Source organism: Salmo salar, chromosome 19 (genome assembly GCF_965601325.2).
Source record: "Salmo salar chromosome 19, fSalSal1, whole genome shotgun sequence".
Lineage (NCBI taxonomy): Eukaryota > Metazoa > Chordata > Actinopteri > Salmoniformes > Salmonidae > Salmo > Salmo salar.
The window spans coordinates 30,801,294-31,317,653 of record NC_138309.1 but is presented as its reverse complement, the minus strand read 5'-3'; the positions used below and the strand labels follow the sequence as shown (position 1 = coordinate 31,317,653).

At 42.8% G+C, this 516,360-nt stretch overlaps 8 protein-coding genes, 2 long non-coding RNA genes and 3 pseudogenes across 34 annotated transcripts; 4 read left to right on the top strand and 9 right to left on the bottom strand.

Moving 5' to 3' along the window:
- Positions 1-3,160: 3,160 nt before the first annotated feature.
- On the bottom strand, positions 3,161-7,630 carry LOC106578670 (uncharacterized). Its single transcript, XR_001322498.3, has 4 exons — positions 7,327-7,630; positions 7,063-7,184; positions 4,177-4,269; positions 3,161-3,505 (listed from the first exon to the last, which is right to left on the bottom strand). It is a non-coding gene; the product is annotated as an uncharacterized LOC106578670 (long non-coding RNA).
- A 3,821-nt stretch (positions 7,631-11,451) lies between these two features.
- LOC145862263 (B-type lectin plumieribetin-like) lies at positions 11,452-12,811 on the bottom strand (annotated as a pseudogene). The gene is made up of 3 exons (XR_014381565.1): positions 12,339-12,811; positions 11,890-11,983; positions 11,452-11,742 (listed from the first exon to the last, which is right to left on the bottom strand). The product of XR_014381565.1 is annotated as a B-type lectin plumieribetin-like (transcript).
- Positions 12,812-43,850: 31,039 nt separating this feature from the next.
- Positions 43,851-45,228, bottom strand: LOC101448051 (uncharacterized; the record flags this gene model as incomplete). The annotated part of the gene is given in 4 exon segments (NM_001279124.1): positions 43,851-44,190; positions 44,518-44,619; positions 44,770-44,874; positions 45,012-45,228. Coding segments are annotated over 4 exon segments (486 nt in total). The 5' UTR covers positions 45,207-45,228.
- A 382-nt stretch (positions 45,229-45,610) lies between these two features.
- Positions 45,611-164,045, bottom strand: LOC106578671 (anion exchange protein 2). 4 transcript variants are annotated; one of them, XM_014157741.3, is made up of 24 exons: positions 163,921-164,045; positions 120,991-121,047; positions 102,608-102,797; positions 79,784-79,952; positions 78,144-78,379; positions 71,242-71,366; positions 70,059-70,258; positions 66,648-66,784; positions 63,025-63,205; positions 60,436-60,571; positions 59,865-60,066; positions 58,870-58,978; positions 58,367-58,551; positions 57,787-58,000; positions 57,395-57,601; positions 56,945-57,093; positions 55,518-55,712; positions 54,687-54,923; positions 54,244-54,333; positions 53,885-54,051; positions 53,406-53,659; positions 52,940-53,109; positions 51,360-51,533; positions 45,611-49,942 (listed from the first exon to the last, which is right to left on the bottom strand). In XM_014157741.3, the coding sequence occupies exons 3-24, from the start codon at positions 102,665-102,667 to the stop codon at positions 49,862-49,864; spliced, it is 3,678 nt and encodes a 1,225-aa protein (XP_014013216.1). In that variant the 5' UTR covers positions 102,668-102,797; positions 120,991-121,047; positions 163,921-164,045; the 3' UTR covers positions 45,611-49,861. The 4 variants fall into 4 exon arrangements, with proteins under 4 accessions (XP_014013216.1, XP_014013217.1, XP_014013218.1 ...); XM_014157742.3 differs by lacking the exon at positions 120,991-121,047 and having other exon boundaries at positions 163,921-164,017; XM_014157743.3 differs by lacking the exons at positions 102,608-102,797; positions 120,991-121,047; positions 163,921-164,045 and adding an exon at positions 92,860-93,149.
- Positions 164,046-172,764: 8,719 nt separating this feature from the next.
- On the top strand, positions 172,765-199,504 carry LOC106578672 (uncharacterized). Of its 3 annotated transcripts, none has more exons than XM_014157747.3 (17): positions 172,765-173,356; positions 175,040-175,146; positions 175,305-175,453; positions 176,649-176,794; positions 178,703-178,867; positions 179,065-179,518; positions 179,958-180,059; positions 181,195-181,276; positions 183,988-184,211; positions 184,439-184,681; positions 191,424-191,522; positions 192,063-192,256; positions 192,437-192,611; positions 197,065-197,221; positions 197,886-198,039; positions 198,189-198,300; positions 198,509-199,504. In XM_014157747.3, the coding sequence occupies exons 1-17, from the start codon at positions 173,342-173,344 to the stop codon at positions 198,682-198,684; spliced, it is 2,754 nt and encodes a 917-aa protein (XP_014013222.1). In that variant the 5' UTR covers positions 172,765-173,341; the 3' UTR covers positions 198,685-199,504. The 3 variants fall into 3 exon arrangements, with proteins under 3 accessions (XP_014013222.1, XP_014013221.1, XP_014013220.1); XM_014157746.3 differs by having other exon boundaries at positions 176,637-176,794; positions 181,198-181,276; XM_014157745.3 differs by having other exon boundaries at positions 176,637-176,794.
- Positions 199,505-199,927: 423 nt separating this feature from the next.
- On the bottom strand, positions 199,928-203,307 carry LOC106599259 (ATP-binding cassette sub-family F member 2-like; annotated as a pseudogene).
- A 1,777-nt stretch (positions 203,308-205,084) lies between these two features.
- LOC106578673 (chondroitin sulfate glucuronyltransferase) lies at positions 205,085-223,904 on the top strand. 2 transcript variants are annotated; one of them, XM_045702197.2, is made up of 5 exons: positions 205,085-205,534; positions 206,059-206,280; positions 217,854-218,418; positions 218,600-218,782; positions 219,429-223,904. In XM_045702197.2, exons 2-5 carry the CDS (start codon positions 206,114-206,116, stop codon positions 220,692-220,694), a joined length of 2,181 nt encoding a protein of 726 aa, XP_045558153.1. In that variant the 5' UTR covers positions 205,085-205,534; positions 206,059-206,113; the 3' UTR covers positions 220,695-223,904. The 2 variants fall into 2 exon arrangements, with proteins under 2 accessions (XP_045558153.1, XP_045558152.1); XM_045702196.2 differs by having other exon boundaries at positions 205,085-206,280.
- Positions 223,172-285,682, bottom strand: LOC106578675 (SWI/SNF-related matrix-associated actin-dependent regulator of chromatin subfamily D member 3). Of its 9 annotated transcripts, none has more exons than XM_014157755.3 (16): positions 285,474-285,682; positions 245,977-246,167; positions 244,209-244,298; positions 239,677-239,719; positions 238,280-238,402; positions 237,698-237,820; positions 235,882-235,977; positions 230,543-230,563; positions 230,159-230,221; positions 229,927-230,028; positions 227,765-227,926; positions 227,396-227,493; positions 226,861-227,053; positions 226,127-226,249; positions 225,945-226,046; positions 223,172-225,671 (listed from the first exon to the last, which is right to left on the bottom strand). In XM_014157755.3, the coding sequence occupies exons 1-16, from the start codon at positions 285,483-285,485 to the stop codon at positions 225,618-225,620; spliced, it is 1,596 nt and encodes a 531-aa protein (XP_014013230.1). In that variant the 5' UTR covers positions 285,486-285,682; the 3' UTR covers positions 223,172-225,617. The 9 variants fall into 9 exon arrangements, with proteins under 9 accessions (XP_014013230.1, XP_014013226.1, XP_014013228.1 ...); XM_014157751.3 differs by lacking the exon at positions 285,474-285,682 and adding an exon at positions 257,771-258,229; XM_014157753.3 differs by lacking the exon at positions 285,474-285,682 and adding an exon at positions 257,771-258,223 and having other exon boundaries at positions 226,918-227,053.
- Positions 285,683-286,873: 1,191 nt separating this feature from the next.
- On the bottom strand, positions 286,874-315,201 carry LOC106578679 (transcriptional repressor NF-X1). 3 transcript variants are annotated; one of them, XM_014157768.3, is made up of 24 exons: positions 314,942-315,201; positions 313,203-314,222; positions 312,692-312,853; positions 312,207-312,284; positions 305,857-305,962; positions 305,667-305,738; positions 303,625-303,764; positions 303,382-303,481; positions 302,978-303,195; positions 302,800-302,897; positions 297,690-297,720; positions 297,491-297,573; positions 297,180-297,288; positions 296,700-296,819; positions 296,420-296,499; positions 295,967-296,197; positions 295,608-295,681; positions 295,353-295,451; positions 295,192-295,233; positions 294,143-294,241; positions 292,979-293,045; positions 292,144-292,289; positions 291,827-291,934; positions 286,874-287,277 (listed from the first exon to the last, which is right to left on the bottom strand). In XM_014157768.3, the coding sequence occupies exons 1-24, from the start codon at positions 314,961-314,963 to the stop codon at positions 287,202-287,204; spliced, it is 3,381 nt and encodes a 1,126-aa protein (XP_014013243.3). In that variant the 5' UTR covers positions 314,964-315,201; the 3' UTR covers positions 286,874-287,201. The 3 variants fall into 3 exon arrangements, 2 of the variants coding, with proteins under 2 accessions (XP_014013243.3, XP_014013244.3); XR_001322500.3 differs by having other exon boundaries at positions 287,143-287,277; positions 294,126-294,241; XM_014157769.3 differs by lacking the exon at positions 286,874-287,277 and having other exon boundaries at positions 291,823-291,934.
- Positions 315,202-316,316: 1,115 nt separating this feature from the next.
- Positions 316,317-391,112, top strand: LOC106578677 (arf-GAP with SH3 domain, ANK repeat and PH domain-containing protein 1). Of its 6 annotated transcripts, none has more exons than XM_082965689.1 (31): positions 316,317-316,573; positions 316,924-317,014; positions 318,476-318,602; positions 346,139-346,211; positions 349,029-349,174; positions 356,304-356,378; positions 357,690-357,739; positions 359,419-359,548; positions 364,454-364,539; positions 365,842-365,917; positions 366,118-366,204; positions 367,751-367,851; positions 367,984-368,053; positions 371,670-371,757; positions 372,116-372,164; positions 374,067-374,254; positions 376,252-376,385; positions 376,584-376,675; positions 377,041-377,227; positions 378,548-378,633; positions 379,341-379,456; positions 379,589-379,656; positions 381,864-381,971; positions 382,158-382,392; positions 384,050-384,118; positions 385,048-385,185; positions 388,107-388,185; positions 388,320-388,384; positions 388,510-389,012; positions 389,273-389,395; positions 389,719-391,112. In XM_082965689.1, the coding sequence occupies exons 2-31, from the start codon at positions 317,004-317,006 to the stop codon at positions 389,791-389,793; spliced, it is 3,435 nt and encodes a 1,144-aa protein (XP_082821815.1). In that variant the 5' UTR covers positions 316,317-316,573; positions 316,924-317,003; the 3' UTR covers positions 389,794-391,112. The 6 variants fall into 6 exon arrangements, with proteins under 6 accessions (XP_082821815.1, XP_082821814.1, XP_082821816.1 ...); XM_082965688.1 differs by having other exon boundaries at positions 316,924-317,018; XM_082965690.1 differs by lacking the exon at positions 384,050-384,118 and having other exon boundaries at positions 316,924-317,018.
- Positions 391,113-391,995: 883 nt separating this feature from the next.
- On the bottom strand, positions 391,996-393,370 carry LOC106578711 (elongation factor 1-alpha pseudogene; annotated as a pseudogene).
- An 11,922-nt stretch (positions 393,371-405,292) lies between these two features.
- On the top strand, positions 405,293-473,296 carry LOC106578680 (CYFIP-related Rac1 interactor B). 3 transcript variants are annotated; one of them, XM_014157770.3, is made up of 12 exons: positions 405,293-405,430; positions 424,423-424,514; positions 448,985-449,067; positions 449,431-449,552; positions 449,834-449,939; positions 458,029-458,168; positions 460,863-460,940; positions 465,051-465,167; positions 465,316-465,395; positions 471,503-471,629; positions 471,770-471,840; positions 472,509-473,296. In XM_014157770.3, the coding sequence occupies exons 3-12, from the start codon at positions 448,995-448,997 to the stop codon at positions 472,576-472,578; spliced, it is 984 nt and encodes a 327-aa protein (XP_014013245.1). In that variant the 5' UTR covers positions 405,293-405,430; positions 424,423-424,514; positions 448,985-448,994; the 3' UTR covers positions 472,579-473,296. The 3 variants fall into 3 exon arrangements, with proteins under 3 accessions (XP_014013245.1, XP_082821813.1, XP_045558146.1); XM_082965687.1 differs by lacking the exons at positions 405,293-405,430; positions 424,423-424,514 and adding an exon at positions 424,686-424,711; XM_045702190.2 differs by lacking the exons at positions 405,293-405,430; positions 424,423-424,514; positions 448,985-449,067; ... (1 more) ...; positions 449,834-449,939; positions 458,029-458,168 and adding an exon at positions 458,624-458,763.
- Positions 473,297-501,479: 28,183 nt separating this feature from the next.
- On the bottom strand, positions 501,480-502,704 carry LOC106578718 (uncharacterized). The gene is made up of 4 exons (XR_001322509.3): positions 502,553-502,704; positions 501,918-501,945; positions 501,789-501,817; positions 501,480-501,564 (listed from the first exon to the last, which is right to left on the bottom strand). It is a non-coding gene; the product is annotated as an uncharacterized LOC106578718 (long non-coding RNA).
- Positions 502,705-516,360: the final 13,656 nt, after the last annotated feature.

Here is a 516,360-nt window from a genome sequence, read left to right as displayed (position 1 = left end):
CACTTCCTTGGGGGGTACCATTATCTACGTCATAGCTTTCTGGCATAGAGCTCCCCACCCTCACTTGTATTGATTGCCCAAAAAGATAATCCTTTATCCAGTTAAAAAAACATTCCTCCAACCCCCATGTTATCCAGCTTGATAAGTAGGCCTTCCTTCCACATCATGGGGCGGCAGGTAGCCTAGTTGTTAGAGCGTTGGACTGGTAACCGAAAGGTTGCAAGATTGAATCCCCGAGCTGACAAGGTAAAAATCTGTCGTTCTGCCGCTGAACAAGGCAGTTAACCCACTGTTCCTAGGCCGTCATTGAAAATAATATTTTTTTCTTAACTGACTTGCCTAGTTAAATTAAGGTAAAATAAAAATATCATAAGCCTTGTCTACATCAAAGAAAACTGCTACCTTATTTGCCTGTGCCTTCTGTATGACTGACTCAAGGCACAGTACAGGATTCATCTTTCCCTTGCCTTTCCTGAACCCACTTTGATCTGGTGACATTAGTCCTCTACTCTCCAGAAAGTACGTCAGCCTTTCCATTATCATCCTTTCCATACGTAAGATGTCAACGCTATCGGACTATAGCTTGAAGGACTAGTAGGGTCTTTCCCTGGTTTCCGTATTGGCACCACTACCTCCTGCTTCAACTTCCAGGCAGTTTCCCTTCCTGCCACACCTTATTATAAAGGCCCAATACTTTCCCCATTGCAGTGTCACTGAGATGAGCCATCATGATGTAACACATCTCATCCTTCCCAGGAAATGTTACCCCAGCTTTAGCTAATGCTCTCTTCATCTCAGCCAACGTAAAAGGGGCATTCAATGGATCCCCCACCATCTCTCTCTGATCCAGGACCCCCAGATGTTCTCCTCTGACCCTCTCTCTCCCATGCTGCCCCTCTTCTGTCAGATTATTTGAGCTGTGCACCTTCACAATGCCTGTGCTAACATATCTGCCTTCTCCATATCTCTCACTGCAACAATCTCCCCACTTTTAGGCACTGGGAGATCCCAATCTCTTTTAACCCCACTCAACCTCTTAATTATCCCCCAGTCCTCTCCCACAGGAGTGGTCCTGGCTATGTTTCCACAGAACCGGCACCAATACTCCCTCTTAGCTGTCCTAATGATCCTTCTTACTACTGCTTGTGCTTGTTTACACTGAATCAGGTAACTGGTAATTATGGGACCTTTTCAACATTCTGAATGCCCTGTTCCTACACTTCACTCCTTCTCTACACTCTTCACTCTACCAGGGGACTGTGTTATCCTACTATTGCTCCTCTTACTCCATCATTCACTGTTTCTATATCTGAATTGTGATCAACCTGAGACAGCTCCTGTTCACTCAACTCCTGAAACTGACCCCACTCCACTTTCCCAAATATCAATCTCCTCAATCCATTTCCTACTGATTCTACCACCCTCAATCCTACAGTACACATGATAGGATAGCGATCACTATCCACTATAGATTCCTTCAAAACCTCCCAACTGCATCTGCCTGCCATTGAACTTGAGATCAAAGAAGAAAAACAATTTATTCACATCATATGATGGGTTTTTAGTAAATCAGATGTCTCTCAAACGAAGCCATGCTGTCATTGAGTATAGAAAATGGGAAATGGCTGTAACTTTGGTCATGACACTAATTATACAAGGGAGATTCTGACAGCCAAGTAGGCCAGAGTGTGTGTTTGTCTTTTGGAAATGTAGTTTCATCCTTCGTCCTTTCAGACTTTATAAGAAGCTCAGGGGAAGAAAGAAAAAAACAATAATGGAAAATTAATCGATGTAAATCTGCTTGCCTGGGCAGTTATTTCCAGAACTGGACAGAGTCTTTGACACACTCTGGACAATGTTCATTGTAGTGCCTAAACAAATGTTTATTTCTAATACAGGGGCAGGCAAACGACAGGTCAAAGGCAGGCAGGGGTCAGTTATCCAGAGAAGGTGCAAAGTGTCTAGAACTGGCAGGCAGTCTCAGGGTCAGGGAAGGCAGGGGTCCATAATCCAGTGAGGTGGGACAAGGTATAGAACAGCAGACAGGCTCAGGGTCAGGGCAGGCAGAAGGGTCAAAACCAGGAAGGACTAGGAAACAGGAGCAAGAAACAGACAGGAGCAGGGAAACAAACGCTGGTAGGTTTCACAAATAAAATGAATTGGCAACAGACAAACAGAGAACACAGGTAGAACTACACAGGGGATAATGGGGAAGATGGGTGACACCTGGAGGGGGGTGGAGACAAGCACAAAGACAGGTGAAACAGATCAAGGTGTGACACGAACAATAGTCAGGCAGGAGCCAAAACTCTTACTACAACTGTGCGTCAGATGAAATTGGACATATCACGAAAACAGGTGTCACTATTAAAAGCGTTGTCCCCCATCTAGTGGACATTTTGGCAGAATTTTGTAAAAAAAAATGTAGAGATCCAATAAAAAAAAAAGTGATTAATCTACTGTAGGCAACAGGCACTGAGTCATGATCGATTTAACTCACATTAAGCCCAAAAGTATCCCCACAACACTTGACCTCATTTGATGTCTTCCAATGATCATTTGTTGAAGACCAAGAAGACCAATCATGTCTTATAAATATTCCCAGATATAAACCCATTCACCTCTATAATCACAGAGTCTTGCACTTTTTTTTTGGTGCACAATAGGTGAGGAGAGCCTTTGAGCCAGCACTCTGCCAACCCCTCCCATTGCTAATGAGATTTAGGCTACTCTTGGCACGAGAAAGGACAGGGACAATGTGGTGTCTAGACGAGCCATGTGTCTGGCTCGTTAAGAATGGCACTTCAGAGAGGCCTGTGGTAACCAAGAGGAGGGGCTGCCAACAGAATGAACCTCAGCCTCTACATTTCAACAGAGCTATTCAACTGTTTTGTGCGCTATGCACTGTGCTAAAAATATCTGCTCATTGAAACAATTATTCATTATTCTTATCTGCCAGATTCTGATGTGTTCACAGCTCTCAGATTCCCCAATGTGCTCAATAGATGCCATATTGTTTTCTCCTCACATTCATGGCAAGAGGATACTTCAAAATTCTATGATCATTTCTGGTTGTTCTGAATGATGTTACCCCTATTCCTTTTCATTGATAGATAGATCAGGATAATGCAAGAAAAATACAATCAGAAGACAACAGATCTTTTATTTTTACCATGCTCTTTATTGAACATAGGTCAAGGAAGACAGTCATACAACACAGATGGAAAGTGTGGGTATTATCAACATGAACTTATCCCCGGTAGAGATGCAGGTGCTCTGCTCACTGCTTGAATCCCTTAGACTGAGCAGAGGACCACACCTCCTCTCCACCACCATGGTGCCATCATTACACAGCCACATGCGGCACATCATTACACAGCCACCAGACGCCGGGCACTTGGTCTGCCATATCATCTTGTTGTCCTTCTTGTACATTACAAAGTTGCAGTCGTCTTGCGATAGGCGTCGCGCTGGCCAGCGGTGTCAGAGTTTCATTAATTTAACTCTCCAGTTCCAAAGTCATGGGCAGTTAGTGGAAAAAGTACTCAATTGTCATACTTGAGGAAAAGTAAAGATCTTAATAGAAAATGACTCAACTAAAAGTGAAAGTCACCCAGCAAAATAATATTTGAGTAAAAGTTAAAGTATTTGGTTTTAAATATACTTAAGATCAAAAGTAAAAGTATAAATAATTTCTAATTCTGTATATTAAGCAAACCAGACGGCACCATTTTCTAGTATATTTTCTTTTTAACAGATATCCAGGTGCACACTCCAAAACTCAGACATAAGTTACAAACGAAGCATTTGTGATTAGTGAGTCTGCCAGATCAGAAGCAGTAGGGATGACCATGGATGTTCTCTTGATAATTGTGTGAACTGGACAATTTTCCTGTTTTAATGTAACGAGTACTTTTGGGTGTCAGGGAAAATGTAAGGAGTAAAATGTTTAAAAAAAAATCTTTCGGAATGTAGTGAAGTAAAAGTAAAAGTAGCAAAAATATAAATAGTAAAGAACAAATACCAAGAAAAACTATAAGTAGTACTTTCTGGTAAGTACTTTCTGGTATTTTTACTTTAGTACTTTAGACAACTGGTCATGGGAAGTCTTCTATGGACTCCAAAAATAACACTTTCAAGTAGTCCCATAGTATTTTTCAAGTTCTAGACACATACCTGGAAGCAAGCTTTCCACTTGTGGTTGTTGGACATAAGGTAGTCTCCCTATGCATCTCATCATACTTGGACATGTAGTTTCTGCTCATGACTCTGAAATTAGAAGTTCAGCAGAGATTTAAAACAACCCGCTGGGCACAAACTAGTTAAATCAACGTTGTTTCAAAGTAATTTCTCAACTTATTGTGACGTGGAATCTACCTTGAAAATACATTGGATTTGAAAAAAGTCATCAACTGTTGTTTTGTGGGCAAAATTTCAATCGCAGGATAATGTCATTAAGGTAACTGTCACGACTCCCGCCGAAGTCGGCTCCTCTCCTTGTTCGGGCGGCACTCGGCGGTCGACGTCACCGGTCTTCTAGCCATCGCCGCTTCACCTTTCATTTTCCATTTGTTTTGTCTTGTTTTCCCGCACACCTGGTTTACATCCCCTCGTCACTCTACATGTATATTATCCTCTGTTCCCCCCATGTCTGTGTGTGGTATTGTTCGTTACGTTTATTGTGTGACGCGGCAGGCTGTTTTTTTCTGGGTATTGTTTTGAACCCGTGGTATTGTATTGTTGTACATTTTTTGTGTGAATAGTGCGCTATTCGCTTTTGCCTTTGACTGGAGTGTTGTGATGCTGTTGCGTCCGACTGATTTGCTTCTGCCAATTAAAGTGTGCCTGTTCACTCATCTCTGCTCTCCTGCACCTGACTCCAGTTGACCAGTTGCGCACCCAGTCTGACAGTAACCAATTTTCAACATAGACAATCCTTGTATAGGTAATATCCACTATAAGAAAACAAAAATAATAGGCTGGGCAGCTGCTTCTACTGGAGAGTTGATCTATCTATAACTATCCATTCAGGATTTTAGCCAAACCCAATGCTGCTTAGCTTTGATACTTGTCACTGACTATTACCAATGTGCTATCGTGAGAATAATTGTTGCGAAATCTCCACTTAATAGATTCACTGTTGCTATCGAAGTCATTCCAAAGGGTACTTTCAACAAATCAAATGAAATGTAACCATATTTTATCAGTAATATATAATCAATGATGCTAAGTCATCAACAGCTATTGTTTCAATTCAGCCCAAGCTTCAACAAAAAATAGACAATACATATAGGGCTATCCTGGTTTCAAGCTTTGGTTGATTTCCAGTGGTGTAAAGTACTTAAGTAAAAATACTACTTAAGTACTACTTTACTATTTATATACTTTTACTTCACTACATTCCTAAAGAATATTATGTACTTTTTACTCCATACATTTTCCCTGACACCCAAAAGTATTCATTACATGATGAATGCTTAGCAGGACAGGAAAATGGTCTAATTCACACACCTATCAAGAGAACATCCCTGGTCATCCTTACTTCCTCTGATCTGACGGACTCACTAAACACATGCTTCGTTTGTAAATGATGTTTGTGTGGGAGCGTGCCCCTGGCCATCCGTAAATTTAAAAAACAAGAAAATGGTGCTGTCTGGTTTGCTTAATATAAGGAATTTGTAATGATTTATGCGTTTACTTTTTATACTTAAGTATATTTTAGCAGTTACATTTACTTTTGATACATTAGTATATCTAAAACCAAATACTTTTTGAATTTTACTCAAGTAGGATTTTACTGGGTGACTTTCACTTAAGTCATTTTCTATGAAGGCATCTTTACTTTTACTCAAGTATGACAATTGGGTACTTTTCCCACCACTGTTGATTTCAAATGGAATCTACAAGGTAATCATGATATGTTGGAATCACATCTCAACCAAAAACCAAATTTAAATAATAGGATTAAATCAAGTCAAACTGTAAATAAAGTGCATTTAAAGTTTGATTTGATTTAGTGCTATTCTTTTACTTAGATCTTTGGTTGAAATGGAGACGTGAATCCAACACATCAGTTATACATTTGCAGACAAACTGGAATTAAAGCCAGACCTCAGTGGCACAGATGGAGCTATCCAAGCAGAAGATCTCCTTTAAATGTTGATATTTGGTTGCATTGACAACCAAACACAATTCAATTACTTTTGTAAGACAGTAAATAGCCTAATGTTAAGGATATCTTACAAACTTATGTAAAAGTATTTATTCAACCTTAAAATGAGTTACACATCCATCCATTGACACATTTTGAGGTTGCTGTAACAATAAATGTGGTTTTATAATCATAGAAAGTGTGCATCTTCAGGGTCGCAGGTCTGTGGAAATTTTCACAATTGCTATTACAATCTGGTCAGAATCTCAACCCGCATTGACCACTTGCACCATGTACTTTAACGTAATCTCAACTGCGATCAAGGTCATTTAGTTGTGGTAATAGATGAAGCACAGTGATGACACATTAAGTTGTATAAATAAACAACATATCTGACATTGTATTCCCATTTTAACTTTGTTGTGCTTTTAAATGGTTGAAAGCGCAGTGATAACCCATTTACGTGAATAAAACGAAATAAAACATCTGACATTGATTTTCCATTGGAATTTGGTTGTGCTTTTAGATCATATAGCGGAGTCAATCACCACCTTCCGGAGACACCTGAAACCCCACCTCTTCAAGGAATACCTGGGTTAGGATAAGGTAATCCTTCGAACCCCCCCCCTTAAAAGATTTAGATGCACTATTGTAAAGTGGTTGTTCCACTGGATATTATAGGTGAATGCACCAATTTGTAAGTCGCTCTGGATAAGAGCGTCTGCTAAATGGCTAAAATGTAAAATGTAATATAATATCATTGATCAACGTTTCTAAAATATTACCCAATTCTCAACATTGACCCCTGTATACCACCCAGTACTTGGATGGGAAACTGCTGGGGGAAAGACCTTATGTACTGTATATGATGACCACATTACCTTGGTATAGTTGCTATAGGGACAACTTACTGTACGTTCTGGATGTGATATTAAATCAAGGTTCTGACAGATGTAAATCGTACTCTCCTTGCGTTGTGTTTTGTCCAAATAAATCACATCAGCCAGTGGTCCCAGTTGAGCATAATTTATTTCTGTTAAATGGGAAACGGGACGTTAGTTGTGCAGGGCTTAACGATATTGATGGCTGTCGAAGGTAAAATCCCTTGCATCACATTTTCATACTGGGTGAACAAAATACAAAAATACAATACAAAATATAACATGTGTAAATACCTGTTGTTAAATGGGAAACAGCACGTTAGTTGTGCAGGGCTTAACGATATTGATGGCTGTCGATGGCAAAATCTGTAGCATGAAGACAACTGTGTTAGCAGTGGGCTTATGTGACCATTACGTCGGTGTATGCTAGCTAACACTTATTTACAGCAATCATATGCCAAAGCACATCCCAGAAAGCCCCTCAATCCCTAACAGGTACCATATACCCACACATGTATAAATCAGTAATGTACAGCAAACTTGTACACATTGTAAAATATAAAATATAAAACAGTATTCAGAACGTCACCTACCTCTTGCATCACATTTTCATACTGGGAAGACCTGACGTTCGCGATCTCCCCCTATCTGCAAGCGGGGCCAATCACAACACATCTTATTGTCATCAGAGTTGAACCAACCAATAAGAATGCTTGAACATTAAATACACATTTCTTTAGAGGCAAGTGGAAACATAACCAACCCTGTTACATATGGTCTAAAAAAGAAATCCCATGGTGCTTATCGATGGAGTAGGAGTCCTCCTGGTTAAATTCCCAGTCTGACCCCTCACAAAATTATAACCATAATGCCAAGCTTCACATTGGTCCAATCCCTCCTCACTGAAAGGCAATGTGTGATGAATACTCAGGTGCAAAATGGTAACCTGGAGGATGATAAAATTTGTTTGTACCTTTCTCAGAATTACACAATATAGTCTGAGTGGCATAAACCTGGCACAGCAAACAAGGACATGCTGATTCGACTTGTGTTGATCAGATATTCATCTCAGAGTGACATAAGGGCCCCCGAGTGGCGCAGCGGTCTAAGGCACTGCATCAATTCCAGGCTGTATCACAACCAGCCGTGATTGGGAGTCCCATAGGGCGGCACACAATTGGCCCAGCGTCGTCCAGGTTTTGGCTGGGGTAGGTCGTTGTTGGGGTAGGTTCCTTGTTCATTGTCAATCATTGGCTTATTGGTGAAATCAGCAATCAGACAATATCTTCTTTAAGTAAATCAATCAAACCTTTATTAATGCAATTGCAGACAGAAGTTGACAACGGAAACACAGCACGTATGTTTCAGAGTAAGTTCTGCAAAATAAAACAGGTCAAAGTTGCTTTAATATACTTGCAGTCAACCCCTAGTGGTGTAACTGCCTACATCAACACCTTCTACTTATGAGACCAAGCCCATGCATATACAGTTATACAAACTTGCAGGAGAAAACAATAGTCCCGTGTTTTCTAAGGGCTCAGCAGTAATTTTCCATTCCCTTACGGCTTACAGTGGTGTGTCTGACTTGTCTCTTATCTATTTACTCCCCTGCAGGGGTCTATCTATCTCTTTTAGCCTTGAGGCGCTTTCTCACAGACACCCTGTTTTAACTGCAATAACTCACACATCTCTCAGACTGTTTCTTATTAGAAGCAGAGACTAGAAAAGAACTGTGGACCAGTATTAAACCTCATAATGCATATGTTGCTAATCTGTGGTCCAGGACCCTATAAATGTAGTGGGGGAGGGGTCTTATAGCCTTTCCCCTTCTATTAATACAACATAAGCATAATCAATTATTATAATACATCAATCATTTGGTGCAGAACCTATCATGGCCCCAAGGTGACCCCCATCACCGTCATTGTAAATAAGAATTTGTTGTTAACTGACTTGCCTGGTTAAATAAATAACTAAAAAGAAAGACCTCATTCATAGGATGCCCATAAACTTGGTGAATACAGAGCCACTGTACAGATCTATTAGTGGAGTGAACTTTTAACTCACTGCACTGTATGTTTTAGAGGTTTTCAAAATGTGACACCATGTTCACTCAATTACGGTAGACCTGAGTAGCTTTATGTATAAAATGATGTAGAGTATAGATGGATTATGCTGGTGTAAAGGCCATCAGGCTGCTTGTTCAGCGAGTACCACTTCCTCCTGATATGGCTCCCACCAAGGCTCAAACCCAGCACCTCTGCTTTGCTAGCACACTTGACCACTCTCCCGAAGCCTCTTACCAGTCGCGCCACATGAAAAGCTAGCTATTTGTCAGCGCAAGTGGGGAAATTTCAGGCTGAGGAGTAAGTTTCACACATCCACATGTGCTACATTCACCCCTCAAACTTACTCAACAGAGACCCCAGCGTGGAGCTCAGCGCAACTGTAGGCACCACTTTAAAAGACCCCACATGAAAAAAACACTGCAGTTTACTATAGAATTCTGTTGTAAACTATAGTAGGGGAAAGGGGGGTATGTTGAGCCATTCTGTCACGTCCTGACCATTGTAAGATGTTATTTTCTATGATAGAGTAGGTCAGGGCGTGACAGGGGGTGTTTTGTATTTCTATGTTTAGGTTCTAGTTTTCTTTTTCTATGTTTTTTTTGTTGGGATGATCTCCAATTAGAGGCAGCTGGTCCTCATTGTCTCTAATTGGAGATCATACTTAAGCAGGGTTTTTTTTCCACCTGTGTTTGTGGGTAGTTGTTTTCTGTTTAGTTTTCTGTACCTGACAGAACTGTGCGCTTTTGGTTTCCCTTTGTTATTTTTGTTCGAGTGTTTGTTAGATTCAAATAAATAATCATGAACACGTGCCACGCTGCATCTTGGGCCCCTCTCTACGACAGCCGTTACACATTTAGCATCACTACATCAAGGGAAATATAGTATTCCTTCTAACAAATATATCTACATATATTTCAGAAGGTTGTGTAACCCTGGAAATGATAAAGATTCATTTAAACATATGTTTTCCAAACATAGCTTGTCCAAAAAAGTGGTCTCTTGGCACAATTTACCCCAGGTATGGGGTTAGTTGAGCATACCCAGTGCAGGGTAAGTTGAGCTGCCTTGTGGTATGTTGGTGATGGTGTCCTGTGACAGTGGGGGATGGTATGGGTAGGTACAATTTTAATTCATGGAATGAGGGTGTGGTATATTGTATATCTTAAATGTATGCCTACATTCAGATATAGAGCTCTCTGTTAAATATTACTTAGCCTTCCATTTCTTGACCAGTTGTCTGGGACAGGGATGTTGTTTTCAATGTGACAATTGATAGGCAAGTTCTCTGCATTTGAGATGACTAGTTAATCTTGTCTCACAAGACATCAAGTATGGGCAACATTTTCCCTGACCATGTGACCTGACTCTAACCCTAGTTACAGGCTATAACTAGGGCCCAGAGTCTGGTCAGGAAAAACTCATATGGACCCAATTGAAATTATTGGAGTGAGATATTGGATTTAGGTTAGGTAAACCAGTCTATATATGGCCATGATTTTATTTCATCTGTGTGTCAGGAAAATACATAAGCCAGTCAAATGAGGTGGCATGACTGAGCTTTATATCAATATCTTGTTAAGTTATGAGTTAAGCATGTTACCCTAATAACCTTAGCTGCAAGTGCATGATATGATTGAACTATCTCGGACAATATGAAGTGAAAATATTGTCTGTGAAAAATATGTCTGTAAGAGGTTTGGATTTCCCCAGTACAAGGAACATGTGTTCCCAGTACAAAGAATGTGTATGTGGAAAGTTTTAGAAATATCAGTCAGCTGATTTGCATCAAGGGAGTCAGTCAGCTGTTTGCATCAAGGGAGTTCAGTTCACTTGAACTAAGGCATCATGAGTATTCAGTCAGTGGCATGTGTGTCATCTTTGTGTATATATTGATACAATGCTGTGTTGTTGGTTGAATGTTCTCTGAGATCACATTAAGATACGGTGCTAATTGATACTGTTTTGCATCGCGCACTTCTTTTCACTGGCCTACAAAAGACAGTGTGTTTTATTGACCAAATATAATTGAACAGATGCACTGAAAATAGGGATCCTAGGGTTCATGATTTATAGAATCTCTATGGGTGTGGATTCAAAGTTATGTTCAAGCCCAGATCGAACTGGTAGTGTGTTTCATGATGGAGAAAACCTTTCTCTCTGGTGTGGCTATTGGTCTATTTTCAAAGCAACATTCAATCTAAGGAAATCTACATTCTAAAACTAGCAAAAAAAGATGATAGTAAGTTGTATACTGATTTTCATACCCAGAATGATATTTACCATTTAAGTCCAAGGACTTGAATATAAAAAAGCAATAATGGATACAAGAATAGAACACCAAAACTTCAGATACATTTGATAACGTTTATTTTACTCCACAGAGTGCTTCACTTTGATCCCCTGTTCTGGGCGGAGTTCCACACCTCCTCTCCGTCCTTCTCCATCCCCAGGTTGCCGTCGTTCCTCAACCACATGCGGCACATCTTGAAGACGTTGGCCTGAGTTTTGGTGTGCCACATGGCCTTGTCCTCCCTCTTGTACATGACAAAGTTGCACTGTACAGGCGGGGGGCATCTCTTTGGCAGGTGATGTCGGAGTTCCACATTGGCTTCCAGCCGTAGATCACAAAGTTACCATCCTCCTATGGAGACAGATGGAAATGTAGAGCTATATTGATCAGAGCTTGGCCCCTGAATGTTGATAATGAATGTTGTAACATGAAAATCTACACTGACTAAGAACACTTTAAGAATCTGCTTTGTATATAAGTTCTAGACACATACTTTACCTGGAAGCAGGCCTTCCACTCTTTGTTATTGGACCACATGTAGTCTCCCTTACGCATCTCATCATATTTGAAGATGTAGTTCCTGGACATGATTCTGAAATGACATAGGATGTAGTTAGAATGAGAATATGGAGCATTCCATATTGCTTTTTCTTAACCCCAAAAACAATTACCAAAATTCAAACAGTGAAGAATGAGCACACTTCTCACAGCCCATTTCAAGTCTAGTTCCCTCCTAACAGTAGTTTTTACATGCAAGTAATTTACTGTTTTCTTACAACCTCCCTCGTCTCTTTAATACCTGTAACTATGCAATGGTCAGAGGAATCTACTGACAGAGAGAACCAATGTCAAGTGGAATCAAAGACCAATAACATGTCACAGCTAAGGAGGCGACAGATACAGTACATAGCTGGAAACATAACATTGATCATTAATGGGATACTTACAGGCTGGATGTGGCTGTGGAGGAGACGAGAAGACAATGAAACTAGTAAGTGAACAATAGGCAACATTGAGCTGAGGGAATAGGGTGGTTTTATAGTCAGGGAATAAGGGAGGATACCACAGAGAGGACAAGAAGGTTCAGTTTTAGAATTATATTCGAAATGTCACACATTCCTCACAAAAAAATCATACCCAGCTTATTTTATCCAAATAGCACCCAGACAGCGTTTTTAGTATAAGAATATTTTGAAGATAAATACACAACACAGAGGATGAGAGGACTAAAAACTAGAGTATTAATGGTCAATAGCAAATTGTAAATAGGAGTTGGGTTTCAGTTCAACATCTGTTCAGAATCTGTGGAATGTCACTCCTGAACTCAGAACGACGTGTGCTACGTGTGCCAGGTTTTCATTGGTCTGTACATTGAGTTGGAGGCAGATTATTTGTTATTTGGCCATTGGCAAAGTTGTACTGCAAGGACTTCTGATTGGTCAACCCCAGGCTAGGTTGGGGGGTTATAAATGGCATCCTGTTCCTTTGTTCGGTGGGGAAAAGCTGAGGACAGGGGAGACTGAACATCTGAACATCTACCTCCCAGCATAACATCTTGATTTGTCCTCTCTGAATAAAGCTATTTTACTCCCCCTGATTTGCATTTTTTTTTTATTGAAGAATAACATAAATTGCTAACACTTGGTGCCGTGACCCGGATTAATTGGTCTGAACAACAACAAGAAAACGTATCAACTGTGTGTTGATCCAGAAGAAAGAGAGAAGGCTGAGCGTAACCCACTTTGGGGAGTCAACTCCTAATCTCCTGATTGATGGCAGAATTGCTGGATGAGTCTAGACCAATATCATTTTAAAAGGATATGTATGAGTGATATGTATCTGTGATGTATAAGTGTTCAAGTCCTTTGTAAAATTACAGTTTAGTCCTTTGTTACTCTATTTAAAGGTTGGAGTCCTTACTCTATTAAATTGTTGGAGTCCTTACTCTATTAAAAGGTTGGAGTCCTCTGTTTTTGGTGAAACCTTCTTGTTGTATAGAAGTGAGTTGCTAGCAGTAGCAATTTTTACACGTGTGGTTAATGTAATCCTTGTAAGTATTCAACAAGCTTTGAGTGAACATAAGTTATGGGTAGCCAGGCCCTACAAAAACTATTTGTGTTCTAGAAGAGCTTTCAGTCCTCAAAAGGTGTAATAAAAAAAAAAATATATATATATATATATATATATATATATATTGGGATTAAATAACTATACAGTGTCTTGCAATAGTATTCATCCCCCTTGCCGTTTTTCCTATTTTGTTGCAATACAACCTGTAATTTCAATTGATTTTTATTTGGAATTAATGTAATGGACAAAATAGTCCAAATTGGTGAAGTGAAATAAAAAAAGTAAAATAAAAAAATACAATTAAAACTGATGAAGGCCCTAAATAATATCTGGTGCAACCAATTACCTACAGAAGTGACATAATTAGTAAGATTGCACACAGGTGGACTTTATTTAAGTGTCACATGATCTCAGTATATATACACCTGTTCTGAAAGGCCCCAGAGTCTGCAACACCACTAAGCAAGGGGCATCACCAAGCTAGCGGCACCATGAAGACCAAGGAGCTCTCCAGGTCAGAGACAAAGTTGTGGAGAAGTACAGATCAGGGTTGGATTATAAAAAAATATCAGAAACTTTTAACATCCCACGGAGCACCATTAAATCCATTATTAAAAAACGGAAAGAATATGGCACCACAACAAACCCGCCAAGAGAGGGCCATCCACCAAAACTCACTGACCAGGCAAGGAGGGCATTAATCAGAGAGGCAACAAAGAGACCAAATATAACCCTGAAGGAGCTGCAAAGCTCCGCAGCAGAGATTGGAGTATCTGTCCATGGGATCACTTTAAGCCGTACACTCCACAGAGCTGGGTTTTAAGGAAGAGTGGCCAGAAAAAAAAGCCATTGCTTAAAGACAAAAATAAGTAAACACGTTTGGTGTTATCCAAAAGGCATGTGGGAGACTCCCCAAACATATGGAAGAAGGTACTCTGGTCAGATGAGAAAATTGAGCTTTTTGTCCATCAAGGAAAACGCTATGTCTGGCGAAAACCCAACACCTCTCATCACCCTGAGAACACCATCCCCACAGTGAAGCATGGTGGTGGCAGCATCATGCTGTGGAGATGTTTTTCATTGGCAGGGACTGGGAAACTGGTCAGAATTGAAGGAAAGATGGATGGCATTAAATACAGGGAAATTCTTGAGGGAAACCTGTTTCAGTCTTCCAGAGATTTGAGACTGGGATGGAGGTTCACCTTCCAGCAGGACAATGACCCTATGCATACTTCTAAAGCAACACTTGAGTGGTTTAAGGGGAAACATTTAAATGTCTTGGAATGACTTAGTCAAAGCCCAGACCTCAATCCAATTGAGAATCTGTGGTATGACTTAAAGATCGATGTACACCAGCGGAACCCATCCAACTTGAAGGAGCTGGAGCAGTTTTACCTTGAAGAATGGGAAGAAATCCCAGTGGATGTGCCAAGCTTATAGAGATGTACCCCAAGAGACTTGCAGCTGTAATTGCTGCAAAAGGTGGCTCTACAAAGTATTGACTTTGGGTGGGTGAAGAGTTATACACACTCAAGTTTTCAGTTTTTTTGTCTTATTTTTTGTTTGTTTCACAATAAAAAATATTTTGCATCTTCAAAGTGGTAGGAATGTTGTGTTAATCAAATGATTACAAACCCCCAACATATCCATGTTAATTCCAGGTTGTAAGGCAACAAAATAGGAAAGATGCCATGGGCGTGAATACTTTCGCAAGCCACTGTATAAACATAGAGATATATATTAAACAACTTTTGACATTAAGGTAATGTTATTGTTAAGTGAGAAAACCACTCTGGAAAAGGATGGTACAGCTCTTCCGGATGTGAACATGAAACAGATTTTAAATTCACTGTCTTGAACCATTTCAAAGTAGAGCTGGAGACACGGGTGAAAAAGTCAGACGTGACCCCCACCTGTGGCTTCTCTGTTCTCCAATTTAGCTATCCTCACACTGAGTTGTGCAAGGCAGATCAGGTTTCAAGCATCTGGTCAGCACTGCTTGTCTTTGAGTCAACAGATTCTGACAGCAGTGACAAATAATGTCTTAGGCCGACCAGAACACAGGCTGTAAAAGGGAGTAAAGACAAACTTATAGTGACAGTAATCACACATAAATCAGCATCTCCAAAACAGTTGGATTAATGGTCGAAAACTTTTAAGCATTCACGAGACGTGGGTATTAGAGTAGTGCAGGTTCCGAGTGAAACCAACAACATTATTTGTCTGTATGTCATTATTGCAGGATTTCTGGTCACTGGCAACGAGAATGTTGGAAAAGAAAGTGGCCAGGAGGAGAAGGGTCCGTTTACTTCTTAGGGCTAGGGTCTCTTTTTCTCAATTTCTGCCTGACTGACGTGCCCAAAGTAAACTGCCTGTTGCTCAGGACCTGAAGCCAGGATATGCGTATAATTGGTACCGTTGGAAAGAAAACACTTTGAAGTTTGTAGAAATGTTAAAATAATGTAGGAGACTATAACACAATAGATATGGTAGGAGAAAATCAAAAGAAAAACCTTACATGAATTTTTTTTTGAGAGAGCCCATGCTCTTACAATGGAAAGTATAGAGGCATACTGAATTCTAGCTCCCAGGATGCAAATCCTATGGCTTCCACAGGGTGTCAGCAGTCTATGTTCAAGGATTCAGGCTTGTAACTTCCAAAACGAATAAGAAATATGAGTTTTAGTAGAAGGACACAGTCTTGGAAATGTGTATTTGGGCGTGCAATGAAGACGCACCTGCTAAAAATCAGTTTCCTATTGAACATACTTCTTTCCGTAAGAAATATTATAGTTTGATTACATTTTAGGGTATCTGAGGAGTCAATAGAAATTTATTTTGACTTGTTTTAACAAAGTTTAGCTGTAGACCTGCTAAAAATCAGTTTCCTATTGAACATACTTCTTTCCGTAAGAAATATTATAGTTTGATTACATTTTAGGGTATCTGAGGAGTCAATAGAAATGTATTTTGACTTGTTTTAACAAAGTTTAGCTGTAGATTTTCGGATTCAATTCTCTGCATGTTGAACGAGTGGATTACTCAAATCGATGGCACCAACTTAACTTACTTTTTGGGATATAAAGAAGGATTGTATCTAACAAAACTACACTACATATTATAGCTGGGACCCTTTGGATGACAAATCAGAGGAAGATTTCCGAAAAGTAAGTGAATATTTAATCGCTATTTGTGAATTTATGAAACCTGTGCCCGTGGAAAAATATTTTGTTGTGGGGCATGTCCTCAAACAATCGCATGGCATGCTTTTGCTGTAATGGCTACTGTAAATCGGACAGTGCAGTGAGATTAACAATAATTTAAGCTTTCAACCGATATAAAACACTTGTATGTACCTAAATGTTTAATATCCATCATTTTTATGATTATTTATTTGAATTGTGCGCCCTCCAGTTTCACCGGAAGTTGTCCCGCTAGCGGGACGCCTAGCCCTTAACCTCTTACATCTAGACGTTCCGCTAGCGGAACACCTGCTCCAATATCCAATGATAGGCGTGGCGCGAATGACAAATTCCTCAAAAATACAAAAACTTCAATTTTTCAAACATATGACTATTTCACAGCATTTTAAAGACAAGACTCTCCTTTATCTAACCACAATGTCCGATTTCAAAAAGGCTTTACAGCGAAAGCAAAACATTAGATTATGTCAGCAGAGTACCAGCCAGAAATAATCAGACACCCATTTTTCAAGCTAGCATATAATGTCACAAAAACCCAGAAGACAGCTAAATGCAGCACTAACCTTTGATGATCTTCATCAGATGACACACCTAGGACATTATGTTATACAATACATGCATGTTTTGTTCAATCAAGTTCATATTTATATCAAGAAACAGCTTTTTACATTAGCATGTGACGTTCAGAACTAGCATACCCCCCGCAAACTTCCGGGGAATTTACTAACAATTTACTAAATTACTCACGATAAACGTTCACAAAAAGCATAGCAATCATTTTAAGAATTATAGATACAGAACTCCTCTATGCACTCGATATGTTCGATTTTAAAATAGCTTTTTGGTGAAAGCACATTTTGCAATATTCTAAGTACATAGCCCAGCCATCACGGGCTAGCTATTTAGACCCCCGGCAAGTTTAGCCTTCACCAAAATCAGATTTACTATAACAAAAATGTTATTACCTTTTGTTGTCTTCGTCAGAATGCACTCCCAGGACTGCTACTTCAATAACAAATGTTGGTTTGGTCCCAAATAATCCATCGTTATATCCGAATAGCGGCGTTTTGTTCGTGCGTTCCAGAAACTATCCGAAATGGTAAATCAGGGTCGCGCGCATGGCGCAATTCGTGATAAAAAAAATCGAAATATTCCATTACCGTACTTCGAAGCATGTCAACCGCTGTTTAAAATCAATTTTTATGTAATTTATCTCGTAAAAAAGCGATAATATTCCGACCGGGAATCTCCTTTTCGGCAAACAGAGGAAAAATCACAAAGACTGGGGCAGCCAGGGCACGCGCCTAAGCCCACAGTCCCTTGATCGGCCACTTGAGAAAGGCGATAATGTGTTTCAGCCTGGGGCTGGGATGACGACATTCAGGTTTTTCCCGGGCTCTGAGCGCCCATGGAAGACGTAGGAAGTGTCACGTTAGAGCAGAGATCCTTTGTAAAAGATAGAGATGGCAAAGAAGTTCAAGAAATGGTCAGACAGGCCACTTCCTGTAAAGGAATCTCTCAGGTTTTGACCTGCCATTTGAGTTCTGTTATACTCACAGACACCATTCAAACAGTTTTAGAAACTTTGGAGTGTTTTCCATCCAAAGCCAATAATTATATGCATATTCTAGTTACTGGGCAGGAGTAGTAACCAGATTAAATCGGGTACGTTTTTTATCCAGCCGTGAAAATACTGCCCCCTAGCCATAACAGGCTAAGGGAAAATGGAAACAGGACAACAGCCCCAACGACACAATGCTGATACAGAAATGTAAGAAACTCTCCGGCTCAGCAACCGAGTTTGCTGGATGCTGTGGAGGAAAACTAATAGACCCCCTCTTACGTTCCATCTCAGCTGGTGTACATATGAAATCGGATGGGATATATGTGAACATGATGTTTAACAACTTTGCAGTAGATTTTTTTGTAGATACGGGTGCTGAAGTCACTGTATTGCCCATATCTCATGCAAAACATACATGTCCTCACTACACGGGCGAAGAAGATGAGAGCGTTATGAAAGGAACTAGACACGGACACGAATGATCCATTGGTAGTTTGTTGTAACCAAGTATTGGTGCTAACCGTGTGTTATTGGATGCTAGCACGCTAGTTAGCTACGGCGTCATAGGATACGGTGCACTGGGTGGGTTTCACGGAAGAATACTGTACCAAGTTATCTAGCTAAATAAACTAAGTTTAAGCCTATTCCTGGAAACATTGAACCACTGTAGTTTACATCAATTATAATTTCTAAAGTGGAAGTTGGAAAAGTTATATTTGAGTGTTTCAGTGAATAGTTAGTGAGGGAGGCCCTGCTCTCTCGCTTCCCCAGTTGTTTAGTCAATTTTCATTCCAATCTCCTTTGCATTAGCGTAGCCTCTCCTGTAGCCTGTCAACTATGTGTCTGTCTATCCCTGTTCTCTCCTCTCTGCACAGGCCACACAAACGCTTCACACCGCGTGGCCACTGCCACTCTAACGTGGTGGTCCCAGCGCGCACGACCCACGTGGAGTTCCAGGTCTCCGGAAGCCTCTGGAACTGCCGGTCTGCGGCCAACAAGGCAGAGTTCATCTCAGCCTATGCTACCCTCCAGTCCCTCGACTTCTTGGCGCTGATGGAAACATGGATTACCACAGAAAACACCGCTACTCCTACTGCTCTCTCCTCGTCTGTCCACGTGTTCTCGCATACCCCGAGAGAATCTGGTCAGCGGGGTGGTGGCACTGGAATCCTCATCTCTCCCAAGTGGACATTCTCTCTTTCTCCCCTGACCCATCTGTCTATCTCCTCCTTTGAATTCCATGCTGTCACAGTCACCAGCCCATTCAAGCTTAACATCCTTATCATTTATCACCCTCCAGGTTCCCTTGGAGAGTTCATCAATGAGCTTGACGCCTTGATAAGTTCCTTTCCTGAGGATGGCTCACCCCTCACAGTTCTGGGTGACTTTAACCTCCCTACATCTACCTTTGACTCATTTCTCTCTGCCTCCTTCTTTCCCCTCCTCTCCTCTTTTGACCTCACCCTCTCACTGTCCCCCCCTACTCACAAGGCAGGCAATACGCTTGACCTCATCTTTACTAGATGCTGTTCTTCTACTAATCTCACTGCAACTCCCCTCCAAGTCTCCGACCACTACATTGTATCCTTTTCCCTCTCGCTCTCCTCCAACACTACTCACTCTGCCCCTACTCAGAAGGTATTTCGCCGTCGCAACCTTCGCTCTCTCTCTCCTACTAAAGCCACTTTCTACCACTCTAAATTCCAAGCATCTGCCTCTAACCCTAGGAAGCTCTTTGCCACCTTCTCCTCCCTCCTGAATCCCCCCCCCCCCTCCCCCCTCCTCCCTCTCTGCGGATGACTTCGTCAACCATTTTGAAAAGAAGGTTGACGACATCCGATCCTCGTTTGTTAAGTCAAACGACACCGCTGGTCCTGCTCACATTGCCCTACCCTATGCTTTGACCTCTTCCTCCCCTCTCTCTCCAGATGAAATCTTGCAACTTGTGACGGCTGCCCGCCCAACAACCTGCCCGCTTGACCCTATCCCCTCCTCTCTTCTCCAGACCATTTCCGGAGACCTTCTCCCCTACCTCACCTCGCTCATCAACTCATCCTTGACCGCTGGCTACGTCCCTTCCGTCTTCAAGAGAGCGAGAGTTGCACCCCTTCTCAGAACCTCGGTCTGACGTCATTAAAAGGTAATTTACCACCTTCACAAGTGCAGTCTCAGTGCTATGATGGGGTCTAAAACTAGACTGAAGAGTTTTGTGTACATTGTTTGTCTTCAGGAAGGCAGTGAGTTGCTGCGCAACAGCTTTTTCATTTTTTTTTTTGAGGAATGGAAGATTCGATATAGGCCGATAGTTTTTATAATTTCTGGGTCAAGATTCGGCTTTTTCAAGATAGGCTTTATTACTGCCACTTTTAGTGAGCTTGGTACACATCCGGTGGATAGGGAGCCTTTTATTATGTTCAACATAGGAGGGCCAAGCACAGGAAGCAGCTCTTTCAGTAGTTTAGTTGGAATAGGGTCCAGTATGCAGCTTGAGGGTTTGGAGGCCATGATTATTTTCATCATTGTGTCAAGAGATATAGTACTAAAACACTTTAGTATCTCCCTTGATCCTAGGTCCTGGCAGAGTTGTGTAGACTCAGGACAATGGAGCTTTGGAGGAATACCCAGATTTAAAGAGGAGTCCGTAATTTGCTTTCTAATGATCATGAGTTCATAAATTTATTACTGCTGAAGTGAAAGCCATCCTCCATTTGCGAAGGCTGCTTTTTAGTTAGCTTTGCGACAGTATCAAAAATAAATTTAGGATTGTTCTTATTTTCCTCAATTAAGTTGGAAAAATAGGATGATCGAGCAGCAGTGAGGGCTCTTCGATACTGCACGGTACTGTCTTTCCAAGCTAGTCGGAAGACTTCCAGTTTGGTGTGGCGCCATTTCCGTTCCAATTTTCTGGAAGCTTGCTTCAGAGCTCGTGTATTTTCTGTATACCAGGGAGCTAGTTTCTTATGACAGATGTTTTTAATTTTTAGGGGTGCAACTGCATCTAGGGTATTGCGCAAGGTTAAATTGAGTTCCTCGGTTAGGTGGTTAACTGATTTTTGTCCTCTGACGTCCTTGGGTAGGCAGAGGGAGTCTGGAAGGGCATCAAGGAATCTTTGGGTTGTCTGAGAATTTATAGCATGACTTTTAATGCTCCTTGGTTGGGGTCTGAGCAGATTATTTGTTGTGATTGCAAACGCAATAAAATGGTGGTCCGATAATCCAGGATTATGAGGAAAAACATTAAGATCCACAACATTTATTCCATGGGACAAAACTAGGTCCAGAGTATGACTGTGGCAGTGAGTAGGTCCAGAGACATGTTGGATAAAACCCACTGAGTCGATGATGGCTCCGAAAGCCTTTTGGAGTGGGTCTGTGGACTTTTCCATGTGAATATTAAAGTCACCAAAAATTAGAATATTATCTGCTATGACTACAAGATCCGATAGGAATTCAGGGAACTCAGTGAGGAACACTGCATATGGCCCAGGAGGCCTGTAAACAGTAGCTATAAAAAGTGAGTGAGTAGGCTGCATAGATTTCATGACTAGAAGCTCAAAAGACGAAAACGTCATTGTTTTTTTTTTTGTAAATTGAAATTTGCTATCGGAAATGTTAGCAACCCCTCCGCCTTTGCCGGATGCACGGGGGGTATGGTCACTAGTGTAACCAGGGGGTGAGGCCTCATTTAACACAGTAAATTCATCAGGCTTAAGCCATGTTTCAGTCAGGCCAATCACATCAAGATTATGATCAGTGATTAGTTCATTGACTATAACTGCCTTGGAAGTGAGGGATCACTAAAGCGAACACCGCCATTTTTAATTTTGCCCAACCTAGGTCGAGGCACAGACACGGTCTCAATGGGGAAAGCTGAGCTGACTACGCTGACTGTGCTAGTGGCAGACTCCACTAAGCTGGCAGGCTGGCTAACAGCCTACTGCCTGGCCTGCACCCTATTTCATTGTGGAGCTAGAGGAGTTAGAGCCCTGTCTATGTTCGTAGATAAGATGAGAGCACCCCTCCAGCTAGGATGGAGTCCGTCACTCCTCAACAGGCCAGGCTTGGTCCTGTTTGTGGGTGAGTCCCAGAAAGAGGGCCAATTATCTATCTTTTGGGAGGGGCAGAAAACAGTTTTCAACCAGCGATTGAGTTGTGAGACTCGGCTGTAGAGCTCATCACTCCCCTAACTGGGAGGGGGCCAGAGACAATTAATCGATGCCGACACATCTTTCTAGCTGATTTACACGCTGAAGCTATGTTGCGCTTGGTGACCTCTGACTGTTTCATCCTAACATCGTTGGTGCCGACGTGGATAACAATATCTCTATACTCTCTACACTCGCCAGTTTTGGCTTTAGCCAGCACCGTCTTTAGATTAGCCTTAACGTCGGTAGCCCTGCCCCCTGGTAAACAGTGTATGATCGCTGGATGATTAGTTTTTAGTCTAATACTGCGGGTAATGGAGTCGCCAATGACTAGGGTTTTCAATTTGTCAGAGCTAATGGTGGGAGCCGTCGGCGTCTCAGACCCCACAACGGGAGGAGTAGAGACCAGAGAAGTCTCGGCCTCCGACTCCGACTCGCTTAATGGGGAGAACCGGTTGAAAGTTTCTGTCGGCTGAATAAGCGACACCGGTTGAGCATTCCTACAGCGTTTCCCTCCAGAAGCCATGAGAAAGTTGTCCGGCTGCGGGGACCGTTTATAGAGTCATCTGGTAAACCCCGAGTTTATATTATACACAGAGGGTTAAAGCATTGTGGAGGGGGGTGTGAGGCAGGCTGGGCATGGGCATGGGTAGTTACTGGGTAGTTACTACAATGGACAATGTGATAATACAGGCACGTTAGATTTGAGAAAAGCAGTCGTTCACTTCATGAGTGACACAATGCTTAATTATTGCATACAACTCTCTAGTGGGGAATAACTCCGGAGGGGGGACATGACGTAGTGCCAGGACAGTGGGCGATGGTAAAAAAAATATGTGACAGACACATCAGGGCCAAAATGGGAAGGTCCTTATCAAGTTTTGCTCATAACGAGGTCAGCAGTAAAAGTCCAGGGAAAAATCACGATGGATACATGTCATTCATTGCAAGGTTGTCCATATTCATTGCAAGGTTGTCCATGTTGATGACAAAGCGGAGCCTGGAGAATAAAGAACTGAATGATTAGCAGTCGGGGGCCAATCTCAGGTGAAGAAGCATAGTAAGATGATAAGAAACTGATAAGCTTCTATGTTGTATATCGCAGTTGTCATATTAGGGATATCTAGGTGAAATGTCAATTTCTCTTGAAACCAGGACATGTTACTTTCACTTTTTTGTTTCCTTCGTTACAGGTTAAGAGAATCTATCGTCTGAGGCTGCAGTAATATCTCTTGACTGTTCCTGAAATGACACAAGATCACCGGTGAAGTGCAACCAGTGGAACGGAAGAAGAATTCCTCACTACCGGCAGACTGTCAGAACATAATGTATAACAGTTATCTATGTGGGACTGATACCAGTTTGGGAGAGCTGGTCATTTTTAAAGGACTCTGTGAATGATTACCTTGACAATAGGACGATTGAATACTATCGTCTTGCAGACAAGTGAAAGATGTTTGAAATTATTTTCCTTGTGAGTTTCCTCCTAATACAGGATGTGAGTGGTTTCCATTTCCAACACAGAGATGCATCAGAAGGATGATGGACACCCGGGCGTCAATACGTTTCTAGCTTTCACTCTACACTATGCCACAGTAGTCAATCAAAGTAGCTGTTGGGTTTGTACGTATGCACCATTCACATCAAGGGCAGGAATTAAGGGTTATTCCTTTTAACCAGAGTGAAATGTTGGGTATATGGAGAGATGTTAATTGGTATGAGACGATTATTGGTACTAATTTGGGTGAGAATGTTAAGTATCAACATGCGAGAGTACCTAGTTCTGCAGTACCTTCCTTCATTTGAGATAACCAATAACACTAATCAGCAACCACCTTACCTAGTTATTAACCACCCAACATGGGGCATGTGTATGTTTTAATAGATCACTCTCTCTGAATTTGTCTCAACTGCACCAGGACGTGTTTGTCAAAGTAGGACAGAGTAAGTGTGATCAGACAACAGATCTATCTATCTGCCTGTGATGGTACTAAAGGTTGCGGAATGTCTAATGTCTGTTGAATTGATTCTCGGTAATGGCACTATGACCACTTTTTATGCCAATACCTTCGGTAATATCATCAATAATGGTATGATAGCTCCTAATGGAACTTACTTTATCTGTGGATCCTATGCCTATTCCTGGTTACCAAAGTTGTGGAAAGGGTAGTGTTTTTTGGGATATGTTGTACTGTGAATTCTCCTTTTTCACACCGTCATAAAACGTGGGATTACAGAAACTGAGAGATTCTTTGCGATTGCTTTTCCCTCTTATGGTACTTCTAAAATAGCACGGGAAGTTATTAATATGGCTAATTCTTTGGAAATCCTAGATTATAGTACAGTTGAGAGCCTTGACTTAATTACAGCTGAGATGGTTGCCATTCGGACTGTGGCAATGCAAAATCGTTTGGCCTTTGATTATCCTCTGTCCGCACAAGGGGGTACATGTGCTGTTATTGGTGCTGAATGCTGTACTTATATTCCTGATAATTCTGAGGAAATAACTGACCTAATCCAAAAGATCAGGACTGAAAGCACTAAATATCATAATTACTATCCAGATGATTTAGGCTTAGTCATGTGGTTGTCTTCCACATTTGGTATATGGGGAAGTTTTTTTGATGAGCATTGTAACGACCGTCGTCGCAATGAGACCAAAATGTTTTAATGACCGAATGAACACTACAAACAAAACACGAAAAGAAACGACAGCCAAACAGTCCTGTCAGGATTAACACAAACCTAGACAGAAAATAATCACCCACAAACCCCAAAGGAAAAACAGGCTGCCTATGTATGACTCTCAATCAGCAACAACGATCTACAGCTGTTCCTGATTGAGAGCCACACACGGCCAAACCAAAGAAACAAACCAACATAGAAAAATAAACATAGAACGCCCACCCATGTAACACCCTGGCCTAACCAAAATAGAGAACAAAAAAACCCTCTCTATGGCCAGGGCGTTACAGTACCCCCCCAAAGGTGCGGACTCCGGCCGCAAAACCTGACTCTAAAGGGGAGGGTCCGGGTGGGCCCTTCTACGGCGGCGGCTCTGGTGCGGGACGTGGACCCCGCTCCACGCTCGGCTTGGCCAACTTAGGTGGCGCCCCTGGCTGCGCCGGAGGACTGGCGGGCGACTCTGGCTGCGCCCGGCTGGCGGGCGACTCTGGCTGCGCCCGGCTGGCGGGCGACTCTGGCTGCGCCCGGCTGGCGGGCGGCTCTGGCGGCTCCGGACTGGCGGGCGGCTCTGGCGGCTCCGGACTGGCGGGCGGCTCTGGCGGCTCTGGCCCAGGATTCACCAGGCTGGGGAGACATGCAGGAGGCCTGGTTCTGGGCGCAGGCACAGGACTCACCAGGCTGGGGAGACCCACAAGAGGCCTGGTCCTGGGAGGAGGCACAGGATAGACCAGGCTGGAGAGACCCCCTGGAGGCCTGGTCCTGGGAGGAGGCACAGGATGGACCAGGCTGGAGAGACCCACTGGATGCCTGGTCCTGGGAGGAGGCACAGGATAGACCAGGCTGGAGAGACCCACTGGAGGCCTGGTCCGAGGAGGATAAACCGGGCTGTGGGGGAGCACTGGAGTTCTGGTGCGTAGGCTTGCCACCCATACTCCAGGCTGAATGCCCACTCTTGCCCGGCACGGGCGGAGCGCAGGCATAGGGCGAACTGAGCCCTCCCAGCGCCCCGGAGACACAGTGCGCAGAGCCGGCCAGGATAACCTGGACCGAAACGGCGCTTTGGAGACCAGACGCGCTGAGCTGGCACAATCCGCCCTGGCTCGATGCCCACACTCGCATGGCACTTGCGGGGGGCTGGCCTATAGCGCACCGGGCTATGAGTGCGCACTGGAAACACCGTGCGCTTCATAGTACCTGACCAGTACCACGCTGCTTCCGGTAAGCACGGGGGGTTGGCTCAGGTCTCCAACCTGACTCTGCCTCACTCCCCGTGTGCCCCCCCCCCAACATTTTTTTGGGGCTGCCTCTCGTGCCTGTTGCGCTCCCTTGCCTCATACCAGCGCCTCTCAGCTTTCGCTGCCTTGATCTCCCACTGCGGGCGGCGATACTCCCCAGCTTGAGCCCATGGTCCTTTTCCGTCCAGTAATTCCTCCCACTTCCAGGAATCCTGAATGCTCTTCTCCTGGTGCTGCTCCTTCCTCCGCTGCTTGGTCCTTTTCTGGTGGGTGATTCTGTAACGACCATTGTCGCAATTAGGCCAAGGTGCAGCGGAGGATGTGTTCATCATAAAAGGTTTGACCAAATGAACACTACAAACAAAACACGAAAAGAAACGACAGCCAAACAGTCCTGTCAGGATTAACACAAACCTAGACAGAAAATAATCACCCACAAACCCCAAAGGAAAAACAGGCTGCCTATGTATGACTCTCAATCAGCAACAACGATCTACAGCTGTTCCTGATTGAGAGCCACACACGGCCAAACCAAAGAAACAAACCAACATAGAAAAATAAACATAGAACGCCCACCCATGTAACACCCTGGCCTAACCAAAATAGAGAACAAAAAAACCCTCTCTATGGCCAGGGCGTTACAAGCATGATACTTCCAATAGTGGGAGCTGTGGTTATTTCTTATCATCATCCAGGTTATACAGTGTGCTATTGCCCGATGTTTGTCTGCTAAAATCCGATGGTTACGTGATAGGGGATATCATAAGATTCATCAACCGTGTCTTTTGGAGATGGGTGTCTGTGGTGTTCACCAGAATGTGGTGGGGATCATAAAGGTCTTCATCATCACACCAAGCCTCATGATTGTGGTCAATGTGACCGTGGTAACTGTCCTCGGTGCTGTAGTGAACCATGCTCTCTCAGATATGGTATCACACTTGTTGATACCTCTTTTCAATAACTTTATGTGAAATCTATTTCTTATTGCAACGGCAAGTACAATATATCCTTTGTCTTTTATAGAAATGCAAGGTGTTTAACGTAAATGATTTTATGCTTACTGCAAATGTTTTTATTCAGCTTATTTTTTCATGTTTTCTAAAAATACATTTTAACTATATTTTTTAAATGGTCTAGGGGGGAATGTAAGAATATTTTGACGATAAATACACAACACAGAGGATGAGAGGACTAAAAACTAGAGTATTAATGGTCAATAGCAAATTGTAAATAGGAGTTGGGTTTCAGTTCAACATCTGTTCAGAATCTGTGGAATGTCACTCCTGAACTCAGAACGACGTGTGCTACGTGTGCCAGGTTTTCATTGGTCTGTACATTGAGTTGGAGGCAGGATATTTGTTATTTGGCCATTGGCCAAGTTGTACTGCAAGGACTTCTGATTGGTCAACCCCAGGCTAGGTTGGGGGGTTATAAATGGCATCCTGTTCCTTTGTTCGGTGGGGAAAAGCTGAGGACAGGGGAGACTGAACATCTGAACATCTACCTCCCAGCATAACATCTTGATTTGTCCTCTCTGAATAAAGCTATTTTACTCCCCCTGATTTGCTTTGGAGTTTGTTTTATTGAAAGAATTGCTAACATTAGTGTGATGTGACAAGTAAAGCTGAATCCCTTTGAGAAGTTTTGTCTGGACATCTGGGTGCTGTGATGATTGGAATCATCTTCTCAGTCATCGTAGCAATTAACATGTTTTTCACTTCAATAGTAACTGCAATTTCCAGTGACATAGCTGTGATAAGTGTTTTTAGATTAATGTATTCAGTTATCAAGTATAAAAATAGAAAAAATGTAGACCATACAGGCACTCTGTTTCTGAAAATTCAACATCCAATCAAATAAGTCTTGAATGTATCCTCAAAAAGCACCTTTCAAATCTCTAAATGAACACAAGGAGGCCTAAATGTTCAATTATTTCACACGACCAGACATTTGTAAAAATTCAAGGGAGGTATCAATACAGGGGTGTATTCAGAAACTGAAATGAATGTGTACAACTGTTCTGACTCTACATTGTGATTTATTTCATTAGGCTTAATATGAAATAACTCAAGCAGTAATGCAGGACTGCTCTATGCCTATTGGTCAATTGCTCCCAGTTTAAGTGTCTGTTGGTAAACTGCTTGACAACTAATCAGCCTAGTAGTGATTTGAAATTACTTGATCTGATTGATTTTGAGATCAGCGTGGCTGCTTCTTCTTCTGTTTGGCTGAGAGGTGGCCTGGAAAAATGCACAATAGTAGCCACTGAATATTCTTTCTCGGTGTCACGTCCTGGCCAGTATAAGGGTTAATTGTTATTGTAGTTTGGTCAGGACGTGGCAGAGGTTATTTGTTTTATGTGGTTCAGGGTGGTGTGTTAGTTAGGAGGGTGTTTGATTTATTATTTCCGGGTTTTGAGTTATGGTCTATGTTTATGTATTTCTATGTGTAGTCTAGTGAGTGTGTTTCTATGTTGAGTTAATTGGGGTGGACTTCCAATTGAAGGCAGCTGTTTGGTGTTGCCTTTGATTGGAAGTCCTATATTAGTTGGGTGTGTTTGTCTTGTATTTGTGGGAGATTGTTTTTGCATTGCGTGTTTTGTGAGCCTGCAAAACTGTAATTTGTCGTGCTTATTGTTTTTCTTGTTTTTTCGTGTTCAATGTTTGTTAATAAATTAAGAAAATGAACACCAACTCTGCTGCATATTGGTCCACCTTTTCGGACGACGATTTCGCTATATCGTCCTCTGACGAAGAAAGCCGTGACAGAATCTCCCACCAAACCAGGACCAAGCAGCAGAGGAAGGAGCAGAGGAATTGTGATTTGGACAATCGGGAGAGATGGACATGGGAGCAGGTTATGGCCGGAGAAGGCCCATGGAGTAAGGCTAGTATGGACCGGGAACGTTTCCGAGGGACACGACTGGCGTATAAGCACGAGAGGCACCCCCAATAATTTTTTGGGGGGGGGCACACGGGTAGTTTGGCTAGGCCTAGGAAGAGCCGGAAGCCAGCTACCCATGGTTATATGGAGGAGCGTATGAGGTGGAGAGCGCCATGTTTCGCTGAGGAGCGCACTCTCACCCATACGCACGCACAGTCCGGTGCGCGTTATTCCAGCCCCTCGCAGGTGCCGTGCTAGAGCGGGCATCCAGCCTGGTAGGAGGATGCCTGCGCAGCGCATCAGGTCACCGGTACGCCTCCGAGGACCAGGCTACCCAACTCCCGCTCTACGCACGGCTACCATCAGGCCCCTGCACAACCCAGTCCGCCCTGTACAAGCACCTCGCTCTTGCAGGGCTACTAGTTCCATCCATCCAGGACGGGTTGTGCAGGAGGTAAGATCAAGACCGCCTGTGCGCCTCCATAGCCCTGGGTTTCCAGCTCCTGTGTCTCGTGCGGACCCGGAAGTGCGTCAACCCAGTCCAACTCAACCTGTTCCCGCTCCCCGCACTAGCCTGGAGGTGCGTGTTCCCAATCTGGTACGCCCAGTACCAGCACCACGCACCAGGCTTCAAGTGCGTAAACCCAGCCTCGCCAGTCAACAGTCACCAGAGCTGCCCGCCAGTCAACAGTCACCGGAGCTGCCCGCCAGTCAACAGTCACCGGAGCTGCCCGCCAGTCAACAGTCACCGGAGCTGCCCGCCAGTCAACAGTCACCGGAGCTGCCCGCCAGTCAACAGTCGCCGGAGCTGCCCGCCAGTCAACAGTCGCCGGAGCTGCCCGCCAGTCAACAGTCGCCAGAGCTGCCCGCCAGTCAACAGTCGCCAGAGTGGCCAGACTGCCCTGAACCGCCGGAGTGGCCAGACTGCCCCGAACCACCGGAGTGGCCAGACTGCCCAGACTGTCCCGAGCCGCCAGACTGCCCAAACTGTCCCGAGCCGCCAGACTGCCCAGACTGTCCCGAGCCGCCAGTCTGCCCAGACTGTCCCGAGCCGCCAGACTGCCCAGACTGTCCCGAGCCGCCAGACTGCTCCGAGCTGCCAGACTGCTCCGAGCTGCCAGACTGCCCCGAGCTGCCAGACTGCCTTGAGCTGCCAGACTGGTCAGACTGCCCCGAGCTGCCAGACTGGCCAGACTGCCCCGAGCTGCCAGAGTGGCCCGATTGCCTGGAACGGCCAGAACCGGAGCCACCTCCTGATATAGATGGGTTGGGGAGGGGGGGTGTAGCACAGTGCCGTCGTTGACGGCAGCCACCCTCCCTTCCCTCCCTTTTAGTAGAGGGGAAATTTGTTTTGTTGTTTGGGGTTGTGTTTTAAAAAAATATATAAAAAATGTAAGGTGCTTCCGGGGTTAGCACCTTTAAGGGGGGGGGTACTGTCACGTCCTGGCCAGTATAAGGGTTAATTGTTATTGTAGTTTGGTCAGGACGTGGCAGAGGTTATTTGTTTTATGTGGTTCAGGGTGGTGTGTTAGTTAGGAGGGTGTTTGATTTATTATTTCCGGGTTTTGAGTTATGGTCTGTTTATGTATTTCTATGTGTAGTCTAGTGAGTGTGTTTCTATGTTGAGTTAATTGGGGTGGACTTCCAATTGAAGGCAGCTGTTTGGTGTTGCCTTTGATTGGAAGTCCTATATTAGTTGGGTGTGTTTGTCTTGTATTTGTGGGAGATTGTTTTTGCATTGCGTGTTTTGTTAGCCTGCAAAACTGTCATTTGTCGTGCTTATTGTTTTCTTGTTTTTTCGTGTACAACGTTTGTTAATAAATTAAGAAAATGAACACCAACTCTGCTGCATATTGGTCCACCTTTTCGGACGACGATTTCGCTATATCGTCCTCCGACGAAGAAAGCCGTGACACTCGGTTCATCTTTCCTTGACCCCCACCTTCTCCTCCAATTTGGTCGAGAAGGAGGCAATTAGACAAAATGCGAGAAATCACGGAAAGACAAATGGAGATGTCTCCATAGACTACTCAAAGAAGATGCTACCGTAGTGACACAATAGAGAGTAAATGTACTCCTGCCATGAAATCGATCCCACAGCTTTTTCAATGACAACATTATTTAAACAAGATGTTAGTTTAAAGAAATTGTATGGGATGTTAAATGTATTGAATTAGAATTTGTAACATCATGCAAATTGCAGGATATTTCTTTTTTGTTGATGAGATGTTTTATTTCTTTTGCATGACATAATATATTATAGGAGGGGTGCGTCACTTGAGTGGGTTGAGTCACTGACGTGATCTTCCTGTCCAGGTTGGCGCCCCCTCGGGTTCGTGCCATGGGGGAGATCTTTGTGGGCTATACTCGGACTTGTCTCAGGGTAGTAAGATGGTGGTGTGGGGGCTGTGCTTTGGTGGGGTTGTATCCTGCCTGGTTGGCCCTGTCCAGGGGTATCCTGGACAGGGCCTGTCTTATCCGGTGTCCTGTGGGAATTTAAGTATGCTCCCTCTATCTCTCTCCCCATCTCCTCCCGGAGGACTTGAGCCCTAGGACCATGCCTCAGGACTACCTGGCCTGATGACTCCTTGTTGTCCCCAGTCTACCTGGTCATGCTGCTGCTCCAGTTTCAACTATTCTGCATGCGGCTATGGAACCCTGAGCTGTTCACTGGACGTGCTACCTTGTCCAGAACCTGGCATTTTCGACTCTCTCTCTACCGCACCTGCTGTCTCGAACTCTGAATGCTTGGCTATGAAAAGCCAACTAACATTGACTCCTGAGGTGCTGACCTGTTGCACCCTCTACAACCACTGTGATTATTATTACTTGACCCTGCTGGTCATCTATGAACATTTAAACATCTTGGCCATGTACCGTTATAATCTCCACCCGGCACAGCCAGAAGAGGACTGGCTCAGGACGGGCCCAGAGCCTGGTTCCTCTCTAAGTTTCTTTCTAGGTTCCTGCCTTTCTAGGGAGTTTTTCCTAGCCACCGTGCTTCTATATCGGCATTGCTTGCTGTTTGGCGTTTTAGGCTGGGTTTCTGTATAGCACTTTGTGACATCAGCTGATGTAAAAAGGACTTCATAAATACATTTGATTCATTTGATGCATTTGATTGACTGTTTCAAGGTCTCAGCTTGGAGAGAAGAAGCTTCGTGAGGTATTGGTCGGTCACATGCCTTAACCAAAAGTTAATGATGAATTAATTATGAATAATGATACCGTAAATCATGCAAATATTGTTAGTTTTCTTTGGGAGGATGTAACATATCATAAGAAATTGATGATGCTGTACTAGGATTGCAAAGGGAGGGTATATTACTGGAAACGTTTTAAGTTTACCAGTAAACTACTAGAATTTTGGTAGCTTTCGAAATGTTTTATTTAATTTTATAAGATGACATCTAGTGGCCTTTTTGGGTACTTCAGATTATCACAGGTGTCTGTAATTATCTATGGCCCTCTGTGTGGCTTTATCTCACGTAAAATATATTAAATAATCAAATAAGATGATTTTAAAATATAATTTTTATGACAAAGCTGTAAAAAATTATCCTACATATAAAGCACCAACTTAGTGAATACCATTGGTGTTTAATATAAGGGTTTCAGCATAAAATAGCTTTCATATTTTTTTACACTTATTTTATTATGTCAATTGTTATGGCAATAGTTGGAAGAGTTGGCTATTTTCTCTTGAACGGTCTATCCACTAGAAACTCATGGACAATATGGACACACAAAATTGCCATAGATTACCTGTTAATTACCAAAATTACAGAATACATTTCCGATAGCTTTGCAACCATACGTTGTGCAATTGTCGGGGACCCATTTTGGCTCGTGAGTGGTCCTTTCAAAACTGCTGGCTGAAATGATACAAAACCTCCGCTGCATCACTTTTGTTGACAATCCAAAATGAACCCAATTAAAATAAACTGATTGTTTTATTGGTTCACAACACAGTATACACATTTTTACATGAAACGTTATGATTGCCCAATTCAGCTCTGACCCATGACCAGCTCTGAAACCAGATTGCATAGCGGAGAATGTACGGTGGGATTCGAAATGGTCGGTAATCTGTTTGTTAACTTGGCTTTCGAAGACCTTAGAAAGGCAGGGTAGGATAGATATGGGTCTGTAGCAGTCTGGGTCTAGAGTGTCTCCCCCTTTGAAGAGGAGGATGACCGCGGCAGCTTTCCAATCTTTGGGAATCTCAGACGATACGAAAGAGAGGTTGAACAGGCTAGTAATAGGGGTTGCAATAATTTCGGCAGATCATTTTAGAAAGAGAGGGTCCAGATTGTCTAGCCCGGGTGATTTGTATGGGTCCAGAATTTTCAGCTTTTTCAGAACATCAGCTATTTGGATTTGGGTGAAGGAGAAATGGGGGAGGCTTGGGTGAGTTGCTGTGGGGGGTGGAGGGCTGTTGATCCAGGTAGGGGTAGCCAGGTGGAAAGCATGGCCAGCCGTAGAAAAATGCTTATAGAAATTCTCAATTATAGGGATTTATCGGTGGTGACAGTGTTTCCTTGCCTCAGTGCAGTGGGCAGCTGGGAGGAGGTGCACTTATTCTCCATGGACTTTACAGTGTCCCAGAACTTTTTTGAGTTAGTGCTACAGGATACCAATTTCTGCTTGAAAAAGCTAGCCTTAGCTTTCCCGTACTGCCTGTGTATATTGGTTCCTAACTTCCCTGAAAAGTTGCATATCACGGGGGCTATTCGATGTTAATGCAGAACGCCACAGGATGTTTTTGTGCTGGTCAAGGGCAGTCAGGTCTGGAGAGAACCAAGGGCTATATCTGTTCCTGGTTCATTTTTTTTTTTTTATGGGGCGTGCTTATTTAAGTTGGTGAGGAAGGCACTTTTAAAGAATGACCAGGCATCCTCTACTGACAAGATGAGGTCAATATCCTTCCAGGATACCTGGGCCAGGTCGACTGTATGTGTGTCTATCATAAAACAGCTATTTAACAACCTGCACCTTTCTTGATGTTCCCCAGAACCAAAGCCAATTGAATGTAGCCTACCTTATTTTGGGTACATACTTCGAAAACATTTGAGTGCTAGGCACCTGCAATTTTTGTGCATCTAACTTTCACACTCATCATTACTCATGATTCATTCAGGGCTATCCGTAATCATGGTGGCATCCACATTAATGTAGAAGTGCTTATAAACATATTATATTCTTATTTACAATAAAAGTGACTCCAAAATGACACAAAAGATTCTTTACCATTCATTTCTACTGGGTACAAAATAATCTGAAACACAACCAAAACACACAGCAAATGCATCCAACAAGTTTGTAGAGTCACTAGTGCTAGGGTTGTGTGCTAGGAATATTGTTTGCTAGGAATATTGTGTGCTGGGAATATTGTGTGCTAGGAATATTGTGTGCTCGGAATATTGGACCAAATACTAAACCTTTGACTACTTTAATACACATAGAGTACCGGTCAAAAGTTTGAACACCTACTCATTCAAGGGTTTTTCTTTATTTTTTACTATTTTCTACATTGTAGAATAATAGTGAAGACATCAAAACTATGAAATAACACATGGAATCATGTTGTAACCAAAAAAGTGTTCATGTTGTAACCAAAAATTCTTCAAAGTAGCCACCCTTTTCCTTGATAACAGCTTTGCACACTTTTCTGTAGAAAATAGTAAAAATAAAGAAAAACCCTTCAATGAGTAGGTGTGTCCAAACGTTTTTGCTGGTCTTTGTGGTTAAATCTGTGTTTCAAATTCACTGCTGGAGTGAGGTATGTTACAGATAATTGTACTGTATGTGTGATGTAGAGAGATGAGGTAGTCATAAAACAATCATGTTAAACACTATTATTTTACATGGAGTGAGTCAATGTAACTTATTATGTGACTTGTTAAGCACATTTTTATTTCTAAACTTAGGCTTGCCATTACAAAGGGTTGAATACTTATTGACAAGACATATCAGGGTTCCATTTGTAAAAAAAAAAAGAATTAAAAAAAAAAATTCCACTTTGACATTATGGAATATCGTGTGTAGTAGGCCAGTGACCAAAAAAATCTCCATTTAATCCATTTTAAATTCAGGCTGTAACACAACAAAATGTGGAAAAAGTCAAGGGGGATTAATATTTTCTGAAGGCACTGTATGTGAAGAAGTATATGAACAGCATGACACCATGAGTCAGTTCTAATTCTTTCCCTCTACTTTGTACTTCGAGTGAAACCCCTGTTGCAAATCAAGCTTGTCTAGAGCCTTGTTTACATCTTGCCCTAACGTGAGTTTCGTGATCTGATAAATATGAATTGTGTTATTTTGGAGTCACTTATATTCTAAATAAGAATATAATATGTTAATGCTACTATGATTGCAGATATTCCTGAATGAATCGTGAATAATAATGAGTGAGAAAAGTTACACAGGGTCAAATTCAAAATCCTTCTTGAAAAATGGCCCCCGGAGAAGAAGGCAGACATTTTACGTGCCCCCAACCGATTGTTCTGTTGTTTGTTTATTTGCGTTGTTTGTAACTTATATTTTTTACTTATTTTGTAAATAAGGTTGCCGCTACCGTCTCTTATGACTGAAAATAACTTCTGGACATCAGGACTGTGGTTACTCACCACGGACTGGCAGAATCCTTTTTTTCCTTTAACGAGTCCGACGAGCCCGACGCAAACGATATACTGCTTTCTCGGGAACAGGCCCAGATCCCCGTGATTTTCGTGAAGAGGAGGTGGAGAAAAAGGGGCTGGAGGGGGGGCTGCCTTCTGAGAATTCGTAGGCGATTGAATAGACCCCCACTTCCTTCCATTCTGCTAGCAAACGTGCAATCTTTGGATAATAAAATAGTTGACCTACACAGAAAATTAAACTACCAACGGGACATTCAAAACTGTAATATCTTTCGCTTCACGGAGTCGTGGCTGAATGATGACACTATCAACATAGCTGGCTGGTTATACACAGCACTGGCAGGATAGAACAGTGGCGTCTGGTAAGACAAGGGGAGGCAGACTACGTATTTTTGTAAATAACAGCTGGTGCACGATATCTAAGGAGGTCTGATGCTATTGCTCGCCTGAGGTAGAGTATCTCATGATTAGCTGGAGACTACATTATCTACCTGGAGAATTTATCTTTACTTTTTGTAGCTTTTTGCATACCGCCACAGTCAGATGCTGGCACTAAGACAGCATTGAATGAGCTGTATTCTGCCATAAGCAAACAAGAAAACGCTCACCCAGAGGCGGCGCTCCTAGTAGCTGGGACTTTAATGCAGGGAAACTTAAATCCGTTTTACCAAAATTCTATCAACATGTAACCAGAGGAAAAAAACTCTGGACCAACTTTACTCCATGCACAGAGACCATACAAAGCTCTCCCTCACCCTCCATTTGGCAAATCTGACTATAATTCTATCCTCCTGATTCCTGCTTACAAGCAACAATTATAGCAGGAAGGACCAGTGACTAGATCAATAAAAAAGTGGTCAGATGAAGCAAATGCTAAGCTACAGGACTGTTTTGCTAGCACAGACTGGAATATGTTCTGGCATTCCTCCCATGGTATTGAGGAGTACACCACATCAGTCATTGGCTTCATCATTAAGTGCATTGATGATGTCATCCTCACAGTGACCGTACGCACATACCCCAACCAGAAGCCATGGATTACAGGCAACATCCACACTGAGCTAAAGGCCAGAGCTGCCGCTTTCAAGGAGCGGGACTATAACCCAGAAGCTTATAAGAAATCCCGCTATGCCCTCCGACGAACTATCAAACAGGCAAAGCATCAATACAGGACTAAGATCGAATCGTACAACACCAGCTCTGACGCTTGTCAGATGTGGCAGGGCTTGCAAATCATTACAGACTACAAAGGGAAGCACAGCCAAGAGCTGCCCAGTGACACGAGCCTAAGAGACAAGCTAACCTACTTCTATGCTCGCTTCGAGGCAAATAACACTGAAACATGCATGAGAGCACCAGCTGTTCCAGAAGACTGTGTGATCACGCTCTCCGCAGCCGATGTGAGTAAGACCTTTAAACAGGTCAACATTCACAAGGCCGGTAACCTGCCTAAATGACTACCAACCCGTAGCACCCACGTCTGTAGCCATGAAGTGCTTTGAAAGGCTGGTCATGGCTCACATCAACACCATTATTCCAGAAACCCTAGACTCACTCCAATTAGTATACCACTCCAACAGATCCACAGATGATGCAATCTCTATTGCACTCCACACTGCCCTTTCCCACCTGGACAAAAGGAACACCTACAGTGCCTTGCAAAAGTTTTCACCCCCCTTAACGTTTTTCCAATTTTGTTGCATTACAACCTGTAATTTAAATTTATTTTTAATTGTATTTCATGTAGTGGATATACACAAAATAGTCCAAATTGGTGAAGTGAAATAAAATAAAAAACTTGTTTCAAAAAATAAAAAATAAATTAAAACGATAAACTGGTGCATGCATACAGTTGAAGTCGGAAGTTTACATACACCTTAGCCAAATACATTTAAACTCAGTTTATCACAATTCCTGACATTTAATCCTAGTAAAAATTCCCTGTCTTAGGTCAGTTAGGATGACCACTTTATTTTAAGAATGTGAAATGTCAGAATAATAGTAGAGAGAATTACTTATTTCAGCTTTTATTTCTTTCATCACATTCCCAGTGGGTCAGAAGTTTACATACACTCAATTAGTATTTGGTAGCATTGTCTTTCAATTGTTTAACTTGGGTCAAATGTTTTGGGTAGCTTTCCACAAGCTTCCCACAATAAGTTGGGTGAATTTTGCCCCATTCCTCCTAACAGAGCTGGTGTAACTGAGTCAGGTTTGTAGGCCTCCTTGCTCGCACACACTTTTTCAGTTCTGCCCACACATTTTCTATAGGATTGAGGTCAGAGCTTTGTGATGGCCACTCCAATACCTTGACTTTGTTGTCCTTAAGCCATTTTGCCACAACTTTGGAAGTATGCTTGGGGTCATTGTCCATTTGGAAGACTCATTTGCAACCAAGCTTTAACTTCCTGACTGATGTCTTGAGATGTTGCTTCAATATATCCACATAATTTTGCTTCCTCATGAAGCCATCTATTTTGTGAAGTGCACCAGTCCCTCCTGCAGCAAAGCACCCCCACAACATGATGCTGCCAGCCCCGTGCTTCACATTTGAGATGGTGTTCTTCGGCTTGCAAGCCTCCCCCTTTTCCTCCAAACATAACGATGGTCATTATGGCCAAACAGTTCTATTTTTAATAAATCCATGATTAAAAAATGCAAAGAATATGGCACCAAAACAAACCTGCCAAGAGAGGGCTGCCCACCAAAACTCACGGACCAGGCAAGGAGGGCATTAATCAGAGGCAACAAAGAGACCAAAGATAACCCTGAAGGAGCTGCAAAGCTCCACAGGGGAGATTGGAGTATCTGTCCAGAGGACCACTTTAAGCCATACACTCCACAGAGCTGGGCTTTACGGAAGAGTGGCCAGAAAAAAGACATTGCTTAAAGAAAAAAATAAGCAAACACGTTTGTTGTTCGCCAAAAGGCATGTGGGAGACTCCCCAAACATATGGAGATGAGACTAAAATGGAGCTTTTTGGCCATCAAGGAAAACGCTATGTCTGGTGCAAACCCAACACCTCTCATCACCCCGAGAACACCATCCCCACAGTGAAGCATGGTAGTGGCAGCATCATGCTGTGGGGATGTTTTCCATCGGCAGGGACTGGGAAACTGGTCAGAATTGAAGAATGATGGATGGCGCTAAATACAGGGAAATTCTTGAGGGAAACCTGTTTCAGTCTTCCAGAGATTTGAGACTGGGATGGAGGTTCACCTTCCAGCAGGACAATGACCCTAAGCATACTGCTAAAGCAACACTCGAGTGGTTTAAGGGGAAACATTTAAATGTCATGGAATGGCCTAGTCAAAGTCCAGACCTCAATCCATTTGAGAATCTGTGGTATGACTTAAATATTGCTGTACACCAGCAGGAACCCATCCAACTTGGAGGAGCTGTAGCAGTTTTGTCTTGAAGAACGGGAAAGAATCCCAGTGGCTAGATGTGCCAAGCTTATAGAGATATATTCCAAGAGACTTGCATCTGTAATTGCTGCAAAAGATGGCTCTACAATGTATTGACTTTGGGGGGGGGGGGGGGGGGGGGGGGGGTGAATAGTTATGCACGCTCAAGTTTTCAGTTTTTTTTGTCTTATTTCTTGTTTGTTTGGATCATGGACTTCCTGATGGGCTGCCCCCAGGTGGTAAGGGTAGGCAACAACACATTCGCTACGCTGATCCACAATACAGGGGCCCCTCAGGGGTGTGTGCTCAGTCCCTTACTGTACTCCCTGTTCACTCATGACTGCACAGCCAGGCACGACTCCAACACCATCAATAAGTTTGCCGATGACACAACAGTGGTAGGCCTGATCAACAACAATGACAAGACAGCCTCTATAAGGGAGGAGGTCAGAGACCTGGTGGTGTGGTGCCAGGACAACAACCTCTCCCTCAACGCAATCAAGACAAAGAAGATGATTGTGGACTACAGGAAAAAGAGGACCGAGCACACCCCATTGTCATCGACGGGGCTGCACTGCAGTGGAGCAGGTTGAGAGCTTCAAGTTCCTTGGTGTCCAACAAACGAACATGGTCCAAGCACACCAAGACAGTCATGAAGAGGGCATGACAAAACCTTTTCCCCGTCAGGAGACTGAAAAGATTTGGCATAGGTCCTCAGATCCTCAATAGGTTCTACAGCTGCACCATTGAGAGCATCCTGACTGGTTGCATCACTGCCTGGTATGGCAACTGCAAGGCACTAAAGAGGGAAGTGCGAATGGGCCAGTACATCACTGCGACCAAGCTTCCTGCCATCCAGGACCTCTATACCAGGCGGTGTCAGAGGAAGGCCCTAAAAATTGTCAAACACTCTAGCCACCCTAGTCATAGACTGTTCTCTCTGCTACTGCATGGCAAGTGGTACCAGAGCGCCAAGTCTAGGTCCAAGAGGCTTCTAAACAGCTTCTACCCCCAAGCCACAAGACTCCTGAACACCTAATCAAATGGCTACCCAGACTATTTGCATTGCCACCCTCTTTTACACCGCTACTTCTCTCTGTTGTTATCATCTATGCATAGTCACTTTAATAACTCTACCTTCATGTACATTTTACCTCAACTAACCGGTGCCCCCGCACATTGACTCTGTAACGGTACCCTCCTGTATATAGTCTCACTATTGTTATTTTACAGCTGCTCTTTAATTACTTGTTACTTTTATTTCTTATTCTTATACATATTTTTTTAAGCTGCATTGTTGGTTAGGGGCTGGTAAGTAAGCATTTCACTGTAAGGTCTACACCTGTTGTATTCGGCGCATGTGACTAATAACATTTGATTTGATTCAAAGATCATACTGTCACAGTATCTAACGTCGGTCGGGCGGCGCTCGGCGGTCGTCGTCGCCGGCCTATTAGCTGCCACCGATCGTTGTTTCTGTGTCTTTTGGTTTTGTCTGTCTATCTCGCACCTGTTTTGTGTTTGTCATTAGTGGGGGGTTATTTAGTGTGTATTTTCAGTTGGGGTTCTCGTGCGGGATTGTTTATTGTCCACTCAGGACAGTTGCGATTGTAATCTGTTAATTTCCATTATATTGCCGGGCTGCGCCCCATGCGCTTTTTTTCCCAGTGCGCTTAGTTTGGGAAGGTGTTTTCCCCTGGCAGACTTCGCCACGCGCCTGGTGCCCTACGGCTATTGCGTGTTACTATTATTATTAAAACACAGTTGCTCCGGCCCTCTGTCTCCTGCTCCTGATTCCACATCTCCACTGGTCCTAGACAGCCGTGACACATACCCTCAAGACATGCTAACCATTACCAATAACAGGGGAGGTTAGCATGTCTTTGGGTATGATCTTTGACCCTCAAACTACCCACATGGTGGTCCTCTGTAGCTCTGTTGGTAGAGCATGGCGCATGCAACTTTAAAATGGAGATGCCAGTGCTGTCACACACACCATAATGGCACAGATACAAAGTTGAGACCTCTATATCTCTATGGTGTCAGTTGTTTCGGTTTGGAAAATATAGACTTGTTTTTTACTTTAATACATTCCCATAGCTAGCAAATGGATAAGTATCTTTCATTTGGACATATGTACATCCCAGCAAACATATATTTGAATCCCAAAACTATACTTTACTTATTTCTTTCAATATTATGTTTGGTAGTGACACTTCTTAAAAATACATGAAGATATACCAACTTCCTCACTCCAAAATGTTTGCAGACAGACTACTCACCATGTGGTCATGCTAGAGAGGATTGTGATCCCGTCATCTATAGTGATATTTGTATGGGTGTGGCTTAAAGCACATTCATTCTACAGTATATTAATGTGTGTTTCGGCAGTGACATAAAAAGGTGGGACAGCATTTTTTGGGGGGAAAGATGTTTAAAAATTAACAAAACTACTAATTAGATAATAATAATAGAACAATTTAAGATGTTCTATAGAAATATCGTTAAAAAACATTTAAATCTTGAATTGCTTTATTTTCAAGCGTGAAGTTCAGGAGTCAGTGTTTGGCACAGCCATCTCTCAAGTAGGTGTAGGTGTATAAACAATTACATTGTACTATATTGATTTAGCATTATGTTTGTTATTGCCTTGGATTGAATTAGAACATATCATGATGTAAAGAAATGTAATTAGTTGGGATTTTTTTTAATAGATTTTTAAGGGTGGGACTGTAATTTGCGCCACTTCTGTAGAATTACCCATGTAAGCAGGAACCTAAACTAAGGGAACAGGACTGATCTTGCAGCTGGGCTGAGAGTCAAAACAAACCAATTTATTTCCCACGTCTTACTTTCCATACTTTTGTTGCACGTGAATGCCCACGGATTGAGCCCTGCATCCCTGGAGACTGCCATCTTCCTGTGGCTGCTCATCACCCGAATTCCAAGTCGCAGTGACCTGCACAAACTCAAAGGGCAATGTTTTTTGTTTTACATTTCTTTTGCAGTATGGGCAGAGCATATCTTTGCAAAGTACTTGTTAGGAACCGGATCGGGGTACCAATAAAATCTGTCCCTGGCATTGGGTCAAAGAGGGCCCCAAGGGCATGGTCTCTGGCCATGTGGACTTCATTACACAACTGTTGTGTACTGTAACTTACCACCACTAGAATTGCTTTTCTCAACTGAAAAGCAGTGATACAATAAAATGTTCTAAATATTCTATATATGTTATTACCCAGAAAACAGTGTCTCACAACACAACAGAGTCAAAAGGTTGATTCTCTGTAGTCAGCCAGCCTAGTATTTAAGTTGTTTGTTTCAATTGGCAAAGGGAAGCAGGAAACCAATATGGTAATGGCTCACCACTTAGTTAACAGATTTCGATCATTTTTGTGTCGTTTTTTAAAAATAATTTCAGTGTAGCTGAGATACTAAATATTACACTATATACAGATATGTACATGTACATTTAATAAATTATTATTCAATATGTGTAAATGTTATCAGAATTTACTTAAAGGGCAATTTCACCACTTTTCAACCTGATATTCATTATCTACAGCACCATACCAGTGTGTGAAAATGGCACGTTTCTATGTTCTGTGGTTAAAAAGATAAGAAGGTCCTAAATTCATAATGGTTGACATCATTGAGTAGGATTAAAAGTAACACAGTGATTTTCAAAACACACATTTCTTGCCAGGGCGTGGGAATTTTCCTGCTCCCCGTGTCACAGCCACTCTCAGTGTTTTGAAATTCTGTGTTATTAGATCTTTTATTTTGATGACATCAAATTGCTATTTTTTACTACTACAAAATGTACAATTGCGCCGTTTTCACATATGTCGACACTGGTATGGCGCTGGAGAAAAATAAATTGTGATCTTGGTACAAACTAGAAATAACACCAGTGTGTTGTAAATGCAGTTAATTTTCAATTCTGTCTTATTAACCATCTATTCTATGGTATTTCAGTCTTGGTGACGGAGAGTAGAGGCTCCGCTGGTGTAGCTCATCTTGGGACAGTACTCTAGTCTTGTCGAGGTCATAGCATGAAATAAAAAGGTAATGGTCACACGCTGTATCATCATTTCAAACACATTTAAACACTTGTCATTTAGAAATAAATCATTTACGGCTTGGGGGTGTTTCTCAATCTCTCCAGCAAATGTTTTGGAGCAAACTCCAAAGTCCATCAGTGGCTGTTAGAATATACACAACATATGGATTAACATTTCCCCTGGCACACTTCGTGGCTTTCAGGTAGAAATTGTGATAGATGTATTGCACATTAAACCTAGACTGAAATAACATTTTATATTAAACAAATCTTGTTTGTGTTGTATCGTTCAGTTCACTGTTAGTAACACCCTACGGACAATAGACACACTTCTTCTACCGGTATAAACATCAACGAGACTCAAAACACATATTGCTCAGACCTTAGGAATCACAAGTCCAAGCTTAAACATGCTATCAACTAACTGTCATGAATGTTTTTCTTGGCCTTCCAATAGAGAAATGGGAGACGCTGTAACATCTAGAGGAATTTCCCCCATCATCTCTACCTATGTGCTATTTGGAAGAGAGAACACCAATAACTTGAATTAATATTTTCTGAATAAAACTTTATTGAACATAAATGTACCACATTCAACTGGGATATTGCAGAGGTAGAGAATTAGGAAATACGTACGTAGCACACATGAAGTGAACACTTGGAACTCAAGCCTAAGCGTGTTTAAAGTAATTAGAAAAAGTATAAAGGTGAATACAGAATAAGGAACACAGAGGCTCTTCTTTCCAGACTAAATCCAGATGTATTGTGCAATAGCATTACTTTGTCATGGCACAGAACTAACATGGCCCCTTTCACTAAGATTTTGAAGCCAGGAGAGTAGGGGCTCCACTGTGGTAACTCATTGCGTTACAGTGTTCTATTCTTGCTGTCTTCATATCCTGAAATTCACAAGGGGAAATAAACAGGTTAATATTCTGCTTTAATAACATTCACAATATATATTTGTCTTCAAAATCAACTTTTACTCAATAATGTGATGGAACAAATCCCTGCAATTACTGTCCGTTTCTGAATTAGACAAGAAAGAGTTCAACTCGTGATATTGTCCTTAATCTTTATAGGAAGTAGTATATAGACAATTCTATCATTTTCTTAATGACAATTCTAACATTTTCTTCGTAAGCATACTTAGTTATAGAATTTGACTGGTGAGTGATTGAAACAGTTTAGTGTTAGGGGAAGGGACAACTAGCGATCCAACAAACCTCTGTAAGTGCTGGTTTGTGGACACAGTGGACATACGGTTTTGGATTCTTCTCAATCTCTCCAGCAAAGGTTTTGTAGCAGACTGAACAGTCTATCAATGGCTGTAGAAATACACATAATATGACAGCATTATATGTACATTACAATTCCATGCTGTAGACTTAGATGTGTATAACTTATGGGATTGTATGAAAGCCCTAAGGTTATTGATGATTCAGCTCAACTGTGCTCGGACAGTTCCAGGTACTCACTCGGTCATTCCTGAACTTGCATTGCATGGAGTTAACCGTTCCCTTTGGGCACTTGGTGGCTTTCAGGTAGAAACTGTGATAAATGTAGCTCACATCAAATCCAGGCTAGAGGAAGAAAATGTAAATCATTGAGTAGACTAAACAACCATAAACATTTACCAGAATGGTCTACACAAAAACACAGTGTTGCCACAGTCCTCAGAAAAACAACCTCCCAGCAATGGAAACCTCAATGGTTTTACCTCTATATCGGACTTCAGGAGACTCTTGAAGAAGAGAAAATGGTGTTTGACTCCAGCGTGAGAGTTGAGTTGTTGCAGGGCCAGATCCACTCCTTTCCTGTAGTTATCAGGGAGTTTATTGTAAGCCTCCTGAGCCTCAGTAGAAGACAGCAGGACTCCAGCACTAACCAACAACAGCAGTAGTAGAGCAGCCATCTTCCTCCCAGTGTGTATGGAGCAGCCTGACTGAGGTTGTTGTTCTGTATGAAGACAACCCACTCCACTTCAGGGAGGAACACTGACTCAGACAAACAAAAGGGAAAGAGCATCAAATGTGTTTTTGGAGAGGGATTGAGCAATCAAGGATAATGTGCAGGTCTGGTCATGTGCTGTTTTTGACCTACTTACAAGAAGGAAGTTAGTTTCAACATGAGAATCTGGAAGTTTCAATTTCTATATTTCAACATAACAAATAGTTTTGTATTAGTCACAGCATACATGAAATGAACATGTATATGTATCGTAAAAAGTATTTTCTGTAATATCCTGTAACTTTTAACTGTACTCATCTTGTTATGAATAATATGTGTTGGTTGAATTGTTAAAGAACAATACAGCAGTGATGTTTAATAGAAATTGACTTTATTGGTCATCAATATTTTAACGATTTACACTACCGGTCAAAAGTTTTAGAACATCCAATTATTAAAGTTTTTTTTTTTTTTTTTTTACTTAACTATGAAATTACACATATGAAATCAAAGTAGTAAACCAAAATACATTTCTGCAGCAATACACCATCCCATCTGTTTTGGGCTTAGTGGGACTATCATTTGTTTTTCAATAGGACCCAACACACTTCCAGGTTGTGTAAGGGCTATTTGACCAAGAAGGAGAGCGATGGAGTGCTGCATCAGATGACCTGGCATCCACAATCCCCCGACCTCAACCAAATTAAGATAGTTTGGGATGAGTCGGAGCACAGAGTGAATGGAAAAGCAGCCAATAAGTGCTCAGCATGTGGGAACCCCTTCAAGACTGTTGGAAAAGCATTCCAGGTGAAGCTGGTTGAGAGAATGCCAAGAGTGCGTAAAGCTGTCATCAAGGCAAAGGCTGGCTATTTGAAGAATATTTTGATTTGTTTAACACTTTTGGTTAGTATATGATTCCACGTGTTACTTCATAGTTTTGATGTCTTCACTATTATTCTACAATGTAGAAAATAAAGAAAAACCCTTGAATGAGTAGGTGTTCTAAAACTTTTGACCGGGAGTGTATGTACACTGAACATAAGCAATGACCACCCAGAATGCTTTGTGTTTCTTTTAAAATGGAACTGCATTATAGCAATGTTTCCATGGGCACTGACAATCATGTACAGAACATATTCCCTCCATCCATAACGCTTTCCATAAAAAAAAAAAAAATTTGCACACCACCATTTTGTCCATGGTCATGAATTACGGCAACATCTTTTAAAACATCTACACAACACCCTTCAAACACTCAAGACAACACATAATGCCACATTGCAATACATGTGAGGGATCAGGACCTGTATTCATGAAGAGTGAGTAGGAGTGCTAGGATCAGATCCCCTCTGTTCATATCATCTTATTCAGTAGGATCTAAAATGGAAATCTGATCCCATCATCACTCCTACTCTGAAACGTGTTGTGAATGCAGGCCTTGATCCATGGGCATTCGAAAAGTGAAAACGAATTGAACTTGAGTGACATACTGGAAACATATATGACGGCTATGACAGATTCAGGTGATAAATGTCACAATCACATATCGTATACATTCACGTGCAGCTGTAGATCAATTCAGGCACAAATATAGGACTTCGATTGCGTTTACACCGGCAGCCGGATTCTGATATTTTTTCCACTTATTGGTCTTTTGACCAATCAGATCAGCTCTTTTGCCAATAATTGAACAAAAGATCAGAGTTGGGCTCCCTGTAGCCATAGACCATGGGAATATGGAGCCGAGTATAGCTTAGTTGAGGTGCACAGAAAGATACATTTTTGAACTTTTACTGTTGAAAGGCAATATCCCAAGTATAAATACAGTAAAGTACACACACTAAAGGATAAAAAAAATATGTTTCAAGGAGTAGGGTATTCAAGGAGTTGTTCTGAAGGGATTAGTGATGTCTTCGGCCTCTCCCTTGCTTGAGAAACAGTAAAGCAATAAAGAACAAAAGACAGACATGAGGTCCAGTCTTCACAATCAATGACTGCATTTCAGGTAAAAAAAAGTATATTCATAGGTCTAACTTCAGACATCCGTATATATTAAAAACAACATCTTTAAAAAGGCTTCAAGCCATTCCCCTGGCATCAATCTTAGTAAACCCAGAACTTAAGTCTTGCGTAATTGGTCAGATGTTCAATTAAGATCTGGGTCCATAAGTGTTAAGAGAAGAGATAGAACGAGGATCAGAACCGAAAACAAAAGAACTCTACCCTTTCTCTTTGCAAGTTACAGGCAAGTATATGAGCCAAATGTCCCTGCTCCATCCGAAATTAGAAAGATGCTAACACCTGCAAAATCAGGATTTGTCCAAATAACCAGTGACAAAAAACCCAAGCACTGGAACTAATGCTGCTGATCTCACACATCCAGTTGTATCATGACAGATCTACAGTACGATTTATGTTTACATAGTCTGTCCACAAGAGATTACCCTGGCATGGGCGAAACTAAGGAGATTGCCTACACAGACTGAACAGAAATTTCATCAACAGTATCATTTAGGAATTTTAGACAACACATTTGATTCTATATAAAAACTTTGGATAATAATGACACATTTTGATAATAATCACTAATACTACTTTAAAAAAAAAAATACCTTAGAGGTATGACAAAAATGGAATGTTGTGAGAGAATGGCCTTGACCTGCTGAACCACTTTACCCACCTCGGGAACATCATAAACCTGGTGGCAAGGAACAGGTGAGTTAACACCCACATTTGATAGTTCTGACCACACTTGAAACGTTTTAAATGGCCGAGATTTGGCAAGAAATAAAACCACTCACACACAGGAAAATACAAATAGATTAGTGCCCCCCCCCCCCAAAACACTGACTAGCTTTATGCTGGTAGGTAGACCACTTTAACAAACACACAGTGAGAATGCAAAAGGTCCCCCCCCCCAGGACATATACTGTCTCTTCTATTGATGTCCTCATTGTGAACCCCACAGATGCATGTCGATAACCTTCAGAAAGGGATTCAGCAGGATATACTTTAGATGACCAAACATGAGAAACCAAACAGCTCCTTATTAAAACAATACAAGACGTTTACTGTACTTGGTGAAAGTAGCACTATGTTTAGTGTATATACACAGTACTTCAGAAATGTCTTGAGATTGTGTAGCACTTGAGAGATGTCATCCCATTTCAGTTTTTATGGAGAAAATGCTAACGAAAAAGAAACGGTTGGGGAGAGTTATTTCACGTTCAGTACAGTACTTTAAAATCATTTGGTACTACAATGTGTGCTTTGGTTACATTTTGTCTCCCTCTGCTGGTAAACTTTAGCCACCACAATGGCAGCATAAACACTAGAGGGGGATGATGACTGGATGAAAGCAAATAATCTACACAATAACATAGACACGCACATTTCATCAAGACTTCACAAGACTGCTGTGATTGCTGAGCAGTGTTGTAATGACTATTGGTAAAACCACTGGACTACCACTACCTTAATATCAGTCTGAGGTTGGAGCAGTTTGTGTCCCCTTTGCAATCGCTTGGAAACATAAAATCACACTCCTTCCTTTTTAGCTAATGGAATTGGTCAGGAGAGAAAAATCTAAGGCATATTAAAAAAAAAAATACAAAAATACACAGCATAGTGTTTGATAGACACTAAGTAAAATATAAAACATTCAATAATATACCCCAAAATATTTTTTGTTGTTGAAATGTCCAGATTTGGTGCCTTAAATAGTGCAGAGGGCTTAGAGGTGCTCTTGAAGGAACAGCTGCTAAAAACAAAAGTAACATAATTAGGTTTCTCTGTACAGCCATCATGTCCTTCATAAGGCACTTAGTGAGCTAAAAGAGCTAAACATAAAAAGTGAAAGCACAATATGTTAAATATATTGACTCAAGGAATGTATATATAATCCTCCACACATTCAATGTGAATCAGCACAACCTTTCAAGGTTGAAAAATGAATAATTGTGTACTAAACTACCTACCATATACGGTCACTGGAATAAACCTTGAAAATACACATCTATAAACACACAACTGAATTTGAACCCCCCCCACAAAAAAAGGCAAATATGTTGAAATATTTTAAAACATGGATGATGATGATGAACGAAATAAATATGCTGAACCAATTGGACCTTTCAGTCTGTATTCATACCGAATGCCACAAAGTGCTCTCTGAAGGGTTATGACCCCTAACGCCTGACCCCTTCGGAGGACAGGAAGTTCCCCCATATGTGTCCCCATTTCCAGCTGTGTGTCATCATGAGAACGCCTGTATGTTGTCATGAGAGCGTTGAATCTACTCATGACACCCAATTGAACTCTGTCCCAGTGAATGAGATTGACAGGGGTTATGAGTGGTCTTAAACCCCTCCATGACAGAGCTGGGTCTCAGAAGACCAAAGCCTGCATGCGACATCTTTACCCTTTGGTCAGGTGTGGTTAAAGCAATGGAAACCAACAGTGCTCAATGATGGTCAGAGGGTCTGTCAATTTTATATATATAGAGGGTCTTTGCTGGTGGATCCGTTGGGCAGGCATCTCATTGGCTGGTTGATTGATTGGCAGAATGGTGTGGACACTGAGGGAAGAATACAGTGGCTGGTAGGTATATTATGGTGTGAGTCACACAGGCATGTGCATCTCTGAGTATTCATCATGGACCTCTCTCTCATCAAAGATGGGCTCTGCGTCATCAGCATCCAGCTATGAGAGAGGAGAGCAGACTGTTAGAGCAAGGCAGTAGCTGTACCGTTAACCCTACCGAAACCCTACCTCTGAAGAGTAACTTAAATAACACTCACGACGCCGCCCCCTCCCACCAGAAATGGCACTTATCCTACTGGCACGGACTTTGGTGATAAATACTTTGTTGAGGGAAAATGTACTTGATAGGATTGTGATCTGTTGTCATCTCACCTAGCTATCTTAAGATGAATGCACTAACAGTAAATTGCTCTGTATAAGAGCGTCCGCTAAATGACTCAAATGTAACTATGATTGATTGTTTGTAATGTGTAATGCGCTTTTTACAGGGTACTTTTTCCACAAAGTACATTACGTCAACCCAGTGCTAAAAACCACTGAAGAAGAACAAGCAGAGCAGAGAGTCATGAAGGATAAGTTATTTTTTACAACTAAATCAACATTTTTTATGCAAATGGCATATTATAGACACCTTTTTTGAGAAACATACACCAAACAACGAATCGCTTCCTCACCCTTACTGTGCAGTATATGGGAGCTCTGGAAAAAAAACATGAACAAAGGCTTCAAAAACACCCAAATACGTTCTTTTAGAAACGGCAAACATCCCGGTATAGTGTTGCAGGTCTTTAGGTGTTGTACACATGAAATTGTGTCATTCCGAACTTTAATCAGAACTCTCTACTCCATTTTGTTGCGACTTGAACAATACCTGTAGAATGGACGGAGAGGTAACTGCTAAAATAAAGGAAACACTTGAGTAAATGGGGGATACAAAATATATTAAAAGCATGTGCTTCCATTCAGGAAGTTCCAGACACTTGTAGAATCTATGCCAAAGCGCATTGAAGTTGTTCTGGCAGCTCGTGGCGGCCCAACGCCCTACTAAGACACTATGTTGGTGTTCCCTTGATTTTGGCAGTTACCTGTAGCAGCAGGCTACGCGGAGAACCGAACAGCTGGATAAGGGAAACGTCTCGAGTCGCACAAAAGGGAATATAACGTTGCGGATAAAGTTAGGAATGACATGTGCACATCTAAAAGAACTGCATCACTATACTGACAGCTTTGCCGTTTCTAAAAGGACGTATTTGGGTGTTTTTGGAACCTTTGTTCATGTTTTTTCAGGAACCCCATAGCTGTTTGGTGAAATCACAAAAAAGGTGTCTGGACCCTTCTATAACATGCCATTTACATCAAAATAGAGATTTCGTTGTAAAAAAACAACTTCTCCTTTAAGAATAAACTCCATAAGTATTACAACTAATGTGCCATAAGGACCTCTCCTGAAACATCCTCGGAGTAGAGAAAGGGGATACATCTCAAATGGCACCGTATTCCCTGCACTACTTTTGACCAGGGCTCATAGGGTGAATCCTAGTGAAAGGCCCTAAAGCTAGTGTATGGGCCAACTTACACACTGCATCTCGCGGGCGGTGAAGATGCGCGACAACAGGAACATCTTGACGGGGACGGTGAGGATGAGGACGAAAGGGAAAGCCAGAGAGGCCACGGTTGACATGACGGCCCACAGCGCCGCCAGACAAACCAGCTGGATCACCGTGTACAGGTGCATCCGCAGCGTTTTCACCTGGGGGACACAGTTACTATCAGTTAATAAAGTGGATTACCGTAATACACACGAAAGGGGACAATGAAAATCATGAGTATGTAATACGGTATAGCACATATACTGAGTGTACAAAACAGTTGGAACACCTTCCTAATATTGAGTTGCACCCCCTTTTGCCCTCAGAACAGCCTCAATTCGTTGGGGCTTGGACTCTACAAGGTATCGAAAGCATTCCGAAGGGATGCTGGCCCATGTTGACTCCGATGCTTCCCACAGTTGAGTAAAGTTGTCTGGATGTCCTTTGGATGGTGGACCATTCTTGATAAACACGGGAAACTGTTGAGCGTGAAAAACCCAGTAGCGTTGCAGTTCTTGACACACTCAAACCGGTGCGCCTGGCTCCTACTACCATACCCCGTTCAAAGGCATTTAAATACTTTGTCTTGCCCATTCACCCTCAATCCATGTCTCAATTGTCTCAAGGCTTAAAAATCTTTCTTTAACCTGTCTCCTCCCCTCATAGCTTTCACCTGGTCAGTCTATGTCATAGAAAGAGCAGGTGTTCCTAATGTTTGTATGTATACAAACTCTGGTATCCACTTGAGGGAAATAGCCTCTATGGGTTTATATAGTGCAGGGATGGGCAACTGGTGATGGCCCCCCTTTTGTAGGCCCATGGATCAATTTCCCCAAAAATGTATAATAATAATCTTACGTCAGTCACTTACAGTCAGTCATTTAGCCCATATCAGCAATGTTTTATTGGTAAGTTAGCCTAGCCAGCTTTCTAAACTTGTAGTAATCATGGTTTATTTACCAAATCGGCATTTGCTCAGGGGCCCTAACCGCCCCATTGATTTTGTAATTTACTCTCACTCAGATATCGTATTAACATGGCTTAAATCACGGCAAAATGTGTAGAATTGCAGGAAATAAGCTTAAAAATGTCAAATATCTCTCCACCCTATGGCAAAATGTGTAGAATTGCATGAAATGAACTCTGAAAAGTAATTTTTCCCCCCCTCTGCTGTTAAGGGGGGTAGCTAAAAATGTTTGTTTACAAGGTGGTGGGCCCCCCAAAAACATTTTGGCTAGGGCTTGCTCTGATTGCATGTCTGGGTATGCAGACCCACAAGCCACTGCGTCTCATGATAAATTCAGATTTTTTTGTGGCCCCCACCCCCATCAAAGTTTCCCATCCCTGATATAGTGGATTATATAGGAAAGGCTCTATTTGATAGCCTTGTCCCATATCTGCTTGTGCTGTTTTGACAACTCCTACTGTAATTTTTTCCATAGGAGTTTTCATTAGAGCACAAACTGATCTGGGACCAAGCGATCTATTCGACGGATTAGGACCAAAAAGGTTTAGGGAACCAGAGCCACTGCTCTGTTTACTCTCTGTGACTCTGAGCTGTGGTCACCTTGCGGACGTAGGTGTGGTCGGGGTGGTACTTGGGGGGCATCAGCAGTAACATTAGGCGCTCGGTGAACTGGATTCCATTGAGTGACATCACGCCCATGTAGAGGAAGATGCCAAACAGCACAGCGATGGGGATCTGACGCAGCAGGTCTCCGATCACAATGGAAAGGCCTGGAAGACGAGGGAGGAAGAGTTAAGAGATATTACTGCAAACATGACTGCGTCTCAATACTCCATCTACCAGTTTCCTCTTCTAGTAGTCTGACGTGAAATAACTACACAGGTGAAAGCAAAGTCACCGTAAGCAAAGTCAGATATTTTGCTTATATGTTTTGTTTTTATCCTGCGTTTTCAGATCACTGCGGAAGAAGGGAAGGAGTCAAGTGGAGGAAGCCACGTTAAACTTTTGAGAAGCACCAAACATCTTCCAGTCTAGTTTATTCGACATCTATCCAACAGACACTCACCTACTAAGATGGCCACCAGCAACCCTGTAACCCGCTGCTCCTTGACCTCCTGGATGCGGGGCTTGTCGCCGGGGGCGACCGCCTTACTCATGACAGTGAGGGCATTGGCGTGCGTTACGGAGCGCACAGTGGCGGCTGCCATCCAGGGCAGGCCGAACAGGGCAGAGGTGCCGCCCAGCACTACGATCACCAGCAGGTCCAGGTGGAAGCCAGAACCCTTCACCAGCATCCGCTCCTTTTTACTCACTATCAGACTGAGTTAGGGAGGAAGAGGGGTAGTAAGAGAGGAATGGAAGAAAGAAAGGCAGATGAGAAGTTGAGAATGAGTAAATCAACTTGCCAGGATAAAAACATACCATCATATCATGATTTCCCGCAGTTTGTATACTATCCATTCACACGATTCATTTTGCTACTAAGGGGGAGCTCATGACGGAACACAGGGGTGCTGGGTAATGTAGTGTGATAGTGTGTCTCACGTGGTGATCTGTGTCTCCATGAAGATGAGGATGAAGACCAGCAGGGCGGGCAGCACACTGCCAAACATCATCCAGATGGGGAACGGGGTGTACATGCCTAGGGGGTTGATCACCCAGCCACGCTTCTCAGGACTGGTCACAGAGAAGCCACTGGGCACACTCAGTTTCTACACAAGGTCAGGGATAAGGAAAGTGATGAGTTTTAGAGGGTGATGACATACCATGCACTATTATGTCTTCAAAGTAACTAGTTCTATATCATTTCTCAGTAAGACAGTAGTTAAGCTTATTAATCTAGACAATACAATGAACAAACTAATAAAGGGCTTTGGAATTATTTTCATTGCAGTACTACTCACCTGTGTGTAAGTGTCACGTATACTGTAGTCCACTAGAACCATGATGAGGATGGCTATGGGGACCCCGAAATCTCCAATAATCCTACGGAGCTGAACAACACAAAATAGTTAGGTGTAGGCAATGCATAACACAGCCTATGATGGGACACTGGGGAGTGAAGATCTGTGATTCTAAAGGGATACTTTGGGATTTTGGAAATGAGGCTAGTTACATTGGTTGGCGAAACTACCTCTAAACTTCCTTCATACTGGACACAGAGACATAAACATGTTATCCACGAGTTCTTCTGACTCTGGTGAAGTAGATAAAGGGCCTCATTGCCAAAATCCTGACATATCCCTTTAAATTTCTAATGAATTGAAATACACCCTGATATCCCTATAGTGCTTACGGTGAGAATGAAATGCGCCTCTTCACCTCATAAAGTGTATCAGTGTCCTACCTTGCCAGGGAAGAAGGCACTGTTTTTGAACTTGCGCAGGTAGAATGCAATGAAGAAGGTTCCAGACATGAGTACCAGGGAGAGCAGTGCCGTGTTGGGTTCCCCTAGGACTTTCACCGACACCACCGAAATAGTGCCGTTGCCAAGCAATAGCTCCACGGTACTATTCTCCATCGTGGCGTTCTCCGCCGTGCTGTTGTCAAGGTAACAGCGCTGCAGTGGGTGCTCCATGAAAATCTGCCCGGCAACACAGGAAAAAAAGGGTTCACAATAAAGCACCACTTCACTCACACACACACACACACACACACACACACACACACACACACACACACACACACACACACACACACACACACACACACACACACACACACACCACACACACCACACACACCTCCCTCACTGAGATCACTTCAACACGGCTTCAGAGGGATTAAAACTGACATACCTGTAAGGTCCCAGCAAACAGATTAATCCAGACACAAATAATCCCTTGAAAGTCTTGTGTTCGCAGAGGTCTAAAAATAGTAACATTCCTGAAATCATAAGCCCAGATAAAAGTCGGGCTGTCTGTCCCTTTCACTTTGTTCTCGGATCAGGGCCACTCAGCCACAAAAGATTTTCTTAAGAGTGTACCCGTTAGGAAAACATACTCATTTTGACCCCATGTTTTGAGAACAGTCCAATCTAAAGTCAGTTCCATTTATTATCAGTAGTCAGATTGGATCCCCTCTCTACAACGTAAAGTGCTTTTAGCACTTACAAGGGCACTAAATAGTTTCTATCAATTTCAATACTATAGTTAACTGAGCGTCAAGTGTACAGTACCTTGCCTATCTTGGAGAAGGTCTCGAAGATGAAGATGAGCGAGATGAGGAAGGAGAAGATCTCCTGGGTGAAGCGTGAGACAAAGCGGACCAGGAAGCTACCTTCCAAGGCCACTGTCGTCACCACGATGACGATGAGCCAGAAGCCGATCCACACCCGACCCGTCAGGTACTCTATCCCGTTCCCCTTACAGAACTATGGACACACACAGACAGAGAGAGAGAGAGAGAGAGACAGGTAAGGAAGCAATTAAGACAGAACTGAGTATCGAGTTCTGACACTGATGGAAGAGTGACATGTGGCCACACATACAGGTCAACATCAGGAAAATACAAAAGGGAGTCTTATGTAGGGCTGAGCGGTATACCGTATTTTACTATATACCAGTATTTATGCACGGACCGGTTTGGGTTTTTACTTTACCTTCTATAACGATATTTAAATGTTTGGTAAACGTGATACGCGGTGTGTAACATCCATTTTTATAGTTTACTACGCTTCTCTCTCCCTCCCTCCCTCCACACAGACCTCGTATCACCCCGTCACTCAAGGAGCGAGTTTGTTGTTGCTTGACCACGAGACATTTGTTCAGTCTGCATGGTCAATGCAACAATGTTGTTTCCACTTTGATCTAAATATAAATCCACAAGCTTCTATAATTACAATATTAGTTTAGCTGTTTGCAGACGTAAGAAACACAGTTTGTATTTTCTTAGCAGGTTAAACTAAATAGTGTTAGCCACTAATGCTAATAGCTAGTTAACCAGTCACAAATGGTTAAAAAAAAATCCAAACAGTATAATGACATTAGCTGGCTAGCTAATAAAAGTACTGAGTCAGAGCAAACGTAGCTAGCTAATACAGCCTGATACCAGTGCTGGTGGAGGCTAAATGAGCATGTTGTTTGTGCAACAGTATCTTCTAAATCAAAGAGGAATAGGCGAAGCATGAATATATGTTGGCTATATGAATAAAGATTTAATGTAGCCAAAGATTATAGGGTCCCCCGAGGAAACACAGAACATCACTTTGGTTCCTACCCTGTCACAATAACTCGTTCAGGGCATTTTCATTCATTGTCATGTCAAACAACACTGTATTCAAATTGCCCACTATTATTTATATTCTAACTACAGAATTATAATAAACATTGATGGAAATGCAGGAATTCTCTTTAGGTTCAAGTTGAATTGAACAGTATAAAACAATCAGAATGGAGAAAGACCCATTGAAATAGTTTAGAATATATGTGTTGCCACCCTAGGGTCACGCGCTACTCATAAAGCAAACTTTTATTAATCAAAAACATTCAAATTCATATCGTCAAAAATTGAAAATACCATATGATATTTTGGCCATATCGCCCAACCCTACTCTTATGTGGTAGTCAATAATGTAATCTCACATCTCAGTTTGAGGTAACTTACCGAGTAGAAGGCCTCTTCAAAGACGAGCAGTGGTCCGGAGAAGCCCACCACCAGGAGCGGCTGGGCCCCCAGGAGGCAGAAGAGAACACCCTGCACCGCTGTGGCCACGATCAGCTCAGACACACCGATCAGACCCTCAGTCTTCTCACCTACCACAAGGCACACAGTCAAGAACTCGCACAGGCAACATTCAGAGAATGACCTAAGAATGTTTTTTAAAAAGCTACGAATTACATTCTCAGTACATATTCAATATAGCTCCAATGCCTACTTTAAATACATGCTAAGTGTCTGGTTGTGTGTTGATAGGGGTAGATGGGTAGTTGTGGTTATTTTTGCCTCCTGTTCATTGTTCCCCATTCTTTATGTCACTTTATTAACTTACACAGGGACATTTCTGTAAATGTACCAGAATTTGCTAGCTGGCTGCATTTAACCCCTGGGACTCACCCAGGAGGCCTCCGAAGGTTATGGCGGGGGAGAGGGCAGCGAAGTAGATGAAGATGACGGCCGCAGCGCACTGGGCGTTCAGCGCGTCCTTGAAGTCACTCACGTACTTCGGGTAGCGGCGCTTCACGTCTCGGATTAAGCCTCCGAAGGGGCGTCCAGTACGCTGCAGGGGGTCGTCTCCCGGCTTCCCGGGCGAGAGGAGGGCCTCTGGAATACATAGACATAGACCGATTTCAAATACTGGACTAGAAAAGTGACGTTTCTTTGGAATCTTTTTTGCATAAAAAAAAAGGAAACTTTTAAAATATCATCTGGCTCCATGTAACGGTCTGAGAAGATAGGAAAGTTGCTAGGACATAATTTCTCTGAACAAAATTGCAGGATACCCCCACCTTTTTCCTTCTGGCTCTTGGGCTCCTTGGCCAGCAGGGCTCCTTGCTCCTCCCGCTTGCGAAGCATCTCCTTCTGGAAGCGTGCCACAGAGCGTAGCAGCTCCTCACCACCCATCTCGGAGGGGGGCAGCACGATGCTGCAGTCCAGGAAGCCGTTGATGGCGTTGAGCAGGTCCTGGCGGTCGTCCGCCAGATAGGCCGACTCATGGAAGTGCTGCGGGGGAGAACAGGAAAAACACTCGAGTTATACACTTTGTCCTACAGTATGTGAGCCTTCATAGCCACTGATCAAGAACAAAACAGGTTCACTCCGTGTGTGGATTTTCTTTTTTGCATTCAGAGTTGTGTGCGAAATAAAACACTACATACTATGGTTAAGACCATAGTAACAATAACATATCGGGACGGTTCCCTAGTCCTGGAACAAAAAGCATTTTCAATGCAGATTCTTATTGAAAGTGCTTTTCACTCCAGGACTGGGCTTAATCTGTGGCCAGGAAACTCGGCCCACAGATGTTCCACTAAACTTCCATCAATTGACTCTTGCTCTACTCTCGCCTCCACAGTACAGCGCACTGACCTTGTCAGACATGAGTGTGGAGATGGAGCGTCCGATTTGGTGATAGTCCATGTTGGTGCTGGGGGGTCCCAGCAGGACGAAGATGAACCTGACTGGCACTGGGACCTCCAGGACAGAGTCTAGCTCCTCCGCCTCCTGCAGCCGCACAAAGGCCATGGTGGGCTGCTCCAGGAAGTCCACACTGCCTGAAGGAGAGGAAGGGGGGACAGAGGGTTAACAGGGCATGCTGTTACACTGTACAGAGTGGGAATGCTTGATATTAGACTACTGTTTCAGATGTTATTCGACCCTGGCCGTGACCCCACTCTCCGAGTGTGTATCAGGGAGAGTTGGGATATGCAAAAAAACTAAATATTGTTTTAATAATGTGTGAAATAGGACAAATATAAGTACCTGAAAAAGAAGAAGAGGTGGTGGTGATGGTAGTAGGTTATTTGAAAAAGGTAACAGGAGATGCTTTCTGGTACTTCTGGTTCTTAGATTAGTTAAAACAGACCACTCACCCACAAGGACAACAGTGGCTTCAGCATTCTCTGGAATCTTCTCCAGCAGCTTGAGCTCATGCTTGGACTTCGACCTGTGTATGCCGATATTTGGAGTAGACTCCTTCTGCTGCAATACCAATCAGGACAGACTTAACCCAGGCCTTGGTAACTCAATGGGACAGATTGCCCCCTCCACAAAAAATGATCCACTGAAGATACTTTTTACATGAAAGTTCAATATCCCTGTGTACACACGTTGCACATACACACACTTACCTACACTCGTTAGCAGTAGAATAATCTGCCTAATACATTCCTCACTACTTATACACAGCACTGTTGAATACTTGTTTCTGATTGGCTAGAAGGGCATTCTAAAATGGACATTAAAACCAAATAACGGGACAGTTGGAAAAGCTAAATCAGGACACCTTGCAAACATGATGAAATATGCACCCAAAGATGCGGACCACACTTGTTACAAAGTTACAGAAAGCTAAACCAACAACCACACAAACTGAAATTGGATACATTGTAAACGCAGGTCCAACGAGGAAAATACTTAGCTAGCTAGTATTGATTTGTTTTTGCAGACATATTATGGATGTATCCAAATGAATGTCAATAGAAAACAGCTTAAACAAATGCTGTTATTCTGGCTGCAGAGGTTGTGACTCTGTTAGCCGTAGCTAGTTGGGTAGCTAGCAAGCAAGGGACAAGAACGTTGCCAGCGTGTATGGCAACTGAACATATAGAACGAACAACTGGGTTGTGTCCATAAATATCAACCAAACGACTGGGTCCCTTCTCTAGCAACCAAAAGAGTACATTAAAAATGAAAATATCAAGTTATTATTTTCTTTTTTTTTTACTGGTAAATGTGCGCTTTAGTATAGTTTTTTTTTGCCAACTGTGGTATACGCGGGATAAATGCCTCAGTTCTGTACATTACCTTGGAAAAATAAATGTCAGCATTTACTCCTTACATATAATCAACACTATACTGTAGCTACCTGCTGGTCGTTCTTGTCCATGTCGATGCGTGTCTCCTGCTCCCCTGTGCTGGCCGAGCCCATGAGGGGGTCTGTGACGGAGGGCTCTGGATGGTGGATGTGGTTGGAGCTGTGTTGCTGGGGCAGCAGGTTGCCCAGGCTGGCCGCCGAGATGTTCCTGGGGAAGGGGTTGTGGCTGTGCTCCTTCTCATCGCTTGGGTGACTGCAGGGCGAGGGAGGTAAAGGCACACAGAGGTTGAGCAGGAGATGCATATGTCGCACCTTGCCCTCTCGCACGCTATCAAGCAAGCAGGCGGCGGGACCAGGCAGAGACATAGCAAATTTAACATTGTGTGAATTGACATGCTGAACTAATAATGCTATTTCATCTATGAGATCAAAATGTTAGACGAACTCCAGCTATTTTTTTTAATACTTTTCCTGTTGAAAAACAATATCCAGAGTTTAAAGTGTCCACACACTTAATTTACACTAGTATTCCGTACTTCCATACTTAGGTTACTAGATACTCAAGATGTATTTTCCACTGAGCTGTCCTGGTTGGTGTTTAGGTGTAGTGGTGGTGGTGTACCTGTGTTTGAGCAGCAGGGCTCGGAGCACGTTTGCACGGTCCTCAGCCTTGATCTGGTCTGAGATGATCATCTGCTCTACCACCTGGTGGGCGATGCCAGGCAAGGTCTTCTGGTCCAGGTCCAACAACACCGCCCCTGGTGGCAGAGGGCACACATGACACTGAGGTCACAGCAGGGTGGGCACACACAGACACACTCAGACGTACACACACGCATGTACACAGTGTTCAAAACATTAAGAACAGCTTCCTATTAAGTTGCACCCCCCTCCATTTTGCCCTCAGAACATCCTCAACTCATCGGGATATGGACTCTACAAGGTCTTGAAATATTCCACAAGTATGCTGGCCCATGTTGACGCCAATGCTTCCCACAGTTGTGTGAAGTTGGATGGATGTTCTTTGGGTGGTGGACCATTCTTGATACACACACAGGAAACTGTTGAGCATGAAAAACCCAGCAGCATTGCAGTTCTTGACACAAACCGGTGCACTTAGCACCTACTACCATACCCCGTTCAAAGGCACTTCAATACTTTGTCTCGCCCCAAAAAATACACTGTGTTTACAAAACATTACAGATTGGCCAGGAAAATCCAGGTGAAAGCTATGATCCCTTATTGATGTCACTTGTTAAATCCACTTCAATCAGTGTAGATGAAGGGGAGGAGACAGGTTAAAGAAGGATTTCTAAGCCTTGAGACAATTGAGATATGGATTGTGCATGTGTGCCATTCAGAGGTGAATGGGAAAGATAAAATATTTAAGTGCCTTTGAACGGGGTATGGTAGTAGGTTTGAGTGTGTCAAGAAATGCAACGCTGCTGTGTTTTTTACGCTCAACAGTTTCCTGTATCAAGAATAGTCCAGCACCCAAAGGACATCCAGCCATCTTGGCACAGTTGTGGGAAGCATTGGAGTCAACATACATACATACTAGTACTAGTCAAAAGATTGGACAGAGCTACTCATTCAAGGGTTTTTCCTTATTTTACTATGTTTTATATAGTAGAATAATAGTGAAGACATCAAAACTATGAAATAACACATGTGGAATCGTGTAGTAACCAAAAAAAGTGTGAAACAAATCAAAATACATTTTATATTTGAGATTCTTCAAAGTAGCCGCCCTTTGCCTTGATGACAGCTTTGCACACTCTTGGCATTCTCTCAACCAGGTTCAGGAGGTAGTCACCTGGAATGTATTTCAATTAACAGGTGTGCCTTGTTAAAAGTTAATTGGTGGAATTTCTTTCCTTCTTAATGCGTTTGAGCCAATGAGTTGTGTTGTGACAAGGTATAGTCGGCATACATAAGGTAGCCCTATTTGGTAAAAGACCAAATCCTTATTATGGCAAGAACAGCTCAAATAAGCAAACAGAAATGACAGACCATCATTACTTTAAGACATGAAGGCCAGGCAATGCGGAAAATGTAAAGAACTTTGAAAGTTTCTTCTAGTGCAGTTGCAAAAACCATCAAGCACTTAGATGAAACTGGCTCTCACGAGGACCGCCACAGGAAAGGAAGACCCAGAGTTACCTCTGCTGCAGAGGATAAGTTCATTTGAGTTACCAGACTCAGAAATTGCAGCCCAAATAAATGCTTCACAGAGTCCAAGTAACAGACATCTCAACATCAACTGCTCAAAGGAGACGGCGTGCATCAGGCCTTCATGGTCGAATTGCCGCAAAGAAACAACTACTAAAAGTACACCAATATGTAGAAGAGACTTGCTTGGGCCAAGAAACACGAGCAATGGACATTAGAACGGTGTAAATTTGTCCTTTGGTCTGGAGTCCAAATTTGAGATTTGGTGATAATCTCTGCATGTGTGGTTCCCACCGTGAGCATGGAGGTGGTTGTGTGATGGTGTGGGGTCCTTTGCTGGTGACACTGTCAGTGATTTATTTAGTATTCAAGGCATACTTAACCAGCATGGCTACCACAGCATTCTGCAGCAATGCGAGATTACATCTGGCTTGCATTTAGTGGGACTATCATTTGTTTTTCAACGGGACAATGACCCAACACAACTCCAGGCGTGTAAGGGCTATTTGACCAAGAAGGAGAGTGATGGAGTGCTGCATCAGATGACCTGGCCTCCACAATCACCCGACCTCAACCCAATTGAGATATTTTGGTATGAGTTGGACCGCAGAGCAAAGGAAAAGCAGTCAACAAGTGCTCAGCATATGTGGGAACTCCTTCAAGACTGTTTGGAAAGCATTCCAGGTGAAGCTGGTTGAGAGAATACCAAGAGTGTGCAAAGCTGTCAAAGCAAAGCAAAGGGTGGCTGCTTTGAAGAATCTAAAATGTTAAATATATTTAGAATTGTTTCACACTTTTGGTTACTACATGATTCCCTGTGTGTTATTTCATAGTTTTGATGTCTTTCACTAATATTCTACAATATAGAAAATAGTCAAAAATAAAGAAAAACCCTTGAATGAGTAGGTGTGTCCAAACTTTTGACTGGTAGTGTATATTTAGGGGTGGCGGCAACGATTCATATAGGGGAAACACTGCACACAGTCTTCTCTCTCTAAACACACACAATCGCTCCCTCTGTCTCTTCTCTCTCTCCTACCATGGGAGATGGTCTTGCGGAGCTCCAGCAGGCTGCGGAAGGAGAGCGAGGCCACATGGGGTTTGCCCCAGCGGTCCGTCTCCTCCTCCACGTCCTCCTCAAACTTGATCCAACGGGCCGTCTCCCGCCACTGCATCTCCTGGTTCTTATCCATGATAAGCTCGTTCAGCTCCACAAACACCTGAGGGGGAGACAGGCTGAATTCAAAGGGATAGTTCACCCAAATAACAAAATATTGGTTTCTTCACCCTCATAAATCACTCTATGGACAAGATAAGAGAGCAATCCATGCTTTAGTTTTTTTACCTGGCCAGTGGCCACTTTCTCCAATTACCAACTTTTTCATCATGTTTGTCCAAAAACCAATGCTAGTCAATATTCTTGATATTAGCATTTTCAGTGTATGCCCATGGACATCCAGGAGTCTGAATCATAAATGTTCAAACCAGCATCTCCTTCCAACCAAGTTACCATTGAGCCAATCGGATTAGATTCAGTGAGGATCTGAATAGCTGAACTATCAGGGGAAAAATGTTTCAGTATGCTTAATGTGGCTGCATCTGCTTCGGATTTAATTCCTCTCCAAATGTTGTTTTAGAATTAACGCTAGCTCTTCCAAGGCTCATGCTGTTTCTGTAAAGACAGTCAAAAAGTATTCTAAGAATGGGAAAACGCAAGTCGGAAGTTTACATACACCTCAGCCAAATACATTTAAACTCAGTTTTTCCACAATTCCTAACATTTAATCCTAGTAAACATTCCCTGTCTTAGGTCAGTTAGGATCACCACTTTATTTTAAGAATGTGAAATGTCAGAATAATAGTGGAGAGAATTATTTATTTCAGCTTTTATTTTGTTCATCACATTCCCAGTGGGTCAGAAGTCAACATACACCCAATAAGTATTTGGTAGCATTGCCTTTAAATAGTTTAACTTAGGTCAAACGTTTTAGGTAGCCTTTCACAAGCTTCCCACAATAAGTTGGGTGAATTTTGGCCCATTCCTCCTGACAGAGCTGGTGTAACTGAGTCAGGTTTGTAGGCCGCCTTGCTCGCACACACTTTTTCAGTTCTGCCCACAAATTTTCTATAGGATTGAGGTCAGGGCTTTGTGATGGCCACTTGAATACTTCGACTTTGATGTCCTTAAGCCATTTTGCGACAACTTTGGAAGTATGCTTGGGGTCATTGTCCATTTGGAAGACCCATTTGCAACCAAGCTTTAACTTCCTGACTGATGTCTTGAGATGTTGCTTCAATATATCCACATAATTTTGCTTCCTCATGATGCTATCTATTTTGTTAAGTGCACCAGTCTCTCCTGCAGCAAAGCACCCCCACAACATGATGCTGCCACCCCTGTGCTTCACGGTTGGGATGGAGTTCTTCGGCTTGCAAGCCTCCCCCTTTTTCCTCCAAACATAACGATGATCATTATGGCCAAACAGTTCTATTTTTGTACGATCTTTGTCCCCATGTGCAGTTGCAAACCGTAGTCTGGCTTTTTTATGGAGGTTTTGGAGCAGTGGCTTCTTCCTTGCTGAGTGGCCTTTCAGGTTATGTTGATATAGGACTCGTTTTACTGTGGAAATAGATACTTTTGTACCTGTTTCCTCCAGCATCTTCACAAGGTCCTTTGCTGTTGTGGGATTGATTTGAACTTTTCGCACCGAAGTACATTCATCTCTAGGAGACAGAACGCATCTCCTTCCTGAGCGTTATGACGGCTGCGTGGTCCCATGGTGTTTATACTTGCGTACTATTGTTTGTGCAGATGAACGTGGTACCTTCAGGCATTTGGAAATTGCTCCCAAGGATGAACCAGACTTGTGGAGGACTAAAAAATAAATTGAGGTCTTGGCTGATTTCTTTTGATTTTCCCATGATGTCAAGCAATGAGGCACTGAGTTTGAAGGTAGGCCTTGAAATACATCCACAGGTACACCTCCAATTGACTCAAATGATGTCAATTAGCCTATCAGAAGCTTCTAAAGCCATGACATAATTTTCTGGAATTTTCCATGCTGTTTAAAGGCACAGTCAACTTAGTGTATGTAAACTTCTGACCCACTGGAATTGTGATAGAGTGAGTTATAAGTGAAATAATCTGTCTGTAAACAATTGTTGGAAAAATTACTTGTGTCATGCACAAAGTAGATGTCCTAACCTACTTGCCAAAACTATAGTTTGTTAACAAGAAATGTGTGGAGTGGTTGAAAAATGAGTTTTAATGACTCCAACCTAAGTGTATGTAAACTTCCGACTTCAACTATAAGGTGCATCAGACCTGGATTCAAATGTTATTTGAAATAATTTAAAATACATGATCATCTGTGCTTGATTGAGCTTGCCTGGCTTAATGGACCAATAGAATAGTTCCAAAACTGCAAAACCCGTCCATTTGACATCAAACGCTCAAAGTATTTGAAAGATTTTAAATAGTACTTGTACCCAGGTCTGCGCTGCATGTTGACGTCAAACAGAAACACACTCACCAGTGTTACTCGGTTATATTAAGAACAAATATGCAATGAAATTATCCACAATGCCAATACACTTCTCAAATATAGGCAGTGGCAAATAGCCTAAGCAACAAGCGAATGTGACGTTTCAGTGAAAACCATTTTTCATAAGCTCAACAAATGCTCTGTTTAAATTCGTTTTTTCCCCCTCACACATCAAACGATGATGAGTAAAAATACAGTAACAATACAGTATAAATACAGTAGATACTATCATCAGTAGAAACACAGTATTACACCCTAATCACTTCACAAAAGTCTGGTTAAAGAGAAACCAATCTAACTCCATGCTCGTGAGTTAGTGATACCCAACCAACCATTACCTGTTTCAGTACCAAGCCAACAACACAACTAATGATTATCGAGTAACCATACTGCATCTACTCTCATGTGAAGACACGTTGCTACATGCACACACTCCTGGAACATGCATTTGGCCGACTAAGCCGCCTCACCTTCTGGGGCCGGGCCATTTGGCCGAAGTAGTCCAGTATGACCATGCCGTCTGGCCGGGAGGCAGAATGCTAAGTTACAGAACCACTGGCGGTAACGACTGGAAGGAGCGAGAGGGTGGAGGTGTGGGCTTAACACACTGACGACTAACACCGACCCGTGCACAGAGCAGGGGACCCTTACATCTCCCCCCCACACACACACACTCTTTACCCTGAGAGGAACCTGTTGTTTACCTGGCTGCTGGGGACCTATGTGTGTGTGTTAATAGAACATGGCTCCCTCTCTCAGGGAGAACCCGGTGTCTCCTTACCTGAGCTCTTCTCTGCCCCTTTCTATTGGGTGTGTGAAAGGAAAGAACTCATTCATTAATTTTTAATTGTGTCCTGCCCACTCTCCCGTCCACAAAATATACTATAGCGGATTTTCCAGTTGATGTTCCAATTGTTGTTTTATTTATTTGTTTAAATATGGATCAAGAAGCAATTAACCAGATTTACTTTCAAACCATCCTTGCCAAAAACGTCAGCAAACCCATGAAAACCATCTGATGAATAAAACTCAATCATATCTGAAACAAGGGATGTGACAATGTGTCCCAACATCAGCAAAGGAGTGGGTACTACAGGTTGTATTTTCCGTCGCTCACCTCATGTGGGGTCCGGTCCTTTTTTTGGCTGCGTGTGCTGGGCTCCTTGTGGTCCTTGCCAACATGGACCACTTGGCCTTTGGTGCTCTTTCTGACCAGGTGTCTCCGTACCCCAGGGACATCCTCAAAACGATGGCCTAAGGAGAGAGAGGAGAGGAGAGGTGAGTGAAAAATCATAGCCAGAGATACAGAATGAGCAATAGTGAGAGAGGGTGTGGCGGTGATTGTGATCCCAAACACTAATATAACAGTGTCAACATTACATTATCAAGTATTGCAACATCATTGTAGTGTTGCAGCTTTTCCCCAAGACAGTGGTCTGCCCAACACTGAGCTCTTGGCTCTGCGATGACCTCCACCATCCTGCTACCAGATCGCATCTCAGAGTCCCACAGTAACAGAGAACAGGCCGTTGCTTTTGTTCACCTGGCACTGCTGTGGGGTTGGGTTTAAGGTTTAATATTGTCACGGTATTTTACAAATGTTCCACCCCAAGAAAAAAAAAGATATTTTCTCCCAGGTAACCCGATATTTCCCGCCAAAACAGCAAGTGTCATTCTAAACCATACACAGCTTATTTTTTTACATATTTAACCTTCATTTAACAAGGCAAATCAGTTAAGAACAAATTCTTATTTTCAATGACGGCCTAGGAACAGTGGGTTAACTGCCTTGTTCAGGGGCAGAACAAGTTCTCATTTACAACTGCGACCTGGCCAAGATAAAGCAAAGCAGTGCGACAAAAACAACAGAGTTACACGTCAACAAACGTACAGTCAATAACTGTAAAGAACAGAAATAATTGAAAAATCTATGTACAGTGTGTGCAAATGTAGAAGAGTAGGGAGCTAGGCAATAAATAGGCCCTAGAGGCGAAAATAATTACAATTTAGCATTAATACTGGAGTGATAGATGTGCAGATGATGATGTGCAAGTAGAGATACTGGGGTGCAAAAGAGCAAGAGGGTAAGTAATAATATGGGGATGAGGTAGTTGGGTGTGCTATTTACAGATTGGCTGTGTACAGGTAGTGATTGGTAAGCTGTTCTGACAGCTGATGCTTAAAGTTAGAGAGGGAGATATAAGACTCCAGCTTCAGAGATTATTGCAATTCATTCCAGTCATTGGCAGCAGAGCTTTAAGGAAAAGCGGCCAAAGGAAGTGTTGGCTTTGGGGATGACCAGTGCAATATACCTGCTGGAGCGATATTAGAGTGATAGGCTATTTTAAAACTCTGCAGTTGCAATTTTTAAATATGATCTTAATAAAAAAATAAAGGTGAGCCAGACGGAGATGTGTAAATTACATGCATATTCAGATATTAGTCCTAATACTACTGTAGCATAGGCTATGCTACAGCAAATGTACCCGTCACAATAAAAAAAGTTACCTGCTGATGAGATGATACATGCATTGTGAACTGCACTCCATATGAGATGCGCTGTCTGTCCCCACCCTGAGTGTTGATGATTGATCATGCAGATAGCAGAGCAGAGGAAGCCGTAAAGACAGATTTGGACATCGCATAGAATTTAACAGTTCTATTTCACTTCAAGCTGTTCATATAAATCATTTATTATAATTTACCGGTTTCTCACAGTTATTTATCCCGGGAAACGGGAGTGGGTTTGGGCCGGAAACCTCAGTAACCTGGTTCCCGCTATTAAACCCTAGTTGGGTTACCAGGCTGGCCGCAAACCAAGGACAGTCTGGATAATTAGGCTGGATGAAAGAGAGCTGGTTGGATACATCTCAGAGGGAAGGCGGCAACGGGTGTGGATGATCCTGTCAGAGGTAGGAACTAACCTTACCTTTATCAGTGGGCTCCTTCACTGTTTGAGAAACACCCTGGTCATTGAGCACCTTCATCAATTCATCACCTAAAACGGAGGGTGTATAAAAATGACAGCATTTCTCCTGAAGAACAAGTTGTCCTGTACGTCCTTGGAAAACTCTGCGAGTGAAACTGGAGAGGAACGAAGTATCATCTTCTGTCATTTGAGCCTCTTGTTCATTGTCTGGGTTTCACTGTAAGGTGTCGCTGTACCTTGTCAGACCTTTGGGCTATGTCTACTGGAACCGTTCGTCCGCCTTAGAGGCTTCACAATGTGCCGGACTCCAGTTGTGTGTGTGTGGTTGTCTGGGAAGTCCTGGAGTGGGACTTGGCCCGGGCAAGGCTGGCACTCTTGAAGGAGAGGAGCTTGGTGGTGGGCGCAGTGCTGGCATAAACCTGGCATGGGAATGAGGAACCATGACCTCTCCCATCTCAAGGACAAGTCTTTGCGTGTCCAGGACTGGAGCTAGAAAAAAAGCATTCCTTGACCCCCACCTGACCTGGTTAGGGTAGAAAGTGTCCAAGCGCATTAACTAGCAGAGGAGCTAACAGGGGTTTGAACAAAAGAGAAATGAGACAGTGATCTAATAATTCCGATCATTGAGCAGCGGCCAGCCGCAGAGATACTTTCCCAGGCTGCTTTGCAGTGCTGGGAAGCAGATAAAAGAGGATCCACCTGAGGAGACTCCTGATGCAGTCAGGGACCCTGACAAAGGCCACACCCTCTATGTCAAGTAGCCCCATGTTGGCACTGGACCTACATCAAATCATCTCCATGCAATTCAGCTTCCCTCTCATGTTTTTTCCCCCCAGATGACTTAGCTCTTCCACATTGTTTTATCGGCACTTATGACTCAGGGGTTGTGAACCAGAGGGGCAGCTTTCTTAATTAGCCACCGGGTTGACTCGGGCCTGGATCCAGGGGCCTCAGCTTAGAGCGGGAACAGGCTAATTTAATTAGAGGACTTCGCTCCTATTTTGTCAGTGTCCGCCACACTCACTGATAAGCTGCCGCTGTCCGCTGAGGGGTCGACCCCCTGACGTAAATCACCCGTTGCCACTGGAGCTGGGGACGTCACAGGACATTAATGTACCCCAATGTGTTCCCTTCTTTCTCTCAGTTTAGGGCATTCTGACCTTCAGTGGAGTCAAAGACTCTTCCCTTCACACAAGCACACACACAAACAGGCGCACATACACAAAGAGCAAGATATTAAGCAATTGAAGAAGTAAAATGTAAAAAGACATCTTTAAAAGTTAATCTGGCACAGTAACCTGAGTGAACACGAAAGTCAGGGAGAGTTTAGATTCTTAGGTCAGGGAGAGGTTAGTTCAGAGTACCGGGGTTCTGAATAAATCTCCCAAATGACAAAACAGCCCTTAAAAATTTACAAGTACAAGAAGTTTGAACATAACATGCTGTCTAAACAAAGAGAGAACCCGCATGTCATCTTGGCTCTGAATTAAATTATACAAACAACCCCTAGAATTAAAGTAAGCACTAAAACATTGCTTCAGTGGAGAACAAATGCTGAACATGAAGTGACTGAGGTTGGCAATATTCCTCAACACTCACTTTTGATCCCATCCAGGTCGGCGGAGGCCAGTGTCTGCGCCTCGCTCTCGTCTGTGGGGATGCGCTCGTACTTAGCCTGCTCGGCGCCAGTCATGTTGCCGGTGCACCGGCGCTCCTGCAGGTCGTAGCTGCGGCTGGCCACGCGGATGAGAGGGGTGGGGTCTGATGGGTCACTGCTGGACGAGGCCGGACAGGGCTTTCTGGGAGAGGAGAGAAAGAAATTAGAGTTAACTTTAAGGTCAACAAAATATTAGACGTGAATCTGGAGTGAGCTACACAACATAACTACTTTTACATCTAGGAGACTGGGCCAGTAAATGACAAAATGCACATTTTCTAAGATACAAAAGGAGAATGGTTTGTCGGTCTCCCTCTACACTCCTTGGAACAAGCACATTATCAAACATACAGAAAAGCTCATTTCACAGGAGAAGGAAAAATACTTAATCAAATTAAATCAATTCTGAATGTTGCTCTCGATAAACTAAAAGACTGAAAACGCCCACTAAGAATTCACCAGTCCAGGCAGTTCCTTCCGAAACCGAAAAACACTCAGTCTCCAAAAAGCTGTTAGTTTCAGAAAACAACTATATTCCAAAGATCCCTCTGCAGTCAGAATACTTTACTTGGGTGACACCTCTACCTTCCAATGTGTAGTGTGCAGTTTTAGGATTAGTAGGAGGAAGTCCACAGAGTGATATTACAGCAGACTTGAGAAAGGAGATGAAAGGAGAGCCCACAAAGCTATATCCCAGACAAGACAAAGCACTAATGTGTCCTGAGACTAAATGCCATAGGTGGAGGGTCGAGAGGAGAGGTGTGTTAGTAGGAAGGGTCGGAATTCTCTATGGAAACAGTCAGACAGGTGAAATATGGCTCTTTGTTCTTGCTGGTGGAATCAGGCCCTATTAGATCAGAACCCTGCAGGCTGCCTGGATGCCTGGGACATGGTAACGTAAAGTGGGCGACACACACACACACACACACAAACCTCTCCCATCCAATCAGCGAAGGAGAAAGCCTCCGAGCGAGCAGTATCAGGCTACGTGCTATAAAACAGTCCTTGCCGAGTTGTGGCGCAAAGGAGGATGACACTCTTCAACTGCCAAAGATTCTCACCCGATCACATCATTATAGTAATAAGGACATGAAAATGGGGGTGCATTTAGAGAGGTGTACTCACTCCGTGGAGGTGGCATCTTCAGGGTCGGTGCTCACGGCAGACTGGGGAACAACCTCCAGCCCTCGGGCAGGGCAGGGGATGTCTGTGGTAGGTGTGGCCAGGTGATCTTCATCTGACAGAAAAAACTATGAAGGAGAGAGGGAACACATGAGACCTTGGTTGGGACTCAATCTTCTCAACTCCGGTAATGTCTGAGTGTACTAATATATATATATATATGCTTTTAAAATCGTTCATGATTTCTTTTACATTTACAGAATGAAGGGAAAAAAAAGTATACATATGTTCACACCATTACCGTTTACGGCAGAACACAATAGTTGTCAGTTGCATATCAATGTAACCCCAAACCATAAATAATTAAGCTTGTGTTGAAATATGACAGGGAGACTCAATATTTGAACCACAGCCACACCCCAAAAAAACATGACAGTGTCCTAAACGGAACCTTATTCCCTATATAGTATACTACTTTTTTTTACCAGGACCCTATCCAAAATTGTGTACTAAATAGGGAATAAGGTACCATCAGCTGTGTAAGATATGCATGTTGCCTTTTCGCTAAGCAACCTTTAGTTAATGTAAATTCTGTTACAAAAATTATAACTGAGAGATATAAAGTACCAGTCAAAAGTTTGGACACACCTACTCATTCAAGGGTTTTTCTTTATTTTTTACTATTTTCTACATTGCAGAACAATATTTCCTGGAGGTCTTAATGATGAAATGCCTATGTATGTTATGTTGTAAACGGGAATATGAATTATGCCCCCATTTCAGATTACTCTGATGTTTTTCTTGCGCTGTACCGAATGATTCATGAAAACTTGATTGGTAGGTCAGCATTACATCCGGCCGTGATTGGGAGTCCCGTAGGGCGGCGCACAATTGGCCCAGCATCGTCCGGTTTGGCCGGGGTAGGCAGTCATTGTAAATAAGAATGTGTTCTTAACTAAATTGCCTAGTTAAATAAAGGTTAAATAAAATAAAAAGGTTGATGTCCTCATTGTGGTTTTACAGATATGTTTAATACGTTTTAAGTACACACTTTGAATATGTATGAAATGCACATTGTTATATTTGGTAGCACTTATTTGTTTTCCCTCGACTCCAACCTCGTTTGATGCATGGAACGGATGGGGGTGGGGCTAGGTCTACATTAGGGTGCTAATCTAAAAAACTCTCAAAAGCTCTAACGAAGGCCGCGAGGCCGATACGTAAAGCTTATTAAAAGAGTACTGACACTATCAAGAGCAGTGTGCGGGTTTCTTCTTTTTTCTGCAAAAAGATAGATGTGCGAGTGCCTTTTGAATTTAGAATAACAGTGAAGACATCAAAACTATGAAATAACACATATGGAATCATGTAGTAAACAAAAAAAGTGTTAAACAAAATCAAAATATATGTATTGTTTCAGATTTTTCAAAGTAGCCACCCTTTGCCTTGATGACAGCTTTGCACACTCTTGGCATTCTCTCAACCAGCTTCACATGGAATACTTTTCCAACAGTCTTGAAGGAGTTCCCACATACGCTAAGCACTTGTTGACTGCTTTTCCTTCACTCTGCGGTCCATCTCATCCCAAACCATCTCAATTTGGTTGAGGTCGGGTGATTGTGGAGGCCAAGTCATCTCATGCAGCACTCCATCACTATCCTTGGTCAAATAGCCCTTACACAGCCTGGAGGTGTGTTGGGTCATTGTCCTGTTTAAAAACAAATGATAGTCCCACTAAGTGCAAATCAGATGGGATGGCGTATTACTGCAAAATGCTGTGGTAGCCATGCTGATTAAGTGTGTCTTGAATTCTAAATAAATCACTGACAGTGTCACCAGCAAAGCACCCCCACACCATCACACCTCCTCCTCCATGCTTCATGGTGGGAACCACACATGCAGAGATCATCCATTCATCCACACCGCGTCTCACAAAGACACGGCGGTTGGAACTAGAAATCTCAAATTTGGACAGATTTCCACTGGTTGAATGTCTATTGCTCGTGTTTCTTGGTCTAAGCATGTCTTCTTATTATTGGTGTCCTTTAGTAGTGTTTTCTTTGCAGCAATTTCAATAATGAAGGCCTAATTCACAGTCTCCTCTAACAGTTGATGTTGAGATGAGATGTGTCTGTTACTAGAACTCTGAAGCATTTATTTGGGCCGAAAATTCTAAGGCTGGTAACTCTAATGAACTTATCCTCTGCAGCAGAGGTAACTCTGGGTCTTCCATTCCTGTGGCGTTCCTCATGAGAGCCAGTTTCATCATAGCGCTTGATGGTTTTTGCGACTGCACTTGAAGAAAGTTTCAAAGTGCTTGAAATGTTCCGTAATGACTGACCAATTGGCTCAGCGTCGTCCGGGTTTGGCCGGGGTAGGCCGTCATTGTAAATAAGAATGTTTTCTTACCCGACTTGCCTAGTTAAATAAAGGTTAAATAAAAACATTTAAAAGCTGGTTGAGAGAATGCCAAGAGTGTGCAAAGCTGTCATCAAGGCAAAGGGTGGCTATTTGAAGAATCTCAAATATAAAGAATATTTTCATTTGTTTAACACCTTTTTGGTTACTAAACTCAACAAAAAAAGAAGCATCCTTTCACTGTCAACTGTGTTTATTTTCAGAAAACTTAACATTTTAGTATTTGTATGAACATAAGATTCAACAACTGAGACAAACTGAACAGGTTCCACAGACACGTGACTAACAAATGGAAAAAAATGTGTTCATGAACAAAGGGTGGGGGGGGTCATAAGCAAAAGTCAGAATCTGGTGTGGCCACCAGCTGCATTAAGTACTGCAGTGCAGCTCCTCTTCATGGACTGCACCATATTTGCCAGTTCTTGCTGTGAGATGTTACCTCGCTCTTCCACCAAGGCACCTACTAGTTCCCGGACATTTCTGTGGGGAATGGCCCTAGCCCTCACCCTCCGATCCAACAGGTCTCTGATGTGCTCAATGGGATTGAGATCCGGGCTCTTCGCTGGCCATGGTAGAACACTGACATTCCTGTCTTGCAGGAAATCACGCACAGAACGAGCAGTATGGCTGGTGGCATTGTCATGCTGGAGGGTCATGTCAGGAAGGGTACCACATAAGGGAGGAGGATGTCTTCCCTGTAACGCACAGCATTGAGATTGCCTGCAATTACAACAATCTCAGTCCGATGATGCTGTGACACACCGCCCCAGACCAATACGGACCATCCACCTCCAAATCGATCCCGCTCCAGTGTACAGGCCTCGGTGGAACGCTCATTCCTTCGACGATAAACGCGAATCCGACCATCACCCCTGGTGAGACAAAACCACGACTCGTCAGTGAAGAGTACTTTTTGCCAGTCCTGTCTGGTCCAGCAACGGTGGGTTTGTGCCCATAGGCGATGTTGTTTCCGGTGATGTCTGGTGAGGACCTGCCTTACAACAGGCCTACAAGCCCTCAGTCCAGCCTCTCTCAGCCTATTGCGGACAGCCTGAGCACTGATGGAGGGATTGTGCGTTCCTGGTGTAACTCGGGCAGTTGTTGCCATCCTGTACCTGTCCCGCAGGTGTGATGTTCGGCTGTACCGATCCTGTGCAGGTGTTGTTACACGTGGTCTGCCACTGCGAGGATGGTCAGCTGTCGGTCCTGTCTCCCTGGAGCACATCTTAGGTGTCTCACAGTACAGACAACGTAATTTATTGCCCTGACCATATCCGCAGTCCTCATGCCACCTTGCAGCATGCTTAAGGCACGTTCACGCAGAGGAGCAGGGAGCAAGGGCATCTTTCTTTTGGTGTTTTTCAGAGTCAATAGAAAGGCCTCTTTAGTGTCCCAAGTTTTCATAACTGTGACCTTAATTGCCTACCGTCTGTAAGCTGTTAGTGTCATAACGACCGTTCCACAGGTGCATGTTCATTAATTGTTTATGGTTCATTGAAAAAGCACGGGAAACAGTGTTTAAACCCTTTACAATGAAGATCTGTGAAATTATTTGGATTTTTACGAATTATCTTTGAAAGACATGGTCCTGATAAAGAGGTTCCATATGTGTTATTTTATAGTTTTGATGTACAATGTAGAAAATAGTCACACCTGAGTAGGTAGTGTATAGAAGGTTGAATACATTGGCTATGCTGTCAATACAGCATGACTTCTGCTGCGTTCAAAACAACGGCAAAATCGGAATTGGGAAATCTCAGACTTCAGTGAGTTCAAGACAACTGGGAACTCTGGGAAAATAAATTTTGCTCCGAATGGGAAAATAAGTTTTGAACGGTCACCCAAGTCGGAATTCCAAGTCGGGAACTCGGGCTTCTTCTAGAGCTCCGACCTGAAGATCACCGACGTCATGATTCAACCTGTTTTTTTTTTGGTTTCCAGTTGTCTTGGAAATCCAGAGAATGGCAGACTTCGATGACAAAGTTAGACAACAATTTGCCCACAAGAAGGAGCGCCACGCCATCTTCCTGTTCAAGTGAGCACAGCACAACAACGTGAGTCCAAACATGTCTTGTATGCTGCTGCATAAATGATGTAATATGCCAGGGAGATATGTATACTGTAGCTAAGAAAGTAATACTAAGTGTATGTAGTGTAGTAAGCTGTTAGTAGCCCATGTGCCTCACCCTAATCATTTGGTCCCTTTCCCCTTCATGACTTAGCTTGGTGGTGCACATGAAGCCGATAACGTGTTTTAGAGAAACGTCATTGAATATTGTAAGGGTGTTCATTGTCTGCTTGTATGCCCCCTTTAGATATCCTATGGTTCTGACTTGGTGTACAGGGAGAATACTGTAAGAACGGCCAATGATGCGAATTCTGTCACTGTACATTTCAAAAAGCCTGAACAAATAGTTATATTGAGTACATCCGTCATAGCTCGCTCATTAATGTCTTAATCGAAATTACGGCTTGCCTGTTATATGCTCATCGTTCCCTTCTGCCATAATTTGTACATCTCAGTTGTCAGTAGAAACCACATTTGTTTAAGCAAGTAGCCATATCAGCTATGTTTTTTAAAAAGGAAGTAAATGAGGCTGAATGAACTGTTTAGCTGCCAGACAAGGCTGATAGCCAGGTGTAGCAGTGGTAAGGATTCACTCCATGATGCTGAAAAGAAAGCTCTGCTGTTGGGACAGCTTTATGTAGACCCTCACAGTTTGTGGGCAGTGTTTGTCACCGTTATAGTGCAATTCAAATATTGTTTAATGTTGTGTAGTGGCTTTGCTGGCATGCATAAACAAATCAACATTTAGAGTTTGCCCCACCATGACTTACGTGTTAAAATTGACACAATACAATCCTCAAATGTGAATTGCCATTACATCTGGAGAGAAACATAAATGGGGGATGTATTCCAATGTGCTTTATGCTTTAAGGAGCTAGCTACAAATTTGCATGTTGAGAATGTTGTGGTAATATTAGGTAAAACTTATCTAAATGTTCTTGAAATAAGATCTCCAAAGGTAAAATGTATATTGCATGAACTTCAATGGAATATTTTGTTAAACCTAAAACAAATATGCTATGAACGTCATAAAAACTGACTCATTACATTCTTACAACATTAAGGGAATGTCCTGTGCAACCTAACTTAAACATTGTATGAACGTCATCGCAACTGAGCATATTTTGTGTTTTGGGATCCTCTCTTCTAATGTACCCTCACTCTTTCCACAACCGACACTGAACAAAAATATAAACATGTAAAGTGTTGGTCCCATGTTTCATGAGCTGAAATAAAAGATCCCAGAAATGTTCCATACACACAAATGTGTTTACATCTGCTAGTGAGCATTTCTCCTTTGTCAAGGCAATCCATCCACCTGACAGGTGTGGCATATCTCACTCACCAGACATGTCACCCATTGAGCACGTGGGACGCTCTAGATCGACACGTACGACCGCGTGTTCCAGTTACCGCCAGTATCCAGCAACTTCGCACAGCCATTGAAGAGGAGTGGGACAACATTTCACAGGCCACAATCAACAGACTGATCAACTATGTGAAGGAGAGGTGTTGAGCTGCACGAGTCAAATAGTGGTCACAACCGATACAGACTGGTTTTCTGATCCACGGCCGTACTTACATTTTTTTTTTTTAAGGTATCAGATGCATATCTGTATTCCCAGTCGTGAAATCCATAGGTTTGGGCCTAATGAATTGATTTCAATTTACTGATTTCCTTATATGAACTATAACTCAATAAAGTCTTTGAAATTGTTGCATGTTACGTTTATGTGCACCCTGATACAAACAGTAGCCGAATGTCAACAACTGGACAGTTTAAGTGTTTTGGGAACCTATCTGTTGTCATATCACCCACAATGTTTCTACAACCTAAATAAATGTTTTAGGAACTTTTAAAACAACCTAACAAATAATGTGTTCTGGGACTGTTCTTGCAACAGGCAAATGGTTTGCAACCTAATGTAAACATTTAAATAATCAGCACAACTGGACAGTTTGTGTGTTTCGGGAACATACTGTATCTCTTGTCATGTCTACACAATGTTCCCACAACCAAATTAACATTATGGGAACCTTGAAAGAACAGACCAAATGTGTTCTGGGAACATTCTTGCAACATCATGTGAATGTTTTTTGCAGCCTAAAATAAACATTGTAGAAACAACTGGAGTTTTTTGTTTTGGGAACACAAAATGTCTCATCACAAAAGACACCACAATGTTCTCACCAGACTGCTCCCACTACCTTATGAAAGATTACGGGAACCTTTAAAGAAAATATTAAATGGTGTTCTGAGCACCTTCTTGCAACATCAGGCAAATGTTTTATACAAACATTCTAGAATCAACACCCCTGCATAGTTTTTGTGTTAAAAGAACATTTGCCACGACCTGACGAATGTTCTGAAAACTTTGACAGAACCAGTTTTGGTTTGCTTAGGTGTCACTGTAATTACCTGCACATCTTCTTTGACGGTGTCACAATACGTCTCAGAGAGATGGGTGTGGCTCTCTCCACCTTCTTCCTCATTATCTTCCTCATCCTCTCCTTCCTCAATAGTGGTGCTGCTGGTGGGGCCTGAATTGTCCTTGCGGTCGCTTTCCTTCTTTTTCTTCTTGCCGCTCTTCCTCCTCCCTTCGAAGTGCAGCTTGGACAGGGGATGGTGGATGTGGTGTGAGGAGTGACGGTGGTCTGCAGGAAGATTCAGCGGTTATAAAGAGTTTGTGGTTTATAGAGTTAAATCATTTTCTGTGGTTTTCAGAGGGACTAATTTAAATCAAAGAATCAACTGTTTTAAATTTACGATTCACAAAAATGATGTTATCCCCATAACAATTTCTGCAAAAGTGCACTATATGACCATAAGTATGTGGACACCTGCTCGTTGAACATCTCATTCCAAAATCAATGGCATTAATATTGAGTTGGTCCACCCTTGGCTGCTATAACAGCCTCCACTCTTCTTGGAAGTCTTTCCACTAGATGTTGGAACATTGCTGCGGGTACTTGTTTCCTTTCAGCCACAAGAGCATTAGTAAGGTCGCACACTGATGTTGGGCGATTAGGCCTGGCTCGCAGTCGGCGTTCCAATTAATCTCAAAGGTGTTCGATGGGGTTGAGGTCAGGGCTCTGTGCCGGTCAGTCAAGTTCTTCCACACCAATCTTGACAAAGAATTTCTGTATGGACCTTGCTTTGTGCATGCTGAAACAAGAAAGGGCCTTCCCCAAACTGTTGCCACAAAGTTGGAAGCACAGAATCATCTAGAATGTCATTGTATGCTGTAGCGTTAAGATTTCCCTTCACTGGAACTAAGGGGCCTAGACCAAACCATAAAAAACAGCCCTCCTCCACCAAACTTTACAGTTGCCACTATGCATTGGTAGAGTTCTCATGGCATTCGCCAAACCCAGATTCATCCGTCAGACTGCCAGATGGTGAAACACGATTCATCACTCCAGAGAATGCGTTTCCACTGCTCCAGATTCCAATGGCGGTGAGCTTTACACCACTCCAGCCGATGCTAGGCATTGCGCCGGGTGATCTTTGGCTTGTGTGCAGCTGCTCTGCCATGGAAACCCAGTTCATGAAGATCCCGACGAACATTTCTTGTGCTGAAGTTGCTTCCACAGGCAACTCGGTAGTGAATGTTGCAACCGAGGACAGACAATTTTTACGCGCTGTGTGCTTCAGCACTCGGCGGTCCCATTCTGTGAGCTTGTGTGGCTTACCACTTCGCGGCTGAGCCGTTGTTGCTCCTAGATGTTTGCACTTAACAATAACAGCACTTACAGTTGACCGGGGCACCTCTAGCAGGGCAGACATTTTATGAACTGACTTGTTTGAAAGGTGGCATCCTATGACGGTGCCACGTTGAAAGACACTGAGCTCTTCATTAAGGCCATTCTACTGCCAATGTCTGTCTATGGAGATTGCATGGCTGTATGCTCAATTTTATACACCTGTCAGCAACGAGTGAGGCTGAAATAGCGGAATCCACTAATTTGAAGAGGTGTCCACATACTTTTGTATATATAGTGTATATGAACCACCTAAGCGTGTGAATGTCCTGTGTGTACAAGTGTGTGCGTGTTTACACTCAAAGTCCTCCTCGCTGTAGGTGCGGTGCTGCTCATCAGGGATCCTGGGGGCAGGGCTTATGATCTGCTGAAACCTCTGGACTCCCAGGGCTTTGTTCAGGTCCCCTTCATCCTCCTCATCCGCCCGCTGCGCCCCTCGCAGGGTTGAGGCTGACGGCGCCTCCGGCTGAGAGAGGAAGAAAGGGAGGAGAGGGTCAGATTAGTCATGGGAGACAATGGGGATAAGATACTGGCTCCATCTCAATTCGATTTCTGTGATCTCTCGCATCCCATCTCCTAGTCTCTTTTCAAATTGGAGAAGGTCAAAAGGTTCCTCCAATCTTCTCCAATGGATTTTGAAAAGGTGAAAAGAGACAATGAGAGGAATCAAGGAAAACATTTAATAGAGAAAGAGCCATGATGTTATAGGTCCCATTCAGAAACAACACCTAGCCACTTGTGTAAATCTGAAAGGTTTGGATAGATGTAACCAGCATGGCGAAAATTCCATCTAGTCTACCCCGTTAAGTTAAAGCTACTACTATATTGCTAATACATATCCAATTCTTTCAGATCAACATGAAGTGCGAAGGTTTTTTATGGCCTGGAGAATTATCAATTTTAGCCTATCATGCTATTCAGGTTTGCTATATGAGGTTGTTCGCTGACACCCTTCATGCTTATGTCAAATCCATGTAATCTCACACCAAACTGACACTAGAGGGAGTACAAGTCATTCCAAATAAAAATAAAGAATCCACAAAAAAGACATGATTGTGGTCTTGGGTTCCAAACAGTACAGTAGCTTCAAACTCAACACAGTGACTACCCTACAAGTCTATGGATGATCGCGAGTGATTAGTGGTATGATGGACAACCCGGGGAGTTAAGTCAGTACTTCCCGGCCCTCTCCTCTGAGACCACCAGATGTTTCACACATTCGTTGTAGCCCTGCACTGACACACCGGTTTCGATTAGTTAACTAATAATCAAGCCCTTGGCTAATTGAATAATGTGTGCCAGTTCTGGGCGACAACAGATATGTAAAACTTCTTTCTGGAAGTGTCTGAGGAGAAGGCTGGGAAACCCTGAGGTACTGTAAGTGATCTCTTTTTCCCAGCAGCAGGGTGCTAGATCATGCTGCAGACCTCATCTGCTGGGGGTGTGTTGTGATAAGGACGGGATGCAGAGGTGGAGCAGGTAAACTCAATCCCAACAAAGAGGGGGATCCTCTCCTCTGTCCTGCTTTAAGGCAAAGCAGATGTTGCCGTGGCTACAGTAGAGCTCGTGCAGCTCCTGACTGAGCTGAGTACGCTCCCTCCTGTGACACTGGACAAACAGTCGCGGCCCCATGCCTCATTTGACGCCCCTTCAAACCCTTTCACACCATTTAACACGTCATCGGTAGATCAAATTCTCTCCTGCACTCAAGGGGGACAGAAAAAAGAACATTGGCTGATTATTCCAACTCATGCTCCCTGTCGGTCTATATGACTGGAGTCTGGAAAATTGGGTTTTGCCTACCCATCCATCTTAGACCAAAAGACACCAAGAAAAATATCACTCCATGATGGAGTGATAATGGTCATTTTCTACCTTTCATTAAAACATGGTTAGCAATGGGGTTGCTGCATGTGTTAAATATAGGAATGAAAGAAATTCGATTTTTTTTAATACAAACTCTGTTCATCTTCATAGCACTGGCTACTATGCTATGGAGTTACTGTGTGAACTACCTACAGTAGTAAATGCACACATACCACAAACTGGTGTAAAAAAACAGACTCTGACAAATCTCTGACAGTGTCTGTGTGGTAGAGTGTGAGGGGCCCCTTCACAAACATTCAATGTTGACCCAAGGTGAAACTCCTCAACTGTCAGAAGGTCAAATCAGACCGTTCCACAAGAAGTTGCTCAGGTAGGCTGCATGGGCCTCACCCTTACCTTAGTCACCTCTGTCAAACACAGATCACCAGAGTCCTATTGTTCTTTAATGGAGTTGAAGTGCCGGTTTGAGAGCTGTTTTCTGTCAGTCTCCAGTTTTTGGACCTGTAAGATACAAATCTAAAATCTTGAAGATCTTTCCAGTCTGTAGTCCTATCGAATGCATTCAATACCTGAATGCCAGTTGATGGGCAGTTCATCTAAGAGTAGACTGAAAGTGCTGCCGATCTCATCCATGTGTTAAAATAAAGCATCATCATTCAGTTATATTATTAACAATCTTAGCCAAGTTTACCTGAAACACATCCCCACGCACTAGGAACTCCATGAGAAGTGAAGACAGATTTTAGCCCATTTCTGTATACTCTCACATCACTTCACAGTCAATCTCTAACGCTGTAGAGGATGTGTGAGGGATTGCCAGAGGGGTGAAACTATATTCCACAACCAAAAACGTGTGCAACAACAAACCCCGGACTGTCGGGCTAAACAACTGCAACACTGAGGAAAGGTGAGCCCAGCCAAGGCAAACCGATTCAACGAGAAAAATAATTAAATAAATTGCAACAAAAAACTCCTACGATAGCAAAAATAAAACAGCAATAGAAAGACTAAAACAAAATTGTCTCATCAGTTATTTGAGGAACTTACCTCACTCATGGTGCAATAGGAAGACTTGAGGTATGATTAGAGTCAGGAGTGGTGTTTCGCAGACAAATGGCAATGCCCTCGTCTATGGCGACACTGTGGCGCTCTGAATCTCAACACCTCCATAAAACACAGGTATGAGCAGAGAGCCCTTTCCCCGTGCCCACCTTGGCCGCGTGATGCCCTAATCGTACCTACCCATATCTCCCAGCCTGGCACTAACCTATCTCCTATGATTGTGGCATTGTAGAATAAACAAGACTCTGCGTTCATTCTCTCTGAGGACAAACCAAACGCACTTGAAAAGGGCAAGCAGTGTTTGAATGGCACTCAAACAATACCTCACCATCTCCCTCATTTTAACTTAGGTATACACAATATGACCAAAAGTATGTGGACACCTGCTCATCGAATATCTCATTCCAAAATCATGGGCATTAATATTGAGTTGGTCCCCCCTTTGCTGCTATAATAGCCTCCACTCTTCTGGGAAGTCTTTCCACTAGATGTTGGAACATTGCTGCGGGTACTTGCTTCCATTCAGCCACAAGAGCATTAGTGAGGTTGGGCACTGATGTTGGGCGATTAGACCTGGCTCGCAGCGGCGTTCCCATTCATCCCAAAGGTGCTTGATGGGCTTGAGGACAGGGCTCTGCGCAGGCCCGTCAAGTTCTTCCACACCGATCGACAAACCATTTCTAAATGGACCTCGATTTGTGCACGGGGCATTGTCGTGCTGAAACAGTTGCCACAAAGTGGGAAACACAGAATCGTCTAGAATGTCATTGTATGCTGTAGCGTTAAGTTTTACCTTCACTGGAAATAAGGGGCCAAGCACAAACCATGAAAAATGCCCAAGACCATTATTCCTCCTCCACCAAACTTTACAGTTGGCACTATGCATTGGGGCAGGTAGCGTTCTCATGGCATTTGCCAAACCCAGATTTGTCCGTCTGACTTCTAGATGGTGAAGCTGATTCATCACTCCAGAGGAAACACTTCCACTGCTCCAGAGTCCAATGGCGGCGAGCTTTACACCAGCCGACGCTTGGCATTGTGCATGGTTATTTTAGACTTGTGTGCGGCTGCTCGGCCATGGAAACTCATTTCATGAAGCTCCCGAAAAAGTTATTGTGCTGACGTTGCTTCCAGAGGCAGTTTGGAACTCAGTAGCGAGTGTTGCAACCGAGGACAGACCATTTTTACGCGCTACGTGCTTCAGCACTCGGCGGTCCCGTTCTGTGAGTTTGTGTGGCCTACCACTTCACGGCTGAGACGTTGTTGCTCCTAGACGTTTCCACTTCACAAGAACAGCGGTTACAGTTGACCGGGGCAACTCTAGCAGGGCAGAAATTTGACAAACTGACTTGTTGTAAAGGTGGCGTCCTATGACGGTGCCACGTTGAAAGTCACTGAGCTCTTCAGTAAGCCTTCTATTGCCAATGTTTGTCTATGGAGATTGCATGGCTGTGTGCTCAAATCTATACACCGGTCAGCAACGGGTGTGGCTGAAATAGCCTAATCCACTCATTTGAATAGGTGTCCACTTACTTTTGGTGATGTAGTGTGTGTGTAAATATTGACCAATGTGCTTTAGAGCCTAAATCTCTGTCAGAGAGGCACTGGAGTGGGCAGGGGTTGCTAGGGCACTACAGTATGTGAACATCTAGAACACTGTAAATAAAACAGACTCCAACCTCAAGAGAAAGAGAATTACAGAGAAGCAAGGAAACCGTCGTGTACATATAGGAGTGAAATGTTTGATCTTTTTGCAGAAACTTCCTCTCAGCCTAGTACTGTAGGAGAGGGCATGCATTGAACATGTGCCACATGGGTAATTGAATAAGCAATGTTTATTTCCACATGATTTACAGTCACATATTTACATGAAGCAACTACATTTGTCCACAAATAGATCAGATAGAACACCTGAATGTCCTGAACTGGTGGCTTCCTGTAGGAGTTGTGGTACAACTAATAACTCATTACTCAGTGCTAATGTTTTGGGGTTAAACATTGGACATGTTCGGACCACTTGGATTGTTAGAGGACAACACCACACAATGGCTCTGTGACGTTGGAAGACTTAAAAGCGTCAAATTAAAGTGCATTGGCCTGTGCAACTGCACTAAGCAAGAACTGCATCTCATGAGTCATTGCATTTGAAGGTACTGAGTGCTCAGATAGGAGATGTGCTGGAGAGATGTGAACACGCAGTGTGCTCTGCTTTCGTCTTAACATACCTTAGGGGTAAGTGGAGGCTTCGTAGGGTTGTCACGATACCAGTATCGCGATACGCAAAAGGTATCGTGGCAAGGAAACAGAACATGAAGCGGATAAAATTTCCTGAGGAAAACAGTCCTAATGTTGGAAACAAGCAGCGTTACCCAGAATCACGTGTTTCTTTTCCAAGCTATAGCACACAATATTTTATAAACATTAGGTTTTTTAAAGGATCAAAGAGTTTAGTCTGCTTTGTGTTTTCCTTTTTGCCATGTTTAATCAGATATTGTCGTATCGCGATACTGGTATCGTGACAATCCTACGATCGTAAGTGACCTCCACAATACCCTCAGCGCACTCAAGTAAGGAACAAACAGAGGTTGGTGATACTGTAGATACCATATACACTCACAGACCTGTGGTTCTCATAGCATTATTATGGCTGTACTGGAGGTTTGGGGTAGCCTGCCCACAACCTGCCTAGGTTGTCATAAAAATGTCATCAAAATAGAAATTGAACCCCACACACACATAAGAAGAGAAATCAAATCTGCCATGGTGGAAAATGTAAAAGATATATAGAGGAAGTGACCACTATATAAGAAGGCGTGAAAGGAAGGCCCGGAAAATCGTTAAACACTCCAGCCACTAGGGTTGCACATTTTGGGGAATATTCAGAGGTGGAAACCTTCTGTGGGAATTAACGGGAATATATGGGAATTAACGGAAATATATGGGAATTAATGGAAATATGGGAATTAATATTAATACCAATACCAGATGTTTTTTTGCATTGGAAACATTTACCATATCATACGGAGACAGAAACATAAACCTTTTACCTTATCCTAAGTAGACATAATTGCAAATTATTAAATCCTTCCAATATACATTTTAGTTACGAAATTAACTTTAAATAAGTTGACTCTTCATATGGGATGATTTCACTGAACAACAAAAGGGAATATTGAATGATCCAATGATCCATCGCATCTCCCCCAAAAAGTTTCAACATACATCTGTAAAATGATAGTCTAGAAACTATAGCTTTGGTTGTCTTCCTCTCAGGCTTCCATGTCTTCTCCCTGGACCTCCTCAATGTCCACCTCTTGAACATCAGACTGAGGCCTCATCTTCACTGTCACTTTCCAACCTGGCTGAGGATGGCTTGTTGTCAGGCTCAAAAAGCCTCAAATTTGCCTGGATTGCTACCAATTTTTCAACCCTTGTATTGGTCAGCCTGTTCCATGTGTGTTCCCAAACAAGGACCAGTTGCGCTCTGAGGCGGTTGATGTTTGTGGGATTTGGAGGATGATAGGCTCTTTCCCTTGTTGCCTCTCAGATACACAAAGTCCATTCCACCAGGTGGCTGATGAGATATGTTGGCACAACTGCCATATTGCATCTCCATCCCAAAGCCCTTGCTTGGAAGTGTACTTTGCCAGACTGCCAAGAACCTTGCCCTCATCCAGGCCAAGGTGGCGAGACACGGTAGTGAAGACACCATAGACCCTGTTGATCTCTGCACCAGACAGGATGCTCTTGCCAGCATACTTGGGGTCCAACATGTACGCTGCGGCGGGTATGGGCTTCAGGCAGAAGTCTTCACTGCAGTTTCCTCTGCTTGGAGCAACAGTGAAGTGGGCAGGGCAGTACGGATTTCTTCTCTTACATCTGCAAGCAGAGTCCGAACATCAGACAGGATGCCATTGTCTCCCTCAATCTGTGCAGTGGCTACTGCTATAGGTTTCAGGAGTTTCAGGCTGCTTACCACTCTCTCCCAAAATACATTATCCAGGAGGATCCTCTTGATGGGGCTGTCCATATCAGCAGACTGTGAGGGAACTTTAAGGCAAGCTGAAATATTAATCTCAGTAATGCAATATACCCTCTACAGTCTTAAATGTACACAGGTTTGTTACATGCAAAGTGTGTAGGCTAAATCAGTACTCAGCTGGCCACCTACACATATGCTACAGAGAGGGTTATAGGAGCTGAGAGATGGCTCAAATCCCACACAGCCAGCAACACTCAGGGCTGTTGAGTGTTGAGTCATTTCATTCCTGTAGCAACAGGCCTGACGAGGATATCTGGGGAAGCTATGGAAGATTAATGCCTTGAGTGTAAATATACAGTTGAAGTCAGAAGTTTACATACACCTTAGCCAAAGACATTTAAATTCAGTTTCACAATTCCTGACATTTAATCCTAGTAAAAATTCCCTGTTTTAGGTCAGTTAGGATCACCACATTATTTTAAGAACGTGACATGTCAGAATAATAGTAGAGCGAATGATTTATTTCAGCTTTTATTTCTGTCATCACATTCCCAGGGGGTCAGAAGTTTACATACACTCAATTAGTATTCGATAGCATTGCCTTTAAATTGTTTAACTCGGGTTAAATGTTTTGCGTAGCCTTCCACAAGCTTCCCACAATAAGTTGGGTGAATGTTGGCCCATTCCTCCAGACAGAGCTGCTGTAACTGCATCAGATTTGTAGGCCTCCTTGCTCGCACACGCTTTTTCAGTTCTGCCCACAAATTTTCTATAGGATTGAGGTCAGGGCTTTGTGATGGCCACTCCAATACCTTGACTTTGTCCTTAAGCTAGTTTGCCACAACTTTGGAAGTATGCTTGGGGTCATTGTCCATTTGGAAGACCCATTTGCAACCAAGTGTTAACTTCCTGACTGATGTCTTGAGATGTTGCTTCAATATATCCACATCATTTTGCTTCCTCATGATGCCATCTATTTTGTGAAGTGCACCAGTCCCTCCTGCAGTAAAGCACCCCCACAACATGATGCTGCCACCCCCGTGCTTCACGGTTGGGATGGTGTTCTTCGGCTTGCAAGCCTCCCCCTTTTTCCTCCAAACATAACAATGGTCATTATGGCCAAACAGTTTTATTTTTGTTTCATCAGACCAGATCAGACCAAAAAGTACAATCTTTGTCCCCATGTGCAGTTGCAAACCGTAGTCTGGCTTTTTTATGGCGGTTTTGGAGCAGTAGCTTCTTCCTTGCTGAGCGGCCTTTCAGGTTATGTCGATATAGGACTCGTTTTACTGTGGATATAGATGCTTTTGTACCCATTTCCTCCAGCATCTTTACAAGGTCCTTTGTTGTTGTTCTGGGATTGATTTGCACTTTTCGCACCAAAGTACTTTCATCTCTAGGAGGCAGTACGCGTCTCCTTCCTGAGCGTTATGACGGCTGCGTGGTCCCATGGTGCTTATACTTGCGTACTGTTGTTTGTACAGATGAACGTGGTACCTTCATGCGTTTGGAAATTGCTCCCAAGGATGAATAATCTGTCTGTAAACAATTGTTGGAAAAATTACTTGTGTCATGCAAAGTAGATGTCCTAACTGACTTGCCCAAACTATAGTTTGTTAACAAGAAATTTGTGGAGTGGTTGAAAAACGAGTTTTAATGACTCCAACTTAATTGTATATGACCACTCTTCCCAGTGGTATGACCAGGTAAACAGGCCAACACGAATTTCACAGTTGCTTTTCCTTCACCTGTTGGGCTTTGAAGTGGCTGATTAAACCCAACTGTCCTACGAACACTATTGGACAAGTTTAACAAGTAAGCTTAACTACAGACAACTAGGACAATACTGAGGTTATCCTACATACATCACATGTTATTGAGGGGTAGCCCACCAATGCTGAAGCTTCCCTTCCCACACGTATAATGTGATGACGTAATATTGTGATATCCCTTGCATGAGCTTGCTGATTATAGCCATAAGAGAGAGATAAGGCTGTGAGTGACATTGGATGAGTCATACATTGACACGAAGAAGAGGAAGGGGGTTGGGGTGCGGGGACTCTTAATTCGAATCCTTTTATGAGGGACAAAAACAAAAACGAGGCTGACGATGTCATGCCTGACACCTTTCTTGAAATTTGGAGCCTCTCCGCGGTCACTTCTGGGGAAGTGTGACTCACCACATGATGGTGGCATCAATCCTCTTACACCATGTCTGTGTCCCAAATATCACCCTATTCCCTACATAGTAGTGCACTATATAGGGAAGAGGGTGCAATTTGGGGACGATTCACATGCCACTTCTAGCTGTCCAACATCGTTCACACAGAGTTAATGGTTTCCGATGTGCTGGCAGCCGAGGGGTAGCTATTAGTTACAGTGCCTTCAGAAAGAATTCATACCCCTTGACTTATTCCACATTTGTGACACGTTTCAGGAAACTGGGCATATGTCACGGGTCACTACTTTTTGGCAGAAATGCCTTCTGGAACATGTGAACTTTCCTGTGCCTTAATAACAAACTTGTTTGCCATCTGTAAGTAAGGAATACAATTGTTCAATTACAAGACTAGTTGGTTTAGCCACAGAAAGAGACAGCAACCTTCCCGCTAGCCATAACTGGCTGAGGTGGGCTGGACATGCAGAGAGATGAGTTCGTATTGGTCTGCCACATAGCACGCTTCTGTCTATTCCAGCTGGTTAGTATGTGTAGGTAATCCTGTCTAACGCAGCTTTTTTTTTTTATATATATATAAATATATATATATATAAATATATATATATATATATATATATATATATATATACACACACTGCTCAAAAAAATAAAGGGAACACTTAAACAACACATCCTAGATCTGAATGAAAGAAATAATCTTATTAAATACTTTTTTCTTTACATAGTTGAATGTGCTGACAACAAAATCACACAAAAATAATCAATGGAAATCCAATTTATCAACCCATGGAGGTCTGGATTTGGAGTCACACTCAAAATTAAAGTGGAAAACCACACTACAGGCTGATCCAACTTTGATGTAATGTCCTTAAAACAAGTCAAAATGAGGCTCAGTAGTGTGTGTGGCCTCCACGTGCCTGTATGACCTCCCTACAACGCCTGGGCATGCTCCTGATGAGGTGGCGGATGGTCTCCTGAGGGATCTCCTCCCAGACCTGGACTAAAGCATCCGCCAACTCCTGGACAGTCTGTGATGCAACGTGGCGTTGGTGGATGGAGCGAGACATGATGTCCCAGATGTGCTCAATTGGATTCAGGTCTGGGGAACGGGCGGGCCAGTCCATAGCATCAATGCCTTCCTCTTGCAGGAACTGCTGACACACTCCAGCCACATGAGGTCTAGCATTGTCTTGCATTAGGAGGAACCCAGGGCCAACCGCACCAGCATATGGTCTCACAAGGGGTCTGAGGATCTCATCTCGGTACCTAATGGCAGTCAGGCTACCTCTGGCGAGCACATGGAGGGCTGTGCGGCCCCCCAAAGAAATGCCACCCCACACCATGACTGACCCACCGCCAAACCGGTCATGCTGGAGGATGTTGCAGGCAGCAGAACGTTCTCCACGGCGTCTCCAGACTCTGTCACGTCTGTCACGTGCTCAGTGTGAACTTGCTTTCATCTGTGAAGAGCACAGGGCGCCAGTGGCAAATTTGCCAATCTTGGTGTTCTCTGGCAAATGCCAAACATCCTGCACGGTGTTGGGCTGTAAGCACAACCCCCACCTGTGGACGTCGGGCCCTCATACCACCCTCATGGAGCCTGTTTCTGACCGTTTCAGCAGACACATGCACATTTGTGGCCTGCTGGATGTTATTTTGTAGGGCTCTGGCAGTGCTTCTCCTGCTCCTCCTTGCACAAAGGCGGAGGTAGCGGTCCTGCTGCTGGGTTGTTGGTCTCCTCCACGTCTCCTGATGTACTGGCCTGTCTCCTGGTAGCGCCTCCATGCTGTGGACACTACGCTGACAGACACAGCAAACCTTCTTGCCACACCTCGCATTGATGTGCCATCCTGGATGAGCTGCACTACCTGAGCCACTTGTGTGGGTTGTAGACTCCGTCTCATGCTACCACTAGAGTGAAAGCACCGCCAGCATTCAAAAGTGACCAAAACATCAGCCAGGAAGCATAGGAACTGAGAAGTGGTCTGTGGTCACCACCTGCAGAACCAGTCCTTTATTGGGGGCGTCTTGCTAATTTCCTATAATTTCCACCTGTTGTCTATTCCATTTGCACAACAGCATGTGAAATTTATTGTCAATCAGTGTTGCTTCCTAAGTGGACAGTTTGATTTCACAGAAGTGTGATTGACTTGGAGTTACATTGTGTTGTTTAAGTGTTCCCTTTATTTTTTTGAGCAGTGTATAAATATGAACTTTATCTAACAAAAAAATGCATGTATTGTATAACATAATGTCCTAGGAGTGTCATCTGATGAAGATCGTCAAAGGTTAGTGCTTCATTTAGCTGTGTTTTGTGTATTTGTGATGCATGCTAGTTGCTTCGAAAATGGTTGTGTGGTTATTGTGTCGATGTACTCTCCTAACAATCTAATGTTTTGCTTTCACTGTAAAGCCTTTTGGAAATTGGACAACGTGGTTCGATTCAGGAGAAGTGTATCTATAAAATGGTGTAAAATAGTCCTATGTTTGAGAACTTTGAATTATGACATTTTGTGGTTTTAAATCTGGCGCTCTGATTTTTCACTGGCTGTTGAATAGGGTTTCGTCCCACCTTCCCTAGAGAGGTTAATATGGTCACTGTTAGTAAACGTCTGCAAAAAAGCGCAATTAAATTGTCGCCAGCAGCACAGTTACAATCACCAACGCTCTGGATAACATGAAAAACAGCCTAACCAGCTTTGCTAGGGCGAGTAAAATGGTCAGAGTGAGGTGTTCTCTCATTTGTGTCTTGAAGTAGCTAGCAAGCTAGCCAATGTTAGCCAGTTAGCTTGGGTGCTTGACTGCTGTTGTGAGGTCAGAACGCTTGGATCAAGCCTACTCATTGGCCAGAGCGTACAGTGTGAGCTCTGAACGCACCAAGAGCGAAACGCTCTGAATTTACGAACGGACAATCTGACAGCACAGTTGCAGTCACCAACGCTCTGGATAACATAACAGCCTAACCAGCTCTGCTAGGGCGAGTAATGTTCAGTGAGCTGTTCTGTAATTTGTGTCTGGATGTAGCTAGCAAGTTAGCTTGGGTGCTTGACTGCTGTTCGTACAGAACGCTCATATCAACCCTTAAAGAGATGGGTTGGGCTAAAGCTTAAGGAAGGTGTACACAATGTTGAATGGGAGTAGACAAAGAAGAGCTCTCCCAGTTGGTACCAAAATATTCAAAGGCCATTTTCTCAAAAGTGAGGTTACAAGTTTATCAACTTTCAAAACAGAATTACTTTCCCATTGTTCCTCAACTGCAGTGTATGATATACCATTTCGTAGCTCTGTGTCTCTGCTTTTATCCAATGTAAAAAAAACTATGAAATAACACGTGGACTCTTGTAGTAACCAAAAAAGTGTTCAATCAAAATATATTTTATATGAGATTCTTCAAAGTAGCCACCCTTTGCCTTGATGACATCTGTGCACACTTGGCATTCTCTCAACCTGCTTCATGAGGTAGTCACCTGGATTGCCGCTCCCAATCTAACTTAAGCGCTTGAGAAAATCTCCAATGGGGGGGGGGGGGGGGAGAAAATTCCCAAATCCAGATGCGAAAAGCTAATACAGACATACCCAAGATGTCACAAAGATGTAATTGCCGCCAAAGCGGCTACAACAAAGTATTGACTCGGGGTGTGAATACTTGTGTAAATTTGATATATTTCTATATTTTATTTTCAATACATTTGAAAAAATTTCTAAAAAATATGCTTTCACTGTCATTATCGAGTATTGTGTGTAGATGGTTGAGAAAAATAAATATTTTATCAATTTTGAATTCAGGCTGTAACAAAATGTGGAATAAGTCAAGGGGTATGAATATTTTCCGAAGGCATTGTATTCTCATTAAGATTGCAATGAGAATTAAATTGTCTTCGGTTCACGTACGCACAATGGCCTGTCAAAGGGCTGTAACAAGACCATCACAGATGCCTTGGAAGTGGACAGTGCAACAAAACTGCTGAAGCACATATCGGGCTAAATATACACCAAATATTGTGAAGCAAATAGGAATAGGAAGGTAAATTATATTCTATTGTGTTCACTGTGACTGGAAAAACATCAAGTTAGGTGTAGGCCTATATACTATATTTTTGCCTGAAGGTATTACGTAAACAAAATCTATAGGGTACTGCAGGTTCAAATTGTTTAGCCTTTAAAACCAATATACTGCACCTGGTATGTAGACATAGAACGGGAAATGAGTAGTCTTTTCATACCCACACAAATGGAGGGGGGCGCTCCCAAAGGGATCAGTGACTCTTACAATATGTTGAACTGGTTAGTCTTGTATGTTACCCTGTGTTACTCATAACTCACCTTTGCTGCTGTGTACAGAAACTCCATCAAAGTCCAACCGCGTTTTCACGACACAATCTTTAGCGACCGAAAAGTAAAAAATAACCGCACAACTTTTTTCAACCTCGTCTCATATCGGTCGGTTGCCCGAGTCACATGACAATGGGCAGTGCACCGCGGCAGGAAAAGGACATCACCCAGTTTCACATTGACAGACCCTTCCAAATAGGATCATCTCAACTCCCCTTAAAAACACACACAGCACACTGACACAGACACACACTCCCTTTCCCCTAGCATACAAGTATGTGTACACTCGTTTGAAAGGCAAATTATTAACTAAGAAGGGCAAAGGATGCGAGGAAAATGACCAATGAAAGCTTCAGCTATAGCAAACAGACTTATCTTTTGTCAGTTCTACTATCAGCTTTGTGCCAATGCACAAGAAAATGAATCATCTGCAGCCATTAAGTTGTAAACACATACATTGGATAGCAACTAGTGCATGTAGTGACAACCGTCTGTGAATCCACTGTGTAAGAGATTGTTAAGAAGATTCATAGCTGCCAACAGTCTGCCTGAGATAGATTGAACTAACTGTACTGGGCAAAATCTGATTCCCAAACAGACTGTATTCAAATTCCAGCCCTCAACAAGCAATCTGTTTTTGGAATAGAAAAGGTTTGGAGAGCTCAGATTTGCCAAGGTTAAATGAAATGTTAGTGGTCAGTGAAATGTCACAAAAACAGCAAACGCTTCACTCTAACCAGAAACAGGGTAGATAACTGTAGGCCATAATTATCTATTACCATAATACCATTAGATACCCATCCATATCACATTACAGTACATACAGTCATGGCCAAAAGTTGACAATGACAGAAATATTAATTCACAAAGTTTGCTGCTTCAGTGTCTTTAGATATTTTTGTCAGATGTTACTATGGAATACTGAAGTATAATTACAAGCATTTCATAAGTGACAAAGGCTTTTATTGGCAATTACACGAAGTTGATGCAAAAAGAGTCAATATTTACAGTGTTGACCCTTCTTTTTCAAGACCTCTGCAATCCGCCCAGGCAAGCTGTAAATTAACTTCTGGGCCACATCCTGACTGATGGCAGCCCATTCTTGCATAATCAACGCTTGGAGTTTGTCAGAATTTGTGGGTTTTTGTTTGTCCACAAGTTCTCTATGGGATTAAGGTCTGGGGAGTTTCCTGGCAATGGACCGAAAATATCGATGTTTTGTTCCCCGAGCCACTTAGTTATCACTTTTGCCTTATGGCAAGGTGCTCCATCATGCTGGAAAAGGCATTGTTTGTCACCAAACTGTTCCTGGATGGTTGGGAAAAGTTGCTCTCGGAGGATGTGTTGCTACCATTCTTTATTCATGGCTGTGTTCTTAGGCAAAATTGTGAGTGAGCCCACTCCCTTGGCTGAGAAGCAACCCCACACATGAATGGTCTCAGGATGCTTTACTGTTGGCATGACACAGGACTGATGGTAGCACTCACCTTGTCTTCTCCGGACAAGCTTTTTTCCGGATGCCACAAACAAATCGGAAAGGGGAGTCAAAGAAAATGACTTTACCCCAGTCCTCAGCAGTCAAATCCCTGTACCTTTTTCAGAATATCAGTCTGTCCCTGATGTTTTTCCTGGAGAGAAGTGGCTTCTTTGCTGCCCTTCTTGACACCAGGCCATCCTCCAAAAAAAGTCTTTGCCTCACTGTGCGTGCAGATGCACTCACACCTGCCTGCTGCCATTCCTGAGCAAGCTCTGTACTGGTGGTGCCCCGATCCCGCAGCTGAATCAACTTTAGGAGACGGTCCTGGCGCTTGCTGGACTCTTAGGCGCCCTGAAGCCTTCTTCACAACAATTGAACCACTCTCCTTGAAGTTCTTGATGATCCGATAAATGGATGATTTAGGTGCAATCTTACTGGCAGCAATATCCTTGCCTGTGAAGCCCTTTTTGTGTAAAGAAATGATGACGGCATGTGTTTCCTTGCAGGTAACCATGTTTGACAGAAGAAGAACAATGATTCCAAGCACCACCCTCCTTTTGAAGCTTCCAGTCTGTTATTCGAACTCAAGTCAGCATGACAGAGTGATATCCAGCCTTGTCCTCGTCAACACTCACACCTGTGTTAACGAGAGAATCACTGACATGATGTCAGCTGGTCCTTTTGTGGCAGGGCTGAAATGCAGTGGAAATGTTTTTGGGGGGGATTCAGTTCATTTGCATGGCAAAGAGGGACTTTGCAATTAATTGCAATTCATCTGATCACTCTTCATAACATTCTGGAGTAAATGCAAATTGCCATCATAGAAACTGAGGCAGCAGACTTTGTGAAAATTAATATTTGTGTCATTCACAAAACCTTTGGCCACGACTGTACAACTAGGGCTGGGCGATATGGCCTAAAAATCATCTCAATTTTTTTCAAACGTATGGGCAATTCACGATGCACAGTAAATATATACACTACCGGTCAAAAGTTTTAGAACACCTACTCATTCAAGGGTTTTTCTTTATTTTTTTTACTATTTTCTACATTGTAGAATAATAGTGAAGACATCAAAACTATGAAAAAACACATATGGAATCATGTAGTAACCAAAAAAAGGTCTTAAATCAAAATATATTTTATATTTGAGATTCTTCAAATAGCCACCGTTTGCCTTGATGACAGCTTAGCACACTATTGGCATTCTCTCAACCAGCTTGAGGTAGTCACCTGGAATGCATTTCAATTAACAGGTGTGCCTTCTTAAACGTTCATTTGTGGAATTTCTTTCCTTCTTAATGTATTTGAGCCAATCAGTTGTGTTGTAATAAGGTAGGTGGGGTATACAGAAGATAGCCCTATTTGGTAAAATATTAAGTCCATATTATGACAAGAACAGCTCAAATAAGAAAAGAGAAACGACAGTCCATCATTACTTTAAGACATGAAGGTCAGTCAATACGGAACATTTCAAGAACTTTAAAAGTTTCTTCAAGTGCAGTTGCAAAAACCATCAAGCACTGAGATGAAACTGGCTCTCATGAGGACCATCACAGGAATGGAAGACCCAGAGTTACCCCAGCTGCAGAGGATACGTTTGTTGAAGTTACCAGCCTCAGAAATTGCAGCCCAAATAAATGCTTCAGAGTTCAAGTAACAAACACATCTCAACATCAACTGTTCAGAGGAGACTGCATGCATCAGGCCTTCATGGTCGAATTGCTGCAAAGAAACCACTACTAAAGGAGCAGCAATAAGAAAAGGCTTGCTTGGGTCAAGAAACACGAGCACTGTACATTAGACCGGTGGAAATCTGTCCTTTGGTCTGGAGTCCAAATGGAAGATTTTTGGTTCCAACCACCTTTGTCAGACGCGGTGTGGGTGAATGGATGATGCCGCATGTGTATTTCCCACCATAAAGCATGGAGGAGGAGGTGTTATGGTGTGGGGGTGCTTTGCTGGTGGCAGTGTCTGTGATTTATTTAGAATTCAAGGCACACTTAACCAGCATGGCTACCACAGCATTCTGCAGCGGTACGCTATCCCATCTGGGTGGCAACTTTGAAGAATCTCAAATATAAAATATATTTTGATTTGTTTAACCTCTATGGGCTAGGTGGGACGCTAGCGTGCCACCCGTGGTGCACTCCATCAACAGCAGGTGCATTTCAAGAGCGGCAAATTTGAATCCAAATAAATGTCAAAATTCAAATTTTTCAAAAATACAACTATTTTACACCATTTGAAAGATAAACATCTCCTTAATCTAACCACGTTTTACGATTTCAAAAAGGTTTTACGGCGAAAGCATAAATTTAGAGTATGTTAGGACAGTACATTTACAAGAGTTGTGTGTAATGTTTTGTCAAGTCAAAGACAGGGTCACCAAAACCATAAAACCAGCTAAAATGATGCACTAACCTTTTACAATCTCCATCAGATGACACTCCTAGGACATTATGTTAGACAATGCATGCATTTTTAGTTCTATCAAGTTCATATTTATATCCAAAAACAGTGTTTTACTATGGCATTGATGTTGAGGAAATCGTTTCCCTCCAATAACCGGCAGTCAAGTCAGCGTCACAAATTAAATAATTAAAATTAGAAAACATTGGTAAAATATTATATTGTCATTTAAAGAATTATAGATTTACATCTCTTGAACGCAATCAACTTGCCAGATTTAAAAATAACCTTACTGGGAAATCACACTTTGCAATAATCTGAGCACTGCGCCCAGAAAAATACGCGTTGCGATACAGACTAGACGTCATGTTGGGGAGATCTAAAATCGAAAATACTATGTAAATAATCCATTACCTTTGATTCTCTTCATCAGATGTCACTTCCAGGTATCACAGGTCCATAACAAATGTAGTTTTGTTCAAAAAAGCTCATCATTTATGTCCAAAAATCTCCGTCTTGTTAGCACATGATCTAAGCCAGCCGGACTTCTCGTCATGAACGAGGGGAAAAAATATATTTCCGTTTGTTCAAACATGTCAAACGTTGTATAGCATAAATCATTAGGGCCTTTTTTAACCAGAACATGAATAATATTCAAGGTGGACGAATGCATACTCTTTTATAACGTATTGGAACGAGGGTACCCAACATGAACTCGCGCGCCAGGTGTCTAATGGGACATCATCGTTCCATGGCTCTTGTTCGGTCAGATCTCCCTCCAGAAGACTCAAAACACTTTGTAAAGGCTGGTGACATCTAGTGGAAGCAATAGGAAGTGCCAAAATATTCCTCAGCCCCTGTGTTTTTCAATGGGATAGGTTTAAAGTCAATACAACACATCAGGTATCCACTTCTTGTCAGAAAATGTCTCAGGGTTTTGCCTGCCAAATGAGTTCTGTTATACTCACAGACAACATTCAAACAGTTTTAGAAACTTTAGAGTGTTTTCTATCCATATATAATAAGTATATGCATATTCTAGTTACTGGGTAGGATTAGTAACCAGATTAAATCGGGTACATTTTTTTTATCCAGACGTGCAAATGCTGCCCCCTAGCCCTAACAGGTTAACACTTTTTTGGTTACTATATAATTCCATATGTGTTATTTCATAGTTTTGATGTCTTCACTATTATTCTACAACGTAGAACATTTGAAAAATAAAGAAAAACCCTTGAGTAGGTGTGTCCAAACCTTTGACTGGTACTGTAAATGTTTTATGTTTATTCTAAATAATCACTGTTGTACAATTAAAAGGTCAAATACACTGCATTTCAAACAGTCAGCAATAATCTAATGAATTCAGGGCTGGTGAAGATACACCTAGGCTAAAAATTTGCCTTCAACAAGGATAAGACCCACTAAAAATGTAATTCTTTTATCAAAATGATTACTGAAGTCTATGAAAATGCCCTTTACTGTTACATATGTAAATATAACCATGCATAATGCAACTTCACTAATAATGACTAACTTCTTGTAGCAGACATTAGGCTATAGAACATTAAAACCTGTTGGGGCTACAGGTTAGCAATGAACCCCGAGCCGGGATTGCTAACAAGGCTGGAAATTCAAAACATCAAAAATCTAATAATTTCAATTTCTCAAACAATCAACTATTTTACACAATTTAAATGATAAACGTCTCCTTAATCTAACCACATTGTTCGATTTTCAAAGAGGCTTTACGGCAAAAGCATAAAGTTAGATTATGTTAGGACAGTACATAGCCACAAAAGTACAAACATCCATTTTCAATTCAAGGTCAGGCGTCACCAAAAGCAGAAACCAGCTTGAATTATGCACTAACTTTTGTCAATCTCCATCAGATGACACTCCTAGGACATTATGTTATACAATACATGCATTTTTTGTTCCATCAAGTTCATATTTATATCCAAAAACAGCATTTTACAGTAGCGTGAAATTCCGATTTTTTTCTTCTCTGAAATGCTTCCGGTGAACATAACAAAATTACTATTCGAAAACATTGGTAAATTATAATATTGTCATTCAAAGAATAATATATTATCATCTCGTAATTGCTACCGAATGGCCAGATCTCAAAATAACTTTACTGGGAAATCACATTTTGCAATAAACGGGGTGCTATGCTAAGAACAACAGGCTATGCTATACAGTTAGCATCATCTAAAATCGATAATAACATTGTAAATACCCCCTTACCTTTGATTATCTCCATCAGAAGGCAGGATCCCAGGTCCGGAAGGCATTCCAGGTCCGGAACAAATGTGGTTTCTTTTGACAAAGTTCATAATTTATGTCCAAATAACACCAAGTACTTAGCGTTCATTATGCTCCCACAAAACGTGGTGTGGGGCTGGTAAAATCACGCCGAAAAGCTAAAAAAACCTAGTAAATAATCTATTTATGTTCGTTCAAACATGTCAAATGTTGTTTAGCATTAATCTTTTGGTCCATTTTTAACGTTAAACATCAGTAATATTTTCACACAACCTATCCTATGTCTAGATAAAAAATGATGACAAACTCACGTTTCTCAGATTTATGCGCAGGCGCAAAAAAATGAAGTGATGACATGTCAACTTCCTTGGATTCTAATTTGCTCTCTGTTTATCATAGACGCTTCAAACAACTTTATAAAGATCGTTGACATCTAGTGGAAGCCGTAGGTGTTGCGAAATGAATCCTTTCTCACTATGGTATCTATAAAACAATGACACTAAATAGTACAGTCACAAAATTCACATTTTTTTGGGATCTATTTTTCACAGGTTTTTGCCTGCAATATGAGTTTTGTTATACTTACAGACACCATTCAAACTGTTTTAGAAAATTCAGAGTGTTTTCTATCCGAATGTGTTAATAATATGCATATCCTAGCTTCTGAGTTGGTGTAGGAGGCAGTTAAAAATGGGCACATATTTTTTTCAAAATGTCTCAATACTGCCCCCGAGCCCCAACAGGTTTTAACACAGGTCTCAACAATCTCAAGACCATGTGCTGGTGATAAGCCAGCTAATCCTTATATTTCAAGTTTAGCCAACTTGGATCTATTTGCTAGCTAACAAGGTTGAACAGTTGAATTGTTATGAAGACACCCTTCTGTTTGTCTCCAACTGTTTTAAAAGCATGTTGGCCTGTCCACTTTGTTCAGATGTTGAAATTAAGTGGCCTACCTTATTTTGCAGAATGAGAATGAGTTGCGAATTCTTTATATAAATGTGTGTTATGCTTATTGCACATTTATAAAACACAGACTAGACAGCTAATGTAACAGTCTTTTGCTAAAATGCTGCTAGCGTTACTTGGTACCCCAATGCCAGCGCGCCACAAACTGAGCATTCCTTTTCCAGATTCAATGTTTATTGATACTCTCGCTTTAGTATTGTCTGCTCTGCACACAATTTGAGTAGTTGAGACATAAAATGGGTATCGTTAGAAAAGTTCACTTCTCCTCTATTAAAGTAAAATAATGTCTCAATGTGTGCATCCATATGACTGATTCTGTTGGACCAAACCTCAAATGCAAATAGAGATGTGACCTCTCAACTTTGTTGGCGTGAGAGGCATGGGGACGGGCTTGGTGTGTATGTAACCATAGAGAAAGAGGCGTAGCGAGAGGTTTCACTCTGGCAAAAAATCTGTCCAAAATAAGGCCGATGCGTTTCTATGGGTTTACTTTGGACCTAAGCTTGTCGCCTGCCTTCCCGCCTTTGGGACAACGACTTGCATGGTTTAGGGCGGAGACATGCATCTCATCATTACATACAGATCTCTCGTGTAAATGGGAAGGTGCACACAGCACAGAAGAGAGGAGACGAGACCAGAACAAGCGGACAGAAACACTCATAAAAACAAAAAAATAACAAAACCTTGATTCTTGCGATACAGGTATTTGCAATATCACGCAAAAACATACATTTGAATGAATCAAATAAATTAGATTTATCGCCCAGCCCTACGTACAACTTTCAATTAGACTCCACCCCAAAATTGTGTGTTGCGCTTCGTTGCCTTGCGGCTACAAGCACCCTTACAGTCTTTGTTTGTGCAAATAGTTTATCTATGTACATGTTTTATGTACATGTTTTTGCACCTCTGCACTCCTCCACTCAGACACGTGTAGTAGTGCCATTGTATTTCAACTACAGAAGTACCGCTACATTCTAAAACAGGGAGGTACAGATGTAGGATCTTAATTTGACCAGTATTGTCATAGCAAAATAATCCTGCAGCAACAGGATTTGAATGTTTAGTCCATATTGTTAGTTGATCGGTGGTTAGGCTATTAGCTCGACAAAAGTAGGCTACATGAAAATACAGTTAATATAACCGTGTGTTAGTGGAGGTTTTCAGTGAATTTCATGTAAATCACAAGGCTTATCTGCATTTCCTGCAGTACAGGAAATTCTCATCAACAAAAGAGTGAACCAATTAAGATCCTACAACTGCATTCAAGATATGAGCATAAGTCCTTCTAAACTTAATGGTTTATGTCTTAGAGAGTCCACCTCCCAAGAGGTAGTAGGCCAGTCCTGGGGGTTGGCTGGATTGCTACAGCCACATGATTGTGTAACATGGGATAGGAAGCAGCGGTCTGAACACTGAAAAGAAATGCCAAGCTAAGGGAAAGCAGGCATTTCCTGATGTGGCAGAACAGCTGGTGACGGTCTAGTATCTACCTCTCTTGCACTGTGTGTGGGGGTGCATGCGTTTGAGTCTACTGTATGTGTGCATGCATACATGCATAAGTGGGTCGGAGGAGATTTTTTTTGTCAGGGTCAAAAATGGACCTTTGACGATAGATGTTTGTCTATTGTGGAAAGAAGGTTAAAGAAATGCTAACGACACCTCAGTATCCGATCTCAATTAGTCATACAAAGAAACCATAGAGGATGCGTATTTGTTTCTCATTGATTGCCCAAAAATGTATGGTATTTTTTTCAATGTTGCCCAAAGCAACCTACTCATCCTCTTAATATGATGTTATTTTGAGAGGCCCCCAGGGGACTGGAATGTAGTTTTAGCTATTGACCTAGGTCCAAGGCCATCTGGCTTCTCAGCCTGAACCACCTAGATGCTTTACCACTGGGCTTCTAACAGTACTGTACGGATGCCAATGAGTTGGTTCTGGCTAGCATAAACTGGGCACCAGAAAGGTCTGGAAATACAACAAGATATTTTGATCCTAGTACAGCCACTCATTTCTAAATACACACTGACTTCAACATTCTTGGTTCCCTAATCCCTGCCTGAAAAGGGAGTATAAGGGTATAAGGCAGTTCTCAAATGGTGCCCAAGGGAAACAGTTTAAGAAACACTTAACGTTTCAGTTCAGAAGTCACAATTTATTTTAAAAAATCCTTAAGTCTGTCGGGAGCCAGAGGCTTTAATCCCTTAGTGAAGGTATGGATTTGTACATACCCTGCTCTCAGAGGAATAGCACAATCCCAAATATACACTCCCATGCCAAAACACAGTGAACTGGAGAGGCTGACGAAGCAGAACTTGAGCATAGAGAGAATATGTGTCACGAGTAAAAATACACAAGGGTGTTTGGCAATCACAGATGAAAGCCTTTCTGGCAGAGAACCACTGCAATTTGATGAAAATATTAGATTAGTTCAGCATAAATGAATAAAAGTCAGGAGTAATAACATCCCTGTACGTAGACATGCATTTCCTACTGTTGTCAATGAGTCGATTACACGTCTCTTGCTTTGAATTCGTTTGTATTATACGGCAGACGTTAGTTAGGATGACCTGATTGGGCGGACTAAATGAATTTAGCGTGAATGGACTTACGTTGTGGATGACTGAGTCCATGGCGTCTGTGACATTGCTGGGTGTGTTGGAGTTGCTCATGGCTCCTCTTCTCTGTGGGATGGATGCAACTGCTGTGGCTCTGTCTGGAGAGCAAACCGGGTAAGGGAGAAATGTGGCTTTAGCCCTTTTCTTCCTCACTTCGACTCAGACAGCTTTTGGGCAGCATAACCTGGGAAACACAGAAAGGTAGATGGGTTTAAAGATGGAATCTTAAGTGGTGAAACTGCCAGGTCCGTTTGGATGCTCCTCACCTCAGTTAAGTCAACAAAACCAAAACATTGACAAAGGCTCTGGGGCGAACAGTGGCTCCATTTCCCCTAATGCAGATCCCATATTTTCTCCCCAGTTTACAGTGCCGTCGGGAAGTATTCAGACCCCTTGACTTTTTCAAAATGTTGTTACATTACAGCCTTATTCTAAAATTGATTAATACCCCATAATCACAAAGCAAAAACAGGTTTCTTGACATTTTTGCTAATTTATAAAAAATTCTAAATTTAAATATTACATTTTCATAAGTATTCAGACCTTTACTTAGATCTTAGTTGAAGCGCCTTTGGCAGCGATTATAGCATCCAAGTCTTCTTGGGTATGACGCTAGAAGCTTGGCACACCTGTATTTGGGGAGTTTCCAACATTCTTCTCTGCAGATCCTCTCAAGCGCTGTCAGGTTGGATGGGGAGCATTGCTGCACAGATATTTTCAGGTCTCTCCAGAGATGTTAGATCGTGTTCAAGTCTGGGCTCTGGCTGGGTGCCACTCAAGGACATTCAGAGACTTGTCCCGAAGCCCCTCCTGCATTGTCTTGGCTGTGTGCTTAGGGTCGTGGTCCTGTTGGAAGGTGAACCTTCGCCACAGTCCGAGGTCCTGAGCACTCTTGAGCAAGTTTTCATGAAGGATCTCTGTACTTTGCTCTGTTCATCTTGCCCTCGATCCTGACAAGTCTCCCAGTCCCTGCCACTGAAAAACATACCCACAGCATGATGCTACCACCACATGCTTCACCGTAGGTGTTCTCCAAATGTGACGCTTAGCATTCAGGCCAAAGAGTTTATTCTTGGTTTCATCAGACCAGAGAATCATGTTTCTCATGGTCTGAGAGCCATTTGGCAAACTCCAAGTAGGCTGTCATGTACTTTTTACTGAGGAGTGGCTTCCGTCTGCCCACTCTACCATAAAGGCCTAATTGGTGGAGTGCTGAAAAGATGGTTGTCCTTCTGGAAGGTTCTCCCATCTCCACAGAAGAACTCTAAAGCTCTGTCAAGTGACCATCGTGTTCTTGGTCACCTCCCTGACCAAGGCTCTTCTCCCCTGATCGCTCAGTTTGGCTGTGCAGCCAGCTCTAGGGAGAGTCTTGGTGGTTCCAAACCTCTTCCATTGAAGAATGATGGAGGCCACTGTGTTACTGGGGACCTTCAATGCTGCAGAAATGGTTTGGTACCCTTCCCCAGATCTGTGCCTCGACACAATCCTGTCTCAGAGCTCTACGGACAATTCCTTGGACATCATTTGCTCTGACATACACTGCCAACTGTGGGACCTTATATAGACAGTTGTGTCCAATAAATTTAATTTACCACAGGTGGACTACAAATCAAGTTGTAGAAACATCTCAAGGATGATCAATGGAAACAGGATGCACCGGAGCGCAATTTCGAGTCTCATAGCGAAGGGTCTGAACAGTTATGTAAATAAGGTATTTCTATGATTTTTTTTACAAATATATTTGCAAAAATATCTAAAAATCTGTTTTCGCTTTATTATAGGGTAGTGGGTAGATTGCCCGAAAAATATATACAGTTGAAGTCAGAAGTTTACATACACTTAGGTTGGAGTCATTAAAACTCGTTTGTTAACAAGAAATTTGTGGATAGGTTGAAAAACTATAGTTTTGGGAAGTCGGTTAGGACATCTACTTTGTGCATGACAAGCAATTTTTCCAACAATTGTTTACAGACAGATTATTTCACTGCATCACAATTCCAGTGGGTCAGAAGTTTACATACACTAAGTTGACTGTGCCTTTAAACAGCTTGGAAAATTCCAGAAAATGATGTCATGGCTTTAGAAGCTTCTGATAGGCTAATTGACATCATTTGAGTCAGTTGGAGGTGTACCTGTAGATGTATTTCAAGGCCTGCCTTCAAACTCAGTGCCTCTTTGCTTGACATCATGGGAAAATCAAAAGAAATCAGCCAAGACCTCAGGAAAAGAAATTGTAGACCTCCACAAGTCTGGTTTATCCTTGGGAGCAATTTCCAAACACCTGAAGGTACCACGTTCATCTGTACAAACAATAGTGCGCAAGTATAAACACCATGGGACCACGCAGCCGTCATAACGCTCAAGAAGGAGACGCGTTCTGTCTCCTAGAGATGAACGTACTTTGGTGCGAAAAGTGCAAATCAATCCCAGAACAAAAGCAAAGAACCTTGTGAAGATGCTGGAGGAAACAGGTATAAAAGTATCTATAGCCACAGTAAAACGAGTCCTATATCGACATAACCTGAAAGGCCGCTCAGCAAGGAAGAAGCCTCTGCTCCAAAACCGCCATAAAAAAAAAGTCAGACTATGGTTTGCAACTGCACACGGGACAAAGATCGTACTTTTTGGAAAAATGTCCTCTGGTCTGATGAAACAAAAATAGAACTGTTTGGCCATAATGACCAGTTATTTTTGGAGGAAAAAGGGGGAGGCTTACAAGCCGAGTACGGGGGTGGCAGCATCATGTTGTGGGGGTGCTTTGATGCAGGAGGGGCTGGTGCACTTAACAAAATAGATGGCATCATGAGGTAGGAAAATGATGTGGATATATTGAAGCAACATCTCAAGACATCAGTCAGGAAGTTAAAAGCTTGGTCGCAAATGGGTCTTCCAAGTGGACAATGACCCAAGCATACTTCCAAAGTTGTGGCAAAATGGCTTAAGGACAACAAAGTCAAGGTATTGGAGTGGCCATCACAAAGCCCTGACCTCCTTCCTATAGAAAATTAGTGGGCAGAACTGAAAAAGTGTGTGCGAGCAAGGAGGCCTACAAACCTGACTCAGTTACACCAGCTCTGTCAGGAGGAATGGGCCAAAATTCCCCCAAGTAATTGTGGGAAGCTTGTTGAAGGCTACCCGAAACGTTTGACCCAAGTTAAACAATTTAAAGGCAATGCTACCAAATACTAATTGAGTGTATTTGGCTAAGGTGTATGTAAACTTACAACTTCAACTGTATTTATTCCATTTTAGAATAAGGCTATAACGTAACAAAATGTAGAAAAAGTAAAGGGGTCTGAATACTTTCCGAAGGCACTTTATGTTAAAACACATTTTTTAATCAGACTGTTTTCCACAGCGACTTACATTTTCTGCATTCATCTTAAAATAGCTAGGTGAGACAACCACATATAAAGTAGTACATTTATCAGCAAAATCTTGCCGAAACGTATCGCATTTACGCAGAAACAGAGTACGCCCTTCTCCTTTTCTTCATTCTCCCGGTTAGTCACCAGTTGAAGTATCCTGGGGTAAGGAATGTTTTTACTTATCAGCAAAGTCAGTGCTAAACTCACGAGTAATCTCGTTTGCAAAACCCATATGTCATGGCAGCATCACTCCTTCTTTGGTTAGGATAGGAAGATGGTAATTCCTCTGATTCCCTCAGGCTGAGGTAGTCTGCGCTACTGCTAAAATAGGCACAGGGTTCTAACTATGATTTGTCAGGTCTGTCTATGTGTTACTGTGTCCCTGTCGGGAAGGACTCCAGTACATCTATACTTCCTAACCACCTCCCAAGTTCATTATCACTACAGTCTGATAAGGGCCAGATAAGGGCTTGCTACTGTGGAGGAGGATGTGATAAGTGGTGGTGTGTGGCTGTGAGGGTATTTGATCCCCTGCTGATTTTGTACGTTTGCCCACTGACAAAGAAATGATCAGTCTATAATTTTAATGGTAGGTTTATTTGAACAGTGAGCGACAGAATAACAACAAAAAGATCCAGAAAAATGCATGTCAAAAATGTTATAAACTGATCTGCATTTTAATGAGGGAAATAAGTATTTGACCCCTCTGTAAAACATGACTTAGTACTTGGTGGCAAAACCCTTGTTGGAAATCACAGAGGTCAGACGTTTCTTGTAGTTGGCCACCAGGTTTGCACACATCTCAGGAGGGATTTTGTCCCACTCCTCTTTGCAGATCTTATCCAAGCCATTAAGGTTTCGAAGGCTGACGTTTGGCAACTTGAACCTTTAGCTCCCTCCACAGATTTTCTATGGGATTAAGGTCTGGAGACTGGCTAGGCCACTCCGGGACCTTAATGTACTTCTTGAGCCACACCTTTGTTGCCTTGGCCGTGTGTTTTGGGTCATTGTCATGCTGGAATACCCATCCACAACCCATTTTCAATGCCCTGGCTGAGGGAAGGAGGTCCTCACCCAAGAGGTGACGGTAGCTAGCTAACTATATAGCTAGGTGTCATCATCTAAAATAACCCTAATTTCTAAGACAGTTCTTATTTGATTAATGGTGGTCGGACCCATCTATGTGAAGCTAGCCACAATAAGGATTAGCCACAATAGTGGACTTTGCGGTTAGCCTTCAAAATAAAAGTCATTGACAGTGATGCAAATTAACACAAATAGTACAATTATGCCATAATTGAATAGCTCATGCTAAACGAGGTTGGAATGTTATATAAAATCTACAAAATACAATTTGTTAATTTGACAAATCTGTTGAAATCACACTGGATGTATTATACTTTAGAATTGCATTGGGGGCATACTTATTTCACTGTACAGCCTTACCTATGGATTGTGGCTCAATGACAGTCTACTCAGTGACACCCAGAGAACGTTAGTGTCATAGCTCTTATTGCGGGACTCTGAATCAACTGAATTGAGCCACATTTATTGTCAACCTATGTGTTTTGAACACTATTCCCGAGGAAAAACAAAACCGCGTGGATATTGGAGTCTCATAACTCTGAGGAGAACGTTGGGGAAAAAATATCTTGGGTATGGAGTAGACTGATACCCCATTTCATTGATCCCCAATCCTTCGGTTAAGCTGTACAGTGCAATATGAATGTCAATACACACAATAGGCTGACTGAGGAGGTGATTTCACACAGTCACAGTCCCGCGATAAGAGCTACAACGCTAATATTTGCGTAAACTCTTCCCAGTTGTGTTCTGTGGGTGTCACCGAGTAGACTGATACCCCATTTCATTGCTTCACAGTCCAACATTGTTTAACATGATCTAGTCTAAATATGGCATGATTCCACCAATTGTAACCTTCTGCATCACTTTCAAAGAGGCAAACCACAAATTGCACTATTGTGCCTAATCCTCATTGTGGCTAGCTTCACAACACATCACCCGGTCCGGTCGAGCCTCACTAGCCAGATGAAGCTAGCTGGCTGCTTATAACGTTAGCTCTGGACAACAGGGTGAAGTAGCTGGCTAGCTATTTATTTTCAATAGGCGAACCACAAGTGGCTAAGTGGCTAATACTTACAAAGATTCCTAAATCATTGCTAAGAATAATGAAATGACTACAGTTTCTACTGGTCATTGTTTTCAGGCTGGTTGTATTGGTGCTAGCTAGGTACCAAGCTAAAGCTAGCTATCTACCCCAGAAGTTACGGTCTAACAAATAATGCTTTATTACCAAGGCGGTATTGTAAGCACATCGTTCGTGGCCGGTGTTTGCAGACTTTTTTGTACAGCTTTGACAGGGCTACTGATGGTAGTGGTGGCGCTTGGCTTGCACGTGCAAATTCAGAACACACAACTTTCTATAATAGAACTGTTATTTGACATGTCAAATTAAAAGCTTATTTAACGTGTCAAATAGTGTTATTGTCAAATAGTGTTATTTGACATGTACCTTTTTTCACACGCAAAGACCCAAACGGCGTTCCATAGTATGTCATGAAGCTAATAGCAGTGATGCTATTACTGTGGAACTCCGGTAGGGCAACATCTGAAAAATAGCGCACTTGTTAGTGTGTACCGGTGCTCGACCAGTCACGAAAGCTAACATCATCCCCGACAGAGAACGGTTTACTGTCAAGGGCAATGAATTCCATTATCGTGGCATTAATGGATTTCACCGTTGAGTTGTCTTGCTGAAATGTTCTTACTCTTTCAAATGACTGCTCGAGTTGTTGACTGCTCGATCCACACAGCAGACATTGAGGGCTAGGTTAGGTGTAGGGCAACATTTTATGTGGCGTCATTACATCATGTACCCATGTTATATAGGTATGCACGTCAGCTTTGACATCGGTTTTGCACATCGGCGTGAAACTAGACATCGGGCCGATACCGATGTTGGCATTTTTAGCTAATATCGTCCGATTCCGATATGTTCACCGATATATTGTGCATCCCTTAAAAAAAGGCATGCATGGTTTCTTGCCTTACTGCACACTAGCTGGGCATCATTCACAAGTGACAATATAGTAGGCATCATTCACAAGAGGTAGGCACATTCATCTTGTCTTTACATATACTAAATAATATTTAGAATGGACCATTATCATGCACCTGTCTCAGAACAGGGGCATATACAATTTCTAAAGTCATCTATGCACTTAAATAGCAAATGGAGGACACATTTCCAGTGATTCAACTTCATGCCAGGCAGGCTGGCATGAAATTGTTGTGAAGAGAAGCAAGGTGCTTAATATTAGGAAAGTTGAGAAATAAATATAGTAAACCTAGCCTATAGAAAGCTAATGGGATAGCCTCTATCAAAACTCAGTTTTTTCCCCCCGCAAAAGCATAGCCTATAGAAATGTTGCGCAACATGAGCTCACAAAGTGTTTGATTTTCAAATACATTTGCATTGATTTAGTAATTACAGGGACAACAGAGTGCTGAGTACCAGGCAGTTAGCACGTTTGGTAGCCTACTAATGACCATCAGCAGCATCAGAGTTTGGAGAAGCCTAATTACCATGACTAAACGGTCAAGTGGAATTTGAATAAGGTCATTACTCATGACCTCCAGTGTGGTGGTAAAACAGTCACCATAACAGTGTTACATGCTGACCACACCAGCGTGAGTGTTGCAAAATAAATGTGCACATACAATCATTGCACCCACACTGCTCACAAGCGTCTACGTAGCCAGGCGCTAAAATAGAACTTGGTTATATTTGTGGCGCTTGACGTGCTGCAAGTCCCGCCTCTCCCATCTACTCATTGTTTTTAGGAACATATACCCACGTGGGTGATTGGACCTCAGTTCATCTTTCACACTACAATGCAGTTGTTAGTGGAAATGCACCTTAAAGTTGCTTGTCAACCGCCAAAGGTTGCCAACCGCCAAAGTCAAAAGAAGACAAAGCCTGAAGGAGGAGAGATTTCTAGAAACAAACTCTGTTTACCCTTTTATCTGTGGATGAATTAGTTTTATTAACAACCCAATGTTTATATCCCAGAACAAATTAGCTAGCAACAGCAAGCTAATTTTCCATAAATGTTTAATGCTTTTTGATCGGTCCCCAAATTAATATAGTTGATTCAGAGTTCGTTTTGATATTTCAACCTGTGTGTCCTGATCGCGTCTGGTGTGGGCAAAATCAACATATGTGCGCGAGCGGTCTGGTCAGATATGTTAGGTGTAACATCAAAGTCTGGTACAATCATTGTGCTGCATAATATGAATTTATGATGAGTTTTTGTACCCATTTCAAGATACTTGGTAGCAAAGATTAAACCACTGATTGCACGAGGGAATCAGGTGCTGGTGCCTGCTGTATGACCTACTCTGAATAATGTTTCCTAATGTATTCCTGTTCAAGACAACACCAAAATAACGGTTGACACTTCATTCCTTTTTTAGTTCCAGGTGGTCTACTCAATGGCTTCAGTTTAGAGAACTTGGCTTGAGTTAAACATTGCCTCTGTGCATATTTGTTGAAGGAGAAATGCAGTTTTTTCAAACAGCTAGAGCTGAGGAAACCTATACATCCCAAATGGCACCCTATTCCATTTATAGTGCACTACTTTTGACCAAGACCCATAGAGTTCTGGTCAAAAGTAGAGCATTATGATGTGAATAGAGTGCCGTTTCAGGACTCATCCCTGTGTACTTTGGGCCATTGAAGTGTCACCGTTTGAAACCATGTCCGTCTCGTCAAAAGCACCCTGCTTTTCGTGGCAATGACGAGCAAAGTCACGACACGCTTTACTGAACACGTGGCATAATCATATGAATGACCTTGTTTACAAGAGAGGCCCTTAAGGAGGTAGCCTGGCTTTTAACTTATTACAATCAACTAGGGTGATTAGGCCATGCCAAGTGGTGTTTGGAAATTGTGGGCTGGAGCGTGAATGTTTTGTCCACAAATGTTTATTCTCCAAATCATAAGTGGACTTCAATAGGGACAAGGAAAGACAATGACATCAGGCTGTGTATGTATCAGGCATCTCAGAGTAGGAGAGCTGATTTAAGTTTAGCCTTTTAGATAACAATGAATAAGATTACATGAACATGGGACCTGATCCTAGATCAGCACTCTTACTCTGAAAACATACGGACTCAGAAATATGACTAATTCCATGTACTAGGTATCTTTAAGATCAACAAGCATTGCGACTAGACAACTTCTCTTAATGACATGTCACACATACCACACAGTTGTGGACATATTTAATCTCTCCCTATCCCAGTCTGCTGTCCCCACATGCTTTAAGATGGCCACCATTGTTCCTGTACCCAAGAATGCAAAGGTAACTGAACTAAATGACTATGGCCCCGTAGCACTCACTTCTGTCATCATGAAGTGCTTTGAGAGACTAGTCAAGGATCAGATCACCTCCACCTTACCCATCACACTAGACCCACTTCAATTTGCTTAATGTCCCAATAGGTCCACAGATGACGCAATCACCATCACACTGCCCTATCCCATCTGGAAAGGAGGAATACCTATGTAAGAATGCTGTTCATTGAATGCTGAGCTATAGTCAACACCATAGTACCCTCCAAACTCGTCATTAAGCTTGAGGCCCTGGGTCTGAACCCCGCCCTGTGCAATTGGGTCTTGGACTTCCGGACGGGCGGCCCCCAGGTTGTGAAGGTAGGAACAACATCTCCACTTCGCTGATCCTCAACACTGGGGACCCACAAGGGTGTCCACCAATGACTGACTCACTGTCCACCAATGACTGCGTGGCCAAACAACTCCAACTCGATCAGTTGCAGACGACACAACAGTAGTAGGCTTGATTACCAACAACGACGAGACAGCCTACAGGGAGGAGGTGAGGGCTCGGAGTGTGGTGTCAGGAAAATAACGTCTCAATCAACACCTACACCACCCGATGTTACAGGAAGGCCAAAAAGATCATCAAGGATAACAACCACCCGAGCCACCGCCTGTTCACCCCGCTACCATCCAGAAGGCGAGGTCAGTACAGGTACATCAAAGCTGGGATCGAGAGACTGAAAAACAGCTTGTTTTTCAACACCATCAGACTGTAAAATAGCCATCACTAGCACAGAGGCTGCTACCTACATAGACTAGAAGTCATTGGCCACTTTAAAAAAAAAGGAACACTAGTCACTTTAAATCGGTTTATATACCTTGCATTACTCATCTCATATACTGTATTCTATACTATCTATTGCATCTTAGCCTATGCCGTCCTAAATTGCTCATCCATATTTTTATATATTCTTATTCCATTCCTTTACTTAGATTTGTGTTTATTAGGTATTTGTTGTTAAATTGTTAGATATTACTTGTTAGATATTGCTGCACTGTCGGATCTAGAAGCACAAGCATTTCGCTACACTCGCAATAACATCTGCTAAAACAAGCCTACATCTGCTAAACACGTATATGACAGGATGGCTGACATTTTACGTGCTCCTAACCAACTGTGATTTTTTGTTAGTATTTTTGCGTTGTTTGTAACTTATTTTGTACATAATGTTGCTTCTACTGACTTATGACCGAAAATAACTTCTGGACATCAGAACAGCGATTACTCACCTCAAACTGGAAGAAGCTTCTTCTCTTAACGAGTCCAACGTGAGGATATACTGCTTTCTTGGGAACAGGCCCAAATCTCTGTCATTTGCGTGAAGAAAAGACAGAGAAAAAGGGGGCCTAGGTCAGGCTGCCTTCTGAGAATTCGTAGGCGAGCGAGTAAACCCCAACTGCCATCCGTTCTATTGGCCAACGTGCAATGAAAAATAAAATCAATGACCTATGATCAAGATTATCCTACCAAAGGGACATTAAAAACTGTAATATCTTATGTTTCACCGAGTTGTGGCTGATCGACAACACGGATAATATAGAGCTGGTGGGATTTTTTTGCACCGGCAGGACAGAGAAGCTACGTCTGGTTGACAAGGGGTGGGGGTGTGTGTATTTGTCAATAACAGCTGGTGCGCAATGTCTAATATTAAAGAAGTCTTGAGGTATTGCTCACCTGAGGCAGAGTACCTTATGATAAGCTGTAGACTGCACTACTTACCAAGAGAGTTCTCATCTTCTATTCTCCTGATTCTTGCTTACAAGCAAAAACTATAGCAGGAAGTACCAGTGACTCGCTCAATACGGAAGTGGTCAGATGACGAGGATGCTACGGTACAGGACTATTTTGCTAGCACAGACTGGAAAATGTTCCAGGATTCATCCAATGGCATTTTGGAGTATACCACCTCAGTCACCGGCTTCATCAATAAGTACATTGACGACGTCGTCCCCACAGTGACCGTACGTACATATCCCAACCAGAAGCCATGGATTACAGGCAACATCCGCATCAAGCTAAAGGCTAGAGCTGCAGCTTTCAAGGAGCGGGACACTATTCCGGACGCTAATAAGAAATCCGGCTATGCCCTTAGACGACCATCAAACAAGCAAAGTGTCAAGACAGGATTAAGATTGAATCCTACTATACAGGCTCTGACGCTTGTCGGATGTGGCAGGGCTTGAAAACTATTACGGACTGCAAAAGGAAACCCAGACGCGAGCTGCCCAGTGACGCGAGCCTAACAGACGAGTTAAATGCCTTTCATGCTGGCTTCGAGGCAAGCAACACTGAAGCATGCATGAGAGCACTAGCTGTTCTGGACGACTGTGTGATAACGCTCTCGGTAGCCGATGTGAGCAAGACCTTTAAACAGGTCAACATTTACAAAGCCGCTGGCCAAACGGATTACCAGGACGTGTACTTAAAGCATGCGCGGACCAACAAATGTCTTTACTGACATTTTCAATCTCCCTGACCGAGTCTGTAATACCTACATGTTTCAAGCAGATCATCATAGTCCCTGTGCCCAAGGAAGCGAAGGTAACCTGCCTAAATGATTACCGCCCCATAGCACTCACTTCGGTAGCCATGAAGTGCTTTGAAAGGCTGGTCATGGCTCACAACAGCATCCTCCCGGATAACCTAGGCCCACTCCAATTTGCATACCGCCCCAACAGATCCACAGATGACGCAATGTCAACTGCACTCCAACCTGGACAAAAGGAACCCCTATTTGAGAATATGGTTCATTGACTACAGCTCAGCGTTCAACACAATAGTGCCCACGAAGCTCATCACTAAGCTAAGGACCCTGGGACTAAACACCTCCCTCTGCAACTGGATTATGGACTTCCTGACGGGCCGCCCCCAGGTGGTAAGGGTAGGCAACAACAGGTCTGCCACGCTGATCCTCAACACTGGGGCCCCTCAAGGGTGTGTACTTAGTCCCCTCCTGTACTTTCGGTTCACAACTCCAACATTAAGTTTGCTGATGACACAACAGTGGTAGGCCTGATCACTGACAATGATGAGACAGTGTATAGGGAGGAGGTCAGAGACCTGGCAGTGTGGTGCCAGGATGACAACCTCTCCCTCAATGTGAGCAAGACAAAAGAGCTGATCGTGGATGAAAGGAAAAGACGGGCTAAACAGGCCCTCTAACATCGACGGGGCTGTAGTGGAGCGGGTCGAGAGTTTCAAGTTCCTTGGTGTCCACATCACCAACAAATTATCATGGTCCAAACACACCAAGACAGTTGTGAAGAGTGCACGACAAAACCTTTTCCCCCTCAGGAGACTGAAAAGATTTAGCATGGGTCCCCAGATCCTCAAGAAGTTCTACAGCTGCACCATCGAGAGCATCCTGACCTGTTGCATCACCGCCTGGTATGTCAACTACTCGGCCTCTGACCGTAAGGCAGTACAGAGGGTAGTGTGTACAGCCCAGTACATCACTGGGGCCAAGCTTCCTGCCATCTAGGACCTAAATACTAGGCAGTGAGAGATGAAGGCCCCAAAAAATTGTCAAAGACTCCAGTCACCCAAGTCATAGACTGTGCTCTCTGCTACTGCATGGCAAGAGGTACCGGAGCGCCAAGCCTAGGACCAAAAGGATCCTTAACAGTTTCAACCCCCAAGCCATAAGACTGCTGAAAAATTAATCAAATGGCCACGGGACTATTTACATTGACACCCCCCCCCCATTTGTTTTGTATACTTCTGCTACTCGCAGTTTATCATCTATGCATAGTCACTTCACCCCTACCTACATGTATAAATTACCTCGACTAACCTTTACCCCTGCACATTGACGCGGTACCCCCTGTATGTAGCCTCGTTATTGTTATTTTATTGTGTTAAAACAAAAGTTTTAAATTATTTGATAAATATTTTCTTAACTCTTTCTTGAACTGCACTGTTGGTTAAGGGCTTGTAAGTAAGCATTTCACGGTAAGATCTACACTTGTTGTATTCGGCGCATGTGACAAATAGTTTGATTTGAATAAAATTTTATTTGACATGAGGCGAACAACTATGTCAAGCTGCCCCATAAGAAAAGCCTTGATGTACTTAAATATTACTTTCTTACACTGCGTCCAAAAGGGCACCCTATTCCCTCTATAGTGCACTTAGTTGTGTGCTATGTAGGGAATAAGATGCCATTTGAGATGCACTCTTAGTAAATCTAGACCCCTGCTGAGTAATAGTTATTTTTCCCACTGTTGATCAAAGTACATCGACCACACAACCACGGGAAACGGCTTATGCACCCCAGGGCAAGAGACTAATAACCATTATGATAATATGATCATAGTAATGATATACATATTACATAGCGAAGAACAGAAATGACAGCAATCACAACGAAAGGAAATCAATGTGCAGTGGTAAGGCCTATACTAGGCATTTCTTCAGGGATCTGATTTTCAGCCTGACATCAATCTGTGAGGACAGACGCTGGGCGACGAGAAGCAAGTACAGGGAGTGAATATTTAATAAATAACAGACATGAAACAAAACACGGACAGCGTCTGGACAAGGGAAACATAACGTCATTAATGCTGACACGGGGATCAAACTGAGGAATAGACCGATATAGAGGAGGTCAGGTGGGTCCAATGAAGCGCTGATGCGCGTAATGATGGTGACAGGTTTGCGTGATGATGGGCACCCTGGCACCCTCGAACGCCGGAGAGGGGGAGTGGGAGCAGGCGTGTTACAATCAGCCTGCCAGAGATTTGAACAAGGGAAATGTATACCCTTAAGAGTGATACAGTAGATAGCAATTGAGCCTGGCGGCAAGGTTGTTACCACAGTAACATAACAAAAAAGTAACAATACAAAAACATAAATAATATATATATTTTTTTAAATGCATGTTATGAAATGTATGCATTCACTACTGTAAGTCGCTCTGGATAAGAGCGTCTGCTAAAATGACTAAAATGTCAAATGTAAAAATAACTTTAAGAAATATATGTTAAGTCTATGAAGTAGCAATAGAGGTGGATGAGGAGGAAACCCTTTACACAAGTGAGAGGACGTCTCCATTTCCTGCTTGGTCATCTCGCTCGGTGGCCACCTTTGCGGCTTTCTGCACTCTTTCCCTCGCGGAGCAGCACTGGGGGGAAAAAAGCTCTGTAACGTCTTCACCTTCTCTAATCTATGTTTAGTCAAGTCACCAAAATGTATGCATACAAGGACTGGGAGAAGCTTTGTCCTGGGGGAAGTTGGTAAAAAAACAGGAAGGAGGTAAGTGGCGAAGACTGCTACAGTGTGAAGGCCTGTGATACATCATAACAGCTGATTGTTTAGAAATGGAATAAATGGATTGGAGGGATTTTCCACACTTCTAAGGAACAAGACATAAGTCAAGGAGACTCAAATAAACATAATAACACGAAATCCTCCATGACTGAGATTCCCTCTTCTTGCACATGCAATCTATCAGTGAGATCTGTCAACCTTTGAAAACGAAATATGGCACTGTGTTGCAATTTTAAAATATCCCAAATTATCTAAAATATCAGTTCCAGTTGACAGGTGACTCAAGAGTAGGCATTTAGAACTTCAGGCCATCAGTGGCAGAGCTTCAACTACTGTACAAATCCTTCATGTTCCATGAAATAACTTAATACTGCTTGATGAAAGGAGCAATGAAGGTTTCCTAGTAAGCTTTCCAATTCTTCAGACATGGGAATCAAGTAGGGCTAACATCTGCACTGTGTCCACTTAAACTATTGTTCTGGTCAAAATCTTTGTACCTGCTCGGAAAACAAGTCTGCACTAGAGTCAATTAAAAGGCCCCCTAGGGCAAGTTCCTCAGTTTTGAAATAACTGCAGTCAATACCCATTATATTTCATAAGAGTTTCACCTCCTAGGCCTGTATGACCTGCACAGCATGACCCCTCTGTGAAATTATAGAACTTGGGTCACGCAATGTACAGTAAGCTATAAGACTACGCTTATAGCAAAGCCAAGTCTAGCAGCTGCTCAGTTAAGAGTGGTTATTCAGTAGTAGTGATATCTACAAATAATATAATATGAATAGTATCGTTCAAGTCTATAAAAAGCTTTTTGTAGCCTTGATCCACAAGACAAGCCCATAACTCTTAAAAGCCTCAATTCAAGTGTTGTAGATAAAACATGTTGTGTTTCAGTAGCAGAGACAATTTTAGGCCTTTCAATTGTGTGGCATACAAGTATGGACCACAGATTACACTGACATACAGTGCACATGGAAAGTATTCAGACCGCTTGACCTTGACAAAGCAAAAACAGTGTTTTGAAATGTTTGCAAACGGGCCTCCCGAGTGGCGCAGTGATCTAAGGCACATCATCGCAGCGCTAGCTGTGCCACTAGAGATCCTGGTTCGAGTCCAGGCTCTGTCGCAGCCGGCCGCGACCAGGAGACCCATGGGGCAGCGCACAATTGGCCCAGCGTCGTCCGAGTAAGGGGAGGGTTTGGCCGGCAGGGATGTTCCTGTTCCAGTGCGCACTTGTGCGACGGGACAGGCGCAATGCATGCTGACACGGTGGCCAGGTGTACGGTGTTTCCTCCGACACATTGGTGCGGCTGGCTTACAGGTTAAGAGGGCGTTGTGTCTAGAAGCAGTGTGGCTTGGAGGTATTTTGTTATAGAGGAAGCATGGCTCTCGACCTTCGCCTCTCCCGAGTCCATACGGGAGTTGCAGCGATGGGACAGGACAGTAATTACCAATTGGATACTACGAAATTGGGTTGGGGAAAAAAGGGTAAAAAAAGAAGAAAAAAAAAAGTTTACAAAAAAGTATTAAAACTGAAATATCACATTTTACATAAGTATTCAGACCTTTTACTAAGTCATTTGTTGAAGCACATTTGTCAGCGATTACAGCCTCAAGTCTTCTTTGGTATGACGCTACAAGCTTGGCACACATGTTTTTGTGGAGTTCCTCATTCTTCTTTCAGGTCTCTCCAGAGATGTTCGATCGGGTTCAAGTCTGTGCTCTGGCTGGGACACTCAAGGACATTCAGAGAATTGTCCTGAAGCCGGACTTGCTCTGGACTAGTCTCCCAGTCCCTGCCGCTGAAAAACATCCCCACAGCACGATGCTGCCAACACCATGCTTCAACGTAGACAGTGCCAGGTTTCCTACAGAAGTGATGCTTGACATTCAGGCCAAAGAATTCAATCTTGGTTTCATCAGACCAGAGAATATTTGTTTCTCATTGTCCGAGTCCTTTAGGTGTCTTTTGGCAAAGTCCAAGCGGGCTGTCATGTGCCTTTTACTGAGGAGTGGCTTCCGTCTGGCCACTCCACCATAAAGGCCTGATTGGTGGAGTGCTGCAGATGATTGTCCTTCTGGAAGGTTTCCCATCTCCACAGAGGAACTCTGTGAGAGTGACCATCTGGTTCTTGGTCACCTCCCTGACCAAGGCCCTTCTCCCCTGATCGCTCAGTTTGGTCAGGCGGCCAGCCAACTCTAGGAAGAGTCTTGGTGGTTCCAAACTTCTTCCATTTAAGAATGAATGAGACCACTGTGTTTTGGGGGACCTTCAATGCTGCAGACATTTTTTGGTACCCTTCCCCAGATCTGGGCCTTGTCACAATCCTGTCTCGGAGCTCTACGGACAATTCACTCAACCCCACGGCTTGGTTTTGCTCTGACATGCAGTCAACTGTGGGACCTTATATAGACAGATCTGTGACCAATCAATCAATAGAACGTACTAGAGGTCGACCGATTAATCGGAATGGCCGATTAATTAGGGCCGTTTTCAAGTTTTCATAACAATCGGTAATCGGTATTTTTGGCCACCGATTTGCTGATTTTTTTATAAAAATGATTATATATATTTTTTTTTACACCATTATTTAACTAGGCAAGTCAGATAAAGAACACATTCTTATTTTCAATGATGGCCTAGGAACGGGGGTTAACTGCCTTGTTCAGGGGGGATTCGTTTTTGCCACCTTCGGTTACTAGTCCAACGCTCTAACCACCTGCCTTACATTGCACTCCACAAGGAGCTTGCATGGCAGGCTGACTACCTGTTACGCGAGGGCAGCAAGAAGCCAAGGTAAGTTGCTAGCGAGCATTAAACTTATCTTATAAAAAACTATCAATCTTAACATAATCACAAGTTAACTACACATGGTTGATGATATTACTAGTTTATCTAACGTGTCCTGCGTTGCATATAATCGATGCGGTGCCTGTTAATTTCTCATCGAATCACAGCCTACTTCGACAAACGGGTGATGATTTAACAAGCGCATTTTCGAAAAAAGCACTGTCGTTGCACCAATGTACCTAACCATAAAACATCAATGCCTTTCTTTAAAATCAATACACAAGTATATATTTTTAAACCTGCATATTTAGTTAATATTGCCTGCTAACATGAAATTGTGTCACTGCTCTTGGGTTCATTGCGAACTAATTTGCCAGAATTTTACGTAATTATGACATAACATTGAAGGTTGTGCAATGTAACAGGAATATTTAGACTTCGGGATGCCACCCGTTAGATAAAATACGGAACGGTTCCGTATTTCACTAAAAAAATAAACGTTTTGTTTTCGAGATGATAGTTTCCGGATTCGACCATATTAATTAGTATTTATTAGTATTTCTGTGTGTTATTATGTTATAATTAAGTCTATGATTTGATAGAGCAGTCTGAGCGGTGGTAGGCACCAGCAGGCTCGTAAGCATTCATTCAAACAGCACTTTTGTGTGTTTTGCCAGCAGCTCTTCGCAATGCATTGCGCTGTTTATGACTTCAAGCCTGTCAACTCCCAAGATTAGGCTGGTGTAACCAATGTGAAATAGCTAGCTAGTTAGCGGGTGCACGCTAATAGCATTTCAAACGTCACTCGCTCTGAGACTTGGAGTAGTTGTTCCCCTTGCTCTACATGGGTAACGCTGCTTCGAAGGTGGCTGTTGTCGATGTGTTCCTGGTTCGAGCCCAGGTAGGAGCGAGGAGAGGGACGGAAGCTTTACTGTTACACTGGCAATACTAAAGTGCCTATAAGAACATCCAATAGTCAAAAGGTATATGAAATACAAATCGTGTAGAGAGAAATAGTCCTATAATAACTACAACCTGAAACTTCTTACCTGGGAATATTGAAGACTCATGTTAAAAGGATCCACCAGCTTTCATCTGTTCCCATGTTCTGAGCAAGGCACTTAAACGTTAGCTTTATTTCATGGCACATATTGCACTTTTACTTTCTTCTCCAACACTTTGTTTTTGCATTATTTAAACCAAATTGAACGTTTCATTATTTATTTGAGGCTAAATTGATTTTATTTATGTATTATATTAAGTTAAAATAAGTGTTCATTCAGTATATGCAATTGTCATTATTACAAATACAAAATGGCCAATTAATCGGTATCGGCTTTTTTTTGGGCCGTCCAATAATCGGTAACGGTGTTGAAAAATCACAATCGGTCGACCTCTAATGTCAAGTTGGTCAAATGAAAAAATCTAATGAAAACAGAAATGGGACAAGTTAGGTATGAAAACGTCCAAGTCACCACTGAGGCTGTAGAGAGAAGGACAAATTAAATAAACCGTATACTGTACCTTTGTCTGCTTACTGCAGGGGAGCCACCGCTGACATCGTGATGCATCTGAATGCCGCTGTGAGGGAGGGGGAACCAGGAACCAGACAAAGTGAAAGAAAGAAAAAAGAGGAAGAGAAAGAAAGCTGCAATTACAGCACCATTACTGGCTGTGTTGTAGTTAACCCAGATGCTCTCTCTCACACTAGCAGGCACAGACTGACAACAGCAGCCTTCCTCATCAAGATAATGTTTCCTCCTGGAGCTGACAAGTAGCCATGTGACCGGAGTCAGTGACTCGACAATGAGTCAGAGACTTGACACACACACACCTATGAACACATTTTTAGTCACAATTGAATACCTTATAGGCCCTAAACTTAGAGGCAATCTGCAGTTCAAACAATAATAAAGTGGTTGCCCCGGCGCTGTTTTGGTAAACAGATGAGGGATGGGGCTGGAGAAATGTAACCACTCTCAAATTCATAGACAGAACTAAGGATGTAAGGACTGACCATCTATGATATCAACAATATAGTTTTAATCATGTTGAGGCTGTACAGTGTTTGGTTTACAATTGCATTGTTTACAAACAAAGTAAAGCAAGCTTATATTATTGGTTCTAAAGGGATACGACAGTTGAACTAAGCCCATGAGGCATTTCTAAGTTATATACTTCAAGAATCAACGGTATAAGTAAATAAAAAATGTATGTAGCATATAAATGTTATACCAGTAACTTGAACTTCTCAAAAATAACACTTACTTCCTTGTAATAGAACAAGGCCAGAGTGATGGAGTCGTTTAGCTAATCTTGCGTGAGGAAAAACTTCACCTTCCCAGCAGACTAATATACAGGATAATGTGACCCTGTATCAGGAAATACCTGATACATCAAATCTTATTCGTTACATTCGGTAAATACAACTGGTGTAGACTTTACCGTGAAATGCTTGCTTACGAGTAAAACAATAGTAACACATGAGGAATAAGATAAAATACAGAATGTCGCTATATATATATATATATATATATATATATATATATATATATATATATATATATATATATATATATATATATATATATCTCAAAAAAATAAAAGGGAACACTTAAACAACACATCCTAGATCTGAATGAATGAAAAAATCTTATTAAATACTTTTTTCTTTACATTGTTGAATGTGCTGACAACACAATCACACAAAAATAATCAATGGAAATCCAATTTATCAACCCATGGAGGTCTGGATTTGGAGTCACACTCAAAATTAAAGTGGAAAACCACACTACAGGCTGATCCAACTTTGATGTAATGTCCTTAAAACAAGTCAAAATGAGGCTCAGTAGTGTGTGTGGCCTCCACGTGCCTGTATGACCTCCCTACAACGCCTGGGCATGCTCCTGATGAGGTGGCGGATGGTCTCCTGAGGGATCTCCTCCCCGACCTGGACTAAAGCATCCGCCAACTCCTGGACAGTCTGTGGTGCAACGTGGCATTGGTGGATGGAGCGAGACATGATGTCCCAGACGTGCTCAATTGGATTCAGGTCTGGGGAACGGGCGGGCCAGTCCATAGCATCAATGCCTTCCTCTTGCAGGAACTGCTGACACACTCCAGCCACATGAGGTCTATCATTGTCTTGCATTAGGAGAAACCTAGGGCCAACCGCACCAGCATATGGTCTCACAAGGGGTCTGAGGATCTCATCTCGGTACCTAATGGTAGTCAGGCTACCTCTGGCGAGCACATGGAGGGCTGTGCGGCCCCCCAAAGAAATGCCACCCCACACCATGACTGACCCACCGCCAAACCGGTCATGCTGGAGGATGTTGCAGGCAGCAGAACATTCTCCACGGTGTCTCCAGACTTTGTCACGTCTGTCACATGTGCTCAGTGTGAACCTGCTTTCATCTGTGAAGAGCACAGGGCGCCATTGGCGAATTTGCCAATCTTGGTGTTCTCTGGCAAATGCCAAACGTCCTGCACGGTGTTGGGCTGTAAGCACAACCCCCACCTGTGGACGTCGGGCCCTCATACCACCCTCATGGAGTCTGTTTCTGACCGTTTGAGCAGACACATGCACATTTGTGGCCTGCTGGAGGTCATTTTGCAGGGCTCTGGCAGTGCTCCTCCTGCTCCTCCTTGCACAAAGGCAGGAGGTAGCGGTCCTGCTGCTGGGTTGTTGCCCTCCTACGGCCTCCTCCATGTCTCTTGATGTACTGGCCTGTGTCCTGGTAGCGCCTCCATGCTCTGGACACTACGCTGACTGACACAGCAAACCTTCTTGCCACAGCTCGCATTGATGTGCCATCCTGGATGAGCTGCACTACCTGAGCCACTTGTGTGGGTTGTAGACTCCGTCTCATGCTACCACTAGAGTGAAATCACCGCCAGCATTCAAAAGTGACCAAAACATCAGCCAGGAAGCATAAGAACTGAGAAGTGGTCTGTGGTCACCACCTGCCGAACCATTACTTTATTGGGGGTGTCTTGCTAATTGCCTATAATTTCCACCTGTTGTCTATTCCATTTGCACAACAGCATGTGAAATGTATTGTCAATCAGTGTTGCTTCCTAAGTGGACAGTTTGATTTCACAGAAGTGTGATTGACTTGGGGTTACATTGTGTTGTTTAAGTGTTCCCTTTATTTTTTTGAGCAGATATATATATATAGAGTACCAGATCAATGTGCAGAGATATTTGAGGTAGATACAGTGCCTTCAGAACGTATTCACAACACCTCATAATGTCAAAGTGGAATTATGTAAAAAAAGAAAAGAAAAAAAGTTTACACACATTAATTTGAAAAGTTGAAATGTCTTGAGTCAATAACTAAATGTGCTTAAAAAGACCCATAATAAGCTGCACAAATACTGTCCTACATAATTTAATGACTACCTCATCCCTGTACAAAATGATCTGTAAGGTCCCTCTCTTGAGCAGTGAATTTCAAACAGATTCAACCAAAGACCAGGGAGGTTTTCCAATGCCTCGCAAAGGGCGGCACCTATTGGTAGATTGGCAGACACTGAATATCCCTGTGAGCATGGTGAAGTTAATAATTACACTTTGATGGTCTATTATTTAGGGATGCACGATATAAAAAAAAGATTGGAATCGGCAGATATTAGCTGAAAATGCCAAAGTCGATGTGCAAAACCGATGTCAAAGCTGATGTGCATACCTATATAACGTAGATAGATGACGTAATGACGCCACAAAAAATACAGCGTGTGTGTGTTTGAACTATAACTGTACTAGAAAGCTTAAGGCCGCTACAATATGAAATATCGGTATCGGGTTTTGTGGCAAGGAAAATATTGGATATCGGTATCGGACAAAAATGTAAAATCGGTGCCTCGCTAGTACAAATAAACCCAGTCACTTCTAAAGATACTGGCGTCCTTCCTAACTTAGTTGCAGGAGAGAAAGGAAACCACTGATTTCACCATGAGGCCAACGGTGACTTTAAAACAGTTACAGGGTTTAATGGCTGCGATAGGAGAAATGATCAACAACATTGTAGCTACTCCACCATACTATCCTAATTGACAGCGTGAAAAGAAGCCTGTACATAATAGAAAATATTCCAAAACCTGCATCCTGTTTGCAACTAGGCACTAACGTAATAATGCAACAAAAAAATCTGGCAAAGCAATTCACTTTTTGTCCTGAATACAAAGTGTTATGTTTGGGGCAAAACCAACACAACACATTACTTAGTACCACTCTCCATATTTTTAAGCATGATGGTGGCTGCACAATGTTATGAGTATGCTTGCAATCGTTAAGGACTTGGAAGTTTTTCAGTAAAAATGTTTTTTTTTATGGAATGGAGCACAGGCAAAAATCCAAGAGGAAAACCTGGTTCAGTCTGCATTCCACCAGACACTGGGAGATTAATTCACCTTTCAGCGGGACAATAACAAGGCAAAATCTACACTGGAGTTCTTAACCAAGGAGACAGTGAATAGTCCCGAGTGGCCGAGTGACAGTTTTGCCTTAAATCTACTTGAAAGTCTACGGCAAGACCGGAAAATGGTTGTCTAGCAACGATCAACAACCAATTTCACAGAGTTTGAAGAATTTTTTTAAATAATAAAATGTGCAAATGTTGCACAATTCAGGTGTGGAAAGCTCTTAGAGACAAACAAAGACTCACAGCTGTAATCACTGCCAAAGTTGCTTCTACAAAGTATTGACTCGGGGATGTGAATACTTACAGTACCAGCCAAAAGTTTGGACACACCTACTCATTCCAGAGTTTCTTTATTTTTACTATTTTCTACATTGTATAATAGTTTTGATGTCTTCACTATAAAATAACACATGAAATCATGTAGCAACCAAAAAAGTGTTAAACAAATCAAAATGTATTTTATATTTGAGATTCTTCAAAGTAGCCACCCTTTGCCTTGATGACAGCTTTGCACACGCTTGGCATTCTCTCAACCAGCTTCATGAGGTAGTCACCTGGAAGGCATTTCAATTTACAAGTGTGCCTTGTTAAGTTCATTTGTGGAATTTCTTTCCTTACTGTGTTTGAGCCAATCAGTTGTGTTGTGACAAGGTAGGGGTGGTATACAGAAAATAGCCCTATTTGGTAAAAGACCAAATCCATATTATGGCAAGAACAGCTCAAATAAGCAAAGAGAAACGATAGTCCATCATTACTTTAAGACATGAAGGTCAGTCTATCCGGAATTGCCCACACACGACAACTGCAATGAGTCGTTTCCACATCCTCAAAGGATATTGGGCAACGATATCCTGGCAGATCAAATTGCTTCATTTTAGATTAGATGAAAGCAGCTAATATCGGGGAGGAAATCTCGACATCTACATTTTAGAAATGGGGTTTTAGAGAAGTAGCTTTTTCTATATGCCATGGATGTGGTTTTGGTATAACTTAGTGCTTCTGAGATGCGGAAATGACTGCCATCAGGCTACATTGTAGTCCAGAGGCATAGTACGTTACCTCCATGAAGAGAAACAGAACTATCAATCCCATTAACTTCAAACAATTCCACATAAGTCAGCTAAGGGAGTGGATTATACAAGTTTTGAACAAAGTGTGTAGTAATTTGAATCTGAACACTTATCCACTTGGCAGTCGGTCAAACAACAAGCATTCCACATCAGCTTATATGAGATTTAGTCCTAAAGAATTGCCTGTGACTATGGGTAACAAAGCTCTATGTTAACATGCGTGTGTGTGTGTGTATTGGTGTCCATGCATGATTGTTTGTCAGTGGGTAAATAATTATGTGCTCACAGGGAGTCAGTCAAATGACAGTTTTGGGGAAAGAAACGCAAAGCAAAAGCCATAAAAAGTTAAAACTATAGAGGCCACCTTAAAGACTGGGGTTTTCCTTTGTTCCGATCGTGCTCTGGAAATATCATTTATCCATTGGGAACTGTGGTCAGTCCTATAAAAAGCGGTGTGAGCTTCTTTGGATTGTGGCGGACGATGAGCAATTGAGCATTGTAAGCCGTTTTACCTTGGCCACCAGACAGTAGCCTAATGCTCAACAGATTGCTGTTTCCAATTCAAACTTTCTTCCTCTGTAACACAGCCAACTACACGCTCTTCCTCAGTTCCAAAAGAAAAACAGCATACATACTGTATTTGCTAGCGGAAATAGTTGTGGTGAGCTACAGCATCGTCCAAACCAACGCTGGCTAAAGTGACTTAAATTCTGTAACTGGGGAAAAACATGGGCTGTGATGATACCAGTATCTCAATATATTTTCCCATGACAAAAAGGAAACATTGTTTCCTTGACACGATACTAATGAGTATGGTGATACTGGTACCACCTCAGCCCTAGCAAAAACATGAACATCAAACCAACAATATCAATCAACTAGTCTAAATAACAGATTAAAACTCCTTACTGAAGCAGATTCCCTCCTGCTTCCTGTCATTTCGATTCCTGTTACTGCAAGTCCAGAGACGGAGACGCCCATTGTAAAATGTAGATTTTTGTGGAAATTAACCATTTCTTTGATTAGTGCTTGGGGTTATTGTTTTACTGGAAGATCCACTTGTGGCCAAGTTTCAGCCTTCTGGCAGAGACAACCAGGTTTCTTTTGACGCCAAACCCACCACTGGTATATGGCCAAAGACCTCTATATTCATATAATCTCACCGGAGCACAGGTTCCAATCCAAGTGCCAATGCAGTTTTGCAAACTCCAGGCATTTACATTTGTTGGTTGCTCTCTAGGGATGTAACGATTCACTGATACGCATTGGTCCCAATTAAAATGTTTAAGATACATTGGTCCGCGGACCCCAAACCGATACAATTGTTGCACGCATCATTCAGAAAATCGATTCAAGCCTTACAAATCTCAGATTCACACATATATTCCCATCTGCCTTCCAAAAATAGCTCATATTTTCTGACAACCGATAAGCTCTGACCAAAGCAAGGTAGGCGGCCTGTTCCTGATCTTGCACATTTGCGCGGCACCTTCTGCATTCAAATGCTAAAATGGCTTCATAAAAGTAAGCTACCCGAGGACAACTCTCATCTGGCTATAACTGTTGAACGTGGCTTACAATAGATTTTATTATGGTTGTTCAGGTTCACCATCAGCAATAGTTTTGGTAGTTTTGGTTTAAACAATCAGTGTATATAGTCATTTTTAGATATACAGGGTAAAGTCGAAAATGTCATAATGAGGACATCAATCACTTTTGTGAGGCGCACTGCATGGCTGAAGCGAGAGAAGATCACTCCGTAAACATTTTCCAAACAGTCAAAACGATTTTGAGATTTTACCCTAAGCAGTGCAATGTATACAGTACCAGTCAAAAGTTGACACCTCATTCCAGGTTCTCTTTATTTGTATTATTTTCTACATTGTAGAATAATAGTGAAGACATCAAAATATATTTGAGATTCTTTAAAGTAGCCACCCTTTGCCTTGATGACAGCTTTGCACACTCTTGGCATTCTCAACCAGCTTCATGAAGTAGTCACCTGGAATGCATTTCAATTTACAGGTGTGCCTTAAGTGAATTTGTGACCCGATTCAGGAAACTAGGCGTATGTCTCAAGTCACGACTTCACAGGAGAGCCGTTTGAAAGGAAAATATTTTATCAAAATGCGTTTTTTGGCAGAAATGCCTTCTTGAACATGTGAACTTTCATGTGCCTTAATAAAACTCGTATCGCTAAATACTAATAAAATTGTTAAATTATGAGCCTTGTTAGTTAAGCCACATAAAAGATAGCAATCTTCCCACTAGCCATGATTGGCTGATATGAGAGGGCTGGACATGCTGAGAGAGGATTAGTCTGCCATAGAAGCTCTTCAATCTGTGTTGGTAATCCTGTCTTTTTTTTTATGTATTGTGTAGTGGAGCTGCATAAGTGCGGCTCCCCACTTTCTGGAGGATCAAGTTTTGAAATCCGTGGAATTAGAGTATGATATCTAAAGAGATGGCGGAAACACCTGTCTCCGGATTACATCTTTAAACTAAGGGCAACCATGGCATGTCATTACTGACAGGGAGACGTCAATGCACAATGATCTACACAGGTACGATATTCTAGCGTTAGCTAGCTAACGTTACATTTTCAGATATTACACACTCATTTTCACAGAATGTGGTTTAATTTCAAAAGTGTACTGTTAGCTAGCTAACATTGGCTGGCTTCCTAGCTGATGTTATTATTCGTTTCCCAGAGCCATTTGCTGTTCTAGTTAGAACCTAATAATGTTAGCTAGCTAACATTGAACATGGTTGGTTAGCTCCCAGCACTGTGGCATTGTTGGCACTGTTCATTGTTGTTTAACTAGCTAACATTAGCTGGCTGACTCGTTGGCTAACGTTGTGAACTTGCACTTTGTTTACCTAGCTAGGTACATTGTTTACCTAGCTAGCAAGCTATATGCCTTAAGCTAAAGTGTACTTTTAGCTAGCTAGCTAACGGTAGCTGGTTCCCTAGCTAAAATTCATTTTCCCAGTGCCGTGTGCTGTTCTAGTTAGAGCCTAATGTTAGCTAGCTAACATTTAACATGGTTGGTTAGCTCCCAGCACTGTAGCATTGTTGGCACTGTTTATTGTTTAACTAGCTAATGTTGGCTGGCTGGCTTGTTAGCTAACGTTACGTGACGTATGTACAACACCCATTGAATATGGCCGGTGTCAGGAAACTTCTGCAAAAAAGCGTAATGAAATTGTTGCCAGCAGAACTGGTTAGGCTGTTTTCATTTAATCCAGAGGTAAACAAATCGTCGGCCAGAGCGTCAAGTGTGCGCGTTGAGAGTGAAACGAGATGATGGGGCTAAAGCTTATGGTGAGAACGATGCTGAAATGGGTGCAGACAGAGCTCTTCAATAGATGGCAAAACATTCAAAGGTGATTTTCTAAAAAGTGAGTTTACAAGTTGATCAACTTACAAAGCAGAATTACTTTCCCATTGTTACTAAAATACTGTGTATGATATACCATTTTCTAGCTCTGAGTCTCTACTTTTATATAATGTAAAAAACACCATTTCAAATATTGCTACATTGGACCGAATCCAGGTGGTGAGTCACATTAGTGGAATTTCTTTCCCTCTTAATGCGTTTGAGCCAATCAGTTGTGTTGTGACAAGGTAGGGATGGTATACAGAAGATGGTACTATTTGGTAAAAGACCAAGTCCATATTACAGCAAGAACAGCTCAAATAAGCAAAGCAAAACGACAATCCATCATTACTTTAAGACATTTAGGTCAGTCAATCCGTAAAATATCAAAGAACTTCGACAGTTCAAGTGCAGTCGCAAAAACAATCAAGCGCTATGATGAAACTGGCTCTCATGAGGACCACCATAGGAAAGTTACCTCTGCTGTAGAAGATAAGTTCATTAGAGTTACCAGACTCAGAAATCAGCAATTAATTGCACCTTAGATTCCAGCCCAAATAAAAGCTTCAGAGTTTAAGTAACAGACATCTCAACATCAACTGTTCAGAGACTGCGTGAATCAGGCCTTCATGGTTGAATTGTTGCAAAGAAACCACTACTAAAGGACACCAATAAGAAGAAGAGACTTCCTTGGGCCAAGAAACACGAGCAATGCACATTAGACCGGTAAAAAATGTGTCCTTTTGGTCTGAGTCCAAATTAGATTTTTGGTTCCAACCGCCGTGTCTTTGAGACGCAGAGAAGGGGAACAGAGGATCTCTGCATGTTTGGTTCCCACCATGAAGCATGGAGGAGGTTTGATGGTGTGGGGGTGCTTTGCTGGTGACTGATTTGTTTCAAATTCAAGGCACACTTAACCAGCATGGCTACCACAGCGGTACGCTATCCCATCTGGTTTGGGCTTAGTGGGACTATCATTTGTTTTTCAACAGGACAATGACCCAACACACCTCCAGACTGTATAAGGGCTATTTTGGCAAGGAGAGTGATGGAGCGCTGCATCAGATGATCTGGCCTCCACAATCCCCCGACCTCAACCAAATTGAGACAATTTGGGATGAGCAGAGTGAAGGAAAAGTAGCCCAGAATAAAAGTGCTCAGAATATGTGGGAACTCCTTTAAGACTGTTGGAAAAGCATTCCAGGTGTAGCTGGTTGAGAGAATGCTAAGAGTGTGCAAAGCCGTCAAAACAAAGGGTTGTTACTTTGAGGAATCCAAAATATATTTTGATTTGTTTAACACATTTTTGGTTATTACATGATTCCATGTGTTATTTCATAGTTTTGATGTCTTCACTATTATTCTACAATGTAGAAAACAGTAAAAATAAAGAAAAACCCTTGAAAGAGTGTGTCCAAACTTGACTGTGTGTGTGTTGTGTTGTGATATATATATATATATATTTTTTTATCTTTCTCATTGGCTTTGTCATAGCTACATTTTGTCAAATTATAAATATTGATACATTACTAGCTCAAACAAAATCCCCAAAAATGACAAGTTAATTAGTGGGTGATTTCAGAACCAAAGTGGGTGGACAAAACAGGCTACATTGCAACTCCTAATCTGATGGTGGTAGATGCCTAGTCTCCCTTATGGTTTAGCTATGGAATGCCGTTTGGGTCTTTGCATGTCAAAAAAGTTACATGTCAAATAACACTATTTGACGTGCCAAATAAGGTTGTTGACCAGTCAGGACCTGAATATGACTGCACGTCACAATAACACATTAATTAATTTACGTAGTTATTACACAATCACTCGTATTTCATATGTCACAATGATTCATTGATATGTATGCCATGACGCTGGTAAAGTTGTCTCGCGCACCTACAGTGCTGGTCATAAAAATAAAAAAAACCTAGCTAGCTCATGGATGCAAACAATGTTCCCCAAAAACATAGCAAAATGACAATCTGTTTCAGTAGCGTCATCTAAAATAACCCTAATTTCTAAGACAGTTCTTATTTGATTAATGGTGGTCGGACCCATCCATGTGAAGCTAGCCACAATAAGCTAGTCCACAATAGTGGACTTTGCGGCTAGCCTTCAAAATAAGTGTAATTGACAGTGATGCAAATTATTACAAATAGTACAATTATGCCATAATTGAATAGCTCATGCTAAACGAGGTTGGAATGTTATATAAAATCTACAAAATACAATTAGTTAATTTGACAAATCTGTTGAAATCACACTGGATGTATTATACTTTAGAATTGCATTGGGGGCATACTTATTTCACTGTACAGCCTTACCTATGGATTGTGGCTCAATGACAGTCTACTCAGTGACACCCAGAGAACGTTAGCGTCATAGCTCTTATTGCGGGACTCTGAAACAACTGAATTGAGCCACATTTATTGTCAACCTATGTGTTTTGAACACTATTCCCGAGGAAAAACAAAACCGCGTGGATATTGGAGTCTCATAACTCTGAGGAGGACGTTGGGGAAAAAATATATTGGGTATGGAGTAGACTGATACCCCATTTCATTGATCCCCAATCCTTCGGTAAGGCTGTACAGTGCAATATGAATGTCAATACACACAATAGGCTGACTGAGGAGGTGATTTCACACAGTCACAGTCCCGCGATAAGAGCTACAACGCTAATATTTGCGTAAATGCTTCACAGTTGTATTCTGTGGGTGTCACCGAGTAGACTCATACCCCATTTCATTGCTTCACAGTCCAACATTGTTTAACATGATCTAGTCTAAATATGGCATGATTCCACCAATTGTAACCTTCTGCCTCACTTTCAAAGAGGTACTTCTTTTTTGAAGGAAAACCGCAAGTGCCTCTAATCCTTAAAAAATAAAGTATTTTACCTTTAACTAGGCAAGTCAGTTAAGAACAAATTCTTATTTTCAATGACGGCCTAGGAACAGTGGTTTAACTGCCTTGTTCAGGGGCAGAACAACAGATTTTTACCTTGTCAGCTCGGGGATTTCATCTTGCAACCTTTCGGTTACTAGTCCAACGCTCTAACCACTAGGCTACCTGCCGCCCCTAATCCTTATTGGGGCAAGCGTCAAAACACATAACCCGGTCCGGTCGAGCCTCACTATCCAGATGAAACTAGCTGGCTGCTTATAACGTTAGCTTTGGGCAACAGGGTTAAGTTATTTAGCTATTATTTTCATGAACTGAAATTCAATTTCAATAGGCGAACAACAATACTTACAAGGATTCCTAAATCATTGCTAAGAATAATGAAAATGACTGCAGTTTCTACTGGTCATTGTTTTCAGGCTGGTTGTATTGGTGCTAGCTAGCTAGCTAGCTAGCTGCCCCAGAAGTTGCGGTCAAACAAATAATTCTTTATTATCATCATCATCATCATCATCATAATCATCAACGCGGTATTGTATACACATCGTTCGTGGGCGGTGTTTGCAGACTTTTCTGTACAGCTTTGACAGTGCTACTGATAGTGGTGGCGCTTGGCTTTCACGTGCAAATTCAGAACACACAACATTCTATAATAGAACAGTATTATTTGTCATGTCAAATTAAAAGCTTATTTGACCCGTCAAATAGTGTTATTTGACGTGCATATTTTCTGACACGCAAAGACCCAAACGGCGTTCCATACTTAGCTCCGGTTTCTACAGAGTACATTCAGTGGCAAGAAAGTATGTGAATCCTTTGGAATTACCTAGATTTCTGCATAAATTGGTAATCAAATTTGATCTGATCTTCATCTAAGTCACAACAATAGACAAACATAGCGTGCTTAAACTAATAACACACTATTGTATTTTTCTTGTCTATATTTAATACATTTTAAACATTCAGTGTAGGTTGGAAAAAGTATGTGAACCCCCTAGGCTAATGACTTCTCCAAAAGCTAATTGGAGTCAGTCAGTTAAGATTGGAGATGTTGGTTAGAGCTTCCCTGCCCTATTACATTTTTTTTAGTTTGCTATTCACAAGAAGCATTGCCTGATGTGAACTATGCCTCGAACAAAAGAGATCTCAGAAGACCTAAGATTAAGAATTGTTGACTTGCATAAAGCTGGAAAGGGTTACAAAAGTATCTCTAAAATCCTTGATGTTCATCAGTCCACAGTAAGACAAATTGTCTATAAATGGAGAAAGTTCAGCACTGTTGCTACTCTCCCTTGGAGTGGCCGTCCTGCAAAGATGACTGCAAGAGCACAGCGCAGAATGCTCAATGAGGTTAAGAAGAATCCTAGAAAGTCAGCTAAAGACTTAAAGAAATCTCTGGAACATGCTAACATCTCTGTTGACGAGTCTACGATGCGTAAAACACTAAACAAGAAATGGTGATCATCGGTTCACCACAGAAGAAGCCACTGCTGTCCAAAAAAAAACATTGCTGCACATCTGAAGTTTGCAAAAGTGCACCTGGATGTTCCACAGCACTACTGGCAAAATATTCTGTGGACAGATGAAACTACAGTTGAGTTGTTTGGAAGGAACACCCAACACTATGTGTAAAGAAAAAAAAAATGGCACCACACACCAACATCAAAACCTCATCACAACTGTAAAGTATGGGGGAGGAAGCATCATGGTTTGGGGCTGCTTTGCTGCCTCAGGGTCTGGACAGCTTGCAAACATCAATGGAAAAATGAATTCCCAAGTTTGAGGAGAATGTAAGGATATCTGCCAATTGAAGCTCAATAGAAGTTGGGTGATGCAACAGGACCCAAAACACAGAAGTAAATCAACAGAATGGCTTCAACAGAAGAAAATAACACTTCTGGAGAGTCTTGACTGCAACCCGATTGAGATGCTGTGGCATGACCTCAAGAGAGCAGTTCACACCAGATACACCAAGAATTGGGTTGTCTCGTGGGTTGTCTCGTGTGGCTCAGTTGTTAGACCATGGTGTTTGCAACGCCAGGGTTGTGGGTTCGATTCCCACGGGGGACCAGTACGGGAAGAAAAAAAAAAATGTATGAAATGTATGCATTCACTACTGTAAGTTGCTCTGGATAAGAGCGTCTGCTAAGTGACTAAAATGTAAAATGCAATATTGCTGAACTGAAACAGTTTGGTAAAGAGGAATGGTCAAATTCCTCCTGACCGTTGTGTAGGTCTGTCTGATCCGCAACTACAGAAAACATTTTGTTGAGGTTATTGCTGCCAAAGGAGGGTCAACCAGTTATTAAATAACATTTTTCCACCCTGCACTGTGAATGTTTACACTGTGTTCAATAAAGACATGAAAACATTGCTATTAGTTTAAGCAGACTGTTTGTCTATTGTTGTGACCTAGATGAAGAGCAGATCATTTTATGACCAATTTATGCAGAAATCCAGAAAATTCCAAAGGGTTCACATACTTTTTCTTGCCACTGTACACTATAGACATACATAACACACAGAAGTCCTTGTGTTTCTTGGCTATTTACATTGTTTTGTTCACAAGCTAGGTTGTTTTTCTATGTTTGAGTTTCAACTGCTAAGGAAGCTTCTACTAGTCAGACAATCTCACAGGCACAAACATGACTCCAGTCACATTACCATGGTAACCTCCCACCACAGTTGAACATTTGTCATCTGTGATATTTTGGTTAAAAGACTCCGGTTACAAAAAATGTTCTATTCAACATACCACATTAGTTACATCTTATTAGTAATACATTTGCTTATGTTTTTTTGTGTTTTGTGGATGTAATTGTAGCAGCAAGTGTTTTTGGGGGCTGTTAAAAAAAAAAAAATCTGAGTTGCTTGTAGATTTTTAAATCTACCCGCCACAGTGACTGGTGAAACAAAGTTCATTTTATGCACTGATTACATTAGTTTTATTTGAGTACTATTATTTCATTTGAAGTCATCTCTATAGAGCTGCTGCCTATGCTGTCTGACAAATCACTATTTTAGTAGTTATTCAAAGTAAATTAGACTTAGTACCAACTATCAATCACTTAGATCATGTATTTTCATGTAGAGATACCTCGAAGCAACTGCTCTCCATCCCTCTCAATCGAGCAGTCTTCGGTCTCTTCTCTACCTCTGTCTGCCCCACACTAACCTAACCTAGTAGGTGTAAAAGTAACACAGACCGAACAAGTAGGCACGCAATGGACTATGGTCATTTCAGTTAATTACCATGTTTTCTGTGCTAAACTACGTAGAATATTGGCCTGTTGGAAACTTCATCACAGTTAGTGCTTGATCTGATTTATCTCTAGAGAAACTGAGCTTACAGAAGAAAAAAAAAAAGGAATACAAATAGTTGAAGCGACATTGGTCAAATAGTTGTTTAAAAAAAATTACACTATTAGTTGGTCTGCAAACGGCTAGTTTGTCTTTTCTTAGCAAGTTGTGGCTAAAATACATTGTTAGCCACTAATGCTAAATCGCTAGGTAGCTGGCTAGCTAGCTGTAAAATCAGAGTCAGCACAAATGTAGCTAACTAAAATACAGCCTGATACTACCAGTGCTGGTGTAAGCCTGAATCAGTATGTTTGTGGAATGGTATCTTCTAAATCAAAGAGGAAAAAGCAAAACCTGAATATGTTAGCGAGCTATCTACCTGAATTGAGAATATACATTAAAAATATAACATTGTATACGGTCCCCAAAGAAACACTGACTAACACTTCGGTTCCTACCCTTTCCCAATTTCTCCTTGGCTTCCTGTTCTTGTGACGTCAAACAATGTATTCAAAGTGCAGCCGACTATATCAACTATCGAATTACAATAATCATTATATTCCCATGATTTAAACAGTTCAACAACTTTAGGCCATATACATCATGCAGTCCTACCTGAAAGTGTTGAAATGATAACAAAAGTGCAGACATTTATTAAAATGCTTAATTATTTGGGGGGGTTGAAGTTGGACTGAACAGTATAAAACAAATCAGAATGGCAAATGCCCCATTGAAAATCACTTAGAATTTATGTTGTCACACTAGGGTCCTGAATAATTAAAACTTGTATTATTCAAAACTGTCAAATATTTTGTGAAAAATATTGTGATATGATATTTTGGCCATATCACCCAGCCCTAGACTAGGTCAGAGCTGGTACCATTCCTTGCAAAATATACTTTTATAATCTACTATTGAAGTTGTATTTATATTTTTTGGACTACAATTGTAAGACTAATACAAAAGCTATGCACTTGGCATCAGTCTGAATAGAAAGCTTTAAATCTTTGGTATAAGAAGGTGAGGAATTAACTCCTGATCCAGATCAAAAAGCATGGCAAATCTACATACGTTTTTTTTTTTTTTTTTTTACAAACACCAAAGAAGAATTCCAAAATCCCCAGTTAAGGCCTACATGGTTTGGTACTAGTAATCGTTGTACACGATCATGTTCTCATCTGGCCATTACACACACCAGCAATGGCCACTATGAAGCCTAATCTCTCAGATCATGATCTATTTGCATTTGTATGGCTCAAGCTCTGGTCAGTGTTACAGCAGCTGTTGCATACCAATGTTTAGGCCTGAATACAGACCATACCGCTATACAAATGTCAGTGTGGATGACTCCTTGCCATGTTATTCAGTATATCCACTTAACTCTAGCGTAGTGCACAGTGTTGTCATGCCCACAGGCACTGCCCCCTCAGATTTGTCCTGTTTTTACATTTTTCAGATGTTCAATTAATTACTAAACATAATTAAGCCCATGTTTTATCATAATTACTTACAACAACAAAAAAATCTATCGTCTGTATTTTGCTGAGGGGGCACACTGACTGGACCAGGCAAAGAGTACTCCCCCCAGTAAGTGGTTCCTTCCAAGGTGCACAGAGCAAAAGAGATGCCTAGGCAGGATGCTAGATACTCTAGTGGATGCAGTATCGTCAGGGGAGGAGAGAGTGACACACTGCAGTTGATTTGATTTTAGCTGCCAGTGATAGGCAATAGGTATGTTTGTAAATTAATCTGATCAAGCTATGTAGCCTTCTTGATGAATAAATCAAACAAATGTTTTGTTTCTCCGTAATACTAGCCACCTAGCAAATTTATGAAGTTGGCTTTAGCTAACCAGCTAGATTGGGAACCCATCTTACAACCTCATAAAACTAGATACAAAGCCATTTCAGGCTATCAAGTTAGAGTAGCTTGTCTATCTATCTTAGCATGCATGTCTGCTGGCAAGGTTGCTAAACTTTAGAAAAGCAAGCGATTACTAAATGTACTGAATAAGACAACATTCCTTTCAAAATTTTACCCGCAGAGATGCAGAAAAGCATATTTAGTTTCTTACATTTTTAAAGAACCATCAGTCAGGAGGATGCAGACAGCTCAAGAGGTTTGGTTAGATATGAAGAAAAGTACTTGATTTAAATGTCAATTTAACAGGTAAATGCTTAGATAACCTACGCAGAAGAATATATATATTTATTTTACATGGTATTGGGAGTAGAGGTCGACAGATTGATTTTTCAGCACCGATACCGACTATTGCAGGACCAAAAAAAGCCGATATATAAATAAAAATTGTCCGATTTAATTGATTATATATAAAATGCCAATTACAACAATACTGAATGAACAATGAACACTTATTTTAACTTAATATAATACATCAATAAAATCTATTTAGTCTCAAATAAATAATGAAACATGTTCAATTTGGTTTAAATAATGCAAAAACAGTGTTGGAATAGAAAGTAAAAGTGCAATATGTGCCATGTAAAAAAGCTAACATTTAAGTTCCTTGCTCAGAACATGAGAACATATGAAAGCTGGTGGTTCCTTTTAACATGAGTCTTCAATATTCCCAGGTAAGAAGTTGTAGTTATTATAGGACTATTTTTCTCTATACCATTTGTATTTCATATTTCTTTGACTACTGGATGTTCTAATAGGTACTTTAGTATTGCCAGCCTAATCTCAGGAGTTGATAGGCTTGAAGTCATAAACAGCGCAATGCTTGAAGCACAGCGAAGAGCTGCTGGCAAACGCAGGAAAGTGCTGTTTCAATGAATGCTTACGAGCCTACCACCGCTCAGTCAGACTGCTCTATCAAATCATAGACTTAATAATAACACACAGAAATACGAGCCTTAGGTCATTAACATGGTTAAATCCAGAAACTATCATCTCGAAAACAAAACGTTTATTTTTTCAGTGAAATAAGGAACCGTTCCGTATTTTATCTAACGGGTGACATCCATAAGTCTAAATATTGCTGTTACATTGACAACCTTCAATGTTCTGTCAAAATTATGTAACATTCTGGCAAATTAGTTCGCAACGAGCCAGGCGGCCCAAACTGTTGCATATACCCTGACTCTGCGTGCAATGAACGCAAGAGAAGTGACACAATTTGCCTAGTTAATATTGCCTGCTAACATGAATTCCTTTTAACTAAATATGCAAGTTAAAAAAAAATATACTTCTGTGTATTGATTTTAAGAAGGTATTGTTGTTTATGGTTAGGTACATTCGTGCAACGATTGTGCTTTTTTTGCAAAAGCACTTTTGTTAAATCATCCCCCGTTTCGCGAAGTTGGCTGTCTTTGTTAGGAAGAAATGGTCTTCATACAGTTCGCAACGAGCCAGGTGGCCCAAACTGCTGCATATACCCTGACTCTGTTGCACAGAACGCAAGAGAAGTGACACAATTTCCCTAGTTAAAAGAAATTCATGTTAGTAGGCAATATTAACTAAATATGCAGATTTAAAAATATATACTTGTGTATTGATTTTAAGAAAGGCGTTGATGTTTATGGTTAGGTACACATTGGTGCAAGACAGTGCTTTTTTCGCGAAGGCGCTTGTTAAATATCCCGTTTGGCGTAGTAGGCTCTGATAAATTAACAGGCACCGCATCGATTATGTGCAACGCAGGAGAAGCTAGATAAACTAGTAATATCGTCAACCATGTGTAGTTAACTAGTGATTATGTTTTAAGATTGATTGTCTTTTATAATATAAGTTTAATGCTAGCTAGCACCTTACCTTGGCTCCTTGCTGCATTCGCATAACAGGTAGTCAGCCTGCCACGCAGTCTCCTCGTGGAGTGCAATGTAATCAGCCATAATCGGTCTCCAAAAATGCTGATTACCGATTTTTATGAAAACTTGAAATCGGCCCTAATTAAAATCGGCCATTCCGATTAAATTGGTCGACCTCTAATTGGGAGTAATGATTATGGATTCCAGGTGTTTATGGCTCTGTTTCAGGTGTTTGAAAAATGCACAATTCTCCAACCACCCCACATCCATCCTCACGTAAAATAATGGACGCATGACGCCCCTGGTACTGTTGGCAAAAGTAAAATCATTAGCGAACAAAATGATCAATACAGCTGTGCCAACAGCTTGTGGACCCAGCCCGCATAAATGCTCAGCGTGCTAAGGTGTCATTGTTAGTCCACGGGAGAGCATCTCAGGTTGCACTGGTACTATAAAATGTCAATGTTCTCACGAGATGGTAATGGTAAATGTGAAGCTTTTTGATCTACACAAAATAGTCCATGTCAAAGTGAAAATATTTTTTTACTAATTAATAGAAATTCAATAACTAAAATAGTCGTTGCATAAGTATTCACCCCCATTTGTTTAGGCAAGCATAAATTAGTTCAGGACAAACATTTGACAAAACAAATCACATGGGTGTTTACATTATTATGATTTTTTTATGACTACTCCTTCCTCTGTCAAATATTGAATTGGTAGATGGGTAACAATAACAAATCAGACATTGGACAGATCTTTAAGTTAATAATTATACTGTGGATTTATTTAACCACGCAGAGAGATCAAAGATGCAGTTGTCCTTCTGAACTGAGCTGCAGGACAGGAAGGAAACTACTTAGGAATGTCACCATGAGGCCAATAGCTGTGATGGGAGGAAACTGATGCTGGATCAACAACATTGTAGTGACCCCATAATAACCTAAATGACAGAAGGAAAATAACTATAAATATATACAGAATGAAAATATTCCAAAACATGCATCTTGAATGCAACAAGCCACTAAAGTAATACTGCAAAAAAAACGGCAAAGGAATAGACTTTTTGGCCTAAATGCAAAGCCTTATGTTTAAGGCAAATCCAACAACACGTCACAGAGTAACGGTCTAATTTTCAAGTCTGGTGGTGGCTGCATCATGGTATGGGTGTGCTTGACATCGGCAAAGACTGGGGAGTTTTTCGGAATGGATGTTTCAGTCTGCTTTACACCGGACACTGGGAGAGGAATTCACCTTTCAGCAGGACAATAACCTACAAGACAATGCCAAATCTACACTGGAGTTGCTTACCAAGACAGTGAATGTTCCCGAGTGGCCTGAAATCTGCTTGAAAACTTATGGCAAGACTTGAAAATTGCTGTCTAGCCATGATCCACAACACCGTCACAGAGCTTGAATAAGTTAAGAATAATGGGCAAATATTGCACAATACAGGTGTGCAAAGCGCTTATGTGACATACCTAAAAAGACACAGCAGTAATCGCTGCCAAAGGTCTTTCTAAAATGTATTGACTCAGGGGGAAAGTAGTAAGGGTGCCAAACAGTATGTGGTTAGGTATGTAACTAGAAGCCCCAATGGGGTTTAAAGCAATGACTGTTGGCCAAAGAGTAGGCTATCCAAAGAGTTAAGCCAAAGTAATTGTAACACTGCTTATTTGATGCCTGCTGAGTAGAGCAGTTTCAGCTATACTGAGTGATTGGAAATGGAAAACAGCATTGATATCACATTTGTTATGGATATGATACACCTTTTTTTATGGTTTCTTAAGCCCTTTGGAGAAGGAAAGAGATGTGTTTATCTTTACAGATAAAGTACTGAACCAATTCATTTGTGAAGGAAAGCTGAAAGGAAAATAAACAAATAGTGATAAGAACGCAGGAGGTGTTCTCCCGCCTTTCCTTCTGGATGATGAATCAATACACAATAACATAGCCTATGTGAAGTGCTCCACTAAGCCCTGTTGGTGGTGAATTTACATTGTTACACAAAGTCCAGTCTTAACTGATCATTTCACAAATGGAGCTGCTTGATTTCCTCCAGTGAAGCCAGAGAAAAACAAACCACAGCTCTGAGATCACGACCGCAGAGAGATGATATGTTCCTACAGCATCCTGACGTGTTCTTGGATCAGGACCATTCCGCTAATGATTTTCTAGCTCCTAAACAGACATACTTTTTCTTTAAATCAAACGTTCAGTTTCCGACACCTGGAGTAGACTTTCTCAGCTGGACTGTGAATCAAATATGACAGAGTACGTGCTAGTGGTTGGGGTGTGTATGTGAGAGGAAGACTATCTTTTAAAAAAAGGTCAACTGCCTTTTAGGTAGGCCTTAATACTTTTGCATAACTCTGAAGATTTAATCAAACACAAACAACTCAATTAGATTTTTCAGATCCTAAATTAGCTGCCTAGTGCCTACACTCCTATGTCACTGACATTTAAAAAAAAAAATGTTTAGGCCTATCACCTGGCGATATGTCAGGCATCAGAATCGATTGGGGCTCTGCGATAAACCTCAACAGTTTTTGGTCATCTCGGAAGTTTACATACACCTTAGCCAAATACATTTAAATTCAGTTTCACAATCCTGACATTTAATCCTAGTAAGAATTCCCTGACTTAGGTCAGTGAGGATCACCACTTTATTTTAAGAATGTGAAATGTCAGAATAATAGTAGAGTGTGTGATTTATTTCAGCTTTTATTTCGTTCATCACATTCCCAGTGGGTCAGAAGTTTACATACAAATTGAGTGTATTTGATAGCATTGCCGTCAAATTGGTTTAACTTGGGCCAAACGTTTCAAGTAGCCTTCCACAAGCTTCCCACAATAAGTTAGGTGAATTTTGGCCCATTCCTCCTGACAAAGCTGGTGTAACTGAGTCAGGTTTGTAGGCTCCTTACTCGCACACACTTTTTCAGTTCTGCCCACTAATTTTCTATAGGATTGAGGTCAGGGCTTTGTGATGACCACTCCAATACCTTGACTTTGTTGTCCTTAAACAATTTTGCCACAACTTTGGAAGTATGCTTGGGTTCATTGTCCACTTGGAAGACCCATTTGCGACCAAGCTTTAACTTCCTGACTGATATCTTGAGATGTTGCTTCAATATATCCACATCATTTTCCTCCCTCATGATGCCATCCATTTTGTGAAGTGCACCAGCCCCTCCTGCAGCAAAGCACCCCCACAACATGTTGCTGCCACCCACATGTTTCACGGTTGGGATGGTGTTCTTCGGCTTGCAAGCCTCCCCCTTTTTCCTCCAAACATAACAGCTGCATTTTTGTTTCATCAGACTAGAGGACATTTCTCCAAAAAGCACAATCTTTGTCCCGTGTGCAGTTGCAAACCGTAATCTGGCTATTTTATGGCGGTTTTGGAGCAGTGGCTTCTTCCTTGCTGAGCGGCCTTTCAGGTTACGTCGATATAGGACTCGTTTTACTTTTGTACCCGTTTCCTCCAGCATCTTCACAAGGTCCTTTGCTGTTGCTCTGGTGTGGTGGTTCCATGATGTTTATACTTGCATACTATTGTTTGTACAGATGAACGTGGTACCTTCAGGCATTTGGACATTTCTCCCTAGGATGAACCAGACTTGGAGGTCTACAATTTTTTTTCTGCGGTCTCTGCTGATTTCTTTAGATTTTCCCATGATGTCAAGCAAAGAGGCACTGAGTTTGAAGGTAGGCCTTGAAATCCATCCACAGGTACACCTCCAATTGACTCAAATGATGTCTATCAGAAGCTTCTAAAGCCATGACATAATTTTCTGGAATTTTCCAAGCTGTTTAAAGGCACAGTCAATTTAGTGTATGTAAACATCTGACCCACAGGAATTGTGATACAGTGAATTATAAGTGAAATAATCTGTCTGTAAAAAATTGTTGGAAAAATTACTTGTGTCATACACAAAGTAGATGTCCTAACCGACTTACCAAAACTATATTTTGTTAACAAGAAATTTGTGGAGTGGTTGAAAAACTAGTTAATGACTCCAACCTAAGTGTATGTACATTTCAGACTTCAACTGTGTGTGTGTATATACACTGCTCAAAAAACTAAAAGGGAACACTTAAACAACACAATGTAACTCCAAGTCAATCACACTTCTGTGAAATCAAACTGTCCACTTAAGAAGCAACACTAATTGACAATACATTTCACATGCTGTTGTGCAAATGGAATAGACAACAGGTGGAAATTATAGGCAATTAGCAAGACACCCCCAATAAAGGAGTGGTTCTGCAGGTGGTGACCACAGACCACTTCTCAGTTCCTATGCTTCCTGGCTGATGTTTAAGTCACTTTTGATTGCTGGCGGTGCTTTCACTCAAGTGGTAGCACGAGACGGAGTCTACAACCCACACAAGTGGCTCAGGTAGTGCAGCTCATCCAGGATGGCACATCAATGCGAGCTGTGGCAAGAAGGTTTGCTGTGTCTGTCAGCGTAGTGTCCAGAGCATGGAGGCGCTACCAGTAGACAGGCCAGTACATCAGGAGACGTGGAGGAGGCCATAGGAGGGCAACAACCCAGCAGCAGGACCGCTACCTCCGCCTTTGTGCAAGGAGGAGCAGGAGGAGCAGTGCCAGAGCCCTGCAAAATGACCTCCAGCAGGCCACAAATGTGCATGTGTCTGCTCAAACGGTCAGAAACAGACTCCATGAGGGTGGTATGAGGGCCCGACGTCCACAGGTGGGGGTTGTGCTTACAGCCCAACACCGTGCATGACGTTTGGCATTTGCTAGAGAACACGTTCTGCTGCCTGCAACATCCTCCAGTATGACCGGTTTGGCAGTGGGTCAGTCATGGTGTGGGGTGGCATTTCTTTGGGGGGCCGCACAGCCCTCCATGTGCTCGCCAGAGGTAGCCTGACTGCCATTAGGTACCGAGATGAGATACTCAGACCCCTTGTGAGACCATATGCTGGTGCGGTTGGCCCTGGGTTCCTCCTAATGCAAGACAATGATAGACCTCATGTGGCTGGAGTGTGTCAGCAGTTCCTGCAAGAGGAAGGCATTGATGCTATGGACTGGCCCGCCCGTTCCCCAGACCTGAATCCAATTGAGCACATCTGGGACATCATGTCTCGCTCCATCCACCAACGCCACGTTGCACCACAGACTGTCCAGGAGTTGGCGGATGCTATAGTCCAGGTCTGGGAGGAGATCCCTCAGGAGACCATCCGCCACCTCATCAGGAGCATGCCCAGGCGTTGTAGGGAGGTCATACAGGCACGTGGAGGCCACACACACTACTGAGCCTCATTTTGAGTTGTTTTAAGGACATTACATCAAAGTCGGATCAGCCTGTAGTGTGGTTTTCCACTTTAATTTTGAGTGTGACTCCAAATCCAGACCTCCATGGGTTGATAAATTGGATTTCCATTGATTATTTTTGTGTGATTTTGTTGTCAGCGCATTCAACTATGTAAAGAAAGAAAGTATTTAATAAGATTATTTCATTCATTTAGATCTAGGATGTGTTATTTTAGTGTTCCCTTTATTTTTTCGAGCAGTGTATATAATATATATATTTTTTGCTACAATAAATGCCACCATAGCTCAGACTGAGATCTGTGTGAATCTATATTGGTGCCCATGCTTTGTCTTAGGTGGATGAGCCTCAATCTCTTTAATTAATTTTCATATGTATGAATTATTAATCTATAGAGTGGTTATGCAGACTTCAGAGTCTACATTGGGGAGTTGAAATCGCCTGCATGTTAACTAGTGGGAAACCCCCTTTTGGAACTTTACATGTCTATTTTTCAGGTGTAGTGTAGTTTGGGTTCATATAGTTTGTTTAGGCTCAGTGAGAATGAGGAGAGTTCAATCCATTGGGAAAGGTACCTTCCTGTCTGTACAGTAGGATTTAGTCTGCATATTGGTTGGTCAAAGTGCAATGGCAGGTAAGACTGCGTCATTTACATCCAGAAGTAAAGGTGTGGCAATTCTTGAGAAAATAAAACTACCACTTAAGGTGTTGAATTGTGTGAAAGATAAATGTGGTTGTTTTGTTTTAATTAAAAAAGGCACTTTACAAGCGTCATTGTTTCTGTTTCAGTTTCCTGTCTGAGCGTTACAGCCTACACGATTGCTAGGAGGCGTCCGCAGTCCTGAGCTGGTCATCCATGTGAATGGATGAGGGTACACTAATTTGATTTCATGGCATGCTTGTCTATAGACTGCTTACAAGACGCTAACCCGGACGACGCTGGGCCAATTCACTGCAACACTCTCCTCATTGCAACACTTCGGCCGAAGTCGTGACAATAAGTATTTAACTCCTTTGTTGTGGCAACATGATGCTGCTGTTTATTTTGCTGGTGTCTACCCTTGGCTTTTACAATGTTGGCGATACATTTGGAGCCCGTTGCACTGTGAATGAGGAAATATGATTGTTTCTCCCTCGAGTATTGTAAGAAACCCCACGCTTGCTCCGGAAATGCACATGAGAACTACGCACATTTCTCCCGAACAATATGGAGAAATCAGATTCTTGCGCTTACATGTCAGGACTGTTCTCTTGGTACTTAACCATGTCTCTGGACTTCACACATCTCCTGAAATATGTGGCGTTAAAGACTCTGGTGACTATGGATTCTCGTTCAAGTGCTGTCTGTAACTCCAAATGTTGTAACCCTCAATCTAGAATTGCCATTCTCTTGCTGCTTCTTTTGTCTGGAAATGTCCAGTCTAATCCAGGTCCTGACATTCTTACCCCTGCCGAATTAAGTAGTCAGAGTGCCCTGAAGTTTTTGCATATGAATGTAAGAAGCCTTCTGCCGAAGCTTGATTTTGTGAATATATGGATAAAAACTGCCGACCCGGATGCATTTATGCTTTCTGAAACCTGGCTTAAAAAAATCTATTGCAGACAAAAATATTGGCATAAATGGTTAATGTTTTTCGTACAGATCGTAAATCTAAGGGTGGTGGTGTTGCTGTATATGTAAAAGACAAGTTCTCTGTGGTCATTCTGACTTTGTTACTAAACCTAAGCAATTTGAATATCTGTCTTTGAACCTAAACCTTGGCTCATCTTTAAATATTGTTGTATCTTGCTGTTATAGACCTCCATCTGTTACTGTTGGCTCTCTGGATTGTATTTTCAAATTGTTATCACAGAATGTCAATTCTGAGTTTGTCCTGATGGGTGATCTGAATCAGGACTGGCTAACAGCTCTGATCAACTCAAAATTCTGTGCAATACCTACAATCTTACTCAGATTGTCAACAGTGTAACTAGGTTGAATATAAAATATATTCTGAAATCCTCTTTAATTGATTTGATCTTAACCAACACTCCTCATCGTTTTAATGCTTCTGGTATTTTTGCAAATGACAGAAGTGATCACTGTGCTATTGCCTGTGTGAGAGATGGTAAAATTCCTAAGAAATCTCCACGTGTTATTACGAAAAGAAACTGGAAGCGGTTTGATATTCAAGGTTTTTTACATGATGTATCTAGCATTGAATGGAATAAAATGGAATTAATCCCTGATGTTGAACTAGCCTTTTCTTACTTCCATAACGCATTCCAGGATGTATGCAATAGGCATGCCCCTTTTTAAAAAATGCAGGATTAAAGGGCAGAGAGAACCCTTGGTTTACTAAGGAACTTACAAAAATCATAAGGGAACGAAATGATATGTGGGATAAAGCAAGAGGGACTGGTTTGGCAGATGATTGGATGACTTTTAAACGTCTTCGAAATATGGGTGTGGCTATGATGCGTAAATTGAAAGCAGACCACTACCTGAAATCTACTTCACAAAATTTGAATAATCCATCTAAATTTTGACAAGTAGTGAAAGGTTTGGAGTGCAGAAAAGATACACAGCTTCCTAAACAATTGTTGGTCGACACTCAGATTGTAACTGAGAGAACCTCCATTCTGAAAGCCTTGAACCAGCATTTTTTAGATGCAGGCAGTTTATTTGAAAAGGTCAAAGGTATAATTGAGCCCCCTATAAAATTTACCTGACACCCCTGTGCACTCCTTCACCAGGTTTACCTTTTCATCCTTCCCTGTTTCAGGAATTGTGTAAAGCCCTGAAAGAAATGTATTAAAAAACATCCCCTGGCCCTGATGAACTAGACCCCCGCCTCCTACACCTAGCCGCTGACATCATTGCTCCCCCCTTAACATGTATTTTTAACCTTACGCTTGATGTTAAGGAAATCCCCAAGTTATGGAAATCTGCTTTTGTACTGCCTCTCCTGAAAGGTGGAGATCCCTCGCTACTTGACAACTATCGACCCATTTCAAAATTGTCTGTAGTATCAAAGGTACTGGAGTCCTTAGTTAGTAGGCAGCTAAAGACCTACTTCCAAGAAAACAATATCTTAAATGGAATGCAATCATGTTTTAGGTCTGGCCACAACACTGTTTCAGCAACATTGAAGGTTTTAAATGACATCCACTGTGCTCTTGATAAGAAGTTACATTGTGTGTCTGTTTTTATTGATTTGTCGAAGGCTTGACACCGTGGACCACGCTGTGTTAGTGCAAAGGTTAAAATGTTGTGGAATTACTGGTCATGCTCTAGATAGGTAATTTATAAACCAATCAAATAGTACACAATGTGTAATGGCGGATGGTTGCAAATCTGAGTCCATAGAGGTGTGCTCAGGTGTTCCGCAAAGTTCTATTTTGGGCCCACTGTTGTTCATTTTGTATATCAACAACATTGGGGATCTTATTGAAACAGCGGATGTTCATTTTTATGCAGATGATACTGTTTTTCATTCAAGTGGTAGTAGTTTATCATCTTTAGCTTTTGAAAATGCCCAAAGAGCATTTAACATCATACAAGCTGATTCTAAATTCAGGTAAAACAAAATGCATGGTATTTTCAAAATGCCAGGCATGTTACAAATCATTTCATTGCTACATTGGCTGGACATAATATAGAGCAAGTTAAAGTGTACAAATATTTGGGTGTGTGGGTTGATGATAAGTTGAGCTTCACTGTGCATGTAGAGAACTTGATAAGGAAGCTCAAGCTGAAAATAGGATTTTATTACCGGCATAAGGCTTGTTTTTCTTTTGAGGCCAGGAAGGAGCTGGTACGATGTACATTACTGTCGGTTTTAGATTTTAGTGATGTTATATATATATATATGCAGGCCTCAGCCACTACCCTGAGAGCACTTGATTCAGTGTATCATGCAGCCCTCAGGTTCATTACAAATCAGAAACGTCTAACACATCATTGTGATCTCTACAGTGCTGTTGGCTGGTCGTCATTGACCTTGCGTAGGCTTAAACACTGGTAAACACTGATTTATAAGGCCATATTGGGTAAAATGCCATTTTATCTCTGCTCTTTTTTAGTTAGGTCAGTAAATAAGTATGAATTACAGTCCCATTCTGATTTGCTTCTAACAGTACCAAAAATTACAACAGATCATGGTAGAAATAGTTTTAGTTACTTAGCACCGTGGTCCTGGAATTCTCTTTTGAACATTTTAAAATGTGATGATCTAGTTTCGTTGGCAGAGTTCAAACACTTGATCGATGTATATATTATAGAAGAGTGTAATTGTTTTTAGGCCAGCTGTTTTTAGTCGATGTTTGTGTTTTTAAATGTAATATGTTTTTGTTGTACTGTATGTGTGTTTATAGTTTTGTTTAATGTTGTGTGAGTGTGTTTATAGTTTTGTTTAATGTTGTGTGAGTGTATGTAATTTGGTTTGTCTGAAACGTTCCCCTTGCTGCTATTGGACCAGGTCTCTCTTGGAAAAGAGATATTTATCTCAATGAGAATAAACCTGTATAAATAAAAGGTAAAAAAATAAAAAATTACACACACACACACATATATATAAAAAACAAGGGCAGGACATTTCAACCACCCTGATTTCCTCACCAAGGTATTTCTAGACTTCTTAGAATTAAAAACTCAAGACACTGCAGTGGTTGGAGATTTTAATTGTTTGTTGAACACCCTTATTTGACAAGTTTCCCAGTAGGATAGTTTCACCCTCTCCTCAAGCTAGGTCGCTTAAATCAATTTGTGATCATCTGGGGTATGCTGATGTCTGGAGAATCTTTCATCCCTCAAACAGAGAGTTCACCTTTTTCTCTGCACATCATGGATGTCAGACTAGAAAATTTTACTTTTCCATGCCAAGGACGTCTTTGCAGTTGGTTTTATCTGCTAAAATAGGAAGCATAGTCATATCTGTTCATGCGGAGGTGATCCTGGACATAAAACTCAAATGTAAAAAGTTTAAAGGATTTCTCTCAAACTCTCAATCAACAGATAACACCTCGCTCCTTTGGGAAACCTGTAAAGCATATGCCAGAGTTCTGATTATGTCATACTTAGCCACTAAGAGGCGGGAAAAAACGTGAAAAGCAATAAACGTTAGAGGGTGAATTGGCAACTAAAGAGAAGGACTACATTAAAATTCCCACTCCTGTGTGCCCTATTAAAATGAATATCAGTACTTAGATCAACGTTGGACTCCTAACACAGGACGCTGAAAATAAAATTGTATTTGTCAGGCAAAAGCTTTACGAACATGGAGATAATATTTGGCATACCTAGCTTAAGAGAACAGACTCCCAGTCAATTGCTACTATTACTGATTCTGATGGCAACCATTTATATGAAAATGGCAAAATGAGTCATTTAGGACATTTTATGCAAATATTTATGCCTCAGAAATGACACATCCAAATTAAGAGGACTTCTTTTCTAAGATTGAGCTCCCTACTATTTCCAAAGAACAGAGATCTCTCCTTAATACCCCTATTACCAAGGAGATTATGTTTGCAATTGAGAATCTGCAAAATGGTAGTTCCACAGGACCAGACGGGTTTTATAGTGAGTTCCATTGCCTGATCCTTCAGCCATTGCTTGACATGTTTAGCAACTCATTTTCAAATGACCGCCTCCCTCAAAACGCTGAGGGAAGCTAGCATATCACTGATCTCAAAAAGGGAAAATGCACAGAGTCTTGTTCCTCATCCTGACCTTTTGCTCTTCTGAACGTGGGTAGAAAAATTTATTTCTAAAATCCTAGCCACACGACTAAGGGGCTTATTGTCACTAATTGTGAAAGGGGCCCAAACTGGCTTCATTAAGAGCCCGTAACTCATGTAATAATGTCAGGCGGCTTAATGTTTTCAAGCCTACCAACAAAGTGCTGTGGATGGTCTTGTGCTGTCCCTAGGTGCTGAAAAACCATTTGACAGTGTGAAGTGGTCCTACCTATTATTTGCTCTAACTAAATTGGGTCTAAGTGACAACTTTATAAAATGGTTTAAGGTTTTATATATGATGACTCTTCACACACAGGAGGTACCAGACAGGGCTGTCCTTTGTCCCCTCTCCTATTTGCGCTCGCTATGGAACCACTGGCCGAGGCCATCAGAGTAAGCCTGCCATACAGGGTCTGCTCCTTGGTGACGTTGATCATCAAATAAGCTTGTATGCTGATGAAGTTTTGATTTTCATCTCTAGCCCCGAGACTTCAATTACATCTCTTTTTAATATTATTGAATTATTCAGTGAACTCAGGCTACAAGATAAATTCAACTAAATCAGAGGCTATGCCACTTGATAGTCTTCACTCTATACCTACTACCTCTCACCCCTTTTAAAACGGTCTCCCTCAGGTTTTACGTATCTGTGTGTGTGTGAGTGTGTGTGTATGTATATATACACACTAAATTCCATCAAATGTACAAAGCTAATTTTGTTCCCTTATTTGATACAATAAGACAGGATTCTGGAGCGCTGGAACTCCTCCGATTTCGTGGTTGAATAGAATATCCCTCTTGAAAATGAACATTTTACCTAGACTACTTTACCCAATCAAATGATCCCAGTCTTCCTTTCCAATAAGTTAATAAAATATTTTTTTAATGGTGGTTAAGTTGCTTCATATGGAGTAAATGCAAGCCAAGACTTAAGATGGCAATATTGCAGCTGCCAGGCTCTATGGGGGGCTTGGATCTGGCCAATATTAGGTTTTATCAGTGGTGTGCCCACTTATCTTATATTTCTGAAAGGATCACACATTTTGACTCCTATTTGGTTAGACATTGAGATCATTTGGAGATCTTTTTTCTTACTAGAGCAATCCAGTTAAGAATAATACACAGATTGCATATATCCCCAAATCGCAGACATGCTTTTAGCCCCTCTTCTCCTCAGTGTCTTAAATGTAAAATTGATATAGGCACCCTAACACATTGTTTATGGTTTTGTTCCAAATTACAAAGATACTGGTCTAATGTTCAAGAAATTGAAAAAAAAAGCGAGTTTCTTTGCTGTTAGGTCTCCCTAGTAGGCATGTTACTTCTGTGGGTAAGAGGAGGCTTTACAACATCCTTACCGTCGCAGCGAGGAAAAACATCCTCTCACAGTGGATTAATGACAAGGTCCCGTCTATTAAGGATTGGCATAAGATACTATTTGAATGGATGCCATTGTAGAACTGATGTTTTTAGATGTAATGACCATGTCAGATATTCCAAAGTGTGGAAACCTATTTAAATTACCTAGAACCTGATTTATCAGCTTTGTGCTACAAGGATTTACTTAAAATGATGGTTGTTTACTTGTCTCAGGATTACACTGTACGTTCCATGTGTTGGACCTAATTCCTATATTTAAACTGAGCTTTTGTGATTAATTTCTGTCTATGTTCGTAAAATAACAACAAAAAAAATTTGTTACTGTATCTCTTACTATGGGAGAAAATTGTGACATTCCAATAATAATTTAAAAAAAATACTATTACAACAAGTGCCCCAGGACCAATGAAAGCAAAATAACCCCATAACATCAAAGATCCATCACCATATTTTATGAGGTACTTTTCTGACCATAGCACCTCCTGGAGTTTGCTAAACGTCATTGGCACTTGGATTGGAATAGGTGCTATGGTCAGATGACATGAAAATAGATCTCTTTGGCCATATACCAGTGGTGGGTTTGGTGACAAAAGAAGGAAATCATATGCAGAAAAGAAACTCGCAAGGGGAGGGCGCAGAAGTATTGAAAACAGGGGTGGCAATAATTTTGACGCTTTGAGATAATCAATACAAATTATTTACAATCTTTCTCTGAGTAATTAGATTAGAACTAAATATATATTTTTAAATTAGGAGCATAAAAGAGTTATTTGTATTTATTTTATACAGTATTTTTTGCTCATCTTTATCAAGGGTGCCAATAATTTGACCTGACTGAACATGCCTAGAACCATATCTCATAATTAAATTAATTCAACATTGGGCCCCACTATGACATGTTTATGGATGGATGTGTTTGTGCGCCGGTAGATCGACTGTCTTGGTGTACTAGCAGGGCAGGGTCTTTCAAAGAAGGAAATGTTATTTAATATAAGACAACATATTGTGGGCTAATAGGAACGCTATCAGAAATGCCTCTTACTCTATGCCAATCCCATTTGATCAGGAGACTGCCATGAAGCTGCAACGTAGTGAGTGTGTCAGCAGCTATGGATGACAGACGTAAACCTGCATGGGATAATGTACAGTTATGACTATAACTGCTGTTCCCTAGCTAAACCCATCGAACAATCAGAGGCTGTGTGTGGGGGTGTGTGGTAGAGGTCGACCGATTAATCTAAATGGCCGATTAATTAGGACCGATTTCAAGTTTTCAGAACAATCGGTAATCGATATTTTTGGCCACCGATTTGCCGATTTATTTTTATTACAACTTTATTTAACTAGGCAAGTCAGATTAAGAACACATTCTTATTTTCAATGACGGCCTAGGAACGGGGGTTAACTGCCTTGTTCAGGGGGGGATTCGGGGATTCGTTTTTGCAACCTTCTGGTTACTAGTTGTCACGACTTCAGCCGAAGTCGGCCCCTCTCCTTGTTAGGGTGGCGTTCGGCAGTCGACGTCACCGGCTTAGTAGTCACCACCGATCTATGTTTCCCTGTTCGTTTGGTCTTAATTGTACACACCTGTTTATGATTCCCTGATTATGTTCATTATTTAACCCTCTGGCTTTCCTGTTTGTCTTGTCCGTGATTGTTTCCTGTTTTGTGGTTGTTGGAGGTGTTTCTCCCAACCATGTATTATTGATGTGGGAGAAGTTTTATTTATGGTTTTGAGTAAACACGTTTTGTTTGCACTCATCCCTGTGTCCTGCGCCTGACTCCGATACTTCTAACGAAATCATTACAGAATCACGGACCAATATAATGGAGTCAGCAGGAGCAGCCAGCCCTCCTCTCCCAGTAGAGGAGCGCGTCCAGCAGCACGCGAATATGTTACAGAGTCTCAGGACAGCCATGGACCGCGTGCTGCAGACTATGGAGAGATTTGAGAGAAGAGGATTTCCCTTCGACCCAGCCATTCCACCGCCACCCGCACCTCATCATACACCCATGCCCACCCATCCGTCGTCAGTACCCAGTGGGATTCGGCTCTCGCTCCCGGGAGCGTATGACGGAACAGCTGCCGGGTGCCAGGGGTTCCTACTCCAGCTGGAGCTCTACCTGGAGGCTGTCCAGCCGGCACCTTCGGGACGCGAGAGAGTGAGTGCCCTCATCTCCTGTCTGACTGGTAAAGCCCTGGAGTGGGCCAACGCCATCTGGGGAGAGGAAGGCCTGACTCTGGATAGCACCGAGGACTTCTCCCGCCGCTTTTGGGCAGTATTTGATCAACCACCGGAAGGGATAGCGGTGGGGGAGCGCTTGTTGCATTTAAGACAGGGGATGAGGAGCGCTCAGGAGTTTGCGCTGGACTTTAGAACTCTGGCGGCGGGTGCGGGATGGAATGAGCGGGCCCTGATCGACCACTACAGGTGTAGTTTGCGAGAGGACGTTCGTAGGGAGCTAGCCTGCAGGGACACCACCCTCCACCTGGACCAGCTGGTGGACTTATCTATCCGGCTGGAGAACCTGTTGGCCTCCCGCGGACGTCCGGATCGGGGTCCGTTGGTTCCATCCCCCAGCCCCAACACCTATGGAGTTGGGAGCGGCTGGTACGAGGAAGACCGGAGGGGGAACCATTCCATGCACTAGCTGTGGCCGCAGAGGGCACACTGCTGGTTGGTGCTGGGGAGGTTCTCCAGGAAGTCGAGGTGGTAGGCGGAACACTGGTGGTTCATCTCAGGTGAGTAGGCACACGACTCACCCAGACCCCCCTGTTGCGCACATGTGGTTATCTATAGGATTTCCGGGGTTTTCCCCGCATTCCCAGCATAAGGCACTAGTAGATTCAGGCACAGCTGGGAACTTTATTGATCAGTACTTGGCCTATAGATTAGGGATTCCTATTGTTCCCGTTGATGTTCCCTTCCCTGTACATGCCCTAGATAGTCGTCCTTTGGGGTCGGGGCTATGGGGTCGGGGCTAATTAGGGAGGTCACAGCTCCCATTGCTATGGTAACGCAGGGGAGTCATGAGGAGAGAATTAGTCTCTTTCTGATCGACTCTCCTGCGTTTCCCGTTGTGTTGGGTCTTCCCTGGTTGGCTTCTCATGATCCTACTATTTCGTGGCAACAGAGGGCTCTCAAGGGATGGTCCTGTCAGTGTTCAGGGAGGTGTGTAGGTGTTTCCTTAGGTGCCACTAAGGGTGGAAAGTCCAAACCAGGTTTCCACCATGCACATTCCCCCCGAATATGCAGATTTGGCAATCGCCTTCTGTAAAAAGGCGACTCAATTACCACCCCATCGACCGGAGGATTGTGCGATAAATCTCTGGGTGGGCACTGCACTTCCCAGGAGTCACATGTATCCTCTGTCACAGGAGGAGACAGCGGCTATGGAGACATATGTCACCGAATCTCTGGGACAGGGATACATTCAGCCCTCCATTTCACCTGTCTCCTCGAGTTTATTTTTTGTGAAGAAGAAAGATGGAGGTTTACGCCCGTGCATCGACTATCGATGTTTGAACCAGATTACTGTAAAATACAGTTACCCGCTGCCTCTCATCGCTAGTATGACAGAGTCATTACACGGGGCGTGCTTCTTCACAAAATTGAACCTCAGGAGCGCGTACAACCTGGTGCGTATCCGGGGAGGGGATGAGTGGAAGATGGCATTTAGCACCACTTCTGGGCACTATGAGTACCTCGTCATGCCATATGGGTTAATGAATGCTCCATCTGTCTTCCAATCCTTTGTGGATGAGATCTTCAGGGACCTGCACGGGCAGGGTGTAGTGGTGTATATAGATGACATTCTAATATACTCTACTACCCGCACAGAGCATGTGTCTCTTGTACGCATGGTGCTTGGTTGACTGTTGGAGCATGACCTTTACGTCAAGGCGGAGAAATGTCTGTTCTTTCAACAATCCGTCTCCTTCCTAGGGTACCGTTTGTCCGCGTCAGGGGTGGAGATGGAGACTGACCGCATTTCAGCCGTGCGTAATTGGCCGACTCCAACCACGGTAAAGGAGGTGGGGCGGTTTTTAGGGTTTGCCAACTACTACCGGAAGTTTATCCGGGGTTTTGGCCAGGTGGCGGCTCCCATTACCTCCTTGCTGAAGGGGGGACCGGTGCGACTGCGGTGGTCGGCTGAGGCGGACAGGGCTTTTGGTAACCTGAAGGCTCTGTTTACCACGGCTCCAGTGCTGGCGCATCCTGATCCCTCTTTAGCGTTCATAGTTGAGGTGGACGCGTCCGAGGCTGGAATAGGGGCTGTGCTATCTCAGTGCTCGGGTAAGTCACCAAAACTCCGCCCCTGTCTTTCTTTTCGAAGAAGCTCAGCCCGGCGGAGCAAAACTATGATGTGGGGGATAGGGAGTTGTTGGCTGTTGTCGGGGCTCTGAAGGCATGGAGACATTGGCTTGAGGGGGCTAGACACCCTTTCCTCATTTGGACTGACCACCGAAATCTGGAGTACATTCGGGCAGCGAGGAGACTGAACCCCCGCCAGGCAAGGTGGGCCATGTTATTCACACGCTTTGTTTTCACCCTTTCCTACAAACCAGGTTCCCAGAACGTGAAGGCAGATGCACTGTCCCGGCTGTATGATACAGAGGAGTGGTCCACGGAGCCCACTCCCATAATTCCAGCTTCTTGCCTGGAGGCGGACGGGAGGTGGGAGGTGGACATCGAATGGGCGTCACATGCAGAACCCACTCCCCCCCAGTGTCCCGTTGGGCACATGTACGTTCCGTTTGATGTTCACGATCGTTTGATCTGTTGGGCCCACACATCACCCTCCTCTGGTCATCCTGGTATAGGTCGGACGGTGCGCTGTCTTGCGGGGAAGTACTGGTGGCCCACGTTAGCTAAGGACGTGAGGGTTTATGTCTCTTCCTGTTCGGTATGCGCACAGTGCAAGGCACCTAGACATCTGCCCAGAGGGAAATTACAACCCCTTCCCGTTCCGCAACGACCGTGGTCGCACCTGTTGGTGGAGTTCGTGACGGATCTTCCCCCGTCACGGGGTAACACCACGATCCTGGTCGTTGTGGATCAGTTTTCTAAGTCCTGCCGTCTCCTTCCTTTGCCCAGTCTCCCTACGGCTCTACAGACTGCGGAGGCTCTATTCACCCATGTATTCCGGCACTACGGGGTGCCTGAGGACATAGTGTCTGATCGGGGTCCCCAATTTACATCTAGAGTCTGGAGGGCATTTATGGAACGCCTGGGGGTCTCGGTCAGCCTTACCTCGGGTTTTCACCCCGAGAGTAACGGGCAGATGGAAAGAGTCAACCAAGAGGTGGGTAGGTTTCTGCGGTCCTATTGCCAGGACAGGCCGGGGGAGTGGGCGTCGTTTATCCCCTGGGCGGAGATGGCCCAAAATTCCCTACGCCACTCGTCTACTAATCTTATCCCTTTTCAGTGTGTGCTAGGTTATCAGCCGGTCCTGGCACCATGGCATCAGAGCCAGATCGAGGCTCCTGCGGTGGATGAATGGTTTCGGCACTCGGAGTAGACATGGAACGCTGCTCATGTACGACTACAACGAGCCATCAGGCGGCAAAAGGCGAGTGCCGACAGCCACCACAGTGAGGACCCGGTTTATGCACCGGGGGATCGGGTCTGGCTCTTGACCCTTCACCTGCCCCTTCACCTGCCCTGCCGGAAGCTGGGTCCGCGGTTTGTGGGGTCATTCAAAGTCCTGAGGAGACTGAACGAGGTTTGTTATAGGTTACAACTCCCCCCTGATTATCATATTAACTTGTTATGGATAGGGGGCAGTATTTTCACGGCCGGATAAAAAAAAAGTGCCCGATTTTAATCTGGTTACTACTCCTGCCCAGTAACTAGAATATGCATATAATTATTGGCTTTGGATAGAAAACACCCTAAAGTTTCTAAAACTGTTTGAATGGTGTCTGTGAGTATAACAGAACTCATATGGCAGGCCAAAACCTAAGAAGATTCCATGCAGGAAGTGGCCTGTCTGACAAGTTGTTTTTCATCTTGGCTCTTTTTATTGAAGAGTGAGGATCTTTGCTATAACGTGACACTTCCTACAGCTCCCATAGGCTCTCAGAGCCCGGGAAAAAGCTGAACGATATCGAGGCAGCCTCTGGCTGAAACACATTATCGCGTTTGGCAAGTGGCCGATCAGAGTACTATGGGCTTAGGCACGTGCCCGAGTCGACCCCATGCTTTATTTTCTTTCGTCTGTTTACCTAAACACAGATTCCCGGTCGGAATATTATCGCTTTTTTATGAGAAAAATGGCATAAAAATTGATTTTAAACAGCGGTTGACATGCTTCGAAGTACGGTAATGGAATATTTAGAATTTTTTTGTCACGAACTGCGCCATGCTCGTCACTCTTATTTACCCTTTCGGATAGTGTCTTGAACGCACGAACAAAACGCCGCTGTTTGGATATAACTATCGATTATTTTGAACCAAACCAACATTTGTTATTGAAGTAGAAGTCCTGGGAGTGCATTCTGACGAAGACAGCAAAGGTAATAACATTTTTTTTATAGTAAATCTGACTTTGGTGAGTGCTAAACTTGCTGGGTGTCTAAATAGCTAGCCCTGTGATGCCGGGTTATCTACTGAGAATATTGCAAAATGTGCTTTCACCGAAAAGCTATTTTAAAATCGGACATATCGAGTGCATAGAGGAGTTCTGTATCTATAATTCTTAAAATAATTGTTATGCTTTTTGTGAACGTTTATCGTGAGTAATTTAGTAAATTCACCGGCAGTGTTCGGTGGGAATGCTAGTCACATGCTAGTCACATGCTAATGTAAAAAGCTGGTTTTTGATATAAATATGAACTTGATTGAACAAAACATGCATGTATTGTATAACATAATGTCCTAGGGTTGTCATCTGATGAAGATCATCAAAGGTTAGTGCTGCATTTAGCTGTGGTTTGGGTTTATGTGACATTATATGCTAGCTTGAAAAATGGGTGTCTGATTATTTCTGGCTGGGTAATCTGCTGACATAATCTAAATGTTTTGCTTTCGTTGTAAAGCCTTTTTGAAATCGGACAGTGTGGTTAGATTAACGAGAGTCTTGTCTTTAAAATGGTGTAAAATAGTCATATGTTTGAGAAATTGAAGTAATAGCATTTCTAAGGTATTTGAATAACGCGCCACAGGATTCCACTGGCTGTTACGTAGGTGGGATGATTTCGTCCCACTGGCCCTAGAGAAGCTAGCTAACGTTTGCTAGCTAGGCTAATTGAGACTGCAGTGCATGCCCTTTCTAATCCTACAGTTACAACTAAAAACAGCTCCATTCAGAACATTAAGTAGCAGCCTACCTGTTTGCTCTTGGTCGTTGTAGCCTATCCTTCTCCTTTAACTTTTAATTCCGTAATTTGAATTCCATCTTCCAATGATTAGATATCACCTAACTTTTGCCACACACAAAGCGAGGCTCTATGGCTGTAGCCTATTGGCGCTTTGACTCATGACTGGCCAACAAGCTACACTTGCTACGGACCACTCCCGTGAAAAGCAAGAGCAGCATAAATAACAAATGATTCTCTGTACGGATATGTCAGTTAAAATTACACATACTTGAGACCAGTGACAATCATATCAGACCATTATTGAGAATTCTGGATCCGGACCCGGCTCTCGCGTACAGGTGGCTCTGTGAAGACCTCTACTACAAACAACCCTTTAAACACCCAAGATGCCGCCAGACCCCAGTGTGTGGGCGCATACACTGTTAGGTAATTCCTGCCTTTTGTTGTCATAGGCCAGAGCAGTAGCCTCCACAATCCATGAGATGGATAAGCAAAACAGACAAAGTTGGTCACACAAACAAACAGACACCCCTGGTCCGCTCAATGTACATGCGTAACGCTTGCACCGGACACCTCAAGCAAACGGACGCGGCGAAAAGCTCAAAAGCTAGAGACCTGTAGGACTTAATGTTTCCAAATGTATGAAAAATAAAAAACTAATCATATTTACATAAGTAGTCAGACCCTTACTCAATACTTTTTGAAGCACCTTTGGCAGCGAGTACAGCCTTGAGTCTTCTTGGGTATGATGCTACAAGCTTGGCACACCTGTATTCTCCCATCCTTCTCTGCAGATCCTCGCAAGCTCTGTGAGGTTGGATGGGGAGTGTCACTGCACAGCTATTTCCTGGTTTCTCCAGAGATGTGGCCCAGACAGAACTTGAACCCGATCGAACATCTCTGGAGAGACCTGAAAATAGCTGTGCAGCGACACTCCCCATCCAACCTGACAAAGCTCGAGAGGATCTGCAGAGAAGAATGGGAGAAACTCCCCAAATACAGGTGTGCCAAGCTTGTAGCGTTATACCCATGAAGACTTGAGGCTGTCAAATATGCCTCAAGTCCTCAACTGTCAGCTTTATTAAATAGTACCCATAAAACACCAGTCTCAACGTCAACAGTGAAGAGGTGACTCCGGGATGCTGGCCTTCTAGGCAGAGTTCCTCTGTCCAGGGTCTGTTCTTTTGCCCATCTTAATCTTTTCTTCTTATTGGCCAGTCTGAGACATGGATTTTTCTTTGCAACTCTGCCTAGAAGGCCAGCATCCCGGAGTCACCTCTTCACTGTTGACCATTCTCAACGTGTTTTGCGGGTACTATTTAATGAAGCTGCCAGTTGAGGACTTGTGAGGCATCTGTTTCTCAAACTAGACACTAATGTACTTGTCCTCTTGCTCAGTTGTGCACTGGGGCCTCCCACTCCTCTTTCTATTCTGGTTAGAGACAGTTTGCGCTGTTCTGTGAAGGGAGTAGTACACAGCGTTGTACGAGATCTTCAGTTTCGTGGCAATTTCTCACATGGAATAGCCTTCATTTCTCAGAACAAGAATAGACTGACGCGTTTCAGAAGAAAGTACTTTGTTTCTGGCCATTTTGAGCCTGTAATCGAACCCACAAATGCTGATGCTCCAGATAACTAGTCTAAAGGACAGTTTTACTGCTTCTTTAATCAGGACAGCCGTTTTCAGCTGTGCTAACAATTGCAAAAGGGTTTTCTAATGATCAAGTAGCCTTTTAAAATTATACATTTGGATTAGCTAACGCAACGTGCCATTAGAACACAGGAGTGATGGTTGCTGATAATGGGCCTCTGTACACCATGTAAATATTCTATAAAAAAAAAATCTTTCCAGCTACAATAGTCATTTACAACATTAACAATGTCCACACTGTATTTTTGATCAATTTCATATTATTTCAATGGACAAAAAGTGATTTTTCTTCCAAAAACAAGGACATTTCTAAGTGACCCCAAACCTTTGAACGGTAGTGTACATGGTTTTGTTCACAAGCTAAGTTGTTTTTCTATGTTTGAGTTTCAACTGCTAGGGAAGAGAAGACAACGCGTCTACTAGACAGACTCAATCTAAAAAGGCACAAACCTGTCGAGTCGCATTGCCACGTTAACCTGGCAGTTAATTTCTTTTTTCCTCATCTGTCATATTTTGGTTCAGACTCAGGTCACAAAATAAAATCATTAAACAATATACTACTTACTAGTAATACTTATTGTTTTAGAAACATTACAAAGAATACTAATTTGTTTGTTGTTGGTGTAATTTTTGCATTATTTTTGCTACTCAAATTTTTTTTTCTTTTTTTAAATCTACTTGCCACAGTGGCTGGTGGACCAAAAAGTCAAATGTATGCCCTGGTTGTGGAGCTGTTGCCTACCCTCACCACCTGGGGTCGCCCCTCAGGAAGTCCAGGATCCAGTTGCAGAAAGTGTTCAGTACCAGGGTCCCAAGCTTGGTGAGGAGCTTGGAGGGGCCTATGGTGTTGAACACTGAGCTGTAGGCAATGAACAGCATTCTCACATTAGGTATTCTTCTTATCTTGGTGGGTGAGGCAAGTGTGAAGTGCAAAATAGATTGCGTCATCTATGGATCCTTTGGAGCGGTATGCAAATTATAATGGGTCTAGGGCGTCTGGGATGATGGAGTTGATGTGTGCCATAACCATTCCTTGAGTTATTTTAGATTATTTCTGACTGTTTTGAGGAAGCGTAGACTGTCCATTTTGAGATGCCGTAGTCAAACAGTACTATAGGCCCTTTTTTTCCTTGTTTTTCAAGCAAAGGTCTTATAAGGGAGTATGCGAGCACACTCGTTCGGTATACCTGAATTTGGTGAGGCGCCAGCCGAACTGAAGCATGCTGACGCCTTTAGAGTTCTTGGGAATAGGAATGATGGTGGTCAGCTTGAGACGTGGGGATTACAGACTGGGACAAGAAGAGGCTGTTCTTCACATGCTCTGAGAACGCACCCCGGAATAACGTCTGGCCCCACGAGAATTGACCAGATTAAAGACCATACTCACGTCTGCCTTGGAGAGCGAGATCACCCAGTCCACTGGGTCAGCGGGGACCCTCATGCACGCCACGGCATTGTTTTTGTCGAAGCATGCATAAAATGCATTGAATTCGTCTGGTAGAGGCATCGTTGGGCAGATCATGGCTGAGGCTTCCTATGTAATCTGTAATGGACTGTTGCCCCTGCCACATGCAGTAGGGCAGCACTTAAAACAAATTTTTCCTTGCAGTCAAAATTAGCTCCCTGACAGTCTAGCTTTCGTTTCGATCAAGCAAGCTGGACAGAGTGAAAAGGCTATAAAATATAGTTTCATGATCATTTTTTCCAGTTTCGATTTGAATATAGTTTTGTTTAGTTTATTAATTAAACCATTTTAAAAACAAGCACACACAAAAGTTGAAAAAGACATGCATGCATTCAATCCGACCAACATGGAGGGGGGATTTTTTTTTTTTTTTTTAAATAAAAAAAATCGACATTGAAATGACTAGCTTCTGAAGGGGAAGCTCCAGATAGTCAAGAATAAGCTGATCAGGGTAGTAATGAAGGTGATTGTTCGATAAGTTTAGCTAACAGTACACCTAAAATGTACAGTTGATAGGATGCGTGTTCCCAAATGAAAAACCTTCATAACAAATTTGGCTGAGTGAGCTTCTGACATACCTCTCCTTCTAAAGGGATTTCCACATAACACGATAATTAGTATAGCCATGGTAGCTTCACCCTCACTTGGGTGCTCGCATGCCGGCTAGGTAGTGCTAGGTAATATATATATATATTTTTTCTCTATAATTTCTTTGGATTCCCTCTGGCTGTTATGTTATGTCTATGTTTTGCATGTTACTGTTATTTACAGCAAGTTAAATAAAGATTTGTGCAAACTTTAAAAAAAAATAATAATAAAAAAAAAGGTAGTGCTAGGTATCAACAGACAATCCAGTAGGGGCTGGAAGCTATAGTGAGCTTCGATTTGTCAATAACGTTGCAATATCGCAGAGTATTTGCATAAAGTTCAGCTTTCCCCAACTTTGGTCCCGACCTGTTCAGGCTCCGTCGCCCGTGCTCGTCCAACAGTCCCTTGCCCACTTCAAATCCCTCCATCGCCCCTATCGTTATGTGAAAATGCACTGTTACTTTCCCCAAAAGCCGAATATGGTGTAATTACAGAGGGCAATTCGGGGCGTTTCTTGATGTGGGTGTTCCCTGATATTAGGAAAAGCCTTACTGTCATTGGTCAGTCCCAGTGTTATGAGATTGATGGTTTCTTGACACAGATTTGTTTGCGTGGCAAGTTAGGTGAATAAGCGTGGCAAGTTAAGAAAAGAGATAGGGTAAAGCTTAGCAACAATTGTCAACGTTTGTTATCCCCGACCGAAATAAACGGACAAGGACCAATGGGTGTAACTTGATATCAAGAAACGCCTATATCAGAAAACGCCCCTAATTGCGGTTTCGCAAATTATACCCTAATCCAAAAGTCGACTGTTGTCACATGGCTTTAACTATCATTCTTTTTTTTTTTTACTCTAAAGTTAGCCCACGTCTGTAGTTAAATGTCTGCAATAAATGTATATTATACCAACGTTTTAAATTGCCATCTGTATCGACAATACCGTTCAGTCATCCCCAGTATTATCTGGCTAGCATTGCTAGCTAAACCTTTCCGTTACAACCATGCCAAGTGACAGCGTAGCTTGCTGCTAGCTAGCATTGCCTGTCAAGTCCCAACGTGTCTGTGTTTTAGAAGATAACGCACTAACAAAAACTTTCTCCGCTTAACGAGGGAATTTTTACAGATTTACAAACAGTACATGTCATTTTACTAGTTCCTGCTTAGTTTAGTAGACTTACCCAACTCCGCCTCGCCTCCCGCTGCCTTGTGTGGACGTGCTGAGGTAGCTATGGATGCACTAACAAGCCGACTAAACTCCACGATTTACAATGGAGTTGAGCAGCAGCGACTAGTGTAGGCGGCCTGGAGTTCAGACGTCACATAAAATTACGTTTTTACCTTTATTTATCAGGGAGTCAAACTGAGACAGAACTCTTTTACAGATGAGACCTAAATTACAAGCATCAAAACATAAATATAAACTGCAAGCAGGGAAAAAAACACGATCATAAAAAGCAAACACGTTCATCAGTAATAATATCCTCAATCGGCTAACTTTCTGAATTGCCTTAGAGGCACCAAAACATCAAATGTAATTACATTTTGAAAATTGTTCCAGAAATAAGGTGAAAGAAAACAACTAAAAGCTGATTTGCCTAACTCCGTAGAGACCAAAGGAATTTCCAGAGTTAGCCATCACTGAGACCGGCTATAGTAACTCACTTGTCTAAAGTTGAGTAATGATGTTAGGTACGGTGGGACTTTTTGTAAAATGACTACCTTTATAAATGAAAACATAGCAATGTATCAACCAACCTATGTCACATCAAAGAGAGCCAACCAACTTTCTGTTTGAGAATGCAGTGATGAGTACCATAACTGTCACCCATAATAAAGCGTTGTGAGCTTTAATGAAGTGGCAGCTGCGTTCATATAGATGATGTCGCCATAGCTAAAACCGATAGGAACGTGGACTGAATAATCTGCTAATAGTCGGGTGCTACGGGGTAACTATCATAAATCACAAATAAAGCTATCCCCAGTAAAATTGGACCACAACTCATGAGCCCACCTCCTGCACTGCTCATACCTAATCCAGTCCCCACGTGTGACTGTAAACAGGGGGAGAGATGCCAATCGAATTGCTCTCTCTTAAAAACGTAGCTAGCTATCTAGCTTAATGACAAAGTGCTGTGTAAAATAGGTAAACGGCTATAAAGTAACATTAACTGTAAAGCTATCAGTCACTAGTGGTAACATTTACAGCTGCAATTAAGTTACGTTATCTTTTTAATGCATTTTACCTCAGACGACCTGGTAGTAAGGTTGCTAGCTAACACTCCTAGAAGCTTATTACGCTAACTAGCTAGCTGGCAAGCATTTACTGCTGGTGAAGTTGCTAGCTAGAAAGTTAGCATAAACTAGCGCTAACTGGGCTAGTCATTGTCTAAATGAGAGGAAGAAACACATTCATAACCATAAAGGGATAACTAGCCCCTGGGAGGGATTGCCCCCAACACACTCACCCAACATATTACTACTTTACTCAAAAATTACTACATTTTTCTCTTTAAAACTAGTGGATTATTTATGTTAAGGCTTTCCTATTTAAAAATAACAATAATAATTATAGACTTCATTGGAATATACACTGCTCAGAAAAATAAAGGGAACACTAAAATAACACATCCTAGATCTGAATGAATGAAATAATCTTATTAAATACTTTTTTCTTTACATAGTTGAATGTGCTGACAACAAAATCACACAAAAATAATCAATGGAAATCCAATTTATCAACCCATGGAGGTCTGGATTTGGAGTCACACTCAAAATTAAAGTGGAAAACCACACTACAGGCTGATCCGACTTTGATGTAATGTCCTTAAAACAAGTCAAAATGACGCTCAGTAGTGTGTGTGGCCTCCACGTGCCTGTATGACCTCCCTACAACGCCTGGGCATGCTCCTGAGGAGGTGGCGGATGGTCTCCTGAGGGATCTCCTCCCAGACCTGAACTAAAGCATCCGCCAACTCCTGGACAGTCTGTGGTGCAACGTGGCGTTGGTGGATGGAGCGAGACATGATGTCCCAGATGTGCTCAATTGGATTCAGGTCTGGGGAACGGGCGGGCCAGTCCATAGCATCAATGCCTTCCTCTTGCAGGAACTGCTGACACACTCCAGCCACATGAGGTCTAGCATTGTCTTGCATTAGGAGGAACCCAGGGCCAACCGCACCAGCATATGGTCTCACAAGGGGTCTGAGGATCTCATCTCGGTACCTAATGGCAGTCAGGCTACCTCTGGCGAGCACATGGAGGGCTGTGCGGCCCCCCAAAGAAATGCCACCCCACACCATGACTGACCCACCGCCAAACCGGTCATGCTGGAGGATGTTGCAGGCAGCAGAACGTTCTCCACGGCGTCTCCAGACTCTATCACGTCCGTCACGTGCTCAGTGTGAACCTGCTTTCATCTGTGAAGAGCACAGGGCGCCAGTGGCGAATTTGCCAATCTTGGTGTTCTCTGGCAAATGCCAAACGTCCTGCACGGTGTTGGGCTGTAAGCACAACCCCCACCTGTGGACGTCGGGCCCTCATACCACCCTCATGGAGTCTGTTTCTGACCGTTTGAGCAGACACATGCACATGTGGGGTGCTTATATTTCTTCTGTTGCATATCCCAACTCCCCCTGAGACACCCACAGGTTAGCGATAGGCATGACCTATTTCTGTAGAAGAAGCACATTTTTATTCTCAGCTTCTTAACTCAGAAATATAATTTTTTAAAGACCGCTTTTCATCTGTCCAGATGCCCAGATATTTGTAAGCAGGGACACGATCAATATGGACACCATCCAAGTACATATGTTTAAATCATCAGAGTTGTTTTTATGCGCTCTAGAGAACAACATATACTTAGTTTTACCTGCATTCATACTAATTTCAGGTCCAAAAAGTTTTTCTGTAATACAATGAAGGCAGACTGTAGTTCAGATAGAGCCTGGTCAATCATGGGGGCAATAACATAAACAACAGTATCATCGGCGTACAAGTGCAGGGTACAATTTTTTACATGCAAGTCAATATTGTTAATGTAAACAGTAAAGAGTACAGGACCCAGAATCGACCCCTGCGGGACACCATTGGTAATATCCAGGAAACCTGATTTAACAAACATCAGTAGATAGAACTAAATTTGTATCTGTAAAGTCATTGTTAAACCAGTTACATGCAGCCTGGTCTAGGCCCAATTGAGGAAAGTCTCTAATTGTATGGATAAAAAGCAACATTGTGCTGCCCTCTTCATTGACCTGTCAAAGGCCTTCGATCCTATTGATCACTCGCTCCTAATTCAACCACATCATTTAAAAATAGGGATGGAGCAGAGATAGTACTATGGCATTGTCTAAAACCCGACTGATGTACATGTAGAATACCTTTCAAAGAAAATAAAGATCTTAGCTGAGAATGAATCAAGGATTATATACTGAACAAAAATATAAACGCAACATATTGTAACGACCCTGGGTTTATAAGCGTGGCTATCGACTCTGTCGCTTGAGCATGCTTTTGTGGCACAGTCGATAGCGTGTTGGATTTCGGGCTAGAAGGTTGAGGGTTTCGAGACCTGCTCCCTGCCTGTTTCATTACATTGGTGTCAGAAGTGGGATGTGGTCAACAAGGTGTTGGTCCCATATTTCATGAGCTGAAATAAAAGATCATAGAAATGTTCCATGCACACAAAAAGCTTTTCTCTCAGATTCTGTGCACAAATTTGTTTACGTTCCTGTTAGTGAGCATTTCTCATTTGCCTAGATAATCCTGACGGGTGTGGCATATCAAGAAACTGTGATTGAACAGCATGATCATTACACAGGTGCACCTTGTGCTGGGGACAATAAAAGGCCACTCTTAAATGTGCAGTTTTGTCACAGAACACAATGACACAGATGTCAAGATTTGAGGGAGCATGCATTTGGCATGCTGACTGCAGGAATGTCCACCAGAGCTGTTGCCAGAGAATGTAATGTTCATCTCTACCATAAGCCGCCTCCAATGTCGATTTAGAGAATTTGTCAGTACGTCAAACCGGCCTCACAACCACAGACCATGTGTACCCATGCCAGCCCAGGACATCAACATCTGGCTTCTTCACCTGTGGGATCGTCTGAGACCAGCCACCCAGCTGATGAAACTGTGGGTTTGCACAACAAAATAATTTCTGCAAAAACTGTCAAACCTTCTCCGGGAAGCTCATCTGCGTGCTTGTCGTCATCAACAGCATCTTAACCTGACTGCAGTTCGGTGACATAACCATAACTGGCACGCTGGAGAAGTGTGCTCTTCATGGATGAATCCCGGTTTCAACTGTACCGGGTAGATGGCAGAAAGTGTGTATGGTGTCGTGTGGGCGAGCAGTTTGCTGATGTCAACGTTGTGAACAGAGTGCCTCATGGTGCCGGTGGGGTTATGGTATGGGAAGGCATAAGCTACGGACAATGAACACAATTGCATTCTATCAATGGAATTTGAATACACAGAGATACCGTGACGAGATCCTGAGGCCCATTGTTGTGCCATTCATCCGCCGCCATCACCTCATGTTTCAGCATGATAATGCATGGCCCCATGTTGCAAGGATCTGTACACAATTCCTGGAAGCTGAAAATGGCCCAGTTTTTCCATTGCCTGCATACTCACCAGACGTCACCCATTGAGCATGTTTGGGATACTCTGGATCGAAGTAAACGACAGCGTTCCAGTTCCCGCCAATATCCAGCAACTTCTCACAGTCATTGAAGAGTGGTACAACATTCCACAGGTCACAATCAACAGTCTGATCAACTATATGCGAAGGAGATGAGGGAAATGATGGTCACACCAGATACTGACTAGTTTTTGATCCACGCCCGTACATTTTTTAAATTATGGAACCAACAGATCCATTGTTGTGCCATTCATCCGCCGGGTTGGCGCCCCACCTTGGGTTGTGCCGTGGCGGAGATCTTTGTGGGCTATACTCGGCCTTGTCTCAGGATGGTAAGTTGGTGGTTGGAGATATCCCTCTAGTGGTGTGGGGGCTGTGCTTTGGCAAAGTGGGTGGGGTTATATCCTGCCTGTTTGGCCCTGTCCGGGGGTATCATCGGATGGGGCCACAGTGTCTCCTGACCCCTCCTGTCTCAGCCTCCAGTATTTATGCTGCAGTAGTTTATGTGTCGGGGGCTAGGGTCAGTCTGTTACATCTGGAGTATTTATCTTGTCTTATCCAGTGTCCTGTGTGAATTTAAATGTGCTTTCTCTAATTCTCTTTTTCTTTCTTTCTCTCTCTTGGAGGACCTGAGCCCTAGGACCATGCCTCAGGACTACCTGGCATGATGACTCCTTGCTGTCCCTAGTCCACCTGGCAGTGCTGCTGCTCCAGTTAACTGTTCTGCCTGCGGCTATGGAACCCTGACCTGTTCACCGGATGTGCTACCTGTCCCAGACCTGCTGTTTTCAACTCTCTAGAGACAGCAGGAGCGGTAGAGATACTCTCAATGATCGGCTATGAAAAAGCCAACTGACACTTACTCTTGAGTTGCTGACTTGTTGCACCCTCAACAACTACTGTGATTATTGTTATTTGACCATGCTGGTCATTTATGAACATTTGAACATTTTGGCCATGTTCTGTTATAATCTCCACCCGACACAGCCAGAAGAGGACTGGCCACCCCTCATAGCCTGGTTCCTCTCTAGGTTTCTTCCTAGGTTTTGGCCTTTCTAGGGAGTTTTTCCTAGCCACCGTGCTTCTACACCTGCATTGCTTGCTGTTTGGGGTTTTAGGCTGGGTTTCTGTACAGCACTTTGAGATATCAGCTGATGTAAAATGGGCTATATAAATACATTTGATTTGATGCATATCTGTATTCCCTATCATGTGAAATCAACATATTATGTCCTAATTTATTTATTTTAATTTACTGATTTCCTTATATGAACTGTAACTCAGTAAAATCTTTGAAATTGTTCTGTTTATATTTTTCTTCAGTGTAATATTTTAGCTACTCAAGAAAGTTTAGAAATAGGGCAATAATTATTTAGGCCACAAGGGTCATCACCTTTATGAAGGGGGAATACATGGACTGCCTTCCAAACCTTGCCAGATGCCAGAGAGAAAGAACTTGCTTAGGAATTTGTATGCTTCAGTGCATTTACTGTTTTCCCAAATTTTGAAGGATCACCAGCAGAGTCTGAGATGGAGCTTAGTAAGTATTTTGATTTAGCTTTCTTAATCGAGATACATCTGTTTCTCAATTGGCTGAAAGATAAAGATTTTATCACCCAAAAATAGCCTGCATTTACATATTTTTTTGTGATGGCTCTATCACTGGTGTCTTTTTTCCTCTAATTAAAGGTGAATTACGTGATCATCCCAAAACAAAACTGGATATTTATAATTATATATCATGAATACATTAGTCAAGACATCAGAGGCATATATTTCGCGATTTGAGTTGAATTGTCTATAGTAGCGTATATGTCATCATAGATCAAGTCCACTCTTATTTTTGTGACAAGTATTCATACAGGGGACACTGCACTAACTAATAATATTTTCTTTCAGACAGCGCTGTACTGTGCAAAAACCATGGTAACAGGAGAATAAATGGAGCAAACGGGACCCCTGCTGTTCAAATAAAGTGACACATTTTATTTTTAAGAATCATGAGCTAGCTGCTGCTTATTGTAGATTATAATTTTCTGACTGTCTTGTCTTACATTGCTACATTTACATCGATAGTACGATGAAGTGTTGAAACGTTTGGGCAAAGACAGTACGGTTAGAAACTCTGGTTTGGGTGTAGCTTGTAAATAAATGTTCAAATTCTATAATACTAGTGTGGTGATATTGATGGTACGTTGCCACAGATGGTTTGTTTAGGTTAGGATAATTAACGTGGCAGGTTAGGTGAATTAGCTTGTCAGATTGGGAGAATTGACGCAGCAGGTTAGGTGAATTAACGTAGCAGGTTAGGAGAATGAGATTAAGGTTCGGAAAAGGTTTAGGATTAGCTACAGTTATCAACAACTGTTGTCACTGACATGACCACTAGATGAAGCTGTAGGCCTATACCATCTAGCCACAATGGTAGAAATGTAAACACATTTGTGGCAAAATACCATCAGTATCATAACACTGGTGGTTTAGTGTTGATTGATATTTGGGAGTGTTTCCCACACCTATCAGCAGTATTGATAGGTTCATATCATGTTCTATAACATAGCCATTGGCTGGTTACTAATCTTTCCTTGACAGGCAAGTCAACAGGTTTAGCACAAGATAGCGAGTATGCACTAATGGTTGCCAGACTTGGAGATGGAGTCAGGGGAACCTTTTGAGGTCAGTAAGAACGTAGACAGGAAAAAAAGGAAAAAAGTGGACATATTAAGAGTAAATATGGAGTGCTGCAGAAGGAAATTGAACATGATAAGAGTGAGGATGAATGAATTGCGGTGGCAGGTGTGGTGAAGACTGCAGAGTTTGAGCCTCGTCCCGATGGTGATAAAGATGTTTTTTGTCCTGTGGGAGTGTGATTTTTGGAGAGAATGGATCCTTGCCTTCTGGCTGATCCATATGTGGTGTCAGGTTGGGTGAAGAAGAGGTTGGGGAATGTTGGGTTGGTGAAAGTGACTGGAAGTGGAATCGTGTGGATTTTTGTTTTTCTTCCGTCCAGAGGGAGCATGGGCTCCGCACCACGACTAGGGACAAGAACCGTGAATTGCTTTCCTCTGCGGAGCAGGGAGCAGTTGAAAGGAGTGATAACTGGAATGGTGTTGAGGAGGGCCAATTGAAGATTGTTGGTGTCTCTGATGCCTGCCGTTTGGTGTGACGCAGACCCAGTGGAGAGCGTGGTGAAACAGAGAAGACACTATTTGCACTACTGCATTTTGATGCAGAGTTTTTACCAGATAAAGTCAAGTTAGGATGTGTCAGTGTCCTGTGAGAGCTTTTGTCCCGAATCCATTGCGGTGTTTCAGGTGTCAAGCTTATGGTCATGTGGCAGCAGCTTGTAGGGAGGAGATTCCTAGATGTGAGAAGTGTGCAAGACGACATGAGACAAAGGAATGTGTATTATATCTGAAAGAAGTTGTGTATGTAAACTGTAGGGGTGCCCATGGTGCTGGAGATCAGAGGTGTCTGGTGAAAGAATGGCAGGTTGAGGTTGCCAGGATCAGAGTAGTGCAGAAGATGTCATATGCTGAGGCAGTGAAGAGAGTAGTAGAGGAAGATGGGTCCAGGGTGAGAGATCCTAAGAGGTTCCCTGTGAGTAGGCTGAGGCCAATAGAGAGTGATAGGAATAAAATGTGCTTAAGGTTGTTTTTCTGTGTGTTCATGGCCATGGTTGTCAATTGTACCACAGGAATGGAACGTAAATCAAAGAGGATAGATGTTGTGGTGGCAGCTGGAGAGAAGTACTTGGTTGTAGGAGATCACAGAAGAGTTACAAGATGTTTTGAATGATAGTGTCCTGTCCTCCCAGGCTGCTGGCCTGTCAACTAGCTCTCACAGTCTCACGTCAGAATTAGACGTTCATCCATGTTTCTTAAACATCAAAGTTATTGCAAATGTCACATTACAAAGTGTTTAAGGTTAAGTTTAGGCACTAACTCCAAATTGTTTATGTCAGGGTTAAGTTTGGCATTAACTTAGAATGGTTAAGGTAAGTGTTAAGATTTGGGATGGGCTTAAAACAGAAATATAAGAAATAACTTTCTATTGCAGGATTCAATATTTAGAATCAGAGGCAGATACTTACGCCCATCCGCCATCTCTATTGCCCCTAGTGTCCGTTTTCCACGTCATCTCCTAAAGTCCTCAGACATGGATGGATGCTGACTTGTATCACGGGTGACCTGGCTGGGCCTGGAGTAGTATCAGATAGTGGTGAGGTTTTAATGGGTGCAGGGTTAGTTGGTAGGGCAATTTTTTCACAAAGTGTAATTAATTCATACTGCAGAATAGTAGGCTGATACACAGCCAATACAGTAGGTGGCGGCATGCACCTATAACATTTGTTTGCGGACCGCCATAATACCAAAGAAGAAGAAAAACGTTGTCAACAGCGTTCTGCTAGAAAAAGGGTCAGGGCTATACAGCAGGTATCTTACACGGAGGCATGTGAAATAGTTGAAGGGGCGAGGGTAGCTGAAGATATGGCAGAGGATGCTCTGCAGACTGGAGTGTTGTTCAACAGTTGAGGAAAACTGGACATAATAGTATCTGCGGCTGAAAGGTTTTTGCGATTCCAGGACTTCACTGCCAAAACATTGCAAAGAATGCTGTCCAAAGGTGCTCTCCCTTTTCAGGCCCCAGAGTTTGTAGGGATGGGCGTTGGCAGTTGAATCTGAATAAAGGAGTACATTGAGTTTTTTTTATTTCGTTTATTTTGTTAATTATTTGGTCTGATATACAGCCAAAACAGTAGGTGGCAGCATGCCCATATAGCATTTGCTTGTGGATCGCAGTCATATCGACGAAGACCCCGTACAGTAGGTGGCGGCAATACAATAATATGTGTGGTCTTCGATAAAACTTTGAAGAAGAACAATCTAGGGAAAAAAGAATAACAGTGGGGTTCATTAGAGACCCGAAGAATCACTGAAACTGAAAGTATGGATTCCACTCCGGTAAGACTCAGACAATTCTAAAGAATAACAGTTATGACTTGACAACTAAGACAACAGTTGGTACAGTAGTAGCTAGCTGGCTAATACATCAGACTGTTACCATTGTCTTCCACTCAGATTCTAAAAAGGACGACTAGCTACCTAGCTAGCTAACGTTAGCTTTCTTCGTTAGCACCTCCTCCATTGTAAATTCCCGGAGTTGGTTATCTACAGCAGTGGTTCCAAAACTGTGGGTCGTGGCCCCAGGGGTTGGCAGGGGGGCACGCCCTCCCACCCCCCACACACACCAAAAAAAAATATGTTACTTTTTTATTTGAAAGTAACTCAGTCCGGCTTTAAAGTTACTCTTGAAAGTTGTTTATAGTAGAATTTCGTCATCAGTTCATTTTAGTCATTGCCTAACGTTACCTTAGAGCTATTGTCCAGATCAACTAGCTCAAGTCAGCTAACGCTTTTTTTATTTAGTTTTTTAGCCCATAGATATTGTTGTCATTTTTTTTGTCATTCAAATATCACATGACTACACATTAGACATGGCAAAATGTTTAGAATTGTAAGAAAATTAGGTTTAAAACCGCTAAATTCTGTACACCAACAGGAGGGGTGTGAACAGTTTGTCACGAGCAGCACTTGTGCCCATAAAAATAGGCATTGCGCGTGCGCGGGAAGTTCCGCAATGCTAGTAGGGGGGCCTCCTAGTGAAGGAGTTTGGGAACCCCTGATCTACAGCAAGATACAAAGCCAAATAGCCCTGTTTAGTTTATTTAATATTTATTTAACCTTTATTTAATTAGGAAAATAAGTTAAGAATACATTATTTTTTACAATGAAGGCCTACCCTGACAAAATCCTAATCTGGATGACTCTGGGCCAATTGTGCACTGTCCTATGTGACTCCCAATCACGGCTGGTTGTGATACAGCCTGGAATCGAACGAGGGTCTGTAGTGACACCTCTAGCACAGAGATGCAGTGCCTTAGATCGCTGCGCCACTCGGGAGCCTGAGGTTAGAGTGAGATGAAAATAAAATACCCAGACTTTTATAATTTCCCTGAAGAAGGGGAGTATAGACCGAGTGATTGACTGTCGTCATGACACTTTGAAGTTTATAATCTAGAGAGCTAACTAGCTAACGTTAGTGCTAACCAGAGCCATATGACTCTGGCGCTAACTACCTGTGCTGTGTAATGTAATCAAGTAAGAATCTAGCTATCTATCTATTTGTTTTGCTAAGTTCAAGAGCTCATAGCTAATTCCTGGGCATTGGAAGTAAACAATACAGCTAGATACCAATTTAGCTAGCTAACTAGTTGAAAATACATGGGAAACTGTTGAGCTTCATCAGACCTAGAAAACAAGCTTGTCTGACAGCACAGCATTTCCCCATAATATCTAACGTTAGGCTAGCTAGCTTCAATCAGCTGCTGTCTTTGGTCTAACTTGTGAAAAAATCAGAGGCACTCTTCATCAGTCACACTTCACTTCTTTGAGTCATCAGTGACACTGTTAAGTTGTTACCTACTGATTTGTCTTTGTAGGGCATCTTCTGGTTTGATCTGCTCAAAGAAACCAGGGGCACCCTTTGCAGGGCAAGAGTCGGTTTATGCATACTGTACATGTAGGCTCGCCTTTTCTTAGGACTTTTTCCTGTTTCTCACACCCTATGGCATTGTTGTGTTGCAGACTATTGGGGAGTTGTTCCGTACCCTGTGTGAGATGGGCTTCAGTGAGGAGCAGATCCAGTCTGCCTTGCAGGCAGGACACTTCTCTGTGCCTGACGCAGCTGAATGGTGAGTCCTCCCAAACCATAACCCTGTTATAATGGACAGGCAAGGAACTATGTTTTCCAATGTCAAACAGGATTGATAACTGACAAGTGTTGTCAATAATTGAACATGTCAAATATTGAATGTTGTTTTTCTATATTTTCTCAATGTGTTTATGGTAGGCTCTTACAAGGTGAAAATCTGAGGCACAAGCTGGTCAAAAATCCATCCCAGCCAGTTGGAACACCATTTGCTGCATTCAACCCTCCCAAAGATGCAGGGAGCTCTTGCCCCCCAAGCACATCACAGACATCGCACACTGACAGTAGAGGTATGTCACACCATTTTTTAAGAGTCATTAGACATTTGTTTCCAATGGTTGATTGCATACTGTAATGTAATAGTCCTGTGTCTTATTGTGCACAATTGACCCCTGCTCAGTCATTTACCCCTTTTGTACAAGTCAAATACCTGTCTTGTAAAACTTCTAGCAGCAGACTGGCTTTGCCTTGTTTGTAGCCTAATTTATCAGACTGTGGTAGCAGGTATTAGTCTGAGACTGCTATACAAGCCAGAATGTTAAAAACTCTACCTGTTGTCTGTGCGGTTGTTCCTTATGACTCTAGAAATGTATATTATTAATCAAGCTTTTCAAAACGCTTGTACTGCCGTTGAGATTTCATCACCTGGTACATGCGCAAATCCATGTAGAAGCCTGCAAGACTTTGGTTAGTATGCATGCATCGTGTGCATGTACTTAACTCTTGTGCGCGTGCCTCAGGTGATGAACAAACAATCGTGGGAGCAGCACACAGAAACCTGTGTTTTTGAAGTCAGTTTAATGATACTTTCCTGTGGATATTTTGTTTAAACTTTCCAACAACGATGGGATCAGCGGACAACCGGTAGAGTAAGTTCAAATGAAATGTATTCAACATTCTGACTTGTGAAGGGACTGTTCAGAATTTTACAGACAAGAATGGACTCTTCAGTCCACGCTCTGGAATTTGGGGGATGCTACCTGGTTTCCAGCTGCAGATACAAGGGAACTTTGTACAGGACAGGCCATTCTGTATAATTTGCAGGAATTATCCAAGCTTTTTGTTTCCAAGCTTATCTCCCTCCATCTTTCCAAGACTGCTTATTTGTTATATAGTGATGCTATTTCAGTACACCCCAGACACATTTCTGGCTTATAATTGTAGCCTTAAATGTATTACTTTACTGAAGCTTGAGGCTAAACATCCACCTACTCCGGGCATAGCAGCTAGGTATTTGACCCTTTATTTCAGGACAGTTCTTTCTGTTTCCAATGTAAAAAAAATAAAATAAAAAAATAAAATAAAAGTATTTTGTAAGTTTTATTGGATAGATAGAGGTGAAAGGAAAGCGTGCTGAAAGAGAATTGAGATGGATTTGAACCCATCCTGGCAGCGGTACAACATACAGTACATGTGCTTCAGAGGCAGCGGCTTAGACCGCTCGGCCACTCTGTTTCTAACGTGTGCCTGAAGGCCCCGCTTTAGTCCTGGGACCCCCACAGCCCTCCAGTCCATCCACAGACACCCCGCCGTTGGAGTCCCGTATCAGGCAGGACAAGAGTGACTTCCAGGAGCAGCAGAGGATGCGTGTGGCCAACGAGGCCAGGAATGAGAGGAGGCAGAAGAAACAGGTCAGCAGCACCTGCCTGATGGATCAGCTGAAACACACTGAGCACACACACACACACACACACACACACACACACACACACACACACACACACACACACACACACACACACACACACACATAAACACACTCCGCATAGCCACAGGGTGGTACTTGCTAGTGTTACATACTTCATTGCACACAATTGATACGGAATATTGGTTTATTCAAATCATTGAGACTATATCTTCTGCCTTTTTGCAAACAAGTCACACTCAGACATGACATGATACCTGACATACAGTACTGTACCAGTCAAAAGTTTGGACACACCTACTCATTCCAGGGTTTTTCTTTATTTTTACTATTTTCTACATTGTAGAATAATAGTTTTGATGTCTTCACTATGAAATAACACATGGAATCATTTAGTAACCAAAAAACTCTTAAACAAATCAACATTTATTTTATATTTAAGATTCTTCAAAGTAGCCACCCTTTGCCTTGATGACAGCTTTGCACACTCTTGGCATCTCTCAACCAGCTTCATGAGGTAGTCACCTGAAATGCATTTCAATTAACAGTTATGCCTTGTTAAGTTCATTTGTGGAATTTCTTTCCTTCTTAATGTGTTTGAGGCAATCAGTTGTGTTGTGACAAGGTATGGGGTGGTATACAGAAGATAGCCCTATTTGGTAAAAGACCAAGTCCATATTATGGCAAGAACAGCTCAAATAAGCAAAGAGAAACAACAGCCCATCATTACTTTAAGACATGAAGGTCAGTCAGTAAGGAACATTTTAAGAACTTTGACAGTTTCTTCAAGTACAGTTGCAAAAACCATCAAGCGCTATGATGAAATGAGCTCTCATGAGGACCACCACAGGAAAGGAAGACCCAGAGTTACCTCTGCTGAAGAGAGTTCATGAGAGTTATTAACTGCACCTCAGATTGCAGCCCAAGTAAATACTTGGGATGTAACAGACTCATCTAAACATCAACTGTTCAGAGGAGACTGCATGAATCAGGCCTTCATGGTCGAGTTACTGAAAAGAAACCTCTACTAAAGGAAACCAATAAGAAGACTTTCTTGGGTCAAGAAACACAAGCAATGGACATTAAACATCTTTGCAGTCTAAAACAGATGACCCCTCTCACTCTCTGTAACAGTTGTTACACAAATGACCATGGCTTTGAACTTGATGACCACTGCAGCCCCATTTGCAGTAGGATTTATTCTACTGTCCCTTGGGAATCTTTATTTTTTTACAGCAGGTCAAGTGAACCAGTGTAGAAGTCCACTGAACTAACCTTCCATGGCTGCGGAGATGGTGTGAGTGTGCTTTGCTGGTGACACTGTCTGTGATTTATTTAGAATTCAAGACACCCTTAACCAGCATGGCTACCACAGCATTCTGCAGCGGTACTCCATCCCATCTGCTTTCGCTTAGTGGGACTGTGTCCCAAAACACACCTCCAGGCTGTATAAGGGTTGTTTGACCAAGAAGGAGAGTGATGGAGTGCTGCATCAGATGACCTGGCCACTGCAATCACCCAACCTCAACCCAATTGAGATGGTTTGGGATGAGTTGGACCGAAGAGTGAAGGAAAATCACCTAACAAGTGCTTAGCGCAAGTGAGAACTCCTTCAAGACTGTTGGAAAAGCATTCCTCATGAAGCTGGTTGAGAGAATGCCAAGTGTGTGCAAAGCTGTCATCAAGGCAAAGGGTGGCTACTTTGAGGAATCTCAAGTATAATTTGAATTAACACTTTTTTTTGGTTACTAGATGATTCTATATGTGTTATTTCATAGTTTTGATGTTTTCACTATTATTCTACAATGTAGAAAATAGTAAAACTAAAGAAAAACCCTTGAATGAGTAGGTGTGTCTAAACTTTTGACTGGTACTGTATGTGTTGTTCCCTCAGGAGCGTGAGCTGGTGCTGAAGCGTATTGCAGAGGACCGGAGAAGCTTGCAGGAGAAGACCCAGCCGAGCACCCCCACTGAGACCATGTCCCCTCCAGAGAGCAGCCAAGGCCAGAGGCTGGGGGGTACGGTCCAGACCAGTGTGGAACACAACTGCATCCTCATGGTGAGGCTATACCCTCCTCCTCTGGCAATGTTTACATATGCCTAGCTGAATAGGTAGACTTTCGTCTTGAATGTTGACTTGAGAGCATCCCTATTGTTTTATTGGAGAGGCGTGCATGAATTGTGTAGCCTCGTTTAGATGGAGATTGAGGTGGTATGATATAATGGAGGTTTCACCCTCTCTCTGTGTCCCTGTAGATCCGGCTTCCCTCTGGGGAGTCCATGAGGGAGCGCTTCCCAGCCGACGCCCCTCTGCGCAGTGTGGTGGAGCACATCTCTGGGCGCCACCCCTCCCTGGCTTCCTTCTCTCTCCTCCAGGGGTTTCCGCGGAAACGCTTTGGGGAGGCAGAGTTGGCCTGCTCCCTGCGCTCCCTGGGGCTCATGCCCAATGCTGCCCTCTGCATCCAGACCACGCCACCAGAGACACCCCTGGACCCACCCAGCCCAGCTGCACACCTCTTATTGGGCCAGGAGGAGGGGGTGGTTCCACCTCCTGCGCCTCCCCAGCCACAGATACCAGTGCTGGAGGAGGGAGGGATGGAGGATCCCGCTCTGCCCCCACCTCTGCCTCACCTGTTGTGGGAAGAAGCAGTGGGCTACGCAGGCATCCCCGGTGTTGGTCCCCCAGTGACCGGACCTTCTCACTCCTGGGGTAAGATTGTGGCACATGGAGATCCCATTCAGAATGTAATTTATCCACTCACAGCCATCTTCAATATCCTAGTTGATGACTTGTCAGGTATTTTTCTACCTTTAGAAATGTATTTCCTTGGAGTATAAATGGTTATTCTGTACCCTGTAGTGCTGTATAATTGCCTTACGTACGCAGGCAATTACATTATGGACCCACTAGTTTGAGGCATCACTTTGTGATGACACCATAACACCATTACAGGCACTGCGTTTCTTTCAGGCATTCTCTGGGTTAGCTGAATGTGCAGTTTCCCATAGGTTCAGATCTAGGATCAGCTTCCTGTCCCCCAATCCTAACCTTAACCATGAGTGGGGAAAATGTGAAACTGACCCAAGATTAGCATCTAGCGTCAACTTCACTCTACACCAAAGTTTTGATGCTGTTTTTTTACTGACAGGACGTGGCCAGAAGCTGAATCCTGGTGATGCAGAGGAGGCTGCCAGCTCAGAAGATGAAGAGCTGCCAGAGGGGGGGGGAGAGCCACCCTTCCCCTTCAATGGTACTGCCACCTCTGTTTGGAATTGACTCTTACCCTGTGCCCTGTCCCTGACTCTCAGCCCTTCCTCTCTTTCTTTTCTCTTTCCTCTGAACTCTGTTCTTTGCAGTCTGAAACAGATGACCCCTCTCACTCTCTGTAACAGTTGTTGCACAAATGATCATGGCGTTGAACTTGATGACCACTGCAGCCCCATTTGCAGTAGGATTTAATCTACTGTCAGCAGTACAGCAAGTCAAGTAAACCAGTGTGTAGAAATCCATTGAACTAACCTTCCTTGGCTGCGGTCATGATAGTGAGCCAACTGGGCAGTTAATGATGTGAGATCTCCTTTCTATCGCCTCTCTGACTGTGAGAAAGCTACTTTGATTGGGAAATAGCAGGTGAATGCCCCCGACTGTCCCACTTTCACCGGTTGGCGCTGCACTCATCAACAACAACAAAAAAGCTGTCTCTCTGAGGTATTCTGACAGACAGTAATCTGTGTGTGACACTGAGTTTGTGAAGCTCGTTGCCGGGGATTCCTTTTTACAGTCACAGATGAAGATGAAGATTGTGATTGTAGAGAATATGTTGGTGAGAGGCATGTGATGGCCTATGTCTTGAAGACATTCATTCAGATTGTTAAGTAGTTTTGATATTTTTCTGAAGTAATTCAACCTGTATCGCTGTTAGAATTAATAGAGATTTTGGTGTGCGTGTTGAGTGTTTCTGTATTATAAAGGCCTTAAGTAATAACTGTGGTTAAAGGCCCAGTGCAGTCAAAAACATGATTTTCTTTTTTTTTCTGTGTTTTTATATTTCCACACCACGAGGTTGGGATAATACTGTGACAATTATGATAATGCCCTTTTAGTGTAAGAGTTGTGTGAAAAGCTTTATCCCACTGTTTTAGTGGTGACATCATCAGGTGGTAAATTAGCTAATGGACCTATAATAAAGAGTTCCAAACCTCTCAGGCAATGACAGCTAATGTTCAGTTTTCCACTCCCAGACAATCCTAGCAAAATTCTTGCTAAGAAGCTTGTTGGTTTTCATTTAAAATGGTCAAAAACAATCACAGTGAGGTACTTAATTGTTACCCAGAAATTGGTTTGATATTGAGATAAAAATTTCTGCATTGGACCTTCAACTCCAGCAGGTATGCCCCGGTTACCCTTCTTCCCAGAGAACCGGATGGAGCCCAGACACCATTGGCCAGACCAGGGGAACAGACTCCGGTGAGTGCCCAGCCTAAACCTAGCCTATATCATAGCCATGCTATCGCCTCCACAGGAAACTCAGTTAGTCACGCACAGTCATTATATACTTCTTACACAAAGAACTGCTTGCCTCTCCTAAGGGGTTCTCACAGCCTACATGTCTAAGAGAGGGAAGTGATGAGTGCTTTAAAGCCTATTCAGCTGCAAGAAGATTTCAACCTTGCGCAGGCCTCTGATGCAAAGGAGCCAGCAGCAAGTCACTCCTTTGCTCTGTGAGAAGAGGAAAACTAGACAGTCATGGAAAATTACCAGTTGAATGGCACTATACAACTCAACCATTTTTACATAGCATTTAGACTATAACAAAACCATTTATACATAGCATTTAGACTATAACTATGTCCTAGCCTTGTCTGAATCCTGGCTTAGGAAGGCCACCAAAAATCCTGAAATTTCCATCCCTAACTATAACATTTTCCGACAAGATAGAACTGACAAAGGTGGCGGAGTTAGCCTGCAGAGTTCTGTCATACTATCCAGGTCTGTGCCCAAACAATTCGAGCTTCTTCTTTTAAAAATACACCTTTCCAGAAACAAGTCTCTCACCGTTGCCACTTGTTATAGACCCCCTTCAGCCCCCAGCTGTGCCCTGGACACCATATGTGAATTGATCGCCGCCCATCTACCTTCAGAGTTCGTACTGTTAGGTGACCTAAACTGGGACTTGCTTAACACCCCGGCCGTCCTACAATCTAAGCTAGATGCCCTCAATCTCACACAAATTATCAAGGAACCTACCAGGTACATCCCCAAATCTGTAATCATGGGCACCCTCTTAGATATCATCCTGACCAACTTGCCCTCTAAATACACTTCTGTTGTCTTTAACCAGGATCTCAGCGATCATTGCCAGCGTGCGTAATGGGTCCAGATAGAGTTCAGTGTGTCAAATCGGAGGGCCTGTTGTCCGGACCTCTGGCAGTCTCTATGGGCTGACTCTCGGGCAGACTCTTTTCTCTGTATATATCAATGATGTCGCTCTTGCTGCTGGTGATTCTCTGATCCACCTTTACGCAGACGACGCCATTCTGTATTCATCTTGCCCTTTGGACACTGTGCTAACAAACCTTCAAACGAGCTTCAACGCCATAAAACACTCCTTCCGTGGCCTCCAACTGCTTTTAAATGCTAGTAAAACTAAGTGCATGCTCTTCAACCGATTTGCTGCCCGCACCTTCCTGCCCGACAAGCATCACTACTCTGGACGGTTCTGACCTAGAATATGTGGACAACTACAAATACCTAGGTGTCTGGTTAGCCTGTAAACTCTCCTTCCAGACTCACATTAAGCGTCTCCAATCCAAAATGTAATCTATAATCGTCTTCCTATTTCGCAACAAAGCATCCTTCACTCATGCCGCCAAACATACCCTCGTAAAACTGACTATCCTACCAATCCTTGACTTCGGCGATGTCATTTACAAAGTAGCCCCCAACACTCTACACAGCAAACTGGATGTAGTCTATCACAGTGCCATCCGTTTTATCACCAAAGCCCCATAAACTACCCACCACTGCAACCTCTATGCTCTCATTGGCTGGCCCTCACTACATATCCGTCGCCAAACCCACTGGCTCCAGTTCATCTATAAGTCAACATAGCAACACCCATCCGTAGCACGCGCAGGTATATTTCATTGGTCATCCCCAAAGCCATCACTTGCAAATGACTGGAACGAATTGCAAAAATCTCTGAAGCTGGAGTCTTATATCTCCCTCTCTAACTTTAAGCATCAGCTGTCAGAACAGCTTACCAATCACTACCTGTACACAGCCAATCTGTAAATAGCACACCCAACTACCACATCCCCATATTATTACTTACCCTCTTGCTCTTTTGCACCCCAGTATCTCTACTTGCACATCATCTGCACATATATCACTCCAGTATTAATGCTAAATTGTAATTATTTTCGCCTCTATGGCCTGTTTAATGCCTACCTCCCACTCTTCTCCATTTGCACAAACTGTACATAGATCTTTCTACTTTTCTTTTGTGTTATTGACTGTACATTTGTTTGTGTAACTTTGTGTTGTTATTGTCGCACTGCTATGCTTTATCTTGACCAGGTCGCAGTTGTAAATGAGAACTTGTTCTCAACTGGCCTACCTGGTTAAATAAAGGTGAAATAAAATAAAAAAAGAACAAAGCCATTTTCTCATAGTATTTAGACTGTAACAAAACCATTTTTGCCCCAACAAAATGTAATGGGTAACTATAGAAAGTGGATTTTTTTGGTCAATGTAGAGTTTTGATCAGCACTGCAACGCCTTGTTATAAACTTGCTTGTTGAACACGTAGACGTGTGCCAAAGGTCAACCGTAAGATTTGATGTGTTGGCATTCAGACTTCAGATTTGGCATGTAGGCTTGATGGCATGCTACCAGAGGAAGGTCCCAGGACCAAAACATTGCTACTATGGACTTGTTCTGTAAATACGAGAGTTTTGTCACATTTTAGCCAGTGTGCACTTGCACATTCCCCGTCATGTATTTAAAGCATCGGATTTGTGTAAGCATTGGCTTGAGGAATTTTCCACCATTGTTCAATCCATGACTGGGAGTGTGCAAGTGTACACAAGGGTGGAGAATCTTGATGCAGCCTTGTGCCCTTTTGTTTAATTAGTTGACTTGATGTGAACATACAAATGTGTGTGTGTCTCTCTCAGGGAGGGTGTGGTAGGTGACCCAGCAGTGGAGCCAGAGGAGGTTGCAGGTCGCATGGTGCCAGGGGCAGCGGGCCAGGCTGCAGTAGAGCGCCTCCAGAGAGCCGCCCAGGACGACCCTCAGGCCTCCCAAGGCCACCCGTCTCCCCCCAAGAGACCCTTCAGAACGCCCAGTGTCCCCTCCCTTTGTGTCATGGCCACCCGGGCCACAGTCAACCTCATGACAGGTCAGAGAACAACTTTAAAGTCCAACACTGTTATTTGCACTCAAACATTGTTAAAGGGGCCTCACTGCTAGCTAAGACAATGACCTAGCCAAACGAAATGGTCAGAATTGTACATACAATGATATTGGTTGTGGTTTATTGCAGTTGTGTAAAAATTCCTAAGCAAGATCACAGAAAGATGTCATGGCAGGAAAGCTGCATAGAAAATGCATTTCCTCCTCTCTCAGCTCCCAGCATGCAGTACAGCAGCAGTCTGTCATGTCTGACCCCTGAGCTGGCAGAGCTCCTGCTCAGTCACATGTCCCGCGAGAGGCTCCTTCGCCCACGTACCCTGGAGCTCTTTTTTGGCTGCCCAATGCAGAAATTTGTCCTCAACTGCTACCCGTACTCTACCAATGAGCTGCTCCGGCAGCTGCGGGCCTTCACTGCACTGAAGCACCTGAGCCTGGTCAACTCTCCTCTCATCACAGGTACACCTTTTACCTTGACAGCGTTGGTACTGACTGAGTATGCATCCCAAATGGCACCCTATTCTGTATATAGTGCACTACTTTTGCTATATGGCAACACTATTGTCAACACCACATGAATGTCAAGTTAAAACCTGTTGCATCTAGGCGTTCCGCTAGCAGAACGTTTTGCCAATATCCAATGGAACAGCGTGGCGCGAAATACAAAAACATCAAAAATACAATAATTTCAATTTCTCAAACATACGACTATTTTACACCATTTGAAAGATACACTTGTCCTTGATGTAACCACATTGTCCGATTCAAAAAGGCTTTACAGCGAAAGCAAAACATTAGATTATGTTAGGAGAGTACATAGACCAAAATAATCACACAGCCATTTTCCAAGCAAGCACATATGTCAATAAAACCCAAAACACAGCTAAATGAAGGACTAACCTTTGATGATCTTCATCAGATGACACTCCTAGGACATTATGTAATACAATACATGTATGTTTTGTTCAATCAAGTTCATATTTATATCCAAAAACAGCTTTTTATATTGGCATGTGATGTTCAGAACATGTATTCCCACCAAAAACCTCTGGTGAATTTACAAAAATACTAATAAAAAATGTTTACAAAATACATAACAATTATTTTAAGAATTATACATACAGAACTCCTTTATGCAATCGCTGTGTCAGATTTTAAAATAGCTTTTCGGCGAAAGCACATTTTTCAATATTCTGAGTACATAGCTCACCATCACGGCGAGCTATTTTGACACCCGCCAAGTTCGGGGCAACATAAACTCAGAATTAGTATTAGAAATATTGTATTACCTTTGCTGATCTTTGTCAGAATGCACTCCCAGGACTGCTATTTCCACAATACATTTTGTTTTTGTTCCAAATAATCCATAGTTATGTCCAAATACCTCAGTTTTGTTCGTGCGTTCAGGTCACTATCCAAAGGGTAACGCGCGAGTGTATTTCGAGACAAAAAAAGTGAAATGTTCCATTACCGTACTTAGAAGCATGTCAAACGCTGTTTAAAATCAATTTTTATGGTATTTTTCTCGTAAAATAGCGATAATATTCCAACCGGACAATAGTGTATTCATTCAAGGAGGAAAAAGAAAAACAGCGTGCTCGCGGGAACGCGCATATCCAATCTTTTTGTCCCCAGGCAGACCACTGAGAAACTGAGCCACTATACTCTGCCCAGAGACAGGAGAAGGCTCAATCCACTTTCTGAAGGCTTTAGACAGCCAATGGAAGCCTTAGAAAGTGCAACGTAACCCCACAGATACTGTAGTTTCGATAGAGAATCAAAAGAACTACAATTCTCAGACAGTCCACTTCCTGCTTGGAATTTTCTCAGGTTTTTGCCTTTCGTATGAGTTCTGTTATACTCACAGACACCATTCAAACAGTTTTAGAAACTTCAGAGTGTTTTCTATCCAAATCTACTAATAATATGCATATTCTCGATTCTGGGCAAGAGTAGTAACCAGTTTAAATCGGGTACGTTTTTTCATCTGGCCGTGAAAATACTGCCCCCTATCCTAAACAGGTTTTAAGGAATACAGATGGGTCGTACCACGTGCCTTTTTGAGAAGTGTAAAAAACATTTTGATTTCACCAAATTTTTACATTCTGTCAAAGAGCACATGTTCCACTTAATAAAAACACATGTATTCCCGTCTCGAGGCTAAATACAAAAATGACTATAGTAAGTGCCTATTAAAGACGCACTTTGCAGAAATCGCTCCGCAATTTCCTGGTAGCAAAAAATCTAATAGTTAGCCTAATTTCAGTTTGTGACAAAACAAGCAAGTATAGTGTAGAGAATCATTGTCCATCTAAACCACTATTAAATATATTTTTAATTTTAAGCTCTTTGAAGCTGTGTACAAAACCGAAAGTAAAAGACGCAAAACAAAATTTAAGAACAGGAAGCATAGAACAGATTTACCGCTTCTTAGACTTGCCCAAAAAGTCATGTTAGTCACACATAAATAAAGTAACAAGGTTGACTGTACAAGGGTTGACGTTTTAATCTTAAATCAGCCATAAATCCATTGTGTGTGTGTGTGTGTGTGTGTGTGTGTGTGTGTGTGTGTGTGTGTGTGTGTGTGTGTGTGTGTGTGTGTGTGAACAGGGATTGGCAATTGAATGCAAGCTTCATCCTCAAAATGTGTGTACCTTGTTTATCTATGGGTAACAGGGTTGCCGTGTTATGCTCGACCAGCTCATTTAAAAAAATGTTTTGGGACTATACAGATAACACAGTAAGAACAGGTAGAGGGCAGAAAACACACAGATCCCCAACAAATCAACCCCAATGCTCCACTCCAAAACCAGACTTAAAAGTAGGCATGGTAAAAAAAAAAATACAAAGCTATTGTAAAACAAAGTTAAAAAAGAGTAAAATAATGATACAAATAATTTGGGTTGGATTATGGAGTTGTGAAATTAGCTGGGTCCATCTCTTCTACAAAGGATAGGAAAGGTTGCCAGATATTATAAAATGTAATTGCAGAACCCCTAACAGAGTAGCGTATTTTCTCAAGCTTGAGATGTTGCATAACTTCCTTTATCCAATGGTTAAAAGTAGGAGGAAATCGATCCTTCCACTTAAATAGTGTGACGTCTAGCTAGAAGAGTAGTAAATGCCAGCATATTGCCCATATAACTGTTTAGAGGAGCCTCCTGTGGTGCCACTCTGAATAATGCAATAAAGGCAGAAGCTTCTATAGGTGTCTCCAGTATCTTAGAAAACAAAAAAAATGCATATCCAGAAATCTGTCAATTTCGGGCATGTCCAAAACATGTGCAATAAAGTAGAAGGAGCCTGCTTACATCAGTCACAAGTGGGATGTATATCTGGTGTAATCTTGGATAATTTTACCTTTTTGAACTATTTTAAATGGAATTACAGCATATAGATGAATGTATTCTCTTATGTATACTCTGCCAAGTTTCGTCTGAAAGTTGTTCACATTAATCCTCTTCCCATTGGTTCTTAAGAGTTCAGGGAATCCAGATTGTGCGAGTTTAATAACGTATAGATCATGCTTATGCCCCCTTTGATATTAGGGTTCACTTTAAAAATAGAATCCAGAAGGGAGTTAAGTGGGTGTGATGGGAAGTGACTGGAGTATGAAGATGCTAAACTATGCAATTGCAGGTATCTAAAGAAATGGGATCTAGGAATATTAAACTTTTGTACTCAATGTTCAAAAGATACAAAGTCCAAATCAATATACAAGTCGTTCAGTGAGGGGATCCCTTTTCCAGAGCAGATATGAGACGCCCAGTCTAATAATGATGGAGAGAATGTATGGTTCTTTAATAATGATGGAGAGAATGTATGGTTCTTTAATAATGATGGAGAGAATGTATGGTTCTTTAATAATGATGGAGAGAATGTATGGTTCTTTAATAATGATGGAGAGAATGTATGGTTCTTTAATAATGATGGAGAGAATGTATGGTTCTTTAATAATGATGGAGAGAATGTATGGTTCTTTAATAATGATGGAGAGAATGTATGGTTCTTTAATAATGATGGAGAGAATGTATGGTTCTTTAATAATGATGGAGAGAATGTATGGTTCTTTAATAATGATGGAGAGAATTTATGGTTCTTTAATAATGATGGAGAGAATGTATGGTTCTTTAATAATGATGGAGAGAATGTATGGTTCTTTAATAATGATGGAGAGAATGTATGGTTCTTTAATAATGATGGAGAGAATGTATGGTTCTTTAATAATGGGGCAGAAGTTAAATTCACTGAGACCAAACGATCGCCTGAACTGTTTCCAGATTTTTAGAGAATGTATCACAATAGGGTTTTTAGTGTATTTGAAGCAGGCTCAGCTAATGCAAGTTTTGAGCAGAGTAAGGCATTTTAAGTCGGTGGGGCCACAGGTTGAGATCTCCAAAGTCAACCATTTCCGGCCTTTAACATCAGGGATTTCTGTCATCCAATATAGATTGGTTCTTATATTAGCTGCCCAGTAATAATATTGAAAGTTCAGAAGTGCTAGACCACCCTGGGAGCGAAATTTAAATGTCTGTGTATTCACTCTGAAGGGCACTTGACTAAAATAAGTTTGCATGGCAAGAAGGATTAATAATCATCTCTAAACTTTTTAGTAGAACCTGGATCTCTGGAAGACCAGTTACAGGGTCAGACGTATAAAAGCATGTCATCCGCATAGAGTGAAACTTTATGTTCTTAAGCCACCTCTTCGAATACCTTTGATAGTGGTGTTATTACATATTGCTATGGCTAAAGGCTCAGTTGCGATGGCAAACAGCAGAGGGGATAGAGGTCAACCCTATTTTGTCCCACGTTGACGTTGGAAATGGGATGAAAGGTTATTATTTGTGCATACTGCAGCCATAGGGGAGGAGTAAAGGACTTTGATCCAGGACATAAAATTGGGACCGAATCCAAATAGTTAATCCCACTTCCCCCGATCAAATGCCTTCTCAGTGATAACAATATCTCTGGAGTGTCAGATGAAGAGGGATTATAAAGACGTCTGATGTTGAAAAAAGAATGACGATTTTTAATGAAACCAGTTTGATCTGTAGAGATAATGGAGGGAAGGACTGACTCGAAACGGCAGGCAATCATCTTAGAAAGTACCTTTACATCGCAGTTCAGTAAAGAAATTGACCTATATGAAACACAATGTTTTATTCTTTTTCCTATTCAGAATAAGGGAAATACATGCTTGTCTCATTGTCAAAGGTAATTTGAGGAGAATGATTCCTCAAATACGGAAAGCAAGAGAGGAGAGTTGATCTGAGAATATTTTAAAGGATTCGCTCAGAAATCCGTTGGGTCCAGGGGATTTTCCACACTGCATAGATTTAATTGCCAACACAATCTCTTCTACAGCTGCTGAGTTAAAAGAACAGCTCTCTGTCTCAGGTTCAACTGTAGGAATATCTACGTTCTTAAAGAAGGTGTCGAGTAAGGTAGCATTACCAGCGCATTCCGAAATGTAGAATTGTGAGTAAAAGTTACGAAAGCTTGAATTGACCTCTAAATGATCAATACATTCGTTACCCAGCTCGTCAGTTATCTCAGGTATTGTTTTAATTAGCTGTTCTCTGATGCAGCTGGTGTGCTGCATTTTAAAAAAATTACATTTTTTATTATCGAGATTTACTTATTAGAGTTTGAGTTGAAAGAAGACCAAACTCCGTCTGAAGTGTCAAACGTTGTTTTAGTAAATCTGAGTGTGAATATGCCATATCCAATATTTTATTTGGAAGTTCCCCAAGGTGTTGAATATTGCACTTCCTTAATCTTGTGCTGTGCAAAATAATTTGGCCCCTTAGATAAGAGAAATAGCACAATTTTAGGTTATGTAAAAGCAACAAAAGTTTCTTCTGATAGCAGTAGTGAGTTAAGCCGCCAAGGGCGATAATTAGGCTGTGTATTTGGTATCAATTGATTAATAGTAAGAGGAGAATGATCTGAAATGACACTGTGATAAGTGGCAAAGACGCTGTGATAAGTGGCAGAAATCAATTGTCTAGGAAGAAATAGTCTATACGTGAGAAGGTCTTATGAACTGGCGAGATAAAAAAAAATACTCTGTATGGGTTTTGACTGACAGCCGTTAATAAACTTGAGCACCGCTCGTGACAAGAAGATGCCCCGAGCCCTCCCGCTGTTTGGGATACTTTTGCACAGTGAGAGAAATGCTGTAAATCAAGAGGAATCAATGTGTTCTGAAACATGAGGATTATAAAAAATACCGCTTAGTCATACAACCAAAGATCCCATTCTATGCTCATTAAAATTACAATCTGTTTGTCTGATGTGCCTTTTTGAAAGCCTAACACTGTAAGATTGTATTTTATAACTTTATAGCTCACCATGTTGGCAATCAAATAAGCTTTCAAATAATGCCCACCTGACCAAGATTGCAATTTCTAATGGAACATGTTTGGATTGAGTAAACAACAACAGTAATTGCGTATTGGTGGGGACGCAGGGCTGTGTTCCAAACCAAAAAAAACTACCATTGTACTTGCTTCAATACCTCAATGGCAAAGCTAGGAGAGCAATAAAAACACCTTTTAGTTGAAGGCTCTTTCCTTGAGTGCGTTGAAATTACTTAGGAACACAGTTTGGAGGTGTGTGTGTGTGTAGCCAGTTAGGCCTCTCACTCAAACACTTGTAATAGTTTGTTCTTATCTTGCGTACTCAAATGTAAATGAATATTATTATGTTACTGAATGTATCCAGAGTGTTTTCAGGTTTCGTTATTGACAAATGCTGTGAAAAGAACAGTGAGTGTAAAATGCACGTCAAATGAACAGTGTAGTGTTTGGATTCAGTCTTGTGTCAGGTGAACTGTTGTCCTCACCTTTGGTCAGATAATTTCCTCATCTCCAAAGTGTTCTCTTTCAATTGCAACCATGGTCATGCAAATGCTCTTCATAGTTCCTTTGTTAGAAACATAAAAATCTGGCCCAATCCAGATAGGCCAATTTCCACGAGAGTAAAGGGTTAAAGGGCTCTTCATTTAATATAACAGGCCTTCAATATTGGTGCACATTTTCTACTTCAAATATCAAAGGACGCAAAAGGCACTATTTTTGTGGAATGACCCAAATGTAGTGGTGAGCTATCACTTTAAGAACCATATGGCCTGTTATGTTGAGGCATTGTTGCTATGATACTGAAGGTTCTCTCTCTTTGTCTTCCTGTTTTCCAGACACAGGCCTCTCTGTGTTGTGCAGCTTACTGAAACTGCAGCACCTGAACCTGACCTCTTGTAGCAAGCTAACTGACTCCTGTCTGCAACACATCACAGGTGAGGCTCTTCTCTAACCCTGGGTTGTATTCACTAGGCACCAAACTGAAGAAAACAGACTGAAACTGGGAGGGGCTATGCCTGCACTTGTCCAATAAGAAAGGTTTGTGAACTAATGAATAAGACCCTGGCTACAGCATGGACTGCCTGTGGATGAATGAGGTTTTTCATGTGGAATGGAGAGGTCAAGGGAGAAGGAAGGGGCTAGCTTTGTAACGCTGAAATGATTTAAGGCCCCCCTAATAACCTAGTAGCCTGCTATGACCCCATGCAAGAACACTAGATCAAAGCATAAACTGATTTAAAGTCAACCAAGGTAAAAAAAAAATTACAAAAAATTAATTAATACATTTAATGAATTTGGGGAGCATAGTATGGCATGATTGGGTTTTTAACTTAAATGATTGAATTCATCATTATAGGTAAGTGTCAACCATTTTAAATTCCCAATAGTTCAACTCCTGTATAAAGTAATGAACACTTGAAAGGAGGATTAAGGTAAAGTGTTTTTTATCTCACCCTGTACCCTTTGTCTCCAAGGATTGAAGAGCCTGTCTTTCCTGTCACTGGACCAGACCAAAGTAAGCGATGTAGGGATGGTGCTGTACCTGCAGTCTGCTCCTTCATCACTCACCCAGCTCAGTCTGAACCAGACCTCGGTCACAGAGGCCACCTTGGCAGCGCTGCCCGCCTGTGTGCCACAGCTACGACTGCTCAGCGTCAAACACACCAAGGTAGCTCTCTCACTCTCTTTCTCGCGTTCACTATCATTCACACACACACACACCCAACCACAAAAGCTCTGCATTTCAACACACAAACATACACTCATACAGACAGAACCATTAGGCATCAACAACCAACACTGGTATAAGTTGTTTCACTCAGCATAATGATATCTCCTCCTCCGTCAGGTGAGAGACGTGTCAGCCCTGGCGGCCCTCCCCAGCCTGCAGACCCTCTACCTGGACGGCACGGGGGTGAGGGAGGGCTCTCTGGAGTGCCTGGCCATCCACTCCACCCTCTCTGCCCTTAGCCTGGCAGGCATCTCTGTCGCAGACGGCAACCACGCCCTCCAGATAATTTCAGGTGAGCTGTGTGTGTGTACTACAATTGGTCAATATTATTAATAATAATTTACGATTGCATCGTCTGTCGTCGATGTCTGACAGCCATCGTGATGTCACAAACAATGGTTTAGCATACTTGAATTTGACTGCTTCATCGGAGTCTTGCAGTGCACAACAGCGCAGCGAGCATACAGCAGAGCGACATGCCAGAGGACCTATTCCCTAATTGCCATAGCCTGAGTGTTCAACACATACAGTGCCTTGCTAAAGAATGCAGACCCCTTGGATTTCTTCACATTTTGTGTTACAAAGTGGGATTAAACCTCTTATGGACAGACTCTCACCAATATCCAATGGTAGCGCCTGGCGCGAAATACGAAAAACCTTAAAAATACTATCATTTCAATTTCTCAAACATATGACTATTTTACACCATTTGAAAGATAAGACTCTCCTTTATCTAACCACATTGTCCGATTTCAAAAAGGCTTTACAGCGAAAGCAAAACATTAGATTATGTCAGGAGAGTACCCAGCCAGAAATAATCAGACACCCATTTTTCAAGCTAGCATATATGTCACAAAAACCAAAACCACAGCTAAATGCAGCACTAACCTTTGATGATCTTCATCAGATGACACTCCTAGGACATTGTTATACAATACATGCATGTTTTGTTCAATCAAGTTCATATTTATATCAAAAACCAGCTTTTTACATTAGCATGTTTTGTTCAGAACTAGCATACCCACCGCAAACTTCCGGTGAATTTACTAAATTACTCACGATTAACGTTGACAAAAAACATTAACAATTATTTTAAGAATTATAGATACAGAACTCCTTTATGCAATCGCGGTGTCAGATTTTAAAATAGCTTTTTGGTGAAAGCACATTTTGCAATATTCTGAGTAGATAGCCCGGCCATCACGGCTAGCTAATTTGACACCCACCAAGTTTGGCCCTCACCAAACTCAGATTTACTGTAAGAAAAATTTGATTTCCTTTGCTGTTCTTCGTCAGAATGCACTCCCAGGACTTCTACTTTAACAACAAATGTTGTTTTGGTTCCAAATAATCCATAGTTATATCCAAATAGCTCCGTTTTGTTCATGCGTTCAAGTCACTATCCGAAGGGTGACGCGCCGGCGCGTTTCGTGACAAAAAATGTAAAAAATATTCCATTACCGTACTTCGAAGCATGTCAAACGCTGTTTGAAAGAAATTTTTATGCGATTTTTCTCGTAAAATAGCGATAATATTCCAACCGCGCTACGTTGTATTCGTTCAAACACTGAAAGTAAAAAATGGAACCGTCTCGTGCACGCGCGCGTCAGTGTCATTGTCCTCAGAAGGACCACTCACAAAAACCCCTGCTGTTTTTCGCCCAGAGACTGCAGAGCTCTCATTCCACTTTCTGGCGCCTTCTGAGAGCCAATGAAAGCCTTAGAAAATGTCACGTTACAGCAGAGATGCTGTATTTTTGATAGAGCTGCCCTAGAAGTAGAACAAATTGTCAGACAGGGCACTTCCTGTATAGAATCTTCTCAGGTTTTGGCCTGCCATATGAGTTCTGTTATACTCAGACACCATTCAAACAGTTTTAGAAACTTTAGAGTGTTTTCTATCCAAATATACTATATATACTTATATGCATATTCTAGTTTCTGGGCAGGAGTAGTAACCAGATTAAATCGGGTACATTTTTAACCGGCCGTGAAAATTCTGCCCCCTATCCCAAACAGGTTTAAAATCAATTAATTGTTATTCTTTTGTCAACAATCTACACAAAATACTCTGTCAAAGTGGAAGAAAAATAAGCTAAATAAAACATTTGTAACTAAAATGTAGTCGTTGTATATAAGTATTCAGCCCCTTTGTTTAGGCAAGCCTAAATTAGTTCAGGAGTAAAATTTGGTTTAACAAATCACATACTGAATTGATTATTATTATTTTTTATTTTTTTGTGGCTAACCCTTCCTCTCTCCCCCATACATACACTACTGTTCAAAAGTTTTGGGTCACTTAGAAATGTCCTTGTTTTTGAGAGAAAAGCACCTTTTTTTTGTTGTCCATTTTTAAAATGACATCAAATTGATCAGAAATACAGTGTATACATTGTTAATGTTGTAAATGATTGTTGTAGCTGGAAACGGCAGATTTTTTTGTGGAATATCTACATGGGTGTACAGAGGCCCATTATCAGCAACCATCACTCTTGTGTTCCAATGGCACGTTGTGTTAGCTAATCCAAGTTTATCATTTTAAAAGGCTAATTGATCATTAGAAAACCCTTTTGCAATTATGCTAGCACAGCTGAAAACTGTTGTTCTGATTAAAGAAGCAATAAAACTGGCTTTCTTTAGACTAGTTGAGTATCTGGAGCATCAGCATTTGTGGATTCGATTACAGGCTCAAAATGGCCAGAAATAAAGACCTTTCTTCTGAAACTCATCAGTCTATTCTTGTTCTGAGAGATGAAGGCTATTCCATGCGAGAAATTGCCAAGAAACTGAAGATCTGGTACAACGCTGTATACTACTCCCTTCACAGAACAGCGTAAACTGTCTCTAACCAGAATAGAAAGAGGAGTGGGAGGCCTCGGAGCACAACTGAGCAAGAGGACAAGTACATTAGTGTCTAGTTTGAGAAACAGACGCCTCACAAGTCCTCAACTGACAGCTTCATTAAATAGTACCCGCAAAACACCAGTCTCAAAGTCGAAGAGGCGACTCCGGGATGCTTGCCTTCTAGGCAGAGTTGCAAAGAAAAACCCATAACTCAGACTGGCCAATACAAATAAAAGATGGGCAAACGAACACAGACACTGGACAGAGGAGCTCAGCACAAGGTGCACCTGTGTAATGATCCTGCTGTTTAATCATTTTCTTGATATGGCACACATGTCAGGTGGATGGATTATCTTGGCGACGGAGAAATGCTCACTAACAGGGATGTACCGTAATTTCCGGACTATTAAGCGCACCTGAATATAAGCCGCACCCACTGAATTAAACATATATTTTTTAACATAAATAAGCCGCACATGTCTATAAGCCGCAGGTGCCTACCGGTACATTGAAACAAATGATCTTTACACAGGCTTTAACGAAACACGGCTTGTAACAAAAATAAATAGGCTTTAACAAAACACGGCTTGTAACAAAAAATTCCTCACGCTGCTGTTTCCAACGTCTTATCATCGAGTCATTACGTTTTAGATCATTAAGACCAAGCTCCCGTGCAGCAACTCTATTTCCTTTTCCAACAGCCAGATCAATCGCCTTCAACTTGAAAGCTGCATCATATGCATTTCTCTGTGTCTTTGCCATGATGAGGGTGACAAAATGACTACCGTAATCAGAATGTTGGGAAGTTTGAGAGCGCTCGATTTAATCTAAACCGTAAACAAAAAAGTTGTTTGACCTTAACCCGTTTGGCAATTTCATTGGTCTAATGAAAGCTTCATGCCGCCAAAAATCTGAGCACGTCACAGAATGTGTTTTTTTTTTGGGAGAAAAAAAATTGAAAGCGGGAAAAATCCATATATTAGCCGCGGGGTTCAAAGCGTGGGAAAAAAGTTGTGGCTTATAGTCCGGAATTTACGGTAAACAAAATTTGAGAGAAATAAGCTTTTTGTGGACATGGAACATTTCTGGGATATTTTATTTCAGCTCCTGAAATATGGGACCAGCATTTACATGCTGCATTTATATTTCTATTCAGTGTGTCTATAGTTACTACGTGAAATCCCGTCACTTCCTTTTTGTTGTCTGAAACTGTCAAAGTAGCCTAATGGAAGAAAGAATATTGCAAATGCATTTACCCAGATGATCAGGATGAAATAACAATAGCCTACACGGTTATAATATTTATTTTTAAAAGGTAGGCTAATATAACTGATATCTGAGTACTTTTATGGACAAGAGAAACACAGCCCTACCAATTCTGCAGCCTAGACTAGATGTAAAAAAAATATATATAATAATAATAATAATAATAATTAAATAGGCCTAACACTGTTTTATTTAAACAATGATTTAATGAGATTGTTTGTGGCTTTTGTAACAATTTAAATAAAAAGGACATTATTACCAAATCACAGTTCTGGTATAACCAATGTGTCCTTCATATTGCATTGTTCCCGCCTATTGACCCCTCCATGCGCAAAGCCCCCAATGATGTTTGAACAGGACAATGTCAAACATCGCCCAAACCTAGCATGTACAGCAGGACTATTCAAATCAGGGCCTCAAGGTTTGCAGTACTGCTTTTGATTAAAAATCAATCAATGTTATTGATTTAATGTCATTAATTGGCCAAAGTCCATTCTCTTGTTTCCCCAGGTCTAGTACCTGATTTAGAGGGGAATATTGCTGCAGATGTTAATGTTTTGTATGACCGGAACTTTATAATTTTTATGTACTGTATTTACTAAACCACTATCTCTCTTTCTGTCTGTACCCCCCCAGGTCTCCGGCTGACCCAGCTGACCCTGCCTGGACGCCACTCGGTGACGGACGCTGGCCTGACCTTCCTCTCCAGACTGTCCCTGCTGTCCGAGTTGGACCTGACCGACTACACACACCTCACTGACCACGGGGTCACCCAGCTGGCCACCATGACCAGGTCAGATCACTCTCATTTACTTTTCTGCATCCCAAATGGAACCCTATTCCTTTTGTACTATTGTAGTGTACTACATAGGGCAGCGTTTCCCACGTTTTGGTTGTGCACATTTTGGTTTTTGCCCAAGCACTACACAGCTGATTCAAATAATCAACTCATCATCAAGCTTTGATTATTTGAATCAGCTGTGTAGTACTAGGGCAAAAACCTAAATGTGCACCCCTTGGGGTCCCCAGGACCGAGTTTGGGAAACGCTGATATAGGGATTATGGTGCCATTTGGGATGCCCGCATTATCATCTTTAGGTGTCAATATGAGACTAATCGTTACCACAGCCAGAGGCAGTAATTAATCACCCATTTTTGGGGGGGACTAACCAGCTATGTTAGTGCTGAGATGGAACAAACACTTGCACACTATTGCTCACAAGGACTAGGTTCACTCCTCTAGCTGATTCACCAGCATCGCCTACAGTTGCCTCTGTAACATTGCTGTAAATGAAGGAGTGCTGGGTCATATTCATTAGGAACCAAACGCAAGAAAACAGGATGTGACTACCTGTCCAATAAGAAATGCTTGTTTTTTTCTGTTGCAAAAAGGTTTTGTTACGGTGAGCATTAATGAATAAGACCCTGATAGAAATGCCCCTCTCTCCCATCTCCAGACTGAAGAGGCTGTCTCTCAGTAACACCCAGGTGACGGACATGGGTTTACCTTCCCTGTGCAGTCTGCAGGAGCTGCTGGAGCTGTGTCTGGACCGCACGGCCGTCACCAGCCAAGGAGTGGCTGCCCTCGTCACCTGTCTGCCACACCTGCAGGTACGGAGCACACATGTAACCCTATAGACAACTATTGAATCAGTCGATAAAACTCTACAATTAAGTAATAGAGCTAACAGAGCTCCGTTATAAAACTGTTGAAACCGCATACTATGATTAGTAGCATTGATGTTGTCTTTATGTTCCAGGTATTAAGCTTGGCCAGTACTCAGGTGGGTGACACGGTGGTGAGGAGAGGTCTGGTCCATTGTGCTCAGCTGTTCAAGCTCAACCTCAGCCGCACACGCATCACTGACCACGGTAAGGTCCCGCTCATTATCCACAATTACTACCATTGAATTCCAGCATTAATACTCATGAAGTAAGGGAATCCCTATTGCGACCATGGTCTCTTTTTCAATGATGCCCTGTGAATCCAAAATGAGACCAGGGTTTAGAGATGGATACCAGCATTTAGAGCTGGAAGGAATTTGACATACATTCTTGTTGTGTATTATGTTTCCCTCAGGACTGAAGTTCCTGAAGCGCATGCGTCTGAGCCAGGTAAATCTGGAAGGCTCAGGTGTGACCCCCTCGGGCATTTCCAACCTCATCGCCTCTTGTCCCCACATCACCAGCATTCGGGCCAGCCACACGCGGGCCATCCCACCTGACCAGGTCTCCGACGACGACGACAATCAGTAGAGAGACTAAGTATTGAGGTGACCCTCCAGCCTTTTCTGCTGAGGCTCGGGTCCGCTAGCTAGTAGCTACGACTGCTCGGTGGTCTTAGCCCCAAGTGTCATGCTGCACCTAGCTGACTGGCTCAGCATAGTCTGGGTGACGATTATCCCAGCTCTGTCTAAATGCACTGCTTCAACTGCAGCTAATGGCACTAATCGCTCAATCACAAGTCCACTTGTTATTGCTTTTGAAACCTTAGAAGGGTGCCTTCTTGTGCTTCTAAAACGAGAGCGTTCAATAACGTTTCCCAAATTCTATCCTGTTTTTTTCTCTAGCACTACACAGGTAACTAAGATTGGGACTTGATCAGGGATAACACCTAAAATCCAAGATTTTTCTGCCTGAATTCTCTAATGAATCAGTTAACACTACGAAGGTACATCTGCGTGATGTGCTACTAAAGAGGGCTATGATAATGATCCAGTTCCAACAGTTACCTCCAGTTCTGTAATGTCGATAAATTACGTTTTTGGTGGTTTAAGCCAAGGCAGCATTTGGCTACCTAGCAGCTGGAAAGCTAAGCATTATGCTAGTGGTTGTAGAAAGAGGTTGGCTTCACACATCTAGCAGTGGGCTATGATGTGTGTTGCATATTGAGTGTTTGGGTTCAACAGCAAGAATCCAAAGCGGTGACTCAGTTCATAAATAGTTTTGCTTCTCATTTTGTTTACACAATGTAAAATACTGTTTATTTTCTTAATGTAAATGGTTTTGGATAATAGCACGGTATTCTCTACATTCTCAAAGGAAAATACTAAATGAATAAAAACGGCATTTTGAATGTGTTTTATTTATTTAAAGAACCCCACTATGGTAAATATTCAATTGTCAATTCATCAATTTATTCAGACACTGTTTGCCATACAACATTCAATAAAAATAAGGCAACATTAAGGCTCTTTTACACAGGGAAAACAAGTCACTTTGAAATATCATAAATTACATAAAAGCTGCTGCATACACTTTTGATGATGTCAGCACAATGGAATGTATTCTATAATGCACTTTTGAGATGCTTCTGGTGAAATCAGCCATTTGGAGTGCAGACTGAGCTGGAAGCAGGTGGGTGAAGTTGCCCTTAGACACTGATCTTGGGTCAGTTTTGCATTTCTCCCACTCATGGTTAGGATTGGGGGAAGAGAAATCTTATCCTAGAGCTGTACCTAGGGGAAACGTCACCCCGGAGCGGGTGAGGAATATTGTTCCACCACACCACATGATGGAGATTGGGTTTACTAGCTCAGATTGCAGGGGCTCTGGTGTGCTTGGTTGTCATTCTTTGATGTTAAATATTCTTTGTATGCCAGGAAGTCTGTTCAATTTGGTGATGGTTTGCTTCTCACACACCCAGATCTCCTGAGCCACCTGGGGGGAAAAAAAAAAAAACAGTTGGTGTCACAGCTCTATATCAGAATGATAGGAAATGAACAAACCTCATTTGGAAACATGTTAATTTTCTCCCCAATTCTATTGACCTGGCAGGGTTTTAAATTGTGTTGCACATTAGGCTAAGTGATATGAAGTACAAATAAGTGCCCGGTCATGGAGTACATAATGGCGCTACCTGCTGGATTAGTCTGAAGTCGTGGCTGACCAGCCCCATGCCGCCCTTGTAGTCGTTGATGGTGTCAGCCAGGGCGTCAATGGTCTTGATGTCCAGGAAGAGCATGTGTGGGTTCTGCCAGGCGAAGCACACCCAACACTTCTGCCCGTCCGACAGGTTTCTTATCGGACTCACCTAGCAGAGAGGACAGAGTAAGGCACAAGAATGTGTAGGATTACACGTGTTTCTATGCTCTAGAATAACTATTTCATCAATCCAACTTTTTTTTACACATTTTTTTTCTGGAGAGGAATCTAAATCTAATTCCATCATGAAGTGCCCACCAGAATACACCACAGGTTAATGCTTCAATGATTGGAAGATTTTTTTGCAAGATACAGGGTTTGACAGGAACAGGTATTACAAAAAACATGGGAAATGCTACAAATTCCTGTACAACAATCATGCCATAGACACTTTCGATACAGGGTTCACTTCAAAACAGTGTTTCTGCACCAGGTGAACAATCTGATTCGGTCTATGCTTCTCCGGTGGTTCATGGGCCCAGACTGAGCTCTTCGTTCTCACCTGTTATTTTCCTGTGAGGACAAAATGGCCAATGATCTTCCGCATCTCCTTGATCTCCGGGTAGTACTGCATGTACTCCAGAGGAGATGGGTCCAGCTGCTCTGTCAGATGCTGCAGATAGATAAATCACTTTTTTTTTTTTTTTACTTTTTTTTAAACATTTTAGTCATTTAGCAGACGCTCTTATCCAGAGCGACTTACAGTAGTGAATGCATACATTTCATAAATTTTTTCTCCAGCACATTAACAAGCATATGTGCTGACCCAGAATAGGTGTGAAGTACAAAGGCCTTTAGGCCTTCAGCTGCAGAGAGTTGCAGCATCCATGCATAAAAACAGTTTTTATGCCTGTCAATCAAAACCCAGTGACCGGCAGGGGATGGCTGTCTTTGGGAATACCAGGCAACTTTTAATGTTTCTACCTGGTGATATAGGCCGATCTTCACGTAAGAATGTTTCCTAATCATGCCATCAGTGGGGAGAAGTTGTAGAGCCAGACAAAGAACGAGGGGTATTACCGTATATGCACTACTGTTGACTGAAATGGCACCATCTCCCTCTCCTATCAGGAGTTTGAGTAGTGTAGACTTCCTGCTCCGTTGGGCCCCACCAGAGCCAACGCGGGTCCAGATCAACCCCAAACTCCAGGTTCTTGTATATGTGTGACTGGAGGAGGAAGAGACAGTTGAGTGAATAAGAAAGGAACACTAGAAATGAGAGCTCAAACTCCAATAAAAACAGGCTCATTGTTTCATACTGACCTGGTTGTCGCTCTTTGAAGCTAACATTCTGAGCAACGATAACAGGAGGGGGGATCTTTCCACAGGAAGGATAATAAAATGACAGTGTCTATGAGAGAGAGCGAGCGAGCTGATTTCCACCACTGCAACACTAAAATGAGCCATAGTGTGAATAACCTCTGATTTCTTCATAATAATATACAGTATTTGTTCAAGAGGAAATTGTGAATGCCTTAAGAAAGATTCAATGCATAAGAGCAGTTCATTGTACGCAGCTGCATAATACATTTTTACGTTTAAATGAACGATATATAGCCTTTGATTCTTGAATATTATAACTTATAAATGCGTCATGAGCTTAGTTCAACGGTTGTTCCCCATCAGAACCAAGTCCTCACAAAATGGCTACATGCCAAACCAGTTATCATTTTTAAAGATAAAGTCAAAAATGCGTTAATTAGAAAACGCGATTAATGACCATTTTAAAAGCTTCTATGAAAATCGATATCAATCAGAATTAAACAGTTGGATTGATCCTACAGCCTTCTTAGACCCTGAAACACTCAAAAATAAATATTTGACACTGTTAAAACATTTGCACGGAAAAAAGCAACCGGAATGGCCAGCCTTCCCATGTAATTATATTTAAAATGTTGTGAGAAAGTAGCGCCACTATTTACACAAATGACAACACACATGTCACTCAGTTCAGTGCTTCCTAGTTCCATGTATCAAACAGTTATTTCAGTTATATTAAAACCAGGACAATCTGGAGAGTCCCCTGTTGATTACAGACCCATAACTTTAATAAATTGTTACAATAACGTAATAAAAAAGCTCATAAGCAATAGAATGGCAAAAGTCTTACCAGACTTGATACATATAAATCAAACACGGTTTATAAAAAAATGGACACAAATAAATACAATAACATGTTGCAGTTTAATACAATAAGCTACACATTTATGATAGGCCTTTTCTATTCCAAACTTTGGGAAGCTTTCAACTTTCCAGCTGAAATAATACAAAAATAATATATTATCTGATGAAATTGCTTTAGAAAGGGACACAAGACGGGGCTATCCCCTCTCCCCCCTCCTGTTTTCACTGGCAACTGAACCGCTTGCAGAAAGAATTAACGTTAGACAGGACCCAAACGCAACAGATATCAGCATTGATAAACATGAATATAAACTCAAGTTATTTGCAGATCATCTCCTGATATACCTGACCAATATTGAAAACGGAGAAATTGCTCAAAACATTTGCAGATTCATCTTAAATCTCAGCATATACAATTAACGTGGGGAAAAAAACCGAAATAATGGCGTTTAGGAAAAATAAAAAGAATAACTCATGATCTACAGCAATCTTTTAAGTGGACCAAAAAAATCTATGGTTTAGGATGCTTAATAAGTGACAGCAAACATAGAAAGATAACTATCCCGTTACTGAACAATATGAAAGCAGATCTAATTAAAGGGGAAAATATTCCCATAAATCTTACAGGTAAAATAAACCTCTTTAGAATGGCAATACCAATCACCCCTCTTAAGACATTCTTTAAAAAAGTATACTCGGTCATAAGACTTTACATGGCCAATAAAACTCATAGAATAATAAGGAAAAAGTGTAACGTCTTCCTATAAGTCAGAGGCTGCTTTTAACCTTTCAGACATGGAATTGTATCAACTCGGCTTTTACTTGCGACATATACACAACCAGTCAAAAGTTTGGACACACCTACTCATTCAAAGGTTTTTCTTTATATCAAAACTATTAAATAACACATGGAATCATGTAGTAACCAAAAAAGTGTTAATCAAATCAAAATATGTTTTATATTTGACATTCTTCAAAGTAGCCACCCTTTGCCTTGATGACAGCTTTGCACACTCTTGGCATTCTCTCAACCAGCTTCACCTGGAATGCTTTTCCAACAGTCTTGAAGGAGTTCACACATATGCTGAGCACTTGAGACCTGAAAATAGCTGTGCAGCGACGCTCTCCATCCAACCTGACAGAGCTGCAGAGAAGACTGGGAGAAACTCTCCAAATACAGGTGTGCCAAGCTTGTAGCGTCATACCCAAGAAGACTCAAGGCTGTAATGGCTGCCAAAGTTGCTTTTTATTTTTTTATTTAACCTTTATTTAACTAGGCAAGTCAGTTAAGAACAAAGAAATAGAGGAAGGACTAAAAACAAACAAAATATAACTATTGTAAAATAGATTGTGTCTGTAAAATTTGTATAATATGTATAAACTGAAGGTAGAAGCCGAAGTGTTATTGTTTATTAGTTTACTCCAATTGGGGGAAGGGTGTAGGGTTTGCTGGGAATAATAAAGGTATATTCTAAAAAAGTATGTATATCTATATAGGTATGTGTATGTATATATGGTTATATGTATGAATGTTCATGTATGCATATGTATAGGTATGTACGTGTATGTATATGGATATATATTTACCAAAAAAAGATATGGGGGATTGGAAATGATGCAGACAATTACGTTGATAGAAGCCACAATCTTTCCGCAATATTAAGCTGATCCACCCCTAAAAAAATAAATAAACATTATTGGACACAGACAACAGCACAAAGGGCAAGCAGGTAGAGACAACAATACATCACGCAAAGCAGCCACAACTGTCAGTCATTTTCCATAATTGAGTCTTTGAATGAAGAGATAAAACTGTCCCGTTTGGGTGTTTGTTGCAGCTCGTTCCAGTCGCTAGCTGCAGTGAACTGAAAAGAGGAGTGACCCAGGGATGGGTGTGCTTTGGGGACCTTTAACAGAATGTGACTGGCAGAACGGGTGTTGTATGTGCAGGATGAGGGCTGCAGTAGATATCTCAGATAGGAGGGAGTAAGGCCTAAGAGGGTTTTATAAATAAGCATCAACCAGTAGGTCTTGCAACGGGTATAAAGAGATGACCAATTTACAGAAGAGTGCAGTGATGTGTTCTATAAGGAGCATTGGTGGCAAATCTGATGGCCGAATGGTAAAGAACATCTAGCCGCTCGAGAGCACCCTTACCTGCCGATCTATAAATTATGTCTCCGTAATCTAGCATGGGTAGGATGGTCATCTGAATCAGGGTTAGTTTCAGATTATGGAAAGTTGTAAGGATGGATAATAAAGTAATACGGTGGATATTAAATCAAATGTATTGGTCCATGTTTGAGTTGCATAAGTAATCAGACTATGATTTACAAAATAAAGCAATGATTTGGATATGTGCCCAATGAGTGTTGCCAGAACAATAATATTTGATATCAAGTTTGAGTTGAGTCACATAAAAGGGATGATTAGTTTCCCTCCCCCCTTCAAATACGATTTTAGCTAAATATTTTCCCCACTACTGTTCTGGATGCATACAATGTATCTTTTTGAATGCAAGAAAATGAAGGAAAAAAATAGAATGAAGCATTAAGAATATTGGGTGGTATTGAACTTGAAGGGCCCATCAGAGAGCCCCTCTACAGACGTCTGATGACGCCGTGTCTGACAGCATTTTGCCCCACAAGCGCAGTGCAGAATGGATGTAGAATGAGAAGCAATATTTTCAGATAATACCTTATCCAGTGCACGACACGCTTTCCAGAAGGTTTCTCTCTGACAAGTAGCAATTTTTTTATGAATTCATGAAGCTTTGAAAGAGATGCTTTACTTGGAGGCGGTGAATTACTCACTTTGAGGAAGTGAGAGGAAACAAGGTCGACTTTGTAAGCAAATGTAGCTATATCATTAGCCTGAAATAATTTGAAGGAAAGACAGCATGCATGCTGTGTTTCTGTGGACCACGCCGACATGGAATTTTATCGTTTTCTGACCACCTATAGACAAAATATGGATAATTGCGCCTGCATCAACGAAAATGGAGAGGAAAACACCCTTTGTTTTGGGGAGAGAACGAAGGACCAACACCGTTAACTAGGTAGCTTGCTTCCTGATACCGAGGCTTGGATGTTGTCGTTTTGTCAGGATAGTTATCTAAAATATGAATAACGTTACAGCATTGTAAAGCCCTGGTTTCATTGTATGTAGCTAGCTAGCTGGGACACTAGCCAGCCACCTTACTAGCTAGTTAGCTAAGTCATAGCAAGCCAATTGCAAATTGTTATTTCAGCTGGCTAGCGTACTTGTTAGCCTACTAGCTAGCTAGGTGGTTTATTATTGGACAGAAGCCTATTACAGTAGCTAGGTGTTGACTGCTGAAGAGTGGCAGTCAATACAGCTGTCTGTTCAGTGTGTCAAGTTATTCTATAGTAAATACCTTATAGTACCTTATCTTTAAATGGCACTGATAAGGATGTAGTGAGCCATCTACTCCATGGTGCAATACAGCCAGGATTGTAAAAATGTATCTGACTTTCAGAGGAACATAACATAAAACTTGATTGACAGCACTGAAGTCCACCGCTTCGTTATGCGTCTTTCCTCCTTCCTGGCGGTGTTCAGGCCTGCTCTCCCCCTTATCCTGGGGCTCTCTTTGGGATGCAGCCTGAGCCTGCTGATGGTCTCCTGGACCCAGGGAGACACATATGACTCGTGTGGAGATGAACTGGGCAATAGGGGAGACCCCCCAGGGGACCAGAGAGGTGGTCCTGGGATTGAAGACTTCCAGCCACGCATCATACCATACCACAAGGACCCCAACAAACCACACAAGAAGGTCCTCAGGTGAGCATTTTGGGATGGATGCACAGAGGAATACCACATTCTAGCCTAACACTAGGTTTCAGAGATAAGAGTTTGCAAATGGGCAGGTTTTTCACTTAAAATGGATACCAAACAAAACCCATTGATTTCAAAGTTTAACAAACCATACAACTCTATGCACAATGACTACTTTTAACAATTTACACAGAAAATTCTACAAAAACACATTTATTGGAAGAAATGTGCAGATGCAAAGTTTTGTAACAGAATTTAGGTAAAATCTTCTGTTTTTATATGACCGCGTTTTCCCAAAATTCTTAAATATCTTCTCCAAATTAAAATGTGAAGTTGTCTGCAGAAGGAATGGGGAGTCAGCTCTGACTTGACACCTTGAGTTTGAAAAAATCTCTTTAGGTTATTGAACTACAATAAGTGAAGTGGATTTATACCCAGTAACAGAATTGAAGTAACATCATTTTATCATGTGTCCCTGATCTTTACTACACAGAAATGCATAATTATGGATATGAATGTCATTCTACAGCACAGTAGAGTACAGTATAGTTCAGTAAAGTAGAGTATAGTTCAGTAAAGTAGAGTATAGTATAGTTCAGTACAGTGTACTCACCTCTAGTGTTGTCTACTGTACTCTACTCTCCTGACAATCTACTCTACTCAACTGTGCTGTACTTTGGAACCGTGTGGCACAGCGGTCTAAGGCACTGCATCACAGTGCTAGAGGCGTCACTACAGACTCGGGTTCGATCCCGGGATGTATCACAACCGGCTGTGATTGGGAGTCCCATAGGGCGGCATACTATTGTCCCAGCGTCGTATTAAACCGCTACTGACATTTCACCCCTTGATAAAGATTTGTTTAAAAAGCCCATGGGCAATTCCATGTAAAGAACCCTGGCTTGAGCACTAACGTGAAGTTCATAGGAGCACATCAAATTTGGTGTCAAATGAAAGCTAAGAGTCTATATTTGTTTAGATGTAAAGTCCCCTGTTTTTGGGACCTGAGTGTTTCTGGTGCCGGTTCCGACCGACATTTTCGCATACAAATAGATATGTGGACGCCTTAAGATCGAAATGGCTTGCATTGAGCGGTAGCCCTGATTCTCACGGACACAGGAGTATGTCTCTTCTGCCTGTGTGAAGAAGGATGTGAAATCTGATACCACTTGCAGCGGGGATGTCCCTCCTACCATTGCATTCGCTCTTCCTACAGAACCCTACGTCACAGCCACTAACAACGCATATGTCTGGAATCCTTACATTATAATGCAGCAGGAGGGAGTGGTTTTGTCGCTGTAGCACATTCAAACATCGATTTATAGCCAGTAATCTAAAATAGTAGATTAATATGAGATGAAAGGCAAGTTCCTAATGAGTTCAGGAGGCCAAGCTATAGCTCAGTGAGACATTCACTGCGATGGGGGCAGATGTTTTGATCAAGACAGACCTTTAGAAAATATGCACCTTTTCTCTAACACTAAATATACGTACAGTACCAGTCAAAAGTTTGGACACACCTACTAATTCAAGTGTTTTTCTTAATTTTTTAAACTATTTTCTACATTGTAGAATAATATTGAAGACATCACAACTATGAAATAACAATCATGTATAAAACAAATAATATTATGGAATATTGTAGTAACCAGAAAAGTCTTAATCAAATCAAAATGTATTTTATATTTGAGATTCTTCAAAGTAGCCACCCTTTGCCTTGATGACAGCTTCGCACACTCTTGGCATTCTCTCAACCAGCTTCATGAGGTAGTCACCTGGAATGCATTTCAATTAACAGATGTGCCTTGTTAAGTTAATTTGTGGAATTTCTTTCCTTTTTGCGTTTGAGCCAATTAGTTGTGTTGTGACAAGGTAGGGCTGGTATACAGAAGATAGCCCTGTTTGGTAAAAGACCAAGTCCATATTATGGCAAGAACAGCTCAAATAAGCAAAAAGAAACGACAGTCTAAACCACTACTGAAGGACACCAATAAGAAGAAGAGACTTGCTTTGGCCAAGAAACACGAGCAATGGACATTAGACCGGTGGAAATCTGTTCTTTGGTCTGATGAGTCCAAATGTGAGATTTTTGGTTCCAACCGCCGTGTCTTTGTGAGACGCAGAGTAGGTGAACGGATGTTCTCCGCATGTGTGGTTCCCACCGTGAAGCATGGAGGAGGAGGTGTTTTACTGGTGACACTGTCAGTGATTTATTTACAATTCAAGGCATACTTAACCAGCATGGCTACCACAGCATTCTGCAGCGATACGCCATCCCATCTGGTTTGCACTTAGTGGGACTATCATTTGTTTTTCAACAGGACAATGACCCAAAATACACCTCCAGGCTGTGTAAGGGCTATTTTACCAAGGAGAGTGATGGAGTGCTGCATCAGATGACCTGGCCTCCACAATGAGTTGGACCGCAGAGGGAAGGAAAAGCAGCCAACAAGTGCTCAGCATATGTGGGAACTCCTTCAAGACTGTTGGAAAAACATTTTTCATGAAGCTGGTTGAGAGAATGCCAAGAGTGTGCAAAGCTGTCAAAGGTTGCCTACTTTGAAGAATCTCAAATCTCAAATATATTTTTATTTATTTAACACTTTGTTTGGTTACTACATGATTCCATATGTGTTATTTCATAGTTTTGATGTCTTCACTATGTACTACAATGTAAAAAAAATAGTACAAATAAAGAAAAGCCCTTGAATGGCGCAGCGGTCTAAGGCAATGCATCTCAGTGCAAGAGGCGTCACTACAGTCCCTGGTTCGTATCCAGACTATCACATCCGGCCGTGATTGAGAGTTCCATGGCCCAGCGTTGTCCAGGTTTGGCTGGGGTAGGCCGTCATTGTAAATAAGAATTGGTTCTTAACTGGCTTGCCTAGTTAAAGGTTAAATAAATTAAAAAAAACTATAATAAAATATACAAATTGAAAAATGAGGCGTCCAAACTTTTGACTTGTATTGTATATATTAAAATATCATCTTTGTCTCTCAATCATTGTAATGTTGTTAACCTTATCGAAAGGAAAATTATTCAAATCTAAAAGTCAAATCTTCAAATTCACCCAGAGAGCCCTTAGATTGTGTGAAAAGGCCGCACTTAACCGTTACACTTGAATCATTCCCATGGTGAATGGCTAAGCCCGCTATGCTATGAAACCACACACTATTGCAGAGACTTTGATATTACCGGCCACAATTGATATGGTGAAAACAATGTGTGGGGAGGCAGACGCATAGACACTCACATCAATACATTTGTCAGATAACTAATAATTGATGCTATAGCTAGCAATCAAGAGGAAACTCTGACTGAACGACTCAAACTCCCCACCTCATGCTCTCCAAATGGATGTTAGCTGTTAGGGCCGAGATGCATTGACCTTTGTTCGCTACATGTCAGAGGATGCTATTCACGAGCACATACTTTTTTTTGTCTCACAATTCCCGAGCATGAAACAGCACATGGGATGTTCAGGGTGCTGCACGGCTATATATATATATATATATATTTTTACCCCTTTTTTTCTCCCCAATTTTCGTGGTATCCAATTGGTAGTTAGTCTTGTCTCATCGCTGCAACTCCCATACGGACTCGGGAGAGGCGAAGGTTGAGAGCCATGCATCCTCCGAAACACAACCCAACCAAGCCGCACTGCTTCTTGACACAACGCACATCCAACCCTGAAGCCAGCCGCACCAATGTGTCAGAGGAAACACCGTACACCTGGCGACCTGGTCAGCGTGCATTGCGCCCGGCCTGCCACAGGAGTCGCTAGTGCGCGATGAGACAAGGATATCCCTGCCGGCCAAAATGGACCTCCCGGTCGCGGCCGGCTGCAACAGAGCCTGGGCTCGAACCCAGAATCTCTGGTGGCACAGCTAGCACTGCGATGCAGTGCCTTAGACCACTGCGCCACCGGGGAGGCCTCTGCATGGCTATATTAACGAAAAACAGATTCCATGGGATTGAATGGTGGGCTTTTGCACAGATGGGGCTCCATCTATAACGGGATGACAGGCAGGCCTCTGCACTCGAGTTATGAATTTCGTAGCCCTTTCCTGCAGTCAATGACCAAAAGCTCCATCTTTGGCCTCATGGGTGGAATGTTATTAATATTTTCCATAATTTCATAATTAATAAAGATTATAAAATAAAATGACATCCAGTGTTTCTCTGTCAAATCCACTGGGGAGCCAGGCCCAGCCAATCAGAATGAGTTTTTCCCCACAAAAGGGCTAGATTACAGACATAAATACTTCTCAGTTTCATCAGCTGCCCGGGTAGCTGCGCCTGCAGGTGAAGAAGCCGGATGTGAAGGTCCTGGGCTGGCATGGTTACATGTGGTCTGCGGTTGTGAGGCCCGTTGGACGTACTGCCAAATTCTCTAAAACGACTCAGCTTATGGTAGAGAAATTCACATTAAATTATCTGGCAACAGCTCTGGTGGACATTCCTGCAGTCAGCATGCCAATTGCATGCTCCCTCAACTTGAACCATCTGTGGCATTGTGTTGTGTGACAGAACTGCACATTTTAGTGGCCTTTTTTGTCCCCAGCACAAGGTGCACCTGTGTATTGATCATGCTCTTTTATCAACTTCTTGATATGCCACACCTGTCAGGTGGATGGATTATCTTGGCAAATGAGAAATGCTCACTAACAGGGATGTAAACAAATTTGTGCACAATTTGAGAGAAATACGCTTTTTGTGCGTATGGAACATTTCAGAGATCTTTTATTTCAGCTCATGAAATATGGGACCAACACTTATTTGTGCTCCGTATCTATATATACATTGTATTATTGGGATAAACTCAAAAGGTAGTTCATTTCAACTCTACTTATTTTTTAAGTCCATAGCAATGACCAAAAGTGTGTAAGGTGTATACATTTGTTTCAAATTAGATTTGTGTAAGACTACCAAGAATCACTCTGTAACCCTGATTTAGTTCACTGCAGTAAAAATTAATAATGCATTTACCCTGTGCTATGGGCAACAAGGTAGTAAAAAAATACATGGTGGTGATCAGATAAAGCAACATCAACAATAGAATATTTGTCAATAGATAGCGCCTTGGTAATAACCAGATTCAGAGTATGGCAGCGGTTATAGGTGGGCCCAGTAACATGTTGGATAAAGTCCATAGAGCTCAAAAGATGAATACATTCAATGGCCTTGGAGTCAGTATCTTTGTCAACATGAATATTAAAATCGCTCAACACAATGAGTGTATCATAGTTCTCAAGGACAATAGACAATAGCTCAGAGAAATCAATAAAGAAAGTGCGGCAGTGCTATGCAGGGGTATAGCTCAAAGATGTCTGTTTCATAAGCGTGGACAGCAGAGTACAGTAAAGAAAATTAGAGTAGAGTGTAGGTCAGTACAGTACAGTAGAGCACACTACATGAGTACAGTATAAACTAGAATGGTCCAAACACACCAAGACAGTCGTGAAGAGGCCACGACAAAGCCTATTCCCCCTCAGGAAACTAAAAAGATTTGGCATGGGTCCTGAGATCCTCAAAAGGTACGGCAATTGCTCGGCCTCTGACCGCAAGGCACTACAGAGGGCAGTGTGTAGAGGTCGACCAATTATGATTTTTCGATACCGATTATTGGAGGGCCCAAAAAAGCCGATACCGATTAATCAGCCGATTTATAACGAAAAATAATAATTGTATTTATTTATGATAATGACAATTACAACAATACTGAATGAACACTTATTTTAACTTAATATAATACATCAATAAAATCAATTTAGCCTCAAATAAATAATGAAACATGTTCAATTTGGTTTAAATAATGCAAAACAGTGTTGGAGAAGAAAGTAAAAGTGCAATATGTGCCATGTAAGAAAGCTAACGTTTAAGTGCCTTGCTCAGAACATGGGAACATATGAAAGCTGGTGGTTCCTTTTAACATGAGTCTTCAATATTCCCAGGTAAGAAGTTGTAGTTATTATAGGAGTATTTCTCTCTATACGATTTGTATTTCATATACCTTTGACTATTGGATGTTCTTATAGGCACTTTAGTATTGCCAGTGTAACAGTATAGCTTCCGTCCCTCTCCTCGCCCCTACCTGGGCTCGAATCAGGAACACATTGACAACAGCCACCCTCAAAGCAGCGTTACCCATACAGAGCAAGGGGAATAACTACTCCAAGTCTCAGAGCGAGTGACGTTTGAAACGCTATTAGTGCGTACCCCGCTAACTAGCTAGCCATTTCACATCGGTTACACCAGCCTAATCTTGGGAGTTGATAGGCTTGAAGGGGTGGGTATAATTTGTGGAACGTTCCAACAGGAATCTGTTCCAAAAAACGTAAAGTAAAAGGTTGCCAACCAACAACGCATACAAAGTAGCAACGCATACAAACCTAGCTAACTAGCTGCCGAATAGACAACTCACCACGTAGCTTATTCTTAATGTTTGTCCATAGGCAACCAGAGTGAGGACAGACATTTTTCGGAATAAACGCGACGAGTGAAAAACACAATGAAATAGACCACTACCCGGTATCTTATTCTGCCGCTATACAACTTTGTATGCGTTGTTTTTTGGCAACCTTGTTATTTAAGAAGTTTTTGGAATAGATTCCTGTTGGAACGTTCCACAAATTATACCCACCCGGCTTGAAGTCATAAACAGCTCAATGCTTGAAGCACAGCCAAGAGCTGCTGGCAAAACGCACGAAGGTGCTGTTTGAATGAATGCTTACGAGCCTGCTGCTGCCTACCATCGCTCAGTCAGACTGCTCTATCAAATATCAAATCATAGACTTAATTCAACCTTCCCAAGTTCTCTCACGTCACCCCGCTCCTCCGCACACTCCACTGGCTTCCAGTTGAAGCTCGCATCTGCTACAAGACCATGGTGCTTGCCTACGGAGCTGTGAGGGGAATGGCACCGCCGTACCTTCAGGCTCTGATCAGTCCCTACACCCAAACAAGGGTACTGCGTTCATCCACCTCTGGCCTGCTGGCCCCCCTATCTCTGCGGAAGCACAGTTCCTGCTCAGCCCAGTCAAAACTGTTCGCTGCTCTGTCCGCTGACGCCAGGACAGCGGAGTCAATCACCACCTTCCTGAGACACCTGAAACCCCACCTCTAAGGAATACCTGGGATAGGATAAAGTAATCCTTCTAACCCCCCCCCCCCCCCCCCAAAAAAAAGATATAGATCTACTACTGTAAGTGGTTGTTCCACTGGATATCATAAGGTGAATGCACCAATTTGTAAGTCGCTCTGGATAAGCGCGTCTGCTAAATGGCGTGAATGTAAAATTATAATATACTGCTCAAAAAAATAAAGGGAACACTTAAACAACACAATGTAACTCCAAGTCAATCATACTTCTGTGAAATCAAACTGTCCACTTAGGAAGCTACACTGATTGACAATACATTTCACATGCTGTTGTGCAAATGGAATAGACAACAGGTGGAAATTATAGGCAATTAGCAAGACACCCCCAATAAAGGAGTGGTTCTGCAGGTGGTAACCACAGACCACTTCTCAGTTCCTATGCTTCCTGGCTGATGTTTTGGTCACTTTTGAATGTTGGCGGTGCTTTCACTCTAGTGGTAGCATGAGACGGCGTCTACAACCCACACAAGTGGCTCAGGTAGTGCAGCTCATCCAGGATGGCACATCAATGCGAGCTGTGGCAAGAAGGTTTGCTGTGTTTGTCAGCGTTGTGTCCAGAGCATGGAGGCGCTACCAGGAGACAGGCCAGTACATCAGGAGACATGGAGGAGGCCGTAGGAGGGCAACAACCCAGCAGCAGGACCGCTACCTCCGCCTTTGTGCAAGGAGGAGCAGGAGGAGCACTGCCAGAGCCCTGCAAAATGACCTCCAGCAGGCCACAAATGTGCATGTGTCTGCTCAAACGGTCAGAAACAGACTCCATGAGGGTGGTATGAGGGCCCGACATCCACAGGTGGGGGTGGTGCTTACAGCCCAACACCGTGCAGGACGTTTTGCATTTGCCAGAGAACACCAAGATTGGCAAATTTGCCACTGCCGCCCTGTGCTCTTCACAGATGAAAGCAGGTTCACACTGAGCACGTGACAGACGTGACAGAGTCTGGAGACGCCGTGGAGAACGTTCTGCTGCCTGCAACATCCTCCAGCATGACCGGTTTGGCGGTGGGTCAGTCATGGTGTGGGGTGGCATTTCTTTGGGGGGCCACACAGCCCTCCATGTGCTCGCCAGAGGTAGCCTGACTGCCATTAGGTACCGAGATGAGATCCTCAGACCCCTTGTGAGACCATATGCTGGTGCGGTTGGCCCTGGGTTCCTCCTAATGCAAGACAATGCTAGACCTCATGTGGCTGGAGTGTGTCAGCAGTTCCTGCAAGAGGAAGGCATTGATGCTATGGACTGGCCCGCCCGTTCCCCAGACCTGAATCCAATTGAGCACATCTGGGACATCATGTCTCGCTCCATCCACCAACGCCACGTTGCACCACAGACTGTCCAGGAGTTGGCGGATGCTTTAGTCCAGGTCTGGGAGGAGATCCCTCAGGAGACCATCCGCCACTTCATCAGGAGCATGCCCAGGCGTTGTAGGGAGGTCATACAGGCACGTGGAGGCCACACACACTACTGAGCCTCATTTTGACTTGTTTTAAGGACATTACATCAAAGTTGGATCAGCCTGTAGTGTGGTTTTCCACTTTAATTTTGAGTGTGACTCCAAATCCAGACCTCCATGGATTGATAAATTGGATTTCCATAGATTATTTTTGTGTGATTTTGTTGTCAGCACATTCAACTATGTAAAGAAAAAAGTATTTAATAAGATTATTCCATTCATTCAGATCTAGGATGTGTTATTTTAGTGTTCCTTTATTTTTTTGAGCAGTGTATAATAAATACACAGAAATACGAGCCTTAGGTCATTAATATGGTCGAATCCGGAAACTTTCATCTCGAAAAAAAAAGTTTTTTTCTTTCAGTAAAGTTCAGAACCGTTCCGTATTTTATCTAACGGGTGGCATCCCTAAGTCTAAATATTCCTGTTATATTGACAACCTTCAATGTTCTGTCATAATTACGTAAAATTCTGGCAAATTAGTTCGCAACGAGCCAGGCGGCCCAAACTGTTGCATATACCCTGACTCTGTGTGCAATGAACGCTAGAGATGTGACACAATTTCATGTTAGCAGGCAATATTAACTAAATATGCAGGTTTCAAAATATATACTTGTGTATTGATTTTAAAGAAAGGCATTGATGTTTATGGTTAGGTACATTGGTGCAACAACAGTGCTTTTTTCGCAAATGCGCTTGTTAAATCAACACCCGTTTGTCTTAGTAGGCTGTGATTCAATGAGAAATGAACAGGCACTGCATCGATTATATGCAATGCAGGACACGTTAGATAAACTAGTAATATCAACCATGTGTAGTTAACTAGTGATTATGTTAAGATAGTTTTTTTTATAATATCAGTTTAATGCTAGCTAGCAACTTATGTACGGCAGGTGGTTAGAGCGTTGGACTAGTAACTGAAGGTTGCAAAAACGAATCCCCCCTGAACAAGGCAGTTAACCCCCGTTCCTAGGCCGTCATTGAAACTAAGAATGTGTTCTTAATCTGACTTGCCTAGTTAAATAAAGGTGTGTAAAAAAAATATAATATTCGGCAAATCGGTGGCCAAACATACTGATTACCAATTGTTATGAAAACTTGAAATCGGCCCTAATTAATCGCCCATTCCGATTAATCGGTTGACCTCTAGTAGTGCGTACGGCCCAGTACATCACTGGGGCTAAGCTGCCTGCCATCCAGGACCTCTACACCAGTCGGTGTCAAGAGGAAGGCCCTAAAAATTGTCAAAGACCCCAGACACCCCAGTCATAGACTGTTCTCTCTACTACCGCATGGCAAGCGGTACCGGAGTGCCAAGTCTAGGACAAAAAGGCTTCTCAACAGTTTTTACCCCCCAAGCCATAAGACTCCTGAACAGGTAATCAAATGGCTACCCGGACTATTTGCACTGTGTGCCCCCCCAACCCCTCTTTTTACGCTGCTGCTACTCTCTGTTTATCATATATGCATAGTCACTTTAACTATATATTCATGTACATACTACCTCAATCAGCCTGACTAACCGGTGTCTGTATGTAGCCTCACTACTTTTATAGCCTGTCTTTTTACTGTTGTTTTATTTCTTTACCCACCTATTGTTCACCTAATACCTTTTCTGCACTATTGGTTAGAGCCTGTAAGTAAGCATTTCACTCTAAGGTTGTATTCGGCTCACCTGACAAATAAACTTTGATTTGATGTACTGTACTGAACTCTACTCTCTACCGTACTGTGCTGTATTGAGATGTCCGAACTTGTGAAACAGATTGGTACAAATGTGGTCTTTTTTGGGGGTGGAGCTCATTAGAATAATAGCCAGTGTGTTGAAAGGGGGATACCTAGTCAGTTGTACAGCTTAATGCATTCAACTGAAATGTGTCTCCCGCATTTAACCCAACCCCTCTGGATCAGATACTTTTGTGTACCTATTCAGGATGCATCACCATGAAGAGAATGACATTTATAATTATGCATTTTGTATAGTACATATCAGGGTTCCATGATGTCATTCTGTTAATGGGTGCTTAAATAACCAATAACCATAATATATTTTTTCAAACTCAAGGTGTCATGTCATAGCTGACACCCCATTCTTTGTGCAGACATCTTTGAATCTTAATTTGGGTAGATATTTTTTGTTAAATGTAGTCTCTTAAACGGAGGGAGTTTTTACCGTCATTCTGTTACCAAATCTTACATCTGCATTATTTTGCAAAATGTTCCGTGGAAATTGTTAAAAGTAGTCATTGTGCATAGAGTTGTATGGTTTGTTTAACTTTGAAATCAATGGTCTTGGTTTGCCATACTTTTAAAGTATCCGAAAAATCGGATTCTCAGCATCATTCTGTTACTGGGGGGGGGAGATCCCCTTGTGGCCCCCCTAAATGTGGAGTATGAAATAATTTTTACATAACAAATTTTTGCTATCGCTCTTTTTTTTACATCCGTTATTAGACAGTGGCAACGCGGAACACTAATTTAACCCACACATTTTCTAGAGGGACGGCTTTAGGCAGAACACAACAGTATCGTACCACATGCAAAACGATATGACAACAATAACGTCTAATGTCACTGGCCCCCCTAACAGTACAACTGGCCCCAGCTTGGCCCCCCCAGTTGAAATGGTCTAGAACCGCCACTGGCCATCTGGACAAGAATGGACACTAGGCGCATTCAAGTCTTACATTCACCTTGACATAGTCATTTACCAGACGTTTTTAAACCAACTTTACTTATAACGAGTGCATTTTTAGAAGCAATAACATTGTAGTTTACAACATTGTAACAACTTTTTATTAGCATATTGTTAAATAGTACATTAGTAATTGCATAGTAAATCTCTCCGTAAGATGGGGCCTGTTCCTTATTTCATCTATGTAATAAAATCACTCAGCTCCGCTCAGTAATGAGTGAGTTTGATTTGAAACAGTGAATGTCCCTCTGAACACCTCCTCTGTGATCAGGACGCGCTACATCCACACAGAGCTGGGCATCCGAGAGCGCCTCCTGGTGGGCGTGCTGACCTCGCGGGCCACCCTCAACACGCTGGCCGTGGCGGTGAACCGCACCGTGGCCCACCACTTCCACCGCACCTTCTTCTTCACGGGCCTGCGCAGCTCCAAGGTCCCCCACGGCATGACGGTGGTGGCCCACGGCGACGACCGGCCCGTGTGGCTGATGTACGAGACGGTACGCCACCTGCACCAGCACTATGGCTTGGACTACGACTGGTTCTTCCTGGCCCAGGATGACACCTACATACAGGCCGAGAGGCTGGCCGAGCTGGTGGGCCACCTCAGCACGGGACAGGACCTCTACATGGGCCGGTCAGAGGAGTTCATCGGTGGGGAAGAGAGGGCCAGGTACTGCCACGGGGGTTATGGGTACCTGCTCTCCCGCAGCCTGTTGGCCCGCCTGCAGCCCCACCTGGACACCTGCCACAACGACATCCTCAGCGTCAGGCCTGACGAGTGGCTTGGGCGCTGCATCATCGACTACCTGGGTCTGAGCTGTGTGGAGGTACACCAGGTAAACACACAGCTGAGACATCATTATTATAAAACATGTTTATAGAGTTTGCAATAACGATTACCAGTCTTTTATCAATGCTATGTCATCATGATTTACAGTACTTTGACTACACCCATCAGTTGTCTTACCTACGAGATGGCTAACATTTCCCTCCCCACTGTTTGCATGTTACTTACAGGACATGACATATCGCTACTTTGAGCTGGGGAAGAAAGCAGACCCAGAGCGAGAGGACAGTGCCCAGTTTAAGAATGCCTTCACAGTCCACCCTGTGTCAGAGCCCAGCCTAATGTACCGCCTGCACAAACGCTTCAGCCAGATCGAACTGGACTGGACCTACCTACAGATACAGCAGCTGCAGGTTGATATTGTTTAATGGAATCAGATGGGCTTTCTGTATGGTTCTGGCTATTTGAGGAGTTGGCACTGGTGTTGGTTTGACTGGTTACGGGTCCAGTGTGCAAATGTTCAGTTTTCCTACATACCGCACCAATTTCTACGAAAATCTACACCTGGGCAGAAATTTCTGTCTGAGCCAATATTTAGGCATTTAACAGTGACCGAACCGTTTTGTGAGGATGTGATGTTTGAAATCCTGACATCAACTCATTCTAAATTGATCTGCTAATGTCATTTTGTAAACAATCTGTCAGTTTAAAAGTGAACTTTGTCATTCAATTCAGTACAACTTTATTTATCCATTCGGGCAATTAAGAATCAAAGTCCTCCACATAGAAAATAGCCTACAACAGGCATCACATGATTCCCTAATACAATACACCCCCCATACAATACATACATATACAATTTAATACGCTTACAATATTGCTTATAATAAGCTTTGAGAGACGCTGACCAAGGAGAATGTCAATCCATTACAGTTAAGCCTTGAATCAACTACCCTCAACATTGTTGATAAATATCCTAGTATTGAAGAAATAAATCTTTTAAGATGCTTTTGATACATGTAACACTGTTGTGTCATTATGGTTGTGTCTTTTGTCCAGGTCCAGATCAACAACCTGAGTGAGTTGACCCCAGAGGGTAAGGTGGGGGCCATCTGGCCAATCGGGGTCAATCCTCCCTTCATGCCAAAGACTCGTTTCGAGGTCATCAACTGGGATTACTTCACCAAGGAGCACATCTACTCATGCTCCGACAGCGCCCCCAAGTGTGAACTGCGTGGCGCCAACTGGGCCGACGTGAGTGCCGTGCTGGAAACGGCCATGGAGCACCTCAACGAGCGCTACCAGCCCCAGCTGCGCTTCAAGAAACGCCGCCTGCTCAACGGCTACCGGCGCTTCGACCCCACCCGGGGCATGGAGTACGTGCTGGACCTGGCCCTGGAAGCCTTCACCCAGAAAGGTCACAGCCAGGTGATCGCCAAGCGGGTCAGCCTGCTCCGCCCCCTCAGCACCATTGAGATCATCCCCATGCCCTATGTGACGGAGGCCACCCGGGTGCAGATCATCCTGCCCGTCACGGCCCGCGAGCAGGACTTTGTGGGTAACTTCCTGGACATGTATGTGATGAACATGCTGGACACGCACGACAACGTCCTGCTCACCTTCCTGTTTGTCTACGACCCCTTTGACGCCCAGCACGTCAGCCAGTCGGACGTGTTCGCCGGCATCAAGGCCATGATCGGCGAGGTGGAGAAGCGCTACGGTGACGTGAGGATCCCCTGGATCAGCGTGAAGACGGAGGTGCCGTCGCAGGTCAAGCTAATGGACATAATCTCCAAGAAGCACCCGGTGGACACGCTCTTCTTCCTGGCCTCGGTGTGGACCGAGGTCCACGCTGACTTTCTCAACCGCTGCCGCATGAATGCCATCAGCAACTGGCAGGTGTTCTTCCCTACCCACTTCCAGGAGTTCAGCCAGACCATCTTGTACCGCGACCAGCAGACCTTGGCCTCCTTCCCCGCCGAGGCACTGCGCGACGGACGCTTCGACCGCCACGTCTTCGAGGAGGCATGTTTCTACAATGCCGACTACATGGCGTCGCGCACCAAGATGGCCGCTGACATCCTGGACAACGACGAGCTGCTGGAGAGCATGGACGTGTACGAGATCTTCGTGCGCTACTCGGGCTTGCACGTGTTCCGGGCGGTGGAGCCGGCACTAGTGCAGAAGTACGTGCGGCGGGTGTGCAACCCGCGCTTCAGCGAGGACATCTACCACCGCTGTGTGCTCAGTAACCTGGAGGGCCTGGCCTCGCGGTCGCACTTAGCCATGGCCCTGTTTGAGCAGGAGCAGGCCAACAGCACCTAGGGGGTCTAGTGGTGCTTTTCCACTGCAGCACTGGTGTCACTCCAGGCTTTTTTCAGGGCCAGGCCTCAAAGGCAACATCTTTGGGCCAAACACTGGTGCAAAGCCTGACAGTGGAAATGCACCATAGGTTTACCATCTAGAATGACTTGATACCTTTGGCCTTCTTTATGAACCTGAACCACACCGCCTAGACTTTTGGACGAGGCATATTATGGGATGTTGAATCTCCAAACGGATCCCTAAGGACCCATGTGCAATCTTAGGCCTGCAAAGACTGATGTTACAACGTGTATTCCTGCAAACTGTGCGTGCAGGCTGGCAGAACTCTGTGCTTTCACTCCAATGGTAGCCCAAGGGGAGGCTCTATCGGAAGGTGATAAATGAACAATGAGCTCTGAGAAAACTGGCATGAGCCATATGTCTTCCTTCATGGCTGTGCTGAATTATGATTCTAATACTGGATTTAAAGAGAAGACATTAAGTGTATATGTGTATTTTCTTTCAATTGACACTTTGTTTTTTTAGTATGTTTATCCCATAGAGTGTGATTTGTTTCATGTGGTTTGTTTCATTCCCTAGACAGATAGGGGGGAAAAAACAGACCCTACGGATGTTAAAGGCAGATGTCGCTTCTGGACTCTTTTCTGATGTTATTTTGGAATCCCAGACCTAGCTATTTCCTTTGCTAGCTACAGTATCCGGTGTGCAGTTCAATGTTTGTTTCAAACACAGTCATCTTACCGTGGGGTCTCAATTAGAGAAGACAAAACAGAACAACTTGTTTTTGAGACCTATGGCCACATGACAACGGCAGCTGTTTTTCACTGAGTGAGGAGTGATGCATACTTTGCAAGTGAAGACCATGGATTGCGAGCCAAGGACAAGCTAATAGGGTAGGAGATTCTAGTGGTTGATACTCCTCCAATCATATTCAGAACTCTGAACTCTGTATTCTTCCTGGCTTGCCTCAGAGCTCTGTAGCAATGTACAGTTTGTACCAAAGTCTGCCTCCTCACATTAAGGTAGTAATCCACCCCTCCCCGGGCCTCCCTAGATTTTAGCTGGAACTCTTTCACGTGTCCTAAGTGCACGTTCAGAATGACTTACATGCTGACCACACCCCTTGCGTTACGTACTCGAGCGTTGCAAAATAAGTGTACACGTTATTCAATGATTGCATCCAAACTGCTCGCCCGCGTCAACAAGTGTCTGCATAGCCAGGCGCTAAAATAGAACTTTGTTCTATTTGTGCCGCGCTGCAAGTCCCACCTCTCCCATCTCCTCATTGGTTGATAGGAGCATATACCCACGTGGGTGATTGATAGGTGAGCTGAGGTCCACACGCCAGTCCAGTTGGTGGTAATGCACCTTAAAGTTGGTTGCCAACCGCCATATAAAGTCCAAAGAAGAGAAATTACTAGAAACTTGTCTGTGGATTAATTGTCAAGGACCTTGTGCATTTCAGGTAAAAATAACAACCCAATGTTTATATCCCAAGACAAATGAGCTAGCTAGCTAAATTGCCATCAATGTTTAATGCTTTTCGACCTGTCCCCAAATGAATATAGTCGGTTCAGAGTTCGTTTTGATATTTCAACCTGTGTGTCCTGGTCGCGTCTGGTGTGGATGGACAAAATCAACATGCGTGCGCACCCGGTCTAGTCAGCATGTTAGCAGGGTGGGTCCTGTCCACTTGGCAGCGGTCCAACAGGGAGTGGGAGGGGAGAAGCTGTTTCTTCATAATGGGGTGCGGGTTCAGAGAAATAAATGGGCCACTTCACATCCTCTCTCTGGGCAGGAGCGAGGGGATTATACTGAGGGGCGAAACTGCCCCCTGTGATCGTCAATTTAGCTAGCTAGCTTAGTGTTGGTGATCGTGTGCCCAATGGAGCCGCTTCTTCTTAGCTGTCTGGTCGTCTGCAATAGCCCATCCGTGACAAGGATTGACGAGTTGTGCGTTCCGAGATGCCGTTCTGCACACCACTGTTGTACTGCGCCCCGCCTGTTAGCTTGCACGATTCTTGCCATTCTCCTTCGACCTCTCTCATCAACGAGCTGTTTTCGCCCACAGGACTGCCGCACCATTCTCTGTAAACTTTAGACACTGTCGCGCATGAAAAGCCCAGGGGGTCGGTCGTTTCTGAGATACTGGATCCGAAGATCATACAACGCTCAAAGTCGGTTATGTTACTCGTTTTGCGAATTCTAACGTTCAAACAGTAACTGAATGCCTCGATGCCTGTCTTCCTGCTTTATACAGCAAACCATGGCCACGAGATTCACTGTCTGTAAGAGCGATCCATTTACGTGAATGGGGTGGTGTACCTAATAAAGTGACAGACAAATGGTGTAAAAAGAGAGCTGTGAGGAACATGGACTCTCCACAAAGTCATGCACAGAGACTGCGGTTACCACCTATCCATTTAGATAGACCAATATGAATGCTGTTTGTCAGAGAGAGAGAGAGAGGAGCACAGTTTAAGTACAGTCTTTTATATTAGTCAAATGACAGGTTTCCATTGTCAGACAGAGGGTGAGTTGTAGTTTCTAGAATGCCCAGCAAGGGGTGCCCAACAGTCAAAGATGCTCCATGACTGCCAAACATACAAGAACATCTGGGTCAAACAAGTATCGATTGACACAATTGAATACAACAACTAGTATGCTCCCTTGATTGGTGAAGTTGACATACATTGAACCTGTAGTGACAAAAACTCTCATATGCAGATAACATCTATGCTGGCTGGGTAGCACACAGGTTTTTAGCAAATGTTCGAAAAAGGCCCCTTCACAAAATATTTTGTGCCAAATCCAGTGCTCTGCAGATCCGCTTCCATGCATTCGTGAGGGTATTTACATGTCCTGTTTGAAATGTATAAAACCTGTCCATGCAGCATGCATAGGTCTTTATGAAACACAACCTCTTTATGCTGAGTATAGGAGCTCTCAGCCATGTTCAAGAGCATCTTGACACAAAACAAATGTAACAAGGACACAAGTTTGAAGTGTCGACTTCAAATCAGAAACTGAGAAGGCTTCTCCCATGACACACAAAACTAGAAGGGCACAGAACTGAGTTGCTGTGGTAGTTAGAGATGAGCAAGCCTTGTATGTGGCGAGATGGAGGCATCATCACTCCCAGCATTCAATTCTATGGTTCTGCCCCATTAAAACTCAACAAGGACCTAAAATACCCCCCCCCCCCCAAGTGTACATAGAGGGACACTAGCGTCCCTGTCCTACAGCTTTAAACCTATGAAACCCAATCCTTCCAACCCCATATGTCCCACCGTTCCCTAAACGAAACACACAAACAGACAGTCATAGGCTGTACAGTTGCCCTCAAGGGAAAAAAACTGATATTTACATTCACAAATCCCTTACAAATGTCTTCATATTCCCCCTTCAGTTTCAACTGGTAACATAGCTTTATCGAGCTGAGACAAAATCACAGTAACCATTGTTCATTGTCTATTTTAACTAGTATAATACTCTTTTATCGAGACCTTTGGTGACTCCGTCAAAATGTTCAAGGACAAAATACTGTCAGACAGATCCATTTGGAACAGGTAGTTCACAATAGATGTTAACTAAAAATACAATGAACAAAGACCCATTTCTTCATTCATTTCAAATAATAGAATTAGTTACCGGCCAACATTTTACATAGCAGGCAATGTACAGATGTTGTGGCTGCAGCTTCACTGCCTGCCCAATGATTGTTCAACATAGGAAATGGTGTTGGTTACATCATATTCCAAAATGTGTCTATCGTTAATATTAAAAACACTGGCTTGAGTATTGGGAGAGATCTGTAGCTAATACTGTTCCCAGACATGACTTCTGTAGAGTTATGACAGGACAATGAAGCAGCAAACAATTAACCACTAAAGCTAATCCATTTGCATGGCAATTTGCTGCGGCAAGTCTGTCTGGGTGCTTTGTTACAGAGAGTCTGTGTAAAAGCATACAGGGTGTACTGACTCCAAGGCTCCACGCTATGGCTGCCAAGTGTTACTACAGTACTTCACCTTGTGCTTACTCATATCACCATCTATCCTTTCTACAGCCAGCAGATATTGGTGTTAATTGTCATTGTCCCTTTTAACAATCTGCTGAAATACATATTCACTTTTACAGAGATCTACTTATACTGTTAAGTAAATTACAGAAGAAAGTTGAAGAAAGAAATTAAGCTAATCTTAGATTGCATTTTAGATTAGTTTATAATGAGGGGAAAATCTAATTCATGAAAGCTGCCTACCTTGAACAAATTCATGTTTTAAAAATGACAGACCTCAACATTTGGGCTTCAGAAGAGAAATTAGCCCAGTCCCACTACTTCATACTATAATCTTCATTCTGCTGGTGTTCATCTGGTTCCACACATCAAAACACACACTCTGAGCATATGGCTCACATGAACCATACAGCTAATGATACACTAAAAACAATGGGCACAATCCAAACTGTGTGTGAGTCAAGACACTTGAAACATTAGGTTACAAACAACCACTTTGGACTCACGAATAAGATGCAGTGGACCATTGTGACCTTTCTATTATGTACAGTACTGCTGGATTCAGTCCATCTGGTTGAGATGAGAAGGATCCAAGACACAGTGATCATTCTGCAGGCAGCTGGTACAATGCCTTGTAGTCTCTATGGAAAGACTGACATGCTAGTGGGTTCTAAGTGGGTGACATTAAAAGTAACCAACTGTGGGCCTGGGTTTCCAGGAGTGTGGAGAGAGATGTCCATCAGAGATGAACAGATTGTTAAAGTTTTTTTTAGATACATGCGATTGGAGATGGGTCAGAGGCCACGGGGTCACAGTACTACAGTAATGTGAAGAAAGCAACAAAAAAACAAACACAGGTCTGGGGTCAGATGAAGAGTGCAGCGTGACGTCTGAGACGGCGTTTAGGTGTTCCTCACGGCCAAGGCCTGCTCCAGCTCCTGTCTTCTCTGCTGGATCTGTGAGAGGGAAGTGGCATCAGCATCACACACACAAAGACAACCTGACCTCAATATGCCTGAGTGGATACACAGTATCATTCAATCAATTTGTAAAAAGTGGTAAATCAAACATTTGATTGCTTGTGAATGTGACAGGTAAAACAGAGCAGGTACAGCTTCAAAGCAAAATATGACTTATCTGATCACAATTCCTAGTTTGTTTCTACTTGGATGCTGTTGTGCGAGTTATTAAAAAGGTTTTAAGGTGCAGCGTTTGGCGTTTCTCCTCACCTTGCAGTAGAAGTAGCGACTGACAGCCTCCTGGGACCAGGGCTCGTGGTAAAACTCCGCCCTCCTCTCCTCCTCTGGGTTCCCCACCACGTCTGTCATCAGCTGCAGCCAATCAGAGAGCACTGTTGGTCAGAGGTGTGTGTGTGCGTGCGTGTGTATGTGTGTGTGTGTCGGGCCCTCACCTTCAGGTCTCTGCTTTGGGACTTGAGCCAGTCCTGGATGTAGCCCTTAGGATCCCTGGAGAAGCTGAGCATAAAGTCCCTCTGGATCTTCAACTGGTTGATGGACTCAATGGTCTCATGGATCTACAGGGTTCATAATGATCACTGATGTTAGAGGACAGCTTACACAGATCTAAGCATATGAAAATAACTTTCCAATTTCAATACACCAATTTATTTGAGCCACTGCATTTCTTCAGAATTTGCATTCAAATAGTTGTGTAAGAAATGGGGGTGACGGTGTAAAGATCAAGGCTTTTCCCACAGGAACATGAAGCCACAACACCTATGTAAAGGTAGATTTACATTGTGGAGATGTGGGAATAACGGTCCCAGCTCTGACAATACAGCGATTTTCTCCACACGGCCGACATGCAATTTATACCAGTGCGATTGTTTATCCACGGCGCGCGCAAAAGTGTTAGCAAGGGTTGGGGTCGATTCCATTTCAATTCCAGTCAATTTAGAAAGTAAACCAAATGTTTATTCCAAATTTTCCCCATTGAAAAGCATTTCAGTGTACTTCCAGAACTGAAATGGAATTGACCCCAACCCTGGTGATTGCATTTCGGGCAACAAGATTCTCCGGGAGAATCAGATAGAAATCTATCCGACACGGTCAGACAGCCATGAACTCTAATTCACAAATAACTGACGGTAATTAGTCGTCACACAACTCCGCAATGTAAATCTACCTTTAAGGTCATCTTGGGTAATTGTGATTGGCTATCCTTCCTGTGTGGTTGTCCCACCTTGTTGTCCAATGAGGCGATCTCCTGCTGGTTGGCGGTGGAGAGCAGGAAGCTGCTCATCTGGCTCTTCAGGGGGTCCTCCACCTCCACATCAATGTCATAGCATGCCGTCTTCTTCTGGTCGTTAGGGTCCACACTGCATGGAGAGGCGGGGAAGGATGGTGAGACTGAGGTTTGTTGGCAACATTTCAAATGTAATAAAAATGAAAAGCCTGGAAGGCAAGAATGCTAGTGGTCTGTCTGTATCTTACCAGGATTCTTGCCTCCCAGCCTTTACACTTTTATTGGATTATCTACCCTTTGGGACAGTATTAACTGTGAAGCACTGTGCCCATATTGTTATCTTATAGCTTTTCAAATGTATTCATCTGCTAGGTTTTTACATTTTCATAACATACAAAAATTCCTTTTATCATCATCCTTCAATTCAAACCAGGAAGTAGCCAGGTAGGTGTTACAGTAAGTGTAAGCTACTCACCTGATGACGTGGTTGATGACGATGGGGTCAGGGGGCAGGAGGAGGTTGGTGAGACGCTGGGGGATCTCCGAGAACTTGAGCCTCGGGCAGTCAAAGATCTGAGAGGAAGACAATAACATTGCAGAATACAGACATATCAGCAGGGAAGGGCAAATGTGTGTCTCCCAAATGGCACCATATTCCATTTATAGTGCACTACTTTTGTCTAGGGCCTTAGGGATCTTGTCAAAATTAATGAATTATATAGAGAATAGGGTGCAATTCAGGACGCAGCCAATAGCAAAAGGCATACTCTCCCTACTGAAGATATTATGGCAACAGCTAACAGGTAATACAGTACCAGAGGAGAACTAGAAGGGTGTAGTCTACCTGCTGAAAGTACTTGTCACAGTTGATGTACTCCTTGTCATGGGAGTCCTGTAGCTTGTTGGTCTTGACATACTGCCACAGGGCCTGGATGATACAGGAGCGGGTCTGGGTGTGGATACCCAGCAGCCGAGCCAGACGAGGGTCCAGTTTAAACTGGGGCGGCTGCGGAGAGGTCACAGTCAGTACTAGCCGACTGACCTCAGGAACTATTACAACTGCCAGATGACAGCTGCTTTGGGGACACTTGTTAGAGTTTTGTAAGTCCTCTAAATAGATTTTAGCCTCGTGCACTACTGAAAATTAAAAGGACTGCCAAAGCAGCAGCTACTCTTCCTGGGGTCCAGCAAAATTAAGGCAGTTTATACAATTTTAAAACATTACAATACATTTCACAACACACTATGTGCCATCAGGCCCCTACACTACCACATATCTACATGACTAAATCCATGTGTATGTATAGTGCGTATGTTATCGTATGTGTGTGTGTGTATCTGTGCCTTTGTGTTGCTTCACAGTCCCCGCTGTTCCATAAGGTGTTTTTTTTATCTGTTTTTTTTAAATCAAATTTTACTGCTTGAGTCAGTTACTTGATGTGGAATAGAGTTCCATGTAGTCATGGCTATATGTAGTACTGTGTGCCTCCCATAGTCTGTTCTGGACTTGGGGACTGTGAAGAGACCTCTGGTGGCATGTCTTGTGGGGTATGCATGGGTGTCCGAGCAGTGTGCCAGTAGTTTAGACAGACAGCTCGGTGCATTCAACATATCAATACCTCTCATAAATAAAAGTAGTGATGAAGTCAATCTCTTCTCCACTTTCAGTCAGTAGAGATTGACATGCATATTATTAATATTAGGGCCAGCCGTGCTGTCCTGTTCTGAGCCAATTGCAATTTTCCTAAGTCCTTTTATGTGGCACCTGACCACATGACTGAACAGTAGTCACGGTGTGACAAAACTGTAGGACCTGCCTTGTTAAGGCAGAGCATCACTTTATTATAGACAGACTTCTCCCCATCTTAGCTACTACTGTATCAATATGTTTTGACCATGACAGTTCAATTTAGTGTTACTCCAAGCATTTACATTTACATTTTTAGTCATTTAGCAGACGCTCTTATCCAGAGCGACTTACAGTAGTGAATGCATACATTTCATACAATTTCATACATTTTTTTTGCTGGCCCCCCGTGGGAAGCAGTTTTGTCATCTCAACTTGCTCAATTTCCACATTATTTATTACAAGATAAAGTTCAGGTTTAGGGTTTAGTGAGTGTTTTGTTCCAAATACAATGCTTTTATTTTAGAAATATTTAGGACAAACTTATTCCTTGCCACCCACTCTGAAACTGCAGCTCTTTGTTGAGTGTTGCAGTCATTTCAGTCGCTGTAGTAGCTGACGTGTATAGTGTTAAGTCATCCGCATGCATAGAAACTCTGGCTTTACTCAAAGTCAGTGGCATGTCGTTAGTCAAAATTGAAAAAAGCAAGGGGCCAAAACAGCTACTCTGGGGAATTCCTGATTCTAACTGGATAATATTTGATAGGCTTCCATTAAAGAACACCCTCTGTGTTCTGTTAGACAAGTAACTCTTTATCCGCATTATATCAGGGGGTGTAAAGCCATAACACATGTTTTTCCAGCAGTAGACTATGATCAATAATGTCAAAATCTGCACTTAAGTCTAACAAGACAGCCCCCACAATCATTACATCATCAATTTCTCTCAGCCATTTGTGTAAGTGCTGTACTTGTTGAGTATCCTTCCCTATAAGCATGCTGAAATTCTGTTGTCAATTTGTTTACTGTAAAATAGCATTGTATCTGGTCAAACAATTTGTTCCAGAAGTTTACTAAGGGTTGGTAACAGGATGATTAGTCGGCTATTTGAACCAGGTAAGGGGGCTTTACTATTCTTGGGTAGCAGAATGACTTTTGCTTCCCTCCAAGTCTGAGGGCACACGCTCTCTAGTAGGCTTAAATTGAAGATGTGGGAAACAGGAGTGGCAATATCGTCTGCTATTATCCTCAGTAATTTTCCATCTAGATTGTCAGACCCTGGTGGCTTGTCACTGTTGATAGACAACAATTTTTTTTCACCTCTTCCACACTGACTTTACGGAATTCAAAAGTACAATTCTTGTCTATGGCGCCCTCACCTGGTAGTCCAGCATTAGCAGCAGTGTGCAGCGCACGCTCACGTCCCCTGGCCGCTTCACCTGGAAGCCGTCCGTCTCCTGGGTGGTGGGAGTGCGGTGCCACTAGCAGGAAACACAGAGACAGAAACCCCACCTTGAACACTACCTACAGGCACCGGCCACAGAATTCCAGAATATGTACATACAAACGTGCACACAAAGACGATAAAAGAATACAAAACCAAATGTGTACACTTTCAACGAGCAGCCTTGCTCTCGACCCTTTGAGTATGTTGTCTTTTGGAAGGCTGAATCGCTGTAAAAGAATAGATCATGCATGGTGTGGTAAGGAACTGAGTGAACTATCAAGACAGCAAAGGGTTGATCATTTGTTTTTCCAGAGGCGCTAACGCATATGTTGGCATTCAAAATAATAAAATAAATCAGATTGAGAATCACTATATCAGAAGTATTTTATAACCTAACAAGAGCATGGCTTATCAAGTTGAGACTGTACCCTACCCAAATAAAACCTCTATTTGGCATTACAGTATCAATTTTCTCCTCTGATATCCAGATATCAAACCCTCCCTGGTATTTTATCTATGTTGAAATGTTATTTGAGTCTGCATCTTACCTTCGCTTTACTGGTCAGCAGCTGAAAAGAAAAACACTTAAAGTTCCCTGCGTTTCAGTGAATTGTAGCCACTTAGCATGCAACACTGGGAGGGAACTGATGGAATGCTTTTCTACTGCTTTACCACTAACTCAATGTAGGGTTTACAAAAATATATCTTCATTGCTGTGTTGTGGTACATTCCTTTTGATGGACAGATTCATTCCATTCATTATCTATGCCATCTATCCTTGCTAAATTATTATAAGGTGGGAAACCTTGAGAGTACTCTAACCTCAACACTCAAGGAAGCATTTTGTCAAGTTAGAACACCTTGTGGCTTTGTGTGAATGTGCTTACAGTGTCAAAAACATGTTTTTACAATTCAAAGGTTGGAACCCCAGACACCCTTCTCTGGTAAAATCTTAATTCTCCGGTAAAGTGGATTCTTCAAGATCTGAAACCCCATTGAATACTAAAATCCACAATAAGCTGTTTAGGACTGGCTGTGTTTTACTGCCTTTTCAGTAAAATATCTGTTCTCAGATGATAACATCCGCCTGCTAAGTCAATAAGAGTGATGTCAGATCTTCTAGTAGCCAACAATACCAAAATAGGCTGAATACAGTAGATGAGAATAACCACTGGGCACACACTGGTTGAATCAACATTTCCACGTTATTTATTCATGTATTGTCAAAAATACATTGGATTTGAAAAAAGTAATCAACCAGTACTGTTTCTCAATTTCTAATTTCAAACTCAGTTTTTCACCATTTCTGACATTTAACCCTAGTAAAAATTCCCTTTCTTATGTCAGTTAAAATAAAGTGGTGATCCTAACAATGTGAAATGTCAGAATAATAGTAGAGAGAATGATTTATTTCAGCTTTTATTACTTTCATCACATTCCCAGTGGGTCAGAAGTATTTGGTAGCATTGCCTTTAAATTGTTTAACTTGGGTCAAACGTTTTGAGTAGCCTTCCACAAGCTTCCCACAATAAGTTGGGGCGAATTTTGGCCCATTTCTCCTGACAGAGCTGGTGTAACTGAGTCAGGTTTGTAGGCCTCCTTGCTTACACACGCTTTTTTTCAGTTCTGGCCATACATTTTCTATAGGCTTGAGGTCAGGGCTTTGTGATGGCCACTCCAATACCTTAACTTTGTTGTCCTTAAGCCATTTTGCCACAACTTTGGAAATATGCTTGGGGTCATTGTCCATTTGGAAGACCCATTTGCGACCAAGCTTTAACTTCCTGACTGATGTGTTGAGATGTTGCTTCAATATAGCCACATACTTTTCCATAATCTATTTTGTGAAGTGCACCAGTCCGTAATGCAGCAAAGCACCCCCACAACATGATGCTCCCACCCCCGTTCTTCACGGTTGGGATGGTGTTCTTCGGCTTGCATGCCTCCCCCTTTTCCCTCCAAACATGACGATGGTCATTATGGCCAAACAGTTCTAATTTTGTTTCCTCAGACCAGAGGACATTTCTCCAAAAAGTACGATCTTTGTCCCCAAACCGTAGTCTGGCTTTTTTATGGCAGTTTTGGAGCAGTGGCTTTTTCCTTGCTGAGCGGCCATTCAGGTTATGTCGATATAGGACTCCCTTTACTGTGGATATAGATATTTTTGTACCCGTTTCCTCCATCTTCACAAGGTCCTTTGCTGTTGTTCTGGGATTGATTTGCACTTTTTGCACCAAAGTAAGTTCATCTCTAGGAGACAGAATGCGTCTCCTTCCTGAGCGGTATGACGGCTGTGTGGTCCCATGGTGTTTATTCTTGCGTACTATTGTTTGTACAGATGAACGTGGTACCTTCTGGCGTTTGGAAATTGCTCCCAAGTATGAACCAGTCTTGGCTTATTTCTTTTGATTTTCCCATGATGTCAAGCAAAGAGGCACTGAGTTTGAAGGTAGGCCTTGAAATACATCCACAGGTACACCTCCAATTGACTCAAATTATGTCAATTAGCCTATCAGAAGCTTCTAAAGCCATGACATAATTTTCTGGAATTTTCCAAGCTGTTTAAAGGCACAGTCAACTTAGTGTATGTAAACGTCTGACCCACTGGACTTGTGATACAGTGGAATTATAAGTGATATAATCTGTCTGTAAACAATTGTTGTAAAGATTTGTTGTGTCATGCACAAAGTAGATGTCCTAACCGACTTGTCAAAACTATAGTTTGTTAACAAGAAATTTGTGGAGTGGTTGAGAAACGAGATTTAATGACTCCAACCTAAGTATATGTAAACTTCCGACTTCAACTGTGTACACACACACACACACACACACACACACACACACACACACACAGCACCAGTCAAAAGTCTGGACACACCTACTCATTCAAGGGTTTCTTTATTTTTTACTATTTTCTACAATGTAGAATAATAGTCAAGACATCAACACTATGAAATAACACATATGGAATCAAGTAGGAACCAAAAAAGGGTTAAACAAATCAAAATATTTGAGATTCTTCAAAGTAGCCACCTTTTGCCTTGATGACAGCTTTGCACACTCTTGGCATTCTCTCAATCAGCTTCACCTAGAATGATTTTCAACAGTCTTGAAGGAGTTCCCACATATGCTGAGCACTTGTTGGCTGCTTTTCCTTCACTCTGCGGTCCAACTCATCCCTAACCATCTCAGTTGGGTTGAGGTCGGGGGATTGTGGAGGGCAGGTCATCTGATGCAGCACTCTATCAATCTCCTTAGTCAAATAGCCCTTACACAGCCTGAAGGTGTGTTGGGTCATTGTCTTGTTAAAAAACAAATGATAGTCCCACAAAGCGCAAACCAGATGACATGACATATCGCTGCAGAATGCTGTGGTAGCCATGCTGGTTAAGTGTGCCTTGAATTCTAAATAAATCACAGACAGTGTCACCAGCAAAGCACCCCCACACCATCACACCTCCTCCTCCATGCTTCACTGTGGGAACCACACAGTGAAGCATCTGTGTGGTTAGGGTCTGTTCACCTACTCTGCATCTCACAAAGACAACGGTTGGAACCAAAAATCTCAAATTTGGACAAATCAGACCAATGGACAGATTTCCACCGGTCTAATGTCCATTGCTTGCGTTTCTTGGCTCAAGTAAGTCTCTTCTTCTTATTGGTGTCCTTTTAATTGTGGTTTCTTTGCAACAATTCGACCATGAAGGCCTGATTCACGCAGTCTCCTTTGAACAGTTGATGTTGAGATGTGTGTTACTTGAACTCTGTGAAGCATTTATTTGGGCTGCAATTTCAGAGGCTGGTAACTCTAATGAACTTATCCTCTGAAGCAGAGGTAACTCTGGATCTTCCTTTCCTGTGGCGATCCTCATGGGACCCAGTTTCATCTTAGCGCTTGATGGTTTTTGAGACTGCACTTGAAGAAAGTTGAAACAAAGATTCACTAGAAGTTGACGGAACTTCCATCAAGCCAATTAGAGGCTGGAGAGGGGCAGGCAGCAAACTAAGGTTAATTAAACCAACATTGCTTTCACATAAAAAGCCTGCTGAAATAAAATGCTGATTAAAAGTATCACTTCTCATTTTTCTCAATAATGATGCCAGAGTCTGAGATAGAACTTAAAGTAGATAGATTTAGTATATCTATTTCTCATTTGCCTGAAAAGCTAACCTCAGCCCAGGCCAGTTTTTTTAATTTATTATAACTAGATCTGAAAGATCTATAGAGAACCAAGGATTTTTTACACTAAGGTGTTTGAAGGGAGCATGTTTGTCTGCCAGAAAGAGAAAAAGAGATGAGAACAATTCTAGAGCTAATTCAGGGTCAGGTATGCAGCTGAGATAAGAGGAGAGGTCAGGGTAATACACATCATGAAGAAAAGCTTGTGGGGGGAAAAATGTCTCTTCATAATTATACGAGGATCAGTGTTAATCCTTTTGGTATCTCTAATACAATGACAGGAGAGCGATCACTGAGATCACTAGCAAAGACACCACTCGACAAATACTTGTGTGGATTATTTGCTGGAATTAGGTCAATCAGTGAGAAGTTTGCTGGATTTTGTATTAATCCGTGTGGGTTTTGCAATCGGTTGAGTCAGGTTAAAGTCAAGAAACATATTCTTAAAATGGTCTGAGGCCGGAGTAGGCCAATTCTTAGTTAAAATCCCCTAAAACGACAAATTCAGATGAAAGAAATGGTTTTAAATACTCAGAAATACTACCAACATGATGGTGTCCTTTGTTGGGCAAAACAGCTGTCAATGTTACCTTCATAAACCCAACCTCACTCCGAATTGACATTCACATACAGCCTGGGTAAGAAAAGTTAGAGGAGTTACTGTCAACTATTCAATGTTATTTAGGTAGTCTACACAAATGAGTATGGATGCTGAGCAATGTCTATATGTGTTCAGCTGAAACGTACACATCTTGTTTCCAAATCTAAGCATGGTACACAGAGGTAGGCATTTGGATGGTAAAATTGTTCTCACTGAAGTGCATTACCCCACATTTACCAGTAGGTGTCACTGTTTAACATGGACTGTAGCGTCACATTTTATTTCAATATACCCCTTGATTCAAACAGCATTTTAGTATCAACATTGAAACAAGGTCAAATAAAATCTGTCGAATCAAATATAAAATTCAACAATTTCAACCATGTGTGGTTGAAATTTTGGTTGAAATTGTGGTTGAAATGCAACCATATGGAATTTTCTATGCAATTTCAACATATACATGATTATATTGAAATTAGATTGATGTAACAACCTGTAGGTCAGGTTAAGTCAATGTATTTAAGTTGAAGTTTACCCTAATTTCAATGTTTACAAGGCAGGTTGAAATGAGACGAAAACAGTACTGGTTGATGACTTTTTTCAAATCTAATGTATTTTCCACGTTGATTCCACGTCCCAATACGTTGACAAATTACATTGAAATAATGTTGATTCAACAAGTGTGTGCCCAGTGGGTAGTGTATTTACTTTCTCAGAATCATAACTAGCCTATGGCCTAATCTTCTACAGGGGTATACATTGTGAGCTGCATTGTAACTAAAGATACGATGCCAAGAGTCTTTAGTGGTTAAAGACTATAGTTAACCCCTTGTTTTCCCAAAACCTGCTGAATAGATCTGGATGAGGCTGAACACCATAGAATTAGAATGAATAGAATGGATGTCCTCATTCAGGTTATTTACGCCATTATGAGTGGACTGGGGGCCATTTTGAGGGTCCCCAAAGCAGTAAAGCGTTCCTCAACTGACATTCCATTCTCATTCTATTTCTATGGGCAGAACACAGACAGGGTAGGAGACGAGAGTGAGAGAGAGGACAGAGGGTACAGGTATACGGTCAGCTGTCCTCAGGGAACATGAACTCACCTCTACAAGGTGGTTGTCAGGACCGTATAGGTCTTTGTCCAGCTCAATCACCAGGCTCTTGAAGAAAGAGGAGAATTTCCTCTTCAGCTTCCCAGGCTATGAAATAAAGAGAGGTGGTTAGTTAGTTTAACATGGACGGAACATTTGGTCTGATATGAACATTTGAGGAGTGCAACACGGACAAACTCACACACACGTTTACATTGTAGATAGGGTTTCCCCACTTTGTAAAGCAGTTTTTTGTTGTCTGAAATATGCATGCGTACTTTATGAAACAGCATTTCTCACCACTGTTTTAAAGTGGCTAATGTCTGGGAATGCTAGTCCCGGATGTTGCGTATTGCATGCAGCCAATCAAGTTGCAGCAGTCTGTTTACTAACCCTGGCTGAATGCGGGGCGCAATATCAGGAAGTAGCACTAGCCATTCTAGCATGGTGTTTCATAAAGAAAGTATGCATATTTTCCTAATTTTTTCCCGTCTTCTCGACATTAAATCGAGTTAATAAAGAAATGGATTCCTTTGAAGCCTGAATATAGAACGTTTTATGTACAAACCAGTCCACGGGGGATACGAGTGTATAGCCGGCTGTATGCATTCCCTTTGGACGGTAAGATGAAACGACTCAATAGCGCCATCTGCTGGCCGCTGGGCTAGGCCCTTGTTTGTTTCCTGGTTACTGAACATCGGTCTCCGGGAGTGATTCCAACTAGACCCTTATGCACTACTGTTTAACACCTGCCTTAGATAACTTGATATACTGTAGTCATTGACTATAGCAGCATTTCTAGGACAACAAAGCAGTGATATCCTCAAATTTACTGTAGGCCCTAGGGCAAGGGGATGACCAAAGATGTAGAAGGCACCACATACAATGTGAAAACAGGATATTCTCAGAGTCCACTTCCTTAAAAGTGGGCCAAAAATATTTGTGGGCTCAGAAACCTCAAATAGTCCAAACCACTGTGAAATGACAGCCTTGACTCAAAACTGATGAGAGAATTAGAGTTGAGCCACCATTTGATGTCGATCTTACTCTGTGAAAGAAATCTATGGTCATCTTGCTTTTCATGTTACAGAAATAATCTGTGCAAACATTTAGCGAAACATTTATCATTCCTCAGAAGGCCTAACAAAACAAACTAATCTTGTTGCTGACTGAAGTGGGCAGACTGTGGAATTGTGGAGATATGTTAGAACTATACAAGACTGCCATACATGAGTGTGGGGCAAACACTCCACACAGCAGCTCCTGGATCAAAGACCTAGCAATATTCATACTTGGTTGAATGATTAAGACATGGCCACAGATTTTTTTGAAGGTATTTCACCATGGTGAAAAGGAAATTTAACCCACCATGCTGCCACATTTCAAATACAGTCCCCCATAAAATAGCTGGTTAGCGTTTTTCGTCATGAATCATGTTCTGGCGGCAGTTCTCCAGAGTGGTCACTAGCTGGCAAAGCCACAAAGTGATAAAATCTGGTGTTAAACTTAACCCTAACCACACTGCTAACCCTAACCTTAAATTAAGACCAAAAATCTTGTTTTCATGAATTTTTACAAAATCACTCACTTCTGCCTCCATGACAAGACTCATCACAATAAACGTCAACCTGCCAGAAAATATGTACTGAGGAGAAATCTGATTCAGTGGTAGGGATCAGTTCAAAAGAAACCGTTCATAATCGCTATCGTACAGAGACGACTTCACAATGAGGAAAAAAATGTACTTTTCTAAACAAAATCAAACAAACCAATCACGATGAATTGATCCAGTGATATTCCATCGTCCTACAGGAAGTAGAATACTCACATCATCCAGCAGCTTCCCCTCAACTCGCAGCTCCCATGATGCAATACTGCCATCCGAGTCGTCAGCGTCGGGCTTGGCAGGGTTGAAGGTGTTGGAGATGTACAGCCTCAGTTTACGCTTTTGCTGTTGACACAAACACAAAGACACTGTTGGAACCAGTGGACATTTCTGTACACATCAGTCTTGGGCACTTTGGTACCAAAGAAAAATACAGAGATGTTTCATGTTCCATTGTTCAAAGGGCATAGTATTTTCATATAGGGAAAGGGAATACCTAGTCAGTTGCACAACTGAATGATTTCAACCAAAATGTGTCTTCTGCATTTAACCCAACCCCTCTGAACCAGAGAGGTGCGGGGGTCTGCCATAAATCAACGTCATCAGCGCCCAGGGAGCAGTTGTTGTTGGGGGTTAACTGCCTTGCTCAAGAGCAGAACGGCAGATTCTTCCACCTTGTCAGCTTGGGGATTCAAACCTTTCGGTTACTGGCCCAACGCTCTTAACCGCTAGGCTACCTGCTGCTGCTCATACAGTAAAGTATATTATAGTAGTGAGATACTTCAGGCCTATGATATGTGTTACCTTCATGGGTCTCTTCAGGGCTTCCTGGATGTCCACCCGTTTACGCATGATGGTCTGGTCCAGTTTACGTTCGAAGGCCAGCAGGTCCATGTAGGCCTGTGACTCAGGGACCAGCTCACGGATCTGATCAGAGGAGAAATCAAACAACCAACTCTTAGTGTCTCTGACACAACATAATCTATCATATTTAACACTATGCCCGTGTATTGCTTTAGAAGAACAAAAATCCTATTATCCAGTAAAAATTGAACTGAAAAAAACATTGTGACAATACGTTGTGGTATTGACTGAGTTTTGCATTTAAGCTTAAGTTTCATTAAGGTCAGGCATTCTGCGATCAAAGCATGTCTGGTGTCTGCACTGCAACGGTGACTATTCTCTCAAGCCACCATTTTCCCCAAAAATCTTTTCGTCCTTCTGTTACAGGAGTGACAGAGCGGGCAGTAGTGCCCACAGGAGCTGTGACTGCTCAACACCACTCACTTAATTGGTGTACCAGTCCAGCCTTTAGTCGTTCTCAGTCTGCATTTGAAATGCTGCGGGCACATCAGCGCGAACCCCACCCCTACCCTCCTTGACACATTACCATACTCATCCCCAGATGGAGGGAGTCTGCACTCTGCCAAGGCTACTTACCAAACTGGGCACAGACTCCCAGATTCTCCCACTGCATTACCCCTCTCCCTCTTTCTAATCTATCTGTCTCTCCCTTCATTGTTCCCTCGATCATCTCATTCCTTCTCTACCTGCATCTGTCTGGCACCAAGTTGAGGTGTCGTGCAGACAGAATGCAGTGCGGGACATTTCCTGTCCCTGAGCCATGCAGCCATCTCCATCCTCTGTCTGGCTTGTGTTACGATAAGACCCACAGACTACAGAGACAATCATAGGAGAGACTGGGAGCAGCATGGGGCTCCAGTCCAGTGCCAGCAGCAGCCTTTATAAAACCAATGCCCAGGTTGGGCAGGGCTGAGACGGGGCAGGGGGGCATGAAGGGGAGAGCGGAGGTTGTGGCGCAGGCAGGCAGAGGATAGTGGCTAGACGTGGGTTTGTTTAGCCCTGACGCGGACCACACACTAGACCCACCCTCACCTGTGGAGAAGATGTGCCTCCTCTAAACCGTAAGGTTATTTTATACTGGCTCTGTTTCCTACTAGTCTATTGATTATTCCATTTGAAAATAAGAGGAATCATTAAACAACGGTGCCCACCGCCAAGCCTGCGCCAAGCCTCTGATCACCCGAGCATCTCTTTACGCTCCATTTGTAATAACACATAATCATCTGCCCCTCCAAGCCCCTAGATCAAAAACACACATGTTCTATTCAACAGAGAATGGATAATAACACGTAAACACTCGAGGAATGGGAGAAAAATACAAATATACGCAATCTCACCCTCTGTGGAAGAATCTTGTCTGCCATTTTCCTTCTCTTGGCGCTACAGAGGGAGAAAGACAGAGAGAAAATGGAAAAAGAGAGCATGTTACTATGGTGACAGATAGCGTAGCACCCAGGCCATCTGCTAAAATGCTGGGCCACATCCAGCACCCCAGTGTCCCAGCTGTGTGTGTGTGTGTGTGGGGTGAGTGGTGTGTGTATTGCGCATGTGTGTGTGTGTATGTACGCAATGCGGATGTGTGTGTTTTGGGGGATCCAGCAGAGGCAGGACTATGGTATACCACCTGGAGAGCAGGGACTAGTGACACATTTAATACCTCATGCACACACACCTCATGACTCATGCTGTACCATCCAATGTACTGTATAGCCTTCTCTTTATTAATGCTGTATATTGTTTGTATGTTAGTGAGTGTTGGCTCCTACGCCAACTGTGGCCATCTCCAGAGACAAATTTGTTATGTGACCACCAATAACAATGCTTCTGAATCCAACTTTCTTCTTTCCGATGAGGAGAAACCCTATAACCCTTGTGATCTTATGTAAAGTTAATGTGATAACATGTAAAAACAACATGTGATAACATGAAACTACACATGTGAAAACATTACCTCATGTGGGGAAAAATGACAACATGAGGATGCAAAATTTCAACATGTGATACCATAAAAGTACACGTGACAACATTTGAACTAGACAAAAATCTCCAGGGGACCATGACACCATCCCAAGAATGTCACTGCCCTTAGGGAAAACAACAGGATGTGGACAATCACATGATTTCACATGTGGACAATCACATGATTTCACATTTCCACATGTTTTGCTTGTGAAATCTGGTGATCTGGTGACATAATCCAACGGTTGGGACAGTTATAGTCTGAGGATATGGGAGGACTGTCAAACTGCACTGCTATTTTAGTCATCAGTTCATCTGACTAGTCTGTTATCATTGATTTCATTTACTTTATTTCAGCATTTTGAGTTATTTTTTGTACAGTTGTCCAATGTTGGTGGGGCATATTCTCTGGTAATGTAACTCTTGAATCTCTGATAAATACAGTTTTTCTTGAGTGTATTTTTAACAAAACTGAGATATACTTTGAGGTCCAAAGTGTAGGAATACAGGTGAAATCAGCTGTTGACATGGACATGGTGGAGTTGAAGAAAGATTGGAATGCTGAGTTCAAATCCCAGGTTTTTTTTTGTTCTTTTTTTTATTTCACCTTTATTTAACCAGGTAGGCTAGTTGAGAACAAGTCCTTTATTTAACCAGGTAGGCTAGTTGAGAACAAGTCCTTTATTTAACCAGGTAGGCTAGTTGAGAACAAGTCCTTTATTTAACCAGGTAGGCTAGTTGAGAACAAGTCCTTTATTTAACCAGGTAGGCTAGTTGAGAACAAGTCCTTTATTTAACCAGGTAGGCTAGTTGAGAACAAGTCCTTTATTTAACCAGGTAGGCTAGTTGAGAACAAGTCCTTTATTTAACCAGGTAGGCTAGTTGAGAACAAGTTCTCATTTACAACTGCGACCTGGCCAAGATAAAGTAAAGCAGTTCGACAAAAACAACACAGAGTTACACATAAACAAACGTACAGTCAATAACACAATAGAAAAATCTATGTACAGTGTGTGTAAATGTAGAAGAGTAGGGAGGTAAGGCAATAAATAGGCCATAGAGGTGAAATAATTACAATTTAGCATTAGGTGAGGACACGTTGAATTATAATTACTGTATAAATAAACATACATATTTGACACACTTTGAAATTGTGTAAGTTGAAAACACTATGTTAAATGCACTGTATGTGTACCATAACGACTCAGTTTTGTTTTCAGGGCATTACCTGTGAAATGTCATGTGAAAATCATGTGGTTTTTCCTGTAAGGGAACCCTTCAGTAGCATACTTGTCAAATTCTTTGGGTATGAAAAAAATATTGAAAATATGATAAATATTTTAATTTCTTGTCTTGGACATCATTTGTGTTACAACACCCAATAGATTACTTACCATGGGTCTCAGCTAATGCAAATGAGGTGTGCTGGTATGGTTAAGATGCCTAACCTTTCTAGTCCGGTCCTGCAGCTGCAGTCTGCGCCTTCTCAGTGACTCTTGGTTTACATTATGTTTTTGTTATGAATCAGGTTATTGCCGGAAAAGTGGTGCATTGTTAATATTGGGCCCAGACACTGATTTGAGAGAACAAGTTTGAAATAGTGTCATAGGTTTGTTCTCTCTCAAGCTTCCTCAGTACGTCTGGTTGGGGTCCAAGCGATGTCATTTTGGAAGCCCTGTGTTAAGTGAACCATAGGACAGAGGTATAATCTAATGCTTACAGCTCAAGTTGGAAGTTTACATACACCTTAGCCAAATACATTTAAACTCAGTTTTTCACAATTCCTGACATTTAATCCTAGTAAAAATTCCCTGTTTTAGGGGAATTAGGTCAGTTAGGATCACCACTTTATTTTAAGAATGTGAAATGTCAGAATAATAGTAGAGAGAGTTTATTTCAGCTTTTATTTCTTCCATTACATTCCCAGTGGGTCAGAAGTTTACATACACTCAAATATTATTTGGTAGCATTGCCTATACATTTTTTAACTTGGGTCAAACGTTTCAGGTAGCCTTCCACAAGCTTCCCACAATAAGTTGGGTGAATTTTGGCCCATTCCTCCTGACAGAGCTGGTGTAACTGAGTTAGGTTTGTAGGCCTCCTTGCTCACACACACTTTTTCAGTTCTGCCCACAAATGTTCTATGGGATTGAGGTCAGGGCTTTGTGATGGCCACTCCAAAACCTTAACTTTGTTGTCCTTAAGCCATTTTGCCACAACTTTGGAAGTATGCTTGGGGTCATTATCCATTTGGAAGACCCATTTGTGACCAAGCTTTAACTTCCTGACTGATGTGTTGAGATGTTGCTTCAATATATCCACATAATTTTCCTACCTCCATGATGCCATCTATTTTGTGAAGTGCACCAGTCCCTCCTGCAGCAAAGCACCCCCACAACATGATGCTGCCACCCTCGTGCTTCACGGTTGGGATGGTGTTCTTCGGCTTGCAAGCATCCCCCTTTTTCCTCCAAACATAACGATGGTCACTATTTTTTACTATTTTCCAAAAAGTATGATCTTTGTCCCCATGTGCAGTTGCAAACCGTAGTCTGGCTTTTTTTATGGCGGTTTTGGAGCAGTGGCTTATTCCTTGCTGAGCGGCCTTTCTGATTGTGTCGATATAGGACTCCTTTTACTGTGGATATAGATACTTGTGTACCTGTTTCCACCAGCATCTTCACAAGGTCCTTTGCTGTTGTACTGGGATTGATTTGCACATTTTGCACCAAAGTACGTTCATCTCTAGGAGACAAAAAGCATCTCCTTCTTGAGCGGTGTGATGGCTGCGTGGTCCCATGGTGTTTATATTGCGTACTATTGTTTGTACAGATGAACGTGGTACCTTCAGGTGTTTGGAAATTGCTGCCAAGGATGAACCAGACTTGTGGAGGTCTACAATTATTTTTCTGAGGTCTTGGCTGATTTCTTTTGATTTGCCCATGACGTCAAGAAAAGAGGTACTGAGTTTGAAGGTAGGCCTTGAAATACATCCACAAGTACACCTCCAATTGACTCAAATGATGTCAATTAACATATCAGAAGCTTCTAAAGGCATGACATAATTTTCTGGAATTTTCCAAGCTGTTTAAAGGCACAGTCAACTTAGTGTATGTAAACTTCTGACCCACTGGAATTGTGATACAGTGAATTATAAGTGAAATAATCTGTCTGTAAACAATTGTTGGAAAAATGACTTGTGTCATGCACAAAGTAGATGTCCTAACCGACTTGCCAAAACTATAGTTTATTAACAAGAAATTTGTGGAGTGGTTGAAAAACGAGTCGTAATGACTCCAACCTAAGTGTATGTAAACTTCCGACTTCAACTGTATAATGTGAGGATATGTGAGTAATGTTAAATTGTATTAGACATTGGCACACCAGCAGGGACCTCAGACTCACTCGGAAGTCTTTTAACAGGGCAGGGCAAAATAATTAGGGTAAGTTAACAGGCCAAATGCTGAAACACATTACAGCAACATCGGGGGCTGGCTTGGTTACATTTCAAAGGGATCTGAGGGTCATAAACTGGGAATCACAACCCTCTAGAGATTATGAAAACATTGCATCTTGCCAAAACAGAAAAAAACATAGTTGATTAAACAGGTGTTAGGGCATCTTTTGGTATGGCTGACATTCCTAAAAGAGACACTTACAGCATCATTTGTTCCCATCATGCCATGCTTCAGTCTACAGCATGCATCTTCACATTCGGAGGTACCCTAATGAACACCTGGTAAAGCTTTCCTCATGGGAAGGCAAACATAGGGGTTTGTTTGGGGTAACATTTGGGGGTGGGTTGACCGAGCCTACACTCGTATGTGCTGGGGTTGGGGGTCAGGGGAGAGGGCAGGGAGGCGAGTAAAAACGTGTGAAAAAACGGACATGCAGCAGAATAAACTCCTACTTTGATCCGAGCGTTGGATCTGATTGGGCATCTCTCATGTCCATCTGCCTCGCTGGCATCTCATTGGCTCCAGGGAATCCCACTGGCTTCCTAAGGGTTGATGTGATTTGAAGGTTGTCCGATTAAAGAGGTTGGTTGGTGTGACAACACACTAGTGGCAGCAAGCAGGATGTCTGTACTGAAGGACAAACTCGTGGTTGTGTGTATGTTTGTGTAAGTGAGGGTGCGTTAGTATCGGTGCAAGTGTGGAGGTAGTATGCACAGGCATCAGTGTGGGGTGCATCTGTGTGCATGCACACACAAAGTGAGAGAGGAGGACATAGTGGATCCTGGTGATCAGTGGATCTGGGGGTCTCATTTGACGCTTGTCTAGCAGGGAAAGGTTCTCATTGGACAGTGGGGAATCATGCTTCACTCACTTCAGTGTTTAGATGGCACACTAACAACAAGCAGACACATTGGTAATGAACACACTGGGACTAAGGCACAGACTAGCACACCGTGGAAAAAGGAGTGACAGAGAAGCAAAAACACCCCCTCTAGTCCTACTAGGATCCAGGTAGTATTGATAAATGTAGTACGTGGGCAAACTGGGCATATCTGAATACTTCTATGTAGACCTATAGTCTTTGTGGGTTTTCAATGTGCAAGGTATAGCTGCACCTGAAGCTTTTTCACAAATTATAGGGCTGTCCTATAATTCTCAACCCAAAACATCCTTCCTATTGTCTACAATGCAAAAAGTACCAAATGAAAACTGATCTTTGACTCGACTGCAATTACATAAAACTATTTCTAGCATCCTTGTAAATTGAAATTTGAATATGCCCTATTTTTAGAAGCATGGCAGATCTGTATGGGTAGAAAAGTGCTGGCTCGACAGGACGAGCTCAGGTGCATCTAGCCAATAGCCATACGGTTTCAATGACACTGCAAACACAGGTGGCTGTGCTTGGGCTGGGCTGTTGGCTGGGGAGGGGGCTGTCAGCTGCCAGAGGACAAGCATATGCTTTGCCAGAGAAAGTGTCACCTACTGGGTCACCCTGGCATATCGATCAGGCAGGCCCTCAACAGGGAGGGAACCGTGGGGGTAGGGGTGGAGGGCCGACATGGGACAACAATTTTCCTGGCCCTTGTCTGACAAGGCTGCTTAATTGTGAGTGGATCAATTGCACCGCGGATACAGAGAGGGAGAATATTGATCTACTCTCTAATAACTACACCTGGCTCAATCACCTCCCTGAGGAATTACTCAGGGCCGGTGGTGTACATGTGAAGCACAACACAATGCGGGTGTGGTTCTGAGGAACTGTTTTTGTGACTGTCAAGTATTTTTAGAAGCCAGTTCATGGGATAGACTGATTGGTTTTGGCAGAGACGTTATATCTCGTAACCTAGGTTAGCTCTTATTCTGAGGAGTGTAGATGGTTTCCACAATATGCTGACCATGATAGGTAACAGACCACAAAACAGAGGTCATAATGTGGCTAAAACTAATCGCCAAATGTAGATAAGGGGTGAACAGTGTCAGAGAGTAGTGGATAGGTTGCAATACTAAAGCAAGCAGTAGGGGGAGCACAGAAAGAGAGAGCACTCACAGCACAATGCAGGAGTGAGAAACAGTCGGTCTGATAGATGCAGATGGTGAATTGCAGATATTACACACAGAAACATGACCAGAGGCAGGCATGGAGTAGAGAGGGCTAGGTTGCAGAGGTGAGAGGGGACTGGGGTTGGATCGTGGATGAATCCTGGCCGTGTGACTCACTTTCTGGCCCGGTTCTGTACGTTCTGCTGCTGCTGGTTCTGCTGGGAGGGGGCAGGTCTCTTGCGGCTGGGCTCCATAACCGGGGTGGGCAGGCCGGGCCGCACCGTAGGGCTCCCACTGTACGGGGGGCCGGGAGGGCCCATGGGGGCACCCTGGTGGGGCATCCTAGCTCCAGATGGCATTCCAGGACGCTAGAGATGACAGGAGACACGGTATTAGTTACTGCACATTTCAAATACACAGACGTAGGGCTGGGCGGTATACCGTATTTTTCTATATACACCGGTATTGATGCTCGGGCCGGTTCGGGTTTTTACTTTACCTTCTATTACGGTATTTCAATGTTTGGTTTGTTAAATGTGATACGTAACTCCAGCGAGTTTAATGTCCGTTTTTATAGTTTACTCTGTTTGCTACTTGAGCCGTCTTTCTCCCTCTCCGCTTGCTGCATGCCGCGTCCCACACCAAGCCTGCCCCGTCAATCAAGAACAGAGCAGCTGCCGACCACGGAGTCACAAGTGCTTTCTTGCCGTTCACTCTGCAGTCTGCATGGTCAGAAAGATGTTTGTGACAACGACGCTGCTTTCTATAAGCGTTCTATAAATACACTATTCGTTTGTGTATCTTACTGTGTGAAAACTACGGTCTGCTAGTTTGTCTTTAGCAAGTTTTGTTAGCCACTAATGCTAATCGCTAGTTAGCTGACTAGCTAGCTTGCTAAATGTACTAAGAGTCAGAGCAAATGTAGCTACCTAATACAGCCTGGTCACAGATAGAACAATAAGCTAGATGTTTCACAAGATGTATAGATCTGAAGCATCTGGTTGGCGATGACAGGAAGCCCAGTTGCCAGCAGCGGGAGAAGATTTGGATTTTGGCCGACATTCTGCAAATTTTCACACATTTGATACAGTACTGTTCCCAAAACGATAATTTGTTAAGACGAGTGGACTTGTTTAGCAGACTTTACCCTTTGCCAAAGTTTCCAAAAAAATGCATTATTTACAATGAGTGCAAGGACGAATTGAATTATTGCACACGTCACAGAAATATGCAAATACATGCTAGAACGTGCCAATAGGATCTCGATAGCTTGTGCTTGGCTCTGCCCACCTCCTTGCTTGTTCTGCCCACTCTGATTAATTTGCTCCCATTGGAAACAACAGGCTGTGGTCTATCTTGGGTTAGTTATAAAATATGTTGCATGTTACCAGTGCTGGTGTAGGCCTAGATAAGCATGTTGTTTGTGCAACAGTATCTTCTAAATCGGATAAGAATAGGCGAAGCATTAATATGTTAGTTAGCTAGCTACATGAGGTAAGAAAACATGTAATCTAATATCTATTACGTTCCCCTGAAAACACTGACCAACACTTTGGTTCCTACTCAGTCAATTCTTCCCTGGCTTATTCATTCATTGTCATGTAAACAACAATGTATTCAATGTGCTCCCCACTATATTCCAACGATGGAAAAATAATTATTAATCTAACTCTATGATTTCAACAGTTCACCAATTAACTATGTCTAGATGTTTTGCCCATATCATGCAGCTCTGCTTGGAACAGTGTGGAAATTATAACAAAAGTGCAGAAAATGATTAAATTAGTTTTTGTTTGAAGTTGGATTGAACCGTATAAAATAATCCAAATGGAGAAAGCCCCACTGAAATCACTTTTAATGTGTTGCCACCCTAGAGTCATGAACTACTCAAAGCATATTTAGAATGTGAAAAATATTGTGATATGATATTTTGGTCATATCGCCCAAACCTACACAGACGTCATGGTTTGGTATGTAGTGTAAACTCATATGACTGGTCTGTATCAGGTGTGTTAAACTAGGACTGGAACAAAATCCTGCACATACTAATGCCTTCCAGGACCGGGACCGGGAACCCCTGGTTTATGTCCTAGCACAGGTGTAATTTACTCCAGTGATTCCATTAATAAAACATTGAATGAATGAAATCAAGTCGTATAGTATTCATGTGTAATGATTCCTTTCTCACTCACTCATGTATCTCTTATTCTTGCTGATAGCAAGATCACTCAAAACACACCCTGAAGAAAGGGCTAACAGTGATTACACACACACACACACACACACACACACACACACACACACACACACACACACACACACACACACACACACACACACACACACACACACACACACAGAAGCCAAATGTCCAAGTGGCCAACAATCTAGCAGCGGCCTGCCTGCCTGGCAACCCTGTGAAACTGGGGAGGAGGGGGGGGGGGGCAACACCTGTGGCTGCCTGTCAGTCACTCCGTGTGTCCGTCCCATGGCAACAGCTGTTGTCCCAGGCTGTGTTTGATGCCACAGCGAACTGTCTGACTGAAAACTGAACCCAAAGAGCTACCCAATGAGAGGAGATAACCCAGAGAGCTACCCAATAAGAGGAGAGAACCCAGAGCTACCCAATAAGAGAAGAGAACCCCAGAGCTACCCATTGAGAAGAGACAAATCAATGAGCTACCTAATAGAGCCCCACAGTGGAGTTGTCATAATTCCCATAAACCCTAGCAGTCAAACAGGGAAATGGTTCCAATAGTTTTTCCACCATTCATTTTTCTCATAAAATAAGGGCTGTGTTTCATGTAGGCTTACCCTGGCGTGACATTTAACCAGGTAGGCTAGTTGAGAACAAGTTCTCATTTGCAACTGCGACCTGGCCAAGATAAAGCATAGCAATTCGACACATACAACAACACAGAGTTACACATGGAATAAACAAACATACAGTCAATAATACAGCAGAACAAAAGAAAACAAAAAGTCTATATACAGTGAGTGCATATGAGGTAAGTTAAGGCAATAAATGGGCCATGGTGGCGAAGTAATTACAATATAGCAATTAAACACTGGAGATGTGCAGAAGATGAATGTGCAAGTAGAGATACTAGGGTGCAAAGGAGCAAGGTCAATAAATAAATAAATAAATACAGTATGGGGATGAGGTAGGTAGATAGATGGGCTGTTTACAGATGGGCTATGTACAGGTGCAGTGATCTGTGAGCTGCTCTGACAGGTGGTGCTTAAAGCTAGTGAGGGAGAAATGAGTCTCCAGCTTCAGAGATTTTTGCAGTTCGTTCCAGTCATTGGCAGCAGAGAACTGGAAGGAAAGACGACCAAAGGAGGAATTGGCTTTGGGGGTGACCAGTGAGATATACCTGCTGGAGCACGTGCTACGAGTGGGTGCTGCTATGGTGACCAGTGAGCTGAGATAAGGCGGGGCTTTACCTAGCAGAGACTTGTAGATGACCTGTAGCCAGGGGGTTGGCGACGAGTATGAAGCGAGGGCCAACCAACGAGAAAGTACAGGTTGCAATGGTGGGTAGTGTATGGGGCTTTGGTGACAAAACAGATGACACTGTGATAGACTGCATCCAGTTTGTTGAGTAGAGTGTTGGAGGCTATTTTATAGATGACATCACCGAAGTCACGGATCGGTAGGATGATCAGTTTTACGAGGGTGTTTGGCAGCATGAGTGAAGGATGCTTTGTTGCGATATAGGAAGCCGATTCTAGATTTAATTTTGGATTGGAGATGCTTAATGGGAGTCTGGAAGGAGAGTTTACAGTCTAACCAGACACCCAGGTATTTGAAGTTGTCCACGTATTCTAAGTCAGAGCCGTCCAGAGTAGTGATGCTGGACGGGCGAGCAGGTGCGGGCAGTGATCGATTGAATAGCATGCATTTAGTTTTACTTGCGTTTAAGAGCAGTTGGAGGCCACGGAAGGAGAGTTGTATGGCATTGAAGCTCGTCTGGAGGTTAGTTAACACAGTATCCAAAGAGGGGCCAGAAGTATACAGAATGGTGTCGTCTGCGTAGAGGTGGATCAGAGAATCACAAGCAGCAAGAGAAACATCATTGATGTATACAGAGAAGAGAGTCGGCCCGAGAATTGAACCCTGTGGCACCCCCATAGAGTCTGCCAGAGGTCCGGACAACAGGCCCTCCGATTTGACACATTGAACTCTATCAGAGAAGTAGTTGGTAAACCAGGCGAGGCAATCATTTGAGAAACCAAGGCTGTCGAGTCTGCCAATAAGAATGTGGTGATTGACAGAGTCGAAAGCCTTGGCCAGGTCGATGAATACGGCTGCACAGTAATGTCTCTTATCGATGGCGGTTATGATGTCATTTAGGACCTTGAGTGTGGCTGAGGTGCACCCATGACCAGCTCTGAAACCAGATTGCATAGCGGAGAAGGTACAGTGGGATTCGAAATGGTCGGTAATCTGTTTGTTAACTTGGCTTTCGAAGACCTTAGAAAGACAGGGTAGGATAGATATAGGTCTGTAGCAGTTTGGGTCTAGAGTGTCACCCCCTTTGAAGAGGGGGATGACCGCGGCAGCTTTCCAATCTTTGGGAATCTCAGACAATACGAAAGAGAGTTTGAACAGGCTAGTAAGGGGTTGCAACAATTTCGGCAGATCATTTTAGAAAGAGAGGGTCCAGATTGTCTAGCCCGGCTGATTTGTATGGGTCCAGATTTTGCAGCTCTTTCAGAACATCAGCTATCTGGATTTAATTGGCAGGTTGCTGTGGAGGGTGCCGGGCAGTTGACCGGGGTAGGAGTAGCCAGGTGGAAAGCATGGCCAGCCGTAGAGAAATTCTTATTGAAATTCTCAATTATAGTGGATTTATCGGTGGTGACAGTGTTTCCTAGCCTCAGAGCAGTGGGCAGCTGGGAGGAGGTGCTCTTATTCTCCATGGACTTTACAGTATCACAGAACTTTTTTGAGTTAGTACTACAGGATGCAAATTTCTGTTTGAAAAAGCTAGCCTTAGCTTTTCTAACTGCCTGTGTATATTTGTTCCTGACTTCCCTGAAAATGTGCATAACACGGGGGCTATTCGATGCTAATGCAGAACGCCACAGGATGTTTTTGTGCTGGTCAAGGGCAGACAGGTCTGGAGTGAACCAAGGACTATATCTATTCCTAGTTCTAAAATACAGGCAAAGATCTGAAAAGTAGACATCATTCAAGACTACAAAACCCTGCAAGCTCCTGCATGTCATCTCTAGCTGACACCTTTGCTATCAGGTATTGTGTCAATTTAAAACTTGCACAAGACAATTCACAGAATTGTCAATTTAAAGAAATGTAGCCAATTTAGTCATTAGTAAATTTAGCTAACATTACCTTGGTTCGGAAGTCTCGTCCACATCATCATGGCATTTGTAGTTCTTTATGAAAGCCACATTATCAGCTAATTAGCATTTCATTTTTGGGGGGTAAATACAGGCAAATATATTGCTAAAAGACACCTTGTCCTAGAGAAATGTACACAATTATTAAAACGTCACACCAGGGTAAGTTTACACGAAACACAGCCCTTATTTTAAGTGCTTCTAAAAATCCCTATGGGGAAAAAAATGAATGGTGGAAAAACGATTGGAACAATTTCCTCGTTTGACCGCTAGGTTTTATGGGTATTATGACTGATACTGTGGTACTCTATGAGGAGGAGAGTTCCAGAGTCCTAGGACTCAATGTGCAACAAGCACAAGAGTAAATACAAAGAAACTTAGCTCTATCTCGATTTTGTTATGACATCAATGCTCCATGAGATTAGAAAGTCAATCATTACTTTTTTGGGAGGGAAACATTTCCTAATACGGCACTTTCCCTAAAAGAGTTGACATGCCATTTGAGAGTGGTAAATACAACAAAACCACAAAGGGAAAACACTAAGTACTTAGTTTAAAGAGGACATTCATTGTATGCCAATTCTAAAAATGGATTTTGCTTTAACGTGTGGATAAAATTGTATAATAATCATTCCACAAGGAGGAACTGTGTCATATTGGTTATTTCATGACCATTATTTGAGCGAGGCTAAAAGCCTATTCCTACATACAACCCCTGTATTGACTCCTGCGATAACCCCTTATTCATAACAAATAGATGAGATAGGAACCCTTGTGATCTGGCAAACAATCACCTTTACAACTTAGTATCAAAGTGGCCTTGGTAGGAGAGTTTAAAAGCCTCCTAGGCTGCATCCCAAATGGCATCCCATTCCCTGTAAATGAACTACTTCTAACCTTATTGGCCCTGGTCAAAAGTAGTGCATTATATAGGGAATATGGTGCTATTTGGGGCGTAGCCCAACTCTTTTCATCAGTCAGGAAGTGGTTCTGCAGTATGGTTCCCTGGTCGCTGTGAAATGTGGCACCTCACAGAGTGGGAAATGGAGTAACAATAGCCCCACATTACTGACTGCCACAGCTAGCAACATTTATTTTACCACTTTACACATACATTTTGGGATTCCTCCTCTGTAAAAGTAATTTGCCTGACGACGTGCTAGTGGACAAGGAGAGTCTAATTTCATACGTTGCCACATTTCTGCTCCTCCTCTCCTTTATTACCTTTGATGTTTTTCAAAAAAAGGCGAGAAGAGGACGGAGGAGTTAGCAAAACCTATAGAGAATCTCCCAATAACAGGTCATACTGTTCTGCCAAATAAGATCTCTGGGATGATCTTGCATCACCCATGTTTTAAGCTAGTGCTTTGACATTTTCCATTGGGGAGAAATTGTGTGGGTTTTCAATCGACTCTAAACTGTTGTGAAATCAAGATAAACCGAGTTGGGGAGTATTGGGAGCTAACATACTGTATGCACATCTACAATCGCTTAAAAGCACACAAAGACACACAAACCCAAACACTATTAATCATCAACAGCAATCCGTTTATTAACTCCATCTTATCTGCACTAGTCATTTGGTTGAGTGACTGTGTGAAATAGAGTTGTGGGAGACGTTAGGTGCGGTTTGTGCCACTACTGTAACCTAGGGGTCACCACTGTTTCCACTCACAGGACGGTCAAACATATGGTGCTCTGGTGAAAAGTAGTGCACTATATAGGGAATATGATGCCATTTGGGATGGAACCAGGCCCACATGGGAAAACTGCCGCAGAAACAGCCATTTTACGACCAGCTTAACATGAGGATGACAATAGGAAATAGCCCTATAGGATCTGTAAAATATATTCTATGCTTGAAGTACTCAAATAACACCAATAGCCACAACAATGCCACAGTCTCTGGCTTTACATTTCATGAATCAATTGCAGCCAACACTGAGCACCCTCTTATCACAAGGTGATCTCTCGTTAAACCATCAATATGTGCTAAAATCACCTGATCTCAATTACAACCACTATTGGCAAGCATTTTACCGCTCCCTAAAGCTGATGTCGGTGTTAAAGGCCCAATGCAGCAGTTTTTATATCAATATCAAATCCTTTCTGGTTAACAATTAAGTACCTTACCGTAATAGATTCAGCTGTTGTACAATATCATATTAAACACAGCAAAAACTGAATTTCGACTGCCTTTAACTTTAAGTCCTGGTTGCTTATCAAAAGGGGAAAATAAAGTATTCCTGAATTTCTACATCTAAAATCGATAACTTAACCAAGCCAATCATGATTGAGTTAATATAATCTGTTTTCATTAAATTAGTCTAATCAAGGTATGTCAAATGACAAATTATATTCTGATGTGACCCAAACACACATCTATAATGCACTGTATTGTACTTTACTGTACTCTACAGTAAACTCGAGTATAGTTCAGTACAGGAAAGTAGAGTTGTAGGGCAGCCCCCGAAGTGACTCTTCTTATCAACTGTATGCAACAATTTCCTCTGTGTCATCTTAGGAATTCAACATTCTCTGTGTTGAACCCCCAATGTCACATCTCTAAGAAGCAGAGGTTCTGTTGTGATTACATCATGTACGTCTAATATCTGATTGGCGGTTAACTTTACAGTAATACTTTTGGTCAACAACTCAGATTTTGAATCAAAATGACATTCATTGTGCTTACTCTTATGTTCCTGACCTGCTGTGGTCAGATACTCTCTGTCCTTCTCTCTAACTCTCCCATGTGCTATGAGCCATGGCACAAGCCAAGGTTTCTTTGTCTCTCTCTAACCATGCTTGGAATAATGCCTTTGAAGGTAGGCCTTGAAATACATCCACAGGTACACCTCCAATTGACTCAAATGATGTCAATTAGCCTATCAGAAGCTTCTAAAGCCATGACATAATTTTCTGGAATTTTCCAAGCTGTTTAAGGGCACAGTCAACTTAGTGTATGTAAACATCTGACACACTGGAATTATGATACAGTGAATTATAAGTGAAATAATCTGTCTGTAAACAATTGTTGGAAAAATTACTTATGTCATGCACAAAGTAGATGTCCTAACCGACTTGCCAAAACTATAGTTTGTTAACCAGAAATGTGTGGAGTGGTTGAAAAACAAGTTAAATATCTCCAACCTAAGTGTATGTTAACTTCAGACCACAACTGCATATATAATATACTGTATATACACATATCAAATCTTACTGCCCACTACAGAGTACAGTTCAGCACAGTACATTATAGTTCAGTACAGTACTATACTGTGTCTATATTCTTACAATAAATATTTTGGATTTATACCAGTCTTGGTATTTTCAATGTTCCTGATAGGTGGATATTTCATTGGGGTCAGGAGTAGAGAACCTAGAGGCAGCTGCCTGGTATCTAAATCGTTTGACACAGGAACAACGGAAGATCACCTGATCTGCTGGTTTATTCTTGTGGGTTTTTGGTTTTAACACGCAGGTGCATGTTATCTCCCGTTAGTAGCGTTTTAAGACATTCAGCCGGAACATGCAGCTGTGCATTAAGTTCTGCCTGTTGGTTACAATTGATCCCATTAAAATGGAGGCCAGCTAGTCAGTCAGTGAGTTGGAGAGAGGCTGTGGTGCAATGGAGTCCATGTCCTCTCCCAGTCACAGTCACACAGGTGCTGCTGTCACTCTGCTGGCTGCGGGCTGGTGGGCGGGCTGGGAGGGAGGAGAAGCAGCTGTGTGGTTTCTCTGGGGCCTGGGCAGAGAGAAAGTAGCTCTAACTTTAACATTCCTGTTGGGGTCTGGGTGCTGCTGGCTGGTCTCTTTCTTTGGTTACCTTGACAAGAAGACCCTGGCTCTTCTCCCCCCCCCCCCCCCACTGTCCACTTCCTATCTCGGCAGGAGGGTGGAGCGTTTCCCCTAGACTGGGCGTGTGGCCAGGCCCCGCCGTGCTGTGTGGCCACCCAAGGTAGAGGGAAAGGGGACACCTAGTCAGTTGTACAACTGAATGCAGGGGACTGGGAGAGGATAGGGGAGAGACCTGATTGAAGGAGTGGTAATACTATAGTGGGCAAATAATAGGTTAACTAACTGGGATCCTGTAAAGTATAGAAAAGGAATGATTGACCGACTGGATGTGCCCTATTGGCTGATTGGATGTGCCCTATTGGCTGATTGGATGTGCCCTATTGGCTGATTGGATGTGCCCAATTGGCTGATTGGATGTGGCCTATTGGCTGATTGGATGTGCCCTATTGGCTGATTGGATGTGCCCTATTGGCTGATTGGATGTGCCCTATTGGCTGATTGGATGTGCCCTATTGGGTGGTCCTCCTCTGCAGTATTGTCTTCCCAAATCCTTACAAATCCATGCCAACAGCAGCCCATATCTGATTTCTGTCCTCCACTCTTCCCCGTCTCTCACAACTCTGTCTGTCAGCCAGCCAGCAATTTAATCTGCCATGTGGTTGGATATCTGAGACGACCTTTGACGGCATCTGTAGGAGGGTTGAAGGTGTTTGGAGAGGCCACAGTGTATTTAACCCACATAGGGCTAAAAATGTGATTGGAGAAGCTCCGTAATAGAATCTGGGGCATGGCAAAGTTCATGATAACAGTCACACACACATACACACACGCTCTGTACGTAGTCATACTATGACATTTGAAATGTCTATTCATTTTAAACCTTTGTGAGAGTAATGTATACTGTCAATTTTTGATTGTTTATTACATTTTTGTTTATTATCTATTTCACTTGCTTTGGCAATGTAAACAATGTTTCCCATGCCAATAAAGCCCTTTGAATTGAATTGACAATTAAGAGAAAGAGAGAGGGAGAGAGAGAGAGAGAGAGAGAGAGAGAGACTCAAGGTCGCCCAGTGGCGCCCACCCAACAGGCTTCCAAGACCAGGCCATCTCCAAGAGACCTCTCCCCCACGGACTGAAACCCCACACATGGAAAGAGTCCAGCAGGAGGCTGAAACACCAGGACCTTCAGAGCGCCACATAAGTGCAACAGTAGGTGTGTGTGTGAAGGAATGTGGCTGGCCTTTCAGATGTTCTATCTCCAGAGGGGGAGTTGTGTTCTCTTAGCCTACTGTAGTAAATATTCATAGGGATAAGTCTCAAATGGCACCTTATTCCCTTTATAGTGCGCTACTGTTTACCAAAGCCCTATTGGACTGCGTAGAGAACATTTTGGGACGCACCCTGGTTTTTAACTCAACTGGGAGTGAAACAGAGAGTAAAACATCACTCCTCACCACAAACTAAAGATTCCTGCAGTCTATACAGTGAGCTGGAGTCTCATAACTCGCCGGCATTGAAGTAAATATGATAATCAAGACGATTCTACTGAGAGAAGAGGCAGTTCAGGCATGAAGAAAAATATTTAGAGAGAGAGAGAGAGAGAGAGAGAGAGAGAGAGAGAGAGAGAGAGAGAGAGAGAGAGAGAGAGAGAGAGAGAGAGAGATTAATTGGTCTTTTGAGAAGACACACTCATCTGGCTCATCATCACCTCTGCTCATTGTTTCACTTCAGTCTCTGCCCACTGGGCAGATGTCAATTCAACGTCTATTCCACATTGGTTCAAAGTCATTTCATTGAAATAACACGGGGACAATGTTGATTCAACCAGAGTGTGCATAGTGGGTATGCTGTACACTTATGCTTAATGCACTTCATCTTGTAGTACATGAACTGGCCAATACAATGAATGTGATCTGGATGTGTATATTCATATTCCTTGTGACTTTTAATAGATGGGTGAGGATTTGAGAAGACTTTGTGGACTAGACAATGAAATACATTGACAGTGGTCTCGATTAAAGCCTCATGTCTTTGGGTTTTAACTGCCAGTCTAAACAAAACACACATCCATAACCCACACACACATCCATAACACACACACACACACACACACACACACACACACACACACACACACACACCTCCATGATCACAGCATTGTGCTCATCATAGGCACTATTGTATTCCCAGGTCAGTTAATGCTGCATATGTTATGACAGCAGTGACAGACCTTACCCTTTCCCCCAACCATGTGAAATTCACCCATTGCCATTTATTTTAAATAAGCTCAATTTCCTGCATTTCAAAACATTGAAGCATGCTCCAATAACATTATCCACATGACCATACACGTATATGTTCAAATGATCATAGCAGCGCGCTTATCTTACGACCGCTCTGAGACTGTGTTTTGAGTGAGCTGGTTGCTTCCCCCCACTCACTCGCTAACTCCAAGCATGCTCAGTGTGCTCTGATAGCCAGGGGGTTGGCTGCTGCTAGCATCGCTCTGTGTCCCTCTCTCCTTCCTTCTCTCTCTTTTTTGCATTTCAAATGGCTGTCCTCCTCCGCTCCCTACTCCTTCCCTGATCTTCTTTAAAAAGAAAACAGTGTGGGATCCAGAGGGCTGGATATAACCTTCACATGGACAGCTATCTCTCTCAGATTGCCTATGCGCCGATGCTCTCTCTCACACACACGCTTGAGTAGTCACATATACACACACACACACAAACACACACACACACACACGCCAGGGTCCGGCTCTCTCTGTCTCAATGACAGACAGTGCTACTGGGCAACTCACCACTCCATGGACCAGGAACTCAAACAGTTTGCTCTTGGTGGCTTTGCGCGCTCCCCCCGCCGTCTCCTCCGTAGCCATTTGCGCCGTCCCCTCGCTTCCCCCTGCTCCTACTACGTCTCCCTCTCTTTCTTTTGTCTTTCCCTCTCCCTCTCTTCCCCTTCACCCGAGCTTCAAATCCCCTCCCTTGCTTTACTTTCCTCCTCTTTGTGCTCTCCTTTTCTAGCGCCGTCCCCGACTCTCTCTCCTTCGCTCTCTCTCAACCCTCTCCCCCTCTCTCCCTCTGTGTTTTTGCCGTGCAGCCCTGCCGAGGCGCTCACTCTGTCTCAGAGCACACTTTTTAGTTGAGCTGCCTTTCAGGAGTAGAAGCCCTGCGGAGAAGGGGAGTGGGGGCCCCGGCAGGGGGGTTTGAGCCGGCCCACCCCTGGCGGCCCCCTGCCACAGCTGTTGCATTCCATTCCATTGGTAGATAAGGGCATGCGGTGTGACTGGCTGCCTGTGCCTGGTTGTTTGAGCAAGGGGACTGGGAAAGTTAGCCTCAGTTAGACATTCCCACCTCCTAGTGAAGAACCCAGAGGCCATGGTCAGCCCCTTCAGCACAGCACACAACTCATTCTCAAAAAAGGACTAGTGGCTCTTAAAGGGGCCACACTGTATATTACTACTCTAATAGAGTGCAGTATAAAACCTAAATCACTACAACCTGTGTCTCTCAAGTAACAGGATCAAATGTAGCTGAAAAGCCATTTACCATCTATATACACTTATATCACGCTATACAGTGTGTCATATTTATATGGCATAGTACTGTCATTGGTCAGCGAGGCAAAGATTCAGAGAACAGTTCCTGATTGGACACAACTGTGTGCAACACTGTGTCTAATGAGCCAACTAATCTCCTCTAAAGCCCACTTCACAATTGGAGAGGGCCTCCTTCAGAACACCTTCACTTCCTGTCTTTCAATGACCATATCCCAAATGGCACCCTATTCCCTATATCGTGCTCTTCTTTTGACCTGGCCAAAAGTAATGCACTACATAGGGAATAGGGTGCCATTTGGAATGTATCCCATATCTGGCTTAGCCTGGCATTGTCAGAGAGGCATTCAGAATGGTCTAGGGGTTCTTCCCCTCCACGCTTCATTAGTTGTAGGGTGAAGTTGCCCTTAGACCCGTTTTTCAAAGTCGGGGAGAACTGCAGGGAAAATAATTACGATTATTGTATGGGACGATATAGAAACGTTTTTGAGAAAGGTAATTTGAAAAACGCAATTTTATTGAGGAAATGTATTTATTGGTTTCTTCTCATTTTGGTAAGAGATGAAAATGCAATGAATTGAAGGTTATTTGTTTAAAATCGAAATGTACAGATTTTAAGGATGTCATTAGATTTGGGGTGGGATGGGATCGCAAGAATTTCTTGTGAATAAACGGGGCCCCCAAAAATTCTGGTGGAAAAAAATGGGGAAAAGTTTTAATACCACTCCCCTAGACAATTAGGTGGCCATGATGGTATGAGGGCCATATTGGGAATTTAGCCAGGACACCAGGGTTAACACCCCTACTCTTACAATAAGTGCCATGGTATCTTTAGTGACCACAGAGAGTCAGGACACCAGTTTAACGTCCCATCCAAAAGACAGCACCTTACACAGGGCAATGTCCACAATCATGGCTCTGGTGCATTGGGATCTTTTTTGGGGACCAGAGTGCCTCCTACTGGCCCTCCAACAACACTTACAGAAGCATCTGGTCTCACATCCAGTGACTGACCAGAACCAACCCTGTTTAGCTTTAGAAGCAAGCCAGTAGTGGGATGCAGGGTGGTACATAGTTTTCACGTTATTTCAAGGAAATTAGGCTGAACCAACATGGAATAGACGTTGAATTGACGTCTGTGCCCAGTGGGAAGGGCTAATTGAGTAACTGTAAGTGACTGACATAAGAGGGAAACGGCTGGTGTACTACCACATTTCTAAATTGCAACCGTATGTATTCTACTATTCTCAATAGTAACTCCCAACATTGTCTTTTTTTTTCTTTTTTTCCCCATGAGGCCCCCTGATGATGTGAGGACCCAGGCAATTGCAATATGACGCATTTCCATACAGGATTTAGCTAGTGGTCACTAGCTGGCACAGCCACAAAGTCCTTAAATCAGATTTTAAACCTAAACCTAACCTTGTAAGTAAGCATTTCACTGTAAGGTCTAAACCTGTTGTATTCGGCGCATGTGACAAATAAAATTTGATTTGAACCCTTAACATTAACCACACTGCTAACGCTAATGCAAGCGTTTCGCTACACTCGCAATAACTGCTAACCATGTGTATGTGACCAATACAATTTGATTATATTTGAATGCTGACATTAAATTTAAAAAAGATATATAATTTTTGTTTTCATGAATTTTTAAGCTGGCCCATCTAGCGGAAATGCCTCCAGGGCAAGATTCATGACAAACGTCAACCTGCTGTGTCTGCATGCACGTGGGTGTGACTGCATGTGTTTTTTGGGACCTTAGAGAGAAAGAGAGAGCGAGGCAGTCTGTCTATTGGTCGGGTTACTAAGAGACCTGTCTGTTGCAGACATGGCCGTCGGTCATTATACTGATTCACAGAATCCTCCTCTCCCTCTGACTGACCAAACAAGGCTGTGAAATATTAATGAGTTGATTTAAATGACAAAAGGGTTGTGAAGTTGGGCAGGATCAAAGGCTTATGACACATGCCAGTTGTTAGGATTGTCACCAGCAGCTCTGTGATCTGTGGCCAGGGTGAGAGATAGGAGGGAACAATATCCAGAGCAACTTACATACATTTTCATACTTTTTTGTTGTTGCCATACTGGTCTCCCATGGGAATGCAACACACAACCCTGGCATTGCAAGCGCCATGTTCTACCAACTCAGCCACACGGGACAAGGATTGGAACAATTCCAACTAATCCTTAATTCAAACGGATCAAAAACCTGACGGCAGAAAAATAGACATATGTCTACTCCAAATGCTCTCTGTGGTATATCTCCTCCAAAATGGATTTGATACAAGGTGTTTCTGTTGAAATGGCAGAGGGGGGTACATGGGACAGCACCGGGGAAAGGGAATACTGTCTGTATTGAGGGTAATCGAGTTCCCACTTCCCTACATTCTCTACTCTGAGCTTGGACTTGAGTGCTCTGGCAAGCGAGGGAGACTTTCTTGAACAAGTGACAGCAGTACTGTTCAGTTATTGTAGCCAAGGGCCAGCTGGTATGTGGGCCTGTAAACGTCTAGGTCAAAGGTCACGATTCCTCAACTTTCACTGGAGTGACTCTGACCCCTAATGAGGGAGTAGTGGCACCCAGCGCCATTCATAATTTAACTAGCTAGAGGAAACTGAGAGAAATGTTCAAAATAATAGCAAACAGAATCATAGGATAGGTCAAATTAAAGGGTGTGTGGAGCTAATGGTTTCAAATGATTAAAAAAAAAATGTCTTCCTCTTTTCCAGTTATTGTTTAGTCTTTGAGACATTCAATAAATGCAAAACATCTATTGGACAGTGTGCTCTGTCCTCATCGCTGTTTTAAAACGTGTTTTTTCCCTTGTTGACGGCGACACCTACTGTTGAGATGGGTGAAGTGCCTCTTGTCATTGTGATCTACAGAATACAGTATGTGCTGCAAAGCCCCATAGATATTGTGGTCTTATGGTTGACTCCATCCTTCGCCCCCTTAAAAGATGGGTTTATTTTTCTTGTGCATGAAAAATCTGTGTTGTAGTGATTATGTTATTTATATTATGCATCTCTTTTCATTTCTAACTAGATATACAGTAGAATAGAAAAATCTAAAATAATCTAATCTAAAATAATATAATACAAATATGAATCTGTTCTGGTGTAAGGTCAAGCAAGCACCAAATAAATAGACCTTAAAACAAGCAGAGCCAGAGAGAAACGGTGTCCTTGTTTCTCCAGCAATAGCACGTGGGCGTCAAAAGATAACAAAGGGATCCAACAGTTCAGGAACAGGCATCGTCAGCTTGTGCGCAGGAGTACCCCTTGCTGGACCCCTGCTGGCTTCCTCACCAATAGGCCTACCAATTTCACCAAAATGGTCATATCCCATTCTGTTGCAGATAGGGGGAGAGAGGGGGGCTAACCTGGGGTAAGTGCTTGCAGGGAGCAAAAGTACTATCAACTGCCAGCAGAGGAGGCACATACTGGTGAGCAGACACCCCTGTCTAGGATAGACGCAGTCTGCTTAAATGAAAAAGGACCCCTCCCTCACTGACGGATGCAGTGTGATGTAGGAATGTGGAAATATACTAGACCCAGTCATGAATAATCTATTTCCACACTCTTTCTCCTTTTTGACATTTAAAAAAAGGGAACATCCATTTTTGGACTTTTAAATGAGTTGAAATTGAATCCCAGATTGCCCCTTTAGTGCAATGATGAAGGAGCACGAGGAATGATCATTCCTAAACCGAACCACCATTACTACAGTGTCCGTCTGATTGAATGGGCAGACAGACACAATAGAGTGGTGAGAAGGAGCTCCGTGGACCCTTAGTGTCCGGAAGTAATTTAGCCATTCATTGTAATAACTGAGATCTGCAGAGTTGATATTTTCTTGAGTCAATAAACTTATGACATTCCTGGATTACTCATTATATTAAGAAAGTCAGATTTAATCAACAAATACAATGCATTCGGAAAGTATTCAGACCCCTTGACTTTTTCCACATTTTGTTACGTTACAACCTTATTCTAAAATGAATTAAATTGTGTTTTTTTTCTCATCAGTCTACACACAATATGCCATAATGACAAAGTAAAAAAAAAAACTGAAATATGACATTTAAATAAGTATTCATAACCTTTACTCAGTACTTTGTTGAAGCACCTTTGGCAGCGATTTCAGCCTCGAGTCTTCCTGGGTATGACGCTACAAGCTTGGCACACCTGTATTTGGGGAGTTTCTCCCATTCTTCTCTGCAGATTCTCCCAAGCTCTGTCAGGTTGGATGAGGCACGACGCTGCACAGCTATTTTCAGGTCTCTCCAGAGATGTTCGATCAGGTTCAAGTCCGGGCTCTGGCTGGGCCACTCAAGGACATTCAGGCGTAGGATTGGCTGGACATTTCGGAACTGTGATAAGGGGCATCTTCTCCCCACTTGGTCATGGGTATGCAGTGATATTGCCAACACAGCCAGATTAATCGAGTCTTGTACCCTTAAAAATCTATATAAAAAAATGGTTATTTATATATTTTATTCCCTTTTTTTCCTCCTCTGACGAGGAACAGATCTCAGGAAGGGTACCAAAACATTTCTGCAGCACTGAAGGTCCCCAAGAACACAGTGGCCTCCATCATTCTTAAATGGAAGAAGTTTGGAAGAGACTCTTCCTAGAGCTGGCCGCCCTAGAGCTGGCCGCCCGGCCAAAATGAGCAATCGAGGGAGAAGGGCCTTGGTCAGGGAGGTTACCAAGAACCCAATGGTCACGCTGACAGAGCTCCTCTGTGGAGATGGGAGAACCTTCCAAAAGGTTTCTCCCATTTCTCCCATTCCACCAATCAGGCCTTTATGGTAGAGTGGCAAGACGGAAGCCACTCCTCAGTAAAAAGCCCATGACAGCCCACTTGGAGTTTTCCAAAAGGCACCTAAAGGACTCAGACCATGAGAAACAAGATTCTCTGGTCTGATGAAACCAAGATTGAAGTCAGCATCATTAGGGTTTGGCCGAGGTAAGCCATCATTGTAAATAAGAATTTGTTCTTAACTGACATGCCTAGTTAAATAAAAGTTAAATAAAATTAAAATACAAAGTATGGTCTAATATACCATGGCTTTCAGACAATCAGCATTCAGGGCTCGAACCAGGTTTAAAATTGTAATTATAAACTGGGTGGTTCAAGCCCTGAATGCTGATTGGCTGATAGCCGTGGTATGAGACCGTATACCAGAGGTATGACAAAACATTTATTTTTACGGCTCTAATTACGTTGGAAACCAGTTTATAATAGCAATAAGGCACCTCGGGGGTTTGTGGTATATTGCGTCGTGCCTATGAACAGTCCTTAGCCGTGGTATATTGGCCATATACCACATCTCCGCAGGCCTTATTGCTTAAATAAATCCCCTTTGTGCATGTACATATCTATAGATAAATCCAACAGGTGAGTTTGAGTGATGAAAGTTGGACAAAGGATCTTGAAATCTCTGAGCAAGAAACACTTGGACGAACATAAAGAAAATAATGATAATCTATTTTTGGGCAATTGTGCTGTTATTATGTGCCAGATGTTAAGACTACAAACCGGGGAAAACGGTGAGAAGAGGAGATGGTGGGACCATTTGGTGGCACGAATATGTAGTGGGAGGCGGTGAAAAAGTTATGGCTCCTGTACACTAGCACGCGGTAAATTGCCACATGCCGCCCAGAGTGGCTCACTTGTGGGCGTGCTGGCAGCATACGGCAGCATATAGCAGCACGTTCAATTGTGCGTCAATAATTCAGCATAGCAAGTTTGTATGGTTTGGTTATTAAATGGGTAAATAGTTTAATCCATTCTCCATTTCATGAATTTATTCAAGGGTAAAAATTAATATGTTCTAAAACGCTCTGGTGACAAACACACTTCGCTTCCCTGTTTCCAATCGTCCACATGGCTGGGAGAACCTATTCAAGTTAGTAAATACATTTAGAAAATGTAAAAAAAAACGATGTACTATTAGCTAACTAGCTACAGTGCAGGATAACTCAAATGAGCTGCTAACGTAGCTAGCTAGCTATCTATCTATCTAGCCAACTTTACATGCTGTATAGATAGCTAGCTAAGTTAATTAAATATCACCAGCTACCTAACTTCATATTAGCTAGCTTTCTTGATGTATTTATCATTGTAAAAACTACAAATGCATTTGTAGGTAGCTAGCTGACAGCCATGGAGGAGGGTGAAAGGATAGTAGCCCCAACTGTCAAAGTGAGAGAGTAGGCTATTCTGGATAGGGCAGGTACTTTTGTGTAGTTCCAGTCCCTAGAAGTGAGGACGGATATAATACTAACATAATATTCAGTGCGGTCCGTCCAATTTGAGCATAATGAAGTCTGTTTCTTGCGAGGTTCTCCGTCCTCAGATATAAAGAACTGTGAAAGCCTATCTGCAAATGAAGAGGTCCCAATGAAGAGCAGTGATTCTCAGTCCTGGGGACACAAAGGGGTGTAAATTTTTGTTTTGCCTTAGCACTACACAGCCAATTTACATTTTAGTAATTTAGCAGACGCTCTTATCCAGAGCAACTTACAGTAGTGAGTACATACATTTCATACATTTTTTCTCTGTACTGGTCCCCCATGGGAATCGAACCCACAACCCTGGCATTGCAAACACCATGCTCTACCAACTGAGCCACACGGGACCAATTCAAATGATGAACTCATCAAGCGGTATTTATGTATTCATTTGGGATGCTATCCTTGATATGATCCTGCTATTGTCACATGCATCTATCTATCTATCTATCTATCTATCTATCTATCTATCTATCCAATGTTATCATGATTTGTTATAAGGGATATTATACTTTAGTAATCCACAATGACCTGGTGATGTAAAAGTCTAATAATGATATTATCTTCCATATTCCTACATTGTAACTGGAGATTCCTTCAAAATGATTGCCTACAGTTACCGTGTAGTAGGGCACTGCACGGTTGGTTGACCAGGGCCAATTCAGGTGCGTGAAGGCTACCTGTGTCCTTCATAACTTCATGAGGATGGACACGAGAACCAGGTGGGGATCTGCAGCTCACCGCCATGTGCCAGAGGAGAAGTCTGCTGCTCTGCAGGATGTGTCAAGGATGGGGTCCAACAACGCAGCAAGAGAGGCAATCCGTGTGCCGGAGATCTTCACCTCCTACTTCTTCGAAGAGGGTGTTGTTCCCTGTACAACCAAAGGCTCTTTATAAGCCATCCACATTGCAATAAGAGTATTATTCCATTTACAGTGTATTGCAAAATTATTCATCCCCCTTTTGGACACTACAGTGAAAATGGTTAACTTTGTTAAAACAAGGCCCCTGAACTCTTGTGTATTTTCTGCACTATGCAATGATATGGGCAGAGACCATGTAACGCTTTTACAGCATACAGAAGTGCTGTGGTTATCAAGGGGCAAAGTATTGACACGTTTTTTTTTTAATTGAGAGATGAGCCTAAAGTTTTCTTTACTGACCATCATTTTCACCTGTCTGACCGCTTGCATGATGACGAGTTCCTCACACGACTGGCCTCTCTGGGTGATGTTTTTTCTCACCTGAATGATCTGAATCTAGGATTACAAGGACTCTCCGCAACTATATTCAATGTGTGGGACAAAATTGAGGCTATGATTAAGAAGTTGGAGCTTTTTTCTGTCTGCATTAACAAGGACAACACACAGATCTTTCCATCATTGTATGATTGTTTTGTGTGCAAATTAACTCAAGCTTACGGACAATGTCAAATGTGATATAGAGAAGCACCTGAGTGAGTTGGGTGCGCAATTACGCAGGTACTTTCCCGAAACGGATGACACAAATAACTGGATTCGTTATCCCTTGCATGCCCTGCCTCCAGTCCACTTACTGATATCTGAACAAGAGAGTCTAATCTAAATTGCGACAAGCGGTTCTGTGAAAATTTCATTTAATCAGAAGCCACTGCCAGATTTCTGGATAGAGCTGCGCTCAGAGTTTCTTTCCTTGGCAAATTGCGCTGTTAAGACACTGATGCCCTTTGCAACCACGCCCCGACAGTTGAAGTCGGAAGTTTACATACACTTAGGCTGGAGTCATTAAAACTCGTTTTTCAACCACTCCATACATTTCTTGTTAACAAACTATAGTTTTGGCAAGTCGGTTAGGACATCTACTTTGTGCATGACACAAGTCATTTTTCCAACAATTGTTTACAGACAGATTATTTCACTTATAATTCACTGTATCACAATTCCAGTGGGTCAGATGTTTACATACACCAAGTTGACTGTGCCTTTTAAACAGCTTGGAAAATTCCAGAAAAGAATGCCATGGCTTTAGAAGCTTCTGATAGGTTAATTGACACCATTTGAGTCAATTGGAGGTGTACCTGTGGATGTATTTCAAGGCCTACCTTCAAACTCAGTGCCTCTTTGCTAGACATCATGGGAAAATCAAAATAAATCACCTGAAACCTCAAAAAAATTGTAGACCTCCACAAGTCTGGTTCAATTTCCAAATGCCTGAAGGTACCACGTTCATCTGTACAAACAATAGTACGCAAGTATAAACACCATGGGACCACGCAGCCGTCATACCGCTCAGGAAGGTGACGCGTTCTGTCTCCTAGAGATTAACGTACTTTGGTGTGATAAGTGCAAATCAATCCCAGAACAACAGCAAAGGACATTGTGAAGATGCTGGAGGAAACAGGTACAAAAGTATCTATATCCACAGTAAAACGAGTCCTATATCGACATAACCTGAAAGGCCGCTCAGCAAGGAAGAAGCCGCTGCTCCAAAACGGCCATAAAAAAGCCAGACTATGGTTTGCAACTGCACATGGGGACAAAGATCGTACTTTTTGGAGAAATGTCCTCTGGTCTGATGAAACAAAAATAGAACTGTTTGGCCATAATTACCATTGTTATGTTTGGAGGAAAAAGGGGGATGCTTGCAAGCCGAAGAACACCATCCCAACCGTGGGAGATATATATATATATATATGGCTCAAAAAAATAAAGGGAACACTTAAACAACACAATGTAACTCCAAGTCAATCACACTTCTGTGAAATCAAACTGTCTACTTAGGAAGCAACACTGATTGTCACGTCCTGACCAGCAGAGGGCGTATTGCTTAGTCTAGGTCAGGATGTGGCAGGGGGTTTGTGTTTGTTAAATGTTGGGTTGTGATTGGGACTTCCAATTGAAGGCAGGTGTGTATAGTTGCCTTTGATTGGAAGTCCTATATAGGTGTGTGTGTTTGTCTTTGGGGTTGTGGGGAATTGTTCTGTGTTGAGCCTATGCTTTGCCAGACTGTTGGTTGTTCGTTCATTCTCGTGAGTTCTTTGTTATTTTGGGTGTTCGTTTTTGATAGTTAATAAAAGTCAAGATGAGCCTGCACATACCTGCTGCGTTTTGGTCCTCTTCTCTCCAGTACGACATTTTTAAGGATGAGTACGACTTATTTTATGACAGAATTCCCCACCGAAAACAGACCAAGCAGCAGAGGAAGGAGAGGCACCAGGAGAAGGACTCATGGACTTTGGAGAAGATGGAGAGGATCGTTCAGGATTCCTGGAGATGGGAGGAATTACTGGACGAAGGTGATCCATGGGCTCAAGCTGGGGAGTATCGCCGCCCGCAGTGGGAGATCGAGGCAGCGAGAGCTGAGAGGTGCTGGTACGAGGCAAGGGAGCGCAACGGACACGGGAGGCAGCCCCACAATTTTTTTGGGGGGGGCACACGCTGAGATTGGCGGAGTCAGGTGGTAGACCTAAGCCAACTCCCCGTGCTTACCGGAAGCAGTGTGGTACTGGTAAGACACCGTGTTATGCTGTGGAGCGCACGGTGTCCCCAGTGCGCGTTCAAAGCCCGGTGCGCTACATACCAGCCCCCCGCAAGTGCCATGCGAGTGCAGGCATCGAGCCAGGGCGGATGGTGCCAGCTCAGCGCGTCTGGTCTCCAGTGCGCCTCCTCGGTCCAGCTTATCCTGCGCCGGCGTTGTGCACTGTGTCTCCAGAGCGCTGGGAGGGTCCAGTTCGCCCAATGCCTGCTCTCCGCCCGTGCCAGGCCAAAGTGGGCATTCAGCCTGGAGTGTGGGTAAAGAGTGTCCGTACCAGAACTCCAGTGCTCCCCCACAGCCCGGTTTATCCTGTGCCTCCTCCTCGGACCAGGCCTCCAGTGGGTCTCCCCATCCTGGTCCATCCTGTGCCACCTCCCAGGGCCAGGCCTCCAGTGGGTCTCCCCATCCTGGTCCATCCTGTGCCACCTCCCAGGGCCAGGCCTCCAGTGGGTCTCCCCATCCTGGTCCATCCTGTGCCACCTCCCAGGGCCAGGCCTCCAGTGGGTCTCCCCATCCTGGTCCATCCTGTGCCACCTCCCAGGGCCAGGCCTCCAGTGGGTCTCCCCATCCTGGTCCATCGTGTGCCACCTCCCAGGACTAGGCCTCCAGTGGGTCTCCCCATCCTGGTCCATCCTGTGCCACCTCCCAGGGCCAGGCCTCCAGTGGGTCTCCCCATCCTGGTCCATCGTGTGCCACCTCCCAGGACTAGGCCTCCAGTGGGTCTCACCTGTCCAGAGCTGCCCGCCAGTCAACAGTCGTCGTCAGAGCTGCCCGCCAGTCAACAGTCGTCGTCAGAGCTGCCCGCCAGTCAACAGTCGTCGTCAGAGCTGCCCGCCAGTCAACAGTCGTCGTCAGAGCTGCCCGCCAGTCAACAGTCGTCGTCAGAGCTGCCCGCCAGTCAACAGTCGTCAGAGAGGCCAGACGTGCGCTGACCTGCCGGAGTGGCCAGACTGCGCTGACCTGCCGGAGTGGCCAGACTGCGCTGACCTGCCGGAGTGGCCAGACTGCGCTGACCTGCCGGAGTGGCCAGACTGCGCTGACCTGCCGGAGTGGCCAGACTGCGCTGACCTGCCGGAGTGGCCAGACTGCGCTGACCTGCCGGAGTGGCCAGACTGCGCTGACCTGCCGGAGTGGCCAGACTGCGCTGAACTGCCGGAGTGGCCAGACTGCGCTGACCTGCCGGAGTGGCCAGACTGCGCTGACCTGCCGGAGTGGCCAGACTGCGCTGACCTGCCGGAGTGGCCAGACTGCGCTGACCTGCCGGAGTGGCCAGACTGCGCTGACCTGCCGGAGTGGCCAGACTGCGCTGACCTGCCGGAGTGGCCAGACTGCGCTGAACTGCCGGAGTGGCCAGACTGCGCTGAACTGCCGGAGTGGCCAGACTGCGCTGAACTGCCGGAGTGGCCAGACTGTCCCCAGTTGCCAGACTGCCCAGACTGTCCCCAGTTGCCAGACTGCCCAGACTGTCCCGAGCTGCCAGAGTGGCCCGACTGCCTGGAACGGCCTGCACCTGAGCCACCTCCAGGATAGGTGGGTTGGGGAGGGAGGGTGTAGCACAGTGCCGTCGTTGACGGCAGCCACCCTCCCTTCCCTCCCTTATGGTTTAGGGGTTATTGTTTGTTGGGTTTTTGTTGGGGTATTGGGGATTTTCTTGTTTTTCTTTTTTAGGTGCATCCTGGAGTCTGCACCTTGAGGGGGGGGGGGGGGGGGGGGGGGTACTGTCACGTCCTGACCAGCAGAGGGCGTATTGCTTAGTCTAGGTCAGGATGTGGCAGGGGGTTTGTGTTTGTTAAATGTTGGGTTGATGATTGGGACTTCCAATTGAAGGCAGGTGTGTATAGTTGCCTTTGATTGGAAGTCCTATATAGGTGTGTGTGTTTGTCTTTGGGGTTGTGGGGAATTGTTCTGTGTTGAGCCTATGCTTTGCCAGACTGTTGGTTGTTCGTTCATTCTCGTGAGTTCTTTGTTATTTTGGGTGTTCATTTTTGATAGTTAATAAAAGTCAAGATGAGCCTGCACATACCTGCTGCGTTTTGGTCCTCTTCTCTCCAGTACGACATTTTTAAGGATGAGTACGACTTATTTTATGACACTGATTGACAATAAATTTCACATGCTGTTGTGCAAATGGAATAGACAACAGGTGGAAATTATAGGCAATAAGCAAGACACCCCCAATAAAGGAGTGGTTCTGCAGGTGGTGACCATAGACCACTTCTCAGTTCCTATGCTTCCTGGCTGATGTTTTGGTCACTTTTAAATGCTGGCGGTGCTTTCACTCTAGTGGTAGCATGAGACGGAGTCTACAACCCACACAAGTGGCTCAGGTAGTGCAGCTCATCCAGGATAGCACATCAATGCGAGCTGTGGCAAGAAGGTTTGCTGTGTCTGTCAGCGTAGTGTCCAGAGCATGGAGGCGCTACCAGGAGACAGGCCAGTACATCAGGAGACGTGGAGGAGGCCGTAGGAGGGCAACAACCCAGCAACAGGACTGCAACCTCCGCCTTTGTGCAAGGAGGAGCAGGAGGAGCACTGCCAGAGCCCTGCAAAATGACCTCCGGCAGGCCACAAATGTGCATGTGTCTGCTCAAACGGTCAGAAACAGACTCCATGAGGGTGGTATGAGGGCCCGACGTCCACAGGTGGGGGTTGTGCTTACAGCCCAACACCGTGCAGGATGTTTGGCATTTGCCAGAGAACACCAAGATTAGCAAACTCGCCACTGGCGCCCTGTGCTCTTCACAGATGAAAGCAGGTTCACACTGAGCACGTGACAGACGTGACAGAGTCTGGAGACGCCGTGGAGAACGTTCTGCTGGCTGCAACATCCTCCAGCATGACTGGTTTGGCGGTGGGTCAGTCATGGTGTGGGGTGGCATTTCTTTGGGGGGCCGCACAGCCCTCCATGTGCTCACCAGAGGTAGCCTGACTGCCATTAGGTACCGAGATGAGATCCTCAGACCCCTTGTGAGACCATATGCTGGTGCGGTTGCCACCTCATCAGGAGCATGCCCAGGCATTGTAGGGAGGTCATACAGGCACGTGGAGGCCACACACACTACGGAGCCTCATTTTGACTTGTTTTAAGGACATTACATCAAAGTTAGATCAGCCTGTAGTGTGGTTTTACACTTTAATTTTGAGTGTCACTCCAAATCCAGACCTCCATGGGTTGATAAATTGGATTTCCATTGATTATTTTTGTGTGATTTTGTTGTCAGCACATTCAACTATGTAAAGAAAAAAGTATTTAATAAGATTATTTATTTCATTCAGATCTAGGATGTGTTGTTTAAGTGTTCCCTTTGCTTTTTTGAGCAGTGTATATACACAACATATTTATTTTATCAAATGGTAGCCTACAATGGCATATAAAATAATAGGCTACTTGATGGCCAACAGAGGCAAATGTATCATTTCTCCACATTTAATGTCAGTTTCATTGAGGACTTTTCCCCATTAAAAGAACCACGCAAGGGAGTTCCATAACTTCCATTTCAAATTTCCACTCGGGCAGCCCCCGAGACCCAATAACTGAGCATGCATTAAAAAAAACTTCGCTTGATACCGTTGTCTTTAAGCAAAGTCAACATTAGAATGCAGTTTAAACCACCTCCGAGCTTATGTATGTAATGCCCCAAAGTAGTTTCCAGTTGGAAATAGGCGTCTCCATAAATGACTGACTCTCTAAATAACCAACCTACAACTGGTATAAAGTTGTCACGACGTACTGCTCCCTCTAGTTTACGTGCCTCAGCCAATAGCTATAGTGCTCTCAAAACACACACACACACACACACCCCCCTCCGGCCAACCGGAACTCCCCACCAATCACTCAGCAACAGCCTGCTTTCACTGCCTGACAATCAGCAGCAGGTCGCAGTGAAATCTTTTTGGATGAGAAATGCCATGGCGAGGTCGTTTTTATGCCCTATATCAGGAGCTGGCGGAAAATAAGTTTGCTTAAAACAATTCAGAGACTGCAACGAATACATAAGAATGACACACGTATAAGGAGAGCGAATCAATATTACAATCCTGAAATCAGCTGCAACTGTCAATGTGAAAACAAAAGCTTAAAACGATGTTTGAGATAACTTTGAATCCAGAAAATGAATGGTGAAGTCGCTTCCGGACACGGCTTCCTCGCCACTCTATTCTTATGTAAACACTAGCGAGAGACACTGAGCACACAGAAGACCATGTTGAGCATACTGCAGCACAGTTTAATCAATTCATCATCATTAGTTATACTGCGAGGGGTCATCAATGACGACACTGTCAAAATCCCAGTCTAAACAGAGAACATATCCAATATCTGGTGGATAAATATTCCAAATTGAACAGGCTAGAATTAAATCGTTCCAAATCTATCGTAATCTATTCACAACTATAAAAGTCCTGGTTTCCAGTATGCAGCCATAAACTAAATGTGATTCCGAGACGCCAATGCCAACTCGCTGAATAACGATTGGTTTTACTTGACAGCGCTGCTCAAAGTGCCGTTGTAGCACTGTAACAATAAACTGATCAAAGAAACGGGAAAATCCATACCCAGTCTGGCCAAAGCCAGTCTCTCAATACACCCGCTTTGTCTACATTTTCCAAGCATTCACTAGAGAAAGGCAACAATGAGAAGAGAGAAAGAAAGGAGAATGAGAGAAAGAATGAAAGAGAGAAAGGTGTCAGAGAGGGAGAAATAGGGGGAACATAAAAGATTTCTTCCAGAAAGTGCTGACACTTGTTTTACAGTATGGTGCTCCCTTCACATACACAGAATGTTAGAGAGTACACACAAACTCCTTCATGTTATTGTCACAGTTGGGGTGCGAGAGGGGGAACTGACCGAGGGGACAGGAAGAAACAAGTGTATGGAATAAAGTCTGTAGCTGCAGATTTGTAATAGTCAGACTGGTACAAACTGGAATTCAAGTTGCACAGAAAATACTTGCATAGTAATAGAATATTATATATTAGCATAAGGTAGTCATAGGTAGTAGGATAGTAATAGAATATATATTATCAAACTCCATTAGGATAAAAAACTTGATGACACGCAGGAAAAGTATCATTCTATGCAGAGTAAGCATAGGCCTAATACTATTAACAGGTGAATGATTGCATGCATTGATAGCCAGTATAAAAGTCTAGCAAATCATCATTCCAGGGGTGGTTTCAGGACCTGACCTGCTACAGATTTGGGACTAGTTTAGAATAAGACTTTGGTTGCCACGGGAGTTATTTGGAACAAAGCATCTTTATCCAGAGAGCATTTACGGTTGAGCTCCTTGGCAGTTGCCCCCTTGCACTGAAAGGGAACATTGTGAGAGTGGATGGAGACTCTGTCCGCAGCCTCACAATGAGCTGAGTTTCCTTGCAGCCTTAGGCGGGCAGCAACACTCAACACACTGCAGGAAGGCTTCTGGATAATACCTGAGGGCATTTCCTGTTTGCTGTCACCATAGCAACCACGTGTCCTACCTTTCCGTTACAGGTAGGGACTTAAACTGGAGCCAATGAGAAACTGGGACAATGTGGAAATATTGCAGTCGCTTTATTTTAACTGTAACAGTAGCTGCTGGTTTAGTGCCAATGTAGACTACATCAAGTCAAAACTTGAGATGGGTGTTGAGCGAAACCACATATCTGGCTCTGCATAGGCAGAGCCAGATATGTGGCTCTGTAAAGCCCATAGTGGAGAGATACAGTAGCTATAGACGGAGACATGGCTAAAGTCAGAAGTCGGGTGCATCCCATTCCTATATTGTGCCCTACTTTTGACCAGGTCCCATGGGACGCAACTGTACAGTCCAGTCCCACCCCTCCCCTACAGGACCTCAGAGCAGCACTGTGTTGCTGGGTTAGCCCAGTACAGTACACTGATCCACAGTGAAACGCAGAATCATAGACAGTCAGCCATCATGAATGTACCAGACCCAGCCAGGTATCTCATCTCAGAAAAATAGTATTGGGAATATTCTGAATATGCACTGGCAACCCTCTCCTCTCGCTACAGAAAGTCTCCCCTCCCCCTCTGTACTGTAGCCTAGTCTGCATAAAGCTATCCAGCCCATTAGCCCTGATCCTTCAGCACCATTCTGCCCAGGCCGGATGGAAGAGGGAGCAGACAGAACAAGGACAGGGTTGAGTCCCAATGGAACCCTATTCCCATTGGGTTCTGGTCAAAAGTAGTGCACTATGTAGGGAATAGGGTGCTATTTGGGATGCAACCCAGGATCAGAAGGAGGCCTTTTATCAGACTGTTCCCAGTCCAGGATACACTCCAAAAAAATGCTGTGTTGTTTGGATGACCCAACTGCTGGGTTGTAGGCATTCAGTCACTTAGTTGGGTTGTTTTCTTTAAAAAGAGCAAGGTTAGGTTGTTTTCTTTAAAAAGAGCAAGGTTGGGTTGTTGATGCATGACACAGTGGGTCAGATCAGAAGACTGGAGGAGTGGCTTCGTTGGGGGCATTCCAGCACATCTGTTCTGTTGTATTGTTATCAACTGTTAAGGTTGAACACTTCTGTAGTTTAATGAGGCTTACACAAGTGTATGAGTTAAGAGCCTATGCTTATCCCAATGTTGGGATAGTGATCACTTTGTAATTTTTTAAATAACATTATTATTTACATATTGTGGTAGAATACCCTAGAGATCAAGGACTAGGCTACATGTGACAAAATATTAAAGGAAAGTAGAAATTTGTAGTATACAAACATAACATGATCAACAGGAATTACATTTACTTTCACGGGTGGCCAAAAATAACCACCTGAAAGCCACACCCATAATAAGCCACGCCTCCTGAAAATAACCTATGGATTACATTAAAAAAGACCCAGCCTGAAAGTGAATAAAAACCCAATTGATGGTTAAATTAACCTGTTTGGATAATCCCAACATGTTGGGTTATTCACAGAACCCAAATGGCTGGGTCAAAATAACCCAGCGTGTGTTCTGTCCAATATTTACCCAGCACTGGGTTACCAAATAACCCAAATCTAGAAAAACTGAAGAGAGACAACATCAGTGGAAGGTATACGAAATAAACTGATTGAGTCTATGATTAAAGTATCTGGGTTAATTCACCATGCCAAAATGGGACATTGAGGAGGAAATGGGGTGAAATGAACTGGAAACAAACGGGTCAGACAGGACTGACGTTGGTTCCCCAATCCAGCTCTAATGCTGCATGTGCTTGAGACCCAAAGATGCTCATTAAAATGTTGCAAATCTTGCTCAACATGCACTGTCTGAGTCTGACAGTATTGAATATTACATCATCTCAAAAAAGGTTATTGATGGGTTCTATGTCCGGGGTGAGCATGATATGTGTAACCATTTTATTTTGCATATCAGAAGGGTTCTTTACTGCTGTGATGGTTGTGAAGAACCATCCTGTTCTTTCCCTCTACACCATGTTTTCCTTTATGCCATGAAATGCTACACTGTTAAAACGTTCCTGTAATTTGATGGTACTCTACAGCCCTTATGGTACTCACGTGATCTTATGTGAAGTTAATGTAATAACATGTGACAACATGAAACTACACATGAAAACGTGGTCACGTGAAGTGTTCCAAAAACACATGATTTCACATTTCAAATTTCATGTGAAATCATGTGATTTTTCTGTAAGGTAGGCTACTGGTTGCAGTGAAAGTATGGTAAACAACAAGCTACTAAATGTTCTGTATTTGTTCCAACCATCAGTGGAAGTGTTTTACCAGTTTGAGTCATTGATGGATATCTTGTCAAAGGTTGAGCACCTTTTAACACTGTCAGTTCTGCAATCTTTGTAAGAACATGTGACAATAAAGATATTAAGTTTTAAGAGGTTACTGTGCATTTCACAGTAACTTAATGGCAGTTAGTTGCCTGGTAGTTATTGTAAAATTCCCAGTAACTTAATAGCCAGTAACTTACTGTACTTTCATGTATCTTTTCTGATTATTATTATATTTTTGATTTAATGATCCGGAAAACAATGCATTGGCAAGGCAATTCAAGCAAAGCCAATATGCAGTGATAATGTATTGGGCCTATAGCCAACTGCACAAACATCATTGCTATAGTACTGTTTTAATAGGTTAATGTTGCATAGGTTTGTTTTTTAAGTCATGTTGAAAACAATTCTGAGCGGTAGATCTCGGCTTGCATTTTGACTCAGAAAAGGTTGGTGACCACAGCCCTAGGGCCTACAGGGACAAAATGAAGAACCCTTTTCTGGTACTAATTAGCTATTTTTATGAGAGAGTACTGTACAGAAACTGCATTCCGTCGGTGCTGGTTGGCCTTAGAAAAGATGTGACAAATACCACACCCACCATCAACATAACTCAAACCAAATTACAAATCACCCTTACCGCCGGCATCAATCCATGCAGCTGCTGCTGGCCATATCTGGATGGTTTTCATTTGCAACTCGGCTGCACTGCACACTGTCTGGCTGCACACTCTTTCTGGATGCATGGCTCTGGGGGACATGGCAGTGACGCAGTACTGAGCGTTTGCATTTAAATAGGTCAGCCTTGGTGAACCCAGACAGGCTGTCTCAGACAGAAAACCCGGCAACTTTTTGCTTACTTTTTTTTATTTTATCTGAAAGGTATTTCTGGCAACAAGACCTGTACTTTTATTTCTGCCAACCAACCCAGTCATCATTGCAGTAATGTGTTTAAAAGTCCAGCCAACCCCTCAGTATAAACTTACCCTTTCATCTTACCAGCTTTGGCACCCATTAAATCATGAACATTAATGAACATTCTATTGTTGTTGTCCGACAAACTTGTCCTTGTCATTTTGAAAAAGTATAGCCTAAACACAAAAACGGCAGTCTGCATAGCCGTAATGCTGAAGAGGCTTTGGCACACATTACACTCTGACAGGTACTGTGCTTACTGAAACTGCCAAAGTTATCTAATCGTGATATGTTAACTGAGTTGAGGTGAGTGCTGCTCATCCTCTTTAGTCAAGTTGGCTCTATTAGCACTAATTAGAAAATGTTGCATGTTATGTAGCTTAACAAGTGGATTGTTTTACTCTTCTCTTGCTTAGTAGCCTACTCCCTACCAAAAGCCTGTGACTTGTCTGATAATCAGTCAATGTGATTTTGTTTCACTGAATCTCTTCTGTAAAGGTTAATTGGTCTCTGGCTGGGCAATTAAGTACGTGGAGGTGGTAGCTCATTAATTTGTTTGCTCATCTATCAATGATCAGAAACATGCAATAAATCAAGTCTAGGCCTATTATTTTCTATCGTATCGTATCATCAACAAGGCAGTTAACCCACAGTTCCCCGGTAGGCTGTCATTGTAAATAAGAATTTGTTCTTAACTGACTTGCCTAGTTAAATAAAGGTTAATAAAAATAAAAAAATTAAAAATTGGTACACAACCTTCACCACAGTGTTCTCCACTCTATATAATATATGTTTATAGATGTGTTGTTTATTTGATGTATTGCTAAAATAAAGGTTCAATAAAACAAGTATTACACTTGAGTTCTTACTGATAAAAAAAAAAAAAAACTTCAATAGTGGTAAAGACTGACTTCAAAGAGACCACATTCAAGTCCTCCATCCTCCACTTAGTCTGACTGCTGCTCTCTCTGGCTCCACAACAAATCCCCGCCTGGCCATCTAGAGGTGTGAATACCCAGCCAGCCTACAAGTAGAGGATGGTAAGTGCCTTACAGCAGAAAGAGACTTGGGACCAGCAGCACAATCTTGTGTTCTAAATACTGTAATTGTAAATAGTGTGTACATTTTTTTATATATATTTTTTTACTTTGTGTGGTTTGTTCACTTATGACATTAGATCAGTGTTGGCTGCTAACTTGGCCCTTATCTTAAATATTTCACTTCTGTGGAGACATTGGATCAGCATTCTTGTCGCGTTTCCTGTTAGTACATTTTATGTAGGGAGGCTAATGATCCATAATGTATGACATTCCTGGGGGTGTGTAAACTATTATTTTTTATTAGCATAGCATTTTTGTATGTTTTCTATAGTTATGTTCTTGAAAATGTATCAATTTATCAATTTGGCCACTTGGAGGCCACTTGGGTACATTTGGGCAAATCATGAAGGACACATGGGTGACTTCATACATGTAGCTTGCTCATTCTTGACGTTATCAGTCTGAAACGTTGCACATACACTGTTGCCCTCTTGTGGACACCATCTAAATTACCTCCAGCTTCCTAGCTGAATATGTGGTGACTTTTCTCTTGCATTTCAATGGTTGTTTTTTTCTTTGTATTTTCTTTTACCAGATGTAATGTGTTCTATTCTCCTACATTAATTTCACATTTCCACAAACTTCAAAGTTTTTCCTTTCAAATGGTATCAAGAATATGCATATCCTTGCTTCAATGCCTGAGCCACGGGCAGTTAGATTTGGGTATGTCATTTTAGATGAAACTTTTTTTTAAAAGGGGTTGATCCTTAAGAGGTTTTAAGTCATTTTTTGGGGTATCTGTACTTTACTTACGTATCTGTACTTTACTTTACTATTAATATTTTTGACAACTTTTACTTCACTACATTCCTAAAGAAAATTCTGTACTTTTTTACTCCATACATTTTCCCTGCCACCCAAAAGTACTCTTTAAATTTTTAATGCTTAGCAGGACAAAAAAAATTGTCCAATTCGCACACTTATCAAGAGAACACCCCGGTCATCCCTACTGCCTCTGATCTGGCGGTCTCACTAAACACAAATGCTTTGTTTTTAAATGATGTCTGAGTGTTAGAGGGTGACCCTGGCTATCCGTAAATTTCAAAAACAAGAAAATGGTGCCGTCTGGTTTGCTTAATATAAGGAATTTTAAAATATTCATACTTTTACTTCTACTTTTGATACTTAAGTACATTTTAGCAATTACATTTACTTTTGATACGTAAGTATATTTAAAACCAAATACTTTTAGACTTACTTTTAGAGAAATACTTCTTACCTACTTTTACTTTAGACATTGTCTATTAAGGTATCTTTACTTTTACTCAAGTATGAGAATTTAGAACATTTTGCACCACTGCCTGTGAGTGTGCAAAGAGACAAGGTAAACTCGGTCTGTGTAGCTATTTTATTATCTATTTATCAGTTGTATTGCTTGGGGATAGAAGCTGTTCAAGAGGCTGTTGGTGTCAGACTTGATGAACCGGTACCTATTGCCGTGCGGCAGCAGAGAAAATAGTCTATGGCCCGTTTCCTGTAGTCCACGATCAGCTCCTTGGTCTTGCTGACGTTGAGGTTGTTGTTCCGACACCACACTGCCAGGTCACTGACCTCCTCCGTACAGGCTGACTCATCGTCGCCGGTGATCAGGCCTACCACAGTCGTGTTATCAGCAAACTTGATAATGGTGTTGGAGTCGTGCGTGGCCACGCAGTCGTGGGTGAACAGGGAGTACAGGAGGGGACTAAGCACACACCCTGTGGGGCCCCTGTGTTGAGGATCAGTGTGGTAGAGGTGATGTAACCTACCTCTAGCACCTGGTTTCGGCCCGTCAGGAAGTCCAGAATCCAGTTGCAGAGGGAGGTGTTCAGACCCAGAGTCCTAAGCTTGGTGACAAGCTTGGAGGGGAGAATGGTGTTGAACGCTTAGCTGTAGTCAATGAACAGCATTCTGTTTGAGAGGCTGCCATAACCAGCCTATCAAAGTACTTCATGATTACAGAAGTGAGCGCTACAGGGCGGTAATCATAGTGTCAGGAAGCCTTAGAGTTCTGAGGAACAGGGATGATTGTGGTCATCTTAAAACATGTGGGGATTACAGACTGGGACAAGGAGATGTTGAAAATGACCGTGCATATGCCTGCCAGCTGTTCTGTGCATGCTCTGAGAATGCACCCTGGAATACCGCCGGGGCCCGCGGCCTTGCTGGTGTTGACCTGATTAAAGACCCATCTCACGTCGGAAAGCGAGATCACCCAGTCCTCTGGGTCGGTGACGGCCCTCACACCCGGCTCAATGTTGTTGTTGTCAAAGCGTGCATAAAATGCATTGAGTTCGTCTGATAGAGAGGCATTGTTGGGCAGATCACGGTTGGGTCTTCCTTTGCAGTTCGTAATGGACTGTAGCCTCTGCCACATGTGACGGGTGTTGGAGCCTGTGTAATATGATTCCACCTTATTCCTATATTGTCCTTTAGCTTGTTTGATGACTCTGCGGAGGTCATAGCGGGCCTTCTTGTACTTATTCATGTCTTCGGGCCGTAGCATCAGGGTTGTCTACGATAGCTCTGTGTGCTGTAGCCCTGCTCTTTAGAGCGTTGGGCCAGTAACCAAAATGTCAGAATCCTCGAGCCGACTAGGTGAAAAGATCTGTCAATGTGCCCTTGAGCAAGGCACTTAACCTTAATTGCTCCTGTAAATTGCTCTGGATAAGAGCATCTGCTAAAATGACAAAAATTTAAAGAAATGCCACATACAGTATGGGAGCCGGGTCGTTCCATGAAAAAAGTGCCTTTTGCGTAGAAAGTGTACCAATATTGGATTTGAAAAGCAAGTTATATTAAATGTAGTGCCCTTTAATATTGACCACATGGATAATTCAATAAATCCGATTTTTTATATTAATAAAGGCTTGCTAAAGTGTCAAAATTCAGTAGTTTGACATGTCCCTCCGTCAACCCTTTGTCACTTCTAGGAAGATTTTAACCCACTTAATCCTGTGCGGTAAGACTTCCTTTTAAAAATATTTTTGTTAAAAGAAACATTGGAACATCCAATAGTCAAATCATAGAGTAAATGCAGTTGAGCTGGTTTTACTCTTTTTGGCCATTTGCTGGTGTTTTGTGGTGGAAAACTGAGCAGGTCGATAACACGTCAATCCTGTGTTAGACAGGAAAGAAATGCTTTAACAATCGCATTTTTTGCAATCAATTGCCACTCCCTGTTGCACACAACAAGCTTTCATTCACCCTGTCACAAGGGGATTTATGGCTGATTGAAAAATGTATTATCAACCCTGTTACGGTTAACCTTTTTTCACTTAATAGGCACTTACTATAGTAATTTTTGTATTGAACCTCTTGAGATTCTGCTCTTTATGACAGAATGTTAAAATTAGGTTACACTTCTTAAAAAGGCACCTAATTCGTGGAAAGACCCCTCCTGTATTGTATAATGTTGACTTGCACACTATTCTAGCATGTCATTTTTTCTGTACATTCAAACTTTCAGTGAGTTTAGCATTTCTTATCAAGTCCAAGTCTACCAAGCCAATACTGTAGCTCGTTTCCTAGGTAACAAAAGCTTGGCCCTTCTTTCATATGCCCAGGGCTTTCCTTGCCAGCCAAATAAGGAAGTGCTCATTGTCCAGTTCTCCCTGCAAGTAATCCTAAACACAAAAGCCATGGACCATTCAATAGGGTTACCTAATATTTGGGGAGAGGGGTCCAAATGTGTCCAAGTTTTAACTGAGGGCCTATGGCAAAGCTTCAAAGACTTGCAAAGGCACCTAGACCCATGTTATCCAAGGTCATTGCAGAATCTGAAATGCCTTGAACCGGATGACAGAAAGTGGGTCAAGATATTACCAATACTGTACTTACATTCAAGTACAGTATAAGCCATGTTCTGAAGAAGTTCTGCTGTGAAGCCAAACCATTAGTCATGAGCTAAAATAAAACTATGGGCCCTCGACCAAAACTTTCCTCCTCCATCTCTCTTGTTGGAAAGATGGGTCATCTGTCTACCGGTATTCTGGATTCAACAGAACAGAGGGAGAGAGGGAGGGAGGGAGAGATGGAAAGAGGGAAGGAGCGAGAGGGAGATGTAGAGGGATTCTATTAATGTTCAAGCATCCAGTACAGTGAAAAGAAAGCAGCTACTCCATCAGGCCTCTTGAGGTGTGACAGTCCCATGCATACAAATAGGACTTTATCTCTCTCCGCAGACTTTTAACAGGGTGCAGCAGGGTGGATCATCTGACTCCCTCTCTCAGGGCTCGAGGTAGAGGCTGCCCCTAACTACAGATCTAGGATCAGTTTACCCTACTCACAGCCCTTAGCTTAAACATTAGGTGGATGTAAAAAGATCTGCTCACAAACTGGTCTGTACCAATGACTGCTGCTGACTCTCGGGGGTCATGTCTAGCCTATACAGTGACATCACACGCCACAACTTCCACGCCTCTTCTGTACATAGACAACAACACGTAAACCAAACTTAAATCATCTTTCAAAAGTTTGTGCTTTATGCTGCAGCCTTGGTGTGAGGTTTTTGCCCTCCCACTCTTAGGCCACATTAGCCGTTGCAACTAATTTTCCAATGAAAACTTTTCAGCAGCTCCACACATTGCAAGGTGAAATGCTGACTCTGCACTAGGGACAGTACAGAAGCCACACATTCCAACCGGGTTAAAGCATGGAAATCCACTGTTGTTTTTTGTCTTGATGGAATCTAAGCACAAGGGAAGAATGGAATGCCGAGCATACATATCACCAAAATGCATTGGATTGAAAACTTCATCACGACCACAGCAGTTGTTTCTAATAACATATAATATGTTAGGATAGTGAATTATAAAGCTTTAAACAAATAGCCCTCTAACTTACATGCTTTGCAGCAAAATAGGACACATAATCATCAATACAAATGCCACCACTACATTCAGAGCCACAGATCTAGTTGACAGTGTTTTGCTAAAAGACCAAGTGAAAGTGCCACATACAGTACCAGTCAAAAGTTTGGATACACCTACCCATTCAAAGATTTGTCTTTATTTTTTCTATTTTCTACATTGTAGAATAATTGTGAAGACCTCACAACTATGAAATAACACATATGGAATCATGTAGTAACCCAAAAAAAGTGTTCAACAAATCAAAATATATTTTATATTTGAGATTCTTCAAAGTAGCCACCCTTTGCATTAATGACAGCTTTGCACAGTCTAAACGTGTACTGCATCTCACACAGCTACTCCTAGCACTAGTCTCACAGTGAGTATTAACATTACAACTAATCAAGACCCCAAAATACAGTAGATATAGATAGGAGCTTGATTCTGTGCTCCTGCCCTTTTCATGAGATCCTGCTATGCATCGATGCAGAAGGCTTCTGAGGCCAGAATGCTATAGTGCATTCCACATGTCCCTGTCTCTGCAAACACCACTGAGCCACAGGCAAAGGAAAGGCCCACATCATAGGCAGCTTGCAGCACCTTAATTGGGGAGGGCGGGCTCATAGTAATGGCGGGAATGGAATGAATGGTATCAAATACATCAAACATGTGGTTTCCATGTGTTTGATACCATTCCATTCACTCTTCTCCAGCCATTATTATGAGCCTTCATCCCCTACCAGTCTACTGTGGCCTACATTGAGGCCTACTGAACTACCACCCCCTTACATCACTAAACCAACACAATCCTAACAGGATAAAGAGACACACTTGCAAATAAAGGTTGAATATATGTTCTAATATATTGTTCTAGTATATTGTCTTATATTGTCTCCCCCCCAAAAAATTGGTCTACCATTACAGCTGAGAAACATATCCACCAACGATAAAGAACTTGATGATAAGCTTGGGATAATTCTCAGAGCAGTGGGTTCAATAAGGCTGCTTACCGACCCATAGTGGTCCCACTTTACATTCAATTCCCAAAAACCACAAAGGCAGTTTAGGTACAGTGAAATTACAATTATTAAACAGTACTCAATACTTACAACTGTCGCCCGTTTGTGGTATACACACTTTCAAGCATTTGCAAATGAGGATAATTAAATATTCTAATCTAAAACAATAATTACATAGTGAGTGAGTGGGTGGGTGTGAAGCCACAATTGGGGTTTGTTTACAAATCTTATGTTAAAGGCCCAGAGTAGTCTGTTTTTCCTGTGTTGTGTATCATATTGTACAACAGCTGATGGAACTAACAATGGAAAAGTGTTATTTAACTAGGCAAGTCTGTATTTTCAACCAGTACCTATCAATCTACACAGGACCTTCTGTAGTGGTTTGCATGGGCAGGAGTTTCGGCATGCCTGGTGACATCACCATACAGTAAATTGGTTAATAAATCAATAACAGAGATAGTTCCAAACCTCTCTGCCAATAACAGATCGTTTTCAGTTCTCTTCCCCACTCACACAGTCCGAGCTAAATTCTTGCTTTGAGAAATAGTTTTTAGTTAAAAAGAGATTTGTCAGTTTTAATGTAAAACTATTACAGCAAGGCACTTAATTGTTAACCAGAAATGATTTGATATTGGTATAAAAACGGCAGCATTCGGGCCTTTATTATACAATTATTTGTGTATTGTATAATTGCACAACCTACAAACTAACTATTAATGTAGCTACCATGTAAATAGGTTTTAGGACACTTGATGTAACGTGGGAATTGTAGTCATACAACACAACAAATAGGCTAAAGTCCATGTCAATTTCATCTAGCCTAATTCATAGCCATAGGGCATAGGCAGAAGAGAGCAGTGAATGAGAGTAATTTCACACGTTTGTTGTTCTACATGCGTCAAACAGAGAAGGGGAGTGTTGTCTCGTCTGTCGGTGTACTCTCGATTCGGATACAGTGTGCATCCACCTTATTTCTAATCAAGTGTCTGTTTCTCACACAAGTCAAGGTTAACAAGCCGGCCGTGTCTGCAGTGGGTGAAAACGGCGAGGGGTGGAGGTTCAAGGGAGGGGTGAGTAGTCTTGAAAAACCGAACGTAGTCACTGTGTTGCCTATAGTCGGGTTTTCGAGACTAAGGCGGGGTGAGGTGCAATTATTGTATAGCCTGGCCTGCTGTATAATGATGATGCATACATACACCCATATTTTCAAGTTGGTTACATGCGGTAGGATTGTCAATCAATAACATACAAACATAGGCTTTTCGTGGAATAATGATGGAAATGAAAGGGTAGATTAAACAATTCATCATAAAAAAAAGATTTTCAAATTCACAATCAACTAGACCCAGTCGAAAACTACTGTGCGCACTAATCCGGCTGGCAATATGCCTTCTGGTGCCGTGGGCTTGGCAACGCAGAATGAGTTCTATAATGGTGGAAAATAAATTATTCTCACTATGCAGGGTGAGCACATAGTATAACAGAAAACAGATGTCAAGACAATACAACAAAAAGTGTGCTGCGGGCACAACTCTTACCTTTCTCTCCATTGCTGAGATCCAGTCTGTGCACTCCAAGCAAACTGAAATAATGTTCCTGAAGATCTGTGCGGTGTTCACTCCTCAACTTCCACACCCCTACTCTATCACTCCCCCATTAGGTAGACTGGTACATCGGCAACTGTAGACACAGTAGGGGATGGAGCGGGGTCTGGTGAAGCTTAGTTCGTTTCAAGAAGCGCAGGCGCGGGGTCTGCTGGAGATAAAATATAATAAAAAATTGCGACTAGCAGGGAGGGAGTGTCATCAAATTACCGCTTTTGCCGTTGACACACACACACTGTCTGCCCACTAAAATATTTCACAAGAGATGTAAACCGTTAGGGAATGTTAGTCTCTTAATGCAAATGGTTTAATGAAAAAGGCACAAAGGATGACGAGCTGTCTGTAGCGCGTTTTTTGAAAGATGCAGTGGAAATTATACTTAAACGATTTTACTGAGTTATAATTCATATAATGAAATCAGTCAATTTAAATAAATAAATAATGCCCTAATCTATGTATTTTCCATGAATGGGCAGGGCGCAGCCATGGGTGGGGGGCCAGGTCCAGCCAATCAGGAGTTTTTCCCCACAAAAGGACTTTAATACAGACAGAAATACTCCTGTTTCATCAGCAGTCCATATGTCTGGTCTCAGACAATCCCGCAGGTGAAGAAGCCGGATTGTGGAGGTCCTGGGCTGGCATGATTACTTGGTCTGTGGTTGAGGCTGGTTGGACATACTGCCAAATTTTCTTAAACGACGACGTTGGAGGTGGCTTATGGTAGAGAAATTAACATTTAATTATCTGGCAACAGCTCTGGTGGACATTCTTGCAGTCAGCATGCCAATTGCACATTCCCTCAAAACTTAAGACAGCTTTGGCATTGGGTTGTGTGACAAAACTGACCATTTTAGAGAGGCCTTTTGTCCCCAGCACAAGGTGCACCCGTGTAATGATCACACTGTTTAATCAGCTTCTTGATATGCTACACCTGTCAGGTGGATGGGTTATCTTGGCAAAGGAGAAATGCTCAGTAATAGGGATGTAAACACATTTGTGCACAACATTTGAGAGAAATACACTTTGTGCATATGGAACATATCTGGAATATTTTATTTCAGCACATGAAACCAACACTTTTGTTGTTGCGTTTTTTTGTTGTTCAGAAAATATATATCACCTGAGCATCATAATGTTGATAGTTAAATGCAACCCAATTGATCATGGCCAAAATAACAAACTTTAAAGATTACATTACAGAACATAAGTAAGCCTTTCATTTTAAAAAACACCTGATTATATTTTCATAAAGTATTATCTTGTGTAGTTTTATAGCATTTCTAACAATGTGAATACAGGTTCTCTGCATTATATTGTTAAAGTAAAGCATCAACACCATTGAAAAATTGCTTTATTGAAATAAGGTATGGCATGTCCCCTCAGAATACAACAATTGCACTTTGAGAACTAGTGAAAATGGTTAACTATTCAAATGCAATCCATGATTATTTTGAAAGTCTGGAGATTCGCTCATGGTATTTGCATATGGCAGTTAAACACTTTTCACTTGGTTACAAAACTAAAATAGTATTGCAGTGATATTTTCTCTTGAAGGCAAACAACAAATGAGGTGAGATGGCATTACAGATTTCAGACCATCTTGGAGCAGCAGATACATTATTTACTATTATTACTTCGAGGTTTGCTTGTTTTGGGCCTTTATTAATCCTGGACATCGAAGTAGTCGATCGCCGGCTCTTCCTTGACCGCCTTGGACCAGCTGCTCACACCATCAGTCCTGATGACAAACACAAGAACCACAGTTAACTAGCTGTAGCTGGATAGTTACAAGTCATTGGGACATTGAGAGCCTACAAACTAAGGTCCAATTCAGGCCCATGTCCTCAGTTCCAATTTAGGCCTGTGTGTGTGCGGAGTCTTTCAGTGTGTGGAGTGAGGAGTCTTTCATTGAAAATCCTAGTCATTGGCGACTCCATTACCCACAGTACTAGACTTAAAACGAATCATCCAGCGATCATACATTGTTTACCAGGAGGCAGGGCTACCGACGTTAAGGCTAATCTGAAGATGGTGCTGGCTAAAGCTAAAACTGACAAGTGTAGAGATTATAGGGATATTTTTTATCCACGTCGGCACCAACGATGTTAGGATGAAACAGTCAGAGGTCACCAAGCACAACATAGCTTCAGCGTGTAAATCAGCTAGAAAGACATGTCGGCATCGAGTAATTGTCTCTGGCCCCCTCCCAGTTAGAGCTCATCACTCCCCCTACAGCCGAGTCTCACAACTCAATCGCTGGTTGAAAACTTTTCTGCCCCTCCCAAAAGATAGAATTTGTAGATAATTGGCCCTCTTTCTGGGACTCACCCATAAACAGGACCAAGCCTGGCCTGTTGAGGAGTGACGGACTCCATCCTAGCTGGAGGGGTGCGTTCATCTTATCTACGAACATAGACAGGGCTCTAACTCCCCTAGCCCCACAATGAGATAGGGTGCAGGCCAGGCAGCAGGCTCTTAGTCAGCCTGCCAGCTTAGTGGAGTCTGCCACTAGCACAGTCAGTGTAGTCAGTTCAGCTATCCCCATTGAGACCGTGTCTGTGCCTCGACCTAGGTTGGGCAAAACTAAACATGGCAGTGTTCGCCTTAGCAATCTCACTAGAATAAAGACCTCCTCCATCCCTGCCATTATTGAAAGAGATCGTGATACCTCACATCTCAAAATAGGGCTACTTAATGTTAGATCCCTCACTTCCAAGGCAGTTAGTCAATTAACTAATCACTGATCATAATCTTGATGTGATTGGCCTGACTGAAACATGGCTTAAGCCTGATGAATTTACGGTGTTAAATGAGGCCTCACCTCCTGGTTACACTAGTGACCATATCCCCCACGCATCCTGCAAAGGCGGAGGTGTTGCTAACATTTATGATAGCAAATTTCAATTTACAAAAAAAAGAAAAAAATACATTTTGCATAATACCCTAGATGCAGTCACACCCCTAAAAACATTTGTCATAAGAAACTAGCTCCCTGGTATACAGAAAATACCCGAGCTCTGAAGCAAGCTTCCAGAAAATTGGAACAGAAATGGCGCTACACTAAACTGGAAGTCTTCCGACTGGCTTGGAAAGACAGTACTGTGCTGAATCGAAGGGCCCTCACTGCTGCTCGACCATCCTATTTTTCCAACTTGAGGAAAATAAGAACAATCCAAAATGTATTTTTGATACTGTCGCAAAGCTAACTAAAACACAGCATTCCCCAAGAGAGGATGGCTTTCCCTTCAGCAGTGATAAATTCATGAACTTCTTTGAGGAAAAGATCATGATCCGTGTGGCTCAAATGGTAGAGCATGGTGTTTGCAACGCCGGGGTTGTGGGTTCGATTCCCACGGGGGACCAGTACGGAAAACATTTATGAAATGTATGAATGCACTACTGTAAGTCGCTCTGGATAAGAGCGTCTGCTAAAGGACTAAAATGTAAATCATTAGAAAGCAAATTACAGACTCCTCTTTAAATCTGCATATTCCTCCAAAGCTCAGTTGTCCTGAGTCTCCACAACTCTTGACACATTGATGAAAATAATCATGGCCTCTAAACCTTCAAGCTGCATACTGGACCCTATTCCAACTAAACTACTGAAAGAGCTGCTTCCTGTGCTTGACCCTCCTATGTTGAACATAATAAATGGCTCTCTATCCACCGGATGTGTACCAAACTCACTAAAAGTGGCAGTAATAAAGCCTCTTGAAAAAGCCAAACATTGACCCAGAAAATAAAAATAACTAAAATCGGCCTATATTGAATCTCCCATTCCTCTCAATTTTTTTGAAAAAGCTGTTGCGCAGCAACTCACTGCCTTCCTGAAGACAATGTATACGAAACGCTTCAGTCTGGTTTTAGACCCCATCATAGCACTGAGATTGCACTTGTGAAGGTGGTAAATTACCTTTTAATGGCGTCAGACCGAGGCTCTGCATCCGTCCTCATGCTCCTAGACCTTAGCGCTGCTTTTGATACCATCAATCACCACATTCTTTTGGAGATATTGGAAACCCAAATTGGTCTACACGGACAAGTTCTGGCCTGTTTAGATCTTATCTGTCGGAAAGATATCAGTTTGTCTCTGTGGATGGTTTGTCCACTGACAAATCAACTGTAAATGTCAGTGTTCCTCAAGGTTCCGTTTTAGGACCACTATTGTTTTCACTATATATATATATATATATATATATATATATATATATATATATATATATATATATATATATATATATATATATATATATATATTTTACCTCTTGGTGATGTCATTCGTAAAAACAATGTTACCTTTCACTGCTATGCGGATGACACAGCTGTACATTTTGATGAAACATGGTGAAGCCCCAAAATTGCCCTCCCTGGAATCCTGCGTTTCAGACATAAGTGGATGGCTGCAAATTTTCTACTTTTAAACTCGGACAAAACAGAGATGCTTGTTCTATGTCCCAAGAATCAAAGATCTTCTGTTGAATCTGACAATTCATTTTGATGGTTGTACAGTCATCTCAAATAAAACTGAAGGACCTCGGCGTTACTCTGGACCCTGATCTCTCTTTTGACGAACATATGAAGACTGTTTCAAGGACAGCTTTTTTCCATCTCTAACATTCCAAAAATCAGACACTTTGTCCAAAAATGATGCAGAAAAATGTATCCATGCTTTTGTCACTTCTAGGTTAGACTACTGCAATGCTCTACTTTCCGGTTACCCAGATAAAGCACTAAATAAACTTCAGTTAGTGCTAAACACGGCTGCTAGAATCTTGACTAGAACCAAAAAAATGGATCATATTACTCCAGTGCTAGCCTCGCTACACTGGCTTCCTGTTAAGGCAAGGGCTGATTTAAAGGTTTTACTGCTAAACTACAAAGCATTACATGGGCTTGCTCCTACCCATCTTTCCGATTTGTTCCTGCCGTACATACCTACACGTACGCTACGGTCACGAGACGCAGGCCTCCTAATTGTCCCTAGAATTTCTAAGCAAACAGCTGGAGGAAGGGCTTTCTCCTATAGGAGCTCCATTTTTATGGAATGGTCTGCCTATCCATGTGAGAGACGCAGACTCGGTCTCAACCTTTAAGTCTTAATTGAAGACTCATCTCTTCAGTAGGTCCTATGATTGAGTGTAGTCTGGCCCAGGAGTGTGAAGGTGATACGGAAAGGCACTGGAGCGACGAACCGCCCCTGCCTGGCTGGTTCCCCTCTCTCCACTGGGATTCTCTGCCTCTAACCCTATTACAGGGGCTGAGTCACTGGCTTACTGGTGCTCTTCCATGCCGTCCCTAGGAGGGGTGCGTCACTTGAGTGGGTTGAGTCACTGACATGGTCTTCTTGTCCAGGTTGGTGCCCCCCCCTTGGGTTGTGCGTGGCGGAGATCTTTGTGGGCTATATTTGGCCCCGTCTCAGGATGGTAAGTTGGTGGTTGAAGTTATCCCTCTAGTGGTGTGGGGGCTGTGCTTTGGCAAAGTGGGTGGGGTTATATCCTGCCTGTTTGGCCCTGTCCGGGGGTATCGTCGGATGGGGCCACAGTGTCTCCCGACCCCTCCTGTCTCAGCCTCCAGTATTTATGCTGCAGTAGTTTGTGTGTTGGGGGGGGGGGGGGGGGCTAGGGTCAGTCTGTTATATCTGGAGTATTTCTCCAATCTTATCCGGTGTCCTGTGTGAATTTAAGAATGCTCTCTGTAATTCTCTCTCTCGGAGGACCTGAGCCCTAGGACCATGCCTCAGGACTACCTGGCCTGATAACATCTTGCTGTCCCCAGTCCACCTGGCCGTGCTGCTGCTCCACTTTCAAGGGTTCTGCCTGCGGCTATGGAACCCTGACCTGTTCACCGGACGTGCTACCTGTCCCAGACCTGCAGTTTTCAACTCTCTAGAGACAGCAGGAGCAGTAGATACTCTGAATGATTGGCTATGAAAAGCCAACTGACATTTACTCCTGAGGTGCTGACTTGTTGCACCCTCGACAACCACTGATTATTATTATTAGACCCTGCTGGTCATCTATGAACATTTGAACATCTTGGCCATGTTCTGTTATAATCTCCTCCTGGCACAGCCAGAAGAGGACTGGCCACCCCTCATAGCCTGGTTCCTCCCTAGGTTCTGGCCTTTCTAGGGAGTCTTTCCTAGCCACCGTGCTTCTACACCTGCATTGCATGCCGTTTGGGGTTTTAGGCTGGGTACAACACTTTGTGACATCAGCTGATGTAAGAAGGGCTTTATAAATACATTTGATTGATTTCAATGTGTGAGTGCAAAGATGCATGCCTACTTGCTGCTATGTTGTTTGATATGGGCAATGGGTGGGGGAGCCCTTGAGACCCCTGTATCTCTCTCTATCAGGGATGTCAGGGTTGAGTTAGGACAGGCAGACTTCCCCCTGCACACAGGAAAAAGTACAGTTACAGCATATCCTCAGAATAGCAGAGGCACAGCACTGTCTGAATTGTTCACAATACACATCCCTTCATACAAAATATACCCAGCTGATACTGTTGCACAGACAGTATTTACAAAGTATTTTTAAAGCTACAACATGCATCTATTTTGAGATTGTCATAGATTGTAATGCGCATGTGGAGGCGTTACCTGACGGCGGTGATAACCACGTTGCGTTTGGGCTCACTGTCGTAGCTCACGCTCTCTACGTTGTAGACCTCAGCCAGCTCGTGGACTATCTTCCTGTGCTCTCTGTTCATGGGCGGGAAGCAGTGGCTCCTCTTGGACAGTTTACCCTGAAAACGGGTTACACACACACACACAAACACACACACACACGTCACTCAAGACTTCATGTTTCCACTATGAAAGATTGTTCCGAGTTACCATTTGATTTAAGGTTTAAATAAATGTTGTCCTAATAAACATCGCAAGCTACCGAAGCTGATTCACTGGACATTACGCTGACTAAAGTACTATTTTCCAATGTTCAGAACCAAAAGGGATAACCAACGACAAATAGAACCTTTAGCGAACATCATCAATACCCATCGTAATACCCAAGGACATTCAAATATTTAAAGTCTTTCCTGCACTGCTTCAACTAAGGGGACCAGAAGCTTTTAGCTAAATGCAGACTACGCAAACTGAAGGTCCTCTAGTAAGCTGGTAGCGGTTTAGGGAAACCCAGTCATGTATGGGAAATGCTGGCCCTGTATAAAGTATTTAAATCCAACACCATCTCATCTAACTGCTCTTAAATAATACACACTGTACTCAATTTAAGTGGTGGGTGACATTTCATGGCAAAGAGGCGTGTGTTTATTCTTGTCCCTGTGCTTTAATTCTGTGTTAAATTCACCCCATCTGTGTTCAAAATGGCAACCTATTCCCTATTTAGTGCACTACTTTTGACCACGACCCATAGGGCTCTTAGGGAATAGGGTGTTATTCTGCACACAACCTAAGTCTATTGGTCCCTTACCTTGCTGGCCAACTCAACCAGATTCTTGATCTCCTCTTCAACCTCGCTGACAAACTTCAGATCTTTTCTAAATTTGGAAAAATAAGAAATACGTTATGTTGTGGTAAAGCAGTGGAGAAGGTAGAAAGTTAAGTTCCTCAGCGTACACATTACGAACAAACTGAAATGGTCCACCCACACAGACAGAGTGGTGAAGGCGCAACAGCGCCTCTTCAACCTCAGGAGGATGAAGAACTTTGGCTCGTTACCAAAAACACAAACTTCTACAGATGCACAATCGAGAGCATTCATTCGGGCTGCATCACCGTCTGGTACGGCAGCTGCTACGCCCACAACCACAAGGCTCTCCAGAGGGTAGTGAGGTCTGCACAACACATCACCGGGGGCAAACTACCTGCTCTCCAGGACATCTACACCACCCGATGTCACAGGTAGGCCAAAAAGATCATCAAGGATAACAACCACCCGAGCCACTGCCTGTTCACACTGTTACCATCCAGAAGGCGAGGTCAGTACAGGTGCATCAAAGCTGGGACCGAGAGGCTGAAAAACAGCTTCTATCTCAAGGCCATCAGACTGTTAAACAGCCATCGCTAACATTGAGTGGCTGCTGCCAACATACTGACTCAAATCTCTAGCCACTTTAATAATACAAAAAATGTATACAAATGTATCGCTAGTAACTTTAAACAATGGCGCTTTATATAATGTTTACATACTCTACATTACTTCTCATATGCATGTACTGTACTCTATACCATCTACTGCATCTTGCCTATGCCGCACCCCCATATATTTATATGTACATATTCTTATTCATTCCTTTACACTTGTGTGTATAAGGTAGTTGTGAAATTGTTAGATTACTTGTTAGATATTACTGCACGGTCGGAACTAGAAGCACAAGCATTTCGCTACACTCGCATTAACATCTGCTAACCAGGTGTATGTGACCAATAAAATTTGATTTGATTTAAAGACGATCCATCAATGAAATGTGAAAATGTTGTCTCAAAGGGCACCGGTAGTGGCTCGAAGTACATCGGTGCCATCAATTAGCCTTCAAATTGGGAAATACTATCCCCATAACATGCACACGAAGAAAAATATCTGAGAACATGCTTGGCATGCATTAATAATACATTACATGTATTGGTACACCACCTGGCATCTACTCGGAGGCTGTCACTATACGTGGAGGAGGAGGTGCGGATGTTGAAGGGGTCCACTGAAGGAGAAATCTGCAGGGCCACAGCCAATCGCCTGTCAGGACACATACACACAACTAAACATGGGCAGACATTAAAGGTCCACTGATCTAAAGAAGACTAGAAGAGGAAAAGGCTCTGACGTTGACTGCACAGTTTAAGAAAACAAAATCAGTTAGACAGCCTAAAGCAACGTGCTATCAAGTGGCTGTCTGTGTGCAGGGCTCCAAACTAACATTTCCCCTGGTGCCACTAACCTTTTCAGTTGTTGGCACCAGCACATGGTTTGGTCACACCAGGTTTTTCCCCCACAGCGTTAAGCAACAGAAAAAAAATGTGTAATCACTTTATAAAGTCATTCACAGTGCTTTAGATGGTATGATAGAATACTGAGATGTTAGGCTATTTAAAAAATTAGTTGTTTCATCTAACATGTCTAAGAATCCGGTGATTGTCATGAATTGTGGGTTGACAATAGGGTATTGTTATATTTTACTCTTAAAATATGACTCCAGAATGTTGTTGTTCAATAGAAATGAATTTGCCTTATTTATGTGAACTAAAACCATATGCAAAGTATTTTGGGCCCAATTCACCCCGAGGAAGTGAAAGTGATCTAATGTGTTAAGAGTTAACACTAAATATAATATCCAGTGCTAGTAGCCATTTCTTAAATCTATCAGTAAAGGTAATATCTATTTCTTTTTTTTGCAATTGTAGCCTACTACCCTATGCACTCGCAAGGGCCGATGCGCATTCCGCTTTCTTACGCTTCGTATCTCAAAACTATATCAAATTTCTTGCGATCGGTTGTAAAATAGTCTATTTAACAGTTTCAACAGTAGTTGCTTCCAAAGCTGTGTTTTTCCAGCAATTGGATTATTAAAAAATATATATATTCCCGGGGCGCACAACGGGCGGAGAGAGATCAGCAGCAGGCCCTGCTGTGGTTGCAGTCTGTAGCCCTGCTGTGTGCGAGCGCACAACAGCTGTGCAAAAACTGACCTGTTCCTTTCCAGTGCAGCACACCCTTCGTCACACTCCAACCTGAGACGGAACACAGAGACATTCAAATAAGCTGGAAACGGTACACTCATATTTTGTACAAGGTGAATAACTGTGTTTTGTATGCTATAAGCTTTGAGTCAGGTTTGGTCCCATCTTACTTGGTCTGTTTCATCTCCTTCTTAGTGATGAGACCGATGTCTACAGAGTCACCCAGCTGCATGTCAGACAGCTTACTGGCCATGGCAATGGCTGCATACCTACAGCACAGGGACACATACTGGGAACCACTGTTTGGCACTGCATGCAGAGTCAAGTTCGGAAAAGTGCACATGGAATAAGTGATAACTCTGGTTTAGAGCACGCATTCAAGGTCGTTGTTTGATTCTACTGTACAGGCACATAAGGGCGCACACCTCTGATGGGCACTGGCTGCCTCCGTGCACACTACCGTTTCCTTTCTCCGGCCGCAGTCACACTGTAGCGCCACCTGTGGGACAGACGTGGAAACTGACATGAAACCCTGGCCACAAGAAGAAGACTGCTGCAGTCCAACACGGCTGCCTGTATCTCCACGTCTGACCCATGTGCCCGAGTATTTGAAGAGTTACGGTGATTTCGGGGGAAAATCTCCATATGTTTAGTGTCAGAATGTCACCCAAAATGTAGTGCAGTCTCTCTATAGCACAGGTGCCACATTTTTTATTTAATTAGCCTTTATTTAACCTGGATAAAATCCCTCGAGTCAGTTGGTTGAACATTTCACTTTTTGTACCTTGGCAGCGCAGGTGTTGCGTGGGCAGCTGGTGCCCTTGTGGCAAGGGGCGTTGCAGGGGTGGCCACAGTTGGCGCGGGGCAGCACACAGGGCTGGCGGCAGGCGCCCTCGGCCAGACATTCTCCCCGGTGGCAGATGCGGCGGCAGCGGTGGACGTCACACAGCAGCACCTTGTTGCAGGTCAGACCACAGGAGATGTCCTGCAGGTGGCACGGAATGTTGCTCCTTTGCTGTGGGGGGCGGGGGAAGAGAAGGCTTTAGTGAAGTATCCCAAATAGCACCCTGTTCCCTATATAGTGCACTACTTTTGACTACGGCCCATGGGGCTCTGGTCAAAAGGAGTGCACTATATAGGGAATAGGGTGCCATTTAGGACACAAACTATACTTTCAAAGGGAAGCCAGTTGAAGGTTAGATAGATGCAGCCAATAAGCTAATATCAGGAAAGTTACCTCATGCTTTCCCATGCACCACTTCTGAGTGAGGTAAGTACAGGGTGGGCAGTTCTCCTCACTGTGGCAATTATGGAACACTGAGGACATAGACAGTATGAGACGAGACCGAAGAATAAACATTCTCAGGCACTATAAAGAGAAAAGTTTCATCCCAAATGGCACCCTATACATATAGTGCCCTAAATAGGAATGCAGCTCGTAAGAGACGTCATGACTTGCAGTCTTCCAGGTGAATTGTAGTGATTTCTTTGGTTCTAGAGGTAGCTCGATTCTTTACCTTGGTGGTCACACTTGTGCCTCCTGGTACACAGGTTCTTACACTCTAAGGGCTTGGTGCCACAGGCGATTGGGGGGAACAGGACAGTCCCCCCACAGTGGCACGCCAGCTCATCAAAACCTATACACAGGAAACAGGCAGGCAATCAGAGCTAATGGGGCCATGTGATCTCAATGATCAAGACAGTGTACTGTATCACACCAACACATGTTGATGTCAATTGGAGACTAAGTGAAAATTAAGTGGATGTTAAGATTCACCCCCAAAAGTCCACTGGTATAGTAAATGGACTTCCTACCTTGTGAAATAGGATGTGCTCTAGACTTAAGCAAGATAAGATATGGTGAGGAACATTGCCATTTCAACCACAAAGAATCGCAAAGCCTGGGTAAAATGACTAAATTGACTTTGGCGTCTGTGCATCTGCTGGCATGTGAACATCTGTTGGCAGGGCCACTGGGAACTTTGACTGGAACTCACTGGTTTGCCAGCATGGCTGGCAGTTCCCACGGTGACAGAGCTCTTGGCAGCGGTGGAGGCCACAGTTGAGCTTGTAGCCACAGACCAGAGAGCATGTGTGTTCTGCACCCTGTAGGGCGGGGGGGGGGGGGGGGCATATGTCAGTGTGACACCAGCTAGATAGTAGGCAGGCACATCTGGATGCCCTCTGTAGTGCCATCAGTTCATTCCTAATAACTACTACCAAATTCATTCAGGTATCTAGTGTATGACTTTTACTTTCTGACTGTTCTTTACAAACTGGGTGCCACACACTGCTTTCTGTCACTCACCACACAGCACAGCTCGCCACATTTGTGTCGGCCACAGGAGCGTTTCTTGAGGCAGCGCTTCTCACAGGTAAAAATCAGTCCATCTACAATTTGGAGGAAGGAAAGAGATGAGGACATTATGACAATGGAGGCACTTAAGTACAAGAAAAATCTACTTTTAGTAAGTACAGTGGCTACAACAGAATGAAAAAAATCTCACCTTCATTCTGGATGGTTGCACAGGGAACATCCTAAAAACAAAAAGAGAGTTGGTCTTCAGGGATGCTCTTTGGTAGAACAGAATAACACCTCCATTTGCAAACGTGCACAATCTATACAGAACTATTGAAATTGGCGCTGGAGGAGATGGCTGCCGTTTTACAGTCCCTTAACCAATTGTGCGTGTTTTTTCACGTTATTTGTAACATATTTTGTAGATAATGTTTCTGACACCGTGTCTTATGACCGAAAAGAGCTTCTAGATATCAGGACAGTGATTACTCACCCCGTATTGGAGGAATACTTTTTCCTTTAACAAGTCGGACGGGAAGGATTTACTTCAGACGCCCGACAAGGCCCTCATCCCCTGTCATTTGCAGGAGAAACAGAAATGTCGGGGACGAAGATCTGGGTGCCTTGTAAGGATCTGGCGGTGAGCGGGTCATCTCCATTTACCATCGGTCCTATTAGCCAACGTACAATCAATGGAAATTAAAATAGACGAACTACGATCACGTATATCCTACCCACGGGACATTCAAAACAGTAATATCTTATGTTTCACGGAGTCGCGGCTGAACGACGACATGAATAACATACAGCGGGCGGGTTTTAAGATTTTTCGGCAGGATAGAACAGCAGCCTCTGCTAAGACAAGAGGTGGCGGTCTATGTATATTGTAACAGCTGGTGCACTAAATCTAAGGAAGTCTCGAGGTTTTGCTCACCTGAGGTAAAGAATCTCATGATAAGCTATAGACCACACTATTTACCAAGAGAGTTTATCTATATTCTTGAAAGCTGTCTATTTACCACCACAAACTGATGCTGGCACTAAGACCACACTCAATGAGCTGTAAACCGCCATAAGCAAACAGGAAAACGCTCATCCAGAGACGGCGCTCCTGGTAGCCGGGGACTTTACCTGTTGGGGCTAGGGGGCAGTATTGAGAATTTTGAAAAAAATGTGTGCCCATTTTTAACTGCCTCCTACACCAACTCAGAAGCTAGAATATGCATATTATTGTTCAGGTTTGATAGAAAACACTGAATTTTCTAAAACTGTTTGAATGGTGTCTGTAAGTATAACAGAACTCATATGGCAGTCAAAACCCTGAGACAAATTCTGACAGGAAGTGGATACCTGATGTGTTGAATTACCTTTAAGCCTATGCCATTGAAACACACAGGGGCTTATTAATCGTTGAGCACTTCCTATGGCTTCCACTAGATGTCACCAGTCTTTACAAAGTGTTTTGAGTCTTATACTGTGAGATCTGACCGAACAAGAGCCTTGGAACGGTGGTGGCCGATTAGACTCTGGCGCGCGAGTTCATGTTGGGTACTCTCGTTCCAATACGTTTTAAAAGAGAATGCAATCGTCCGCCTTGAATATTATTCATGTTCTGGTTAAAAAAGGCACTAATGATTTATGCTATACAACATTTGACATGTTTGAACGAACGCAAATATTTTTTTCCCCCTCGTTCATGAAGAGAAGTCCGGCGGGCATAGATCATGTGCTAACAACACGGAGCTTTTTCGAACAAAACTACATTTGTTATGGACCTGGGATTCCTGGAAGTGACATCTGATGAAGAGAATCAAAGGTAATGGATTATTTACATAGTATTTTCGATTTTAGATCTCTCCAACATGGCGGTTAGTCTGTATCGCAAAGCGTATTTTTCTGGGCGCAGTGCTCAGATTATTGCAAAGTGTGATTTCCCAGTAAGGTTATTTTTAAATCTGGCAATCCGGTTGCGTTCAAGAGATGTAAATCTATAATTCTTTGAATGACAATATAATATTTTACCAATGTTTTCGAATAGTAATTATTTAATTTGTTGTGCTGATTGACTGGCGGTTATTGGAGGGAAACGATTTCCTCAACATCAACGCCATAGTAAAACGCTGTTTTTGGATATAAATATGAACTTGATAGAACAAAAAATGCATGTATTGTCTAGCAATGTCCTAGGAGTGTCATCTGATGGAGATTGTCAAAGGTTAGTGCATAATTTTAGCTGGTTTTCTGCTTTTGGTGACGCCCGTCTTTGAATTGATAAAACATTACACACAGCTATTGTCAATGTACTCTCCTAACATAATCTAACTTTATGCTTTCGCCGTAAAGCCTTTTTGAAATCGGACAACGTGGTTAGATTAAGGAGATGTTTATCTTTCAAAGGGTGTAAGATAGTTGTATGTTTGAGAAATTTGAATTATGACATTTAATTGTTTTCAAATTTGGCGCTCTTGATATTTCACCTGTTGTTCATTGGGTGTACCAGGGGTGGGACGCTTGCGTCCCACATAGCCCATAGAGGTTAGTGCAGGTACACTTAAATCAGTTTTACCAAATTTCTATCAGCATGTTAAATGTGCAACCAGAAGGGAAAATAAATAAATAAATAAAAGAAAACTCTAGACCACCTTTACTCCACACACAGAGACGCATACAAGCTCTCCCTCGCTCTCCATTTGGCAAATATGACCATAATTCTATCCTCCCGATTCCTGCTTACAAGCAAAAACTAAAGCAGGAAGCACCAGTGACACAGTCTATAAGAAAGTGGTCAGATGAAGCAGATGCTATGCTACAGGACTATTTTGCTAGCACAGACTAAAATATTCTGGGTATTTTCCGATGGCATTGAGGAGTACACCACATCAGTCACTGGCTTCATCAATAAGTGCATCGACAATGTCGTCTCCACAGTGACCGTACATCCATACCCAAACTAGAAGCCATGGATTACAGGCAACATCTGCACTGAGCTAAAGGATAGAGCTGCCACTTTCAAGGAGCGGGACTAACCCGGAAGCTTATAAGAAATCCTGCTATGTCCTTCCGACAAACCATCAGACAGGCAAAGCATCAATACAGGACTAAGATCGAAACGTACTACACCGGCTCCGACGCTCATCGGATGCGGCAGGGCTTGCTAACTATTACAGACAACAAAGTGAAGCACAGTCGCGAGCTGCCCATTGACACAAGCCTACCAGATGAGCTAAATTACTTCTATGCTCGCTTCCAGGAAAGTAACACTGAAACACGCATGAGAGAGAGCATCAGCTGTTCCGGACGACTGTGTGATCACGCTCTCCGCAGCAGATGTGAGTAAGACCTTTAAACAGATCAACATTCACAAGGCCGCAGGGCCAGACGGATTACCAGGACGTGTACTCCGAGCATGCGCTGACCAACTGGCAATTGTCTTCACTGACATTTTCTACCTGTCCCTGACTGAGTCTGTAATACCAACATGCAGACCACCATAGTGTTTGACCAAGAACACTAAGGTAACCTGCCTAAATGACTACCGACCCATAGCACTCACGTCAGTAGCCATGAAGTGCTTTGAAAGCCTGGTCATGGCTCACATCAACACCATTATCCCAGAAACTCGAGACCCACTCCAATTTGCATACCGCCCCAACAGATCCACAGACGCTGCAATCTATTTCACTCCAAGCTGCCCTTTCCTACCTGGACAAAAGGAACACCTATGTGAGAATGCTATTCATTGACTACAGCGTTCAACACCATAGTGCCCTCAAAGCGCATCCCTAAGCTAAGGCCCCTGGGAGTAAACACCTCCCTCTGCAACTGGATCCTGGACTTCTTGACGGGCTGCCCCAGGTGGTAAGGGAAGATAACACATCCACCACGCTGATCCTCAACACAGGGGCCCCTCAGGGGTGCGTGCTCAGTCACCTCCTGTACTCCCTGTTCACTCATGACTGCATGGCCAGGCACGACTCCAACACCATCATTAAGTTTGCTGATGACAACAGCGGTAGGCCTGATCACCGACAATGAGACAGCCTAGAGGTCAGAGACCTGACCGTGTGGTGCCAGGACAACAACCTCTCCCTCAACATGATCAAGACAAAGGAGTTGTCGCTGTTCGCTGCTCTGGCACCACAATGGTGGAACAAGCTCCCTCACGATGCCAGGACAGCGGAGTCAATCACCATCTTCCGGAGACACCTGAAACCCCAGCTCTAAGGAATACCTGGGATAGGATAAAGTCATCCCCCCCCAAAAAAAGATAGATGTACTAATGTAAAGTGGTTGTTCCACTGGATATCATAAGGTGAATGCACCAATTTCTAAGTCGCTCTGGATAAGAGCGTCTGCTAAATGCCGTAAATGTAAATGAGTTGATTATGTACTACAGGAAACAGACTGAGAATGGGGGCGTGCTCATCGACGGGGTTGTAGTAGAGCAGGTTGAGAGCTTCAAGTTCCTTGGTGTCCACATCACCAACAAACTATCATGGTCTAAACACATTAAGAAGAGGGCACGACAAAACCTATTCCCCCTCAGGAGACTGAAAAGATTTGGCATGGGGTCCTCAGATCCTCAATAGGTTCTACAGCTGCACCATAAAGAACATCCTGACTGGTTGCATCACAGCCTGGTAGGGCAACTGCTCGGCCTCCGACCGCAAGGCACTACAGAGGGTAGTGCGAACGGCCCAGTACATCACCGGGGGTCAAGCTTCCTGCCATCCAGGACCTCTATACCAGGCTGTGTCAGAGGAAATCCCTAAAAATTGTTAAAGACTCCAGCCACCCTATTCATTGACTGTTTACTCTACCGCACGACAAGCGGTACTGGAGCGCCAAGTCTAAAAGGCTTCTTAACAGCTTCCACCCCCAAGCCATAAGACTCATGAACAGCTAATCAAAGGGTTACCCAGAACCCTCTTTCACACTGCTGCTACTCTGTTTATCTATGCAGTCACTTTAACTCTACCTACATGTACATATTACTTCAAATACCTAGACTAACCGGTGCCCCCACAGATCAACTCTGTACCGGTACCCCTGTATATAGCCTCGCTATTGTTATTTTACTGTCGTTTAATTATTTGTTACTTTATTTTCTATTTTTACCTTAACACTTATTTTTTCTTAAAACTTTGTAAAGCATTGTTGGTTAAGGGCTTGTAAGTAAGCATTTCACTGTAAGGTCTACACCGATTGTATTCAGCGCATGTGACAAATACAATTTGATTACATTTTAAGATTTGCCCTCACGATACAAGCATGATTCAAACACCATAGATGTACAGTACTCCTTTTTGGGGACTAACATTGATCTTAGAGCCACATCTGCATTTGATGGTGGAGGTGAGTGAGCAGGGGCCACAGCAGCCCTCATGGCACAGCTTCTCACAGATGTGGATGGTCTCTGTAATGACATAGGGGAACAAGTCAACACATTTAAATCCCATAGAAAGAACATACATGTGGACACACTGTCGGTCTTACCGTTGGATCCACAAGGCAGGGGTTTGTTGCAGGTCTTGCCACAGGAAGGGATGGGGTCAGAGCAGCTGCGGCGCTCGGGGTAGCCCAGCTCCAGGAGCTTGGCCAAGACCGTCTGCCCACAGGGGCAACTCCTCACCAGCCTGGGGGAGCGTGGGCACGGCTGGCACGGCCCACGGTGGCACACCTGCTTGCATCGGTGGGTCTCACAATCCAACATCCTGGGAGCAAGAAAATACTGCGAATCAGAATATCAATCAATAATATACAAGGCATGATTGGAGCAAGGAAAAGGATGCTCCGCAAATCTGGCAAAGACATTACTGACTAATCTTCAGGCGGAAATAGATCATATTCTCAAAGTAGTAAAATACAAAGTTGTTTCCTATCTGCTGGTTAGAACTTACTTGCCACATGCTTTCTGACAGGAGAAGTGTCCTGAGCCGTCAAAGCAGTCTTTATCCGTCCCACACAGCACCTCCCGAGAGACAACACCACAGTAGCACACTGCAACAGCACGTCAGCAAGTCAAAGGTTAAGAAAAACAGGAGACTGCATCAGTGTAACGCATTACCACAGCTAAGACATTAAGACCAGGACGAAGTCATCACTATTTTTTATATTATGTGGAACTTCTTGTAGCATCTCACCCTGCTGGACCTGTAGTTGGCACGGCTGGCACAGTCCGCTGTGGCACGCCTGGGTACAGGTGTGTTCGGTACAGTTGAGGATCAAGTCACACTGCTTGTCACAGTGGATGGCAGTGGCCTGGCCACACCGCATTGGCTGACTGTAGAGAGAAGAATGGATGCATTTTACTGTGAGTGGGGTGGGCTGAGGTGCAAAGTTTTTCCTATACAAATTGTTAAACCTTAGTAATAGTCACACAAAAATGACGAACATTTGGCAGCCTAAGCTAAGGTACAGTTGAAGTCTGAAGTTTACATACACTTAGGTTGGAGTCATTAAAACTTGTTTTTCAACCATTCCACAAATTCCTTGTTAACAAACTGTAGTTTTTGCAAGTTGGTTAGGACATCAACTTTGTGCATGACACTAGTCATTTTTCCAACAATTGTTTACAGACAGATTATTTCACTTATAATTCACTGTATCACAATTCCAGTGGGTCAGAAGGTTACATACACTAAGTTGACTGTGCCTTTAAACAGCTTGGAAAATTCCAGAAAATGATGTCATGGCTTTAGAAGCTTCTGAAAGGCTAATTGACACCATTTGAGTCAATTGGAGGCGTACCTGTGGATGTATTTCAAGGCCTACCTTCAAACTCAGTGCCTCTTTGCTTGACATCATGGGAAAATCCAAATAAAATCAGCCAAGAAAAATTGGAGACCTCCACAAGTCTGGTTCATCCTTGGGAGCAATTTCCAAACACCTGAAGGTACCACGTTCATCTGTACAAACAATAGTACGCAAGTATGAACACCATGGGACCACGCAGCCATCATACCGCTCAGGAAGGAGATGCGTTCTGTCTCCTAGAGATGAACGTACTTTGGTGCAAAATGTGCAAATCAATCCCAGAACAACAGCAAAGGACCTTGTGAAGATGCTGGAGGAAACAGGTACAAAAGTATCTATACCCACAGTAAACGAGTCCTATATTGACATAACCTGAAAGGCCGCTCAGCAAGGAAGAAGCCACTGCTCCAAAACTGCCATAAAAAAGCCAGATTACGGTTTGCAACTGCACATGGGAACAAAGATCGAACTTTTTAGAGAAATGTCCTCTGGTCTGATGAAACAAAAATGGCCATCGTTATGTTTAGAGGAAAAAGGGAGAGGCTTGCAAGCCGAAGAACACCATGCCAACCGTGAAGCACGGGGGTGGCAGCATCATGTTGTGGGGGTGCTTTGCTGCAGGAGGGACTGGTGCACTTCACAAAATAGAGAACATCACGAGGAAGGAAAATGATGTGGATATATTGAAGCAACATATCAACACGTCACTCAGGAAGTTAAAGCTTGGTCGCAAATGGGTCTTCCAAATGGACAATGACCCCAAGCATACTTCCAAAGTTGTGGCAAAATGGCTTAAGGACAAAGTCAAGGTATTGGAGTGGCCAACACAAAGCCCTGACCGCAATCCTATAGTAAATTTGTGGGCAGAACTGAACAAGCATGTGCGAGCAAGGAGGCCTACAAACCTGACTCAGTTGCACCAGCTCTGTCAGGAGGAATGGGCCAAAATTCACCCAACATATTGTGGGAAGCTTGTGGAAGGCTACCCGAAATGTTTGACCCAAGTTAAACAATTTAAAGGCAATGCTACCAAATACTATTTGAGTGCATGTAAACATCTGACCCACTGGTAATGTGATGAAAGAAATAAAAGCTGAAATAAATCCCTCTATTATTCTGACATTTCACATTCTTAAAATAAAGTGGTGATCCTAACTGACCTAAGACAGGGAATTTTTACTAGGATTAAATGTCAAGAATTGTGAAAAACTGAGTTTAAATGTATTTGGCTAAGGTGTATGTAAACTTCCGACTTCAACTGTATGTAAATAAACAGTGGGTAAGTTAGTACGATGTAGACATTTGTCAAAGTCCCAAAAGGCACCCTATTCCCTATAGTGCACTACTTTTGACCGGATCCCTATGGGCCCATTTTGGGACTAGGGTGCCATTTGGGACACAAACATTAGGTCAAGAGGATATACAGTACCTGGTTCTTCCACAGATGCAGGCTTTGGTGACAAAGGCAGGACACTGTGGACAAGGCCCGGGGTGACACAAGCTGCAGAGACAACCACAGCGGCAACACAATCAAGACAACCACTTCATGTTGTTGAACTACAGATTGTTATCTGGTGGTGGGATGAGGTTTGTTATGTATGTGTTGGGTTGTGTCTCACATGTTACAGGGGTGCTTGCAGTCCACGCCGCTCCTCTTCTTCCCACACATATCTCCACAGCTGTGTGGGATCTCGCTACGCTGGAACTCCGGGTTGGTCACTTTGCCTGCCAATCACACCAGAATAAGGAAACAGTACAGAGAAAGAACTCTGGACAAGGAAATTGATTTCTACTACTTGTTTATTTTATCAGGTCAGTGTCATTGAGATGATTCAACTTTATTCGTTTTGTACCATGGCATTGTTGAATAATCATGATTGTCTTGAAGGGCATTCTAGAGCAGTGGTTCTCAACTGGTTTTGCCTTGGGACCCAAATTGAACCACGTTGTCTCAGTCATGAACCAATATTCACATTGCATTATTTCCTTGTAATGCACGTTATAATTCAATGGCTATGAAGTTCATTCTTACATGTTCTATGTTTGAGCAGCTTTTGAAAGCAAAAGTTGAATTGAAAACATTCATTGTTGAATTCGATTTTTATAATATCAAGCTAGGACTGATGGTTTGGTTAGCTAAACTAGAAAGTATGTTTGGTTACCCAGGCAACTATTATTGCAGCTATCTAGTAAACTTGCAAGCTACTTCAGTGGATGTTGAACACATTTCTAATGTGTTAAATCATAGCCTGGTATAAAATGTAAACGGTCTCTGGAAAATAATGCAACGTGCAACGCCACGCATTAGCCATTGTATTATACTGTGCATTATAGGGAATTACACAACGGGTGATTCTAATCCTGATTGGTTAAAGACCTCATTCCAGCCAGTGTCTATTCCACCAATTACCACAGGCTAAATCTATGACCTTAAAATGACTAATCTGTTCCATCTGACTGCGCAATCCACGGTCTCAGCCAAACCAGGCAATTTATAAACTTGATCCCCACTATAAAAAAAGTATCTAGACATTATCTCACTTCTTTTAGACTAACATTTAGTTTCAACCGCGGAGACTTGCCTTGGTCGGTCTAAGACATTTGAATCATTGAATTTGAATGTTGAAACAATCTCCAGCTGTTCCATAGTAATGAACGTGTCAGGAGTTGGGATGAGACAGGCAGGCAGCGTTTCTCAGCCAGTCAAAATCATGAATCAGCTGGCATCATTTTTATGGACATATATAAAGAAATGTCAATTGAAAAAAGGTAAAACGAAACGAAGTACATCCAGTTTGCAGTCTTTCCAGCTTCTGTTTGAAGTGATTGTGTTAGCTGTGTTGTTGGCTAGCTCCTCTGAACAACAGTGTCCTGACCAGAGAGCACATTTTCTTTGCCAGGTGAAATCGCACCTCATTAGCTCATTGTTATGGATGTATCAAAATAAAATGTCTCTAGAAAACAGCTTGAACAAATGCAAACGCAGCTACTTTGCTGTTATTCTGGATGCACTTTTTGACGTGACCAAGTTAGCTACAGTTGGCTAGCTAGCAAGCAAGGGATAAGAACTCTGCCAGTCAGTACAGCAATGAAACATTTAGAACGAAAGTTACAGAACAAAAAGACTGCACGACTGGGTTATGTCTCTAGCAACCGAACTGATAGAACCAACAACCAGGGCTGTGGAGGTCACACAATTGTCATCCGGTGATTGTCAAGCAAATAACTGTCGGTCTCACGGTAATTTACAATGAACATAAACACATTTAGCATCTCCTGGCTTCCACACATTTTAAAAAGTAATAAATCCATGTAATATAGTCTAGGTCCTGATGTGCCAAATGGCTGTGGGAAACACCATTTCATTTAGCAGATAAGATTTGTTTACAATTCCGTAGCATTATTTTATAGTATGAAGAATACAATTGAACAAAGCTGAATAAAATATAAATTCTCTCCAAAGGATTTAAGGGTGTGCGCACATGCGTCTATTCTGTGTTGAGCGGTTAACAAAGAAATAGGTCCTCCTATATGCTTAATTTAGAGCTATTAACTTTAGTTGTTCTACAAACGTACAAAAGTTGTTGTAAGCTCTGCTTAGTTTTTTGTGCAGGCTGAACACACTCCAATTGTCTCTCACTCACAATTTGACAAGCACTTGATAATGCCTTGAATTTCCCGGCGGCATCCCATTTGTGGCCGTAATCGGGGACGCAACTGGGCGCTGATGAAAACAAGATGAGTAGGCCTAACGAAGAGCAAAAGCACTAGCCTATGTCAATCTACTATCCCCCATATTCCAAAAGTCGACCTATTCTATTCTGTGCGAGAAATAAATATTCCAAACAGTCTGGGACAGTTGATGGATGCGATAGATCCCAACTTAATACAACCACTAGCATGAAGAAAGGAAAAAAGAGTTTAGGCAATGTGGCTGACGCAACAGATCCGAATGTTTAGCTTAAAATGTTGATAGCCTAATAGTTTATTTCTTCACATTATAAGCGCAGTAATGCGCACATGCTAGTAGGCTAAAAGCGCGAATGTTCCATTAGCGGAAAACACCATTACCAAAAGTGACCGCAAATGCAATTATGCATGTAATGCTTTTATTATGAAGGTGAATTTTTATGGTGACAATTATCTTCCCCAAACTTGAAACTCACACGCTGCTTATACAGTGGGCAAAAAAATGACATGAACCCTTTGGAATTACCTGGATTTCTACATAAATTTGTCAGATGAAGATCAGATCAAATTTTAAGTCACAACAACAGTGTGCTTCAACTAATAACAATTATTGTATTTTTCGTGTATATATTAAATACACAATTTAAACATTCACAGTGTAGGTTGGAAAAAGTACGTGAAGCCCTAGGCTAATGACTTCTCCAAAAGCTAATTGGAGTCAGGAGTCAGCTAACCTGGAGTCCAATCAATGAGACGAGATTGGAGATTTTGGTTAGAGCTTCCATGCCTAAAAAACACCACTAAATTTGAGTTTGCGATTCACAAGAAGCATTGCCTGATGTGAACCATGCCTCGAACAAAAGACATCTCAGAAGACCTAAGATTAATAATTGTTGTCTTGCATGAAGCTGGACAGGGTTACAAAAGTATCTCTAAAAGCCTTGATGTTCATCAGTCCATGGTAAGACAATTTGTCTATAAATGGAGAAAGTTCAGCACTGTTGCTACTCTCCCTAGGAGTGACTGCAAGAGCACAGAGCAGAATGCTCGAAGAGGTTAAGAAGAATCCTAGAGTATCAGATAAAGACTTACAGAAATCTCTGGAACATGCCAACATCTCTGTTGACGAGGCTACGATACGTAAAACACTGAACGAGAATGGTGTTCATGGTAGGACTCCACGGAAGAAGCCACTGCCGTCCCCCCCAAAACATTGCTGCACGTCAGAAGTTCACAAAAGAGCATCTGGTTGTTCCACAGCGCAACTGGCAAAATATTCTGTGGACGGATGAAACTAAAGTATAGTTGTTTGGAAGGAACACCCAACACTATGTGATAGTTGTGATACAAACCTTATTAAAACATAGGCCTATGGGCTAGGCAACATGAGGCGTCTGAAAAGTTGATTTAATCTGGTCTTTACATATACTAAATCATGTGACATTTGTTTCGAATTAGAATTGACCATTATCATGCACTTGTATCGAAACACGGATAGCGGGAAAAAAACCCCAAAAAAACAGGTAATCTATGCACTTACAGTTGAAGTCAGAAGTTTACATACACTTAGATTGGAGTCATTAGAACTCGTTTTTCAACCACTCCACACATTTCTTGTCAACAAACTATAGTTTTGGCAAGTCGGTTAGGACATCAACTTTGTGCATGACACAAGTAATTCTTCCAACAATTGTTTACCGACAGATTATTTCACTTATGATCCACTGTATCACAATTCCAGTGGGTCAGAAGTTTACATACACTAAGTTCACTGTGCCTTTAAAAACAGCTTGGAAAATTCCAAGAAATGATGTCATGGCTTTAGGAGCTTCTGATAGGCTAATTGACATCATTTGAGTCAATTGGAGGTGTACCTGTGGATGTATTTCAAGGCCTACCTTCAAACTCAGTGCCTCTCTGCTTGACATCATGGGAAAATCCAAATAAATCAGCCAAGAAAAATTGGAGACCTCCACAAGTCTGGTTCATCCTTGGGAACAGTTTCCAAACACCTGAAGGTACCACGTTCATCTGTACAAACAATAGTACGCAAGTATAAACACCATGGGACCACGCAGCCGTCATACCGCTCAGGGAGGAGACGCGTTCTGTCTCCTAGAGATGAACGTACTTTGGTGCAAAAGGTGCAAATCAATCCCAGAACAACAGCAAAGGACCTTGTGAAGATGCTGGAGAAAACAGGTACAAAAGTAGCTATATCCACAGTAAAACGAGTCCTATAATCGACATAACCTGAAAGGCCGCTTAGCAAGGAAGAAGCCACTGCTCCAAAACCACCATAAAAAGCCAGACTACGGTTTGAAACTGCACATGGGGACAAAGATCGTACTTTTGGAGAAATGTCCTCTGGTCTGGCGAAACAAAAATAGAACTGTTTGGCCATAATGACCATTGTTATGTTTGGAGGAAAAAGGGGGAGGCTTGCAAGCCGAAGAACATCATCCCACCCGTGAAGCACAGGGGTGGCAGCATCATATTGTAGGGGTGGCAGCATCATGTTGTGGGGGTGCTTTGCTGCATGGGGGACTGGTGCACTTCACAAAATAGATGGCATCATGAGGCAGGAACATTATGTGGATATATTGAAGCAACATCTCAACACAACAGTCAGGAAGTTAAAGCTTGGTCGCAAATGGGTCTTCCAAATGGACAATGACCCCAAGCATACTTCCAAAGTTGTGGCAAAATGGCTTAAGGACAACAAAGTCAAGGTATTGGAGTGGCCATCACAAAGCCCTGACCTCAAGCCTATAGAAAATGTATGGCCAGAACTGAAAAAGCATGTGTGAGCAAGGAGGCCTACAAACCTGACTCAGTTACACCAGCTCTGTCAGGAGGAATGGGCCAAAATTCACCCAACTTATTGTGGGAAGCATGTGGAAGGCTACCCGAAATATTTGACCCAAGTTAAACAATTTAAAGGCAATGCTACCAAATACTATTTGAGTGTATGTAAACTTTTGACCCACTGGTAATGTGATGAAAGAAATAAAAGCTGAAATAAATCATTCTCTCTATTATTCTGACATTTCACATTCTTAAAATCAAGTGGTGATCCTAAGTGACAGAAGACAGGGAATTTTTACTAGGATTAAAATGTCAGGAATTGTGAAAAACTGAGTTTAAATGCATTTGGCTAAGGTGTATAAACTTCCAACTTGAACTGTAAATAGCAAATGGAGGACGCTTTGGCGGCAGGTAGGCTAGTGGTTAGAGCGTTGGGCCAGTAACCAAAAGGTTGCTTGATCGAATCGCCGAGCTGACAAGGTAAAAATCTGTCTTTCTGCCTCTTAGCAAGGCAGTTAACCCACTGTCTCCTGGCGCAGAAGACATGAATGTCGATTAAGGCAGCCCCCCGCACCTCTCTGATTCAGAGGTTAAATGCGGAAGACATTTCAGTTGAAGGCATTCAATTGCACAACTGACTAGGTATCCCCCTTTCCCCCGTGGTTTATTTTCATGCCAGCCAGGTAGCCTATACTCCTGTTGTAAATATAAGCAATGCTAAGCTTAATATTAGGAGAGTTGAGAAATAAATATAGTAGGCCTAGCCTATAGAAAGCTGATGGGATCCTCTTTTTATTAGCGTCCATCACTCTTGTTTTCTCCTGCAATTGCATAGCCTATAGAAACGTTCCACAACATGAGCTCATGAAGTGTTTGATTTTCAAATACATTTGCATTGATTTAATAATTACAGGGACAACAGAGTGCTGAGTACCAGGCAGTTAGCATGCTTGGTAGCCTACTAATAACCATCAGCAGTATCAGAGTTTGGAGAAGCCTAACTACTGTGACCAATCGTTCAAGTGAAATTTGACTGTCTCGTGAGGCGGTCATACGGTCACCGCAACAGCCCTAGTTGCAACCCTAGATTTGTGTTGGGACTATAGCGTGTGGAAGGATTAAAAAGTATGAATAATATATCAAGATAGCGTTTTTACTGAAAATATGTCAATCATTATTTGAATATGTTGGTAATCCGTTGTATAAAAGTGATAATGCCCTCAAAGCCAGAGTTTGGAGGATATATTAGCACAGTTTGCCGGGCCTCGACGATCTCGGGCCTTATCACTTAAATAATGCATGCTCTAGAATGCCCTTCAAGCCAATGCGAAACGAGTCATTCATTATTTTCCATAGAACGCATAACCCCTTGTTGATTATCCCTTACATAATGCGCAAAGCATCTCAACGAGAGAGAAAGAATAGGGATGCACTACTGTCTGAGAATAATGACTATTAGCTAATCACTTACCACAGAAGCACTTGTAGGTGTTTGGGGGTTGGAAGACAACATTCTGACAAGCTGGACACCTCCACCCATCATTTGTTTCTGCAAATCAGAGCAAAAGCTTGCATTTCACATATAGCATCCTTCACAGATCTCTTTTAGAATGATGGTTATCCACAATATGTGCACTACATTTTAAATAAAGTTGTAATATACAATATATTGTGACATTGTTAGTACAGAAGTAACAGCGCACTTTAGCTGCAATTAAGATAATAGAAGGCCACTGCAATTAGGATAAGGTCACTGGGGCCACATTTTTGCTAGTGGATATTGTAGCCTCATCTGTCGTGCAGAATTTGCACTCCTGTATTGTCTGGGTGGAGCGGCAATGTGCTATCTATGGAGGACTATTGTGTTAAACTCATGAATAGATGCACAGCTGAATGAGTGACTGTTGGGCAGCGCTTAATTGCACACGTGTCTGCCTGTTTATCTGTTCGGCCTACCGTCTGCCTGTGAGGCTGGGGAGCGGGCCCACTTCTTGATGCAGTTGAGATGGAAGACATGGAAGCAGCTGAGACAGCTCCAGACTGGTGCCATCACCCTGATCACCTCACAGCACACCATGCACTCATACTTCTCCTCGGACAGCTGCTCAATCAGGCAACCTGGACAGAGATGGAGAGTCACTAGACTCCAAAACATAACCAGCACCAGTCCAGGAGGGTAAGAGCCAGAGTGGACCATAACTGGAGTGGTCTTAATAATGATGGTTCAATCCAAATGGCATCCTATTCCCTATGTAGTGCACTACTTTTGATCATGGCTCATAGTGCACTAGTTTTAACCAAAGCCCTATGTAGAGAAAAGGGTGCCATTTGGAACATACAATGATCATGATAACTACTCTCAGAACAAACTCATTCACAAATGACCGATCTAATAAAAAATGTTCAGATTTTCTTTAGCTTAGAGTTTTCATTTGGTAATTTTTTTTCTGTGAAACTGCCCTCTCACCTGTCTGTGTCTCCTTGCTCTTATTGGGCATGTTGTCCCTTCTCTTCTGCCCAGGCCTGTAGTCATAGTTGGGTGTTCTCCTCTGGCCTTTGTCCTGCAGGGGGGTGCATTTCCCCTGACCCCTCCAGTTGGGCTCTTCTTTAGTGCTGGGGCCCAGTTTGTCATGATGGGCAGGAAGGATGTCTCTGCCGCTGGCTCCCCTTTCAGACTCCTTCCTCTCCTGGGGATATTCTTTGATCGGCCCCTGGCGTCGCTTTGGCTCTTGGAATTTATTTTGAGGGTCAACACGGGGGTTCCTGTCCTTGGTCCTACCGCCTTTACGGTTTCTGGTTCCCATTTCTAATAATCGGGTTTCTTCTCTGGGCTCAACCGGATCCCAGCCTCCGCCCCCTCCTCCTGTAGCATGGTTTTCCTGGTTCTCCTGCTTGTCCAGAGAATGAGGTGGTCCTTTATAGCTCCTCTCTCCTCTCCGTGGCTCCTGGCTGAACCTCCGGGGCTTTTTAGGCCGGGTGTCCTGGTGGTCTTCGTGGGCAGGCCCCACCTCTCCCCCCCGGCCCCCAGGGTCTCGACGCCAGCTAGGCCCGTCTATGGGGGGTCCCCTCTCCATGTGGAGTGTTCCAGGCCTGTCGCCTCCACCACCACCAACCAGTCCATGGTAGCCCCCAGGTAAGCCAAGGGGCCCAGCGCCAATTTCAACTCCAGGCCTATTCCACCTCGGATTCCGGCCCCTTGAGCCCCGGCCACCTCGTCCACAACTTCCATTACCCCCTCTTCCTCGACCCCTCTGTACATCCTCTCTGTGGTGGGGAGGAGGATGGAAATTTACTAGGACATTGTCATGGAGATGAGATGATTTGACCCCATGGTGAAAATGGTCTGGCTGCTGCGGTGGCAGTGGGACATAATTATTAGGACTACTCCAGGTACGGTTGTGGTCCACTCTGGCTCGACCCCTCCTGGACTGGTGTTGGTTATGTTTCTGTCGTGATGAAGGCCCATCTGGATTCAAATCCGGAGAGTCTATACATGAAAAGTCATAACCTACGGGTTACTGAGTGGCTTAACATGAGTAGCAACCACTGTGTTAACAAACTTGACAGGCTGCAAGTACATCCTAGACACTTTACTCCAAAGACAAGGCGTTTATGTTGACATCTTCGTTCGCCTTGTCTTTGGAGTCCTGTCAAGGATCTGAGTATGACAGATCACCTCTTCTGGACTTTGATACTAGAGCACGTCATCTAGTTAGTTAGGCTTAGTCAACTATCATCACACAAGTAGGCAACAACGTTCACTATTTGTTAGAGGTTCCCACTGGCTTTCCTTAGACAAGCAAGGGCATAGCCATTGCTAAAAGTCCGCATGAGTCCACCAATACCTAGCTTAGGCTATGTAGCTAACTAGCCAGCTTCTCAAGCTAAAGTTAAATGAACACGCGTCTAACAGTGTGGCCACACTGACAACCAAAGACTAGCGAAGTGAGTCACTGAGTGGGAGAATATGTCTCTGTCCGCAAGCTTGCTAACTAGTTAACGTAACGTTAGTTAAGCTAATGTCGAGTGCAATTTCACAACAACGCTTAAAACAAACCCTGTAATTTGACTTTGATATGATTTAGCTAAAGAGCATGCGTTCTAACTAATGGGTTAACGTTAGCTATTCTCTTTAAAACTAAAAGGAGCAAGCTAACTAGCCATCAAGCCAAGTTAGTTGCTAGCTAGGCTACCGTTACATCTTACCTGTGACTGAGCACTCAGCCATTCAACCCCAGCTGATGTAGTTGGCAGTGGCTCACGTTCTTCTCCCACGCGAAGGTTTTTACAGTTGTTGGGAGATTAAATGGCACTGTTTGCATTTATTATTCCCACAATGAAACATAATAAAACGTCTCCTCTTCTTACATAATTGCTATCTCTTGTCTTGTGGTTGGCACGAGCTCCGACGATTCTTCCAGATCCTGCAATGGGGTTTGAAGTTATGTCACCCAACTTTATTGAGACTCAGGGGCAGGACTGTCCGTCCTTCTGCTTGGAATAACCAGCAGGGGGACCCTAGGTCATCATGCACCATGATCCACAGTGTCACCAGTTACCATTGGGTGATACTTTTTCCTGGAGAGAATAGAATGGAATGGAATTAAATAGAACTGATCTGAATAGAATAGAACTGAATGGAATAAAAAAAGAATAGAACTGAATAGAATAATATATTGTCCCGCATGGAGAAAATTATTCCCACAGTCTTGTACAGACAAATGATCCCACCCTTAGGCCTACACACCCATCACATCCATAGTCACTCAGTGAGAAAGCCAGACAGACAGACAGACAGACAGGCGCAATAGACTGGTACCTATGGCCTAAGGACAGTCTCTCTTAGCAGTAGTGTAATGGGATCAAGGTCGTCAGAGGCTTTGATAAAGGATTTGTGGACTTGGGTCACTAGGCTGTTGATTTAAAAATATTTCAGAGATAATGCAACTCTGCAAATCTTGAACTCTCTGAGATGATACACCAGGCTATAACATTTCTGCATAATGAGCTAGGTCAAACACAGAGTCTATGCTTTTATTTCAGTCAAGACTTTTTCAGTTAATGAGATCTCATCATTGTCTTTATATAGATGAGGTGTCTTAGGGTTGAGTCACTCAGTCGGTTGTGTGAAGATGTCTGTTCAGACAGTCACCACAATGAAAAACAGGAAAATTACTGGACGCATAACAACCACGTGTATAGGCTTTTTTTTTTTTACAGGGAGAAAATATAGTTTTGTAATGGGGAGGTGCCAACTGGGAGCCCCAGTCTGAGGGTAAATGGAAGACAGAACAGGGAAGATTCCAAATGTTTTTGTTGAAGAATATAGTGTCCTCAAACCCTTTAGTATTTTTTTTCAACAATAAACTTGAAGCTATTGTAAAATTAAACATTGATTTCAACAAAGAACTGTATGTGGTTATCTATGACAAATAGCCTAACTTTCCCACAGCTGTAGTTCAAATCAGCTCCAGGGGGCAAGGACACTTCTTGGCTTCTTCTGTTTACCAGATCCCACATTTCCTGTTTGACTGCCTTATGTATTTCCTCAGTTCCTGTGCCATGAGCTCTTAGATCCTGCTCATTGTAAGTGGCTATTTTCCTGCTCACATGGTCGGTTCGGTATCTCCCTTCCTGCCCCGCGCTGTAACTGATCTTCACGAGATCCTTTGCGGGAGGACATCACTCTCTCCTTCTCTCAACTCTTTACTCTGTTGAATGAATATTAAAAATGAGGCTGAAATGATGCGCGCAGCAAATAGGCCTATTCTTCTTTGCGTTAATCAAGTGGACATTCACTCTCTGTTCAGATTCCAAATTGGATGTGCATCGATTTCGGTAAGTTTAGGCGTGGCAGTGTATATTATTTCTCTTACGAATATGAGCGCTCTTGAAAGGGTTAGAGATTACATTTTTTTTCAAACAAATGTTTTATAACTTGTTGGCTACCCAAGTTGGCTACCCAATGAACCTATTCAAATCTATTTATTAATGTATGCAAAACAATGCTTTCTCATCAGAGTACATTCCAGGGTGGTAAAATGATTTTGAATAGACTAGTTGCCTATAATAGGCATATTATAAAAAGTTGTGTTGTCTTCATTCATTTTCCTCAGGCTATACCACACGATCTGATGTCTAGAGAGTAAAAGAACTCTGCTCATGTGATTCTTATTTATTTGATTTAGGTCATAAGGTGACAGTCAATGAGTCAAGTCATGAGATCCTCCTCTTCCCGTCTGTCAAGTTTCTCTTCTAAAGATTCTTTATGGAATCCGAGTAGGTAAGACCCTCTCAATTCTGTTGGTACTAGCCTTCATGTGAAACAGTGTATCACATGATAATATTCAGAGACTATTCTCTTGATACTTTGTATCTAAAAGCATTCAGTCAAAAACACGTTGGGGTATTTCTAGTTTAGTAACCTGTGTAAATGGACCAGGAGCCTTCCCTATCCGATTAAACACTTCTATTCACTGACAATGTTTTTTCTCAAGGTTGGAGCGCCAAAATGAGAACATTCCAATGATTCCATACAGCAGTGTTGCATGTACTTAATTTTATCACCTGCAGGACACACACTTGTAGCACCAGAGAATAAAATCCCTATTATGGGCAATGGAAGTTACCATCAATGTGAATGGATATGTTTTCAGATCTAGCACAGTAACACATTTAAGAGATCTGATAAATATAATAAAAATTGTCCAGTAAGTAAGCTACAATGTACACCATTGAGGTTTTTCAGTCAGATAAATTATGTTTTAATGCATTTCTTTAGGCTCCAATGAATATAAACTATTGTGCATGTTAATAAATAAGCTAATTATATTTAAATAAAGAACACAGTAGTACAGTCAATTAGTATTTCTAAATCTATATATATAATTGGTAAATATCAGTTGCTATCGGCTATTATGATAATAAATAATAATGTCTAGGCTTATGCTCCAGATGCTTGGAATTTTATATCTCGCCTACATTTTCCTTTTCACGTCGCATATTATTCGATGACTTCAGTAGAGCCCCATTAAAAGATTACATAGGTCGGAAATGAAATAGCAGTAGAGTTTTTACTGCGGACTGTCTCTGGGTATTATGTCGGAGATCATGGACATGCGCAGTTCTTCCTCGTTTGTCCCCATCATCCGAGGTGGGTGGGTGAGCGAGAGGGTGAGCGAGAGAGCGGGGGAGAGGAGAGTGGTTGTGAATGTCAAAACTGCGTTCTGCATTAAAAATAGAACTGAAAGAAGATAAGAAAAACGAAACGAAATCCTGCAATTCGAGAGAGCACGGATTATGATAGATTACATACAAATATTTCTGATTGTAGAAAGTATTATCGGCAAAAGCCTATCTTAATGAACATCCGCAAAAACGTTATGATGGAATCCGCTATTCTATTTTACAGCAAGGCAGCATAGGACAGTAATTAAGCGTTTGTGTTTTGGTAATTTAAGCAAGGGATACGGGCGAGGGGAGAAGAGAGGAGGGGGGTGAAATTGTGTCCATTCCCTTTTCCCTTGGGGACAGTGAAGTCATAGGAGAGAACCAACCAAGTAATCCGAGAAGAGACGCGTCTTTGTCATTTCGATTCTATCTCTAGTTTGTAAACTATCAGTTTTCGATCCAGTCACTGAGTTAGACATCTCGTACTTTTCCTCGCCAGTTGTTTTTTTCATGATTTAGGATTTTCTCAACAATTCTTGCAATCCTCTTCTGGGCAATTCCCTGCTGAAGGATGCCGGATCAAATATCGGTGTCCGAGTTTCTCTCCGAGACAACAGAGGATTACAATTCTCCTACCACGTCCAGCTTCACGACCCGCCTGCAGAGCTGTAGGAACACAGTCAACGTTCTGGAAGAGGTAAGGCCACATCATGTTAACATTGAGTCAGCCATAGCTGCAGATGGAATTACGTGCAACTTCGTGCAAGAGCGACCATTGCGCATTGATGAATCATGACACCACGGAGATGACATAGCTACAATAGGCATAGGCTACCCAAATTGTACAATTTATGAAAATAGCCTATCCTAAACTCCATTTAGTAGTAGCAGGGGCCTGAGCCACTCATTAAAATAGACTCTGCATCTACGTTGGCGTGTCCAAATGCCCATGCCCAAAGTTGTACTGTATTCTGTATAATAACCTCAGAAAGTGTCCTTCACAGACAGCACTGTTCTGTTGTGCAAACAATACAAAAACAACATTTCTGTGATAAGCATTCCACCATGGCAAAGTTAGATTGTGATGGCTTGGAATTACTCTGTTTACATGCCGATTATTATCATTATAAACTGCCTGCTATCAATTGTAATTATTGGAAACTTTGTAACACTTATGCTTCCATTTGCACAAGTTGACATAAAAGCCAAGGGTCATGTGATAATACAAATCTGTTTAATAGGGTTGGGCATATCCAGATGTTCATACCTTTATCCCGTTCCTGTACCATACAGGGGTACACGATATTACCGGCAGTGAACACAAGGGGCGCAATTATTATTATTATATATATATTTTTTTAAGTACAAAACAAATTTAGTCAGCAGGGATCTTGATCCAGGAGGGGATTGATTGTCTCTGCTGTAACCAAGAAGATTGATCTCGCAAGCGAGCCACTTAGCTAGCAAGTTAACAAACCAAATGGATCGCTGGATTGTTAACTTATGGTTAGTTATAAGCAGTGGCTAAGCATCCCCCCTGAACTTTAGGTGCCCCAAACCCAATAAAAAAAAAATATATATGTGGAATATATATATATATATATATATTTTTTTTTACGGTATTGAATTTCTGTATTTCAAAATTCCCCGATATACGGTATATACGGTATACCACTGAAGCCTAGTTTACTGTCCTTGACAAGCTTGTAGAATCAGTTAGTTCTGTCTCTGCCCTACCCCGGCCTACTAGAAGCAAAACAGCCTATATCCAGTTAATATGTATCCTATTCTTTCAAAGCCTAATCATGTGATGTGAACATGCTCTGTATAACACACACTGTCAAAGAACTGTGCTGAGTTACAATGTTACAACATACAATAATGGTATCCAAAGTATCAGCATAAATGTTGTTTTGCGTTTTGTAGTGTAGTGATGATGTCATGATAGTCTTCTGTGGTTTGCTCATGCTGAAGCCTATGTTAATTCAGTGCAGTTCGATGAAGCTAGTTTAGCTACTACTGCTGCTGGCTGGTGTTGCCAGGCAGAGGGGGAGGATTGGATATGATAGAGGAGAGTAGAGTAGCCAGGCTGTAGCAGCGGAGTGTGTTGGCTGTCTCCACACAGAGTGGGGGTGGGGACGGATGGAGCAGCAAACCCTCCAGCCACTCACTGAAAGACATTGGCATTTACAGTGATTCCGAATTGGAATGGCTCCACACATATAGCGTTGACATCAGCCTGATTCTGAACCTCAGCATGTTTTGATAGTACAGCTGCAGCCTCCTCTTTCAATCGCAATTAGTGATGGAAGAGCTTGCACGCATGCATGTATGGCCTACGCACGCACGCATGCATGCACGCACGCACACGCACGCACATGCACGCACACGCACACACACACACACGCACACACACACACACACACACACACACACACACACACACACACACACACACACACACACACACACACACACACACACACCACGTCTGATTAGCAAGGTGAGTGTAATCAGGTGAGACAGGTGGAGACCATGGGGAGCCATGCATCTCCATACTACCCCCATCTGCGTTGTCTTTGCCTTTAGGAAATGGGGCAACAAAGAAGGCCAGCAGCATGCACCTTTGCCATTCCCTATTAAAACCAACACAATCTAATTTTTTGATGAATAAAATAGCGATGAAGTCAATGTTGCATCTCTTGAAGTCACTGGTTTAATTTCTCACAAAGTGTATATAAATAGTAGCCATGGCAGATAATCAATGCTGATAATCATTGCTCTCCCTATTGATTCTATATCACAGTGTTAGTGGTCTCATCCTTCATTTCCAACGTGTAGCAAGAGAGAGAACAGAGAGTTTTATAGATTCAGTATTTGAATCCATTGCATTTTGCCACTCCTTCAAGCCAGGAAACAGCAGACTGTCATATACACTACAGCCAGGCTTGTTGAGAACTAAGACAAATGCTAGGATGTTGCTGCATCCTCTGAAAACAAGGCTAAAGAAACACCTTAAAGTAATCAAGAGAACTTAGGTTTCAATTAAATAACATATAAGACAATCTCTGTTTATTGTTTCTCACCCAATAGTGATAGCAATGTTATTATCAGTGACCTCAAGTTAACAAAGTCCTCCACATAGAAAGAGCCATAGTAAATGGAATATCCAATATACAGTACACTTAGAAGGAAAGTTGATAGTACATGCTGCACAGATGTACGAAATGGTTGACAAATGATCCTTTTCTCTTAGAATGGCTGGTCATGGGCATTGTGTCATAGCATTTAGAAGTTCCAAATGTCTCTCCCCGAAGGTTTATAGTACAATAATAGAAAAATCTGTAAAACAGAACCGGACTCATGTTTATTCTCCACACGGTGCACATTTTTTTCGTTTAGTGTAACAAGGAAAGGCTCGCGTCATGAATCACCTTTCTGGCTCTGTGCCTTCCAGTTCAGAGAGAGAGAGACTGCAGCGCAAACGAAAAACATCTGTTGGATGGGCCGCCATGTGCTCCCTGCCCGAGCTGTAGCGGTAGCCACTCTTAAATCCTAGCCCGGATCACATGACGGGAACTAAAGAGCAGAACACCCCGTCAGGGTCCTGCACTGGGATACGACATCCACCTTCCAGGTGGCATTCCTCCTCACACACTTTATGGATCTCCAACTCTGTAAAAGTTATATAGTATTCCAGGACTCCTGCAGCATTGCCATGACCTCTGACAATAATTAGGGTGAAAAAGGTTGGTCATGTAGTATTTGAAGAGAAACAACCAAAGACATTAAAGTATTAAAGTAGGCCTGTTTGTTATTGTCTATATTTTCAACATAACCAGTGAGGGAAATTGGGAGGCCATTCTCTCATCTCTCTCTTCTCAGAAATGGTAAAGAAGGCCCCTAATAACCTCTTCCCATCTTCATTCACTTTGTTTGAGTGCAGAGCAGTTAGAAAGCCATACCCCAAGACTTACCGCTCCTGTACTCACTAGACACCTTCTTCCAAGGTCTCCAAGTAATTTCCTCATTATGTTGATGAGGTAAATTATGCAAAGGTTCAGGGTGAATATTTCATGGTGTAACCTGAGAGGGGAGAGCTGACCTGCAAGTAGAGGAGAACAGTCGTCAGCCTCCCTCCTCAGGCTTCTAAACACACAGTCATCTAAAGGTGCAGAGAGGGAGTGCTGCAGCGACATACAAACTTCTTACTCCAACTCCACGCCTGAATTATTTATGGGTGGCTGCTTGGAGAGACAAAGAGGTTCACGATTCCCCCCTCATTCCAGCACTGACCTTATTAACACAACCCAGTTCGCCCAGTCACAACAGGGAAAAGCTCCCTTACATGTTTACTGTTTATGTTTGGATCAGTGCTAAAAATAAATATGGAAAACAATGAACAGCGAGATGGGCAAGATAGATGGCTAATAATAACCAGAGCCGCGTTCTTAGGTGCCGTCTTGGATAACAGGAAGTGACATCATTATGGTGTTGGGGGGCAGTAATGGAAGCTTGTTGGGTTAATTCACACCTATGCCCAATAATACATGAGGAATGTTCTAAAGAATGGTTAGACGATATTCATTCTCATCTGCAATTCAATTCCCTGAAAGGTTCAGAGAAATGTGTGGAGAAGGACTTCATGTGCAGACAGGGTTAGTTAAGCTTCCCTCCCTTTCTTAGGGAAATCGTAAGAAGATTTCTGCAGCTTTTTCCAATGAGAAATTTGAAGTTCCAACTTATCCTGATCTTGGCATCTTTGACCTCTATTCTCATCTGATGCAATGTGGAAATTTGGGTAATATTTGGTTGAGACAAATGTTCCCTCTAAGCTGCGCGCAACACGCGCAGCTCCCCGGGACTGCCGGGCAGAAGAAATATCAGCCTGCACAGAGAAGCACAAGATTGAACTTTACTCAACTTTATAGTTTTCCCCTTTAGTTAACACTATCAACTTTTCCCTCTACTGTGCGAATTGTGATCGAATCAAGGCAATATTAGCCACTTTCAATGCAACATGCCGAAACAAAAGGAACTATGCAAGAGATTTTCTTGTAGTCAGAGCGCATTGGAGTAGGATTCTATTGCATTGACAGGCATGACTCAGGCCCATACTCTACACAGACCAGTGCGCCATAACCAATCAGAGCTGCCGTATTCCTATATGCAAATAGTCCATGTCCATATATGGATCTGTGCCATTCACTTTGAACTGGACTGTGTTTACAGCAGGAGTAGTTGCGAGTTGATGTGCTTTTTTTGAGATCACAGCAAGAGCTGCATGTACACGACCATTCAAAAGTTTGGGGTCACTTACAAATGTCCTTGTTTTTGAAAGAAAAGCACATTTTTGGTCCATTAAAATAACATCAAATTGATCAGAAATACAGTGTAGACATTGTTAATGTTGTAAATGACTATTGTAGCCAGAAATGGCAGATTGTTCTATGGAATATCTACATAGGCGTACAAAGGCCCATTATCAGCAACCATCACTCCTGTGTTCCAATGGCACGTTGTGTGAGCTACGTGCCAAGTAATCCAAGTTGATCATTTTAAAAGGCTAATTGATCATTAGAAAACCCTTTTGCAATTATGTTAGCACAGCTGAAAACTGTTGTTCTGATTAAAGAAGCAATAAAACTGGCCTTGTTTAGACTAGTTGAGTATCTGGAGCATCAGCATTTGTGGGTTCGATTACAGGCACAAAATGACCAGAAACAAATAACTTTCTTCTGAAACTCGTCAGTCTATTCTTGTTCTGAGAAATGAAGGATATTCCATGCGAGAAATTGCCAAGAAACTGAAGATCTGGTACAACACGGTGTACTACTCCCTTCACAGAACAGAGCAAACTGGCTCTAACCAGAATAGAAAGAGGAGTGGGAGGCCCCAGTGCACAACTGAGCAAGAGGACAAGTACATTAGAGTGTCTAGTTTGAGAAACAGACGCCTCACAAGTCCTCAACTGGCAGCTTCTTAAATAGTACCCGCAAAACACCAGTCTCAACGTCAACAATGAAGAGGCGACTCCGGGATGCTGGCCTTCGAGGCAGAGTTGCAAAGAAAAAGCCATATCTCAGACTGGCCAATAAGAAGAAAAGATTAAGATGGGCAAAAGAACACAGACACTGGACAGAGGAACTTTGCTTAGAAGGCCAGCATCCCGGAGTCGCCTCCTTACTGTTGACGTCGAGACTGGTGCTTTGCGGGTACTATTTAATGAAGCTGCCAGTTGGGGACTTGTGTGGCGTCTGTTTCTCAAACTAGACACCCTAATTTACTTGTCCTCTTGCTCAGTTGTGCACTGGGGCCTCCCACTCCTCTTCAGTTGTGCACTGGGGCCTCCCACTAGCCAGAAACAAAGAACAAAAGTTATTTGTTTGTGGCCATTTTGAGCCTGTAATCGAACCCACATATGCTGATGCTCCAGATTCTCAACTAGTCTAAAGAAGGCCAGTTTTATTGCTTCTTTAATTAGCACAACCGTTTTCAGCTGTGCTAACATAATTGCAAAAGGGTTTTCTAATGATTTAATTAGCCTTTTAAAATGATAAACTTGGATTAGCTAGCACAACGTGCCATTGGAACACAGGAGTGATGGTTTCTGATAAGGTGCCTCTGTACGCCTATGTAGATATTCCATAAAAAATCTGCCGTTTCCAGCTACAATAGTAATGTACAACATTAACAATGTCTACACTGTATTTCTAATCAATTTGATGTTATTTAATGGACAAAAAAATTTACTTTTTTTTTCAAAAACAAGGACATCTCTAAGTGACCCCAAACTTTTGAATGGTAGTGTATATGTTTACCCCCAAAATATACAGGGGATTGGAAATGATGAAGACAATTACATTGATGGAATCTACAATCTATATGCAATATTAAAGTTGATCCACCCCCAAAAAAATGTAAATAAAATAAAAAGAGCTTCACCTCTATGCGCTCAAATGTGATCAGACAAACACACAAGCACAGGATATATAAAATCGAAAGACATACATCTTGAAGGTGAGCCAAGTACAAGACTGATGACACTGGTGAAATGTTATATCATCACGATGAGCATGAATGTGTTGAGTGGCGGTCAAAGTGGCAGACTGCTGCAAAGTCCAGTTGTATTTGAACCAGCTATTGGAAGTGTCTTTATAGCTGGTGTTTACTAAGACCAGGGTGAAGATAGCGTGGCTTAGGGATGGGCATTTTAAATTATTTCACTATTCGAATATCATTGATTTTTTTCTGTTATCCGGATAGTCTAAATGCATGGTAAAGAAAAAAAAAAAAATATATATATATATATATATATATTTTTAACATCAATGTGAACTTGCACGCACAACTCAGGAGAGGCGGTGCACTCTGCTTGTTGTTTCAGCACAGACGGGTGGGGGAGGGACCGGTGTGTCACAGGAGGGAGAGAGACAGAGAGGCCCATTGTAAATACAACCCATATTTATGTTTATTTATTTTCCCTCTTGTACTTTCACTATTTCCAACACTGTATATATATATACATAATAGGACATTTGAAATGTCTTTATTCTTTTGGAACTTCTGTGAGTGTAATGTTTACTGTTAATTTTTATTGTTTATTCCACTTTTGTTTATTGTCTACTTCACTTGCTTTGGCAATGTTAACATATGTTTCCCATGCCAATAAAGCCCTTGAATTGAATTGAATTGAATTGAGAGAAAGTAGCCAAACCGACTCGCGTAAGTAAGACAAACTCGTTTCTGCTATAGGTTATCTAGCATCTCATCTGTTAGTGTCTGTCTTGACTGCATCAAATTAATGTAAAGAAGCTAGCTAGCTAGCGACACTAGCCAGCTAAGTTAGGTAGCCATCTAGCTAGCGAGTCTAATTGAGGTTATTTTGCTTTGCTCCCAGTGTCCTTGTCTACAACAACTCAATTCATATTAAACAACAGCCTACCTGTTGATTGATCATCGAAGCCTACTCCTTATTTAGCCAATTTAATTCCGTAATTGGTATTCCATTTGCATTGATTAGACATCTCCCACTTCACTTGCTACACGTGGAGGCTCTGACGTTGGTGCTGCTTTGATTGACCGACAATAACAAGCTACACACATGAAAAGTGTGTAGGCTACCGGTACATCTGTTTTTATGAGGCTCACTCATAAAAACTGTCATAAAACTGTTGTTTTATTAAAATGTTTAATTGCATGGTCTATCCGATTCTCCGTTCATTCACTTTAAAGACATTAATCCATTGCTACATAATGTATATAGCAATGTCACATAGATAATATTCATTACATTTTAGACAATGCCTTTTCATTAAAATAGGCCTATATATATATATATATATATATATATATATATATATATTTTTTTTTTTTTATGCATACTCTTGCAAGTAATTGAATACTAACGTCCGTTCGAATATTATAATATTCTAATAACTGTGCCCATCCCTAGTGTGGCTCAAACAAGCTTCAGTAAGTCAATCACAAGGCCACCAAAGTGGTTACTTTGACAAGAGAATATGCCTCTACAACTGAAAATGTTGTCTTCCCCATTTGTCAAAAAATGGGGCACGATTCTAACAGGAAGGGCGGAGAACAGATTTCATTGGCAGGACATGAGTGAACATCCCTTTCTCTGGCCTGGAGCTGGGGGAAGCCTGAACTTTCCGAGTCAGGACAAGGAAAATAGGCGGATGTAACATTTCCAAAAGTAACTGAGGTCAGACTATCTCACATAGAAAGATTTAAGGCATCTTTTGTGTCCTAGCCTGCCTCAGGTGTTGGCCAGAGAGGGAGGCAGGGCAGAGAAGGGAACATGTGTTGAGTAAAGGCTGAAGAGGGTGGCTGCTCAGCTGTGTTGAGTGTGGTCAGGCTATGGAGGAGGGCTATGAGTCTGGTTCCAGGTTTCAACACTGGCTCAAATCAGTTGTTGATAGGACTTAGACAAGTTGTAAATGCAACAAGTATTGATATTGTATCATATAATAGCACTCACAGCTATAAAAACAGATACTAAATAATCTGAGACATTTATGGTCTGTTTACATATATTTTAGAGGCTATTTATACAGAAATGGGTATAAAAACTGTATAAACAGTATTTATAATTATATGACAATTATTTATATCTTTCATGGAAAACATTCACCACGGAGCTATCCGCATAAGGCTGAATTGCCTGTGCATGGCCAAGAGAAGCAAAGGTTTCCTCTTCAACCCCACTGTCCACATCAACCCAGTAACCTCAATGAATGACAGTCACAAAGTTCATGATTAAACATGAACTCTGTTCACTAGATATGGGCTATGCTTGCCTACTCTCACTCCGTCACCTGAATAAAATGGAGAGCAGGTCAATTTGAGAGTTGCTTGACGTTCCCTTTAAGAAAACTTGACCAAAATGTAAATCACTAACTGAAGTAGCATAGGGTACGAGGCAATTCCTTTTGTGTAACTGAAAACATTTTCAAGTGCAAGACCTCTTTTAAGTTAAATTCATTCTCTGTTCGTTCACTTCAAAGACATTAATCCAAAATAAATATTTTGGAGACGCAGTACAAACAGCCACCTCTCATTGAACTACCTTCTTTGTTATCAACCTTCAAGCCAACTTATTGATTTATAACACCATCATAAGGGAGGAAAATAGTCTGAAAACATTGAAACTGTCACAAAAATATCTAATAATCTCTCTCACCAATGTGATGTAGGTCAGCAATGAGGCCTGAGGGTATGAGTACAGTAAGCCGAACTCCAATTCCACCAGTAACACAAACAAACCATTCAACTCAAAGTAACAATTGTATTATTAATCTTGCTCTTATCTGATCAGTGATTGGCTGATATCTCTACCACTACCACCTCAGCTTCCTGCCCTCAAACCACAAGCAGTAAATCCAAAGGCATCTGGCTGTGAGAGCCAAGGAATGAGCCGCTCACCCCGCTTCGATAAAACACACAATCAGAAGTAGCGTATTATTTCTAGTCCCTAAGTATTTTCGTTCCATTCCACACCACATGGACCTGAACCTTACCAGAGTCACAGCCTAGATTCCTGCGCTTTACAGTATTCCTTGAAGTTTTCTAAGGACATGTATAAAGTTTCACAGTTTATGGCATTCCGTCGGTGAAAGAGCCGCTATTCCAAAACCACAAGTGTATACATTCTCACTGGCCACGGTGATATCCACACACTTGAGCAGTAGGAAATACCGAACAGGGATATTTTTACTGAGTATCTCCTCACTCTTTCCTCTCAACCTCAGACATGATGGCCTCCCTTCTACTGCATGATAATGTCACATTCAGGAGATAGTCATGTCGGAAGTAGTATCGGTGTATCCTAGAACAGTCCTCTTAGACAACATCATGTTAATGTTGTAAGATTTCCTCTCATTGTTGTTATCAACTGTCCTAAGCCAGTGTTAAGGCAGTTCCAGGGGGGCAGAGTGACCTCTGTAGGCACTAGGGAAACCTTGCCGTGCTGAGGGAGCCAGCTTGTGTAACTCCACATCTGAGCCAACAAGCCATCTCCTGGCAGGCATGTTCAGCACATCAGATGAAACGCTATATCAAATGCCTAGCTGACAACATACACAAAACCGTGTGCATGCACACACACACCGGGGCTCAACACCATGGTCTCCTCTTAAAGCAGAGAATCAGCGTTGGAGTGTTTACCCCTCAGGCCAGAAGAAGAGCATCCATTAGTGTCAACGCTGCCTTCCCCAACCCCCAGGCCTTGACTCTCACAGTCCTAGAGGAAAGCCATTGACCCCAGCACTCATAAACTCATAGAGAAAAGGAGGGGCTTGTTGTAAATGAAGGAAAAGAAAATACAGATTTAGGGTTCTTTTGTTTCAATACGGGTTCAGACACTGGCCGAATCCAAGCGTCCCATTGCCAATTTTCCACGCCTCAGGACGAAGATGTGTTGTGACCCGGTTAGGACACCAACACACCCTTTCCAAACCTCCTTAAAGAAATCCTCCAGCGATATTTCGAATCTATCTGTGGCGTGTCTCTTTCACAGCGGGAGGGTTTGGGGGCTTTGTGTTTGGATGCTGTTTCAGTTGCTTGTTTGTTGGTTTGTTTGCTGTCTGAGAGATCAGGGAAATCGGATAATCAGTCTCTGGTCGGGGCTTCCAGCTGTTGGCCTACCTTCCCTTCCTACCACAGTTGCACTGCATCATCAAGGGCTATTAGCAGTGGATTAGCCCCTGACCATGCTTAGCTCCAGCAGTGGGGCTTTCAGGGCTGTGATCCCTGCTCTTTCCCTGATTTAGGCGAAGGGAGGGTGTGGGATACGGAGTGGCCAGGGCGAGGGGGTTCCACATCTCTCTGGGGCCCTCCATTGAAGACCACTGGTGTTAAACTGACTTGGACATGAACTCGGACACCCCCACCATGCGATCGCCAGCCTTCTCCTCTCGCTCTCTAATGGAGCTCAGCAACGACAGAGCCATCAGATCTGATGGGCTTACATGGCACTTTTAAACAGTGACCTCCGATTTAACCCCCCTTACTATGGAAGATACTGCCTCGCTCAGGGGATTATGAGTCACAGTTTATAATGCTGACAGTTTACCTAACAAACATTTTTATATGACATCCCTTTGCTTGCACTTTTAAATGACAGTTATGTGGTTGAACTAGCCTGGAAAATGTGATGGGACATCAGTGTGAGAGAGGCAAGTAATGCAATATGCCGCTGTACACTGTTCTGTTTCATTTGCCTGTATGTGACACAGGGGCCAATTCTAAAAAGCCCAAACTACATCATTAATTCAGCTTACCACATCTGTCCTGAGTTGTGAATGTTATTGAGGTACGAAACCTGCATATAGTCTGCAATCATTGTGTTATGTAAAACCTGGCTATGATGAAACGTCTCATTCTCTTGAATTATTCAGTTTTATATGACATTTTCTTGTTGGGAAAATCGCATTTTACCAAACCGAGAAATCTATGCTAGAATAGATCTTTCTAATCGCAGGTTGAGCAGTGCAATAAAAAGTAGAAAAACCATACGATGAAATAGATAAATACACTTTTACACCTCTGTTGCTAACAGAAGACCTTTAAAGGCAGATGCATCATGTGATTTCTCCATTTTATTGTTGACCAAAATGTATGTCTTATTTAACCTCACAGGGGTATGCAGCAGATATTTTCAGTAAAGTAGACACTGAAGCTGTAATAAGTTATAATGCTGATACAAGATGGTGCCGACAGACACGGCGCCCTGGTTCTAGCTCCTAGACAAATTTGCAGTTTTCTCCCTGCTCATCCAGTGTCCCATCAGCCCAGCCAGACAATTCATTAACCTGATCTCCACTGTTAAAGGCATCTAGACATTATTTCCCCTTGCTTCTATCCTAATATTTGGTTTGCAACAATGAAGGGTTGTACAAACGTTGCTGACTTGTCTTTCAACATTTGCAAAATAGTTTCAATATTGAAATTTGATCTCCACTGTCCTATTGAGAATAACGTGTCAGGACGAGACTGACATCTTTTTTCAGCCAGTCGAAATCATGAATCAGCATAATTCTTATGGATATATACGGTACTCGGCTCCGCCTCGTAACCTATGACCGCAGCACAGCCATGCTAAAAAAGTAGCTTAGCATGCCCTCTCGTGTACGATTTCTTTATTTTGTGTGTGTGTTATTTCTTACTTATATTCTCAGAACATTAATGGTATAATTTCCTACAACCAACAACAACTTCTAGACATTAGGGGCTCTATTTTAACAAACCTAACGTAATGGTAAATCTAAGGACTCTATTTTAACTAACCTAACACAATGGTAAATCTAAGGACTCTATTTTAACTAACCTAACACAATGGTAAATCTAAGGACTCTATTTTAACTAACCTAACACAATGGTAAATCTAAGGACTCTATTTTAACAAACCTAACGTCATGGTAAATCTAAGGACTCTATTTTAACTAACCTAACACAATGGTAAATCTAAGGGCTCTATTTTAACTAACCTAACACAATGGTAAATCTAAGGGCTCTATTTTAACTAACCTAACACAATGGTAAATCTAAGGGCTCTATTTTAACTAACCTAACACAATGGTAAATCTAAGGGCTCTATTTTAACTAACCTAACACAATGGTAAATCTAAGGGCTCTATTTTAACTAACCTAACACAATGGTAAATCTAAGGGCTCTATTTTAACTAACCTAACACAATGGTAAATCTAAGGACTCTATTTTAACTAACCTAACACAATGGTAAATCTAAGGTCTCTATTTTAACTAACCTAACACAATGGTAAATCTAAGGACTCTATTTTAACTAACCTAACACAATGGTAAATCTAAGGGCTCTATTTTAACTAACCTAACACAATGGTAAATCTAAGCGCAGACATAGGTTCAGGGGTGTGTCAGAAATATTTTTGCTATTTTCACTGTCACATTTATCAGCGCACTTGCTGGCGTTGGCGAGAAAGGGCTGGGTTTTGATGAATAAACAAGTTGTGGGTGTGTCGAGGCTTGGCCCCTCACTGGCCAATCAGAACGTGCTCCATGTGTTTGCTTCAAGTTGTATATTTACGTTTTTTTATGTATTGCCTTGGAATCAACTCCAATTCCAATGTTAGTTCCAATGTTGGCGCCGAAGAGGATGGCTGACGTTTTAATCCAAATCCCCGTCATTTACGTGAAGAAAATACAGAAGAAAAGGGGGCGCAGAATCCGTAGGCAAGTAAACTCCCACTGCCGTCCGGTCTACTGGCTAATGTGCAATCATTGGAAAATAAAATTGATGACCTACGATTATGATTATCCTACCCACGGGACATTCAAAACTGTAATATCTTATGTTTCACCGAGTCGTGGCTGAACGATGACACTGATAATATAGAGCTGGCAGGATTTTCCATGCACCGGCAGAACAGAGAAGAAGCTACGTCTGGTAAGATGAGGGGTGAGGGTGACTGTCTATTTGTCAATATCAGCTGGTGCGCAATGTCTAATATTAAAGAAGTCTCAAGGTATTGCTCGCCTGAGGTAGAGTACCTTATGATAAGCTGTAGACCACACTATCTATCAAGAGAGTTCTCATCTATATTATTCGTAGCCGTCTATTTACCACAACAGACCGATGCTGGCACTAAGACCGCACTCATCCAACTATATAAGGCCATAAGCAAACAAGAAAATGCTCATCCAGAAGCGGTGCTTCTAGTGGCCGGGGACTTTAATGCAGGCAAACTTAAATCAGTTTTACCACACTTTTACTGGCATGCCACATGTGCAACCAGAGGAAAAACATTTTTAGACCACCTTTACACCACACACAGAGATGCATACAAAGCTCTCCCCCGCCCTCCATTTGGCAAATCTGACCATAATTCTATCCTCCTGATTCCTGCTTACAAGCAAAAACTGAAGCAGGAAGTACCAGAAAGTGGTCAGATGATGCAGATGCTATGCTACAGGACTGTTTTTCTAGCACAGACTGAAATATGTTCAGGGATTCATCCAATGGCATTGAGGAGTATACCACCTCAGTCATCGGCCTCATCAATAAGTGCATCGACGGCGTCGTCCCTCAGTGACTTGGGGTTCGTTCCTTGTTCCTTGTCAATCATTGGCTCATTGGCAAAATTAGCATTCAGACAATATCTTTAATTAAATCAATCAAAAACCTTTATTAATGCAATTGCAGACAGGAGTTGACAACAGGAACATAGCACGCATGTTTCCGAGTAAGTTCAGCAAAATAGTAAAGGGTCCAAGTTATTTTGTTAAGCCCGAAGTCCAGCCTTAGTGATGTCACTGCCTACGTCATTACCTTCTACTCATGAGACCAAGCCCATGCATACACAGCTATACAAACAAGAGTTTCAGTGTTATCTAAAGGCTCAGCAGTAAATGTCCACTCCCCAAGTTGATTTATAGTGGAATGTCTGACTAGTCTCTTATCTCTTTCACTCCCCTGCAGAGTTCTGTCTCACAGTCACACATCTCTCAGACCATTTCTTTATAAGAGGCAGAGACTAGAAAAGACTGTGGAACAATATTAAACATTATAATGAATATATATATTGTTAATCTGTAGTCTAGGACCCTATAAATGTAAGGAGGGAGGGGTCTTATAACCCCTCCCCTTCTATTAATACAACATAAGCATAATCAATTATTATAATACATCAAACATTTGGTACAGCCCCTATCATGACCCCAAGGTGAACCCGACAGACTGTACGTACATATCCCAACCAGAAGCCATGGATTACAGGCAACACCTGCATCGAGCTAAAGGCTAGAGCTGCCATTTTCAAGGAGCGGGACACTAATCTGGATGCTTATAAGAAATCCCACTATGCCCTCAGATGAACCATCAAACAAGCAAAGCGTAAATACAGGACTAAGATTGAATCCTACTGCACCGGCTCTGAAGCTCCTCGGATGTGGCAGGGTTTGAAAACAGTAATGGACTACAAAGGGAAACCCAGACGCCAGCTGCCCAGTGATGCGAGCCTACCAGATGAGAAAAATTCCTTTTATGCTCGCTTCGAGGCAAGCAACACTGAAGCATGCACGAGAGCACCAGCTGTTCTGGATGACTGTGTGATAACGCTATCGGTAGCCGATGTGAGCAAGACCTTTAAACAGGTCAACATTCACAAAGCCGCTGGGCCAGACTAATTACGAGGACATGCACTCAAAGCATGCGCTGACCAATTGGCAAGTGTCTTCACTGACATTTTTAACCTCTCCCTGACCGAGTCTGTAATACCTACATGTTTCAAACAGACCTCCATAGTCCCTGTGCCCAAGGAACGAAGGTAACCTGCCTAAATGATTACCACCCTGTATTACTCACGTCAGTAGCCATGAAGTGCTTTGAAAGGTTGGTCATGGCTCACATCAACAGCATCCTCCCGAATACCCTAGACCCACTCCAATTTGCATACCGCCCCAACAGATACACAGATGATGCAATCTCAATCACACTCCACACAGCCCTTTCCCACCTGGACAAAAGGAACACCTATGTGAGAATGCTATTCATTGACTACAGCTCAGTGTTCAACACCATAGTGCCCACGAAGCTCATCACTAAGCTAAGGACCCTGGTACTAAACACCTCCCTCTGCAACTGGATCCTGGACTTCCTGACTGGCCGCCCCCAGGTGGTAAGGGTAGGCAACAACACATCTGCCACGCTGATCCTCAATGTGGGGGCCCCTCAGGGGTGTGTACTTAGTCCCCTCCTGTACTCCCTGTTCACCCATGACTGCGTGGCCAAACACAACTCGAACACCATCATTAAGTTTGCTGACGACACAACAGTGGTAGGCCTGATCACCGACAACGATGAGACAGCCTATAGGGAGGTCGTCAGAGAACTGGCAGTGTGGTGCCAGGACAACAATCTCTCCCTCAATGTGAGCTAGACAAAGTAGATGATCATGGACTATAGGAAAAGGCGGGCCGAACAGGCCCCCATTAACATCGACGGGGCTGTAGTGGCACTCCAAGACCATCCCGTTTTGATTTCTATTTGCCATATATTTTTAACTGTGCTGTTTCACAAAAGTTCTGAACCTATATGCATTTTACGGACACAGTATATTTTACATTAGTTATCTTGTTGTTTTTAGTCCCACCTTTCAGATCCACTCAACCCCTCCCATCTGTCTCTTAACACCATCCATATTGGATTTCTATTTGCCATATATTTTTCAACTGTGCTGTGATGCTTCACAAAAGTTCTGAACCTTTCTATTCTCATAGTTTCTACAGATTGTAAATGAAAGATACATTTTTGTTGTTGAAATAATTATTATATTATTGATCGATTGACTATGACTTTTTCAAATCACCCTTTAATGCTATCTGCAGTGTTAGCTCCAGGTAAATGTTGCGATTCTTCAGCCATTTCTGGACCTGTGACCAAAAACAAGCTACATATGGACAGTACCAAAATAAGTCATCTAATGACTCTCCCTCCTGGCAGCAAAATCTGCAGAGCTGGGAAGGCTGTATCCCCCATACAGTGAGGGAAAAAAGTATTTGATCCCCTGCTGATTTTGTACGTTTGCCCACTTACAAAGAAATGATCAGTCTATCATTTTAATGGTAGGTTTATTTGAACAGTGAGAGACAGAATACCAACAAAAAATCCAGAAAAACACATGTCAAAAATGTTATAAATTGATTTGCATTTTAATGAGGGAAATAAGTATTTGACCTCTCTGCAAAGCATGATTTAGTACTTGGTGGCAAAACCCTTGTTGGCAATCACAGAGGCCAGACGTTTCTTGTAGTTGGCCACCAGGTTTGCACACATCTCAGGAGGGATTTTGTCCCACTCCTCTATGCAGATCTTCTCCAAGTCATTAAGGTTTCGAGGCTGACGTTTGGCAACTCAAACCTTCAGCTCCCTCCACAGATTTTCTATGGGATTAAGGTCTGGAGACTGGCTAGGCCACTCCAGGACCTTAATGTACTTCTTCTTGAGCCACTCCTTTGTTGCCTTGGCCGTGTGTTTTGGGTCATTGTCATGCTGGAATACCCATCCACGACCCATTTTCAATGCCCTGGCTGAGGGAAGGAGGTTCTCACCCAAGATTTGATGGTACATGGCCCTGTCCATCGTCCCTTTGATGCGATGAAGTTGTCCTGTCCCCTTAGCAGAAAAACACCCCCAAAGCATAATGTTTCCACCTCCATGTTTGATGGTGGGGATGGTGTTCTTGGGGTCATAGGCAGCATTCCTCCTCCTCCAAACATGGCGAGTTGAGTTGATGCCAAAGAGCTCCATTTTGGTCTCATCTGACCACAACACTTTCACCCAGTTGTCCTCTGAATCATTCAGATGTTCATTGGCAAACTTCAGACGGGCATGTATATGTGCTTTCTTGAGCAGGGGGACCTTGCGGGTGCTGCAGGATTTCAGTCCTTCACGGCGTAGTGTGTTACCAATTGTTTTCTTGGTGACTATGGTCCCAGCTGCCTTGAGGTCATTGACAAGATTCTCCCGTGTAGTTCTGGGCTGATTCCTCACCGTTCTCATGATCATTGCAACTCCACGAAGTGAGATCTTGCATGGAGCCCCAGGCTGAGGGAGATTGACAGTTCTTTTGTGTTTCTTCCATTTGCGAATAATCAACTGTTGTCACCTTCTCACCAAGCTGCTTGGCGATGGTCTTGTAACCCATTCCAGCCTTGTGTAGGTCTACAATCTTGTCCCTGACATCCTTGGAGAGCTCTTTGGTCTTGGCCATGGTGGAGAGTTTGGAATCTGATTGATTGCTTCTGTGGACAGGTGTCTTTGTTACAGGTAACAAACTGAGATTAGGAGCACTCCCTTTAAGAGTGTGCTCCTAATCTCACCTCGTTACCTGTATAAAAGACACCTGGGTGGCAGAAATCTTTCTGATTGAGAGGGGGTCAAATACTTATTTCCCTCATTAAAATGCAAATCAATTTATAACATTTTTGACATGCGTTTTTCTGGTTTTTGTTGTTGTTATTCTGTCTCTCACTGTTCAAATAAACCTACCATTTAAAAGAATAGACTGATCATGTCTTTGTCAGTGGGCAAATGTACAAAATCAGCAGGGGATTAAATACTTTTTTCCCTCACTGTATATATACAATTATATTCATTGAAAGAATTTTGTATAATAATTAAAATTGCAAAAATTCAAAGTTTTGAATCTGCCGTTTGGCATGTCAATTCATAAACCATGTGCCATGGAATCGGTACAGCGAAAATCTCTTCCCAACTATTTTGCGATCTATAGCACAGCTGTCCTTAAATAAAACTGGTATATATTTTTATTTGTCACAATTTTCTTTAACCAATTTTGGTCTTTAATGCATGGTCGACAGTGAAGCTCTTAGTTACAAACGAGTCTTCTTAAACTAAGGGGGACATTGTGATACCAGGACTCATATGGTGTTGGTTCTTGAACTCACTACAAGGCACTGCGTCATCATGAGTGTCAGCCCACTAATGTCAGATAGACAGACAGATAGACAGAATGGTTAGACTAGAGAAACTTGCTGATGTGCGAGACAGCGCGATCACATCTCTGTGGCAACCGCGTTACTGTCTGTCTGTACGTGTGACTGATGTTGTTATGAACTGAGTGACAAAGTTATGAACTGAGTGAGTACCAATTGACAGAGAAATTTGCCGTCCACAAATTTCACAGTAGAGAAATTAATCTAGATAACACTTCTGTAACTGTGGTCTATAACTTATCTGCAAAACGCGGTTTACCATAAGTTGCCAGTGAAATACCATGGTGTTATAACTAATAGAGAGACAAACCAGGAGGTCGCTGCTGCTCAGTGACAGTCAGGCCTGTTGCTTCCTGTTTCCTATGGAAGAAGGGCTGGAGGGGAAATGCCAGGTCTGCTCTGCACTGGGAGGATAAGACCTGGGGCAGGAACTTCAGAACTGCATCCCAAATGGCATTACTTTAGTGCACTACTTTTGATCAGCACAGCACAGATCAAAAGTAGTGCACTATATAGGGAATAGGGGGCCATTTGGGACACATACCAGGAAGTGTTGAAGCTGTAGCTTCTCTACCTTCCCGTCTCCCGTCACACACAGCCACAATGTCTAGCTACCAGCACAATACGGGCTTTCATGGTGGTAGACGTTTCACAGGGGAATCAACACACTGCCATATACTGTGGGCTAGGTTCCCTTTCAGAATATTAGGTATGAAACATCTCTATCCCCTCAACTCTTGTTTTGAGTCATTGGCCCACCCACCAATCACACTGGATTGTGTCAGAGCTGAACATTGGCTGTTGGTCGATCAGAACAAAGAATTGACTATATTGAATAGTTTGCAGGCTTTGTGAGGGAATTCTTGCTAGAGCTGAGATGCGTTCTTACTGGTTGCCAGAGGGTGCGGAGGACTGTTAGCCAAGTGAGCTGTGTTCCATTGAACTATTTTGACCCTTGGAGACTGAGCTGAATGCTCAAAGCCAAATTCCCCTCCCTCCTTCACATCTAGTGTTTATCCTCATTGATTTGATGGTAACACTTGCTTGCATATATTACAGTAAACCTAAAACAGTGTTTCCACGACATATTGGAATGAGTGTGAATTTTCCTGAACCCACCCCAAAGTCTTTACTGTGCTTTCTGTGATAATTATGTAAGCGATTTTGAATGCCAGTAATGCAATTGACAATTGACCTTGTTCAGTCGTAACTGAAATCTATACGGTTGTCACACACTGTCTGTTGCTTCATCGTCAATAAAAAATGGCCTCAATGGTGGTTTGCTCTGTGAGAAAAAAAACTGAAGCTTGTGCTACAGTAGGACAAAGGCCTCTAAAAACCCTACTCCTGTGGTCGCAAGGACCCTGGGAACACAACACATATATCCCTGTCCCTGTAATGTCAAGTCGACGTTACATGTTCCCTACTAATGTAAAAGCATGTTCATATCAAAGCAGAATATTTAATTACCGCAACGCAGACACAGAGAGGATTATGGGTGACCTTTGGCGGGGGTGCCAGCTGCTCCTCTCTCTCTCTCTCTCTCTCGCTCTCTCTCTCTCTCTCTCTCACTCTCTCTCGCTCTCTTGCCCTGTAACATGGGCACCATTAGAGAGGCAGTCTTCCTGCTGCTGCTGCATGCATTGCCTTTGATCCCTCTGGAGAATTCATCTCAGTCTACTGCCTCTCTGAATAATCATTCATGGATTAGGGTGTCAGGGGGTCCACCATGATGCCTATGACCTTGTCTGTGTCCTTGGTCTACAGTAGCCTATATTCTTATCATATTATGATGATGTAGTATATCACTAAGCAAGTACAGACTAGAGATAAACAGGTTCTAGACTATAGCCTAATATTTATGAAAAGGATGTTGATTATACCAACCACACTCTCTACAAAGTTGCCTTCTCTGTGAATACACAGAACATTCTAGTCTAGATAGGACCACACTGAAGGATCACATACAGTATGAGAGTATTTGTATGTAGGCTACTAGGTAACGGTACATACACTAGCGCCAGGTCGTGCTCCTGCGTTAGAGAGAGAGAGATCAAAGCACAGTGCAATGGGAGTAAGGGCACTGAAGGCCCCGGGGCCATACACTACTGCAGCCATAAATTGTGTAAGAGCGACGTAAAACTGTCCAGGGGACAACCGAGACTGGGCCTTAATTGCATCGTGAAATTGAATTAGCTCGACCGACGTTGTAGGATGCCTCCCCTGTGATCAGCGGAGCCCAATTTCATGTATTTATGTTGGTGTTTATCATCTCCATAAGTGTGCGTGTGTGTGTTTATGTGTGTGTTCTTCTACACATCTGAGTGTGTGAGTACTGTTTGTGATACAATCAAATCCTCTTAACCTGAACATTTGTTTTGGCACATCAAACCTCACAGTCATGTAATCTGGCTCTGTGGCGAATGGTACAGAAAACCCGGCATTGAAAAACACAAAAGCGAAACCTTCGACCTGCGCAGACGTTCTACACTTCCACAGAGCACAGAGATTTTGAAAACAAGCGCATTTCCAAGTAGGCGTTAGTAGTGCTGTGAGCCAAGAACAGAGTATGCAGAGTTGCTCTGCCCTCAGCGGCGATAAAGCATGACATCAGCGTTCTCCTAATTGCACGCTCTGTGCGGCGAGAGGGTCTGGCCCATAGGGCTCTGGTCAAAAGTAGTGCACTACTTTAGTAAACAAACATCTGCCTTTGATTCAATCACAGCACAGATCATAATCAAGGAAATATGCCTTGTAAATGAGTGCTAGAGACTTCATTACTGTAGGTATAACAAATCTTGTTAGAGTTATCCAGTATTTTATCACCATTTAGACAGTGAACTTGGACAGATACTGTGTGTGTGTTAGTGTAGTAGTCAGTGTGTGTGTATTTTTAGGGCTGGCCCCATTTAGTTGACTGGTTTGGTCGATAGCATGTTGGTTGACTTAGATTTCTTTAGTCGAGCAGTAGCAAAAAATGGATAACAAGAACAAATCATGGTGTACAAGACACCTGTCTGATTGGCTCCTGTCTGAGTGGACTGATCCATTGTGGAGGCTGTGGGGATGGCACAGTCCATCATTCTAAGACGTGCTACTGAAATTGTATATGGTTATAATATGTAAGAACAATTGTGCAACACAAATCAAAAATATATTAATTTAAAACAAACGCGCTTTCTCCTGCGTTGGATAACAGTCGCTGTCCGTGGTTCTGAAACGCATCAGTGCGCTGTTGAATTGGCGCCTTTTCCTAGACCATGTTGCTATGTGCATAATGGAAAAGTTAACCAGCATATTGGTGTTGAGAACAATGTGGCGGAGGCAGCAGCAGAGTTAGGAGACGAGAAAACAGCCCTTGCCTTAATTGTCTAAGGAAAGTGAGGAGAGAGGAAACCCCAACTTAATTAGGTCTATAATCAATAGCCTAACTGTTAAATGTGCCTGAATTTATAAATCATCCATATACTGTACAGTGGGGGAAAAAAGTATTTGATCCCCTACTGATTTTGTACGTTTGCCCACTGACAAAGAAAGGATCAGTCTATAATTTTAATGGTAGGTTTATTTGAAAAGTGAGAGACAGAATAAGAACAAAAAAATCCAGAAAAACGCATGTCAGAAATGTTATAAATTGATAAGTATTTGACCACCTCTCAATCAGAAAGATTTCTGGCTCCCAGGTGTCTTTTATACAGGTAATGAGTTGAAATTAGGAGCACACTCTTAAAGGGAGTGCTCCTAACCGCAGCTTGTTACCTGTAAAAAAAGACACTTGTCCACAGAAGCAATCAATCAATCAGATTCCAAACTCTTCACCATGGCCAAGACAAAAGAGCTCTGGAATGGGCTACAAGGCTGGAATGGGCTACAAGGCTGGAATGGGCTACAAGACCATCGCCAAGCAGCTTGGTGAGAAGGTGACAACATTTGGTGCGATTATTCGCAAATGGAAGAAACACAAAAGAACTGTCAATCTCCCTCGGCCTGGGGCTCCATGCAAGATCTCACCTCGTGGAGTTGCAATGATCATGAGAACGGTGAGGAATCAGCCCAGAACTACACGGGAGGATCTTGTCAATGATCTCAAGGCAGCTGGGACCATAGTCACCAAGAAAACAATTGGTAACACACTACGCCGTGAAGGACTGAAATCCTGCAGCGCCCGCAAGGTCCCCTTGCTCAAGAATACATATACATGCCCGTCTGATGAGCATTTGAATGACTCAGAGGACAACTGGGTGAAAGTGTTGTGGTCAGATGAGACCAAAATGGAGCTCTTTGACATCAACTCAACTCGCCGTGTTTGGAGGAGGAGGAATGCTGCCTTTGACCCCAAGAACACCATCTCCACCGTCAAACATGGAGGTGAAAACATTATGCTTTGGGGGTGTTTTTCTGCTAAGGGGACAGGACAACTTCACCGCATCAAAGGGACGATGGACGGGGCCATGTACCATCAAATCTTGGGTGAGAACCTCCTTCCCTCAGCCAGGGCATTGAAAATGGGTCGTGGATGGGTATTCCAGCATGACAATGACCCAAAACACACGGCCAAGGCAACAAAGGAGTGGCTCAAGAAGAAGCACATTAAGGTCCTGGAGTGGCCTAGCCAGTCTCCAGACCTTAATCCCATAGAAAATCTGTGGAGGGAGCTGAAGGTTCGAGTTGCCAAACGTCAGCCTCGAAACCTTAATGACTTGGAGAAGATCTGCAAAGAGGAGTGGGACAAAATCCCTCCTGAGATGTGTGCAAACCTGGTGGCCAACTACAAGAAACGTCTGACCTCTGTGATTGCCAACAAGGGTTTTTCCACCAAGTACTAAGTCATGCTTTGCAGAGGGGTCAAATACTTATTTCCCCTCATTAAAATGCAAATCATTTTATAACATTTTTGACATGCGTTTTTCAGGATTTTTTTGTTGTTATTCTGTCTCTCACTGTTCAAATAAACCTACTATTAAAATTATAGACTGATCATTTCTTTGTAAGTGGGCAAACGTACAAAATCAGCAGGGGATCAAATACTTTTCCCCCCCACTGTATATCTACAGACATAAGACAGATCCTGCTTCTGTTGCCTGTTTGAGTGATTGTTTAATAGCCTACTGATTCCGTGAGCACCAAGCCTCACGAATTTGGCTTTTATTAACCTTTGCTCTGCTGTAATAAAGGTTTTCCACTTTTTTTTTCAATAGACCAGCCTTTCTGGTATTATTTAATTTATTTAGTGTTGTTTAAACTGTTCCAAATTGTCCGATTTTTGTATTTTTTTATAATAATAACCCACCTTTTTCCTTTATCTCCTTATTACTATTATTATTATGATCAGCATTATAATAATAAGTAATGTCAATATCATTAGTAGGCTTAGTATAGCAGCCTTGCATAACCACCATCGAGTTGTGGGCCTACAGTGCCTTGCAAAAGTGTTCACCCCCCTTGGCATTTTTCCTATTTTGTTGCATTACAACCTGTAATATACATTTATTTTTATTTGGATTTCATGTAATGGACATACACAAAATAGTCCAAATTGGTGAAGTGAAATGAAAAGTATAACTTTTTCTTTTTTTACGGAAAGGTGGTGCATGCGTATGTATTCACCCCCTTTGCTATGAAGCCCCTAAATAAGATCTGGTGCAACCAATTACCTTCAGAAGTTACATAATTAGCTAAATAAAGTCCACCTGTGTGCAATCTAAGTGTCACATGATCTCAGTATATATACACCTGTTTTGAAAGGCCCCAAGAGTCTGCAACACCACTAAGCAAGGGGCACCACCAAGCAAGCGGCACTAAGACCAAGGAGCTCTCCAAACAGGTCAGGGACAAAGTTGTGGAGAAGTACAGATCAGGGTTGGTTATAAAAAAATATCAGAAACTTTGAACATCCCACGGAGCACCATTAAGTCCATTATTAAAAAATGAAAAGAATATGGCACCACAACAAACCTGCCAAGAGAGGGCCGCCCACCAAAACTCACAGACCAGGCAAGGAGGGCATTAATCAGAGAGGCAACAAAGAGACCAAAGATAACCCTGAAGGAGCTGCAAAGCTCCACAGCGGAGATGGGAGTATCTGTCCATAGGACCACTTTAAGCCGTACAGTCCACAGAGCTGGGCTTTACGGAAGAGTGTCCAGAAAAAATAAGCGAACACGTTTGGTGTTCTCCAAAATGCATGTGGGAGACTCTCCAAACATATACTTTTTTTTAAATTGAGCTATTTTGCCATCAAGGAAAACGCTATGTCTGGTTCAAACCCAGCGCCTCTCATCACCCCGAGAATACCATCCCCATGTTGGCAGCATCATGCTGTGGGGATGTTTTTCATTGGCAGGGACTGGGAAACTGGGCAGAATTGAAGGAATGATGGATGGTGCTAAATACAGGGAAATTCTTGAGGGAAACCTGTTTCAGTCTTCCAGAGATTTGAGACTGGGACGGAGGTTCGCCTTCCAGCAGGACAATGACCCCAAGCATACTGCTAAAGCAATACTTGAGGAGTTTAAGGGGAAACATTTAAATGTCTTGGAATGGCCTAGTCAAAGCCCAGACATCAATCCAATTGAGAATCTGTGGTATGACTTAAAGATTGCTGTACATTAGCGGAACCAATCCAACTTGAAGGAGCTGGAGCAGTTTTGCCTTGAAGAATGGAGAAAAATCCCAGTGGCTAGATGTGCCAAGCTTTTAGAGACATACCCTAAGAGACTTGCATCTGTAATTGCTGCAAAAGGTGGCTCTACAAAGTACTGACTTTGGGGGGGTGAATAGTTATGCATGCTCAAGTTCTGTTTTTTTGTCTTATTTCTTGTGTTACGAACCGGCTTGAAGTTCGTAACAAAAAGGGAGACAACATGGAGATAAGGAATAACAAAATACATTTTTTAACTGAAGTAAACTAAATACAATTTACAGTGGTGTGCGTAGTCAGTAATCCGTAGTGTAAGTGAGTGTTTGCGTGCATAAATGTGATAATGAGGGGTGTTGAAAGGTGCCAAAGCAAACAAACAAAACAGCCACAAAAATGCCATAACCAAACTCTATCAGTGTGTCTGCATGTAGAGAGTCTCCTCAATGAATGGGGAAGAGGTGTATTTATCCCGGGACAAACCCTGGCCCAGGTGTGTCCCATGTTGCTGACGACCCTCCCAGCTCCTCCCGCCGACATCCTCATAAGGAAAACAAGAGCAAAGAGAAAGAATATGGCAGACAGAGTGGGAGGGTCGTCACACTTGTTTGTTTCACAAGAAAAAAAAAGTCCACCCTCAATAATCTATTTTAATTCCAGGTTGTAAGGCAACAAAATAGGAAAAATGCCAAGGGGGGTGAATACTTTCGCAAGCCACTGTAAGAGCGCATCCTGTTTAGTCTTATTAATAAGGTAACTTACTTAGGCCTGTATTTAAATTCTTATATAGACTACTGTATCAATCAATAGTTTATTTGTTCATATCATCACACAGTATACGAGTCATTCATGATGTGAAATGCAATCAACCGTTTTTAAATAAAATAAAAAAGCAACCATTGAATGATTAGCTTAAACAATGAATAGGCCAAAACGTTTCAACAGACTCTGGTACACTTATAATTTATTTTGTGTTGTTTACATTGTTCCAAACGGTCAGAAAAATGACATTGTAATCTAACAGCACCTGTTTAGTACACAGGGCACCTTGGTCCCCTTTCATCACAGCGGTCGATGAAAGGGGACCAAGACGCAGCGTGTAGAGTGCTCATTCTTACTTTATTTCACGAGAACACTTAAACAAAATAACAGAACGACAGCCAACAGTTCCGTAAGGTACTCAGACAAAACGGAAAACAACTACCCACATCCCCAAAGGAAAAACAGGCTGCCTCAGTATGGCTTCCAATCAGAGACAACGAAAGACACCTGCCTCTGATTGGAAACCATACCCGGCCGAACATGAAAACCAACACATAGAAAATGATAACTAGAACAAACCCACATAGAAACAGAAAACCCAAAATACCTACAAAACAAACCCCCCTGCCACGCCCTGACCACTCTACTATGGCAAATGACCTCTTACCATCGTCAGGACGTGACAATACAGTGCTGGCTTCATACCTTCTTTTTCTTGATCTCCTGTATTTCCCCACAACTAGTTACATTTATTCCACACCTCTGACATCCCCTTTACCTCCTGCGCAACCAGTAAACATTACCCCTTTTCGAGTTTACTTGTTCGTCCTCTGCATCCATTTTGCTGTCACATGTGTTACGGTGTTCAGAGTTTGTTATAACCAATTTATTCATGTGATTATGATATGCTATAGGTCAGGCCTTATTGTCACGTAAAGAGAGCAAGGGAATAGAGAATGTTTTTCCTAAACAAATTAAGGGTTTCGGTAACAACTTTTCAATCAGAAATGGCTGTAATTATGTTGCAGTTTCAGCAACACAGACAGCGCGATACACACTGCTGATGTTCTGTTCTGTGGTGGTCGCTGCAGCAGGGAGGAGAGACAACAGATGCTAGGCACACAGTCAATCGCTGTCTTTTTTTTAACACAGCGCAGCAAGTCTAAGCCAGGTCCGGCTCAATCAAGTTTGCTTAAAGCATCAGACAAGTGCAGTGCATATCGTTGATTTGATTATAACACATAGCATGTATCTATATATGGAAATATACACATAAAAAATACGACCAATCGATTGGTCGAAAGAGCAGACGACTCTTTGTTCGACCAATATTTATTTTAGTCCGGGACAGCCCTAGTGTTATTCAATGCTATCTCAGCTTTGTGATATTAATAGATTTTTAAAACACCAACAGAATAGCAGGACTAGTCGAATAGCAAGAAGGGCCATGGTCTTGCTCTTTGCGAAACAGAGAAGCGTGGAGAAGAGACAGCTGCTCTACCTGAGGCGCAACTGTCCTAATGATGCTACTGTATGGAACCCTTATATAACAAACAGTTTGGAATTTCATTTGGAATGTTGATAAGCCATATTTCAGGTCATGTGGTGCTTTTTGAGCATTTGATAAATTGTTATGCCCGTTTTTATGCCAGCACTGTAAAAATGTCATAGTGTTCAGAAGGTTAGCTTCGGTCTCTGAAATGACTATAATTTACAGTATAACAATTGTGTTGTGTTTTGGTTACAAAGTTCAGTCTGTGATGCTATTGTAAATCCTTAACAATCCTCTCTCTCTCTTTCTCTCTCTCTCATTCTGTGTTTACAGGCTTTGGATCAGGACAGGACTGCGCTGCAGAAGGTGAAGAAATCAGTCAAGGCCATCTACAGCTCAGGCCAAGGTGAGAGAAAGCTCTCTGTCAGTTTTCTAGGCTCATTAACCAGAGGGTTGCGCTTGTGGAAGACATTGAAAAAGGATGATCTCTATATAGACTGGTCTGGGTGAGTAATTATACCCTCTTATGAAACTAAATATTTCAGAGTTTGAACCTTCTCTCCACATAGTCAGTTTTAGTTTGTTAGTGCCTTGAAGAGGGGGTTTCTGGACCCTTTCTGACCTGGCCCTGCTCAGGTATCCTGTCTGATTTTGGATACAGTTCAATCCCATATACAGCCCTGCAAATAGTCTGAGTAGCCATTTGACAAGATGTTCAGGAGTCTTATGGCTTGGGGGTAAAAGCTGTTTAGAAGCCTCTTGGACCTAGACTTGGCGCTCCAGTACCGCTTGCCGTGCGGTAGCAGGGAGAGCAGTCTATGACTAGGGTGGCTGGACTCTTTGACAATTTTTAGGGCCTTGCTCTGACACCGCCTGGTATAGAGCTCCTGGATGGCAGGAAGCTTGGCCCCAGTGATGTACTGGGCCGTTCGCACTACCCTCTGTAGTGCCTTGCGGTCGGAGGCCGAGCAGTTGCCATACCAGGCAGTGATGCAACCAGTCAGGATGCTCTCGATGGTGCAGCTGTAGAACCTTTTGAGGATCTGAGGACCCATGCCAAATCTTTTCAGTCTCCTGAGGTGGAATAGGTTTTGTCGTGCCCTCTTCACGACTGTCTTGGTGTGCTTGGACCATGTTAGTTTGTTGGTGATGTGGACACCAAGGAACTTGAAGCTCTCAACCTGCTCCACTGCAGCCACGTCGATGAGAATGAGGGCGTGCTCGGTCCTCTTTTTCTTGTAGTCCACAATCATCTCCTTTGTCTTGATCACATTGAGGGAGAGGTTGTTGTCCTGGCACCACATGGCCAGGTCTCTGACCTCCTCCCTATAGGCTGTCTCATTGTTGTTGGTGATCAGGTCTACCACTGTTGTGTCATTGGCAAATTTAATGATGGTGTTGGAGTTGTGCCTGGCCGTGCAGTCATGAGTGAACAGGGAGTACAGGAGGGACTGTGCATGCACCCCTGAGGGGCCCCTGTGTTGAGGATCAGCGTGGCGGATGTGTTGTTACTTACCCTTACCACCTGGGGGCGGCTCGTCAGAAAGTCCAGGATCCAGTTGCAGAGGGAGGTGTTTAGTCCCAGGGTCCTTAGCCTTTTGATGAGCTTTGAGGGCACTATGGTGTTGAATGCTGAGCTGTAGTCAATGAATAGCATTCTCACATAGGTGTTCCTTTTGTCCAGGTGTGAAAGGGCGGTGTGGAGTGCAATAGAGATTGCATCATCTGTGTATCTGTTGGGGCGGTATGCAAATTGGAGTTGGTCTAGGGTTTCTGGGATGATGGTGTTGATGTGAGCCATGCCCAGCCTTTCAAAGCACTTCATGGCTACAGACGTGAGTGCTATGGGTCAGTAGTCATTTAGGCAGGTTACCATAGTGTTCTTGGGCTCAGGGACTATGGTGGTCTGCTTAAAACATGTTGGTATTACTGACTCAGACAGCGAGAGGTTGAAAATGTCAGTGAAGGCACTTGCCAGATGGTCAGCGCATGCCCGGAGTACACGTCCTGGTAATCTGTCTGGCCCTGCAGCCTTGTGAATGTTGACCTGTTTAAAGGTCTTACTCACATCGGCTGCGGAGAGCGTGATCACACAGTCTTCCGGAACAGCTGGTGCTCTCATGCATGTTTAAATGCTATTTGCCTCGTAGCGAGCATAGAAGTAGTTTAGCTCGTCTGGTAGACCCGTGTCACTGGGCAGCTCTCGGCTGTGTAGTACGTCAGAGCCGGTGTAGTTCAATTTGATCTTAGTCCTGTATTGACACTTTGCTGTTTGAAGGTTCGTCGGAGGGCATAGCGGCAGCTCCTTGAAAGCGGCAGCTCTAGCCTTTAGCTCAGTGTGGATGCTGCCTGTAATCCATAGCTTCTGGTTTGGGTATGTACGTATGGTCACTGTGGGGACGACGTCATCGATGCACTGATGTGGTGTACTCCTCAATGCCATCGGAGGAATCCCGGAACATATTCCAGTCTGTGCTAGCAAAACAGTTCAGTAGCTTAGCATCTGCTTCCTCTGACCACTTTTTTATTGATCTAGTCACTGGTGCTTCCTGCTTTAATTTTTGCTTGTAAGCAGGAATCAGGAGGATAGAATTATGGTCCGATTTGCCAAATGGAGGGCGAGGGAGAGCTTTGTATGCGTCTCTGTGTGTGGAGTATAGGTGGTCCAGAGTTATTTTTCCTCTGGTTGCACATTAACATGCTGATAGAAAGTTGTGACAGATCCTGGTTTAGCTGTACTATAACAATGAATGCGAGTCTACCCCCATTGCATCATGCACCAATCATTTTTCCTAATGAAATGGCAGTCTACCAATGCCCCTCTTCAACCCATTCACCCACACCCAGTTAGCAAGATCTACCCCTTCATATTGAACTTTACAGAATGACAATCTGATTTAAGTTGTAAAAGTGATTAGAAACCACACTAAGCTGTTGCATTTGTAACCAGATGGCAAATGGCAAATGGCAAATGTCAACCTTTCAATGCTTGATCACAATTACCTGTCCCTGGCTGTGTCCTAAATGGCACCCTATTCCCTATGCACTACTTTGACCAGAGTCCTATGGACCCCTTTATATACTGCACTACTGAAGTAGTGCTTTATATAAGGAATAGGGTGCATTTTGGGATGCAAAACCTAGCAACACTACCCTTGTTATCAGTATTTCAAATTCAAACTAATGTTAACCTTGATTGTCTCCCTCTGTCTCCCTCTCCCAGACCATGTCCAGAATGAGGAGAACTATGCCCAGGCTCTGGATAAGTTTGGCAGCAATTTCATCAGCAGAGACAACCCTGACCTGGGAACAGCCTTCGTCAAGTTCTCCACCCTGACCAAGGAGCTGTCGACCCTGCTCAAGAACCTGGTGAGACACACAGGACTTTTTTACAGTTCAGTTACTCATGGCTGATAATGCCCAGAATGTCCACCATTTAATTGACAAAGAGGTGACAGTGCCAACACCTTCACATGAGGGTTTCCCATCTTGGGATGGACTTGACTTGGGTACAGATGTCCTATCTTAATTTTATCACACTGTTGTCTCAGATAATTTTCGTGCGCAGCAGGATTGTAGTGTAATCAACGTTTAAAAAGGCTTCTGAAATTTGTAATTTCCACTTTAAAATGTCAGATTTATCTTAACAAAAAATGTGTCAACCACTTGAAAATGTACATTAATTATAATCAACATAATAATTCACATTTCCTGTTGCTGCAGGATTATTTTCCTGCTGTGAGAAGCTGATCAAATTACAAATGCACACCTGTGTGTGTGTAGGTTTGTGTGTGTCTGTGCTTGTGTGTTTGTGTACACATGATAGTGTTATACGTTATACAGAAACATTTACTAGATCATGAAAAATGGTTTGATACAAGAATTTGTGTTACTTTCAGTACTACTGTAAAATGTGTCTCACATCTGATATGGATTGAGAGGACCGAGTCTGTCTAGTATTTTGTCTGAATCTTTTCAAGAGGGCAATAAGTAGTAAGCTAGCCAGGCTACACTGACAAAGCGGAAGCCACTCTTTAGAAGCAAGCGAGAGAGAGAAAATGCAGACAGCATGGCTTTTTCAAACCAAAACATCATACCTCCACACCCGCAGCTTGTTGACAAAACTGGCTCCAGAAGCAAACTTTGGAATACTTTGCTTACAGAGCAGATGATGAGGGCCAGCCCACTGAAACAACTATGCAAAAGGTGTTACAAAGCAGTGCAGTGCAAAGGAGATTTACTTCCAAAAGGACATAAAAAAACGATTTTACACATGACATTTGCATTGTAGCCACACTCTTAAAGGGAGTGCTCCTAATCTCAGCTTGTTACCTGTATCAAAGACACCTGGGAGCCAGAAATCTTTGTGATTGAGAGGGGGTCAAATACTTATTTCCCTCATTAAAATGCAAATGAATTTATAACATTTTTTACATGCGTTTTTCTGGATTTTTTTACATAATTTGAGTCAATTGGAGGTGTACCTGTGGATGTATTTCAAGGCCTACCTTCAAACTCAGTGCCTCTTTGCTTGACATCAAAATAAATCAGCCAAGACCTCAGAAAAAAAATGTAGACCTCCACAAGTCTGGTTCATCCTTGGGAGCAATTTCCAAACTCCTGAAGGTACCACGTTCATCTGTACAAACAATAGTATGCAAGTATAAACACCATGGGACCACGCAGCCGTCACACTGCTAAGGAAGGAGACGCCTTTTGTCTCCTAGAGATTAACTTACTTTGGTGCAAAAAGTGCAAATCAATCCCAGAACAACAGCAAAGGACCTTGTGAAGATGCTGGAGGAAACAGGTACAAAAGTATCGGTATCCACAGTAAAACGAGTCCTATATCGACTTAACCTGAAAGGCCGCTCAGCAAGGAAGAAGCCGCTGCTCCAAAACGGCCATAAAAAAGCCAGACTACGGTTTGCAACTGCACATGGGGACAAAGATCGTACCTTTTTGAGAAATGTCCTCTGGTCTGATGAAACAAAAATAGAACTGTTTGGCCATAATGACCATCATTATGTTTGGAGTAAAAAGGGGGAGGCTTGCAAGCCGAAGAACACCATCCCAACCGTGAAGCACGAGGGTGGTAGCATCATGTTGTGGGCGTGCTTTGCTGCAGAAGGGACTGGTGCACTTCACAAAATGGATGGCATCATGAGGGAGGAACATTATGTGCATATATTGAAGCAACATCTCAACACATCAGTCAGGAAGTTAAAGCTTGGTCGCAAATGGGACTTCCAAATGCACAATGAGCCCAAGCATACTTCCAAAGTTGTGGCAAAATGGTTTAAGGACAACAAAGTCAAGGTATTGGAGTGGCCATCACAAAGCCCTGACCTCAAGCCTATAGTACATTTGTGGGCAGAACTGAAAAAGTGTGTGTGAGCAAGGAGGCCTACAAACCTGACTCAGTTACACCAGCTCTGTCAGGAGGAATGTGCCAAAATTCACCCAACTTATTGTGGGAAGCTTGTGGAACGCTACCCGAAACGTTTGACCCAAGTTAAACAATTTATAGGCAATGCTACCAAATACTAATTGAGTGTATGTAAACTTCTGACCCATTGGGAATGTGATGAAAGAAATAAAAGCTGAAATAAATCATTCTCTCTACTATTATTCTGACATTTCACATTTTTAAAATAAAGTGGTGATCCTAACTGACCTAAGACAGGGAATTTTTACTCTGATTAAATGTCAGGAATTGTGAAAAACTGAGTTTAAATGTATTTGCCTAAGGTGTATGTAAACTTCCGACTTCAACTGTATGTCTTCATTAGAGGTGGCTGCAATAGTTTCGAATTCCACTGAATATTCCAAGCTATTATCAAGCAATTTTTTGTTGTTGTTGAAATAGACCACCCTGACAAAACCGGCCTCACAATCATCTCAATATAGGTGACTGCTGCTTCATCTTTCTCTTACGTTCTTTTTTCACTAGTCTGCTCTCATCTCTCTGCCGTAGATTTCCCAATATTTCTTTTGAAAAATGTGTCCTGTTGGAATCCTGTGTGTGTGAGTGATTGTTGTTGGAAGAAGAGGCCATCCCTTCAATTGATTGGACATGATTGAAAAGGCACACAACTGTCTATATAAGGTCCCACAGTTGACAGTGCATGTCAGAGTAAAAACCAAGCCATGAGGTCGAAGGAATTGTCCGTAGAGCTCCGAGACAGGATTGTGCTGAGGCTCAGATCTGGGAAAGGGTATCAAAAAATGTCTGCAGCATTGAAGGTCCCCAAGAACACAGTGGCCTCCATCATTCTTTTTTCTTCTTCAAATCAAATTAAATCAAATTTTATTTGTCACATACACATGGTTAGCAGATGTTAATGTGAGTGTAGCAAAATGCTTGTGCTTCTAGTTCCGACAATGCAGTAATATCCAACGAGTAATCTAACCTAACAATTTCACATCAATTACCTTATACACACAAGTGTAAAGGAATGAATAAGAATATGTACATAAAAAAATATATGAATGAGTGATGGTATAGAACAGCATAGGCAAGATGCAGTGGATGGTATAGAGTACAGTATATACATATGAGATGAGTTCTTAAGGATATGTAAACATATAAAAGTGGCATTGTTTAAAGTGGCTAGTGATACATTACATCAAGATGGCAAGATGCAGTAGATGGTATAGAGTACAGTATATACATATGAGTTGAGTAATGTAGGGTATGTAAACATTATATGAAGTGGCATTGTTTAAAGTGGCTAGTGATACATTTATTACATAAATTTTTCCATTATTAAAGTGGCTGGAGTTGAGACAGTATGTTGGCAGCAGCCACTCAATGTTAGTGATGGCTGTTTAACAGTCTGATGGCCTTGAGATAGAAGCTGTTTTTCAGTCTCTCGGTCCCTGCTTTGATGCACCTGTACTGACCTCGCCTTCTGGATGATAGCGGGGTGAACAGGCAGTGGCTCGGGTGGTTGTTGTCCTTGATGATCTTTTTGGCCTTCCTGTGACATCGGGTGGTGTAGGTGTCCTGGAGGGCAAGTAGTTTGCCCCCGGTGATGCGTTGTGCAGACCTCACTACCCTCTGGAGAGCCTTGTGGTTGCCGTACCAGGCGGTGATACAGCCCGACAGGATGCTCTCGATTGTGCATCTGTAAAAGTTTGTGAGTGTTTTTGGTGACAAGACGAATTTCTTCAGCCTTCTGAGGTTGAAGAGGCGCTGCGCCTTCTTCACCACGCTGTCTGTGTGGTTAGACCATTTCAGTTTGTCCGTGATGTGTACACCGAGGAACTTGAAACTTTCTACCCTCTCCACTACTGTCCCATCGATGTGGATAGGGGGGTGCTCCCTCTGCTGTTTCCTGAAGTCCACGACCATCTCCTTTGTTTTGTTGACGTTGAGTGTGAGGTTATTTTCCTGACACCACACTCCGAGGGCCCTCACCTCCTCCCTGTAGGCCGTCTCGTCGTTGTTGGTAATCAAGCCAACCACTGTAGTGTCGTCTGCAAACTTGATGATTGAGTTGGAGGCGTGCATGGCCACGCAGTCGTGGGTGAACAGGGAGTACAGGAGAGGGCTGAGAACACACCCTTGTGGGGCCCCAGTTTTGAGGATCAGCGTGGTGGAGATGTTGTTACCTACCCTCACCACCTGGGGGCTGCCCGTCAGGAAGTCCAGGACCCAGTTGCTCAGGGCGGGGTCGAGACCCAGGGTCTTGAGCATAATGACGAGTTTGGAGGGTACTATGGTGTTAAATGCTGAGCTGTAGTCGATGAACAGCATTCTCACATAGGTATTCCCATTGTCCAGATGGGTTAGGGCAGTGTGCAGTGTGATTGCGATTGCGTCGTCTGTGGACCTATTGGGGCAGTAAGCAAATTGGAGTGGGTCTAGGGTGTCAGGTAGGGTGGAGGTGATATGGTGACTAGTCTTGACTAGTCTCTCAAAGCACTTCATGATGACAGAAGTGAGTGCTACGGGGCGGTAGTCATTTAGCTCAGTTACCTTAGCTTTCTTGGGAACAGGAACAATGGTGGCCCTCTTGAAGCATGTGGGGACAGCAGACTGGGATAAGGATTGATTGAATATGTCAGTAACCACACCAGCCAGCTGGTCTGCACATGTTCTGAGGATGCGGCTGGGGATGCCGTCTGGGCCTGCAGCCTTGCGAGGGTTGACACGTTTAAATGTTTTGCTCACGTCGGCTGCAGTGAAGGAGAGCCCGCAGGTTTTGGTAGCGGGCCATGTCAGTGGCACTGTATTGTCCTCATTGGCAAAGAAGTTGTTTTATTCTGTCTGGGAGCAAGACATCCTGGTCCGCGACGGGGCTGGTTTTCCTTTAATAGTCCGTGATTGACTGTAGACCCTGCCACATACCTCTCGTGTCTGAGCCGTTGAATTGCAACTCTACTTTATCTCTATACTGACGCTTAGCTTGTTTGATTGCCTTGCGGAGGGAATAGCTACACTGTTTGTATTCGGTCATGTTTCCGGTCACCTTGCCCTTCTTAAATGGAAGAAGTTTGGAAACACCAAGAATCTTCCTAGAGCTGGTCGCCCGGCCAAACTGAGCAATTGGGGGAGAAGAGCCTTGGTCAGGGAGGTGAGATTTCCTCTGTGGAGATGGGAGAACCTTCCAGAAGGACAACCATCTCTGCAGCACTCCACCAGTCAGGCCTTCATGGTAAAGTGGCCAGACGGAAGCCACTCCTCAGTAAAAGGCACATGACAGCCCGCTTGGAGTTTGCCAAAAGTCACCTAAAGACTCTTAGACCATGAGAAACAAGATTCTCTGGTCTGATGAAACCAAGATTGAACTCTTTGGCCTGAATGCGGAAGGGACTGGGAGACTAGTCAGGATCGAGGGAAAGATGAACGGAGCAAAGTACAGAGAGATCCTTGATGAAAACCTGCTTCAGAGCGTTCAGGACCTCAGACTGGGGCGAAGGTTCACCTTCCAACAGGACAATGACCCTAAGCACACAGCCAAGACAATGAGTGGCTTCGGGACAAGTATCTAAATGTCCTTGAGTGGCCCAGCCAGAGCCCGGACTTGAATCCGGTCGAACATCTCTGGAGAAACCTGGAAATATCTGTGCAGCAATGCTCCCCATCCAACCTGACAGAGCTTGAGAGGATCTGCAGAGAAGAATGGGAGAAACTCCCCAAATACAGGTGTGCCAAGCTTGTTGCATCAAATCGCAAAGACTCGATTCTGTAATCGCTGCCAAAGGTGCTTCAACAAAGTACTGAGTAAAGAGTCTGAATAATTATGTAAATGTTTAAAAACCTGTTTTTGCTTTGTCATTATGGGGTATTGTGTATAGATTGATGAGGGGAAAAAAGTATTTAATCAATTTTAGAATAAGACCTTAATGTTACAAAATGTTCAAAAAGTAAAGGGGTCTGAATACTTTACAAATGCACTGTAGTTGTCATTTGAGTGTTTATTGAATATATCCTTTTGATAAGTGCTCCCCAAGGGCTGGTGTCAGTGTGTACTACTATTGGTAAAAGTATTGATACATCACCATTGGTTATTGACGTTGCTATTATTCTGGCGGACATTTTGCTCTCTCTCTCTCTCTCTTTTTCTCGCTCTCTCTCTCTCTCTCTTTCCCTTGCTCTCTCTCTCTTTCTCTCTCTCTCTCTCTCTCTCTCTCTCTCTATGTATGGAGTAAACTCTCTATATGCTGACACTAGTTTGTGGTATTTACCACCCATAAATAAGGGGCCTCTCTCTGGAGAGCAGAGTGAGAGGAAGGAGACCACCCTGTTGGTCTGCTAGAGTAGTGAGTAGTGGGGTTGAGGCCAGTCTTAGTAGTATCCATCCACTCCAAAAAGTGAGACATCCCAAATGGCACCCAATTCTCTTTATAGTGCACTACTTTTGACCAGGGCCCATAGAACCCCCATAGAGCTCTGGTCAAAAGTAGTGCACTATATAGGACATAGGGTGTCATTTGGGATGCAGACAGACAGACCATGGCCAGCTCTAATAGTAGAGCAGCAGCCAATAAGTAGGTGATTGATTTAGACATTGGGTCTTTGCAACGGAGGCACTTAAGCAACACATTAGTGGCCATTAAGTGTTGTTTGTTTCCCGGACCGGATGGGACTTGGCACTGACCATCACAGGCCCAAATGGAATAAATGCTCAGGAATATTGACTTGCATTGATCAATGTGGTTACAGCGCTGTAAGCAAATGGTAGTCAAATTGCTTTTGCTGATTCCTAAATAGCTTAGCACACTTTAAGAGTCTAAAATGTTTTTGCTGGTTCCTAAATAGCCAAGATTTAGTTCACCCCTAAACTGAAGATAATACTGTCAAGGTTTCTTCGGGCCATCACAAGTATTTGTTGATGTACTCCAGATGAAAGCTGAAAGAGTAGCCATCCTGGCTCTTGCCCTGGTGACCGAGTTACTGAACAACTCTCTCTCTCCCGCTCTCTCTCTTTCTCTTTCTCATCCTAACCCTTTTCTCTCTCTCTATCTCTCTCGCTCTCTATCTCTTCAGCTCCAGAGCATGAGCCATAATGTGATCTTCACCCTGGACTCGCTGTTGAAGGGGGACCTGAAAGGCGTGAAAGGGGTAAGATTTACAATAAAGACCCTCCTTTCCTTGCTCTCTCCCTCACTCCCGCTCGCTTTCTCTGCCTTACCTCCTAGGGGAGGACCTAGCACTGGAGCCCACTCAGAGTCCACTTAGCAGATCTGTCGATTCATGTGTGCGTGTATGTTAGTGACGGCTGTTCCTGCATCATAGCTTGTTCTTCTTCATCTTCTTTTTAAATAGTGAGCCAATTTGGTTTCAGCACTTTTTTATTTCCATGACTGATCATGACTCTCTCTTGTCACGGACATACACTGAGTATATAAAACATTAAGAACACCTGCACTTTCCATGACATAGACTGACCAGGTGAATCCAGGTGAAAGCTATGGTCCCTTACTGATGTCACTTGTTAAATCCACTTCAATCAGTGTTGATGAAGGGGAGGAGACAGGTTAAAGAAGGATTTCTAAGCCTTGAGGCAATTGAGACATGGATTGTTCAGAGGCTCAAACAAAATATTTAAGTGTCTTTGAACTGGATATGTTAGTAGGTGCCAGGTGCACCGGTTTGTGTCAAGAACTGCAACGCTGCTGAAGAACTGCAACGCTGCTGGGTTTTTCACACTCAACAGTTTTCCGTGGACATCCAGCCAATTTGACACAACTGTTGGAAGCATTGGAGTCAACATGGGCCAGCATCCCTGTGGAACATTTTCAACATCTTGAGTCCATGCCCGACAAATTGAGGCTGTTGTGAGGTCAACTCAATATTAAGAAGGTGTTCCTAATGTTTAGTACACTCAATGTATATGGTGAGATATATGTTTGGAACATGGAATCGCAGTAAAATCACAGCATTGAATCGCACCACATATCGAATTGTGTTAATCACAATACATACCGTATCGGCATCTAAGTATCATGATAATAACTCATCATGAGGTCCCTGGCAATTCCCAGCAATAGTGTGGTGCGTGTGCCCGTGCGTGTATGTGTGTGTGAGAGTGTGCTTGCATTTGAGAGAGTGAAAGAGAGAGGTGGAGAAGGGGAGGGTATGGACTAGTGGGCCTGACTGTTTAAAAGATCACACTGTAAATCTTCTCGTAAACAGTGTCCTTGTGTTGTGCCTGAAGGCGAGCGCCACTAATAAAGGGGTCATGAACCCGTGAGGTTGGAAACATGGAGTGGTAGTGGGTTTCCAGAACATAAATTGTGAGGATGAGGCCTTGGCTCCTTGGCTGCAGTGGCGGTGTCGGCCTGTGTTGGAGAGAGAGTTAACACTACGCTGTAGGATTCCAGATTGACCTCATTACTGCTGTTTACTCATACTCTGTCCTATTTCTTTCAGGACATAAAGAAGCCCTTTGACAAAGCCTGGAAGGATTATGAAGCTAAATTGTAAGTGTGTTAATAATAAATGTCTACATTAGGGATTAAAATTGGTAACCGGACTCTCCCGGGAATACTCTTCACATTTCCCGAGAAAATGTAATGACAAGACCCGGGAAATAAACAAAAAAATCCCCCAAATGTCGCACTAAAGCAATTCCACAACATACGAAACATGCACGGAAGCAGATAAGCAAAAAATAAAATAGCACATTATCCATAAAGGTTGTCGCATGGAAGCCTTTAGCCTAGCATATTTACTTCACACAAAGTCGCCATTAATTCAAAGCACACGCATAATTGACACAGACGGACTGCACATGCGACCAGAACGCAGTTAATAAACCCTATTGGAAACCCCTGCAGTATAGCCTATAAAATAACTGTGCCTATCTGAGCTGTCATTGTGAGTTTTTAGACAGCCACACATTTGATAGGCCTATGCACAATTCACTACATAGGCATCTTTGTCACAGAGAGGCATGCGGGAACATTCTATCTTCTCCTGTCCTAGAGCCTGGGTTATTTTCCTATCAAGTATCAATCCCTCTGAAACCCCAAATCCTAACTCCTGTTTTGCATGAACATTTTTAACTTTATTCTGTAATCCATAGGTTGCAATGCATTATCAAAGCATGTCTCTCGCCTATACATGTCAAAATATCGCCGCTATAACATTTTCCCCGCTTCTCTGCGCTGTAGGCCAACTTGGTTCCCGTATGAGATTATCGGTAAAGAATGTGTGATCAACAGATATTATGAGAGTAGATATGGATATTTTTTTAACAGAGTCTGTTCTTGTTAAAATACCGTTAACTATTTCCACTCTCTTCTGCCAGTTATTCAAGAGTTGATCTGCTATCTGTATAATCATCAGCTATATAGATTTTGCCAAATATAGGAGATATTCTGTCATTCGTTGAAGGAGGTTATCTAGGAAGCTTAGCAACTTTGGTCATTTAACTGCCGTTACAAAGTTTGTCTGATTCAACAACGCTATACTCGGGGTGCGTCCCGAGCGCGTTCTGTGTCGAGATAGACTACTGCCGAACTGCACTGAATTGAGGAACGTGAAAACGCTCTGAATTTATGGACGCCCTGTTTTGCAAATTCACACCGTCATTGGCGATCAAGATAGTTACTCTATCATTATTAAATATCAGTTTTATTTGTTACATTGTGGCGCAGCCAAGCCGACAAGGTGGTGCAGCACCCCTCTTATTTGGAGAGAACTCTGGAATAGTGACCATATCTTGGTTTTAATCAATTTAAATGGAGACTTCTGATTTTTGCAAAATTTCCCAGGATTCACAAGATAAATATGAATTATTACTGGTATTGAAACTTAGTGGATTTTGTGGAAAATATTGATCCCGAGTGTAGATGTACATAGCTGTGTTGGGACACCTGGGGTTTGCACTATATATGGTTATGTCTTCGTACAGTTGTTTATGGTGTCATGACAATGTCAGAACGGAGGGACTGTATATCACACAGAGCAACATCATCATTTAACTGGAATGTTCCACCCTGTGAAAACTCTACTTCTTCCGGAGAATTCCATCTGATTTAAAGAGTTGTCATGGACTTAAACACTGTCTGTTGGTCTGTCTGCCTGCCTGGTTTCTCTAACACGGTCGGTCTGTCGGTCTGTCTGTCTGTCTGTCTGTCTGTCTGTTTGATTTCAGTACAAAGATCGAGAAGGAAAAGAGGGAGCATGCCAAGCAGCATGGGATGATTCGCACGGAAATAACAGGCGCGGAGATCGCTGAGGAGATGGAGAAGGAACGCCGTCTCTTCCAACTCCAGATGTGTGAGGTAGTAGTGGACACTGGGCACAGATTAGTGGGCAATGATTAAGTACAAACTGGGCACTGACTGAGATATACAGTATGTAGTTTTCTGTAAACCAATGCTTGTGAGTGAGCTGTATCCCTCTAGAGCAGTGGTATTCAGAGTTGGGGTCGCAACCCCACTAAAATTGCAGTGGGGCCACCAAATATATATATATATATATATATATATATATATATATATATTATTAATTTGTATTTATTTTTTAAACACTATATATAGTTGAAGTCGGAAGTTTACATACACCTTAGCCAAATACATTTAAACTCAGTTTTTCACAATTCCTAACATTTAATCCAAGTAAAAATTCCCTGTCTTAAGTCAGTTAGGATCACCACTTTATTTAAAAAATGCGAAATGTCAGAATAATAGTAGAGAGAATGATTTATTTCAGCTTTTATTTCTTTCATCACATTCGGAATGGGTCAGAAGTTTACATACACTCAATTAGTATTTGGTAGCATTGCCTATAAATTGTTTAAATTGGGTCAAACATTTTGGGTAGCCTTCCACAAGCTTCCCACAATAAGTTGAGTGAATTTTGGCCCATTCCTCCTGACAGAGCTGGTGGAACTGAGTCAGGTTTGTAGGCCTCCTTGCTCGCACACGCTTTTTCAGTTCTGCCCACAAATGTACTATAGGATTGAGGTCAGGGCTTTGTGATGTCCAAATTTTTTTCTGAGGTCTTGGCTGATTTCTTTTGATTTTCCCATGATGTCAAGCAAAGAGGCACTGAGTTTGAAGGTAGGCCTTGAAATACAGTGAGGGAAAAAAGTATTTGATCCCCTGCTGATTTTGTACGTTTGTCCACTGACAAAGAAATGATCAGTCAATAATTTTAATGGTAGGTTTATTTGAACAGTGAGAGACAGAATAACAACAGAAAAATCCAGAAAAATGCATGTCAAAAATGTTATAAAATGATTTGCATTTTAATGAGGGAAATAACTATTTGACCCCTCTGCAAAACATGACTTAGTACTTGGTGGCAAACCCTTGTTGGCAATCACAGAGGTCAGACGTTTCTTGTAGTTGGCCACCAGGTTTGCACACATCTCAAGAGGGATTTGTCCCACTCCTCTTTGCGGATCTTCTCCAAGTCATTCAGGTTTCGAGGTTGACGTTTGGTAACTCGAACCTTCAGCTCCCTCCACAGATTTTCTATGGGATTAAGGTATGGAGACTGGCTAGGCCACTCCAGGACCTTAATGTGCTTCTTCTTGAGCCAGTCCTTTGTTGCCTTGGCCGGGTGTTTTGGGTCATTGTCATGCTGGAATACCCATCCACGACCCATTTTCAATGCCCTGGCTGAGGGAAGGAGGTTCTCACCCAATATTTGATGGTACATGGCCCCGTCCATCGTCCCTTTGATGCGGTGAAGTTGTCCTGTCCCCTTAGCAGAAAAACACCCCCAAAGCTTAATGTTTCCACCTCCATGTTTGACGGTGGGGATGGTGTTCTTGGGGTCATAGGCAGCATTTCTCCTCCTCCAATCACGGCGAGTTGAGTTGATGCCAAAGAGCTCCATTTTTGTCTCATCTGACCACAACACTTTCACCCAGTTGTCCTCTGAATCATTCAGATGTTCATTGGCAAACTTCAGACGGGTATGTATATGTGCTTTCTTGAGCAGGGGGACCTGCGCTGCAGGATTTCAGTCCTTCACGGCGTAGTGTGTTACCAATTGTTTTCTTGGTGACTATGGTCCCAGCTGCCTTGAGATCATTGACTAGATCCTCACGTGTAGTTCTGGGCTGATTCCTCACCGTTCTCATGATCATTGCAACTCCACGAGGTGAGATCTTGCATTGAGCCCCAGGCCGAGGGAGATTGACAGTTCTTTTGTGTTTCTTCCATTTGCGAATAATCGCACCAACTGTTGTCACCTTCTCAACAAGCTGCTTGGCGATGGTCTTGTAGCCCATTCCAGCCTTGTGTAGGTCTACAATCTTGTCCCTGACATCCTTGGAGAGCTCTTTGGTCTTGGCCATGGTGGAGAGTTTGGAATCTGATTGATTGATTGCTACTGTGGACAGGTGTCTTTGATACAGGTAACAAACTGAGATTAGGAGCACTCCCTTTAAGAGTGTGCTCCTAATCTCAGCTCGTTACCTGTATAAAAGACACCTGGGTGGCAGAAATCTTTCTGATTGAGAGGGGGTCAAATACTTATTTCCCTCATTAAAATGCAAATCAATTTATAACATTTTTGACATGCGTTTTTCTGGATTTTTTTGTTGTTATTCTGTCTCTCACTGTTCAAATAAACCTACCATTAAAATTATAGACTGATCATTTCTTTGTTAGTGGGCAAACGTACAAAATCAGCAGGGGATGAAATACTTTTTTCCCTCACTGTACATCCACAGGTACACCTCCAATTGACTCAAATGATGTCAATTAGCCTATCTGAAGCTTCTAAAGCCATGACATCATTTTCAATCATTTTCAGAAATTTTCCAAGTTGTTTAAAGGCACAGTCAACATAGTGTATCTAAACTTCTGACCCACTGGAATTGTGATACAGTGAGTTATAAGTGAAATAATCTGTAAACAATTGTTGGAAAAATGACTTGCGTCATGCACAAAGTAGTCCTAACCAACTTGCCAAAATTATAGTTTATTAACAAGACATTTGTGGAGTGGTTGAAAAATGAGTTTTAATGACTCTAACCTAAGTGTTTGTAATCTTCCGGCTTCAACCGTATATATATATATATATTAAAAAAAGAGAAAGAAAAATTAAGAATTCAGATTATTTTATGGGACAATGTACAAATATTTTTGAGAAAGATCATTTGTAGAAGAAAAGAAAATGGAGTAAATGCATGAAAATGAAAATTTAATTAATTGAAGGTTATTTGTTGTGAAAATTTAAACGTACTGATTTTAAGGTTGTGTCATTAGAAATTGAATACCACTACTCTAGAGTAAAATACCAAATTGTAAGAGCGATGCGCTCAGCTGTGCCATCGAGCTACCTCCCGGTGGGCGTAAACGCATACTCCACTCTCCCTCTTTATGTACAGATTATTTGCTCACATGGCATAACGGTACTGATAATTGATATATTAACCTAGTGCTTCACAATGGGATTCTAATTGGAGCCGTTACAGAGGCGCTCAACCCATGCACCTCTATTTCTGTGTGCAGTGAGAGGGGGTGGTTTGCCTCTCTTGGGTTTTTAGGGTGATTTCTTATACGTGGTTTGTTGTTGTTGTTGATATTGCTTCCAGTGTTGTGCTAGAGGGGCCCAGCGTTTATAACTTGGGTCCAGAGTTTTTCCTGGGCAAGTCATATGGTAAGGAAAACTCCTGACCCTATAAGCTTGACTGATAGCAGTGCTAGTATTGTGTGAATTATACTAGCACTGCTATCAGTCAAGCTTATAGGGTCAGGAGTTTTCCTTACCATATGACTTGCCCAGGAAAAACTCTGGACCCAAGTTATAAACGCTGGGCCCCTCTAGCACAACACTGGAAGCAATATCAACAACAACAACAAACCACGTATAAGAAATCACCCTAAAAACCCAATTCCACATTACTCACCAGATTAGAGGAAGCTTTCAGTGTGAATCCCAAATGGCACTCTATTCCCTATATAGTGCACTACTTTGAACCATGGCCCGTAGGGCACTACATACGGAATAGGATGCAATTTGGAACGCAGACTCACTCTCCTATCCCACGCTGCTCTGCTGCTGCTGCTGCTGATAGTGTGGAGAGGGCCAGGCGATGCTCATCACAGCAGGCTGTATTACTGATCTGAGACCAGCCACTGATACAGTAGCATCCATCCATCGCCTCTCATTCCCACAAAGCCCCCAAACACATGCACCATCAGGCATTCACAACACACACTAAACCCACACCAGACAAATTTGGTTAATCTCTGAGCCGCACACTCTCAGGCAGACAAAAGCAATGTGTGTGTGACTGTGTGTGTGTGTTTTGTTTCAGGGGAGCACACAAACGTGCACACAGACACACACACACACACACACACACACACACACACACACACACACACACACACACACACACACAAAGATGACTGCATTGTAAGCAATGCTGCAGAGAAGCTTTGGGAGCACAGGGACAGGGGGGCCTCACAAGGGCATTCTGGCCTACATAGTGTCTCTTCACGAACTGTTCTAGGTTGGCACGCCATGGGATAAACGTAAGATTAAGATGATGTTTTATTCATTTGTTCGCCGGGCATGAATTTGTTGGGGGAATTTGTTCTCTATCTTTAGACTGCCTCGTTTAGGATGCTAGTCAGTGAAACACACTTTCTCTGGAGGCCCGAGTGATTTCTAAAAACCAAATGAAAATCACAATTCTAGTTATCCATTTCAAACACAGTTTACTGTAAAACCAGGCAAATTACATCTTTCTCTCATGATATTCTATGTTGGCATTTCTTCCAGTGACGTTTAGATGTTTACCACTTTGTTTCCGGCTCCCACAGACTCCATGCTGTGTTGGCAGTGTAGATCAAAGGATCATCCTCCACCATATGGGCATTCTGATAGGATTATCCTTCAAAGTGTTCAGAAGACATATTTCACACAAACACATATTTTCTATGGTGGTTTAATGCAAGGGTGGAACATTTTGCGCTCAGTTTCCAATTATGTGGGTGGGTGCAGGCTTTTGTTTCAGCCAAGCCATGAAGATTTACTGGTTCATAAATGATAGCCTTCAGTTCAAATAAATGATAGCCTGCAATTAAGACCTTCAGTGATTGTCCACCCCTGGTGTAATGTATCACCATATATAAGCAGTGAAATACTCCAAAATCATGTAACAGAGCATTCTATTTCATGTCAGTTTTCACAAACCACCTCTTGTGTTTTCTCTGCAGTATCTGATCAAAGTCAATGAGATCAAGACGAAGAAGGGAGTGGACCTTCTCCAGAACCTAATCAAGTATTACCACGCACAGTGCAAGTAAGTACATTTATTTTTTTTAACCTTTATTTAACTAGGCAAGTCAGTTAAGAATAAATTCTTATTTACAATGACGGTCTACCGGGGAACAGTGGGTTAACTGCCTTGTTCAAGGGCAGAACGACAGATTTTTACCTCGTCAGCTCGGGGATTCGATCCAGCAACCTTTCGGTTACCAGTCCAACGCTCTAACCTCTAGGTTACCTGCCGCCCCCCACGGTGCCACAGTATATTCCTCCTTTACCATAGTGTGAGACCCCCTCCCAACTAGTGAGATGTGTCTACTTAGATGCGACTAATTGGTGGAAAACACTTAATGTATCGTACATTCACGGGAAAATAGAAACATTTTTCGGAGGGAATTATGTACTTTCACGACTAGCTATTCAAGTCTGGTCGCGATTGCTATTTGCTCTTTCTCTCTCTCTCTCTCTGTCTCTCCCTCCCTTCTCTTTATCCTCTCAACACCCCCCCCCCCCTCCATCCCTCTCTCTCGGGTGGGGTGATGGTGATGCATGATTCACAGGTCTTGGGTAGGGAGGATTGCGGAGTCATATTTAGCTCTCATAAATATGCATGAGCCTTCATGCCGATGCGTTGTGACAGCCGTGGGGGTTTGTGGTTAAATAACGGCAGTCCCCTGGCTGCATCACCGACAGGCCTGACAGCCTCAGCGTTGCTGGGTGGTTATGTCACAACAAAACAATGCTGTTTTCTTGTTATCTACTCAACCCAAACCTATGGCTGTCCTGCTGTTTCTGACGCTGACAGCGAAAAATCACTATGTAGAGACGTGCCTTATAGAACGATGGAAAAACAAAGGTAGAGAAAACTGTACGTTTCAGCAGGATGAGTGGACTGAGGGAGGATTGATGGATGCCTAGAGCGAGGGAGATGGAGAGAGGTTGTTAGTGGAGTTGAGAGGATGCAGAGCTGCATTCTGGTGGGTGCCACTGACACTGGCAGATCCATAATGGATGACAGGAGGTGCTTAGCATTCAACTCTGGACACAGCCATAGTCAGCCAGAGAGAGACAGGAGAGAAAAAGAGAGAAGGAAAGAGAGAGATACATCTCTTTGCCAAAAGCCAGAGAGCCAAGCAGTGTTATACACTGCATCAGTATCATTCTCATTCACCCCTCCACTCCTTATGACCTTCCTAATGCCTATATAAACATTCTATGACACTTGACATTTCTAAATGATGTAAACGATGCTACGCCCCATCACATGACTACCCTTTGTCTCACTAAAGTGAAAATGTCAATGGAATTCTAATATCCGCCCTGTATTCTCTTGCAGTTTCTTCCAAGATGGCTTGAAGACAGCGGATAAGCTGAAGCAGTACATTGAGAAGCTGGCTGCTGACCTCTACAATGTAAATACCCACCCACAGACTTCTCTCCATCTGATTACTGCTACTCTGCAGACTATTGTTATCCAGACTCATTGAGTGTGTGTGTGTGTGTGTGTGTGTGTGTGTGTGTGTGTGTGTGTGTGTGTGTGTGTGTGTGTGTGTGTGTGTGTGTGTGTGTGTGTGTGTGTGTGTTAATCTCTCCCTGTGTATCTCCTTCTCAGATAAAGCAGACCCAGGATGAGGAGAAGAAACATCTGACTGCTCTCAGAGATCTGATCAAGTCCTCCCTTCAGCTGGACCAGAAGGAGGTAGGCAGGAACCAGGCCAAACAGGGCCAAACAGGACTAAACAGGGCCAAGTGGGCCCAAGCGGGCTATAGTTGGCAAACATATAAATTGCATTCCAATTCTCTACCCTTCTCCTGTGCACTTGTACACTACCCCTTGTGGATTTAGATGGAATGGACTGGTGTTAATTTAAGAATATAATGGAAACTCCCTTCAGCCATGCGTTCACAAAATCTTTGCTTGGTAGAGAATCAGACTGTACACTCTTCACCCCTAACCCGTAACCTTTGACCCTATGGTGGGTGTACCTACTTGCTAGCTTCCTGTAGCACAGAGTGAGCATCCAGTGCTGTACTATGCTGGTAGCCAGTGTGGTGCCTCACTGGCTGATTGGTGGAGAGCCAGTCACTGTCTTAACTAACCTACCCTAATCTCTTTCTGAGCACTCACTGGTCACAACTGCCTTATACACAACAACAACGTGGTTTTCCCCTCAGTCTCATACCCATATTGAGATTTTTAGTGGATGCTAGCTGCTCACTGTGTTTTGAATGACGAATAGTGTGCAGAGCCTAGCTGAGATGGACTGGGCTGCCGTGTCGACAAAACTGCAAGTCTCTGCTAGTGGTTTAGTCCCAAATGGTACCGTATTCCCTACATAGTGCCCTACTGAACAGGGACCATACACTCTTAGAAAAAAGGGTTCCAGAAGGGTTCTTCGGCTGCCCCCATAGGATAATCTTTTTTTGTTCCAGTCAGAACCCTTTTTGGTTCCAGTTAGAACCGTTTTGGGTTCCATGTAGAACCCTCTGTGGAAAGGGTTCTACATGCAACCCAAAAGGGTTCTACCTGGGTTCTTCAAAGGGTTCTGCAATGGAGACAGCCGAAGCACCCTTTTAGGTTCTAGACCCTTTTTTTCTAAGAGTGTATGGGCCTTAGTGCAGTAGTGCACTATATAGGGAACTGGGTGCCATTTGGGACGGAACTGACGAGTCATACTAAACATCCTGTGTTTTATAACACCCACATACTGTCACTCACTCACTATCCCTCTACTTGTATATATTGTACTAAACTAACACCTACACTCTATGCATGCATGCAGGCACTGTCTCACGCCTACTTCTCAGCTGCTTCTTTCACACTCTCTCCCTCTATCTCCCTCTCTACTCGCTGCTTGTCTGGACTCAAGTCTAGAAGAGTAAGTGTGCACGATTGGCATGCTTCTGTTGGTCTTGCTTGCATTTGACTTCTGAGACATTTTGAAGAGCATGCACTCCACTCTGTTTTTCATTTAATAGTGTGTTTAGAACATGATTGTGTCCCAAATGGCACCCTATTCTCCATGCAGTGCACTACTTTTGACCAGAGCCCCGGTGAAAAGCAGTGGACTAAATAGAGAATAGGCTGCCATTTGGGACGGACGCCATGGTCCTTTGAACATCAAACATTAACCGATAAATAATAACAACCCTGGCCTGCACTCTCCGTAAGAGGTATATTTGGTTGGTTGTTTGTGGTGATTTGCTGAGTTTTCTGTGTCTGAACACTGTGTGACTTGCCGCAGGACTCCCAGAGTAAGCAGGGTGGCTACAGCATGCACCAGCTACAGGGCAACAAAGAGTTTGGCTGTGAGAAGAAAGGCTACCTGATGAAGAAGAGTGATGGGTAGGTCTCACACACATACACACATACACACACACTGAACAGTACTGAAGAAGCGTTTATATTAATACACTCAGATATGCAAAGCCCTTATCTGATCTTTTGTTGTGCCTTGGTGTTGCTGTCTTCCTCCAGGCTGAGGAAGGTGTGGCAGAGGAGGAAGTGTTCAGTGAAGGGTGGCATGCTCACCATCTCTCATGCAACGGTGAGAGGCAAACATACCACACACACACACGCGCATACACAAACACACACACACTTATGGAGGCTAGATCAGAGGCAACATCCGGTATGAAAGAAGCTGTTTAGAGCACTATCAATCTGGCAGTTGGCAGAGAGGAATAGACATGGATGGGTTGCCAGGGCAACCCCTCAGCCCCCCCTCTCCATTTGCTGTGGTGACTCATCTCTGAGTTTGCTGCTGGCTCTTCTCTTCCCTGGGCATGTGGATACTGTGGAGTATAGCAGCACTGGATCAGATATTCACTATCTGCTGCCGGGAGCTAATACAATAAGCAATGTTGAGATAGATAGACAGAGATACACGTGCACATGCAACAGAGAGAGTGCACACAGACACAACTAGCATGTCCCAAATGTTGTATAATTCCACTTTAGATTGCGGTGGATCCCCCAAATATCATAATACTATCATCTCATTTACTGGATATATAGACACCCTCCTTTCAAGGAAATGATACAGTGTAGCCTATGTACGAGCCTGCCTGTCTGCACCTCCATAAAAAAGAAAACGCACAGAGAATCCATGTACTTATCTTCAGTTCTTTGTCTGATGGCATGTTGCAGCTCCGCTCTGTGTTTATTTCCCATCAGCCCCTGTGGCAGGCCAGGGAGCTGAACTCTGGGTGACCCTGCCTGCGAGGCGCGGTGCCAGTCAGGCGGCCTCACCTCAGGGCTCATTTGGTATTTGTTATTTTATTAGGATCCCCATTAGCTGTTGCGATAGCAGCAGCTACTCTTCCTGTGGTTCACACAAAACATGGAACATGACATACTGTGATACAGAACATTAATAGACAAGAACAACTCAAGGGCAAAACTACATAAATGTAAAACGTCACACATGGCCAACATATCAATACACACACACAATATCTAGGTCAAATAGGAGGGAGGGGATGTGCGCTGAGGTGTTGCTTTATTTGTTTTTTAAAACCAGGTTTGCTGTTCACTTGGGCAATCTTTGATGGAAGGGAGTTCCATGCAATCATGGCTGTATATAATACTGTACGTTTTCTTGAATTTGTTCTGGATTTGGAGACTGTGAAAAGACCCCTGGTGGCATGTCTGGTGGGGCTCATCACAGCCTGTTAACATTTTGTTAACCCCCCCCCCTCTGCCCGCCCGCTGACCGCATGCCCGGGCACAGTCACAATGCAGTGCCCAGTCTACACACGTGCTAGCTGGGCACAGTGGTATTATCATATTATGACAGTGGGTACTGTACTGTAGCCAACCCAAAGTGGTGCTGCCTGGACCACAGCCAGTACTGAGGGAATACCTGGGATCCTCCCTAGGCTAGCTACACTGTTGTGTCTAGTGTTTAGGCTCTGTGTCCCAAATGGCACCCTATTCTCTATGTAGTTCACAACTTTTTGACTATTGGGCTTTGGTCTAAAGTAGTGCACTACATAGGGAATAGGTTGCCATTTGGGACACATACAGTGCCTCTGGGTCACTGAGTACAAGTTATCATTGTATCATATTTGGTCATTTATTAGTGGCACAGTTACAGTATTCTGTGGGGCTGTTTCTATTTTCAGAGACATACAGTAAATGTGGACAAATGTAATCAATCAATTACTCTGGTCTCAGTGATTCTAATGATGTAGTAGAACTGATTGATTTAAGGCCGTGTTTCAAAGCAAAAAAAAGGTCACTTGAATCAACATCCTGAGATAAAACGTTAGAGATTTTAAAAAATATATATACAGTGCATTCAGAAAGTATTCAGACCCCTTGACCCCTTTTTGTCCATTTAAAATAACATCAAATTGAACAGAAATACAGTGTAGACATTGTTAATGTTGTAAATGACTAGTGCAGCTGGAAACAGCCAATTTTCTATAGAATATCTACATAGGCGTACAGCGGCCCATTATCAGCAACCATCACTCCTGTGTTCCAATGGCACGTTGTGTGAGCTACGTGCCAAGTAATCCAAGTTGATCATTTTAAAAGGCTAATTGATCATTAGAAAACCCTTTTGCAATTATGTTAGCACAGCTGAAAACTGTTGTTCTGATTAAAGAAGCAATAAAACTGGCTTTTAGACTAGTTGAGTATCTGGAGCATCGGCGTTTGTGGGTTCGATTACAGGCTCAAAATGTCCAGAAACAAAGAACTGTCTTCTGAAACTCGTCAGTCTATTCTTGTTCTGAGAAAGGAAGGCTATTCCATGTGAGAAATTCCCAAGAAACTGAAGATCTCTTACAACGCTGTGTACTACTCCCTTCACAGAACAGCGCAAACTGTCTCTAACCAGAATAGAAAGAGGAGTGGGAGGCACAACTGCACAACTGAGCAAGAGGACAAGTACATTAGAGTGTCTAGTTTGAGAAACAAATGCCTCACAAGTCCTCAACTGGCAGCTTCATGAAATAGTACCCGCAAAACACCAGTCTCAACATCAACAGTGAAGAGGCGACTCCGGGATGCTGGCCTTTATGTCCCTTTAGGCAAACTCCAAGCAGGCTGTCATGTGCTTTATACTGAGGAGTGGCTTCCGTCTAGCCACTCTACCATAAAGGACTGATTGGTGGAGACCTGCAGAGATGGTTGTCCTTCTGGAAGGTTCTCCCATCTCCACAGAGGAACTCTGGAGCTCTGTCAGCGTGACCATTGGTTTCTTGGTCACCTTCCTGACCAAGGACGATGACCCCGATTGTTTAGTTTGCCCGGGCTACCAGCTCTAGGAAGAGTCTTGGTGGTGATGGAGGCCACTGTGTTCTTGGGGACCTTCAATGCTACAGAAATATTTTGGTACCCTTCCCCAGATCAGCACAATCCTGTCTCGGAGCTCTAGGGACAATTCCTTCGACCTAATGGCTAGGTATTTGTTCTGACATGCACTGTCAACTGTGGGACCTTATATAGACAGTTGTGTGCCTTTCCAAATCATGTCCAATCAATTGAATTAACCACAGATGGACTCCAATAAAGACCCTAAGGATGATCAATAGAAACAGGATGCACCTGAGCTCAATTTTATTTTACTAGGCAAGTCAGTTAAGAACAAATTCTTATTTTCAATGACAGCCTAGGAACAGTGGGTTAACTGCCTGTTCAAGGGCAGAATGACAGATTTGTATCTTGTCAGCTCAGGGACTCAAACTTGCAACCTTTCGGTTACTAGTCCAAAGCTCTAACCACTAGGCTACCCTGCCACCCCGACATAGCAAAGGGTCTGAATATATCTGTTTTTAATTTTGTATACATTTTTCAAAAAATCTAAAAACCTGTTTTCACTTGGTCATTATGGGGTATTGTGTGTAGATTTCTGAGAATTATTTTTTTCAAATACATTTTAGAATAAGGATGTAACGTAACAAAATGTGGAAAAAGTCAGGGGGTCCGAATACTTTCTGAAGGCACGGTATATAGTTTCTTTATTCAGCCGAGACAAAAGGACATATCCACAATACCAAACATCAAAATATTAATTGACCTATTACTCTACCACCCCACCCTATCCAGAGTCAGGTAGGCTTGTAGTGTTAGTTTCATAGGACCAATACTGGTCGATGTACAGACTCATTTTCATAATTTCAAGTAGCTAAGTTGTCTGTGTGTTTGTGCAGTCCAACAAGCAGCCTGTGAAACTCAACCTGCTCACCTGCCAGGTCAAGCCCTGCGCTGAGGACAGGAAGTGCTTCGATCTAATTTCCCGTAAGTACCCCTCTTACCATAACCCTTATGCCAATACAGCAGTTACTGTGGGTGGTGCATGGGCTGGGTGGCCCGTGAGAGAAGGGGCCTTTTAAATGACTTCTTATGGACATTCAGAAACAGGAAGAGTTGAAGAGACCATTTTGTGTCATAGGGCGCCAGTCGCTCTTTGACACCTACTCTATTTTCTGACTGGCTGAAGAATGGCGTCTCAACATTGAGAGGAAAACCTGAAACACTCTGTGCTTGTGAATTACCCAACATGCATCTCACAACAGGGCTATATTACATGACATGATTACACAGTGTTTGCAAGGTCTGAGATCACATTCCCCTCTAATCTTGTCTCTGCCCACAGATAACCGGACATATCACTTCCAGGCTGAGGATGAACAGGAGTTTGTCATGTAAGTGTATCAACACAGTCATCACATTATAAACATTGTTTTACTGTAGTATCTAACTCTAAAGGCAGGTACAAAGTAATACACTGAAGCAATGAACTTGGCCCTGATAATGTAGCTATGGGCTTGAATGATCAGTGAGATTTAACAAAGAAAGACAGCGCCTTTCATGCTCCATTGACAGGGTGTTTGTATTACTTAGAGAGAGAAAAGGGACTGCTAGGTGCTAGCAGCAGTAAGGGTTTCTATCTATCTGGATCTGTGGTTGTCACTTGCTCAGGTGCAGACACATCATTCCTTTCTCTCTCTCACTCTTTCTGCTACTTCCTACCCACCAATCAGTAATTCTAATCTTTTCCAAATTCTCTGTCTTCCTAAACTGTCAGGGCCATGACCCTTATGAACCACTACCTTTAACCACGCTCACATGAACGTTACTGCGACACAATAGGCCTTGCCTCTTAGCCTCGCCTTAGGATACATCCCAAATGGCACCCAATTCCCTATGTAGTGCACTACTTTTCACCAGGGCCCATAGGGCGTGGAATAAATGTTTGAAATGAAACATTTATTGTTTGAAAGTATAACGTCCCTGTGTTATGCAATCACACGTTCGCCCACCCACGCCTTGTGTATCGCAAGTAAACAACTCACCCTTAAAGACACGCGTACACCCACGTATCTTCATACTCATTTCTTGTTATTTCTCGCGTGCACGCTCGCACGGACGCACACACACACACACATACACACACAGAAACATACTTTAATTAACACAATGATTGTCTCCTAGCCGACACACACACTCACACATTTTAAATACTTTATTTGAATCCACAAATCACATTACATTCAAGTAGGAAGGAGCTGTGCTGTACTGTGCTGTGCTGAACAGCGGGTGGGTTGGCAACAGCAGCAGTTACTTCCTGGCTGACTCTTAATGAGCGCACTCAGACAGACGGCTGTGAGGAGTCTGTGCTGTTGAAGGACTTCCTAGGTTAACTACAGTGTGTGTGCGTACGTACGTGCGTGCGTGCGTGCGTGCGTGCGTGTGTGTGTGTGTGTGTGTGTGTGTGTGTGGAGGGTGTTCAGATGTGTTGGTTGACACTGTAGGCACATTTAGATCATATCTAGGGTGGATTCAAAACAATAAGAACATAACATACAGACTGACCAGGTGAATCCAGGTGAAAGCTATGATCCCTTATTGATGTTACCTGTTAAATCCACTGCAATCAGTGTAGATGAAAGGGAGGTGGCAGGTTAAAGAAGGATTTTTTTAGCCTTGAGACTATTGAGACATGGATTGTGTATGTGTGCCATTTAGAGGGTCAATGGGCAAGACAAAAGACTGAAGTATCTTTGAACGGTTATGGAAGTAGGTGCCAGTCGCACCGGTTTGAGTGTGTCAAGAACTGCAACGCTGCTGGGTTTTTCACACTCAACAGTTTCCCGTGTGCATCAAGAATGGTCCACCACCCAAAGGACATCCTGACACAACTGTGGGAAGCATTGGAGTCAACATGGGCCAGCATCCCTGTGGAACGCTTTCAACAGTCCATGCCCCGATGAATTGGGGCTTTTATGAGGGCAAAAGGGTGTACAACTCAATATTAGAAAGGTGTTCTTAATGTTTTGTACACTCAGTGTAAACGTCAAGGGCTCAAGATAATACAGTATACATATTAATACATACAGTATAGAATATACTGTCAGATGGAGTTGGAGTTGACCCATCCCCTTGTCTAAAAGCCTCTACCTAAGAGGCTTATGTACACAGAAATCCCCAAAATGCACTCTTCTATATACAATTCTCATACATTTTTAAAACACCCTTGCTCTGTAATAACTTGTTTCTCTGTTTGCGTATCTGTCTCTGTGTGTATGTGTTGTGTGTGTGTGTAGCTGGATCTCGGTGCTATCCAACAGTAAGGAGGAGGCTCTGAACATGGCATTCTGTGGAGGAGAGGACGGAGGAGGTGGAGGAGGAGGAGGAGGAGGAGACGACGGCCTCGAGGACCTGACCAAAGCCATCATAGATGACGTGCTGCGCATCCCTGGCAACGAAGTCTGCTGTGACTGTGGCGCTGCAGGTGCATATACAGTACAATGTTTATGTGTGAGTGTGTGTGTGTTTGACCACCACCTCTATGGATTTCCAAGGGCCTCATATTGTATATCATCCCCTATATACCACTACTTTGTGCATACTCACCATTCACCTTGTTATAGGAGAAGACAACAACACCTTTGCTTCAGCATTTTAACTCGCCCTTGAGCTCACACACCCCTATAGGTACTTCATCATCTTCAAGGTTGTCCCTCCGAAATCCCTGCTCAGCCCAACATCGATCCACTGTTCTGCACTGTCATGGCTGCTCCCTATCTCGCTCAGTAGGTGACACCTGAGATATGCTATGCAGCCAGCCTGATGTCTTTACCCAAGCAAGCAGCAAAGCAGCAGCATCAGGGGCCTCTGTATTCTTGATATAACAGTGGTGTTGGCCCTTTCTGGCCCCTGTTCCTCCAACTTGATCCTCCCCTGCTGTAAAAACAGACTCCCCAGAGCAGAGACACCCTGGCCTTTTGACTCCCCCAATACTCACACGCCCACGCACGCACACACACACACCGCCTCAGTTAATCACCCTATCCACCTCTGTCAGCATAAACACAACAGAGCCCACTGAGGGAGTTAGCAGGCTGCTAGCGACAAATAAACCTGTGTTTCTTGCAACATCAACATCATTACATCACTGTGTTACATAATTCACACACATCCCCCCCCTCTTTGGAGCGAGTTCATTTCACATTTAACAGGTCGATAATGCGCCGGTCTGGCCATCATAAGCCACACCCGTTGTTTTAAGCATGCTAACAGACACAGGCTGCGTCCCAAAGTTACGGCATCACAGTGGGAGATTGGGAGCCACATTTGAACTGCTCTCTGATGCTTTCTACTTCATTCTGATGCCTTGCTAAGCTGCTCTCATCCTCCCAGTCGACCAAGCTGCTCCTTTGTAGCTATGCGACACTGTCATACTGTGTAGAGTGACCCCTGGCTGTGACAGGGCCCTAAAACGAGTCCTCCAGCTAGTGTACTGCAGGCTCATTTATGGTGCTCCTTTGACCCCGTCCGGTCTAAATACAACTCTCTAGCGGAGTATTAGTGGCAACTATTTTGCAGCTCTAGAGCTCTCACCCCACCCTGTGCATTCTGTCATCTCTATGGCCATCTATTTTTTTTATTGATGTAACCTTTATTTAACTAGGCAAGTCAGTTTGCCATCATACGTGTGCTGTATTGATGTTTCATCGCCTCTGACACCCTTCCACCCGTCCGTCCGCCACAGACCTGTCAAATTCAGACACGCTAGCAAGCTTAGCAGCTAACAGCACTCAGCCATCTGTAAAGATAGTTTGTTTACATCGGCGCAGCTGCGTATGGCTCTCAGGCTTGATATCAGGCTGGGTATAAGCCACCTTAAGTTGCATCACTCAGGCTTGGCTGTGGTGTCAGTCGCTGTAGTGGTTTACAGGGAAGAGCTCAAAGCTTCTCTAGCCCTCCACCACATAGCTCTGCTGTCAGAGCATGTTCAGGCATTCTGCTTGACACAGAATGATGCAATGTATTCTAGTTGCTGGGATCTGGTAGTCCAGTCAGTATGGCTGGTGCTCCTGGGGTTGCCGAGGCCCTCTAGTGTTGTGTGCTGTGTGTTGCCACTGATTACATTGATGGGGATGGTGGACTTTAGTGCAAACCGTAGCAAAACGTTTTGCAACAAAATGGAAAACATTTATTTCTTATTGGACAAGTTCAGGTTGTCATTCCCTGTTTCAGTCCATTTTCTTTAATTTGAAGCCTAATGAATACCACCCTGAAATAACACGTCAGCTTAGTACTTATAATACTTAACCCCCTTCAGCATTTTCATTCTGGATTTCAAATATATACTGTATGTTTATGGTAGTACAAAAAATATCTATATTTCTGTTTTTGGAACCAAAACGTCTGTACAAGACAGCCAAGACAGCTATCCACAAGCCTGTGTGCAACAAACGTATGTTGTCATGTTGTCTGTGCCCTTAGATCCAAAATGGCTGTCCACTAACCTAGGCATCTTGACCTGCATCGAGTGCTCTGGTATCCACCGGGAGATGGGAGTGCACATCTCACGCATCCAATCCATGGAGCTAGATAAACTAGGCACCTCTGAACTCTTGGTGAGTAAATAAAATACGTTTAGATTTTTTTTCACAGTAAATCAACATACAAAATAGACTCAAAAACAGGCTAGAAATAAATCAATCTTTATTTTACGATGTGATTATGATTACGACAATTAAAGCAAAGTGCTTACGAGCATCTTAACATTCATATGTTGACTTGATACTTAGGCAAATGTCTCTCTTCCTTCACAGCTGGCCAAGAACGTAGGGAACAGTAGTTTCAATGAAATAATGGAGGGGAACCTTCCTTGTCCCTCACCAAAGCCCACTTCTTCAAGTGATATGTAAGTACACAGCATCATCAATAGCAACAACTACATGAACTGCTTAGAGACTAGAAACTCCATAGAAATTTGACCTCACCTTCACTGGATGCATAATCTGGTGTATGCTTGAGCTTATATGCAGTTAGATGTGTCTGGCAGGAAAAGCCACATAATTAAATATAACACTAGAATGGGCATGGGCATCCTAGCAACTTGGCCAAAAAATGGCCATCTTGGTCAGGAAAACATTCTTGCTAGAAACTGGATTATAGGATCTCTATGGCAAAAGCTATCCGCACAAACATTCCAAAACCCTCTCCATCTCTTTATTCTACTACTCTTCTTCTTCTTCTTCTCCTCCCCCCCTTCTCCCCCTCCTACAGGACAGTGAGGAAGGAGTTCATCAATGCTAAGTATGTGGACCACAAGTTTGCACGGAAGACCTGTACCTCCTCGGCAGCTAAGACTATCGAGCTGTGTGAGGCGGTCAAGTCCAGGGATCTGCTGTCTCTCATCCAGGTGTACGCTGAGGGGGTAGAGCTAATGGAGCCCCTGCCTGAGGGTGGACAGGTGAGTCTGACCTCATAGACCCTGGACTGTATTATTATCTCATCTCACCTGATCAGGGCCCATACTCATAAACCGTCTCATAGGATTGCAGATCTAGGATCAGGTCCCCCCTATCCATATAATCTTATTCATTATGATACCCAAAATAAAGCTGATTCTAAATCAGCACTCCTACTCTGAGATGCTTTGAATGCAGGCCCTGATTTGGTATGGTGGGTATTATTTGACAATATGAGCAGAAGTCTACTGTTTCATAGGGAAATAGTAGGTTGTACTGAGCCTGTAAGGAGGCTGCACTGTATATGGGCAGTAATGAGCAGTCCACAGAGAGCAATTGCGTTTTCTACTCCCTTTACTAAGCAATGTTGGACAAGACAACATTGCTCAAACGAGTAAAGTCACTCAGTTGAGCTATAAGTACAGTGGCCCACCGAACGTTGACCCACGTAGCGATGCGGTGTGCTCTCAGAAGTAGTCTATAGGGAATAGTGGCCAGGGATGTATCACTGACTCTGTTTGAAGGCAGGCAGAGCTCCCAGTCCAGGCTGACTCACTGATATCAAATACATTCCTGTCTGTCAGTGAACCTGATTTGAGTCTCTCTCCCAAATGGCACCCTATTCCCTTTATAGTGCACTGGCCAAGGCTCTGGTAAAAAGTAGTGCATTATCAAGGGAATAGGGTTCTATTTGGGATGCAGGCTGCGTGTCTTCAGCAGATAGCTCATTACCCAGAGTCCCAGACAGCGAGGGTCCCAGACAGAGACCCAAACAGATACCCCAGCTGTACTCCTAGTAGTTGGTATTATTGTGTCAGTGTATGCATACTCTTCCCAATAAGTTTCCTTTCTGGGGACTCACACTTGGAGAGATAATTACCGACATAGCTACCAGTCATTTTCAATGAAAAGAGTACCAGGAGACGCAACATGAATGCTGCTTGAAGGATACATCCACCAGGGGAAATCTCAACGACTTGATGGCTGATTATCTCGGCAAGTGTGAGTGTGGAATAGTTCACCCATGACCAGGGAGGTGGTGGTGGCATTTGTTCATATTGGGACGGGCGGGCTGTAGACTGAAGCCAGCCTTGAATCCTCATTTCAGTATCTGCTACCGGCATCGGTACATCCAAACCTCTCTATGTCATGGAAATGTTCGCATCACGCTCGCAGTCTTGCCTTGGGGGGAGAGAAGCACATTTTAGGAGCCATTTTGTTGTCTGCAGCCTCTTTAAATGCTGTAAAAGAGAAAGAGAGAGAGAGATGTTCTCTCCATGATGTCTTGCATGTCTTTTTCTGTGTGGGATCGCCCCCCTCAGGAGGCCGGAGAGACTGCACTCCACTACTCTGTGCGCACTGCTGACCAGACCTCACTGCACCTGGTCGACTTCCTCGTGCAGAACAGGTAAATTGCCAAATAAGGGAATGTGAAATTAAGTGAAAATAAGCATATTATGCCATACGTGAAGCATTGTTCTGATTGGAAATGGGATTTTAACAGCAGTGAAAACTCACAACATCATAAGCTGTCTTGCTCAATTACTCAAAAATATAACAGAATACTATAAATAAATAGTAATTCCACCATTACGTCATGTAAAATGAAGTCTTAAATGTGACATTTTGATGGAATACCTTCATGGAAGCCAGTGTTCTCTCCTCATCTCTCCACTACTGTAAGAGGAAGATGAGCAGGGTAGAGCTCAGCACAGTTTAGATTCCCACAAGGCAAACAGAACTGGGTCAGGCAGCCACTTGTTCCCCGCCTTAATATAATCCTCTCAGTCTTCTCGATGGTTTACTCCCTGCCTCGCTGCCCCTCAGGCAGACCGGGAAATGGAGGATCCTCAGTAATTAATAGGTCTACCTTCACAATTTCATGCTAACACTTGCAAATTGGCTGAATTGTTTTCCATTTGAGGATAGATAAAATGGGGACCAACCACTGACCTGTCAACACGCTAGTGTGGCTTACAAGTATATTTAGATGTTTTTATGTCTGTTTGTTTCTTATGATCAAAGAGTGAATGATAATGTGACACCTTTACCTCTGTGTAAAAGAGCCTCTGGGGTGTGACCGTGACATGACCTTGTTGTGTGTTTGTGTCACAGTGGGAACCTGGATAAGCAGACAGAGTGGGGAAACACTGCCCTGCACTACTGCTGCATGTACGAGAAACACGAATGCCTCAAACTACTGCTGAGGGGCAAACCAGCCACTGACATCAGTGAGTAATACACACGCATGCACGCACACACACACACTTTGATTATGTGAACATGCCTGTTCTCAATCAAAATTGAGTTTTGATGGAATGTGTCAGACTCATGTGTAACCAATTTCATGCCTGTTCTTTTAGCCAATCAGAATGGTGAGACGGCACTGGAAGTTGCCAGGCGACTGAAGAACAGTCAGTGTGAGGAGGCAGTAAGTATCTCACTGTGAACATGAGCCAATATGCTCCATATCCACTATATGTTTGGCTATTTGTATTATTTAATAGCAATACCCAAAGATGCAATCCTGTTCTTTGTTGAAGTAGTATCCACACTATATCTGATTCTGTAGCAGCACAGTAGACGGGTATAGATTGAAGGGACTTGTTGACCACCACATTTTTGGACACTAGAGGGCAGCAGCCAAAGGCCCACCCAGGGCTGTAGTGACTAGAGAGGAAGAACCTCAATTGCGTTTCCTTGACTCCTCGCACCATCTCTCCTCGCCTCCTCCTTCTTCTTTGGTCCGCAAACAAATGTCATAGGTGCATGCCGCCACCTACTGTATTGGCTGTGTATCAGCCTACTATTCTGTAGTATGAATTCATTACACTTTGTGAAAAAATTGCCCTACCAACTAACCCTACACCCATTAAAACCTCACCACTTTTACTCTACTTTGGCCTTATCTGATCCTACTCCAGGCCAGCAGCTTGGGAGGACGGGACCCTATCGTTCAAAACATCTTGTAACTCTTCTGCCGTAAAATCTTGCACACCCAAGTATTTCTCTGCAGCTGCCACCACAACATCTATCCTCTGTGATTTACGTTCCATTCCTGCGGTACAATTGACGACCATGGCCATGAACGCCCAAAAACTCATCTTAATTAAGCACATGTTATTCCTATCACTCTCTATTGGCCTCAGCCTACTCACAGGGAACCTCTTAGGATCTCTCACCCTGGACCCATCTTCCTCTACTACTCTCTTCACTGCCTCAGCATATGACATCTTCTGCACTACTCTGATCCTGGCAACCTCAACCTGCCTTTCTTTCACCAGACACCTCTGATCTCCAGCACCATGGGCACCCCTACAGTTTACATACACAACTTTCTTCAGATATACTACACATTCCTTTGTCTCATGTCCTCTTGCACGCTTCTCACATCTAGGAATCTCCTCCCTACAAGCTGCTGCCACATCACATGACCATAAGCTTGACACCTAAAACACTGTAATGGATTCGGGACAAAAGCTCTCACGGGATAACTGACACATCCTAACTTGACTTTATCTGGTAAAAACTCTGCATCAAAACGCAGTAGTACAGACTGGAGCGGAATGAGTGGAACGGTATTCTCTGTTTCACCACAGTCTCCATCGGGTCTACGTCGCACCAAACGGCGGTCGTCACAGACACGGAGAATCTTCAACTTCAGTTGATCCTCCTCAACACTTAACACCACTCCAGTTATCACTCCTTTCAACAGCGGCCTGCTCCAGAGAGGAAAGCAAGTCACAGTTCTTGTTCCCAGTCGCATATAGCAGAGCGCACGCGCCATCTGGACGGCAAAAACGCAAAAAATCTACACGATTCACTTTCACCGACCCAACTTTCCTCAACCTCTTCTCTACCCAACCTGACGCCACATATGGATCTGCCAGAAGGCAAGGACCCATTCCCTCCAAAAATCTCATTCCCACTGGGCCAGATTCATCTTTGTCATCATCAAGACGAGGCTCAAGCTTGGCGGTCTTCACCACAACTGCCATCGCAATTATTTAATCCTCACTCTCGTCACGTTCAATTTCCTTCTGTAGCTCTTCCAAAAGTTCTGTGTGATCCACCATTTCATATTCCACTTTTCTCCTTTTTTCCTGTCCCCCATCTTACCCCCATCTCATGGCCACACCGGCAGCTATCCCAAAAAGTAATCTCTCGTTGTCTCCTTCTCAAAACACATAGTATAAGAAAGTCAAAGGTTCCTCCCCTCTGACATTTTCCTCCAATGGGTTTTGAGAAGGAGACAAGGAGAGCACACGATGAGTCAAGGAAATGCAATTGAGATTCTCCCAGAGATGAAACCATTACTGGTGTAAGGTTACCATTGGCACTTTGTAACAGAAAACCCTAAGTTGGTGCTTTGCCATCAAGGATATTATGTCATGTTTTGCACATCAAAATAAAGAACAACATTCTTGTTCATGTTTGACGTAATCTATTCATTGTGGTAGATTGTTGGTTAAAATACAGTTCCTTTCGACTGACTTGCTTTGTGGAGTATAATCGCAGTGTGTTTATTTCTATAACCTATTAAACATTTAGGTCCTCCTCTGTATTTTATTGTTTCATTGTGGATCCAGGTAAAGTAATCAAAATGTGTGTGTGTGTGTGTGTACGTGTGTGTCCCAGCTGTTGCAGGCTGCAGCGGGAAAGTTTTACCCTCACATCCACGTGGAGTATGAGTGGAGCCTGAGGCTTGATGAGATCGACGAGAGCGATGACGATCTGGATGACAAGGTCGGACTGGGACTTGACGCTCACACACGTCTGGACATAGCACACACCTTGAAATCAACACGCAGAGTTTCAATATTTGCACCAATCTCCCATTGACATCAATGCATGATTTAGGCCTATGTGAAAGTCAAAGTTCCCAAGTTGACGCCTCGTCTCTTGTCTCTCTCTCCCCCTCTCTGTCTGCAGCCTAGTCCCATCAAGAAAGACCGCTCCCCCAGGCCGCAGAGTTTCTGCCACGCGTCCAGCATGTCTCCTCATGACAAGCTGTCTCTGCCGGGCTTCATCAGCCACCGGGACAAGCAGCAGCGCATGTCTTACAGCGCCATCACCAACCAGATGTACTCCGCCTCCACCGACCTCACTTCCTCTTCCTCCCCTGTGGCCGACGCTCCCCCTCTGCCCCCCAGGAACCAGGGCAAAGGTGAGACCTGATTGTGATTGGCCAAGGCCCAGACTCTTATCAGTGTAGGGTGAAGTTGCCCATAGACGCTGATCTTTGGTCAGTTTTGCATTTTTCCCACTCATGGTTATGGATAGGAATGGGGAAAGAGGAAGCTGTTTCTAGATCTGTACCTAGGGGAAACTTCAACCCGGAGCACTCTTATCAGTGTGACAAGCATGACAAGATACATGGAGATATAATGAGATCATGTTTGACCTATCTCCTCTTTTTGCATTGATGTTCATGCAAATTTCTACCTTAAATGCAAATGCAAATGCAAATTGTGTGGCCAGTTGTGGAATGTTCATTGGATACTCAGCCATATTGTCTGGTTGGCTAGCATTTACATGTATGGAGACTTGCAAGTTGTCTCTTATCTCTAACACTGGTACTCAGGAATAACACAGTAATACGGTTTACTGTTTTGCTCAGTATAAAACATTGTTATCATAACACTAGTTAACCAAGTTGCTGATATGATTCGTCTTTTCCTCTCTCTCTCTCTCACACACACACACACACACACACACACACACACACACACACACACACACACACACACACACACACACACACACACACACACACACACACACACACCCTTGAGAGGAATGTATTTTGTCAATCAGGGTGGGAAGCGGCTGTCATATAGACTGTTTACACAAGCAAGGCACCTCCCGGGAAATGATGGCTGCAGGCGAGGTGGGCGTGAAAGGGGAAGTGGACACGCACACAGCCAGATAGGATAATACACCCGGCTGATCATTTTAATGCTTCATTTTGGGAATCCAGGGGTGCGTCCCAAATGGCACCCTATGCCCTACATAGTGCACTACTTTTGACCAGAGCCCTATGTGATTCCCTATGGGCCTTGGTCAAACAGTGCACTATATAGGGAATAGGGTGCCATTTGGGACGAAGACCAGCACACTTCCTTATCATCAACACTATCTGACAGTATACAAACAGACTTCAGGAGGCAACCAGCAGTCAGCACAATTATAATGAACCATAACATTCCTCCCTGAAGACAGGAGTTAGAACACAAACACTCACACCACAGTTTACTATTCACTATCCTTGTTACAATACAGTACATTGTTGAAGCCAATACAAACGACTATATCCTTGTTACAATACAGTACATTGTTGAAGCCAATACAAACGACTATATCCTTGTTACAATACAGTACATTGTTGAAGCCAATACAAACTACAATACAAACTAAGAAAACCAGCAACTTCGTTTTACCCACAAGAGATTTTACCCGCAGTTCTCTTTTTAAGTGGTCATTGGAGTGGCTTGCTTAGGCATTTGCTGGTGCGATTTCTCCTCTTTTACTTAGCTTGTCACTGATAAGATTTTATCGGCTGCTTTATATTGTCGACGTCCCAAAAGGCACCCTATTCCCTATATAGTGCACTACTTTTGACCAAGGTCTACAAAGGACTCTGGTCAAAGGTAATGCACTACATGGGGAAAAGGGTGTAATTTCAAATGCAAACCAGTGTGTGGGAGAAGCTCTCTGAGCTTGACATAGATTCTGTCCCACACTCTTCATCCCCCTCTCTCTCTCTCTCTCTCTCTCTCTCTCTCTCTCTCTCTCTCTGTTTTTATCCTTTCTTTCTCTTTCAGCGCCCCATTTGGCATTCCTCGGCTCTCACTCGCACTACGCCACTCTGGCTGGCACTCGACCATACATCAGTGAATATCCAGTTTTTACATTTTGTCCTGCTGTGCAGTTGCTGTGCAGTTGTACTAGTAGAACTTTACGTCCCAGTAAAAATAAGGGTGGTGGCGTCTTGAACTTGTAACAATGGCACTGTAGAAGTGCGGTTCATTATTTTTTACTTACCCACAGTTTCATTACATTTTGTGACATGTCACCACCCCTGAGCTGTAAAGTGTTGACATCATATTCCCTATGTAGTGCTCTACTTTTGATCAGAGCCCTATATAGGTAGGATATAGGGTTCCATTTGGGATGCAGCTTCACTTTCCTCTCGGACTGGCTGAGTTCTCTATTAGCCACATTCTTCTAACGTCTGTTTCCAGGCTTACACACTGCTGGGAATGGGACTAGCTGCTTTGGGATAACTTACCGTAGGTCCCAGAATCTCAGGAGTGTGTACACCACAGGAGGCTGCTGAGGGGAGGACGGCTCATAATAATGGCTGGAATGGAGTAAATGGAATTGCACCAAACACATGAAAACCATGCGTTTGGTGTATTTGATACCGTTCCACCTATTCGGCTCCAGCCATTACCACGAGCCCTTCCTTCCTCCCCAGTTAAGATGCCACCCACCTCCTGTGGTGTACACCCACCTACAAAGATAGGAAAACACCTCTAAAACGACACACACACAATACATATACATTGTTCTCTGTCCATCTTCTCTGTATTCCCATCCAGGATTTGTTCTGTTCACCAGTATGTTGTTTTTTACCTGCATTGATGTTGTGTTAACATATCTCCCCCACGTTGTCCAGCCATTTTGTTGAACCCTGTCCTGATGGCAAGACACCTCCCTCTCAAACTACCTTCCCCAGCCCCTCACCTTCCTGTTGGTATCCCAGGTGTCCATCGCCTGTCCCTTCACTGCATGAGTTTGTATGTTGTCACCCCTCCAGCTCCTCCCTCCACCCTCACCCCTGGAGGCAGCTCCACCCTGTCTAAGAAGAGGCCTCCGCCCCCCCCCCCTGGGCACAAACGCACCCTGTCTGACCCGCCCAGCCCGCTCTCTCACAGTAGAGGGGGCTTATCCGGGGGTGAGTCCTCCCTCTGTGGCCAGACCCAAGCAGGCACATCTGAATACTTCTTGGTCGTCTTTATTAGAAGGACATGATCTATAATACATTCAACTCTCTGGTCCTGGAGAGTCGCAGTGTGTGCAGGCCTTTGGTCCAGCCCAGCACTAGCACACATGATTGAACTAAGGTCAATCTAATTGCATACCCACACTGAGGCCCTACAGGACCAGAGTTACCCATATCTGTCCAAGTATTGAGGTTTCCAACCATATTTTCCCCATGACCAGAGTGTTTCAGTGTTGTTTATGAATGACACAGACACAGCCTGATCATTTTGTTGTGTGACGGCAATCCTGTTTAATGTATGTGTTAGATGTCAGATCATTTTGTTTTATTATTTTGTCTTGTCTGTCATGTGAAATACAAACAGCATATTACAGTCTCCTCTTGCTGTGAGACAATGTCCTCAAACATCATTAGTATGGAAGAAAATGCTGATCATTACCTGAGGAATACCAGATCCCTAGCATACAGCTGTTGTACCTCATAATAGTCCATAATGGTAGCTAATGGAAAGCTCAGCCCCCTACCTCTTCTACTATAAAAATTGCATGTTGGGGTACAGCAATGTATTTGTATACCAGTTATAGTACAGTATATTCAGACCCCTTCACATTTTCCATATTTTGTTACGTTACAGCCTAAAATGGATTGAATTATAATTTTCTCGCATCAAACATTAGCCCAGGCGCCAAAGACGTGGATGTCGATTATGGCAGCCCACCGCACCTCTCTGATTCAGAGGGGTTGGGTTAAATGCGGAAGACACATTTCAGTTGAAGGCATTCAGTTGTATAACTGACTAGGTTTCCCCCTTTCCCTTTTCCTAATGACAAAGAGAAAAAAGTTTTTTAGAAATGTTTGCAAATATATTTACATAAGTATTCAGACACTTTGCTATAAGACTCGAGGTGAGCTCATTGAGCTCAGGTGCATCCTGTTTCCATTGACCATTCTTGAGATGTTTCTACAACTTTATTGGAGTCCACCTGTGGTAAATTCAAATGATTGGACATGATTTGGAAAGGCACACACCTGTCTATATAAGGTCCCACAGTTGACAGTGCATGTCAGAGCAAAAACCAAGCCATGAGGTTGAAGGAATTGTCAAATCAAATCTTATTGGTCACATACACATGGTTAGCAGATGTTTATGCGAGTGTAGCAAAATGCTTGTGCTTCTAGTTCCGACAATGCAGTAATATCTAACAAGTAATCTAACAATTTCACAACAACTACCTAATGCACACAAATGTAAAGGGATGAAATAAGAATATGTACATATGTACATATGGATGAGTGATGGTCAAGCAGCATAGGCAAGATGCAATAGATGGTATAAAATACAGTATATACATATGAGATGAGTAAAATAAGATATGTAAACATTATTAAAGTGGCATTTTTTAAGGTGACTAGTGATCCGTTTATTACAGTGGCTAATGATTTGAGTCTGTATGTAGGCAGCAGCCTCTCTGTGTTAGTGATGGCTATAGAGCTGTAGAGCTCCGAGACAAGCAAATGGGAAAGGGTACCAAAACATTTCTGCAGCATTGAAGGTCCCCAAGAGCACAGTGGCCTCCATCATTCTTAAATGTAAGAAGTTTGGTACCACCAAGACACTTCCTAGAGCTGGCCGCCCAGCCAAACTGAGCAATCGGTGGAGAAGGGCCTTGGTCAGGGAAGTGACCAAGAACCCGATGTTCACTCTGAGTTCTGCTTTGGAGAACCTTCCAGAAGGACAACCATCTCTGCAGCACTCCACCAATCAGGCCTTTATGGTAGAGTGGCCATACGGAAGCTATTCCTCAGTAAAAGGCACCTAAAGGACATAAGAGTCTGCTTGGAGTTTGCCAAAAGGCACGTAAAGGACTCTCAAACCATGAGAAACAAGATTATCTGGTCTGATGAAACCAAGATTGAACTCTTTGACCTGAATGCCAAGCGTCACGTCTGCAGGAAACCAGGTACCATCCCTACGGTGAAGCATGGTGGTGGTAGCATCATGCTGTGGGGATGTTTTTCAGGGGCAGGAACTGGGAGACTAGTCAGGATCAAGGGAAATATGAACGGATCACAGTACAGGGAGATCCTTGATGAAAACCTGCTCCGGCGTGCTCAGGACCTCAGACTAGGGCGAAGGTTCACCTTCCAACAGGACAACGACCTTAAGCACACAGCCAAGACAACACAGAAGGGGCTTCGGGACAAGTCTCTGAATGTCCTTGAGTGGCCCAGCCAGAGCCTGGACTTGAACCCGATCAAACATCTCTGGACAGACCAGAAAATAGCTTTGCAGCGACGCTCCCCATCCAACCTGACAGAGCTTGAGAGGATCTGCAGAGAAGAATGGGAGAAACTCCACAAATACTGGTGTGCCAAGCTTGTAGCGTCATACCCAAGAAGACTCAAGGCTGTAATTGCTGCCAAACATGCTTCAACAAAATACTGAATAAAGGGTCTGAATACTTATGTAAATGTTTTTTAGATTTTTATAAATTTGCAAACATTTCTAAAAACCTGTTTTTGCTTTGTCATTATGTCATCATTTGATCCATTTTACAATAAGGTTGTAACGTAACAGAATGTGGAAAAACTGAAGGGGTCTGAATACTTTCCGAATGCACTGCATACCAATACGTTATGTATAGATGGACTTCAAATATTTTTACATACGAATCATAAGGAATTATTATGAATTATAATAGTAACAATTGAATAAGGAGAATTAAATCCAACATACAAGCTGTGCTTATTTAGGTGACCATTTTGGGACTTGGGGAAATATAGGGCTGAATATATTATTAGTGTCTATATATTATTATGTATAGACACAGAGCAGCATATTTCCATCTTTCACAACCATCTCGATATTTCAGGAAGTGACTCCACCCCTCCTCCTGCGAACAAGATGTCACCTTTATCCAACAAGTTTGAGGGCATTCCACAGCAGCAAAGGTACATAGACATCCATTTTGGATGCAGGCATTTAGAATATTTTCCAGAATATTGTTTAGGTATAATAGCCAGATTGAGAGTTTTGATCTGATGGTCATGTTTCATTAACTTCATATAACCATCTGTTTTTTTAGCACTACTTCTAGCAACACAAAGTCTACACTTGGTCCAAGGGTTCTACCCAAACTACCTCAGAAAGGTACGTTGAAATGGGATTAGCAATGCCTATAACTGAAAGTGGGAGCACATTATTTGTGGCATATGGCCCAGCATTAGAGTCAGCATATGTTTAATATAGTACTTGTGTCCTGGTTCTTCTCTTAGTGGCACTGCGTAAGATCGACACCCTACACCCATCTATGGACAAACCTGGCCTGCCTCCGGAGGTGCTCCAGAAATCCCCTCCCGGACCTGAATGCCTAACAAAAGCCATCCTTCCCGACAAGCCCCAACTAGGGGACCTTCTCCCCAAACCCCAGCTCTCTGAACTGCCCCCTAAACCTGGAGAACTGCCCCCCAAGCCCCAGCTCTCCAACCTCCCACCCAAACCCCAGCTAGGGGACCTACCGCCCAAACCCCAGCTCAAAGACCTACCCCCCAAGCCTCAGCTCTCCCAAGACGGCCATCTGAAACCAGGGGCAGCAGATCTGCCCATTCCGAGACCACCCCCTGGAGAGCTTGCGCCGAAGGCCCAGCCCCCCGACTCACCGGTGGCTAATCAACAGGCAGAGACGGAGAGCCCGTCCCCCCAGGGCAGCGAGGACACCAATGGGAGCCCGGCGTGTGCTCCAGAGACACCAGTGCCCTTGCCCCGGAAGATCAACACGGTAAAGTTCACTCAAGGACACACAGCAGAAACCATAGTGCTTTTCTGGTATTATTGAGTAAAATAGGTAGTTCTGCAAATAGTAGTGGGTTCCCACTGGTGGGTTGTGGCCAGTTCCTCTTGGGTTGAGGCCACAGACAGGGTTGTGGTGGCATTGTTAATTGGTGGGTCACAACACAGAATGTTTTAGCAACCAGACCAGTCCACATACTATTGACTTGTCTCTAGTGACATTTTGGTAATGTTCATGTGTGTGTTTAGGGGAAGACCAAATCTCGGCGGGTGAAGACAATCTATGACTGCCAGGCTGACAACGATGACGAGCTGACGTTTGTGGAGGGAGAGGTGATCATAGTGACAGGAGAGGAGGACGGGGAGTGGTGGGTGAGTAACGGCCCCCTAGAAGGCTCACTGGTGCTACACTTAAACTGTTACACCCTTACTGGTGTTACCCTAACCCATTTTCAGCCTAACAGGCTCCTTGGTGTTACCTTAACCTAGTCCCAACCTAGCAGGCTCACTGGTGTTACCTTAAACTAGTCCCAACCTAGCAGGCTCCCTGGTGTTACCTTAACTAGTTACAACTTTGCCGTACTCACAGCCAAACAGACCTTATTGCAGGCTAAACATTGAACAAGAACACTGTTCAGTGCGGTTGCCCTCACCTAACACCTTATCGCTCTCTCTCTCTCTCTGTTTCCTTTCAGATCGGCCACATTGAAGGGCAGACGGAAAGGAAAGGGGCGTTCCCAATGTCCTTTGTCCACATCCTAAGTGAATGACAGCCAGATGAGGCTTGCACTATAACCCCCCACCCACCCTCACCCCTAGTAGTATCCCTGTTCTGTAAATAGCTACTGTAACAACATATGAAACCAGTGTGCTAAAAAAAAAAACACAAGAAACCCAAGTAGGCTCAACTAGCCACTGGATGCTGAGCACATCCATGTTGTAAATAAAATGAGTATTCTTACCAGTATTATCTTAACCTTAGAGCACGGCCTATGGCTACCATAGCCACTCTCAAAACCTAGCACTTACCCTAAAGTCTATGTTCATGCTGTTACTGTGTGTTATATATATATATATATATGTATGTATATATATATTTCTGTGTGTGTGTGTATATACATGTTTTATTGTACAACCATGTACAATTATACATGTGCTCTCTGCCTGCCAGATATCAGGGCAGCCGTGTTTGAATATTATCTGTAATCATTTTACTGGTGGTCATCACTGATATCATTGCTTGCATTTCTGGAGAAGGACAAATATGAAAGAAACCATGTCACTCGTCTCTCACCATTTCGTCATCCTACACCCCATTAGACTGAAGAGATTCTCATGTCTCCAACTGAAACCTACCATGATAACTCATGATGAAATAAGTATTAATTCAGTGTATTCCTTGTCGTTGCTCGCTTTGTGGTGCACATGTATTAGGATTGTTTCAGTATCACACCTGCTGCTACTGTATGGTGGGATATAAGAAGCCCCTGTGGAACCTCACAGGTCACCAGTAGTTCTCTCCTCTTAACACCGTTTCACTGTGTGACCAGTCATCTCCACCCTACTATGTAGACCTTTCTGTGCATGGTAGAAACATGACTGGAATTGAGCAGTGCTATTTAAAAAAGCCACTCAGGGTTTGAAGAACCACTTCTGATCGCTACTAACACTCATGCGTACATGGGAAGGTTAATGAGGTCAGTCTAAGCAATATTTGGGGAGAATTCTCAGATGGCCTAGGGAGAGATTTGAACAAATGTCCATTGACACTTCAAACCCATACAGGGTTAAGTCAATCAGGATTTATACATGGGATACGTCATAAGTGCCACTGTTTAGACAAACTAAGATGTAGCCGGTGTGGACATTCAAATTCATCCAGAAAGAGGCAGTCGAGCAAAAATAGAGTTTGCCTAGCCCAGCGTTATCCTTAGAACGCGGAGTACTTTTTGGACAGGTCATTGCAAATAGATGGAACTGATAGATGTGTTCTTTACTCCCCATTGACTAATTCCTCTGGTTTACACTCCATGTAAAGGAATATCAACCCCAATCATTCCATTGTATTAAAGTGTTTTGTTGTAATGGATTTGAATCAGTTGCCTTCTTTATATGCCAATAGTAAGAATAAATGTCACCAACCTAGCTGCCTTAATTATACTAATGCAAAACGAGAACAGCATGTACAGAAACTAACACTTATGTAGTCACTTCTAAAGAAAAAGTTGTACAAGATTCGCTACTAATGTACAGAACTTCAGTGAAAGTAAAATACTTCCGTCTGAAGCTTTTTGCACATTTCAACATTGCAGTCTAAAATGCAACAGGCCATTCAATTCCTTAAGTCATTCCAGAGGAGTTGTAATATGGTCTGTGTGTAAGCTTGTGTAGAGGAATCAGGCACAGGACAGCAGATATGAGTAAATAAACGTAATTTACTCAAAATAGACAAATACAATACAATAAAGCGAGGCCACGTAACGGACCGTATAACATACAAACAATTACTCAAACATAGGGGAACAGAGGGTTAAATAATGAACTAGTAATTGGGGAATTGAAACCAGGTGTGTAAGACAAAGACAAAAATGGAAAATGAAAAGTGGATCGGCGATGGCTAGAAGGCCGGTGACGTCGACTGCCGAACGCCGCCCGAACAAGGAGAGGGACCGACTTCAGCGGAAGTCGTGACAGGAGTCAAACGTAAAAGCAACTTCACATTCAAAAACAGTGCTTTGTGTTGCAACACACACAGTCAACTTGATGCTTCAAGCTCTTTTCATAACAGAACTGGTAAACTAAAATTCACTCATTTTGAGACATGGCCTTTCTGTGCGTGCTTCTTTGATCCTTATCCACTGACTTGATGACTCCCAGAGCAAACGTTTGCTTCAAGTACCTTGCTGCAAACCGACCTGAAGGAAGGAACACAGTATTGCCATGTAATTGTAAAAACCGAAGTCAGCCATAATCTAGATGGGGAGCACCTGGTGAACAAGCAGCCATTTGTAAAAAAGACCAGACATGTACATGAAGGAAGGAAAGCCATGTGCTAGTAAAACATTTGATCTAGAAAATGTTATGCAGTAACAGCTACAATTTCTAAGCTTACTGCCAGTACCCTGAAAAGATGGTGAGAAGTGTAGTGTACCTAAAGGAGGGTAGGTGAAGAAGCTCTCCACACAGAGGGGTCTGTTGGGGATCATCTTGACAGTGGCAGCATCTCCAGACTGCAGGATCTGGGGAAAGTCCTCTAGTGTCTTCCCTGTGCGACGGTCAAGCTTCTCCTTCAGCTCTGCAAAGCGGCAGGTCACGTGGGTGATGTGGTAGTCCAACACAGGCGAGTAGCCTGTCTTGATTTTGCCAGGATGGTTCAGATTATGAGCTGTGGGAAGTAATACAGAATTAAATGAGCACAGTACAGTACAATGTTCTCAGCCACATCTTCGCAGCGGAAGTTCTTCACAGACATGTTCTTGATGTTGAAGCCCACGTTGTGACCGGGCCCAGCCAGCTCCAGACCCTGGTGGTGCATCTGAATGGACTTGACCTCTGCAGTAAGCTTTGCAGGGGAGAACGACAGGATCATGCTAGGCTTCAGAATCCCAGTCTTGATCTTCCACACTGGAAGCGTGCCCACTCCTGCAGCACAGAGAAGAGACAACTACTCCGTTTTTCCCCCCCAGTAGATTTCTCCCATTTGCATGCCTCTCCGGTCTCCTGACTTTCCAGCCTTTGAACAATGGCATCTACACAGCAGACATCTTTATAAATTAAATCAAAATTCTCACTTTCTGAGATGGGAGAATATGCTTGACCCCGGTCCAGCCCGAGATTGGAAGGAATTACACAGCAGTGGGATCGTAGCTGATTCTTGAGGAAAATGCTCATGTTTTGGGTCACTTTGTCAAAGTGTTTCTGGCTGTTTGGTGGCTCAGTCACATCCATCTTGTTCACTGCGACAATTATTTGTTTGACACCGAGCGTGTAGGCGAGCAAGGCATGCTCCCTGGTCTGGCCATACCGGCCTCGAACTTCCCTCTGACAGCAGACACCACCAGAAGGGCAACATCAGCCTGAAATGAAAGGTGAACAAAGGCACAAGATTAGGTTACCACCAAGACCAATCATTCGCATTGGCCTAAACTAGGGATAGACAACTAGTCCTATGGGGACTGATTGGTGTCACTTTTGCCCCAGCCGAACACACCAGACTCCAAATCTCAACATCTTCAGTTTAGAATGCAATTACTTTAACCAGCTAGGGATGGGAAAAAGTGTGAAACCACACCAACTCCCGAGGACTGGAGTTTCCCCATCCCTGGCCTAAACTGCAAACCCCCACAGGCAGATAGGCTACCATGGACAGCTTACCTGTGATGTCCCAGTGATCATGTTCTTGATGAAATTACGATGGCCTGGAGCATAAACTATCATAACGGCGTATTTGTGGGTGTTGAATTTCAACAATGAAATGTCAATGGTTATTCCTCACTCCCTCTCCCAGGCATATTTGAAAGAGCTCTTACCCATCTGTAGGAGGATAAATTAAATTAGCTACAATTGCAGTTGCTCAAGGAAATGTAACTGATGTTGCTCCAATTAGTTTGCTTGCTATTTGTTCCTTACCTGGGCTGCAGTATTCTCGTACAACAATACAAAGTTCAAAATTATTGCACATGCGGACTACTCTGAAGTGCGCATGTGCAATAACTTTGGAGGCCAGCATCCCGGAGTCGTGTGCTTCACTCTTGACGTTGAGACTGGTGTTTTGTGGGTACTATTTAATGAAGCTGCAGGTTGAGGACTTGTGAGGTGTCTGTTTCTCAAACTAGACACTAATGTACTTGTCCTCTTGCTCAGTTGTGCACTGGGGCCTCCCACTCCTCTTTCTATTCTGGTTAGAGACAGTTTGCACTGTTCTGTGAAGGGAGTGGTACATAGTGTTGTACGAGATCTTCAGTTTCTTGGCAATTTCTCACATAGAATAGCCTTCATTTTGCAGAACAAGAATAGACTGATGAGTTTCAGAAGAAAGGTCTTTTTTTCTGGCCATTTTGAGCCTGTAATCGAACCCACACATGCTGATGCTAATCTAAAGAAGTCCAGTTTTATTGCTTCTTTAATCAGAACAACAGTTTTCAGCTGTGCTAACAATTGCAAAAGGGTTTTCTAATGATCAATTAGCCTTTTAAAATGATAAACTTGGATTAGCTAACACAACGTGCCATTGGAACACAGGAGTGATGGTTGCTGATAATGGGCCTCTGTACGCCTATGTAGATGTTCCATAAAAAAATCTGCCATTTCTGGCTATAATAGTCATTTACAACATTAACAATGTCTACACTGTATTTCTGATCAATTTGATGTTATTTTAATGTACCAAAAAAAATGATTTTCTTTCAAAAACAAGGACATTTCTAAGTGACCCCAAACTTTTGAAAAGTGTATGTAGCAATCTGTCAGTCGATGACAGTCGACAACGTAGCACGCAACCATTGGTTGATGCATGATGCATGCAACATCTGAGCAGCGGAACACGACCAAGAGCTTCCTTGCTAGCAGGCAGCCTTGGGGAATGTGATTACCACGACAACAGCCATAAACAAACAGCCACTTCAAACAGAGATCGCTACATTGTCAAACAGAGATCGCTACATTGTCAAACAGAAATCATTACATTTCATCTAGGCCAAAGGTAGTCCGTCTTCCATCTGTTTTCCATTAACAAGCGCTGTAGCATGGAAATGTAGGCCCGTGTGGGAACCCTAACACTATACGATTTTAATCAATTAAACGTTTTGTTTTTTAAAATTATTTCCCACTGATATGAAAGATAAGGTCCTTATGCTTCCAAAACTGTACCACAAGCGATGCGTGTTAATGTTCAGACCGAGCATTTGATATTGTTATTATTTTATTTGAATGATTATTTCATTGGCAAAGTGGGCAAATTTAGGAAGGAAATGCCAACCACGAACAGTGAGCCATCGTCTTCATGCATCAAAAAACTAATAATGAAAGAAAAACAGTGTAAGTTAGAATTTTGTAAAGTTAGGGTGGATTTTGTGAAGAGGTGGGGAAATGATTGTTATCTATCAATAATGACAAACCTGGCATTGCCGAGTTATTGTAGATAGAAAGCTACTGAGGATGTTAGCTGACTCTATCTGTCATATCTTTAATCTGAATTTAAAGGAAAGTGTTTGTCCTCAGGCCAGCTCCTAGAAAACTGTTGGAAAAAAATGTGTTTGACTAAATACAATGCTGCAGGCTCTAGTTTGATCTTATCTTGATTATTGTCCAGTCATATGTTCAAGTGCTGCAAAGAAGGACCTAGTTAAGCTGCATCGGTCCAGAACAGAGCAGCCTGTTTTTCTCTTCATTATAAATCAGGGGGCTAATATCAATACTATGCATGCCAGTCTCTCCTGGATAAGAGTTGAGGAAAGACTGACTGCATCGCTTCTTGTTTTTATAAGAAACATTAATGTGTTGGAAATTCCAACTTGTTTGCATAGTCAACTTACACACAGGACTGACACATTCACTTACCCTATGAGACAAGCCACCAGGGGTCTTTTCACAGTCCCCAGGTCCAGAATAAATTCAAGGCAACATACATTATTATACATAGCCATGATAGCATGGCTCTCCCTGTGGAGCTACAAAGCTCCACAGCGGAGATTGGAGTATCTGTCCATAGGACCACTTTAAGCCGTACACTACACAGAGCTGGGCTTTACGGAAGAGTGGCCAGAAAAAAATAAGCAAACATGTTTGGTGTTCGGCAAAAGGCATGTAGGAGACTCCCCAAACATATGGAAATATCATGACTCAAGGCGAGACCCAGATGCAGCCACAGGAGGAAGATGGTTGGAGTCTTACAATGTTTATTAATCCAAAAGGAGTAGTCAAGAGAATGGTCGTGGACAGGCAAAAGGTCAAAACGAGATCAGAGTACAGGAGGTCAGATGAGACTAAAATTGAGCTTTTTGGCCAACAAGGAAGACACTATGTCTGGCGCAAACCCAACGCCTCTCATCACCCCGAGAATACCATCCCCACAGTGAAGCATGGTGGTGCAGCATCATGCTGTGGGGATGTTTTTCATTGGCAGGGACTGGGAAACTGGTCAAATTGAAGGAATGATGGATGGCGCTAAATACAGGGAAATTCTTGAGGGAAACCTGTTTCAGTCTTCCAGAGATTTGAGACTGGGATGGAGGTTCATCTTCCAGCAGCACAATGACCCTAAGCATACTGCTAAAGCAACACTTGAGTGGTTTAAGGGGAAACATTTAAATGTCTTGGAATGGCCTAGTAAAAGCCTAGACCTCAATCCAATTGAGAATCTGTGGTATGACTTAAAGATTGCTGTACACCAGTGGAACCCATCCAACTTCAAGGAGCTGGAGCAGTTTTGCCTTGAAGAATGGGCAAAAATCCCAGTGGCTAGATGTGCCAAGCTTATAGAGACATATCACAAGATACTTGCAGCTGGGGGTGAATAGTTATGCATGCTCAAGTTCTGTTTTTTTTTGTCTTATTTCTTGTTTCTTTCACAATAAAAAATATTTTGCATCATCAAAGTGGTAGGCATGTTGTGTTAATCAAATGATACAACCCCCCCCAAACATCCATTTTAATTCCAGGTTGTAAGGCAACAAAAGAGGAAAAATGCCAAGGGGGGTGAATACTTTCGTAAGCCACTGTATGTGCACCCCATCATTGCACTCTCTCTTGCTCTGCTGTGTGTGCATGATGTGCCTCTTGCTAGCTGTCACTCAAATGGTGGGAAATGTAGGGACAATGGCGCAACACAGCTTCCAGAAAAATAGTCTCTTTCAAATTAAGGATTTCGTGGCAAATTGCGATGCTACATGTGGGTGCTGCTATGGTGACCAGTGAGATGAGATAAGGCGGGGCTTTGCCTAGCAAAGACTTATAGATGACCTGGAGCAAGTGGGTTTGGCGACGAATATGTAGCGAGGGCCAGCCAACGAGAACATACAGGTCACAGTGGTGGGTAGTATATTGGGCTTTGGTGACAAAACAGATGGCACTGTGATAGACTGCATCCAATTTGCTGAGTAGAGTGTTGGAGGCTATTTTGTAAATGACATCGCCGAAGTCAAGGTTCGGTAGGATAGTCAGTTTTACGAGGGTATGTTTGGCAGCATGAGTGAAGGATGCTTTGTTGCGAAATAGGATGCCGATTCTAGATTTAATTTTGGATTGGAGATGATTGATGTGAGTCTGGAAGGAGAGTTTACAGTCTAACCAGACACCTAGGTATTTGTAGTTGTCCACAAATTCTAAGTTAGAACCATCCAGAGAAGTGATGCTGGACGGGCAGGCAGGTGCTGGTAGCGATCGGTTGAAGAGCATGCATTTAGTTAGTTACTTGCATAGTTACTTGCATAGTTAGTTACTTGCATTTAAGAGCAGTTTGAGGCCACGGAATGAACTACACATTGAATGTATGTATGAATGTATGAACTACACATTGACACATCCAGACTAAAGTGGGAGGTGTAGCCCTTTCCTGCAGTCCAATGACCTAGTGGCCTCATGGGTGGAATGTTATTAACATTTTTAATAATTTCCTAATTAATAAACATATATTTTTTTTAACTGCCGGAAATCCTGTGCTTCTATGTCAAACAGTTGTGTTATATTTCAGTCTTTTGTCATGTATATAAAGTGTAATATTGGGATGCAAACTCAACATGTAATACATTTCAACTCTATATCTGACATGGTACAGGTGTCTTTTTTAAAATCCCATAACCATGTGTGTGAGGTGTATACTTTTGTTTCAAAGTGTATTTGTTTATGACTACCAAGAAACACTCTGTATGACCCTGATTTAGCCCACTGCAATAAAAGGTTATTAAAAAATACTTAGTAGTCACCAAAGTTCCTTTGTCTTTAACCCCTACCCTATGCCTAACCTAAAGCATAACCCTTACCTAAACCTAACCTTAAACCTTAACCCTAACCTTAACCACAGAGTTTCTAAACCCAGAGGCCCAACATCTTGAGACATCCCGGAATGCTTGCGAAGCAGACTTGGCAGACCAGACAATATTCCCTAAAAACACTCCTCTTTGATACAGCTAAAACCGGAAGTGACTTTTTCGTAGCAGGATAGAACTTACGCAACAGATTGTTCACTTCATTCATTGAGCAGAGGATAATTAACATAGCAGGTTAGGATATAAGGTTAAGGTTAGGAAAAGGGTTGGTGTTAGTGAAAATTCTCTCCTAATCTGCTGCTAAAAGTCACTTCTGGTAGTAGCTGTATCAAGTGGCGTTTTTAGGAAGTCTCAGACCGGGGATGAGAAGCCAATGAGAGTAGTGAACAATTCTTACTTAGTTAATTTCCTTGAAATCTAAAGGCACAACCTAGATTTGAGCCAACATCTTAAGTAGCTGAACATGTTATTATTCCAACCTCACGTTTGAATGGTAAGGCGAAAGCAACCAACTGTGTTGAAGAAAGTTGAGGAGTGAAGTCGGGGAAGGTGCATCTGTGACAGAACGTCGGACAGTAACAGTAAGGTTTGTTTATAAAGTCGAATAAACATGTCTCCAACCACCATATTACACAATCACACAAACTGAAACCATGTAGATTCAACTAGTGAGAGAGAGCATCAAATATCACAATAATTTGTATACACTCAGAGGCCAGTTTATTAGGTATGTGGCTGTGGCTGGTTATATAAAGCAGGCAGAGGGGCATTGAGGCATTCAGTTACTGTTCGATTGAAAGTTAGAATGGGCAATTCGAGTGACCTAAGCGATTTAGAGAATGGTATGATCATTGGTGCATGAGTCCATGGCTCCATCCTTCCTGGTGTCAATGGTACTAAACTGGTGGCGGTGGTGTAATGGTGTAGGGAATGTTTTCCTGGCACATGTTAGGTCCCTTGATAACATTTGAGCAAAGTGTCCATACCCCGAAGAATTCCAGCAGTTCTGGATGTACTAGATGGGTGTACCTAATTAACTGGCCACTGAGTGTATATGTGAATCGTAGCAGTTGGTTCTGTTTCAGTCATGTCTTTGGTCACGTTCGCGTGGGTCAAACAAATCAAATCAATGTTTTTATTTGTCACATGTTTTGTAGTGCTTACAGGATGAAGAACAGTTTCTAAGACTGTGTATCTAAGGCTCTGGCCTGTCCAAGAAGTGAGGGTAAACTGCTATCCACTTAATTGTTTTAATTATTATTTTGGGGATAAGGGAGGGTCACATGTTTGTTTTTTCAAGCGTTCAGGGAGGGTTTAGGTAAAATATATTTTGCTGAAGGGAGGGCCATCCATTTACATTTTCATTTTGGAGAGGTCTGATTTTCTCCATGTAACCTTTATTATAAATAACGTTCACTCCCTAAATGCTTTAAAATTCACAAAAAGCTGATGAAGAGTATCTCATAGAACAAAACATATAAGATCTCCCAAGCCTGTGTTTCCCACAGACTTCATTTTCTGCGTTTATCCCAAAAACTCTACAAAAGCACAATTTATTTCCACATAGGCTTTGTCCAACGAACCATGGAGTTTCTGAAAAAATGTTTTTGCTTTGTCATTATGGGCTATTGTGTGTAGATTGATGAGGGGGGGAAATGATTTAGTCCATTTTAGAATAAGGCTGTAACATAACAAAATGTGGAAAAAGTCAAGGGATCTGAATACTTTCCGAATGCACTGTACATGACAACAGGAATAGAAATTAAGCTCGCCCGAGGCTAGTACTTTTCAGACTGGGCTAGTAGACAATGTGCCAAACTAAACTGACACAGCAGTGAAATTTTGCCTTTACAAACATTGCATCCCACAGATTTAGGACCTGAATGTTACCAGGGCTGGTAGAAATCATGGAATGCTGGCCAGTGCCCAAAATCCTTATGTTCCATCCCTGCATATCAGTCCCTTTCAGACGACCCCCCTATCATTGTTGGTTCTCCTCAGTGACCTCATAGCTGAGGGTTTTAACTTCCCTCTTGAGAATTACAATCAGAAGTACAGTCATATAGCTCATTGCAATACTTCATCCCTTCTGGGAAATAGTACCCTAGACTGTCCTGATCATCTACTTGAACATTCCAGATAATTCCTCCATCCCAGTAGAAATGTCTCGTCCACATAGCAGGATTTAGGATGTGCAGATAGACCAAAGACCAGTCTATTTTACCGTTACTATAGTCTAGTCTGTGGATTATGGTGTTTTAATATATACAGTATGTTACCATTTTAGTTATTAACTTAGCTAGCTAGTAAAGGTAACTTTCTTTTCTTTTTTTCAGACGGGTGGACCGGAAATCCAGTGACAACACTTGGGTCTTCAGGTGCCATTTTCCAGTGGGAAAGAAAAATGGTCCTGTATTTACCAGAAAAGGTGCTCATCCTCCATGGCGGAAGAGGAAGATCCGGACAGTTGATTGGGAAACAAGAACAAACAATAAGACATGAGGATTGGGTGTTGAGGGACCACTTGTCACATTGTCCAATGTGAGTTTGTGTTATAATAAAGAATGCGTTTTCTGTCCAGATAAAGATGGTGATATAGCATTGAAAAAGATACACCACTGACCACGTCTCTTTGTTTTCCATTACAACAGAGTGCATCCCTCAGGCCTTCCGGTACATGGATAACCTGTGCCAGTGTGATCCTATCGCAATAGTCCAGTTGTAGACTACAGCAGATCGAGCTTGTGGACGGACAGCTCAGTAGCTCATCAAATGTGATACAATATAGTGTACAACAATACATTTGAAGATATATCTGCACAGTATGTTTGTCATGTTTGTCTATGGTTCTCATGACTTATGATTGGGTGTTGAGGGACTACTTCTCACATTGTCCAAGGTGGGTTTGTGTTACGATAAATAATTTGTTTTCTGTCCAGATGAAGATGGTAATACAGTTTTGAAAAAGATCCACCACTGACCATTCATTTAAATATTGTCAGTTAATCATTCCACTTAAACTGGCTGGCTAGTTAGCTGACAAATAAACATACTGTGCAGATATATCTACAAATTCACCTGGCTAAATTATAGTTTGAGGAGTGACATAATGCTGTAATGATACATTTTTAAATGGGCTGGTTTAACAGCAAAATGAGCTAAATGGAAATATCTGCTAACTACTTTAATTATTGCATTATTGCAAATGCTCAGGCAGCTGCCATTTTCCAAATGGCCCTGCATTTACCAGAAAAGGAAGCTCCACACAATGAAGGGGGTAAGAAATAATTTAAACATCACAGATATAAGTTCTCAGACCAGCCATTGTGATTGAACGTACATTAAATACATTACTTTAGTTGGCTGCTTTGAGCAAAACTTGTATGTATTGTAACCTATTCTGGGAGCCTAGTGTGTGTGTGTGAACTATGTGGAATATTTTTGGACCTTAGGCTTCCTTGAAAACAGGTACTGACAGGAGGCGCGACAAGAACGCTGATCCAGTGCCCCCCCCTCAAAAAAACTGATTGGAATAAAACCTTAAGATAAGAACAAAAACTGATTTGTATGCAAAAACAATTTATAAGATATTTACAGATGTTCACTGTTGCAGTGACAACTTTGGGAGCATGTGGTCCTTGAAAAACTCCTCTAGTCCAGCAATATGAGTCTGCCAGAGGTCGTCACGCTGGATGGGGATGGTGATGGAGGCTTTGGTGGTCCACTCAATGAAGAAGCAACTGTCCCTTCTAGTGGAGCGGCCCTTGGACCTGGTGCCAGTAAGGATGATCTTCACGGAGGCGGTAAGACCCTCACTCCTCATTGTTATAGAAATCCTTCAACTTCACTGGGTCTTCAATGGTAAAGTCCCTTGCACCATACGGACACTTGACCTCCACCACTGCTGTGGTGCCCACCAGACCATCTGGTGAGGTACCCAGGATCCCAGACCCTGTGACCCAAAGCCCTGACTCCTGCACATCCATCCCTGTAGCCATTTTGAATGCCTTGATGCCCTCCTCTTCATTATCTGTACCCCACTTTACAGACAACACCCCATCCAACAACTGTGATCGGAGGACCCTTTTTTTAGCAGCGACGGAGTAATGCGCTTGGCCCTAACCACTGCTACAAAATTGCTGGATGTCAACCTCCTCTTCTCATGGTGTGCCAGTTGGGGTTGGTGCTCTGTCAAACGGTTGCCTGCTGTATAGCGTCCTGCTGCTCCACTGGCAGCACCATGCCAGCCAAGATGCCTGCATGCCCTAGGTGCCCTTATTTTTTAACAATGTCCGGTACAGACAGGTTGTTATGGCTCAGGTTGAAGGAGCCATGCCAATCCACTGAACCTGCACCAGAGACTGTTCCTTAGCCACTGAAGATCCTCTTCTGTGGGCTCTCGGGACAGAGGGTTGTAGTCTTCTGCAGGGTACAAGTCCTCCACTGACTGCACCTGGTTGGGCACGACTGGCTTCCTCTACTCGCATTCCACAAACATACAGCCAATATTGTGAACAGCAAAAATAGCCAATGCAGCCACATGGCTAAACTTATGAGCTCCACGGCAGCATTCACATGTGGTAGATAGAATAGCCCGGTCACCTATAGAGAACTGCCAAGAGAAAGGATTTTAAGTGCCACGTGCCTTTCAATGCATGACTTTGAACACCATGAACTGCATTTGTTGTAAGAAATGTGTTATATAAAGTTTGATTTAATTGATGACATTGCAGCTGTAGAATATTTAATAAACAGTAACTTTCATGAGCCTTCCCTGTAGCTCAGTTGGTAGAGCATGGTGTTTGCAACACCAGGGTTGTGGGTTCGATACCCACGGGGGGCCAGCAGAAAAAAAATGTTTATGAAATTGTATGAAATGTATGCATTCACTACTGTAAGTCGCTCTGGATAAGAGCGTCTGCTAAATGACTAAAATGTAAATGTAATGAGGACAAGTGCAGTTTTTCCATAAACTTTTAATTGATTACTTGGGATTTTATCACGTGACATACTGTATCAATCATACAGTGGGAAGGATCCTATAAATCAAGACTGTGTGAATGCATATACCACTCAGAATAAATAAATACTGTGTCTTTGAAGATTTGTCTCTGGTCAGGCAACTACAATACAGACTGTATGTCTAAGCAAAGTCAATTCTGAATGTCAATAGATTTTTAGATTCATTCTCATCAATAACAACATTCTAGAACTAAGTTACTGTATTACTCATTCCTTCTGACAGAGCTGGTGTAACTGAGTCAGGAATATAGGCCTCCTTGCTCGCACACGCTTTTTCAGTTCTGCCCACAAATTTTCTATAGGATTGAGATCAGGGCTTTGTGATGGCCACTCCAATACCTTGACTTTGTTGTCCTTAAGCCATTTTTCCACAACTTTGGAAGTATGCTTGGGCTCATTGTCCATTTGGAAGACCCATTTGCGACCAAGCTTTAACTTCCTGACTGATGTCTTGAGATGTTGCTTCAATATATCCACATAATTTTCCTCCCTCATAATGCCATCTATTTTGTGAAGTGCACCAGTCCCTCCTGCAGCGAAGCACCCCCACAACATGATGCTGCCACCCCGTGCTTCACGGTTGGGATGGTGTTCTTCGGCTTGCAAGCCTCCCCCTTTTTCCTCCAAACATAACGATGGTCATTATGGCCAAACAGTTCTATTTTTGTTTCATCAGACCAGAGGACATTTCTCCAAAAAGTACGATCCTTGTCCCCATGTGCAGTTGCAAACCGTAGTCTGGCTTTTTTTTATGGAGGTTTTGGAGCAGTGGCTTCCTCCTTGCTGAGCGGCCTTTCAGGTTATGTCGATATAGGACTCGTTTTACTGTGGATATAGATACTTTTGTACCTGTTTCCTCCAGCATCTTCACAAGGTCTTCTGCTATTGTTCTTGGGATTGATTTGCACTTTTCACACCAAAGTACGTTAATCTCTAGGAGACCGAACACGTCTCCTTCCTGAGTGGTATGATGGCAGCGTGGTTCCATGGTGTTTATACTTGCGTACTATTGTTTGTACAGATGAACATGGTACCTTCAGGCATTTGGAAATTGCTCCCAAGGATGAACCAGACTTGTGGAGGTCTACAATTTTTTTTTCTGAGGTCTTGGCTGATTTCTTTTGATTTTCCCATGATGTCAAGCAAAGAGGCACTGAGTTTGAAGGTAGGCCTTGAAATACATCCACAGGTACACCTCCAATTGACTCAAATGATGGAATTGTGATACAGTGAATTATAAGTGAAATAATCTGTCTGTAAACAATTGTTGGAAAAATTACTTGTGTCATGCACAAAGTAGATGTCATAACTGACTTGCCAAAACTATAGTTTGTTAACAAGAAATTTGTGGAGTGGTTGAAAAGCGAGTTTTAATGACTCCAACCTAATTGTATGTCAACTTCTGACTTCAACTGTAAATCTGGGGTAATCTGGTTAAGGATGTTATAATTGATTAAGTGTCTATTTCCTTGTAGAATGATGACAGCTGTATAGAACACATTGTATTGCTAAGATGCTCAAACTTAACTTAATAGCTACACTCACGACACAGGATAAACTTTATCCCTCATGCTGGCCCAGACCAAACCGGTAAATTGCCCCTGCACTTCTCCAATGGCCAGACTTATAGTGGTCTTCTCCCCTTTTTTAATGCTCTTATGCTCATCCTTGAAAAATGCCATAAGCTTTGAAAGACACCAAAGTCAACATACTATACAAACAAGTAATACAAATCACTTTTTTGATCTACTGCTCTGCTAACTAGCTAGCTAAAGATTATTCTCGAACTGCGCAAGTGCAGGCCATCAAATCAAAGGCAAGCCTTCGATATAAAGTTGTTTTTGACGAAAATGCAACGTGTCAGTTTGTCACTTTCACGCGGTTGGAGTAACAACATATTCAACTACTTAACAAATTGGCCCAAATCTAGGTTTTATCTTTACATTTTTAGAAATTTAACAACTAATGAAGAATGTTTCACGTCTCTCATTGACTTCTCTAACCCCTAACCCCAGTTTGGGCTGCTTGGTGTGCTTCAAAAGCGTTACCGGAAGTCTCGCGATTTTGCGCATCTGGGTTTAGAAATTGTGTTGGCGAGTACTGTAGTTACTCAATGTCACCATGACATCGTCTACAAGCGTGATCGGGGATTTCTATTGGTGAAGCAGTTTCTAAATATCGTCATACTAAATCATCCTTGCCTTAGTCGTTTTTAAATGTCAATTTCCACGTGGTGACGTCAGAGTTGGGACGTCCCAAGGATCCCGTTTAGATTTTTCCATGACGTTCGACCAACCGGGAAATAGCAGTCAGCTGAAGCAACTCGTTATTCTTTGAGCTGCTATCGTGCAACCAGGTGGACGACGACTCCCTTTTCTCGTATTTTATTTCGAGCATCAAGGTAAAACGTTTTTTTTTTTAATGTTATTTGTTTAGATAGTCTCCAACACTATACTGTTATGTTATGATTTATGTCGGCCAAGTAATTGTGCTGCTGTGATAGGAGCAGACAGAGTAGCCAACAGCAGGAGTAACATTCATTGGGGTCTGTGTTATTCTCTTTCTCACCGTTGTGTGTGAAAGGCATTGCCTGCAGTAGTCCAGAACATTGCAAAAATATAAGCATTTTGTTTAATGTAATATGGCTACACATTTTAGTGTGTGTCTGTTTGTGGTGATCATTAAAGTGCATCGATAACTTCTTTCCTCTAAATTAATTCAACACCCTGACCTTATGCATAGGCTGTTTCGCTCCATGAACAAAACTTTTATATGTGGAAGCACCTGCTTTCAATATACTTTGTATCCCACATGTACTCGTGTTTCCGTTATTTTACCTGTATGTAACATATCACGTTTGTGTGCCGATGCTCCTTCATCTTGATGACAGAACATTCGTCATAGTACATTGTAGCCTAGCTACATTGCTAAAATATTACCTTATGTCTGGGTTTATGATCTAAGTGCCAGTACCTGGATATGATGTGATAAGCATTCATATTGAATATGAAGATCAATCATTTTAAATCATTTCCATCCTTCCTTAACCCCCTTCCATGCCTTTGCAGTCTCATACACTGAAAGTAGAAGTGAAAATGTTCAGAAAGTTAGTGTAATAATGTCATGCTGGTAATGTGACTAGGCTGTGGTATATTGACATGATGTTGAGTGCAACATCTGCTGTACAAATATCACATGCTTAATCTCAGTGCTCTGTATGTAGGCTATAGTGATATTACTTATAATAGCATACTTTTCCCAAAATATTAAACAGATCTGAGATCTAGTCTACAGAGACCCATAATGGAGTGTTATTATAAGTTACTAGCACAACTCAAAAACCACATTATTCCTTTCACTTAGGAATGGCACTGTGATAGCGTAGCCTAAAGAGAGGGACATTGTGGTCCATTTTAAGACGTTACCTCCATGGCTTACAAGAGGGTAAACAGGCTTTGCCAGCATGGCGCTTGTATGGGGCAAACACACCACTGCCTGTCCATTGTAGGAACAGATGCTGTAAATAAAGGAATTCTCGCTGTGCTTTGTTTTGTCAACCATGTGTTAGTACTTGTGTTACTACTGAGAGAGGTATAGCCCTAATGTTACTTTCATTTTCGTTCAGTTGAATCTAAAGTTACAAAGTGGGAGTTGTTCCTCAATGTGGAAACCCTGTGAATGAGTTATCACATAGCTGTAATTTAATGGGTCATTAACCCAGAGAAAGATCATTTTAGATTAATCCCATAAAACCAATATGCAGCCAGGCCCACAGTTAAGTAACAATGATGCGTGTTGCTCTGTCTGCTCAGCCTGGCTGAGTTTGTCTCCTTTATGTGAAATCACCATGAAAGCCTCTCTGCAGTGGGAGCTCAGTTGAGTTGACCCAGTAAATTCTCTCACATGAATATCAATCTACTCATCCTGTATGGCACGATGACTCATATCTATGTGACTGCAATACATTTCAGTTTAGTCTCAATCAATTCTGGAGCATAATATCATAGTAATTTCTTTTTAGAAGATACACAGTATATCCTACTCTACATACTCTGTATTCCCAGTATACAGTGCCTTCAAAAACGATTCACTACCCCTTGATTTATTCCCCATTTTGTTGTTACAGCCTGAATTCAAAATTGAATGAATCTGGGGTATTTTCTTACCCGTCTACACACAATTACTCCCCATAATAACAAAGTGAAAACATGTTTTTAGAAATATTTGCCAAATGTATTTAAAATGAAATACAGAAATATGACAATTACATAAGTATTCACACCCCTGAGTCAATAGTTTCGTGAAGCACCTTTGGCGTCGAGTACAGCTGTGAGTCTTTTGGGGTAAGTCTCTAAGAGATTTGCACACCTGGATTGTACAATATTTGCCCATTATTCTTAAAATATTCTTCAAGCTCTGTCAAGTTGATTGTTGATCATTGCGTAACAGCAATTTTCAAGTCTTGCCTTAGATTTCCAAGCCGATTTGAGTCAAAACTGTAACTAGGCCACTCAGGAATATTCAATGTTGTCCTGGTAAGCAACTCCAGTGAATACTTGCCCTTGTGTTTTAGGTTATTGTCCTGCTGAAAGGTGAAATCACCTCCCAAATTCTCTGTTGGAAAGCATACTGAACCAGGTTTTCCTCTACGATTTTGCCTGTGCTTATGGCTGGATTCCGTTTCTTTTTATCCCCCAAAAAACTCCATAGTCCTTGCCGATGACAAGCATACCAATAACATGTTGCGGCCACCACCATGCTTGAAAATATGACGACTGGTACTCGGTGATGTGTGGTGTTGGATTTGCCCCAAACATAACACTTCGTATTCAGGACAAAAATACAATTTACTTGTCACTTTCTTTTTGAAGTATTACTTAAGTTCCTTGTTACACACAGGATGCATGTTTTGGAATATTTTTATTCTGTACAGGCTTCTTTCTTTTCACTCTGTCATTTAGGTTAGTATTGTGGAGTAACTACAATGTTGTTCATCCATCCTCAGTTTTCTCATATCACAACCATTAAACTCTGTAATTGTTTTAAATTGAACATTGGCCTCATGGTGAAATCCCTGAGCAGTTTCCTTCCTCTCCGGCAACTGAGTTAGGAAGGATGCCCGTATCTTTGTAGTGACTGGGTGTATTGATAAACCATCCAAAGCCTAATGAATAATTTCACCATGCTCAAAGGGATATTCAGTGTCTGCTTTTTGTTTTACACATATACCAACCGGTGCCCTTCTTTGCGAGACATTGAAAACCCTCCATGGTCTTTGTGGTTGAATCTGTGCTTGAAATTCAATACTCGATTGAGGGACCTTGCAGATAATTGTATGTGTGTGGTACAGAGATAGGGTAGTCATAAAAAAATAATGTTAACCACTACTATTGAACACATAATCAGTCAATGCAACTTATTATGCGATTTGTTAAGCACATTTTTACTCCTGAACTGATTTAGGCTTGCCATAACAAAGGGGTTGAATACTTATGGACTCAAGACATTCCATCTTTAATTAAAAACAATTAATTAAAAAAAAATCCACTTTGACATTATGTGGTGTTGTGTGTAGATGTGTCAGAGGAAGGCCCTAAAAATTGTCAAAGACTCCAGCCACCCTAATCATAGACTGTTCTCTCTGCTATCACACGGCAAGCGGTACCGGAGCGCCAAGTCTAGGTACAAGAGGTCTCTAAACAGCTTCTACCCCCAAGCCATAAGACTCCTGAACATCTAATCAAATGGCTACCCAGACTATTTGCATTTCCCCCCCTCTTTTACTTTGCTACTACTCTGTTATTATCTATGCATAGTCACTTTTATAACTCTACCTACATGTACTTATTACCTCAATTACCTCGACTAACCGGTGCCCCCGCACATTGACTCTTTACCGTTACCCCCTGTATATAGCCTCGCTATTGTTATTTTACTGCTGCTCTTTAATTATTAGTTACTTATATATATATATTATTTTTATTTTATTTTTATTATCTGCATTGTTGTTTAAGGGCTTGTAAGTAAGCATTTCACTGTTGTATTCGGCACATGTGACAAATATAATTTGATTTGATTGATATGGAAATGTTTTAAGAAGGAAACGTTTTTTGGGCCTTACTGCTATTAGCCCATACAAACTAGAGGTCGACCGATTATAATATTTCAACGCCGATACTGATTATTGGAGGACCAAAAAAAAGCCGGTACCGATTAATCGGCCGTTCCTTTTATTTATTTATATATATATTTGTAATAATGACAATTACAACAATACTGAATGAACACTTATTTTAACTTAATATAATACATCAATAAAATCAATTTAGTCTGAAATAAATAATGAATCATGTTCAATTTTGTTTAAATAATGCAAAAACACAGTGTTGGAGAAGAAAGTAAAAGTGCAATATGTGCCATGTAAAAAAGATACCGTTTAAGTTCCTTGCTCAGAACATGAGAACATATGAAAGCTGGTGTTTCCTTTTAACATGAGTCTTCAATATTCCCAGGTAAGAAGTTTTAGGTTGTAGTTATTATAGGACTATTTCTCTCTATACCATTTGTATTTCATATACCTTCGACTATTGGATGTTCTAATAAGTACTTTAGTATTGCCAGCCTAATCTCGGGAGTTGATAGGCTTGAAGACATAAACAGCGCAATGCTTGAAGCATTGCGAAGAGCTGCTGGCAAACGCAGTAACGTGCTGTTTGAATGAATGCTTGCGAGCTTACCACCGCTCAGTCAGACTGCCCTATCAAATCATAGACTTAAGTATAATATAATAACACACAGAAATACGAGCCTTAGTTTCTGGATTTTACCATATTAATGACCTATCATTTCAAAAACAAAACATTTATTCTTTCAGTGAAATACGGAACCGTTCCGTATTTTATCTAACGGGTGGCATCCATAAGTCTAAATATTGCTGTTACATTGCACAACATTCAATGTTATATCATAATTATGTAAAATTCCGGTCAAATTAGTTCGCAACGAGCCAGGCGGCCCAAACTTGCATATACCCTGACTCTGTGTGCAATGAACGCAAGAGAAGTGACAATTTCCCTAGTTTAATATTGCCTGATATCATGAATTTCTTTTAGCTAAATATGCAGGTTTAAAAATATATACTGTGTATTGATTTTAAGAAAGGCATTGATGTTTATGGTTAGGTACATTCGTGCAACGATTGTGCTTTTTTCGCAAATGCGCTTTTGTTAAATCATCCCCCGTTTGGCGAAGTAGGCTGTCTTTGTTAGGAAGAAATAGTCTTCACACAGTTCTCAACGAGCCAGGCGGCCCAAACTGCTGCATATACCCTGACTCTGTTGCACAGAACGCAAGAGAAGTGACACAAATTCCCTAGTTAAAATAAATTAATGTTAGCAGGCAATATTAACTAAATATGCAGGTTTAAAAATATATACTTGTATTGATTTTAAGAAAGGCGTTGATGTTTATGGTTAAGTACTGTAACGTTCGTTGTATGGAGTACACCAAAACGCAGCAGGAATGTGTATACTCATCTTCTTTTATTTAGAAGGAAACGTAAACACATAACAAACAATTGACGAATACAGTCCTGTAAGGCAACACGCTATACACGGAACAACTACCCACAAACACAGACAAAAATCCCTACTTAAATATGACCTCCAATTAGAAGCAACGAAGAACAGCTGCTTCTAATTGAAGGCCAAACCAAAAACCCTGAACATAGAAATAGACTAAATAGACACAGACATAGAAATATACTAACATAGAACATTGCCCAAAAACCCCCGAAACACACTAAACAAACACCCCCTGCCACGCCCTGACCAAACTACAATAACAAACAACCCCCTTTACTGGTCAGGACGTGACAGGTACACATTGGTGCAACGACAGTGCTTTTTTCGCGAATGCGCTTGTTATATCACCCGTTTTGCGAAGTAGGCTGTGATTCAATGATAAATTAACAGGCATCACATCGATTATATGCAACGCAGGACAAGCTAGATAACTACACTTGGTTGATAATATTACTAGTTTAACTAGTGATTATGTTAACATTGATTGTTTTTTTATGAGATAAGTTTAATGCTAGCTAGCACCTTACCTTGGCTCCTTGCTGCACTCGCATAACAGGTAGTCACTCCTCGTGGAGTGCAATGTAATCGGCCATGATTGGTGTCCAAAAATGCCGATTACCGATTTATGAAAACTTGAAATCGGCCCTAATTAATCGTCCATTCCGATATATTGGTCGACCTCTAATACAAACCCATTGAATAACAAAGTCCCCCCCCAAAAAATCTGAAGGAAGTTTGTTCTGAAGTGTCTGTGCTATATCTGAGAAATATAACAAAGATCAGGAAACATATACACTGCTCAAAAAAATTAAGGGAACACTTAAACAACACAATGTAACTCCAAGTCAATCACACTTCTGTGAAATCAAACTGTCCACCTAGGAAGCAATACTGATTGACAATAAATGTCACATGCTGTTGTGCAAATGGAATAGACAACAGGTGGAAATTATAGGCAATTAGCAAGACACCCCCAATAAAGGAGTGGTTCTGCAGGTGGGGACCACAGACCACTTCTTAGTTCCTATGCTTCCTGGCTGATGTTTTGGTCACTTTTGAATGCTGGCGGTGCTTTCACTCTAGTGGTAGCATGAGACGGAGTCTACAACCCACACAAGTGGCTCAGGTAGTGCAGTTCATCCAGGATGGCACATCAATGCGAGCTGTGGCAAGAAGGTTTGCTGTGTCTGTCAGCATAGTGTCCAGAGCATGTAGGCGCTACCAGGAGACAGGCCAGTACATCAGGAGACGTGGAGGAGGCCGTAGGAGGGCAACAACCCAGCAGCAGGACCGCTACCTCCACCTTTGTGCAAGGAGGAGCAGGAGGAGCACTGCCAGAGCCCTGCAAAATGACCTCCAGCAGGCCACAAATGTGCATGTGTCTGCTCAAATGGTCAGAAACAGACTCCATGAGGGTGGTATGAGGGCCTGACGTCCACAGGTGGGGGTTGTGCTTACAGCCCAACACCGTGCAGGACGTTTGGCATTTGCCAGAGAACACCAAGATTGGCAAATTCGCCACTGGCGCCCTGTGCTCTTCACAGATGAAAGCAGGTTCACACTGAGCACGTGACAGACTTGACAGAGTCTGGAGACGCCGTGGAGAACGTTCTGCTGCCTGCAACATCCTCCAGCATGACTGGTTTGGCGGTGGGTCAGTCATGGTGTGGGGTGGGGTGGCATTTCTTTGGGGGGCCGCACAGCCCTCCATGTGCTCGCCAGAGGTAGCCTGACTGCCATTAGGTACCGAGATGAGATCCTCAGACCCCTTGTGAGACCATATGCTGGTGCGGTTGGCCCTGGGTTCCTCCTAATGCAAGACAATGCTAGACCTCATGTGGCTGGAGTGTGTCAGCAGTTCCTGCAAGAGGAAGGCATTGATGCTATGGACTGGCCCGCCCGTTCCCCAGACCTGAATCCAATTGAGCACATCTGGGACATCATGTCTCGCTCCATCCACCAACGCCACGTTGCACCACAGACTGTCCAGGAGTTGGCGGATGCTTTAGTCCAGGTCTGGGAGGAGATTCCTCAGGAGACCATCCGCCACCTCATCAGGAGCATGCCCAGGCGTTGTAGGGAGGTCATACAGGCACGTGGAGGCCACACACACTACTGAGCCTCATTTTGACTTGTTTTAAGGACATTACATCAAAGTTGGATCAGCCTGTAGTGTGGTTTTCCACTTTAATTTTGAGTGTGACTCCAAATCCAGACCTCCATGGGTTGATAAATTGGATTTCCATTGATTATTTTTGTGTGATTTTGTTGTCAGCACATTCAACTATGTAAAGAAAAAAGTATTTAATAAGATTATTTCTTTCATTCAGATCTAAGATGTGTCGTTTAAGTGTTCCCTGTATTTTTTTGAGCAGTATATATTTTTTTTCTTCCCCCATGTATTTAACCCCTTATTTTTGGCAAAGTCATACCAAGGATCATTTTGCTATTTGATTTTGAATTTTAAGAACCCTTGAAGTATCAAAAAAGTATAGAAAAAAATTATTTGATTAAAATGTTTATTTGGCCTTACTGCTGTTAGCCCATACAAATGCATTGAATAACATATTCACTACATGGAACAACATATAGTCTCCCCCCCAAAAAATCTAAAGGATTATTATTCGTTTTTTTTCATGTATTTAACCCCTTATTTTTGTCACTAAACAGTCTCCATATATACTTCCTTTACTTTTTTCAACTGACATATAATGTGAAATTGTTACATAGGCGGATGCGATGGATTGAGATGCATCCAATGTAAAAAAACGATCTCTAGCTTAAACTGACATATTTTTATGGGGATGTTTTTATTATGCTAATTAGATGTCCACGGGGGCACGAACATCAACCTTAAGGGGTTTTACGTGCCTGTAATTTTACGGTACACAACAGGCTACTAGTTGCAGTGAAAGTATGGTAAACAACAAGTTACTGAATTTTGTGTATTTGTGCCAACCATCAGTGGAAGTGTTGTAACAGTTTAAGTGGTTGATGGTTATGTTGTCAAAGGTTGAGCACCTATTTTAACACTGTCAGTTCTGTAATATTTTAAGAGCATGTGACAATTAAGAGCTGCACTGTTAAGAGGTTACTATGCATTTCACAGTGACTTAGTGGCAGTTAGTTGCCTGGAAGTTGCTGTGAATTTTGCATGCAATTTTAATCACATTTGAGTTGCTTCATGTAACAGAAAAGTTGCTTGAGATGATGTCACTTGCAACTACACATTATTGACCTCTGGAAAAACAAAACAAAAAAAAAACGCTGCATTAAGGCCATTTTAAATAGTAAAAAAATGCCCCCTTCTTAGCTCATCTGACATAGTAGGATTGCCTGCCTTTAACCAATGGGGAGGAAGTGTTGCATCCACTCACTTTAATTATCAGTGATTACCTCAAGAAAAGGACATTTGAATAGAGCCTAAATATATATATATATATATATATATATATATATATAAAAATAGAGCTTAGTTGTTGAGTGCAGAGGGTTTTTTGCTGGACACGTTCTGTTTCTTGTAAATGTTGGCGCTATCTGACAGACATACAACGCAAAGAAGAACATGCCTTGTGATTTAAGGAATGTGCGCCCAAAGTCGACTCAAAATCGACTCGAGACTAACTCATTTCTCTTATGCTTTTTTTGGTTTAATAAGAATGCTCCGAATTCCTGGCCCCCACATATCGGCCAAGGAAGACAGGAATCTATTGGTGCTAGTCCAGGATTCAGCAGGTCTGTTCTCTGCACAAGGGCACATGGCAAACTATAAAAACCCTCCTGGCTCTGCTGAACGCGACATCTCTCAGCTACACTTCATGTCTGTGCATGTCCACAAGCACTCTTTGTGAAGACATGACAGTCTTCACTCATGCAGTGGAAAAAGTCAACGTTCATCTGTCCATCATACCAAAAACAGCAGGTGCAAATTCTGGTTATCCTGTAGGGTAACCTATTTTTTAAAATTAATTTGCAAGGACAAAGGTATCTCTTGATGGAGATGTAGTAGGCGTATTACAGTGACATCATTGTGAGTGGCGCAAAATATTTTAGCGTCACCAACCGTTGCTGTTACTTCAGGGGCCTTTGCACCCCTCCTTGACAGCATATCTGATGGAAACCCTGTGGCACTAGTAGCTTTGCCTTTTCTGGTGAGCAGTTTTTAAAACGTCTTGGAGTGAGCCTTTGCTGTTTGACTCATGCTCTGTGCTGTAAAAACATCAAAGAAGGATGATGTTGAAAATGTGTAGGCAGGGCATATAGCAGTTGTGGGGTGTATATTGATGGGGGTAGTTAAAGTTGTAGGTCTACATTTGTGTCTTATTCCTCTGATCAGTTTGTGTAGGAGTCAGTTTGTGTGGCAGTTTTGGGAGACGCTGGCTAGTAGTGATGCGCTGGTTGTCTCATAACCACAGCCTTCCCTGTAGCTCAATTGGTAGAGCATGGTGTTTGCAACGCCAGGGTTGTGGGTTCGATTCCTACGGGGGGCCAGCACAGAAAAAAAATGTATGAAATGTATGAAGTTGTATGAAATGTATGCATTCACTACTGTAAGTCGCTCTGGATAAGAGCGTCTGCTAAATGACTAAAATGTAAGTGTAAATGTATATAGGCCGGTGGGTTTAGGGTCATGAAATATTGTGTGGATGAAGGGCGGGTTGGTGATGGGTGGGTTGAATAAAGAGAAAACAATACATAAAAAAAATGCATAAATGTTTATCTACAGGTTATAATCTTTCATTATTTGTAGGCTATCTGGCGTTAGTGTGTACGCTTTAGGGCCTAAACTTGCGCTGTCAAATAGCCTACACAACAATCACCAAACAGTTTTGGAATGGACAGAAAAAGTTAACCTAGATCCAGTGAGGCAAAAAGCACAATGTCGGATTTAATTCAATAAGAGAAAAGCTGTGAAATGGAGAGTTGAAAAAAAGAATGGAGGTACAGAAAAGTAATGTTTGTGAAAGATTTGACCTAATACTTATTATTATAATTTTTTTACCCAATTGGTAGTTACAAAACACAACCCCGCCAAGCCGCGCTGCTTCTTAACACCTGCTCGCTTAACCCGAAAGCCATCCGCACAATGTGTCGGAGAAAACCCCTTTCAACCTACGACTGAAGTCAGCTTGTAGGCACCTGGCCTGCCACAAGGAGTCGCTAGAGCGCGATGAGCCAAGGAAGGCTCCCCGGTCAAACCCTCCCCTAACCCGGATGATGCTGCGCCAATTGTGCGCCGCCCTATGGGACTCCCGGTCACTGCCAGCTGTGACATAGCCTGGGATCAAACCCCAGGCAGTAGTGACACCTCAACACGATGCATTGCCTTAAACCGCTGAGTCACTCGGGAGGCCCTGCAATGTAGAAATTGCAGGTTAGGATCAGTGTGGGCCTCCAGATTTTCACTTTATCACATATATTTGGGCTTGTGGATGGGTTATTAGCAATTGCGGGCGGTTGCGGGTGAACAAACAGCTAACCCACGCACCACTACTGGCAGGTTCTGTGAAGCATCCCTCTAAACTTTCTCACTTCCCAATCCTTTTCAAGCCATTGATGAAAGAGCCACACATAATGTACCCTCATCCTCTCTTGGGTAGGAAGCCTGACTGTCCATAATATGAACCTCAAATATCCTAACTGAAACCTTACCAATCATTCTTGGTTTTAAGAGAACATCATCTCTCCTGACATGCTAATGGGTTGTGTGATAGCACTGTGTTATAGGAAGGTTATGAACACCACATACCTCCTTCAGTGGATGCTTCATCATTAGCATTCCAGTACGTGTTCCAGTTTTAGCCATCTGACTCTTGTACGTATGTGGTGTGTACGTATGTGGTGTGTATCTTTAGCATGGACATACAGACACTCAATATTGGGATAGAAATAACCTAGCCTCCTTAAGATAAAGGGCTAAGGACCGAGTATCCTAATCATCCTGGAGAATCAAATTAAAGTCAAATTACATTTTATTTTTCACATGCTTCATAAACAACAAGTGTAGACTAAAAGTGAAATGCTTAATTACGGGCCCTTCCCAACAATGCAGAAAGAAAAAATAAAGCACAAGGAATGAATACACAATGAGTAACGATAGCCTGGCTATATACACAGGGTACCAGTGCGGAGTCGATATGCAGGGGTACGAGTTAATTTAGGAAGATGGCTTGGGGGTAGAAGCTGTTCAGGCTCCTGATGGTTCCAGACTTGGTGCATCGGTACCGGTTGCCGTATGGTAGCAGACTATTCTCTCTATGACCTGGGTGGCTGGCTGGAGTCTTTGACAATTTTTAGGGCCTTCCTCTGACACCGCCTGCTATAGAGGTCCTGGATGGCAGGGAGTTGGCCCCAGTGATGTACGGTCAAATGCCAAGCAATTCCCATACCAAGCAGTGATGCTGTCAGTCAAGATGCTCTCAATGGTGCAGCTGTAGAAGTTTTTGAGGATTTGAGTGCCCATGCAAAATCTTTTCAGCCTCTTGAGGGGGAAGAGGCGTTGTTGTGCCTTCCTCATGATTGTGTTGGTGTGTGTGGACTATGATAATTCTTTAGTGACGTGGACACCAAGTAACTTGAAGCACTCGACCCACTCCGTTTCCTGCCTGTAGTCCACGATCAGCTCCTTTGTCTTACTGACATTGAGGGAGAGGTTGTTGTCCTGGCACCACACTGCCAAGTCACTGATCTTCCTATAGGCGGTCTTATCGTCATCGGTGATCAGGCCAACCACTGTTGTGTCGTCAGCAAACTTGATAATGGTGTTTGAATTGTGCGCCGCCATGTAGTCGTGGGTGAACAGGGAGTACAGGAGGGAGCTAAGCACGCACCCCTGAGGGGCCCCTCTGTTGAGGGTCAGCGTGGCCGATGTGTTGTTGCCTATCCTCACCACCTGGGGGCGACCCATTAGGAAGACCAGGATCCAGTGTCAGAGGGAAGTGTTCAGTCCCAGGTTCCTGAGTTTAGTGATGCGCTTGGAGGGCACTATGGTGTTGAACGCTGAGCTTTAGTCAGTGAACAGCATTCTCACGTAGGTGTTCCTCTTGTCCAGGTGGGAGAGGGCAGTTTAGAGTGCAATAGAGATTGTGTCGTCTGTGGATCTGTTGGGGCGGTATGAGAATTGGAGTGGGTCCAGGGTGTCTGGGATGTTGGTGTTGATGTGAGCCATGACCAACATTTCTAAGCATTTCATGGCTACAGATGTGTGTGTTACGCGGCGATAGTCATTTAGACAGGTTACCTTGGCATTCTTGGGCACAGGGATTATGTTGGTCTGCTTGAAACATGTTGATATTACAAACTGGGTCAGGGAGAGTTTGAAAATGTCAGTGAAGACACTTCACAGGTCAGCACATGCTCTGAGTATGTGTCCTGGTAATCCGTCTGGCCCCACAGCCTTGTGAATGTTAACCTATTTGCAGGTTTTACTCACATCGGCTATGGAGAGCGAGATCACACAGACATCCGGAACCGATGATGCATGGTTCAGTGTTGCTTGCCTCGATGTGAGAACTGGGTGTATTCATTAGTTCTGCATCGAAACAAGATTTATTGGAAAAGTTCAGCTAGTCTCTCCCCATTTTCGTCCTCTTGCGTTAGTTATGTTCCAACATTCCCTCTATCTTGTGCTAATATTAGTTATTTTTAAGTCTTTGTTCCAATACTTAATATTTTTTTCTATCTTTCCTATCATATGAACATCTTTTTCTGACTCAAATAGGATTCCCTTAAGATTGCTCTGATGTCTAAAAGATTTCAAATAGAAATGTTGTGAAAATATCTACATTAGTCGGGTCAAAATGTCTGTATTTTTCCGTGTGGACCAATTTATCAGTGAATTCTGAAAAGCTATCCAAGGATTGTTCCAAAGGGTTGTTTTTAGGGAGTGATATTGGTTCTTGTAGAATACATTTAATTTTATTCCATATTGTTATAATGTTCATGAATATGACGTTGTTATTGTTCTTAGCTTTATCCTTTGGATAAAGATTCTGGGGATGAGCATGCACATCTTCAATATGTACCTGCTGTTGCATTTAACTATATGTAACAATTAAAATCCTTGGGTGGCGAGTCTGGAAGGTTAAAACCCCCATCAGACTTAGGAAGATGTAAAACCTTCCTTTATATTCCGAGTTGTATTTTTCCTTGTAAAGTCTGTTATGACCAAGTATACTTTTTTAAAGGATGTATTTGGTGGGGTGATAGGTATTACCAAAAATACAGTACCAGTCCAAAATTTGGACACCTTCTCATTCCAGGGTTTTTCTTCTTTTTTTTTTTACTATTTTCTACATTGTAGGATAATAGTAAAGACAAATGATGAAATAACAAATATGGAATCATGTAATAACCCAAAAAAGTGTTAAACAAATCAAAATATATTTTATATTTCACATTCTTCAAAGTAGCCATCGTTTGCCTTGATGACAGCTTTGCACACTCTTGGCATTCTCTCAACCAGCTTTATGAGGTGGTCACCTGGAATGAATTTCAATTAACAAGTGCGCCTTGTTAAAAGTTAATTTGTGGAATTTCTTTCCTTCTTAATGCATTTGAGGCAATCAGTTGTGTTGTGACAAGGTAGGGTGGTATACAGAAGATAGCCCAATTTGGTAAAAGACCAAGTCCATATTAGGGAAAGAACAGCTCAAATAAGCAAAGAGTAACGACAGTCCATCATTACTTTAAGACATGAAGGTCAGTCAATCCGGAAAATGTCAAGAACTTTGAAAGTTTCTTCAAGTGCAGTCATAAAAACCATCAAGCGCTATGAGGAAACTGGCTCTCATGAGGACCGTCACAGGAAAGGAAGACCCAGAGTTACCTCTGCTGCAGAGGATAAGTTAATTAGAGTTACCAGCCTCAGAAATTGCAGCCCAAATAAATGCTTCACAGAGTTCAAGTAACAGACACATCTCAACATCAACTGTTCACAGGAGACTGTGTGACTCAGGCCTTCATGGTCAAATTGCTGCAAAGAAACCACTGCTAATGAACACCAATAAGTAGAAGACTTGTTTGGGCCAAGAAACTTGAGCAATGGACATTAGACCGGTTAAAAATCTGTCCTTGGCCTAATGAATCCAAATTTGAGATGATTGGTTCTAACCGCTGTGTCTTTGTGAGATGCAGAGTAGGTGAACGGATGATCTTCGCATGTGTGGTTCCACCGTGAAGCACGGAGGAGTGATGGTGTGGTGTGCTTTACTGGTGACACTGTCTGTAATTTATTTAGAATTCAAGACACACTTAACCAGCATGGCTACCACAACATTCTACAGCGATACGCCATCCTATCTGGTTTGCGCTTAGTGGGACTCTCATTTGTTTTTCAATAGGACAATGACCCAACGCACCTCCAGGCTGTGTAAGGGCTATTTGACCAAGAAGGAGAGTGATGTAGTGCTGCGTCAGATGACCTGGCCTCCACAATCACCCGACCTCAACCCAATTGAGATGGTTTGGGATGAGTTGGATCGCAGAGTGAAAGAAAAGCAACCAACAAGTGCTCAGCATATGTGGGAACTCAACAAGACTGTTGGAAAAGCATTCCAGATGAAGTTGGTTGAGAAAATGCCAAGAGTGTGCAAAGCCGTCATCAAGGCAAAGGGTTGGTACTTTGAAGAATCTCAAATATAAAATATATTTTGATTTTTTTAACACTTTTTTGGTTACTACATGATTCCATATGTGTTATTTCATAGTTTTGATGTCTTCACTATTATTCTACAATGTAGAAAATGGTAAAAATAAAGAAAAACCCTGGAATGAGTAGGTGTGTCCAAACTTTTGACTGGCACTGTATATGTCAATACTTTGGGAGCAATGCCATTCTGAAGAGATTTATTCTACCTGTAAGAAGATTGTTCCATTTAGTTAGATCCGTTTTCATATTGTTGAGTAACAGGATAAAGTTATCTTCATACATTTGTTTAGTTCTTTTCACTTATTAAACATCCTAAGTATTTGATATTTTTTGTGGTCAACTTAAAGTTTTGCTGTAGATCATGAATTTAAATTCCTATAATTCCTATTGCCATTATTTCTTCTTTTTTTCCTCCACGTAAATTTTATATCCTGAGTTTTTTGAATATTCAGAAAAATATTTTTAGCAAGGTAGCGTCGTTTTACATGTTGGATAAATCCTCCAACGGAAACTTAATTATGGGTTGTTACCATGGCAACAGCTTCCAGTTCCTTGTTGCGAGTGAGATGGGGCTTAGAGCTGAGGAAAACTGACTCACACTTTTATACGAGGGAATGAAGATGATCATATTGAAACTAGAGCCGGTTATATAAGCCCTAGGGACAAAACACAGCTTATTTCAACAAAGGACGGAAACTGAGGCAGATCTGTATGCATGGATGTGACAATTCAACAAAATACATGAAAACAAATTAGGCACTGTGGAGAAGAATTGAAGCTCTGAGGCCGCCTCAGTAGTCTCCATTCACATAACAAGCTGGTGTGTGTGTGTGTGTGTGTGTGTGTGTGTGTGTGTGTGTGTGTGTGTGTGTGTGTGTGTGTGTGTGTGTGTGTGTGTGTGTGTGTGTGTGTGGGGGGGGGGGGGGGGGGGGGGGGGGCTGCAGGGTTGTATTCACTAGGAACCTAACGGAAGAAATTACAGTTAACTAAAATGTACACTTAATTCAGTATAAACTAATGTATAGAATTGATTATACAACAGACAAAATTCACAAATGAGTCATGTCTTCAGTAGCGGTGTGTGGGTAAAATGACTGGGGAAGCCAAGCCAGAAAAGAAAGCCATATTACAACCTATGTGTTGTGATAATTGCATTGTTTGCTCGAGAACCTGTTAGTTCATATGCCTTGGCACCGTGATGTATAGGCCTTAAGGCTGAGACAATAAGACAAAGTGGCAGAATAAATTCAACCACACATTTGTTTCATTACAGAACCAAAGAGCAACCTCTGTCCGGTGAAGTCCACAAAACATGTTGCACATAACAAACAGTTACATGACCTACAGCATGGTCAAGAAAGGTCATGTTTCTGACATTTTCGGTCAACTGAACAACTATTAATTTAGAACCATGGAGAGTTACCGCAAGTCACAAAGAAAACAGGAGCTGCTTCCACTATTCCAGCACCATTTCAACTTCAACATTCCAACGTCATCGAATTACTTATGCTACGTCTAGTACAGTGACAACTAAAAGATACCAAAAACGATTTAGTCCAATCAATGTAAGCTAAATATGATGTGGCTGTCCATGTTACTGATTTCTGTGTGTGTGTGTGTGTGTGCATGCAAGTAGAAAAATATGTTGACTCACCCTACTTGTAGGGAAACACAAATGCCGCCCTCCTCTTTCATCTTACCAAAACGGTCTATGACTCTGTCATACAGTACACACTTTTAGTTTTTGTTGTCCTAGGTTACCTTGCTAAAATGTTTGCTCGCTAGCTTAACTTCCTTTCATGGGCAATGATGCGCCAGGCAAGCTAGTTAACATTAGATTACCACATCTAGTTACATGTTGAACTTCCATCTTCTCAGGCCAGGGGCATGATGTATGAATTAATGGTTGGATCAGAATCACCATTATAATCTTTGGCTAGAACAGAGAATTAAGTTAAACAAGTCCAAATCCCTATCACCTCCCATGTCTAATTTAGGAAAGGGACGATTTTAGCTAGCTAGCTAGCCAACGGAGGACAACGACACAACGAGATGTAAAAATTCCATTTTTTTTTTCTGTCAATGACATTTGGCTTCTAATGTGATTGGTCTGAAGCCAAATCCAAACTGGCTTCCTTTTATACTTTTTTTGGTGGCACCAGGACCATTCACAGCTGAGCTCACTCAGTTTAGCTCAACGCTGATTGGCTATTTATTTTATACATTTTTTTATCAAGGCAGGCCAAATGCTCGCTGGCTTCCCTTGCATTCAATGCTACAGGCGGCAACAATGTCATACTCTTTTTTTTGTTGTTGACCAGACAGCATCAGATAGATACGCTACATATACTGAGACAGAGGGGCGCTGTTTAGTTCGCTCGGATGCATGATCCGGTGAGATACTGTACATTCAGCCTTTTGGAAATACATGGAGACGAAAGATACATTATTTTGTATATTTATTGTTTGGCTTGCCTTTTTTGTCATTTTGCTACTCTGACAGAATCGTCTCTTTCTGCTCATGAGTGAATCATTCTTATTCAGCATGATGAGGGAGAGGGAAGCTGCGACTGCTGTTGTTCCTCTAATATGCAACATTACTTTGTCTTGTACTTAGCAATGTTCAAATTTCATACCCAGCCATTTTGAGTCTTGAGACCTCTTAAGACATATAAATGAAGATGTCTCGAGACATGTTTAAGACCTCTCCAGTGGTGTTACTAAATTGACCCATTCTCCTTAACAATCCTTGAAGTCCCTGTCTGTAGGTGATACATACTTTAACTAATAATATGATGCCCTGGCACCGATGTCACTTAAGAATGTCCATTTGTATTTGATATAAACCTACAGCCCCTTACAATGGAGATACTTCCCTCTTTAAAACCTACAATGTATCATAAACAAATGGTTAAAAGAATGGTAGAAGAAGGGTATTACAGGGGTAATAAGGTTCTACATTGAAACATAAGGGCGGTCTGAGAAAAGTAGAGATTTGATATCCCGTAGCCACCAGAGTAGTACTATGCAGGTACTTTTTCCCAGCCATCTCAAAGCCTAGATATATTTGATGTTGACAGTTTGTCTCTACAGCTCAATCTTAGAGCGACTAGCTCGGTTGTTATAGGCGAAGGTCTCAGAGCTAGAAGTCCGATTACATTCATGCATGACCACCGCTAGTCCGTTATGGCAGGCCATTTGTTTGCAGCCTATTTGTATGCAGGCTAGTGGATAGTACAGCGTCCCAGTCCTAATCGTCTCACAGTCTACTGAACCTGCACTCAACCACGTTCTGAAAAGCTGAAAAGGGCCAGAGAACTCAAAGGGGAGTGTGGTTTGTTTCAAGTAACCTTTCAAATCCAAAATGGTAACAAAAAAACTAAAGATCAGGTTGAAGCGCATCTTGCCATGAGGGTTCTCTTTACCGGTGATTCTTTAAAGGTGACTATGCAAAAAAAAAAATATGTTTGTTGTGACCATAGAACTAGAAATTATATTTCTAGGGTTGTGACAATGAGGATAGTCCCCCCCCCCCCCCCCCCCCCATCTTGCACCTCAAACCATTGGCCGAGTTGATTGCAGTGAACACGAGTCTTGGTTGAACTAACACTAAGGATGTTCTGTCGATTGTAGCCTCACAGGAGGTATGGACCAGGGAGTGTAGTGGAAAAGCCGAAGTGCACGCTAAATGAGAGGAAGTGTTGCACAATAGGAAGTGGTGTGTGGCTGTGGCCGCTGTGCCTCCCAGTTTCTATCAGACTGCTGCGACGTTGCCCTCAAGATTCCCTCTGCAAGAGAATCACGAAGGCCTGCACTTGTGACTAACTAGCCACAGTTGCTGTCCATCAAATTCTCAACCTCTGGTAACATTGTATTCATGTGGCCTCTAGAGTCAAAAGTGTTCGGTAAATCTATGGGTCAGTGCGATGCATGGTCGATAAACAAGGTCCTAGGGGTTGGAAATGTGTGTTCTGGTCACGTGAATTGCTGGACCTGCTTACATGATGATTGGACTAGAGCTAGACCGAGAGGAATAACGAGCGTTGAATATTGTTCAGGTTAAGTTTTGTCGCCAAAAGGTTTTGATTTTGAAGGAACATGGGAACTAGATGATGGACTTTATTGTATCTGTTTTGAGACTCAATGAACCTGTGTTTTCAGGACCTGACCTCCGCTGGAGGACTGTGAACTTGGCCACCTGCCAGGCTGGGCCTCCTTCCTCCTGACTGACATCTCCAGAGCTTCTTCTGCAGGTTAGTATCAGCACAAAGTTGCCCGTAGACGCTGATCTTGGGTCAGTTTAGCATTTTCAACACTAATGGTTAACATTAGGATTGGGGGAGGGGGAAGCTGATTCTACTGTAGTTCTGTGCCTAGGGGAAGCTTCACCCCGGAGCTATCAACAGCTACCGCTGTCATGTCCTGACTCATCGAACCTGAGGTTTCAACTGTAAGACCACAGCAAAACATGCTATCTGCTACAAGGCCTTTCTATCTGATTCTTTATACCTCTCTGATTCTTTATACCTCAAGTGTAAAATAACTTAGTGGAACTTCAGCTCTAAGACAAGCATTGTCTTTTGAACTTTGGTCACTCTTAAGCATTGTTTTTCTCTTCATTTTAAGTTCCTTCAAGCTCCGGTTGGGATTATTTGGAGCTAGAAGAATGCTTGTGTTGCACTTTTTCCCCATCAGGGTCACGATGTGTACGCCGTTTGTGTGATGCTGGTACGGAAATGAAGTGCATTGTGGGCCATGGAATGGGTCTGAGTAATGCGAGTGCCTCAATTTCTTGCTCTATTCTCCAAGGCAGGCTACTTATCTAACTAGGGTCGTCACAGGGTCACCGGCGATTGTCTGACCTCATAGAAGTGAAGCTGACAGCCAAGTGTTTGAACGTGTTCTCGACCACAAACAAGAGCTTAGTCCAGGGGGCTTAGGTCTCAATGTTTTTCTGTCTGATTAATAGATACAGTTTGGCCGGGTTTCTGTCTGAACATTTGTGACTAAACTGTTTATTTTTGTCATGCTAGTCTAGTCGATGTGAAATGACTAGCTTGTTGTGCTCTAGTAGTGCTCAGTTGGTGACGTCACCCGCTCTGAGACAAAGTAGTTGTTGCAGCTTTTGTAGTTGTCGCGGCTTTTGTGGAGTGACAGATAACGATGCTTTTGTGGGTGACAGTTGTCAATGTGTTCAAAGGCTCCCTGGTTCAAGCTCAGGTTGGCAAGGAGAGGGATGGAAGCAACACTTTCACTAGGTTCCTGACCCGTTACACATTCAGTATTTTATATTCAAGGCAAGGTGTTCTGATTTGGAGGCTTATATCTCTGTTGTGTCCGAATCTGGCTGTATCCAGATGGAGGATTTCACTGTTGTTTCCTTGTTTCCTCACCTATACAACAAGCTCTAGCCACATCTAAGCCTAGAATCTTCCACAGCTCAGAGACACTGGTACAGTCAGCATTAGAAATGGGTGTCTATGACACATCACTCCTGTCTTTATTAATTCCTGCATGTGGCATTTTCCCACCCCTTTTTATATTTTCCCTCTAGTCTCCTTGGAGACCGTTACGATGGCACAGTGGCGGAGCTGTCATTCTTGGGCCTAATCAGAGGTGTCATAGGACGCTGTGACGTCACCTGCCCACCTCACCCACTCACCACAGCTTCCTACCTGTCTGTCTGATAAAGCTGCAGACAATCCAAGGCAAGCAGTCTAGGATTTAATAAGCAAATTTCATTTAAAATGTTCTGTGTGGTGGGTCATTCTATGACGCCGTTAACCACCAAGAAAAACACTTAAAAGTGTCAGATAATGACACAGTTTTGTTTTAATTGAAGTGTTTTATTGTTAATAAAACATATCTAAGACATTTTATATTGCAAACCATTTAAAAAAAATAATAATAATAATTAAAAAAAAAAAAAAAAAAAAATATATATATATATATATATATACACACACACACATACAGTATATTGTAGAACACGGTCAGTACCATGAAATTGGCTTGAGCCGTGGTTTAGTGACATATATTTTGAGTAAAAAAAGAGAAATGAAAGAAAATATACTAAATATAAACAAATATTTATAGGACATAGATCAGCTGTCTTTCAATTCCATTTCACTGGTATTACCACACAATTTTCGAGGTGCAACATCGAAATACTTCCAGGAACGCTTGCGAAACAGACGAGGACGGGGTTTGGGGTATGAGAAGTCAATGAGAGAAGTGAAAAGTTCTTCCTTAGTTGTTATATTTCTCAAAATCGAAAGGCACAGTCTAGATTCGAGCCAGTGTCTTAAGTAGTTGAACATGTTATTACTCCAACCTTGTGAAAGTGACAAACTGACATTTTCATTTTCTTCCAAAACAACTTCATATCAAAGGAGTGCCTTTGATTTGATGGACTGCACATGCTCAGTTCGGCGTGAGATGACATTAGACCCGATGACGTATTTCTACGCATGAGCTTAGCTAGTCAACCTTCGTCATGACATCGCCTACAGGTGTGATAAGGGATTTTTATTGGAGAAGCAGTTTTCATCTATCTTCAGTGATGGAAAAAGTACTCAATTGTCATACTTGAGTAAAAGTAAAGATACCTTTTAATAGAAAATGACTCAAGTGAAAGTCAACCAGTAAAATTCTATTTGAGTAAAAGTCTCAAAGTATTTGGCTTTAAATATACTTAAGTATCAAAAGTAAATGTAATTGCTGAAATATATTTAAGTATCAAAAGTAAAAGTAAAAATCATTTTAAATTCCTTATATTAAACAAACCAGACTGCACAATTTTCTGCACAAAGCATTTGTGTTTAGTGAGTCCGCCAGATCAGAGGCAGTAGGGATAAGCAGGGATGTTTCTCTAGATAAGTGCATTAATTGGACCATTTACCTGTCCTGCTAAGCATTCAAAATGTAACAAGTATTTTCGGGTGGCAGGGAAAATGTATTGAGTAAAAAGTACATTATTTTCTTTAGAAATGTGGTGGAGTAAAAGTAAAAGTTGTCAAATAATAATAGTAAAGTACAGATACCCCAACAAAATACTTAAGCAGTACTTTAAAGTATTTTTTACTTATGTACTTTACACCACTGCCTATCTTCATGCTGTCTTTGGACAAGTATTGTGTTTGTAACGCAAAATGGAGAAGAGCCTTTCTCTCGTCAGAGATCGCATTTGTTTTTTGAGATGGCAAAATGTGACCTTTTCATTCAAGACAGGCTAAATATATTGTTTCAGGTGATAATAAAACATGTTTTGTTTAGTTTCTTCACTTTTTTCTCTAACTATAAAGCAAGTCAATCTAGCTTGCACTACAGAGCAGCTAGCTAGCTAAAAGCAAGGCTAGGTTGAAGATACAACTAGCTAGCTACCTCCACCTAATAATTATCATCAAAAACAAACCTAATTACCATCACAATACATTTAAACAGGAGGCAACAGTCATATAATATTATTGGCTTAACAGCCAATGTGCATTTGGAATGGGTAATTGGGTAGTTGTTTAATATCCCATAAAGCCATCACCGAAAACTACATATTTTCATATTTTTCTGTGGTTTGGTAACTTCCTGTTCTTTGACAGACTCTGGCTGGGCTGAAGAAGACACAAAGTTTGGAAAATTGTAAAGTATGCGGTGTCCGTCTCACAACGGAGCCTTCAAGGGGCGCGTTGTGATTCCAGTCCATTGTGGATGTCCCCATTTTGAAATACATGACTTTCGGCGCAACGTTACACCTCAATCAGACCAACAGCGTCATTGCATCAATGCTGGTTAATAAATTATGCAGTCAAACTTTTTTATTATGTAGTCCAACATTTTTAGTGGATATGTGTCCAACAAAGTTCAACATTCACCTTTTGCTACTATTTCTGTCAAGTCTACACATACAGTTTGCATACATTGGATATGTCCAACAATATGCACCACACAGAACACACTGCAACAGCCTCTGCAACTCAATGCTGCAAGGTAAACGCAGCATTCCAATGGAAATTAATGTACTTCTGGTATACCAAAACACCATGATGCTGTCGGTCTGATCAAGGTGTAAAAGGTGATGTGACATATCCTGAGGTAAAGCTTTTTATACAAACAATACAACTAGGCAATAGTGCCACCAGGTGGTGATAGAGAATGTAAGGTATAACCTACATTTAAAGATCTTGAGATATGATGGGTTGTGCATTTGAATAGTTTATACAAATAGGTTTATGAATATGTTTAACATGCTTTCTCACTGTCTAGTATTGTAGCTTTGCTTTCTGGCTCCATGGTTTAGGCCTATTTTACTTGCTCAGTGTAGTTCAGCAGTCTCTGTCGATTACAGCTCTTTGGCCTTGGAATCTTTTGGAAGCATTGTAGACAACACTACAACATAGGAAATATTTATTCAAAGCAGACTTGTGGATTGTCTTGATGAAGTAGATTATATATATTTTTTATTTGATGAGAACAGTACCTGAAGGAATTTTCCATGAAAAAAATATAAATAACTTTTTTTTCTGCAAACATATGGCCCCACATCTCCATGCATAGGTAATGGAAGATGATAACTGTCTGTGGTGAGTCACATGCAGAGTGGTTTGATGTGTCAGCCAAAGACCCTATTTTCTCCACTGACTGCTCTGTTATTTATAGGGATGCACCGGTATCACATTTTTGGCGATACCGATATCCAATATTTTCCTTTCCAAAAAACCCGATACCGATATTTAAAGCTTTTAAAGCATTCTACTACAGTTAAATAGTTGAAACACACACACCCTGATCAAAAATGTATTTTGTTGGCATTTACATATGTCCCCATTACAGGTAAAACATAATTGAAACCTATTTCTTTCACTTACTTGCTGTGCTGTTTGGTTGTTAATTTGTTCAGTCGTTTCATTCTCAAACAGGATTTCATCATACATGTCAAGCAGTGAACTTCCAGCTCTGTCCGTGGCCTCTTCTGTCATGGGTCCTCTTCCACGGTGCGCACTGATCACTGTGTCCATTTCCATCTGTGTCTGTAACATTTCACGTAAACCCTGTTTCTTGTTTGCATTGAAGTATCTTGGCTTTAATGGATTTCACCGTTGAGTTGTCTCGCTGAAATGTTCTTACTCTTTCAAATGACTGCTCGACTTGAACTTGTTTAGTTGTTTGAAGTGTGTGCTTAGTTTTTTGTCTGCTTTTGTTCCAAATAGTCGTTGAACGTCCGGGGTTTGATGCACTTTCAAATGAGTAATTAGGTTAGTGGTAATGAAAGATTTCACTTTCTCCCCTCCTCTGGAAATAATAGCAGCAGCGCTGTATTTTTGGTGGCGTCATTACGTCATCTACCTACGTCATATAGGTATGCACGTCAGCTTTGACATCGGTTTTGGAAATTGCCGTTAAACTTTACATAGAGCCGATGTTGGTATTTTTAGCTAATATCGTCCGATTCCGATATGCTTACCGATTTATATCGTGCATCCCTAATTATTTATGTTTCTGAAGGGTTGACATGCTTTTTACCTCGGCAACCTCCGTTCCCCTGAGCATCACTCCAGCTGCTCTCTCGGTCTCTCTGTCTCTCTCTGTCTCTCTCTGTCTGTGTCTCAGTGTCTCCGTCTGTCTTTGTGTGTCTCTGTCTCTCTCTGTGTGTCTCTGTCTCTCTCTGTGTCTCACTGTCTCTCTGTCTCTCTCTCTCTCTGTCTCTCTCTGTCTGTCTCTGTTTGTCTCTGTGTATCTGTTTCTGTGTCTCTCTGATTCTCTCTGATTCTCTCTGACTCTCTGTGATTCTCTCTGACTCTCTGTGATTCTCTCTGACTCTCTCTGACTCTCTGTGATTCTCTCTGACTCTCTGTGATTCTCTCTGACTCTCTCTGACTCTCTCTGACTCTCTCTGACTCTCTCTGACTCTCTCTGACTCTCTCTGACTCTCTCTGACTCTCTCTGCTTTATTGGCATGGGAAACATATGTTAACATTGCCAAAGCAAGTGAAGTAGTTAATAAACAAAAGTGAAATAAACAATACAAATTAACAGGAAACATTACACTAACAGAAGTTCTAAAAGAATAAAGACATTTCAAATGTCATATTATGTATATATACATTGTTGTAACGATGTGAAAGTACAAAAGGGAAAATAAATAAACATAAATATGGGTTGTGTTTACAGTGGTGTTTGTTCCTCACTGGTTGCCCTTTTCTTGAGGCAACAGGTCACAAATCTTGCTGCTGTGATGGCACACTGTGGTATTTCACCCAGTAGATATGGGAGTTTATCAAAATTGGGTTTGTTTTCGAATTCTTTGTGGATCTGTGTAATCTGAGGGAAATATGTGTCTCTAATATTGTCATACATTTGGCAGGAGGTTAGGAAGTACAGCTTACTTTCCACCTCATTTTGTGGGCAGTGTGCACATAGGCAGACCTGGCTCTCAAGTGAAGACAGGCTATGGCGGCCTTTCTCAATAGCAAGGCTATGCTCACTGAGTCTGTACATAGTCAAAGCTTTCCTTAAGTTTGGGTCAGACACAGTGGTCAGGTATTTTGCCACTGTGTACTCTCTGTTTAGGGCCAAGTAGCATTCTAGTTTGCTCCGTTTTTTTTGTTAAGTACTTTACACATTGGAAATAATTATCTTTTTGTTTTCTCATAATTTGGTTGGGTCTAATTGTGTGTTGCTGTCCTGGGGCTCTGTGGGGTCTGTTTGTGTTTGTGAACTGAGCCCCAGGACCAGCTTGCTTAGGAGGCTCTTCTCCAGGTTCATCTCTCTGTAGGTGATGGCTTTGTTATGGAAGGTTTGGGAATCGCTTCCTTTTAGGTGGTTGTAAAATGTAATTGTTCTTTTCTGGATTTTGATAATTAGCGGGTATCGGCCTAACTCTGCTCTGCATGCATTATTTGGTGTTTTACGTTGTACACGGAGGATATTTTTGCAGATTTCTGCATGCAGAGTCTCAATTTAGTGTTGTAAATTCTTGGTTGGTGAGTGGACCCCAGAACTCACAACCATAAAGGGCAATGGGTTCTATAGCTGATTCAAGTATTTTTTTGCCAGATTCTAATTGGTATGTCGGATTTGATGTTCCTTTTGATGGCATAGGAGGCCCTTCTTGCCTTGTCTCTCAGCTTGTTCACAGCTTTGTGGAAGTTACCTCGGCCCAGGTCTGGCAGAATCTGTGCAGAAGATCTAGGTGCTGCTGTAGGCCCTCCTTAGTTAGGGACAGAAGCACTAGATCATCAGCAAACAGTAGACATTTGACTTCAGATTCTAGTAGGGTGAGGCCGGGTGCTGCAGTCAGTTCTAGTGCCCTCGCCAAATGTGTTTTTTGCTCATTTTAACCGCACACTTGTTGTTTGTGTACATGGATTTTAGAATGTTGTATGTTTTTTCCCCAACACGACTTTCCATCAATTTGTATAGCAGACTCTCATGCCAAATTGACAAAAGACAACTCATGCCAAATCAGACTCTCATGCCAAATTGAGTCAAAGCCTTTTTTGAAATCAACAAAGACTTTGCCTTTGTTTTGGTTTGTTTGTTTGTTAATTTATTTTTTTATTTTTTTTATTTCACCTTTATTTAACCAGGTAGGCAAGTTGAGAACAAGTTCTCATTTACAATTGCGACCTGGCCAAGATAAAGCAAAGCAGTTCGACAACATACAAAAACTATAATTAGGGTGTGCAGGGTGAATACGTGGTCTGTTGTACAGTAATTTGGGAAAAGCCAATTTGACATTTGCTTAGTACATTGTTTTCATTGAGGAAATGTACGATTCTGCTGCTAATGAAAATGCAGAGGATTTTCCCAATGTTGCTGTTGACGCATATCCCACGGTAGTTATTGGGGTCACTTTTGTGGATTGGAGTGATCAGTCCTTGGGGTGATCAGTCCTTGGTTCCAAATATTGGGGAATATGCTAAAGCTAATGATGATGTTGAAGAGTTTAATTATAGCCAATTGGAATTTGTTGTCTGTATATTTCATCATTTCATTGAGGATACCATCAACACCATATGCCTTTTTGGGTTGGAGGGTTTGTATTTTGTCCTGTAGTTCGTTCAATGTAATTGGAGAATCCAGTGGGTTCTGGTGGTCTTTAATAGTTGGTTCTAAGATTTGTATTTGATCATGTATATGTTTTTGCTGTTTGTTCTTTGTTATAGGGCCAAAAAGATTGGAGAACTGGTTTACCCATACATCTCCGTTTTGGATAGATACCTCTTCATGTTGTTGTTTGTTTAGTGTTTTCCAATTTTCCCAGAAGTGGTTAGAGTCGATGGATTCTTCAATTATATTGAGCTGATTTCTGACGTGCTGTTCCTTCTTTTTCCGTAGTGTATTTCTGTATTGTTTTAGTGATTCACCATAGTGAAGGTGTAGGCTCAGGTTTTCTGGGTCTCTATGTTTTGGGTTGGATAGGTTTCTCAATTTCTTTCTTAGTTGTTTTGCATTCTCCATCAAACCATTTGTCATTGTTGTTAACTTTCTTCGGTTTTCTGTTAGATATTTTTTATTTGATAGGGAAGCTGAGAGGTCAAATATACTGTTTAGGTTTTCTATTGCCAAGTTTACACCTTCACTATTACAGTGAAACATTTTGTCCAGGAAAATGTCTAAAAGGGATTGAATTTGTTGTTGCCTAATTGTTTTTTGGTAGATTTCCACACTATCCTTCTATCTATAGTGTTTCTTAATATTATTCAGTTATTTTGGCTTTTATGCCTCATGATTGAGTATAGCTCTGTTCAAGTAGAGTGTGATTTTGCTGTGTCTTTCTCTCTGTCTCTGCGTCTTTCTCTCTGTCTCTGCGTCTTTCTCTCTCTCTCTGCGTCTTTCTCTCTCTCTCTGCGTCTTTCTCTCTCTCTCCAATTTCTTTGAAGTCCAGGTTTCTGCTCTTTAGTCCAAAGGCAGATGACCTCTCTCTCTTTCTCTCTCTCGGCCTCTGTGTCTTTCTGTCTCTGTGTCTTTCTGTCTCTGTGTCTTTCTGTCTCTGTGTCTTTCTGTCTCTGTGTCTTTCTGTCTCTGTGTCTTTCTGTCTCTGTGTCTTTCTGTCTCTGTGTCCGTCTCTGTGCTCGTCTCTTTGTGTGTCTCTGTGTGTGTCTCTGTGTCTCAGTGTCTTTCTCTCTCTGCATCTCTGCATCTTTCTCTCTGTCTCTGCGTCTTTCTCTCTGTCTCTGCGTCTTTCTCTCTGTCTCTGCGTCTTTCTCTCTCTCTCTGCGTCTTTCTCTCTCTCTCTGTGTCTTTCTCTCTCTCTCTGCGTCTTTCTCTCTCTCTCTGCGTCTTTCTCTCTCTCTCTGTGTCTTTCTCTCTCTCTCTGTGTCTTTCTCTCTCTCTCTCTGCGTCTTTCTCTCTCTCTCTCTCTCTCTCTCTCTCTCTCTCTGTGTGTCTCTCTGTCTCTGTATCTATGTCTGTGTCTCTGTCTGTCTGTCTGTCTGTCTGTCTGTCTGTCTGTCTGTCTGTCTGTCTGTCTGTCTGTCTGTCTGTCTGTCTGTCTGTCTGTCTGTCTGTCTGTCTGTCTGTCTGTCTGTCTGTCTGTCTGTCTGTCTGTCTGTCTGTCTGTCTGTCTGTCTCTCTGTATCTATGTCTGTGTCTGTGTCTCTCTGTATCTATGTCTCTGTCTCTCTATCTCTGTCTGTCTGTGTCTCTCTGTCTCTCTCTCTGTCTCTGTCTCTCTCTCTGTCTATCTCTTCTGTTGATCTAGCATACATCTGTCTGTTTTGTAGGGCAGGCCATATAAATTACAATATCACTGTTAAAGTGCCACTGCCCAAATGAATGTTGCGTTCTTCCAGTAGCTCAACATGGCACAAGGTGGCGCCCTAATCCAATTATTTGAACACTAGCCCCCATTAACCCTTGATGCAGTACATGGCACGATGTCTGCTAATCTGAGGAGTTACTGCAGTGTTATCGAGCTGAGGAAACGTCCCTATTTTAGAGGATGGGCTGCAGCATGCATGACCAGATGTCCAACATTCTGTGTGTTCCAACGGTTTGAGACACAACTCAGTTGGTAGAGCATGGTGCTAGTAACACCCGGCTTGTGGGTTCAATTCCTGCTGTGGCCACCCAAACGATAATATATGGATGCACTACTGTAAATTGCTTTGGATAAAAGTGTCTGCTAACTGGCATATAATACATTTTTTATCCAACAGGTTATGCTAATGAATCCAAAGTGGTTTTAGTAGAATGTTATCCACATTATGCATGTAAATTCTATGGTAACGTTTCAATGTCAGGGTTGATGCATGTGTTATTATGATTTTAGAACGTTTTAATTCGAGATTTGGCTTAATCCAGGGCGAAATTAAACTGTATACCCAAAATATGTGGGAAGTGAAGACAGCTGTCAAAGCACATTGATTGAGCTATTTATTTCTCTGAGTTTGTTGTGGTACCTAAAGGATTTGTAGCTGAAGCTGGCATGTGTAATACCTCGAGCATGGCTCAGAGTTTGGGAGTGGTCGCTCTTCCTCCTCAAGGTCTTCTATGTACTTCTGTTCATCACCTCCAGAGGGCGCTCAAAGCATTCTAAATCGAGATACCAGTACTCTGTACCGATAAGTCATCTCCCCAAACCTCAGCAAGCTCCACTGTGCCCCACCCATAATCTTGTGAGGGTTCAAAAAACAAAAAAAACATACTGAATCTATGTTACTTACATGTGCAGTGTATCGCATGTACTTTTCATATAAAATGTCATACACAGTCTCTAAGAGATGCTGATATACAGGCCTATATTCTGCTGCCTATAAAGTGTGCTACAGTATGCTGTGTTGCGTCCATGACTCAGACACAGTCAAAAGGTCATTTGTGTAATGATGGTTTGGGGCCTGCGACATGTGACCTATGATATGCAGCCTGTGCCCCCCCTTCACACCCACCCACCCCTCACTAACTACCACCCCACAGGGTATGGGCTGTAGGGAAGTTCTGCTCTCTGCCCCATTACACCCTATGTTATAGCTGTCTGCGTGGCGAGGTCATAGAAAGAGAAATTGGTGTGCTCAGCTCAAGTGTTTGTAATAACAAAAAGTATTTGGGTGTCGGGGTTCAAAAGGCGTATACTTGAACGAAGGAAAAACCAATGACTCACATCAACACCATCATCCCGGAAACCCTAGACCCACTCCCAATTCACATACCGCCCCAACAGATCCACAGATGACGCAGTCTCAATTGCACTCCACACTGCCCTTTCCCACCTGGACAAAAGGAACACATATGTGAGAATGCTGTTCATTGACTACAGCTCAGCGTTCAACACCATAGTGCCCTCAAAGCTCATCACTAAGCTAAGGACCCTGGGACTAAACACCTCCCTCTGCATCTGGATCCTGGACTTCCTGACGGGCCGCTCCTAGGTGGTAAGGGTAGGTAACAACACATCTACCACGCTGATCCTCAACATGGGGGCCCCTCAGGGGTGTCTACTTAGTCCCCTCCTGTACTCCCTGTTCACCCACGACTGTGTATTGCCAAGCACGACTCCAACACCATCATTAAGTTTACTGACAACACAACAGTGATAGGCCTGATCACCGACAACGGCGAGACAGCCTATAGGGAGGAGGTCAGAGACAACCACTCCCTCAATGTGAGCAAGTCAAAGGAGATGATTGTGGAATATACAGGGCTGTAGTGGAGCGAGTTGAGAGCCCCCCCCCCCCCTTGTTTTTACACTGCTGCTACTCGCTGTTCATTATCTACTTTACCCCTACCTGCATAGTCACTTTACCCCTACCTAAATGTACAAATTACCTTGACTAACCTGTACCCCCGCACATTGACTCAGTACTTGTACCCCCTGTACATAGCCTCGTTATTTTATTGTGTTACTTTTTATTTGATTTTTTACTTTTGTTTATTTTGTAAATATTTTCTTAACTCTATTTATTGAACTGCATTGTTGGTTAAGGGCCTGTAAGTAAGCATTTCACCTGTTGTATTCGGCGCAGTGACAAATAACATTTGATTAGATTTTGAATTGATGTATTTGTTTAGCAGCAGAGGTCAGAATAAACTGGCAGCCCTTTGTCAGAGTTTGGGGAACAATAGACATTCACCCATATTTATAGAGTACGCCACATTGCAGTACTGCTTTGTTTTTTCACAGTTATTATTTACATATATTATTTACATACGCTATTTACATAGATGTTCTACTGTTTTCCACAAGAGCTTCAAAATGCAAAGAAATGCGCGACTGTTTGTTTACAGGCAGCAAACTAACACACGTTCTTCATTCAGGCCTCTAGGGCTCTCTGTAAGGAAGGCATGGCTATATTATGCCTCTGTAACAGCAGCGTTTCTCTATCTCCTCCTCTCCTCTCTTATTAAGTGGCAGTACAACCACTAAGCCCTGGAACCTCAGCTGGCTCACATCATGTCCCCGTATTAAAGTGTCTGGCTACAGGGGACTTCTCATCACCAGTACTGATGTTGCTCTTGTGGAAAAAAAAGAAACGTGAAGAATATTTCAGTCGGCGCGTGTTTTTTCTTTCTTCGTGCACGGAGAGGTCACCAGGTCTTATCCACAGCACTGCAGTGATCCTCAGGTTGCTTTGTCTTTATGGACTATAAATGAATCCCCAAATCCAGAACAAATTCAAGAAAACGTACAGTATTATATAGAGCCCTTATTGCATGGAACTTCCTTCCATCTCATATTGCTCAAATAAACAGCAAACCTGGTTTCAAAAAACAGATGAAGCAACACCTCGCGGCACAATGCCTCTCCCCTATTTGAAATCAAATCAAATTTTGACCTAGACAGTTTGTGTGTATGCATGCATGTATGCATGTATGTAGGCTATAGGGGCCTTTTAAAAAATGTATGTAGTTCTGTCCTTGAGCTGTTCTTGTCTATTGATGTTCTGTATTATGTCATTCTGTATTATGTTTCATGTTTTGTGTGAATCCCAGGAAGAGTAGCTGCTGCTTTTGCAACAGCTAATGGAGATCCTAATAAAATACCAAATACTGCCTCAACTACTCAGAGAGAGTTAGAGGGGCAATCTGGGATTGGTACATTCATTTTTTTAAACTTTTGAATTAATGATATAGGTATAGCCATTGCTTCTTGAAGAATAGTGTGTGTGTTCCCAACAATCTTTACTATAGTTGTGACAACCAGAAGTCCTCACAACAATGGTCTACCAAGGGAAATTCAGAGAAGTGAGGATATTTGGCCAGTCCTCACTTCTAAAAAGGCTATTTTAGGCTTAGGGGTTAGGTTTAGGGTTAGATTATGGGTTAGGAGTTAAAGTTAGGGCTAAGGTTACGGTAAAAAGTCCTCACAAGTATTGTAATACAAAGTTGTGTGTGCGTGTGTATGTGAGTGCGCATATGTTTGTGTGTGTGTAGCCGACTGTAGATGTTTCCATGGTTTCTGGCTTTGATCAGGTACAGTCAATAGAGTAGGGCTTAGCTGAATCTCCTGGTTTCGTCCCCCAGTTCTCTCTCTGTGATTTCTGCTGCTTTGGTTGGTCGCTTTGGATTTCAAAGGTTTATTTTTTATCTTCAAATATGCAGCTTTAAGGATGAATTGTAGTTTGCCTCAATAATCTGATGAGTGTTGAAATGTTAAAGTAGTAGGCTACGTTGATGCAAAACGGGAGATAAAACGTGTGCATCGACTGCAGTTATGCTCATCATGGGGAGGTGCTGCGTGCCAGCCCCATTTTGGGAAGTGCTCCCCCATTTTCTGCCTGTCATATCGGGCCAGTGTCAGAGAGCAGCGAGCTCCGGTGGGTCTGGTCCTGGCCGACTGGGCTAATGCGATGTGGCTTGTCACCCAGAGAATCTAGGTCAAGTTTAAAGCTGCCTCCCTCTTTGCTCTGCTTCCGCCACTGCAGTACCCCCCCCCCCAAATACACCCCCACATATCATAGCCACATATTGTAGACACACAGTATACATCCTACATCCTTATCTAAATACCATTTTTTTTTGCATTTCCATCGAATATACAGTGCATTCGGAAAGTATTCAGACCCTTTGACTTTTTCAACACTTTGTTACGTTACAGCCTTATTCTAAAATGGATTAAATATTTTTATTCTTATCAATCTACACACAATACCCCATAATGACAAAGCGAAAACAGGTTATAAATTTTTTTCTTCACATTTAGTAAAAATAAAAAACAAAAATACCTTATTTACATAAGTATTCAGACCCATTGCTATGAGACTCTAAATTGAGCTTAGGTGCATCCTGTTTCCATTATTCATCCTTGACATGTTTATACAACTTGGTTTGAATCCACCTGTGGTAAATTCAATTGATTGGACATGATTTGGAAAGGCACACACATGGCCAAACTGAGCAATCGGGGGAGAAGGTCCTTGGTCAGGGAAGTGACCAAGAACCCAATGGTCACTCTGACAGAGCTCCAGAGTTCCTCTGTGGAGATGGGAAAACCTTCCAGAAGGGCAACCATCTCTGCAGCACTCCACCAATCAGGCCTTTGTGATAGTGGCCAGACTGAAGCCACTCCTCAGTAAAAGGCACATGAAAGCCAGCTTGGAGTTTGCCAAAAGTCACCTAAAGACTCTCAGACCATGAGAAACCAGATTATCTCTCTGGTCTGATGAAATCAAGATTGAAATCTTTTGCCTAAATGCCAAGTGTCACGTCGGAGGAAACCTGGCACCATCCCTACGGTGAAGCATGGTGGTGGCAGCATCATGCTGTGGGGATGTTTTTCAGCGGCAGGGACTGGGAGACTAGTCAGGATCGAGGGAAAGATGAACAGAGCAAAGTACAGAGAGATCCTTGATGAAAACCCGCTTCAGAGCGATCAGGACCTCAGACTGGAGTGAAGGTTTAACTTCCAACAGGACAACGACCCTAAGCACACAGCCAAGACAATGCAGGAGGGCTTCGGGACAAGTCTCTGAATGTCCTTGAGTGGCCCAGCCAGAGGCCGGACTTGAACCTGAGAGACCATCTCTGGAGAGACCTGAAAATACAGTGAGGGGGAAAAAAGTATTTGATCCCCTGCTGATTTTGTACGTTTGCCCACTGACAAAGAAATGATCAGTTTATAATTTTAATAGTAGGTTTATTTGAACAGTGAAAGACAGAATAACAGCAAAAAAATCCAGAAAAACGCATGTCAAAAATGTTATAAATTGATTTGCATTTTAATGAGGGAAATAAGTATTTGACCCCTCTGCAAAACATGACTTAGTACTTGGTGGCAAAACCCTTGTTGGCAATCACAGAGGTCAGACGTTTCTTGTAGTTGGCCACCAGGTTTGCACACATCTCAGGAGGGATTTTGTCCCACTCCTCTTTGCAGATCTTCTCTAAGTCATTAAGGTTTCGAGGCTGACGTTTGGCAACTCGAACCTTCAGCTCCCTTCACAGATTTTCTATGGGATTAAGGTCTGGAGACTGGCTAGGCCACTCCAGGACCTTAATGTTCTTCTTCTTGAGCCACTCCTTTGCTGCCTTGGCCGTGTGTTTTGGGTCATTGTCATGCTGGAATACCCATCCACAACCCATTTTCAATGCCCTGGCTGAGGGAAGGAGGTTCTCACCCAAGATTTGATGGTACATGGCCCCGTCCATCGTCCCTTTGATGCGGTGAAGTTGTCCTGTCCCCTTAGCAGAAAAACACCCCCAAAGCATAATGTTTCCACCTCCATGTTTGACGGTGGGGATGGTGTTCTTGGGGTCATAGACATCATTCCTCCTCCAAACACGGCGAGTTGAGTCGATGCCAAAGAGCTCCATCTTGGTCTCATCTGACCACAACACTTTCACCCAGTTGTCTGAATCATTCAGATGTTCATTGGAAAACTTCAGACGGGCATGTATATGTGCTTTCTTGAGCAGGGGGACCTTGCGGGCGCTGCAGGATTTCAGTCCTTCACGGCGTAGTGTGTTACCAATTGTTTTTTTGGTGACTATGGTCCCAGCTGCCTTGAGATCATTGACAAGATCCTCCCGTGTAGTTCTGGGCTGATTCCTTACCGTTCTCATGATCATTGCAACTCCACGAGGTGAGATCTTGCATGGAGCCCCAGGTCGATGGAGATTGACAGTTCTTTTGTGTTTCTTCCATTTGCGAATAATCGCACCAACTGTTGTCACCTCACCAAGCTGCTTGGCGATGGTCTTGTAGCCCATTCCGGCCTTGTGTAGGTCTACAATCTTGTCCCTGACATCCTTGGAGAGCTCTTTGGTCTTGGCCATGGTGGAGAGTTTGGAATCTGTTTGATTGATTGCTTCTGTGGACAGGTGTCTTTTATACAGGTAACAAACTGAGATTAGGAGCACTCCCTATAAGATTGTGCTCCTAATCTCAGTTTGTTACCTGTATAAAAGACACCTGGGAGCCAGAAATCTTTCTGATTGAGAGGGCGTCAAATACTTATTTCCCTCATTAAAATGCAAATCAATTTATAACATTTTTGACATGCGTTTTTCTGGATTTTTTTGTTGTTATTCTGTCTCTCACTGTTCAAATAAACCTACCATTAAAATCATAGACTGATCATTTCTTTGTCAGTGGGCAAACGTACAAAATCAGCAGGGGATCAAATACTTTTTTCCATTACTGTAGCTGTGCACCGACGCTCCCCATCCAACCTGACAAGAGCTTGAGAGGATCTGCAGAGAAGAATGGGAGAAACTCCCCAAATACAGCTGTGCCAAGCTTGTAGCGTCATACCCAAGAGGACTCGAGGCCGTAATCGCTGCCAAAGGTGCTTCAACAAAGTACTGAGTAAAGGATCTGAGTACTTATGTAAATGTGATATTTCAGTTTTGTACTTTTAATAAATGAGCAAAAATGTCTAAAAACCTGTTTTTGCTTTGTCATTATGGGGGTTTTGTCTGTAGATTGAAGAGGGGAAAAAAACGCCGTAGTATGAGTGGATCCTCACGCCGCTGCAGAGAGAGAGAATAGTGTATTAGTGGAATGTCAGCACTGTAATCCCCCTGCAGCAATGAGCTGTTTTTATAGGACATCGCAGCAGACCCGGAGCCTCAAGTCTAGCAGTGTTTTGGGGCGTTTCCATGTACGGAGGTACGGAGGTGTGTGTCTGTGTGACTCCAGGAATGCCATCCTGGGGTCACCATGTTCAATGGGCGTGGCACTGAATATTAGGATCTTCAGGGCTGATACTGAGATCTCCTCACTCATGTCGTTATTGTTATTCCTCCAGTGTTTCATTCTCCTAGGCTGTGCAAATCTGCTCTCAAATAATAATAAAAAAAGTATATTTTTTTTATACAGGAATATAGTCAGTATAAATATTTGTGAGTTGTCATTTAGTTTTTTAAATATTTCAGAACATGACAGCAATTTGGCAAAAACCAAGTTGCATTTTGCTCAGGGAAATGATTCACTTAGTGCTGGAAGCTGGAAAATACATTTCTTCACTGCCTGTTCACCAGATCCCCTCGCTCCCCTCCTTAATCCGCAGTTTGTTTGGCGCATGACCTCATCTGCATTAATATATTCATGTGCTTTCAAGTCTTACTACCACTGTACCATCTCTCTCCAAGTTCACCTCTGATTGGCTGGCCGCTTGTTTTCAATGGCACCAGCTTTTTTTGAGTCCATGGATACAGTGCATGGTGGGGCAGTGTGGCTTAGCCAATTGGAGAGCGTTGTTGGGCTCACGGTTGTAAAGCAGTGCACCCTGGCCCTAGACGAACCCCCCCCCCCCCCTCCCCCCTCCTCTCTGTAAGCACACGATCGCCCAGTGGGGGGTCCAAAACAAAAATAACCACACCCTGTCCGCTGGGCCGGGACTCCCACTGACATATCAGAACCTCCAATACCAATGAATGGGCGCAAAACCATCCCTTCCTGTCTCTTGCATTCCTCTACTCTCAGCACTGAATGTTCTACTCCTCTTCATCTCACAGTGAGAGGTTGTTTGAGAGGTTGTTTTCCTGACACCACACTCCGAGTGCCCTCACCATCTCCCTGTAGGCCGTCTCGTCGTTGTTGGTAAATGGTTTGTGGTAATGATCCGTAAAAGATCATTACCACAAACCATTTACCAACAACGACGAAGACGGCCTACAGGGAGGAGGTGAGGGCACTCGGAGTGTGGTGTTAGGAAAACAACCTCTCACTCAACGTCAACAAAACAAAACAAAGGAGATAATCGTGGACTTCAGGAAACATCAGAGGGAGCACCCCTCTATCCACATCGACGGGACAGCAGTGGAGAAGGTGGAAGATTTTTTTAAGTTCCTCGACGTACACTTCACGGACAAACTGAAATGATCCACCCACACAGACAGTGTGGTGAAGAAGGCGCAACAGTGCCTCTTCAACCTCAGGAGGCTGAAGAAATTTGGCTTGTCACCTAAAACCCTCACAAACTTTTACAGATGCACAATTGAGAGCATCCTGTCGGGCTGTATGACTGCCTGGTACAGCAACTGCACAGCCCACAACTGCAAGGGTGGTGCGGTCTGCACAACGCATTACCGGGGACAAAATTCCTGCCCTCAAGGACACCTACAGCACCCGATGTCACAGGAAGGCCAAAAATATCATCAAGGATAATAACCACCCGAGGCACTGTCTGTTCACCCCCCGCATCCATGCAGAAGGCGAGGTCAGTACAGGTGCATCAAAGCTGGGAACGAGAGACTGAAAAACAGCTTCTATCTCAAGGCCATCAGACTGTTAAACAGCCATCACTAACACAGAGAGGCTGCTGCCTACATACAGACTTAAAATCATTGGCCACTTTAATAAATGGATCACTAGTCACTTTAATAATGTTTACATATCTTGCATTACTCATCTCATATGTGTATATACTGTATTCTATACCATCTATTGCATCTTGCCTATGCCGCTCGGTCATCGCTCATCCATATATTTATATGTACATATATGTCTTATTCCATCCCTTTACTTAGATTTGTGTGTATTAAGTAGTTGTTGTGGAATTGTTAGATTACTTGTTAGATATTTCTGCACTTTCGGACTAGAAGCACAAGCATTTCGCTACACTCACATTTAACATCTGCTAACCATGTGTATGTGACCAATAACATTTGATTTGATTTGAAAACCATTTCCCGTTTGTCACTGGCACCTACACTTTGGCTCAAAATATAAACATTTTCAATGTACGAGTAAATGTTTGATATATTGCTTTTTTAGTTATCATTAATAGATTTCGCTTTTAATTTGGTTTGAATGAGAACCCGGGGGTCTGTAATTCAACCATTCACCAAAATCATTTCTGCTGGCGCGGCAAAAAGAAAAAGAAAGAAAGCCTGTCCTCATTTCATCTCTCATTAGGTTTTCCATAAGCTGGAGGATCTTCTCTTGGACTTTGAAATGCGAAGCCGAAGCTACCGCAAATCCCCGTCCTTAAAATGACCTCAGTGTAGACTGAGCGAGAGCGAGGGAGCTGTGTTTAGCTCTCTGAGCCTGGTAGTGGCACCATGCCTCATAGTACTCAGCTCAGTCGCTCTGCCTCTCTGAGAGGGGGCAGTAGAGGACTAGGGGAGAGGCATTGGGAAGGCCTAGTCATTCAAAAACACGGTGATGTGACTTCACCCCTTCCCCTCCGTCTGGGGATAATCAACGAGGTGATTCCTCCCTTGTCTTCCCCTCTACAGTACTGAGCCGTCCAGGAAGACTCTCGTTGCTCCTGACGACCAGGTGTTTCCGCTCTCCGAGGCTGACGTGAGGAAGCTCTCAAAAGAGTGAATACCAGCTGACATCTTCAAACGGTCTCTGTAGTCCCCACCTGCTTTAAGGAGACCGCCATCGTCCCGGTGCCCAAGAAAAACAAGGTGACATGCCCAAATGACTATCGCCCCGTCGCACTCAGGCACACTGGACCCACTCCAATTTGCCTATGCTCCAACAGATCCACGGAAGATGCCATTTCCATCGCTATTCACATGGCCGTAACACATCTGGACAAGAAGAACACCTATGTGAGAATGCTGTTCATTGACTACAGTTCAGCATTGAGGTGCATGAGGTCTGATACCAACAGGCTCAGAGACCGTTTCTATCTCCAAGCAATCAGATTGCTGAACACTTGAACTGTACTGACCACCTGCTCTGATTCTCCTCACCTTAGCACACATCACAACCGCTGCTACCAGATTCTTATTGTACTGCTGAATTTATACACTTGCCCATCATCCCCCCCCCTTCCCCAATACACGTGTAAATATTGGACTATAAATGATTCATTCCTGTATTATACTCATGCTAAAATGTTTATTCTATTCTACTGTCATTTACTTTCTTCGTATTCTTATTTTTTTTACTATTTCTTATTGTTGTCGTATTGTCGAAGTAACCTGCAAGTAAGCATTCCGTTGGACGATGTATACCATGCATATCCCGTACATACAACTAATAAGACTTGAAAGTATTCCTCTGTTCTTTTCCCTTCTAGCGCTGTCATCTCTCCTGTCTTTCCGCTATGTGGCTACCACCAGTATAAGGTAGTAGGAAGGTAGCCAGTGAGGTGCCTGTGAGTTGCCAGGGTGTAACCGCATCATTCAGGTCACGTTAACGGAGAGTGTTATGAACGAGCCAGGCATGGCAGGAGGCAGGTGGGTGTGCCCCAGGTGGGCAGGGGGTCACATGGAAACCGGTACAGGGAAAGGGAGAGATCATTCATGAAAGTTGCAGGGAGTACTAGTGTACAGGCGAAGACAATGTGTCCTCAATGCCTCCTTCAAATGATTATACCAAGACTTGTTTAAAAGGATAATACTTATATTTATTCATAAGGTGAATGCACCAATTTGTAAGTCGCTCTGGATAAGAGCGTCTGCTCAATGACGTAAATGTAAATGTAAATTCATCATGAGTTATTCAACCACAAGGAGGAAAAATGTAGTGACTAGCCTATAACTTTATCTTGTGTCTAGTCATCACTTGTGAATTACCTTGCTCCTGCGCTCATTCACAATCACTGGCAATTATTTTCAACTTGTCACTGAGCTTCACTCTGTCACTAAGCTTTACCTTGACTTTAACCTTAATCAGCTTACTCGGGTTTACCAGTACTCGCTCAGCCACTGACTTTGTTTTAACCTGCCACCAGTAATCACAGTATTCACCCTGTCACCAAGGTTGAATCTCTCAGCCATCTCCACCTTGTCACAAGGTGTCGCCAGTCTAGCTCAGTGTCACTACTAGCTATCAACAGCACTTAAATGTCCAATAAAATGTACCTTCAGGGACAATATAGTTTTTCTCATCTTATCTTCACTCTACCCCTGATCCAATGCCATTTCCTGATCCAATTCCATTTGAATTTTGTCTCTCAGTACAGTACAAACCCAACAGGCCTCTGTGCTTTCTAGTTGTGGAGAGAAGGTGTTGTCTTGCCAGGCTGTCACTCCTGATTACATAACACACAACTCCAGACAGGGAGTCAGAAGGACCTATATCCCACTGGCTGCCTGGTGCGTGGCTCTCTGCTGATCCTAGATCAGCACTTCTGCACTGAGATGCTTTCTAAATATCGCCAATAGACTACAGTCATAAAAGGAGCAGTCAAAATACTGTAGGGCCAATCATAGACTTCTTTAGCTCCTGAGTCTGGGCAGTGTGAATGCTTCAGTTTGTCCGATTCTGCAGAACTGTACGTGCTTGTCTGGTCCATATTTTCCATATTTATTATATTTCCTCAACATGGCTTTCTAGGGAATGACTCAGTACTGTGACAGACAGTCTAAGTGCACCTCGGGACTGGAAAGTTTTGTGTTGTACAGTAGCGCATACAGAATGTGTGTTCCTGTACCATACTCCAATTCTGCCCTAAATATGAGTCATTGGCTAGGAATGAACTGTATTAGGAACATCCATAAGGTGTGTGTGCACACACAAAACATGGGAGCCTCTTACCCGACAGTGTGTACAGCAGGGGTTCCCTCTCCCAGAACTCTACAACAGTGGTTTCTCTCTGCTCGGTTTGGGGGTTGGTTTAACTGTGTTTTCCAGGTACTGGGTGAATCTGTGTGCCTCATATTGACAGTAGTGAAAGGGGCTGGGGAAGGATAGTGGGCTTAGTTCTCACACTACTCCTTCTGAGGTGAGATTATCTCCCCTCCCCACACACCCCTCTGCTTCTAGAAATCAACTGCCTCGCTTCCAGGAAATCTGACTGGTTGCAAACAACCAGAGGTTGAAATTCTGTTTTTTTGTTCACTTGGCATTCACAAACAGAACAATATACTTAATCTTTTACCCTTTTTTTTACCAGGTTAGTTGACTGAGAACAGCCTGGGGAATAGTTACAGGAGAGATGAGGGGGGATGAATGAGCCTATTCTAAGCTGACCAAGAACACTAAGGTAACCTGCCTAAATGACTACTGACCCGTAGCACTCACGTCTGTAGCCATGAAGTGCTTTGAAAGCCTGGTCATGGCTCACATCAACACCATTATCCCAGAAACCCTAGACCCACTCCAATTTGCATACCGCAGCAACAGATCCACAGATGATGCAATCTCTATTGCACTCCACACTGCCCTTTCCCACCTGGACAAAAGGAACACCTATTTGAGAATGCTATTCATTGACTACAGCGTTCAACACCATAGTGCCCTCAAAGCTCATCACTAAGCTAAGGACCCTGGGACTAAACACCTCCCTCTGCAACTGGATCCTGGACTTCCTGACGGGCCGCTCCTAGGTGGTAAGGGTAGGTAACAACAAATCTGCCACACTGATCCTCAACACGGGGGCCCCTCAGGGGTGCGTGCTCAGTCCCCTCCTGTACTCCCTGTTCACTCATGACTGCACAGCCAGGCACGACTCCAACACCATCATTAAGTTTGCTAATGACACAACACTGGTAGGCCTGATCACCGACAACGATGAGACGGCCTATAGGGAGGAGGTCAGAGACCTGACCGTGTGGTGCCAGGACAACAACCTCTCCCTCAATGTGATCAAGACAAACGAGATGATTGTGGACTACAGGAAAAGGAGGACCGAGCACGCCCCCATTCTCCTCAACGGGGCTGTAGTGGAGCAGGTTGAGCACTTCAAGTTCCTTGGCATCCACATCACCAACAAACTAACATGGTCCAAGCACACCAAGACAGTCGTGAAGAGGGGACAACAAAACTTATTCCCCCTTAGGAGATTGAAAAGATTTGGCATGGGTCCTCAGATCCTCAAAAGGTTTTACAGCTGCACCATCGAGAGCATCCTGACGGGTTGCATCACTGCCTGGTATGTCAACTGCTCGGCCTCCGACCGCAAGGGCACTACAGAGGGTAGTGCGTACGGCCCAGTACATCACCGGGGCCAAGTTTCCTGCCATCCAGGACCTCTATACCAGGCGGTGTCATAGGAAGGCCCTAAAAATTGTCAAATTCTCCAGCCACCCTAATCATAGACTGTTCTCTCTGCTATCACACGGCAAGTGGTACCGGAGCACCAAGTCTAGGTCCAAGAGGCTTCTAAACAGCTTCTACCCCCAAGCCATAAGACTCCTGAACAGCTAATCAAATGGCTACCCAGACTATTTGCATTGCCCTCCCCACACTGTTGCTACTCTATGTTATTATCTATGCATAGTCACTTTAATAACTCTACCTACATGTACATGTTACCTCAATTACCTCGACACTGGTGCCCAAGCACATTGACTCTATACCGGTACCCCCTATATATTGCCCCGCTATAGTTATTTAATGCTGCTCTTTAATTATTTGTTATTCTTATCTCTTACATTTTTTTGAGGGGGGGAGTATTTTCTTAAAACTGCATTGTTGGTTAAGGGCTTGTAAGTAAGCATTTTACTGTAAGGTCTACACATGTTGTATTCGGCGCATGTGACAAATACAATTTGATTAGGTGACCGTGAGAGGGCCAGATTGGGAATTTAGCTAGGACCCCAGGGTTAACACACCTACTCTTACAATAAGTGCCATGGGATCTTTAGTCACCACAGAGTGTCAAGACACCCGTTTAACATCCCAACCGAAAGACGGCACGCTACACAGGGCAATGTCCCCAATCACTGCCCTGGGGCATTGGGATATGTTGTATTTTTATGACCAGAGGAGAGAGTGCCTCCTACTGGCCCTCCAAGACCACTTCCAGCAGCATATTATCTCCCATCTAGAGACTGACCAGGACCAACCCCGCTTAGCTTCAGAAGCAAGCCAGCAGTGGGATATGCTGCTGGCATACCACAATGGCTCACTTTTGCACTGGGAATCAGATCATGATCATTAGATCAAGTCATTTGCTATAGTGAGGACATTCATTGGTCAGGATCTGAACTCTGAACCCTGTTAGGTTCACATCTGAATTTATCCATGTGCATGTACAGGGTATGTGTGACAGAAAGAAGAAGCTAATTTAACAGGCAAGTTTGCATATAACGGCTGTTAGTAAACGCTAGATGTAAATGCTTATCTGCAGGGAATTGAGTAAGGCGGAGAAGTCACACTCAGTTGGACTTGGTCTCCGAGGCAGAGTGATTCCCGTAAATTGTCCACTATTTTAGGAGAGGTGGGCTTTTTAGGGACATCTGGTGGGCCAGCGCTCGGTACAGGAAAACCACACAGGACCTCAGAGGGCCCATCAGGGCACATAGGAGGAACCAGGGCTGCCAGCCCCCTCAATACCACAACACTTACTACTTCCCACTACTAACAAACCCATATATTTTGTGTACTTGCCTCCACTCATGTTAAACCATATTGTTGTGTTTTCTCCTTTTGTCTCAACAGGTATCGTAACATGGGGAACCTGCTAAAAGTCCTGACTTGCACAGATCTGGAACAGGAGCCCAATTTTTTCCTTGATTTTGAAAGTATGTTTTTGGCGGGAGGGCTTATTTATTACAATCCCATCTACACACTTGAACTTCCAATCATACTTATATTAGCCGTCCCCATTCTTACCTCTCCTCACCCCCAGAGGCTACAGAACCTAATCTATTTCCCATTTGCATCATCATCTCTTCTCTTAGCTATGCTGTTATCGTAGGATTGGATGTTCCGAACGTGATATTACACTAGAAACTACCTTCCACAACACTGAATTTCTGGATTGGAATAACAATTAGAAAGGAGATGTAGCCTAGGCCTACTAGCCTAGAGCCTCTTCACTTATATCTGTAGACTCCCTACCAGACATAGAAATACCCACTTGATTGTCTTCCTCTGTCCACTAGATGCCCAGCCCACAGACGCAGAACGAGAAGTGTGGGAGAAGGTGGACCTGGTGCTGAAGGATGCTAGGGGAATCCTGGACGAACTGCAAGCATACAAGGGAGCGGGTCAAGAGATCAGAGAGGTAAAATACTAAAAGCATCACCAAACCTTCATTCATACAAGGGAGCGGGCCATGAGTCTCAGAGTAGGAATGCTGATCTAGGATCAGATCCTGCCCATGTCCATGTAATTGTAGTCATTGTGATCTATAAGGCCAAACTGATCCTAAATCAGCAGTCCTACTCTTAGACTCTTGATACATACAGCCCCAGAAGGTGATTAAACTACTAACTAGTTAAACTACTAACTCAGGATTATCTAACTTCAGACTTTATTCAACATTTTGTCTTTCCTGTCCCCCAGGCAATCCAGAACCCCAACGACGAGGCGCTACAGAAGGCAGCGTGGGCGGCCGTGGTCCCCCTGGTGGGGAAACTCAAGAAGTTCTACCAGTTCTCCCAGAGATTAGGTACGTACCTGAGGCCTGATTTTAGGATCAGTTTCTCCTTATAAGATCACAATTAATAAAGATGACATGGACAGGGCGACCTGGTCCTTGATCAGCACTCCTAGACGCTTCATGCATACAGCCCCTGTTCTGAGCCTCAGGTTAGATATGTAGCCCTACAAAACAACACCCACACCCGCCTGAGACTAGTGACGTGTCCTTCAGAGCTTTGGGTAAAAAGGTCAGATACATGCCTGCACTAGAGGTCCACTAGCTACAGCTTCTCTAGTGGTTATATGTAAGATATACACACTCCTCTCATGACCTTAACCGTCTGTATGCGCAGTCACATCAGCGATATCGGCTGCTGAACTGCAGAAATTAACATGCATAACCACACACACACAAACATGCACAGTGCACACACTCCTAGCCATCATCAATGTGATACTTGCTTGCATTGCACTCTGGCTAGATGTGATACCCACCTCCTCCCAGAGCTGAGGACTCCGCATTACCATGGAAAGGAATGTAAGTTGGCGCCTGAGAAGAGGGCAGACGTTTTACGTGCCCCCAGCCGATTGTGTTTTTTTGTTTGCTTAATTGCGTTGTTTGTAACTTATTTTTTGACTTATTTTGTACATAATGTTGCTGCTACCGTCTCTTATGTCCGAAAATAACTTCTAAACATCAGGACTGCGATTACTCACTACGGACTGGCAGAATCCTTTTTTTCCTTTCATGACTCTGACGAGCCCAACGAAAAGGATATACTGCTTCCTCGGGGACAGGCCCCGATCCATGTGATCTGCGTGAAGAGGAGGTGGAGAAAGAGGGGCAGAAGGTCAGGCTACCTTCTGGGAATTTGTAGGCAATCAAATAAACCCCCACTTCCCTACATTCTGCTAGCAAACGTGCAATCTTTGGAGAATAAAATCGACGAGTTACACGGAAGATTAAACTACCAACAGGACATTAAAAACGGTAACATCTTATGCTTCACGGAGTCGTGGCTCAACGACGACAATATCAACATACAGCTGGCTGGTTATACGATGTACCGGCAGGATAGAACAGCGGCGTATGGTAAGACAAGGGGCGGCGGTCTATGTATTTTGCTCGCCTGAGGTAGAGTATCTCATAATAAGCTTTAGACCACACTACCTACTGAGAGAATTTTCATCTGTATTCTTTGGAGCTGTTTACATACCAAAACAGTCAGAGACTGGCACTAAGAAAAGCATTCAATAAGCTGTATTCCAACATAAGCAAACAAGAAAAAGCTCACCCAGACGCGGCGCTCCTAGTAGCCGGGGACTTTAATGCAGGGAAACTTAAATCCGTTTTACCAAATTTCTATCAGCATGTTAAATGTGCAACCAGAGGAAAAGGAACTCTGGACCACCTTTACTCCACACACAGAGATGCTTACAAAGCTCTCCCTCGCCCTCCATTTGGCAAATATGACCATAATTCTATTCTCCTGATTCCTGCTTACAAGCAAAAGCTAAAGCAGGAAGCACCCGTGACTAGATCAGTAAAAAAGTGGTCAAAGGAAGCAGATGCTAAGCTACAGGACTGTTTTGCTAGCATAGACTGGAATATGTTCCGGGATTCCTCCGATGGCATTGAGGAGTACACCACATCAGTCATTGGCTTCATCAATAAGTGCATCGATGACGTCGTCCCCACAGTGACCGTACGTACATACCCCAACCAGAAGCGATGGATTACAGGCAGCATCCGCACTGAGCTAAAGGCTAGAGCTTATAAGAAATCCCGCTATGCCCTCTGACGAACCATCGAACAGGCAAAGCGTCAATACAGGACTAAGATCGAATCGTACTACATTGGCTCTGACGCTCGTTGGATGTGGCAGGGGCTTGCAAACCATTACAGACTACAAAGCGAAGCAAAGCCGAGAGCTGCCCAGTGACACGAGCCTACCAGACGAGCTAAACTACTTCTATGCTCGTTTCGAGGAAAATAACACTGAAACATGCATGAGTGCACCAGCTGTTCCAGAAGACTGTGTGATCATGCTCTCCGCAGCCGATGTGAGTAAGACCTTAAAACAGGTCAACATTCACAAGGCCGCAGGGTCAGACGGATTACCAGGACGTGTACTGCGAGCATGCGCCAACCAACTGGCAAGTGTTTTCACTGACATGTTCAACCTCTCCCTGTCTGAGTCTGTAATACCAACATGTTTGAAGCAGACCACCATAGTCCCTGTGCCCAAGAACACAAAGGTAACCTGCCTAAATGACTACCGACCCGTAGCACTCACATTTGTAGCCATGAAGTGCTTTGAAAGGCTGGTCATGGCTCACATCAACACCATCATCCCAGAAACCCTAGACCCACTCCAATTTGCATACCACCCCAACAGATCCACAGATGATACAATCTCTATTGCACTCCACACTGCCCTTTCCCACAAAAGGAACACCTATGTGAGATTGCTATTCATTGACTACAGCTCAGCGTTCAACACCATAGTGCCCTCAAAGCTCATCACAAATCTAATTACCCTGGGACTAAACACCTCCGTCTGCAACTGGATCCTGGACTTCCTAACGGGCTGCCCCCAGGTGGTAAGGGTAGGTAACAACACATCCGCCACGCTGATCCTCAACCCGGGGGCCCCTCAGGGGTGCGTGCTCAGTCCCCTCCTGTACTCCCTGTTCACTCATGACTGCACGGCCAGGCACGACTCCAACACCATCATTAAATTTGCTGGTGACACAACAGTGGTAGACCTGATCACCGACAACGATGAGACAGCCTATAGGGAGGAGGTCAGAGACCTGGCCATGTGGTGCCAGGACAACAACCTCTCTCTCAACGTGATCAAGACAAAGTAGATGATTGTCGACTACAGGAAAAAGACGACCGAGCACGCCCCCATTCTCATCGGCGGGGCTGTAGTGGAGCAGGTTGAGTTCCTTGGTGTCCACATCACCAACAAACTAACATGGTCCAAGCACACCAAGACAGTCGTGAAGAGGGCACGACAACATCTATTCCCCCTCAGGAGACTGAAAAGATTTGGCATGGGTCCTCAGACCGCAAGGCTCTACAGAGGGTAGTGCGAACGGCCCAGTACATCACTGGGGCCAAGCTTCCTGCCATCCAGGACCTCTATACCAGGCGGTGTCGGCTGGCCTGAAAAATTGTCAAAGACTCCAGCCACCCTAGTCATCGACTGTTCTGTCTGCTACCGCATGGCAAGCGGTAACGGAGCGCCAAGTCTAGGTCCAAGAGGCTTTTTATCAGCTTCTACCCCCAAGCCATAAGACTCCTAAACAACTAGTCAAATGGCTACCCAGACTATTTGCACCCCCCACCCCACCCCCTCTTTACACCACTGCTACTCTCTGTTGTCATCAATGCATGGTCACTTTAATAACTCTACCTACATGTACACACTACCTCAACTAACCAGTGCCCCCATACATTAACTCTGTACCTGTACCCCCCTGTATATAGTCTCGCTATTGTTATTTTACTGCTGCTCTTTAATTACTTGTTACTTATCTGTTATTCTTATCCCCCCAAAAATTAAACTGCATTGTTGGTTAGGGGCTCATAAGTAAGCATTTCACTGTAAGGTCTACGCAGCGCATATTCGACGCATGTGACTAATGAAATTTGATTTGATTTGAGAGAGAGGGGGGATGCTAGCCTAGCCAAGTGCTGCCTGCTTGCCGGTGACCAGCAGTCCGTTCCTTGCCGCTTCACCGACCTTAACCTCTTAAGACTGCAGTCAGTCAGTTATTGAACACAGTGGGCACCAGCCCACCAAGGCCATGTTGTGTGTGTCTGTGTGTGTTATATAATGAAGTAGTTCGTCTCCCGACGCATCCGTCCGCCCGCTCCACTGCTCTGACTCCGGGGGCCACCTTTGCCTCAGCTGCCTCCTCCTGCCTGACATGCGAGATGCTTGCCGACCTTTTCCGCAGACTGGCTCAGCTGCAGACAGACAGAGGGGATGGCTGCTGGCTGAGAGATGGCTTATCAGACCTCTCTGTGTTATTACCCCCCAGAAATGTATGTTCCGAACATTAGAAACTACCTTCCACAATATTATAACTGTCACTCATCATTCAGGTTTAAGCACTTTATGTAGTGCAAGATGTAGCTTAATTACTCAATAAACGTTAAGCTTCCACCAATAGAAGTGTTCAGGACAGGAGTCCATTGACAGCTGGGTTGGAGTGAATACCTGCCAAACCTCTGACCCTCCCACCCATCCCCTCCTCTCCCAATGTGAACAGAGCTGAGCAGCGCCTGCCTAGTCTACGTGCCCACATTCCGCTCGCCTGCTCTGCCGTGACCTGAAGGGATCAGACGCGCCCCCCTTTCCTCCAGACTCCAGACATGGTAGAGTGCCTCGATTCAGATATGAGTCCTAAAAGTAGCCCCATCTCAACTTCTGTTGCGTCACTAAGGCCATTTTTAACCAGCCCTCTCCTCTTCGCTGCAGCAGAAGCAATGCGCTGTCCCAAGCAGATGGGGGGTCATTACAGAATAGCCAACATGCTCAATTTACTGGACTGCACTGCCAGCTCGCAGTCCGCCTCTGCAAAAACCTCTGTCTGCGGATCTCTGTGTGTCTATCTTAAGAGAGAATCATTTTGTCTGGTTTATAGCGGTGTGTATTATGTCCTTGTGCTCTACTGTAAGTGGTAAGAGTTGTAAATAAATGTTCAGAGTCACGATTATGTACAGCTAGGTGGAAGTTGGTGTTATTGTGCAACCAGATTACTGTGTGTGTGTTTGTGTTTTTGTTTGTTTGTTTGTTTGTTTGTTTGGCTCATCCGTGTTATGTCATTATATTAAATCTAGTTGTCTTTGCGAGTCTAGACTGAATGCTTCTTCACTTTCTGACTACAACTACATTTTCCCTCGTGGATGGTTTTGCCATTGTGTATTCATGGTGAGCGTCTTGGTGCTTTTGTTGGCTATCTTGAGACATGGAAATGCAAACGGAAAAGCATTTATGTGTCTACTGCGTTAGCTCACTCACCTCCTTTACAGGAAGGCAATGTTGGGAAATGCACAGCTGGCCAGGAAACTAGTGGGGGAGTGATTATATTTACCATTACCTAGCTTGTTACTACAGAACTGTGTGGTTTACCCCATTAAAGCCATGTAAAGTCTTCATATTTACTTACTGTCAAAAACAATGGCAGGAAGCCTGGATGAATGGAGCACTTCCCACGTATCTCATTACAATGAGATAATTAGTCTCATCTCCATCTGATTTGGTGATCTTCCCATCCCCTTCCACCACCCCACCCCTAGAGACAGCTCTTCCCTTGAACCCCACCCCTCCCCACCCCTACACTGTCATAGGGCCCTGGGCAGCGGGCACCATCATCACTCAATCGCATGTCCTTGTTTTGTACAGCTACTACCATCAGGGCAATTCTATTTGGCAGACAAGATGTACTTTACAATCATTACGTTTATTAAGCAGATATTGAGCTTATCATTCAACTCATAAACAATCCACAATTGTATATTTTCTCCCTCCCTCCTCATCTCTGACACCCTCTCCTTGTCCCTGGCTTACAGAAGCAGGAAATTCTAGTTGGCATACATTTGATATCATGATGTACTTCATGATTATTGTGTTTATTAGGCCGATATTTAGCTTATCATTCACAACACACAACAGTCTCTAACACCCTCTCCTTGTCCATATCTTAAACAGCCATCACTACCACATTAGAGGCTACTGTCTATAGCCATAGGCTAGAAATCACTGGCCACTTTAAGGAATGGAACACTAGTCACTTTAATAAGGTTTACATATCTGGCATTACTCATATTATATACTATTCTACGGTATCTTAGTCACTTAATAATGTTTACATATCTAGCATTACTCATTATTCATCTCATATGTATATATTGTATTCTATACTATTCTATGGTATGGTATCTTAGTCACTTAATGTTTACATATCTGGCATTACTCATCTCATATGTATATACTGTGTTCTATACTATTCTACTGTATCTTAGTCCGTTCCGCTCTGACATCGCTCGTCCATATGTACAGTTGAAGTCGGAAGTTTACATAGCTACATACATTTAAACTCAGTTTTTCACAATTCCTGACATTTAATCCTAGTAGAAATTCCCTGTCTTAGGTCAGTTAGGATCACCACTTTATTTTAAGAATGTGAAATGTCAGAATAATATTAGAGAGTGATTTATTTCAGTTTTTATTTCTTTCATCACATTCCCAGTGGGTCAGAAGTTTACATGCACTCAATTAGTATTTGGTAGCATTGCCTATACATTATTTAACTTGGGTCAAACATTTCGGGTAGCGTTCCACAAGCTTCCCACAATAAGTTGGGTGAATTTTGGCCCATTCCTCCTGACAGAGCTGGTGTGACGGAGTCAGGTTTGTAGGCCTCCTTGCTCGCACACGCTTTTTCAGTTCTGCCCACAAATTTTCTATAGGATTGCGGTCAGGGCTTTGTGATGGCCACTCCAATACCTTGACTTTGTTGTCCTTAAGCCAGTTTGCCACAACTTTGGAAGTATGCTTGCGGTCATTGTCCATTTGGAAGACCCATTTGCGACCAAGCTTTAACTTCCTGACTGATGTCTTGAGATGTTGCTTCAATATATCCACATCATTTTCCTCCCTCATGATGCCATCTATTTTGTGAAGTGCACCAGTCCCTCCTGCAGCAAAGCACCCCCACAACATGATGCTACCACCCATGTGCTTCACGGTTGGGATGGTGTTCTTTGGCTTGCGAGCATCCCCCTTTTTCCTCCAAACATAACGATGGTTATTATGGCCAAACAGTTATATTTTTGTTTCATCAGACCAAAGGACATTTCTCCAAAAAGTACGATCTATGTCCCCATGTGCAGTTGCAAACCGTAGTCTGGCTTTTTTATGGCGGTTTTGGAGCAGTGGCTTCTTCATTGCTGAGCGGCCTTTCAGGTTATGTCGATATAGGACTCGTTTTACTGTGGATATAGATACTTTTGTACCTGTTTCCTCCAGCATCTTCACAAGGTCCTTTGCTGTTGTTCTGGGATTGATTTGCACTTTTCGCACCAAAGTACGTTCATCTCTAGGAAACAGAACGCATCTCCTTCCTGAGCAGTATGACGGCTGCATGGTCCCATGGTGTTTATACTTGCATACTATTGTTTGTACAGATGAACGTGGTACCTTCAGGCGTTTGGAAATTGCTCCCAAGGATGAACCAGACTTGTGGAGGTCTACAATTTATTTTCTGAGGCCTTGGCTGATTAATTTTGATTTTCCAATAATGTCAAGCAAATAGGCACTGAGTTTGAAGGTAGGCCTTGAAATACATCCACAGGTACACCTCCAATTGACACAAATGATGTCAGTTATCCTATCAGAAGCTTCTAAAGCCATGACATCATTTTCTGGAATTTTCCAAGCTGTTTAAAGGCACAGTCAACTTAGTGTATGTAACTTCTGACCCACTGGAATTGTGATACAGTGAATTATAATTGAAAAAATCTGTCTGTAAACAATTGTTGGAAAAATGACTTGTGCCATGCACAAGGTAGATGTCCTAACCGACTTGCCCAAACTATAGTTTATTAACAAGAAATTTGTGGAGTGGTTGAAAAACTAGTTTTAATGACTCCAACCTAAGTGTATGTAAACTTCCGACTTCAACTGTATATAGTCTTAATTCATTCCTACTTAGATTTGTGTGTATTGGGTATATGTTGTGTAATTTGTTAGATATTATTGCACTGTCGGAGCTAGAAGCACAAACATTTCGCTACACCCGCAATAACATCTGCTAATCATGTGTACAGTTGAAGTCGGAAGTTTACATCCACTTAGGTTGGAGTCATTAAAACTCTTTTTTTTTTACCACTCCACACATTTCTTGTTAATAAACTATAGTTTTGGCAAGTCGGTTACGACATCTACTTTGTCCATGACACAGGTAATTTTTCCAACAACTGTTTACAGACAGATTATTTCACTTATAATTCACTGTATCACAATTCCAGGGGGTCAAAAGTTTACATACACTAAGTTGACTTTGCCTTTACCAATACGATTTGATTTGTGTTACAGAGGCGGCGCTGCACAGCCTACTGGGAGCCCTGACCAGCGAGACGTATGACAACCCAACGCAGAACTTGGAGCGTGAGCAGGCACTGGCCAAGCAGTTCGCCGAGATCCTGCACTTCACACTGCGCTTCGACGAGCTCAAAGTACGTCCCATGACATCTCTGGCCGCCATTTACTCAATTTAGCCCAGAGTCCCCACCGTTCCCTCATTTCATCCATCCCTTGTTGTTATCCTAGGCTATAGCTGTTGTTGGCATGGTTAAGTTGTTACTATGTACACAGTGTACCTATTCCTTCTGATAACGTGCGAGCTAACTCTCGTTGGCATAACGAGGTGTTAATACCCTGTTATTTAGGTGTTAGTGCTGTACACCATGAAGCCTCAGCCAATGAACAGAGGATACAACTTGTAACTGACAATTAACCTGTTAGTCTATGTCGTTGTTTTTTGTTTGAATTGTTTACGTGTTCGCTATGCGGGGGAAATGATAAGACCAGCGGAACTACGTGGCTAATAACTGTTGTAACGGGGATCGTTATCGTAGCAACACACCTTTGGAGGGAAGGCAATCCCGCGCTGTTTTAGCTAAGTTTTCATGTCATCGGGTGTAGTTCGTAAAGGTTGAAGTGTGTATGTTAGGATGGTAACGTTATAATACTTAAGGATGAAGCGTGAATTCATCCCAGGAATAACAAGTGTGAAGTTTGATTTCCTCCCTTCTTTAAGCAGCCAATGAGGTATTTTTCCTTTTTTCATGTGTTTAATCTGATACTGTTATATCTCCGGCTAAACTGTTTTATGTATGTAAGCACTTCAGAGTTATGTCAATCTAATAAGTCACTCGTAAGACAAGAAAGTTGTAAGAGTGTGCTTAACTGTATTTTCATTTACTTTATAGTCCTCATGGAAGGTGATAATTCTGACTAAAACTACAGAATAAAGCCGCCAGTTAAAATCAAGGAACGGTTGTGCTCGTGGTTACTGGAGGGCGCTACACAACTTGGATCCTGTCCAGGGAGGACTTGGTTCATAATACTGTAGTCTACACCAGTGGTATTTGAAACTTTTTCAGCCCTATTTATTCCGACAGAATTTCTGAGGCCAAAATTGTTTTTGCAATAATTTCTCGTGGCCCCACCCTACCTCAACTACAATGACACAACATTAAAATCGGTACATTTAGATTTTTACAAAATCTTTATATATATATATATATATATGGGGCATTTTGGTTGACCCAATTGCAGTTCCCCCCCTGACTTTGAATACCACTCACTGGTATACACACTGCTGGAATGAATGGGAAGGCGAATAGGATAGTGTAGTAGGCTGGTGCTTTTTGCTTGCATCCCAAATGGCATCCCAAATGCCCTATCTAGTGCACTACTTTTGACCAGGGTCCATAGGGTTCTGGTCAAAACTAGTGCACTATAAAAGGAATAGGGTGCCATTTGGGAAGTATCGCTTGGCTAGGGCTCCTGTCTACAACACACAGAGACATGCTTTATAGTTGATCCCGGGTAGAAACCCACAGATTACCTATTTGTTTGAGTCACAGACAGATCGTCCACTTAACCATAAATTGCCTGGCCAAGTAGTCTAGCAAATGTGTCAGGGCGTCCTTAATATACGGACGTCAGATATAATTAAATTAGTTCTCATCCAGCTCGCAAGGCGTCAGAGCCAAATGTACACACAAACTAGCATCCTGACACCCCCAGGCACTCCGTCACGATGCCCCAATTAACTAGCCCTCCTGCCCGGTACCCCCATACCCTGCATGGGCACTAAAAGCATGCAAGTAAGGGGGTGCAAGGTGTCATGCCAGGCACCATTCATACATTTTTCGCTCCCCATACGCCGATGACAGGCATTGACCTAGTTTGAACACCCACCTTCCCGCCTGCCGTGTTTTTAAAGCCACTCACTGGTGAAATGGGCTGGCCTGGCACTAGCCACTGGCACTAGGTACCAATCTATTGTGGTGGGATTACCCTGCTTCTTGTGCTGGCCAGGGTTAATAGCGTGTTGCTAGGGGTAATTAGGGAGGGGTCTCAGCACATTGGAGGAGCAGGAGGTTGATGTGTTGGACGGGGCCCACTGATTGGCCAGTGGTTTATTAAAGGTAAGCTCCACTCAAGGCAAGGTCTAATGATCGTCTTTGTGGAAGGAAGCAGGGCAGCCGCGCTTCTTTGTTTGCGTCGATTGCCTCTAGAGATTTAAGATGGAGTGTGCCTACTCGACAAAGTAAGATTTGAGGCTGTGTTGCCAAATCACAGAATGTCACCGATGTTCTATAGCTAATCACATAGGGGCGCTAGCTACCCCTTCCCTCCCCCCTAAATCAGTGTGTCACCTCATGGCCTGACCTGTGACCTCTGACCGCTATCCTCCACCATCTGTATAACAAGAGCGTCTCTAGTAGCCTCTCATCATCCTTAGTGTTGACACTTCTTTCATACGTCCAAACATACTGAGCCACTGCCGCACTGCTAAAGGGAACTAACAAGTATTTCATTCATTGACAGTTGAAAATGAAACGTATCCTATTATAAAGGACAAGCGAGGAAATATGATGGGATACAAATAAATAGAAGATTTAATCCTATCGATGTCCTTTTCATTCCTTCTCCGTCCCTAGCAATGTATCTGCCTTGTTGCTAAAACATCCTGTCATGATGGAGTATTTCAGAGAGCAGGACATCTGCTGCCGCGTGCTGTGTGTTGTTCTAACTTCAGAAACACGCACACACACACACACACACACACACATACACACACACAAAGTCCTGACAGTTTTCTGTTTGTAATGTACATGTTAATCCATGTGTTGCAGATGACTAACCCTGCCATCCAGAATGACTTCAGCTATTACAGGAGAACGTTGAGCCGCATGCGGATCAACAATACACCGGTGAGCTGACTACTGAACTCTAATCTGAGGGGCTGATGGTCCTTTCCCCCTGAGGCTACGGCCACAGATATTTTGTGTCTGAAAATTACGGATTAAGTCAGGGGTTTTTTGACAACGAAGATGATTGTCCGTTAACAAACGCACAATATGTCAGCCTTTGTGCGCCTGCAACTCGTCCGAAAATAGTTTACTTGAGCCACTGGGGACTCAAAGGGAGTTTGAGCCGTTCACTTGGAGCACAGGGGGCGGAGCGGAGTGAAATGCACCATATACATGATCTGAGAACAGTTGCATGTCCTCAGTCCCTCTGGGACTCACAGGCCTCAGTGGAACAGTTCGAACATGATCTGAGAACAGTTTGGGGTCTGCACCACAGACCCTCTGGGATACACTGGTGATAAGGGAAACCACCCAGACAGACCCTGTGCTCAGCAGGGGGCCAGGTGTTCATCCTGCATTAACGTTACAGGCTATATAGGGTCATTATGGGCTATATGATAACTATTTCATGAGTAGATCTTGCACTAAGTCTATCATAAATACATTTAAAAGCAGTACAAGTTAATTGTATCATCTCTAAACCCCATGTACCTCAGGGGTCAGTATTTTGTCTCCTGATATTTCAATCTTTTAGAAATGCTGTATTATTCAGATGAGATGTATTCTTGCGATAGCATGGCAGGCGTCTAAAGGATAATTCAGCCTCCTATCTCCGCACAGCCATACTTAAAAATGACAGCAAGTATACCATTTTCAATAGGACCAAGGACATCTGAGAAAGGTCTGAATTTTTTCAGTAGTTCTTTAGTGAATAAAGTAAACGCAATCTGCTGGTGTTCTCGAGACGCGCTCCTGGGTTTTTATCTATAGTGAACAAAAATAGAAATGCAACATGTAAAGTGTTGGTCCCATGTTTTATGAGCTCAAATGTTGTGCACACATTTGTTTACATCCCTGTTAGAGAGCATTTCTGTTTTGCCAAGATAATCCATCCAATTGAGAGGTGTGGCATATCAAGAAGCAGATTAAACAGCATGATCATTAATTACACAGGTGCACCTGTGCTGGGGACTGTAAAAGGCCACTCTAAAATGTGAAGTTTTGTCACACAACACAATGACAGATGTCTCAAGTTGAGGGAGTGTGCAATTGTCATGCTGACTGCGGAATGTCCACCAGAGCTGTTGCCAGAGAATTTAATGTTCATTTCTCTACCATAATCCACCTCCAACATCGTTTTAGAGAATTTGGCAATACGTCCAACCAGCCTCACAACCAGACCAAGTGTAACCATGCCAGACCAGGACCTCATCCGGACAAGGAGTATTTATGTCTGTAATAAAGCCTTTTCGTGGGGGAAAACTCCTGATTGGCTGCGTCCCTGCCCATTCATGTGAAATCCATAGATTAAGGCCTAATGGGGATGTCATTTTACCTCTTGGGGATGTCATTCGAAAACATAATGTTAAATTTCACTGCTATGCAGACGACACACAGCTGTACATTTCAATGAAACATGGTGAAGCCCCAAAATTGCCCTCGCTAGAAGCCTGTGTTTCAGACATAAAGAAGTGGATGGCTGCAAACTTTCTACTTTTAAACTCGGACAAAACAGAGATGCTTGTTCTAGGTCCCAAGAAACAAAGAGATCTTCTGTTGAATCTGACAATTAATCTGGATGGTTGTACAGTCGTCTCAAATAAAACTGTGAAGGACCTCGGCGTTACTCTGGACCCTGATCTCTCTTTTGAAGAACATATCAAGACTGTTTCAAGGACAGCTTTTTTCCATCTACGTAACATTGCAAAAATCAGAAATTTTCTGTCCAAAAATGACGCAGAAAAATTAATCCATGCTTTTGTTACTTCTAGGCTGGACTACTGCAATGCTCTACTTTCCGGCTACCCGGATAAAGCACTAAATAAACTTCAGTTAGTGCTAAATACGGCTGCTAGAATCCTGACTAGAACCAAAAAATTTGATCATATTACTCCAGTGTTAGCCTCCCTACACTGGCTTCCTGTTAAGGCAAGGGCTGATTTCAAGGTTTTACTGCTAACCTACAAAGCATTACATGGGCTTGCTCCTACCTATCTTTCCGATTTGGTCCTGCCGTACATACCTACACGTACGCTACGGTCACAAGACGCAGGCCTCCTAATTGTCCCTAGAATTTCTAAGCAAACGGCTGGAGGTAGGGCTTTCTCCTATAGAGCTCCATTTTTATGGAATGGTCTGCCTACCAATGTGAGAGACGCAGACTCAGTCTCAACCTTTAAGTCTTTACTGAAGACTTATCTCTTCAGTAGGTCCTATGATTAAGTATAGTCTGGCCCAGGAGTGTGAAGGTGAACGGAAAGGCTGGAGCAACGAACCGCCCTTGCTGTCTCTGCCTTGCCGGTTCCCCTCTTTCCACTGGGATTCTCTGCCTCTAACCCTTTTACAGAGGCTGAGTCACTGGCCTACTGGTGTTCTTCCATGCCGTCCATGGGAGGGGTGCGTCACTTGAGTGGGTTGAGTCACTGACGTGGTCTTCCTGTCTGGGTTGGCGCCCCCCCCCCCCCCCCCCCCTTGGGTTGTGCCATGGCGGAGATCGTTGTGGGCTATACTCGGCCTTGTCTTAGGACGGTAAGTTGGTGGTTGGAGACATCCCTCTAGTGGTGTGGGGGCTGTGCTTTGGCAAAGTGGGTGGGGTTATATCCTGCCTGTTTGGCCCTGTCCGGGGGTATCATCGGATGGGGCCACAGTGTCTTCTGATCCCTCCTGTCTCAGCCTCCAGTATTTATGCTGCAGTAGTTTATGTGTCGGGGGGCTAGGGTCAGTCTGTTACATCTGGAGTATTTCTCTTGTCTTATCCGGTGTCCTGTGTGTATTTAAATATGCTCTCTCTAATTCTCTCTTTCTCTCTTTCTGTCTTTCTCTCGGAGGACCTGAGCCCTAGGACCATGCCTCAGGACTACCTGGTATGATGACTCCTTGCTGTCCCCAGTCCACCTGGCCGTGCTGCTGCTCCAGTTTCAACTGTTCTGCCTGCGGCTATGGAACCCTGACCTGTTCACCGGACGTGCTTGTTGCACCCTCGACAACTACTATGATTATTATTATTTGACCATGCTGGTCATTTATGAACATTTTAACATTTTAACATTTTGACCATGTTCTGTTTTAATATCCACCCTGCACAGCCAGAAGAGGACTGGCCACCCCTCATAGCCTGGTTCCTCTCTAGGTTTCTTCCTAGGTTTTTGGCCTTTCTAGGGAGTTTTTCCTAGGGAGTTTTTCCTAGCCACCGTGCTTCTTTCACATGCTTTGCTTGCTGTTTGGGGTTTTAGGCTGGGTTTCTGTACAGCACTTTGAGAATATCAGCTGATGTACGAAGGGCTATATAAAAATAAATTTGATTTTGATTTGATTTAATGAATTTATTTCAATTGACTGATTTCCTTATATGAACTGTAACTCAGTAAAATCATTTCAGTTGTTGCATTTATATTTTTGTTAACTATATGTATCCGTATCTTTATTCCCCCTACGTGAATTTGCCATTAACAAATTGCCCCAGATGGTCCGACTGTTCAAACCTGCCACTGCTAGAGCCCGTGTCTGCGTCTCAAATGTCACACCTTATTCCCTATAAAGTGCATTACTTTTGATCAGGGCACATGGGGATCTGGTCAAAGAAGTGCATTATGTAGGGAATAGAGTGCCAGTTGGGACGCTGTCTATCCATAGCCAGGCACTGAAAACTTTCTCCAGCCCAGCAGTACAGGAGCATTACTTAATTCTCAGTGTTCAGGCACTGACTACTGGAATCACTCAGACATTTTATACAAAGACAACACTTATGTGTTCTGGTGGAAAATACATTAGTTCTTATTCAAATGTGATATTTTTTTATGTAACACGTGTTGACGTCCCAGAGGATTATTCATATTATTCCGCATTAGAGAATAAAGGTTCAGTCTTTAAGGCAGAAAAATCATCTTACCGTTACTGAATATACAGTATTTCTCTACCAGCATCTACTTCCTCCATAATATTCAGTGTTTGTAAAGTGACGACATAATGAATGATGATGACATGATGATGAACTGTTCCTTGGTTTTTCAGACAGAGGGGGAGAATGAAGTCAACAACGAGCTGGCCAATCGGATATCTCTGTTCTACGCCGATGCCACGCCCATGTTGAAGACGTTAAGCGACGGCACGACAAAGTTTGTCTCAGAGGCAAGATCCCATCAAAAGTGGTTTCACAGCTTCCTTACTTAACACATTGCCTTATCTGACACATTGCCCATCTATAATTGAAGTGACTAATGCAACAATGTGGTTAACTATAGAAAAAAACATCCCGTCTCTCTTTCTGTTGGCCTAGAATAAGAACTTGCCCATCGAGAACACGACAGACTGCTTAAGCACGATGGCGAGTGTGTGCAAAGTCATGTTGGAAACGCCGTAAGTAATCCCATCCACTTCCTCACTAAATCAAGACAATGTCAATGTCTGCAGAATTGTGGATCTGGGCCCATATTCTTTGTTTCTCAGAGGAGGAGTGCTGATCTATGATCAGTTTTCCCTTTAAGATCATCAGGAAAATGGTGTAGGGCAGGGATCATCAACTAGACTCAGCCACAGGCTGTTTTTTTATTTTTTGTTGAGCAGATGGTCAGGAGACCGGAACATAATTACAAAGAATTTGAATTATAATATTTAACAAAAATATAATCATTTCAAACCTTGCTTACATTTGTATGCGATCACATAAACTCAGCAAAAAAAGAAATGTCCCTTTTTCAGGACCCTGTCTTTCAAAGATAATTCGTAAAAATCCAAATAACTTCACAGATCTTCATTGTAAAGGGTTTAAACACTGTTTCCCATGCTTGTTCAATGAATCATAAACAATTAATGAACATGCACCTGTGGAACGGTCGTTAAGACACTAACAGCTTACAGACGGTAGGCAATTAAGGTCATAGTTATGAAAACTTAGGACACTAAAGAGGCCTTTCTACTGACTCTGAAAAACACCAAAAGAAAGATGTCCAGGGTCCCTGCTCATCTGCGTGAACGTGCCTTAGGCATGCTGCAAGGAGGCATGAGGACTGCAGATGTGGCCAGCGCAATAAATTGCAATGTCTGTACTGTGAGATGCCTAAGACAGGGCTACAGGGAGACAGGACGGACAGCTGATCATCCTCGCAGTGGAAGAAGACGTGTAACAACACCTGCACAGGATCGGTACATGCGAACATCACACCTGTGGGACAGCTACAGGATGGCAACAACTTCCCGAGTAACACCAGGAATGCACAATCCCTCCATCAGTGCTCAGACTGTCCGCAATAGGCTGAGAGAGGCTGGACTGAGGGCTAGTAGGCCTGTTGTAAGGCAGGTCCTCACCAGACATCACCGACAACAACGTTGCCTATGGGCACAAACCCACCGTCACTGGACCAGACAGGACTGGCAAAAAGTGCTCTTCACTGACGAGTCGTGGTTTTGTCTCACCAGGGGTGATGGTCGGATTTGCGTTTATCGTCTAAGGAATGACCGTTACACCGAGGCCTGTACTCTGGAGCGGGATCGATTTGGAGGTGGAGGGTCCGTATTGGTCTGGGGCGGTGTGTCATCGGACTGAGCTTGTTGTCATTGCAGGCAATCTCAATGCTGTGCGTTACAGGGAAGACATCCTCCTCCCTCATGTGGTACCCTTCCTGCAGGCTTATCCTGACATGACCCTCCAGCATGACAATGCCACCAGCCATACTGCTTGTTCTGTGCGCGATTTCTTGCAAGACAGGAATGTCAATATTCTGCCATGGCCGGCGAAGAGCCCGGATCTCAATCCCATTGAGCACGTCTGGGACCTGTTGGATCGGAGGGTGAGGGCTAGGGCCAGGGCCATTCCCCCCCCATAAATGTCCAGGAACTTGCAGGTGCCTTGGTGGAAGAGTGGGGTAACATCTTAAAGCAAGAACTGGCAAATCTGGTGCAGTCCATGAGGAGGAGATGACTGCAGTACTTAATGCAGCTGGTGGCCACACCAGGTACTGACTGTTACTTTTGATTTTGACACCCCCTTTGTTCAGGGACACGTTCTTCCATTTCTGTTAGTCACATGTCTGTGGATCTTGTTCAGTTTATGTCTCAGTTGTTGAATCTTGTTATGTTCATACAAATATTTACACATGTTAAGTTTGCTGAAAATAAACGCAGTTGACAGTGAGAGGACGTTTCTTTTTTTTGCTGAGTTTATATCTCTCTATTATGCGTTGTAATACTTTGGAACAGGAACAGATTTCCAAAATTGAAATCACTTGGAGCCAGGGGTTGGAACCGGCTTAGGGAACAAACGTAAACGTAAAAGAACAAAACATTTTTAGGAACAGAATCAGAACAGGAAAGGAAAGTGATCCATACTGTTCTGTAACAGAACTATTCTTTTCAAAGCATGGGAACCGGTTAATAATGTTATTTTATGTTCCGGACATTTTTTTCGGTTCCACCAAAAAACGCAACAAAGAGCCTATCAAAGCCCTTCGTAGGAAAAAAATAATTTCCTGTAACATTAAATAACATTATTAACCGGTTACCATTGTCAAATAGAAAATTGCTATTGCAACCTCTTTACAATAAGGAATTGAGACCCAAAAGCTCGAGAAGTTTTAAGTGTTTATTACCAAGGATGCCGTCAACTGAGTCCATACATTTCGAAAGTTCACAACACATCTTACACTCTTCCCTTCTTTTGGTTACGACCCTCTTGTAGTTATCACCTCCCCAGCCATACATTTTATGACCCCAATGAGTTTCTTTATCTCCCCTGTAGAATGTCCATGGTCCTCTCTTTGTTTAGCTAGATGTCAGAATCACACCGCGTCCATCTTCATTGTCCTGGGTCTGACCCTGCTCTTTGATCCTAGGCAATTTCCTCTTATCTGATTAGGTCAACCTTTCCAAATTAGCATAAAGTGACTTGCGAAAGTATTCACTCCCTTGGCATTTTTCCTATTTGGTTGCCTTACAACCTGGAATTAAAATAGATTTTTGGGGGGGTTTGTATCATTTGATTTACACAACATGCCTTCCACTTTGAAGATGCAAAATATTTTGTGAAACAAACAAGAAATAAGACAAAAAAACTGAACTTGAGCATGCATAACTATTCACCCCCTAAGGTCAACACTTTGTAGAGCCACCTTTTGCATTAATTACAGCTGCAAGTCTCTTGGGGTATGTCTCTATAAGCTTGGCACATCTAGCCACTGGGATTTTTGCCCATTCTTCAAGGCAAAACTGCTCCAGCTCCTTCAAGTTGGATGGGTTTCTTCTGGTGTACAGCAATCTTTAAGTCATACCACAGATTCTCAATTGGATTGGGGTCTGGGCTTTGAAAGGCCCTTCCTTGACATTTAAATGTTTCCCCTTAAACCACTTGAGTGTTGCTTTAGCAGTATGCTTAGGGTCATTGTCCTGCTGGAAGGTGAACTGCTGTCCCAAATCTCTGGAAGACTGAAACACGTTTCCCTCAAGAATTTCCCTGTATTTAGCGCCATCCATCATTCCTTCAATTCTGCCCAGTTTCCCAGTCCCTGCCAATGAAAACATCCCCACAGCATGATGCTGCCACCACCATGCTTCACTGTGTGGATGGTGTTCTCAGGGTGATGAGAGGTGTTGGGTTTACGCCAGACATAGCGTTTTCGTTGATGGCCAAAAAGCTCAATTTTAGTCTCATCTGACCAGAGTACCTTCTTCCATATGTTTGGGGAGTCTCCCACATGCCTTTTGGCGAACACCAAACAGGCGGCGAATCGCATCTCTGCATGTCTGTCAGACATATCAGTGTGGATGACGGATCACCACCTCAAGCTGAACCTCGGCAAGACGGAGCTGCTCTTCCTCCCGGGGAAGGACTGCCCGTTCCATGATCTCGCCATCACGGTTGACAACTCCCTTGTGTCCTCCTCCCAGAGTGCTAAGAACCTTGGCGTGATCCTGGACAACACCCTGTCGTTCTCCACTAACATCAAGGCGGTGACCCGATCCTGTAGGTTCATGCTCTACAACATTCGCAGAGTACGACCCTGCCTCACACAGGAAGCGGCGCAGGTCCTAATCCAGGCACTTGTCATCTCCCGTCTGGATTACTGCAACTCGCTGTTGGCTGGGCCCCCTGCCTGTGCCATTAAACCCCTACAACTCATCCAGAACGCCGCAGCCCGTCTGGTGTTCAACCTTCCCAAGTTCTCTCACGTCACCCTGCTCCTCCTCTCTCTCCACTGGCTTCCAGTTGAAGCTCGCATCCGCTACAAGACCATGGTGATTGCCTACGGAGCTGTGAAGGGAACGGCACCTCCATACCTTCAGGCTCTGATCAGGCCCTACACCCAAACAAGGGCACTGCGTTCATCCACCTCTGGCCTGCTGGCCCCCCTATCTCTGAGGAAGCACAGTTCCCACTCAGCCCAGTCAAAACTGTTCGCTGCTCTGGCACCCCAATGGTGGAACAAGCTCCCTCACGACGCCAGGACAGCGGAGTCAATCACCACCTTCCGGAGACACCTGAAACCCCACCTCTTTAAGGAATACCTAGGATAGGATAAAGTAATCCTTCTAACCCCCCCCCCCCCCCCCCTTAAAAGATTTAGATGCACTATTGTAAAGTGGTTGTTCCACTGGATATCATAAGGTGAATGCACCGATTTGTAAGTCGCTCTGGATAAGAGCGTCTGCTAAATGACTTAAATGTAAATGTGTTTGCTTATTTTTTTCTGGACACTCTTCCGTAAAGCCCAGCTCTGTGGAGTGTACGGCTTAAAGTGTTCCTATGGACAGGTACTCCAATCTCCGCTGTGGAGCTTTGCAGCTCTTCAGGGTTATCTTTGGTCTCTTTGTTGCCTCTCTGATTAATGCCCACCTTGCCTGGTCTGTGAGTTTTGGTGGGCGTCCCTCTCTTGGCAGGTTTGTTGTGGTGCTACATTATTTCAATTTTTTATAATGGATTTAATGGTGCTCCGTGGGATGTTCAAAGTTTCTGATATTTTTTTATAACCCAACCCTTGACCTGTTTGGAGAGCTCCTTGGTCTTCATGGTGCTGCTTGCTTGGTGGTGCCCCTTGCTTAGTGGTGTTGCAGACTCTGGGGCCTTTCAGAACAGGTGTATATCTACTGAGATCATGTGACAGATCATGTGACAATTAGATTGCACACAGTTGGACTTAATTAGCTAAATAATGTGACTTCTGAAGGTAATTGGTTGCACCAGATCTTTTTTCGGGGCTTCATTGCAAAGGAGGTGACTACATCTGCACACACCACTTTTCTGTTTTTTATTTTTTTGAAAGAAGTAATTTCTTTCATTTCACTTCACCAATTTAGACTATTTTGTTACATTACATGAAGTCCAAATAAAAATCCATTTAAAGGTTGTAATGCAACAAAATAGGAAAAACGCCAAGGGGTTGAATACTTTTGCATGGCACTGTACACAGTTTTTGGCTCAAACTCCATTAATACTCACAGTAATTATTCACTAAACAGGATACAAACAAACTACAGTTTAACTTGAAATACGTTACATTTGAACAGAATGTTAAATGTTGTTTTTTCGGTTCTGTTCCCTGAACCGGTTCCAACACCTGATTAGAACTGATTTGCTTATGTTTTTCAATATTGTATGTCCCACAAAAAACTTGAGGGGCCAAATAAAATGACCCACCAGTTGGGGAACCCTGGTGTAGGGTGTACCAGATCTTTGGTGATGAAATTTCACATCTTTATGTTAGAAAATAAATGTTACTTAGACAAATATGATTCTTCATGTTCTGAATTGTTCAGTGGTGTCTTTCTCTAACATATCATTAACATTATATCTAAAAAGTTGGATTTCATAACCTAATACATCCGATAATAATCACAGAGCTCTGTGCAGCAACTTTTAGGATTTTACATGTTGTGGTGGTCATCTGCAAAGTTGTTTTCGTGGGTTGCAAATAGCAAAATCAACATGACACGAAATGAATTTACTGTAAAAAGCTTTGATAATGAAAAGCTTGAAGTACGCTCAGTGCTCCATTGACATTTCAGAGATACGCTTGTTTTTGTGAGAAATCTTCAAAAAACAACAGGAATTTTGCATTAATATGAAAAGCGTATACCAAAATATGAAAATACTACATGTCATGTCTCAAAATCCATATCTATCTTACCTTTTGTATTGTTTTATGTCCTCAGTTAACCTTAATTCTCGCACAGCACCCAGTGTTGCTGACAATGATTTTCCTGATTTTTGACCACTTTTTTTTCTCTGGCCTCAATTGATTTAGTCACCTTAATTTTGGACATCCTACAAGGGTAAAAACTCAAATAACTTTGAATGGATTATGATAGAGACATGAGGTTTGGACCATTGGTTTTCTTAGAGGAGTATCTGTAAAATATTAACATATTATTTTACTCATTGGTCAAAAGATGCGTTTTTGATTGGACACCCTATTATATGGACATGGGAAACATTATCCTTGATCAGCAATCTCATTGCCTTTCTGTGTTTCCAGGGAGTACCGTAGCCGCTTCACCAGTGAGGAGACGGTTTCGTTCTGCCTGCGTGTCATGGTTGGCGTCATCATCCTCTACGACTATGTGCATCCTGTCGGAGCCTTCTCCAAGTCTTCCAAGATTGATGTGAGTGCAGGGTGGAGCTATGTCAGCAAGGCTCCCAGTCCCAGAGGATTGGCCACACACACACACACACACACACACACACACACACACACACACACCTAACACTGATTAATCTCAACATGGTGTTTTCTGCTTCACAGATGAAAGGGTGCATCAAGGTTCTCCGAGATCAACCGCCCAACAGCGTAGAAGGCCTTTTAAACGCTCTCAGGTAAGGCCCACCTTGTCTATAGCTGAACAATGCTTTTCTTTAACAGAGAATATGTTTTCCAGAATACTGTTGCAACCTTTTTCTTCTCACACTTTAACAGACAGTAGCATACATACTGTGAAATAAAATACAGCCATATTTGGCCACTTTTCCTTCATTATTCAGTTTTTTTCAACACGTTAAGAGGTATTAAAATAATATGTGTTTAGTATTTGTGTGAAATGTGGAATTCCACAGTTTTTAGATTATTGAAGATCAGAGAGGATTACATTTCTTTGAGCCCCGGCGCCCTGCTCTCTTCTTAAATCTAAGTGGCTCACGCTCTCGCAGCTGTTCGCAGCTGACACGGCCATTTTCGTGTTAACCGCGCTCACATCTGCACATCACATCATCAGGTCCTTCGGGCACATTCAGTCACTCTCTTCCAGTTACGTGAGGTCACTCCTGGGTCAAAGCCTCCCGCCTCCAACCCTCTTTTCTCTTTCTTTCTGTCTTTCTGGGATTGCACATCTGTCTCTGAGGGGAGAACGCCAGACTGGAAATCAAAGTTCAGAGCTGTGATACTGTCATCAAGGCTTTCTCACACTCTGCAAGAGCAGTCGTGTTACGTTCACAGATCCTGGCACTGATCGCTCTGTCTGGTCTGTCTATTCATCTGTCTCTCGCAGGTACACAACCAAGCATTTGAATGACGAATCGACCAACAAGACCATCAAGAGCATGCTGCAGCAGCAGTAGGACTGAAACTCTGGTACAACCACTCGCCTCACGCCCGGTTTCGGGAGACATCGATGCTCTCTCCCAACGACGTCGGTGCACAGAATGTTTTGTTTTATTTGAATTTAAATGGAGAAATAGCTGCACTTTTTATAATGCAAAATGCTACTGCCATTATGCACGTATTTTATGTGCCAAAAAGATGTTGCTGGGATTGAAATGTTTTCGATAAAGGCCATACAACAAGATGGCAGCAATGAAAGCATTGTGGGTTCTCTGTTGTTTTTTAAAACTGATTTGAATTTTTCCCTGTGTAAGAGATGGGAGTGCTTTGACTTGAACATTTTAAAAAGAGAGCTATATAGAGAAATATATATTATTTTTGTTTGATTTATTATTTAATGTTACATCTTCTGCATGACGAAATTACGTATTTGTTCTATTTAAAAAAGTATGGTTCAAGTTTTGTTTGCTCAGTTGTGTTCAATGTTTTGTTCTCTGAATGGTACTTGTCAGAATTATGATTAAAAAGATAGTACTGTTAATGTTTTATATTTTTTATAGGTTTTGAGTGTGATTTGAGTGTATGACATTTTTCATAGTTGTGTTGTATTTTTCATTTGGACATTTCAAACTGCGATGTGTGCAAATCAATTTAAAGTTGTGAGTCTGTACTGTTGTTGACAGTATGTTGCCGCTGGAAAAAATAAACAGAGAACTCTTGTTTTCTACAAATGACTCTCTGTGCTTACCCTGCATCTTTTCTAGAAAACACCATATAGTCAAACTTAGCTAGAGCAAGAAAAACATTTTCTACACAATGAAATATACTATATATACAAAAGTATGTGGACACCCCTTCAAATTAATGGATTCGGTTATTTCAGCCACACCCGTGCTGACAGGTGTATAAATTTGAGCACACAACAATGCAATCTCCATAGTTCAACATTGTCAATAGAATGGCCTTACAGAAGACTCTGTAAGGACTCTCAGTGACTTTAAACGTGGCACCGTCATAGGATGCCACCTTTTTAAGAAGTCAGATCGTCAAATGTATGCCCTGCTAGAGCTGCCCCAGTCAACTGTAAGTGCTGTTATTGTGAAGTGGAAACGTCTAGGAGCAACAACGGCTCAGCCACAAAGTGGTAGGCCACACAAGCTCACAGAATGGGACCGCCAAGTGCTGAAGCACATAGTGCATAAAAATCATCTGTCCTTGGTTGCAACACTTACTACCGAGTTTCAAACTGCCTCTGGAAGCAACGTCAGCACAAGAATTGTTTGTCAGGAACTTCATGAAATGGGTTTCCATGGCCAAGCAGCCGCACACAAGCCTAAGATCACCATGCGCAATGCCAAGTGTTGGCTGGAGTGGTGTAAAGCTCGCTGCCAATGGACTCTTTAGCAGTGGAAACGCGTTCTCTGGGTTGATGAATCACGCTTCACCATCTGGCAGTACGACGGACGAATCTGGGTTTGGCGGATGCCAGGAGAACACTACCTGCCCCAATGCATAGTGCCAACTGTAAAGTTTGGTGAAGAATAATGGTCTGGGGCTTTTTTCTATGGTACGGGCTAGGCCCCTTAGTTCCAGTGAAGGGAACTCTTAACGCCACAGCATACAATGACATTCTAGATGATTCTGTGCTTCCAACTTTGTGGTAACAGTTTGGGGAAGGCTCTTTCCTGTTTCAGCATGACAATCCCCCCCATGCACAAAGCGAGGTCAATACAGAAATGATTTGTCGAGACCGGTATGGAAGAACTTGACTGGCCTACACAGAGCCCTGACCTGAACCCCATCGAACACCTTTGGGATGAATTGGAACGCCGACTGCGAGCCAGGTCTAATCGCCCAACATCAGTGCCCGACCTCACTAATGCTCTTGTGGCTGAATCGAAGCAAGTCCCCGCAGCATTGTTCCAACATTTAGTGGAAAGCCTTCCCAAAAGAGTCGAGGCTGTTATAGCAGCAAAGTGGGGACCAACTCCATTTTAATGTCCATGATTTTGGAATGAGATGTTCGATGAACTGGTCTCCACATACTTTTGGTCATGTAGTGTACATTATGGGATGTTTGACTCACCAAAAAGACTTGCTGAAAAGAATAATATTAATTTGTTTATGGAGGTTCCAGTTTAATGGAACGGCAATAAACTGCTAGGGAAACAACAGATGAGTCAGTCAAAGCTATATTAGCCCCCACCAGTTAGTCTATCTACACACAACACATGGGAGGCAGGGCCAGAAGAGGTCACCATTTCGTCAGTATTAGGCATGGTTGGGCAACTCTGGTCGGAAGGACACTGAAGTGAAGGACACTGATGAGAAAACATCAAAGAAGTAGTGATTTGAGGCCAGAACAAATGGTTTAATATCTGGTTTGATTCTTGAATGTTTGAATTTGACTTCACTTTCATGGCACTGAGTTTAACGTTGACAGTTCTAATTTTGTGTGCTCTTTTTGTTCTTTGACAAGATTTGAATTATCAACCTTGTTCTGTTCAATGTTCTCTACCTATATAGTACTCAACATATCCCAAGTTCATGTTAAGTTCAAAAGAATACAAGATCAAATTGCTGACACCATTCAACTTTAAAGCCAATTATCTCAGAATCATGTTATTGCAGATGGAACCTTGTAGTCCCAAGCTCTCTACTTCTCTCCTTGAAAATATTAACAGGATATCAAACAAATTCCATGTCCGCCCATTCATTCACAGAATGTGTCACCATGTTTGACTCATTGGCTTTCCCGTTTTATAATCCTTTCCTCATGTGGGTCATTCTAACAACATGGGGAGAATGATCAAGTTGTCACTAGTTAACACAGCCACAAAGTCATGATTACGGCTAAATCACGCCCGTTTCTACAATTTCTCTAATTAAAATCTGATTTTAAACCTAACCTTATCCACACTGCTAACCTTATGCCTAAGTCTAACCTTAAATTAAGACCAAAAAGACAATTTTGACTTTCTGGCTGTGTTATCTAGTGGAAACCGAATGATCAGTACACTCAGAGAGGAAGAGGCCAAGCGAGAGGAATAACTTGGCAACAGGTGGCGTATTTTAAAATTTTTTGCCTCACCAAGAGAGAAGTTTTTGTATGGAGGTCAATGAGTGTCAAAATTTGTCAACAAAAAATGGAATTGCTTATTTTCTATGTGAGATTTATTTTATTATAGAAGTTGTATAATGCTTAGGTTATTACTACTGTACTGATATAATTAGGACACGTGACAACCCGGCAACTTTATTTCGAAGTTGTGCCTATTAGTGCTGTTCTTGGGACTTCCATACTCTAAACCCTAACCTTAACCATTACATTTCAACTTCAATGGAGGGTAGGGATGTCCCAAGGATCTGGATAACCATTGAGGTTATTCACACGTGTATCTGCTCTCATATTGGCTAGAATGGTCCCACCTGATCTTGCCTCCTCCTGACTGCCTTCCATTTTTTAAGACATTTCTTTTCAGTGGCCAATGGAGTATCTGGTCAATATAATGTAACATCTGTGATATACTTCCCTCTCCTTAAAGAGGGCATTCCAGTGGCACTGCTCTCTTCTTTTGGGATCCTCCCTCTAAATTCACGTTTTTCCTCTCATTCTCTCATAAACAATGTCAAGACCCTAACAGTATAAACACTCTGAAATTCTTCCAAACTATCTTTTTCTTTAATATGACATTGAGCAGAGAGAGAGAGGGAGAATAAGTGAGAGAGGGGGCTAGTGCTTGGGTGGGCACTGCGGTATTATCTGCAGTATGTTAGAGAAACATTCAGGGTCAGAGAGATATAGAGAGTAGAGATTTGAGGCCATAAACAAACGGTTTCATATCATGCTTGATTCTTGAACGTTAAAATTGGATTTCCCTTTCATGGCACTGCATTTTTGTCAAAATTGAGTTATTGACATACAGTAGCCTTGTTCTGTTCAATGTTCTCTACCTATATAGTACTCAACATATCCCAAGTTCATGTTAAGTTCAAAAGAATACAAGATCAAATTGCTGACACCATTCAACTTTAAAGCCAATTATCTCAGAATCATGTTATTGCAGATGGAACCTTGTAGTCCCAAGCTCTCTACTTCTCTCCTTGAAAATATTAACAGGATATCAAACAAATTCCATGTCCGCCCATTCATTCACAGAATGTGTCACCATGTTTGACTCATTGGCTTTCCTGTTTTTTAATCCTCTCCTCCTGATGGGTCATTCTAAAAACATGGGGAGAATGGTCAGTATACCTCCCTCCCCTTCTAGAGGGCATTCCAGTGACATCGCTCACTTCTTTTGGGATCCTCCCTGTACATTCACTTTTTTCCTCACATTCTCGCATAAACAATGTGAAGACCCTAACAGTAGAAACACTGAAATTCTTCCAAACTGGCTTCTCTTTTATATGACAATGCCAGAGAGAGAAAGAGAGAGTGAGAGAAGGGGGCTAGTCCTTGGGTGGGCACTGCGGTATTATCTGCAGTATGTTAGAGAAACATTCAGGGTCAGAGAGAGAGAGAGAGAGAGAGAGAGAGAGAGAGAGAGGAGGAGAGCATGTTGATGGGTGTGTCCCTCAGCTCTGCAGTATCACTGCACTGGCAGAGACGGGAGGACAGGAGGAGGAAGGGCAAGGAAAGGAATAAAGAAGGGAGCGAGAGGGAGAGCAGGTTGGTGTTGGGTGAGGTCTTACATGTTTTGGATGTCCTTGAGGGAAGGAGAAAATCAAAAGGAGAGAGAGAAAGTCTAGGATGTGTAGTGAAAATGGAATGTGCAGCCTTTGCCCGGCCATGCATCTGTATCAAAGCACCTCAGTTCAGTTCAGATGCAAAATGTTCGACACGCTCATTGGGCGTGGAACCATCTCCCTTAGAATGGCTCTCCGTCACCCTGACAACCTCCCAGCATGTCGTGGCAACCTTCTTCTTCTCCGGCCCCCCTCCCACTGTGACCCACAATGCAGTACCTCTCCACTCTCCTCTCTTCTCTCATCAGTTATCGTGAAGCTCCCATGGAGCTACAGTAGAAAGGAACACTGTGATATCTGCATACCCTTTCTCAGTGGGAAAATAGTCAGATCGAGATCTAACGGTCTATTACTGTTGTTTTTTGGTTTGGTTGTGCATCATTCATGACCAATATGCCGCAAATCTTCAACAATTCGACAACAATTGTAATTGATAAGATGTTACATTACAAAAGGCTAATTTCCTGTAAATGCGATTTTGGTTATCCTGTAAAGTACCATGTAATTCCCTGGTGTTTTTAGGGTACTCTGCTCCCAATTGTGGATTCCCCACCTCACCTCAAGCAGATGGGCTAGAGAACAGAAAATAACAGAGGAGATGATGACCTTCAGGGCCTCCCGCTAAGCGAAGGGAGCAGAACATACTTACAGAGGCAGACACACAGGGAGACGGACAAGTCATCATGGCTTCCCTTTGGATGAGGGCTCCCCAGAGGTATAGTGAATTATAATGTTGGTCACACCCCTCAGCCTTGTACATCTCTTTCACATGACCCCTATCACTCATTGTGCGTTTAGGAGTCTGTCACCATATGGCTTGCATTGTCACAGCTCTCTGAGAAAGGATTGGCATACAGTTGTTGTGGTGGGCTATATTTCAGGGTGACTGATAGGGCTTCACTGACAGCCAGTGAAAGGGCAGATTTCTGTCCGATTTTCTGATCATGCATGACGTCTCGAGATGGATGGATGACGGTTTGACCTGGGAACTAGATGATAGAGAATGTTTCATGGTACACACAGAGTGTATGTCATGCCATGGATGGTGATGGCTCATGCTGGTCCTAAATGGCTTCAATGGGTTTGATCACATTCTATCACTTTGGTATTGAATCAGGGCAGGTTATTATAGTAAATGTATACTGTAGTTACGGTATAACACGGAAACCTGTTGGAAATGCCGACCTTGAGGGTGAAGATCTCTATACTCAGAATTTCCTGTCTCTGTCAACACCGACACCCACTTTGTCTTTAGTACAGTGTATTCTCAGATCTGAGATGTGGGCCAAAATAGTGACACAAAAAGACCATGGTAAACCAGAAGCTGCAACTGTCTGCTGCCCACTTCCACAAGAGCTGGTACAGTGTGAGCTCTGAGGGTGTATAACAACTTTTCCATCCCTGGGTGAATTACAAATGACACCCTGTTCCCTATATAGGGCACTACTTTTGAACAGGGCCCATATGGCTCTGGTCAAAAGTAATGCACTATCTAGGGAATAGGGTGCCATTTGCGATGCATCCTCTGACACAAATGAGCATTTGAGAAGGAGATGTAACTGTGTCCTGTCAAGCTTGTCAAATCGAGTAACGAGAGTTACGAGATGGTGTTTCTGGTGTGACTAATCAATAAAGTATTGATTTGGGCCCTCACCAGATTCCTTAAAAACCAATAACAAGTTCATTAACATTCATGCTTCAGGTAGGCCGACAGAGTCCACTAACGCTGACCAGTCCTCCCCTCCCTTGCTACACTAAAACAGTGATGTAAAGTACTTAAGTAAAAATATATTAAAGTATTACTTAAGTAAGTTTTTTGGGGGTATCTGTACTTTACTTTACTATTTATATATATTTTTTCCAACTTTTACTTTTACTTCACTACATTCCTAAATAAAATAATTTACTTTTTACTCCATACATTTTCCCTGACACCCAAAAGTACTCTACATTTCGAATGCTTAGCAGGACAGGAAAAGGGTCCAATTCACGCACTTCTCAAGAAAACATCCCTGGTCATCCATCCTGTCTCTGATCTGATTCACTAAACACAAATGCTTTGTTTGTAAATGATGTCTGAGTGTTGGAGTGTGCCTCTGGCTGTCTTTAAAAAATGTAACAAAAAAATATGGTGCCGAATTTGTAATGATTTATAATTGTACTTTTACTTTTGATACTTAAGTATATTTGCAAGACACGCAAGATACCTCTTTATACTTTTACTCAAGTAGTATTTTACTGAGTAACTTTCACTTTTACTTGAGTCATTTTCTATTTAGGTATGTTTACTTTTACTCAAGTATGACAATTCGGTACTTTTTCCACCACTGCACTAAACAACGCTACGACCGTTTCATAAAGGATGTGGTTTCGAGGGGCCTCCATCAGTTATGTCAACAAGGTGTGGGAGCAAACGTACAACTCAGACTATTTAAGGAAAGTCAGTCTATTAGAATTTTGAGAATGTTCACTTTATTTTCCAAGGTATGACGCTGACAGTGTGACAATAATATGTGCTAAACTGAAGAGGAATAGCTGTCAGTTATTTCTCTGTAATGTGTATCTTCTTCATTTCAGTGAAAACCCAGCAGAAAAAAAAATGTGCTCTCTATCCGTAAACCACAACCTCCTAACACATTGCCCGTTTCTCTAGAGAGATGGGTTCACTTTTCTAAGAAAGACAACGATTTTCCTCTGAGACCATCCGGCACTCCACACACACAAGCTTAGAGCTGTATTCAACCGCGAACTATTGCGGTTAGTTGATATGTATAATACCTATCTAGGCGTTGTAATATCTGGAATGCTTCAGCAACGTCTGAGCAGAGGAACACGAACAATGCTATAGCAATCTGGTGCCTGACTGCAGAGTTGATTAATTGGTTAGCAACCATTGGTTGACGCGTGCAATGTCTGAGCGTCATCTCGCTGAATATTCATTTTAAATTAAAAGTAAATCTTAATGTGACCTGCCAGATTCACAAGCTTCAAAACCCCATTAGAATTATTATTTTTTAAACCCCATTGATGGCGGTTATAATATCGTTTAGGACCTTGAGCGTGGCTGAGGTGCACCCATGACCAGCTCTGAAACCAGATTGCATAGCGGAGAAGGTACCGTGGGATTCGAAATGGTCGGTGATCTGTTTGTTAACTGGGCTTTCGAAGACTTTAGAAAGGTAGGGCAGGATAGATATAGGTCTGTAACAGTTTGGGTCTAGAGTGTCTCCGCCTTTGAAGAGGGGGATGACCGCGGCAGCTTTCCAATCTTTAGGGATCTCAGACGATACGAAAGAGAGGTTGAACAGGCTAGTAATAGGGGTTGCAAAAATTGAGGCGGATAATTTTAGAAAGAGAGGGTCCAGATTGTCTAGCCCAGGTGATTTGTAGGGATCCAGATTTTGCAGCTCTTTCAGAACATCAGCTATCTGGATTTAGGTGAAGGAGAAACAGGGGGGACTTTGGCCAGTTGCTGTGTGGGGTGCAGGGCTGTTTGCCGGGGTAGGGGTAGCCAGGTGGAAAACATGGCCAGCCGTTGAAAAATGCTAATTGAAATTCTCGATTATCATAGATTTATCGGTGGTGACAGTGTTTCCTATCCTCGGTGCAGTGGGCAGCTGGGAGGAGGTGCTCTTATTCTCCATGGATTTTAGGGTGCTACAGGATGCAAATTTCTGTTTGAAAAAGCTTGCCTTTGCTTTCCTAACTGACTGTGTACATTGGTTCCTAACTTTCCTGAAAAGTTGCATATCGCGGGGGCTATTTGATGCTAATGCAGTACACCACAGGATGTTTTTGTGCTGGTCAAGGGCAGTCAAGTCTGGAGTGAACCAAGGGCTATATCTGTTCTTAGTTCAATTTTTTTGGAATGGGGCATGCTTATTTAAGATGGCAAGGAAAGCACTTTTAAAGATTAACCAGGCATCCTCTACTGACGGGATGAGGTCAATATCCTTCCAGGATATTAGAAAGGCCTGCTCGCTGAAGTGTTTTAGGGAGCGTTTGACAGTGATGAGGGGTGGTCGTTTGACCGGGGACCCATTACGGACGCAGGCAATGAGGCAGTGATCTCTGAGATCCTGGTTGAAGACAGCAGAGGCGTATTTAGAGGGCAGGTTGGGCAGGATGAAATCCATGAAGGTGCCCGTGTTTACAGATTTAGTGTTGTACCTGGTAGGTTCCTTGATAATTTGTGTGAGATTGAGGGCATCTAGTTTAGATTGTAGGACTGTTGGGGTGTTAAGCATATCCCAGTTTAGGTCACCTAACAGTACAAAGATAAATGGGGGGCAATCAATTCACATATGGTGTCCAGGGTATAGCTGGGGGGGGGGGGGGGGGGGTGGATTTTTAAAAGTAGAAGCTCGAACTGTTTGGGCACAGACCTGGATAGCATGACAGAACTCTGCAGACTATCTCTGCAGTAGATTGCAACTCTGCCCCCTTTGGCAGTTCTATCTTGGTGGAAATTTGGTGGAATTTTTGGTGGCCTTCCTGAGCCAGGATTTAGACACGGCTAGGACATCGGGTTGGCAGAGTGTGCTAAAGCAGTGAATAAAACACACTTAGGGAGGAGGCTTCTGATGTTAACATGCATGAAACCAAGGCTTTTACGGTTACAGATGTCAACAAATGATAGCGCCTGGGGAATAGGAGTGGAACTGGGAGCTACAGGGCCTGGGTTAACCTCTACATCACCAGAGGAACAGAGGAGTAGGATAAGGGTACGGCTAAAGGCTATAAGAACTGGTCATCTAGTGCATTGGGAAAGGAGAATAAAAGGAGCAGATTTCTGGGCGTGGAAGAAAAGATTCAGAGAATAATGTACAGACAAGGGTATGGTAGGATGTGAGTACAGTGGAGGTAAACCTAGGTGTTGAGTGACGAGGAGAGAGGTTTTATCTCTGGGGGCACCAGTTAAGCTAGGTGAGGTCTCTGCATGTGTGTGGGGTGGGACAAAAGAGCGATCTAAGGCATGTTGAGCGGGACTGAGGGCTCTACAGTGAAATAAAACAATAAAAACTAGCCGAGACAGCAGTAGACAAGGCATATTGACATTAGAGAGAGGCATAAAGCAATCACAGGTGTTGATCAGGAGAGCTAAGACAACAACGGATAAATGGCGATGAATGGGCAGAGCGGGTCAGTTAGTACATACAGGACCTGAGTTCAAGGCTGGGGCTGACAGGTAAACAAAATGAGGTACCGTGTTATTGAAACATTCCAGGGGGCATTAGCTGTGTAGTCGAGTGATCATAGGGTCAAAAGAGCAGCAATAGGTGAGTCAGGGGGCCGTTCGGTAGTCACTACTACACTAGGCGAGTGGGAGACACGGTGTTCAGAAAGCTAGCAGGCCGGGGCTAGCAGATGGTTCTTTGGCGACATCGTAATGGAATGTTGAGACCACATCGGGCGATTACGTCGGCAGACCAGTCGTGATGGATCGGCGGGGCTCTGTGTCAACAATAAAGGGTCCAGGCCAATTGGCAAAAGAGGTATTGAAGCCCTAGAATTAGCTGTTATATGGGCCTAGCTTGAGGCTAGCTCAAGGCTAACTGGTGCTTGCTTCGGGACAGAGGCGTTAGCTAACAGTAGCCACTTGTTTGCAGCTAGCTGTGGCTAACAAAGACTAGTAGCTAGTTAGCTGGCTAGCTCCTGATGGAGGTTCCAGTTATACGGAATAAAAATAGAAGATCTGTACCACATTGGGTGAGGCGGGTTGCAGGAAAGTATATTTAGTTCGTAGAATTAGTTCGTAGATAGAAAGTGAGATTAAAATAGAGTATATATGAAAAAACGTCTATTTACATGGGATAAGACATGGGATAAGACAAAGACAAACACACGTCCGCCTGCTACGCCATCTTGGTTCCAAAATAAAGGTTACATTTAAAAACAATGGTCCTCATGAGAGCCAGTTTCATAGCGCTAGATGGTTTTTGCGACTGCACTTGAAGAAATATTCAAAGTTCTTAAAATGTTCCGCAATTAATGTGAAAGACCTTTACAATATAGGAAAAAAAACTGTAGCTCTTGATGAATACTAAATAAGGATCATATGAGAAAACGCTTTTCCATCAAGGAATTATCTCTGCAGTGCATATAAAACATTGCATCAATCAGCTATTTGTTAATTTTCTTGGAAACTACAACAAATGGAGAGAAGACGAATGGAGAAACGGACAGATGAAATAGAAATGAATAAAAATAACAGATTATGAACAATATAGCAATACAATAATGACGATGAACATTCAACTCTTAAGACGGGTCCAGTATAAAAAATAAAAAAAGGGGTCAATGCAAATAGTCCAGGTGGCCATTTGATGAACTGATGGACTATCATTTCTCTTTTCTTATTTGAGCTGTTCTTGCCGTTATATGGACTTGGTCTTTTACCAAATAGTGCTATCTTCTGTATACCACCCCATACCTTGTCACAACAACTGATTGGCTCAAATGCATTAAGAAGGAAAGAAATACCACAAATTAACTTTTAACAAGGCACACCTGTTAATTGAAATGCATTCCAGGTGACTACCTCATGAAGCTGGTTGAGAGAATGCCAAGAGTGTGTAAAGCTGTCATCAAGGCAAATGGGGGCTACTTTGAAGAATCTCAAAAATGTTAGATATTTTGATTTGTTTAACACTTTTTTGGTTATTACATGATTCCATATATGTTATTTTACCCTAGAATGAGAAGGTGTGTCAGGTGTGTCCAAACTTTTGACTGGTACTGTATATATATTTACAAAAAAATATATACGGGGGATTGGAAATAATGCAGACAATTACATTGATGGAAGCTCTAATTTATCTGCCACATTAAAGCTGATTTAAAATGATGATTTTTTTTTTTTGGGGGGGGGGGGGGGTCGTCCCCCCCCCCCCCCCAAAAAAAAAAAATCATCATTTTAAATTAAGGGTAGAGCTATCAGCAACCAACCACTCAGTAATGCACATAAATTGGATAATGGCAGACATGCTCAATTTCAAAACACAGTTGTAGATCTTTTTACAAATCACTTTATCATTATCATAATGTTTTCAATTCATCGTCAGTAAGGATTATATTGTTTTTTCTTCCTGTTTTTAATGTGTTAAAAATACATACTGGGTTTTTAGAACGGCCCCCACACGATCACAACACATGCACTTCCAGTTGCAGTTTTACTGTAATCAACCTTAATTGCGTCCCAAATGGCACCCTATTCCCTACATCAGGGGTGAGCAATTCCAGTCCTAGAGGGCCTGATTGGTGTCACAGCCCCAGCTAACACACCTGACTCCAATAATCACCTAATCATGATCTTCAGTTTAGAATGCAATTTGATTAATCAGCTGTGTTTGCTAGGGATGGAGTAAAAGTGTGTCACCAATCAGGCCCTTGAGGACTGGAGTGGCCCACCCCTGCGCCTATATCAGGGCTGCCCAACCCTCTTCCTGAAGATCTACTGTCCTGTAGGTTTTCATTCCAACACTAATTTAGCGTAGCTGATTCAGCTAGTTACGGTCTTGTTGAGCAGCTAATAAGTAGAATCAGGTGTGTTAAATTAGGGTTGGACTGAAAACCCACAGGACCGAAGATCTCCAGGAGGAGGGTTGGGCAGCCCTGGCCTATATGGTCCACTACTTTTGACTAGAGCCATATGGGCTTTGATCAAAAGTAGTGTATTGTATTAGGGAATAGCATGACATTTGGGATACAACCCTATTCTGTTACAGTGGCAAAACCAACTTCCTCAGAGTCTGGTTCAGAAGGGGAGGCAACCGTTTACTGTCAGTCTGGAAGGCATAAATCCTAGTGAGACCATTGATGACTGTGCAACTGTGGTTGAGGTCTCTAAAATGGAGGTTAGTCCTCAGCTGTCTCAATACTGAGATGTCCGATGGAACATCCGAATGAGATGTCTGGGTGTATGAAATCTCCCAGGGTGGGCTCTCTCCCAGCCAATCAGATGATGTTTCACCTTGGCCTTCCGTTTCAGTGGTGGTCCTGGTAGGACCTGTGGTACTGGTACAGTTTCAGTGAAAAATTCCGATAAAACAGGGAAGTCCAAGCTACCACAAAGGGGAAGTGTGAGAAAATAGGGTACCGTTATACTAACAATGCAATTACAAGGCAGTGTAACACATGAAGTCAGTGAATTTACGATAACTGAATACAGTATGTGATATTTAAATATTTTGTATTTAACTTAGTTGTTCCATTTAGTAATACAACATTTTCTATATAAATCATTTGTACAATTTCTGAGGTCAACATGTCGTACTTTATTTCCAAATTGTATTCAGCACTTCTATTCAGAGTTTCCAGGGGTATGTCCCAAATAGCACCCTATTCCCTATACAGTGCACTACTTTTGACCAGAGCTCTATGGGCCCTGGTCAAAAGTAGTGCACTATAAAGGGAATAGGGTGCCATTTGGGGGACACAGCCAGTTCTCCCATGACAATGACCCATGTGGTACTCTGCTCTGGTCTGTTGTGAGTGAGAGAGTAAGTGAGAGAGAGAACTCAGGGCAGCACAGCTGTTCCTCCCTGATCACATTACTGTAATCAATCCCCATGGCAGTAGTTATCTAGCACTCCCCACGCTGTTCAATTTTATGTCCACCCTTAATACCATTGCTCATTCTCCCATTGACTCATCTTTCATTAGGTTAGAGTGGAGCCTGGTTCAACCCTGGCTGTCACACTTCCATGCCATTCATCCACTGCCTCTGCTGTTTTCTCTTTCCAGGGAGAAATAACCATATACGTATGTCTCCTAGAAGCATTTCAGTTTTAAATAACAGATGGGCGTTTTAGAGTCTTGTTGTTCTAGTACAGTGTTTCCCGACTCCAGTCTTCAAGTACCTCCAACAGCACACATTTATGGAGCTCAAGATAAACTCACCTGATTCAACTCATTGAGGGCTTGATGATTAGCTGACAAGTTGAATCATATGTGCTTGTAGGGGGCTACAACAAAAATGTGTGCTGTTGGGGGCACTGGAGGACTGGAGTTGGGAAATGCTGTTCTAGTATCTTCTAGCTTTTTGTAAGGAGGTAAATACGTTTTCATGTAATGTATTCATTGGGGGTTCTCTGTCCTTGGCATGATAGCATCCAAGCCATAATGATAGAGTATCTATCTACTCTTTGCTTGGGTAGTGGCAAGCATGGTATGGCCTGGTTGTACGTTTATGCGAGATCCCTTATGTAGATGATGTTAATATAGTAATGGAAGTTTATTTGTTTTGCCCAGTTGGCGAGAAAGGGGAAAGGTGTGCTCTTACATTACCTACCCCGCTCCCTCTCTCTTTCTCTCTCCCTCTCAAACACACACTTGCATGCACGCACATACACACACATGTACGCACACACACACTTTACACTCCATGCATGTAACCTGGGCCTGCAGGTGGAGCAGTAGCACCAGTATTGGCTTCTGTATGTCAGTCATTTGGCCTCACCCAGAATGGAAGAGGTGCTGACTCTGACACATTTCCTCTGGCCTCTCCCCTCCGCTGCATTGGGAAAACACTGACTTAGCTCGTATGATAAACCTGTCTCTAGGGGTTAGCGAGGCAAGGCTAACTTCACCACTGCTGAAAACACCCTCTCCCCACCCTACCACTGATAAACTATTGCACTCACGCTTACAGTAACCAACAGCCATATAAACGAAGTTCACATAAATATGTGTTATGGAACTATGGAGATCCACTAATGGTACTGATTTTCAGGTGCAGCTCATTGAGGGTGGATAGGATACATGTACTTTGGGTATTAGAATGTCTGGGCTGGACTTTAGGACATCTCTACATTGCAGTATACTATGGCAATGACCTAGGTATCAATTGGATTTCTTGTAAAAAAAAAAAAAAAGGTGTTGTCACGAATAAAAAAAAATATATATATATATTTTTAGAATGTGTATCGGAAAATACTAATATAATTTTCCCCCAGCAAAAATGTTGTCTCACTTTCCACACAGTGCCAGAAGCAGTGGATGATGACAGTAGGCGTGATGGAGAGTGTTGCAGCTCCCATGCACTCCGAGTGGCTGGAGTGTAATGTGATGACTGTCCACTCCCTGTTGCTGGGAAGGGAGGGGAAGGAAGGAGCTCCCCTCTGCACATTACAATCCGTCTGCGCCCTTGCGACTCTGCATGCCACCGCATCAAATCCCTCCCCCACCACCACACATGAATAATGCAGTGCAGTGTGCCGCCTTGATCGTTGCAGCCGACATGCCATCTGCGGAGTCAACCGTTGGCGGCAGGTAACCTAGTGGTTAAGAGCGTTGGGCCAGTAACTGAAAGGTCGCTGGTTTTAATCCCTGAGCCGGCAAGGTGGAAAAATCTGTCGTTCTGCCCTTGAGCAAACGCATTTAACCCCAAAAACAACTGTTTCCTGGGTGCTGTTCCATGCAGCTCTCCGATTCAGAGGGGTTGGGTTAAATGCGGAAGACACATTTCGGTTGAATCCATTCAGTTGTGCAACTGACAAGGTATCCCTTCCCTTTCTCAGGCAGCGGGTGTATCAGATCTGTGTCTGTCTCAATTCCTATGCTCGAGCAGAGCCTCCCTGTTAGTGAGAGCAAGCAGACGGAATGGGGGCAATTGGTTACAAATATTTACGTTAGTGTGTGAAACCAATGTTATCTCACACCGAAAGGGATATCTCTTATGCAGTGTCTGTGAGCTTCAAGTTAAAAGCTTTGGTTTGTATATAAAGTGAATGTCATAGGGACAGGAAAAGCAGGGCAGGAAATGTAGTCTTAATGGGGAAGTTTTGTGGCTAAAATGCAACTGCTATGTTTGCAGTGTGAACACGTTGCTACCGGTACAGTATGAGTAACCACATGTTCTCTTTTTTCAGGTTTACACAGGTCTGGTGTTGTGTTTACCTTACTCCTGTGCTTGTAAAGGACATGCTTGCCTTCCCCTGACAGGATGAGATAAGGAGCTACAGCTCCAGCTCCTTATCACTTCCTTATCTGACTGTCCAATCATACATCACCTTATCTGACTGTCCAATCATATGCTCCGCATCACCTCATGGCACCTCACAGATCCATCAGGTGACGACAGCAACTCAATTACTCACGAGTTGCCTACATCAGACCATAGCTTCGTGAATTACTATTATGTATAACTTATCAGGTGTTATGGTGTTGAGCATTGTTATGCACTGTATCATGTCGCTCGTTTATGACACTGCATAAACAACTGATATGATGTGGTACTTGAAAACGACTTGAGCTCTACTGCCATACTGGACAAAATGACATCCATTCTCTAACCCTAAACATCATTGGTCACAGTTTGTACTCAGGCTGGATAGAACCAAAAAGGGTTATATTCCTTGCTTCATACACTACCATTCAAAAGTTTTGGGGTCACTTAGAAATGTCCTTGTTTTTGAAAGAAAAGCACATTTTTTTGTCCATTAAAATAACGTCAAATTGATCAGAAATACAGTGTAGACATTGTTAATGTTGTAAATGACTATTGTAGCTGGAAACGGCAGATTTTTTATGGAATATCTACATAGACGTACAGAGGCCCATTATCAGCAATCATCACCCCTGTGTTCCAATGGCACGTTGTGTTAGCTAATCCAAGTTTATCATTTTAAAAGGCCAATTGATCATTAGAAAACCCTTTTGCAATTATGTTAGCACAGCTGAAAACTGGCCTTCTTTAGACTTGTTGAGTATCTGGAGCATCAGCATTTGTGGGTTCGGTGCACAACTGAGCCAGAGGACAAGTACATTAGAGTGTCTAGTTTGAGAAACAGACGCCTCACAAGTCCTCAACTGGCAGCTTTATTAAATAGTACCCGCAAAACACCAGTCTCGACGTCAACAATGAAGAGGTGACTCCAGGATGCTGGCCTCCTAGGCAGAGTTCCTCTGTCCAGGGTCTGTTCTTTTGCCCATCTTAATCTTTTTTTTTTATTGGCCAGTCTGAGATATGGCTTTTTCTTTGCAACTCTGCCTAGGAGGCCAGCATCCCAGAGTGGCCTCTTCACTGTTGATGTTGAGACTGGTGTTTGGCGGGAACTATTTTGCAGGTACTAATGAAGCTTCAGTTTGTTGGCAATTTCTCGCATGGAATAGCCTTAATTTCTCAGAACAAGAATAGACTGACGAGTTTCAGAAGAAATTCTTTGTTTCTGGCCATTTTGAGCCTGTAATCGAACCCACACATGCTGATGCTATAGATACTCAACTAGTCTAAAGAAGAACAGTTTTATTGCTTCTTTAATAAGCACAACAGATTTCAGCTGTGCTAACATAATTGCAAAAGGGTTTTCTAATGATCAATTAGCCTTTTAAAATGATAAACTTGGATTAGCTAACACAACGTGCCATTGGAACACAGGGGTGATGATTGCTGATAATGGGCCTCTGTACACCTATGTAGATATTCCATTAAAAATCTCCCGTTTCCAGCTACAATAGTCATTTACAACATTAACAATGTCTACACTGTATTTCTGATCAATTTGACGTTATTTTAATGGACAAAAAATGTGCTTTTCTTTCAAAAACAAGGACATTTCTAAGTGACCCCAAAACTTTTGAACGGTAGTGTACATGCACACAATGGACTGCAATGGTCTTATTACATTGTTATTGTGATGCGTGCTGACCAGTTATGCGTGTGGCCTGTGTGACCCTATGAGGCCCCTCATGGGAAGAGTAACATCTGCTTCTGTAACCGCATATAGGGCGTCAGAGTTTACTAAACAGGTTCTGACACAGATAGCTATCTGCCGGAAGAAGAGCCAGTGGAAAAGGCCCTGGCAATGAGAGGCCATGTAGTAATGTAGTGTGGTGGGAGACTAAGGTTGTGTCCCAAATGCCATCGTATTCATCATAAGGCTCTGGTCAAAGGGAATAGGGTACCATGTAGGGAATAGGGTACCATTTGCGCCGCATCCAATGGGCTAGTAACTGAACAGATCACTGAGCACTCTGCTTGACCGGCATTGAGTTATTGGCTCGAAATGGAGGGGCTAGGGAGGCCAGGGAGACCTTATACTTAGACCACTAACCTACTGTATTGTACACAGAACATCAAAACACAGCTGTGAGAGAGACAGGCACATCCTGTCGGATACAGTGTAAGTAATTGATATAGTCGTGATTGTCAAAACACATGTTTCATATATGTTTCACCATAGAGAGAACTGTGAATTCAACACATTTTTTCATGCACTCGCCCATCCCTTTTCCACAAACCCATCTATTAAAATGTCCTGTATATATTTCTGCTATGCTGTATATCAAACTCGCCTGCCTCTCAGCTCTAACAGCTTATGAAGTTGCCCTCATCATTCCCCATAGGCTTACAAAACTCCAATATACCTGAAATGAAAGCTTGAACATTCAAGCATCTCCTCCATCCTTTGATAGCCAAGCATGAAGTATGTCTCAGTACTTATAGCATTCCTGTATTCTTGCATATCTACATAGACATAGGCTTCACATTTGAACTCTGTTTACTTAGCTGGTATAGATAGATATCAGGGCCCATATTCACAAAGAGTCTTAGAGTAGGAGTCCTGATCAAGGATCAGTTTTGCCTTTTAAATAATAGTGAATAAGAGGAGGGACCTAGATCAGCACTCTTACTCTGAGACACTACACTCTCAGAAAAAAGGGTTCCAAAAGGGTTCTTCGGCTGTCCCCATAGGAGAACCCTTTTGGTTCCAGGTTGAGGGGTTCTACCTGGAACCAAAAAGGGTTCGACCTGGAACCAAAAAGGGTTCTCCTATGGGGGCAGCTGAAGAACCCTTTTTGGTTCTAGATAGCACCTTTTTTTCTAAGAGTGTATGAATAGGGGCCCAGAACTATAGGATACAGTGCTTCAGTACCATAGACCACAAACACCAAGATAGCTGGAAGAAGACAAGGTATTGGTCATCCATCGGAACCAGCCACCTGTTAAAAGAAAATAGCTCTCAAGACTACTGTATAGGGTTATGTTTACTATGTTGCAAAACTATAATAGACAGTGTATACTCTGGAGACATGGACTTTGATCCTGGCTTCCACTCAGCCTAAGGAACAATGCCAAGTCAGACTGTTATTCACTTCCCCCAAGAGTTTCCCCTCAAAGCTAAACTCCAGCCAGCACTCCCCAAACCCCATTCCAAAGGTGTTTCATGTTTATTTTTCTTTATGCTTAGTCTGGTATTGTTTTTGTTTTACATTTTTGTTTCTTGTTTTTCTTTTATACAATTGTTAAGCGACATATGGTCCATGAAAAGTGCTAATATAAATACCATGTATTATTATTATATTATTATTATAATCCTCCTGTAAAACGGGTGTTATCTGTCATGTTCCGTCATTTAACAGGCTTTTGATGTTTGTTTGACTTTTGAGAGGGTCACCTGGTAGGATTGTAAAAATTGTTTCTTTATAAAACGGACTTACGATCAATTTTGATCTGAAGTATGACTTACGCAGAAAACCACCTATAAGTAGTTATTTATAAAAACGTACTTTGACGTGGAAAGTCTAGACTTGACGTAATTGATTTTCCTGCTGCTTTTGTATGGATATTCTTTTTTTTTAAAGACAAGCAACACGTATTATTCGGTGGACTAAATAGTGGGTTGAAAAACAAAGCCAAACGGGTAGCTTGGGAGTGAAAAATAAATGGTCTGAACTTAAACTGCAAGGGATAAAAAGAATAGTCATACATAACCGTCAGGAAAATCACTTCCGTCAAGTCTAGACTTTGCATAGAGATAAGATCCTTTCCAGGTCAAAGTAAGGTTTTATAAATAACTACTTATAGGTGGTTTTCTGCATAAGTCATAATTAAGATCCAAATTGGCCTCATTCACTGCAGCGGCGACACACTCCCAAGCAACCTGTGTGGCTTTGTTTGTCAACCCACTATTTAGTCCACCGAGTAAAATGTGTTGCCTTCAATCTCCTTTACCATCGCCGTGATCTCGTCTTCCAAAAAGCTTTTGGTCCATGGCTCTTCCTGACTAACGTCACACCCTGATCTTTTCACTTGAATTTCGCCCATCTTCCCCATTAGAGATGGCGGAGATACAATCTTCGGCAAAATCATTCGCAAGGAGATTCCTGCAAAAATATTATATTATAATATAATAATAAAAATAAAAATATGATATATTAAAAATATTATCAAATAATATTTTTCATCTTCAAATAATATTTTTGCAGGAATCTCCTTGCGAATGATTTTGCCGAAGATTGTATCTCTGCCGGCCTTAGAACAAAATTTCAAGTATAATCTTCAGAATCCCGATTAAAATAGTCCAGAAGATGGACTCTTAATCCTCAAAGTCATCTTCTGGAGCATATCTCTGCTTCCCTTCGTTGTCTGTTGCCAGTTCGTCTTGTTTGTCAAGTCAATCAACATTTTTGTATCAGCTCCTGCTTTTCCCCAGTCTCTCTTTTCTCGTCCTCCTGGTTTTGACCCTTGCCTGTCCTGGCCCTGACCCTGCCCGCCTGACCACTCTGCCTGCCCCTGACCCTGAGCCTGCCTGCCGTCCTGTACCTTTGCCCCTGTTGCTGTAATAAACATTGTTACTTCGACACGGTCTGCATCTGAGTCTTACCTTATCCTGATAACTAAATCCTAATTTGTGCTAGCATTCTATAAGGGGAAATCGCTGATTGTAAGGCACGTTCAGGTGCTGTACATTTTAAGTTAATTTGAGATTCATAGATCACAGGTGCGCAAATTACAAATGGACTTCTTAAAACCTGCGTAAGCAAGGTTTTTTATGCTCAGTATCTTTTATGAATCGAACATAAGCACACTGTCGGAAATTATCTTATGACTAAGTTCAAGTATAAATCTAAGAACATTTTTATAAATGAGGTTCTTGGGTCCTGAGTTTGACCTGATCTGACAAGACAAATTTGAGCAATGACACATTTTTATAACAATATGTTTAGCTTCACAGCTTCAAAGACCAAAAAGTATTCCCACTCTAACTGAATCGGCAACCAACCTCAGACACCCATTTAAATTAAAGTTAGACACCCATTCAGACCCATAAAGACTGAGGTACCTACTGTACTGTAAATGCATGTCACTCTGGTTCTCTCAGACCTATGCTTTTCAGGGAATTTAAAGACCAGTCAACAGAGCAGAGAAGTACCAGAGGGGCTTGGCTTAACAGAAAGCGTGTGAAAGCTTTATGATGCCAGCAGCAGATAGGATCACGCCTTCTCTCCATTATTAGAGCCTTTCACTGATCCACAGGCTCTATTTCCTATTCGGGGATGTCGTTTGTCAAAGAGATCCCCCCCGGAGCCTGCTGAGCTGGGGTGGATTCAAGAGTTTCCTCTACTGCTCAAATGGTATTACCCCAATTCTCAGATTTACCCCCTTCTCATTCACAAGGAGGAGAAAGCATTTAGAAAAGATTGATCGCCTCTCACGACTAGTCGCCTTCATTCATGAGTCAAGGGCCTAATCTCAACTGAGAGGGAAAGCGAGAGGGCCCAATGAGAAAGAGAAAGGGGCCAATGTTCTTTATCAAACACAAAGAGCCAAAGCAATTTACAGATTCAAAAATATATTTATCTGATAGGATGATATTTGAGAGTACATGTAAGACTCTGCATTAAATTTTGCTTAAAGAACCGAGGTAGGCTGTGGTCAATATTTTGAACAAAAAACAGTAATGTACACGTACGTGGCTTCCTAAATATCCTTATATCTTATTATAATCCTTATATACTTTATCTTCCTGTGATTTTCTGCACATTTCATCGTTCAAACGTGCACACAGAAAAATGAAAACAACATCTGAGAAAAACAACCGCCGGGATGATCTCATAGCGTCGAGTGCGTTGCTGGGCGATGAGAGGCAGTAAAAGAGCAGTAATGGGGAAGCTGGCCTCGCTCAGCCTTAGCCCAGTGACCGAATGAACTGCCTGTCACAAGGAAGAACGCCACTGGCTGCCTGGCATCTAGCGCTGACCCCTCTGTTGTTTTTCTTCTTCTCTTTCTCGCCCTCTCCACTACCTGGCATCTAGCGCTGACCCCTCTGTTGTTTTTCTTCTTCTCTTTCTCGCCCTCTCCACTGCCTGGCATCTAGCGCTGACCCCTCTGTTGTTTTTCTTCTTCTCTTTCTCGCCCTCTCCACTGCCTGGCATCTAGCGCTGACCCCTCTGTTGTTTTTCTTCTTCTCTTTCTCGCCCTCTCCACTGCCTGGCATCTAGCGCTGACCCCTCTGTTGTTTTTCTTCTTCTCTTTCTCGCCCTCTCCACTGCCTGGCATCTAGCGCTGACCCCTCTGTTGTTTTTCTTCTTCTCTTTCTTGCCCTCTCCACTGCCTGGCATCTAGCGCTCCCTCTCTCCCCCTCTCTCTCTTTCTCTCCCTCTCTCTCCCCTTACAAAAAAATATTGCAGGCAGAGTGCAGTATAACTGCTGTTGGAGTGCAGTCTAACTGCAGTATGCTGCAAATATTGCGTCCAAAATAATACTGTTTTGTTAATTACAGTAATTTTGCAGTGTAACTGCAGTTACAGTTTTTTTTGTAAGGGTCTTTCCCTCATTCTCTCTTCATGTTTCTCTTTCTCTCTCTCTCTCCTTCCTCTCCACTGGTTGGCATTGATCTCTCCCTCTATCCCATTCTGTTGCTAACAGCTCAGCTACCGCACCAGTGCCAGTGGCCTACTTTTTCCCCAAACAGCCAAACACAGCCAGAGGAGAATCTGATAAATAACACCGGCCCTTCTAACTGGTGGGCCTTTGCTCTCCTGGTGCTGTTGCTAGGAGACAGTACCAGGCTTCAAATTTAGATCAGATGCACAACACCTGCGTTCTGGTCTCCAGCACAAACAGGAATAATGCTACAGGAAAAACACAGACTAAAACCAATGCCACATTTTTGGCCACTAGAAGGAATCTGCATATCGTACAGTACAAATGTGTTTTTTTTCAGGTGTACACAAGAGAACATTGACATCTCATTGTGTGGTGATGACAGGTCATTCTTCGGATACAGATGTGTTCTGGATAGCAGAGAGCATGAGTGTAGGTGTTGCGGCATCTGGTACCCAGGCTACTTGGCATAGCATGGCACAACGGGTAAGGCCAAAATAAAAAATATAGCCGTTTTGAAACTGCAGTAAAGTGCACTAACTGCAGTCGACGGCGGTATTTTGGATGCAGTAATTGCAGAATAACTGCAGTGTACTTCAGTTGAACTGCAGTTATTCTGCACTGTAACTGAAGTTACACTGCAAAATTACTCTAGTAAAAATGTTGGACGCAGTATACTGCACCCTAACAGCAGTTATACTGCACTCTGACTACTTTTCTTTAAAGGGATGTGCACTTCCATACGCTTGGGCACACACAGCATGAACTCAGAATTATTTCATGGGCAACCCAACTGTGAACTCTTACGGAAAAAAATACATGAGGAAAATTATTTCACGTGAAATTTCCACATTGTATTTCACATGTTTGGAATACTTCATATTTGATGATATTTCACATGTGAATTTTCATAACCTTTCATGTTGATTCAAATTGACACATGAATATTTTTCAAATGAGATTTCACAAGTGATGCCCTGCAAACAACAATGTGTCTCTGGAACATCACAAAATAGTCACATTGTTTACAGCTTACATATTTGACACATGTTGTATGTTTATTTATACAGTAATTATTCAACATGTCCTCACCTCAAATTTGAACTCACAACCTCTTGGTTCACAGCATTCTGATCTTCCTGCTATGCTACCATGTCTGTGTCAATGACTGATTTCACCTGTATTCCTGCACTTTGGACTTCAAAGTAAATCTATTATATTTATCATAATGATTCAGGAGTAACATTAAAACTGAATAATATGACCCACCATCATTGGACAACCCTAACATTTCTGAAATAAGTCAAATGAATAAATGATGAGAGAATAGTCAGATTAACTGAAATAGCAGTGCAAATGGCACTCTTTTGCTAAATTCAGAGATGTATTATAGGTAATGAATGTGTAGGGGACTTGTGAGACTTTGTGGTGCAGCAGAAAGATCAGTTTACCCTAAATCTCGAGGTTGTCAGTTCAAATCCCAGGTGGGGTCAAATTGAAAAGTCAGTACTAAGTGATCATGTAAAGATTTGTACACTATTTTACAGCATACCACTTACCTTAAAACCCCCATACCATTTAATTACTTCCGTTACAAACATATTTTGCAATGAAAACATCACCTCACATGTAAATTGCAGATTCACAAGTGAAAAACTTTCCCATATGATAATGGAATTTGCATTGCATGTGAAAAACCCACAAAGAGACAAGGCTGTTTAGGATACAAAGGTTTTAAATAGAAATACATCTGATGGACCATGAAGTGGTAAGGTGGGAGAAATGAAAACAATCGAAGCGTTTGTGAATATATAACTGTGGATTTGTAGGGCATTAGGATAATCTCCCTGGCCTTAGTGTTTATTACTCAGCTGAGATCCAACAGCTGCCTCTTACACAGTTAACCATCTAAAAGCCTTCTGATTTGTTGATTTACATACCTGTAATTTAGACCAGTTTCTTTCCAGTCGAAAATATGTTGAGAGGATATCATTCCTTCAGTCAGGTCAGTGTTTGAAATGCTAAAGACTGTGAATAAGTGTCAGAACCGACTGTACAGTAAATCAATTTTCCTCCCTAGAACAAATGACACCATGTTCCCTATTTAGTGCACTACTTTTGACCAGGGCTCACAGTGCACCATATAGAGAACACGGTGCCATTTTGAAATGCAGTCTATGTCAATATACCTTTAAGGGATACTTCGGGATTTTGGCAATGAGGCAATGAGGCCCATACACTTCCAGTCATTGCGCTAATGCTAGTTAGCATTGGCTCGCAAAACTACCTCTAACTTCCTTCATACTGGACACAGAGACATAAAAAGGGTATCCATAAGTTCATCTGACTCTGGGGAAGTAGATACAGGGCCTCATTGTCAAAATCCCGAAGTATCCCTTTAACCTCACTCAGGTCAATGGTCCATCAAAGCTCCCGAGTGGCGCAGCGGTGTAAGGCACTGCATCTCAGTGCTAGAGGTGTCACTACAGACCCTGGTTTGATTCCAGGCTGTATCACACAATTGGCCCAGTGTCGTCAGGGTTAGGGTTTGGCTGGGGTAGGCTGCCATTATAAATAATATTTTTTTCTTAACTGACTTGCCTAGTTAAATAAAGGATACATTAAAAAAAATGAATCAGTGGGGTAGATGTGCAGCAAAGTACCGTAAAATATTTTAGAGAATGTTGAAATTATTCAGTCTAGCTGTTTGATTTGTCCGGGGCAAGGATGATGCCAAGGCAGGTGAAATATATGGATCTTTTTTCTGCTTCTGGCATTTAATGTTGGGTCAACCTATTATAGGACGAGCCTGACGTCCCATTTTTGGCTACCCCCAGTACCCTATTCTATATACCCCAAGCTGTGTGTTGTTTTACCGGTCATATGCTCCATGGCTCTAACAGGGTAGATTACACTGTAAGTACAGTAAGGATGTGAATGCCATGTCTCACTCTCTTTAAAGCTTTTTCTCATTCAAAATATATACCTCTCCGGGGCATTGCACTTTCATATAATCGCCTTGACGAGAGGGTGGGTTGAGCGGAGGACATGTTGTGTCTGAGCTACACTGTGAATCTGACTAACTACAGTCTAGAGAATGTGATACATACTGTAGGGCAGGCTACTGTGTGGTTACGGGGCTTATACAGCACTGCACTGTTATAAGGCTTCATATGGAGCGCTTGTACAATCAAATGCATTTTCCTTTTATTTCCCTTCCATGTTTTTTGTTGCTGTTGTTCAGACCAGCCTCAATTGATGGAAAAGTATATTCAAAATGTCATAAGGTACACCTCCACACAATTACAGGAGCATTACATAATCTGAACGTCGACAGATGTGACATGGGTGAAGTATAAGCGTATACAGACTCCCTGCGAATCCTGATTGACAACTTTCACGACAGGCTTGTGTCTGAACCACTAAGGTAAATGCAGAGTATAAGGATGGATCAGCAATGTCAAAAGAGGTGCCTGGGCGTCTTTTGGTCACGGGAGAAACAGAAGTGGCACAAGTCGGTTCAAGGTCACGTAATTGAAGGGGTCAAAAACCTTCACCTCTTAATCCCCAGTTCCTACTTCCTGAATTTTTGTTCTCCCTCTGAGACACAATGCTTTTAACCTTGACGTGCTCCTCTGCTTCTCACTAAACAGTATTTCCACTGGCGAGCATTCAGGACCCCAGTGGTTTTCACTGATGTCACTATTAAGGGAAAGGGGATACCTAGTCAGCTGTACAACTTAATGCCTTCAACTGAAATGTGTCTTCCGCATTTAACCCAATCCCCTCTGAATCAGAGAGATGCCTTAATCGACATCCACATCTTCAGGACCAAGTGAACAGTGGGTTAACTGCCTTGCTCAGGGGCAGAACGACAGATTTTTTTTTACCTTGTCAGCTCAGGGATTCTATCCAGCAACCTTTCGGTTACTGGCCCAAGGCTCTAACCACTAAGCTATTAATCTCCTGTCGCAAGGCACTGGGGACTGTGAGCAAGGTGAAGTACAGACAGATCAAAGAGAACAACTACCCTCAGATCTCATCAGCACACTGGGCAGCATATTATATTTGTTAATCCCAGCCCCGTCCCTGCAGGAGGCCTTTTGCCTTTTGGTAGGCCATCATTGTAAATAAAAACAATTTCTTAACTGACTTGCCTAGTTAAATAAAGGTAAAATAAAATAAATAAAAATAAAGGATCTAAAGGAAAAACTGACCCTAGATCAACATTTCTACCCAAAACTATTTTTGCTGATCTAGGATCAGGTCCTCCCTGTCCATATAATCGTATTTATTATGATCTAAGAGAAAACTGATCCTGGACCAGCAGCACTCCTACTCTGAGACTGTTTGAATACGGGCCCATGTAGATAATCAGGAAGATTATCAGCCAAGCCAAACCAGTTTCCATTCCCATATATCCCCCATATATCCCTCCTTGATTACACTCCAAGCCTCAGATAGGTGATATACGCCAGGCACGTTTGGTTTGGGATTACAGTGTCCTGTCAACTAACGTTACGGTTGCACACATTCCACTGCGACCTTGGGTATAGCTGTTTTGGAACCGTCAGGCAGAGTGCCAGGGCAGTGTGCCTGGCATGATTCCTGGCAAGGCGTCCTTATACCCATGACTCATTTATCTCATACAGTATATCCCTCCGCATCCTCTTCCACCCTCACCTGCCACACCACGGTGTCTCTACATTCTTGTAGTTCCACAGAGGTCAGTCCTTGGATTCAGTGATGGTCTCTGGTCACTATAGTTTATTTCAATCACTTTGGCACACTTTTCAGATTTAAGTGGTATATTTTCAAAACTCTTAAGTACAAACCTGTAAACTGATAATGTGTGTAATGCCCCCTATCTTCTGTTCAGAACCTTTGATTGTGCATTCATTGGGGTTTCACACATCTTTCACCCCTGAGTCATTCATGCAACATTTTCTGTTAAATACCATCAGAACATTTAGTTTAGTCACCAGTACATCAAATAATGATAGGGCTCACTATTTAGTCATTTTAACAACCATGTAATCAAAGAGCAAAAATTACAAGATGCACATTTCAAAACTGAAAGAATAACAGATGGTAAATATCATTTTACATAAAGTATTTGGCTATAACACGCACAATGTTTTTTATAATTTGTATCCGATGGCAGGTTGTGAGCAGTTTGAGAAATATGTCAGTCTTACAGTTTCATTATCCTTATACAGTACATATCCTTATACAGGATACATCATCAGAAATAGGGGTGATGTAAAGCAGTTGGCTACTGTTATCAGTTTTGAGCAGTTTGATTAAGTGATTATTAATTGTATTGTTAACAATTGACAAGAAAATCATGTCAAAAGTAAAGTGAATATTGCTTTGTGAAAGGCAGATACTTTGATTCAATATGTACCAGTATGCAAACTGAAATAGTGATTTGGTGAAAGGAACAAGAGGCTTTGTGAATATATATCCTGCAGGAATAGTAAGTCCTGCTGGATATTCTACAGGATTTTCGGGGCAGGATTTCCGGGGCAGGATTTCCGGGGCTTTCCTGTAGGACAATTCCTGTGTGAATCCTGCAGGATCCTGTAGGAATCATGCAGGTAATTCTTCAGGAAAACAATCCTGCAGGAATCCTGCAAGTCCTCAAATAAATCCTGCATGATTTTGTCCTGAAGGACTACCTACAGGAATTGTCCTACACTAAAATGGACCCAAAATTCTCGGGGATATATTGTATGTAAGATTCCACAAGATTTCCACGCCATTTTCCTGTAGGACAATCTGCTGGATCCCGTCCTCATCCTTCAAAGAATTGAATGTACGACAATACACATTCTTTCAAAAGAATGGACAGAAAGCACATATATCAGATTGCATGGCAATTTTATTATTGTAACGGTCTTTGTCGTCCTCGGAGGAAGGGGAAGAGAAATCGGACCAAAATGCAGCGTGGTAAGTGTTCGTCATTTTAATGTACAACTGAACACTAAAGCAACAAGCAAAAGAAAAGAACAACCGAACAGTTCCGTCAGGTGCAAAACACTAAACAGAAAATATCTACCCACCAACCCCAAAGGAAAACAGGCTGCCTAAGTATGACTCCCAATCAGCGACAACGAAGTACAGCTGTCCCTGATTGAGAGCCACACCAGGCCAAAACAAAGAAACACAAAGCATAGAAAAAAGGACATAGAATGCCCACCCCAACTCACGCCCTGACCAAACAAAATAGAGACATAAAAGCATCTCTTAAGGTCAGGGCGTGACAATTATCCAATGTTTGATTGTCGATTTCACCAGCACTGCATAAAATATGATTCCTAGGAGAAAGAAAATATGAGATTTTGAATAAATATGTTTAAAGCATATTTTGTAACAGGTGTGAGAGTAATGGTGACATCACATGAACAGCTTATGTGTATTGGTGTGAAGGGAAACGAATGTCTGCAATGGTAAACTTGGTGATAGTTGATTTGAATATGGCTGGTACACCAACAACATCTGTGAGTGTTAGGCTTCGTTTTAAAGCGAGAAATGAGAGGCTGAAACTTTGTGAGGTGTTACCTTCGCCTGCATGGCTATCCAGTACTGCCTTACAGTATGTGGTAGTCAGTCTCACTGTTGTTTATAGGCTCTGTCTTAACTGGATAGGAGGAGAGACATGCGAGGGGCAGAGTTCAGAATATAACTGCAGAACATCTGAGTGTGTGTGTTACATAAAAAACAGCGTCAAAATAGTGATGATATACTGTAGTATTAAAAGACAACCTACTCACCTTTAACTAGTAGACTACTGGACTAATGAAGCCGCACATGAGACAAAGAATCAGATGAATTAGTAAATGTATTGTTTTCTCATGCACTTACCAACTCTGATGTGGTGGCCTTCTGCTAAACTGTTAGAAACACAAGGTAAAGAATTACAGTGAAAGGTGTGTGTGTGTGTTTTCTGTGTTCCCTGTAGTCTAAGCTGTGAGGGAAAAGAAGAGAACTCACATGGTGGTGGGGAAATTGTCCAAGCAAACTAAAAGTAAAACAGAGAGAAAGTCATGTTAAAATGATCCATTTCTATTTAAATCAAAATATTTATATATTCAATCGAGACCTAATATATTTCTGTGAAAATTGTAATATTTCATAGATAAACAATGTGGAAGACACATTTCAAGCTGAATGCATTCAGTTGTACAACTAACTAGGTTAGTTGTACAACTGAACCACTCTTTAACCCCCTTTCCCTTTTTAAACCCCTCTTTAATATTTCAATGCAACCACTTCCTTATTTACATGACAGGTCATGATTGGTCATGTGACTTAGTTACTGTCATCAAGTGCTAGCCAAGAAGCCATTAGCCTAATCATGAAAAAAATCTAATCTATCACCACCTGCTTCAAAACGCTTAAAAGTGATTGCCTAACTTGTGACAACAATACTAAAGAGACAAAGCAAGAGGCATATCAAACTTCATTTGTCACTTTCCATGGAAGCAAAAGTTGTAAATGTTTTTTTGTCAGAGCTAGTTAGCTAGCTATCAGCCAGTGGTAGAGAACATGTAAAAAAAACAAAAAAAAACTAACATGTTCATATAATTTTTTTGGGGTAGTTTTAGTATGTTTCTCTGACTCCTTACATGCTGACCAGACCGGACACGTCGTGTGCGCGAGCGTCACGAAATACATTTAGAAATCCATGTTATTCAGTTATTGCACCCACACTGCTCGCACGCGCCAACGAGCGTCTGCAATGCCAAGGGCTAAAATAGAACTCCTTTCTATTTCTGATGCAGATCGTGCTGAAAGTCCTGCCTCTCTCATCTCCTCATTGGTTTATAGAAGCAGGTACCCACGTGCCATCTCCTCATTGGTTATACCCACGTGGGTGATTGAAAGACAAACTGTTTTGCCGGTCATCGGGGAAATACTATGAAAGTTTAGATGCCATCACCATATAAGTTCAAAGATGAAAAAGCCTGGAAGGAGGAGAGATGACTAGAAAGGATTCGGTTGGCCGTTTTATGTGTGGACTAAATGTTGGAGTAGAGGATCTTGTGCATTTCAGGTAAAATAACAACTTAATGTTTAGATCCCAGGACAAATTAGCGAGCAACAGCAAGCTAACTAAATAGGACAAATTAGCTAGCAAGTGCAAGCTAACTAGCTAAATTGCCATACACGTTTAATGCTTTTCAACCTGTCCCCAAATTAATGTCATTGGTTCAGAGTTTGTTTTGATATATTTTAACCTGCATGTCGTGATCGCACCTGAAGAAAAAAAATGTCATATTAGCAGTAGTTGAACTAGCTAAACGGCCTAGCAGCCATTTCCTCAGCTGCCTGTGCTATGGTGAGCAAGATGTCACATGACCGTTCGTTAAAAACTATTTTTGGGGAATAACAAAATTGGTAGCTATATACAAATGATGTGCACTCACCTCCACATAAACTGCCGAAGGAGGATATAAAGTGTGACTATTCAATAAAATCGAAAAATCCGGCAGGTATCAAGCTGAAATTGGTTATCCTGCAGGAATTACCATATTTGTGCAGGACAAGTCATACTCCTGCAGGAGCATCAAGGACTTCCTGTAGGATTTTGTCCATCCTACAGGATTGTGCAGGACACCTGCACAATTCCTTCACAAAGGGTCGAATTCCTACAGGACTTTTTTTGTAAGGGTGTGTGTGTGCGCGCGCGTATGCGCATGCGTAAGTGAGTCATATGATAGGATTCTTTGAGCACATGCATACTAATGTATGTCTGTACCTCCACAGCAACTGTCTGTCATGGGACTGTTGTGTGTTATGTGAAGGGTGGTTGTCATGGCAATGAGGAATAGGTAACCTTCTTGTCCTGGATGTTAGTTTGCATGTCTGGTGATCCTGTTCCCAGCCACAGTGCAGCACAGAGGGCCACGCATCTAGTTGATTTACAGGCTTCTCTGAGGGAAACCTAAACCTCATGAGCGCAGTACCCCCTTCTCCACCGTGCTACTCCTTTCCGGCCTCCCATGCCCCTTATGGAAATATGCAGAGGGCTGTGGGATCAGCAAATTCATTGCTCTGAATGTACTATGTGTGTACTAGCACGACCCGTTTGATCTCAGTGTGGCATTTGTCTCTAAGAAATTAACCAGCAATCAAGGCTATTTACTTTGGGGCTATTTGAGCAGGCATCATTAAATGGCCCAAATTCAAGTGTTTATGAGAAAACGTGGCCTTTGTCCTCTTTAAGGGGGATTGGGGCTCTTTGTAAAGCCTGAAAGTGCAACACAGGGGTTCTAGTTAGGATTGCTCTTAGCCTCTGGATGATGAACTTTGAGGAAAAAAGCATTTCCCTTTTTAATGAATGCATTGTGGAGCTAGTGTTCATTCACATCAAAGCCATTGGTTCCAATATAAACGAGAAAGTCCGGGTCCTTATTGCAAACAGAAGTCTCAGCGTTATGGTCTCACAATATAGCCGTCACATTGCAGTCATTAAGGGATTTAAGTTGAGCTACTATATTACCATTTAGTCCAGATGTTCAGAGAAACCTTGGAAAGCAGAGCATTAAACACCACCTGTTACCATGGATGCTGTGTTATTGTGAAGTATGGGAATACCTGTGGGGAAATCAAAATGGCTATGGTTAAGTAGGAATAAGAGTTATATTTTATGACCTGTGAGACATAATATAATATTGGAATTGAGAACAATAAAAAATGGCATGTGTTTAAATAAACTGCTAAGAAGTTGGGGGCGTTTACCTTCAAATTTCCCAAAAGGTTCCATGTCCCTACGATAAAAGTAAAGAATAGTGTTGAGGCAACTCCTGCTGAGGTTGTCCTAATATGGAGCTATGGCTTTCAATGAGTCAGATTGCACTACCCTAGAAGATGGATATAGTATACAGTAATACTGATACAGTAGTTCTACCACTACCAGCTCCCTGTCTAATTGGTTCACAACATAGCTGCGGGAAGTAAGGTGCCTGAAAAATCAGAACAAAAAAGTCATGTAATACAAAAAAAGTAGTGCACTGGGCCTTTAATAGTCCTGTATTAGCAGACCGATATATCCGTCTGCAGTGTGGGAAAAACATTTTTGGTTCTGAGCCAGGGTACTGTAACCATCAGCCCAGGATCAGAGGCCCTGACACTACTTGTATTGCCTGTTGCAGGAAGTGAACCGCTTTCATTTCAGAGAAAATGGAGGAAAACTAAGCTTCCGGAGAACCTATCATCCTTTCACTCCTTCCTCTCTACCTTCTCTTCCTCTGTATCTGCTGCTAAAGCCACTTTCTACCATTCTAAATTTCAAGCTTCTGCATCTAACCCTAGGAAACTATTTTCCACCTTCTCCTTCCTCCTTAACCCTACACCCTCCCCCTCCCTCCTCCCTCTCTGAGGATGACTTTGTCAACCACTTTGGAAAAAAAGGTTGATGACATCCACTACTCATTCACTCTGCCTATTGAGTCCACTGGTCTCACTCACACAAAACTACCCTACGCCTTGACCTCTTTCTCCCCTCTCTCTCCAGATGAAATCCTGTGACTAGTGAGGTCTGGCTGGCCGACAACCTGCCCGCTTGACCCCATCCCCTCCTCCCTTCTCCAGACCATCTCTGGAGACCTTCCCTCATCAACTCATTGCTGACCACTGGCTGCGTCCCATCTGACTCCTCAAGAAACGAACACTTGACTCATCTGGGGCGGCAGGTAACCTAGTGGTAAGAGTGTTGGGCCAGTAACCAAAAGTTTGTTGGATCAAATCCCCGAGCTGACAAGGTAAAAATCTGTTGTTCTGCCCCTGAACAAGGCAGTTAACCCACTGTTCCCTGGTAGGCTGTCATTGTAAGTAAGAATTTGTTCTTGACTGACTTGCCTAGTTAAATTTAAAATAATTGTAAAAACTATAGAACTGTATCTTTTCTGTCTCTGATCAACTTTCTCGTTATCTCTCTCAGAACAATTTTCTTGATCCTAACCAGTCAGGCAAGACGGGTCACTCAACCAAGTCTGCTCTTCTCTGTGTCACGAAGGCTCTCTACACTGCCAAAGCTGACTCTCTGTCCTCCTAGATCTATCCACTGCCTTCGACACGGTGAACCATCAGATCCTCCTCTTCACCCTCTCAGGGCTGGGTGTCTCAGGCTATGCACAATCTTGAATTGCATCCTACCTGGCAGGCCGCCCACTACCGGTGTCCCCCAGGGCTCGGTTCTAGGCCCTCTCCTCTATAAACCAAGACACTCGGCTCCATCATATGTGACTCGTTTCAGGAAACTAGGTGTATGTGGTGCATCACTACTTAGCAGGAGAGGCATTTGAACTTAAAAAAAAATTATGAGGCTAGTTGGTTTAGCCACAGAAAAAGTGTAGGAACCTTCCCGCAGCTATGATTGGCTTAGATAATGGATGGGTTGGACATGCAGAGAGATGAGTTTGGATTGGTCTGCCATGTAACATGCTTCTGTCTATAACATGAGCTGGTCAGTATGTGTAGGTAATCCTTTCTAACACAGCTTTTTTTAACCTCTCTGGGCTAGGTGGGACGAAATCTTCCCACCTACGCAACAGCCAGTGTAATCCCGTGGCGCGATTTTCAAATACCTTAGAAATGCTATTACTTCAATTTCTCAAACATATGACTATTTTACACCATTTTAAAGACAAGACTCTCGTTAATCTAACCACACTGTCCGTTTTCAAAAAGGCTTTACAACGAAAGCAAAACATTAGATTATGTCAGCAGAGTACCCAGCCAGAAATAATCAGACACCCATTTTTCAAGCTAGCATATAATGTCACAAAAACCCAGAAGACAGCTAAATGCAGCACTAACCTTTGATGATCTTCATCAGATGACACACCTAGGACATTATGTTATACAATACATGCATGTTTTGTTCAATCAAGTTCATATTTATATCAAAAACCAGCTTTTTACATTAGCATGTGACGTTCAGAACTAGCATACCCCCTGCAAACCTCCGGTGAATTTACTAAATTACTCACGATAAACGTTCACAAAAAACATAACAATTATTTTAAGAATTATAGATACAGAACTCCTTTGTGCAATCGAGGTGTCCGATTTTAAAATAGCTTTTCGGTGAAAGCACATTTTTCAATATTCTGAGTACATAGCCCAGCCATCACGGCTAGCTATTTAGACACCCACCAAGTTTAGCCCTGACCAAACTCCGATTTACTATTACAAAAGTTTGATTACCTTTGGTGTTCTTCGTCAGAATGCACTCCCAGGACTGCTACTTCAATAACAAATGTTGGTTTGGTCCAAAATAATCCATCGTTATATCCAAATAGCGGCGTTTTGTTCGTGCGTTCAAGACACTATCCGAAGTGTAAATAAGGGTCACGAGCATGGCGTATTTCGTGACAAAAAAATGCTAAATATTCCATTACCGTACTTCGAAGCATGTCAACCGCTGTTTAAAATCCATTTTTATGCCATTTTTCTCGTAAAAAAGCGATAATATTCCGACCGGGAATCTGCGTTTAGGTAAACAGACGAAAGAAAACAAAGCATGAGGTCGACTCGGACACGCGCCTGAGTCTCACAGTACTGTAACCAGCCACTACCCAAACGCGCTACTTTTTTTCAGCCAGAGCCTGCAAAGCCACGATTCAGCTTTTTGCCGCCTTCTGAGAGCCCATGGGAGCCGTAGGAAGTGTCACGTAACAGCAGAGATCCTCTGTAATGGATAGAGATAATCAAGAAGGGCAAGAAATTGTCAGACAGGGCACTTCCTGCATGGAATCTTCTCAGGTTTTGGCCTGCCAAATGAGTTCTGTTATACTCACAGACACCATTCAAACAGTTTTAGAAACTTTGGAGTGTTTTCTATCCAAAGCTAATAATTATATGCATATTCTAGATTCTGGGCAGGAGTAGTAACCAGATTAAATCGGGTACGTTTTTTATCCAGCCGTGTCAATACTGCCCCCTAGCCCTAACAGGTTAAAGATATCACCAAAACATTCAAGGGCCATTTTCTCAAAAGTGAGGTGACAAGTTTATCAACTTTCAAAGCAGAATTACTTTCCCATTGTTCCTCAACTGTAGTGTATGATATACAATTTTCTAGCTCTGTCTCTACTTTTATCCAATGTAAAAAAAACACAATTTCAAATTTTGCTACATAAGACCGAATCGAGCCTGTCGGTCACATATCCTTACATGGTCTCTCCTATCATTGCTATGTGGATGACACTCAACTACTTTTCTCCTTCTCCCCTTCTGACACCCAGATGACGACACGCATCTCTGTGTGCCAGGCAGATATCTCAACTTGGATGTCGGCCCACCACCTCAAGCTTAACCTCGACAATACGGAACTGTTCTTCCTCCCGGGGAAGGCCTGCCTGCTCAAAGACCTCTCCATCACGGTTGACAACTCCACAGTGTCGCCCTCCCAAAACCTTGGCGTGACCCCTGTCGTTCTCTGCCAACATAAAAGCAGTGACCCGCTCCTGCAGGTTCATGCTCTACAACATCCGTAGAGTACAACCCTACCTCACACAGGAAGCGGTGCAGGTCCTAATCCAGGCACTTGTCGTCTCCCGTCTAGACAACTGCAACTCACTGTTGGCTGGGCTCCCCACTTGTGCCATCAAACCCTTGTAACTTATCCAGAACGGAGCAGCGTGCCTGGTTTTCAACCTTTCCAAGCTCTCTCATGTCACCCAGCTCCTCTGCACACTCCACTTGCTTCCAGTTGAAGCTCGCATCCACTACAAGGCCACGGTGCTTACCTATGGAACAGCAAGAGGAACTGCCGCTCTCTACCTTCATGCTATGCTCAAACCCTACACCCCAACCCGAAAACATCTGAAACCCTACCTCTTCAAACAGTAGAGCCTCCCCCAATATATTTTTATAAATAAAAATTGAATAAAGATTACAAAATAAAATAAACCCAGCACTTGCACTTGATACCCCCCCCCCCCCCCCCCTTTCTAGCTCTGACTCTACTGATGGCCACTTTATTGAGGGAAAATGTACTTTCTATGCCTGTGATATGTGGTTGTCCCAACTAGCTATCTTAAGATGAATGCACTAAATGTACGTTGCTCTGGATAAGAGTGTCTGCTAAATGACAAAAATGTTAATGTAAATTTGCATCCAAATCACCATTGCTGTGGTTTACCGTCATTGGCTTCCTCTTAGCGATGCATCTGTCAACACTCCATTAGAGGTGGTCGGGGCGTCTCACAACCCACGTCACACAGCAGCAGCAACATGCAGTCTAGCTCTCTGTGTAGTTTAGTAGTCACTGAACATGAGCAGGCTTCCATCTGGCCAGAGGTTAACTGTATCAGTGTTCAGGGACTCTTTGAGAATCTAGTGCCCATACAGAAAAGCAACAGAAATTATGTCTCATCGTCTGGGACTGGAGTCTGGCTGAGGTCTCATTTCCTGTCTCTAACAAGAGATCATGGCTAAATCCCAAATGGCACCCTATTTGTATAGTGCACTATTTTTGACCAGATCCCTATGGACCCTGGTCAAAAGTAGTGCACCATATATAGGGAATAGGATGACATTTGGATTGTATCCCCCGTCTCTGAAAGGATCTGACTGAGGGGCACAGAAAATGACTAATTCTGTTTCCATGTTAAGTCGGTGTCCTCCTCTCCATTCACCTTTAACACAGTGTGTGATTGGCGTAATGAAGTACTTGATAATTGAGTTAGAATAACATGTCCTACATGCATGGTTATTAGACGTAACTACACTGGAGTACAGTAAGTCAGTGTTTGTACTATAACCAGTGTAAGTCTGTTATGTTCTGTTTGCATAATGATTAACCATATAGAAAGGTCAACAGGGAACAATGCTACACTAATTATGACTTCATACACACTATGATTATGGCCGTACTAACTAACTGCAGTAGTTCCTAGTAGCCTAAATGTACCGCTAATATGTACCCATAACTGGTGTGTATACAGTACATGATAAATTGATTGCCAATTAGCAGCTAACCCGGATAACAACACAGCTATCATGGAACATATCTCCTCCCCTGAGGCATCGAAGAGCACTATAATTGACAACAATTAGGTGTCAATGCAATACATTATACCGAAATGAACTGCCACAGTAAGAAGCCTACAGAGCAGTATATTTAGCTTTCACAACACCCAAACCCCATAACACTGTCCTGGTGAGACTGCAGGCTACAGCATGGTGATCTCCAGGATGATATGAATTATGGGCTGTCTGAGGGGGTCATCTATCCAGAAAGAGGCCCTCCTGAAGAGACATCCATGGTCACTCACAACACAAGGCCAGCAGACCCTGAGGACGCTTGTCTAATATCCGCCACAACACATTATCACCGCACTGCCTGGCCTGCCTGTCTCCATCTCTGCCTGTCTCCATCTCTGTGTGTCTCCCTCTCTGTGGGACCTGATGTATGTTGTTGTGGTTGTGTCTGGGACAGAATGCGGCTTATGGGGTCAGACAAATGCTTTACAGTAGTCAGGAACAACTCTGCCTTAAAGATCTAGTGCAGTCAAAAACTTTGTGTTTTATATATATTTCCATGATATAAGGTTGGAATAATACTGTGAAATTGTGAAAATTATGATAATAGCCTTTTAGTGTAAGAGCTCTTTGAACATTTTCTGCCTGTTTTGGTGGGATGAAGTTTTGGCCTTCCATGGTGACATTACCATGCAGTAAATTAATTAATAGACCAATAAGAAAGAGTTCCAAATCTCTCTGCCAATAACAGCTAATTTAAAATGTTCCCTTCCCCACTCAGACCACTCCCAGTCCTAGCAAAATTATTGCTTGAGAAATTGCAGTTTGCTAAGAGGCTATTTTTGTGTCTTATTTACCTTTTTAATTGACAACAATCACCGAAACCAGGTTTCCATCCAACCGTTCAATAAAAAAATGTCAGGACAGGCCCAATGGAAATAGCTAATTTGTCGGTAAACTTTCCAAATGTCAACATAACAAAACACACTAGACAAGGTGGGACCTTTTTGTGTCTATAAAATTCTTAATGTGAGAAATGGCATTGGAAATGAAATATTGATATAATAACCATCATATCAAAGTAAACTTGGAGTCCAGCGATGACATGTGTGGTCCTCCCACTACGACTCTGAAAAGCATACAGTTTATTAGGTTACAGATAATATATGTTATGATAAACTTCACATCGTGGTGAAAGTGCAAGGTGATGACCTTGATGCTCCTTTCCAATAAATATTCTGGTGACATGATGATCGATGCTTGGCTGCCGTCTGACAAATTAAAATAACCTTGCTTTTTTGTCCATAATAATCTCATCATGTAGGCTATACCCACATTGTATCTGCAAGCTATTGACTAGAGTGCACGTGCAAATACCAGAGTGGGCACATTCCCTATATAACGCAATATATTTTGTGAGAAAACCATCAGTATAGTTGAAAATGCGATGGAATCTTTTTACATGCACTACATCATCACACACACAGACCTTTACCAGCAACAAGCCTGCTAACTTCGGACACATTTGTTTGAGCTCACACACATAGTGGATATTTATGAAGCAGTTTATGGGGAATGCTGAACTCGTAACACCACTCACATTGCATGCTGCCACATGGTAAAGTACCAAGGGCGGGGCGGGGGGCAAATAGGTCCACGCAGGGTAGTTTTTCAATATACAGTAGCTTGCAAAAGTATTCACCCCCTTGGCATTTTTCCTATTTTGTTGCCTTACAACCTGGAAATAAAATTGATTTTTGGGGGTGATTTGTATAATTTGATATACACAACATATCTTCCACTTTGAGGATGCAAAATATTTTTTCTTGTGAAACAAACAAGAAATAAGGCAACTATTCACCACCCAAAAGTCAATACTTTGTAGAGCTACCTTTTGCAGCAAATGTATCTGCAAGTCTCTTGGGGTATGTCTCTATAAGCTTGCCACATCTAGCCACTGGGATTTTTGCCCATTTTTTCAAGGCAAAACTGCTCGAGCTCCTTCAAGTTGGATGGCTTCCGCTGGTGTACAGCAATCTTTAAGTCATACCACAGATTCTCAATTGGATTGAGGTCTGGGCTTTGACTAGGCCATTCCAAGACATTTAAATGTTTCCCTTTAAACTACTTGAGTGTTGCTTTAGCAGTATGCTTAGGGTCATTGTCCTGCTGGAAGATGAACCTCCATCCCAGTCTCGAATCTCTGGAAGACTGAAACAGGTTTCCCTCAAGAATTTCCCTGTATTTAGCGCAATCCATCATTCCTTCAATTCTGACTAGTTTCCCAGTCCCTGCCGATGAAAAACATCCCCACAGCATGGTGCTGGGGATAAAGTTCTCGGGGTGATGAGAGGTGTTAGGTTTGCACCAGGCATAGCATTTTCCTTGATGGCCAAAAAGCTTAATTTTAGTCTCATCTGACCAGAGTACCTTCTTCCATATGTTTGGGGAGTCTCCCACATGCCTTTTGGCGAACACCAAACGTGCTTGCTTATTCTTTTTTTTAAGCAATGGCTTTTTTCTGGCCACTCTTCCGTAAAGCCCAGCTCTGTGGAGTATACGGCTTAAAGTGGTCCTATGGACAGATACTCCAATCTCTGCTGTGGAGCTTTTCAGCTCCTTCAGGGTTATCTTTGGTCTCTTTGTTGCCTCTCTGATTACTGCCCTCCTTGCCTGGTCCATGAGTTTTGGTGGGCGGCCCTCTCTCGGCAGGTTTGTTGTGGTGCCACATTCTTTAAACATTTTTATAATGGATTTAATGGTGCTCTGTGGGATGTTCAAAGTTTCTGATATTTTTTTATAACCTAACCCTGATCTGTACTTCTCCACAACTTTGTCCCTGACCTGTTTGGAGAGCTCCTTGGTCTTCATGGTGCCGCTTGCTTGCTTGGTGGTGCCCCTTGCCTAGCGGTGTTGCAGTATCTGGGGCCTTTCAGGACAGGTGTATATATACACTGAGATCTTGTGACAGATCATGTGACACTTAGGTTGCACACAGGTGGACTTTATTTAACTAATTATGTGACTTCTGAAGGTAATTGGTTGACCAGATCGTATTCAGGGGCTTCATAGCAAAGGGGGTGAATACAGTTGAAGGTGGAAGTTTACATACACTAAGGTTGGAGTCATTAAAACTAGTTTTTCAAACACTCCACACATTTCTTGTTAACAAACTATAGTTTTGGCAAGTCGGTTAGGACATCTACTTTGTGCATGACACAAGTCATTTTCCCAAAAATTGTTTACAGACAGAGTATTTCACTGTATCACAATTCCAGTGGGTCAGAAGGTTACATACACTAAGTTGACTGTGCCTTTAAACAGCTTGGAAAATTCCAGAAAATTATGTCATGGCTTTAGAAGCTTCTGATAGGCTAATTGACATAATTTGAGTCAATTGGAGGTTTACCTGTGGATGTATTTCAAGGCCTACCTTCAAACTCAGTGCCTCTTTGCTAGACATCATGGGAAAATCAAAAGAAATCAGCCAAGACCTCAGAAAAATAAAAAAATGGTAGACCTCCACAAGTCTGGTTTATTCTTGGAAGTAATTTCCAAACGCCTGAAGGTACCACGTTCATCTGTACAAACAATTGTACGCAAGTATAAACACCATGGGACCACGCAGCCGTCATACCGCTCAAGAAGGAGATGCGTTCTGTCTCCTAGAGATGAACGTACTTTGGTGCGATAAGTGCAAATCAATCCCAGAACAACAGCAAAGGACCTTGTGAAGATGCTGGAGTTAACAGGTACAAAAGTATCTATATCCACAGTAAAACGAGCCTTATAATCGACATAACCTGAAAAGCCGCTCAGCAAGGAAGAAGCCACTGCTCCAAAACCGCCATAAAAAGCCAGACTACGGTTTGCAACTGCACATGGGGACAAAGATTGTACTTTTTGGAGAAATGTCCTCTGGTCTGATGAAACAAAATATAACTGTTTGGCCATAATGACCATCGTTGTGTTTGGAGGAAAAAGGGGGAGGCTTGCAAGCCAAAGCTTGGTCGCAAATGGGTCTTCCAAATGGACAATGATCCCAAGCATACTTCCAAAGTTGTGGAAAATGGCTTAAGGACAACAAAGTCAAGGTATTGGAGTGGTCATCACAAAGCCCTGACCTCATCCTTTTGAAAATTTGTGGGCAGAACTGAAAAAGTGTGTGTGAGCAAGGAGACCTACAGACCTGACTCAGTTACACCAGCTCTGTCCGGAGGAATGGGCCAAAATTCACCCAACTTATTGTGGGAAGCTTGTGGAAGGCTACCTGAAAAGTTTGACCCAAGTTAAACAATTTAAAGGCAATGCTACCAAATACTAATTGAGTGTATGTAAACTTCTGACCCACTGGGAATGTGTTGAAAGAAATAAAAGCTGAAATAAATCACTCTACTATTATTCTGACATTTCACATTCTTAAAATAAAGTGGTGATCCTAACTGACCTAAGACAGGGAATTTTGACTCTGATTAAATGTCAGGAATTGTGAAAAACCGAGTTAAAATCTATTTGGCTAATGTGTATGTCAAGTTCCAACTTCAACTGTACATATGCACGCACCACTTTTCCGTCGTTTTTTTTAGGTGCGTTTTTTGAAAGTAATTTTTTAAAATTTCACTTCACCAATTTGGACTATGTTCTGTATGTCCATTACATGAAATCCAAATAAAAATCTCATTAAATGACAGGTTGTAATGCAACAAAATAGGAAAAACACAAAGGGGATGAATACTTTTGCAAGACACTGTAAAGGCAGGTCTGTCATATTTGAGCTGATATAAAGCAGATAAACATCAAAGTAAAATGAATACATACTTTACTGTTCTGATAGGTATAATTGGCAAAAGTCATTCTGCTATGGTAATACCCTGCACCTGAGGGTGGGCGAGGTAGATCATATCCACGTAGATGCTTCATCTACTCAGCAAAGTGTGGAATAATATGTGGATGGACAGCCAATCGTGTTGAAATGGAAAAACGCACTGCTCCGTTAAATATAGAAATTCAGGTATGTAACATGTCCACATGGGCAGTAGGGCAGCTGCAGTTTCATGGTACTGATGGCAATCTAATATGAGCAGAAGTTATGTCAGAGCGTCACGCTATACTAGAAACATTCTGACATCCATAGATCCTTTGTGTTACGAATCCCTTTGGCCCTGCAGTCTAGGGGGGATGGAAACGAGACCCGTAACATAACTCATGCAAATTATAATAGTTAAAAGGAACAGTGAGAACAAAAACCACAGACATCGTAAATCTTCCGTCAAACTCTCAGGGTTTAATTTTAAACACACGGTAAAGGGGTGCGGGAAAAGGGGCTGGGCTGGAACCAAGGAAAGAAACAATAATCCAAAAACACCCCTAAGCTAGACTAGCCTACTTCAATACAGCTAACTAACTAACCACAAATACAGTGGGTGGTCTGCTCAGTTCTAACTGGTGTATTTAGACACTGTTTTCCTACGGGTAATGTAGGCCCATGGGCGACTGGTCTTGGTACCCCCTTTTCCCACCATCAAACAAACAGTCAACACTTTAACAAAACAATACTCACAGGTACCAGACAAATGTGACATGTAGGAGAAAAAAACAAAAGAGAGATCGAGCGAGAGAGAGAGAGAGAGAGAGAGAGAGAGAGAGAGAGATAGAGGGGGAGAGAGAGAGAGAGAAAGAAAGAGAGAGAGAGAGAGAGAGAGAGAGAGATAAGTAACAGAGAGATTGAGCTCCAGAGAAAACAACTGACTGGGGTTTTAAACCAAGGGATAGGGATGTGATAGGGTAATGGAAAAGGAGCAGGTGTCTTCGGATTACTGACTGATTGGTGACTGATTGGGGAATGATGATTGCCACAGGATGATACACACAGGATACACACTCAGGATACCTGTATCCGTAACACTTTGTATGGCTTTCAATAGCTATTGATAGATTTAGCCTGCTTGACTCCTTCAAAACAGTTGGAATGTACAGATTGGCTCCTCAACTCTGCTTTCAGACTTGAACTTGAGGCTCTTTATGAGGCCCTTTGAAACTGAATAGAGGAGAGAAGTGAGAGACTGGGGGTCTATAGAAGAACCCCCTGGGCCTCTGTGTATAGTCATAGTGTGTCCCTCCTGTCCTGCTTCATGCCGAGGGGTCCCTGGTTGGTGCTGACACGGGAATGACATCACCAAGGGGCCCTTTGTGCTTTTTCTTTGGACTGTTGGAATTTTCACACAAGGGATGAGCAGCGCTCTATCTCCAGATCTGAGTGGACACAGCACATTTAAAAATCCATAACAAGATTAAAACCACAGGGCAATCATCTGTCAGTCCACACACACCAGCTACAGTACTGAGAACTAGCTACTGAGAATCCCATAGAAACTAAAGCCCACTAGCCAAGCCACCTCCCAAAGTCACCTCCCATCTCCCACATTCACACGCAACATGGGCA

Excerpts from the sequence above, each read along its gene's own strand:
- LOC106578671 (XM_014157741.3), bottom strand. The coding sequence starts at position 102,667 with ATGAGCAACTCCAACACACCCAGCAATGTCACAGACGCCATGGACTCA. Across the intron at positions 53,660-53,884 it reads ATGGAGACACAGATCACCAC|TCTGATAGTGAGTAAAAAGG; the intron begins GTGAGACACACT and ends TCCCTAACTCAG. Across the intron at positions 51,534-52,939 it reads ACCACACCTACGTCCGCAAG|GTGAAAACGCTGCGGATGCA; the intron begins GTGACCACAGCT and ends TGTGTCCCCCAG.
- LOC106578672 (XM_014157745.3), top strand. Across the intron at positions 192,257-192,436 it reads TCAGCGTCAAACACACCAAG|GTGAGAGACGTGTCAGCCCT; the intron begins GTAGCTCTCTCA and ends CTCCTCCGTCAG. Across the intron at positions 198,040-198,188 it reads CCTGTCTGCCACACCTGCAG|GTATTAAGCTTGGCCAGTAC; the intron begins GTACGGAGCACA and ends TTTATGTTCCAG.
- LOC106578673 (XM_045702196.2), top strand. The coding sequence starts at position 206,027 with ATGCGTCTTTCCTCCTTCCTGGCGGTGTTCAGGCCTGCTCTCCCCCTT. Across the intron at positions 206,281-217,853 it reads CCACACAAGAAGGTCCTCAG|GACGCGCTACATCCACACAG; the intron begins GTGAGCATTTTG and ends CTCTGTGATCAG. Across the intron at positions 218,419-218,599 it reads GCTGTGTGGAGGTACACCAG|GACATGACATATCGCTACTT; the intron begins GTAAACACACAG and ends TGTTACTTACAG.
- LOC106578675 (XM_014157751.3), bottom strand. The coding sequence starts at position 257,848 with ATGGCTACGGAGGAGACGGCGGGGGGAGCGCGCAAAGCCACCAAGAGC. Across the intron at positions 230,222-230,542 it reads TGCTGACCAGTAAAGCGAAG|CGATTCAGCCTTCCAAAAGA; the intron begins GTAAGATGCAGA and ends ATTCTTTTACAG. Across the intron at positions 226,250-226,860 it reads TACCCAAGATGACCTTAAAG|ATCCATGAGACCATTGAGTC; the intron begins GTAGATTTACAT and ends TGAACCCTGTAG.
- LOC106578679 (XM_014157768.3), bottom strand. The coding sequence starts at position 314,963 with ATGGCTGAGTGCTCAGTCACAG. Across the intron at positions 314,223-314,941 it reads GGCTGAGTGCTCAGTCACAG|ACTCTCCGGATTTGAATCCA; the intron begins GTAAGATGTAAC and ends TTTCATGTATAG. Across the intron at positions 295,682-295,966 it reads GCAACACCTGCGCTGCCAAG|GTGGCGCTACAGTGTGACTG; the intron begins GTACAAAAAGTG and ends TCTGTCCCACAG.
- LOC106578677 (XM_082965688.1), top strand. The coding sequence starts at position 316,942 with ATGAGTCAAGTCATGAGATCCTCCTCTTCCCGTCTGTCAAGTTTCTCT. Across the intron at positions 359,549-364,453 it reads TCCAACTCCAGATGTGTGAG|TATCTGATCAAAGTCAATGA; the intron begins GTAGTAGTGGAC and ends TTTTCTCTGCAG. Across the intron at positions 388,385-388,509 it reads ACCCAAACTACCTCAGAAAG|TGGCACTGCGTAAGATCGAC; the intron begins GTACGTTGAAAT and ends TTCTTCTCTTAG.
- LOC106578680 (XM_014157770.3), top strand. The coding sequence starts at position 448,995 with ATGGGGAACCTGCTAAAAGTCCTGACTTGCACAGATCTGGAACAGGAG. Across the intron at positions 449,068-449,430 it reads TTTTTTCCTTGATTTTGAAA|ATGCCCAGCCCACAGACGCA; the intron begins GTATGTTTTTGG and ends TCTGTCCACTAG. Across the intron at positions 465,168-465,315 it reads CGACAAAGTTTGTCTCAGAG|AATAAGAACTTGCCCATCGA; the intron begins GCAAGATCCCAT and ends CTGTTGGCCTAG.